General features: G+C 43.3%; 8 protein-coding genes, 3 long non-coding RNA genes and 1 pseudogene across 24 annotated transcripts; 5 read left to right on the top strand and 7 right to left on the bottom strand.

Annotated features, from left to right (window-relative positions):
* Window positions 1-16,921: 16,921 nt before the first annotated feature.
* Window positions 16,922-62,796, bottom strand: Cwh43 (cell wall biogenesis 43 C-terminal homolog). The gene is made up of 16 exons (XM_040747191.1): window positions 62,611-62,796; window positions 60,762-60,953; window positions 56,721-56,841; window positions 55,802-55,956; window positions 54,242-54,443; window positions 52,746-52,834; window positions 51,680-51,937; window positions 48,614-48,739; window positions 45,804-45,883; window positions 41,048-41,153; window positions 39,237-39,372; window positions 37,872-38,021; window positions 34,997-35,141; window positions 30,968-31,029; window positions 27,505-27,660; window positions 16,922-17,187 (listed from the first exon to the last, which is right to left on the bottom strand). The coding sequence occupies exons 1-16, from the start codon at window positions 62,651-62,653 to the stop codon at window positions 17,109-17,111; spliced, it is 2,100 nt and encodes a 699-aa protein (XP_040603125.1). The 5' UTR covers window positions 62,654-62,796; the 3' UTR covers window positions 16,922-17,108.
* Window positions 62,797-70,895: 8,099 nt separating this feature from the next.
* Window positions 70,896-71,770, top strand: LOC121140694 (annotated as a pseudogene).
* Window positions 71,771-79,025: 7,255 nt separating this feature from the next.
* LOC110342888 lies at window positions 79,026-125,048 on the bottom strand. Its single transcript, XR_005877779.1, has 5 exons — window positions 124,703-125,048; window positions 93,918-93,996; window positions 87,275-87,353; window positions 85,387-85,543; window positions 79,026-79,237 (listed from the first exon to the last, which is right to left on the bottom strand). It is a non-coding gene; the product is annotated as an uncharacterized LOC110342888 (long non-coding RNA).
* Ociad2 (OCIA domain containing 2) lies at window positions 109,172-142,171 on the top strand. Of its 4 annotated transcripts, none has more exons than XM_040747190.1 (7): window positions 109,172-109,348; window positions 127,656-127,781; window positions 131,556-131,652; window positions 134,510-134,563; window positions 136,947-136,994; window positions 138,314-138,431; window positions 140,850-142,171. In XM_040747190.1, exons 2-7 carry the CDS (start codon window positions 127,716-127,718, stop codon window positions 140,929-140,931), a joined length of 465 nt encoding a protein of 154 aa, XP_040603124.1. In that variant the 5' UTR covers window positions 109,172-109,348; window positions 127,656-127,715; the 3' UTR covers window positions 140,932-142,171. The 4 variants fall into 4 exon arrangements, with proteins under 4 accessions (XP_040603124.1, XP_005080869.1, XP_012976507.1 ...); XM_005080812.4 differs by lacking the exon at window positions 109,172-109,348 and adding an exon at window positions 124,312-124,579; XM_013121053.3 differs by lacking the exon at window positions 109,172-109,348 and adding an exon at window positions 124,630-124,709.
* A 9,230-nt stretch (window positions 142,172-151,401) lies between these two features.
* On the bottom strand, window positions 151,402-171,736 carry Ociad1 (OCIA domain containing 1). 5 transcript variants are annotated; one of them, XM_005080788.4, is made up of 9 exons: window positions 171,593-171,735; window positions 170,225-170,287; window positions 169,755-169,835; window positions 165,990-166,043; window positions 161,472-161,519; window positions 160,401-160,536; window positions 158,050-158,222; window positions 154,526-154,678; window positions 151,402-151,894 (listed from the first exon to the last, which is right to left on the bottom strand). In XM_005080788.4, the coding sequence occupies exons 2-9, from the start codon at window positions 170,280-170,282 to the stop codon at window positions 151,857-151,859; spliced, it is 741 nt and encodes a 246-aa protein (XP_005080845.1). In that variant the 5' UTR covers window positions 170,283-170,287; window positions 171,593-171,735; the 3' UTR covers window positions 151,402-151,856. The 5 variants fall into 5 exon arrangements, with proteins under 5 accessions (XP_005080845.1, XP_040603121.1, XP_012976493.1 ...); XM_040747187.1 differs by lacking the exon at window positions 171,593-171,735 and adding an exon at window positions 170,436-171,097; XM_013121039.3 differs by lacking the exon at window positions 154,526-154,678 and having other exon boundaries at window positions 158,005-158,222.
* LOC121140838 lies at window positions 171,684-172,062 on the top strand. Its single transcript, XR_005877778.1, has 2 exons — window positions 171,684-171,763; window positions 171,855-172,062. It is a non-coding gene; the product is annotated as an uncharacterized LOC121140838 (long non-coding RNA).
* A 36,264-nt stretch (window positions 172,063-208,326) lies between these two features.
* Window positions 208,327-444,281, top strand: Fryl (FRY like transcription coactivator). 6 transcript variants are annotated; one of them, XM_040747185.1, is made up of 65 exons: window positions 208,327-208,557; window positions 245,129-245,304; window positions 326,605-326,804; window positions 338,224-338,277; window positions 340,053-340,192; window positions 341,104-341,200; window positions 348,019-348,098; window positions 348,792-348,872; window positions 351,105-351,273; window positions 351,536-351,628; window positions 352,827-352,925; window positions 354,116-354,217; window positions 357,701-357,745; window positions 360,035-360,138; window positions 360,416-360,524; window positions 362,948-363,034; window positions 364,804-364,975; window positions 365,373-365,505; window positions 368,445-368,552; window positions 372,163-372,400; window positions 373,532-373,717; window positions 374,008-374,094; window positions 375,475-375,743; window positions 376,526-376,733; window positions 377,029-377,153; window positions 377,921-377,978; window positions 380,052-380,143; window positions 382,776-382,948; window positions 384,882-385,042; window positions 385,599-385,709; window positions 386,576-386,730; window positions 386,973-387,072; window positions 388,896-389,064; window positions 391,013-391,272; window positions 391,573-391,713; window positions 393,154-393,322; window positions 395,270-395,354; window positions 396,656-396,768; window positions 397,904-398,054; window positions 398,725-398,828; window positions 400,317-400,502; window positions 401,625-401,829; window positions 402,310-402,431; window positions 403,396-403,586; window positions 404,940-405,034; window positions 406,372-406,979; window positions 407,341-407,438; window positions 412,623-412,793; window positions 414,129-414,269; window positions 415,500-415,697; window positions 416,296-416,457; window positions 416,568-416,642; window positions 416,938-417,114; window positions 419,217-419,225; window positions 419,576-419,779; window positions 422,396-422,560; window positions 428,064-428,311; window positions 430,961-431,168; window positions 432,368-432,517; window positions 433,273-433,371; window positions 437,490-437,558; window positions 440,045-440,062; window positions 440,845-440,955; window positions 441,800-441,990; window positions 442,150-444,281. In XM_040747185.1, the coding sequence occupies exons 3-65, from the start codon at window positions 326,685-326,687 to the stop codon at window positions 442,406-442,408; spliced, it is 9,108 nt and encodes a 3,035-aa protein (XP_040603119.1). In that variant the 5' UTR covers window positions 208,327-208,557; window positions 245,129-245,304; window positions 326,605-326,684; the 3' UTR covers window positions 442,409-444,281. The 6 variants fall into 6 exon arrangements, with proteins under 6 accessions (XP_040603119.1, XP_040603116.1, XP_040603115.1 ...); XM_040747182.1 differs by lacking the exons at window positions 208,327-208,557; window positions 357,701-357,745; XM_040747181.1 differs by lacking the exons at window positions 208,327-208,557; window positions 419,217-419,225.
* A 2,790-nt stretch (window positions 444,282-447,071) lies between these two features.
* On the bottom strand, window positions 447,072-450,802 carry Zar1 (zygote arrest 1). Its single transcript, XM_040747180.1, has 4 exons — window positions 449,971-450,802; window positions 448,363-448,455; window positions 448,210-448,284; window positions 447,072-447,371 (listed from the first exon to the last, which is right to left on the bottom strand). The coding sequence occupies exons 1-4, from the start codon at window positions 450,769-450,771 to the stop codon at window positions 447,228-447,230; spliced, it is 1,113 nt and encodes a 370-aa protein (XP_040603114.1). The 5' UTR covers window positions 450,772-450,802; the 3' UTR covers window positions 447,072-447,227.
* Window positions 450,803-451,272: 470 nt separating this feature from the next.
* Window positions 451,273-457,418, bottom strand: Slc10a4 (solute carrier family 10 member 4). Its single transcript, XM_040747179.1, has 3 exons — window positions 456,563-457,418; window positions 455,737-455,947; window positions 451,273-452,359 (listed from the first exon to the last, which is right to left on the bottom strand). Exons 1-3 carry the CDS (start codon window positions 457,153-457,155, stop codon window positions 451,847-451,849), a joined length of 1,317 nt encoding a protein of 438 aa, XP_040603113.1. The 5' UTR covers window positions 457,156-457,418; the 3' UTR covers window positions 451,273-451,846.
* On the top strand, window positions 457,154-470,769 carry LOC121140981 (transcription elongation factor SPT4-A-like). The gene is made up of 2 exons (XM_040747874.1): window positions 457,154-457,243; window positions 470,394-470,769. Exons 1-2 carry the CDS (start codon window positions 457,154-457,156, stop codon window positions 470,748-470,750), a joined length of 447 nt encoding a protein of 148 aa, XP_040603808.1. The 3' UTR covers window positions 470,751-470,769.
* A 3,446-nt stretch (window positions 470,770-474,215) lies between these two features.
* Window positions 474,216-478,482, bottom strand: LOC121140836. Its single transcript, XR_005877777.1, has 4 exons — window positions 478,418-478,482; window positions 476,673-476,787; window positions 474,858-474,960; window positions 474,216-474,428 (listed from the first exon to the last, which is right to left on the bottom strand). It is a non-coding gene; the product is annotated as an uncharacterized LOC121140836 (long non-coding RNA).
* Window positions 478,483-495,127: 16,645 nt separating this feature from the next.
* Slain2 (SLAIN motif family member 2) lies at window positions 495,128-552,800 on the bottom strand. 2 transcript variants are annotated; one of them, XM_040747177.1, is made up of 9 exons: window positions 552,091-552,800; window positions 533,301-533,449; window positions 527,729-527,893; window positions 519,308-519,469; window positions 516,497-516,856; window positions 515,885-516,022; window positions 509,596-509,673; window positions 499,145-499,460; window positions 495,128-497,994 (listed from the first exon to the last, which is right to left on the bottom strand). In XM_040747177.1, the coding sequence occupies exons 1-9, from the start codon at window positions 552,477-552,479 to the stop codon at window positions 497,928-497,930; spliced, it is 1,824 nt and encodes a 607-aa protein (XP_040603111.1). In that variant the 5' UTR covers window positions 552,480-552,800; the 3' UTR covers window positions 495,128-497,927. The 2 variants fall into 2 exon arrangements, with proteins under 2 accessions (XP_040603111.1, XP_040603112.1); XM_040747178.1 differs by lacking the exon at window positions 509,596-509,673 and having other exon boundaries at window positions 552,091-552,798.
* Window positions 552,801-563,232: the final 10,432 nt, after the last annotated feature.

Raw genomic sequence — 563,232 nt, 5'->3', positions numbered from 1 at the left:
GGAGTGAGTATACGGCACATGTGCACCAGTGGTCATGGAGGCCAGAGGAGGGCATCGGATCTCCGAAGACTGGAGCTACAGGCAATCAATTGCTGTGGGCGCTGGGAAAAAAGGAGGATTTCCTGGAAGAGCCATCAGAGCTCTTACCCGGAGCCACCTCTCCAGCCTCTCTTTCCCCTGCTCTTGCTTCTTCCCCACTTTCATTATTTGCTTCTACCCATAGGCAGGAACTTCTGAATTACCCACTCTTTATCTTAGCTTTATTTCTCCTTCACTGGTTTTGCTTCACTTCCACTAACTTCTAGGCAAACTTCTTGGTTTGCTCATCCAGCACGTTTATGAACACTTCAGCTATGTAATCTTCAAAATAACACACCCATTGGAGGCATTCTCTTTGTTTAATGAATATGCAGTCTTCAGATTCCCTGATGACTTATTACACCCGTGATGCTTATAACACTCTCCACCCCGCTACTGATGCCTCCTCCCCAGTCCATGTGTTGACTCCCAACTCTAAATATGATGGCATCAAGAAATGGGTTCTCTGATGAGTGACTATGGTCAACCTTTTCCTCACGAGTGGAATTAATGTCATTGTAAAGGAGATCTCTATAGAGCACTCTGTTTCTTCCACCACATGAGGGAACAGTAAGAGGATAATACCTGTGAACCAGGCAGCCAGCCCTCACCAGATTCTAACTATCTGATGCCTGGATCTTGGGATTTCTGGTCTCTAGAACAGTGAGAAATCCATTTCAGTTGCTCATTAGCCACCAACCTATGGTATTTTGCTATGGTGGTCAATCAAACTAACACAAAAACTCATCCCAATGTAATGGTATTTGGTGATAGGGCCTTTGAATGGGAATTAAATATATATGAGTTGATGAGGTTGACCACTACAATAGGATTAATGTCCATGTAGGAAGAGAGACTACATGCCTCTCTCACACAAGGACATGATAAGGTAACCACTTGCAATCCAGAAAGAAGTTCCTTACCAGAAGCCAGAGATAGGCCAAGGTCTTGATCTTTAACTTCCCACAGTGAAGAACTGTAGAAATACTTATCTGTGGTTTAAGCCATCAGCCCATAGTTCTCTGCTATAACATGGGAGTTAAAGACAGGTTACTGTATTCCTCTGGAGTCTGCTTCATTGCATACTGCAGGCTAAGTTCACTAGGTTTGGACCTAGCCCTTCCTCCAACATCGCTTTGGTGTGACTCTCCAGACCATCAACTGTGTTCTTGGCATCAAAAGCAAGAGAACTAGAAAGCACATACATGGACAAATTCTCTTCTGCCTTCTTGACTATTCCAACCTTGTAATGGTATGTCACAAGACTTACCTCTGTATGATTTTTTTAAGATTTATTTTTATTTTATGTGTATTTTTGCCTACATGTATGTAAGTACACCATCTGTATACTTGCCTGGTGTCCCAAGAGGTCAGAAGAGGGCACTGCATCCCTTGGAACTAGAGTTTATGGATGGTTGTGAGCTGTGTGTTGATGCTAGGGACTGAACCCAGATCCTCTGCAAGAGCAACAAGTGTTCTTAACTGCTGACCATCTTTTGCAACCCAAAGACCTAAGAGATCACCTCTTCAAGGAGCCCAGTCTTCGAGAGTGGATGCTCACGATGCAAGTGCCATCTCCTGGCCCCTCCCACTCCTATGGGACCTCTTTCCTTGACCCCTTCTGTGGCTCCGATGTTGCCTTCTCCTTCTGGTGGTAACTCCATCTCCAAGCTTCCGGTAATGGAGAGGGCTACAACTGGGGGAACAAAGGATGTCACAGGATTATTGAAAACTAAAAATCTCTCTCTTGTGTGTGTGTGTGTGTGTGCTCGCGCGCGTACGTGCTCATGTATGCACACACATGTGTGCGTTATGTACATGTTCATGTATGAATGCATGTAGGTACATATGTATGTGTGTGTTCCTAGGAGCCAGAGATTGATTTTGGTCTCTTCTTCAAGTGATCCCCACCTTAGTTTTTGAGACAGAGTCTCTCACTGAACCAAGGCTGATTGGCCAGTGAACTCCAGAGATCTACATGTCTCCACCTACCTGGTACTGGGATCATAGGCATGCTTTATTGCATCTGTCTTTTACATGGTTCCTGGGAATCTGCACTCAGTCTTTATTATTATCATTATTATTATTATCATTATTATTATTTTGGTTTTTTGAGACAGGGTTTCTCTGTGTAACAACCCTAGCTGTCCTGAAACTAGCTCTGTAGACCAGGCTGGCCTCGAACTCACAGAGATCCACCTGCCTCTGCCTCCTGAATGCTGGGATTAAAGGCATGCACCACCACTGCCTAGCCTCAGTCTTCATTATAGCCCAACAAGCACTTTACCAAACAAACCATCTTCCCAGCCCCTGAAAATTGAGCAAACTTAAACCAGCATAACCCTTCCAAGCTTTCTGAAAGGACATTGTCTGGAAGTCACACATTGTCTTTCATATCTTGATAACAAGAACTCAGCTCATGGCCATGCCTAGCTGTAAGAGATTCAGGGAAATGTAGTCTTTTGTAGTCTTTTCTCTGTGTGTCTGTGTGTATTCGTCAGGGTTCTCTAGAGGCACTAAACTTACAGGATGAATCTCGCTGTATCTAAAAAAGGGGGATTTATTAGGATGGCTTACAGACTGTGGTCCAGCTAATCCAACAGTGGCTGTCTGAACTGAAGGTCCAAGAATCCAATAGTTGCTCAGTCCACAAGACTGGATGTCTCAGGGGTCTTCAGTATACGTCAGAATCCTGAAGAAGTAGCTCTAATGCCAGTGAAGGAATGGACTTGCTAGCAAGGCAAGGGCAAACAGGCAAAGAGCAAAGGCTTCCTTTTTCCATGTCCTTATATAAGGCTTCCAGCAGAAGGTGTGGCCCAGATTAAATCTCCAATTCAGAAGTGTCTTCCTGTCTCAGAGATCCAGTTTATACATGGATCTTCAAATTAAGTAAAAACCTCTCACAGTGTGCCCTTCATTTGGGGATTTTATTTAATTCCAGATGTAGTCAAGTTGACAACCAAGAATAGTCATCATACCATGTGCAGATAAAACTAGAAGGTTCCTACACAAGACAGAGAGGAACAAGTATCAGTCTGCACTCTAACCAGGGTCTTAGCTGAGCACTCTATTGTCTGGAAATTGATTGCTGATAAAGTGTGCAAGCATACTAACAAACTATTTTAGAAACATACATAAACTCAAGGCCACCCCTGTGTTTGCACGCATGCTCTCTCCCTTGCATTCTGGTTAATTTTCCAGTTAGAGGTGGTATTAAACAGTGGAGAAGTAAAATCTTATCTGTGATTCAGTATGCAGTGACTGCTGTTCATATCCTGGATTATTATTTTACAGTTTATCTAAGTCTTGTTGTTTTGTCAAACCTGAATGTGTTAGTGAGAAAGTGTCATGGTTTTATCTTAATGACAATCGTCATTTTTCCTGTTAAGAAGAGGGGAAAATTGTTAAAGATATCTTACACAGAATGAGCTCTGAAGGGGTTGTCAGTTCTAAAATGTCCACAGCTCAGGGCAGAGAAATTCTTTTTTGTGTGCGACCACTTACAATGTGTCCAACTCACTCGGGAAAAATGAGAACTGAGGCCCATTTTCTACTGAGAATCAAGATCTCTGGGGGAGGGGGTGAGACAAGAGTTCCCCAGGTGACTTATGTGCAGCAAAGGTTAAGAGCGCTTTCTTGGGCGTCTTTAGTGAAAAGCTTTGGTCAAACTTGTCACCATCATATTTGAGCTGTGCCAGCCGGGTCCAGTTGCAAGGTTGAAGCATTCCCAGCAGGAGTCAGAACTCCTTGTTCTTCAGGGTAACCATCCCTATGACTTTGCTGGCTGTTCCTTGCAAGGACATCATGTCAGACTGCTGTAGTTGGCAGCAGCTGGATTTACTGATATTTCTTGCAGCTTGCAATTTCAATGGGACATCACATGTGGCTTTCGAATATATGTTGAGCAACCTGTCTTTCATTGTCAAGGCTTCTGAACAGATAATAAATATATCAGGATACTTTTTGACTTCCATATAGCTAATAATTGGGGACTACTTATCTACCCCAGCAGGCTGAAGGATACAAACTGCTGCTCCTGTGAGGTCCCCAGCTACACGGGAAAAGAAGAGGTGGACATCTGCCTTGTACCCAGGCTCACTGCGTGCTTCAAGGGTACACCAGCTCGCTTAGTTCTCACAACGGCAGGGGCATGGTAACATTCGCTGTAGGGAGTGGAGGACGCCCTGAGTGAATGAAGCCCTGGGTGAATGTGTGCTGTTGCTGTGGACACAGCCATGTCAAGGACCCTAGCTCCAGACCCATGGAAAAAAGGAGCAAAGCCTTTGCCTTAAGATGAGACTCAGGGGGGATGGCGAAGCCTTCCTCGGGGGTCCAAATGCAGATGTTGTTATGTGTAGAAAATGTCCACCATAGATTCCTCCCCTCCTTATATTTATGACCTGAAGACAGCTCCCCCACAGAGACAACTACTGACATTAAACCTGTCCCCTTGATAAGACTGTATACTGTGAGCCTACCTCCATTGTTTATCTGTAATAACCCTGCCTCCTTGTTTGTCTGTGTGTAATAACCCCGCCTCCTTGTTTGTCTGTGTGTAATAAGCCTGCCTCCTTGTTTGTCTGTGTGTAATAACAGAGAAACGCTGACTCTTTGTCCAGCTGTATACAATGACTCCTCCTTTCTGCTCAACTGTAGATGATAAACAGCACTGAGCTTCCAGGGTGCTGCGGCGTCTCCATCAGAGTCCAGTTCACTGGACCCCCAACTCTTCTGCATGTATTTGTCTTCTCCTCATCCCCTGATTGCCCTACTCAGGTCAAGTCCCCGGAGCCCTTCAAGGATGTGGCATCCCACATTCTTCTTCTTCTCCCGAGAAGGAGTTAAATAATTCACCTAGGCTCACCCAGGAAGTAAAAGTCAGAATGGCACCCCCCCCCATCCCAGGGTGATCTAGATTAGGAAATAAGAGGATTTGACAAGCTCTAAAAGAGTCAGAAAGAACTGGGGGAATGATCATGGGCAATGGGAACAGCGGCTCACTGAAGACGGAAGCATAGGTAAGATCTTCGGTGTGTTTTACTCCGTTCTCTGCCATTTAACTTAACACCACCTCTCATGTGAGGGCGCCACTGTAGCCTCGTCTCCAGACACCATGGTTTGGGGGAGTCCCCTTTAGTAGGCTCTCCAGTGTACCTCATCTTTGTACACTTACTTATATGTATATTCTATACAATGGACTGTCAAGGATACCAGAATCACAAGAAGTTGGTCAAAGCACAGATCCCCCAGAATTTCCAACCTGGAGTAAGTAAGACTGAGGTGGGACCCAAGAATTGGCATTTTTAAGCGGTCTCCAGGGAAAAACTAGCTCTGCCTGTGATGACTCTGTTGTTTTTATGTCTGCTTAGGGGCCACACTTGAATCTACTGATATTTTAACTACCATTGGAATCCTAGAGTCAGCACCCAGACTGCTCAGACCGCTGCTTGGTGGGATTGAGATTTCAAGTCCCATGCCACCAATGGCCTCAGCCACTAAATGTAGGTTTTAACTAAGTCTCTATCGTTCTATTCACCAATGAAGACTCAGGAGTCAGATGCTGGGGTGAAAACCTGCTAGCTCAGAGAGGCCCAGAAGCAACCAGCTGACCTTCCGTTTCACCTATAGAGCCAGCAAGAGAAGCGTCGCCCCACTCATCCCAAACCAAAAGGACTGCAAAACTCTAAATCCCTCCCTACTCCTTTCTGTGTGTCTGTCTATCCATACTCCTGGCTCCTCTGTCCTCTCTAAGGCTAATTGTTCTCAGCTAGTTGCTGGCTTCGCCCCCTAATCCAAGGTTAATTTTATCAGCAGAGTCTCAGAGTTTCACAGTTGATCAAATATCCAGAAACAGATCTCCTTTGAGGCGCCACTATAAACATGACCTAAAGGTAAAAGTTTAAAATATGAGAATACAATGAGATATAATGAAGAGATGGTTCAATTGATTCAATATAGGCAAGCATGAGACCTTGAGTTTGAGCCCCAGCACCCATGTAAGAAATGTGGGAGGTGGAAGTAGGGTCTTTGAGATTTACTGGTCAGCCAAGTTTAGGTGAGTCAGCGAGTTCAAGGGTCGAGGAATGACTGTGCTTCAAAAACTAAGATGGAGAGCGATGGAGGAAAACACTCGACTTGACCCGACTCGCATATGCACATATACACATGAACATGTCTCTCTCTCTCTCTCTCTCTCTCTCTCTCTCTCTCTCTCTCTCTCTCTCTCTCTCTCTCTCTCTCTCTCTCTCTCTCTCTCTCTCTCTCATCAAACCATAATTCTAATGAATGGCTTTCCCGCAGTCCAGGGAATTGTCTCAGACAGATCAGAAGAGTGTTGGAGGACCCATGGCACTAACCTGAGGTACATAGCTTTCCTGAGCAGAGAGGCTGGCTAAAAGTAAACCCACAGGAATCGTCCGGGCCTCACACTGCCGATAAAGGAGAAGGAGAGGAGGCTGCAACCAGGCAGAGCTCCCGCTCCCACCGACTGCCCATGGCGCTCAGGCACCTGCTTTTTTTTCACCTGACTCGGCTCCTGTCATCTTTCCTTTGCCTTCGGTTCCCTCCTTTTATGGGAACAGCTTCCATCACTTGCAAGCAATGCAATCTGTAGCCCGCGCTGTTCCTTTCATGAAAATTCTAGCTGCTGCAAGTACACACGCTACTCGATCGCCACAAAGCAGAATGTTCTGAGTGAACGGTGCTTTGATTTGAACTTGAAATTGTTGTACCTTTGAAGTCCGGGCTCTGCGTGAGTGATGTGCTGTACAGCACAGCTATAGCCAGCAGCGCCCGGAGTAACATCCCCACCACCACCTCTTTGTATGATTCAGTTTTTCCAGATCCTCTTCAGCACTTTTGTCACTGGGCGAAAAATGAAGATGGTCTCCAGGCAGTCCATAAGGCAAATGCTAGAGCTCTGAAGGAGGGAAGTGTTTGCAAAGATTTAGAGAAGGAGCTTAAACCTCCAGGACGGTCTGAAAGAGATCCCACTCTAACAAGAACCTAGGGAAGGGTTGGTGTCTGATTCTGTTTCAGCCAAAGACAGGAAGTTTCTTCTGATAGCTCCAGATAAAGGAGAGGGGAGATGGCTTAGCAGTGAAGACAGACAGCCTCTGTCAGATTAACTACAGGACTTCTTACAGCTGAGCAGACCAGCAAATGCCACACACAAAAAGCCATGTGTCCAGTGTGGTAGCTCCTTGTGCTCCCTGCTCTGCAGGCAGGAGGATTTTTGGTGAATTGCATAAATGAGCTCCTAGCCAGACTGAGAAACTCTGCCTCCAGAGAAAGAAAACGGCCATTGGTACTAGGCAAGAGAGTTGCAGCGAATGTGTTCTTTCTTTCTGAGGACCAAATTCCAAAGGACTGATTAGTACTGTCAACACAGCGTGTCAGCCGACAGTGTTTGTCTCCTACAACCTCATCTAGATCAGCAGTACTGTTTAGTCACAGACCAGGTACTCAGAAGGCCAAGACACACAGTGGCAGACACTAAAGGCAGAACCCACCCCATTGTCCCAACCCCCGCCTCTTAGACGGCCCCTTGCTGCCCCTCTCTGTCCCACCTCAGAAAGCCCATGAGAACGGGAAGAGAGAAGCCCTGGGCAGGCACCAGGAGAAATATAGACAAGCCTTCTCAAAGGTCCTCAGCAACATCCCCAGTAACTTCCTCCAAAAGAGGACAGCAATAAGAAAGCCCTAGCGATGTGTCATGTTGTTCTAGCAAAGTGTCAAGCAATATATGCATACCTGCAGGGCAAAGAGCTGACTGTCATTGCACTCACTGGTCTACTTCGGTGTGTGCGAGTCACCCAGTCAATCAAGCCATAATTTTCTACTCTAGAGAATGCCAAGACTACCTCCTGAAATCTAGCCAGAGCCTGTTAAGGTTGCCACACATCTTAGGAAAGAGTTCAGGAGACCCAAACTCTTGAAAAGACTGTGTTCTATCAATGTATTCATAAGGTGAAGAAGGTTTGAAACTCAAAATGAATTTTCCCCATGGAATCGTGCCACATGATAAGATTCCAAGAAACCAAGTCAACAGGTTCCAAACTTACTGTGATTGTGTACTAGGTTACATTTAAGATGAGGAAAAAAACTCACGACCAATGTCATACAGTCACTTTTTTTAAAAAAATAATCATAAGATATACTCACTCAGATAAACTGGCTTAGTCAGATTTGGGGAACCCACAGGTTATTGGAGGCTGGAAAAACAGTTTTGATGTGCTCCTCCCTGTGTTGGTGCAGAGCTTAGCACAAGGAAACATTCAGCAAATGTATGTTTGCTATCAAGACCAGAAGTGTGGCTACGTGGTTGAAACATGTTCCAGGTCAGAGGGACTCACTTGACTGCCCTTTCTCTTGTCAGAGGCAACTGTGGGCAAAACTCAGCAACTTTCTCCAAAGATAGAATGATGTTGTGGGGTATTTGATCACACTGTGAAACTCCAAGACTGTGTTAGTAAAATTAACATTGGATCAGGAGTCAGAGCCAGAGATTAGTTAACAGGAATTAGCCATAGAGAGTACAGAAGACCCAGCAATATGGATAGAGACATAACGAGGGACTTAGAGATTCTTAGAATTTTTAGTTTGGATACATGTGGAGAGGCTCACTCTCTTACTGGATCTTTGGCCAAAAAAGGACAATCGGTTCCTTCTAGGCTTCTCTGAACTAGCAGGTTTTCACCCCAACATCTGACTCCTGAGTCTTTATTGGTAAATAGAACAACTTAGATAAAAAACATTTGGCAGCCGTGGCCAAGCCAGTACCATTGGTACAGAAATCCCACTAGGCTGCAGTCTGGGCAGGGACATGCGAACTTCAGGCCCCGGGGTGCTGACTGCCAGCCACAAGGGGCAGATGGTAGTTAAAATATGGGTAGCTTTGGGTGAGACCACTAAGTCAACAGAAAAACTGTTAGGGTCGTGAGGAGTCCCACAAAAAACCACCAGTTGCTGGGCGTTGATGGCGCACGCCTTTAATCCCAGCACTCGGGAGGCAGAGGCAGGCAGATCTCTGTGAGTTCGAGGCCAGCCTGGTCTACAGAGCCAATTCCAGGACAGCCTCCAAAATAATACAGAGGAAACCCTGTCTCGAAAAAACAAAAAGCAAAAAACCAAAACAAAACAAAACAAAACAAAAAACCACCAGTCATATACGCAATAGACAAGAACACTTTATTAATCAAACATGTTGGGGTGGCACATGACAAGTATGGTTCCTTTTCAAACAGGGCTAGGGAATTCCAGAGAGGAGAGACTAGTCTGGGGACTGATTGGTGGCTTTAAACAAACAATTTACGGGTTACTATAGGAATGATTGGTGGTTCAGTAGTTGGAACTTTTCAGCTGCAGGCTGGGAGAAGCTATCTTAAGTTCTCTCTCTCTCTCTCCCTCTCTCTCTCTCTCTCTCTCTCTCTCTCTCTCTCTCTCTCTCTCTCTCTCTCTCTCTCTCTCTCTCTCTCTCTCTCTCTCTTGGTTTTTCAAGACAGGGTTTCTCTGTATTTTTTTGGAGGCTGTCCTGAAACTAGTCCTTGTAGACCAGACTGGCTTCAAACTCACAGAGATCCGCCTGCCTCTGCCTCCCGAGTGCTGGGATAAAAGCTTGCACCACAAATGCCTGGTCCTATCTTTAGTTCTCTTAAGCTTACACAAGGCTATGGGGTGCCCTCTGATTGGTCGCCCTTGGGTTGTGGCTTTCCCAAGAATGACTTGCTTAGCTCCATCCAGCTCCAATAAACTGACTAAGGCCTGGTCCCTGGCAAGGGCCATTAGAAACCTGGTTGGCTCTGGTCTGGCCACCTTGCCCTCTCAAAAACAATAGAATGATAACCTCAGTGTCCTGTGGAGGTTACATGAATTTTGTATTTTATGGAGAGGCCTGCTATACATTAAGAAGTCCAAATGTGGCAGCAATCATGACGTCATGATATGTCATGATACCACTGCACCCAGACCTGTCCCATGTGTGGCTCCCAGTCATTCACCTTATCTCATGGAGCAGGTAGAGAGAGGAAGTTCAAGGAGAAACTATTGCAATTTCTATTCATTTTTTACACAAAAATATTAGAGAAAATTATATTATGTATATAATATATGTATATATGTAGTCATATATATACATATAGTCATAGCCTTATAATAGTACCGATGGTGAGAGTGTCTGCTCATTAAAAAAAAAAAACTAATACAGTTTCACACATCAACATGTTTTGAAGAGCCTTAATTTCTTCTTTTAGAGCAGTCACTAGAACTAAAAGTCAAGATAGTTAGACCCTGGCCCAGGAGGTCCCTCCATACCCTCCCTAGGCACAGCAAGCCACTGTCCTCAGTCACATAGGAAATCTTGTGTCTGTCCTTTTAGACTGTAACAGAAGCAAAGTCCTACTCTCTAAAGGAGGTGACAAAATGGGAGGAGAAAGAAAAGGATTGGGTGAGAGGAATGAACTCTGGTAACCAACCAGTCAGGTAAGCAAACTGCGCATGACCATGGAGCCAGCGAGCAGGCGGCTTCTCGGGGTCTCATTAGATAAGGAAGGTAAATTGTCCATAGAATGTCAACACTAGAACTCACAAGGCAAGAGAAAAATAAAGTCAAAGAGGCTGCAGGGAAATGAGTTCTCCTGAGTTTAAGATATGGGCTTGTGTTAGCCCCTGGGGCAAGAAGGAAGGCTCAAGAAACAGGCTGTAGACAAAGGGCAAGCTTCCATCCCTGCAGGATGCAGAGCTCAGGAGCCATGCAATCTACATGTAGGGCACATGCAGGAGCCAAACTCAACCCAAACGCTAACCTCTTCACACACCGGCGACTTTGGATAGCTGCTGAATTGGTACTTAGAAATATCAGCTTTCATGGTGCAAGTTTAGAGTATCTATTGGATCCTCAAGATTACCCTGAAACATTTCTTTCTGTTAGCTTTGTAGAAGACAACGTTAGGTGGAGGATGGAATGCTAGACCGGATGTCCAGCAGATGTTATACTAAGTCAAATTGCTGTTATCAGCCTTGCTTTTGCACAGGTTGCCTCAGGCCTCAAAATTCAGTTTTCTCGCCTGAAAAAAAGAAAGAAAGAAAAAGGAGCTGCATTCTCAGGCTTTCCTTTCCCATTCATCCCTGTGCAAGGGCTGATGTAGGTCTACAATCTAAGGATTTGCCTCTAGGTAGAAACTGAATGCAGAGGAAGTGTATTAAGCATGCCTGATTATTTGTAGCATCAGTCAATGCCTGACTAAGTGTCTCCCATTCTTTCTTAATTATTTCATTTTTTATTTGGGTAGTTATTTTACTGTCTAGCGCACACTAACCCCAAGTTCAAAAGTCTCTTGCTGAGGGCTCTGTGCTGTTAGGTTTCAGGTAAAGTCCCCCCCAGCTATCTCCCTCTTCTTCAATGTCTTTATTTCGACATTATTTGATTATTTGGCAGCTCATATACAAAAAGGGAACTCAAGGCATCCACTCTTCAAAAGCTCCTTAATACAGACTAATTTTATACGAGAGGATGAGCACATGAAATTGCATTGATATTTGACTGTAGGAAACTGGAGTCATGGTAATCACATTCTCTCCTAATCCATGAGAATTAAAATAGGTATCATGGCCTCCCCCTTATCCCATATTTGTAAGGGATATATCTCAAGACCTTCAACAGATGCTGAAATCCCAGATAGTAGCAAATTCTGTATGTCTGGCTCCATCTGTTATCTCTTATTTATCCATCTATTATTCACACACACACACACACACACACACACACATATATATAATGTCTTATTATATACCTATATGCCTATCCTAAAGATTAATTTCTAAGTCAGGCATAGTAATTTCATAAAAATAACCAAAACCAAAACAGTAATTATTGTTATAGTACAGCATAACAAATTAAATATATCCAGTCTCTTTGACAATATCTTACGGTACTTTCCCATTTTCCCTTATGGTATGCACTTCATGCTTCTTTTTAGCAAATTCAAATTGCCAGCAACCCTACTTGTGGTGACATATTATTTCTGATTTATTAAAGCTTGCCTAAGGATTCAGAAAGCAAAGTCAGCTTCAGACTATAGAGATCAGGCAGTGGTGATACACACCTTTAATCCCAGCAGTCAGAAGCTAGGAGATGGTGGCACACACCTTTAATCCTAGGACTTAGGAGTAAGAGGTAGATGGATCTCTGTGAGTCCAAGGCCACCCAGATCTAGACAAGAGTAAATCAGTCTAAAAGAGAATTATAGCTCACACCTTTAACCTCAGTACTCATGAGAGATATGTAAGACAAGTATAAGGTCTCAGAGGAAGGCATTCATTCTCCAGCCACATGGAGAACAGGAATGCCCCAGCCCTGTTACAGGTAAGAGCTCTCCGGTAACTTGGTTGCTTTGCACCCCTGATCTCCATGCTGAACCCCAATATCAGTGTCTGTGTCTTTTATTTCCATCTTACACCTACTCTTGTACCTTGTAACATTATGAAAACAGAAGAGAGATTACTTGGGCCAGTGAGATGTTTCAGTGGGTAGATGCACTTGTCACCAAGTCTGATGACCTGACCTTGATCCCCAGGATCTACTGGAGAACCGACTCCCACAAATTGTCCTTGACCACCACATGTGAACCACAGCATGTGTGTGTCCCCACATACACATAAATTAGTTTTTATTTGTATCATTGTATTTATTTATTTGTATATTTGTTGCTATATTTCATTAGACTTTTTCAGGTAGAGATTACTGAAGTACACCATATTTCTGTAACAGTGGATCTGACAGCCGAAATGACTACTGGCTAATGGGTGAGGAGCACACACAGTGTGGCCATTGTTAGGGATGTGTTTACAGGGTTTCACCACACTACTCAGAGTACTATCCAATTTTAAACCTGTGTTTATTCTGGGGTCTCCCACTGAATATTTTCAGACACAATTTAACTTAAGTAAAGTCACAGAAAGAAAGAAAAAAAAACCCTATGGAGAAGGGAGGCTATTGTACTGTCCCAAATGATTAAAATAAGGTAAATTCATTACCCCAATATATTGTGGATAAGTACTTTCCCTTTTTATTTGTGTCTTTCTTTGTCCCCAGATTCTATGTGACCATCTAAAAGGCATCCACCATTTAGAAATAACTGAAAACTGGGAGGCAAGCTAGCAGTGTTCATTGAATTGCCAGATTCATTGAAGACATTCCATTGAAGAGGAAGGAGGAAAGAGGCAAGAGCCTGAGAAAGATGGAGGCAGCAACTGCCAGGAGTTAATCCAGTACAAACTGGATTTACAGTCATATATTTTCTACCATAGGATTCTGTCTTCCACAGCCCACCCACCATTCCCAGCCCAGGTTGGGAGTCCCTGGCTTATAAGACTTATTTCCCAAAGGGCATACTTGTGGAAACTGAGTCAACCTGAAGTTATGTACACTTCCCAGGTTCAAGGACAAGCCAAGCTTGAACATTTAGGCAAGAAACTAAAAGTGTAAAGACTGACCTAACAGATGATGAAAAGAGAGAGAAAATTAAGCCTAGAACTCTAAAATTAATTCTAACTGAAATTCAAAAATCAGTTATGTGATTTAACACCATATCCCAAGGTCACAGAGATGACCCTGGTAAAATTGAATGTCACAAAGCAAGACCAATAATCATGGACCTTAGAAAGGGACAGTATGGCGGTATGGGTAGGCATGGGAAGTAGAGAGAGTTGGCGGAGGAGAATAGACATAAAGTATTATGTGCATGTAGGAATTGTCAAAGAACTAAGTAAGTAAAAATTGTAAGGCCAATAATACAGAAGGATGGAGCAGAGAAGTATGAGAAGAGCAGAAAATAGTCAACTAAAAAGCAATCTGGGTTCCTATAGCACAGCACCGGCTATTGGTTAAAACAAGCTATGATCATTTTCAAATGACTGCTATATAAAAATACTCCTGGCACATAAAAATGATTGACACCTAAGGCAACAGAAGTGCTTTCACTCTGGTTAGCTTGTCACACATTGTAGCCCTGTATCAAGTTATGAGAACACACTCTATGAAAATGTACCAGAGTTATATTTCAATAGCAAAATGGGGGAAAATAGAAGTTTAAAAGTAGCACATCAAAAAAATAAGTGGGAATAGAAAAAAAAAGCAACAAGTGTTATTTTCAATATAAGAAAAATCCGAAACCAACTGCACCGTCTTGTCATCCAGCTGCACTTTATGAGAAAAAATAAAATGGGTAAGTGCCAAAAATATTAGGAACTGTTTACAGAGATATTATTAGGAAGTTTCTGTTATGGAAAAACTACTGGAAAAATATTTATATAGTGTTTTCCTCTGCTAATAAGACGAGCAAGCAGGAATTATCTGCACACTGTCTTTTCTACAAGGGGAAGGAGTTAGGACCAAGAACAACTCAACCACAGAACATCGGCTCTGCTGCTGCCATTAGCAAGAAGCCCAAGTTTTCATAGAAATTATCTAACCTCTATATATTTCGTCCAAAATCATAAAATTGTAAGCAAACCAATGCAATGTGGAACCAAATATTTTTATTAACAGGAGAAAGCACTTACACACAAGCTGGGAGATCAGAAGCGTGGCAGGCTTCCAAGAGAGAAGTTTTCCTTTTACTTTCCTTAAATATCTCACCTGTGCCCATCCCCAGATGGGCGTGGACAATATTGTGGGCTCATCCCTACATAAAATAATTGCTGAGACCATATGACATTGTACTGAACTCACAGATCACAACAATCTACTAATGACCTCAATCACTGTCCCATCATCTCCAAAGCAGTCATCGCCAGTTCCCAGGATGGCAGCCACACAATTTAACGCAAGAGTGGAGTCTCCATCTCCACAGCAAGGCAATACTGGTGCTGCAAAGGGCCTAACAACCACACCTCTCTGCCACCACCAGGACCGTTATTTTATCCTGGAATCCCCAGCAGTGGGCGTCAGTGAATCCAGGATGGTTTGAGGCACTCCAATAATGGATGTGAGCTAAAGGGGATTATATAACACCAGTGTTACACACTTTGTGTAGCTATTGATGTGGACTTGAGGAGAGTACACTGCTATGTAAGGGCATCAGCGGAGCAGTTTCTATGAGTACTGGCAGAGGCAAGAAGGATATTGTCCTTGCAGATATTAAACAGTGCATTTGAGTTTTACCCTATGTCTCTCTACCTCTGGATCAATGAGATTTTGTTTTGGTTTTGGCTTTTTTTTCCTGACCCATCTTCTAGTTCACAAATTTCCTTCTACTATTTGTTTATTCTGATGGTAAATTATTTCAATGAATTTTTTATTTCAGTTGGCATTGTTTTTAGAACTCTGGAATTTTATTTTTTCTCTCTTTTCCAATCTGTTGGATCAGTCTTTACACTTTTAATTTCTTGCCAAAATGTTTATTCATGGCTGGTTCTTGAACCTGGGAATTGCCATTGCTTTATAGTCTGAACCTGATAAATCCCATATTAGAAGTGTCAGAAAGTCTTCTTGTCTGTTGTTTCTATTCATGATGGTTTATGCACACTCTTTGACTGTGTGCTGGACAGTGTATTTGAAAATACTGTAGAAATAATTTGATACACATTGTCATTTCCCCAGAGATTATTGATAGAAATAAAATTATTTTGTCTATGCCAGTAGGATGTGATGTGGGATAACCCTTTTGTATACTGTGACTATGTTTTATTCCCATTGGTTAATAAAAACTGATTAGTCCCATAGCAAGGCAGGATGGAGTCAGGCAGGAAAGCCAAACTAAAATTACAGGGAAAGGGAAGGGCAGAGTCAGGGAGAGAAGCCCATGAGCCATTGGAGCAGCAAGACGTACTAGAAAACAGGTAATGTCATGGAGTCACACGGTAAAAATACAGGCTAATAGAAATGGGTTAATTTAAAGGAAGGAGCTAAGCTGGGCGTGGTGGCGCATGCCTTTAATCCAAGCACTCAGGAGGCAGAGACAGGCAGATCTCTGCAAGTTTGAGACCAGCCTGGTCTACAAGAACTAGTTCCAGGACAGCCTCCAAAGCTACAGAGAAACTCTGTCTTGAAACTCCCCCCCCCGCAAATAAATAAATAAATAAATAAATAGATAGATAAATAAATAAATAAATAGATGTAGCTAGTTAGTAATAAGCCAGAGCTAACAGGTCAAACAGCTTGTAATTAATATTAAGCTTCTGCGTGATTTCTTGGGATTGGGTGGCTGGGAAATAAAAGCACCACCTCTATTTACAGAACGTGTGGTGTGTGTGTGTGTGTGTGTGTGTGTGTGTGTGTGTGTGTATGGGTGTGTGTGTGGTAGTAGTAGTAGTCAGCCAAGCGCGTGCGTGCGTGCGTGCGTGTGTGTGTGTGTGTGTGTGTGTGTGTGTGTGTGTGCGTGTGTACTGTGGACACTAGATGTTGACATCAGGTGTCTTCCTCTATCATTCTCCACTTTATTTTTGGAGACCAGGTCTCTCGCTGAGCCTGGCTCTCACTGACTGGCTAGATTGACTGGTTAGTGAGCCCCCGGAACCTGTCTCTCTCTGTCACTTCCCAGCACTGGGCTTATGGAGAAGTGATGCCACATCTAGTATTTTACAGAGGTGCTGGGGATCCAAACTCAGGTCTCCACGCATGCCCAGCAAGCACTTTACCCATTGAGCCACCCTCCCTCGGCCAAGTGGTGTTAAAATAATCACAAGTCTCTGCTTTCTTTTTTCCCTCACCCTGTCCCCTTTATCTCTGGCAGTGCTGGGAATTGAACCTAGGGCCCCATGCACACCAGGCAAGCACTCTACCACTGAGCTCCAGCTCCAACCCTCAGCTTAGTTTTCTTATATGATCACACACTTTTCTAAATAGTAAAAGTAACTCAGAGAGATCCCTTTATTTAGCATCAATAGCTTATGAATTGATGGAATTCCCACTACATCATGTCATCCTTTGTAACTCTTGGGGTTCATTACACATATCCTTCGGTCTTCATTAAACTCTTCCTTGAGCTGCATATATTTCTCCCAGTCAACGATAACATCTTGTCTAGAAGGGTTCAGATGAAGTACTTGGGTGTGTTCATGTGAAAATGATGGTTGTTTTCATAATTGTGCCCTTCTTTGTAGGAGCCAAATCTAAAAGAGAAAAAAACTGACATTGGAAAACTGTACAGAAAAGAGGGCTTTCTTATGGGAAGTGTCAACCGTAAGTTATAGTACTTTTATCTCCTTATCACAACATGAGATCAGTCTATAAAACAGCAAGTGATGAATCAAATGAAATCAAATAAAACAGGAATTACAAAGGATTTGTGGGAGAGGCAGGTTGACAATCTTAATTCCAAAGTATTTTCCCTGGTAGCAGATCATTTCAAAGGCACAAAGGTTCAGGATAATGCTGCTTGAAAAATATGTGAGTTTTCTCTCTAGTCTTGGGTTTGAACACTATCTGCCTTATAGGTACCTGAGGGTTTATCCATGTGCATTTGTGCCTATATATAATCTGTCTTGGCTTAGATCTTCTAAATTGCCCACAAGTGCTCCTGTGTTGCAAATTCCCTTTGCTTCCCTGAAGGATTAGTAACCACACAGTCTTGACCAATGTGATGTAATACTCAAGGCAGTGAGAGCAAAGACCACAGCAAGTGAATCATGGACTTTCTTTACTACATTGGCAGCCATGACAACTAGCTAGTCTCTGTACTGTAGATGTCAGGAGTCTGTTTACTTCCCTAATCTAAGGGGATAGGGAAGAAATAGTAACACTTTGCAGAACCTTTCATTTTTCTTTACCTAAAACTATATCCTCAGAAAGTAAGAAAGAATGTGACCAAGGACATAAGAAAGAGATTCTTAAAGTCTTTTTGCAATAATGAATCAATGTGCAACATCAACTAAACTGATGATTCAGTACATCCATACAATGACTAGTATGCAATCATGAAAATGTTCCAAGGAGATTATTGTGGAAGAAAGTCCATATACACTACTTGGATGCATAGGATCAGATCCACAAACAGGATACACACATGCATACATGTGTAGGGAAATGTGGATGTAAGTAGAGATATATCATTGTATATTTTTCCTACATGTATTAGGAGTTAATAATATGCATTATTGCATGGCATATAAATATATACAAGCATGAGGTCAGCAAGATGACAAATTGAGACTTTCCAGTGCTCATACCCTCACAGAAACATCACTTTAAACAACCATCCACATGCAAAAATGCCTTTGCAAAGGTTGAAGAACTCAGGTTAGTGATAAAAGCACTAAGGAGAAGTATACATCTAATAATTTATTAGCAGGTGTGTGATATACAAGATGTGTGAATTGCTAGATTAATAAACTGGCTACTTCTATAGCACGTGCACACTGCTGTACCCATGTCCATATCTTGTCAGGCCAGACATTATCATAGCTCACAGGGTCCTTGGACATATAAGCTTGTTCAATACTTTTGTCCTTCCATAATGTAAAAAGAATCTTCTGACACAATGAAAGTAGTCAGCGAAGGAGATGAAGCTCCCAGGTCACTGCCAGCTTGACTTCTTCACGTTCTATGACACAAGTATGTGGTGTCCTTAGCAATAAGGTCTTACCATCAAATAAAGAAGGGGAACCAAAAGCAACAGCAACAGCCTGTAATGCTTGGGAGTCTATGGGGCTCTCACGACTAACAGCTCAAAAAGATGTAACCCATGCCTGGCACTGAGCTTTTTATTTTATAGCCTATGGGTGTTTGGGAGAGGCATTGTACCACTGTGATATGGTACTTCTGTTTAAACTATGTATTAGGGAGCTCCTGCAGTAGCAGGTCTCCATATCAATCTTCTGAGGGTCTTTAGTGTTAGTTGATGTCTTCTGGGGGAAGGAGAGGAAGTTTTCTTCAGGATTACACTCCCTGAGAGGCTACCTATGCTCCAGTAGACGGCCCTCCAGCCCCACACATATAGGCTGCACCAAGTGGGCTCAGTGATTTTAAAGACAGAGAGAACACATGGTATTGGGAGGGAAAAGTGATGGGGAGAGAGAGGTATTGGAGGGGAGGAGAAAAGGGTAGATATGATCTTAGCAGAGCTATAAGATGTTTCGTGTAGGCCTTGTGTTACTAGAAAGAAAAGTCTTCAGTAGATACATCAAGTCAAACAGAATCAGAGGAAGGATACAATAAAAGAACCATAAAATAACCAAAAACAATTGTTCAATGGCAGCTGTAAGTTCTTATCTATCAATTACTTTAAATGTAAATGGATCAAAGTCTCCACCCATGAAGCAGATTACAATCAAATGAGGTTTTGTTTTGTTTTGTTCTTTTAGTTCCAACTATTAGCTGCTTGAACAACTCAATTTAGCTTTAATAGCAAGCACAGCCTGTAAGTGAAGGGCTGCAAAGATACTCCATTCAAATGACAACTAAGAGTGAACAGGGTGGCTAGGCCTATAGCAGATAAAATAGACTTTGAATCAAAAACTGTCACAAGAGACCAAGAAGGTCATTATATAATGACAAGGGAGTCAGTTCATCAATGGATTGTAACAATTGTAAGTATATGTATACTCAGGGTGCCTAAGTATTTAAAGGGATGCTATAAAAGAAGACATTAATAGGAGAAGGAATTCAATAGCCATTTTCAGCAACAGATGCAGGACAAAGCAGATTCAACACTGCACTATAGCAAAATGTACTCAACAGATACATACAGAATATTCCATTATGGTAGCACATTAAATATTCTTTTCAAGCTCACACATGGAACATTCTCCAGAACTGATCCTTTTGTTAGGACCATAAAATAAATTCAGTATCACTTGAATCATATCAACTATCCTTTCTAAACACAGTATCCAGAGGTAGAATTGTAGAACTCACAAATACGCAGAAATTAAAACTACAACTCACAAATGACCAATGACTCAAAGAAGTAATAAAAAAGTAAAAAATTAAAATATCAATGTGAGTTAAATATAAATACAACATACCAAAACATACAGATATAGTGAGAGTGGTTTTAAGAGAAAAGTCTATAGTGATAACTATATGAATTATGGGGAGATGATTTAAGGAGACAATTTTATGCCTTAAAGCTAGAAAAAGAACAAACCATGCCCCGAGTCAATGTAGGAAATAACAAAGATCAGAGCAAAATAATGAGAGGATAGAAAAACAAAAGATCAAAGAGACTGAGGGTCAGCCTCTAAAAGAGAATAAAACCTGATAAACCTTTTGATACACTTACTAACAATAAAGAGAAACCTCAAAGAAAATTATGATAAAAGATATCATAGAAATGAAAAAGACTGCCAACATCTACCACAAACAATAATTCATCAACAAACTAGATAACCTAGAAATTCACAGGAATATGCAACATACCAAGATGAAATTGTGAAGAAATGTAAAATATAAACAGCTTCATAATTAGTATAAAGACTGAGTCTGTTGCCCACATTCCACCCCCACAAAAATCAACTCAAGACCTGGAGCTTCTATGCAATATTTAAAGAAATGTCAATGCCAGCCCTCCTCAAACTCTTCCAAGAAATTGAAAAAAGACAGATCCCTTCAAATAAATGCACTCTGTTAGGTCAGAATTTTGTAGTCAGAAAATCTGACAGAAAAGCACAGGAGCTAAATAGACATTTCTCAAAAGCAAAACAAGCAAACAAAAACCATCCAAACATCCAAATAGTTTTAGGGGGTGATGGCTGCAGATCACTAACCAAGGAAGCAGGTAGAATCGCAAGGAAGGGGACGGTCCTGCAAGATGGCAGGCTAATCTGCCTCTCCATGACCTGGGTAAGGAGAAGGGTCAGGCATAAGAAAGAATGCCCTAAGGCTGGCGCTATAGCTCAATTGGGAGAGTGCCTGCCTTGCAAACCAGAAGCCTCGGGTTCAGTACTAGTACTGCAAACACTTAGCATGGGACTCTAGTTGTGGCAATGAAGAGGTGGATGTAGACCGATCAGGGGTTCAAGCTCATCCTTGGTGACACAGTGCAGCCTGGGATCTGGATCCTGAGAGAGGAGGGGAAGAGGGTAGAGGGATGAAGGGGGAAGGGGAAGGAGGAAGAGAGGGGGTACCAAAGAAAGAAAGAGATTTGGACATTCACGAAGGCAGTGGTAGAACAGCTGAGAAGTGCAGAGGAAAGAGTGGTGACAAAAGGGAGAGTTCATGCTGAACCTAGCTCCGAGTGGCTTTCCATTGGAGGACGGGAAACGGAAACCTCGTGCCAGCGGCAGCCAGGTGGCCCTGGTGGAAGGCGAATTAATTGGTAGTCTTGCCCTCAGTCATGACCTCAGTGCTCACAAAGCCTCAAGTCTAGTTGGTGAGATGTTGGCTCCTCTCACCATCTAGATGGGTCAGCAGCAGAGAGGAGTCCTACTGTGCCACTCTGTATGGTTGGGAGGGGTGGGGGCCGGTGTCCGGGGACCTATTGTTTAAAGCTAAGCCAACGTGAGCAGCTGAGAGCGAGGAGCAACCACAAGCCAGAAAGCTTGAACTGAACTACACAGAGCTTCAGTTTGAATGACAGCCTGGGGCTGGGCAGGGAGGGAGGAGGAGGGTTGTGGAAAGCAAGGAGGGAGGCAGAAGAAGGAAGGAGGCAGAAACTGGCAAGCCAGAAGGTACGGTTGCAGGACACGCTCGAGGAAAGGGAGCCCCAGGCCCAGAGGCTGGGATAGATGTCATCAACAGAGAATAACTCTGGACCTTGATGCTGCTGAGCCTGAGGTCAGCGTGTGGATTGCTGGGGCACCTGTCTGCTACTGACTTCTGTAGATTGCAGAACATTGGCACTCCAGTAGAATACTTGACATCCACAGCCTCATTGCCCAGGGGTGATCAGTTCTTGTGGGCTTTGGAAGTATGGAGATCTCAGTTCTGGGGATGCTTCGCCTACAAGATGTCCTCCAGTTAGAATACCCACCATGGGAGATAGGGGGGATGGAAGGGGAAGGGTGTGAGGGGGTAGTCTTGGGGAGGCTAGGGAGTGCCAGAGAACCTGCCCAGTCCACAGACAGCACAGCTAAGCGTGATCGGCAGCAGCCCCTCCCCTGGTACCCAAGAGAAGCTATTAAAGTGAAAGGACTCTGTCAGATATCAGACACTTATCCAAGATGGACTCAGCATCTGCATAAATACTGGGAAGATGACAGCCTCCGAGTTCAGCACAGAGCCCTGCCGTATATAGAACCCACAGTCTAAGTTGTTTTCCAGGTTCCACAAAGAAGCTGAGTCAGTTCTGCTTTTTTTCTCATATTTCCACTTTCTTTTTACTGCACCTTCATTTTCATTTAGTTACACTCGAAACAACAACAACAAAATGTTCGTGGGGCCTGAAGAGATATGTTAATAGTTAAGAGCTCTTGTTCTTGCAGAGGACATGGGCTCAATTCCCAGCACACATGATGGTTCACAACCATCCTTAACTTCAGTTACAGGGGACCCTGTACCCTCACATGACCTCCACAGGCAACAAGCACATGCATGGTTCACATGCATATATGCAGACAAAACACTTGCACATAAAATAAAACTAATAAACCCTTTTTAAAGAACAATCCTTAATGCTTTTGTATTTTAGTTCACTTCATATATTAATTGATTTTCATTGCACATTTTTCATTATCGGACAATCTTTAATCTTTCTCTTTTTGTTTATTCTTTATTATTCTCCCCCCCTTCCCCACCCCCACCACCATTTTTAAATTTTCCCTTTCTTTTTTTCCCCCAGAAACAGTTTAGTGTTTGGGCAGAAATAGACATGTAAACCAGTGGAATAGAACAGAGGACACAGAAAACAACACACAGCCACATAATTTTCAACAAGGTTTCAAAACAGCACACTGGGGAAAAGATGGGCTCTTCAACAAGTGGTCCAGGAAAAGTGAATTTCTATGCATGCAAAAATGAAACCAGAGCCTCACTTTGCCCCAGGCTTGCTTCAGGATCTACTGGAGACTTGAACACAAGTCTGAAACTTTCCGGCTAGAGAAAAACACGGGTAAAACACTTGAAGATACAGGCAGGGACAGGAACTTTCTAACAAGGACTCCAACAGACCAGAAAATAACAAAAATGGTGTCACATAAAACTTAATTCTGTCCAGCAAGCAGAACCATTGCCAGAGTACAGAGAATTTGGAAAAATATACACCTACCACATATCAGTCGGGTAATTAGTGCAAAAAATAAACATCAAAAAACATCCCATCAATAAATAGGCTAATCAAATGAATAGACAGTTCTCAAGAGAAAAAGTACAGGTCAATACGTATTTGCAAAAGTATTCAGTACCCTGAATCATATGGGAAGTGGAAATGAAAACTGGAGATTCCGTCTTATCCCAGTCAGAGTGGCTATTACCGGGAAATCAAAGACTGGTGAGAATGGGGGGAATGAAGTGTACTTCTGTTGTGTTGGAGGGAATGTAAACGTGTACAGCCCCTATGGAAAAGTCAGTGTGCAGACCTTTCAGAAAGCTGAAACTACCCTATGACCCATCCATCCCAATCCTGGGTGCACACTCAAAAGACTAGACATTCCACAGAGACACCCGAGCATCCATGTTTATTATCGATGTGTTCACATTTGCTAGAAAACGGAGCCTACCTCGATGTCCAATGAATGGCTAAAGGACAGAGGGGAAAATGTGGTATACATCACACACACACACACAAAATGGAATTTCATTCGGTCACAGAGAAAAACTGAAATTACCTGCAGAAAAGCATCTATAACTGGAAAATATTATGTTAAACAAAATAAATCAGACTTGGGAAAGCAGACACCACATGTTAAATGTGTGGAATATAGATTGAAATGTGTGAGTGTGTGTGTGTGTGTGTATGTGTGTGTGTATGTGTGTGTGTGTGTGTGTGTATGTGAAAAGGGAAGAAAGGGAGGAAAGAGAGGAGAGAGCAATGTTAAGGGAGGTGAGGAGATCAAGAAGAGACAGTAATAAATGCATGTGATAGGCTGTCACACTGTTGGAGGGAAGGAGAGTTGAAGGGTGGCCATGGGGAGAGGATGAATAGGAACTAAGTACAGTGGTATATATGTTTGAAAATGTCATAATGGAACGCATCACATTGAATGCTAACTTAAAAGTTGGATTTAAAGGGGTCCCGGGGAGATACCTCAGTCAGCAGAACTCTTGATGGGTAAGCTTGGTGACCTGAGTTTGATTCCCAGGTCCCACAACTAAAGAGTCAGGTGTGTTGGCACTCTCTTGCCATCCAGGTGCTGGAGAGACAGGGACAGGCAGATGGAAGGGCACACTCGCCAGCCAGGTTAGCCTAATCGGTGAACTACAGGCTAGAAAGGAACTATTTCAAAGAATAAGAACAGCTCCTGGGGAATGAGGAATGACACATTCAAGGCTGCCCCATGTCCACACACTGGAGTATTACTCAGCCTTTGAAAAGAAGGAACTGCTGTTATCTTTGGCATCATAGATGAACTTGGAGGCGTAATCACCAGTGAACTAACAAGATACTTGGGGGTTCAGCTGTCATCTCAGCCCTCAGGAAACAGAGGCAGGAGGATTGTCTGTTGAAAACTAGTTAGATTATACAGCAAGTTCAAGGTGAGCCTGAGCTACACAGTAAGACCTTGTTTCAAAGACAAATTAAAAAACATAACAAGGATTTGAAGTACCGCTTGTTGGCCAAGTGCCTGTCTGGATTGTGCCATCCCTGTTTAATCCTCAGGAAAAGGGGTTGGAGGACAGAGAGATCATGTTCTCACTTACATATAGACCTTTTTTGGTGTTTTGTTTTTTGTTTGTTTTTTTTTCTAGACAGGGTTTATCTGTATGGCCCTGACTGTCCTGGAACTTGCTCTGTAGACCAGGATGGCCTCAAACTTACAGAGATCCTCCTACCTCTGCTTCTGAGTGCTGGGATTAAAGGCCTGCATGACCACTGCCTGGCTTGATTTTTGTTGTTGTTTTGGTTTGTTTGGTTTTTGGGGGGTGGGGGTTGTTCCATGTAGAACTTTTTAAAAGTCATACTTGCAGAAGCAGCGAGCATAGCCGCCTGGGGCTGACTGGGAGAAGACACTGGTCAAAGGGTATGATTTCAATTCTATTACTCCATTGTGACTAAAGTTAAAAATGATATAGCAAATACTTAAGACAACTGAGAGAATATATCATAAATGTCCTGAGCAGGATTCTGTGATGAAGGTGAGTCTCCCCCAACACCTTCATTATTCTTGTAACAGAACAAGAAAATAGGCCTCGCTCAGCCAGGGCTTTCTTGGCTCAATCTGCAGTTGTGGTTCTCCAAAAATAGTTTACTGAGCTCTTGCCATACTCCTGGTATATGAAGAATAAAGAAACAAGAAAGCATTTTCTGCCTAAAATTTTTATTTTACATTTAAAAAGTCATCTCAATCAGAAAAAAAATGGACCACTGAGTTTTATGTCAACTTGATATGGACAAGAATTGTTGGAGAGATGGGAGCCTCATTTGAGAAAATGCCTCCATAAGATCTGGCTGCAAGCAAGCCTGTAGGGCATTTTCTTAATGATTCAAGTAGGAGTCCCAGTTCATTGTGGTGGGAGCCATCCCTGGGCTGGTGGTCCTGAGTTCTATAAGAAAGCAGGATGAAGCTGGGCGGTGGTGGCACACGCCTTTAATCCCAGCACTCGGGAGGCAGAGGCAGGAGGATCTCTGTGAGTTTGAGACCAGTCTGATCTACAAGGGCTAGTTCCAAGACAACATCCAAAGCCACTCATAGAAACCCTATCTTGAAAAACAAAAACAAAACAAAACAAAAAAAAGAGCAGCCTGAACAAGCCACTGAGACAAACCAGTAAGCATCACTCCTCCATGGCCTTCACATCAGTGTTTGCCTCCAGATTCCTGCACTGCTTGAGTTCCTGTCCTCTGATGATGGGCTGTGATAGGGAAGCATAAGACATATAAAGCCTTCCCTCCCCTACTTGCTTTGTTTGCGCCTTCCATCGCAGCACTAGAAACCTAACTAGGACACATGTTCAGTGAGAAGTATGTTTTTTTAAAAAAAAGATCTATTATTTGTTTATAGATCTAATTATTATTATAAAGATCCATTATTTATTTTGTATACAGTGTTCCACCTGAATGTATTCCTGCAGGCCAGGAGAGGGCACCAGATCTCATTATACAAGGCTGTGAGCCACGATATGGGAATTGAACTCAGGACGTCTGAAAGAGCAGCCAGTGATCTTAACCTCTGAGCCCTCTCTCCAGCCCTAGGCTAATGATATGCAGCCTGTTATTTTCTATAGCAAGAATAGAGAGGCTGACTTCACTATCATTTTCCTCTTGCGTGCACAGCAGGAAAGAAACACAGTAACAAACCCAGGCTGAGCTTTCCCTGTCCTTGCATTATCATTACACTCTGGTACAGTCCTCTCAGGAGGCACAAGCAAGTAAACAAATCAAGTGGTATAGCTTTGTTCCTGACAAAGTCTGAGAAATCGTTGCAGCTATGAGCTACTACAGTAGAAATGCCAAATGATACAATGTCTAGGGCATGCTCAGTGTCCCGGCTGGCATGCAAATGCTGTCTGACCATGTACTGTGGCAGAGCACACGCTTCAAATCATACGCTTGACTACAAACAGATCTCTTAGATAACCACTGTGAAAAACTAAACAAAAAGAAACTCAACGTCTCTTTCATGGCAGAATACCTGCAATGTAAGGGAATTACCCACGCTTCACAGTCTCAGTGTGAGCTGCCCATTAGAATAACCCGTGAAGAACTGTTTAAGTCACCAAACCAGGCATCATCCCAGGGAGTCCTAATGAGTTGATCTGGGCCAAGATTAAACAGTGTAGTTCTCAGATGTTCTCAGGATGAAGGGAAGGTGTAGAATTGCAGCCACCCTGTGGCGCTAATGGGCTTCCTACCTCCTCCACAGCTCTGTCACTGACTAGTCATTTAAGCCTAATGCAATGTACTCCTCAGCCTGAACTTCCTCCTCAATAAAACGTTGGTAACAACAGCTAACAAACACATAAAGAGTCTGGAACAGAGCTGGAATACAAATACTCACTGTCATGGTCATGTTAACTGTGATGATGATGGTGATGATAATGCTCATGTTGATGATGATGATGATGATGATGATGATGATGGTGATGTTAATGACGGTAGCAGTGGTGGTGATGGTGACAATGATGATGACGGTGGTGGTGGTAATAATGACAAGAATGGGGCATTTTCCCTGAGGCTAGGGCTACAGCACATTTCTTCATTCCAGAAAGCAAAGACTATAATTTAAACTCATGAGTTATCATCTTTACCATGACTTTCCTCACTTAAATTGAGCCTCTAGAATCTACCACAATTCTGAGCTCATATGAGTTGGTATCTGGACTCCATAGTGGCATGTGGCAGTCTGTATCTTCCATCTACAGCAAAAAAGGTGCTCCCTCAGGCACTCACTCACCTGGGGTTGAAATGAATGTCCTTGGGAAGCCCTCTGTGGTCTATGACCACTTTCTGGTTGTCTCTGTAATTGGCAGGGTCATCAGGAATCCTGAATTTGGCCATCTGAATCTCAGAGTCACTCAGTTCAGCATGAGAAATTCTTGCATAACCCAACCTGGAGCAGATATAGAAATGGTTTGTAAAATGTCTCATTATAAAAATACTCTGATGAAGATGGGAAGTGGTGTCACACGTCTTTAGTCCCAGCACTTGGGTAGCAGAGGCAGGTGGATCTCTGAGTTCAAGGCCAGCCTGCTCTACAGATCAAGTTCCAAGACAACCAGGGTTATACAGAGAAACACTGTCTCAAAAAAAAAGAAAAGAAAACAAAAACACACTAGTTCTTTGCAGGGCAATTGGTGGCGCACACCTTTAGTTCCAGCACTCATAAAGCAGAGACAGGAGGATTTCTGTGAGTTCTAGGTCAGCCTGGTCTACTGATCATGTTCCAGGACAGCTATATGGAGAAACCCTGTCTTGAAAAACAACAAACAAGCCAACAAGAAAAACTTCTGACAAGTAGAACAAAGTCCAGCCAAAATTAGTGAACTCTTAATGGTAGCACCTTCTGTATTAAGCTGGTTTCCCATTTCTAACTTGGCTTCATGTATCATGATTAGAATTAAATTGATTTATTACCTTAAATATAAACAGAAATATTGTTTTCATAACATGGTAAATGAATAATGAATATGTACACAGTTTTAATTAACTCCACTTAGCAGCCTTGCTTTAGTTTTTTATTCAAATGAATGTTCTATCTACACAAAGTGCTTCCCGTATAATTAAATTTTGAGTTAATAAGCTAATAACAGGATCTCTTCAGAGTGACACAAATGCATGCTTGCATTTTTTAATTTCAAAATCCAAACATCCCATGCAGATTTCTAGGCACATTTAGTAGTCTAAAATCAGGGATTTTATATGTCTGAAAACTTTTCCACATCCTGTTTGGCTTAGAGCTTTTGGCTCTCTGGAAAAGTCAAAACACTTTAGAGACTTTATCCAAACAGTTCATAGTGAAGTTCTCAGATGGGAAAACAGAGAAACCACAGCAGCGAAGAGTTCATCTTCCTTTAGTTAGACTTTGCCTCTTCCCAAAAGAATGCTTGCATCATTTTCACGCGACTGTGGATTTGCGAGGAAATAGAAGGAAGCCCTTGCTCACAGTAACCATTTGTTCTAATTCCAAAGGTATAGAGAGTACGGAGAGCTGGTTGGCAGAGATAGCCGCCTCACAGAGCATGCGTAGGAAGGACCTCTTTGAAAAATAACACTGCAGGATTGGAGAGATGGCTCAGAGATTAAGAGCACTGACTGCTCCTCCAGAGGTCCTGAGTTCAATCCCCAGCAGTCACAGAGTGGTTCACAACTATTCTGGTGGGCAGAACTATATACATATAATCTTGTTTTTAAAAAAAGAAAAACAACATTAGAACAAGACACTGAACGATAAGGGGCAAGCAAGACAGACAGTGGAGTGAGGGCCTTGTGGGGAAGGGATAAGGAAGGCAAAGTCTCAGAGGTGTGTGGTGTTTGGGGAATCAACTGCGCCAGGACTGAATAAAGAATGTGAAAGGCATGAGCTTGGGACAGAGGGGAAGTAGAGAAGAATTCTTCCTTGTATACACCTATGAGGACTCCAGTTCCTATCCAAGAAGAAGATGAGAGGACTGGGAACCCATCAGAAGGGTTGAGGCAGAGATCTGTGGTGGCTGCGGTGTAGAGTACGCATCACAGGAAGTTGAGGCGGGGAAACTATTAGAAAGGTAAGAAAGGGGGCTTCGGCCAGAGTGGGGAGTGGGATGAGGAGAACGCTTAAAGCTGAAACTGACAAAACCTGTGAAAGAAAAACAGAAACAAAGCACCCGGGTGGGTGGAGGCAGCCCGCCTTCCCAAGACAAAGAGAGGGCAGGAGCTATAGCCCTGTCGGACGGACAGAGGATCTGAGCTGTCACACAAGCTCAGAACTATAGCTTCTGGTAATCCTAAAGCATGCCTCTGATAAATCGGGGTATATATTTCTCAAATCTCTAGGATCAAAGTTTTAAACTGTTTCTTAGACATGACCTTCAAAGATGTTCCTGAAGTCCTTGAAGACAAGGAATGTGACTATATGAATAGCACCCTGAGGCATGGGGGCGCCCATTGTTGTGCAATTATTATTAATGCCTCCAAAGTGTGGGGCAGTGAACTGGGTGATTGAGAGACAACACTTTTGATTGAGTACCTAGGAAGGGTCGTGTGAGCTTTGAACAAGAAGACAGCCATGTACCACCCAAAGGGAGAGTCCTAACCAAACACCAACCCTGCTGCCTTGTACAGCTTCAAGATCTTTGAGAATATGAATGGCTTTTATTTAAACAACCCACTCATTCTACAGTATTTTGCTGGGGCAACCAGGGGAGATGAGTGCATAAGCTCTAACACACACACACACACACACACACACACACACACACACACACACACACACTGGAACTGTTATACATATTTCAGTCTACATCAAAGCTTGTTTTCTAGAATTCTGATATCCTATGACAAATGCTTAAATGAGGAATGAAATGGAAACAGTATTGTCAATCTTAGATATGAAGTGCTTATAAAGTGGCATGTTCTACCACAGCTCTTTGGAAACACTGAAGCAGTAGTCAGGCCAGTCCTCCAGCAGCTAGTTTTCTGAGCTATGGCTGGAGAGTCTTTGAACCAGCCCTGTAACTAGGATGACCGTTATAGCCCCTAAACAGCTTCCTGGACTTCCTTCAGGAAGTATGTGAGCCACCCAGTGAGTCGTCCAAGGGCCAATAAGGTCACCCTTATGCTTCTATTCAGAGTCCTTAATAAGGGTCTACAGAACCTGACAAGATCTGCTCCCCTCCTCTCTGTTATAAGATTCACCCACTTCCTCATCCACTTTCCAACCCCTACACAGGTCCCTAGCATCACCTCCCTGCAAACAAAACACCCTGTGCTAGGGCCTCTCACTCTCTGGTTCCTGTATCTGGAAGGCTCATCTCCCAATGGAACCGTTCTCACTGTGCATTAATCACATATTGTTGTGTTTAATAGTTTACAGTAGTACCCTCATGATATCACTAAATTTGCTTAGCTATTTATGCCTTCTTTTTTGTTTGTTTATTTGGTTTTTGAGGAAGGGTGTCTCTGTGTTGCAGCCCAGGCTGTCCTGGAACTCACTTTGTAGACCAGGCTGGCTTCGAACTAACAGAGATCCGCCTGCCTTGGCCTTCTGAGTGCTGGGATTAAAGGCGTGCGCCACCAACAGTTTGGTTCTGCCTTCTCAAACTACTAAATGTCAAAACTGTTCAATAATGAACGCTTGTGAAGAACAGCAAAGTGAACTGCTTCCATGACGCTTTGCATCCTCGAATTCATAGATTTAAATAAAAAATGCCCTTGCTCACCTGATCAGGCCCCGATACATGATGTATTCACACCACCTGTGTTGATCTGAGCTGTCAATATCCTGTTTGAAAGCAGAGAGGAGAATGCTTAAAATCACGAAAAGAATACTCTACTCTGAATTACCCAAAAAGATGAAAGGAAAAGGAAAGAGAAGGAGAGAAGGAAAAAAGGAAGACAAGGAAGGAAGGGAGGGAGGAAGGGAGGGAGGGAGGGAGGGACGGAGGGAGGGAGGGACGGAGGGAGGGACGGAGGGAGGAGAGCTTGAGTGCAGATCATAGTCTCACCCCCCTCCTACTGATTCTTCATGCATGAACTACTCATTCACACTGGAGAAGGTTTCTGAGAAGTTACTATGCCCCTCTACTTCTGCACCAGCTGCCAGAAACACAGTGACTACAGGGAATGATGGGTAGGTCAGTGGTGGCTCTGTTGTCTCACCTCCTGCGGCTCACCTCCTGCGGCTTTCCAAACCTGTCACCCCCCCTCCCCAACAGAACTGGGAGCCCCTGGGCCGGTCCCCAGTCCTCCTAACCAGGTTCCTCACACCAGCTACATCCCAGTGCCACCGCGGCTGGTTTGTGTCCCCTCCCTCAGCTCTCCGTGCGGAGTGAACTCCCCTCTAAGGACCTTCAGCTGTCTGGTGCTTAGCACAAAGCCTGGGACTGGCCAGTGCTTGGTGTGTGCTTAAGAAATCAAATCATAGAGAGAAACATATCCAGGACCAGTCTAGACTCTTTTGATGTTGAAGGTTTGAAACCAGGTTCATTTTTCATCAGAGAAGGAGATGGGAATTTTTTTCTATAATGTACTAGGAAAACAACATCAATATGGAGATTTGTGGCTGAAAGAAGAAATCCCCATTTCCTTCTTCTCAAATAGCCTATAAATAAAAAAAAATTCACTTGAATTTTTACCTCCTCTAAATTTAACTTAAAATACATTTCCTATTACTAAGAAATGTGCCATGATTTATGATTCTTATTTGCTATAGTATGGGCACCTGGATGTTAGTCTTAGTTATTGTTTATTATACACATCATTTATATGCAATAGAACATGTAAATAAATATTAGGAATTGGGTTTAAATTTTAAAAAAACTATGAAAAGCAAATAAATTTTAAAAAGTAGCATTATGTTTGCCTTGGGAGAGAGATAATAATTTAGTCATTTAGCTATAGATACCAGAACTAACCAACTATGAATCTGTTTAACTGTTATTTTACTTCATTAAGATTTTTATATGGTGCTGTAAAAATTTAAGACTAGAGAATTTAATTACTCATTTCTTAAAGAGAAAAATCTGTTCATCCAAGCATTTATAATTAAAATTCCTCTACACATCAATTAACTTCCTTGTAGAATGCAGTATCAGAGCCCACTGCCAATCAAAACAGCTTTTAACCTTATCCGGAAAACCAACAGAGATCAAATGCTTGCATGCATTCCTTACACAGAGAGCCCATAAGCCTGTAATTCCAACGCCTAGGTTTTCCTTTGCCGCCTCAGCTCTCCCAGGCTCTTTCCTAAGACGGGTGCTTTCTCTTCTCTCCCTCCCCACCCCATAACAGCTATCAGTTGAATGTGATTGGACGCATCCCCCAAAGCTTCATGGGATGGAAGCTTGGACTCTTCTGTGGCCATGTTGCAATGTGGAAACTTTATGGGTCGGGGCCTGGTAGAAAGTGGGTAAGTCATAGGTCGCCTCCTTCAGAGGGGTTAATACTGGTCTCACAAAGAGTAGAGTCAGCTGTCCCAAAATGAGCCTGCACTTGCCCCCTCCTCCTGGGGCCGTCTCCTTTACCTTTCATCCATTGTGTTGTGATACCGTGAGATGGCCTTTGCCACAGGCTGAACAGACAAGGCTGCCTAATCTTATAATGTCTGCCTTCAAACTGTGAGGTAAACAGACATTTTCTTCATAAACTACCCACACACAAACCAGAGCAATAAAGGCAGCTGTCTGTGGCTTCCTTCTGCACCTTCTTCAACTCCTTAAGGAAAGTCACCCATGCCCGTGGCTTGAAAGATTGCCTAGCTCTAATCCTGATTAAGATCCAAGATCTATATATCCTCTTGTCCTTCGGATATCTCCATTATGCCATGCACATGCCTCAAACTCAGCCCAAAACTGAGTTCATCCCCTGCAATGCTGTTTTTCTTCAGGTCTTTTCTGTAATAAATGTCACCACCACAGCCAAAATGAGGAATACGTTAACTCTACTGCCTACTCAATGAATGCAGAGACTAACTCATCTCCCTCATCTCCCAATGTCACCCCTTTTCTGAAGAGCCATCTGTGTGTGTGTGTGTGTGTGTGTATGTGTGTGTGTATGTGTGTGTGGTGTGTATGTGTGTGGTGTGTGTATGTGTGTGGTGTGGTGTGGTGTGTGTGTGTGTGCGCACAATCAAGATGGATTGCTCTACTTCCAGTCTTTCATACATTGAAGCATGACCATAATAATCAATTCCAGTCAAAGACATAAAAACACAAGAGTCACCTTCCCGGAGTTTGAATTTAGAGATAACCTACATACACTCTTGGCCTCTTCTTTAGCTCTTTCTCTATCTTTCCAAATAGAACATGGATGCTGTTTTATGTGACCAAACCATAGGAATAGAAACCATGATAGTGGAGGCCATGGTACGGGAAGTGGGGAGCACACAGCAACAGAGGCCATGGCAGCAGAGACCTGATGGAGTGAAACCACGTTAGAGAAATTACAATTCCAGACAGTGCAGAGTGAGTGTCCCACCAGTGCTGATACTTCACCAAGTCTTCTATAGCAATAAGCATGCTTCTCATTCCCACCACCATCATTTGAGTCACCTGCCAAAACCCTCATTACACTGTGTCTAACACCTGTCCAATGCCACATTCTAAAGACAGAGTAGTAAAGTTGGCCAACTCTCTACAGACATCTCCAGACATGAGGTTCAAAACAAAACAAAAAGGACAGAGATCTCCACTGAGCCTAATCAAACAGCAATTGTGTTCTTCCTATAAACTAATGTGTGTTGTGGTCTGGTGCATGGATCAGTCTCTTGGGTGTTTGGTTTGTATATTACTTCCTAAGAGCTTGGTTATGTCAGGGTACAGTGAAAAGTGTTTTAGACCTAGAAAGGTACAGTAAGGCCCGTGTGACCTGGAAGCCACTCTTTCTGATATTCCTTTTCGGCTTCTAGTCACAGCCTTGGAACTGACTCTCCCCGTGTGCTGGATTTTATTTTCTAAGTTCAGTTACAATAACACGACACTGGCCCTGTGGAATTCTTACTAGATGTCTTTGACACTCCTCAAGTCAAGGAGTGGGATTTATGTTCCTTCAGGTCAACGTGGTAAGAATTACGATGAAAGCAGAAGTGACACTGTGTCACTTGGACAGTTAAGTCTCAAAGGACAATACAGGCTCTCCCCTTGTTTACTCACTCTGGAACCTAGCCACCAAAAGGGAGGAAGCCCAGTTAGCCCATGAGTAGGAGCCATAGTTCCAAGCCGAAAGCATTGCTTGTAAATCCTACACACAGGAAATCCTGTAGTATCCAAGAAACAGCTCACTGCCCCTGTGTGAAGCACAATTGAGCCATCCTCGCTGAACCCTGGTCACGGCGATGATCAGTGAGCAAATTGCTGTGTTCTGTTGTGTTGTGTAAGCAGTGGACTGTGCAGTGCTTTTTTGTGTGCAATGAGCAGGGTATTGGGAAGATGATTCAGTTGGAAAGGGGCTTACCACACAATTCAGGGTTCAGATCTAGAACACATATAAAAATCTGGGCACAGCTGGTACATGCTTATAATTCTAGCCTTGGGAAAGCAGATACAAACAGATTCCAGGGTGTATCCCATGAGTTCCAGATTCAGTGAGAGATGCTGTCTCAAAACAATATGACCTCTAATGGCACACACACACACACACACACACACACACACACACACACACTCGTTTGTGTTTTTTGGGTTGGATTTTCTAAGCATATGGAAATAAAGAAGCTTTTAACTTAATAAAAATCATAATTAAAATTATGTTACCTTGACGTTGCCATGTTGTGTGAGTTGTAGGTAATCTCTGGAACCAGGCTCTGAAGTGATGTAGCCTAGAAATATCACTTGGTTTGAGCAATTTTTCAGTAGTTTTGAAACGGCAATAGCCTGTAACTTCCTGTCAAGGTCATCCCTTAAAAAATAAATGCAAAAATGGAGCCTCTTCATTATATGTGTAAAACAATTAAATTCCCCCCAAATATCCTCAAACAGGTTACAAATTTTCTGTTGGGGAAAAGTCTAAGTTTTTACAACGAACAGGACATAGACCAGCACTGCAAACTGGGCTTGACAAACTCTTGACTAATAAAAACCTTTCTTCAGAAACCACTAAGTCAAGCATTTTTAAAAATATCTGCTGGGAGCCTGGTGGTGGTGCCACATGCCTTTAGTTCCAACACTTGGGAAAACAGAAACAGGTGGAGCTCTGTGAGTTCAAGGCCAGCCTGGTCTACAGAGTGAGTTCGAGGATGGGCTCCAAAGCTACACAAAAATACCCTGTCTAGAAAAAAACGAACACAAAAAAATCTGTGCTGGGGCTGACGAGACAGCTTAGCACTCCGGAGTGCTAGCGGCTCTTGGAGAGGAATGGGATTTGGTTCCCAGCATCCCTGTCAGGCAGCTCACAACCTGAGTGCTTCAGATTCAGGGCACCTGTCACCCTCTTCTGGTTTTCTCGGGCACTTACACTGATGCCTACATCCCCACTCCCAGGCACAGACACACAGGTTAAAAATCGAACAAATATTTAAGTTTATATGCCAAAATACAGGATTTGTTCCATTTTTCTTTATTATGAATGAGTCACATCAGGGGTGATGATGCAATGTAACTCGTCAAGGTAGAGCCCTTGCCTGACGTGCATGAAGGCTCTGTGCTTACTCTCCAACGTTGCAAGTAAATGTAAATGCACAAGTTAAAGGAGGAAGTGTGACAGCGATGTGAACCCTGGTCATCAGGATGGCCACTAAAGGACTAACAGCCGCCTGGCATTGGCATCCTGGAGGATCTTTCTTTGATTTTTTTTTGGTTTGTTTCTGTTTTGTTATCTTTGACACAGGGTTTCTTTTTGTAGCCCCAGCTGTCCTAGAAGCCCCTTTATAGACCAGGCTGACCTTGAACTCTGAGAGAGTTGGAACCTTCATAGAACAGTTCAGGCTTGTGCAACCCACACTGTTACTTTTATAAGATTTATTTATTATGTATACAGTGTTCTGCATGCATGTATCCCTGCATGCCAGAAGAGGATGGCTGTGAGTCACCATGAGGTTGCTGGGAATTGAACTCAGGACCTCCGGAAGAGCAGCCAGTGCTCTTAACCTCTGAGCCATCTCTCCAGGCCCCACCCCCACGCTATTACTTTGGCTGAACGTTCTCTGAATACATCCTCTGCTCTCTTGTCCAAATACTGGCTGTGCATCTTGTTACTAATATACTAATTACCGTAGGCATGAAACAAATAAGCAGGCATGTACATTAGCTTTTGAGGGGGTCTACTGTCTCAGAGAAAAGAACACACTTGTTTGACCTATCAGGAAAATAGAGGCACCCCAGAAGTTTCAAACAACATGAATTTAGCGTAGGGAACTGGCTAATTATGTGATGAGAAGCCAGTCTGGGACCAGTGATGCAATCAGAGGTTGGCAGCAATGAGACACCAACACTACCTCTACAGCTAGAGGTGAGGCAGGAGGAGGTGACACTACCAGAAGCCAGCACTGGCTAGAGGAAGTTAGACTACAGCAGGGACTCCATGATGGAACAGAGGCCATCCAGCAAGCACCTGCAGCCACAGAAGAGATTGGTGGCTTGCAGAGACACCAGATAAAGCACAGAGAAGGGTGAGAAATGCCCTGGCTTATTCCTTTTCATGTCTTCCCAGCTTGTGCCTCTCATTGGCTAAGTCTGCCTAGAAAGTAGAAGGCAAAGGACTTTGGGAAATTTCATTCCTTGAAATGTATAGAAACAGATGGCAGCAAGGAATAGATCCATAAGTAAACAAGTAGTTTCTTTTTTCCTTCCTTCCTTTTTCTTTCTCCCCGCCTCCCCCAAGACAGGATTTCTCTGTGTAGCTCTGGCTGTCCTAGAACTTGCTCTGTAGACCAGGCTAGCCTCGAACTCAGAGATCCACCAGCTTCTGCCCCGCCCCCCTCCTCATCCCCCAACTCCCCGCTGCTGGCAGTGCCGGCAGTAAAGGAGTGGGCTGCCACCACTTATAGAAAGATAGCTGATGAGTGTTAGAGGGGCTACAGGGACAAAGCAAGATGTGCGGAGACCGCCAGGACTGAGAATGTGGGAGGACTCCTACTGAAGGACAGGACCTTGAGGAGTAAGTATGTGTGGCTAGCAAGTGCTGCCTGTCAGTTCTGAAAACGTGAGCAAAGACAGGAGTGTCACTTAGTGTCCTCAGATCCCAACACTACAACTGTTTGTGCCAATAACCCTCTAGGGATAGGGTGTGTGTGTGTGTGTGTGTGTGTGTGTGTGTGTGTGTGTGTGTGTTCTGCAGCTGGTTTAATGTGTGGTTCCAAGCACTTGTGACCTCTGACTTGGTTCTGACTTCTTCCTGTTGTGTGGCCCTGTTGTGTCACCTAGCCTCTGCCCACCTAAAGTCTTCACGTGCAGAATGAGGCCAGTATGGTGCTTTACCTACACAACTACAGGGCCAAACACAGTCACACAGTGGGGGGGGGGGCTGCTGTACAAGGACTGCATCTCAGCCAGCAACACAAAGAAGACAATCTAAGATTTTTTTTTAAGAATAGAAAGTCAGAAAGACTGTTTCATTAAAAAAAATCAAAGCAATGTTTTAATAAATGCTTCCTGTCACTTCTATAATAGTAAGTAAACCAAAGACACCCACTCATGATTTCCAAAGTGCGTCACCACGAAGTCCACCAGTTTGTTGGAGACATTAACAGTCAGAGTTATGGCTGGTGCAATCTCGCCCTCTGGCGACGGAAGAAGGTGATGCTCCGATCGCACAATTGGGTACCGGGACAGCGCCATAATCCTGTGTACGGAAAAGGAAGCAGAGCAGTGTGGGTCTCAGCCTATCACGGAGAGAGATGGAGGAAATGCTCTGAAGAGTCATGTCACAGGACAGGCATCCACTGAGGGGCACTCAGAGCAGGAATGTGGCAAAGACGCCTATGGTGGTTCATTGCCTCTTCCTGTTTAGCCTGCCTGGCTGCATCACTCATGACAGTACCAAACGTGTTTCAGTAAATGCCACGAAGACAAGGAAAAGGCCGCACTGAGAAGATGAAAAGTCCATTTTACTTGTGTTGTTACTCTGACAACCGCCCAACCACTCTCTCTCAGAGCTGGTTTTCTCCCTACGTAGCACAATCTCAGGTTGTCTTCTTTGTGAACGTGTTTATAGTTGTCCTTCAGTGTCTGCATAAGACAGGCTCCATGATGCCCACAAACATCAAATGATTGTCTTACGTAAAATCATGTCCCATTTGCATACTCTATATACGTATTCCTGAGTGAGTTAAATCACCTCTAGGTTATTACAGAAAGTAATTTAATGCTTACACATTATTTCATTCACAAGAATTTAATATAGTACTTAATGGGTGGTGAAGTCAAATCTTACTTTTTTAGGGAACTTGCTGCTTTTTGAAGATGTGTGTGCTTGCATGTGGGAATGTGTGCACATGTATGTTTGAGGTTGCACCTGTCTGTGCTCACAGAGGCAAAAAGAGGGGGTCATGTCCCTCAGGACTGGCATTCTGGTATTTGCAGAGATGCCCAGTTTGCTATGTGGGTGGGTGCTAGATCTGAACTGTGATCCCCATTATTGTGCAGCAAAAGCTCTTAACTGCTGAACTATCTCTCTAACCCCACTCTTTGGAACATTCTAGAATTCCTCAAATATTTTCAGTTTCTAGTTGTTTAAATCCAGGAGTGAAGAAGCTGATATGGAAAGCCAACTGTACTGGTCTTCTACACTATAAGTTACCCAAGACTATCAGACAGGCCTGGCACTGTGATGTCACTCCAGCCTTGATGAGCCCATCTTTGTGAAGAACCAGTAAGTAACATCCAGCCCTAGGAAGCCATTATGAACACTCATGACCATGCATTTGTGTTAGCGCCTCCCTGCCTCCCAAGTGCGTCACAGAGGTGTATTCACAGGACAGTCTTAACTTCCTGTCCCAAGCCACTGCTGTTTACTCTTTAGGACTCTGCTGAGAATTAATTCCCAAGGTCTACTCACCCCCACGTGTGATCCCTAGCGCTTGGCCCGAAGTCCGTATAGAAGCCCAACTTCTCCCCCAGCCACATGGTTAAGTCATTGTTCCCAATAAAGGGCTTAGAAGCATCGCTCTCCAAGATGGTAATAAAGTCTGCACCTGTTTGGGGGAAAGGGCAGAAAGCAGACAATGAGGAAATGGCAATATCAAAAGCAACTAGCCAAAAGCTGTATGGACTTTGCTATTGTTTTGTTTTGTTGAGGCCAGGGCTCATTTGGCAGTCGGGCTTGGCCTCGAACTCATGATTCTCATACAGTGTTGGAATTACAGATGCATACCACCACACTCAGCACAATGTTATTCTCTCTTTTTTTCTTTTTTTAAAGATTTATTTGTTTATTATGTATACAGTGCTCTGCCTGCATATTTGCAAAAGAACACACCAGAGCTCATTACAGATGGTTGTGAGCCACCATGTGGTTTCTGGGAATTGAACTCTGGACTTCTGAGTGTTCTTACCCTCTGAGCAATCTCTTTTGCCCCAAAAATGTTATTCTTGACCCTGGTCTTTACTCATAAACCCCCAAAAAGTAATTCCTTATGAGTCACAAGAGGACTGTAGCTCACATCTGTGCTGGATGTTTAGAATTTAATCAAAGCATTGGAACATCTTAAGGAAGGGGGAAGTATGACTTTTCTACATTTTAAAACTATTTTGACACTTTTCCCAGAAGTCCAAATAATCTTCACATCTTTCATAAATTGCCAAGTTATGTTCAGAAACTGCAGAACAGTGCACATGGGCCTGGGGTGTTTTTAAGACAAGGTCTTATGTAGCCCAGGCTGGTCTCTTAATGTAGCTGAGAATGACCTTGAACTTCTGTCCTCCTGTCTCTACCTCCAGAGTGCTGGGGTTGCAGGGATGTACCACCCTGCCTAGTTTATTCCATGTTGGGGATTGGACCCAGGGCTTTGCGTATGGTAGGCAAGCACTCTATCCACTGAGCTACATCCCAACCCCACAATGGCACTAGTCCAAGGCAAACAACTACACAATGTTGGTATAAAAATTAGTTTGTCAGAGTTTCTTAGACCCTGGCCTGATGTGCCAGAGCCCTCTAATCAAGAGCAAAGGCACTGTGTCCATGAAATCACTCTCACACTGCTCAGGAGCTGTGCTTCGTGTGAGATAACCAGCATCTTTTACCCCCTTTGTCTCACGCTGCACACTCCATGGCATTGGCCTGAGACCCAAATCCCCACACACTTTGGGGTGCTTCATAAAAAGAACACTCCTCAAGGGCACAGAGACAAATGAGATCGGCCCTGGGGCTTTTTGAAAATAATTTTCCTTTTCTTTTATTTTTTTATTTTATGCACATCAGCATGTTGCCTGCATGCATGGCTCCTGCAACTGGAGTTAGAAACAGGTATGAGCTGCCATGTGAATGCCTCTAACCACTGGGCCATTTCTCCAGCCCCTGAAAACAATTGTCATCACTTCACATTTAATAATACTCTTTCTGCCTCGTAATCAGACAGTTTCCTGGTCCTCAACAGTGGGTCCTCAGGTGGCGAGAGATCCCAGCAGGAACGTCTCTAACAGCACGAGTGTGAGATGAATCTCCTGCAGATACTCAGTAGGACAGGCCGTTCAGGGTCATTGAATTAATTGCTCCAGAAGACAGCTGTGGTGCAGAAGTGTTGACCTGAGCTGGCCACACAGCAAAGCCTCTTGAGCTCCTGCAGCAATCCTAAGACTTGGAAACTTAGTAAAAATAAAAGGAACAGCAGTGGTTTCTCAAAACCTGGAGCAAATTCCAGAAAGACTCACCCGTCTGCTTGAGCAGCTGAGCAGACCTCTCTAGATTTGGCCATCCCTCGTTGTCGTATCCGAACCTAAAAGGCCAGATGGCAGCGGAGACCACTTTCGCTGGTGCCTGAGGAATTATTGAAGTGATAACTTTGCGTAACTATGGACAATGGAGGTCTGGGGGTCCCAGGGTTCTCTACCTTTCCCTTATCAAAGTTCACCTTTCAGCAAAGGAAATCCCATAGACATTTTCCCACACTTAATTCATAAAAATGTTTACCCTATGGTTCTTTGAAAGCAAATCTGTGAACTTCTAGCTTAAACTTGGCAGTTCAGACAAATGTTTGAAAGGTGTTTCTAATAAGCATTGCTTATGATAGCAAAGAAGAAGGAGGAAAGGGAGAGAGAAGGAAGGAAGGAGGGAAGGAGAAGAGTAAATGTATTGTTACATAAAATAGAATACTACCTATTCCCAATAAATTAATCCCACCATAGGAAAAATCATAAACAGATGAAGTTATGTGCATATAATAGAATCCTATACAGCCTTAACAGATGAAATTGGGCTATACATTTCCGTGTGAATGAATCTCAAAAAGATGATTTTATGGTTAAAAATGTCAAAGTAAGTTGCAAGCAATTTATCTGGAATTAAAACCACAGGCAACAGCATTGTCTAGAGTTCCATCATATATAGCAACAATGTGAAGAAGTGCATGAAAATTGGCTTTTAAAAACACCTTGGGATGGAGAGATGGCTCCACAGTTCAAAATGCGTACCGTTCTTGCGGAGGACCTGAGTTCACCTAGCACCCATGACCTTTGGCTCACCACTGCCTGGGGATTCAACACCTCTGGCATGAAAAATCACGTGAGCTCACGTGCACATGTTCACATGTAGGCACGCACACATCACATAGTTAAAAATAAGATAAATCTTTAAACAGTCAAAAACACCTTACTCAATGTTATGGCCTAAATGTTAAGTGCCCCCACAAGGCTTATATGCTCAAACATGTGAACCCCAGACAGTGGTGCTGCTTTGGGAAGCTGTGGAACATTTTGGACATGTAGCCTCCCTGGCAGGTGAAGGACTGTAAGGGCAGGGCTTATGGGTTTATGTCCCCTGGTGTGCCCAGGTATAGCAGGTCATCTGGCAAGCTCCTGCCACCACATAAAGATCCCAGCCGCTATGCGTCATGTGCCCTGGAACTGTGAGCTGAAACAAATCCTTCTCCCAGGTTGTTCTATCAGGCATTGGCCTAGTAATGAGAAGTATAATTAACATCCTCAGGATAAGAGCCTGCAACCCCAGCACCTCAGAGGCAGACTTGAGTGTCTCTGTGAGTTCCAGGATAGACAAGTTACACAGAGAGACCCCATCTCAAATGTGTGTGTGTGCATGTGTACATGTTTGTATGCATGTGTGTGGTGATTTGTATATGTGCAAGTTTGTATGTGTGAGCATGTTTGTATGAATGTGTGTGCATGCATGTTGTAATCATTTGTATATGTGTGTGCATGTATATATGTAGGGGGAAACTTAGGACTCCACTATTAGCCATGTGGCACTCTAAAGATGCATATGGATGTGGTAACGAAAGGGCAGAACCTCGCGCCACTAACCACACCCACTTTAGGCACGACTAGAGACAGAGCGGTGGAACTACGCCACTAGCCAGGCCCACTTTTGGGCGTGGCTAGGGGCGTGCACAGAGGAAGGAATAAAAGACTGAACAGCAGAGCCCTCGCTCTCTTTCCGCTTCCAGTTCGGTGGCGGAAAACTACTCGACTCATTCGGGTTGCTCGTTTTTCTCTTGTGAGTAATTTCTACAATAAACAGGTACCTATACCCTCAATAAGTGTGCCGTTTATTATTGCAGCATCATATATGCATATATGCATGTGTCCAAGTGTGGTGTGTGTTTGTGTGTGTGTGTGTGTGTGTTCTAAAGTTCTTTCCACTTCTCTGCAACACTCCACTCAAAACATCTCTTTCTTGGAACATTGAAAAAGGCTTCTACAGTCTTTTATTTTTCTACAGAAGTCATGTTCACATCTATTATTTCTTGGTCCTTCACAGATGTCTCAGTGTAGTTGGTGAAACCATTTGTGATGAGGCTGTCCCCAGCCTCTCCAACTGCGTCATCCTCCACTCCACGACACCTTAGCCCTGAAGGTCTCTCTGATGCATCTCAAACACTCTAAGCTGGCTCTCCCTCCATCCTTTATGCACAGCTCCTTCAGCGGAATCACATCTAGCTGGCTTTTTATCAGCCTTAAAGTCTCATCTCAAATGTCAGAGAAGCTCCTCTAGCCACCCAGACTCCAGCTTTCCATTTCACACAATCTTGTTTCCTAGAAAGTCACCTGGCCTACAGCCAGAGTCTTTCTTCATTTGTTTCCATGAATACCATCTTTATTTAGAATGCAAAGTGTAGGAGAGCAGAGATCTTGTCCAGCTTCTCCCATGGACCTCTGGCACCAAGCATAGCAAGAGGCAATCAAGGAACACTAGCCAAATGAGTAAGTGAATGAATGAGCAAGCAATAAATCAAACTCAAACAATTCCCTTAAAAAGAATTTGTGGCTGACATCAAGCATCCTCTTCATGTGTAGAGTATATTATAACAATAATAACTAATATGGAAAAAGCATCCAAAGATACCTGTATTGGTGGTATATAACTATCTACTTAACAAGAAATCGTTACTAAGTGAGGTCTGGGTTTGGTCTCTAGCACTGCTTGGAGTTTGGGAAGAAAGAGGAGAGAGGGGAGGAGAAGGAGGGAGGAGAAGAGAGAGAGGGGAGGGGAGGGTAAGGGAGGAGAGGAGAAAATGGGGAGGGGAGAGGAGAAGGAGGAAAGAGGAGAGGAGAGGAAAGGGGAGGGGAGGAGAGGAGAAGAGAGGAGAGGAGAGGGGGAGGAGAAGAAGGGGAAGAGGAGGGGAGGAGAAAGGAAAAGGAGGGGAGAGAAGAGGAGAACCAGAGAAACATTGACCACAGTCTGCTTCCTCAGTACAGCATTTTATTTAATGTGAAAATGTACTTCCTGGTAGTAAAGATTACTAAAATTCAGCAAAACCTCGCAAATTCTATTTCCTCTCACACTGTAACTCTGGCTGCACTAGGAAATACAATTGTCTTTTTTACCAGAACAGATGGAAAACATAGCATTACACTCACTTCTGTCTCCTTCTAGAAGAGCAGAGAACATCTAAACATTTAAAATTACAAAAAGTAAAGGACAATAAAACATCCATAGAATGCCAATATACAAGAGAACCATAATTTACAAAATCAAGATTTTGCTGACTTCCTTGAATCAAAAACTCTCACATTCATATCTACAGCAACATCCATCAGTTATGAAATGCTCTCTTCTTTTATAATTTAATATTGAATCATGAATGGAAAAATAACTCCTCATATCAAAATCATGTGCAAGTTGCCATTATTACCTGAGTCTACACTGACTCAGAATCCAACTTCCCAAATCATTCCATTATATGATGAGTCTAAAAGGAAAAGGGATGGGATCCAGGGTCTTAAAGTCATCACACCCAGGCCTAGCATTTAGTCAAAATAGTAATAAACAGATAGCAAAAGAAACAAGCAGTGGAGTGAAGGTGCAGCCTGTACAATGGGAAAGAATCTTTGTCAGTTATACATCCTGACAGAAGATTAGTATCTATAATACATAAAGAACTCAAAACCATTTAAACAACCAAACCCAATCGCCTCAGCAATAAACAGGTTAATGAATCAAACAAATCATTCTCTTCAAAGGAATAAATGGCTAATAAACAGAAGAAAAAACATTGAACATCTTTAGCCATCAGGAAAATACAAAGTAAAGCTGCATTGTAGGGATGACTGTCCAGAAAAACCATGACAGCAAATGTGGAGAATGGCAAAGCCTTTAGGTATTTCTCATCAGAATATAAAGTAGCACACCCACTGTGAAAGTCAGTAGAGAGGTTCCTCCAAACACTAAGACCATGGGCCTCAGTGGGTAAGAACACAGCACCCATATGTAGGCTCACAACCATCTATAACTCCAGTTCCAGGGGATCCAAAGTCCTCTTTCAACCGCTGTGGGCACCAAGCACACACATGGTGCACATACATACATACAGGCTAATTATATACCAAAATAAAAGTAAATGCATCTACAACAACAGCTGAACCACAAGCACCATATAATCAGGCTATGCCACTCCTGGACATCTACCTAAAGGAATCTAAGTTAACACACCACAGAGATATTTTATGCAGTATTCACAATATCCGATACTTGAAATCAACCAAGATGCCATCAATAGATTAATGAGTAAAGAAAATACAATACAAATACACAGTGGAGTTTTACTGAGCCATAAACAAGAACGAAATGGTGTCATTTTCATGGAAATGGATGCAAGTAGAGATCACCATGTTAAGGCAGTCTCAGAAAAGTAAATGTCGCATGCTTTTCCTCACATTTATAATCTAGATATATCATATAACAGCAGGGTGGGTCTATGTGGGAGAAGAAGTTATCTAAAAGAAAAGACAGGAAGACAAAAATGAATAATGGGCGTAAATATGTACAATGTAAGTATGTATGTAAATTTCACTTTATATGCTAAGGAAAAAAATTTTCAAATAGAAAAAGGAAGCCAGGTTCCAAAACACCATCAAATGAAGGTTTCAAAACAGAATAGTGTTGTGTGATAGTGTGTGTGTGTGTGTATACACACATAAAGTAAAATTTTTTCCAAAAATGTTCATTACTTACCCCTTGGCCTAGTTTCCTCTCATAGGTTTTGTGCCGTAGTCCTAATCCTAACAACCCCATGCCAACAAGCAGACACAAAACTAAACAAAGAGAAGGAAGAATCATTAAAAAGAAATTAAAACCTTTAAATAACTTTTCCAAAATTGTATCTATTAACCAAGTAGTCTGTGTGGGACATGTATACATTACCCATCCTTTAAAACCAGGCTTTTGAAGAATACTCCCTAAGAACATTCCAAGAGCAATGAACATGAAGTAAGAATAAACTACAAAATATACAAGAAAAGATATTTTTGCAGGCACAGAACAGCAAGAAAAGCTGTTCTGAAGAACCAGGCACACAAAGACCTCAGATGTTGGAAATGTAAGACCCAGGATACAAAGTGAGTATGCCTAGTGTGCTTAAAAAGAAAATGGCATCAAAAGTATGCCTGGGGAATGCAAGGCTAAAAACAAAATAATCAGGGAAGTTTGTAAAGAAACAAGGTAGAGGTTTGGAAACAAAAACATAGGAGTAGACCAATGAATCAGCAGCTAAGAGCACTGGACCCAGGCTTGATTCGCAGCGCATGGCAGCTAACAGCTGTCTGTTACTCCAGCTCCAGGAGAGCTGACAGCCTCTTCTGGCCTCCGCGGGCGCCGGGCATGCATGCATATGGTACACAGACATACATGCTGGCAAGCATTCATACCCACCAAATAAAATACAGAAATAAAAATATCCAATTCAATGAGCAAAATTCAATAGGCAAGAGACAGTCTAGATTAGACAAAGCCTAAAGGAGAATTAATGCAAAAGGCAACACAGGTAGGGGGCCAGCAAGATGGCTCAACAGGTAAAGGCATATGCTACCAAGACCGAGGATCAAGAATCTTCAGAGTGGAAAAGCCAAAGACTCCCAAGCAGGTGAGGATGAACCTCACCTCCAGGAGCATCACAGTGAAGCTGTGACTGCCAAACACACCGAGAAGGATTTCAATTCCCAGGTTTTATATAATGGTGTGATTTGTGACATAGCATTCAGAAATAGTCTGAAGAAATATTTGAATATACATAGTTTCAATTGTTATCTCTCTCTTTTTCCAATAATATTTTTATTTCCTTCGTAAAGTTTCAAATTTTAAGGGTATAAACCAGTGTTGACATGTCTTTGTACCCTACGTAACAGCACATGGTATACATTCACTAAACATTTATATGTGACTCAGCTCATTTAAAATGAATCAGATATTAAATGACGAGCTTATTTCATGAGTGAGTCTATAGTTTATCAATATGCTAATGTTAACATGTTTAATCTTCCAAAGCAAGAAAATAAAAGATGGCATACATGGTCTCAACTGCCAGAAGAAAGCATCTTGAAAATCTACCTCATAAATTTTCTATGTTAAAAGTAAAATAAGGGGTCCAGCGTTGGTGGCGCACGCCTTTAATCCCAGCACTTGGGAGGCAGAGGCAGGCGGATCTCTGTGAGTTCGAGACCAGCCTGGTCTACAAGAGCTAGTTCCAGGACAGCCTCCAAAGCCACAGAGAAACCCTGTCTCGAAAAACCAAAAAAAAAAAAAAAGTGAAATAAGGGGCTGGAGAGATGGCTCAGCGGTTAAGAGCACTAGCTACTCTCCTAGAAGTTCAGGTTCTGAGTTCAGTTCCCAGCAACTACATAGTGGCTCACAACCATCTGTAATGAGATCTGGTGCCCTCTTCCGGCACACAGGCAGAATACTGTATATATAAAAAATAATAATAAATAAATCTTTTTTTAAAAAGTGAAGTAAAATTATATAGGATATGAAATGCCACAATGTCAGGAATTTGTTTAAATTGTTTCTGTAATTGTGATTTTTCTTTGGGCCACTAGCCAGCTCCCAAATAATGACATGGAGAGTTCTTATTAATTATGAATACATGGCCTTAGCTTAGGCTTGTCCTACTAACTTTTAATTTAATGTGTTTCTATTCCTCTACATTTTGCCTCAGGGCTTTTTACTTTTTATTACTGTATGTCCTACTTCCCAGCTTCCTCTACGTCTGGCTGGCTGCCCCTTGTCAGCTCCTCTTCTTTTGTTCCCAGCCTAAATTCCTCCCCCTACTACTCTCCCTGCCTGCAAGTTCCGCCCACCCGTCTATACCTCCTCCCTCAGTATTGACTGATCACCATCTTATTAGACCAATCAGGTGCCTTAGGCAGGCAAGGTAAAACAAAAACACATCTTTACATAGTTAAACAAATGCAACATGCCTTTGCATAGTTAAACAAATATTCCACAACATGTTTCAACAAACCAAAAGAGGCAGGAAGAAAACAAGGACAAATGGTAGCAAAATACAAAGGGTTGTCGCAGCCAAGTGAAAGGTACAACAGGCTTCATGGTACTCTTAAATTTCATGATGGAAAATGTATACAGCATGAGCCCAGTATGGTGGCATACACCTTTAATCCCAGTACTGCGGAGGCAGAGATAAAAGGATCTCTAGAGTTCAGGAAGATCTCTGTGAATTCATGGCCAGCATAGTCTACATAGTGAGCTTCAGGACAGCCAGAACTATATATATATATATATATATAAAGACCCTGTCTCAAGATGGGCAGTAATGGTGCACGCCTTTAAACCCAGCACTTGGGAGACAGAGGCAGGTGGATCTCTGTGAGTACAAAGCAAGTTACAGGACAGCCAGGGCTACACAAAGAAAACAAACAAATAAACAAAAGATCCTGTGTCACAAGAAGAAAAGAAAAATAGAGGATAAAAGGGTAAATAAATAAAATTTATACACCAAACTTTTTAAATGCAAGTAAAACTATACTTACTAAGTTTCATGTATTTTTCACTCCTTCTCAAAAGCGCTTTAGGACTATTCTTTGTTTGAAGAAGAAAGTCAAGGTTTTTCTTAGGTCCAAACAGCATACTCAATCCAATAATTACCATTACGATCCCTGTTCAAAGGGGGGGGGGGAGAAAGGAGGGATGAGACGTAACTCAGTGGCAAAGTGCTTACCTAGCATTCATGAGTCTCTAGGTTCAATACCCTGTATCATAAGTAATAGTTCTTTTTAAAAAACACTGGTGATGTTGAGGCTAGAAAGATGATTCAGTGGCTAAGAGCACTTACTACTTTTGCAGAAAATAATATGATACTCAGTCAGAAGCTGAGAACTACAACAACAACCTGCCTGCAAACTATGTCACTGATTCAATAGTGGCATGGATGTCGTGGAAGTAACCAACTACTTTGAAAAAACCTGATTTAGGCCCACTCAATGAAATGAAACCCATATGTGACACTTTCACTGAGACTAAGAACCTGAAACTAGACAGGTCATGGGTCCTAGGGGAAAACCTGCTACTATTATTCTGCTAAATGGTCATAGGAATAAAATGACTCCCAGTGGCGTACTGATACATCCATAGATCAGTAGCTCCTTCAACACTCATAGAAGATTCTTCCTGCAGAAGATGTTAATTAACATCCACAACTGGACCACTGAGAATGAGAGACTTCCCAGTGCTCAGCCCTAGAAGGGAAGTCTTTCCCACAACTCTCCCCTCAAGACTCAGAACTATGCAGAAGAGGGAGCAGAAATATTGTAAGAGAACCACTCCGAGGAAACATTATTTTTAGACTCAGAGGACTGAGGAACATATGAACTCACAGTGACTGTGACAGCATGCCCAAGACCTGGGGCAGATTCAAACCAGACAAAACTCCCAGCATAGAGGCAGGGCAGTGGACACAAAGTCCTGCCACTAACCAAGAAGCTACTTGCAATTACTATCTGTTGGGAGAGGGAAAATCAATTTTCCTCAATGGAGAGACATGGGTGTATCAAACACACTCCAGGGCAGGTCCCACGCTTAGTAGTGGTTGGCTAACACAAATCAGTCTCTATGCTTTTTTGTGCCCTTTTCTATTTTGTTTGTTTTATTAGAGAAAGAATGCGAGGCTGGGTAGATAGGGAGGTAGGGAAAGATCTTGGAGGAGTTGGGGAAGGGAAAAGAACATAATCAAAATGTATTGTATGAAATTCTCAGAGATGGAATAAAAACGTTTTGTAGGAAGCTACTCCACATTGCCAACTTCCCTTGCCTTGTTACTATGCCCCTCTTCCTAAAGAAGGTTCTCATTTGTATGAAACTGAAATAAAGCACAGTTCCTGTGAGTAAAGACAATGACCTTGCAAAGCCCATCATTCATAGTACTCCAAAGAAACAAAGTTAGGGACAGCACAGCTCTTACTTTCTCTCCCGTCCTCCACCTGGCAACACCGAGTAAACAGGGGTGAGAGAAAAGCAGGACACCGGAGAGAGCAGAGCCCCAGAGAGTAGACCCACCTGAAAGAAACCACAAGAATTAGGAAGTTGGCAAAGCCAGGCACCTGCAGAGAAAATGTGAGAAACTGGGCACAAAGTCCCACCCCCTGGCCGAGAAGCTGTTTGTAATTGATCTCTGCTGGGAGAGGGGAAAGTCTGTTTTCCTCAATAGAGTGGCACTGGTATACCAACCACATACCAGTGTAGACCCCGTGCCTAGAGTAGCTGGCCAACACAAATCAAGTTTGTGGGTTATTTGTTCCTCAGCTTGTTTGTTTGTGTTAATAAAGAGAAAGAACGTGAAATTGGGTGGGTAGGGAGGTGCGAAAGGATCTGGGAGGAGTTGGGGTCATGGCTCTATGTTCCTCTAAGGAGACAAAGCTCAAGCCCAGATGGGAAATTGGGAATTCTCCAAGGCTGTTTCTCAAGGATCCTGTTTCACTTCACAGTGAGTCTTCCAGAGCAGCTGTCCTGACAGAGGTGTAGCTCGTGGGCTAGGAAGGTGGGTGTGAGCTGGGAGAACCATGGTGGCAGGTTCATGGACACCACGCCTCTCCCATCCAGCCGGCGCTCACCCTCTGGAGAAGTGCTAAGGATTTGTTTTACCCATGTATGGTCCCTCCCCTCATTCCAGGGGGAGTTCCTGGTGAAGAGCCAGGAGCATAGTGCATGCACAATAACTTTATGAGCATAAACGAACAAGCATAAAACTGAAAACATGACCAAGTCAGAACAGCTGAATCCCTCCAGCGCCTCCCTGTTTTCTTAGGCTTTGCTGTGAAAGGACTCGACACACTTTACGTTAATTCTAGAATGGTAGTAGGTTCTAATGACTCACACCTATAATATCAGTGATTTAGAGGCTAAGGCAGAAGGATTCCCCTGAGCTTAAGGTAGCATGAAATAGAATGAATTCCAGGCCAGCCTAAGCTACAAAGTGAGAATGTCACAAAAAAAAAGAGAAAGAAAAAGAAAGATTGACAATGTTGGTTTTCTTTATACCGGGTATAGATCAGTAACTTCCTTTTTTCCTGGAAAAATAACTTTTAAAATATTAAAATAAACTTTGACCATTTAATTTGGGTGAGTTTATGACACTAAAATTTGCACATAGGCTTTCTTATGGTTTAGACATTTTTTTCTCAGCTAACTCATTTTATTTGCTTGTTAACTTGAGACATAGTCTTACTACATAACCCTAGCCAAGCTGGAACTCAGTATATAGACTAGGTTGACCTAGAACTCACAGAGATCCACCTGTCTCTGCTTCCAAAACACTGATATTGAAGGTGTGTATACCACCATGCTTGGCAAACTAATTTATTTTAAAGGTTAGTGGAGTAATAAATATTGTAGACATGCACTTCATTTGAGCAACAAATGATGTCATTTATTTTTTCATTACGATTTAGCCATCCTTCTGGGCTTTCTTAACCTAAAATCTAGCTTACTAAGAACATGGGCTATCCTATTTATTTCTAGAAGTCATATAAGATGCTAAATCCTGACTAGTCTTCAGGAACTTGGATCAGTTTCTTTAACTGGATCTGTTAACTTGTACTCACCCAAAAGCACATCAGATCTTTCTCTAGCATAGACACCTCCGGGAACAAACTTAAAAGCTGTGCACCAGGCACAGAAAAACATTTCTAAAAGATAAACAACCATGCCAGTGGTCATGGTCTCCCCAGGGTTTGTCCCTGAGTTCACAAGGTGTCCAAGTACTTGAGGCCACACGGATCCCGTGAAGACTGCCAGCACACATCCAGAAATGGCTGCAGCCCATGTGCCCAGGTAAAGGAGACCCAGGGCCGAAGCTGCCCCTGTTTGTGAGAAAAGAAAAAGAAAGAGACGTTGAGTCAGGCAAGAGAACAGCAAAGCTCCTGGCATAACCAGTTCACCGTGGGGGAGAGCTGGAAAGAATCAGGAGCCCACTGGTTGAATCTCAACTCCCAAGCAAACCGAAGTGCAACAGCTGAATGTAGCATGCTCACAGCCACAGCCACAGCCCAGCACTGGCACTCCCAGAAGTCGACAGTGCAGCAAATCTCAGGCCAATGCTTGTTCTTTGGGGAGGGGGGAAGGGTGGGCATTGAAGTCGCTAGCCTTACAATCTTCGTGGTAATAGGAAATGAATTTATTTGCAAAATTAGAAATGCGTTCATTAAATACAACCATGCAGTCACAGGACAGGAGAAAGCACAGGGTCCATGTGGTTTCTAGAACATTTCTCTAAGGCCCTTTCTAAGTGATTATTACCACTTTAAGTGCTATCCAGAAGTGTATGCACTGGCTTCTCCAAGCACACAGACCCAAGAGAGGGCAAAACTAAGATTCCAGAGACATATTGGCTGCTGGAGCAAGTCCACACTCTGTCCACTGGTTTTCCACAGTCTGCCAGGTCAGGGCTGTGCATTCTACATGGTCTGTGGTAGGCAGTTCCTTAACCAGTGTTGAGCCAACACTAAGTCATATAACTTTCCTTCCAATTCCTGTGATATCAGCCTTGATCCATCCATATTAACTTTCCATAGACAATATGTATTTTAGTTAGCATCCTTTGAGAGATCTATAGCAGACGCTTTACTGTCTGGGGCAATGGCAATGTATCTGCAGGTCAGTCCCACGTACCTGTCACCCACCAGGCTAACCCAGCATCATGAAGCCATGATGAACCTGACAGCATCAACCCACTTGCCAAGCTCAGCAGAACCACACCTCTGTAAATAAATAAAAATAGAAGGCAAAATCAATCAATCATTCCAACATCGATCAGAAATCCATCTGCTTCCTCTAGCCATATCCATTCATATCACGCTGTGGCTATGGCACAATCGAGATAATGAGAGCCACTGGGAACCGGCGCACAGGACACTCAAGGAAGCCAATGGTGCGGCTCAGTGAGAGGGACTAGCACACAGGAGACCCTGGAGTCACTCACTATCCAGAGCCAAAAGTAAAATGGAATGTTGAAGCAGAAAACCGTCTAACACCTGCAGTCTTTCACGGTCAGCGCAGACGCGACAACTGAATTCTCGACTCTTAAGTCACAGCTCATGGCAGCCACCTGCCATTTCATATGACTCTGCTGAAGACCAAAGGAAAAGTCACTGACGAGGTTTGTCGTGGAGGTCTCCTTTTTTCTTTCTGTATTCTAGCTCAATAATGCTTTTATCTAGTGTCTTTTTTGTTCAATAAGTGACAGTCTGACTAAATGACAGTTCGACAGCTTTGTTTATTCTTAACCATCAAAAGCTATGTCATTGTTTTGTTATTTTTATAAAGACTCAACAGGAGAGAATTTAAGTGGGTTGGAAAGATGTCTCCCCAGTTAAGAGCACTTGTCATTCCTGCAGAGGACCTGGGTTCGGTTCCCAGGACCCACATGACACCCTCTACTGGCCTCTACCAGCATCAGGCACACACGTGCTGCACAGATGGATGTGTAGGTAAAACACTCATACGTTTTCAAAAAATAATAATAATAACTGAATCAGACATTGGTGGCACATGCCTTTAATCCCAGCCCTGGGGAGGCAGAGACAGGCAGATCTCTGTGAGTTGGAGACCAAGCCTGGTCTACAGAGCAAGTTCCAGGAGAGGCTCCAAAACAATACAGAGAAACCCTGTCTCGAAAAACCAAAAATAAATAAAATAATAATAATAATAACTGAAGTAAATGCCAGTGGGGAAATCCATTAGCAATGGGAGCAACAATATCGCATTGCTTACCCAGCTGAAATCTAACTTCAAACCCAGCACTTGCTAAACACCAAGCACTGTTTTAGGACGGTCACCTGTGTTGTCGTTCACTTAATCCTCTTGAGTTTATGAGGGAAAGGGTACCATTCTGTCCATCTATAGAGGAGAGCATAGGAAGAGTCTTGGCTCTCCCAGTGACACCGTGATCCATCCCAACAAACACCCAAACCCAGCATCAGAGGGACTGAGAATGACCAGCAGATGTCATGCCTTCCCTTCCACAGGCAAGGGATTCCCCACGCTCCCCATGCAGGAATGTGGGACCCACTTCTATACAGCCCCTAGTTCCTCTAGTTCCCACAATCCTATAGTCCAGAGCAGACACCCCTCTGGCTCCTCCCCTCAGCTCACCCAGCTGAACTCACCCAAATGGGTTAGGATCCGGCCCTGAATGAGGATAGCCACTCACTGCCCATCTGGAAACAATAGAGACTTCTCCAAAGATCCAGTGCGTGAGGAACATGAGGCTCCCAAAGGCGGCACCTGGTAACAGCCAGCCAGATCGAGAGGCCACGCCCTTGGTGACCTCGCTGGACTTCTTCCCCTCAGAGACACTGAAGTCGCCATCTACAATTTAAAAAGAAAAGAAAAGAGGGAAAGAGGGGCAAAGGGCACGCGGCCTCTTTTCCTCTGAGACTCAGTAGTTGGTAAAACCGCAGAAGGGTTCTAACTTCATGTGAAGGTAACATAGTGAGAGAAATGTGGGCGTGGGGGGGGTTATCTCGAGAGAACAAGTGTTAGCAACTTGAATGCAACATTCCAGCACCAAAGACTGCTTTCTCTTGAGAGAACAGGGTCTCGTCGAACACTCTAAGTACCCGAATCATGACTGTGGGTCGATGAGCCTCGGCTGTGTGAGCCGCCATCTACAAGACTCGCTTCGTCTTTCCCGACTCTGAGGTCTGCAGTGTCACTAATTGGTCCACGCTCACCCAGCCAATAAAGAAACTGGCACTGACACTAAGTGTCGCGCTTGCCTACTCAGGAGTGCTGATTAGGAGTCACAACTTCACACACTGAATTGGGGCCATACGAGAAAATATTGGCAGGAGAGTCTTTGGATCCACGCAAAGAGACAACTAGAGAGATGCTTTGCAACTCCATGAAGGCTTCTACGGGACAGAAGGCAGCCCTGGGGTCTGCCTCTGTGACTAGTGGCCTGATTTTACTGAGAAGAGGAAAGTTATTATGACAAGAGCAAGGTCAGAGGAAGGAGTGGGCCGACAGCTAAGGGGAGGGAAAAGGGTGGGAGAGGATGGTGAGGACAGAGAGAGGTCAAGGATCAAGCTGAGAGTCCAGAGAAAGGGGATCATCTAAGCTCTATTTATTGAATAAACGGCAGTCAGCTGGGGTGTCTCCAGCCCCTAAGACCCAGCACATCTTCAAATGGAAAGGCAAGGAACACCTGCTGTGTTCAGATACTGGAAGGGTCCGAGGTTTGGAAATGATGACACAGAGCAGATGGACGCTGAGAAAGGCATCCCATCCCACCCCAAGCAGAGAAGCAGAGACAAAGACGGGCGTGAACTGAGTTGAGTACAAGATCTGCTTGAGTCCTCCATGGACACATGGGTGCATCCCGCCCACGGTTCCCTCCACGCTTTCTGTCAGCCATGTCTGCATTGCCAAGGAACCCAGGTCATCTGCCTACATAACAGCCCATTGCTGTGTCCATCACTGCTCAACAAGAGGAAAGCTGAAATGGAGCTACAGTGCAGAAAGCTATTTTTACAAGTTGTCTTGGGGCTAAGGGTTTACTCTACTCATTTGGTAGAGTGCTTGCCTAGCATGAAGGAGGCTCTGGATTTGATTCCCAGCACCTCCAGAAAGTTCATTTTTTCAGATGTGCTATTGCATAGGGGAGAGAAACGCAGATGCCCCCCCCCCCGAGAGAAGATCCCCAGACAAACATTCCGCACCCTCACCTGTGCCAATGCGGTCAAACACAGCTATGGCACTCAACGTCAGTATCACTCGGTTGGACATCTGGTAACTCCAAATCGGGTTTAATGATGTGTACCATATGCGGAGGACAACAAGAAGCATGTGACCCAAAATGAATCCCCAGATTTTGAGGTACCTGGAAGTGAGAGTCATTTATTGAAGACTTTAAGTGTGGATTCAATGTACTACATCCACTGTGGATTTCTTCCACATAGTGTGGATCTCTAACTGTGTTGCTGGTAGTCTTCAGTGAGCAATGTCCCTGATTTAGCCTTTGTAGCATCCGGTACCTACCATGCAACTTGCAGTCACTTTTCAAGCAAAACATTTTATTAATTATTTGGGAATTCCATACAATACACCCAGTAACACTTGCTTTCCATTCCTCCCAGGTCCACCCTCCCACCCGTGCGCCCCCTCCAAAAGAAAACCACCAAGACCAATTTCTGTTGCCCATGGGATCAGTGAGATGCCTTAGCAAGTTAAGGCACTTGCTGCCAAACCTGGCCACCTGAGTTTGATTCCCTGGGACCCACGTGGTGAAAGGAGAGAGCCAACTACAGAAAGCTGTCCTTTGGACTACAAACACAAACACACACACTAAAAACTTAGAAAATAAATAAATCTAATTTTTTCAAATGTTTAAACTTTATTGGGACTGAAGTACAGCAAAATAACAGGGGGACTATAAAATAAACACAATGGCTGGCTTCAGTTCCTAGTACCAAGAAAGCAAAATAAGATTGATGGCAAGTATTTCCACCTTGACTTTCTGAAGAGGAAAGGGGACTTGTACAAGGCCCCATGAAAGGGAAAACTGCTCTGAAACCAGTGACCAGACTTCCCTCTCGGAACTGGCCGTACCTGTTTGTCTATAGGCACGTGAGCCGTGAGTCATACCTTTGCCGTCCACTTCCTGACCACCAGGTCACAGTTTGCACTATCAGTGAAGAGGACACGCCAAGTGCAAGGATCACCAGTCGAAGCTTGGCGTTCGGAGCCTCAAAGGAGGCTATGCTGCCTACAAACAAAGAAGGGAGAAATGAACGAGCACGCATGCCCTCGCACCTGACAGCCTGCGTTTGATAAGCACGGCGTCTGGTCCCGTCTTTACCCTGAAGAAGATAGAATTAACAGACACCCATACACATACTTTATTTGTATTCGTTTAGGTAAGATTTTCACATAAGGTTCTTCATGTTAAGAGTATACAACTTAATAGGTTTTTGGTACATTCACAAAGTTGTCATCTATCCCTTCTAATTCCAGAACACTCTCTCCACCCCCAAAAGAATTCCCCTTCTCATCAGCATCACTGCTCTTCCAGGCCTACACTCCTCGCAATCATTAACCTGTCTCCATGGATTTTTTTTTTCCTATCTGGGGAATTTCACATAAGTAGAATCTTACAGTATATATCCTTTGTGGCTGGCTTCTTTCTCTCTGCATAATGCTTTCAAGGTATATCCATATTGTCGCCTAGATCAGTCCTTCACTCTTTTATGGCTAAATAATATTCCATTGCATAAATAAACTCTATTTTGTTTATCCATTGTCAGGTAATAGGCACTTGGTTGCGTCTATGTCTGAACTTTGGTGAATAACGCTGCTATGAACACAAGTTTCTGTATGAACATGTGCATGCATTTTTCTAGAGTATATGACAAGTTGTAGAGCTCTGCTTAATACCCAAGGCCCTGCCAAACAGTTTCCCAGAGCAGCTATGCCCCTTTACATTGCTTGCACTTCCATCAATAACAAGGGAAAACCCAGCTGCTCCACATTTTTTTGCCAGGACTTGGTATTGTCTTTTTTATTTTAGCTATCCAAATGAGCCAGACTAATCCAGGTCAATGAGTGTAAATTCATTTCATAGTTAATTGCATGATGATTGATTCAAGTACCTGAGGTGCCAGAGGTGACATTGCATGTAACAGACAGGGGGATTTCAAGTGAATTGCAGCCCACTGCCACCTCTATGGTGCGTCCAATGTCCATCGGTCACCAGGAGCAGCACTTGGCCAAGATGCCCTCTTCCTCCTCAACTCTGAGTGACTTCCCTTTCTACCCATTTCTATAGTTCTTCCGCTCAGGGAGCTGGGTTTCATGAAGGAAGATGGTTAGCAGAAGTAACACCAGGAGTGTCATTACTAGGTGTTGTGATTGCCAATATTGGTTGTCAACATCACAGCGTCTACAATAACCTAAGAAAAAAACTCCAAGGCATGTCTGTGAAGAGGGTTTTCTCTTTTGTTTTGGTTTGGATTGGTTTGGCTTGGCTTGGTTTTTCAAGACAGGGTTTCTCTGTGTAGCTTCGGAGCCTGTTCTGGAACTCATTTTGTAGACCAGGCTGGCCTTGAATTCTCAGAGATCCGCATGCCTCTGCCTCCCGAGTGCTGGGATTAAAGGTGTGCTCCACCACCACCCAGCCTGTGAGGGAGTTTCTACGGTGGATTAATTGTGTCGGAACTCACCTTCACATGGCCAGGTGTCTCACTTTCCTTGTCATGGTGGATTGTGTCTCCACACCGGGATCCAAACCAGCATTCTTTACCTTAGGCTGCCTTTTTAGGTATTTCAACACAGCAATAAAGACCCAGATACAAGGACTGTATCCAGACTTACTGTACCACAGTGTCACAGAGAAAATCCTGCCACAGAAGCCAACTTGGAATGTGATGAGAAACCAAGACTTGCAAGGCTAGGGTTGCATGACTCATCTACAGAAACCAAAAGCCAGCTGCAATGCCAATCAAGCAATTTGTGCAGACAGTACCAGGCAGGTAGCTTCATTTCCATCACCCACAGCTGGCCATTTCTGATGGACACCATCCTCGTAAAGTGTCCAGGAGTCGTTCCCCACTATTACTCTGAACCCTAGCTCTAAAAGTACACCTTCATGGGGATCACAGAACTCTCTGCACTGTGCTCCACCTCCTTCAGGGATAGGGAGAGCAAAGGGCGGGTCTGCTTTCCTAGGGACTCCAACCAAACACTGCTCCTGCAAATGTGACATATCAATTTCCAGACAGATCTGCCTGGGGTAGCTCACCAAAAAATGCTATAAGGAAAGCGCCAGGAGGGTAAGAGGTCCAGACTTTCAGCTACAACTCCAAGCAGATTTGAGCTCGTATTTTTCCTTTTTAAATCTATTAATAATACTCCCTCTCTGTAGCTGCATAATAGTCTAAGTTTCATAATCACTGCTTATTTAATCAATCTTTTAGAGATGACATTTGGGTCATTTCTGTACTACCATTGTAAATGTCCCTGCAATGATTCTCATGTTCAACATATCATGTATATGTGGAGGTATCTGTAGGACACAGTCCCGGAAGTGGGGTTGCTGAGGGAAAGGCTCTGTGCTGCTAAGTTGATCTCCCTAAAGTTTGTGCTGATTTACATACCTGCTAGCCATGCTTGGGCACCTGTCTTCTCACTCTTACAATGTAGCATAATATTTTTTTCCTCTGCCAATCCATTCGTGAAGCCATAAATATGTATGCCTCAATCACTGAACTGAACCCAAGGAACCCAGTGACAGAGAGAGAGGAGTGATGAGCAAATTGGCAAAGAATGGGCTGGCAAAACCAGCAGAGACAGCTGATCTGAACAGGGGAGAGCTCTTGGACCCCAGACCGACAGTGGGGAGGCCAGCATGGGACTGATCTGGACCCCCCAAATGTGAGTGTCAGCGAGAAGGCCTGGGCAACCTATGGGGCCCTGAGCTGTGGATCAGTGTCTATCCCTGGAATACAAACAGTCTTCGTGTGCCTATAGCACAAAGAGGGATGCTCTCTCAGCCTGGACTCTTAGGGGAGTGCCTGGACCCTACCCAGAGTAAAATGACAGACTCTAGATATCCCCTATGTGGAAGGATTTGGCAATAGGGTGGGAGGGTGGGGGGGAAGGGGAGTGCGGGAGGAGGGGAAGGAGAGGGAACTGGGATTGACATGTAAAACAAGCTATTTAAAATTAAAATAAAAAATGATAAAAAATATGTATGCCTCATTTATGCTGTGTGAGCTTTGTTATTTAAAAATTCTTGGGGCTGGAGAGATGGCTCAGAGGTTAAGAGCACTGCCTGCTCTTCCAGAGGTCCTGAGTTCAATTCCCAGTAACCACATGGTGGCTCACAACCATCTGCAATTCAGTCTGGTGGCCTCTTCTGATATGTAGGCAGAACATTGTATCCATAATAAATAAATAAATCTTATAAAAAGATGATATATATTTTTAAAAATTCTTATTACGTTTATTGTGTGTGAGAGTGTGTGAGCATATGTCTGCTCGTACGAGGGAATGCCATGTATAGAGGTGAAAGGACAACCTGTGGGCATTGTTTCTCTTTCCATTACATGGGATGCAGGGAAAGAACTCAGTTCACCAGGCTTGACAGCAAATGCCCTTACCTACTGAATCATTCTGAAAGCCCAATTTTATTGTATTTTAAAGAACTAATTGTATCTCCTTTCCAGGGACTGCATATATCTTCTGCTGGTTTTCTAGTTCATGTTTGGTCTTTCATTTTTGGTTTATTGAAACTGTTTGGAAATCAGCCCTTTGAGTAACGACATTTCATATAGTTTTCAACCACTGTTTGGTTGCCTACTGTGATGTTTCAGATGCATAACTCTCATTTCTTATGCGGTACCATTGGGACACTTTCTCATCACTTCTAAGTCTTGTCATAGTTGGCCTGTTTCCCAGTGTGCCTTTCTCTGCCTTATTCCAGTGAATGTTATATTTTTCCAGTCAGGCAGGGATGTTAAGGAGAAAAAAAGGATTTACTCTGTACAGTTTTCATTTCACGACATTTTTTTTCCTGAGGGGATAGTAAGAAACCGGTGATTTTTGAAAGTTAACCATTCCCCACACAGCGAACAGTCTACACCGTTTTGCTTTTGATTAACAGACGAATCTCAGATGCTGAGATCTTACCTACAGTGATGATCCTCAGCAGGGAGAGAGCCCACTTTTTATTCACCAGTTTCCAGAATGGAGGAATCATTAAGAGTACCGGGGAGAGCGAGGCCACGCCAAACAACTCCAGTCCCGTGAGCTCCAGCGTTTGCAGGGGAAAGTAGTAGATCATGGGTCCCAGCCCATGGTAGAGAGACCACGAGACATAGCCTATGAGAGATGTTTAAGAGAGAAGGTGACTTTGCCATTGGCCCTGTCAGCAGCCTGCCCCTCCACTCTGCTCTGGGTCTCAGCTGGCTGTTGGTGGCAGACTCCTTCCCCTACCCAGCAGGTGGGGTGGAGAGTGCCTGTTGTGAATCTGCCATCATCTCTTGTTTGCTCCCATAATCATGTAGACATGCCACCATGCCTATGCCTGCAGACAATCCCTTTGTTAAGATTGTCATAGTTGGATCATCTGATATGAAACTGGTTCCTGTCAGGACTCTGATGATAAAATTTTCTTAACCCAATTTAGCCCATACATATGCAATGAGAAATATAAAACTAAAGAAGCAATATTCCTTCCACCTACCCCAAACTACACCCCTATAGCCTCGTCTGCAGGCAACAGATTTTTCTTGTGAGCAGATCATTCTAGACCAGCCCTTACTGGGCAGGGCTGGGGAGGTAAAAGACTGAATCACAGGTACCTCTGTGGGCACAGGCTGTGTGATCTTAAGCAATAGCGATAATTAAGGCAGTGGCACTTGCCATATACCAAGCTGAGCTGCTTTTTGCGGGTTTTGTTTTCGTTTGTTGACTGGTTGGTTTTGAGACAGGGTTTCTCTGTATAACAGTCCTAGCTGTCCTGGAACTCGCTTTTTAGACCAGGCTGACCTCAAACCCACACAGCCTGCCTCTGCTGGAATGAAAGGCGTGTGCCACCACGTCTGGCTTGAGCTGTATCTTGTTCCTCATACAACCCGTATCCTATGGGCGGTTGTATACACCTTATACTCTCTCACACCAGAGCCGAAACAATCGGGTCAAAACACAGCAACATAAACTCCTGAGAACCAGAAAGTTCAGTGATTCTCTGGCTTTAGATCCCCAGCAGCTTGCCTCTGAGAACTGTTAGCCAGCACACATAACTTACAATCTGCAGGAATCACACCACCTAAGGTTCTCAGAATGAGATCAAGCCTCCCGGAGGAACTCAGCGTGAGTCATTTCACACCTCCCACTTTACAAGGCACAGAGGGAGGCAGAAAAACGAGAGTTTCAGTCTCCTGAGAACAAGCTGCTCCCAGAAACTCTAGCTCTCAGAAGAGCGCCCTCCACCGGCCAGAAGGATGCATGCTTCAAAAACGAACTGCAAGACCTAACCATGTTCCAAAAGTTTCCCTGAGAACCCATGAGTTAAGAATCCACAGAGCCAGAACACTAAATCTTCAGTACTTCGTGCAAAACTGCTACATGAGCCCAGGAGACTAGAAACACACGCTTTGTTTTTTCTTTTACAAACACACTGGTGTACTCGCAACTGCCAAGACCACTTGAGCAGGGAGCCAAGGCCAAAGACTGCATTTACCCCGGATGCTCACCTACAGCCCCTGGGGAACACAGGTGCCCTTTCCTTGGGAAAGCTAAGCCCAGTACTAAACTATATTGAGGTAAACGTAAAGATCACGGTCCGGGGCTGCACGGAGAACTCTCCATGCCACGCCAGGGCGGTGTGGGAGCTGCGGAACCCGGGCCTGGGTACCTCCATCTGAATCTGGTCTCCCTTCCTTTCCACCCAGGGCGTGATATGCATCTCCATTGTCGGCGCCGGGCCGGCCGGGAACAAGCCCAGTAAGCGTGCACCAGGACGGCCTCGACTTACCCAGAAGAGTCTCCAGGGCGATTGCTTTCCACAGGCCTGGCATAGCTGCCGCTACCTGGAAAACCCCACCGACCGTCCCTCCAGCGCTCCCTGCGGGGTCCGCCCGGTCTGCCTGCTCGGTGTCTCCGAGTGGCTCGCGGGTCTGAGGCGGCTGCAGGAGCCCAGGCAGGGTGCGGCACCTCCTCCCTGGCACACCTGTGCGCCGCCGCGCAGACGCCACCTGTGCTTTCAGCGCTGCTGGGGACACGCCACCCCAGTGCAACCTGTGCGCTCCAAACCCACCATCCATTCCGAACCAAATCTGCTGGTCCGCATCCCACCCCCATCCCACCAGAGAATGCCTGGGTGATGGAGCAGTTTCCGGGCCCGGAGGAAGGCAACAACCTAGATCGGTGACGCCATCGTTTCCTACAAGCCCGCCTGGTCTGGGGGCGCAGAGCAGTTGGTAGAGCAATTGCTTCGCATGCACCACACTTTGGACTCATCCTCTGTGCTCTACAGACAGGGAGTGGTGGTGTAGCCTTGAAACCCGAGCATTTAGGAGATGGAGTCCAAAGAATCACGAGTTCAAGGTCATCCTCCACTTTGTTGATACGCAGGTTAGATTCCCAGATGCTGCAGCTTGAGTCCGAGAAGAGAGTGGGAAACCCACCCCGAAGCTCGGAGCAGTGCGAACCTCCATCTTTTTCAGACCAAAGTGACTGCATTCCAGCCATCTGACCCCATTACCTGTTTTGTTTTTGTTGTTGTTTTGGTTTGGTTTGGTTTGATTTGTTTTTTTTTTTTCTTTGATAGTAAACACAACTCAGGAACTGACAGTTGTATCCCAGGGGAAAAAATGAGAAAAGTTCCAAATGGAGCAGGTAAACTATGATGAGGTGCCTAAAATTTAGAAGAGAAACGGCTTCAAATGGCCATTGTTACAAGTCCACAGCAGCTTTGAACTAAGGGTAACTTATCGCTTATGAACACACAGAGATCGCTGGATAAGTTAATGGAATAGATAGAACCTCTGGAAACCTCTCTCATTTGGCACCATGATTTTTCATAACCTTGACAAGGCAGTTACACAGGACAGAGATGTTTTCCAGCCAATGACCACAGGACAACTAACCACCCATGTAGGAAAGGACGAAGCTGAGCCTCTACTTTGTACCATACCAAGGCCAACTCATACAGGCTCAAAGACAAGAGGTGTTTGAAAAAGAGTGCCTCCCACAGGCACGGGTATTTGAATACTTGTTCACAAGTTGGTGGAGCGGTTGGGGGAAATGGTATAGTCTCACTGGGGGTGGGCTTTCAGGGCTCATAGTCTCTCCCGACTTCCAGATTGCTCTCTCTACTTCAAGTTTTCTGCTAAAGACACGATATCTGGATTTTCCATTCTGGCTTCCCTGCCATGCCTCCTCCTCCATGCTGGACTCTTGCTCTGGAACTCTAAACCCCAATAATGAACTCTTCCCGTAAGTTTCCATGGTCATGGTCCATTTCCATGGTCACAGCCACAAAAAACGTACCTAATACAAAGATCAAAAAGTGGATCAAGCCGTGAATCCTTTTAAAGAAAGTGAATTCTAATGGTTTTTCACTTTCAGGCAACAGAGGAATAATACTGATGATGTCCTTTGAGAGTAAAAGCTTTTATCCAGGTGCAGTAGTGTGCATCTGTGGTGGGGAGGCAGCTAGGGAGGCCAAAGGGACGATCATCAACCCAGGAGGTCCAGCTGGCCTTTGTAACAAGGCAAACCTTCATCTCAAAAATAAATAAAGATAAACCAACAAAAAATAGAAATATTTTTTGCTTCAAAGGACTGAAAAGGTGGCTCAATGGATCCAGAGTCTTATCATTGGGCTTGACCACCGGAGGCCATCTTTGTGACACACATCATAGAAGAAGAAGAAAACTCAATCTTAAAAGTTGTCCTCTGACCTCCACACACTGTGAGAGAGAGAGAGAGAGAGAGAGAGAGAGAGAGAGAGAGAGAGAGCGCTTTGAAGAAAGAGAAAAGAGAGCTGAGTGTGACTTAATGATAAAGCTTGTCCTTGGCATACCCCAGGTCCTGAGTTCAAACCCCTGCAAGTACACACACAGACACACCTGGGTTCGGGTGGATAACCAGACAGAGAGAAATGTTCCCAGGCCATGTGTGTTCCAGTTGCCTAGTTCCTTCTCCACCTGCAGAGGTGTTTCCCCTGTGTCCTCCTTCTGTCTCACGGAAAGCTATCTGCAGGTTGTTCTATTCCAGATAGTTTGCATAGATAGACTCATACAATGAGCATGCAGCCTTCCACCTCCACCAGAAGCCCTTGGGCAGTGGAGTGAAAATACAGCGCAGCTTTAGAAAAGCTATTGGTGGTATTGATTGCTGGAAAACAAATGGGGAGTGCTGGACGATCTCTTTTTGCCCTTCCATGTTGACGTCTTATGATCCTGCACAGAGATGGCATCTCTTAGAAAACAGGCGATGGACTAGGTGCTGAGTTTTCCTCGAGGGTGTAATTGTGTCAGTCTGTAAATGCGTTGCATCTCAAGGCAGCGATTCTGAATGATCCATTCCTCTGTTGCAGCATGGGAAACGGCCAGCACATGGCAAGCAAAGGCTGAGCTTTCTTCCCTGTAGTTCTGCAGACATCCACCCCCAGAACGCTCTCAGGGTTGGGTTCAAGGTCTTCTCCAGTAATGGCTGGATTCAGAGCTAGGCAGAGGGGGTGCTAGTCTTAAAAAGACATGAAACACTGGTACATGCTCCAACAAGGATGAATCTGGAAAGTATCACACTAAGTATAAGAAGCCAAACACGCCAGGTGGTGGTAGTGCACGCCTTAATCTCAGCACTCAGGAGGCAGAGGTCTCTGTGAGTTTGAGCCTGGTCTACAAAGGGAGTTCCAGGACAGCCAGGGCTACACAGAGAAACCCTGTATTAAAAAGAAAAACAAACAAAAAAAAAAGAAGTGGGGGGGGGCCGACAATCTCTGAACTTAGAGATGGTGGTACATACCTTTAATCTCAGCACTTGGGAATCAGAAGCAGGTGGATTCTGTGAGTTCAAGACCAGCCTGGTCTACAGAACAAGTTCCAGGACAGGCTCCAAAGGTACAGAGAAACCCCGTCTTGAAAGAAGAAGAAGAAGAAGAAGAAGAAGAAGAAGAAGAAGAAGAAGAAGAAGAAGAAGAAGAGGAGGAGGAGGAGGAGGAGGAGGAGGAGGAGGAGGAGGAGGAGGAGGAGGAGGAGGAGGAGGAGGAGGAGGAGGAGGAGGAGGAGGAGGAGGAGGAGGAGGAGGAGGAGGAGGAAGATATGATTGCACCTGGGCTCCCTTATATGAGCTATCCAGAGAAGGGAACCCCATAAAGGCAGAAAGCACTGTTGTGGTAAATGAGATCTATGAAAAGGGGAGATTGGGAAGTAACTGCTTATAGGCAAGTCTTTTCTTTTAGGGGGTAATGAAAATATTTTGGAGTTAGACATAACAAGTAGACAAGGCATTTGACTTTACTCTTTGAGAAGATAAATTTAAAAGTATGCTAATTTTGCCTCAATTGAAAAACGATCAGACACCTGTTGTCCTGCCTGTATTTTAAAAAGTATCAGCAGGCTATAGTGGCACGTGTAATCCTGGCACTTGGGAGGTAGAAGGGAGGAAGGAAAGGAGTTCAGGCCCATCCTCGGCTGCATAGTGAGTTCAAAGCTAAACTGAGAAACATGAGACCTTAGAACTCAAGAGTTAAAAACCAACAACAACAAACGTCTAAGTTGAAGAAAGGAAATGAAAGAAGTTTCTCCAAAAAAAGGATGCACAGGAACCCAATGCGCACGAATGTTAAAGACAATCACATGGGGAAACCCACTTCCCACTCACTGTGGAATTCTGATTCAAAGAGAAAAAAGTCAGCTGGCGCCATATGATGGCGAGGATGTGGAGGCCATGAAACCTTTATGTTTTGCTGGAGGGGGTGGCAAGTGGCGCAGCCGTTTAGGAAAACTTTCTGTTGGTTCTTCAATCAAATACAGAGGAACTATGTGACCCAACCACTTCACTCCAAGGTACAAGGATGGGAGAGCAGTGGCCGTGTGCCAAACCCATGCACAGATGTTCACAGAATCGTTGCTTTGACAGCCCCAAATGGAAGCAATCCAAAGGCACAACCGCTGACTACAGTAGTATATCATACAATAGAACACTATTGAGCAGTGCAAAAGTATTGTTATGTACAACAGAATGGTTGAATCTTGAAACAGTGTTAAGAGCAAGAAGCCAGTCATTAAAAAAAAAAAAGTACAATTCCATCTATGAGAATGAATAGGCAAATTAAGGATGACTAAGATTAGCTTAGAAGCCACTCGGGGCTGTAGAGATAGGTGGAGAAGAAAATGGATTAGTGAGTCCAGTTTCTCACACAGCAGATGAAAATGTTCTAAAATTAGCTTGTGACCGGTAACTTCACAACTGTCAGTGTGCTGACAGTACCTCCCTGCGCACGTCAAGCTAAGCATGTGACTCGCATGATGAGAATGACATCTCCCAAAGGGGCTTTGGGTGGGGCTGCAGGCATTGAATGTCGGGCAGGCTCAGCAAATGAAGAACTACAGCAATCAAAGGCACCGCACCCTGTACTGTGCGTCTTGGTCCCCCTCCTCCTCCTCCCTCCCCCTCCCCCCCCCTTCCTGTCTGTTTCTCACTGCTCTGACAAGTACCTGGCAAACGAAACTGGGCAAAGGAAGGAAGGGTTTCCTGGGGCTGATGATTTGAAGTTGAGGGTACAGTCCACGATGGCGGGAAGGCATGGGTACGGTACTGTGCAGGTCTGCTGCATCCACAGTGAGGAAGCAGAAAGAAGCCAAAGTCAGTGCTCGGTTCCCTTTCTCCTTGTTATTTATTCACTTCAAAACCCAAGCCCAAGGGATGGCACCGCCCACCGGGTAGTTCTCCTCTCTCGCCAGTTAAACCTTCCTCGGAAACACCCTCAGAGACACACCTAGAGGTGTGCTTCCTGGGTGGCTCTAATTATCCAGTTTGGTTGACAATAATGATCAGTTTTCATATAAAACACACACACACACATCTAACTGGGAGCTCTGTCTGTGTGCACTTTGCTAGAGCTTCATAAAGTTTGTTTCTTTCTTATTCTCTGTTGTTATTGTTGTTACTAGTCTTTTGTTTCATTTCATTCTCTTTAACACTTCCATTGCAGCTCACCGCAAGCATGACTGGAAAAGGCAGTCTGTCTGTGAGTCCAGAAAGGGAATGTGATGTCTTTATTGAGAGTTCTTTTGAGGCTTAAATAGATAAGAAGCCGAGGCCTGCAGTGCAGCAGCTGTGGTGGTCACAGAATCCAGCATGTGGGGGATGGGTCTTGTGTTAAGCCGCCATGATGTTTGGCCTAGTGCACGGGAGGTCTTGGGACGAGTCTGTCAAGCTTTTCAATAGCATCTTTATCCTGCCCATATTTTAATTGCCTTCTGTAATTGGCTTTCCTCCAACTGCAGATTCCACAACAGCACTAAGAAGACCTGGAGGTGGTTACCATCAGCCCCACCCATCTCTGAAGAAAGAACAGGCAGTTGTCTTTCTGATTTTCCAGTCTGAGCCTTCGTGACATATGGTAGAAAGTTCCTAGTGGCTTCTGGAGCTTTCTCATGTCCCTTTAATAGGTAGTTGAGTTACTGTATCCACAGCAGGTTAATTATGAAGCTGCTTGTAATTTCCTTGCTAGGTATCATACATTAAATAGAGGGCTCGTATGAACTTTTAATTGCCTGGCTCTCCACCTCAGGCTTACTGCTATTTAACTACAGGGATTATACAATGTTTACACCCAACACACAGGATATGAATTACTCTGTCACTGATAGCAACCATGTTCAGCCCAGCCTGCACAATGTGATGTCAGCTTGCTGTCGCTGCTGCTACCTTGAGTTTCAGATTTATAGTTGGCTTGGCAAAGACCCTGCTAACTCACTTTTTGGTGGAACCTCTTTTTCACCCTGGAGCTGTCATTTGCATTCTTGTTGCCTGGAAATGAACAAGGCCCCTCCCAGCTGTGTCAGCTGTTACCTAGTCCTCTAGTTTGTAGAGCATGACCACATGATGTTCAGTCAGAACACAAGGAGACTATTTTTCTTTTTATCAGAAAACAAGGATCCCTGAGTTAACCCTGCGGTGCTGCGATAAAGATCTGGTCTCCTGGTGAGAATCAGAAGTGCTCTTCCTTAAAGAGGTGGCTGAGAAGAGCCCCCCACACCACCACCACCATGGCAGTCCAGACTCATTCACTTTCTGAGAGCACCTGCGCTACTTCAGGGAAAGATCATTTCCCACTCTGCGATGACTTACATCTGAGCCCATGTCCACCTCAGGTCAGATGCAGCAAAAGTCATCCCCGTGAGGTGGGGCCAGGTGAGAAAGCAGCCTCCTCCCGCGTATCTCATGGAGGCACCTGATGGGGGAGTCCTGTGTCAATAAAGCACGGTTGGCCAATAGGGAACCAAGATAGGAGGGACTAGGAGTCCAGCAGGACTCTGGGAAGAAGAAACACAGAGAGTCAAGATGTAACGCCATGGAGTAGGAAGCCCGGAAACCTCTCCGGTAAGAGAAATAGTTAGATTAACAATTATGGGGTAATTACTTAAGTCAGAGCTAGCCAGTAAGAAACAAGCAAGGCCAACAGCTTCATAATTAACAAAGCCTCCTGTGTGTTTATTTGGGACTGATGCGGCTCTAGAACCAGGCTGGCGGGAAGGTTTCTCTCAAAGAAAAGGTTTCTCTTTACAGGCACCACATGGTTTTCACTCCCAGTCAGCAAACCCGGGGGCTGGGGGCGCAGTACACAGTACACAGCCAGCACACAGCACTGATCGGCACGAAACAAGCCCTGGGTTCTGTCTCCACCACTGCCGAGGCTAGAGGGCGGGAGAGGCAGAGGAGAGAAAGGAAAATGAAAAGAGAAGAGAACAAGCAAACACTGCTCTAGCCTTCCCGGGTGGGGCAGTCCTGTGGCTTCAGATGTGTCCTCTAAGAGGTAGCCCAGTGGGCGGCCTTGTAGTCATGGAGACACACCCTTATGGTCGGTACTGAGACCCCATCCGCCTTTTGCCTCCCTCCTTCCCTTTGGCCACCTTGCATTCCAGCTGTCACCCCACAGGCCTGAAAGCCAGGGAGTCACCAATCTGTGGGCTCCATCCTCCCAGCAGTGAGCTCCCACAGACCTTTTCTCCCTGTAAGCCATTCTCTCCAGGATTTTGATACAGTAGCAGAAGAAAGGTGTCTCCCCAAAGACACAGAGAAGGTTTTGGAAAAAGAAAGGGTTCCACTACAGCTACTTCTCACAAGCACCTGCTGTTCCCTTTGCTCCAGCTCCATGCTGTTGGCAGTTATTTAATCATTACCTTTGAGTACTTGCCTTTATTTGGCTTGAGAATTTTTTATTTGCTGTTTGCCCAATAATATTGAGAGTGTTTTCTTATGGAGACAGATGATCCTTTTCCATATGATTTTTTTATTTTCTTTTAAAATATTTTATTTATTTATTGTGTATACAGTCTTATGACTACATGCCAGCCGAAGGCACCAGATCTCATTCAAGGTAGTTGTGAGCCACCGTGTGTTTTCCGGGAATTGAACTCAGGATCTCTGGAAGGACAGTCAGTGCTCTTTACCTCTGAGCCATCTCTCCAGCCCCTCCATACGATTTTTTTTAAAAGAATTATTTATTTGTTATGTACATAGTGTTCTGCCTGCATATATGTCTGCATGCCAGAAGAGGGCACCAGATTTCATTACAAATGGTTGTGAGCCACCATGTGGTTGCTGGGAATTGAACTCAGGACCTTTGACCTTTGGAAGAGCAGGCAGTGCTCTTAACCACTGAGTCATCTCTCCAAAACAAGAAAAGCATAAACCAAGCCAGATCTTTTTTTTTTTCCGAGACAGGGTTTCTCTGTGTAACCATGGCTGTCCTGGAACTTGCTCTGTAGACCAGGCTGGCCTCGAACTCACAGAGATCCACCTGCTTCTGCCTCCTGAGTGCCGGGATTAAAGGCGTGCACCACCGCCCGGCATTCCATATGATTTTTAATGCGCGTAGTAATTCCATGGCATAGTAATTTAATTTACTCAATAATTTAAATTAACATATAATTTACTCAATTACTCCCTTCCCTCACTTTGAAGTCCACTTACACAGTTCTGTTTATGGTGATACAATAAACAAACTTCCTAATTAGAGGACACCAACACTCTCTGTCATCATGATGATCACTCAAATCAAAATTCCCACATCTCCCACCTTTACCAACAAATGAAATTCATCCTCCTCCACACACTGTGGAAGAAGAGGAGGAGGCTTGGGGGAGGACACAACTAACGAAGCTCAGAGGCACAGAGTGAATGAAATCAGTGAGCATGCCAAAGTTCTGACACTCAGAGGCGATTTGGGAAGAGCATGTTAACATCCTGTGAATTTTGTCAAGGAAAAGAAGGAAAGGAGCATTATTGATTCTTCTGATAAACCATTGCTGAAGCAGAAAGGCCAGATGTAGAAGCCACCGGACCTCCTGTTTTGACTGACACTCTCTTTTTTTTTTTTTTTTTTTTGTTTTTGTTTTTGTTTTACGAGACAGGGTTTCTCTGTATTGTTTTGGAGGCTATCGGTCCAGCCCGGCCTCGAACTCACAGAGATCCGCCTGCCTCAGCCTCCCAAGTGCTGGGATTAAAGGCGTGCGCCACCACCGCCCGGCTCGACACTCTCTTTAATGAGGAGATAAGAGAGCAAATCAAGAAAAACAGGCACCATTTCCTAAGACTTTGGCATAGCAACAAAAAGGCTCAGCGGAGCCTTCCTCCTGGTCTGGAGTGGGTGGCAGCAACGCATCAGGTTCGGCTGATCTCCAGGGTATCTTGAAGGAGCTGTATGATGCAGATCTTTTAGAAGAGGTCACCATCAGCTGCTCTGAGAGGCCTTTGAGAAATACGTCTCAAAAGAGCTTGCCAAAGCAGAGCCACTTATTAGATGGTCGAGGGAAGCAGAGGAAGAACCGTCTGGTGGTGAGGAAGAAGGTGAAGATGAAAATTTTGAGGTGGTATGCTCAAAGACTGCTACTGCACCAGAAGTTGGAAGTGTGAAGTCTGATAAGGATGAGGACATGGATAGTGATGCTGTTTAGAAAGATGGGTGCCGCCGGGCATTGGTGGCGCACGCCTTTAATCCCAGCACTCGGGAGGCAGAGGCAGGCAGATCTCTGTGAGTTCGAGGCCAGCCTGGTCTACAGACAGCCTCCAAAACAATACAGAGAAACCCCATCTCAAAAAACCAAAAGAGAAGAAGAAGAAGAAGAAGAAGGAGGAGGAGGAGGAGGAGGAGGAGGAGGAGGAGGAGGAGGAGGAGGAGGAGGAGGAGGAAGATGGGTGCAACTTAGCTGAACAGCATGATGCTGCAAAATTTCCTCCATCATCTGCCCGAAGTACAGCATACGTATGCAAGAACTGAAATGACTTAATATCATACTACACTTGATACCAAAAAGCTATTACTGTGAGTGGCCTATAATTAAACCCATGGGGAAACCTAGGGAGTCCATTCATATCAATGGCAATTGTAGTCTACTCATTTATTGCATGTTTCTTTTGGAAAAAAAACTAGTAGTAGGCACATTTGGATCACATCTATACAGTTATATAAAAGACTTGATTTTAGTAAAAAAAAATTCACATGTCTCTGACAAGAAGGTAGAGCTTCTCAGAAAAGATGGCTCCTGACTCAGTTTCAGTTGAAGATGTCATGGTGTCACCAGTTCTGATTAAGAGTAATCTGCTTCAGTCCATGAGTGTGGAGAGTGGGGTGTGCTTTCTGAAGTCCCTTCCGTGTAGATAGTGTCTGTCCTGGGATGGAAAGACGGTGGAAGCTTCCCAGGACAGACAAGGTTACCTAGCTACAAATACGATGCTGTCCTCCTCTGCCCATCCAATACAGATGTTACTAGAAAGGAGCTGCAGACGGGGGACTACCCTACTTAGATGTCCAGGTTGATATTGACTGGAGACCTGACCTGCTCTAGATTCACCACAGAGACAAACCTTGGGGCATGTCTGTGAGGAAGTTTTCTATGGGTTGATTGAGGCGGGAACACTAACCCTAACTGTGGGCAGCTCCAACCCATGGGAGGGGATCCCAGACTGAGTAAGAAGAGACTTAACAGCTTTCATCCTTCTCCTCCGTGACTGTAGATGCAATGCTACCTAGTGTTCCCATAACCATGCCCTCCCTCCCTCCATTCCTCCCTCCATCCCTCCTCCCTCCATTCCTCCCTTCTTCCTTCCCTTCCCTCCCTCCCTCCCTCCCTCCTTCCCTTCCCTCCCTCCCTCCCTCCCTCCCTTAGGTTGCTTTTGTTAGTATTTTGTCACAGCACTGAGAAGTAACTGGCATCTCCCTGGGGTCCTTTGTGACTACTTCTCACTGCGGGGAGGAACCAGAGTGCACCTGCTGCAGAGGTGACAGTGTATACAGGAGGTTACAAAGCTTTGCTTCTCTCCTCCTCACTCCTCTTCTGGATAAGAGATGCTCTAGAGAGTGGCTGAGCCCCAAGGGGAAGGGCGCACAGATCCTTGAGCCAGCACAAGGAAGAAAGCAAGCCTGCTACTGCAGGACTCTGTGTGGACAGCAGAAGCATGGGAAGCCTCGGGAAAGATGGTGTCCATTTCCCCCCCCCTCCCCAGCATGGCCTTCCTTGATACAAGCATAGCTGCTCTCCTCTGAGCTTAAGACATAAAGGCTAAATGAAGGTGTGAAGGAGATGGCAAATGGCTTACCATGCAAGCGCAAGAACCTGAGTTTGCATCCCTAGAGCCCACTTAAAAGCCGGGAGCAGCTGCACATGCTATAATTGCAATACCGAGGAGAGGGTACAGAGATGGGTGGATCCCGGGGGGTCTAATGGCTACCATTCTAGCCACATCAATGAACTCAAGGATTCAGTGAAAGACTGTCTCCCAAACTAATGTGGAGTAGCCAAGTAGTGGTGACACACGCCTTTAGTCCCAGGACTCAGAGGCAGAGGCAGGTGGATCTCTGTGAGTTTGAGGTCAGTCTGGTCTACAGAGGGAGTTCCAGGACAGTCAGGACTACAGAGAAACCCTGTCTCAAAAAACAAACAAAAAATAAAACAAAAACTAATGTGGAAAACAACTGAGGATCATACCCAACACTGACCTGTGACTCTGCATGCACACTCAGACACTGCACACACCACACAGACACACTACATACACATACACACACACACACACACACACACACACGCACACACACACACACACACACACACACAAAATGCCATTGAGTCTTTTATCTTGCATCCCTTTAGGAAAAAGAAGGTAAGTAAAGTTGGTGTGATGGCTCAATGGCTAGAGGCGCTGGCCAACAAGCCAGATGAGCTGAGTTCCATCCCTGGAACCCACAGGATGGAGGAGAGAACCAGCTCCTGCAAGTTGCCCTCTGGCCACCACACAGCATAAGTAAATAGATGTACATTTAAAAGTGTTTTTTAAAGAAAGAGAACCAGCCACAGTATGAACCAGAGACCCCCTGCCCCGGAAGATGAAGCTGCCCCAGGGCTTCCAGGCAGGATCCAGTCTCTCCACTCCCAGATCCTCTGCCAGATTTCCACCTGAGATTACAAGTACAGTCGCCACACACTGGAAACAGGGGAACATGATGCAGCTGTTAAGAGTGGAGCCTTAAAGGCAAAGCAAACTGAGTTTGGAACCCAGCTTTGACCAGCGATTGACTTTGGGGCCACATTTCCAGAAACATTAGCTGAGAACAAAGCTGTGTAATCAACTAGAGCAGAAATGTTCTCTGCATGGGACACCAGAGACAATGCTCACCCTGCTGCCACGCCTCAACTGGGAACATTCTTCTGCCAGCACCAAAGTCATTGCCCCACACCCTGCCCTTTGTAGAGTCTCCCTCTCCCTCCCCTTCCCTCTATTTATTGAAGCAGGGTCTCAGCAGGTACTAGCTGGCCTGGAACTCTTCATGTACCCCTGGCTAGTCTTAAACTTGCAATCCACTTGCCTCAGCTTCCCAAACACTGGGATTGTGGGTATATGCCACCACACCACATCTAGCTTCAGCTACCTCTTCTACCACCTCCTCCTCAGAGGGTGGGCCAATACTGGTCCCTAGGAAACAGGCCAAGACAGAGTCACAAGTGGTAGCGATCTTTAAGGAAAATAACCACGAAAGATGTGGGCAGAAGTAAGAACAGGAGGGCCTGGGTGGGGTCAGTCATAACACTGGACAGCTGAACATACTAATGAAGGGAAGGCGGGGCAGGAAGAGCCTGTGACCTTCATGATCTCTGAGTTCTCTGCAAAGCTGAGCAGGAGAGCGGCCTTGCTCTAGAAGGAGTCCTCTTTGCCTTTTCACTGAGTGGCACTTTCTAGGCAGACCATGGCGAATCTGAAGTGGGAGCGGAGGCTGTAGGTAAACGGAGCCCTTGAACACGTCTTGAAGACACATCAAAGGCACACTGTGATGTTGGCTTCACTAGATGGTGGATGCTAAGAGCCCCCTAGTGCATGGCTCTGTAAATACCTAGAGAGCCCCCTAGTGCGTGACTGAGTGAGATATACAGAGAGCAAGTCAATTACCTCATATTTAGCAAAGCTTCAGGACACAGAATATTTCAAAATGCCTTTCTCTTGAATCAGTATCAAAGTGTCTTCAGTTTCTGTGTTTCTCAGCGTTTCTCCTAGGGTTTAATTGCTGTGATGAGACACCAAGACCATGACAACTCTTTTTGTTTGTTTGTTTTGTTTTTTGAGACAGGGTTTCTCTGTGTAGCCCTGGCTGTCCTGGAACTCCCTCTGTAGACCAGACTGGCCTTGAACTCACAGAGATTCACCTGCCTCTGCCTCTCCAGTGCTGGGATTGAAGGCATGCATCACCGCTGCCTGGCAAGCATGGCAACTCTCATAAATGAAAACATTTAACTGGGGCTGGCTTATAGGTTCAGAGACTTAGTCCATTATCATGGTGGGAATCATGGTGTCTTGCAGGCAGCATGGTGCTGGAGAGGGAGCTGAGAGTTCTACATCTGGGGCTACAGGCAGCAGGAAAAGACAGTGACACCGGCCCTGGATTGAGCATTTGGAACCTCACCCCCAGTGACACTTCTTCCAATAAGGCCACACCTCCCAACAGTGCCACGCCCTATGGGCCTATGGGGGCCATTTCCATTCAAACCACCACACTCAGTTTTCAGTATAAATTATTTCTGGTACAAATCACAGACCCAACAGAAACCTTTAAAAATTCAGCCAAGCAACTCTCAAATACTCTTTGACACTAAGATGGGGGATTTAACAAAAGGACACGGTAGCAGATGCGACATTTATTGTCAACTCTCTATGGGGGAACACCCTACATCTCACACAACAGAGACCCCACAATGCAGAAACATAAGGGTGTTCCTAGAGCCATTAAGACAGAGGTGAAGGCTATGGAGCCCCACGCAGCTCCAGGGGGGTAGCAGTGGCCACTTGTGCTCCAGGTGATGTCAAAATGCAGTTTCTCCCAGTTGTTCTTCAGACCTGGTGTGATGCAATTCACAAGGAGGTGTTCCAGGGAGCTGTTCTCTCTGTTCCCAGCAGCAAAACACTGGGGTTAAAGACCTGCTGTTGGGACTCTGACATCTGGCTCATGAACTAAGAAAGAAACATCTCTAAGCTATTCCTCGTGTGAGCACTGGCCGGATCATTCTACAGGAACTGCACAAACAGCCAACACACACAGGGTCTATGAATTCACCGTAGGCTGCTGGACACAGAGAGGTAGTTTCATCTTCATCCCTAGTGTTCACAGGAGTGGCCATCCCTGAAAGTAGCCTCCACCACCGCCCTGCAAAATGGGAATAAGGCGTCCACGTGTTCTCAACCATTCAAGTTGGTTGCAGTGTTCAGAGAAGTTAATGGAACTCTATGAATCAGGTTGTCCATCGACATTTACTCTCTTTGTTTTTACCACAATTCTAAGGAGAAAAAAAGAGCATTTCAAATGCTGGCCTGTGATCTTTCTAGTGATGAGTTATATGCTTCATTTTAGTCATCAAGACCTTACAGAAAACAGTGCTGTATATACAGCCTATACTCATAATGAACTCACTATGCATGCTCACTGAAAACCAACTAAGATGATTAAAACTTTATTATGCTCATCTTCATTCATAGTATTCAAGACGCAGAGGCAGAAGGATCATGAGCTCAGAGCCAGCCTGGACTACAGAGTGACACTTTTCTCAAAACAAGTAAATAAAATTAAAAAGCAATTTTTTTACTGTCCCAGGACCCATGTCAAGAGGCTCACAACCACCTGTAACTCCAGGTTCCAGTGATCTGCCCTCTCCTGGACACTGAAGGGACCTGCACCCACACATGCACATAGCCATACAGAGACACATATACCCAAACATGATAAACTTTAAAATAAGTTTGTGGTTAAACCGAAGGAATGTTTAAATCTTTCAAAGAGGAAAATCACTATGGCAAACCTCAGTTTCAGGACCTGCCCGGGACCAGTCACTGCCTGTAGTGTCTGGTTTCAGTGTCACACAGTGAGGGTGAAGCCCCTTTCCTTAGCCCCGCCCCCTTTTCTCATCTGCACTCCTGCTCTCCAGAGACAAACACCTCATGGGCTGTTGCTTTGATGTTTGGTTCCAAATTAACCTTTTTCTTGTTTTTGAAATTTTTTGGAATTACTGATTGTTTTTTTATCATACAAGACTCTAAACCCTCACTCTTACACTAGTTGTTGCCCTTATACACAACTGTACACACCGTAATAATATACTTCCTCCCATTTGGTAATAATATACTTCCTACCATTCTGTATAGCTGTTCAGTTATTTCACAAAAAATGTTTTATGACATTTTGAAATTAGAATCGGCAATATGTTATTGCATGAAGCATACGTCCCTGTGAAGTGGAGATTATTTACAGTTCCCACATTTGGGTCTTGACCCACTTACTTGTACCAACAGTGTCTGATAAGGAGTGTGGTCATGCGTGTTCCTGGCTTGTTTTACCTTTATGAGTCTGCAAATGTCATCATCATCACACCATGTGACTTTAAGCACAATCCATTCAGACTGGTAAAGTGCTGGACTAGGAAAGCCCTTATCACAATTTTTCATTGCCAGGTTTGGCTAAGTGTGAAAGAATGAACTCCCAGAATTCCAGCTCCCAGGGTTCTGACACGCTCTTCTGGATTCTGAGAGTAGCTGCACTTTCACACACAAACAGCCACACACAGATACACAGACTCTTATTTCAAACAGAACCTAAAAGCTGTATCATGATTTTACTACAGGCTGGGTGCAAAATGCATGTGAAGTTTTAGGGTAAGGCATTCGAGCTCGTGGTACACTTCTCTGACACAAATCTTTCAGATGCTGGGCAAACCTTGCTTATTCTTTTCGCCTGCAATCGGCCCTCTGCAGTTAAGTGAGCATTTTAAGGGTTATGGGACACACAGCCTTTGAGTGCGAGCACACAGTGTGAGCCAAAGCAAAAGACATGAAACAGTAAATCAAAGAGCTATGCGTAAGTGAATCTTTTGAGAGTCTGAGATTGCCTCGGGATCTGTGAGATTCTAATGAAATGCCTACCACGAAAACGACAACGCAGAGGGAATCTGACTGATTGCTCACTGAGGAAACAAAATCCAAAACTATGGAGAGCACCTGCCACACCACACAGGAACGGGGGTGTTAAATGAGCAGGACCTTGTGAGCCATTGGTCCCTGTCCTAGAAAACCGCAGGTCCCAGCTGCTGTCTGTGTCCACAGAGCTCATGCATGGTGGCGTGCCAGGGGCAGAACGAGAAGGTGAGAGGTGAATAAAGCAGATTAGTAGCTCCTTCTCCAGCCATCAGTCCATCCTGGGGAGACTTGAACATGGTCATCTAACAGGCAAGAAGCACGCCCGGTCAATGGGGGCTGAGGGTTCTGTTGCATCAGTACCCTAGGTATGTTTCCACTGGCTGGTTACCAAAGCCAGCTCCAACAAGAGGCTCATGGGATGGGAGGAACTCTAACTACCCCAGTGGGTCCAGTGTTGGGGTGGAACAGCACAGCCCAGCAAACTCCTTTGTTCTGCTCCCCAGTGTCCTGGAGACACTGAAGGAACACAAAATGGTGTGTGGCAGGGAGAATCCTGGCACTTCCCTCCAGAGCCCTCTCAGATGTAAAGCAGGTTCCATGGATGCAGGAATGGATTTGCATAAGAGCTCAGGGCCTTCTGCTGGGGAAGGTGGGTGGGGAACCAGAGACTCAGAACTGGCTGGTGGCAATGTAGTATTTTCCAAGTGACAATGACATTGAGGAATACAAAGCAGATCATAAGAAAAGAAAGGCTTTTATTTAAAAATAAATGTGTGGCAAATTTTTAACCATAAAAATGCCCAACAACACACCGATGTTTGTGCCCATGAATACATGCACGCAGTATTAATTTAACAGTACTAAGTCACTGATAATGAGCATGGAGCAGGACTGTAAGGAAACTGTATCCATAGCAGAAGAGTGTACATAGGCAAAGTTGGGTGTGGCGGTAGACTCCTGTAATCCAGCATCTGTAAGACCAACACAGGAAGACTGAAAGTTCAGAGTCAACCTGGGCTACACCAAGCCAAACAAGAGAACTGCAGCAGCATACTGGTAGACCCAAGACTGGGACTCCAGAAATCTCTCATACTGGTAGACCCAAGACTGGGACTCCAGAAATCTCTCATACTGGTAGACCCAAGACTGGGACTCCAGAAATCTCTCATACTGGTAGACCCAAGACTGGGACTCCAGAAAGCTCTCATACTGGTAGACCCAAGACTGGGACTCCAGAAATCAGTCCCTTTAGCTAAGACTTAAACTTTCCAGACCTTCCAACCAAATAGTACACATATTAAGAGGATCACATCAGTTACAAATAACTAACTATAACAAGCTTGCATTTTAAAACTCTGATGTGCAATCGCTCCTGGCTTCAATTTAGACCAGTGATTCTCAACCTTCCCAACGCTTCAACTCTTCAATATAGTTACTCATGTTGTGGTGACCTCCCACTGTTATCATCCAGGCAAACCTGACCCCACCCCTTGGGGACCTAACAGAGTGTGCCACCCCTGTGTGCATGGCAGGCCGTAACCTGGCTCTTTATGTAGGTGCAAAGGTTCCTTTAAGAGACAAGCCCCACCTACTTTCCCTCTCTCTTTCTGCCTTTTCTCTGAAACAGATTTCTCTCTCTCCCTTTCTCCCTTTTTCTCCCGTTCTCTCTCCCCTCCTCCCCGTCCCTTTCCCATTCCCTTCCCTTCCCCCAATAAAGCTTCCCAAGTAACCTCTGTCTGCCTGGCGTGTTAGTCCTGCCATGGGATCAGCTAAGGTCCCCACTACCAAGCCACATACCGTAACACCACCCATAAAGTTATTTTCAATGCTACTTCATAACTGCAATTTTGCTACTGTTATAAATAAAAGTATCTATATTTTTTCAATGGTCTTAGGCAACTCTTGTGAAAGGGTCATTAGACCCCCAAATGGGTTTCGACCCACAGAGTGAGAACCATTGGTTTAGAACTAGTTACACATGCAACATGTATGAGGTCCACAGGCTTCGCCCATCAGATGTTCCAGGCTTCTTGATGTAACCAAGGTCAAATCAGTACAGGAGCAAAACTAAGCCAGTCTCTTATTTTCTAGTTGTTTCTAATGCATATTGTGGGGGAGAAGGGAAGTCGCAACACTGTGTTTTTCACACAGACAGAAGGAATAGGCTGCAGTTGTTCCCAAATCCTGACACCTCCTGGGGAACAGGAACTTCAATGAACTGTGGCAGTTCTCCTGTGGCTAAAGACTTTTCTGGGGGACCCAGCAATGTGTTCGCATGATCACGTATTTACATGGAGTTTTTGAAAATAAGATACTTTAACCACAACTGGTTCAGACATTCAACTTCCCTTCACATTCTCTCATGACAAGGTCACTGGAGTAATTGCAGATGGTTTTGGGATTCTGAGAAGAAAAAAATTGATTAGAGAATGCTTTAGCTGTGATTTGGAAATTTGCAGGGAGGGCCGTAAATCAGGTTAAGAGCTACAAATATTATTTCTCATCATTTTACTCAAGAGCTGAGAATTTTTTATGGCAGAAAAAAAGCCAGTGGGATATGAAGCAAAATGATTACTACGAAGACATAAGGCAAGAGTGATTAGTCAGGAGAAATTAGCCTGACATTAAGAAGCAAATTGCAAATGAAAAATTTCAGAACATCCCAAAGGCAATAATTAACCAAGAAGAAAATAAATTTCAAGTAGAGGGCAACCCATAGATTTTGGACTGTTGGATGATTCCATTAATGCGGAAGCATACATCATCAGAAGAACACTGCGGATATTTAAATTTCACACTAATTTCACATGGCTCCCTGAATAAAGACCCTTGCCTCTGAACCCATCAATCCAGAGTCCACAGGGTGGGAGGACTGACTCCCACCAGCCATCCTCTGCAGACACACCATGACGTGTCCACCTATACACATGTGCTACCTCCCAAAAACCTAAAAGGAGTAAATGTAAAAAAGCTAATAATAATACTACAAGATAGGCATTGGCATGGACTAGCTGATAGGTACAGCTGGTTTAGAGTTCAGGATTAGGCACTGCACAAGAACACCAGATGACATCCTGAAGCCGTGCATGGATGATAGCCATGTCCCCAGATTTGACCACAAATCTCCAAATATACATGCTACCAATGCACTATAATCTGGGGGCGATTCTTTTTGACTCTAAACAACAAACAAGTGTTGATGAACCAGGACAGAAGGAAATTTGAATTGACTGACTTCCTGTTCTTGCAATAAAAATTGCTGCCATATCATTTTTTTAAATGTTTAAATATGTGTATATGTGTGGACATGTACAAGTGTGAGTGCAGATGCCTGAAGAATCCAGTAGAGGGAGTCAGTGAGTTACAGGCAGTTAGGTGTCGGTTTAGGCTCAGTGCTCTTAACCACTGAGTCGTCTCTCCAGCCTGCATATTATCCTTTAAATGTAGAGACAAAGAATTTTTATATAGGGGAAAGACTGTTAGAAGAGGTGCGTGAGGCAGTTGGTGTTTTTAAAATGGTCTTTCTGTGTTGTGAGCTATTTGTGATAGTTTCAGTCTTCAGAAATGTATGACTTACCGTAATTTCCTTTTCTTACCCTAAAATATACTTTCTCCACACCTGGGTTTGTATTTGTTAAGTGTGTGTGTGTTTAATGTCAAAGAGCATTCTGAGAACTGAGTAAGCCATAAGTTACATAAAGGCTGAGCCTACCCCTGGAGTATCAGGCAATGGCCATGTAGCTCCTAAATAGGAAGAGACCACTGTGGTCACTAGCAAGGACCTAAGCTGTGCTGAATGCTGACCAGCAGGTGGCAGTGTGGCACAGCAATTCCAAAGCAAGCATTCCTAGTGGAAAACATCAAGATGAAAGACATCTATTTATTTATCTACCTATTTACTTTTGAGATAAGATTTTTTATATAAAGTCCTGGTTGTTCTGGAACTCACTACGTAGATCAGGCTGCTCTTGAACTCCTGCCTCTTCCTCCCAAGTGGTAGAATTAAAGGCACGTGCCACATTGCCTGGTGAAAGGTTATTTTTTAACAGTGTCTTGTAGTGGATGTTTCATCTTTGGCTTTGGATAGGTTCTAGGAAAGATATGAGCTGTGCCTATAGCTCCCCTGTAGACTTAGGATGCCGTGTTCATGAAACAGCTTTGCCAACCTTCACCCGTGTTGCAATCAGCAGCTCCTTATCAGAGGGCACACCTTGCTTTGCAGTTTTGTGGCATGAAGTGACTTTAAAATGAATCTTCTTCCCTACTACTCTTCAAAAGAGGTCATTGTCCTTGCATCTAAGGACAGCTTCTTCTAATCTGCAAAAGCAAATATGCATTTGCAGGGTCTGTCCCACACAAAACTAAAAGCATGCCCTGCTGATGAACAGCCAAAACCACAAGCGACATGCACAATAGCAGAGCAAAAACTCATTCCCAGGCAACACCCTGGTCCTTCTCAATGTGAATGCCCAAGGATACAGTTTAAAAAGAACACTGAATAGCTTATGTATAATAACATAATATATAATAGTCAATATAGTGTTGAATGCAGATAATCCTGGTAACGGGAAGCTGGAGACAGGAAGATCCTGAGGTTTGCCCAATCTAGCCGCATCAGTGAGCTCCTGATTGACTGAAAACCACTGTCTCCAAAAATAAGGTGGAAAGCAATTGAGGAACACACACACACACACACACACACACACACACACACACACACACCAGACCTGACCAATCAGTCATGGACTGAAACAAGCAAGAACAGACCTTTTATCTATGTAAGCTGGTTATTTTAGGTGTCTGTCACAGGGCTGGAAACCTGAATTCACAGTATCAGTGACATAGTCTAGCTCAGCAGCCTGTATGTCACCTAGATGCCTTCTGCTACAAGCCCATGTGGCCTGGCTCCCTTCCTGAGAGCATCACTCTCAAATAGTCAGTAGGCGGTCCCCCCACTCCAAGAAAAGCTTTGCCACAGTCTAGTCTTTAGACAATGGGGGGAAGGTAGGGCTGTTCCCACCTCCCCCACCCGCTGAGATGCCCCACCACCCCAGAGAAAAGAGAGAACCCTGCTTCCATGTAGAGATGATCAGGACAGCAGCCAGTGCCGAACCCCTGAGACTCTTCTTGCCCACTGGTTCCCTTGAGTTGGCCTCTGCTGGTCAAGCTCTCTGAGAACTAGGTGCCTTCATCCCCACCTCCTAATCACCCATGCCCAGGCCTCACTGCAGCTCAGCCCTGAGCTCCCAGGAAACCTGTCTCAGGGAGGCCCCCCAGAACTCCCCCCCCCGCCACCTCCTCTGCCTTCCCTGGACTGACAGCGATTCTTCCTCCCAACACAGCGTCTTCCGATTCCCCTTCTCCTGTCTCTCTCCTCCCTCGCCTCCTCTGTTCACTCCTCTTTCTAGCTTCAGCTGTCCCTCAGAGCCTGGAAATCCCTCCCTGTGTTGTCCCAGTCCCTGCTCGATGCTCAGCTCATCTTTCCCATACCTCATCACGCATCTGTCTCTCTTTGATGCCTTCATTCACTGAGTCTGCAATCTCTCGGCATCACCACCCACGTTCCCTTTTCGATTTGCCCATTTGGGTGATGGCAGTGCCATGCACCAAAGCTCCCTGGACACCGTACCGTCAGCAAGGGGTGGGGGCATTTCTTCTACTGTCCCCAGACCCGGTTAGCCTGTATTCACTGCCAGTCTCCCAACTCAACCTCACATTCCTCTGCATTAACTCTGAACCCCTTTCCTGTCTCCAGCCTTTCATCCCCACTACCCACTGGCCCCCAACTTCCCCCATCACACTTTCCTCCCTAAAACACAGTTATTGGCCCCCGACCCTAAGAACTAGCCCAGAAGGAGGAGAGAGGAAGAGGTGAAGGATGAGAGAGTTAAAATATCCTGGGATCTGGAGAAGAGGCAAGGTGGGCTAGAAATGGGTTCCCCAAAGAATCAATTTTTACCACATCTGTCAGAACCATGACACAACAGTCTTGTTTCTGTTCATTTGGTTGGTTTTGGTTTTTCGAGACAGGGTTTCTCTGTATTTCTTTGGAGCCTGTCCTGGAACTCGCTCTGCACACCAGGCTGGGATTAAAGGTGTGCCCCACCAACACCCAGCTCAGTCTTGGTTTTTAATGAAAAGAACGAACAGTTGTTTTCACACCACTCTCCTCCAAGTTCCATGGGGTGCAGCATGGGCACACCTGGAAAATCTCTCTAAGTGAACGAAACCAGTCACAGTCACCTTTTATCCTGAAATTCTATTTGCAGCCAATGAAATGCCAGAGAGAAAAAAGTGGAGTTGGATAGCCATGGGGGATGGGCAATAGCTGGTAGGAAGTTTCTTCCCTTTCGGGTCACTGTTAGGGTTACATTGCCATGTGAATACACACACACACACATGCACACGCACACACTCGTGTGTGCATGCAAACATGCACACATGCACACACATGAAGGAACATAGGGAGATCAAGGCTAGCCTGGGCTGCTTAGTGAATCTGAGGTCAGTCTGGGCTACAAAGAGAGACCTTGCCTCAAAAAAAAAAATAAAGGCAGAGTTGTACACTGAAGGTGAATTTTATACTGTGTAAATCCCATCTCAGTAGAGCTGCGTTTCTTTTGTGTTACTGTTCTTAGGATGGGTTATTTCTCAAGGAACTCGCAACTGATTAGATAATGAGCAATCTGCTTGTATATGAAATGCAAAAGACTACGCAAGTTCCCCATGAGAGGAAGATGATAAAGGACACCGAGAAAGTTTCCTCATTTGTGAGAAAATCACCCCTAAAGAAGTGTTGGTGAGAATCCAGAATGACATGGGGAAATGATCATGAAACCCCCATAAATGGTCCAAGAAGATAGGACAATGTTTGCCTAATCTGAGTCTACTGTCATCAAGCGTATCTTTGTGCAAGTTCAGAAAAGACTAGAGGCAAATGCTCAGAGTATTAATAGAGAGGTACGGAGGACTCCACACTGAGCGCTTGGATATGAACCCCTTGTACCTTGGAGCATTTGTATTTACATTTTGATCAGAAAGGACATGTCTATCATACAGAATAATTTGAGAAGAACAAGAGGCAGCTAAGAACGTGTGGTTCCATGGGTAGAGCGCTTACCTAGCTTGAACCACTCCGCGGGGTCCATCCCCAGACTGTAACCCAGAACTCAGGAAGTGGGTGCCAGAGAATCAGAAGTTCAAGGTCAGGCAGGGACTGTAGCTCAGTGAAGAGTGCTTCCCTAGCATACACGAAGCCCTAGGTTCAATCTTCCGTCCTGGAAAAAAAACAAGTCAAGGTCATCCACAACTATATAGAGAGTGAGAAGGCAGGCTGGATTACACTAGACCCCGTCCCAAAATTAAATAAAAATAAAAGGGACACATGGGTATGTAGTCAAAATGTTCTTGTTCCCATCAGTGTCCCTGCCCCAGAGGCATCAGGAATGTGCTTGGGAAGTCAGCAAAAGCACACCAGGGCAGAAGACCTCCAGCATCCATTGTCTAGGATGGTTTCCCGGGTGAACAACTGTCACAGGACAGGAGGATGGTGCTCGCAGCTACCTCTCCTCCCAAGCAGTTCACCCAGGAGGTTCAGTGCACAAGCCTTCCCAGAGAGGAGGTTCAGTGCACAAGCCTTCCCAGAGAGGAGGTTCAGTGCACAAGCCTTCCCAGAGGGGAGGTTCAGTGCACAAGCCTTCCCAGAGAGGAGGTTCAGTGCACAAGCCTTCCCAGAGGGGAGGTTCAGTGCACAAGCCTTCCCAGAGAGGAGGTTCACTGCACAAGCCTTCCCAGAGAGGAGGTTCAGTGCACAAGCCTTCCCAGAGAGGAGGTTCACTGCACAAGCCTTCCCAGAGCACGAGGTCCACCCTGGTATGCTAGGGCTGTTTTGATCCTGGAAGCTTTTTTTCCACTTTTATCTCTAATCCTAAAATCTCTTTAGCTGGAACTTTTCATGCATCACTGGAGATAAAAGGCTGAAAATGCCAGCGTTGGGTGAACTGGACATGGAAAATTTTGTCGCATTCAGAAACAAGACTGGTCGTGACCTGTCGCTGTCAGGCTGACTTTGGGATCCATGCTTCTCCACCTGCTAAGGTTTTCCCTCTAAGTCAACTAACTTTCTTCTTCTTACATATATTTTAAGAGGAATTTTTTTTATTGCCCAGTAGTTTTGTTTGCTTTTTGTGGTTGTTTTGTTTGTGATGCTGGAAAGCATACTTGGTGCCCAGGGGCTTGTGCATGCCGGGGAAGCACACTACCACTGGTCCACAGCCTCATCCCACGAGGTGTGAGTGTGTGTGTGAGTGTGAGTGTGTGAGTGTGTGAGTGTGAGTGTGTGTGTGTGTGAGTGTGTGTGTGTGAGTGTGTGAGTGTGTGTGTGTGAGTGTGTGAGTGTGTGTGTGAGTGTGTGTGTGAGTGTGTGTGTGAGTGTGTGAGTGTGTGTGTGAGTGTGTGTGTGTGAGTGTGTGAGTGTGTGAGTGTGTGAGTGTGTGAGTGTGTGTGTGAGTGTGTGAGTGTGTGTGTGTGAGTGTGTGAGTGTGTGTGTGTGAGTGTGAGTGTGTGAGTGTGTGAGTGTGTGAGTGTGTGTGTGTGAGTGTGTGAGTGTGTGAGTGTGAGTGTGTGAGTGTGTGAGTGTGAGTGTGAGTGTGTGAGTGTGTGTGAGTGTGTGAGTGTGTGAGTGTGTGTGTGAGTGTGTGAGTGTGTGTGTGAGTGTGTGAGTGTGTGTGTGAGTGTGTGAGTGTGTGAGTGTGTGAGTGTGAGTGTGTGAGTGTGTGAGTGTGTGAGTGTGTGAGTGTGAGTGTGTGAGTGTGTGAGTGTGTGAGTGTGTGTGTGAGTGTGTGTGTGTGTGTTAGATTTGAATTTAACACCTAACATTTAAAAATATGTCCATGTCCCTCAGGGCTATTGAAACACTCAGCAACACAGAGTAGGCACGGTAGCCTGAGTGACAAGTGTGTCCACACTCAGTCCCCAAGCACCAAGTGCACACTGCCCAACTCACTCACCCTGTATGTCCACTGGTGCACTCGCCATTTTCCAGGAGCCTCTGGAATCCACACAACTTCTGATGGCTAAATTAATCTCCTGAACATAGAAATCTGGTGTTACTCCCCTGGTAAATATTTTGTTCACTGCTCCCTACCCCAGATCTGTTCACAGAAAGGCCTCTAAACTCCTTTAATTTGGCAATCAAACTTTTGTGACGCAACTACAACCCCGTCTGGATCCACTGCTGTGTTTTTCACAGCATGGTCTTTTTTGCCTGGAACACATCTTAATCCCTGCCAGGCCTGCATCCCAGAGCTAGCTGGGCTCCTTCCCAGCTCTGTATGCACACTCTGGTCTTCCTCCCACCTACAGCACAGTTCCGACCCAGCCATCTCCATCTGCCAACACGCTACACCTGCTTCAGCGCTAATGCCCCACCTTCCACAAAGCCATCCCACATCCGTTTGGACCAGACAAAGTCTCTCCATCTTAGGCCCTCTTGTAGCCTTTGAACACCTAGCTGTATCAGAGGATAAAATATTATTTTCATTCCTGTCTTCACACCTTTACAAAATGAATGTGTTCCCAAAAGTGAGCTTGCCTGACCAGCCTCCCCAGCCCTCTCCGATGCCCAGTTCAATTCCTCACATCTTTTAATGATTCTTAGACTCAGTATATAAACTGTATCCTAACAACAGTCAACCATTCTCCAACAGCTCATGCTTTAAAAACACAAGTTAGCTCCAGGAAAACGCATGCGCTGGGCTGTCACTCCTCCAGGGGTCCATGTCTGAGGAAGTTTTCCAAGTTGTCCCACCTCCAAGTCCCTCTCCATTTTGTTATTCCACCCGATGATCACAGAAGGGAGCTGAGAGGAGTGTACCCAAAGACATGGGAAGGAAAGCAGGGAAAATTAAAAGATGCATAAATGGTATCTATACCAACAAGTTAAGATTTGTACACGCTGTAAAAGATTCCAAGAGGGTAAGTCCCGTGTGAGTTAACACAGTGCTCGTGAAAACAAGGGAAACATTTCCAGATTCCGCTAGGCAGATGTCACCATCGTTCTGACCTTCTGGCGTGGCAGAGAGGCCTCAAAGAGCTTTGTGTACTTACTTCTTGGGCTTTTAGCCCTGTTCAACTTCTACTCTTTGTATTTACTTCTCAACTTAAAGCGGTAAGGCTCTACCAGGTTCAGTGGCTAAGAGCATTTGCTGCTCTTCCAGAGGACCCACTGGTTTCCCGGCATTCACTTCGGATGGCTTCCAAACACCTGTAACTCTAGCTCCAGGGGATCTGATGCCCTCTTCTGGCCTCTGAGGGTACCTACAACAAATATATAATTCAGCACTAATTGGGTCTCAATAAAGTGACATCACATTTCCTCAGAGCTTCCTACGTGTGCACCATCCCAGAACTCATAGGCCGAACAATGTAAAGCAAAGGCACACTGCTCTCTCCCTCCTTCCCCCCTCCCTTCTCTCTCGCCCTCTCTCCCTCCTTCCATTCGTTTTCTGGAGAAAAATTTTCATTATGTACCTCCGGCTCGTTTGAATTCACTCTAAGTAGCCCAGGCTAGCCTCAAACTTACGATGCCCTGTCCCGCTCCCCCCAGTGCTGAGATTAGAGTTCTGCACCACCATGGACACCAACATCCTTATCCTTATTAAATGATGAACTCTTGAAAAGGGATTCCTGAGTGGCCAGCCACCGAGCCTCGTTTTCCGTTGGGACTCTGTGGCTCTGATTTCTCCTATCGGGACAGCTTCTTAAGAGTGTTCCTCCAGTGGGAATGTGGCTTGTGCACAGACAGGAACCCTTTCCTTGCTCCTGAACATGAGTGAAGAATAGGATTCCCTAAAATGATATAAAACACCAAAGGGCACACAGTGGGTGGAAGACGGAACAGGTAAGAGACTGTTCCGTTCAGCGTTCCTTTACCCTGGCCCTTCTAGGAAGTACTTGTCAACACCCAGGATGCCTCTGTCACACGGGGGAGGTGCTGTGGAGAGGCACTGAGTAGAGAACCCTGCTCCCTCTGCCGGGGCCCCTCCAGTTAGACTCAGCTAAGCCTTGCTACCGTTCTGTATGCCCCCTGCAGCAAGAACTGCCTAGTGCAAATCACCAAGAGGTGATGGGGTCGGAATCCCTGGCCAGCTTGTTCCGTTCCCCACTTCCGAGTCCTAGTTCTAGCTTATTCTGACTGCTGTCTGAGATCACTGTGCTCTGGTTCTGAAGGGTTGGGTGGGACCTCCTCTTCCTCGGCCCTTAGTCTGTGTCCACATGGATGATGTGTGAAGACATCCTTCCCTCAGTCCTTAGTTCTCTTCATATCCGTGATAGAGTCCAAGAGCAAGGAAGGCTGCCACGTGTTAGCCACCCACCCTTCCCACCCACATGATGCTGAGATAGAGGTATTTCGCCCGATTGAGGACACATGTCACCATCCCATGTGGGACCTACTCTTCACATGTTTCCACACAAAACACAGTGCTCACCTCAATGGGGAATAAGACATGGTTTATTCTGCAGCCAAATATGAATGACTGCAGCCCAGGGACACAAATTCAGGTTGCCCAAAATAACACATAATGAAACTTTTAGTGTTACAGAACAAAAGGACAACACCAATCAAGGTGCTTCTCAAACACATTGGGTGAGACATCAGGTAGGTGAATTACGGTACAACAAAATGAGATCTGCTGTGGTCGTTCGATGCTCTGATGACAAGTTTTCCTTTTCAGTTGGTGGCAGTTAGTGACCTATTAATAAATTTTGAGTTTTCACCTAATGATAACTGGGACTCTAAATTAAACTCAGAGGTGGGCAATGGATGGCTAGTATCAGATCTAAAATAATCAAGACAATTTGACTCGGGGTCTGCATTGTTTTGATTGTCTAAAGTCACAGAATTCTAATCAATTAGCCTTGCAGAATCTTTAACATAAATATGGTGCTTTTGTTTCTGGGAACTTTGGTTCACACAAGTATCTGTGGCTCTGTCTTTATTACCAGCAGCACAAATATCCCTCATACAAAACTGTCTCTATAACGTCCACAGAACACACATTGCACAAGAAAGTCATTCATGTGCAGGAGTACCTGCAGCAATAGTTCCAACGGCTGAGGAGCAGGGACCCAAGTACTGTCACCAACAGGGAGAATAAATAAATCTTTCTGCAAGTCCTGTGGATTGGCTCTCTGCAGGAGATACCACTTGGAGCAAAGGTAAAGAGGAGACACACACACACATACACACACACACACACACACACACACACACACACACACACGGCAAACTAGCCATTAGAGTAAGCTATAATTTCTGACTTCTAGAAATAAGTGCTCAATATTGAAAAAATAGGATCAACAATGCCAAAAAATGCTCCTCAAGTCATGGGTGCCTTAGGTTGTAGTGACAAGATTCAAATCCAAATCTGGTTTCCCCTCCTGGGAAACGCTGGGGTGCATTCCTAGAGTTCAGACATTATCGTCTCTTCTGTCCCATGTGGTTCGTACAAATTCTACATTCCTTCAAGGGCAAGGACAGGAAGGAAAGTCAGAGGAGAAAGCACTGACTCATGCCTCCCTCTGCTTCTGCAGCAAATGTATCCATTCATTTGCATGGGCACAAACTTTCTTTAGGCATCGGAGATTCTATCTGCAGGGAGCAGTGGGAGGCTCCTCCCACATGGACTCACATCTGCTATCCTGCTGCCAGCCAGGGGCTGTAATGCACGGTTGGGAGATCAGAAGATAAAGATGTAAATGTCCCTAAATTATGGCCAGACTCAGACAACAGAAGGCATTCAAACACCAGACAAGAGGAGGAAATGAATCTGCCACCAAATATGTTACATGCAACTCAGAAGAGATTCCCAAAAAGTCCTTTACAAACGTTACAAAAATAAGATGGGAAGGTGGCTTCCAGTAAAGTGCTTGCTGTACGAGCGTAAAGACCTGAGTTAGAGGCCCCAAACGCATGTAAAAAAGTAGGAGATAGGCTTGTAATTCCAGTGCTTAGGTGGCAGAACAGGAGACTCCCATGGGCTCATTGGCCAGTCAGAATTGGCAAGCTCTAGCAAGGTTCAGAGGAAGAGCGTGTTTCAAAAAGAAAGGCAGAAAGCTAAGGAGATGGATGGTTCAGAGGATAAAGGCCTTGCCCCCAAGCCTGATGATCTGAGTTCTATCCCCAGGACTCACATGGTGTGAGAGGATCAATTCTGACCTCCAAACTTGGGTTCTATGACATGTACACACACACACAGAGAGAGAGAGAGAGAGAGAGAGAGAGAGAGAGAGAGAGAGAGAGAGAGAGAGAGAGAGAGAGAGAGAGAGAGAGAGAGAGAGAGCAAGCTACAAGAATGGTCAACAAACTCATCCATAGTAGTCACATGAAATCCGCAAGTCTGGGCCCTATTGTAAATCCTGATGACACCGTGGTCATGAGGGCTTAACCCTGCCCTGTTAAGCTGCAAGGTATTATGGGATGGCTCCCTGTGGTGGATAAGCTCCTCCAACTCTGAAAGACTCAAAGTGAGTAGAGATGAAGAAGCAAGGCAAAGGTCAAGGGCTAATAGCTTCCCATCCAAGCCAGGAATCAGCTCTGTACCCACCGGGACTGTCTACTCAGGGCTTAATAGGCAGGGTAACCAAGATGGCAGATTAGAAAATCGGTTAGATGGGACTTGTCACTGGAGTTTGAAAGGTGCTATTGCCTGTGATTCTTTAGTTGCAAAGCATAAAAAACAATGAACAAACATTTAACCAGTGTTAAAATATTTTGGAGAACACAGAGGGAGCTGCATTTGTAAACAATGAACAAACAGTCAACCAGTGTTAAAATATTTTGGAGAACACAGAGGGAGCTGCATTTGTAAGCTTGACTCCTGTCCAAGCATTAGCCAAACCCAAGAAGGCTTCATTTGCGAGGTCATAAATTCGATTGTCAAACATTAGAAGCACTTAAGAAATTAAGTGTATTTTATGTCTAAGTGAAGTTGGGAATGTTTAAGGGACCTTAATTAAATTTGTGAGGGGGACCAATGTTCAAGGGAATTTAGTCTGCTAAAATAGGCTTACGTTGACATGTATCTAAAGACAATAAAAATGAAGACCCCTTATTCCATCAGCTTTATCAGAAAATCTAACAAGATTTCTAAATTTAGCATGACAATCTGAAAACTCAGTTTTTGTATTTGAAAATTAAATAGTCATAACTTTAAAGACAACAAAACCCTCTATAAATAGGTATTTACAAATAGGAAGGGTCCTTTTCAAACATTAAAAAGGTCCTGGCAGCAGATCACATGACCAGGAATGTTTCCAGAATGTGTGTGTGGCAGACGTCAATGTTGGATGTCTTCCTTGATCTCTCTTCAGTTTTGTTTAAGATTTTATTTTAATTTTACATATATGTATATGTGTACTTTGCTTGTGTCTTAACTATGTTTCTAATGCTGTAATAAGACACCATGACCAAGGCAAGTTATAAAAGAAAACCTTTAATTGGGGACTCATGGCTGCATAGAGTTAGTGTTGGTGACCATCATGGCAGGGAGCATAGCTGCAGGCAGGCAGGTGTGGCACTTGGAGCAAACAGCTGAGAGCATACATCATAAGAAAAAGCTAGCTGGAATGCCATGGGCTTTTACAACCGCAAACCCATCTCTTCCAACAAGGCCATATGTCCTAATCCTTCCCAAGCAGCTCCACCTACTGGAGACCAAATATTCAAATATTTGAGCCAGAGTCTGGGCGGAGTGGGGGGTGGTGTGCTTTCTCGTTGATGTGTACCACGTGCATGTCTGGTGCCTCTAGAGGCCAAGAAAGGGCATAAGATCCTCTGGAACTAGAGTTACAGATGATTGTGAGCCACCTGGTTCAGTGCTGAAAACTGAACCCTGGGTCCCCTGTGAGGTCACTAGTTGCTCTTATCAGCTCATCATCTCTCTAGTCCCAGCCTCTACATCCATTTACTGAAATGGGATTCAGATGATGGAAGTTTTGTAATATATGGTAGCTTGAATGAGAAAAAGCCCCACAGGCTCATATATTTGCATGCATAGTCCTCAGCTGATGAACTATTTGGAAGGATTAGTAGGAGCAGCCTTGTTGGAGGTGTGTCACTGAGAGTGGGAATTGAGGTTTCAAAAGCTTTTGACAGGCCCAACATCACCACCACCACTACCACCACCACCCCACTACCCCACCTCCCCACTCCCGCCCCCCATCCCAACCCTTCCCCGCCTCCCATCTCATCCCCCCCACACACACACACATACCTTGCCTGAGGATCAGGATATAAAGTTCTCAGCCACTGCTCTAGTACCAAGCCTGTCTACTTCCTGTCACGCTGATAATGGACTAAGCATTTGAAACTGTGAGCAAATCCCCAATTAAATGCTATATTTTATAAGAGTTGCTTTGGTCACATTGTCTCTTCACAGCAATAGGACAGTCACTAAAACATAATGTAAGCACAACTTTAGAGTGACTTTTTAATATATATATTCTGACTATGTAGCTCCAGCTAGCCTGGAACTCCTTTTGTAGATGAGGATGGCCTTGAACGCACAGATAACTTGCCTCTTGTCTCCCCAGTGCTGGGAATAAATTTCAAAGAAGAGGAGAAGGAGGAGGACGAAGACAAAAACTTACTGTGTCGTCAGAATGCTTCAGACTTCTAAAGGATCTCATGACTTCCAAGGAGTCATTTGTCAGTCTCAGCAAACTTCTCCTATGGAAGAAAATTCCAGAACTGATATATACACACACAATGATTGCCCCTAAAGTATGTGACTACGTTTGCCATCAGTTAAAAAGAGGAGGAAATGGCGGGCGGTGGTGGCGCATGCCTTTAATCCCAGCACTCGGGAGGCAGAGGCAGGTGGATCTCTGTGAGTTCGAGGCCATCCTGGTCTACAAAGCGAGTTCCAGGAGAGCGTCCAAAACAGTACAGAGAAACCCTGTCTCGAAAAACCAAAAAACCAAAAAAACAAAAAAACAAAAAAAAAAAAAAGAGAGGGGGAAAGGAAGAAGGGAGCGGGGAGAGAGATTGTTGAAAAGAACTGGGGTGAAGAGACTGAATGCTTATGATCTACATATGAGGGCAGCAACCTCAAGCTGGTCCATGCGTTACAGAACAAACATGAGCAAGCAGCCTCCTCCTCCCATACAGCAATAACCACCAAGCAATAAACAACAAAAATTCACACCTTTATGCCTCACTCACTTCTTGCTGCTGGGTAACAATATCAGCTCGAAAAACATTTTTAAAAAATGACTGGAACTAGTAGCCAGCAAAGAATTGCTTGAGAGAAATCGCTTTTTGCAAATGGACTTTGGCACCAAGAGGCTGGCACTGCCGCTTTCAGGGAACAACTATTTCCAGTATAATATACAGTGTTCTAGAATGCAAGAGGAACTACCTAATTTGCTTTATGGAGCTAACAAGACTGATTGCTCACCCTGACACAGCCAGAACAAAAGGAAAACTCTGGAAAGGGTGTTTTCTCTGGAGAGCCTTTCAGACACCACTTAGCCAGATTGAACACGCAGATACCCTCTGACTCAGCTGTTCAGTGCTGAGCATGAAGCCAGAGGACATTGCCACACATTCCCCAGGAGGGGAACGCCCACTGTGGCTGGGAGGGTGGCCACCTATCATTTGCCCAGGCACAGACTTTGCAGCAGGTAGAACTCACGGGTCAGACATATAACAGCACACATCATTTCAAATGTGTTCTTAATGACAAAACAAGAAATATGAAAGTATTGCTATACTCTTCTTGATTCACTGAGGTCTCAGGAGGTCTGTGTTTTGAAGGTGTGGCACCACAGGGAGATGGTGGAAATCTTTTAAGAGTGGAGACTTGTGGGAGGAGTTAAGACACTGGGGACTCACCCTTGAAGAGGATGGAGGGAACCCAATGCCTTCTTTCTCCTCTCTTGCATCTCAACTACAAAGCAAAGCACCCACTCCACTTGCTGTGATGGACCTCCTAGCTAGGAAATCTTGGGACTGAAGCTTCCAAAGCCTGGAGCCTAGATTAACTTTTTTTTTTTCCAAGATAGGGTTTCCCTGTATTGTTTTGCAGGTTGTCCTGGAACTAGCTCTTGTAGACCAGGCTGGTCTCAAACTCACAGAGATCCATCTGCCTCTGCTACCCGAGTGCTGGGATTAAAAGCATGTGTCACCACCACCACCCGGCCTAGATTAACTTTTTGTCTTTGTAAGCTGATTAGTTCAGGCATGTGTTACAGTAATGGATTCATACAAACATAAAACATAGTATCATTTAGATGAAAAATCAATACATCTGGTATTGGTGGCACACACCTTTAATCCCAGCACTTAGGAGGCAGAGGCAGGCAGATCTCTGTGAGGTCGAGGCCAGCCTGGTCTACAGAGCTAGTTCCAGCAGCCTCCAAACAGTACAGAGAAACCCTGTATCAAAAAACCAAAAAAAAAAAAAAAAAAAAAAAAAAAAAGAAAGAAAGAAAAATCAATATATCACTCAAACCAAATATAAATACCCATGTATATTTTAAAGGTCACTGTTCCATTGCTGTTAAAGAGCCACCACGACTCAGGCAACACTTAAAAAGAATATCATTCAATTAGGGGCTTTCTTATAGCTTCAGAGGCTCAGTCCATTACCATCACAGCAGGGAGCATGGTGGCCAGCAAGAAACTGGAGCAGCAGCTGAGAAGTTATCCTGATCTGAAGGCCACAGGGAGAACAGAGAACTGGACCCAGCAGAGTGACACACTTCCTCCAACAAACCCACGCCTGCTAATCCTTCTCAAATAGTGCCACTCCCCGATGACTTAACTTTCAAATATATGGGGGCAGGAGGGAGTATTCTTATTCAAACCTCCACAGAGCATTAGGAAGGGCTGTGTTCTCACTAACAGCTGCAGCATCAAGGCCCTTGCTTTCCTGTGTAGGTTCTTCCATCGTTGCAACTCACTTTTGCTAGGTGTGATGGTATGACAGGCCCCCAGACCTTAGCACAACCGACGCCATGATGGAAGCATCTTTCAGAACTTGGAACCAAAACACAAGCAGTAACACCTGCCAAAGTGAGAACAAAGACCTAATCCATCAAAGTCCATAGTTCTGGGGAAGTCCCTAAACGAACTGGCCCTGCTTTTTGGCTTCTATAGTTTGGCTTCTGAATTGCTACTCTTGCTAACTGAGGTGTGTCAACCCAGGATGTGCCTTTAGTTCTTAAAAGTCCACCCGAGAAAGGTTTGGAACTGCACTCAGGTCCTGAACACCCAATGTAGTCACCAGGCAGCTAATAAAGACTTTCTATGGGCTTCAACCCTTGTCTGGTGGACACCTCACAACAGTGGAACACACCAGCAATACCAGAACTTGGGAGGGGGAACCATGATGATCAGGAGTCCAAGGTCATCATCATTGGCTATGCCCAGTGTTCATACCAGTCTGAACTAGGTGAGACACCCCCCACACACGTGCCCCAAAACTTCAACAACAACAAATATTGAAACATTTGTAATTGTGTTGCTGTAAAGACAAATAATCTTATGGAGTAAATAGCTTTAATTTGAAAGCATACTTTTACTTAGGGCTTAAAAGACATTGGATTATTTTTGTAAGACCCTGTCTTGGTTATGCTTTTATTATTGTGAGAAAACACTATGACCGAGAGGATTTGGGGAAAGAAATTAAGCATTTGGCTTACATTGGGAGTCAGACCAACCCAAAACTTTCTCAGAGGCTCTGATGAAATGACAAAGGGAACAGTAGTTCTGTGTCCTTGTCCAGGAGAGGACTTGGCAAGTTCCAGTCTGGGCCTGGAACCAGGGACTTAAAGGAGTTAAAATGTTGGGACCTGGGAACCCCACTGTTTCTTCTGGAGGGCTGTGGTTATTCATCCTAAGGCAGCTGTATCAAAGGTGTGTTCTCTTTGCCAGCATGGCCTGACTTAGCTCTCTGCTGACCTTGGACATTTTTTCCCTGCAGACAGTGTATAAGATGCTGTACTTCTTGGTAAGCCTGCTTGGCCTATGTCATCAGCTTGTGCGAGACCTCGTGGTCCCAGCTACCTGTCTTCTTTAGCTTCTCACCCCCAGTCCTCTTCCTCAATGGGTCAAGATGACATATCTAAAGTCACAGTCAGTTGAGCGAAGCCAAGCCAGGAACTCAAGGCGGAAACCTGGAGGCAGGAACTGAAACAGAAACTGTAGAGGAGCCGGGCATTGGTGTCGTATGCCTTTAGTCCCAGCATTTGGGAGACAGAGGCAGGCGGATCTCTGTGAGTTTGAGACCAGCCTGGTCTACAAGAGCTAGTTCCAGGACAGGTTACAAAGCTACGTAGGGAGATCTTGTCTCAGAAAACAAACAAACAAACAAACACAAAACAACAACAAAAAACCCAAACAGAGAAAAAAATAATCCCCACAGAGGAACACTGCTTATTGACTTGCTCCCCGTGGTTTGTTCCCCTCATTTCTTGTAGAATCCAGGACCACCTGCCCAGGGATGACACTGTTCCCAGTGAACTGGGCTTTCTCCATCGGTCATTAATCAAGAAAATGTCCTAGTGCAGTGGTTCTCAGCCTTCCTAGTGCTGTGTCCTTTTAACACAGTTCCTCATGATGTGCTGACCCCCAACCATAACATTAGTTTCATTGCTATTCCATAGCTTTAATTTTGCTACTGTTATGAATCATAGTGTAAATACCTGTGTTTTCCTGTGGTTTCAGGAGACCCCTGTGGGAAGGTCACTCAACGTCCAAAGGGATCATGGCCCACAGGTAGAGAACCACTTCCACACAGGCTTGCCTACAGGCTGGTCAATCTAATGAAAACACTTTTTCAGTTGAAGTCCCTTCTTCCCAGATGTCCCTGGCTTATGTTGTTAACCGGAAGTCTAACCATGACAGACCCTAAAGCTCTCCCAAGTGTCAGTGCGTCATGCCCATCACAATGATCGCTAAATCAAATAAAGGTGACCTAATGGAGGGAGGTGTCATGTATGAACAAGGGATAATGTGTCATGTGCTAAGGCATTTTTTGGAACTCCTTCTCTACATATGAAGTCTAAAAGCTCTCCTCAAGGGAGCAATTCATAAGTGTGCTGGAGAACTCGGGTGCCCTGGATTGTTGTGGTGTTGGAGGAATTAAAGAAAGGTTCCCCAGCCAGATGCTGCCCTGGAAAAGTGCTGAATTCGACAAAGGAAGGCAGAGGTTCCTACCTAATAAGCTGTGATACAAACCGAGTCCTCCAAGTGAAGCGTCAGAAAGCCAGCTATGGGGTTTCCTGAAGCAGCTGACCAGTGGACTCTTGCTCTATGGTGTGACATCTGAGAACTGAGACCTACCCTAGGAAGTTCTCCCATAGTCAGCTTCTGGTCCAGGCATGGGTTGGTGGATTCATGCACAAGAGTCTTAGCCCAGATTCTCTCCAGACCTGCCCATCCTAGCGGATCAGAGCTACCAGTGACCCTGGTGGCAGGGACCCCAAAAGCAGGGCTTGATTCCCTCAGGCTCTAGGCCACCAAGACAACAGTGGGAGCATGCACTGACCACGTTGAAAATGAGGGCAAGCCTGTGGGAGTGGAGTGGCTGGTATTAATTCCTGAATCTTAGACATGAAGGGTGTGGCCCCTCCATTTGTATATATGTCTTGGGGGTGGGTCCTCAAATAGGGTTAGTTTGGCCTAATGGTTCTTCTAGGGAGAAAACAGTCAATTATTTCCATTGCGCCATTCCCCAACTGCCCTCCTGTAGTCAAAACTTAGGTCACCCAGTTTCCCAGTAGCCATTCATCCTTCCAAATGCCCAGGAAGGGCAGGCTTGGGTATTCATTCCCCCAAGGATTCAAGACCCTCACTTGTAAGCTTTGATTCCTCAGACGCCCAAGTTCCTTCTCTGTCCTTGCCATGGCCCCAGCTGTAGGGAACACACACGACCATAAGCAGAGTCAAGGAGCAAATCCGAGTTCACAACACTCAGAGTACTGGCTAAGCGATGCCGTTCTAGAGTTCCTAGACTGGAATCCAAGCCTTCATATTTTCATCTCTTATCCCAGCAAATCCATTCTCTGACTTGTTCTCCTCTGTTCTGTGTCCCAGGAATCTGGCCCTGAGGGCCACCCCAGGAGGCACCCATGTCCAAGCAAGCCTTCAGCTTTGGAAAGAGCGCACAGGCAGGGGAGAGCCAGATGATGCCCATGCGTCAGCCATGTCACCGAGGGACCCCGGGATGGACGAGCTTTCACAGTGGCAATGCTTTCAGGTCCATACTTACAGGCAAGTGTTACACCGAGGGGTGTTTCTGTGTTTCTAATGACATCAGAAAATGCTGGGTCTTCACCATTTCCCCTTCAGGGCCCTTGACGGAAAGAGGTGGGGCTATTCCAGCTTGAGATTCAAATACTCCCATCTGGACCAGGCTCCTAACGTTCTGTATAGGGGATTATTTGAGACTAAATTATCCATATGGTGATTGCACACTTATCCCACATAGAACCCAGGGCCAGGCCATTCTCTCCTGTGAAGCCTCCACTGGAGGGAGTCAACAGTCCAAGCTCTGACTCATTCAGGCAAGAGGTTATCTAGAGCAAGCAGAGACAGAGTGGGTGGGAGGGACACATCCTTTTCTTGGTAGATCTTGGGGACAGGTGGCACAAATCCAGTGTATTTGGAACCTTTCAGTAGGGAGTGGCCTGCAGCTTGGTGAAAGGAGACGGGGCTAGCAGGAGCTTGAACTCATTCTCAGACCTTCAAAAACCCATCCTTAAATTGTACACATGTTGGGAATTAAGTCCAGAGTTTAAGCTACAATCCAACCCCAACACCCAAATATAGTGGTAATAATGGGATCAACTAGCAACAGGGGACACAGCAGAGAAGGACCTCATGGGGTCAGTCACTGACAAAGTCACAGCCAGAGATCTAGGTCATAGGTCAATGAAGCATATCTAGGGGATCCTTTAGAAACCACTATGTAACATCCAGAACAGGACTAATTTCCAGTAACAATAATTTCAGCTAAAGATTGTATATGAATCCATTTCTGCTGCTATAACAAATAATCCAAATCTGGATAATGTATAAAGAAAATAGGTTTAGTTAGTTCACAGAAAATCCAAGGTAGGTCAACTCTATCTGTTCAGGCTCCGTGGCCTATGATGTCATGGCTTGAATGGATGTAAGAGGAAGAGACCTCATGGCAAAAATAAAATAAAATAATAAGATCTAGTAGTGCCCTCTTTCTCATTCTCTCAGGGACAAAGAGGGCCCCAGCATAACTACTTTAATTTGTTCTGAGGACAGAGACACCTGGTAACCAAACATCCTTGGAGGACAAGCCACATCCGACCATAACAAGCAGGGTATGTTGGCTTGGGTGATGGAAAAGAGGTATGGCCAATCTTGAGCTACTCAGTTAACTTCAAAATTTCCACTTCAAATAACACCACTGTCAGCCACATGGTTATCTTTCAACCAAGGCTCAGCTAGTGTAATTCTACCATATGGGGTGGGAGGCACTTAAAGACTCTGCCCCCAGTCAGGTGGTGGTGGTGCATGCCTTTAAATCCCAGCACTTGGACCTCTGTGAGTCTGAGTCCAGCCTGGTTTACAGAGTGAGTTTCAGAACTAGGACTACACAAAAAAAATCCTGTCTGGAAAAAAGACTCTGTCCCCATATCTGAAAAGTGGAATTAATCGATTTTCCCAGCAGACAGTTTGAAGCAGTGTTATAAATGGAATATGGAAAACAGCCCTTGCCACAAGGATCTCTCTAACCATCATGTGCTCCCAAGACACGACCATAGTCAACTGCATTCATTGTCTGTACTTGATCAATGTACTTTGCTTACAATACTCCTCTCATGGCGCATTCAGGCCAACTGTTAAGAACAAGTCACGAATCATCTATCTGTACAGAATGGGAGACAGGTAATTATATCTGGCAATAAAGGCAAGAAATAGCCAGTTATTAGACTCAGGAAGCTATTTCTGTAGCCTCAAACTACAAGACCTGTGTGACACATTCAGGCCACTCGTGACTAGGCAGCAGAGGGAGAAAAATTCGTTCCCAAAGTAGAAGTTCAGGAAGATTCACGCTCAGAGCCAGCACTGGTGGGGGTAGGGTGGGGGGTGTCAGCGCCCAGCAAACACCTGAGCAGTGCTCAGCAAGTTCCTTCACCACTCTGGGATTCTGAACAGATACTTCTTAAGTTTCCAGATCTGATTTTCCTTTATAACAGATGCAAAATTCGTTCACTACTTGGGAACAACAAAAACTCAAGCATGCAAAAAGTTCCTTGATGCTGTCCTACATAGGCTTTCCCTTAAACAAACCTTATGATACCCATCAGAATTTGTTAGGGATACAGATGTCCCCACCTCAGGACCACTGAGTCTGATGCTATCATTCTGATGGGGGCGCCAGGTAATTTGATAGTTCCCAAGAGATTTTGGTGTGCTCTGAAATGTGACCATCTAGAATGATGACCAGTTATTGGGAGGGACTGTACTGAGCAGCAGAGCTAAGGAGGTGACTCAGTGGTAAAAGTGTTTGCCACACAAGCCTGATGGCCTAAATTTGATCCCCATGACCCACATGGTGGAAGGAGAGACCAACACAAGTTGTTCTCTATCCTCCACAGACATGCCATGTTTCTCACATACCTACACACAAATATACACATGCGCATGTAATAAAAATAAAATAAAATGTAACAAAAATAACAATCTTTATAATTTATGCATAATCTCAAAAATTAATATTCTCCATTGAGTCTTACCCAACTAAAATAAATAATTATGTCCATTTTTGTAGATTATTTTCTATGGGTGGTCTTCATAAAAAATAGTCATTAGATTTAAACTGTCATCCTTTTAGTCCAGTTATCATGTAAATTATTATGCATTTGTTGGGGGAAGCTATTGAAATAGAGTGATGAATAAAAAGATAAATTCCATAAATGCAACTACTTACATAAGCAGAGAATACGATATTACATGCAAAATAACAAAAACAGAAAGTTCATCAATATGAATTAGTACCATCCATAAGTAAATAAAATGTGTCTAGACATAATTCCATTGTACACTCCCACTTTGCATACGTCAACCAACATGCCAAATGAAGATTTTACCCAGCTACAATAGAAAATTAGATGCTCTTCCATCTTATGGATAAACTCACCTCACTTAAATGGTGTTTGTAGTTTCCTACCTTTGGTGTGCCAAATGCAAGGGAAGACTTCCTCTCACATTTATTATTATTATTTCATTTTCTGTGTATGAGTGTTTTGCCTGCATGTGTGTGTGTGTGCATTGTTTGCACGCCTCGTGCCCACAGAGGCCAGAAGAAGGGCATTAGGTACTCCGGTACCAGAGTTCAGATGACTGTGAGCACTGTGTAGATGCTGTAGAATCCCAGCATCCCAGGTCCTCTGAAAAGACTAGCTGGTGTTCTTAACTACTAAGCCATCTCTCTAGTTCCGAAGGAAAGACTTCTTAAAACGTTTAAAATTCCAAGACCATTGTATTCTTGAGCTGTGGTTACCTGCATAAGGCATACACAAGATCAAGCCAGTCAACATTCCAGCAGGGATAGGGGAGAGTGATGAGATCCTACACTAGCTGAAGAATTATTGACAGTTGATGGCTGTTAAAGGAGAGAGAAGTTTTCTTTAAAGACATGGTCCCTGGTAGGTTGTTCATTCTCCAGTGGATGGCCTCACACCCATTCATGTATAGGGAGCACTGAGCTCTAGTGGATGGCCTCACACCCATTCATATATAGGGAGCACTGAGCTCTAGTGGATGGCCTCACACCCATTCATATATAGGGAGCACTGAGCTCTAGTGGATGGCCTCACACCCATTCATGTATAGGGAGCACTGAGCTCTAGTGGATGGCCTCACACCCATTCATGTATAGGGAGCACTGAGCTCTAGTGGATGGCCTCACACCCATTCATGTATAGGGAGCATTGACTGGACTCAGGGGGATTTTGTTTGTTTGTTTGGTTGGTTGGTTGGTTGGTTGGTTGGTTGGTTGATTTTGAAACAGGGTTTCTTTGTGGCTGTCCTGGAACTCATCCTAGCTGATAAATCTTCAGAAATCCTCTCCCTTTTCAACATCTACTCACTGTTCCCAGATTACCACAGAGGTGGTAATCCCAGACTCCACTACCACAGCTCAGAGATACCACTTTTAGTCGGATTCCTCAGTCCTCAGAGAGTGTGTGGTCAGGAGGGTCCAGATTCCGAGTCAACTCAAGCAGACACAAGAGGTTTCCCAAAGCAAGATCTATTGCAAGGCAGCAAAACAGAAGCTGATCCAGCAGGGCCCTCCCTCCTTTTCCTGGCAGCCCCAACAGCGGCAGAATTGGGGTTTATAAGTATAGAAATCACAAACATTTCTTGCCAACTTACAATTTTCACTAATCGGGAGTCAAAGATTAGGGGCTTTCCTTGTGTGTTCTGTCGTTGTCAACCGACATAAAATGAAAGCTTTTTAATCCAACCAATCAGATTCATTTGTCCTTTCTGTTGCTAGGAAAAGCCATAATGTTTTAGAGAACTAAGGGGCATAATAGACCATTTCCATTGTACAAGGAGGAGGTTGGTCAGCCATTGGAAAGTTCTCAGCTCCCCTGGGGTTTGGGAACCTGAACTTTGTTCCACCCTATAGGTAAAAGGGAGTATGAAGTCAAAATGGCAGTACTTAGGTCAAAGTGCTTTTCCTGTTCCCAACACCACAGGCTAGCATTTGATGAGATCCCTGGCAGTGTATGAACCACCAAAGGAGGGAAATATCACAGGGAAATGGAATTTGACCCTTAGAAGGGTGGGGTGAACAGACACGCCCAATCTTTATTTTTAATATACTTTCAGATCTAAAGTCATTTTATTCAGAGCCATAAAAATCCAATTATGAGTAGCTTAACTGGCTGACCAAATTAGCAACGTAATAGCTTACATTTCCAAGTTTGATTTATTTGCCTATTTCCAAGTATGTCAGCTGGGTGTTTTCAGTATGCAAAAGTGTTCCCAAATGTAGGGTTTCTAATGAAATCCAGCGTTTTTAGCGTTTGCTAAAAGGAGGCAAAAATCTGTAAGAAAGCGGGGGTGTTGAGAAGCATCTTGGCGTGTCTATTGTAAGATGATCAGCTGATTAATCTTAGCAAAATCTCTGACAGGTGGGGATTATTGACTTATTCTATGAGTGAAGGAGACAGGGCTTAGGGACATTCAGCAAGTCTCCGAGGCAAAGCAAGAGTGGAACGCTATCAGACTCCCAAGGCTGCGGTCTCCGTCGGAATGACAGGAGACCACCAGCTGAAAGGGGCTGCAGGAGAGCCTGTTTTTCCGATGCCCACATACATCATCTGGAGTGCCTTCGTGTCTTAACCAGCCAATGCATCCCAAGTTCTTGGTGTGCCATTCTACTTCTGGGATTCTCCAGGCAAAAAAGAAAGCCCCTGAGCGCAGGTCAGTTGCTCAACCCAGAGAGGGTCTCTTCATTAGCGGAACAGCGTGGAGTGGTGACTGCAACGTAGCTCTAACTAGGAAGGAAAGTCCCCACACAGCTCCTTCTGACAAACTAGTGCCAGGTGTGACACACAGGAAGTGTGATTCCAACTCCCTTCATACAGTTTGAAAATATAACTCATTGATTATAGAAGCAGGGTTGTGACAGGGGTGTGGTCAGCCATGGGACCTTTTCCCTGGATACAGCGAGTGAGCCCAGGGTGGAGCCAAACAGAGTTCTATTCTGGAGTCCAAAGCACAGTTAATGGAAGAGAGGAATTCTAAGCTGGGAGGATGTGTCTTGGGGGCTGCCTACTGCCATCTTCCTGAGATAAGTCTGTCTGCAAACTGAAGCAAGAAATGAGACTCAGGCTGGCGACCCAGCAGGCCATGAGGCACCAGCCACAAACTTAGGCTATTAGCGGTTCCACTCCTGCCCCTATGAAGCAGCCCCAGGAAGTCTCAAGTGCAGGGACCCAGCATATTTGCCTTTGGTTTTAGCCAACTAGGCTTTCTGTCTCTTGACATCCACACGCTTTCCATAAGCAGTCTTGATGACTGTTGTCAGGAACTGAGAATTCCTTAGGTTTCAACCAAGGTCTCCAGTAACTCCATACCTGATTTAGTTTACAACTTCCCGAAATGAGCTCCTTGAACTTGACCCACATTGCCACTCATTAGAACCATGTATTGATTCATACGGAAATAAAACACCCGGAAGAACAACGTTCTGATTAAGACATTTAGAGATAGTGATTAAATGTACACAGCGCTGCCCTGGATGTAGTCCAGTGGTGGAGTATTTGGTAGCATGTGCAAAGTCCTGAATTCCACCCCAGCCAGGCGTTGGCAGCGCATGCCTTTAATCCCAGAACTCGGGAGGCAGAGGCAGGGGGTTCTCTGTGAGTTCGAGGCCAGCCTGGTCTACAGAGTGAGTTCCAGGACAGCTTCCAAAACAATACAGAGAAACCCTGTCTCGAAAAAAAAAATTTAATTGGTTCATGTCAAGGCGGGAGTTTAAAACAGGGTTAGGTCATACAGGGCACCGACATGATGAATGACAAGGCCATTAACAAGGGATTGGGCTTAATACTACAGTTAATAAAAGTGAACCAGTTATTAAAACACAAATGGCTGGGTTTCCTGGGAATGACACGGCCCCTTGCTCTTAGATCTCTTAGCCTCTGGGACTGTGACTCTGATAAGCTTCTATTATTTACAATTTTCCCAGTGTATGGCATTCTGCTACAGTGACAGAGAATGTACTAAGTCACGACTACCCGTGGGTGACTGTAGGTCAGCTTTCAGATTAGCTGCGTGGACACCGTGTAGAGTCCTCACAGCTCTGCGCAGAAACACACAGTGTGTGGATGAACACTGTAGAACGGAGTGTAGGATGCACCATACAACGGGCGATTCTGTGCTGCCCCTAGGGTATTTGGCTGCCTCTTTCAGGGCTTCAGCTGTGTGTGGAGAAGTAACTGCTTTGGCCAGACTGGAACTGCTGGGGACAGTTGTGGGGAGGCAGGAAGGTACCCCTGACTCTGCTTCCTCACATCATTGCCTGTGGCAGGGACCAGCTTTCCCAAAGAAATGGAGAACTACTAACAGAGCATGGCTTCAAAGAGAACTCTGCTGTCACTCTGCATCCGTGAGTCAACCTTTGGGCAGGAACCTCACTGGGAAGTATTTTGGCCTCGCTACTTACCAACTGTAGGGCTTGTACATTTCTCTGTCTGCGTAAAACTCTGTGTGTGCAAATGCAGTCATTGCAGCATGAGCACAAACTGAGTGGGGCAGCCTTCACACTGGTCTGTGGGGGCCTGGGTAACTGAGGTCCTTACGGACGAGAGAACTGGGTGAAACGAAGAAACCGTGATCGACCAAGGAAGCTCTTCCTGTACACACGGGAAGAAGCTGCTGAGCAAGAGAGAAAGTTGGTAAAATGGGGAAGAGGGAGAAAGATGAGAAGGAACAGAGGGAGGAAAGAAAGAAAAGGAAGGAAGAAGCAAGGAGTGGAGGGAGGGAGGGAGACAGGGAAGGGGAGGAGGGAGGGGAGGAGGGAGGGAGGGAAACAGGGAAGGAGGGAGGGAGGGGAGGAGGAAAGGAGGGAGACAGGGAAGGAGGGAAGGAGGGAGGAGGGAGGAGGGAAGGAGGGGAGGAGGGAAGGAGGGAGGAGGGAGGGAGGGAGGAGGGAGGGAGGGGAGGAGGGAGGGAGGGGAGGAGGGAGGGAGGGGAGGAGGGAGGGGAGGAGGGAGGAGGGGAGGAGGGAGGGGGAAGCAGAGGGGAAGAGGGGGAGGAAGGCTGGCAGAACAGTATTCACAGTTTGCTGGGTTTTGTACATGGAGAAGATTATTATATAGATTTCATTTTGCTCAGATAGCCATAAACTATGAAAGCAAAGAAGAAACTATTATGGGGTGTACTGGTTTGAAAGAGAATGGCTTCCACAGGCTCATATATTTGAATGTTTGGCCCCTAGTTGATGAACTGTTTAGGAAGGATTAGGAGGCGTGGCCTTGTTGGAGGAGATGCGTTACTGGGGATGGGCTTTGGAGTTTCAAAGGCTGGCATCAAGCAGGGGTCCCTCTCTCTGTCTGCTGCCTGTGGATCAGGATGTAAGCTTTCAGCGACTGCTCCAGTCCTATGCCTGTCCGCCTGCTCCACACTTCCTGAGAAGGGCATGGACTCGCCCTCTGAAACTGTAAGCAAGCCCCCAGTCAAATACTTTCCTTTATAAGTTGCCTTGCTCTCGATGGCTTTTCACAGACACAGAACAGGCAGTAAGACCCAGGGGAAGGTGACAGCACATGAGGGTAAAGCTGGGAGCGTTCATCTCAATGCCTTTATGTTTGATTTCGAGTCAGATCAATCTAGTACCTACTCAAAATAAGCAGAAATTTTAGGTCTGGAAATAGTGGCTTATTGGGTGAAGACACTTGCCACCAAGCCTAACAACCTGAATGGTATTAGCACTCACGTGGCAGGACAGAACCAATTCCCAGCGGGTGCCCCTTGGCTTCTACATGCACACTGTAGCACGTTTGTGCAGACGTACAGGTGTGTGTGCACACCCAGACACACAATAAATAAATAAGGTAAAATGCAACCAAAAGAAGTTTAATTCTGCTTACATTGTAAAAGAAGAAGACGAGGTCAGATGCATGCCTTTAACTATTGTCAGCACTCAGGGAGTTATGGTAAGAGAATTATGAGTTCACAGACAACTTGGTAGCAAGACCTTACCCTCCACCACTATTGATAAAGAATGAAATAAAGGAAGGAAAGAAGGAAAATTTTGGAGAAGAATCAAATTGTTAACAGCAATAGCTGCTCTTCTGGTCGTTCCGATAAAGCATTTGGCTAAAGCAACTTAAGGGAGTAAAGGCTTTTTGGTCCCCAGTTGGAGAGAACAGTGGCAGGAGGGGTCTGCTGCAGCAGAGTCAGCTCACATCTGGATGGATCAGTAAATGGAAACCAGACAGGAAGCAGGGCCAGGCTGTAAACTTCAAGGTCGACTCTTCAAGGATCCACTTTCTCAGGCACACTCCATCTCCTAAAGATTCCACGGTATCCAAAACTGCATGCCCAGATGGGGACCGAGTGTTCAAACACACATATCACACTCAGAGCATAACAGTTTGTTCCTGGTCTCTACCATGACATCACACAACACCAGGAATCTGTCTGGTCCACAAGCCAACACACTGGGTGATTTTTCTGTACCACTTTTCAGAAGTACCAGTAAGTAACAAGATGGCTGGGATTCTCACCAGGCACGTAGCCAGATGCACTCTTACCGTATTCAGCTTCCAATCTTTTTGCAACTGCGACATATGTCTATGAGTCCCCCCAAAAGAAGCTACTCTGTCTCCTGTTCTCCTGTAGTGGACACTTGTGTTCTGTCTGGATCCCAGTGTGCCAACTCCAGCTGCCACCAGCAACTCAAAGCTGTCCTGTCTCTCAGGAACTATATTGGCAAATGCAAGCAACCTTCTCTGGTACTCCCTACAGACAGTCTGCTGGCGTAAGAATATTTTGTGAGCTGGGCAGAGGTGGCCCACACCTTTAAACCCAGCACTCAAGAGGCAGAAGCAGGCAGATCTCTGTGAGTTCCAGGCCAGTCTGCTCTAGAGAGCGAGTTCCAGGACAGGCTCCAAAGCTACAGAGAAACCCTGCTTGAAAAGAAAACAAAAGAGAGTGCTTTGTGATGTAATTCTCCAGAGGTCCCCAGGTATAGCCTGCTATGCCCTTATTTTGCCTCTTCTATCACTGTCTTCCGTTTTCTCTCCTCTCACTTGGGAGCACATGTTCAATGAGTCACACACATCTGAATTCCTGTCGTGGACTCTGCCACTCAGGAAGCCTAAGTCTATAACCCGGCTCTCCCAGCCAGCCCTGTGGATTCTCTTCTCTGCTGCTATTTCTAGGACCCAAGCAAGTACCAGCCACTGTTTTCTCGCTCCGGGACCTTCGTCAAGCAAGTTACTTTCAGTTTGCATCAAGTTGCTTCCAGGGCCAGGGAAGGACGGCAAATAAACCTTCACTGACCTCAACAGTAAGTAAAGGCACAGCCAAAGACTGCAAGGGGGAGGAAGGAAACAAGGCGTGCAAGAAGGCAGAAGTTATTTCCCAGTGATGTGGGAGGAAAGCTTCATCACCACCGCTGTGTCTTTTGTGTTTTGCTGCCCCCAGTGAAACGCCCCATCAGTTAAGTCTGTTGGGGCACAGAGGTCCTTGAGCTCACAGACAGCACTTTGGAAACCAGGAATGTCGAACACGCAGAGCTGTCTTTTCAGAGGAAAAGGTGCACAGCCTGTTTTCCACCCAGAAGACTGGGAATGGAGGTGGCCATCAGGACTGGAGGTGGCTAATAGTCTAGGTGACCTTTGCATTATCTGTGTAGCCAGCGGCTCCCCTAAGCTCCCACAACCTGGACCAGAGGCAGCTAATAGCCCAAGTGACCTATGTGGTATCTGTATCACTGCAACCTCACCAGGTCCTCCCCTAGGCCCTTAAGATAACACAGGTAGCCTGTCTCTAGATCCCATCTTCATGGGGCATGTCCCATCTTCATGGGACATGTACTTTTTTCAAAGTTTCGATGTAATTATGCCTCCTGTGCACAGGGGATTGTGTGACATCAGGAAACTTACCCCCAAATTGTACAGCACTTAAACATGCTTACAATAAACTGCCTGGTGTCAGGCTCTAGAAGTTTGAACCAACACCAGCTACTGAGTTGTGTTGAATCAGACTTTCCTTTTTGCCTCGTGTGGATCATTACTCTGCTGGCCCTGGTGGTCACAGAGACCCCCACATATATCCATGGGGACATGCTGGCTAAGGTGCTCCAGTTGAGAAGAATTAGCCTATTTTCTTGTAAATCTAGATCATTCTCCCCGCTTCTTTCATTTCACATTCTTTAAGACAAGCTCTCCCTTATGCAGCACAGGCTATCCTTGAACCCAGGCTCCTCCTGCCACTCAAGAGCTAGGATTGCACATGCAAAACATCCATCCCACCTGCTAGTTTTCTATATAAATAGGAGCCGTGGCATCCTAATGATGCTCATGTGATGTATACATAGCTCAAACATCTGGCACTTTTTCATAAATCCTGCATTGCCATGAATCATATTACAGTCTTTTCTGGGATAATGATTGAAGGCATGAGCGCAACCCAAAACCTCACATATCCTGAGTCATTGGGTTTGAAAATTAAAATAAAGAACCTACTCAGCATTAATGTGTAACATAGTCATGGAAATTATTTTTATTTTCAATGACCATGATTATTCTATTTATCTTAATTATGAAAAACTAGTACTATATCTTTTTTTGTTTGTTTTATGAGACAGGGTTTCTCTGTATTGTTTTGGAGGCTATCGGTCCAGCCCGGCCTCGAACTCACAGAGATCCGCCTGCCTCTGCCTCCCGAGTGCTGGGATCAAAGGCATGCACCACCACCGCCCGGCTAGTACTATATCTTAAGTCACAGAAGGTTTGGGTAAATACAAACACTGTCTATAGGGAAATGTCAATTGTCAAAATTCCTTACTGAGAACTACTTATTTGAGTGAAGAACAATCAACAATCCTGAAGCAGGAATTGTGGGTCGGTTCCCATTTTGTTTTGTTTTGCTTTGCTGAGACAGGATGTTCCTATGAGACTTGGGCTGTCCTTGAACTTGGGATCCTCCTGCCTCAACCTTGAGAGTGCTAGGATTAGGATCAGGCATTCACTTCCATGTCAGGCCTGATAAATTTCTATATAAATGCAAACTGCAGCATCCTGTTATTTATACATAGCTCAAACGTCATGAGCACAGATTTTTTTTAAATCCTGCACTATTACCTCATGTGCTTCTGTGTGCTCCCTTGGGTTCCCAAGTAGGTCAAGCCGTTGTAGAGATGCTGTGGACGAAAGAGGGCAGATTGGTGGCGATTGGTGGCTCAGGGACTGAAAGTCAAGCCTGTGAACTGCAGACACCAGCAGCGTGAAGGTCGTTTTATTATGAAGTGGTTCTGGGTGTTCTTTTCAGTGGGATGAATGGAGCTTGCTGTGGGTCCATATAGGAGCAAAAGAAATGCAATTCAGTAGGGTGGACAAGCCTAAATTGTGAAAATTCAGTTCTCTTGTTTATAAATTTTGCCTAGGTTGGATTAATCTTTGAAATGATAAGGGGGAAAATTCTCTGTCTCTCTCTGTCTGTCTCTGTCTGTCTCTCTCTCTCTGTCTCTATGTGTGTGGGGAGCTCTTTGTGTGTGTGTGTGTGTGTGTGCGCGCGCGTGTGCGTGCCCCTCCCTACCATGTGTTTTGCCTGTGTTTTGTTTGTTTTAAGTAAATAGTTTCTTCAAAGACAATGCCCTTTCCCCAGCTTCTGGGAAATCCCAGATTTAGAGTAAAAATTTCCGCTCCTCAGGGACTCACAATCTTTGTAGAAAAACAAACCTGATTGAGGGTGACCTTTGCAGCAGATGGGCTAGAACATGCCTAATCTTAGAAGTTTCTAGTTCTGACTGCTCGCCACCTCAGTGTGTGTCCATTTCACAATGTCCACAGCACGGTGTGGGTGCTTTGCTTGTTTCAATATGCTCTTGTCCTGAGCCCAACATCTTGTATGTCCCCAGGAAGTGCTGGTGGCCAAAGAATCAGTCACAGATCAAGTTCTCGTTCCACCTCATCCCATCATGGAACATGAAAACTAAAGCCATCTGGGGCATTAGGAAAACAAACAACAAAAAGTGAGGATGTGGACAAACCTTTATACTCTGCTGGTAAGAATGTAGACTAGTTCAGTCATGATGGAAATCAGTATTGAGGTCCCTCAAAAAGACTAAAAGCACATTTACTGTATGACCCGGATATGCAAACTTGGGTATTCACCTAGAGGACTTCAAGTCAACATGTCACAGAGACGCCTGCACAGTGCTTACTGCAGCACTATGCACAATAGATAACTCATAGAGCTAACCAACTGTCCACCAGCAAAGGAACCAACAAAGAAAACATATATACTGGGGGTGGCAGTACCAGCCTGTAATCCCAGTACTTGGGAAGGAGAGCAGGGGGATCATGAACTCAGGGTCATTCTTGGATAAAGTGAATTGAAGGCAAGCCTGGGCTACAGACCCTGTCAAAACACAACAAAGTGGAATTTTTGTCATCTATAAAGAACAACATTATGCTGGGCGGTGGTGACGCATGCCTTTAATCCCAGCACTCGGGAGGCAGAGGCAGGCGGATCTCTGTGATTTCGAGACCAAGCCTGGTCTGCCGAGCGAGTTCCAGGACAGGCTCCAAAACAATACAGACAAAGCCTGTCTCGAAGAGAAAAAAAAAGAACAACATTACATCATTTGTAGAAAAGCAGATGCAACTGGACATGATCATATTAAGTGAACAAGGTCAGTCTCAGAAAGGCGGACACATGGTTTCTTTCATTTGTGCTTCCTGTATTTTATGTATCAGAAAGACCCATCAAATCATATATGTACACAGCATGAAAATTCAAGAAAAGTTGTCTAGGGAGTTGTCTAAGGAGACTGACAAGAGGGAGGAGGAGACCAAAGGTAGAGTAAGGGAGTGAAGGGTGTCCTCAGGGCACACGTCATCCTTGTGTGAAAGTGTTCTCCAGCACAACACATCTGATGCAAAATAAAGAATGCCATTTGTCAGTCAGTGGTGGCCCATTCCTTTAATCCCAACACTCAGGAGGCAGTGGCAGGTGGATCTCTGTGAGTTCAAGGCCAGCCTGATTTACAGAGTGAGTTCCAGGACAGCCAGAGCTACACAGAGAAACCCTGTCTCAAAAAACCAAAAAGAAAGAAAAGTCATATGTAACCTGAACATGCAGCACAAATTCTATGTACTTTCTATTTTGTTGGTGACAAGAATAAACTGTAGTCCCAGATCACCATATGTCAGATTTAAGGCTTTGTGTATAAAATTTCTTACATTTCTTAACTTTTCTAAGGAGGTGAATTCCAGCTCAGTGTTCACGTATGAAGACTCTAAACTGAGTATTTTTGTCTTCAAGTACTTGGAGTTTTTAACGGGACACTGAGCCAAAAGCTACACCAATCAGAGAAAATGTTGTTTTACATCACTGCTATTCACCAAGCCCGAAAACCTGACAGGTCTCAACACTGAACCCCACAGCACAGGGTACTCCACTGGCTACTATCAACTTAAAAGAAAACCCAGAAAGTCACACAGATTGTATCTATTTATGTCAGCTGAGCACAGGCTAGAATCGTTCTTTTAGTAACAAGAACCTTAACAATGATTCCAGCCCACACAGTTATCACTGCCTGCCAGGACCTGTGTCAGTGGGCTTATATGTATACTCACATAACCTGACAATTGTCCCATTCGATAGGCTCACCAGCATTATGTCTATCTTACACAGCTGAAGAAACTGAGGGGCAGACAGAAACACCTCGTCTAAGAACCCCAGTAAAATGAATGGCAGAATCCAGATCCCAAGCATTTCCTATGTCCCACTACTGACTCTTTGCTTCTGACCTGTAACTGTGAGCTGCTTCACCTGGGTGCTGGGAACCAAACTTGGGTCTTCAGCAAGAACAGTATGTGCTCTTGACCTCTGAGCCAACTCAGAACCCCTAGAAAAGCAGTCTTGTGGGTTAACTGGGTTGACCAATACAAATCTAATGCGATCTCAAATTCAGTTCTTCCATTTTTCTCTTGAGATGGAGTCTCAGTATGCAGCCAAAGGCAGTCTTGAATTTATGACCGTTCTGCCATGGTTTTCCAGAGTGCTGAGATTACAGCATTCATCACCACTTTGGGCTTTCCAGATTCTAGTTTCTTACATTCTCTTTGGTTTTAATGCTGGTGTTCTTAGAAGGAAATTGCAAATGTCATTACCTTCATTCCTAAATACTTAAATATGCAATTTTTAAAAAGGTATAATCTGTATAATAAAATAAATACTACCATGCCATGATCATTAAAATGAATTTTATAGCATTTATGACTCAAGTCATATTCTACTTGGCATCATTGTCCCCAAAATATCCCAACTATTTAAGTCAGGGAAGTTAGGGTCAAATGGAGACAGTGGGTTGCATCAGGTGGCTGTCACTTCTTTTTTTTTAAGATTGGTTTTGTGTGTGTGTGTGTGTGTGTGTGTGTGTGTGTGTGTGTGTGTCTCCATGAAGGTACCCTGGGATGTCTGCTCAGCCCCTGGAGCTGGAGTTACAAGCAGCTGGGAGCTACCTAATTTGGATGCTATGATCAGAACTTCCTCTGGAAAAGCAGTAAGTTCTCACAACTGATAAGCCATCCCCCAGCTCCAGCCTTTAATTCTTTTCCTATGAAAAGGTCACTGTTTCTATGATGGTAGTTCGCTGAGGGACCAAGAGCTGTCCCATGGAAATTTTCACCTTCAGGATTTGCCACTTGGCTTGGCCATGTGGTGTCTGAACTTCATTATCCTCCTTTCAGGGAAGCTTTTTATACCTAGTAGAAAAAGAAAAGAAAACTGCATCTACAGGGCACAATTAATCTGTAAAGGAACTGATGAAATCGGCCCTGTTGAAACCAGAAACTCCTCTTCTACAAAGATACTCTCAAGAGAATGAACAGACAGGATACAAATAGGGAGAAAAATATTTGCAAGGCACATCTGATAAAGGAGCATGATTTTTTAAAAGTTTATCAAGAGCCAGACTTGAGGACACATACTTTAATCCCAGGACCCAGGAGGCAAAGGCAGGCAGATCTCTATGAACTGAGACCAGCCTGGGCTACATAGAGTTCCAGGCCAGACAAAGCAACATAATGAGACAGTGACTCAAACAAAACAAAAACAAAAACAAAAACTCAGTGGCACGTGCCTTTAATCCCAGCACTCCAGAGGCAGAGGCAAGTGGATCTCTGTGAGTTCAAGGTCAGTTTGGTCTATAGAGCAAGTTCCAGGACAGCTGTGGCTATACAGAGAAACCCTGTCTTGAAAAACCAAGTAAGTCCCTGGGTTCCATCTCTCATATCCTTTAAAAAGATTTTTAAAAAAAGGACCAACGTCTTGATTAGACGGCTCACTGAAGAACACAAACCAGATGGAAAATAATTGTGTGTGAAGCAATGCTCCGTGTCCTGTGTCTTCAGGGAGTCAAAAAACTAAAACAATGAGATGCTAGTGGACACATTAGGAAGCCAAAACTCAAAACACTGACATCAAATGCTGCCAAAGACTTGACTCAGAAGGAACTCTGTGCATCATGGTAGAAATGACAGTTCAGACACTCTGTCTTTCTCTCAAAACTCAACAGATCCAGAAGTCTTGATCCTTTGTGTTTATCCAAAGAAAGTGAAATTTATATCCATATCATAATTACAAAAATGTTTTTAGCGCCTTTACTTAGAGTTACCCCAAGCTAGAAGCAATTATGTTCTTCAACAAGAAGATGAGGGAGAAATAAACTGGGTATATCTAGATAAGGGATTACAACTGTGTGTGTGTGTGTGTGTGTGTGAGAGAGAGAGAGAGAGAGAGAGAGAGAGAGATCTGTGTTTGTGTGTGAACTATTGAGGAAAACATCTGACATTGATCTCTGCCTCTCTAGACATGTACATGCATGTATGGGCACACCCACCTGCATGAGTGTATACACATGAACATATAAACACATAAGGAAGGAAGGAAGGAAGGAAGGAAGGAAGGAAGGAAGGAAGGAAGGAAGGAAGGAAAGAAGGAAGGAAGGGACATCTATTGTGAACACCTGAGTTCAATCCCCAGAACCCATGTAAAATGGCCAGACTCAGTGGTGGGTGTCAATCAGTGATCCCCACTTTTCATTCAGATAAAAAAGCATTAAGAAATGTCTAGGATGAACTATTGTGGGTTCTGGGAAAGATCAATCAGTCCATCAAATCTGCAAACCAGGAAAGCAGCCCAGGAAAAAAATCTGTGGAGGTTAGAAACGAGAACAAACAGTAACTGATGACTAAGGGACATTCTTCAGTCATCTCTGGAGCTAACTCATTTGAGTAACCCCTGTATGAATAACAAGTATCTGAGACTAGGCCAAAAATGACAGCTGCACTGCATTCAATCCCAAGGGGACTAAGGGCCGCAGCAGGAGACAGCTTTGTGAAGTAGACTCCACCATGCAAAGCTAAATTTCTGTTTTTGTCTTCGAGTCTTTGTGACATAGGTAGAACTTTATGACAAGCGCTCTGATTGGAGAACCCAGTCTAGCTGCAGTTGAAGCATATCAAAGCAGGACTTAGTTGCCCCGGCAACCAGCAATACAGACTCATGAATCATCACTCCGACTTGTTCCTAACTCGAAGTCATGAAAAGACTTTTGAATCTTCAAAGACTTGAGTGTGCCATAGAAGCTCAGGATATGGTCCTTATTCAACATAGGCAAATACAAAATGTTCCCATGGCATTATTGAAGTAGACTCGGCAACCAGAATACCCTCCCAGCATCCTATGGATTAAATATTCTCAGTCCCTACCTTGCTAGGACTGTGGGCACGTTACAGCTGGGGGATTTCTGCTCATTAGGATATTAAGGAAGTCAGTCGTTTTATGTCTCTAAAGGAAATGACACGTTCAGTCTCAAAAATTTGGTAGAGGCTCATTGGGTCATGGTGGATCACCCCTTTAATTCCAGCACTCACTGGCAAATCTCTGAGTTTGAGGTCAGTGTGGTTTACAAAGTGAGTTCTAGGACAGTCAAATCTACACAAAGAAACCCTGTCTTGAAAAATAACAACAACCCCCTCCAAAAAATTTTTGGTGGAGGCAAAGAGGAGGAATGACAAACATTTCCATAATAACCCAAAAAGAAGGAATCAGGATGGGTCACAGAGGACTGGTTAGGGTGACAAGAGATTCTAGAAAGTCCCTTCTAAATTCAAGTCTTATGACCAGGTAGATGACCCAGCAGGCGAAAGTGCTTGCCAGTAAGCCTCATGACCTGAGCTCAAGACCCAGAACCCATGTAACGTGGCCAGATGTGGTGATGGGCTTCCTATGTCAGCACTCCGACAGGGATATGGGAGGTCAGTCTGCTAGAAGCTTGAGGGCCAACCAGCCTGGAAATGAGAGAGACCATGCCTCAAAAACAAGATGGAAGGAAGAAACCATCTCCTGGAAGTTGTCCTATGAGCTACACACACACCATGGCATACACACACACACACACACACACAGCACATACACACACCATAGAGCACGCACACACATATACACACCAGGGCACATACACACACCATAGCGCACACACAATAATAAATAAAAATTGTTTTTAATTTTTTAAAGTAAAAGCTAGTTTCTCCCCTACCCCAACCACCAATCTTTGATAACGACATGAGCTTATGCTTGGGGAGATCTCAGTCCAAGGTTTGCTTTTATACTCTGCTGTAAGAAATCATCATGAAATCAAATTCCTTCTTCCTACTTGAACCCAAGCCAGGTGGGAAGGCAGCTCTAAGATGAGGCTTGGGACAGACAGCAGGACATAAAGATGGCAGTGTGCAGGCAAGATGAGGCAGAAACCTGCCAGGCCGTGTTACCGCCTCTACTGGCCATGTACATCTGCCATCCCAGGAGTGCCTTGGAGTGCTTTGGCCTTTGCATATCACAGACCAAGGAAAACAGCTTTGGAATATTAAAGCCATTTGTTATTAGGCTTTTGGAAGTGAAGTGAAGGAAACGATGACTCGGCACAAGAGTAAGTGGACAGACACTCATCTTCCCATTGCAGACACGCCCCATTTGGGCCAAAGTTATGCTCTTTGGGAACCTGCTTTGTCTTTTGCTGGGAGTTAGCACATCGAATCCAGATGCTGCCCACACAGCCAGCGCCCCCGGTGGATGGCTCCAAAGTTGGGCTCAGTGCTGGCAGTAGGGCTGGGCTGGCAGCCAGGCCCCAAGTCCAGCTCCTTGGGACACCTCACAGAAATGGGCTGCTCTACATGTGAGAAACTTGGCTTTACTTGTCCCTCATGAGATCCTATGGTTTACACAACTTCTTGGAGAGCTGGGCAGATGGCAAATGGAGAGCTGGGCAGGGAAAACCATGGCAGGATGAAGGCTGCCTCTACCGCTTCACGGATGCCCAAGACACCTTGCACACACATACCCAAAAACTACCTAAACAGGAGCCAGCCAGAGCCCCTTTATAGAGAGGAAAGAGGTGGTTCAGAAAGTCCCAGCCCTATATATTCTCACTTGTATTTTAAACTTTTTTTTAACATTTATATATTGAGAGAGGGGACTGCATGCCATGTACACTCACAGATCAGGGGACAGCTTGCAATGTCAGTTCTTCCGGGATCCCACTATGTGGTTTCCAGGGATCAAACTCCGGTAGTTAGACCTAGGCAAGAACTCTTACCCATCTCCTGGTTCCCACCTGCATTTTGCTGTAATCTACTATTCAGCAAGCTGTAGGTCAGGGCACTGCTGGGTTCTTTCCACCCTTGCTGCTAAGTTCTCTGTACACACTTTTCACTGTGTGCCAGCCTGTCTTAGCCTCACGAGGCTGCTATATTGTGTGGACACAAAGTACATAGTACAGATTAAAAACCAAATCACTGCGGCCAAAGTCTTGCCACTCCTCAGGTATGACTCTGATCATAATGCTTGTCTTATAGGTGCCCCGTTTGCTTAATCATGAAGTTAGGGTACCTGTGCATATTTCTAGGTCTGTTTTTTAAGGCACTGTAACTACATTTTTGAGAGAGGAAGAGGCTGAAGGGGTAGCTCAGTTAGTAGAGGATTTGTCTAGCATTTACAAGGCTCCGGGTTCAATCTCCATGAAGAGGTTATGGTAATTTGTGCCTCTAACCTCAGCAGTTGGGGGAATGGAGGCAGGAGAATCAGGAGTTCAAAGTCATCTTTGGCTATACAGTAAGTGTGAAGCCAGCTTTGGGCTGGCTACATGAGATCCTGTCTCAAGAAAACAAAAGAAGATGCCAAGAGATGGTGGCATACATCTTTAATGCCAGCACTCAGGAGACAGAGGCAGGTGGATCTCTGTGAGTTTGAGGCCAGCCTGGTCTACAGAGCAAGTTCAAGGGCAGCTAGGGTTATACAGAGAAACCGGTCTCAAAAAAACAGAAGGAGGAAGAGGAAGTGGAGGAAGAGGAGGAGGAGGAGGAGGAAGAGGGAGGGAGGGAAGGAGGGAGAGAGGGGGAAGAAGAACAAAGCAAGGAAGGAAGAAAGAAAAGAAGAAAAATAAATTTCTGTTAGTAGCAGTGCATTATCTGTCTCTCATGTGCCTCATTAAGTTCAATGTCACCTGTGTCATTCATGAGTTCAAACATATGCCACTTTCTGGCTGGAACAGCCACAAGGAGCTTACCTCAAGAGGGAGTGAGTTTCATTGCTGATTCTGCCTGGGAGGACATCAGAGGATGAGCACGTGGTGGTGTTCAGAAGCAAGGGATTCCGGGCTTTTAGTTCTGACACTTCTTGGCTGTGTAACTGGGTTATTGTTCCCTCTCACAGGACTGCAGTGGGATTCAGTTAAACGATAACATGGCTTGGAAGATGACAAGGTTTGTGTGTCCCTTCCTCAGGGTTACAGTGCTGGGAGATAGGATCACTCTTGAATAGCATTAAGGCTGTTTCCACAGTTCCTGTGAGTGAGTTGTTATAAAATCCGAAGTCTAGCTCCCGAGCTCACCTCTGGTTTCATGTCTCACCATCATGATGCCCCACTCTCCACCACCCTTCAAGAGGACTAAAGTCATGGAGCTTCCCTAGCTCAGGTTTTCAGCCTCTAAAACCATGACCTAAGTCAATCTCTATCTCTGTCTCTGTCTGTCTCTGTCTCTCTGTCTCTCTGTCTCTCTGTCTCTCTGTCTCTCTCTGTCTCTCTGTCTCTCTGTCTCTCTCTCTCTCTGAGACAGGATCTCCCTATTATGCAGCTCTCTACCTATCCTGGAACTCACTCTATAGACCAGGCTGGCCTCCCAGAGTTCCACTCACCTCTGCCTGCTGGATTAAAGACATGCGCCACCACACCCGGCTCTTTTCTTTACAGCAACACAAAAGAGAAGAATCCAAGTACTTGGCACCAGGTGTTTGAAATGTGATGAGTGCTATGTTTACTAGAAATGACATACGTGGCACGTGTGGGGAGGAGGGGCTGGCAGGCATCCATTACAGAATGCTTAGGTTGGGGAGAAGGACTTAGGAGGAAAGGACTGACGATAGAAGGCTAGGCACCACTGAGGTAGTCTAGAGCAGGCTACTGGAAAAGCCGGTGGCAAGGACTGTGGGTCATGACACCAGTGTGTATCTTAAAGTACACTTGAAGTGGGTGGTTTTCCAAGAGGTGACCTCAGAGCTGAGTGTTAGGTGAAGGAGGAGAGAAAAGGTCAAGGTTGACCCAGGCTGAACAAAAAGGAGGAGTGAACACCAACCATTCAGTCATCCCCTCAGAGGGCCTGAGGGCTGAATCGTGCAAGCCTGGATAATGAATCTGGATGTGGCCTGCGAACAACAGGGGACTACAGAAACAGTTCACACTGGAGCCTGCCATGAATGACTTAGCACATTGTAACCTAGCCACTGAGAATCAGCTTTGTATTCATGATCCTCAGGCCCTGCATGATGCTAAAGTCAAGTCTAACAGACGCCACTCCTTGTGTTGGGCTTGTAGGGCCAAGTCTGTGTTGTTTTATTCTAATTCTTCATTAAAGGTGACTCCTTTGTGGAGCTGGCCCGTGTCTTGTGACTCTGAGCATGCTTGCACACGGATGCACCAGAGTAGTCAACCAAGTGTCGTGTCAGGGACTCAAGCCGCAAGCGTTGCGTAGGGCAATGTCTAGCTATTTAAAGCAATTTACTGGAACATTCTGGTGGGAAGTGGAGATGTAAAGGAGGCACACACACTCCCACACTCACAGCACCAAGATGGTGGAGGGTAAATGCCACTTAGGGTTTGTGTGAGATGGCGGGGGGGGGGGGACACTACATCACAAGAGGAATTAGAAAGTTCAACCCTGAAGACCACAGAACCACAGAGGCTTATTTCTGACTTCTGGTAACAGAATATAAAATTAGCAGGTCTATAGCCCCTTTAATTTGAGAGTAAAATTGGGTCAAGAGAAAATGAAACCCTGCAGGGAGAGAGAAGCCATTGAGTTGTGAGGGGGTGGGGCACAGTCTGCCACTGTCTACTGGGGAAGGAAAACAACAGTATCTTTTTTTAAAAAAAAGGATTTAGTTTATTTATGTGTATGTGTGTGTGAGTGTTCACGTCTGCCCATAGGGACCAGAGGGAGGAGTTATGTCCCTTGCCATGCTGTTTGGAGCCTAACTCTAGTCCTCTGGAAGAGCTGTACTCTTTTTTTCCCCCCCTCTGGTTTATTTTATTTTATTTTTTATTAAAAATTTTATTTTTAAATTTAAATTCAAATTAGAAACAAGGTTTCTTCACATGTCAATCTCACGTCCCTCTCCCTTTCCCTCCCTTCCTCCCACCCCCCTCCCACCACCCACCCAATACCCCCTCCTTTCCCCAGGGAGGGTGAGTTCTTCCATGGGGGTGTCCATAGTCTGTCATTTCATCCAGGGCAGGGCCAAGAACCTTCCCCAAGAGTCCAGGGTGAGAGTGCATCTCTCATTGTTGGATGGGAGCCCAAAGTCCATATGTATACCTGGGATAAATACTGATCTACTACCCAAGGCTCAATAGATTCCCTAGGCCTCCTCACTGACACCCACATTCAGGGAGTCCTGATCAGCCCCATGCTGGATTCCCAGGCATCAGCCTGGGATTCAAGAGTTAACCCTTGTCAGGTCAGCTGTTTCTAGGGGTTAAACCAGCCCAGTCTTAATCCCTTTGGTCATCAGTTCTCCCTCTCTGTTACTGGCTTTCTTGAGTTCAGCTCAGTGCTTAGCCGTGGGAGTCTGCCTCTGCCTCCATCAGCCACTGAATGAAGGTTCTGTTTTCCTGACTCTCTGGCCATGGGATTGTAGGCTGGCGCTCCCCAGATCTACGTCTAAAATCCATATATGAGAGAATACATGCCATGTTTCTCTTTTCGTGACTGGGTTACCTCACTCAGGATGGTTTCTTCTAGTGTCATTCATTTTCCTGCAAATCTCAGGATTCCATTGTTTTTTTTTCTGCTGAATAGTACTCTATTGTGTAAATGTACCACATTTTATCTATCCACTCTTCAGTTGAGGGGCATCTAGGTTGCTTCCAAGTTCTGGCTACTACAAATAATGCTGCTATGAACATAGTGGAACAGACATCTTTGTTGTATGAATGGGCATCTTTTGGATATATGCCTAAGAGTGGAGTTGCTGGGTCTTGTGGTAGGTTTATTCCCATTTTTCTGAGGAATCTCCACACTGATTTCCAAAGTGGCTGAACAAGTTGGCACTCCCACCAGCAATGGAGGAGTGTTCCCCTTTTACCACATCCTCTCCAGCATAGATTGTCGTTGGTGTTTTTGATTTTAGCCATTCTGACAGGAGTGTGATGGTATCTAAGAGTTGTCTTGATTTTCATTTCCCGGATGGCTAAGGATGTTGAGCACTTTCTCAAGTGCCTCTCAGCCATTTTAGACTCCTCTTTTGACAATTCTCTATTTAGTTCTGCAGCCCACTTTTTAACTGGATCCTTTGGTGTTTTGGACACTAGCTTCTTGAGTTCTTTGTAAATTTTGGAGATCAACCCTCTGTCAGATGTGGGGTTAGTGGATATTTTTTCCCATTCTGTGGGTTGCCTTTTTGTCTTGCTGACTGTGTCATTTGCCTTACAGAAGCTTCTCAGTTTCAGGAGGTCCCATCTATTAATTGTGGATCTCACTGTCTGTGCTACTGGTGTTATGTTCAGGAAGCTGTCTCCTGTACCAATTCGTTCAAGAGTACCTCCCACTTTCTCTTCTAAGAGGTTCAGTGTGGCTGGATTTATGTTGAGGTCTTTGATCCATTTGGACTTAAGTTTTGTAAGAGCAGTACTCTTAACCACTGAACCATCTCCAGTCCTGGAGGGTGGGGGAGGGGAGGTGGAGGTGTAGTCAATCTTCTATTGCCAATTTCAGAGAAACAATCCCTAAATGATTAACAGATGAGCAGATATCGGATCCAGAAGGCCAAGGTACACACACACTGCTGAGCTTCGTGACCTCCCAAAATGGTGATTTTTAAAGTCAACTAAAAGCAAGTGGAGACGACGCTCTCTTGCTTGTGGTACCTATTGTTTTTGTCTGTTTGTTTTGTTTTTTTTTCAGTAGATAGTAACTGCACCAAGTGCTGTGAGAGGAAACAGCTTTGTCCAGATCGACAGAAGAGTGTCTGCTTTAGCCAGGCAGTAGGCCAGGAAACGTGGGCAGAAAATGCCAGGTCAGCGGCTGGAGAGATGGCTCAGTGGTTAAGAGCAGTTGTTGCGCTTGCAGGCCAACCAGGTTTGGTTCTCAGCACCCACATAGCAGCTCACGAGCATCTGGAATCCAGTTCCAGGGCATCTGGTGCCCTCTTCTGACTCTGTGGGCAGCAGGCACACACAGGCCACCAGGTTTGACAGAGAGGTGGGTAAGGAGTGGCTGTTGCAGGGGCTTAGGTAGGTAAGGCAATCAGACCCTGGTCCTGCAACATTCCATCCTCTCCACAGAGCCACAACTCTAATAGATCAGTCTCTGCAGACACAGCTTCTTTCGTGGAATTCTTGTTCTCAATGCACACACCCACACATGCATACACACATGGACACACCACCACACACATACATACACACACTCATACACTCTCATACACCATCACATGTCCTAACACACATACATACACACTTAACACTCAGTCACACAGACACATACATACTCATACATGCTCACAAATACACTTACACACACACACACCACCACCACCACCACCACCTTCCCACAAGCGGTTGGGAGGGGGAAAGCTTGGCAAGGAAAAGCTAAGGAACCAAGGTGGCCTGCAAAGGATTCCCTCAGGTTAGGAACCCTACCGGCTGCCAATAGTATTGCTGAGATGTGTAGGTGTTCAGAGAACGACAGTCGAGTGTTTTTGTCCTGAGGACCGAGTCACGTGAAAGACAACGAGGTGGGCCTACCAGGTGTCAGGAAGAGACAGGGAAATGAGGGCTTCTAGAACGTGCTGGATTCTCGCTTCCTGTGTCGCCAACTGAGGAAGAGAAAGCAAGTGGGGGCGGGCTGCTCTTGAGCTAGTGGCACGCAGAGGTGCGGGGCGGAGCGACATCAGGAAGAAGGAGAAAGGAGGGAAGAAAAGGAAGAGAAGAAAAGGGATATCGCGAAGAGAGGTGAGGGGAGGGAGAGAGGGGACCTTGGGCTCCAGGTGGGGCGGTGGGCGTGGGCAGCGGGACGTGGGTACACCGCAGCCGCCGGTGTAAGGAGGGGGGCAGCGCGGCCTCGGAAGCACTCACCCTGCAGGTGAGCCCGCGGAGGTGGGGCGACGGCGGGAGGGAGAATGTGGCCTGGGGCAGTGTCTTTCTCTACTGGCTTTCGTTCCCGGGTCCCTGGGAGGTGGGCAGACGCTGAGCAGACCGTCACAGGCTCCGCCGCATCGCGGCGTCAGATCTCCAGTCCCTCGTCACCTCTGTGCTTCTCTCCCAGTGCATCCGATTCCTGCGACCCCGCACTGGGGTTCTGGCACCGAGTTTTGCAGGCGGCCTCCGGATAGACCTAGCCTTGGAACCCAGCTAGCTGATTCTGGGTCAACCTCCCCTCCCCCAACATAGGCTGAGTCAGGCTGCCATTGCACCCCTAGTCCAGACCTGAGTGCGTGCGCGCGCGCGCGCGTGTGTGTGTGTGTGTGTGTGTGTGTGTGTGTGTGTGTGTGTGTGTGTGGCTTCACCCAGAAGGCTTGCTCAGATGTCCGAATGAGGAAACCGGATTCAGGATGCCCCATTCCACCAACGCTGAAGGCTATGTTGCTTCCTTCCTGGTTGTTGGGGTGGCCCTAGGTCTGACCGTGCAAAAATAATCTAATTTGGTGGCAGGTGACAAAGACTTCCTAGGATCTTATTTCCTAGACAATCAGATTCCCAGGGTCACTCTGACACTGTTCTCCTACTGCTTATACACCCACCACTATGCCCCGGTACTGTGTCTTCATGTCTCCTCCTTGCCACAGCTGTGCCTGAATAACAGGTGTCAAAGCAAAGGCCCGGACACTTCATATTCCTTGTCCCAATGCCCAGGACCAGCAAAGAAAGTCAGAGTTAGAACTGGAGTGCTGGCGGGGCTTTGTTCCAGACACCTTTAGCACAGCACTCAGGTGGCAGAAGCAGACAGATCTCTGTGAGTTCGAGGCCAGCCTAGGGAGTTAGAGGACAACTAGGGTGACATAGTGAGACTCTGTCTCAAGGGGAGGGGGTGCACAGTCAGGTTATTATAGCCATCTTCATATCTAACACTGTAGGCATCATGTTCCTCCCCAGCACTAGGCACCCAAGGTGAAATGTACAGGGAGGAGCCCTGGGCTCATATTTCTTGCCAGTGAGTCACTAATGTAGGAAACACAATTCTATATGAGCTGTCCTTTTGTAAGAGAGTCAGTAGGGCCCAGGGCTAAGGGGAAAGGAGGCTCATGGCCCACCTGGAGCATATCCATCCTTGCCAGCACCAGGCTGTGTGACCACCGTTGATAGCTCCTTCAGTAATTCCCTGGTAGCTGCATCGTCCCTTCACTGGAAGTCAGACCCTTGAAGTATGATCCATTTCTTCTATTTCTTAGCTCATCAATATCCCTTTGGGTTCAATGTTCACATTCTTCAGTACTCTTTGTAGATGAATGTGTCCAGGTCCCTTTAACATCCATCTCTATGAGGGCAGTTTTATCCCTCCAATCTTCACCTAATCTGAAATTCCAGACCGAGATCCGTAAATATTTCAGTCTTCACTGGCTATTTCCAGGGTTTGCACACACACACACACACACACACACACACAATATTTCCAAACCCAAATTTCTTATCTTCACCTTTCCCAATAAGGTATCAATTTTGGTCTTCAGTTTCTTGTCTAAACAGTTGTTTGTTTGTTTGTTTGTTTGTTTTTTGAGACAGGATTTTTCTGTAGCTTTGGAGCCTGTCCTGGAACTTGCTCTGTAGACCAGGCTGGCTTCGAGCTCACAGAGATCCTCCTGCCTCTGTCTCCTGAGTGCTGGGATTAAAGGCGTGTGCCACCACTGCACGGCTCTCCAGACAGTTTTAACCACTGTCTAAACTTGCTGTCCTGTTCCTGGACATCCCCCCTCTCCTTGTGGTGTCCTTAGGGGTCTGCGCACCTGACAGGACAGCCCTTCATTCTTCTTCTTCCTTAGCACCCTGGCCTTGCCTCTTGGACCGTCTCCTAGTGAGTAATTACTGACTTATCAGATGTTCCCTTTAGTCCGTGCTCCTCATACAGTGAATTTATCTTGGCCTTTGTAGCCTGGTCCTTGGCATTTCATAGACACTCAGCAAACATTTGACTAGTTATTAACTTTTAATAATACTTGGAGATGTTTTAAAGGCATAATTTATGGACGATAAAACGTGCATGTAGTGTGACATTTCATTCCACTCTTAAATCAGACCTGTCACTATGTGTGAGTATATGGGTGTGTGTTTGGGGGGTATGAATGTATAGATGTGTATTAGGGAGTCATGAGATATTGAGATTGTAAGGACTGACGAGCTAGCTCAGCAATCAAGAGCACACACTGCTCCTAGAGGACCTAAGTTCAATTCCCAGCACCTATCTTAGGTGGCTTATAGCTACTTGAATATAACTCCAGCTCCAGGGAGATTTGACTGCTCTTGCCTCCATTAACACTGAAACTTCTCACATAATTACAAGTTAAGAATCTTGTTTTTCTTTTCCTTTCTTTCTTTTTCTTGGGGGGAGGGGGTTGAGACAGGGTTTCTTTGTAGCTTTGTAGACCAGGCTATCCTGGAACTTACAGAGATCCACCTGCCTCTACCTCCCGAATGCTGGGATTAAAGGCATGTGCCACCACCACACGGTTAATCTTGGTTTTCTTTAAAGAAGGAAATTGAGAGTGTAGGGCTCCTAAGATGGTTCAGTGGGTAAAGGCGTGCGCCACCAAGTCAAACAACTTAAGATTGATTCCTGGGATACTCATGACAGGAGAGAACTGACTCCTGCAAGTTGTTCTCCGAACTTCATGTGTACATGACACAACACGCCCCATTACACCCCAAAATAAATAAATGTAAAAACATTGAGTTTATAGATGGCTGAAGGTCAGAACTGATAACAAGATGAAAACAGGAAGTTTTCTGAGTTAGTGCCATTGATGTGAGGGGTGATTTGAAACCTGGTATGTAAGTACTCAGATCTGGTACAGTGAGACTCTTCTACTTTCCTTAGTCATCAGGCCAAGGAGTATTCAGAGCATTCAGCAGACATCCAAGGAAGGACAACGTCATCATGGCCTCCGTATCCACTCATGGAAACCAAGAGAAAAGCCCCCACTTGCCACCACTGAGCAAGCAGGTATGTGTAAGTTTGAGATTCTGAGGAAAACTATCACACAAGACCATCACTAGATCCTGTCAATCATCTGACTCTGTGTGTGTATGTGTGTGTGCGCGCGCGCGTGTGTGTGTGTGTGTGTGTGTGTGTGTGTGTGTGTGTGTGTGTGCAGGTGTATTCCTGTACAAGGAGACCAGGGATTGATGTTCACTATTTTCCTTAGTCACTCTACACACTTAAAATTTTTTATATTTATTTATACATCATATATGCCACACCCACATGCGTGCCATGGCAAGTGTGTGGGGATCAGTGGACAACTTGCAGGAGTCAAAAGTGAGTCATTTCTCTGCTTTCACCACGTGGGTCCAATGGATTGAACCTAGGTCATGAAGCTTGGTAGCCGGTGCCTTTCCTCACTGAGCCATCTCACCAGCCCTCGCTTCATCTTCTGAGACAGGGTCTTCAGTGAAGCTGGAGCTCACTGATCCAGTCAGGCTAGCTAGCCAGTAAGTCAGTTTCTTCAGTAATGAAGTTACAGACACAAGCGACCATCTTTTCAAGCCCTTCCGGAGATCCAAACTATTCCCCGTGTTTGTGTGACAGGTACTTCAGCAACTAAGACAGCTCCTGAGCTTTGGACACCTTTCCTCAGCCTGGCCTTTGTCAGACAGATGCGAGGAAGATGGAGTGAGGCGGAAATGTTCAGGCTCTCTTAAAAAGCCTGCTAAGATTTGGTTTGCAAACCAAACTCTTTCCTGTTCAGAATCCAGCTTCGCTCTTTCAACACAGCCGGTGACAGAGCAGGTGTACCACCAAGGCAGAGCAAAGCTCTGGCTTGTCCCTAACAGAATGACACAGCACCTCATCTTCTCGCTTTTGTTTCCCAGGGTGATCATTCTGAACATATGCTGCTTTCAGCATAACAGGATCCATAATGACTAATTAGCCGTCAGATTGAGAGCCCACATGCTAGCTTGTCAGGAATGGGTGTTGTGATTTGGGAAAATACGGATGAAAAGGAGAGCAAGTGTCTCCTGGTTACTGGAGTCCCTGTTCTGGAGTCAACTTTTCAAGCTAGACTTGGTTTTCGGGAAGAGAGAGCATTTAAGCAACAAAGTATAGGAGAAACAGACAAGTGACAACAGGTCACAAGGAGAGGCATTCGGACACCCTAGCTGCCCCTGTGAAATAGAGAACTGTAAAACATTCATGGCACTACTGTAAAAGATCCCCCAAGCCCCACTTATCTTGAGTGCTGGACTTACAGAAGTTATGGTGGTCAGATCTGAATACATGTGTGTATTACCCTGTACATGCTGGGGGGGGGTTCTTTATTTCTGCCATGGATACAGAGAGGACAAGAAACAAATACAGATATGGCTTGATTTACAATGGAATGTTGTCTCAAAAATCCACTGTAAGTCACAACTGTTGTTGGTTTCAAACGCCACTGGAAATCCTAGCGCTATGGTCCACTGCAGAGTGTTGTGGGTGTGAGCTTGTGATCTCACTGCTGACTTGAAGCTGTGCCTCTGTGCTGCCGTCTGGCATCATGAGAAAATACAGTGCTACATATCCTCAGCTTAGGACAAGTTCAGACTTCAAAATGTAGTTCCCAATGAATGTGTATCACTTTCAGAACATGTGTCTTCACTAGGGCTTCTGACCAAAAGCAAGTCAGGGAGGAGAGTTTAATCAGCTTATACTTCCACATCACAGTTCATCATCAAAGGAAGTTGGGTCAGAAACTCAAGCAGGGTTGGAAGCTGGGGGCAGGAGCTGATGCAGAGGCCATGGAGGGATGCTGTTTACTGGCTTGCTCAGCATGACTTGTTCAGCCCGTTTTCTTATAGAATCCAGGACCACCAGCCCAGGGGTGGCCTACTCACAATTAATGTGGCCTCTACATTAACCAATCCAGATCTTATGGAGGCGGTTTCTTAATTGAGGTACCTTCCTCTCAGATGGCTTTAGCTTGTGTCAAGTTGACATCAAACTATCGAGCTCAATATGCTAAAGTAAAATAACAGTCTGAACTGCTGGGTTGGGGAGATGACGAAATACCCAGGGAATTGGTAAAATGCCTGCAGCACAAGTTCAGATCCCTAACACCCACATAAAAATCCAGGTGCAGCACACCTGTAATCCTAGTTCTGGGGAGACTGAGGTACAGGAACCCTGAGGTTTGCTTGTCAATCAGACTGACTGAATCAGTGAGCTCCGAGTCAAATGAGAAATGCTGTCTTTAAGCTGACTGGACAAGGGGGAGCTCTTGAACCCAGACTGATGACTGAGAGGCCAACAGGGGACTGATCCAGACTCCATGAATGTAGTGTCAGTGAGGAGGCCACAGAAATCTCTGGAGCCTTGGGTGGTAGACTAGTGTTCACCATGGCATACAAATGAACTTTGGGAGCCCATTCCACATGGAGGGATGCTCTCTCTCAGTCTGGACACATGGGGAAGGGCCTAGGTCCTGCCCTGGATGAAATGACAGACTTTAGACATCCCCCCAAGGAGGGCCTCACCCTCCTTGGAGAATGATGTGGGGATTGGGCTGGGGTGGGGGTGGGGCTGGTGGAGAGAGAAGGGGGGAGCCAGGATTGACATTTGAAGCTTGCATGTTTCTAATTTAAATAAAAAACATACATAAAATTAAAAAAAGAGAAATGCTGTCTTTAAAACCAAAACAAGAGAACACACATGCATGTGTGCGCACACACACACACAGACATACACACACACACACACACACGAGAGAGAGAGAGAGAGAGAGAGAGAGAGAGAGAGAGAGAGAGAGAGAGAGAGAGAGAGAGAGAGAGAGAGAGAGGTAAAACATGGAAAGAGATAGACACTCACTGTCAAACTCTGGCCTCCACACATCTGCATGTATACTTACACACACACACACACACACAAACATGAACCTCTAAGTCGGAGGCCATCTGTATTTATCCTGGAAATGGGGAGTAGGGCTTGCTCTGAGAATCCATAGTACAGACAGTACCAACAGTTGCCTGTCCCACTGGAGTGCATTGCCATGGCTCCTGATCTCTGTGAACCACACTGACCTCTGTATTCCTCCACTGCGTTGCAAGGAGGTCCCGAGAAATGAAAGAGAGAGGTTACCAGCTTGCACTACCTCAGAAGTGTAAGTGCCACAGGGTCCCTCCACCCTGTCAGTGTGTCATTGTGTATGTTTGCCAAGTGTGAAAATGGTGCCTGGTCCATGAGAAGCACTCAAGAAATGGTGACTAGCATCCACATTGGTAGCCACAGGCAAACAGTCTTTTTTAAAAAGTGGCAAAATCAGAAAGTCTGTCTTCACTGCAGGTGCACCATTGAGCTGGAGCTTAAACAAGCAAAGGAACAAGCCACCATTGTGATTACCATGATCCCTGGACAGTGTGGAGCAGAGCGAGGACCTGGTGCTTGCAGCACTCGGCCTGGGAGAGCTGTTCTGCACACCCTGGTCACTGAACCACCCTGTCTCTCAAGCAGAAATTCTGCCTTGTCCAAGTCTATGCATCAGGGCCGGCTGGAAAGCAGTGGTTAGTGGTCACTGGTCTGTGCAGGCAACCAGCTAGCATCAGGAGAGATCCCATTACACCAGAGGAAACATGGTAGAGACGTTTGCGACCTCAGTTTTGTATTTGTCTGGATTTTGTTTATTGGTTTTACTTTGAGATAGGATTTCACTATTTAGCCAAGGCTGGCCTTGTACCCAGGATCCTCTGACCTCAGCCTCCTGGGTGCTTGAGCTCAGTTAACCCACAGTGTTTTTCCCTACAGAGCCTGCTGTTTTGCCCAAAGTCAAAACTACACATCCACAGAGGAGAGATTGCCAAGATTATCCGAGAGTGTCAAGAAGAAAGTTTCTGGAAGAGAGGTACTCACACCTTCTGGGCCTTAATGAATAGTTTAATACAACCATTTAACAAGTTGTTCGATTTAATAAATGCTAAATAAAAATTAACTATTGATTTAATAATTAATGTTGCAGCAATAGATTACTTCCATGTCCTATTAGAATAGAATCATGATGACCAATGAATTTTGAACAGGAATTTTGCATAAGTCCCTAAAGAACTTGGGTATTTATGGAGGTTTGAATTTTGAATCCATGCTATTCTCTTCAGGCAGAGATAATATGCAGTTACCACACACTTTACCTCACCCAGTAAGAACAGATGCATGCGTGACTCTCCCTTTCATGGAAGCAAGAACATAGGCCAAAAAATATTATATAACATGTCTTACTGCCACAAAGCAGGCCTTCATAAATTCCATCAGAGTCTCGGCTCAGAGGTGGTGTCAGGTTCCTCTGGGCTTCAGCCCACAGTCTCACACACAGGGAATCCCTCAGAAATGCTTGTTGATTTCTGAGGAAGCTGGCTTCATCCATCAACACTCCTCTCCACGTTACTGTTCTCTGCTGAGTTGCTTCCTCATCCCCGCATTGCCTTACATAAGACAAGGCTGGGAATTCAGGCTGTGTTCACATCCCTTTTGGTTTAATAAATTCATAATTTGACATTTGAGAGTGGCATAATGGAACCTATTCATCCAGCCCAATGCTGTGTACATTAATGACAGAGGCAGTATTCTTGATATCATAAACCATTCACAGTCTGCATCCACCACTTAGAACTTGACATTCACCATGCATCACTGTGATTATTGATTGTTCTGCTAGCATCTCATCTCTTTTCTGATAACCTCTGAGCCAGGAGTTTAACTGACCTGGTAGATTCAGGCCCATTAGCCTGCCATCTGGTTCTCAGCCATGATGGGAAAACCGGCTGCTATCGGGCTCTCCTTGGTTGCTAGGAAGGCTCTTTGCTTTTGGAAGAGGCCATTTGACACATTGTGGGAGAACTAGAAACACTTTATGCTAGGCGTGGTTGACTGCACTCAAAACCTGAGCTACACACTACACGCACTAAGCAGGAGTGGAGCCTGTCTATAGCCTTCAATGTGCCTCTTCAGGCAGATAGCCAATGTAGCGAAGGGTACGGGGCTACAACACTTCTCAGTGATCTGGGTGAAGGGTTGAGGATTTAAACGAAGACAAAAGACAGTGGCTCATTCTTGCAAGGAGAATGGCGTTTATTGTAACAAGAGCGGAGCATTAAATACCAGTAAGCAGGCATGGTGGAAAACTACCAAGGTCAGGAGCTCAGGTTCCCAGGGCCCTCCAGCAAAGGATGGGCAGACAACAGGAACTTGAATTTAGACAATAAGGATGGGTAGAAAACAGGAACTTGCATTCAAGCTTAACTGGAAGGAGGGTGCAAGAGGTATTTGCTAGAAGCTCTTAGTCACAAGCTGGTCAGCAGATCCCTATGGGGGAAGGGTGCAATAATCCAACAGTGGGTCAAAATGTTGTAAAGACAAAAATCAGAGACAACAGGAAACTGCCCTAGATCGAAACAGATTGGACGTTCAACACAGTGCATAACCCTTGATCTTCCACACTGGAAAAAAACCCGCAGCTATGAAGGATATTCTCGGACTAGGTGGAGAGATTAGAATTTAGATTGTGGATTAGTTAGTATCATTCCTCTTGAGTCTGAGTATTCACATGGATATTTCTTGACTACGCTGGTGGTATGGTGATTTTCAGGGGACACTGACTTGATTATAAAAGCTACTTGTTAAAATATTCAGAGTGATGGTGTTTGCAAATCTCAAATGACTCAGAAAATAAATAAATGACAGAAATAAGAAGCAAAATATAGAGATGTATTCAAAGATAAATCTGTAATTAATGCATCTAAAAGAAGACTCTATAGAAGTTCATGGTATTACTTTTCAAAATTTATGTATGATTGAAAATATCAAAATATATCTGGGTGGTGGCAATGCATGCCTAGAGTTTCAGCACTGAGGAGGTAGAGGCAGGCAGATCTCTGAGTCTGAGGCCAGCCTGGTGTACAAAAATGAGTTCTATGACATTGAGGACTACACAGATAAATGCTGTCTCGAAAAACCAAAGAATATATATCCATATATAGACACAGATATAGATATATGTGTGTATGTGTGTATCTAAAAGTAACACCCAAATTTACAGCTCAGTGAATATACATTAAGAGACCCGTGTCAGACGTAGCCATTGGAATCATGTGCATATTGAGTATTCAGTGGAGATGGTTGTCAGAGATTGAGTTGAATGTGGAGTGTCCATTTAGATTAATGCTATGCATCAGGCTGAGCTATTGGGATAACTCCCAAGAAAATTCTCCATGTAATTTTAAAGAAATGTTTGTTGAACAGTAACATACAAAGTGAATAAAGCTGAGTGTAGTGGTGCACACCTTTAATCCCAACACTAGGAAGGCAGAGGCAGGTAGATCTCTGTGAGTTCAAGGGAGGCCTGCTCTACATAGGAGTTCTAGGACAGCCAAGGCTACATGGCTGTCTTGGGGGCGGCAAATAAAACTCACTGCCAAATTAGGTAAGAAGAAAAATCTTAGAATAAATATCTCTGATTTCTAGGTGAGAGGCTGAGTTGTTTGTCTTCTCAAATTATATCTGGTGAAGACATGCACGCATGGTTTACGTGTGGAGTTAGAGGACAGCCTACAGGAGTTGATTGGCTCTTCCCACCATGTGGGTCCTAGGATCATGGTCTGGTCGCCATGCTTGGAGATGTGTTTGTACCATTGAGCAATCCTGTGTGCCCCAAGGGACCATGTGTTAAGATACTAATATTGAGGGGCATTTGTTTGTTTGTTTTACAGCTCTGCCTTTTTCTCTTATAAGCATGCTTGTCACCCAGGGACTTGTCCACCAAGGTAAGAGCAAATATTTACTAATGCGTTAGCCTCAGAGAGCCCAGTTTTTGGTGACCTTCCCTGCAATCCTTGGGCATTTATTTATTGGTTGAAAATTTTTGCTTCATGCAGGCTTTTGATTGTTTTTAGCTACTATGAGTCTTTTTCTGTCCTGCCTTCCAGCTCCCAAATAAGGACATGAAGACTTCTTGTCTTCATGAAATCATGGCCTATAGCTTAGGCTTGTCCCACCAGCTCTTATAACTTAAATTAACTCATTTATATTAATCTACATCCTGTCACATGACTTTTACCTCTATCCCATTCTGTGTCCGACTCTCTTCTTCCTAGAGTCCTGTCTGTGCCTGGAAGTCTCCATCTATACCTCCTGTCTAGCTATTGGATATTCAGGTCTTTATTAAACCAATCAGAAGACACCTTGGCAAAGACACATGAATGTAGTGGCTACTGCTCCTGTTTCCATGGCTTAAGGAAGGAGGGGCTTACTTGGCTCATTGTTTAAGAAAGGATATAGTAGTCCACGGTGGGGAAAAGGATGGTGGCAGCACAGTGAGGCCCTTGGTCGCACTGTGGTTATAATCAGGAAGCAGACACAGGGACTCCAACAGTGCCTATCTCTTAGAGAAGTCCCTGTATCTCTCAGGGGACCTGACCCTCTGTAAGCCCATCTAATCAAATGCTACTAATAGCCATGATTTTAAAAATGTCTGAAGAAAAAAAAAACTTTCGGTAAAGATAGATGTCATTGAAACAAGTTAAAAATAATCAATGTCTACAAACAAAATGTCCTGGGTTTTTTTTTTCTTTTCTTGAACATCAGTATGTCACATGTCTAGGAAAATTCCACTTTGGATGCTGTTATCCTTATCCATGAAGGTCTCATGAAATATGTTTTCAATTTTATAACTTGAAGACAGTCTTTTGCCAATTACTACCAAGATTTTTGTTAAATTATTTTTGATGCTAAAGGATGGCCAGAATCTATGGAATGAGGTCTTCTAAATATCCACCCACCCCAAGTCTACCCAACCTCTTGCATCTGTGCTGTTCAGGGTTGTATGTTCATTTCCTACAGCTGCTTAAAGAAATCACTGCGAGCACAATAGCTTAAGACAGCATATAATTATTATCCAGAGGCTAAGGTCAGAATGGGTCTCACTTGAGGCTGGAGCGATGGCTCAGTGGTTAAGAGCACTGGCTGCTCTTCCAGAGGACCTGAGTTCACTTCTCAGTTACCCGATACTGTCTCACAACTATCTATAATCGGATGGAATCTGATCCCCTATTCTAGTATGTGTAGATAGAGTATTCACATAAATAAATATTTTTTTGGAAAAAAAAAGGTTTGCTCTCACTAGGTTAAAATCAAGATAGGGGTACAGTTGCGTTTCTCCTGGAAGTTCATCTTTTTTTCCCCTCTCCAACTTCGAGAGGCTTCCTATACTTCTTGGCTGTTAGCCTCTCCCTACGTCTCCAAAGCCAGCTATGTTGAACCAAGCTTTTCCACTTCTGATCTCTTCAGTGCCAACCAGCAATCACTGTGATTATGCTTAAATCACCTGGCCCATTCAGGACCATCTCCCTACTTTAAAGTTATCTGAGTAGGCAACTTACTTCTATTTTATACCTTAATTCCCTTCTGTACTATAACATATCCAGAGTTACCAAAGATTATGGTGTGTACATATTTATAAGCTAATCTGCCTAGTGCCTAGCACAAGCTACAATGTTTTCATTTTAAAATCATGATGGCCTAGACATGGTGACACCTGCCTTCTATCCCAGCAGAGGCAGAGGTGTGGAGATTTTTGAGTTCAAGGCCAGCCTAGTCTACATAGCAAGTTTCAGGACAGCTGGGGCTACATAGAAGCACCTGTCTAATTTATTTATTAATAATTAATAAATAAGAATTAAATTGTGATGTATATATGCTGTGAGCCTCTGAGTTGAACTTTTTCTGTTGAGTTACTCTTGAAAGTAGAGCACAGTGACTAGTTAGTCTCTTTGAATCTATTTATATTGGCTTTTAATAGTGGCTTTTGTATTGTTTTCCACTTTTTTTTTTGAGACAGGGTTTCTCTGTTCTGGCTGGCCTAGAACTCACTGAGAACTGCCTGCCTCTGCCTCCCAAGTGCTGGGATTAAAGGTGTGTGCCACTACTGCCTGGCTGTTTTCCACGTATTAAAGCCAGTATGTACCGTTTTCCTGAGACGGCTTCTGGGGGTTAACTTCAACCACAGGTTGAATCATAACTCTCTTAAAACCATTTCTTCAGATTAATAACATGCACATTTTAGAAATGTTATATCTTAAGCTTGGATTTTTTCTTTGCAAATTAAAATAAATTATTAAACAAAAAATACATTTCTATATTACTCTTCAGGTTACTTAGCAGCTAATCCAAGATTTGGATCATTACCTAAAGTTGCACGTAAGTACTGAAAACAGATTTGGGCTGGGGAGGTAGCTAGGTGACTTGAAGCACCCAGGCCCGAGTTCATTCCCCAACATTAAAACAGGTGAAAGAGCAGATTGATTTTGACAGTTTGTAAGAACTGAGGCTATGAACATCAGCTTAAGCCTGTTCCCAGAACTGACTCTTACAGAGAGCAGTCTAGGTTTTTCACCACCGACCTGCAGTGGCCTGGGTCATCCCAACACTCTCTGATCTGCAGGGTAACAGCAGGGACTTGGGCCACTGTCATCTCTAAAGCATGAGCAAAGACTAGCAAGATATATACAGTTTTCTCTCGGTGTCCATGGGAGAGGCTCGAGGATCCACAGGTACCCGTATCTGCAGGGGCCTAAATCCCTCTTATAAGTGATGGGTGTTTACATCTGATGGTGCATACCCCTCTGTTTTTAAAGACAGTCTCCAGGTACCAATAACACCACGTGATACAGTGCAAATACTATATGCATGGTTGTGATACCATGCTTGGGGAATGATGCATAAAAGGCCTGTACATGTTTAAAACAGATGCAGACTTTTTTCTTGAATATTTTCTTCAGTCTGTTGTTGGTTAAACACACAGCTATGGAACCTGTGAGTGTGGAACCAATGGCAATAAGGTTGTCAACAGCAAAGCCTTTGAGTCGCAGGTTCATTAGGGGGGCTATGCTTTGTTCTTTTGGCTTGAGCAGTCTTTTAAAAATATTATCTAGATTGCATATTAAAAAGGGGGTAACTTTTTTTAAAACCAGAGACACTTTAATAGGAAATTTACTGCAAAGTCTGGGTTTCTTCTCCTTAGTGCATATAGATGGTTTGTATTAGAAGAATTAGTCAGTTAGTCAGTTTACAAATGAGTCTTATTTCCAGCCAGAGGAACAGATTGAAGATTTCTCTTACGAGATGTCCTCTTCTTTATGACTTATTTTAAAAAGGCAAAGAAAACAAACAAACAAACAAACAAAAAAACCAACCAGGCCAAAAGGCTTCGCCACCCAAGACATAGAAGCTACCTGATCCAGTCCCACCCTCCCTCCCCTGGCAGCTCAGGTGTTGGCTTGACAGTTGGGTCACACCCTGGATGTCTGCTCTGGGCCAGCTCCAGTGTGTGCTCTGCCCTGGTCCTCCTCATGTCAGCTCAAGCAGAGATCAGAAAGTCTCCCGTGTTCAGACCTGCTCTCAGGAGAACATTGTTTTAATGTAAAACGACTGATGTTATGGATGTGTAGGCAATGGTTAACGGACAGGATTCTGAGTTTTCCCATTAACTGTCTGTGTTTCCTAACTTGCTTTTACAGTGGCTGGTCTCTTGGGATTTGGTCTTGGGAAGGCTTCCTACATCAGAGTGTGCCAGAGTAAATTCCATTCCTTCGAGGATCAGCTCCGTGGTGCTGGTTTTGGTCCCGAGCACAACAGGTTTGTAGTCTGATGGTGGGATTGTAATGAAGATAGTAAGTAGAGTAACTGGATGTAATGATGATGCTGTTAATTCCAGCCCTTGGGAGGCAGAGGCAGGAGGATCTCTGTGAGTTCGAGGCCAGCCTGGTCTACATAGTGAGTTCCAGGACAGTCAGAGCTATGTAGTGAGACCCTATCTCAAAAAAAAAAGTAAAATGAAAGATTACTTTCTGTAACATGAAGCACATTAACAACTTTAAGAAAAAAAACTACAGTTTGGGCTTGTATCAATCTCTGTGCAATCCTTTTGTGAGCAGATGTGTCCTCTGTCATTGCACAGTTGCTCATCATTGAAACCTTCTTACTAGAGCTTCATAGAGCCTTTAATAACACACACACACACACACACACACACACACACACACACACACACACACACACAGAGTGTGTCCTGATAGCTATACTTATTCTCCATGGGACATAAGCAATAGGGCTAGAGTTTACAGTGGGACCTGTGTTCCTAGGGGACTTGGGGTGAAAGCCAGTTCTACTATGGTTTTATTAAACTTTAATCTTCAGCTTTCTCATCTGTCCAAAATGATGATCAGAATAACTTCCCCAGGGTGTTATGAGGAAGGAAAATGCTTACTCATGACACTCAAACAACTACTATTTCTACTGTCGTGTCACAGAGCTAGTTTGGGACACAGTCCTCTAAAAACCCCTCACTTGTCACAGTTGGTTTCTTGTCTTGTTTTCTTTTAGAGAGCATCTCATGTAGGCCAGGCTAACCTGAGACTTGCCTCACAGTCCAAGGACGACCTTGAACTTTGTATCCTCCTCCCTCTCCTGAGTGCTGGTGTTACGGGTGCACACCTTTTGTGTTTGCCTGCACAATACCAGCAGTTGTTGTAACAGCCTGTTGTATGTGGTGCTGAGGATTGAACACGGGGCCTTATGTGTGCTAGGAAGCCCTCTGCGGAGCCTCTCACAGTGTGCTCTACTTGAGGGGCAGCAGCATAAACAATATTGGGCTGGATGGCAAGGTTCCTGGTCTGGTAGACGTGGATGGACGTTAGTCATCATCTTTATAAGTGACATACCATGCAGAGACTCTCTGAGACTTTAGTGGCCGTAGGAAGATGAGACTCCAGTCTCTCACTTTTTTCCAAACCCTGACACTTCCCTTTACGGTTGCAAGGCCGGTAGAGAGGCATTAGCTATGTTTACCAACAACTCCAGGGTTGTTCCATCCTTGCAAAGCTGTGTTTTGGGGTCAGCTTACAGAGTAGTTGGCCCCAGATTCTGATGTGTACAGGGAAAATAGGGAAAGGCACTGTCAGCAAAGGAGGCATTTGTGTTGACTCTTTTCTCTCCCGCTTCCATTTTGGGATTTTTTTTCTTGCTATTATTCCAACATTGGGTTTGGGACAATGATGAGATGTGCATTTTCCAGTCTCTCGACATTACTCTATATTTCACGTACATAGAAGGAGGTGGTTGAGGTAGATGGGACCCCTTTCAGATTGGCATTCTGTGGCTGTTTTGCCTGCCTGTTTCTGAAATCAAAAGCCGCACTGTGGGCTGGTATTAATACGTGGTAACCAGTGGCTAGCTCTGTGAGAAAGACCACCACCCTCTCATCTCAGAGGCGAGACCATTCACAAGACCATTTGATTTTCTAGTGCAAGAAAAGGATGGCAGGTTCCTAACGAAGTTGCAGCCCAAGAGAAGGTGATGTGTATTTTTGTTATTTTTTAGATGAGACTCTCACTATACCGCCCAGGCTGGCCTCCACTCAGCTCAGCTGCCAAGCTCTGGGACTAACTGTGTGTACCACCACACCTGGAACATTTTTTGATTTTTTTTTTTTGTGGAAGAAATTACTCTGGTGATTCAAGGTCAAAGAATCATGATGTTTGTTTAGCTTATGTATGACTCTGTTCACAAATACAACCATCTGTTTCAACATAAACATCATTATTGAATGAAATTTGGCTAATTGGAACCCAAGAAACTACTATTGTTCCATTAAAAAAAAATAAGCTAGTGAACTACAGAATCAAACAAAAATGTGTCTACGCATTGCTTACTACAGTACCATCAGTGCTTGGGGAACCGAGGGATGACTCAGCCAATAAAGTTTCTCTTGGAGCCAGCATGAGGACCGGAGTTTGGTTCCTAGCATCCGCAAAAAAGCTGAGCGCCCAGCCTAGCCTAATCAATGAGTTTAGTGAGAGACCCTGTCCCAATGTTGACCTCTGGTCTCCATATGCACCCACGTAGCAAGAACACCCTCATGTGTGCATGCACATGCCCGTACACACACACACACACACACACACACACACACACACACACACACACACACACACACACACACAGAGCTCCCACTACCAAAGTATGAGTCGCCACCTGTTTTTGCTTCTCTTCCAGGCACTGCCTGCTTACCTGTGAGGAGTGCAAAACCAGACGCGGATTAAGCGAGGAGAAAGGGCCCCAGCCATCCACTTCCTAAACCGTGCCTGTGGTTTGCAGTGGTCTCTAAACCTCCAAATGTGCACACATTTAGACTTTCCAGTGTGCTTTTAGATAATCTACTTCTATTGAAACAGAATCCTTGTAAGTCTCTTGTTCCTTTGAAATGCTTGCGGTGGAATGCTCTCGGTTGACTTGAGCATGGCATAGTCTTCTGTTCTTTAAGAACATGCTGGGAGCCATCACACACTATGCAGGAAATGAAGCGACACCCCACATAGCTTAGCGCTTCCTGAGAGAATTTTGAGTAGCTTCTGGGTTAGTCCTCCCTGCAACTCTTTCACTCTGGTGCTCCGCCCCCCACCCCCACCCCCGCAGCCCAGAGATTTAAGTTCTCTGCTAGGGAACAGGAATGAATGATATGGAAGTTAGTTGAGAAACCATGACCCTAAGAAAAGTCATGTATGTGGAACTAGCAATCCAGGAACGACTGTGTTTTAGTACTAGATACCCATCCTAAAGTCTGGGGGCTGAGATCTATAACTCAGTGGAAAACATTTCCTGTGACAGGGTTATCACACAAACCAGCTGGTGTGACCAGCATGACTTGGTGGCTCATCACAATGGTGGAGCTGTAAAAGTGCCCATAATCTATCTGTAGGTGACCCGCTTGGCTCATGGGTTCATTCTCAACGGTCAGTACTCAACAGCGGATTCTTTTACCAATTATTTGTGGCCCCAGAGACAAAGGACAACTTCCTAACCTGTTCTCCCAGAGAATGGCACCAAGGACTGAATTAATTCTAAAAGTGAGAAATCCTTGGGGCTTTCCAGAGCTCAGGGGCAGCCGATGCCATGGCACTTGAGTTGTTCTTCTCCAGACAATGTTTCATGGAAAGTGCAGGTCTTCCTTTTTAGAACCTTTTTGCTTTATGGTTGGCTGAACCCTGTGTGAAAGCTACCCTTGCATCTTTGCAGCTTCTCAGGAAAATGCTTTGTCTGCAAATCACCATTTAAATAGAGGTTATGTTTATGTGGGGTGGTGAGTGGGGTGCTTTTACTCAATATATCTACAAGCCTGGACCATGGAGGCTAAAAGGGAAATTTCATCCGAGGTTAATATTTGATGTGAAAAATTTCATTTTAAGCATCAAAATCATGTGGAAATTTATTTTTGTTTGAGCAGTAAATGAATGAAATGGAGTGGTTTGACAGAGTTGATTTTTCTATGACATATCCTGTTTGACGGTCAATAAAATTCTATTTCTGAAAAATCAAAAGGCAGAGCCAGCATGCTTTTTCTTCTTCTGTTGTGTTGGGAGTTGAGTCCAGAACTTTGTAAATGCTAGACAAGTGTTGGAGGCACAGAGATCCTTGTGCTCACAGGTAAGCATGAGGGAACCCAGAATGTTAAACATGGGGTTGTTCCTTCAAAGGGAAGGATGCAGAAACTGTCATTCACCCAGAAGACTGGAAACAGACATGGTTAATAGCCTGGTGACTTCTGTACTGTGTGGCCAAGACCACACCAAATCCTCCCTTGGACTCCCCCTTATTGTGAGGCTTTGCTGTTAATCTATAAGCACATCTTTATGGAAGGTGCCACGTGTGCTTTACAAGAATTCTGTTGCAGTCGCCTCTGATCTTTCTTTAGCTTTGTTCCTCAGAGAGATCTATGTGTGCTTTATTGTGCACATAGGGTTGACTTAATGATCACCAGGAAAGTTTCTGCCAAGTTGTGCTATGCTTAAATATGCCTAAAATAAAGTACTGGGGCCAGACTCCCAAAGTTTGAACCAACACCGACTACGTAGTTGTGTTGAACTGAACTACCTACCTTCTTCTCTCCCTCAGATCGTTACCCTGATGTCTGTGGTGGTTCCAGAAAGGCCCCACACACACACACACACACACACACACACACACACACACACACACACACACTGCAGACAAGTGCTCTACCGATAAACTACACTTTAGCCCCTGGCTTCTTAAATACAGTTTACCTTTGACTCTGACAAGAAAAAGTTGGTGATTCAGCTAACTCAGCTCTTGGCCACAATTTGGAATTTGGCACAATCACTTCTGCCATGCCAGAAAGAGATCTCTCAGGAACCAGAACATTGTCACATTGCTAAGCACAGCCAATCAATGTTACAAATAAGTCTAGCTACTGAGGAAAGACATGAGAGTCACCACCACCACATAGAAACTTTTCTTTTTTAATTGTTGACATCTTTATAGTTCTCAGTCAAACTGGGTTTATTGCTTGGGCTCTCTGCTTTTCGCTAAGTGGATAATTTATTCCTTGAAGTGGTTTGCTATGGTGATCTGCCTTGGTGTGAGAACACGTCTACAGAGGGAAAACTGGAAGGTTGTCCAGTAGGTCTTGATCATTCCATTGTGGGTCCTCAATGCCCACCAGGAAGCAGGCATCTGGAGCCGAAGTCTGCTGTGGTGTGGTATGTCAGAAGCAGAGTCTGTTTTTCACATTTAACAATTCCCAGCACTCACCATCAAGTGGGCTGTAAACCTGGGAAAGAACTTTCATGATATGGGGGGCGGGAAATGACCAAAACAAAAAAAAAAAAAAAAAACAAACAAAAAAAAACAAAACTTAGCAAGGGACAGCAGGTTAAAACTGCAGATAAACTTGCCAGAAAGCAAAAATCAATGGGACAAAATGATAAAAGTTGTCTCTAGCCAGCGTCATCCAGAGACTTCCATATGGGGAAATGAGAACTTGAGATATAACCCATTACTGATGCCACTCAGTTCAGTGTCCTGATCAAGCTATTGTATGATGAAAATGTCTTAAGTCAAAACTACATTTAGTAGAACTAGCCTACATAACAGCTTACCTTGGCCGTGCCCACCCTAAATGTGCTAAGAATACTACCTACGGTTGGATAGAAATCGAATATAAAGCCTGTTTTATGAGTCTTTACTCTATAAATTTACCTCATAGGATTTGGTGAACTCTGTAATGGATTGAGAAACAAAACATTGTATGGGTGCTTTCCTAGCCTTCTCATAGAAAATAGGTTGAATCATCATAGTTAAAGATAATTAACTGTGGAATATTCCTTTGTAGTGTGATTGGTTTAATAAAGAGATGGATGGTCAATAGCTTGGCAGGAAAAGAGGTTAGGCAGGATTTCTGGGGAGAGAGAGAGATCTCAGGGAAGAAAAAAGGCATGGTCCCCAGCCAGATGCAGAAGAAGCAGGGCATGCAGGAGGAGAGGTAAAAGCCACAGGTCACATGACAGCTCGTAGATAGAAATGGGTTAATTTAAGTTATAAGAGCTGGTTAAAAACAAGTCTAAGCTAAGACTGAGTTCTCATAATTAATATTAATATTAAATCTCTGTGTCATGATGTGGGGGCTGGCAGTCCAAAAAAGCCTGCTACAATTGACAGAAATTAAAATGTGATGGTAATTTACTTTACCCCGGGATGTACCCAAAGAAGAGACAGATTTACTATCTAAATTGACAAGCCCATCTCACACATTTGGACTTTGTCTAGACAATATAAAGAAATGTTCTTAGCAGAGATTGTCACTGAGGGAAGATTCTTGTTCAACAACAAAACGTGAAACTGATTTAATGTGGGAGCACTCCAGGAATATCCTAGGAGTGCATTTATAATCTTTCGGGACCAAGCTTAGAGGCCCCCAGGATTTGCATACCATCATAGGCTTCCCTACAACAGCCTCTAACAAAACCAGGATTACTCTCCTTCATACCAGAAAGGCTGGGGAAGCACCGATCAGCGTGTGGTGTGTACCCAGGGAGACTTTGAGGTTCATGCTTGGAGACCCAATATCTTTGTGAGATTATCTAAAACAAAGACATAATCAACAGGGTCTCTCTCTCTCTCTCTTCTCTCTCTCTCTCTCTCTCTCTCTCTCTCTCTCTCGTGAAAATGTTGAAGGCACAAGTGCAGAGTTGGAAAGTGAACAAGTATGAAGTTTTTTTAAAGTAATAAGAATATTTCTTGGTTCATACATGAGATGGCTAGAAAAGATATTTAAAATTTTCATGCAGGGCATGGTGGTGTGTACCTTTAATCCCAGCATTCGGGAGGCAGATGCAGGTGGATCTCAGTGAGTCAGTGAGTCTGAGGTCAGCCTGATCTACAGAGTGAGCAGCAGGACAGCCTGAACTACATAATATAGGGAACTTTTCTGGGGAGGGAGGGAGGGAGGGAGGGAGGGAGGGAGGGAGGGAGGAGGGAGGGAGGGAGGGAGGGAGAGAGAGAGAGAGAGAGAGAGAGAGAGAAGAAGAAGAAGAAGAAGAAGAAGAAGAAGAAGAAGAAGAAGAAGAAGAAGAAGAAGAAGAAGAAGAAGAAGAAGAAGAAGAAGAAGAAGAAGATAAATATTGTGGCACTAGTCAAACATCCCTGTTAACTAAGGCAGACATTCGTCTCTCAAATTTGCCCTAATTTGTGTAATCCTGGAGTTTCATAGCTGGAGCTGAAGTGTATTCTGCATAAAAAGTTATTTCCTAATAAAAAATTAACAGGATAATTGCCTCGTGCTTGTTAACTTTGTCCAAATAATCATAACTTCCAACAGAATTTATTATATATGTAATACACACATTCATTACATATTTATGACATGACATACTGTTTATAATGCTTTTAACACATTTTTAACATTCTAATTTTAAATATATATATATATATATATTCTTTCCATGCTGTCACAATAGGTGCTATCCATTTTCTGTTACAGAAGTAATGAAATATGATCTAATGAAATGTAATGCAAATATGTCATGCCCTTGATACTCATTTGGTGCAAACTGTTAATCAGCAAAAACTCCTTCAAGTTTCAACCAGAAAATGTAACTTTGTATATTTAGAGTTGGCATTGATTTCAAAGACTGATGTAAAAGCTACAAAGTTCAGGATCAGCTATCACATAACTGAGGGCAGGTAGGCAGGATGCATGCTAAACATGGGCGTCTATTTTGCTTCTCTCCCTCCACGTAAACATTTCAATCTTTAATTTTTTTCTTTCCTCTCTTCCTTCTTTTTGAGGCAGGTTTAAGGCTGGACTCAAAAGTTGCTATATGTTGAGGGTGACCTTGAAATCCAATCCTCTTGCTTCCGTCAGCCGAGTGCTAGGATTACAGGTGTATGCTACCACACCCTGCTGATTTGTTTGGGGGAGACATTGACTGAACCAAGGACCTGTGTGTTCTAGGCAAGCACACCCTTGAGCTACATACCAGCCCAAATCTTCTATTTCACGTGTTTTTATGCAAACGTTTTTGAATGGTTTCAAGACCTTACTGGAGAATTAGCTAGGTAGTACACTGGATTGCACTGTGAATCAGTCATACACTCTAAGTGTGTGTAGTCTGTGCTGTGACCCACCTAAGGCATGGGAGTGCAACAGTGAAATCAACAACCCCCCTTCCTGGTGCTTACACTCTCACCGTCTGAGCTTGAGATCCACTGAGTGCTACCAGGCTCCATGTGCTACCTACAGGTCTCTATCCACCTCTGCATGCTGCCGGCAGGTCAGACCCCAGGACCGCCAGCCGTGTGAACTTAGGGAAGAACATCTGCGGGCCTTGCTTTGGTCCAGCCCTAGCCCAGCAGCTCCGTTCTGCAGAAGAGCCCTGTGTTGCCCCTCACCACATCCGGACCAGAAGCTCCTTCTGGACAGGATGTTTGCCTTTGGGATTTCTCTGAATCCCCGTGCAGGGGTCCTGCAGATCTAGGTACTTTGTAAATATGTGTCAGTCACTGTTGGTGATTCCCAGCAGCTGCACTCTTCTTTGACCTGACAGGCCTTACATCCTAGAAAACATGTTTCCGGAAATTCTGGTTAAGGGGCCTCAGTTTTTTCAATCACCGGAATGGGTTTCCAGGCCCGCCATACCCTGGCCTAGGGAAACCATTCTGTCTGGTGTACTCTGCAGTGTAGTGAGAGGTTCAGAAAGAAGATGGAGATGATGATGGTGATGATGATGATGGTGGTGGTGATTCTGCTTCACGCTTTGAAATCATTAGCAAAGACTCAATGCTTCAAATCTGGGTTCCCACTTAATAATGGCTTCTTGACTTTGGGCTATTATTTACCTATTCTGGACCCAAATTTCCTCATTCAAAATGGAAATTGTATTAAGCTTACGTTATGGCAAGTTATTCATGAAAATTAAATGAGCTGCTAATCACAAAATGTTTACAACAGTGGGGGCTGAGTAACCAATTGATGTAAGTCTGCTGTTACCGCTGTCACTGCTCTTAGTGTGGTCTAAGATACGCCATTGCGTCATGTTTTGGGGTAGGCTTTTACACATGGCCTACTTTTCAGGTCCTCTTCCAATTTTGTGTGCACAGTTGGCCACTCTGAACTATACACTTGAGCTCTTCAATTTCCCTGTGCTATTTTCTATTTGTTCTTTTCAACATTTCTGACTGGACAGGTGGGTTCGTTATCAAATCTTTTTTCTGGACGAATGTTTTGCCTGCATGTGTTTATGTGCACACATGTGTGCCTGGCGTCCTTGAAGGTCAGAAAAGGGTGTCAGATGCTCTGGAACTGGAGTTGTGAATGGTTGTGAGCCACCATGCGGGTGCTTGGGAGTTGAGCCCCCACCCTCTGGAAGAGCCATCTCTCTGGCGCCATTGTTTCCATTTTGGCATCTGAATATATGGTGTTCCTGGTAGGTGCTCCATTTTTATAGGCATAATGTTTTACAGGAACTAAGGTATTTCTCCAGCCCTTTGGAACAAACAAACTTTTGGATGTGGGCTTTATCTGGAGTCCTTTCTGAATATATTCTAACTAAAAACCTCAAATAGTGACTTGGTTTATTAAGAGATATTCTCTCACCTCTATGCATGGGTGGGAAAGGAGATGAATTTAGGGACAGATGGCAAAAACGAGTGGATCTGGGAGGTGAAATGGGTAAGGACTATCAAGCTTAGTATGGTCAGCAACGCTAGCATTTCTGAGGTAGGAAGGATCAGGAGTTCAAGGTCATCCTCCACTGACAGTGAGTTTCAAGCCAATCCTAGCTACGTGAGACCTGTGTCATAAAAACAAAACAAAGTGGTATAAAGCATATTTTTGAAAGGGCTGGAGGGATGGCTCAGGGGTTAAGAGCACTGGTTGTTTTTCCAGAGGACCTGAGTTCAGTTCCCAGTTCCCACAGTATGACTCACAAACAAAACACTCCAGTAGCAGGATCTGAATTTCTGGTCTCCAGACAGATATGCAGGCAAAACATTCATACATATAAAATTGAAAAATATCTTGAAAAACAAGTCTCTCACCGGGCAGTAGTGGTGCATGCCTTTAATTGCAGCATTCAAGCAACAGAGGCAGACAGCTCTCTGTGAGAGAAACCTTGTCTTACAAACAGAAACAACAAAACAAAGCAAAACCCCAGAATCAAAAAGCAAGTCTCCCTTTATGAGGTTCTGCAAGTCACGAACATTGCCACAGTCCTCATGGTCAAGCTCAGACTTCGTTCACTAACAAGAGTTTCTCAGTACCTATAATATATATAAAGCAACATATGAAAACTGGGGTCCACTGATTAACAGGTAGTCCTACCTTCGAGGAGGAAGCAGATTCTGCTTACCAAATGAAGGGTGTAATGTAATGTAACCCATGTGTTACAGCTGTCACTAGAGTTCAGGGCAGTGCTTGCTTCAGCCGCCCGTTAGATTCTCACCATCTTCTCCACTCGCTACATTGCTGCCCTTCGTCAGTCATTTAGCATTTTCCTTCCTACTGTGAACAGGACACACCTATCTCATTTGTCAAAATAAGAAGCCTTCTGTGTGTCCATCTGTCCCGATGGCCACAAGAACACGCATAGTACTAGAATTAGAGGTGGTACCCTGTGAACCGTTACATCAGCTTCCCAGTTGGAAAGGTGTCATTCCCGCTGCCCACCTCTTACTCTGTATCACTCCTAATAGCTCTGCTTTTCCATCAAATCCTACTGTAAAGCTGGTAGCTGTAAGAGGGTCCTGCATTTAGTTTAGGATCAAGCAGCACGTAGATGCTGGCAGGACAGAGGAAAGTGTAGTGTAATGGGATTTGCAACAGGGGTGGAGTGGTCCATGAAGGATTAAGAGTTCTTAGAAGCTGTATATGAGACAGCCAAGTTCAGCAGCATTTGTGTCTGATGATAGTCTTGCTAACAGTCCCAGGCAACATTACGCCAGGAGCCACCTGTTTTTGTTTGTTTGCTCTCTCAACTGTCAGAACGAGACATAAACAAATTACTCCATCTCAAAATGGAATGTGTTGGAAAAAAAAAAAAACTCTGCACAGTCCTTTCTACTCTTCTCAACATCCTTATGTTCAGAAATGGTGGTTGAACCCAAAGTGGGACATGATTTTTTTATCCAAAAAGGTTAAGAACATAGTTTAGTGATAAAACATTTGCCTAAAATGTGCAAAGCTCTGGGTTCAAGCCCCAGCACCAGAAGGATTAAAAACAAAACAACAAAAAAAAACCCAAGTGTTCAAGGTCTCAAAAGATGAGGATGCTTAAGACGTTTCAAACAGGGACAGAGGCTGAGATGGCTCAGAAGCCAAGAGCACATCTGCTCTTCCAGAGGACACGGATTTGGTTCCTAGTATCCAAATGGTGGTTCACAACCATCCATAACCCCAGTCTCATGAGATCCGATGCCTTCTTCTGACCTCCATGGGCACCAGGGATGCATGTGGTAGTACACAAACACGCCAGCAATACACTCACATGGATCTTCAATAAGAAGACATTTCAAACATGCAAATGGTTCTCTGTGGTTTGTTAGCCTTGCAGAACCAGCCCAAGGTATCATTGGATCTTGGAGTCCAACAGACATGAGAGGCTTGTGTAATAAAATGACTCATATGTTGATCCATGAGAAGTCCGGGTTTTAGAAAGAATTAAGTTGGTTGCAACAGGACAGCACAAGGCCTTTGGCTCCTCAACTCCCTGAGTGGAAGTAGACTTAGAAAACTCAATTGAAGCAAGCAGGAGACCTTCATGGAAAAGACAGATTCAGGGGCAGGGTCAAGAGACTGCAACAATAACCCCAGAGAGTATACGTAAGTATGAAACTGGCTGGACCTCAGGATAGCTATGAACAGGAGACTGTGTTTGGGTTCAGTTCAACAGCAGTAGCTAACCAGTGGTGTTATGCCTAATAGATTACCATTGGGGATGAACAGAGCAGGTCATGTTGAGTTCACAAGTCTAAACTGTGAGTTTTACCCACAGTAATCCACCAAGACCAGACTATATGAGCTCCTGCACTTGAGCTATTGCAATGGACACAAACTAGAGGTCCTTGCGCAGGTGTGGGTGGGCCTAAAATGCAGACACCATCTGTTCCATGACTGTTTTAAAATTGGAGCAAAAAAGTTAGGCGTGGTGGCTCCTGCTGGCAATTCCACTGCCCAAGAGACTGAGGCAGAATTGCAATTTCAAAGTTAGGCCAGACAGGGGAGGGGGAAAAAAAAGGCCAGAGTCTACATTCACATTCTAGTAAACAAGCTAGTGCTGAAATACTGCAGACTAGTGCTGCCAATGCTTTCTTTTCACACTGACACACAAGCCCCTAACCTTCAAGGTCACCCAGCCTGGCACACTGCAAGGAAGCCCAGTCTAATCTAATCCACACAAACACAGCAAGACTTGTCCTAGCAGACAAGTTCAGCTGCTAAGCACCCCACTGCAACAAGAAAACACCACTGTCAAGTGGCTCACCTGGATCCTGTCCCTTCATTCCTGACTCAAGGCAAAGTGAGATAGCACTTTTGGTTTGTTCTCTAAGAATTCTACTATGTAGCACAGGGTAGTCTAGAAGTCACTATTATGATAGTCCCTGCCTGGCCTCAAACTTGAACCCTCCTGCCTCAGCCTCCCAAATGCTAGGGCTAACAGTACCATTAAGCTCTGCCATAAACCACCAAATTTGGGGCTATTTTATATTTACAGTTAAAATACATTTCTGGTCTAAGACCACATTTTTCAATTTACCTGAACCAGAATTAAACTTTAGGTCAATAATGAAATTATAGCAAAATTTGGAAACATAGCTATGCTAGTTTAAAGTGTTAAAGGCTTGGTCCCCAGAGTGGCACCAGTGAGCTGTAGTAGGATCTTTGAGAGGTGAGGCCATGTGGGAAATACAGAGCACTGACGGCAGGTCCTGGAAGGGACTCTGGGACAACAGCTTCTGATCCCCTTGCTGGGAACTTGAGTGGCTTTGACTCACCATGTAATTCCTGAACATGTGTGGCTTCACCAGGCCTGAGTCAACCAAAGTACGCTTTTTCTCTTTATAGTCTCAGAGACTTTGTTCTAGTGACAGACGAAGAACACTGCTTTTTAAAGATATTTAGCTATTACTATATATTGCTGTCTACCCGTATCACACATTTCTATTTTCTTTTGTTTAAAATACTACTTACTCAGACCATACATGAAAACACATTAGCAAATTTCAAACCAAGCCATAAAAACGATAATGACACTGCTGCTTTTACATTTTATTCACCATAAACATTAAGATGCTACAGCAAATGCAGAAGGCCTTTAATGACTGATGGAAAGCTGGACCCCAGGCGTGTGCTTGCTCCCCCCACCCACCCCTTTCAACATGCACTATCATTTATTCTCATGTAGGTTTCTCTAGAGTCACAGTCGAGTTTCACGAGTCTCTTCTCCCTGTAACTGAAAACAGTTTCACCAAGTATACACAACCACCTCATAATACCATCATTCTGAGTGTCCTGCATCAGTACATTTGCACAACAGTAAACACTAAAATCTGTGTTTGTAAAGCATCATATGTTAAGCCACAAAAACCAGAGTTTTGTTTTAAATGTGTTTATGAAGACTGCTGCTGAGTCCAAGCACGCAGGTATGGGCAACCACCTGGATGAAGCCGGATACGGAAGGCCTTCAGTAGGTCCAATGACGGAGTTTTTCACTCATCCCAAGTATCTCCATATTTGTTTACTTTGACTAGGAAAAAAGCACAAATAACTGATGACTCCAACAGTAAAAGACACCACTTTAAGTCCGTTATGATGATGAAAAGCTGTTTGCACTGTGTGAGCAAGAGCACCTAAGAGTCAACTATAAAGGGGCTGACTACAAATGCCCTTTGTCAAGAACTTTACATAACCCTGCACAATCCCCATTTGAAAGGTGAGACAGCAGATTAGTAACTTGCCCAAGGTATAAGCCTTAACAAGAACTAAGATTTGGAGATCTGTTTAAGTCCAAAGCCTGGGTGCTTGCCTTTACAAGTTTGCCTAAATGAGCATGTGGGTGTATATGATAGTACATACCAAAACAAATTTACCAAAAAGAAAAAAAAAAAGAAAAAACAAAACACCAATAAACTTGAATTTTGCTTTTTCACAAAAATTAAACAACAGAAATGTAGTTAATTCAATCTCTCCTATCAGCTGTCAAGTGACCAGGAGAAACTATTTCCCATATTCTGGCATCTTAAATACTAAATGTTGAGACTTTGCCCCTCTGCCTTGCTTGGCAGTGCTGATGGAACCCAGGGCAGACATGCTGGGAAGGCACCTGGCTGCACCCAGCCCCTATTTCCTCCATTCTCTCACCTTCTGTCTCCATCTGTGAATTAACACCTTTGGTAAAGAAGTCACTCTAATGTAAAGAAGCAACGACTGCAGGGTGGGCACTTTGAGAATCTATGAGTCAAAACCGCCCTGTTAGCATCACACCACATCACACTAGGTTGCCCCATTTCCCTCACGTTTGCTTTGTTCCTTTATAACCACATGGCAGTATTCTAACCATCCGTGATGTGATAGCACTGCTCTGCTAATATATGCTTCCTGTCTTAACTTCCAGTGAGATAAACACCAACAAACATAATCCAGATAAACAAGCTCAAAAGACTTTCACGAGATTCTGAGGGGCTGCAGAGATGGCTCAGAGGTTAAGAGCACTGACTGTTCTTCCAAAGATCCTGAGTTCAATTCCCAGCAACCACATGGTGGCTCATAACTGTGTATGAGATCTGGTGGCCTCTTTTCAGACATACATGCAGGCAGAATACTATATGCATAATAAATAAATCTTAAAAAAAAAAAGATTCTGAATTTACGCTATACCAATGTCCAAAGAGATTCAAGAACGTTTTAGAAAAAAAAAAAAAATCACAATTTCGTAGCAGGTCTTTTCTTTAAATTGTGTTATGAAGCACAAGAAAAACCTCATTTTTCTTTTAACAAGTGACGAGCTGTGTTTTACTACTGAGTCATTAACAGCACTTCAAGACTGTGCAGCCAGAGCTCCCAGTCAATGCAGGCCCCAAGTGCACCCAGAACTCTTTCCCTAGCCTATCAGACTGAAATGAATAAATAAAAATAAAATGCAACAGCTCCTTTCTGACACAACTACAAATGCTGTGCTGTGAGACAGAATAAAGGAGCACAAAAAGGGGAAAACAGCTTCCAGCCCTCAAGAAGTTTACAGTCTGAGCCCCAGTCAATCAGCACAAAGGACAAGTCTACACAGTGAGGCCACCAATGTAGACAGTTTAGTGTTCTAGATCACAGATCTATGTCAAAGGTAAAGAATTTTACAACAAAAATGATGCCTTGTGGCTACAAAAGCAGTTGTAAATGAATCAACCATTAACAACTAGAAATCAAATTAGGTATAGAAATTCCAATACTAAGGTTTGCTATGCATTTGTGCATATGGCCCTCCAGGAGGCACTAAGATCTATTCCTACCATGATAGTTTATGTACCCATTATGTATTTATTACTTTGCTGTGCTACTAATAGAAACCAGGGCCACTTCTAACCACTTCCCTTAACTTTTATAAATGAGTGCACAGAAAACCTTCAAACAGGGTCCATCCCTTGGTATTCCTTTATAAGTCATAAAATTCTAAACAGAAATGATTACAAAGCCTAGTAAAAATGTCTTCTTCCTGTACATGAAGTATCTAAACTCTTACTTTTATAGCATACTGTTGGCCAAAAAAAATTAAATTATAAGTTAAACTTATTAGTTATAGAGATAAAGTCTAATTCCTCCTCTAGAAATGCCCTAAAGTGTCTTACTACTCAATTATGATTCCATGATTTTTGCCGAAGTGTCATTATTGGCCAGTTATCAGTCTCTGGTCACTAAACCTGATTATTCAGCAGACATACTGAATTGTTAGGAAAAGCTATCAATTCCCAAGGTGATTCTTTATAAGGGAAAACCCTGTACTAGAGAACTGGTTTCCCTCCAAATTACTTTAAAACAGGAGAAGTGGTAACTATGAAATAAGTTTTTAAAAATTGAATTTATTGTGTGTGTGTGTGTGTGTGTGTGTGTGCACGTGCGTGCTGCATAATGGCAGAGAACAACTTTCTTTTCTCTCCATCATATTGATTCCCAGGGAATGAACTCAGGTCATCCGGCTTGGTGACAAGTGCTTTTACCTGATGACCCATGTTGCCCACTCTGAAATAACTATTCTTTTAAAAAGAACTGATTTTGGTAAGTAGGTTGAATTGTTAAAGACATATTAGTATCATAACATTTAGAGCTCAAACCAGCTGAAACCAGCTTCTAATCTAAAGAGTCCCATGATTAGACTAAACTGTCATACCTTCTTTTTTGGGCACTCTTTCCTGCATAGGCCTGACTGAGGGGTCAGTCTTGTGTGTTAAAGTTACTTCATATGACTCTCTGTTCTTACTCCTTAATTCCTCATATGTAATACTTTTTCTTTTGGGACTTTCTTCAAAGTTGGGATCAGGTCCTAAAACAACAAACAGTTAATAAGTGGTGATAAAAGGTAGATAAGTCTAAAGTGTCTAAATTTTGTAAATGCTTTTTACCTAAAACTGAAACAGAAAAATGAAATATAAGATCAAACTATTATTACCACTCCAAAGGCACTAGGCTTCCTCCAAGATAACTGTGAAGTACAATCCTCCCTCCTTGTACTTCTGAAATTCACCATTAGTATCAAATTTTTAATAAACTCAGCCATGGCCAGAAAAAGAATAAAAATGATAAGATCTAACAGTGTGGCTTAAATTCACTAAATGCTGGAATCATTATACTGGGTACAGAATTAGAGTCTACTGGCCATGACTAAACAAAACTTCACAGTAAATCATATTAATACTTCTATGGCTACACACTACCTGAATTTATTTTTAACTATGTTTATGGTATCTAAACAAAAATATTTGAAATAACTATTCCATGGTATGAAACAGTCTTTAAACAAAATGGGCAACACAGTTTAAGTATATAAACAGCAAAAGAATCACAAGAACATTTCAAAAGAATAACTGATAACACTCAGAGAATATCTACTCAAGTTTTATATACCTCACAAAAAGTACTTTTCAGCAAAGAACATAAATTGAACATGTTATTCTAATCCTAAATTAAAATTTCAATGTTCATAAGTGGTATTTATTTAAAGCTTCAGTGAATAATCAGAATCCTGTGAGTAACAAGTTACTATGTTATTAAATAGAATTTTCAACTCTAATCTTTAATTATGGTAAATGCCTACCTTATCAATACAAAGAAACAAGATTCAATTTATAATTTATTCTAGTATGCCATGAATAGAAACTCATTTTTCCTGGATAAGAAGAAAAATAATCTTCCACTAACATAGAAAATAATCTTATGTCACTTGGATTACCTTAGTGGTAATATAAGCAACCAGTGAACTCATTTCCCTTCCCAACAGGTATGTCTAAGAAGGTTGTGGGAACTTTCAGGAACCCTGGGTCTGTCCTCACTCTATCAGCCATCAGTACAAGTCCTTGGGCAAATCACTAAGCTTCTCTGAATCTGGGTTTTTCCAATTGTGAAATAATTTGAATAGATGATCTATGGAATTCCTTCCAGGTTTTTCTTAGGCAAAACAGAAATACCATTATTCTGTTATCTATGATAAATGGCAGATATTTTCTCCGTGTAGAGTTGAATGAAAACATTATGGCACTATACGGAGAATATAATTTACTGCTTTGTGAAGCGTTATGAAGACCTGGAAGGAATAAGAAAGTGAGAAACAGCACTGCCCGAAACCAATCAACTGCCCGTGGTAATTTTCCTAATGGATAATGGCAGAGAGCCTTCTACTTTGAAAAGATCACTAAGTCCTTGGAATCACTAAGTCCTTGGAATTCTTGAAAAAGAAAGCTAAATCATGGGCAAACAAGACAAAAGGCAAAAAAAAAAGTGCCCTGAAAGGAAGGGCAGCAGCTGGCAAAGCAAGGCAGCCCGAGGGACTCACGTGGGGAACAATGGCGAGTGTGGAGTTTGACCTAGAGGGGAGGATGACACACACATACAAAAACCAGAAATGGTCAGATGGATAGCTGCAGAGGGCATTAAGATGTATTAAATATGGACCTTGTTCATTTGAGAGTAAAGACCAAAGTGAAATTAGAACACAAGATTTTGCTGATGAAAATGGCAGGAAGGATGGACAACACAGCAAAGGAAGAGCTGGTGCATGCTGGAATACAGGAAGAATGGATTGGAGCTTGACTAAAAACATCGAAACAGATGGAAAAGAACAGCTAGCTGCCTTCAGAGTTACCATGGTGTCTTTACTCTGCCCATCTCTTTTCTGTTCTAATTTAGTATCTTTGGTGCCAACCAGAGAGCATGGAGGCCTTAGGATTAAGGTACCTAACAACATTCTCCTGAACTCAAGCCTTTTATCTCCTACAACTGTCCCTTCCCCTGTGCAGAAACTTTCACTAAAAAGCTTAGTGACCAGTAACTCTTCAGCGACAGCATTCTACATTGCTACATCTACACCAGGTACCACAAGCATGCATAGCTATTGAGCAACTGAAATGCTACCAAGGCCACAGAAACTAACAGTACATTTTAACTTACAAAGTCACAATTGGCTTGTATATTTATATTTATAAGTATGTCCCTTTTAGCACCTTCTTATCATCATTTTTCTCTTTTTCATTGCACCCTCCTTCCTCTCTTTTTACTCTAGATTCAAAAAGACAAAAACAAAGCCAAACCCCTAACTGTTGCTAAATTAGCCTTCAAAACCATTTTCAAAGCATATTTTACAATGGTCCACAATTCTTTACCCAAGCCCTTTGAGTTAGGGATGTCACAAATTTGAGAAAAATATTATATATAATATCCCCAGCCAGGTCAAGAGAGGAATGCATAATCGAACATATCAATAACAAACATATCTATAACAAAATATATGGAAAAATCATTTTAAATAAAGTAAAATACAGGCTACATCATGATTTGCTGCCAAATCTGGTTTTCATGGCTCTTGGTATTTTGGGGTTTAGCCAAAAATTGCAAGCCAGTTTTCTGTTTCTAAGTCCCTACTTTTCACTATAAAGTAGAATGGAAGGAAGGAATCTAACATTTTTTTTGTTCAGTTTATTATCTGTTAGCATTAAGTCTGATTATTTCATCAAATTCCAACAGTTCTTTGAGAAGCATTACCATCTCCATTCAAGATGAAGAATTACAAATTAGTTACTCCATAATGACTAATTACAAGATTGCAGCAAATCTTAAACATAACTTAAATCCTGGCCTTAATCCAAAACTTTTACTTCACTTATTCTGCACTCTGAACTTAGTATTTACACAAACTTCACATGCATTTTCAAGTATATTTCCTCGAGTGACAACAATGTTGTAAAGCAGGCATATAACTTTTTCTTACAATTACAGGCAGGATACTGAAAGCCAATAAGACCAACCTAACAAATGCAACCAACCTACACCTTCCTGGAGCCTCTGTTGCCCCCAGACAGTTATCACTTCTTTGTTGTTCCTCTACATTTGTGAACATTTCAACCACTGGGACAATCTGTAACTTATCCATCTACCCCTGTATCCTCCAAAACACCGAGTTTCTCAAGGATAAGAATCAGGCCTTACTTGTCTTTATTTTTCCCATACCTAGCAAGAGTATGCTGGGTGAATGAAGAAACTAATGAAAAGAACAAGCATGCTGAGTCAGGCTGATGGACGAAGCTAGGCTGACAGCTGACGGTAGCACACAGAGGTGATATCCAGCAGAAAAGAGCATCAAATAAAGTGTATACATACGTTGGACCATAAAATGCTGAAATTCATTTCAAGAGAAGTTTCTACCTTGGGCAATATGGTCAGTAATACCAGTGGGAGTGGATTCATTCATAGAAGCACTAAATGGAATTGGCTCATAACGAGGAAGTGTCTCCTTGTCTATGTTGTCTGCTGCTGGAGATGTCACAAAAGACTGACCACTCACATTTGAGTCATATTTTGACTTTTGAGCATAGTGCCTGTAAAAGAACATCATAATATGTAAGAACAAGAAATCATTACCTTTAGATTAAGACATAAAAATAAGCTATGGATTTCTAAAATAATCATAATTTTAAATTATTTATAAACAGGTGAATGGTTTGTTTCTTCCATAAAAGTAGTCAAGCTATGTAATGACCCACTGTGGTACCTAAAAAATGATCACTAACTAAACATGATGGTGAACATGGTAATCTCAGCTCTGGGGAGGCTCGGGTGGGGGTAACTTGAGTTGGAGGTCATAGTGTAACTGCCTCAAAAGTAAACAGTCACTCAATAAAGAAAGTAGGAAATTATATATTCAATTTGCTAAATAATAATTTCAATATGTGTATTAGAGATCTTACAAAGAAAAAGTCCTTCAGATCAGGTTTCAATAAATGTGTCTATGCTACCCATTTAGTGGGGAGTTATTTCAAAGCTATAGCCCATATAATCCATTACTTGCTGACAGAGATACAGGCATTACTACTTCTCATAAATTTACATTGTTTCTACTATGAAATAATTCACCAGTCTGCTCAATGATCTTACTAATGTATTTACTTACCCACATAGACTATTTATATTTTCACAATATAAAACCCAAACCACAATCTGAAGAAACTCAGCAATGGGTTAAATATTGCTTTACTAGATTTAGAAGTATACAATTTTTTTGTTGTTATTGTTGTTGTTTTGAGACAGGTAGCCCAGGCTGTACTGGATATCACTTTCTAGATGAGGCTAGCCTTGAACTCACACAGTTCTGCTTGCTTCTGCCTCCCAAGTGCTGGGATTGATGGCATGTACTACTTTAACTAACTTATTTCAAAGTGTTTTGTTTTGGGGACAGGATGTAAAGATGTAGGCCAGGCTTACCTGACACTTAATTCTCCTGCTTCAACTTTCCAAGTGGTAGGCTATATACATCATCCCACCATGTTACCATTTTACAAAACTTTTGTTGTAGTTGTTTTGTTTTAAAGATCTAATTTTAAACTTTAAATAACAAAACCACATTGCAGAAGTTTGGGTAAAACCTGACAATCATAACCCATATTACTAATCTCTTACACTATTTTTATTGGTATAAACTTTTCTTTAGACATAATTTTTATATATACATTATTTTATACTTTATCTTTTCTGTTTATAAAAAATATTTACCCAGATGCTTCACAGACTTCATAGTCACAAAGTAACTTTCAATAACCACTCTTACGCATAACATGATTTCATTCATTCCCTTCCACTGGATATGAAGCCAACTCTAAATTTTCCTCCACTTAAAGCTGTAAACTTTGTGTTTTTCCTTTTTATCTGATTTACAGCTTTGTAAATAACTAAATTTAAAAAAATACTTCAAAACACCTACATCAATTTATACCAAAAATTTATTTATGCAACAGTTTCATTTTTGAAATATATACTTTAAGAAAGAGTTATCTCTGGCCAAGCCATGGTGGTGCACGCCTTTAATCCCAGCACCCGGGAAGCAGAGGCAGGTGGATCTCTGTGAGTATGAGGCCAGCCAGGTCTACAGAGCAAGCTTCAGGACAGGCTTCAAGCTACAGAGAAACCGTCTCAAAAAAAAAAAGGCATTATCTCTGGTTGTTAGTATGAGACAATCAAAGCAAATATAAATGCACTGCCTTCAAACTTCAAGAAAAATGAACTTTCTGCTAAGCTTATTTTCCTAATGAGCAACAAAAAAGTAGCTATCCATTGAGAGAGATTAACAAAATCTGGTAACTTGACACGAGTCCAAAATGTAATAAGCCAAAAGAGCTTGCCAAATTCAATCAAAACTAAAATTCTTTAATTCTTGGACAGGTCATAAAGCAGCCAAATCTTGTTCTACTTTTTAAGGCAAAACATTTCTGGACTAGAGCAAATGACCATTCCACAGGCAGAGTTTTCAGGTCTTGCATTTTTTTGTTTGTTTTGTTTTTGGTTTTGTTTTTGTTTTTTCGAGACAGGGTTTCTCTATATTGTTTTGGAGGCTGTCCTGGAACTCACTCTGTAAACCAGGCTGGCCTCGAACTCACAGAGATCCACCTGCCTCTGCCTCCCGAGTGCTGGGATTAAAGGCGTGCGCCACCAACGCCCGGCCAGGTCTTGCATTTTGTTTCTTAAAAACCAAAATTGCTAAGTGGAACCAAGAATTGACCTACCCAGGTGGGGAAGAGCGCCTTGCTTGGCCTGACCGCAGAGCTTCTCCAAGAGGGGAGTTTTCAAGATTCTTGAACTTTTCTTGGCAAGTTTTCACATAAGAAAGTTTTCCAGCAAAGTATCCCATGATACACGCAACTTGTTTTTAAAAACGAACAAAAAATTGTGTCACTGAATGGGCTTTTAGGCAAATTTTTTTTCCAAAACAGCATTTTAAAAAAGTATGTTTCTAAAGTATCTCTAAGATTTTATAAAGACCAAGAATACCTAAAATGGTGATAAAAGATACTTCACATCAAATTCATGGAGAAAGTCTATAATTCCTTTTCCCCAAAATAAGTCACTTCAAAGTAAATAAGTGAATAAGTGACAATACAAACAATCTCAATATGCCACTTTATAGACAAGAGCAAGACAGAGAGATGGACAAGCAACCAAATAGGTTATAGTCACAAGGATTTGGGGCATTTTTTTATTATAAAAAGGAATTTGTTACAAGTCCAAACAATTTCACAAGATTGTCTTAAAAACAAAACTCAGTATGACAAAGCTCATTAAAATAATGAATTTCAAAGTCTGACCTAAGTATGATGTTGCTATATCATGGATACTTCCAATATAAGATAAGTTTCCCCAAAAAGATTCATAAAGGGCATATGTATTTTCAAAAGAACAATTTAACTTCTTTTTTGTTAGCCATAAAATGGAATATAAGTTAATGGGAAAAAAAGCCAATTCTAGGCACAATTATTTGGATTAGTAGGATATCTAAGCAACTTTCTTTTACTATAAACAGAGCAAGAATTTATTTTCAAGTACTGTGTAGAAAGTATTAGCAAATAAAAAGTTATTTTATTTACAAAATGGAGGAGAGTCTTTTAACTAACACAGGACTTTTTATGCTGACATTAAAATTGTCAAGCAGTGCACTTATTGAAAAGTTTATTTGTAGCAGCATATAAACTTGATTTGTGGCAGCATATAAACATGTAATATTAGTAACTCAAAACATCTGATTTAAATTTACTCATTTGTAAAAAGGGTAAGAAAAACACTGCACTATTCATACTTACATATAAGTTTAGGAATGGAGCCATATTTTGGATGACTTGACAGGATTCCTAAAGAAGAGTTAAGTATTTTTGAGTGAATTGTTAAAGAAGGAAAAACAAGCTTTGACTATCTTAAAACAGCAAGTGCCAACAATAACTAACTCTTTTGTGAATTCAGTGTCAACAGAATTTAGAAAATTTTCTAAATGTCAAAACACTATAGACTATTGCAATACATAAGTACAGCATGACCACTTGACACATTTGAGACTATGTAAATATTTCTATCTACCCAAAATCAATAATAACAAAGACTTAAAAGATTTGACTAATTACAGGACTGAAAATTATCCAAGAACCAGGAAGAACTCTAATCAAATATATAAAACCAGCTCTACACTAAAAACAAGAAAACTGATCAAGGAATTAATATAGAATATGAAGAAATACTTCATACTAAAGAGGTGAAATGTTAAATACTGTGAAGGCAATCCTCCATAAATCCATCTACAAACTCAAGGTTCCACTTAAAATCAAAACATGTTTTGCTTATTCTAAAAACTGTATGTAGACACAAAGAGCCAAGGCAACATATAAACTATCATCGGGTACCAAGTCCTAATAGTCATTTATAAATGGAAGAGTAAGACAAACAGAGCAAGAATTCAGAAATGGACTCATACATAAAATGTTTTTTCAGAAAAAAAAAAAGCAATGGTTGACTGGGCAGTGGTGGCGCACGCCTTTAATCCCAGCACTCGGGAGGCAGAGGTAGGTGGATCTCTGTGAGTTCGAGACCAAGCCTGGTCTACAGAGCAAGTGCCAGGACAGGCTCCAAAACAATACAGAGAAACCCTGTCTCGAAAAACCAAAAAAAAAAAAAAAAAAAAAAGGGAATATATACACATTTATAATTAAAAAAAGAACTGGTTAATAGAGCCAAGTGTGTAACACCAGTGCTTGGGAGGTAGAGACAGGTACATCTCTGAGTTCAAGGCTGGCCTGGACTACACAGAGTTCCAAGGCACCCAGGGATATGTACTGAATGCCCCCCACCCCCAAAAGAAAAATTAGTGCTGATGAGTGATGTTGGTCAAGGACAAAAACTGTCCATCAAGTACCGCAGAGGTTATGGCGATAACTTTTGACCTTTCCAACAAGGATAAATGGATAAAAATGAATGACATAGACTGCAATGGATTAAACACATGAAATGAGATGTGAAAGAGCTGAGAACAGTAAGAGAAACATGGAAGGATGCTTTTCCTTTTCTGTTCTCTATCCTTTCTTATTAGATCAAGAACAAACAGGGAAGAGCTAGTACAGCACGTCAAGGGCATCATTCTATGGACAGGAGGCTACTGTCAGGATAAAATGCCATGTCTTTGGAGATCCTGTCTAACTCCCTACCCAAAAAGCCTGTCCTGATTTCAATTTCTACCTTATCCTCAACTGCCTAGGATTTCATGCCACCACTGGGGAAAAAAAAAAACTAAAACTTTTAGTTCTTCACACCATAATCCAAAAAAGTAGTAATTATTACTTCTGGTTCTAACTTACCTATTTAATGGGGTTCCTGCTCTTTCCTCTATACCTAATATCCTTCTGGGTGAGGGGGTGGAAGGAGGAGCACTGGGTGTTAAACCCAGAGGCTCACACATACCCCTTCCCATCGGTCATGTTCCTCCTTCCTGACTGCTTCCACCCTGAATCATTTCTTTTAGAGATTGACCTCTATCTTCTTTGAACACCTGTAACTGAGTATTAATATTCCACAACTGCCTCTTTGCTTCAGTCTGTGCCCACATGCATGTTTCTTAGGATGACCACTAGAGCATTTCACTTTCTTTTGTACAAGTCCATGTGTCTAATTCTTAGTTAAATAACATACTGGAGTGCAACATATTACATGATGAACTGACACTGATTTCTCCACTGACTGACTCCTTTGTCAGTTTTTTCTTTAAACTAATGTGACTAAATTGTTTTTTTCCCAATACAGAACCTATCTTAAGAAGGAAACAACTTAGTGTACATACATGTGTACACTTCTTGGTTGCTTCCATGTTTAAGATTTTGGTCATACAACACACTGTAATGAAATTATTTACAAATGCTTCCAATATTTTATTATCGTCCGTCCCAGATCCTTCCATTCCATCTAAATGCATTTTGTTTATACTGGGCATGGGGACAACCCTGAGATCAGCCCTCACCTTCCACCCTGTTTGAGACAGGGTATCTCTGTTTATCCCTGTGTATGACAGGCTGGCTGGCCTGTGCGCTTCTAGAACCCTTCTGTCTCTGCTCCAGTCTCACTGCAGAACCCATGAGATGACAGCCATGTACTATGGCTTGCAGCTTTGCATGGGTCCTGGGGTTAATCTCAGGTTCTCAGTTACATAATAAGAACTTTATTCACCAAGCCCCAGATCTCTGCCCCAAATCCATTTTATAAATAAGAACAGAGATTGAATACTAGAGCAAGAGCTCTATTACTGAGCTACACCTCCAACCCTATAACTATTTTTCTTCTTCTATGACCATATGAAGAGTCACAACAAAACCTCTGATCTAGTTCAGAGTGAATGTGATAAAGCTAAAATGGGGCTGAGCAGGTAATTCAGTTGACAGAATGCACGAATGTCTACCAGGGACAAAGCACTAGGTTTGACTCCTAGAATCACAGAAACAGGTAGAGGGTACATGTCTGTAATCCCACACCTGGGAGATGAAGACAGGAGGATTAATAGTTCAAAGTAATTCTCAGCTATATACTGAGTGTAAGTTAGACCATGTCTTCTTATAGTAAATTTAACAGATTTTCTTAAATTGTATGGACTCATACTAACATTACCACCACTTTCTGGAATGCTTCCCTGCCAAATATGCAGGTAGAGGCTACAACAGGCCAGTGATTCATAAAGTATGTTTAACTAAAACTCTGCTGGTTACACCACTGATACATTAATATTTAACCTAAAGTCAATACCAGAGTATTTAGCCTCTTCAAGGACTTCTAAAAAAAATGATCATGGGTTGGAGACATAGCTCAGTTGGTAAAGTGTTCATTTGTAATCCTAGAACTGGGGCTTGCTGGCCCTCCTGCCTAATTCTAGTGGAGTGGTTGAGGAATGGCAGACAAGATTGCACCTGCATGCACACACAGACACATAAAACTACATTACTAGTCAGACCCCTGAATTTCTAAGTTATTTTAAAGACTGGATACTTTGCTTGTGTGCCATACAAGGTACCTGCAGAGGTCAGAAGAAAGCGTTAGGTCCTCTAGAATATGAGTTACAAATAGTAACCATCACAAGGGTGCTTGGATCCGAACCTGAGTGTTCTGCAAACACACGTACTCTTAACTGCTGAGTCATCTTCTCCAGGCCCTCTAAACTTTTTTTAAATGCTATTCTCATCCTTACCTATTCCCCAAGGCGAGAAGACAAAGCTAGTACAGGGAACTATAGGTATTTAAGCCAGTGCATATGAATCACCTTAAATTTGAAAAACAGACTATGATAATGAATCAATATAATCAAGTAAGTCCAAAAAGACGGAATTCTTCTAAAACTGTATAAATTTATCAGTGATCATATTTCCTTATTTAAAAATCAGGATAATAAGATATGGGTCTAGAATCTGCATTTCTAACAATCTCTAAGTAAGAATGCTACATAGCTCAACTAGTCCAGGTTTGCTACTCTTGCAAACTAGCCACGAGGTTGGTTAGTTGGTTGGTTTTTAATGTATGCCTGTGTGAGTGTAAGACATATGTGTTCTGAGCCGGGCGGTGGTGGCACACGCCTTTAATTCCAGCACTCGGGAGGCAGAGGCAGGTGAATCTCTGTGAGTTCGAGGCTAGGCGGGACCGACAGCCTCCAAAATAATACAGAGAAACCCTGTCTCGTAAAACCAAAAAAAAAAAAAAAAACAGACATATGTGTTCTGAAGCTGGAGTTACAAAGTTGTACAAAGCTGAAGTGGATATAGAAACCAAACCCAGGTCCTCTAGAAGAGTAGTAAGTATTCTTAATCACTGAACCATCCCTCCAGACATATCAACAAATGTTAAAGCACTTTCCTGCTTTTGTAGATTGTTATTAATATCAAATTCTCTGGTTGGTTGGTTGGTTGGTTGGTTGGTTGGGGTTTTTGTTTGTTTTTGAAGGACGGTCTCAAAGTAGCCCAGGCTGCTCTTGAACTTCTGAAACTCCTGCTTTCACTTCCCAAGTGCTGGGATTACATGTATGTGCCACCACACCCAGTTTTTTTGTTTGTTTTTTTAATGCAGTGCCAGAGTTCAAACCTGGAGGCTTCCTAGATATAAGTAGTCACTGTAACAAATAAAATACATACCAAGTCCCAATGCCATCAAAATGTCAAATCAATATAATCAAGTAAGTAAGTCCAGAGGAAATTCTTCTAAAACTGTATAAATTTATCAGTGATCATATTTCCTTATTTAGAAATCAGGATAAGATAAAACAAGCTATCCAAAGTGCTAAATAAATGTGCAATTTAAACACTTACCTTTACTAATTAATCCTTGAGTAATCAACATACTTGTGGCAGCCAAAGGCACAGCTATAAGGAGAAAAAGAGCTTGTCAATGTCAACAGAAGGAAAATGCTGTTTTGAGAATAGTAGAAGATAAATCAGCATCAGTAACAGCAGAACCATCAAGATGCAGATTCAACAACCAAAGTCTCTAAGGCTCCACTGTGCACACACAGTGAAAACAAAGGAGTATTTTTCAGAAAACACTCTAACTCAAGAAACCATCTAGATTTAGGTTCCAATAGCAAGTCATTAAAATAATCAACTAAAACAATAAAGTAAAATGATGAGAAATTGTTTCTGAAGTAAAAGGGAAAAAAGGAAAGCTACAAAAGCACACAAGTCACTCAGCACTAAGTGATATAACCAAATTCCACAGTCTACGAGCCTCGTGGATTTCTATCAGGAAGGCCGTATTACTACTGTTTACAAAGTAGAGATGTTAAGAGCCTTACTCACTTGAAACCATATAAAGGGAGACCATCAACATTGGGTCTCACAACCTAATAACACCTGCCTAATATCAGATCCTAAAATTTTAGGCTCTATATTATATGTTACACTGTGTGAACCAAGACACAAATATATTTGGCCATGAGATTAACATAGTAGCTGGAAGAATGAAATCGTGCATTTTAAATATTCCTTAAAACCATATGAAAAAATATAAAAGATGCATATTAACCTATAATTCCAAAATTATTTAAAATGTAAAAAACAGCCATGAATCATTGCTCTCTACATCAGTCCTAAGATTTTCTGCAATGATGAGACTTGATCCTTGACTCACTAGCTTGGCAAGAAACTAGATCTGGTAACTTGGCCAGTACACAAGACTGGTCAAGTTCCCTAGACTGATAACAAATTTACCTAAATAAGTGTCTTACCTGTTTGTACAAAATAATGAATCTACTTTCTATCTGGGAGTCTGGGATTTCAGTACCAGTCAGCCTAAAGGTGCCTTTGTGATCAGTCAATAAAAACCTGGTTCTGGGTTTCTATTTATTTATTTTTTTTTGTTTTCCGAGACAGGGTTTCTCTATGGCTTTGGAGGCTGTCCTGGAACTAGCTCTTGTCGACCAGGCTGGTCTCAAACTCACAGAGATCTGTCTGCCTCTGCCTCCCGAGTGCTGGGATTAAAGGCCTGTGATGGTTCTGGGTTTCTAATGAGCATACATGAGAGACAGACTCTCAGATGTAAGCATCCATCTTCCTCTTAGCTCCACCAATGCTCCTTTCCCTAATTTTGCTTTGTATATTTCAACTGTAAATTATAACATGCATCTAGTGAATGGCACACTTTTTTTAAAAAAAGATTTATTTATTATGTATACAGTATTCTGTCTACATATATACCTACAGGCCAGACGAGGGCAACAGATCTCATTACAGATGGTTGTGAGCCACCATGTGGTTGCTGGGAATTGAACTCAGAATCTCTGGAAGAACAGCCAGTGTTAGCAACCTCTGACCCATCTCTCCAGCCCCGAATGGCACATTTTATAAAGAGCCAGAGAGTAAATAGTATTTATGTCAACTATTCAACTGCTGTTTAAGGCAAAACTATCCTAAGACAAAATATGAAAAAAATGAACTTAGCTTTGTCTAGTAAAATGTTACTTATGGACACAAAATATTAATTCAAGTATAATCAAATCAGCCTTTTTCTCCCATCATTTAAAAAATTAAATACAAAAGAATACAATTTAGGCATGATATTACAGCTATTTCAAGTGACAAACACAAAAGCATAAATCTATTAGCCAGAAATAAATCTGGACACAATATTATCCATTAGCTTAACATATTACTTTTTAAAACCTTCATACCACGTCTAGTCTTTTTCATGTAGAATCTTGCTATATAGCACAGGGAGACCTTCAACTATGTAGCTCAGGACCAGCCTCAACTTCAAGAATCTCCTGAGCACTGGGATTATCGAGGTTTTTCTTTTCCTTTAGTCTATGTCTTTAAAACTTGAAAACAATTTGTCGTGCCATAAACTCAAAATGGCCATACTCAATTTATTTTCCCGTACAAATAGCGTATCTTTAATGAGTACTGTTATAAACTATGTAGCTCTTGATATTATCATCTGACCTTTATTTTTCCTTTATTCTCTTATCTACCTTTTCAAAAACTGCCATTTCACAGTAACATCATGGCATTCCTGTGGAGGTCAGAGGGCAACTTTTAGGAGTAGGTTCTCTCCTTCCTTCATGCGGGTTCTATACACCGTACTCAAGGCTATACACTGCACTGGCAGGCTTTCCCACTGAGCTATCTCCCAGGCCCTCGTCCTTCTTTGTTTCTTCTCCCTTTTAAAATTCTATCCTGCACGTCTGGAGAGATGGCTTAGAGGTTAAGAGAACTGACTGCTCTTCCAGAAAACCCAAGTACAGTTTCTAGCGTTCATATGGCAGCTCAAAGCAGTCTGTAACTCCAGTTGCAAACGAACTGACATCCTCTTCTGGCCTCTTTCCTCAGGTACATAGTCTACAGACATACATGCAGGCAGAATGCAATATACATAAAATAAAGATTAAAACAGAAATCTTGACATTCCATCCAGCCTCTCTGTTGGAATTACCTACAGCAACCATAAAAAGGCTACGATTTCAAAGCACAGGCCTTTATATAAACAGAGCACTGTATTTATTTGTTTGTAATTTTCAATGTTCTCTGTACTTAAAAGTATAAATTCTTAGAAGGCATGGTGGTCCACACCTGGACTACTAGCAAAAATGTTCAAGACTAGCCTGGTCTAGTTGCCTTGGGGAATTGGTTGTTTGCTTGGGTTTTTTTGTTTGTTTTGGTCTGGTTTTCGGTTTTCTGTACCCACCATCCTGGTACTAGGGACCAAACCCAGGGCCTCATGAGCTATATCACTGGATAGTCTCCAATACCAGACCTGGTCTACATAGCAAGTCCCAGGCTAGTCAGGGCTACAATAGACAAACAACAACAACAACAAAATCCCAATGTTAAGATCTGTAGTCAGAAATCCAGAGCTGATAGTACAGTAATTTCTCACTATAATAAAAGGTAACAAACCAGCTGTCATTGTCATGACAGTCATGAAGTGTAACACAGGGTACACATTTAACACCTCTAAACCTTAATTCCTTCCATTCTATTGCTTTGTTTTTTTCAAGACAGGGTTTCTCTGTGTAGCCCTGGCTGTCCTGGAACTCCCTCTGTATACCAGGCACAGAGATGTGTCTGCTTCTGCCTTCCAAGTGCTGGGATTAAAGGCATATGCACCACCACCTGGCACAATTCTATTTCTTTAATCTCTATTAGTAATAAGCACACTATGCCAAAAGTGCCCCCAATATGTTCTATATGTAATTATAATTTCAAACACAAATTTAAGTCAAGTTTGTAGGTAAAAGTAGGGTTGAATTACACCGACAGAAAACTGGGGAGCCTGGGCTGGAGAGATGGTTCAGTGAATAGAGGGCCTGCAATGCAAAGATGAGGATCTAAGTTCTGATCCAGTATTCATGGAGCAGCCAGGCATGGACATCCCAGTACCGGGAGGCCGAGACAGGAAGATCACAGGGGCTCACTGGCTGGCCAACTTAGCCAAAATGGTGGAACTCCAGGTTCAGCAAGATGAGATGGAGAGGGACAGAGGAGGACACCGACCTCTGCCCACCCCCACATGCACATCCACACAGATGCCACAAATACACGCAAGTACATTTTTCTAAATTCATAACCAGGATGACTCACATCGGAACCAGAAGCTTTCTTCATTGCACTCTGCAAAGACTCTCCGCTCTTCCTCTGTCGGAATGTAATCAGCCCCTATGTCTTTTAGAGAAAAACTGGAAGTCATTTTCTTAAAAGCCCTAAAAGTTAGCTTTGTCTACTAGTAATAAGAACATTTAAAAAACAAAACAATGAAGCAACTGGCTTGTCAACTTAAAAAAAAAAAACTTTGCCCTCCAACAGAATTTATTCTTACTACCTGTTAGGAAAGGCTGGACACAGCACTAAATGAAAATATGGAAAACCAGCCCACACCCCTGTTCTAACAATGAGGAATTTCAAGACTTCAATAAGACATCAAAGCAAGAATGAAGTCCTGTGACTATACAGATATCACACCCATAAAGCCAGCCCAACTGCTACTGTTACTCAAGCAATTAAAATTTCCTTACACAGAAAGTGCTACTATAAATATTTAATATGATAGTTACGGGGAATTGGTCTTGGAACTTCTGTATTCGGTTCTCGAAAATCAGCCCTCCCATTCATAGTTCCTGCATCAAAAACATTTATATGCAAATATTATAAGGTATCGGGGTAGGGTAAATATCTATAACCAGTCTACCTGTAGATCAACAATATTTACTTAACATTAAACATCTTAAAAATTATTTTATGTGCACTGGTGTTTTGTTTGCATGCCTGGTGCCTGAGGAGGCCAGAAGAAGATGCTGGGTCCCCAGGAACTGCAGTTGGAGACGGCTGTGATACTGCGACACACGTGGATACTGAGAATGCAACCAGGTCCTCTGGAAGAGCCAATGATCTTAACTGCTGAGCCACGCCTTCAGACCCTGACGGTTACATTTCAACTACTTGACATAAGAAAATAACTTCATGAAAAAGAAACCTACCATTTGAACTAGTTATTCACATTCGGTCCTTTAAATGAAAAACGGTATATAAAAACTGACAAATTTTCCCTTCTGAAGCTAGGTTATTTCACATAATTCTGTACCATGGTTCAAAAAACAAAACGATATTTAAAAAAAAACCCTACAACTATATCCAAATGGTTGAGGGAAAATTCCAAGTCCTTTCTAGGCTTCCGATAAACAAAAAACCCTGCACCGTCTCCCATAACTCAGCAATCAAAATAATAATAACAACGACGTCACATTCTCTCTACGGGTAGCTGCTCTCCTAAGAGCAAACTACGAATCTCGTAAACGTCCCTACACCGGCCCAAATAATCTTCAAATAAATGACATTTTAAGATCCAAGCGCATCCCCAGGAATCATATATTGATATTTCTTCCGTCTCCTTTTAAACTCAGACCCTAGAATTTCAGATAACGTTCAAACAACCGCATAAAAACCGCTGTAGGTATGATAACGCGCGATGCCGACAGCAAAGAACCTTCCCATAATTCCTTTAGGGGCGAAGCCATCCCCGAGGGCCTACTGCGTAGCCATCCCTTAGAGGAAAAGGCTTCACAAAAGGTAAAGATAACTCCTGGGCAGGTGGACCATCCTGAGGCTTCTCACACTGCAGAACCGCACTAGGGGAAAAGCCGGAGCCTTCTCGCCCTCCCCCGAGAGGCTGGAGGGCCGTGAGGCCACGCGACAGCTGCAGGCTCGCCACGACTCCAGCACTCCCGTGCCGCACTGTCCCCACCCCGGTCACCGCGGACCCCCCACCGCCCGCCCCCAAGCAGGCCTTCGCCGCCCGGGTCACCCGCACGGGGCGACCCCGGCCGACACCTCCAGACGGGAAAATGGCGGAAGGCGCCAGGCGACGGCGGGCGAGGGTGGGAGACCGGCAGACGAGCCGGGGACTGCGGTGCCACCACACCCACCTCCTCACGACCGAGGCGGCGAGCACGACCACCCGGGGCAGAGGCCAGCAGGGGAGGGACCCCAGAGACAGGCGCCGCGGACGACGGAGGAGTCACCCCGACACCAGCCCCTGCGCACCGTGACCCGGAAGCATCGCCTTCAACAGGAAATGACGTTGGGCCGCTCTCGGGGTAACTGCCGCCGAACCTCTCAATAGTCGGGTTTCGGCCCCGCCCCGTGAGGTTGGTCCCGCCTCCTTTCACCACTCCCCCCTCCCCCCAGGCTCGAGAGCTGCACTGCGGCTGCGCGGGTCCCGGGGCTCGCACGGCCGCTCCGCCCTGCCCCGAGGTTCGATGGTCTTGGGAAGTACCCCAGTGATTATGCTGTGACCTGCCGGTAGGGACGTTCTGGAACCTCCCCTCCCCGCCCCCGTTTATCCCTTTGACGTTCCTCAAACTTAAAGCTTTACATAAATCTTTTTATGCTGCAAGCCTCTCGTCTAGGTAGTGAACCCACGCCTTAACTGTCAGAACCTCCAGTATAGTGGCTGACCCAGTCGGGGTACATTCCCACTCGGAGACTCGGCATTTGGTCATCTGAATAACAGAAATGATGCGCATTTCATAGTTTGGATGAAAGCAAGTCTGAAAAGGAGTTGAGACACTAAGACTATTAACAGGAGAGTGTATTTTAATGCTGGGAGACTTTTGTCCACCAGACGTCAGGCTGCCACCCCCAACCACCAACTATTCATTTTCTTTCATTGGTCCTAGGAATGTTTACTGAGTTCCTATTCTGAACCAAGCACAGAAAGTTTATCGTTGGTGCCTCGATGAACAGCCCATGCCCCACCCAGTTATGAATGCCTATAAATGTCAGATTTCCATTTCATTTCACAAACTTGTTCTGTAAGCATATTTAACAAAGAAAGGCATGGAAGCACCGAGCCACAGAGTCAGGGATAGGCGTTTATGCCTCTTGAACCTCACACCAATGAAGAACAGCCCATTTCCTTTGCGTTCAACTGTTCGCTGTGCTATCCCCACCAATATGGTACACGGAGACACGCCCTTGCAGATTGCACTGACAATTCAAAACCCTGCCTTTATGCCACCTCCTTTGTGAACCCTGAAACACACCAGAGAATCGCTGTTCCTTAGTGTTCCCATTGTGCAAACTTCTAGCACCACGGGGTAGTACTGGCAATATGGTATTTTGTTGTTGCTGCTTATTTCTTTCACTGAGATCATTTAGAAACAACTTTACAAATACTTATATTCCCACATATTTAAGATAATCTATATAAATACTCATTTTTCTTGGGGTAAGTTAATTCTGAGTCTAGGACCTCTGCAGTTTCTCTTGTACAACATTGCATTTCATTTTTTTTCTCAAGACGTATTGATGTTGTCATAGCAAAGATGCTTTCCTTACTGCCCAATTAAAGTGACACTCTAGTCACTTTATGCATTATCTTTTTTTCTTTTCATAGAATTTTCTGTGGCCTAAAATTGTTTGTGTGTTGTGTCTCTGTCTTTCCCCTTCCCTCCTCACTGAAATAAAAGGTCCATGAAAGAAAGGAACCCTAATTCTGTAGCATCAAAGTTATCATATAGTATAACGTCAACAATAGTAATCTCTTTGATGGATTTATTGGGTACATTTTTATAATATAAAAACAAATATAAGAAAATTAGAAGACATAAGTCTAATATTTTCATGCCTTCAGCATGCAATAAATCTTGAATGTTCTTTGTCCTGGAGAGGAAGACAAGAAAGAAAGGAATTAGAAGTCATTCTGAGTGAAATTTATGCTGATGCAAAATTGATTTTTTATTTGCCTATTAATAAGACTAGTAGGCTCCAGAATCCAGGTTAATCCTAGCCTTTATTCTCAGGCACATCGAATGTATGATAACTATACACTGTTTGGAATGTTTTCTGTTGCCCACCAATTTTCCAACAGTTAGGCAATCAATATTGAGATTTTTTGGTGGGTTAAAATTTTATAGGGCTTTTTCTTTGGAAATAAGATTCCCAAACATTCAAATTCTATTTCCATTTCCTTTATTTTTTAAAATAAAATTTTATATCTGGGTAAACTGACATTTTGCAGTTGTGTTGACATTTAAAGGTTATTGGGCCTTTTGATAATTTGGGCAATGATACACTAGATTAATTCAAACATTAAGTGCGTAAGATCCAAAGTCGTCCTGGTAGTTGATACACTTTTGACGGAGAAAGGTTATAGGATTTGTTAGCCATCTGAGACCCTTGGTATACTCACCTTGAACTTGGAGAGCACCAGAAATCATGCTTCTTAGACTAAGTTAAAGCAATACTGATGTGAAACTCTGCTGAGGCATGAAAACCTTGGGTCCCAGCCTTAAAGTCAGAACAGCTGTAGTCTACCCATTGGAAACCCTCACAAGACTGGTCCCACTAAAACACCCTCCTGGAAGTGGAGCTCCCTTCCTTGAAGATACATAATTGGTTATATATGCTTGGGGCAAAAAAAAAAAAACCAACAAAAATTTAATTCAATGGTATAACTGCCGGCAAACTGCTCATGCTTCTGAAAGTAACTTTAATTAAGCTCATTAGTTCACCAAGCTAGACCTGAGTGGAATCATTTCTTCTGTCTGCCATGGCTCTCTGCAATGAGAAACACCCCTGGAAGAATCAATTAACAAACACTTCCAGATAGCACCACTGAGTGAGCATCCAATGAGATGTCATCCCATTTTCACCTGCTAGACATTACTTCTTGTTTTCAGACTACACTTTGTTTGTTTGCTTGTTTTTAAGTATTTATTTTTATTTATGTGCTTTGCTGCATGAGTTTATGTGTACCACATGGGTGCCGGAACTGGAGTTACAAACAGTTGTAAGCTGCCTGATGTGGGTGCTGGGAATTGAGCCCAGGTAGTCTGGGAGAACAGTAAATGCTTTTAATCTATGAGCCATCTCACCAGCCCTGTTAGCCTGTGACACATTATTTCGAAACATTTATAAAGGAACAATTCAGAGGATTCCTTAATTCATATAAATGAAACCAAACTAATAAATTGCTTCTTGACTTCACTGACATAAAAGTTTCCTTTTTTAGCTGAACTCTATTTTAATTTCTATTATGATTTTTTTGTGTGTGGTGTGTGCTCAGAGGTTAACTTTTGGGCATCAACTCTCTCCTTCCACCTTGGGGTCAGGGGATCAAACTCAGGTTGTCAAACTCGTGTTAGCAAGCACTTTGACTTGCTGAATCATCTCACCAGCACTGGATGGACTTTTGGAATTTAAAATGTCAATTATTGTTGGTGCATTTGTGTATGTCTACATGTATATGTGGAGGGACACACTTGTGTGTGCATACATGTTCAGAGGATAGAGGTTGGCTGTGTATTTTTCTCTATACACTTCACCTTATATAATAACAATTATTTGATATTTTTGCATTTGTATTCTATGAGGCCAGGTATTGTGCCTTATCGGTTCATAGACTACCCAGTGTCCAATTACAAGACAGAAGTCTAATATTTCCATACCTTTGACGTATAACTTCATGTGCTCTTTTCCCTGGAAAAAAAGAAGAAAAAAGAATTAGAAGTCCTTCTGAGTGAGCTTTATGCTAATGCAAAATATGGTTTTTATTTGCCTATTAGTGAGGCTAGGAGATTTTCATTGTCCGAATAGAAAAAAAAAAGCAATGTCATGGAAGCCAGAGGAAAAGACTATTCCAAAAAGGAGGACATAGTCAAACATATCAAATGTTTGGGACTGTTAATTACCTAAATTATTGGATGGGGCAAAAAAAAAAAAGAAAGAAAAGAAAAGAAAAACGCCCAGATTACAATGGACAGGGAAAAGAATGGCTGGGATTAATGTGGGGAAAAGTGTGGGTTACTCTTTCCAGAAGTTTAGCTGTTTGGAGAAAGCACACATAAATGGTAGCTGAGAAAAAATATAAGAAATAGGTGAAGGTTGGGTTTTGTTTTATAATTCTGTGCAATTTGGTTGTATTACCAAATGCAAACAACCAACAAAGAGAAGGAATGGAAATATGGGGAAAGGAGGAATAGAAGGTGGGTGGGTGCTGTCTTGAGTATTTTCCAGCTACACTACAAGCGTCTGTGCACTCCCTCATAGTTGGACCCTGGTGTCTGCATTTTCAAACAACTTTTTGAGGGGAGTTCTAAGGGAGCTAGAATCCCTTCTAAGACTAATGGCATGTTCCTGCATGCTATACTTTCCAGATGATGTTGGGGGATATTCACTTTTATTTCCATCCTAAATCATAGACCGTTCAGTCAAAGACTACGTTGCTGCCCACTACGAAAAGGAGCCTATGAGGCAGCTAGAAAAGTAGGCCATAGTCTAAATGTCCTGGCTACATGACCCCGACCCCATGAGCAGCTTTTCTTGTGGAAGCAGGAGGGGGCTTCGTGGAAGGTGCTGCTGCAGCTGCAAGGAGTATCCCAGAGAACCCAAACCTCAGGCTTTACATTGGTCCCGCATCAGGCTCAACGTAACTAGGGTGGGGGTGGGGCGCTCTAACAAGGCCATGTACAAATCCGCTCTTATTTTGCCATTCTTTTTTTTTCCATTTTTAAAATTTAAATTAGAAACAAGCTTCTTTTACACATCAATCCCAGTTCCCTCTCCTCCCCTGCCCCCTCCCCACTGGCCTCCTATCCCATCCCCTTTCTGCTCCCCAGGTAGGGTGAAGTCTTCCATGGGGGATCTTCAAAGTCTGTCATATCTATTTTGCCATTCTTGATATATAAAGTTCATCCATTCATAATTCCTTTGGATTTTCATGATACTTATGCTTGCTAATAAGAAAAAAGACTTATCGAGTCTGCAAATGTTGGCAAATTGCCATTTTAAATATTAGCTGGTTATTGTCTTCAACATTCCTGTTGAAAAGAACCATTGAGAAATCAGACACCACTCTGAATACTATTAATCAGGAAATTTGAGAAGCAGCTTCTTGGGATATAGACTCACCTCGACCCACATGTGGATGCGTCTGGGAGGGAATGTGCACACTTGTGAACCCTAGTGCACATGCGCATAACTATCACACACATGCAGATGTTTTAAAAAGAACCCATTTCAAAAGGACAGGGTAAGTCTTTTAAAGGTATTTCAGTTTTCATCAGTATTGCCTGTGGATATTTCTTTGTTTTTATTTTACCTTCAGCGTGTGGGGTGTTGTGGTCAAACATCAATCTGTCCACTTGGTTGCAATTGAGAAGCCCCAGCTCTCTGTGAAGTATTAGTGAAAGAGAATCCCTTCCACATCTAAGTGAGTCTGTATTTCAGAGAATTGTTTTCACTATAATGCACAGTTGAAAAGAAAGACTTCCCGAATAGCCATCTCTCACTCTTCTTGTGTGACAGTGGTTTGCAGGCAAACGCAGGGAGAGGGAGGAAAGAAAAAACAATCCTCCCGAGGAGGTGGCCCTGGCTGCAGTGCTCCTTATGCTGTCAATCAACCAGAGAACCATCTGTCCCACTTTCGATTTCTGGAGCCATCAAGCACATCTGCTGTGTCTTTTCTAACGTCACTTATAGAACCTACTGAAAGCTGTTAGATGAATGAGGAGAACCAGAGTGCAGCTGCACAAAGCTGATTGTGAATTCTGCATCTGGGTCCGTCTCAGTTCAGGGGGAAAAATGAGACTAGAACCACCAAGTGAATGATTGTGTAAGAGACTGGATCTTCATGTTTCTAAAAGATTATGGAGATGTATGCACAAAATGTAACAATGGTTAAAATCCAAGCCCTTTAATATTTAACTGTAAATATTTAAGTCATCATTCATGAGTTCCTCATTTTTATTTCATTATTGCTGTTTTGATATTTGAGACAGTCTCATAAAGCCTAGGCTGGCATAGAACTCACTATGTAGCCAAGGCTATCCTTTCACTCCTAATCCTCCTACTTCCACCTCTCAAATGCTGAGATCATAGGCATGTGTAGGCATGTATAGGTATGTGTAGGCATGTACCATTACACCTGCCTTAAAATTTTGAATTTCATTTTTGTTTGCCTGAAATGGAGATTCATCCCAGGTATTATGCATTCTAGGAAGTGCTGTTTGAGCTAGTTTGAGCTAGTTTGAGCTAGTTTGAGCTAGTTTCTCCTAGGAAAAAAACCTCAGAGAATTGGAGCAGAGCCCGGTGCTTACTAAGCATGTGTGAAGGTCTGTCTCCAGCAGTCTGTGGTGGCATAGGCTTACAATCCCAGTACGCAGGAAGTAGATGCAGGGCAAAAGAAGGTCAAGGTCTCCCTTGCCAAAACAGCAAGATGGAGCCCAGCTGCAGATACATGACCCAGAAGAAAAGTGGGCTGAAGAGATGTCTCAGTGTTTAAGAGCACTTGCTCCCTTTACAGAGGACCTAGGTTTAATTCCCAGTACCCACAATTGCCTGTAACCACAACTGGCTCACAGTTGTCTAACTCTAGTTCTAGGCACACATGTTGTATACATAAATGCAGGAAAACACTTATACACATAAGGTAAAAAATAAAACTTTGACAAAATAAGAGAAAAGAAAGAAGGGAAGGGATAAAATCCACATAAAAAGTATTTGTAAAACGTTAATTCAAGAGCCGAGTTCTGTCTGGAAGCCAAGCTTAATGTCTGCTGCAAAGATGTGACATGCAGAGCCTGGGACCAGAGATCTAAAATATTAATACCCTCAGGCGAGTTTCTCTATATAAACCTCAAGCTGACCAAAGGCCAAATATAGCATTTACTTATCTGTCTCAGAGGGCAATGAGGTTTCTCACATTGCTATCATCTGATTGAGTAGAATTTAAAGGCTAGTGACCCAGAACACTGACTCAAGGACACTAGTTCTGGTTGCATGCTCAGACACACGGAAAATTCCATTGTTCTCAGAATTAACTACTGTAGCTTTTTCGTGTACCTTCATGATAACACTTACCAAACCACAAATATTTATTTACTTGTCTTTTGCAAGCAAAGGGACTTTCCCCCATTGTGTTTATAGCAATGTGCGTTTGACACAATGTTCAGTTAAATGGAAAGTCATAGCATGTAATTAAACAACCTCTATTAGACATAGTCAGAAGCCATTGGCTCCCATCACAGCATCTACCTATTTTTTTTATTTGTTTGTTTTTTTCAAGACAGGATTTCTCTGTATTGTTTTGGGGGCTGTCCTGGAACTCACTCTGTAGACCAGGCTAGCCTCGAACTCACAGAGATCTGCCTGCCTCTGCCTCCTGAGTGCTGGGAATAAAGGCGTGCGCCACCAACGCCCAGCTCAGCATCTACCTATTTACCTGGGCTGCTTATTATCTTTTTCCTGTGTAGCTCTCCTACACACAGGGATGGATCCCAACTTCTCCAACTTACTCAAGTTCTACCTATTCTATCCCTGATTTTTTTTTACCTCTTTTCATTGTTGGAAAATTCCATCAGCTTATACATGAGTCATATTTATACACTTCAAAAAAGGTTCATCTTATTTTATGTGTTTTATCTGCACATATGTATGTGCATCACATGCATGTCTGGTGCCTCTGGAGGTTCGATGAGGGTATTAGATCCTCTAGAACTGGAGCCACAGAAGGTGGTGAGCCACTATGGGCATTGGGAACTCAACCTGGGTCTTCTGCAAGAGCAACAGGTGCTGTTAACCATTGTGCCATCTCCCCAGTCCTCTTGCTAGAAACAGTCCCCAAACTCTTTGGACTCCTATAGTTCTATTTATTATCGTTTTAATGTTAAAATGTATTCAAAGAATTCTTTGTACTTTCCATGCTCAAGCATTTTCCAGTCCTTTTGATCCTACATGAAACCAGCTTTTTCCCTTGAAAAGGTCTCCGATAAGTCCCTTGCTCAGTTCTCCGTTTGTGTATTATTTAACTTGGCATAAAGCATTGGAGATAATTGCTCATTCCTTCTTAAAACATTGTCCTCATATGGTTCCAAAATATCCTACTTTCACTTTCTTTTTCCTTCTCCTTTCTCTTCACTGACATGTGAAAAAAATTTAAATTACCCTTGTAAAAATTTTTGTGTAATGATGGATAGGTTTGTGTGTGTGTGTGTGTGTGTGTGTGTGTGTGTGTGTATGTGTGTGTGTGTGTGTGTACAGCACACATGTGAAGATGGGGAGACAATTTTCTCTCCACTCACCATATGAGTCCTGGGGATCCACCCAGAGTCATCAGACTTGGTGGCAGGCTCCTTTACTGACTGGGCCAGCTTACTGGCTCAATAATTTTTTCCAAAAGACTCAAAACTACATAGACTTTGTCAAATGGGAAATTTCTCAATGGACAGGAAAGTTTCCAGTAAGCTTTCTACATTTTTTTTCTAATGAATCCACCGTAAACTGAAGAGGTATCTGGACAAGAATTCATTAGTTGTCTATTGTGTAAGAAATTACCCCAGCCTGTAACAGCTTAAAACAATATACTCTTGTGTGGTGGTGAGAACGAGAATGGCCCCCTTTAGGTGCATGTATTTGAATGCTTGGTCCTCAGATAGTGGCGCAGTTTGGGAAGGAATAGGAGGTCTGTGGAGGAAGTGTGTCACTGGCAGGATGGTGGGGCACTCAGGTTTCAAAAGCCCACATCATTCCCAGTTAGCTCTCTCTCTCTCTCTCTCTCTCTCTCTCTCTCTCTCTCTCTCTCTCTCTCTCTCTCTCTCTCTCTCTCTCTCTGCCTTGGGCTTGTGGATAAAATTTAAGCTCTCAGCTACCTCTCCAGCACCTTGCCTGCTCCCATGCTCCCTGCCATGATGGTCATGGACTCCTCATTCTCTAGAATCATGAGCCTCATATTAAATGCTTTCTTTTATAAGTTGCCTTGGCCATGGTGTTTTGTCACAGCAGTAGAAAAGTAACTAAGAACTTCGTATTTTCTCCCAGATTTGGACAGCCGTGGCTGTGGGAGTGAGCCAGATGTATGGTCTTGGCTGGGGGTCTCCTAAGAGGCTGTGTAGAGCTGTGGGCTGGGGTTGCAATCATCCAAAAGCATCTTTTGAGCTGTGTGTTCCTCTCCCAGAGGCTCCTGCCAGGGCTGGGTTCCTTCCTTCAAAGGTGTATGATAGTCCTCCTGTTCAAGCATAGACAGTGAGTGAACAGATAGACTGAGGAGGAACCGTCAACGTGCCTTACACTCTGCTAGTAGAGGTCACCTCATATTATCAGAAGCTAGTCACTAATCCAGGCACACTCAAAAGGGAGGGGAGGGGAGTAAAGCTCAATTTCTCCTTTTTCTTTTTACAAAATATTTTTATTAATTATTTGAGAATTTCGTACAATGTATTTTGATCACGCGCACCTCAACTCCTTCCAGAGGCACCTTCCTACTCCTCCCAACTGTGTCTTTTTTGTTCCTCTTTTTAAAAATTAGTGCTTATAAACATACAAATAAAACATGCCGACTTTATTTGGTGTTTAGGGCTGACCACTGGCATTTGGATAATCAATTCCAGGGCTCATCACTAATTACCTGTGGCTCTTCATCCAGGGGTGGGGCCCTGTGAGATTTGCCCCATCCATATTGGCATGTTGAGTGGTATTGTTATTCAGGTCATGTTTAGGCAACCATACTGTTGAGATTTGATGGGTACAGGTTCGCTGTCCAATATAGATACAATCTCACTGCAGGTTTCCTCTGACTCTTACAATCTTTTGGCCTCCTTTTTCAAGATGTTCCCCAAACCTTAAGCATTATCAACTGGAACTAGTTGTTCTCTGCTTTTTGACCAGTCGTGTGGTTCTATAATGGTCTCTCTCTCTCTGCTGCAAAAAGAAGCGTCTTAGTCAGTTGGTGGTGGCACATGCCTTTAATCCCAGCACTTTGTGGGGCTTGGGGGCAGAGGCAGGCGGATCTCTGTGAGTCTGAGGCCAGCCTGGTCTACAGAGCAAATTCCAGGACAGGCTCCAAAACTACACAGAGAAACCCTGTTTTGAAAAAAACAAACAAACAAACAAACAAACAAAAGAAAGAAAGAAACTTTTTGGATGAGGGGTCCAAGTTGAATTTAACTGTGGGTATCACAGTATACACAGGCTGAGTGTATCAAATGTAGTTAGGGATTTTTCTGGTATAGAAAAGTAGCAATAGTAGTTCTGATCCAGGCTCCATTGAGTAGCAAGCATGAATTGCCTACTGCTGAGAAGGGAAGACTATCAAAGGCTTTGGAGCTAAGTTTTCACATGCCCCATTGTAGGCCTGGGGCTGTCTTAAGCTGTTCTCTGCCTGTCCATCTCTTGTCCAAATTTCTTTCTTTCTTTTTCTTTTCTTTTTTTCCAAATGAGGACACCAGGCCTATTGAGTTAGAACATACCCTAATTACTTAATTTTAGTTTGATTATCTCTGTAAAGACATCATGTCCAAATAAGGTCATATTCTGAGGCCTTTGGAGGGTACAGTTCAACCCATAAGAGATAGCATATTTACTTTCATGAGTGCCACTGCCAAATGAATGTGAAAGCATGCAAAACTGGGAATAACAAAGCATACTGTGAGAGGTCACTTCGAAAACAGGAACCAGTTGAACACTAAAGATGTTAAAATTTAATAGTTCATGGATAAAATAAACATAAGATGAACTAGTCACAAAACTAAAAGGGAAAGCTATCACGTACCTGAGAGGATGTACAGCACCATAGCAAACGTTTATGTTGTTCCAGCCCCATCTCCTTTGCTTTAGGTAGCAGTGCCTTGACTTTTCCTTGTCCACTTGTATTTGTGGGGAGGAGGAATCTAATTCTACTCTCAAGCATCTCTATCTGCTGAGTGATCTTGTCAACCAACCCTTCCTTCCTTCCTTCCTTCCTTCCTTCCTTCTTTCCTTCCTTCCTTCCTTCCTTCCTGTGAAAACTAAAAACAAGAAACAATCCTGGAAGAAGACAATTTGTGCTCAATATCTGTATTTCTTCATCTGTGAACTCATAATGGGTGGAATTAATTTTAAAGAAAATAGGCCTGTAGTACAAATCTAATTGGTCTTAATAATAAAAACCCAGAATCAGCTATCAGGGGTGAAAGCTGAAAGATCAGAGAAGCAGAGCAGCCAGATACTAGTCTTACCTCTACCTCAGACCAGAAGAGCAATCCTGTCTCTACGAGTCCTCAGACTGACTGCTACGAGTCCTCTCTCCTCCCACCTTATATTCCTCTCTCTCCAGCCATATATCTTCCTGTCTCCACCTCCCTACTATTGGGATTAAAGGTGTGAACTACTACTATCTGGATCTGTTTCTCTTTTAGACTGGGCCAATCTTGTGTAGCTCAGGGTAGCCTTGAACTCACAGAGATCCATCTGCCTCTTGTCTCCCAAGTGCTGGGATTGAAGGTGTGTGCCACCACTGCCTGGCCTCTTTGGCTAACTAGTGCAGCTAGCTCTGCACTCTGATCAGGCAAGCATTATTTGTTAGATCACAAACAAAATATCACCACATAGGCCCTAAACATGTACAGAATTTTTGTTACCATCCTCCCCTACATAATACAGTATAACATCTGTTTGTATAAATTTTGCATCTTATCAGTCATTACAAATAATCTAGGGAATTTAAGTATACAGGAAGATGTTCGCTGGTTCTGGGAAAATACTATGCTATTATATAAATAAGGGTCTCTGAGCTCCCATGGTTTATGGTATCCAGGAAGATATCCTGAAACCAAGGTCCTACAGATACCAAGGGATGACTGTGATGATGAATTGAGCAATAATGATCAAGATTTCTGAGGGTCTTAGCCATTTCACATTGAGAAGAGCACTTTGTACCTAAGCTACCAGATTTGGCACCAGATAGAATGCATGGGAACCAGAGAGAGGCCTCAGTGGGTAAAATGCTTGTCATATAAGCCCGATGACCTGAGTTCAATCCCCAGAGCCCACATAAAAGGTGTGATCTGTGATCCCAGCACTGCTGCAGTGACACAGAAGGTGGAGACAGAAAGATAACCTGAAGCTTGTGGGCCAGCTGGCCAGTACTATGCAACTTAGCAACAGAAACAGGAGAGACCCTGCCTCAAAGCAAGGTGAAGAGCTGTTCCCTGACTTCTGTGAGCATACCATGGCTCATGAACCTCCAACCACCCCACATAGTACATGATTTTAGTACATGGTACATTAGTTCCTTTCTGTTGCTGTGATGAGACACTGCCTGTGATGGCTAATCTTGGTTGTCAACTTGAACACATCTGGAATCAAAGAAGACCCAAGCAGCTGGGCTTACCTGTGAGGGAATTTTCTGGGCCAGACCTAATGGACAGGAAAGAGGGAAATTTGCTAGCTTATGTTCCCTCCTGAGGGTAAGTTCATCTTTCCTGCTGTTGAAACATCCCTTAACTGGCATTAGAACCTTTTCTGGGATCTTAACATAGACCGAAAACTAGCCATCAAGTTTCATGTACTAGAATCTACTCAATTCTTGGCCTTTCTGTTAGTTGACAGCCATTGTTGAATTAGCCAGACCATACCCTGTAAACCACTCTAATAAATTCCCTTTTGATATATATGCAGATACTATCAGTTCTTTTCCTCTAGAGAACCCTGACTAATACAATGACCAAAGGCAACTTATGGAAGAAAGAGTTTTTGGTTTATGGTTCCAGAGGAACAGTCCATAAGAGGCAGGACGCACAGTAACCAGTAGCCATAGCAGTAAGCTGAGGAATTACACCTGTAACTTCAGACATGAAACAGAAAGGGCAAACTGGAAATGGGGTGAGGCTATGAACTCTCAAAGCCTGCTCCCAGTGACACACTTCCTCCAGCAAGGCTGCACCACCTTCTCAAACAACATCACCAAATGGGGACCAAGTGTTCCAGTAATTAAGCCTGTGAGAAACATCCCTCATTTCTCAACCAAAACTATTACATACAGAACAGGGGAAATGCTGAGCAAGCACTCTGACGAAGGGACCATGTAAAACAAGAAGCATCAGTGAACTGTATCCAGACAGCACTTCTTACTTTATGGATGCTGCTGGGCTGTCAGGGCTCAAGGATATGGCTGACACCTCTTTCCAAACAAGATCATGCTTAAGAAGAGTAAAGAACAGTAAACAACATCAACAAACCCTATGGAATTGGCTAACAACCAAGTTTGGGAGAGCCATGAAAGGAGAGGGGGTACTTTGCGGGAAGGGACGTGAGCAGAAAGAAGGGGCAGGCGGGCAACGGGGAAGGAAAACAAACAGCAGCAGAGTACCGTGGCTTACTTAAATGAACACGCCACAATGAGAGCCATTGCATTTTTATCTTAATTTTAAAAGAGGAGATAAAAGAGAGCAACAGGATGTGGTGGTATACACTAGTAACCAAGCCCTTCCCAGCACAGCACGAGTTCAAGGCCAGCATTGGGCTATAAGATGGGCTCAAAGCCCAGGCTACAAAAATGGGACTCTGCTCAAAAAAATGCAAACCAAAATGAACAATCTGAACCAAACTGAAACGAAAAGAGATGTCGTCTCACTGCTGCTCCGAATGCTCAGAACCTTTTCCTAGTAGTTGCCCATGATAATAATATTAGATTCCCCCCCCCCTGACTCATTCTGAAGTCTTTTCATTCCTTAGGGAAATTCCACAGTATTATTTTTGCCCTTTAAAAGTATTTCAGTTTTGATGTTCAGTTTTTATTAGACAGAAAATTTAAATGTGGTGAATACTTATGTAGTTCTTTAAAAATAACCACAGTTCAGGAGAATTATAAATAAGACAGCTCCAGATTTGCATGTGAATTTTTTTATTATTTGTTTTGGGTGGGTGGAAAGGAATGAGGGGGAAAGGTATCAAAAAAAATGAAGAATTCTTATTGACCAAGACTGAATAAAATGTTTATGCAGTAGCACAAGGACATGAAGAAGTTGAGAGGGAATCTATCTGTGTAGAAGGGGGAAAGGCCTGTGGGTGTGGACAACAGACAGCTGTAAGTAAATCTGGGCAGGAATTGTGTGTTTGTCCTTAAAGACAAGGCAAGAAAGCTGCCTCCAGCGTAAAGAGCAGCAGAGGCCATTAACGGGAATTTTAGGAAGGGAGTGACATTGTTAGAATGGCAGCAGAGGAAGTTGATTTTGGCAGCAGCTTTGGGAAGGACTTGAGGAGGAAAAAATGTAGAAAGGAAGCTTGTCTCAAGAGGAGACAAGTCTATACAGCACCCTTAGGCGGAGTCACGGCAACAGCAGAGATTGAGCGTGAAGAGTTGTGGGTTCCTCTCCATCAAATCCTGTTTTTCAACCATCTTCCCACTGGGCTTTGAATTCAGCTTTCAGTGAATGTCATGCTACCGAGAGCCTGTTTTGAGATTGACTGCTTTTGCCGCATGCCGTGGACATTGTGTTGGACAAGCCTGGAGGAGCTGATCAGTTTTCAAGTGTAAGGATTTGGGCATTCCAAACTCCAGTTAAATGGTCACACCTTGCGCTTGAAAGGGTAAAATAAAACAGTCATTGTTCTTGATGCCATTCTGTGTTCTGAATGTGTGTTAGAAGGTTGGGGTGGTATGAGGCTCTCACTCAAGCTCTCTGAATCGCATTAAGCTTGTTGAGACTCGACTTTCAATTCTTTGAACCATACTCCTCCTAATGTTTATCCAGCATGCTTCATTGTTGAATAAACACCTAGTAGCCTGTAAGTTTTCTCTCCTTTGTGTTTTGTTTTGTTTTTGAAACTGTTGCTAATTCGCGTCTACCGGCTGCTTTGTATTTTTAAACTGTATCTGGACAAAATGTGAATGTTGATATGTATTTGACAGGAATGCTGGGAATTAGGATGGCAACTGTCAAGAAGAAAATAATACAGACACACAGTTATTTTTATACATGCTTTTTTGATCATGGAATTTAAGAAACTTAACAAACAAATATCAATTGTGGGACTTTTTTCTTTTTAATAGTGATTTTGGTCCTTTGGGGACAGGGCTATTATCACATCAGTTTTAACTGGTGTCATGTACAAAAAAAGTCATTTCTAGATTTGTTCTTTTTCATCCCAACCAAGGGTTCCTAGAGGAAGAAGCTAGTCACTGGCTGACATACCTGGTAGCCACAGATCATGCCTCCAAACACTGAAGAAAAGACTTTCTCAGGAAATGTGGCCTTGATGGCTAAATGCAATTGTCTAGAGGCTGAGAAAGACCGAAACAGGGCCATGAGAACTCCGTTGGCCTGGGTAAAATCAGTCCTCTCTCTACTGTCATACCATCCACAGCAGAGCGAGAGGGAGCGTCTGGTGGCCAGCCAGGCTTCCAGCAGCCAAGGAGACTATGCCATCTGCCCCTCTCTATGAGGTGTTAGGAAATCAACCTTAAAGCAGAGGCCAATAATGAAGACTGAGACCCCCTTCTCTTAAGTGACACAATGAATTCCATCACGTCAAAGCTTTATATACCCCAGAGCAAACAGAAGTCCAAGCTATGGAAGAATCTCATCCACGCTGTGCTTTGGAATCTATGCTTATACTCTTTCCTAGGTTCTTTCAAGCTGTAACCATGTTGTTTCAAACATGCTACTTACAGAGGACCTAGAGGTGATGTCCTGCTTCTTGCTCCATTTATAAATATTCAGTGTTCTTCCTTCATAGCAAGCACCTGTCTCAAGAAACAAAAAACTAACAACAGTAAAAATGACAAAGGAAAAGAAAACAAAATAACAAACAAACCCCTCAACTTCTTTGAGACACATCTTGCATTAGAGACTACTCTTTAAGTCTTTATTATTGTTTGTCATGTATCCCAGGCTGGCTTCAAACTTACTGCTTGGATGTAGTGAGGCTAGATTTGAACTCCTGATCCTTCTGCCTCCACTTCCCTGTAATTTCAGGCATAGCACCACCACACCCACCTGTCTACTACTCTTCTTAATGGACTATTAGTCTCCTGCTAACTGGTCTTATTTGGTCATAGTCTTAGCATCACGCCTTCCCTCTGTCTGGGCTTCTGTGCCCCCCCCCACACACACTCCTACACTTGCTGGTGATGTGCTTAGTTTCCTATGAGATTGAAACGTTTCATCCATTCTATCAGTCAGGGGAAAGCTCCTTGAACAAAGGTAAACAACTCAAATAGCTTCAGTAAGTCCCTGAAACAGACCAAATTCACTAGGCTCCTCCCTGCAACAATAAACAATAGAAATTTTCTCTTAGATGGAAGAAAGCTGGGATGCAAAGATGACTCAGTTGGCAGCAGAGCTGCGAAGACTTTCAAAGGAAAGAAGCTGCAAAGAAAACTCAGACTAGACCAGCTGTCTGGAAGAAGGAAAAACCAGCCAAGCCACCTGGAAGACGATTAGACTAGCTGAGGCACCTGGGAAGGACACTCACCAACCTACTGAGCTACCTTCAGGCTGTGCTGTGGGCTCCAGGTTCCCAGCTTTGTGAGCTGTGACCCACGCTGGGGTGGGCTTTGGTGATTCAGCTGTCTTTGAGTCATTTCTGATCCTGTAAGCAATCCCTCACCCCTATTCTTGTAAGTAACCCAATAAAAATCGATGGTTCACCACGTTGGACTTAGCGGGGACTTCAGTGGTATCCAAACTTTAATCTGTCATGGGTTCCCGTTCTGGAGTGAGTACATGTGTGTGTTGCATCTCCCCAGGAAAAGTTTTTCACGCAACACTTGGTGACTTCAGCATCCACAAAAATTATCCTCTAGGCACTGTGGCCTCTCAATCCCTCAATCTTATACCCACCCACTTGCTTTCACCCATTCAATTTCAGCCAAACAGCTTCATAGTCGTGTACCCTAGTGAACTTACTACTATATAACCATATTGCCTCCAAAAAAAACTTGATTTCTAGAATTCCACATCCCCTTGATAGACCATCCCGTCTCTCTTGAGGTCACCCCCCCCCCAAATCCTTTGAAGCAGCTAATTCAGTGACCGGCTGCTTCTTCCCTGGCCACCTGTGCAGGATGGTGCCCTCTTTCTCCTTTGCAGCTCGTTGATACCAGTCATTCCTTCTCACACCTCCTTAACCACCTCACCCTCTCACTTTCCATCTCACTCATTAAGAAATCTGGCCCTGGGTGAAACGGAATTCCTACCGGTTTCCCAGCAGCACTGAGCAGTTGAACATGGCCAGAAGGATTAGGGGGAAAATGCTTTAACCACAAATTTCCAATCAGTCCTTCCTGTTTACTAACAGCCCTATTCCTTTTCACTGTCTGAGATTCCACAGATTCTCAATTTTCTTCAAACTCAGCTGTCCCTACCTCAGGTCTCGATTTTAGATAATGGCCTTCCTTCTTATTTAAGGAAATAAGAGCGCTTGGAAGAAAACAGCATGATGTTTTCCTCACGGAATCTGCCAGTCTGCTGGTATCTGGCACTGAGTACATTTCCTTTTGTCTTTGCATGCACCATCAATGCTACCCTCTGAAGCCAACATCTGTATGTGTGCGCCATGTCCGTCCTTTTGGCTCATCACCTGTTACAACCCCAAAATATCCTTGTTTCTGTGATCTTTCCTGGCTATAAATTATCTGTGCGGTCCTTCATTAAATGCATCATTTTGCTACTCCCTTTTCTTGAAGCAGTGTATTAAAGTGTTACTGCTTCAGGCCATTTTACTTCATCTACAGCCTCCCGGCATCTCTTTTCACTCAGTCCATTAACATTGCAGCAGCTGGATTCAGGAAGGACTGTTTCTCCAAGATCACTCCTGTAAATCTCCAACAGGAGCCTCTCTTAGCTGAATGAGGGTGGCCAAGTATCCGCTCTCATCCTGCTTGACCTCTCAACAGAATCCCACTGGATCAGTGTTTCTCCTGAAACACCGCTTGACTTCGAGGTCATTGCTCTTCCTTGCTCCTTGTACTTCATGGCCAGTCTTTCCAAGACCCTTGAACGCTGGAGCATAGTAGGTCTCAGCCTTTGACTTGCGCTGTCCTATTCTCCCTCCCTCTTTCCTCTCTCCCTCCCTCCTTCCCTCTCCCTTCTTGGCTCCCACACTTCCTCTTCTTCTCTTCTTTGTTTGGACAGGGTCTCAGGTACCCTAGCTGGCCCCGACATAGAGTTAAGGATGACTTTGAGTTCTCATTCTCCTGCCTCTACCTCCCGAGAGCTGGGATTACAGGCTGTGCTGCCATACCTATTTTATATTTATATTTTTGTGCTTAGGATAAAACCCAGGACTTCGTTCATGCAAGACAGGCATCCTACTAACCAAGCTCTATCCCTAGCCTGAGCCTTTTCTTTATCTGAGGCACTTATGTTTGTTTCCATGGTGCCCTCATCTTATTGCCACAACTTTCAATGCCATCGAAGCCTCCCAGGTTATATTTCTGGCATGAGCCATTCCTCTGAGCTCTGAACTCATGATCCAGCTCCCACTTGATGATCTGTAAGGCTCTGTCTGTTTGGCACCTCCAACCTTGACTACTGATTTTCTGCCCCCAATTGCTCCTTCCCATGTATTCTCAGGGTTTGGACTCACATTCTACTCTATCAGCCTGGGAATCATACTGTACTCTGCTCTTTCCCTCAGATCCAACCCAGTCACACGTCTTGTTAGGTTTGTAATAATAATGTATCCAGAAACCATTAAAATGTCACCTCCTCCACTGTGACAGACCAACACCAGGAGAGCAGTGTTTTCTCCCGTCTTTTGTGTTATTTTTCTCACAGGTCTGTCTGATTCATATAGTCCAAGCTTCACTTGGAATCCAGGAAGACCTTTTAAAAATTGCTACATCATATCTTCTCACTCTCCAGAGGAAATCTCTGCAATAGTTCCTTACTGTATTAAAAATGCAAGGCAAGGGCTGGAGAGATGGCTCAGAGGTTAAGAGCACTGGCTGGTCTTCCAGAGGACCCAAGTTCAATTCCCAGCACCCACATGATTGCTCACACCTGTCTGCAACTGCAGCTTCAGGGGACCCGACACCTTCACACCAATGCACATAAAATAAATAAGTTAAGTAAATTTTTAAAAATGCAAGGCAAGGTTTTACCCTTGTTTTCAAGGCTCCAGTGAGCTGGCCCTCCTTTCTGACTTCATCACCACACTTCTTTTGCTCCTTAGTCTGACTTAAAAGCTTGAGTTTCCTGCTCGTTGGTGATGATGCCAAACTTGTCCCAGTCACAGCGGGAAAATGGGACTTGTAAAGAATCCGAGTGTGTGCCTGGTGGTGGTGGCACACACCTTTAATCTCAGCACTCATGAGGCAGAGGCTGGTGAATCTCTGTGAATTCGAGACCAGCCTGGTCCAGAGATAGTTCCAGGACAGCCAGGAATGTTTCACAGATAAACCTTGTCTCAAAAAACCAAATAAATAAATACATAAAATAAAAAGGATCTGAGTATGCTTATCCTAGAGGATAAACAAAGACATAGGGACCTGGCTCCAATGAATCTAGCAGTCAACCAAACTAAGTTTATCATGGTTGCTTATGGACTGTTTGTGAAAAGAATGTGAATCCCAAGGACATGGCAGGAGTCTCACCATTGCGTGTATAGTTCTCTGGTTGTTGCTGACTCTAGATATTTTTCTTCTGGTCTGCTTTGGTTTGGGTTAATTATGCCACAATGTTGTGTGTAGGTTGTATGAGGAAGGCATTGCTCCCATGATTAATATATTAAAAAGCCCTATCACCAGGTTGGCCTTGAACTCAGAAATCGGCCCGATTTTGTCTCCCAAGTTCTGGGATTAAAGGTGTGTGCCCCCACCACCCAGCTTTGGGTATTTTTTAATCAATCCAGGATTCTACTTCTTTTGTACTCCCTCTTTGTCTCTTTTGTGGGAAAAAGAAATCCACACATCCTTCTCCCACTCTCTCTCCTTTCTTATCCTCACTCTCCTCCAAAGCCTACATGCCTCTGTGTTCCAATCTACTTTAGACTCCAAACAACTGGGGGTGGAGCTATGGCCACATTAGCAGAAACTAGTACATTTGTTGGCAAGCAGTGGATACTGAAGAATAAACGTGGAATGAGAGTTTAAGTGGAAAGTAAAATTCCCAAAATTGCAACCAGCATCTTAAGACTTAATAAGGAAAAAACCCATCTTTGTAGAAATAGACCGATGTAGTAAGAGAGGGCTGTTATTTCTAGAAAGTCCAGTAACTCTTCTTAGAAGCTCCCCAGAAGTGAGCAATATTTTAAAGGTGGAATTTATCACCATCCTGTCCTTCACTGTGGGTCTTGGCTTTAACTTTCCAGGTCTGAAATATATTTGTCATCATGCTAATAACAGAAGATCCAGTTCTTAGGGCTGTCCTGATGAACTAGAATTTCTAATAGTGGCGTATAAACCAGAATGCCAAGTTATTGGTTTATAATGAGAACCAAATCCTCCCAGGAATCAGCATGTGTGAAGTCTATATAATTAGTCCCTGCCTGTAGGTAGGCTTTAAAAGAAACTTTATCAAATAATAAGGGTGTTTGCTAAGTAGGGTTTGGAGACACACCACAGCCTGGTGATTAAGACACAGACAGACCTAACTTCAAATCCCATGACTGCCACTGACTTCCTGTAAAATGGAAATAATAATAGTCCCTACTTGTAGCAGGTGGCTTGGGGGACGTCTTTGAGGCCACACAAGTTTGGTTCTAAGAATAACTACCTTCCCTGCCTCTCTCTCTCTGATGAATGTGAATCTAGTGTTCCTGTTTTTATATTGGGATCTCGCACTACCATTCACAAGTAGAGCGGAGGCTAGACTCCCAATTTAGGTAGGAACAATAAGATTCTTTCATAGGAACTGGTGATTTGTTTATTTGGTTTTAATTAATTAGTTAATTAAACTTATTTTTCAGTGCTGGGGATTGAATTTCGGGCCTCAAGCATCATAGCAAGTGCTCTACTACTGATCTATACTGCAAACCAAGAGCTTGAAATTTAGACAAGTTCAACCTCATCTGTTTGCCTGAATAAACTGATGTGAGCTTGGGGCCAGAGGCTGTCTCTGTAGAGAAATAATACCCATCCATGAACTTCCATTTATTTGAGGCTGGGTTGGCAGAGTAAAAGAGAGATCAATGAAACAATCATCCAGATTAGCAGAGACTGAGACCATGGTAACTGGAAAGACAGCCTGGTTAGCACCTGTCACAAATCCTGTTCCAAGATCTTCAGAGGCTCATCAATTTCAGTCTTCATTGAGATATCTCTGTGTTCTCTAATGAAGTTCCCCTTCTTGCTTAAGCTAACTACACTCAGTTTCTGGAATTTGTAAAACAAAACAAAAACCTTGGACAACAGCCCTATATGGTATTTTCAAGTGAATAGACACCTTAGAACACAGGTGATACTTGTAGAACACAGGTGACACCTATAGAACACAGGTGACACCTATAGAACACGGGTGACACCTATAGAACACGGGTGACACCTATAGAACACAGGTGACACATATAGAACATAGGTGATACCTATAGAACACAGGTGACATGTATAGAACACAGGTGACACCTGCAGAACACAGGTGACACCTATAGAACACAGGTGATACCTATAGAACACAGGTGACACCTGCAGAACACAGGCAGCATATAGAACACAGGTAGCATATAGAACACAGGTGATAGTCTTCCTGCTACTGGGATGGTGGATTGACATATTCAATCAAGATATCTTAAGGACCCCTAAGAGTTTGGATGAAGGTGATCAGAAGTATTCGGTGGCTTTAAGAAGTATCTCTGCCTAACTGGGCAAACATTTCCTTTTTGATAGACATTATTGGCTTCTGATATACAGCAGCATGCTTTTCAGACACAGGGTGGAGAGCAGTTCTGTCTCTGGTGACTGGATTTCTCTGTGCTGGCTTTACAATGAATCTAAGATGATTTTTCAACCCCTCTCACTCCAGTATAATCCTTATGCGATAAAATTGGTTATGTTACAATTACCCCGTACACTCAGGGTCATGTGTAAGTGGAGGAGTTCTGTGTCCTACTGTTACTGTCCTTGACATCATTTTCAGGCTTCATAGGGCTGTTCACAGGGTTGTAACCAGACTTCTCTATCTCCCCAGGTACTCCCCATGCCACCATTGCTAAATATTACTCTCTTGCTTTCTTGAATTCTCCATTAACCTTCTTGAACCCACTCTGCTGAGACTTCCTGAGGCAGCCAAGGGCATTGTAGAACACTAGGGAATAGCGTCTGGACCAATTTGATTAAAATACCATAAAATAGTGGAGGATTGTGCTAGAGAGATAGGCTGGGGTCTGCAGTGTAATTGCAATCTATCAACAACAATACAAGGACCATAACTACCCAGACTCTCTGGGGTTGGAAGAAGCAGGAAGGAAAGAAAGGTTAGCTTGAAGCCCCCTGGAATAACTCAGCAGTGACTTCTGTCTCTATTATGCTGGCCACAAAGAGTCACTGCTTTCCTATTAGCACTGCCACAGAGGTGGCATTTACTTGGTATTGTGACCATTTTCACTGCTTTTACTGGAAGTTCTTTAGTTACAAGTTCTCCAATGTGAAGGACACTTCTGATGTCAATACCATTTTGGAGGCTAGAACAAATTGTTTTCTTACTTGCATGAAAATTACCAGGCTGCCATCGTACAGGCTAAAAATGTTCACATAGCAGAACTTCTAAAAATAGATCCAAAATACCAAATTCTGTTGAGTGGGACTTCACAACAGCCACCAGATATCTACATATGGTTGTAAAGTTTGTCTTTGGAAAATGTGACTTATTAAAGTACTGGGAGGCCCAAAGGGAAAGATTTTCAAAGGAGGTTCAAAAAAAAAAAACCAAACAAACAATGACACAACTTACAAGTAAGCATTTAATTACCTCACCAATGGACTGAATGATAATAATTTCCTAAAGGCAATGTGTCTCTTTGAAGGACAATTTAGAACACTGTTCAGTTATTGGGAACATTTTTCCTCATCCAGTGTCAAGGGGTAGTTTATTGAAAGGAGATTTTTGTAATCTTTTCAATTGTTTAATAAAACATTTGCTATGTTGAGACTCTAATACATAGAGCAGATAAACAATTTTTAATGTGGTAAACATCTGGAAAAACAATAAATCGATTCCACGTGGTTTTGTTACTTGAACTCCAATTTCTGTCTTGTTAACACATCACTGCAGTGGCTACTATGTTACTAATATGTTTACATCTACATAATTAATATATGGAGTGTGTATACAGCATTCATGTGGAGGTCAGAGGACAATGCATAGAAGTTAGTTCTCTCATTCTACCTTGTGGGTCTCAGGTGTTGACCTTAGGCTGTCAGGCTTGGTGGCAGGCATGTTGCCTGTGAACCATCTCATTGGCCCTAAATATGAAGGGTTTTTATTTGAATATTTCAAAATAAAGAAGCACTAGTCAAGAAATGAACCTGTTACTAAGAATTCTGACATAATTATGGAAAAATGTTTTTTAAAGAGTATCTGAATCAAATAACTGGTCCGATTCTCTTTTCCACTTTGCTATGACTGACTTGGCACAGGAGTTGTATTGTGGTTATTCTGGTGGGCTGACAGCCTGCCTTGACTTTCGTTCTGCAGAGTGATTTAGCTATGGCATGTTCTCCTAAACCATCATCCTTACCCTGAAAAGAGCAATCAGCTTCAGTTTTGAGCTAGATGTAAAGGCACAAAATTAAACAAGAACTCCCTGGAAAGGTGAGTAATCCTGAGTGTACTTTAGTTACTTGAAGTAGATATGTAGGATACATGAAAGGTAATGAATGGGCTAGGGCCCTGCAGAGTCCAGCTCTCCGTGCCTTCCTACCTCTTCACTCTCACCTCAGGAGATTTATTTACTTATTAGTTAGTGTGTGCGTAAACATATGTGACCATGGGCGTGGGCATGGTCATGGGCATGCAGTGGAGGTCAAAGACAACTTTCAAGAGTTGGTTGTCACTTTCTGCCTGGCTGAAGTAGGGTCTCTCTTATGTCTGTGTCTCTTGCTCCTGAGCATTGAGCTGATGCTCCTGTCTGCACCTCCCATCTTAAGGTAGGAATATTAAGATTACAGATGGCTGCCATTGCATCTGGGTTCTGGGATCAAACTCAGGTCATTAGGCTTTGGTTGGCAAGTGCTTTTATTCAATGAGCCATATTCTTGGCCCTATTTATTATTTTCTGGTGCTGGGGATCAAATTCAAGACTTCTCTCATGCTAGGCAAGCACTTCCAGCCCTTATTGTTATTACTGTTTTAAAGAACAGCGATGCCTCTATCTATAAGCAGTTAGTGCTAGTCACCAAAACCTTGTTCCTTACTGTATAAATGTAATCAACTTTAATTTCAAGCTAGACTTAAGGCAGAAAAATAAACCAATAGATTTATCTGTAATTGATAATATAATCCAAAGAGATACCTATTAGTATTATTCGTGAACTGTTAATATCCCTTTTTATAGGGAAAGTCCCTTAAGAATAAACTGATGGATGCCTGGCATGGTGACACACTCCTTTAATCCTAGCACTCAAGAGACTTGAATAAAAGGAGTGTGATCGCTCAGTTTGAGACCACCCTTCTCTAAGAGAAAATTCTGAAACACTTGGGACTACAGAGAGAAACTTTGTCTTGGGGGGAAAGGAATATGTTGATGGAAGTTGTAGAGATGGCTCATCAGTTAATATCTCTGGTTGCTTTCTAAGAGGAACCTTAGGTTTCCATCACCCACATTTGGTGGTTCACAACCACCTATAACTTCAGCTCCAGTGCATCTGAGACCTCTGACCTCTTGAGGTACCTACATTCATGTGCACAGACTCACACATAGATACACACATACACATAATTAAAAATAATAAAAATAGGGCTGCAGAGTGGCTCAGTGATTAAGAACACTTGTTGCTCTTGCAGAGGACCCCAGTTTGACTCCCAGCACTCAGATGGCATCTCACAACTGTCTATAGCTCTAGTGGAGGGGTTTCAAAGACCTCTTCTAGCCTTTGAGGGTACCAGCATGCATATGGTACAGGGACATGCATGCAAAACATACACATAAAATAATAAAATGACTAAATCTAAAAATGATTATAAATTTTAAAAGAGGAGTATGCTGATACATGTCATCATGAGCATATCACAATAAAACTCTATTATTATGTATAATAAGAAAAAAAGAGGCAGGAATATGATGATGTCACTAGTAAAACTGGGTATGGTGGATACAACCAAAAAGATACCCTGGCTGTCTCAGAAGTCACTGTGTAGATCAGGCTGGTCTTGAACATACATAAATCCATTGTCTCTGCCTGTGAGTGCTGGCATTCACAACTCCACCTGGCTGTTACCTTGTTTTTTCCTTCTGACATCCTGTCCCTCCTCCCCCAGTGCTACTATTGCCAAACTTAACAGTTTTTTTCATAACTGCGGCATCTACATTCTTTGGGAGAATCTCAGGTTGTTTTTGTTTGGAAGAATGCTTCAGTAAGCAGTTGAGGCCATGAGGTCTTAGATATCAACTGATGTGAAGCTTCTGAGAGGGACACAAAACTGCTAATGTTGGCAATTTGCTCCAGAGGAGAGAAATTCTTGGCCACTGAGAGAATGTTGAGAAGACAGAGGAGAGAAAAGGACGTGTCAACAGAGTGAGCCAAGCCCAGGGGACATGGCAGAGTGCCACAAGAAACCACTGTTCATGAAAGGGCTCTACAGATGCGAGCATACAAAGTATGGTCATCCCTTAGCCTCAGGGTTAGTTCTAGGCTCCTTCCCCAGGTACCATAATCTTGGAGTGCTCAAGTCCCTTATATAAAAACAACAAAGTGGACTCGGGGTGTGGTTCAGTTGTATTGAACGTGCTAAGCATGCAAGGGGCCCCCAGCACCAAATAAGTGAATAAAATGGAAAAGTATATAGTAGATGCATATAACCTAACATATATTTCCAGATTATTATTTTATATCGGCATAATATAAATGTTATACAAATAGTTATTTGTGTAGTTTAAGAGATATTAGGAAAAATGCTGGGAGGGGGGAGTAAATGTCATAAGCCTAGCTGGCCTCCTACTTGGAAAGTCAACACGATCCTCTCCAGTGCTGGGATGGCAGGCACTTAAGCTCACACACAGTCTTAGCGCCTTCTCCATGCTAGGGGAGCCCTTTCCTGAATGACTGAGTCGGTTGAATCAGTGGGTGTCTAACTTAAAGATAGAGGGGTCAATTGTATGTCAGACACTTTGAGCTGTCTGGAAGATGGAACCCGATGAGACAAACTCTGTTCAACTCCTAGCTCTCCCATGAAACCCACCCCACTCACTCTATGCCTGGAAGCGTGTTAGTTTTCTGTGAGGTGGGAGAGTCGGAGAAGAGAGTCTTGAGGGAGGGAGAGAGGGAGTCTGGAGGCAAAGGTGGAAAATACATCCTCCATTTTGTGCTGGTGGTTTCTAGATTCTTCCAGCGGTCTTTTTAGACTTGTTTACTCTAGTCACCCTGCGTTTCTGATTCTCAAGAGGCCAGGTGTCTCCAGCTGGCACCCAGTGATTTATGTGAAGGGATGTTTGCTTCTTTGAGGTTGCCAGATAAAACACAGGATGCCCAGTGAAGTCTGAATCTTAGATAAACAGAGGGAGCTTTAGAGGGTAAATACATACTAAATATTGCATTGGGTATATTTGTGTTGTAATGAGTTGTCTCCAAAGAGCTTCTACAGATGCCTAAGGTAACTGCCTGGCTGCATTTGGACCTCATTCCCAGAAAACAATTTAATTTCCCACCAGGGTCTAGCCAAATTGTATGACCTATAGAATGCTTCTCTGTTACTTTCTTCTCCCTCTTCTCCCTCACTCTTATCTTGCAGTTATCCCCTCCCTCCCTCGGTAAGTTGACCATATGATTTTAATTCTTTCAAAAGTAGCTGACAGTCCTATGGCCCTCTGAGGAGTCATGTGAAATGTCAGTGAGTTGGTGTATGTAAGTCATTGAGAATAGCACTGGGAGGAACCAGAAGATGGCAGAGAAGCACCTGCCATCAAGCCGATGGCCTGAGTTTGGTCCTGAGAATCTACATGGTTGAACAAGAGAACTGCAAGTTGTCATATGCACTGTGGCACACAGGTTCATGTATGTACAAAATAAATAAATAATAAAAGAACAGTATCTGGTATAGGTAAAATAGTAACATCTAGGTCTGCTAATCACAGTGCAGAGTCTAGGGTCTAGATGTCTTTGGGATGATTTGACCTCTGTAGCTACTACCTCTGTTGCTCACTAACTCATGATCTTGTGTGTGTGTGTGGGGGTGCATTCTCCGAAAATTTTGTACAGTGTGTTTTGATCCTGTCCATCCCCCACAGATCTCCCAGATCCAGCCTGTTTGGTGACCTTTAACACTGCAAATCTGACCCTTGACTTAAAGCTTTCAATGGCATTCTGCTGCTCTGAATAAGATCTTCTGGGCACCGAATGTGTTTCTTTTACCTGTTGCCACAACTCCTCTGCTTGCCCTTCCTCCCTTCATGTTCTATTTTCCGGGCACACAGGCCTTCTGGAGTCACCAAGATCCATGGGTGCTGGACTTCCCACCTAAGAGATTTTCTTCCTGCTCCCTCCTCTTCACCATGTCAGTGCGGCCTCAGTCTTCAGCCTGTGTCAGATACCTTCCCCAGACAGACTGTTCCGGACTTCCTGGTCTAGAGTACATCCAGAGTTTAGACCTCTATTTCCCTCCAGAGCCATTTATTATGTGTATAATTCTATTTGTCTGACCATTGCACTGTAAGCCCCTTGAGGACAGGACTCGTGTTTCTCTTATTAGGCATGATAGTCCCGCAACTATAGTTGTCCCTAACCATACTTGTCTTGGTCACTGTTGTATTGCGGTGAAGAGACACCATGACCATGACAACTCTTATAAAAGAAAACATTTAATTGAGTCTGGCTTACAGTGTTACAGGGTTAGTTCATTGTCATCATGGCGGGGAGCGTGACAGCACGAAGGAAGATGTGGTGCTGGAGAAGTAGCTAAGAGTTCTATATCTGGATCCACAGGCAGTAAGAAGAGAAAGACACTGGGCCTGGCTTCTGCTTTGAAGCCTCAAAACCCACTCACAGTGACCCACTTCCTCCAACAAGACCCCACCAATTCCTAATCCACACCTTCTCAAGTAGTGCTACTCCCTGATGACCATGCATCCAAGTGTAAGAGCCTATGAGGCCTATTCTTATTCAGACCACCACAACTAAGCAAAACAAAAGTCTAAAAAGAAATGTGTTTTTATTTCAGTGTATGTACATGTGCATATGTATGTGTGTTTGTGGGGTATGTACACGTGCGTGCAGCCTATGTTGGATCGTTTGGATCTTTGGAGCTAGAATGACACACAATTGTGAGGCATCCAGTGTGGGTGCTGGGAAATAAACCTGGGTCCTTTGGAAGTGCTTGCAACTGCTGAGGCTTCACTTTAGTCCCCAGACCGGATAATTTTGTTAGTTTTGTCTGCTTGGAGGCAGGCTTCCTGCAGCACAGGCTGACCTTGAGCTTGTTATGTGGCCAATAATGACTTTGACCCCTCGACTTTCTGCCTCTACCTCCAAAGTATTAGAAAATACTGGGGTTTTTTTTGTTTTGCTTTTTTAATGAACTAGTTAGGTGAAGGACAGCAGTACTATGGTTCATGGGCCCAATCCAGTCCATCACCTGAGTTTGTAAGGCTGATATGCTAAGAATAGGAATGGTTTTTAACATTTTGTAATTCCTGGGGGAAATCAAAAGAATAATATTCTATGGAATAAAAATTTTCATATGAGGGCTGGAGAGATGGCTCAGAGGTTAAGAGCACTGGCTGGTCTTCCAGAGGTCCTGAGTTCAATTCCCAGCAACCACATGGTGGCTCACAACCATCTACAATTCAATCTGGTGTATATGTAATAAATTAATAAATCTTTAAAAAATTTTCATATGAAAATTTTTTTACGAGACAGGGTTTCTCTGTATTGTTTTGGAGGCTGTCGGCCCAGCCCGGCCTTGAACTCACAGAGATCCTCCTGCCTCTGCCTCCCGAGTGCTGGGATTAAAGGCATGCGCCACCACCGCCCGGCTTTGAAAATTTAATTTTAGTATCGATACATTTTTTATTACAACAAAACCCTGCATCCCAGTTTACTGTATTGGTTTTGGCCTCATTTGTGCCCCAGCAGCGGAGTGTAGCTGCAACAGAGGCTGTACGGCCCACAAAGCTCAACGTGTTTACACTCTGATCTTACAGGGGAGACTGCCAATCCCTGTGCAGGACAAAAGTATTTGGGATCTCTGGGCAGCCTGTGTTCAAAAGTCTCTTGCAGGTGGCTTCACTCGGTTGTCAACTGCTTCTGTTGCTGAAACATGTGCTCTGTTGTCTTTGCTTAGTTGGTAGGATTAATAAAAGAGCTTTTCCTTTGTCCTTTGTTTTTCTTCTTCCCTATCAGCAGACAGCTCCCACCACCACCACATACACACACAAAGGAGGTCAGTGTTATGGTCATGTAACTACCCCCTCCCAGCATATTTCCTACTTCTTTGAACAATCCATGAAATCTATTAAAAATAAAAAAGCTGGTATGCGGTAGCAATAACGTTAAGTAAATGCCTATATTTTCCTAGCGAGTCTCCTTTGATTAATACATTGGAATCATATTGAATGTTGCTTCTGAATATTGCTTCCTGCCCTCTTTAAAGTATTCTATCTCAGGTGCAAAATCATGCCTAGCAGGATACTTGAAAAAACACCTTAAAGTCTTGCAAGATTTTAAGTTGGTTTCAAAGTGAGTACTAGTAACCAATGTAGTGACAAATGAAACATGTGTGGGACATATAACTTCAGGACTTGAAGGGGGAAGGACAGCAAGTTGATCAACCCGTCAGAAGACCTTGTTCCCACCAAAGGTGTGGTGGGTGGTCCCAGAATGTGAGCCGGTGGTACAGCATTTGCCTTGAGTACATGAGTTAGGATGCTCGGTCCTTAGTTCTGCCTGCCAAAAAGCAAAACAAATAAACAGCAACAAAACTAGTCACAGGAAAACAAACCATTTAGCCTTTCAAGTAATTTAATTAAAATAATCCAAAACTCACCTCCTGCATATGCTTTGGGATGCTGGACTGAAGGGTGCTTTCATGTCAAGGTAGACAGAAGGGACAGAACTGGGCAGGTGTCCTCTCTATGATGTTGCTTGCTTCTCCAAGTTAAATGATTCTGTCAGTATTCAGTCTCTGATATTTAGCTGGGAAGCTAATAAGGAACCTGTGGTTTATTTCTTCTTTCTATTAGCATTTTCACACAATGACTTTCTTTAGAACATCTCTCAGTGATGAAAAAAAGAGAAAGAAAAAAATCACAAAATATTAACAACTAGCAATAAAATACTTTGGCTAAACAGTTATTATTGGTAAAGGCATCTCACATTATAGATGTGGGTCTTTTTTTGGGGGGGGATGCTGATGTTTTGAGATAGGGTTTCTCTCTGTAGCCCTGGCTATCCTGGAACTCACTCTATAGTCCAGGCTGGCCTCGAACTCAGAGATCTGTCTGCTTCTCCCTCAATTGCTGAGATTAAAGGCATACACCACCATGCTGGGGCAATAGATGTGTTTTTTTTCTTTTCTGGCTGATTTTGTTTCAGGTAGGGTCTCTTGTAGCCCAGGCTGGTTCCAGAACTTACCAGGTAGTCAAGATAGCCTTGAACACCTCATCATCCTGCCTCCAGTGTACTGGGAGTCCATGTGTATGACTTTGGAAAGGGCATGAAAATGCATAATTTACATCTTAAGAAAATATATGGGGAGCCGGGAGGTATTGGCACATACCTGTAATCACAGCACTTGGGAGGCAGAGATAGGTGGATCTCTGTGAGTTCGAGGCCAGCCTGGTCTACAGAGTGAGTTCTAGGACAGGCTCCAAAGCTGTCCTGTCTCGGAAAAACAAAACAAAACAAAACAAAAAAAAAAACCAAAAAAACAAAAAAAAAAGAAAAGAAAAACCAAACAAAAGAAAAAGAAAATGTGGTGGTGGGCAGTTAGGAGAGATGGTACATCAGTTAAGAACATTGACTATTCTTCTAGAGGTTCAATTTCCAGCACTCACCTGGAAGTTCACAACTGTCTATAATTCCAGTTCCAGGGAATCTGATACCTTCACACCAATGCACATAAAATAAATTTAAATACATTGTAAGACAAAGAACATAAAATATAGGAGCTGAAGCAGGACAAAATACATGTTATTTTAGTAATTGGAGATGGTCTCATCTATATTAATCATGTACTCCATGGAATAAGAAACCAATCATTTAATCCAGGTTAGAATATAGTGTTTCCAGACTTTTCCGGAATGTTAGAAGTTTTGCTTGCATGGTGGTTAAGTCATTATAAGCTACCCTATCATGAAGAACTTATATCTAATTTCTTTGTGCTATTGCAAGATGGTTTGTATTTGTATCACCCAAACATTCCTCCACATGCTTCCGTGTGGTTTGTTTTATCATACATACACTGTCATACATACCCTGTCACATAGGATAAACAGGCATTGGCCAGTTAACCTAAGTTATTAAAAGTTTAAAATTTCAAGAGAAATACACATGCCATATGGGTAAGTCATTATTTATTTAAACTCTGTCTCTCTGTCTCTGTCTCTGTCTCTGTGTGTGTGTGTGTGTGTGTGTGTGTGTGTGTGTATACACACATGTGAAGATCAGAGGATGGCAGCTTTGGGGAGTTCTCTCCTTATACCTTGCTCAGGCAAAGGGCAAAGTCTTTCTTGCCTTGCTGAATCCTTTAGATTCCTGCAAGCTTCCAGGATATCTGCCTGTTTCCACCTGAGCAATACTGGGATTGGCCACTACATCATGGTTTTTGTTTTGTCTTGTTTTGTTTTTATGTGGCTTCTAGGGATTGAAGGTTGTCAGGTTTTTATGGCAGTGATTTCTACCCACTGAGCCATCTTGCTGCCTCTATAACATTGTTTAAAAGAGAACTAAAATATTTGTTTTCCTCTTTGACAAACAACAAAGAAATCCCCTAAGGACTGAGAAGTGTTTTATAAGAGCAGCAAGGCTTCCCCAGAGAAGAGACAGAACTCTATGAAGCAAGGATAGATGAAAAAGGAATTCAAGAGTTACCTGCAAAAACCTCAGAAGCAGGGTTAGAGAGATGGCTCAGCAGCTAGGAGCACTGGCTGCTTCTGGGTTCAGTTTGCAGCACCCACATGACAGTTTATAACCATCTGTAACTCCAGTTCCATTGATCCAAGCGGTGTCTTCTCTCTCTCTCTCTCCCTCACACACATACACACACACACCCCAAAACAAAAAATGTTTCAGAAGAAACTGAAAGTTCTTCACAATATTAAAGTATTCAATTCAAAACTTGTTGATTCTGAAGTAACAACTTTCTTAATTTTTGCTCTTAGGATGACTTTAATCCCAGCACTCAGGAGGCAGAGGCAGGCAGATCTCTAGTCTACAGAGTGAGTTTCAGGACAGACAGGGTGACACAGAGAAATCATAATTCAGAAATAAGAAAAAAAAGGTTCTTATGTGAAATAATGAGAAGAATGGAACAGACATTTTATATGTATTTATTGGTTATACTTTCAGTTTGCAAAACCAAGAGTTGGTGTTGGTGTGTTTTATGTCAGTTCCCTAATGTTTTTGTGTATTTTACAAGTATATCCAATAAAAGTATGTGGGAACTAGTGACCTAGAGTAGTTGATAAGGGAGACCTACAAACTGAGTGTGGTGGTATGTTTCTGCAGTATGAACTACCTAGCAAGGTGAGGCAGGAAGATCGCGTAAACTCAAGAGTTTGAGGATAGCCGTGCTAACAACACATTGCGACCCAATCTCTCTACAAAAGATAGATGTACAACAAACTATTATGAAATTGTAATGCTCTTTAAATGGTATTCAGGCTGAGAAGGTGTTTGACTTGTGGGCTGACTTTTCTTGTTCATCATTTCACTTTTCTGCACATTCACTGGAAGCCTTCAGTTAGGCCAGACATCGTGTTAAATGGTGTGGAAGTGAAGGCATGAGTGTGGCCTTGCTCTTCCAGAGAAAACAACGATAGTGCAAGAGACAGAAAGGAAAGGTCTAGCCTCTGTCTTCAGTGGGATGCCTGTCATCAGGATAGCACATTCTCGGCAAGACAGTGGCACAAAGAATAAATCAAGGAGGGGATGCAACCAGGGAGGGCCTCACGAGGAAAGAGAACACCACTACTGGGCCATCTGCGTGATGGATGGCTGGGAGAGTCCTCCAGGAAGGAATGGAGGGAAGGGGAGGCTCACAGAGGGCACCATATGGCTAAAGGCATTGAGGCTTGACTGTCAAGTGAGGAGTGATCAGGGAAGAAAAGAGAGGTGGACTGGAGTCAGGTTATGAGGGGACTTCTTTGTTTGTCAAGGTGCTTAGATAATATTCAGTGTGTGCCCGAAGAAATCCCTACAGTAAGCCGGGCGGTGGTGGCGCACGCCTTTAATCCCAGCACTCGGAAGGCAGAGGCAGGCGGATCTCTGAGTTCGAGACCAAGCCTGGTCTACCAAGCGAGTTCCAGGACAGGCTCCTAAACAATACAGAGAAACCCTGTCTCGAAAAACAAAAAACAAAACAAAACAAAAAAAAAGAAATCCCTACAGTATATAAGTAGGGTGGAGCTGGGGATTCTTCTACAAAGTTCAGTCCCGCCTTATTCTGTATGTAAAATAGACTGAACTGTATTTTAAACTGATGAGTGTTGTGTTTCAACAATGCTCTCAGTGAATGTTAGCTGTTTTACAGGGAAACACATTTAAATATGGAAGGTGGAGGACTTAAACCTTTTCTGAGAAATCTAGGGAATATTCCTAGAAGTTTTGCTCTTGTGTTGTTTTCAAAACATGTATTTTAATTTTAGATTTAAATATTTTTAAACTTATTTTTCAGCTAAGTTGTGTTTATAATATATTAGGACCCACCTAAGGGGATTGGCACATTTATGTCTCCTCACATATATAGCCGTTCTTTGTGTTGAGAACATAAAAAATTCTATTAGATATTCTGAAGTATTCAATTGATTTTTGTTTTGTTTTTGTCCTGACAACTGTAGCCACCCAGTTGTGTTACTGAACATTAAAAACTACTCTTCCTAGGCAGGTATGGGGGCACATGCCTATAATCCCAGCACTTGACCAGACTCCATGCCATGTGTGTGCACTGAACTGTGAATAAGCCTGGTGGACAAATGCGGAATGCTTATAGAATAAAAGAACTATGTGAAAGGTGGTAAACTTAGTACAGTTAGTTAAATAAAAGGAAGAGATCCAAGTGGTTATAGACTGTCCTCTGAGGTCATGAGCCCCATATACTGGTACAAACAGCAACACTAAGCTGGACCTCCTAAAGCAGGTACTCTAGACACAACTGAAAATGTCATCTAAATTGGAACAAAAGATGCAGGTGTGTATACACTTGACATAGAATTGTCTTATAGTTCAGTGGACTACTAGAAACTATCTTATAGTTTGTGGACTACTAGAAACTATCTTAGTATAGTTCAGTGGACTATTATAAGCCATCTTATAATAGTCCAGTGGAACACTAGAAACCATCTTAGTACATTCGGTGGACTATTAGATACCATCTTAGTATAGTTCAGTGAACTACTAGAAACCATCTTATTATAGTCAGTGGACTACTAGAAACCAGAATCAGTCTCAAAGCCTGGGGTTGATCAAGAGCTGGGAGCATAACTAAGGAGCAGAATGTATGCTTAACATGTGCAAGGCCCTGTATTCTATCCCAGCACTGAAAAACAAAACAAAAACCCAACACAAAACCCGAAGTTTATGAGTAATAAGTGAGGATCCTGAAAAGGAATATATATTTGCCTACACATACAGGGATGAGCACACATACATGTAGTTGACTACACACATGTACGTGTACACATGTGTACAGTGTTCTGTAACTTCAGGTTCCTTAGCTTCATTCAGATTTAGTTAGCATTGGATGGAAAATATTGGGGGGTGGGTGGGGGATTTAAATTGTTGCTGGCATGTATTATGTAATAAATCCACCATAGTTGTGTCTGTACTGAGCATGCACAGATTTTGTTTTGTCATCATTCATTAAGTGATTCAGTAGAATAATGATTATCATAGCATTGATATTGTATTAGGTATGAGAATCCCTCCAGAGATTATTTACAATATGTGAGAGGATGTCACATGCTATAACAGTTTGTGTTTTTATACAAGATTTGGGGTGTCCTTGCAGGCCCCCAAAACAGTTTCCTTGCAGATATGAAAAGGAGGAATGACTGTATTTAGAGCAATGGGGTGAACAGAGGGGTTAGTTAAAGGTATTTATTAGGCATTTGCATTTGTGAAGGCCTGATAAACCAGCGAATTTCCTGTCTCTTGTGACAAGAGTGAGGGCTGAAACTTTAGCTCACTGGTAGAGGACTTACCTTGCATGCATGAATCCCTGAATTCAATCTCCACGACTGTAAAAATGTACAAACTCAAAACCACCAGAAAACCCCAATCGTGTACCCTCTCTTATTGCTTCTTGCTATTAATGGCTCTCCCTTCTGAGCTCAGAAAAAAGCCTTTTCTGTCAACTGCCCTGATTTCCCTCTTTTTGAGCTGGAGTGACTGGCTTCTAGGGTGCCACTGAGCACAGCCACTTTCTTGGCACTACAGGATTACATTGGGGGGATCGCTGAAACCTTGCGGATGCCCTGATGCCCAGAGTATCTCAAAGACGGAGACAACGCCAAATCGTTTCTTTCCATTCCGGGCGGGGCCCGAAGCCATAACCCCACTCAGTTTTTCTGAAAAAAAAAAAAAATCCTTTGCTTCTTGAATCTGGGCTGGGGACCGAGGCTGTCGCAGGATCCCTCTCCTTTAATGAGCAGGGTCTGCCACAAGGCCATCTTTCCTTGACAGACTTCTCCCTCTTCCTTTGGGTAGGGGTGATTTTCCCTGAAAGGTGCCTCTGTTCTTCAAGGAGTAGCCTACTGGTATCTGCATTTGTAGAAAGAGGGACTTTGAGATATCACCAGAGAGGACAAGTCTTTGCAAAAATTAACGTAACTCCCGCGCAAACGCCGGTACGACACACAGGACGTGACCTAAACGGAACTTCTTTGGGGAAGGACTTGACGCTTTTCTGAATGCTGGACTGCAAGACAAATAAGGAAACCTCAAGGTTTTCAGACACCTTTATAAACTCTTCCGGCTTAAAGCCAGAGATTGAAGGGTGTGAGCAGAGTGGACAGGAAGTGCAAACTTGATTAATTCTCAGGAGCCAGTACTAGGATTTCAGACGTTCTCACTCTGTTCAGGAGACAGCAGGATTGGGCTCTCAGGATCCCACAGCTAATGCGATGTACTCCTTTTTTGCATCCTTCCTGTCCCCCTTTCCCGCTTTCCTCAGTATAGGCTGTTTGGACTCGACCCCTACCAACATTTAAAGGGAGAGGCGCTTAAGAGGAAGCCAAAGTAGGGAAGACTTTAGGGCTGTCTTTCTCTCAGCCGTCCAGGGAGAGTGATAATAGGTAAGGGGCGTGCAGACTTGCCCTTTCTTGCCCAATCAGGGACACAGGAAGATGTCTTTCTACCAATAAAAATAAAGTTCGCTTTCCGGAGGCGGGAGGGTGAGCCTTGACTGCCAGTTCTCCAGAGCAACGTTGGAGGCGAGGACAGAGAGTGATTAGAGGTAGGGCCAACCCGGGGAGGGGGGCGGGGCGAAGGTGGGGAAACTCTGAGCGGCGGGGGGGGCCGGCCAGTGGAGGGCGAGGACCACTGTTCCTGGTGTAGTGTCCCTCGCCAATCAGGAAGGCGAGGGGGTGGGCGGGGCAGGGAAGGGGTGGGCAGAGCTCGCAGCACCGCCGGGCGCCCGTCGGGCTCTGGGAGAGACAGAAATCCGGTTAAAATCAGAGTCGGAGGGAGGTTTAACCACGGATCGGTCCCGATCGGATTATTCCTTAAAGGGGACGCGCCATTGTCAAAGAGAACGAAGCCTGGGGCCCGAGGGCGGGGACCGGCGGCGCTGGAGGAGCGAGGCAGCTGCACGGGACTGGAGACCTGGTAGGTGCTGCCTGGGGAAAGGCGCTTCATTTCACTTTCTCTTCCAGCGCGGGGGCAGGCGCCGGGATGCCGGCCGACCATCGGCCGTGGGATCCTGGGGCCCTGGCCCTGCCTCTGGCCCGGCTGCCCTTCTTGCTGCGAGCCGCAAGGGAGGCGGACTGAGGTGGGCGGCTGCGGCGCCGGCTGGGGAGGCTCCTAACGGACGCGGGCGCGGCGCAGAGCCGGGGTCAACCGAAAGCCCGTCGGAGCTGCGGCGGACCCGTGGGGAGCACCGCGCGCCCCGCTCTGCTGCGCGCCTCCTTCCCGGCCCGTGCCCGGCTCTGCCCGCGTGCCCGGCTGCCCTGGACGCGCGCCGCCGTCTCCACGCGCGCTCCTTTCTTCCCGCGCGCCCGGTTGCCCTAAGCGCGCGTCCTGCGCTTCTCCGGGCTCCTGCCCGGTTCGCACGCCGTGGGTTCACCGAGGCCGGGAACCGCCCGGCGGGGAATCGGGAGGCGGGGAGGTGGCGGCAGACGCTGCTGCAGTGTCGCGCACCCTATCGGGCTGAGCGCGCCGGCAGGCGGCCTCGGGAGGAAAGGCGGCGGGCCCGCGCTGCACGCCGGGGTTGCCGGCCCGGCCGGGCATTGTCCGCGGCCCTTGGCCGCGTCCCTCCGCCCACTGCCCGCGGTGCTGGGAGGGGTGCGGACTTGGGCGCAGAGCCCGCTTCGCCCGAAGCGACGGCGCATCCCCGGACCCGCGCCTTCCGGAGCCACGGTCGGCCCGGCAGACTCCACAACCACCGCCCGCGGCCGGGCCTGCGCATCCCGGGCCCCCGTTCGCAAGCAGGCACCGGCGCAGGCTGCTCGCGGGGCCGAGCTCTGCTGTGCAACTTTTCTTTGCTTTTGATGGGAGTTGTTGCTTCCGGGCGGCAGGTTCTCCGGGCCAAGCCTGATTTCTTGCGTCTGGAGAGTCTGATTCCTAGGGCAACCTGGGGCCTGAATGCTGTCGGTCTTTCCTACCGTTCCAGCTTTGTTCCTCGCTGTCTACAATTGCTTTTCTTGTGGACTTTCGAGGATATGGAGCAACTAAATCCCAGGCTGTGGTTTTAAGAGTGGGGGAGCTGGCCGAGGGGCAAGCGCTCTAGACAGAGCTAAATTTGCCTTAACCTTTGAACTAGGGACTCTACGCCAGAAGCTCTTTTGGGAGGGGAGAGGGAAAATACAGCAAGACAGGTTGCCAGAGTGTGCAGGATTGGGGAAAAAAATGAACAACTTCTGATGGAAATAAAAAGTTGGTTCTGTAAACTGCTGTTCCGCCTAGCAGGTGCCTTCCATAAAGTTGATCTCTCCTACTGAATGCAGGCATTGTAACGACGAGCAGGCAGGCAGGCACTCTTTCTATTGGTAAATCAAGTAAGAGGTCTTTGCACTGTGAACATTATCCCGGTGTTGAACTTGTCAATACTTGCAGCAAAAATCATAGCTAGAAACAACACATCCCTTGTTAGAGTCCTTATTTAGAAAAGAATGTTTTCATAAGCCTTCATTTTGACAGTTTCTTGAGCAATGCTTTGTAGAGTACTTGGAGGCAGCAAGTTGCAACCTTATAAAGGAAGTAGCATCCGGCGTGTTATTCTTTGGTCTTATTTTTGTTACTTATTATTAGAAGTGGCGTCCCGTCCTGGTTTCCTTAAACCGTGTTACAGTATTTTGCATGGCAGTTTGCAAGAGTGAATTTGGTTGAGACACCTGGCCTATTTTTTATTCTTCTTCAAGGAAATGCAGATTTTAAGATTTGTTTACCATTAAGCTACTGTCTAACAACTTTTTAATGAATGTTGAAAGTTCCCGATGTCAACACTAACAACACCAGAAAGTATATTTGGGAAACTCCAACTTCACACACTGATGCTTGAGGGAGATTTTTTTGCTCTATTACAGAGGTTAGGAAATGAAGTCACAAATAACTGACCCTTCATTTTGATAATATCCATCATCGGTCCACCTTATTATAAATCTGTGCTAATTATATCAGGTATCTGGGCATAATATTTCTTGCTCATCAAAAGAAGGTGTTTAAAACAAATTTAAAATTTCTCATTTATATTTATTTGGTGGCATATTTAGAAAATAGACCTTTTTTTTAAGACAAAAAATGTTGAGGAAGAATTATCTTAGAAATGCCTATGCTTTATTCTGGACAGTATGTATGTTTTCTGGGTTCTGCATACATATTTCTAAGATAATTTTGAGTCTTAGACTGTGCTTAAGCAATTCTTTGGAGAGCTGGGATTGTCCACTACCTTCACTGTTTCTGTGCAGATCCGGTGTGTAACTGCATACCCAGGAGATGTGCTGTTTTAGGTCTTTTGGACAGAAAAAAAAGATACTGTCTTACAAAGGCTATGGAAGATACTTTTGCCTCTGACACAAGCAAAGCAAATGTGGGCTCCCACTGAGCATCTTCAGACCTGCTGAGGTAGTTAATGTCAGTAATAATTCCTGCACGAGGGATTGAACCCAGGCCTTTAATGTTAGGCAAACACTGGAGAGCCAAAGCGATACCTTTCCCTATCCCATGGTGGGGGTGGGGTGGGGGGAGATTGTTTTTGAACAAGATTATACTAGTGAACAAAAAGTGGTTTGTTGTTGGACAAAACTATCTTAGTCTATTCCCTGTTGGTGCCTAAAATTGTGATTTAATTTTACAATACCTGTTGGACAGGTACCTTCTTCAGTGTCAGTCACGTATGGCTTGATCTGCCATCAGAGTCTGCCGAGTACCTACATGTTTAAGGATGGGGAGATAAAGTAGAAATAGCTGACAGCCTTGTTCAGACATGTAGTGGAGAGTATCAGAAGTACTCTCCACGGGAGACAGACAGGGGTGTGTCAGAGCAGTACCACGTCCAGAGTAACAGAAATCATGGGTAAAGAAACAAGCCCAGGTGATTCTGGAGAGTTCCTGTGGCATTAGCATGCTTCAATGTGTGTATTAAAGTATTTTATGTAGAACATTTTTGGGTGCGGACTGGGTATGTATGTGTGTTTTAGCTATGAATATCTGAAGTATTTTGGGGGCATCAGAGCTTGAGCTGTGAATTTAGCTGCCACCCCACAGGGTGGGTAGGTGCTGTCCACCCCAGGCCCATCATATCTTCAAGTCTACCCCGTCCCCTTCATCAGAAGTGATTTCCCTTTCTTTCTGGGCCTGTGAAGTGTTCTCACAGAGCAAGCCTTATTCTCGTCTGTTAGTTCAGTATGGGTGCCTGTATATTTCCATCATTAGATTGTGGAGGTCGGCAGCAGTTGGAAACCCAACACGCTTACAGCTGCCCAAAGTACCCAGGCAGTTTTATTAGCCCACTGATATTCTTTTTTGTTTCTGTTTTTCGAGACAGGATTTCTCTGTGGCTTTGGAGGCTGTCCTGGAACTCACTTTGTAGACCAGGCTGGCCTCGAACTCACAGAGATCCGCCTGCCTCTGCCTCCCGAGTGCTGGGATTAAAGGTGTGCGCCACCGACGCCCGGTTTAGCCCACTGATATTCTATAAACCAGGAACTATAAAGAATGCTTGCTTATATTTGGAGGGAAGTATTGATGTGAGTTTAAAGGAAACAGTTTTCCTTATCACTAAAGTTCCACATGCTCATTGATAAGAAAAATGTTTAGAGAATGTCCGGGAACATTGCTCACTCACTACACTGCAACCCTTGTTATTGGGCTGTTGTCTGTTTTTCTGATTTTTGTTGTAACCTCAAGGCTGTCTTAAATGATTTTCCTTGAAAATTATAGCAAGTTGGGAGTGAAGGAGAATAATAATATTTATGTAATCCTTATGAATTCTCTAGGCTCTATAATTCGGCTTTTTTATTTTGCTTTGGATAGAAGGTTGCCATTGGTATGTCTGTATTCAGGATATGGACACGGAATTAAAATAACAGCCTGACCAACTGCAGTGTGCTGGAATATTTTTCCTGCCTTTATCCTGTAATTTTTTTTCAATATAAAAGAACTTGTTTATTTATTTATTTATTGGAGTACATGCTAAGCATAATTTCTTGATGCGTGTACTCTCTAGAGAGAACTTGAGAAAATTGCTTTGTGGCTCACAATTCACTCTTGAAGTATCCCAGAGAGAAAATGCAGATTTGTTCCTAATCACATGTGGAAGGGATTTTGCTCTTAACTTCAGGCTGCTTGTTACAGACAGGGAGCCATGGTGTAGGCTGATGAAGTAGGTGAGTCTATTGTTCTACGAGCTTCTTTAAGTGACTCCAGAGAAGTTTTCACTAAGATTCCAAAATAGAAAACCCAGCTGCTAGCAGAGAGGGAGCCTCATCATGGAAAGTCTCCATTCATTAGTAAATTTGAGGAATTATGCCTGCTGTGGAGGCCTGGGGCTGCCATTGAGGATTAGGTTAAGTCTGCTAGTCACCTATTTGGTTATGACTCTGAATGGCCACTGTCAGGGTGTCCTGGCAGCCCCATCTGGCCTTCCTGGCAGGTGGGCTCAGCTCTGTGGTGCTTGTTGAATTAAACTGAGAGCCTTGGACTTGTTTGGTGAGATTTCAAACAATGCTGTTTCCTGTGGGTAGGATTTTTCTTAAATTCTCCATAGACGTGTCTTTCCATTCATTCAGAGAATACCATTCATTGTGTGACTGTATCTAAACAAGCCCTAAACAATATGGGGTAGCAGCACAGTTCTTTTTAAGTTGAGACACTAACATGAATCAGTGCTTTTGTCACTATTTTTGAACTTTTTTTCCTGTGAAGATAATTTTGAAAAATACTTGTGCTAGAAATTCATTATGAAGTAGTGGTGGGACACAGCCAGCACTCCGGAGGCAGAGGCAGGCAGATCTCTGAGTCTGAGGCCAGCCTGGTCTGCAAAGTGAGTTCCAGGACACACAGAGTTGTAACACTGAGAAACACTGTCTCAAAAACAAAACAGTTCATTGTGAAGTGTTTGACTTTACACAGGGGCTTTCCTTACCAGCTCCCCTTAACCTTTGTGGCCATATGGAAAAGATTCGAATTGTTCAGAAACAAGGGAACCATGAAAGTCTGAAATCTGGGGTCAACCTGTCCTGGGGACCGTCTGACTGAGGGTAGGTCCTCTAGAACTTGACTATAAGGTAGCAATTTTGATTAGTCAAAATGTGTGAGGTGCTTAAGAGCATTTGCTGCTCTTGAAGAGGAACCAGGTTTGGTTCCCAGCACCCTCATGGTGGCTCACGCCATCTGTAACTCCAGTTCCAGGGGATCTGACGCCCTCTTCTGGCCTCAGTAGGCACTGCATGCAAGTGGTGCCGACATTCATGCAAGCAAAACACTCAAACACAGAAAATAAAGCTAAATCTAGAAAAGAAAAAACTGTGTGGAGTTACAGAAAATTTCAAAACATTTTCTGCAGTTAGTGTTTATTTACTATGTGCATATATGGGAGTCAGAGGACATGTAGGAGCATGTTCTATTCCTCTGCCACATGGGTCTGCAGTATTGTCAGGCGTGGTGGCAAACACCTTTGCTTACTGACTATGTCTCTGACTCAGGAGTTACAAAATTTAAGCAACAGCTTTATTGAAATTTAATTCCCATGCCACATTCACCCATTTAAAATTTGTGTATCCCCCAGATTTGTACAACATTACCACAGTAAGTTGACAACTTTCTGGAGTCCCATCATGATTCTGGCCCCCCAGTCCTAGGCGACCCTGATCTCTATATTGTGCCTTTATATGTTTGGCTGTTCTGTACATTTTTTCTTCATGAAAAGTAACATTTTAATAACTCTGTATTCTGCTCTTTTCCCATGTGTTTAAACTGTAGAAGTAGATCATGTGACTACTTATGGTGGAGTGTGTGTGTATGTGTGTGTGTGTGTGTGTGTGTGTGTGTGTGTGTGTGTGTGTCCAGGTAAAGATGTGTTCTAAAATTGAAACTAAATGCTTCTCTTGCCTGAGCACAGAGAATAATGGGGAAAGACGTTTTGCTTAGGAAAATCATTGGACTCACGTTGGCAATCCTTCTTTCTACCAAGCAAACGGTATAAGCCTCACATTCTCCAGGCTGGCCTTACAGGGCAGTCAGTTCTTCCGGGAGGTCTAATCCTGCTGCATGTGTGGCATATGTGGTTCAGAACTCAGTTTCAAAGCTAGACCTTGATGAATTTGCCTTGCCGTCCATGTTGGGATGATCTGGGCAGCCCTTAGTACCATTTGGGTGACGGATCACTATGGTCCACAGATGATGACACTTTTTTCTTTTTGAAAAAAATATGTATTTTTTTTCTCTCGAGACAGGGTTTCTCAGTGTAACAGCCCTTACTGTCCTGGAACTTGTTCTGTAGATCAGGCTGGCCTGGAACTCACAGAGATCTACCTGCCTCTTCCTCCTGAGTACTGGGATTAAAGGCGTGCCCCACCAGCTGAAAATAATTTTTAAAAATATAATATATTCTGATCCCAGTTTCCTGTCCTTTATGTCCTCCTAGATCCTTCCCACCCATTGAACTCTGTGGTCTTTGTCTCTTCGTGTTAGAAAATATCTAGGCAACAACAAGAACAAAAAGTCGTGGGAAACACACCAACCATAAAGACACAAAATTGGAAACCATAATGTACACCCAAAAGACCAGGAAGGTTAAAAATGCCTAAACAGAACAATATGAGACAAAGGTTCTTCAGAAACACCGATGGTTCCACTTTGTGTTGGCCACCTGGGCATGGGGCCTGCCCGTCACTGGGTTCACAGATGTTACTAGTCGCCTCTTCTGACATAGCCTCTGTTGTGTGTGTACTGGCTGTGAAGGCAGAAGATGCACGTGTTATTTTTTGAGAGTACCCGTCTTTCCCCACTGACTGCAGTTTCTTAGCTTTCTCTTCATCTTTTGCCCAGCGGGGAGCGGCGCTGGGGATCAAACCCAGGGTAGGCAAGCATCTTCCGCCTGAGCTGCTCCCCAGTCCATTGCTCTGTCTTTGGAGGTTACTTAGAGTAATGACCCTTTTTGAAGGAACCCAGCACCTTCCAGATATGGACAGAGGATTCTCACCAGCTGCCTCCATTTAGATGCCAGCCATTGCCACACAGATGTCTACCTCAGGACACCCTAACTGAAGAGGTGTACAGTGGTGTTGGTTTGTTTGTTTGAGAGCTGTCTAAAAGTTGATGAAAGGGTGAGTAACAGTATGTAGTTCACTTCAACAGAGCCTCATGTTGTGTTTTTGTTTTACACTTAGTGGTGTGTGTGTGTGTGTGTGTGTGTGTGTGTGTGTGTGTGTGTGTTGTCACGTATGTGGAAGTCAGAGGACAACCTGTGGGAGTTGGTTCTGTCCTTCTACCATGTAGGTCCTGGGGATTGAAGCCAGGTTGTCAGGCCTGGTGGCAAGCGCCTTCACCTGCTGAGCTGTCTTTGCTGTCTTCAGTACCATATCTTAGATTGTAAAACACAAATTTGTCCTTTTTGTTGCTTAAATGGCTTTTACTGTAACATTTCAACTTCTCAGAAGTTGTTCTATTGTTTTGTTCTTTTGTTATGTTATCTTATTTCTTGGTGATCTGCATGCATGAATTTAGTTCAGTATGACAGGATGCTAGGAACATGGGTATAGTTTGTAATGTTCCATCTTATTTTATTTTTAAAGATCTTATTTACTTTTATTCTAGTGTATGGGCACTTTGCCTGCCTGCATGTCTGTGCATTTGGTGCATACAGTGTCTGCTGAAGCCAGGAGGAGGGTGTCAGATTCTCTGGAACTGGAGGCGCAGACTACCTGTAGCTGCTGTCTGGGCTCTGTGAATTGAATCTGGATCCTCTGCAAGAGCAAGTGCGCAAACCCCAATAAAAAATGGAGGGGATTGTGAGCCAAGAAATTCCCATGACACTCTGTCATCGTTGAAGGCTGAAAAGTGGGTTCTCAGAGCTTCTAGGAACACATCTCCCTGGGCATCCTGAGTTTAATCAATGGGACTCTGACCACAGAGTCGTGAGATTTGTTTCTGTTGTTTAAAGATACCAACTAGTTCCAAGGTGATTTCTTAGCGTAGCCATTGAAAACTGATTTGGCTCTGTGTGCACACTTGGGACTCAGCCTGAAATTATTTTCTTCCTACAAACTGCTCCAAACAATTAAATTTTCCTTTGCAGAGGGGTTGGGGTGCCCTCTGTCTTTGCTCTCTTGGGCGCTAGCATCCCATTCCCTGCAGCTCTGTACCCCGTCTATTTCGTGCTGTATTGGTTCTCACAGAGCTGTCTTATTTGGAGAAACCTTTGCCTGTCCTGCTTTCAATGACCACACCTGCATCCCCCTGATGTAGTGGACAGCCTGGTGTGTCTGCAGTGACCACACCTGCATCCCTCTGATTAGTGGACAGCCTGGTGTATCTGCAGTGACCACACCTGCATCCCTGTGATTAGTGGACAGCCTGGTGAGTCTGCAGTGACCACACCTGCATCCCTGTGATGTAGTGGACAGCCTGGTGTGTCTGCAGTGACCACACCTGCATCCCTCTGATTAGTGGGCAGCCTGGTGTGTCTGCAGTGACCACACCTGCATCCCCCTGATGCAGTGGACAGCCTGGTGTGTCTGCAGTGACCACACCTGCATCCCTGTGATATAGTGGACAGCCTGGTGAGTCTGCAGTGACCACATCTGCATCCCTGTGATGTAGTGGACAGCCTGGCATGTCTGCAGTGATCACACCTGCATCCCCCTGATGCAGTGGGCAGCCTGGTGTGTCTGCAGTGACCACACCTGCATCCCTCTGATTAGTGGACAGCCTGGTGAGTCTGCAGTGACCACACCTGCATCCCCCTGATGTAGTGGACAGCCTGGTGTGTCTGCAGTGACCACACCTGCATCCCCCTGATGTAGTGGACAGCCTGGTGTGTCTGCAGTGACCACACCTGCATCCCTCTGATTAGTGGGCAGCCTGGTGTGTCTGCAGTGACCACACCTGCATCCCCCTGATGCAGTGGACAGCCTGGTGTGTCTGCAGTGACCACACCTGCATCCCCCTGATGCAGTGGACAGCCTGGTGTGTCTGCAGTGACCACACCTGCATCCCTCTGATTAGTGGACAGCCTGGTGAGTCTGCAGTGACCACACCTGCATCCCCCTGATGTAGTGGACAGCCTGGTGTGTCTGCAGTGACCACACCTGCATCCCTGTGATGTAGTGGACAGCCTGGTGTGTTTGCAGTGACCACACCTGCATCCCTCTGATTAGTGGACAGCCTGGTGTGTCTGCAGTGACCACACCTGCATCCCTCTGATTAGTGGACAGCCTGGTGTGTCTGCAGGCATTGACAGCTGCATTGCTTCCTAACTCAAGTGCTTCTGGTCCAGGTTGATTTTGTGTGGTACTCAGGGCTGAAGGAAGCATCAGTACTTGCGATGAAGTTAGAAGAAATGGGGAGATTTGTTCCCCGAAGGATCCTGCTGTAAACAATAAGTAATTAAGGCAATGAAGGGTAGGAAATGCCACATGACTGACCGAGCTAGCTGTGGAGACAGTAGCAGGTTTCATGCAAAGGCCATCTCAGACTAGAACAATGCCTGAATGTCTTGTGAAAGGGATGGCTGGGTGAGGCTCTTACAATAAAGGAACTGGGTAAACAGCTTCAGAGACATGATACACATTATGAGAAACACAGATGGTTGCCACTTTTGTTGCCTTACATTTTGTAAACACATGGGAGAAAGTTTTGTGAGCTGTCATGTGTGGATGCTGGAACTCGAACAAGAGCAGCCAGTGCTCTTAACTGTGGATTCAGTCTCCCAGACTCATGCTGTGATCTGTGTGTGGAGGCCAGGGCAACTTGTGATTCTGGGGATTGATGTGAACTAACTCAGCCCATTAGTCTTGGTGGCAAGGGCCTGTCACCTCTGAGACATGCCAGTACTCCACTTACTGAACTTCATAAGACTGAGGAAAGATTTGTGAATTAAACAAAATTACAACCTTACAACCTGAGGCTGTAGTCAGCTAAGGACATCAAGATCTGACAACCTCAAGTAGGCTAGAGATGACTAGGGGTTACCTGGAGAAGTACATACTGCTTTTTAATTACATTTGTTACCAGAAACTCTCAGTGTGGTTTGAAACTCAGTATAATCTAATCTGATTCATTAGGTGCTAAGAACATTGATCACACACTGTGTGTGTGTGTGTGTGTGTGTGTGTGTGTGTGTCACCTGCCTTGGTGTGCTTATCTGTGTGTACAGTGTAGAGGTCAGAGGTCAGTTTTGGGTATCTTCCTCTGTTGCTCCCCCACTTAATTTTTCAGACAGGCTCTTTCACTGAACTCAGAGCTCCTCATTTCCGTCACATGGGCTGGCCAGCAAGCCTCTGCCCTTGGCATGTCACTGACCCACCACTGCTAGAATTACAAGGGAGCTGGAAATCTGAATTCATAACCTCGCGCTCATACCACTGAGCCGTTACCCTTGCTTCACATTAAAAATACATATCTTAAAAAGTATTTTTTGACGTGGACTCCTGTGGCTTGGCTGGTCTTGACCTCACTATGTAGTCAAGGATGACCTCCTGCCTCTGTTGCCCACATGCCGGGGGTGCAGGTATTCAGTGTTGTACCGAGTTTGAGACCATTAAACAAAATTATTTCCTTATCGTTCACACTTGTGTATGGTGTGTATGTGCGCGAGCATGGGGGGGCGGGAGTGTGTGTGTGAGGGAACCATGGTGTCCTTGTGGAGCTCTGTTCTCCTCTTCCACCTGTGTGATCCTGGCTCAGGTGGACAGGCCTCCACTCAGGTGACTGCACACTGAGCCGGCTCACCAGCCCTTAACTACACTTTTAAGTGAAAGTAGTCCATGAGCTGTGTAAGTCAGGTATGTCACATTAACTTGCTTCTTTCTGGAGAGAGTACTTAAGTGGAGACAGGAGAATGCAGAAGATACAGCGTAGCTGGACTTCAGCCAGAGACTCAGTGCTGATTCTATGCTGTTGGTCTCTGCTGGTGGTGCAATTATTGGCTAGGCCACTGATCATACAATTAGGGAGAAAATGTGATTAGTTGAGTCGTACCTCTAAAAGTTCATGAGTAATAAGCAGGTGACAAGTGGATAGAAATTTCTAGTGTCATGCTGAAATTATGTGTATTTTGTGTGTGTGTGTGTCTCTTACACTCAAATGACTACTGTGCCTATCGGATGTTTGAGTGAAATGAATTTTGTGGGGTTAACTTACTGAAAATAGCAGCTGTGGCTGAAATGTTAAAGGCTGCATTGCTGTTTTGATGGGACATATACATGGGTTCAACGACCAGCTGCACAATTACAGGGATGGGGGAAGACGTGGCTGAGTATCAACAGTGCTGGCATTTTAATTACTGTAAAAAGCTCGATGTGGACATAGAAGGCAAGCCACTACCAGAGGGTTCACAGAATGGTAATCCAGACTAAGGGCGAGGAGGAGCCGGGCTAGTGATACATTGTTCTTATCTTGTACACAGTGCTGTACATGATGGGTATACTGCATAGAGGCAACATATCCAAATGGGCCAGGAAACGGATGAGGAGACAGAAGTTAAACCCCCATCCATTGCTGTGGAAATGTGGGATGGTACAGTTAGCCACTGTAAGGAACCCGATCAGAGTTTCCTCAAATGGCTCACCATGAACTTCTCATATGCTTCAGATACCCCATTCCTAGGTATATACTTCAAGGAAGTGATAGCAGTTATTCAACCAATACTGTGGATAGTGTGGTGGTGGAATTAGTGTTGCAGGAGAGGACACCCAACATGTAGTCAGCAAGGTCATAACTTTGGCTGTTAGCAAAAGATAAGTGGAGATAGAGTGACTCTCAGGCACTACAGGTGTGTATTGGGCACAGCTTTAATGGGAAACATTATGGGATGGCCTCTAACAACTGGGTATTTGTTGAGCAGCAAGTATGTCGGTTTTTAGAAGAGGTGTGTGCACTCTCTTTGGAGATAGCTTGGCTGTCCATTTAGAGATATGCTCTTTAAAAAATATTTATTTTTATGTGCATTGGTGTTTTACCTGCATGTATGTCTGTGTGAGGGTGCCAGATCTTGGAGTTACAGGCAGTTGTGAGCTCCATGTTGTTGCTGGGAATTGAACCCGGGTCCTCTGGAAGAATAGCCAGTGCTCTTAACTGCTGAGCCATCTCTCCAGCCCTAGAGATGTAGATTTTACCTCAGTGCAATTAGTGTATCACTAAATAGAGATCAGTTCAGTGGCATTAACATTTATGGACCAAGTTTTTTGTCGTTTATTTTTTATTTATTTATTTATTTTATTTTTTGGTTTTTCGAGACAGGGTTTCTCTGTGGCTTTGGAGGCTGTCCTGGAACTCGCTTGGTAGTCCAGGCTGGTCTCGAACTCACAGAGATCTGCCTGCCTCTGCATCCCGAGTGCTGGGATTAAAGGCGTGCGCCACCAACGCCCGGCCTGTCGTTTATTTTTAAACATATATATATAATATATATATATAATCTTTCCCACAAATGGTGCTGAGACACCTGGATTTCCCCATCATAAGAATGGACTTGAATCCCTGCTTCATACTAAGTAAAAGTGAATCAGTGACCTCAGTGTGAGATATTGATATTCTTAGGAAGAAAACCAGTCAAACTGTAAGTTGTGATGACCTTGTGCAGACAAAGCTATTTTGACTAAGACCCATACCACAAGCAGCAAAACACTAAGTCGGTAAATTGGTTTCCATCAAAGTGAAGGATGGGTGTGTAGCAAAGGGTACCATCAAAATGAAAAGATGACTCACTGTATAGGAAACGGTGTTTGTGAGCCGTCGCTCATGAGAGACTCGGGTGGAGAAAAAGGCCTGCACAGGTTCAAGCCAGGCAGGGTCTTAGCGGGTGTGGACACAGACTTGCACCTCTAACTGAGAAGCTATGCACAATTGGTATCTGCTTGCAAAGGAAAAATTAGTCTCCCCCAGGTAGTCCTACTGGTATAGTCCCAGAGGGAAGGCCCCATGCTCAGAAGCAGATAGCCACAACAAAATGAACTCAATGTTACTTTCATAGACTTTTGGACACACATTGCTCTGTTTGGGCTTTGCTTTTGGTCTTTTGTTTGTACATTTTGGTTTCTGATTTTTTTGTCTTTGTGGTTATATGTGTTTTAATTTTAATTTGTATTTTTTAAAGTCAGAGAAGGAAAGGGGTTGGAGTTCGGTGGGTAAGGAGGAGCTGGGGGAGGGAAAAGGCATGATCAGAATATATTGTATGAATTTTTTGTTTTCAATAAAGAAGACAGAAAGAAAAGAGACCACTTAGGAAATGAAAGGTAAATAACTCCACTTAAAATGATTAATAATAAATCCCACAGCAGAAGAATTCTTAGTAAAAACCATGAAATGATGAGTTGGCTGGTTTATTAGACATTTCTGGTCTCATGGTGGGATTGAGAATTGAAATTCTTCTCCCTCCTCAACTTCCCTCAGCAAGGCTGCCGTCATTCTGCAATTTTGTACTTTTAATGAAGTCTTTGGGGCTTTACTTCCCTGTCAAGCTTGGCTTTCTCTCTCTCTCTCTCTCTCTCTCTCTCTCTCTCTCTCTCTCTCTCTCTCTCTCTCTCTCTCTTGTTCTTTTTTTTTAAATAACCATATAAGTACTTATTTCAGACTAGTGAGTTTCAGTTACATTTCCTTTGTACTCCTTCAATGTTAGGACCCCTTGCCAGTAACCACAGATGTGTCTAGCCTCAGAGTCCAGTAGCCTCTCTCTGTCTTTTTCCAGTTTTCGTGTGTGTGTGTGTGTGTGTGTGTGTGTGTGTGTGCACGTGCACATGTGTGTGTTTGCATGTATGTATGTGTGGGCACACGTCTGTGAGTGCAGGTGCACATACATATGAACACCTGAGGCTGATGGAGCAAATAATCCTTGATTACTCTTCCAGCTTATTCATTGAGACAGGGTCTTCAATCAAACCCAGAGCTGGCCGATATGGCTAAATAGCTTGCTCTGCAAATCCCTTGCCTCCTCTTTCTGAGCTGGAGTTACTGCCGTCATTCGTTTATTTTGGTTCTGGGGATTGGAACCCCATTCCTCACTATTGCCCCTTACCCCTGAACTGTCACCCTGGCCAATAAAAGGGATTCTGTTCTCTGTAGCCATCAGGTAACTCAGAGTCATGTCAAAGTGTATTTTTTTCACCGTGTTCCATTTTTCCCTACCTGTTGATTTTGGCTGGGGGCTGCTTTCATTGGATTGTTGACTTGTAGATCACTTATGATTTCCTGGTTTCTGTCTTACTGCCAGTGGCTCCAGCATCCTTCCCTTGGTTATGTGTGGGAAGGCAGGTCATGTGGAGAGGGTGGGTGATGTGGTTTTGGATCTTTTCTCGCTCTTACCTCCTTCTGTCCCCCTGTCTCTGTTTACCCGGTGCTTGGCTTTTTATGTGGGTGCTGGGGATCTGAACTCTGGTCCTCATGCTTGTACAGCAAGTACTTTACCCACTGAGTCATCTCCCCGGCCCATCTTCTTCCTTTAAAACACATTTTCCCATAGATATGGTAGTATATCCTGTAGTTCCAGGACTCCAGAGGCAGGACAGTTGCTGTACATGTAGCCCAGGCTACATGGCCAGAGCCCATTTCAAAAGATAAGAAAAAGAAAGAGAGAGAGAGAGGGAGGGACGGAGGGAGGGAGAGAGGGAGGGAGGAAGGAACGAATCACCTCCCCCCAACAACAATAACAGCAAAATCATGTTTTTGAAACAGTTTAAGTTTAAAGATGGGTTGTGAGGTGGGCAATGTAAATTGCTGACTGGATATTACTTAGATCCATTCTTATTGTTACTTCGATCCATTCATCAAGAATATTTTGTTATGTGAACTTTTTGCTTTCTTTACCTTTGTCTGAGCATCTAGACACATCTAGAGTTTTTTTTTTTTTTTTTTTTTTTTCTGAGACAGGGTTTCTCTGTATTGTTTTGGAGGCTGTCCTGAAGCTCGCTCTGTAGACCAGACTGGCCTTGAACTCACAGAGATCCGCCTTCCTCTCCCAAGTGCTGGGATTAAAGGTGTGTGCCACCAACGCCTGGCTTACATCTAGAGTTTTAATTTTGGTGAAACTTTTCCTGAGATGTTTGTTGTGTAGATTGATGGGTTTCATTATGACTTCCCCCCCACCTCTTTATTCTCTATGTTCCCCCTTCTCCTCTCAATCCTGGGGTCACCAAAACAATACCCATTCTCTTCCCAAATGTCCCTCTTCTTTATGCCTTCTTTTTCTGTTCTTAAACCTAGATTCTCATGTGAGAGAAAACATGCCACACTTTCTGAGTTTATTTTGTTTTGCTTTGCTTAACATGTTAATCTCTACCTCTATTCCCTTTCCCGCGAGTGAATGATTTCATCGTTCTTTATGGCAAATCTTTTGGGGGAAGCTTGCAGACAGCATGAGCTGCTCTTAAATATTTCACCATACATGGCTCCAAAAAAGGACCCCCTCAAGTGATCCGAAGCAATGATCCATCCGGCTATTGATATCCTGGGCTTTCTTCTCTGTGCACCGGATGTCTTCTTACACTGAACAGGATGACCCAGGTGAAGCTGCCAGACTGGGGTCACACTCAGTCCGCTGGCACCAGGGGGCACCTGGAATCGAGATGGTCCTTTGGAGATGTGTTAACCGAGATGGGTCGCTCGGCCTGAGCAGGAGCTGGCAGTCTGGAGGACAGTGCTACTCTCTTGAAGACCAAGCCCAACTTGAATGCAGTCTGTAGCTAGAGGTCCCCAGTTAATCTCACCACCCTCATGGAGCAGGGAGTATTTCAGACATGAGTGGTGTATACATGGGGTCCATATTTAAATGCACTCATAGCTGGAGAAGGTCCTTTAAGACCACCTTCTATCCCATCAAATCTTTCTCTTAGTTGTTTAGTCAGTTCTTCCAAGGTTCTCCTGGTGACCTCCTGTGTGTTTTCATTGGGTTGGGTAAGTTGGGTCCTGGGCAACTTGATCAGTCCGTTACTGTCAAATGGGAGCAGGAGTACCAGGGTGGCTTTAACTCTCAAGTATTTTATCCCAGGGGTCTGAAGGACATAATCACACACCTATCCACTGATACCTGAACCACAAAAATGAAAAAGTAAACAGTTCCTGAATAAGAGAAAGAGTGCAAAGACTGTGTGTGGCTAGCCAGCCAGCAGCATTCTTCTGGAGTTTTCTCTGCACGTCTGTTTTATTCCTTAATTGAGAAGAAAAGCTGCGTTTTTGTCATGAAGCCAGCCTCCTAATTATTCTGTCTTTGGAATAGAATCCGCTCCGTTCTTCTGTGGAGTTCACCAAATTTCTGATTTAATGGGATGAATTGTCTCCCCTGCTTCCCAGCTGCCATCCTGGGACTTATTTCTCATTTTGTTCTTGGATCATGGCCACCGTTTCTTGTTCATCTCACATCAGGCTTTATTCATTTTCACCCTAGTTTGGCTGAAGGACACCTTCCAGTAAATGTACTTATTCTGCCTTCTTCCTTGATTGATGGTTTAGGTAGAGAAGTCCATGCCCAAATTATTTCATTTTGGAAGATTCTGAGACTCTGTGCTTTGCAATTTTCTGATTTGTAATTAATTTTTGAAAAGGTTTATTTTTATCTTACGTGTATGGGTGCTTTGCCTGCATGTGTGTCTGGGTACCATAGGTGTGCAGTGCCGGTGTAGGCGGGAAGAGGGGGTAGGACCCTCCAGGATTGGAGTTATAGACTGTTGTAAACCACCGCGTAGGTGCTGGGATGTGGGTCCCGTGGAAGAACGAGCCAGTGGGCCGTCATTTCAGTACTTTGAAATTATATTTTTGATAGATTATTTAGGGGTGCCCTTTTCTTGGTTACTGTGGACATTTCACAGAACCTCACCTTCTTGGTTGTCTGACTGCCTTTTGCATTTTTGCACTGTCCTCTTTCCTTACAACTGGTCTGGTAATCTGTGGTTTTTCTGGCCTGTGGTTGGTCTACACCCTTGACCTGGGTGACAGATGGTGCATCACAAGTCCATTCCTCTGCTCCTGCGTGGGGAAGTGTTCGGGTGTGTACAGCTCCTGTGTCTCCTGGGTCTCTCCTCAGCCTAGAGGCACAATGTTGAGTGTTGCTTAGTCATTTCTATGATTTTTTTTTTAACCTGGCCAGTGATTGGTCTTTGGGTGACATACACCGAAGCATGTTGGGAGCTGGGTTTTCTTGAATGCATGAAGGTATACTGACTTGTCTGTGAATGTTGTCTAGTGAGCCTGCTATGCTTGGAGCTGTTGTGGCTGCTTTGTGTCCTAATGGAGAAAGTAAAAGTGACGGGGGGAGAGGGGGAAGAAAAATGCTGTTCAGTACTGTCAGACGTGGGCATCAAACTAGCTCTGTGTATGTTACTTTTCTGGGACTGTGATAACATACTGTGACTTAAGGCAGGGAAGGTTTAATTTGGTTTACCATTCCAGAAGGAGACTCCCTAGTTCCAGGGAAGGCTTGGCATGGCAACATGAAGCTGGCTGATCACATTTCATCCATATCAGAAAGAAGTCAGGACAGGAAGTGCAGTGAGCCTGTAAATCCCCAAAGCCCGCCCCCAGTGGTGTACTTCCTGCAGTAAGACTCCACCTCCTGAAGGGTCCATACCTTCCCTGAATTTCACAGGATGCTATTGAGACATTTCTCTCAGCTTTTTGTTTCATCTTAATTCAGTTGCTCAGGTCAAAAATCTTAACAGTTATCTCTAACTTTCCTCTCACATTTTACATTCTATTCATTAGAAGGGCTTGTAGACTCATCCTTTATTCTTTTGAATTACACGTGGTTTCTTCTCTTGCTCTCTCTGCTGCTATCATCCTTGTGCAAGGCTCTCTCTCTGGGCCACTTCAATAGCACCTTGGGAGGGCCCAACACATGCTATTGGCAGGCTTATCTGAGTGCATTCCATTTCTGGCGTTCTCTCTCCTCACTGGTCCTCATAACAGGCTGCACAGAGACAGATGCACTAAATAGCACACAGAGCCCAGCCAGGTGCGCGCTTGACTTCTCCCTGAGGTGAAGCTGGAGGGGCCAGAGTGAAGGTCACCCAGGTCAGTTAAGGCACATGGGACATGGGAACTCTGTCTGTCTGCCTGCCTGCCTGCCTGTCTACCTACCTACCTACCTACCTACCTACCTGAGAAAGGATCAGAAAGGCTGTCCTAGAACTTGCCTTGTACACCAAGCTGGCCTCAGACTCAGAGGTTTGCCCACCTAAGTTCATCACATGCCCATCTGAAGCCATCATCCTAAATGACGAGTTCATGATCATAACTTCAGGATTCCAACTGAAGAGGCCTGTCCACTTAACCAGTGGGCCATTTGAGCAGTTGCTGCCCAGGAACTTTTGCTTCTAGGGAATACCCTGTATAGCCTGGTTGACTGAACTGGAGAGGAGTTTCTCATGCTGTACTAATCCTTCAGTCACAAAGAACCTCTTGACTTCAAGTCTGCCTGTCTTGGTGTTTCTGTCTCTCTCCTCAGCTTTCCAGCAGTAGCTGAACCCTACAAATGGCCGGCAGGTCCTGGCACTGGCTTGTCTTATCTCTGCATGCTAGAACCTTCTGACTCTTGCTTGCCTTAAGCATCCCCTTCCTTGTAAAGCTGACTGCAGCTCCTGCTTGCTATGTTTCTTTCCTTTCTCTTCTTTTTCTTTTTTCTTTTTTTACCTCAGTCTCTTACGTTCCAGGTACTTACCTATGATTATTGTCCCCTGCTCTTCAAGTGTTAACTACAGGAAGTATAGGATGCTTCATTTATTATGCTCTTTTCTATATCTCCACTGCTGGGGCAATGCCTGACACCTAGCTGATGTTACATATGTGTCATGTATGTGTGTGGTTTGAATAAGACAGGCATATGTTTCTTCCATATGTGCAGCATAAGACATCCATGGGCCACACCTGGTGGGCTGACTCTGGGGGGCTCAATGTGTGCCTTTCTTGGGAAGTTTTAGTGTTCAGTGAGGAGGAAGGAAAGAGGCCTAGGCTAGGAACACACACACACTTTCTGTCACTATTAGTTTTTGCCAACTTGACACAAACCTAGACATACCGCAGAAGAAGGAATCTTAACTGAGGAATTGCCTCCATCAAATTGTCCTGTGCCTCCAGTGGGCACATCTCTGGGACATTTTCTTGATTGCTGATTGGTGTGCGGACGGTGTGTCATTCCTGAGCAGGTGTGCCTGGTCTAGACAAGACAGGTAAGCTGGTCTGTAGGACTCATGCCTTTTCTGTGAGCCAGGGAGCAAGCTGGTCAACAGCGTTTCCTCCATGGTTTCTGCTTCAGTCCCTGCCTCCTGGTTCCTGCACTGACCTTCCTAAATGACGAAGATAATCCCCTTCACACACCCCAGTTGCTTTTGGTCAGTGTTTTGTCACAGTTACAAAAACCAAACTAGAACACATGCTTTTCTAGAATGGCCAATCTCATTTCTCATATCCTCTTGGCTAGACATGGTCATACTGCTACAGCCTGCTAGAGATAAAGCTGGGAAATGTAACATTTGGGTAGATAGCCATGTCTGTAGCAAAACCTCAAGTGTCCTATTGCTAAAGAAGGGAGAATGAGTGTCGGTATAACTTGGTGGTTAATAATTTAAACAAGTGAATACTCTTTCCTTCCTCTGTGTTGTGTCTTTCAAAATGTTTATATCTTCACAAAACTTCTTTAGAAGGTCCTTTATTAGAGAGGGAGAGAGAGACAGAGACAGAGACAGAGAGAGAGGAGGAGAGGGAGAGAGAAGAAGAGAGAGAGGGAGAGAGAGAGGGAGGGAAGGGGAGGAAGAGGGAGAGAAGGAGAGGGAGAGAGAGGGAGAGAGAGGGAGAGAGAGAGAGAGGGAGAGGGAGAGGGAGAGAGGGAGAGAGAAAGAGAGAGGGGGGAGAGAGAGAGGGAATACTAATGTGGGTGCACAGATGCCACAGGTCGTGGAGCGCATATGGAGGTCTGAGAACAACCTCGGGTGTTGGTCCTTGCCTCCTATCTTGTGTTTTTGAGACAGGGTCTCTGCTGTTCCAGTGCATGCAGTAGGCTCACTAGCTCATGGCCTTGGGGAGAAAGGATTCTCCCATCTCTGTCTGCCTCCTGTTTCCCCATAGGAGCTCTGGGGGTTGCAGATACTTATGCTATGTCTCCAGCTTGTAGATAAGTTCCGGTTTCTCAAACATTTGGAGCAAGCACTTTTACCCATTGAGTCATGGCTCCACCTTTCAGCATCTCCTCTTGATAAAGTCACTAATGAGAAGACTAGTGTTAGATTGTATCATTGCCTTCGAAATACAATAGAGTACTTTTTTTTTTTTTTTTACAAAATTTGAAACAGTGTCTCCCTCTTCCTGGAATAGCAGTCCAAGATGTAGCCTTGACTTGTTCAGATGGGTGGAAACAGCTGGGATTTGAGGCAGCTGAGGGGAGCCTTGCTTCTTGGCAAGAGTCTCAGCATGGATGAGGATGCTTGGAGGATGACTCTTTATTGATTCACGTCTTATCGACCCATCATTGAGATGATCTTAGATAGCAGTCACATCTAGACATCAGGAAGAAGGATATGAGCTGTTTTTAATTTAATCTGAAGACTAGATGAGGAAATTTGAATAAAGTGAAAAAAAAAAACCCAACGCTTTAAAATGATCTCCAGCACTGTCTGGTTTGGGTGAGTTTTGAAGCTCTCTACATTTGACTTACAAATCAAGGATGCTATTATCTCACTTTCTTCCTTGAATTTTTTGTTTTGGAGGGTATATTTGTGTGCGGAAACTCAGTGTCCTTTTTCCTTCACTTTCTCTTGCACTCCCCCCCCCCCCCACTTACTGACATCCTTTCTGTCTCTCTTTCCCTGATCTCCCCTCAACAGCTTTCTCCCCATTGTCGGATCAGAGAAGGATTTTACTTGGTTCAGGAGTTGACCTTTCTGTGGTGTCAGTGCTGCTGTGTGAAAAACCACCCAAAAGCGATGCTTTGCAACAGCAGTCATTTATTTCGCGCACAGATACACAGGGTTTTCCTCAGCTCAGCCAGGCCTTCCTCTTTTAGATTCCCTTTGAGGCTGCCTGCAAGACGGAAGGCTGGGGGTTTCATGTGGCACTGTCCTGGGAGATTGACACAGCTGGGACTCCTGAGTGGTCCCTTTATGTGGTCTCTTCACAGGGTGGCCTCTGAAGAGCAGGACTTCCCATGGAGAGGTGCTTGGCTTCCAGAGTGGTGCCTCAGGAGACTGTCAGCCGCAAAGTGTGGCTTTTTCCTCTATGTCTCAGAGCGGATCTCACGTATACCTCATTGTGGAGCCATCACAGAGACTGCCTTGGTGAAGGGGAGGGGACATGGGTCCCCCTCCTTCTCGGGCGCATCAGAGAATCTGCAGACCTATTTTAAAGCCACTGTCTGGCCTTTCTTCTGTTCTTTGTTCAAATTAGACCAGTCAATGCTGGAACCATCCAGTTCCTTTTGCTGCGCCACCTGACTTTGGGGACCCGTGGTGGGGGAAACAGCAGTGTGTGCGCACACCTTTGCTTTATTTAAAACATTTCCTCCATGATTTAAAGTCCATTTAAGGCAGATAAGGCACACTTCTGAAATCCCAGCACTCAGGAAGCTGAAACAAAAGACTGTGAGTTTGAGACCAGCCTAGGTTATGTATCAAGATACTGTTCAATTAAAAAAAAAGAAAAGAAAAAGTCAGGGATGATGACACAGTCATGAGGCTAAGATAGGAAGGTATTACATTTGAGGTCAGCCTGAAGCACACATTGAGATCCTGTCTCAAGAAAATGATCAAACAAAATGAACATATTACATTAAAACATAGTGATTGGGCTGCTGAGATGACTCAGTAAGTAGACGTGATATCCTGAGTTTAATCCCCAGGACCCACATGATGGAAAACAAGAGCCAGCTTATACAAGTTGTCTTCTGAACTTCACATGTGTGCTGTGGCACACGTATGCCCCATACATGTATGTGCATACCTAAAAAATGAAGTAAAAATAAGTTAAATAGAAATGTAATTATATATGTATTTATTGAGTTATCATGTGATATTTCACTTTGTATTTAGTATATAGTGGTCAGCTCAAGCTAGCTGGTATGTCCATCCTTTCAAACATAAAATTTCTTTGTGTTGAGATCATTCAAAGTCTCATTAACTTCTTCACAATTTCTGATAAATTTAATTCTCTTCAGTACTTCCAGTTTCTAGTTGACATTGTCCCTGGCTCAGACCTGGTAGGGATCCCAGTTGTCTCTTTTTAAGCCACTGTCGTTTTTAGTCTCCCTGACACCCAGAACTCTCTGCACCCGCCTGTTCCCTACTAATTGGTCACCTCTCAGTCTGTCTCCCTGCCTTGTCATCCCAGCATCACTGCAGGCACCTAGAACGCTGTCTGTCTTGTAATCTTTCCCTCATCTGCTACCTGCCCTTTAAGTGCGGCTTTCTGAAGCTTGATTACGGCCGGAACCGCTGTCCTAATTTAAAGCTCTCTGATGCTGTTGGTCCAGATTCCTGAACACACACTTTCCAATTTCATTATGATTTGGTTCTAGCAAAATCAGATTGTAATGCTCACCATTCCTCACTTAGGCACTTTTTTGGTGTCACCACACTGGATTTCACTCTGTGCTTCCAACTTCCTGTTTCTTCTATTACCTATTGCCTCAACTTTGTATTGCATATCTGTGTGTGCTGCGTGTGTATAGGTGTTTGTGTGCACTGTTTGTAATGTGTTCTTGTTTAAAAGTAGTTCTTGGAAGACAGCTAGGCTCACCCCTATGCCACCAAACGTAAAACGATTTCTTTATATTGTGTGTCACGTAATTTCTTACTATATAGGTGGGAGCTATTGAGGATTTCATAACATTATTACATATTAATACCTTAATCTTTTGCAGATAACAGCATTGTGATAAATATACTGAGAAGCTTTCATTATTTGAAATGATCCCTGTAATTAGACTAAGTGTGGAACTGGACATTTGAAATGGTTAGAATTATTGCAAGTCAAAGATTTTATGGCTCATAGTTTGTTTCACCTTTAGGTGTGTGTGTGTGTGTGATTTTTTTTTAATTTATACATGCTTTTTGGGTGCACACTGGGTAGCCCAGATTGGTTTCTTACCATGGTTTTCCTGTCTCTCCATGCTTGTTGGGCTCCAGTGATGCAGCTCCATGCTGGCCTTGTCCCCTGTAGCTCACCTCTGAGATGCCATAGCTTTTATTTAACTGCTTACTCTGCAGCCTTTGATTTTTTTTTTTTAACCAGGCACATGTAACTAATTTGTTGGCTTTCTTTGTTATTCTATTCTCTAAGATTCTTTGAGGCTCTCTATATAACTTAATGACTTTGAACATGTAAACACTAATTAACTTATGAAGGGGCTGACATTTTGCCACTGTTATTTATGATGCTTGTTAGTTTCACAGGCCTGTCCTCCTTCCTCCCTCCCTCCCTTCTTCCCTTCTTGTATACAACAACTTTATTGAGGTGTAATTCATGTGCCATAAAGTCTACTCTTTATAAGTATGCCATCCAGGGCTGGAGGGAGGGCTCGGCCGTTAAGAGCACTTGTGGTTCTTGCAGAGGACCTCATACTGCATCTCATCCACTGGTAACTCCAGTTCTAGTGGATCTAGAGCCTTCTTCTCACCTCCCTGGGCACTGCATCTATGTGGTGCCCATGCAGAGAAAACACCGTACACCCCAAAGTAAGCCCTTTTTTTAAAAAGCATGTCCTCTAATGGGTTTTTGCACATTTAAGGTTGTGTAACTGTAAAGAGAAGCTTTTTCCTTGAGAGGAGCGTTCCCACCAGCCTGGTTCTAGAGCCGCATCAGTCCCAAATAAACACACAGGGGGCTTTATTAATTATGAAGCTGTTGGCCTTGCTTGTTTCTTACTGGCTAGCTCTGACTTAAGTAATTACCCCATAATTGTTAACCTAAGTATTTCTCTTACCGGAGAATAGTTCCGGGCTTCCTACCCCATGGCAGTTACATCTTGCCCTCTTGTGTTTCTCCTACCCAGAGTCCTTCTGGACTCCTAGTCCCTCCTATCTAGATTCCCTATTGGCCAGACAGTGCTTTATTGACAAGTGCACAGGACTTCCCCAACATGTAACATTACCTCAAATTTGAAAACATTTAGAACATTTTTGTCACCTCCAAAGACATCTCTTACCCATTAGCAGTCACCTTTTTCTACTACTTTCTGTTGTGTCCCCCCCCCCCATAGGTGGAGTCATAGGCTCTCTTCATATTCTTAGTATGCTTGCTGACTAGTCAATTGCAAAACTCCTTCTTAGATGCTAATTTGGATTGTACTAGTGAGTGTGCTAGAACAACTGAACTATGAACTCAGTGTGTGAACGTGTGTGTAGACAGAGGAAGGCAGACAGCGTGAGAGTGTTTGGGAGTTCATATATTTTGAAGAATTGGCTCCATGGTTGTAGAGACATGGCAGGTCTGAAGTCTGCTGACCAAATTTACCAATCTAATGGAAAGATCAGTGTTTTTCCATTCAGGTATTCTCTTGATAGGACGTAGTTCACTCACAGTTTGGAGGCTGTTGGGTTTTGTCTGTTTTGAGATGAGGGTTGCCATATTTTTTCTAGGCTGTCCTTAAACTCGTGGCACTCTTGACTCAGCCTTCTGAGTAATTGAAATTAGTCACATGCACTACTAGCCAGGCCTGGCTTGGAGCACAGTTCATTTTCCTTAGTCCACTAATTTAAATACTAATCTCAAATTAAACATGTGTATGCATATATGTATATGTATGTAATGTATGCATGTATTTATGTATGTATGCATGCATGTATGCATGTAAACGCACAGGTGTATGTGAATAGTACGTGGAAGCCAGAAGCCAATACTGGTTGTCTTTCCCAGTTGCTCTCAACCTTCTTTTTCTTTTCTTTTTTTTTTTTTTTTTTTTTTTTTTTTTTTGGTTTTTACGAGACAGGGTTTCTCTGTATTGTTTTGGAGGTTGTCGGTCCAGCCTGGCCTCGAACTCACAGAGATCCGCCTGCCTCTGCCTCCCAAGTGCTGGGATTAAAGGCGTGCGCCACCACCGCCGGGCTCAACCTTATTTTTCAAGACAGGTTCTCTCACAGAACCCAGGGCTCAGCAATTTAGCGAGGCAGGCTGGCCAGTGAGTTCTAGGACCTGTCTGTCTCCACCTCCCCAGAACTGGGATTAGAGTTGTGTACACAGTGCCCAGCTTCCTGTGTAGGTGCTGGGGCTCTAAAACTCGAGCCTCGCGATTGCATGGAAAGTGCTTTACCAATTGAGCCTCCCCAGGTCTTGATCTGCAGAGCAGTCTCTCTTGCTCTCCTGAGCCATTCCCAGCCCTCATTTGTGTCCGGATGTTTTGCTTGTATGTATGTATGGCTGAGCACCGTGCTATGTCTGGGGCCTGGGAGGCCAGAAGAGGGTATTGGGTCCCCTGGGACTGGAGTTGGGAGCCACTGTGTGTCTTCTGGGGTAGGTCTTCTGGAAGATTAGTCTGTGCTCTTAATCATTGAGTTGTTTCTCCGGCCCCCTTTTTTGTGTTTTTAATCACCATTCTGATCACCCCCCAAAGGAACAGCTGTCTTAGAAAGCAGATGTTTTTGCCTTCACACCTTCAAGGGCCACTTGTATGGAGTTAAATGTTTCCTGGTCTTTTTGTTGTACCAGCTCTCCACACATGGTGAGTGATTGCTCCCTACACACATTAGCTGTGCCTGGTGACCTGCCCCAAGCTGTGTCATTGCTTGGCTGTGATGGAGTTTGGATTACCTCTTTCCTTTCTCTCAGGGGTATGTGCATTAGTTGAAGATTGCTGCAGTCTATATTTAGTTTAACAACTTGAGGGAGGGAGGGAGGGGTTGAGCATGGACTGTTTTCTTTAGGGGCTCATCTTAGACGTACACACTGCCAGGAGCCAATCAGACCATAGCAGATAATAACTGCTTAGTCTGGGTGGGGACCTCTCCCCTCCCCTCCCCTCCCCTCCCCTCCCCTCCCCTCCCCTCCCCTCCCCTACCCCTCCCCTCCCCTCCCCCTCCCCTCCCCTCCCCTTCCTTATTCTTATTCTTATTCTTATTTATTCTTATCTTAAAGTACCTTTTAAAGAATTCATGATTTGGGGCTAGTGAGGTGTCTCAGTATCTAAGGGCACTGGCTGCCAAGCCTGAGGACTTGAGTTGGATCTGCGGAACCCACAAAATGAAAGGAGAGAAACAAATCCCCAAATTTGCTCTCTGACCACCATACCTATGCCATGTCATGTATGTGCCTCCAGCCCCCAATAAATAAATAAATGTAAAAAACAAAACAACAATAACAAAAAACCCCAATAAGCTCAACTTTAGGTTCGGAGTGTTGTCCCTTTATAATTGGTAAGCTGTTTGGATATTCTCTTTTGTGACAGTCACTGGGGCTGGCATTGGGACAGGAAACAAGGCTGTCTTAGGCTGTCCTCCAAATGTATCTCTCCCTTTAAGCTTGTTTGCATGTAGCTTGATTGAGTCACCTCATAGGAAGAGAGGAGCCAGTTTAAAATACAGCTCTTTCTGGAGATACTGGGTTGCATCTCAACATGGAAGAAAAGCTACACCAAGGCATTGGGGATTTCAAACAAGCTCAGCTCCATTGTAGTTACCCTGGGCTGCTTAGCGTGCTTCAAAAGCAGCCAAATGGAAATGTAGGGCATTGCTGATATTCAGTATTCATTTGATCAAGGAAAATATTAGCAAGACAGTGAATGTTTTTAAGTTTAGTGTCATCACGGACAGGATTTACCCAAACAACAAGTGACTATTGAGTCCTTGGAGTAAGGAGATGTGTCCGTGATGTTACACGACTGTCCTAGGAGTGTCTGCTTCATCAGGTGGGCAAGTGTAGACGCTGGATGTAGAAGGAAACGCCAGGTTATTGAGAGCATGGTGGGCAGCAGTTAGTTTGGGTGGGGGTGTTCGTGTGACCTCCTTGGGGAGGTGCCACTTGCCTCCTGGATGGAGGGAGGGGGTCATGTGTGCACACGTGGGCTCTCTGGGATTTGTTCTAACTGCAACGCTAGACTCCAGAGGCCGAGGCTGCGGATGAAACAGGCAAAACAAAACTAGGATAATGGGTGTCATTTTGTAGTCCACGTGAGGAAAGCATCTTAATAATGGCGCGCGAGAGAGATGCTGCCTGTGAGTGCATTGAAGATTGAGGTTGAGAACAGCGACTCCTGTGGGGTCCAGTTGGGATGGGTGCAGGAGAGTGAGGAGGAGGAGGGAATGAAGTACTTACTAAACAGGAACCACTGTTTGGAGGGCTTTTATCATAAAGAGACCTTGGAGAACTTTTATCATAAAAGGAGACAAAAATGTTGAAGTAGCTGAGGGACAATCCCCCTCCCCCTCCTTCCTTCTTGGCAGAGGGCATGCTAATGAGTGTGATCCCTCCTACGGAAGGAAGAAAGAAAGGAGAGTTTTGTCACCTTGGACCTGCAGTTCTCAGTCTTTAAACAGTAGCTGGGAGGTGCTTGTGCTGGCTTGGGAGTTTTGACGCCCCGCCTTCAGGCAGCCTTGCAGTTTTCTTCTCTATCCCCTTTTGGCTTGCTTAGTCTCATTGTGTATCATGATAGATTTTTATCTTTCACATTTCTGGTAAATGGTGATTATTAGGAAGTCGAACCAATTGTGTGTGGAAAATGCCAAAGACATTTAACAGGGAATGTGTTTCCCAAGGCCTATTGTTTACCCCAGAAAGGAAACCGCGGCTTCTTGCATGGATGAGGATAAAGTTATTTTGTGAACACAGTATTTTTTTTCTTTTAACTGACTAACATTTTTCATACTGTGATCAAAAGAAAGTACTTTCTGAAAACAACAGTTTACTAGGACATGTAGACTTTGATTGTAAGTATGGATTTCTTGGGAGTCATTAAAAGAACCCAGTTTCTTTCCACACAATTTGGTGTTCTGGAGGTGATTCGAATCATTAGCTTGGGAAGGAGGATATCTTAAAGTTTGAAGTTTGTGTTTAGTTTTTAACACCTTGAACCTGCAGTAAAGAGCTTTAACTGTAAGGGAGGAAATGGGCAATGTAGGGTGCTTAAATCTAAATGAAAAGGAGAAGTGTGTATTTTTGTATATGTAGCTGTTATTTACACAGTTACTTCTACATTGCAGTGACACAGTCTGTGACAGAAACATTTACTTTCGACTCACAGTTTCAGATGATTGCAGTCCATCATGATGGGGAAGGCAGGGAGCTCAATTGATGGTGCTCAGTCTATGGAAGGGGCTAGCTGATGAGATCACAGTGGACCAGGAATCAGAGAGCTTGCCAGGAGCTAGAGACCAGGACCCAGGTTATGACCCCCTGAGGCCAACTTCTAGTGACTTATCTCTCCAAGTGAGGCTTCATTTCCTAATGACCTCACAAACTCCCAAAATAACAGCACCCACTGGAGAACAAGAGTCCAAGACTTAACTCCTGGGCTGGGAGCTATTTCAGATTCAAACTGTAACAATGCAAGACATGCTTTTGAGGTGCATATATACAGTGTTATCTGCCATCTTGAGTTAAAAAAAGAGAGAGTCTTCAGGTAGTTTATTTAAAAACAATTCAGGTAGGGCAGTGGCTCACCCCTTTAATCCTACCACTTGCGAGGCAGGGGCAGGAGGATCTTTGTGAGTTCCAGGACAGCCAGGGTTATACAGAGAAACCCTGTCTCAAAACAAAACAAAACACCCAGAAGCAAACAAATTAGTAGAAAACCAAGGATGAGATAGGTCTGTATCTGCCTTTCAGAAACACTGGCTTTCTGGATTAGAGTTTTATCTTCCATCTATGTGTTTACCGACCCTGATTCTGTATCCAGGAACAAACCCTAAATGTGTCTGGCAGTAATGATGCCTTCTGCTTTCTGAAAAAGAAAAAAACATTCATGGTGAGAGTGTCAGAAGAGCCAGAGACCGTGTTTGGGTTGTGAACTATGTAGATACAATTTTGTTACACAGTTGTGACCCTCTGAATGGTATAGTGAAGCACATAGTCACAGAGCACCTGTGTGTAATTGGCACTGGTGACACATTCCCCCGCTGATGTCACTCAGTCAGTGCTTCCTTGTCTTCCTCTAGTCTCCACTCTGCCCACTCTGGGTGGTTAAAGTAGCAATGCCTTTCAATACAGGCAGTTAAGGACTTGAATGCATGCATGTAAACAAGCTTGTGTCAGCTAGCGACAGAAGTTCTACGATGAAAGCAAAGTGGAAATAAGATGTGAACGCAGTGGCCGGGTTCACATCATTGAGAGTTCTTTAGGACCCCCTTTTCCTTTGTTGATTGTCACACTAACTACCTCCTTAGAGTTGTGTGGGCTTAATTAAGAGGTGTTGGAAACATACCTACCAGAGTACTTGGCTCGGTGCCCACAGTCAAGTGGGAGATGCGCCCCCCTCTTTTTTGTCTGAGCCATCCAGCTCTGCAGGGCAGTGCCAGCAATATACGTCAGTTCCAGCGTACCCCAGCCGTGTCCTTGAGTGGTCTCGGAGAGCTTGTTGAAAAACAAAATAATGCGTATAAACCTTGAAGACATTGTGCTTGATGAAACAAGCCAGGCCCCCAGAGGGCAGGTAGCTGTGATTCCAGTTGTGTGAGAGTCATCAGTTCATTGGGATAGCAAGCGTGTGGGTGGCTGTAAGAGGCCAGGGCAGGGTAATGAGGCGTCGCTGTGTCATGGGTGCTGAGTTTTGCAAGATGAAGCGTGTTCTGGAGTCAGATGATGGTGGTGGCTGGACAGCAGTGTGAATACCCTCAGTAAACACACACACACACACACACACACACACACACACACACACACACACACGAAATGACTTTATTTCCTGTCCCCTTTCTTGTTTTTATTATTCGTGACTTTATTAGTGAATCAAGATCCACCACGTAGTGGGTCTCTTCTGATATTGTGTGTCTGTGAGATTCTCATGAAGTGAAAGCTCCATTGGAAAGTCTGTTTCCTTCCCGGAGGTGTCAAGCCGCAGACTGCTCTTTGGAGAGCAAAGAGTGCAGTGTGGCTGGAAAAGGCATTTTCTATTGTTCTGTCGATTGAGAAAATATTTCTTGGGTTCTCATTGTGTTCATGGAACAACAACACAGAACTGTTGAGTGACACCTGCCAGCTATTGTTCTGAGTTCGCACTAAACAATACTCAGGATACTTTCACAGTCCTTTTGAATCTTGATGAAATAGCCCTTGAAGGCATTGTTCTCATTTTGCAGTGGAGAAGGCTAAGGCTCTTGAGTGGGTAAGTGGCTTTCTACTTTAAAAACATTTTTAGAAGTGTTTCAGTTCACAGACACAAAGACAGGACATTCCAGATAGCAGAAGGGAGCCGGCAGATGTGGGTGCAGGACTGTGGGGCATATATTTGTATGAAGCCCAGTCTAGAGAGCATTAGGGAGACAGGTTGGTGGTTTTGTGGCTTTTATTACAATCTTGACTCCCAAGGCAGTGTGTTCCCCTGCTGTCTGGCAGGCATCGGTGGCAGAACTTCACCTTAGAAAGCAATGCCTGAGATGCAGTAGGGTCCCTAAAGAAGGGAGGGTAGAGAGAGACCCAGTAGGATTCCCACATAGTCCTTCTGTCGTGGGCAAGTAGAAGAGTATCTTCTATCTTAGTACGACAGGCATTGGGAGCTCATGACAGAGTTGATTAAGTAGAGTCACCAGAAAGGCAGCCTGTCTGTTGAGAAGGCTCAGCAGGTAAAGGTACTTGTCGTCATCCAGCCTGATGACCTGGTTTACAACCTTGGAACCTATATGATGGAGGGAGAGAGCATCTTCCTCAACAAGAACAACAAAACCCCAGCAATAATAGTGTGAGAACAATCTTTTTAAAAAGGGGTGTGTGTGTGAAGATGAGTGGTCCTAGGAGGAGAAGGAGGTCTGTGGAGTTTGTACATGCGTGTAAATGAGTGAGGAAGAGTTTCCAGTTCTGCAGGCTTCTTTTTCTTTTTGATGTAACAGTCACCTGAATACATAGGTGACATGCAGTTTAGCTTTGAAAAAGGAGGATTAACCCTTTTAAAGCAAGATTGATTTATTTTTGGTCTATGCGTATGTGTGTTTTGCCTTCATATGTGTCTGTGCACCATGTGTGTGAATTATCAGTGAGGCCAGAAGAGGCTGTGGTATTCCCTAGGACTGAGTTACAGACAGCTGTTAGCTGTCATGTGGCTGCTGGAAATTGGTCCTACTCTTCTGCAGGAGTAGGCAATGTTCTCAATTGCTGAGCCAACGTGTCTAGTTCCTGTGTTAGTCCCCTAGAAAAATAACCTATACATCTAGGCATGGTGATGATCCCAGCACTTTGAAGATGAAAACAGGAGGGTTTAGGGGTCCAAGGTCAATCTTTGCTACATACATAATGAAGTTTAGGCCCACCCGGGGCACATGGCTTTCTATCTTTAAAGCAACATGAAACAGATAACATTCCCCCACCCTCCAGTAACTTCAGAGGCTTTCTTATACAATATTTGTGGTCTAATATACTGGCAGTTGATTATTTAACAGAAAACTTACTTAAGGGGCTGGGGAGAAGGCTCAGGGGTTAAAATACTTGCCAAACAACCTGAGGGTCACAGTGTGGATGGATCTCAGCACTCATTTTGAAGAAGGGAAGGTGTGGGCCACCAGTAATTCCAGGACGTAGGAGGCAAAGGCGGAAACTCAGAGAGCTGCTGAGCTAGTGCAGGCAGAACTGACCACAGAAACCTGTGACAGGGGATAAATTGCAGAGAAATCAAGGAAGACACTGAAATCAAGTCAATTTCAGGGCTTTTACATGCACATGCTACATGTGAACACGCACACATGCACAGATACCACACACACACACACACACACACACACACACACACACACACACACACAGAACTTGTTTGAAATAAGGTGTAAAGTACATACTTTAAACTTTTTGTTTGTTTGTTTTTTGTTTTTCAAGATAGGGTTTCTCTGTATTGTTTTGGAGGCTGGCCTGGAACTCACTCTGTAGACCAGGCTGGCCTTGAACTCACAGAGATCCGCCTGCCTCTGCCTCCTGAGTGCTAGGGTTAAAGGCGTGTGCCACCAATGCCCGGCCATACTTTAAACATTTTATGAGTAAATATACAAATATTTTAAAGTCGCTAATCTTTTGAAATAAAGTCACAGCATTTTCTGTACAATGTCTTTTTTGTTTGTTTGTTTGTTTGTTTGTTTGTTTGTTTTTTTGAGACAGGGTTTCTCTGTGTAGCTTTAGGAGCCTGTCCTGGAATTAGCTCTGTAGACCAGGCTAGCCTGGAACTCACAGAGATCCACCTGCCTTTGCCTCCTGAGTGCTGGGATTAAAGGGGTGCACCACCACCACCCAGGCCTGTGTAATGTCTTTTAGAGTGGTTTTCCTTAGGTCAGTCATCAAAGTTCGCTTTTAAAGACAAAGCATTTTCTTTTCACACTCGTGCTTGGTCCTTGATGTATTACTTGACTAAATTATGTAATATAATAAACACAGTTGACCCAAAATTTCTTCCTGGCTGGCATGTAGTTCTGTTGAGAAAAAAATGAGATTGCACCTTCTGATTCCGATAGCCTCTATGGAAGCTGAAACTCAGAAGGCATGGCCTCCCCATGCTTTTATGGTTGACAGTAGTGTGGTGTTATGTTTAGACCCAAGGCTTGCCTATTCTGCAAAGAAAGAAGGTAACAAATGATGTGGCAGATATTGGGTTATTGATAAATGAGTTTGAGTATAGGTATTTTTTTTTTAAAGAAAGAAACAGTTGTATTGTGATGGAATCCATATGCCACTATGAATTACCAACTCAAAGTATACAACTTATGGCTACTGTGAATTCACAGACTTGAACAGCCATCTCCACAGTTGATTGCTGTATTTTCATCATTCCTCTTTTCCGTTCCTAGGCACCGGCTCATCTGCTCTCTCTGTGTGTAGATCGTCTGTTTCTGGACATCATCTTGTTTCACTTAGTGTATTTTACAGATCACCCATTGGGCAATGCATGTCAGTACATTATTTCTTTCTGTGGTAGTGTAATACTCCAGCAGGCACACGCACCCTAGTTTCACTTAACCGTTCATTGGTAGGTAACATCTGGATTATTTCTACCATTTGGCAATTGTATAAAACGGTCCGACGAGCATGCATTTTTTTATGGGGTATATATTTTCATTTTGTGTTTGTATACCCGTGAGTGGAATTCCTGGGCAGTGTTTATCCTTTGAGGATCACATAGGTTTTTCTGGAGTTGCTTCTTGACTTTCTGTTCCCACTAGTGGTATGTGAGGATTTTAGCCATGTTCTTGTTGCTCAGTGCCATCAGCCTTAGTCAGTTTGGAATGTGGCAGTGAAATACCGTACACTGCTGAGTCAATTTAATTTCTCACAGTCCTGGGGGTGGAATCTGTGGTCAAGGCAGAGCTGGTGTCTGGTGAGAGCCCACTTCCTGGTTTGGTAGATACAGGTGGCAAGCTTTCCTGTGCCTTTAGGAACAGTAGCATTACCATTCCAGGGACCCCACCTTCATGCCCTGACTTCCCTTTAAAATCCCCCTCCCCTACTGATGTTAGTTCGTCAGGATGCAAATTTGGGAACGGGGCACATACTTTCATCCTAATACCTTCCTCTGGAGATTTTACTGTTAAAAGTGGCTTTTCTGATGTTCATCGTGACAACTGCAGAAAAGTGTATGCGAGACATCACATTTAAAACCACTACCTAGAAATAACAGTATTTCCCATCCATATTTTAAATTTAGTTTGTCAGTGTGTATCCATGATTGTCCCTCAGAAGAACACTTGCTACTGGTAGCAATTCAACATATACTAAGTCTCTACACCAGCACTATGAACATTAGTGAATAAGCTATTTTTTAAGTTTTGGGATTTTTGTTTGTTTGTTTTGTTTTTGCTTAGTAACATTTCTGTGCATTATTTTTGAAATTATTTTGAATGCCTCTTTCATTCTCCTTTTTTAAAATCTTTTTTTTTTTTGAAGTTTTATACTATGTCAGAGCAGTTCAGGGACAGAGTAAAAACAGAGAAGCTTCTATTTGCAGCAGCTGGTGATTAACACAGAGACCCACAATTTGCTAAGGCACCAAAAAACACCAGAATGCAGAATGCTCAGCCCTAAGGGAAGAGATATACTGAACCCTCCTCCCAGGGCTGGGGGATCATTGTGAAAGAGCCTTGGAGAGTGTAAGAGCCCGAGGCAGAGGATGACTACGAGGAAGCAATGTCTTGGGACAGAGCAGGGCAGCTGCACATAGGAACTCATAGTAGCTGTGACAGCATATACAAGATCTGTGCAAGCCCAAGGCAGACCAAATCCCAGCATGGAGAGGGGACTTGGGACTGAAATTCTGCCCTATCTGGCAACAGTTAGGTTCTGGGAGAGGGGGAGACAGTTTTCTCTGACAGTGGAGCCCCTGGTAGGGTGCCACATTTACAGTAGAAGGCACACATTGAAGGATATTTGGGCATCACTAATTGTTCTTGATTAGTTTTAAAAAACAAAACAAAAAAGGACACAGAGGTGGGTGGATGGGGATGTGGGGGCGTTAACCTGGGAAGAGTTAGGAGGGAGATGAATATGAACCAAAGGACATTTTACAAAATTCTCAAAGAACTAATAAAAATACCCCTCCCCCCCCAAATTGTGGTGAATCCTTCATGTTCAACTGCAAGCTCTAGGTTAAGCATAATGCATGGCATATCTTCCACTTTGGATGTTTATACTTCTTGCCTTTGGTAGAATTTTGTAGGCATTTGAGTTCTTGAGTCAGGTCAGCGCTGTGAACATTCTAGAGTGCTCTTTCACATGCTGACATGCTGGTTGTTAGTAGTCTCGTGGTGTGTCTTGGTAGCCTCCTGGGCTTTCCCTGTCAGCGAGGACAGTGGAGCTTCCAGGTCCCCAGAGTAGAGTTTGCAGTCTCACTCACTGAAGCATGGAGTGCTAGTATCCAGTTGGCACTTGGGGTGTGTTGGATCCTGGGTCCTCTTGAGATACAAGGATCTTAGTCATTGATTCCTCAGAAAAGTGACCTTGAGTACTTTATGAAACTGGGGGAATCAACTTATTTGGGGAACTTGTCTTGAGTTTAATTTTGTTTGAAACTCACGTGTTTCAGAAGTCACAAGATAAAATGGAGGAACCCTTACCTTTCCCATCCCTATTTCCTCACTGTCCTCACCAGGTAATTATTTGACCCACTTCTCATGTAACTTTTAAGTGCCAACTCCATTTGAGACAAGGTCACTTGCAGCCTAAGTTGGGTTTTAATGCATTGTATAGAACTCCTGATCCTCCGGCCTCCACCCCAAATGTGCTAGAATTATAGGCATGTGCTACCACACCCAGTTTAACATGCTATTTTCTTAAATCCAGAATATAACATAGTGTTCTGTAGCTTGCTAATTTAATGTGGCCGGGTGGTCTTCTCATGACTGTTCACAGGGCATCTCTATTTTGCAGCTGTGTGGGATGCGTAGGCAATTAAAAAAATCGTTTTGGGTTGTTTTCTGTTTTACAATTGACCCTACACTAATCTTGCTATCCAACTGTCACGCTGTGTGTGCAGTTGTATGTGGAGGATGGTATTTCTGAGGTCACTGGTTAATTGCAGACCTCACTGTGAGTGTACTGACACCACTCCCAGCATTGCAGAGCACCTGTGCCCTGAGGGCCCCAGTGTAGGAAGAAAGACCACTGTCCCAAGTTCCCAGATGCTGTTTCCTCAAGAAATAAGTAACTATTGACTGGCATTTCCTTTAAAATTGTAACATACTTGAGAAAGATGGTCTGGCATTTCCTTTAAAATTGTAACATACTTGAGAAAGATGGTAGCAGCAGAAAAGAAACATTTTAGGTTAGAGCCCTTGAAGGTTAATTGACATTGTCCTGTATCTCCCTACAGATAGTTGAAATGTTTTTTGTTTTTTCGATAGGCCCTTCCTTACTGTGCAGCTCTGGCTGGCCTGCAGCTGACTATGGGGACTAGACTGACTTGGAACTCACAGTGAGCCGCTTGCCTCTCTGGGATTAAAGGTGCATAATACCACTGCTGCCCAGCCTTGAGATGCTTTTTTCCTTTTACTTTTTATGATGTTGGGGATAGAACCTTAGAGAATGTCTGTCTGCTGGGCAAGTGCTCTCTACCACAGAGCGACATTCCTGCCTCGGAGGGTTTTTTATTTTGTTTTAACAGCCCTGGCTGTCCTGGAATCTACTCTGTAGACCAAGCTGGACTCAGACTCACAGATCCTCCTGCCTCTGCCACCCCATCCCCCAATCCCCAATGTTGGCATTAAAGGTGTGAGCTGCTACTACCCAGGCTAGTGCACCACCCCCAGCTAGTGTGCCATCACCGCCCCGCTTATTTATGTACGTATTTATTTGTTTTAAAAGCAAGGTTTTGACCAAGTTGTCAATTGCAATACTTACTTTATTAGTAGCACGCCACATGGCAGCTGCTAACTAAAGTACTGCATACTTTGTTTTAGCCCTGGATGTTAGGACTGACCCACTCCGCATTTCTGTCTTCCAGCCTCCGACATTCCACACTCTGCTTCACTCATGGAGAATTGCTGCTGCCTTTTCCCAGCGTGTCCACTTCAGTGCCTGTAAAGTACACGCTCCAGGTCGACAAAGCTTCTAGATGGATCCTTTCCAAATTTGGTGTCTTTTCTACAAACTCTGTGCCTCAACGTCCATCTCTCAGTGGTAAGGACTGAAGTTGGGTTATTTTGCGTGTGTGTACATGGGTGGGCACACACAAGTGTGTGGAGCTAGTGGGAGTTGAGTCTATCCCTCTGTCACGTGGGTCCTATGGGTGAAGCTCGGGCTGTCAGGCTGGTGCCCACCCCTCTAAAGGATGATGGAATCGTGAGATGATTGCTCTTTGGATTGCCTTTCAAGTCTCTTCCTAGGCTCTCTCTTTTTACATATAAGTCAGAGCTATTTTTGGTAATTTCTGAACCACATCTAAAATAGCCTTTCTGTGTTGCCTTACTGCTAAAATGTAATGCTTAGTATGAGTGAATAATACATATAAAATAGTTGCACTGGTCACTTTCCATTGCTATGACAAAAGGCTTGAGCAAGTCGACCTAAAGAGAGGAGAGATTTCTTCAGGCTCCTGGTTCCAGAGGTAGCAGTCTGTGAAGATGGCTCCATGGCTTGTATGCCTGTGACAGAACATGATGGCAGAAAAGCATGGCAAACAGAAGTGACTGGGAAGTAGAGAGGAGGGAACATGTAATGGCCGCTTCTTTCTGCTGTTGTCCCTCTGGGGTCCCCGACTTACTGGAAGTTACTGTTCTCATTCTGGGCAGGTCTTAACCCTTTAAGTGCTATCCAGGTCAATTGACTCTGGACACCCCAGACCTTATAAATGCTTTGTTAATCTCTGCGGAGGCATGGATAATGATTTACGGGACCAGGCTCAAATATAGGTTAACTGTAATTTATTTTGGGGAGAAGTCACTTACAGAAGAAGCAGATGGCTGTCACAGGTTCCCGCTCTAAGGATCTGCTGCTCCCTGTGACCTAACTGGAGGCAAGAGAGCACCACCTGACCACACCCCAGACCTAAACTCACTTCCCATCACTTCCTCACCTGTGACCACACCCATTTGGTGCTACAGGTGTGGGTGGGGTGGATATCTCACTACAATTCCCCTTTTAGTCCTAAGAAAAAGATTTAGGCTTGCTACAAAACTAGATACAAAGATAGCAAATATCAAGTATGCTCTAGGAGAAGGAAAAGTAAGAACAAACACATTTAAGACCTATCGCCAGTGAAGCTGCTAGAATGAAAAGCAAGAACTACATATCCAGTCCTAGGGTAAAGGCACAACGGAGGTTACTATAGAGCTGTCCTAAGCTGGAAAGTTTAAGTCTTGTACCTAATACTTCTATCTAGGAAGAGAGAATAGTAATTGTGACAGTCTGATCTTTAACCTCATCAGAGACCTGAGAAGGAGGATAACAATACTAGGGTAGGCAGGAAGTGCAGGTGAGTAACTTCCAAAAGGTTCAGCGAAGACAGAAACAGCAGGTTACCTGGACAGTCACCCAGAGTCTCACAGCAGTGTAGGGGCAACCAGCTTTGGCTAAGGCCTGGAGTTTCTGACTGACCAACACAGAAGCAAGGAGGTAGAAAGACTGACTTACCCAGACTTGGCAAGGTTTAGCAGTCTTCTAAGTTTATCTCCTGTAAGCATAGTATGACAGCATGTCCAAAGTCAGCGGTCGAGGTAGGAGCAGTTCTTTGCCCATGAGGCTGTTAGCCGAGGAGAGAACGGACTCCAGAAGGAGTGATATCGGTGCCCAATATGTTCTCAGGAATAGCTTGGTACTGTCAAGAGCAATTGTGTCTCATGTCAACAGAGTACTAATATTAAAACATTTAAATGTCATAGTCTGCAGATCTATGAAGTGTTTGAAGATCCAATATCTATGTCTGACTAATCTCACAGATAAGAAACATGGGTGGTAATAGTCTGTAGTTGTACAATGGCTGAAGCTTCCCAAAAATAATTTAACCAGGACAATAACTTTAAAAATGTAAATATATATGTATGTATATTTCTCAATAACAGAGATAGAACTGAAATGTCTTGACTAGAGGTAGAACTGTAAAGTGCAATATCCTGAGTTGTATCAATATACAAAATGTATCAAAATAGTTTTATATTTGTTTGTAAAACATTGTAAACAGAAAGAAGACCCTAAACAGTCAACATACAATACTCTAACAATTTAAGTTATCTATAGCTAACAGAAAATATGTTAATCTATCTATATCCCATCCTAACCATACCTTTCCCATCCATACCCTTAAACATATCTGAAAGAGATACCCGAGTCTGAGAATCACCTTCCATACCCAACCTTAAACGACTTTTTTTTTCACCCTATGCAGGTAAATACCATCCCTTAAAGCTAATAGTAGGGAAAAAGGGCATTGGTTTTTTTTAGGATTATTTCCTGCTGAAATGGGACTACGATAACTCCATGGGATCCTGTAAGGAAAAAAAAATAAAGTAACAAAAGTTTCGAGAGGACTAGCTGTAACATTTATAGCTAGTCTCTGCATGGCGGGAGATGCTTGACTGAAGTTCTTATCTGAAGCTCTGGCCAGGGTGTAATAGGAAGGTGCATCATTGTTTCAGTTAGCTAGTCTGGAGTTGTCTCGAGCCTTATTTATGGTCCCAAACTGGTTTTAGGGTGGTGTTTATTAGTTCAGAGGCATCAAGTGGAATCGATGAAGTGGGGCCCCATCTTCTTTCTGGAGAGCTCAAAGACTGCTGTTAGGAAATTTCTTGTTTGCTGTGAAGGACTTGAACATTAATACCAGCACAGAAAGTTTAACTTCCATACATACAGGGAAAAGTAACAATAAGGATGAAATTAAGAATGAAAATCTCCTAGGGGAGACTCGGTGTGATCACTCCAACAGTCTAGAGTAACAGCAGTCCGCCTGACACATGAACCTGGGGTGTGTATTTGATAGGCTGTGGGTTCTCCATGATTTCTTCCATTCTGGTGATTGGAAATCATGCAGAAACACTCATGGACATCATTAGAGAGGTGTGTGACATCAGCTCCTTTTAGTGCATGGCCCTGTGTGTGCCTTTTCATGTGTCAGGTTTCCTCAGAACACATCTTTGGGCAGAAAGGGCCGAGGAGGAAGATTAAGTAGAACACATTGCTGAAATGGGAGAACTTAAAATGGAGCTGGTTTGAAATAGGTGCCCTTTGAGGCAGTTAACACATTTACCAAAGGCTTACTACTTATGAATGAAAATGCATAGTGACTTAGCATAGTAGAGAAGTCATCACAGAGCAAGTCTGGCTGTAGACGGGGCCTCAGCGGTAGAGTGAGGAAAGGGTTCCTGTGGTTGAACTCTAGTTCTTACCTTCAACTACATAGGGTTATTAAAGGTCACAAACTAATTAGTCTTGGACATCAGTTTTGTCGTACGTGCAGTGAGTCAATGAAAAGATTTGTGGGTTTCTTATTGTAAAAAGATTTTGTGTAATACCTTGTTACTTCAGTGAACAAATTCAAAGAATTTTTTAATTATTTTTTTTAATTGAAGACATGCTTTCTTCCCTCTGCCATCTGGTTTTGGTCTAGTAGTGAGTTATGGGACAGGAATAAGATGCCTACTATTAGAGTATTTTTCACTTGGCACCTCTCTTTGCAAGTTGGTGCCTTTTATCCTTTTCTTCCTGCGGTCTTCTCCTCCACTGACCTCCAGGTCTCTCCTTATTTGTCCAGATGTTGTCTTTCTCCTCCTTTCTACTGTTCTCAATTGCATTTGTGGTGCTTGCATTTCCTGACCTGCCTGGTCTCCATTATTTTCTCCTTAGTTGTTTTTCAGGATCAGAAGATCTTAATCAGTGAGTCCAGTCTTAGAACCCTTAAAAAATACAGGTGTGTTTTGAAGAAGGCTAGAAGCAGCTGGAAGCAATGAATCAGCTAGCATTAGTGCCCTAGGATTGAGCCCCAAGTTCTGTACCTTCCTTACTCCCCTCACTTTGTCTTCTACCTCATCTTTGCTTGGGACTTGGGACTGTTCCCTTCCTATGGTATTGAAATCAGTGTCTTCATTTTGGTTCCAGAGTTGTCTTAGTTTTAGGGTTTCTGTTGCTGTGAAGAGCCACCATGAACATGGTTGCTCTTATAAGAGGAAACATGTAATTGGGGCTGGCTTTCAGTTTTGGAGGTTGAGTCCATTGTCATCATGGTGGGAAAGCATGGGGGCGTTCAGGCAGACACGGTGCTGGGGAAGAAACTGAGATCTCTACATCTGGATCCACAGGCAGCAGAAAGAGACAGCCCAAGTAGTCCTAGCTGGAGCATCTGAGACCTCAAAGTCCACCTTCACGGTGACACACTGCCTCCAACAATGCCACTTGCACTCCAACAAGGCTACACTTCTCAGTAGTGTCATTTCTTATGAGACACGCATTCAAATATGAATCTATTAGGGCCATTCCTATTCAAACCACACCAAGTATTCACACCTTCTCCAGTCTCCCATAAAGCATTGCACTCCAAAGACAATCAGGTCAGGGGTTGAGAGAAATCCCCCCCACCCATGGCTGATTTGTATTTGAAGACTTCTGCCTTTTCTCTGCTTGTGACTTATGTAGCTGCTAAAGTAAAGGGAGAACAACCAGTCAATGTAAACAAATGGCCACAGCTTGTGTTCCAATAAAACTTTATTTACAAAATTGGTTGTTGACCCCTTATTTTGGGGGCTCTTGAACTATTAGAAGGAGCATGAAGGAGTGACATTTCCTCCCCAATCCTGGTGTCAATGGTCTCTCCAAGGAATCCTATTTTTTTTCTTTTTTCCTAAAGTGGAATTTTAAGATTACAATCCAGGCTCTAGGGGTTCTCATACAAATTGGTTCTCTCAGTTTAGTTTCTGCATTTTGATTTATTTATTTATTCATTTTATACTAATTTCTTCCAGTTGCAAATATGGTTCTTTATGGCACCAGAAATAATGTGACTAGAACTTTAAATAATTACTCATATACATGATTCTCAGCAATGATAGAGTCTCTCCTGGCTTTTTTGTTTTTTGTTTTTTTTTAATGAATTTATCTGTGACTCTGGACATGGTGACTCATGTCATTACATTTGGGAAGCTGAGGCAGGAGGATTGCTGTGGGTTTGAGACCAGCCAGGCCTATGTAGCAGGACTCTATCTCAACAACGCAAACTAGCTAGATATGATGGTGTACAATTGTCACGACCACCTCGACCAGCAAGGAAGACGCGACTCAGGAATCCTTCTCACAAGCGGTTTATTCAGGACCTTTATGAACAACGTGGAGGCAGCCACGGGAGAAACCCCTCCTGCTCCCTAAATAGCCGAGGCCAGCCAACCCTGAGCAGCCACGTGTGCGCAAGCCATAGGCTCACCAGAATGCATAAGCAATCTGATGATGATGGCGTGACCCCGGTGGGATGGGAGCAGGCCAAATAAGGAGTTGTTTATTACCGAGCGCACTCACCATCGGGATGGTGGAATGCGGAAGCCGGCGCCATCTTTAAGGTGCTTAAGGCGCTGTGTGGCACAGCTCTCCACAGTACACCTTTAGTGTCAGTACTTAGGAAGTAGAGGCAGTTGGATCTTTGTGAGTTGGAAGCCAGGCTGATCTATAGTATGTTCCAGGATAGTCAGCCAGAGCTACATAGTGAGACCCTCTCTCAAAACACACAAAACAGAACAACAACAACAAAAGCAACCTAAGCTAATCAACTAACCAAATAAAACCCCATTGAAACAAACAATACAGGTGTGTATGAAGTCCTGCCATTGTGTGAAGTGTCTGAGATTCCCTGCTTTTGTTCAAAATAACAGTCCTTTTATCCATATTGACTGTTTTATTGTGTGAAATGCCACCATTTGTTTATTCATTCTCCAACTGATGGAAATCAGTTGCCCTGAATTTTTTTGCACGTCTTTCATAGACGTTATATGTTTTATGTATTTTCTCTTCCATGTACCCCAGAATGGAATTGGTACATTGTTTCTGGACATGTAGGGTACATGTCTCTAAGAATGCTTAGCAAAAGTACTGTGTGCATTAGTTATCTATTGCTGTGTGACTGAGTCTCCCAAATCTCCCAGGTGACTACAGTGAACATCATCATCTCATGGTTGGTGGCACTCTGTTTCTTTGAGGTGTAGCTGAGCTTCTCATAAACTGCCATGGTGATATTTTCTGGGGTCACAGTCACTTCAACTGGTGTGTGTGTGGGGTCACACACAAAGCCTTCTGCGGTATATCCCAGCTGACTCTTGGTAGGATTTAAATCCTTTCTGGCCGTTGGTTAGAATTTCACTTCTTTTTCTTTAGTGCTGGGAATGAAACCTGGGACCTCATGTGCCAGGCATGGGCTTCTCACGGCACAGCGGTTATCCACCTTGACTGTATTTAAGTGTGCAATCCGATGGCACAAAGCGCATTCTTGCTGTTTCTCACTCATCGCCCTCTTATATCTGTAGAACCTTTTCATGATCCACAGTTGAGTTGATTGGGACTGAGTGGATTCACAGTATCCATTCAGTGGAACTCTCCACTCGCCTATACCCTGCCCTACATAACACCTGGTGCTGCTTTCTGTTAGGGTCGGAATACCTCAAATGTGGACATATCAGCATTTCTCCTCCTATGGGTCACTTATTTCACTCAGCATAATGTAATCAAGGTCATTTATGTTTGGCATGCATCAAAACAGCATATTTTTGTTTTGTTTGTTTGTTTGAGACAGTTCTCTGCATAGAGCTCTGACTGTCATGGAACCAGCACTTGGAGCAGGCCACCATTTTTTAAAAGGCCAAATGGATACATTATACTCAGATCCCTCCTTAAAAAAAACAAAGCAGCCCAGGAACAGAGTTGTTGCCTTTTTGTTGCCGTTATGTTGCTTTGCTGCAACACTGGCATTCTTCTGCATTCTGTTTTCACAGGAAAGTCTCCAAACCCTCTCCATGCTAAAGAGGAGGGATTGTGTATGCGTGTGAATACCGGGAGGTGGGGGCCCTTGGCATGCCTTTCAGACATACCATAATAATCCTCCTCTGTGTGGTTAAGCCGACAACTGGCTATCCTCACTTTGAAACATAGTAACTTCGAAGATGGAATGTTATTTTACAGTCATCTATAATAGTTTCCAAAGACAACACCCACAAAACAAGGTATATGGAAAGGAGTTATTTCCTATTTTTTTCCTCTAGTAGGAAACCATTGGAAAGTTTCCGTTGATTTGTTTAAGTATAAACAGGTGGGGCTGGAGCGTTGCTGAGCAGTTAAGAGTATTTGCTGCTCTTTCAGGGGATTGCAGTTCAGCTCCTAGTCCCTATGACAGCCCACAGCCTGTAACTCCAGCTCCAGGGAATCCAAGGCCCATGTCACAAAATGAATAAAATAAAATAAATATAAACAGACTATGCTCATATCTCTCAATTTAATATAAATTGCAGTGTACTATATGCCTTCCTTCCTTTGATACGTTCTGAAAATCATGCCTTACCCGTTATTATTTATCTTCTGGACAGCCAGAGAGCACCTCATTGAGTGTATCAGAGTCTGGGTTGTTCCTAATCTTTTGCTAATCTAAAATACACTGTGGTGAATATACACGTGCTGCTTTTAATTTTACTGTTTCACACTCCAGGCGGGTTCTTAGAGGTGAATTTGTACCATCAGAGCCAAGTGAATGTGCATTAGTTTTATTAGATGTTTCCAGATACAGCCTGAGAGACTCCGTGTTCTCATCAGTGGGTGCCTGTTTGTGTATACCCAACTCTGTCATGAAATATGTTTTCAAACCTTTGGGGGTTTTACTAAGTTAATTTGCACCCTCAACTTGAATGAGATTGGTTATTTGCATAGTGAAGTTGCATTTGCATTTCTGCATCTTAGCTGTCCATTCCCTTAGCCCTTCTTTCTTTGGGTTTCTAGTGGTGGTTATTTTTCTTCTTTTTTCTTTATAAGCTCCTTTATTATTAGGAATACCAACCCCTTGTTTCCTTCATGACAGCAGAGATATTCTCTAATCAGTTTCCTGCCTGCTTCATTTTTTTTCTTATTCCTTCCCCATTGGTGGCCACTTAGTTTTCTCATCAGTTTTTCTTTGATAGTTGCCCCTTATACAGCCCAGACTCCAACTATTTCTTCAAACATTCCCCAGATAGAATTTGACTTTATCCAAGGAACCAGTATTCCAGCATTCCCTTTATCAGTTAGTTAATGGCATGGCTGTCTTCCTAGTTGAGCAAGCGAAGGCCCTTTGTGACTTTATTTGAAACGAATTCAGTAAGTAATACCTGCCAGTTTGAAGTCCTGCAGCTTGGCAGTAGGTAACAAGCTATAATCCCTGCCCTTGGGCAGTGGTCTCCTTGGGGAGTCCATGTTAAACACGGGTCTAAATGTGTGCTTAATGTGTCAAGAGATAATTCAAAGGTCAGAGCATTATTAAACTGGAGAGGTTATGGGTTGCAATTTGATGAACATTGAAGCTGAGAGTTGAGAGACCGTTAGGCTTAACCTGATGAAAAAAGTCATGGTGGCAGTTTGCAGACAGAGGAAACCAGGAAAGGCTGCTGAGTCAGAAGTGAATCTTCTAGCAGATGTACAACACCTGACTAGCTTGAAGGAGTCATCTCATTTGCTCTGTTTAAAGAAAAAAAGATCCTCCCCCAAGAAACTGAGGCCCAAGGCAGGGGCAGGGAGAGTACAGTTTGAAGACAGCCTATGCTGCCTACTGAGACCCTGTGATAGATAGTTCATCTTCATTATCACTTGACTGGATTTATTTTTTATTTTATTTTATTTTATTTATTTTTCAGTTTAAATTTAGATAAGAAACAAGGTTGCTTCACAAGTCAGTTCCAGGTCCCTCTCCCTTTCCCTCCCCTTCTCCTGTGCCCTCCCCCCAACCCCCCCATTATCCCCTCATTTCCCCAGGGAGGGTGAGGCCCTCCTGTGGGGGTGTCCATAGTCTGTCATTTCATATAGGGCAGGGCCTAGACCCTTCCCCAAGAGTTTAGGGTGAGAGTGCACCTCACATTGTTCTATGGGAGTCCAAAGTCTGTGTGTATACTTGGGATGGGTACTGATCTGCTGCCCAAGGCTCAATAGATTCCCTAGGCCTCCTCACTGACACCCAGATTCAGGGGGTCTTGATCAGTCCCATGCTGGATTCCCAGGCTGATGCCTGGGATTCAAGAGTTAACCTTTGTCAGGTCAGCTGTTTCTGGGGGTTAAACCAGCCCAGTCTTAATCCCTTTGGTCATCAGTCCTCCCTCTCTGTTACTGGCTTTCTTGAGTTCAGCTCAGTACTTAACCGAGGGAGTCTGCCTCTTCTTCCATCAGCCACTGAATGAAGGTTCTGTTTCTCAGACTCTCAGTCCATGGGATTGTAGGCTGACACTCCCCAGATCTATGTTTAAAATCCATATATGAGAGAGTACATGCCATGTTTCTCTTTTTGTGACTGGGTTACCTCACTCAGGATGGTTTCACATTTTGAATGTCTGAGTATGTTTCCAGATAGGATTAATGAAGGAGGGGAGACCTACCAGGACCACTATCTCATGTGCTGAAGACCAAGACTGAATGAAGAAAAAGTAGAAAAGGAGAAAGTGAGTTGAGTACCAGCATCTCTCCCCCATTTCCTGAGTGCCAGCACCCACCTCTTTTCCTGAGTGCCAGAATCTCTCTCTCCCTGTTTCCTAACCATCAGCATCTCTCCCAATTTCCTGAGTACCAACATCCCTCCTTCCCATTTCCTGAGTACCAACCCCTCCTTCCCATTTCCTGAGTACCAACATCCCTCCTTCCCATTTCCTGAGTACCAACATCCCTCTCTTCCCATTTCCTGAGTGCCAGCATCCTTCCCCCATTTCCTGAGTACCAACATTCCTCCTTCCCATTTCTTGAGTACCAGCATCCCTCTCTTCCCATTTCCTGAGTACCAGCACCCCCTCTTCTCATATCCTGAGTACCATTGTCCCCTTTCCCCATTTCCTGAATGTCAGCATCCTCTCTCCCCGTTCCCCAAGTACCAGCATCTCACCTCCTTGTTTCCAAAGCTATAGAAATGTAAGGAAGCCATCCATGCCTGTCAGCTTCCCCTGAGAATGGATTGTATGCCTGACTTCTTTCACATTGTTTGTTACAGCACTGAGGAGAAAGTAACCAAGACAGTGTGTATTATACCAGGGAAAAATACCCTGACAAGCATCTTACGGAGGGAGGGCTCATGTTTTGGGTCACAGTTGAAGGTACAGTCCATTGACGTACTGGGGAAGTCGAGGCAGCAGAAGTTTAAAGCAGCTGGTCACATTGTGCCCAAGGTGCTCTCTCTCTCTCTCTCTCTCTCTCTCTCTCTCTCTCTCTCTCTCTCTCTCTCTCTCTCTCTCTCTCTCTCTCTCTCTCTCTCTCTCTCTCTCTCTCCCTCCCTCCCTCCCTCTGTCTCTGTCTCTGTCTCTCTCTCTCTCTCTCTCTCTCTCTGTCTCTCTCTCTCTCTCTCTCTCTCTCTGTCTCTCTCTCTCTCTCTCTCTCTCTCTCTCTCTCTCTCTCTCTCTCACACACACACACACACACACAGAGTTTAAGATCCTATACCAGGGAATGGTGCCACCCACAAGAGCAGGGCTTTCTACTCTTTAATGGCCCATATCAAGATGATTTCCCCCAGGCTTCTCACCTGCCAGTGATTCTGGATCTCATCAAGTCAACTAGTGAGATTACAGCAACATTAATCTTTTGTCTTAAAAAACCAGTGAAAAATATAGAGGAGAAAAATCACAAGACCCCCGCAGCTGCTCGGGTCATCATGGGAAGATGTGTGTGGAGATGTGGGCCAGTAGCTGTTGACAGCGTTTGTGGAATGATGGCACCCGTTTGTTCAGTTGTGGAGTCTTCTTAGTTCTGCTTCAGGACCACACTCTGCAATCTGTATGTCTGTGGTGTTTAGAAATAACTCTATAGACTAGTCAGATTTAAAAAGAAAAGTTCCAACTTGTTTTAGTCCTTTACCATCATCCAGTTGGCTTCAAGATGTAACTTAGAAATGATCGCCCATTTCATGGCGTGCTTGCCTGGCATGCCCCTGTCCTGGGTTTGATCCCCAGTAACAGGGTGTAGTAGTGTGTATCTGTTACTAATTTCAGCACTTGGTGATCGAATGTTCAGGGTTAGGATGCCCTGCATGAGACCCTTTTTAAAAAACAATGAAAACCTGATCTGTTCATCTAATGCTTCTGTTTTCAATGGCTCCTGGTAGCCCCTTCACCGGGGAAGAGTGATGTTTTGCCCCCTCACTGAGGAGGAGTGAAGTCTGCCCTTCACTGAGGAGGAGTGAAGTCTGCCCCTTCACTGAGGAGGAGTGAAGTCTGTCCCTTCACTGGGGGGAGTGATCTCTGCCCCTTCACTGGGGAGGAGTGATGTCTGGCCCCTCACTGAGGAGGAGTGATGTTTTGGGAGGAGTGATGTCTGCCCCTCACTGAGAAGGAGTGATGTCTGCCCTTCACTGAGGAGGAGTGATGTCTGCCCCTTCACTGAGGAGGAGTGAAGTCTGCCCCCTCACTGAGGAGGAGTGATGTCTACCCCCTCACTGAGGAGGAGTGATGTCTGCCCCTTCACTGAGGAGGAGTGAAGTCTGCCCCTTCACTGAGGAGGAGTGATGTCTACCCACTCACTGGGGAGGAGTGATCTCTGCCCCTTCACTGGGGAGGAGTGATCTCTGCCCTTTCACTGAGGAGGAGTGATGTTTTGCCCCTTCACTGGGGAGGAGTGAAGTCTGTCCCTTCACTGGGGAAAAGTGATGTCATGCCTGGAGATGAGGCATCATGTATTTTAGGTTCCCAAGGCTCCCTTATGGGCAACCAAGCACCACCCCCGTTTTCCCTCCCTCCTTAGCTCCTGCACAGCCTGACTTTCCATCTTGACAAGTCTGCCTGCAGGCCTCCACCCCTTTTTCCTTGTTTCCTAAAGGCTCACACCTAACTGTTCCCCTAATCCACTAAGGCCCCGTCAGTGAGATTGATTTATTTTTGACCTGCATATCCTGTTTTCCTTTGTTGCTCATGTCAACACTAAGGCTCACAGTAGTAGTCTTTGTTATATTAGGAACACTCATGGGTTTACTTGCAGTGAAAACAGCTGTGAAGTCTTCATTTCAGAGCTCGTGGTGACACTTTGAACAGAGTTTTGGTGAGTTGCATGAGATTTGGAGGATGAGTCGGGATCTCTCTAAGAAGAGGCAAGTCTAGAACCTTCTTCAGGAAGTGACCTCGTTCCACAGAAAAGCCTTACTTCTTTTGAAGCCATCTTTACACTTTAGCACAGGTCAAGTAACACTTGGCTCTCCACACCGATTTGGCAGACGTGTGTTGCTGTGGCAATGTCAGCATTCTGAAGACTTGAGGGACAACATAGTTAGAGCATTAAGTATTCAGTTTTCACAGTGGCAGAGAATGACCAAAGAAGTTGTGAATATGAAGGTATTTAAATGTGTGTGGGGGGGCATCAAGTAGAGGATTGTCCATCCTTCTGGCTGATTTCTAGATTCAGAGTGATCGTTTGCATATTGACAGGGTTAAGTTGCTTAATGCTCACATTGGATTTTGTTTGTACATCAGGGCTAGTCAACATGTTTCATTTGTGAAGAGATGGTACGGTTGCTCATTAGTGATAGCTTGCAAATGACTTAAAAAAGTCCTTCTAGGTTTCCGCTCTTCACATCTTTTCCCTCTCCTTGTCTTCCTCTCCCCCTCTCCCCCTCTCCCTTTACATGATGTTGTTGCTTTGATTGTATTGTTGTGTCTAAGTGTTCTGTAACTTTGCCACTTATGCATAGCTTTGTCAGGTGAGACCGTTGCTCTGAAATTATAATGGAAGTGGGTTTTTTGTTGTTGTTGTTGTTGAGGAGAGATGTTTGCTGATTTATTTTCTAGAAGAATTTTTAGATATTAATGTTTTCATTTCATTGGCCCTGCTATTGAATTGGAGAATTGCTTTTTGTCTGTTAGTATTTCTGGATGCATTGAAAGGGCTGAGTGGCTGTAAACATTTTGGTTCTTTACCTTATGGGACTTATTTTGGGGATCAGAAATGTAGGAGAGTATAGACGTATTTTTTTTTATTATTTTCAAGATAGGGCGTGTGTGTGTGTGTGTGTGTGTGTGTGTGTGTGTGTGTGTGTGTGTGTGTGTATCGCTGGCTGTCCTGGAACTTACTCTGCAGACCAGGCTGGCCTCAGACTCCCAGAGATCCATCTGCCTCTGCCTCTGGAGTGCTGGGATTAAAGGTGCATGCCACCATACCTGTCGAGCATAAACCTTTTGAACCCATTTAAAAAGCAAATTATCTAATTTTAAAAAATAGTTCAACAATGTTAACGATAGTGCCTTGCTTATATTAAGGTCAGATATTACAATGGAAGTTTTAAATGAACTTGCTTAAAATGAAATTAAGATTTTGAGGCTTAGTTTCTGGGAATAGGATTTTAGAGTTTTCAAAAATAATTTCAAAACCTTAGGTATTCATAGGTAAGAAAAAAAATTACTATGTGCTACTGATGGCCCAGTAATAGTATCTTTAGTTGAGAGTGATAAAAGAAGTTTTTATCTGTAAAATGGAGAGTCTACAAAACCAACCAGTTTTGAGGGATTTACGAACGGCTTAAAAGGTGAAGTTGCCGTAGAGAGAGATAGACTCCACATAGGACTGACAGCCCCGCTGAAGAAGCCTGCTAGGGTGGAGACATGACTGCCTCACTTGGCCCTCTCCAAGTCTCCCTTCCTCCCCCATTTTTAGATCCACATGAGAATTGGTTTTTAGTATAATCACAGTGGGAATTCTGAAGCCTGGTATATTAAAAGATAGCCTTTGTCTTCTGTTTTCCCAACAACGAACTACATTCGCACCATTTTGAGACTCCCACGAGTAGGTTGAGAAGGGTGGTCTGAGGGCACACCTCTGCCTACAGATCTGTCCTATCCTGTATTTGCTTGTTGTCTGTGTAGGGTGTGGCTTGATGGGCAGGTGGGCTGTTTCCATACTCAGTTCCTGGTGCTCAGTCTCTAGAAGGCTCTTTATCCCTTGCATTACTCTAATACAGTGCTTCTCTGTTGTGAGTCATGATGCCTTTGGGGGGCGGGCAGTGAACAGCCCTTTCACAGGGGTCATGTAAGATCACTGGAAAACATATGTTTACATTATGATTCACAACAGTAGCAGAATTAGTTATGAAGTAGACAAAAATAATTTTATGGTTGGGAGCCACCACAACAGGAGGAACTGTATTAAAGGGTTACAGGATTAGGAAGGTTCAGAACCTCTGCTCTAATAACATCGTCCAGCCAATGTTTAATTTTGTCTTAATGTGATTTCAGGGTTATGTTAAAATCTTAGTGAGAAAAGCAACATAAGCTAGAGAGTGAAGCTGGTCCAGAGACCACACTTACTCACATGACTCTGAATTCTATGAGACCACGCCAAGGACCAAATACTCTCTCAGAACAGAGCTGGAGTAAAGCCGAGGGGTCACTCGGGTACTCAGGAGAAAACGATGACCCAGTGGAGAGATTTTCATATAAACCACACGCTGACAGTTGGTTCTTTGTATCCTTGTCAGGTCCACCCTTGAAGCTGGGCTTAGTTGTGGACAGTCACAGTGTTTAAAAGTGTTAGTATCCTTCTGGATGTTTGTGCTTTAGGCTGGAGATTACCTTTAAGAATCATGACTAAAATGAGGCTGACACTTGCCTTCACAAAGTTGTTCGCTGGGCTTGCATAATTGGACCAAACCAGAAAGGATTAGATTTAGTCTGTGAAACATAAAATAATATCTGATTTGTTGGTCATAATATGGTTTCTTTTAGATGAATTGATTCATTTCATGAAATATTTAGTAGAAGTTATGTGTTCATTGGAATCACAGTTGCCTTTGTATGCTTAATTGCATACAATTCATACAGCAGCTCATTCTGTTAAGAGGACCAGATGTTTGATATTTCAGAGTTCATTGACCAGGGTTCTCAGTTCCCGTCTGTAAAGTTGAGCATCTACATGAGTTGCGGTTAGTTGGATTAAAATGAAGGCGCAGGTCGGGCACCAACTGTATCTAGTCCCCCCTAGTGTGCTGTCAGTGATGGGTGCTGGTTTTGTTGTTACTGCTGGGTTCTTAATTAGTTACAGTTTCGAGGGTGTTATTTCTTAGGGTGCAGCGAAGCAACTCTGAATTCTCCCCTCCTATATTTTTAATTTTCATAGACCAAAGTTAACCACCATGAAGAGTCAAAGCCTGTTTGTGGGTGGAGTCAGAGAGGCCTTGCTAGCTTCTGTATGGGGGTTGTCTCGGCTACTCTGTAAGGAATAAGCTCTGTGGCTTGTTTGTTCCGTATGGTCATCTGTAGTGACCAAGCCAATTTGGAATGTTTTGTTACCAACTTTGAAATGTGTTATTTTCTGTATAGAGGATTTTGATCTGAATAAATGATTATCTTTTAGACATTTCAGGGACGGACCATCAACTGGGACCATTAATACCCAGCACAGTACTTTCTTTCATAAATGCGGGGAGGCAGTAGTAGCAGATAGCCACTCCAGAGGGCAGAGCCAAGAGGTGTTATGTGCTATGTAACTCGGGGCACAGGATAGCATCTGGCCATTGGGCCAGGCACCCTGAGAGTTGTGCCCGGGAGACTTCTAGTGAGGAGGTGCGGTTTATTGAGCCCAACTATGTAACTGAAAAGGCTTTTGAGGAATCAGCCCCTTGCAGTGGGAGATGGATCTGGGAGGAGCTGGGGGGGATTGGGAGGTGAATGTGATTAAAATGCATTGTGTGACTGTGTGAAATTTTCAAGGAATTAATACAAGTATGTTAAGAGGAAGAAACAGAATTAATCTCTTTCTTAGCTCTCCACACAGAAGCAGGAAGCGGTTGGAGATATAAGTTGTTTCCCCAATTAGTCTTTGAGCAGGGAAGGCTGTCCCCTCCTCCATTCCAGCTGAAGCCTGTCTCTTTTGTACATGGCTGTATAGCTCAGATGTACGCATGACTTCAGAGCACCTGAAACATACTCATGCTTTTTTCCTGTTTTGTCTGTAGACCCCTTTAAGATGGCTCGTGTGGCTAAATGCTGTTTGTTGTAAATTCTGGGAACTCTCTTGGATGGCTAGTGATTATGACACACACAGCTTCTGGCTGGTGGAAATGCCGTGGCAATAGCCAGATCAGAGATACCCTTAAAAAAAAAAAAAGACAGGTACTTGGGCAGCCCGGTTGATCTTGATGAGACTGCAGATGACCTTGAATTCCTGAGTCTCTTGTCTCTACCTCTCAAGTGCTGGGCTATATATACATGGTAGCAACATGCCTAGTTTATTTGGCAAGCACTCTGCCAACTGAACTCTGTTCCCAGCCCCAAAGATACCTTTTCCCTGCTGGATGTTGGTGGTACACACCTTTAATCCCAGCACTCAGGAGGCAGAGGCAGGCGGATCTCTGTGAGTTTGAGGCCAGTCTGGTCTTCAGAGCCAGTTCTAGGACAGGCTCCAAAACAATACAGAGAAACCCTGTCTTGAAAAAAACAAACAAACAAAAATACCTTTTCCCTTTAATGGCCCTTGATATCCTCCCCACTCCAGCCATATTATTCTTATTTTTCTTTCTTTTTTGCAAACACAAAGTTTATACTTCTTTTCTTTTGTCTGTATTTTTGAGTCAGGATCTCTCTCCCCCTCCTTTCCTCCCCATAGCCCTGGCTGCCCTGGAACTTACCAGGTAGACCAGGCTGGCCTCAAACTCACAGAGATCCACCTGCTTCTGCCTCCTGCTGGGGTGAAAGCAGCAATGATAAGTTTCTCCTTCTTTTATTTATTTTTAAAATAGTTTATTTTTATTGTATGTGCACTGATGTTTTGTCTGCATGTATGTCTGTGTCCTTATTGTTCTTATCAAACACTTGATTGCGGATCAAAATAAAAAGTCTTTAAGTAGATTCTGTCTCTGTGTGAATTAGACCGTAATGAAGTATTGAAAGTTAATGTATACAGGAACAACTCTGATGCCACTGAGAAGTTTTGTTTGTTTTTGAACAAGCCATTGGTTTTGTTGTTGTTGTTTTTCAAGACGGTTTCTCTGTGGCTTTGGAGACTGTCCTGGAACTAGCTCTTGTGGACCAGGCTGGTCTCGAACTCACAGAGATCCACTGGCCTCTGCCTCCGAGTGCTGGGATTAAAGGTGTGCCCCACCTATGCCCAGCTCAAGTCATTGTTTTTAAGACAAGAAGCAGAGGAGACTGAACAGCTAAGAGCTGCCTGACTGGGGATTGTCTGAGGTTACGTCTGGACTGTGACATTTGCCGCTGTTTCCCTTTTGTATTGGGCTTACTTATTTTTTTTTAAACCTTTAACAGTGAATTTTCATTAAACAAACAGGGAAAAAATAGTACCACCAAAACTAAAAGCTAGTAATTTGAGTGAGCTTTAGAATAATGATAATGTTAGATGAATTGTTCCTATGTCATTTATGGACACATTTGCTTTGTTTTTTTTTTTTTAATGTGAATCTCATCCACGTTGATCTATAATATATATGTATGTATATTATATATGAACTCATATAAGATGCATTTTTTAAAACATTTTAGAGCTTGTTTATGAGTTTTCAAATAATGCACGATATGATTGATCTATACCGGTAGTGTGTGGGCACTTATATTTATCTCAGCATCGAGATCTTGACAGTTACTCATGGTTTGCATATTGTCGGTTGAATTCAACACATGTTTCTTTCGTGCTTGACTATTTATAGGAGAGCAGCTTTGCTAGTGTGTGCAGGAAGCGAATTGGTGTGTGCTCCCTTTAGTGGAGCTCAGCCCGAAGCCCCACCTCAGAACCACAGGGTTTTACAGCGGGGAGAAGTATTAGAGGAAACTCTATACACTAGCTCCTTGAGTCTCACCCACCGTAACCAGTCCGTGGCTCAGTAATGGGAGGAGACTCAGCCCCTGCGCCTTGCCAGTTGGAGGAAATTATCTTCATGGAGAATGATGGAAATATCATTTTTCCCCTAAATAATTCAGAGGTGATCACAGTATACTGCAGGGTGTCCATATACCTCTGCGTATACACATGTATACTAGGTTGTTAAAGAAACATACTGTGAATAAACTTGATATATTTTTAAAGTTGGGGTGAAGAGCTTGAGAAACTTCCCTGGTTCCTGTCTTCCCACCCCCTTGTCGGGTGTAGTTCTTGTCCCTTGTTCTTAGAAAGGCTACTTAGTGCCTCACCTGACTCCAAGGTCAAATGCTTTCTAAAAACAAGTCAGGTGATGTTTCCTCAATAGTATATCCTGGTAAAGGATGTGCAGGGACTCCACACTCTCCTCCCCCTTTTAAATGTTGGCCTAGCTCATATGCCTCTGGCTACAAATGCATCTCTCTATTGTTGCAAGCTGTGAATATACAAGTGTTGTTTATGATGTGCCTCGCTTGATACCAAGATGTGATTTAGGCACCAAGAGAATTTGGATTATTTAATATTGCTACATAGTAAAATGACTTATCAAATGTTCTCGTGGGCACATACAGAGGCGCAATTGTGCTCCTGCAATGCATGATATAAATACTGAGGTTGTCTTGGAGAGCCAGATTGGCATGCCGAAGGCAAAGGCCTTGGAGAGTGTTCTTTGTGGGAGTTCTGTCAGAGACTAGTCCCATTGGGATTCTGAGTGCTGTAGTTGTTTACTTCAGTTTTGACTTTGCCTTAAATAGTTTTGGTCCTGTTCTTTTTATAACCATTGAGTTATCTGCCTTCGAAGATCTTTGTAGAAGTGTTTTTATAGACATTATTTTAATCAACATGCCTACTGTAAAAGATTAAAAAACAAAACAATGTAGTTTAGACAATTGGATGAGGAGAGGAGACTGGAGAATGGGTGTTTGTGTGCTCACCCTTAGCTCAAGTTCTCATCCAGTTCTTGTGGCCCCTGCACCGTTCTTTTCCATAGCCACTGATTATTTAGATGTCTGTCCTGTGTCATAACACTCCATCCATAAATACTCCAGTGTGACAGAGAAACCCTGTCTTGAAAACAAAACAAAACAAAAGTTTCAGCATGGAGTCCTAACAGACAAGGACTCCCAGTTCTAGTAGATTCTTAATTATTTTGGAGAATTTATAGAAACATCATTTATAAAAACATAGGAACACTAAACGGAAGTGAGAGGGGGCTGCTGTAGTGAGCTAACGGAAAAGAGAGATATTAAGCTTTATTACATTGCCTCGTGTTACATGCAGACTTGTGTTGGAGGTTAGAGGACAACCTGTGGGAGTCAGGTCTCTCCTTCCACCACATGGGTTCAGGCAATCGAACCCAAGTCGCCAGGCTTAGCAGCAAGAGCCATTACCACAGAGCAGTCTTGCCCAGCAAGAATGGGATCTTTGAAATGGAATGAACAGGGCCACGGCATTCTTGACGAGCACTTGTACCAGAAAGTAAGACACGTGCCCAAGACATCGGTTAAGGCCTTTTTGGCACACAGTGGAAAGGGGGCAAAATCAGCACTTTGGAGCAGCCTGCGTGTGCCTGCGTCACAGACAGGTTAGTCTGGGAGGAGAGCCAAGTGCATTTCATACCGTTTGAGATAGCACTTCTGTTTCAAGACTTATTTTTGAGGAGGAAAATTAAAACTATGCACACAAACTGCCAGTCAAGACCCAGCAATATTCCATGCCAGCCACAAAGATGGGAGCTTAAAGCTCGATGGTAGAGAGAGGAGCAAGTGAAGATGACTATTGTTCAGTCACCACTAGAAATGGAAAAACTAAACAGAGTTAACCCAGATATTACAATGAGACTATAAAACTATTAAGTATTACTATTAAACTGTAGTGTTTAACTTAAAAAAATATATCTTGGGGCTGGAGGAATGGCTCAGCAGCAGTTCAGAGCACACAATTTTAGAGGGCTTGAGTTTGATTCCCAGCAACCTCATTTCTGCTCACGACCTTCTGGAACTCCAGTTCAAGGGTTGTGACTCCCTCTTCTGACCTCTGTGGGCACCAGCTAAGTGTGCTGTGCACATCCACACATGCAGGCAAAACCACTCGTACACACGAAATAAAAGCCTCTAAAAGTATTTCCTTATTTATTTTTACATGCCTAAGTGTTTTGTCTTCATCGATGCATGCATACCATGGACACGCCATGCCCACAGAGGCCAGACGAGGGCGTGAGATCCCTTGAGCTGGAGTTACATTGGTTGTGAGCTGCCACGTGAGTGCTGGAAACCGGACTCCAGTCTTCTTTGAACCACTGAGCCGTCTCTGTAGCCTCTTGACAGGCTTTCATTTATTACTTTACTGGGGATTTGTTGCAAATGTTGCTGTTGATAGCATCTGTGATATGTTAAACAAACAGAGACTGCTCGTCGTATATCACACACGATTTAAATACTTTCACTTTTAATTCTGGCATTAGCCCTGAGAGATTTTATCATCCTTATTTATGGACAAGTAAATGAATGTAGTTGATCATAAAGATGGAGTCACTCCTTCAAGAGCCGTTCATTGCTTTTAATTGTAATTTTATCTTTAGTACCTGGGAAGTTATATAAATATTTGTTTTTTTTTTCTCCTTGTGCTTAAAAACACACAGTGAGTTGCAGTGTAGTCAAGAGTGTATTTGCTTTTTTTTAAAAGCTGGATATAGCTCATCTTGTGCATATATCAACTTTTCCCTTCCATCTGGTCCTCTGTTTTGTTCTTTGAGTGCTGTAACAGTTCATTACCCCAGGATTAACAGTAAATTCAATACCCTAAACATTTCTTTTTTACACTTTATTCCCTCTATCCCTCTGTCCTCCCTGCCCCTTCCAGGTAGTTCTCTTTGTCCCCTGGACAGTTCTGTTTATACATTCACGCCACCTGTGCATATATAGTTTTATGTGTCTACGTAAAACCTGGGACCCACAGATGAGAGGAAACATGCAGTAGTGTCTGTCCAAGAATGGCTTCATCTACTTGATGTGATTACCTCTAGTTTTATCCATTTTCCTGTAAACAATCTGTCATTCTTTTTTATTATTTGAGAATTTCTTACATGCATATAATGTTTTTTTATATAATGTGTTTTGATCAAACCTTTTCCCCTCCCCTAGCCTCCAGTTTCTCCTCTACTTCCACTCCTCATTTCTCCTTCCCAACTTCATGTGCTCTGCTCCTAACCCACTTAGTACACTTAGTGTCCATGGACGCAGGGCTATGTACTGGAGCAAGAGGGGCCTCTCAGGGTTCAATCCCTGAAGAAAACTGATCTCCTCCCTCAGCAACAATCAGTTGCTAATATCTCCTCATCCATGGGGGGAGAACTTCATGCCCTTCCCCTGTCCATGCTGGCATTTGGACTGGCTTGGTCATGTGCATGCAGTCTGTCTTAGTTAGGGTTTCTATTGCTGTGAAGAGACACCATGATCTCTGCAAGTTTTAAAGGAAAACATTTAATTGAGGTGGCATCTTAGAGTTTCAGAGGTTTAGTCCATTATCATCATGGCAGGGAGCATGGCTGCATGCAGGCAGGCATGGTGCTGGAGAATGAGCTGCTACATGTTATGCAGGCAACAGGAAGTAGACTGAGTGTCACACTCCGGGAAGCTTGAGCAAAAGGGACCTTGAGCAAAGCTCATTCCCATAGCGACATGCTTCCTCCAACAAGGCCACACCTATTTCAACAAGGCCACACCTTTTAATAGTGCCACTCCGCACAGTCACAGCTGCTGTGAATTCATGTGCACAAACTCTGCTTTCCTGCAGATAGCTACTCTCTCGGGGTCTTTCTACCCCTGTCTCCTGCAATGATCCCGAGCCTTGGGAGGAGGGGCTTCTGATGTAGATGTAACTGTTGAGAGCTGAGAACTCCATAGTTTCTTATTCCTTGCCCTTGGCTCAGCTGTGAGTCTCTGGATTAATCATCCTCTCTGTATGCATGAAAAGTACCATCCATTGTATATGCACCACCTGTTCTGGCTCCATTCTCCTATGATGGACGCCTATGTTGATTCCATAGTTTAGCTGTTGTGAGCATTGCCAGGCATACCTTGGTGCTGTGCCTATGAGGTAGGTGACTCAGGTAAAGTTAATAAAACTGGGTCACATAGTTGGTTGCTTTTAACTTTGGGGACGCTTGCTGCCAGTTTCCATAGTGGCTGGACTACTTCACATTCTTACCAGCAGTGCATCAAGGTGCTCATTTTTCAATACAGGGTCTCATTATGTAGCCTTTGTTGGCCTTGATGCATAGACCAGCCTGGCCCTGCCTCCTGAGTGCATGGATTAAATGTGGGTGCCCCTGAGGCCAGCAAGCGTTCCCTTTTGTGGCCACCCCTTAAAATACATTTGTGCGTGTATTTCTGATTATCTTTCTAGAGTTTTCTCTGAGAAATGTCATCACTGGATGAAGGATACACCTTTTAAAGCCTTTTGATACAAGTGGTGAGACTGAAGGTGATAAATATCACTCTTCTTTGAATTTAGAGAAGTTGAGTTAGCGCAATAAATTTGGGTGAAGTAGGTCATCTAAATCTTCAGTGGGCATTTGTGCTTTTCTGGCTTCTTTTATAGATGTCAGACTTGCTCGGCTTGTTGGAAGCAATAAACAGAAAGAAGGGAGATTTATGAAGCTGTGGCCTTTGCCTGCTTCATGACCTTGAGCTGCTTGGTGCTCTCCCTTTCCTTAATTTAAAAGTTGGATTAGCTCTCTTATTGCTGAGATCACTCAGTCAGCAAAGTGCTTACCTTGCAAGTATGGGGCCCTCAGTTCGAACCCCAGAACATTCACAGAAAAGCTGGGTGTGGTGGCTTGTGTTCCCAGTGCTGGAGCGGAGGCAGGTAGATCCCTGGGGCTACATGGATGAGATCTAGGCCAGTGAGGAACTATGTCAAAAGAGGTGGATAACGTTTCTGAGTGTGTCACCTGAGGTTGTCCTTTGGGCTACACACACACACACACACACACACACACACACACACACACACACACACACACACAGAGGCATGTATATACATGTGCTCACACCTGAACTCACATAGACATGAAAAATTCACATTGCAAATTATAATATAAAAGTATATTAATTATGCTTCTGAAAGTTTTCATCTTACTGAACCACAGGGTCATAGTTAGGTAAATCAAGTTCCATCATTTAATTTTTAAAACTATGGATACAATAAATATATACATTAATCAGGAGCCTTAATAACCCCCCAAATGTTTCAACCATTACATTTTTAAATAAAAAGGACATATCCACCCCTCCCCCAGTGGATCATGTGTTTCCTTTTTGTGACAAGCAAGAACCAAAACAATTTGGCTAATTGATAGTTTTGGGCTGGCTACATTGTTTGGCACAAAAAGGCACTTGCTGCCAAGCCTCAGGACCTCAGTGGGCTGTATCAGCCAACATGGAGGAAGGAGAGAATCAATTCCTGCAAGTTGTCCTTTGACCTCCACGTGTGTGCCATAACATGCATGCAAACATGCATGTACACACAAAACAAATAATATTTAAAAAGCTTTTTTATAAAAGGATGGTTTTTGTTGAAATGGTAGGGCTTCCTCGTGTTTCTCGATTTTATCTCCTAGCATATCCTTGGGTAACTTCTGTGAAGACTTTAACTGTAGGTTTGGGATATAACTGAGGCTACTTGGAGAATAATTAATGAAACCAGAAAGTTAAGCTACCTGGGAAACTGAAGAGGTTAGGGTCAGGTTATTCTGGGGAGGGCAAGATTACTGCACTATAATCTGACAATCTATGAATTCCTGAGCAGTGTGGATAAATAGAAGAAATAGTCTATTGAAATTTGAAGGCTGCTTCTCTGTAGAATGAACAGTGTAATTTGGGAACCCACTGTTCATGGTGGTTATCAAAAGTAAGCATACAGAGGAAGTTTTAGTATTGCCGGGGATGTGTGCACTTTTGTGTGTGTGTGTGTGTGTGTGTGTGTGTGTGTGTGTGTGTGTGCGTGCTTCCAGGTATGGGCATGCACAGAGGCCATCAAGTTCCTCCCTCTGTGACTCTCCACCTTATTTCCTGAAACAAGATCTTTCACTGAACCTGAATCTCACCATTTCAGCTGGGCTGGGTGATAGGTGAGCTCCCAGGGCCCCTCTGTCTCCACTCTCCAAATGCAGGGGTTATGGACATGGTTGGCCATGCCAGCCTGCTCTGTGGTACTGGAAATATGAACTCATAACCTCTTGCTTGTACAGAAAGTGCTCTTACCCACAAAGCCATGTCCCTTTTCCTAAAAGATGGAATTTTACTTTATAGTTGATGGTTGTATCAATGTTTTCAACTCCATAAAGTTAGGGATCATGTGTTTTAATTATTTTCACATATATATGTATATATTCATGTGTGTTATCTATGGGGCTATATACACATAAGTGCAGTGCCTGAGGAGGTCAGAGGTGTAGTTACAAGTGGTTGTGAGCCTTAGGATGTGGGTGCTGGAACCCAAACTTGACTCCCTGTGTTTGTCTCATATGTAATGAAGAACAGTGCTAAGTTTAGAAGATATAAACGCTCATTAGAATATAAGTGATACACTCTAGTGCAGCGGTTCTCAACCTGTGGGTCTTAACTCCTGGGTGTCAAAAGACCCTCTCACAGGGGCCGCATATTAGACATCCTGCATATCAGATATTTATATTGCGATTCATTACAGCAAAATTACAGTTATGAAGTACCAATGAAAATAAGTTTATGGTTGGGGTCACCACAACATGAGGGATTGTATTAAAGGATCGCAGCATTGGGGGAGTGATTTTATTTATTCACCCCATTCTCCACAGATGGTTCTAGTCTGTAAACATTTATCAACTGTATGGTTCCTGTCAGTTTATGTGGAGTACAGTTATTGCCATAGATTTTCAGAAGTTGGGGGGAGAAGAACAGTTATGAGTTGGAGACATGTTCTGTGTTGATGTCTACCAGGATTCCTCTGCATTTACCCCCAAGGTTTTCTCTTGGTTCTTAAGACTAGATGGGAACACAGAATATCTTTATTGACATGTTTTTGATCTCATGCCATTTTTTCCTATGCTAACATAGAAATATGGTAGGAGAATTGTACCAAAAATAGGTATTCATTCATTAGTACGCAAATGTGTACACTGCTGTGTTTTCATTTGGTTAAATAATGAAATATTTCTAGAAGACTCTCTAACATTGTGAATGAAAATCTGCTGGTTGCTTTTCTTAGATCAAGTACTATGACACTGATGTTCTGGCTAAAAAATGCAAAATCAACAGAATGTTGACAAATTTACCTGCTGAGGATGTTGCTTTGTCAGCAGATTTAGAGTGGTGTCCCCTCCCCTCGCCCCATGGTGCTGCCTGGTTATGCTAGCATAGATCATTATACAACATCCTTAGCAGGTTGTGTGCTATAATCTGAGATTATTTTCAGCAATTTGTTTCCATATTCTTTCAAATTAGAACTTTGGGGCCAGCAAGATAGCTCAGTGGGTACAGGTACTTACTGACAGACTCACAACCTGCGTTGGATCTCTAGAACACACATGGTAGGGGAGAGCCAACTTTGCAAGTTGTCCACACACACACACACACACACACACACACACACACACACACACACACACACACACACAACCCACCCACCCACCCACCACTAAACATAACAAAAGTTGAAACCTGATGGAAGGTGATAGTATGATTCAAAAGTTTAAATGTAAACCTGCTGTTAATAAGTTATAAAAACTGAGGCTGGAGAGATGGCTCACAGGTTAAGAGCACTACCTATTTTTTCCAGAGGACCCAGGTTCAATTCCCAGCACCCACACGGCAGCTTACAACTGTCTGTAACTCCAGTTCCGGGGTACCCGACATCCTCACACAAACATACATGCAGGTAAAACGCTGATGCTTATAAAAATAAAAACATGATTTTTAAAAAGTTATAAAAACCATAGCATTTCTACATAATTAGACCAAAAGTGACTAGAAGTTTGAATTGTGATACAGTCAGTAGTAGTTTTATGAATCATTTCTTTGGCAGTTAAATGTGTGGCAAAGCTGTCATGAAGTTCTCACCTTAGTAATTTCTTACAGTCTGACTCACAGGATGTGCTCATTGTCCACTTAATTCTTTGTGATTGGGTGCACACACTCACAAAATCCTTGGATTAAACATACTGCTGCCGTTTGTGTTTTCCATATTGGTTTGGATGTCACAGGTAGGAGCCATGATGGTTGCAAGGGGATGTGAGCATTATTGCCTGCTTACTCTCAAAGGCTGTGGGAGTGGGAATGTAACCCCCAAAAAAGACATTTTTTATTTTTAAATGTGTGTCTGTCGTGTGGGTGCAGTGCCTGTGGAGGCCAGAAGAGGGCAACAGAGCCCCTGGAGCTGGAGCTACAGCTGCCAGGGTGGGGACTTGAACTCAGGTCCTTGGAAGAGTAGTAAGTGCTTTTTCCCTTCCAGGCATCTCTCCTGGCCCTCATTTTGTTTTATTTTGCATCATTTTATGAGACCTTGCAGGGACCCAGGATAATTTTAATGGTAGGCCAGATCTGATGTCTTGCGATGCATTTCTGTCTTTGGTTGAAGCATGATGTAGTTCTAGGTTACCATATGTTTGGTTTTCAGGAACACTATAAAATACATTTGAAGTTTTAATTTAGAGTTTCAAGTTGGAGTCATCCAAGTAATTTACCCTAATCTTTTTTTTTAACCTGGTGGGGCCCTATCTCAACCCCCCCCCCAAATTCCTTTCCATAACATTGTGTAGGAATGCTAGTATTTTCTGTAATATTTCTTTAAGGTTTTATTCATGTTATTTTATTTATGAGTGTTTTGCTCACGTGTGTGTCTCCTCATCGCATGTGTGCCTGGTACCTCTGGAGGTCGGAAGAGGGCATTGGATTTCCAAGAACTGGAGTTATGGGTGGTTGTGAGTCTCCTTGTGGGTGCTGGGAACTGAACCCTGGTCTTCCGTAAGAGCAACACTTGCTCTTAATGGCCGAGCCATCTCTCCAGCCGGCATTCTTAACAACCCTTACCTAAAAACTCAGTCAGCAGGGACTCTGAATCCTTCATGGGGCAGACTTTTCATTAGCAGTACACAATCAGGTTGTCCCTTAATGTTGAGCCCCAAACTGCCATGTGTTGAGGACAGTCCCCAGTCCTCCCTCCACATTGTGACGAATCCCAAGAGCGCAAACCCTGGGAGGATGTTCATGAGCAGCCCTCAGCTTCATTCTCTGTTCATTTCTGGCTGTAATTACTTTGGCTTATAATTTCCTACACGAATGCGAATCGCAGAGACATACCTCAGATGTCTTACTAAAATGAAGATAATTAAATCTCTGGCATTTGTGCTCTCATTGCTTTGGAAAAGGAGATTTTAGAGTGTTGTCTGGAGGGCCACTCCAGTTCCTGGATTCAAGTGTGGCACACCTAGGCCCGGAGGACCTCGTTTGGGCCACTGTTGTCTTTATTTACTGCATGTCTAACAGTCATCCCTCCCACCACAGGTGAAAGTCATGCCTGTCAAGCCTCTGTCCCTTGACTGTCAAATACCAACTGGCCTCCTTTACCTGACCTCTTAAAATTAAAAAACCAGGGCCCTGATCTCATGTACAGCTTGAGCATGGGCAGTTAATGTAACCTTTCTGAACTTCACTGTCTCAAAAGCAACATTATAAAAGTAATAGTAAAAATCACTCTTCTTAGAGAAAAAAATGTTCTCCATGTCAGTGATCCCACATGAAATGGTATGTAGAGAGACAAGAGAAATAGCTGATTGGCATGTAGAAAAGCTGGCACCCCCCGTAAATAATAAGAATAACCTTGGATACAGACATCTCCTCAAACTGCAGTCCTGCTAAAATTATGAACACCAAGGAGAACCAGAGAAATCTTAATGAAATACTTTCCTGGGTAGTCATACATTTGTTCAAAAGTGAGAAATAGGGGGTAGAAAGGTTGTGTCTGCTGAAGGTGCTGGAAGCTTCAGGGGACGAAGCTGGGCATGAGAGCTGGCGACAGGGTAAGTGCTGGAAAAGCTTGCCGCACAGGAACAGCAGAGCGTCCGGGAGTGAGGCAGGATGGGAGCCCATCCCTCACGGGGCAGCATCCCACCTTTGTTCTCTGAGTTGGGTTTATTTCTCCTTCTTACACAATCTTTATTATTTGTGAGTGAGTCTGTGATGTGCGTGTGCGCCACCCCACATGTGCGGAGGCCATAGGACAACTTTGTGGAGTTGGTTCTCTCCATGAGCCCTAGAGGTCTGGCTCAGGCCACTGGGCTCTCAGGACAAGCATCTTCCCACTCAGCCATCTTGCTGGACCTGCAGCTGTGTTGGTCCTCCAACTTTTTACCCCAGTACTCAGTTTTGTGAGTTGTCCTGAAAGAGAAGGCAAAGCCTAGTTTAAATCTTATAAAGTATTATGCAGTGTGTGACTGTACCAATAAGACAGAGTTTGTAATATGGGTAGAAAAGATGCTATGATCCAACGACAAGGGAAATATCAAGAATATGGCAGAAGTATGGGTATCTTTTTTTTCTTCCTCCCTCCCTCCCTCCCTCCCTCCCCTCCCTCCCTCCCTCCCTCCCTCCCTCCCCTCCCTCCCCTCCCTCCCTCCCCTCCCTCCCTTCCTTCCTGGTTTCTGTTCAACCATTAGAACAGGTGGTTAAAAAGACAGTTGGGCTGGGTGGTAGTGGTGCATGCCGTTAATCCTAGCACTTGGGAGGCAGAGGCAGGTGGATCTCTGTGTGTTTGAGACCAGCCTGAGCTGTTACACAGATAAACCCTGTCTCAAACCCTGCCCCCCACAAAAAAGTGCTTGGAAACTGGAGCAATGTTTGATAGTTGATATTAGAGAGACATTAGCCTGCTCCTCTAATGGGCTGCCTTATGTTAGAAAGTCCCTTGTTTTAGAGCAGGGTATACTGAATTACCTCCATGTGAAATGCTCAGATGTGTGCCTCTTTGTTCCAGAATAATCTGGAGGGTGGGTGGGATATGAAGCTATGAATGAGATGATGTTCTTCCAGCTAATTGCTGCATTTGGGAATCCCAGGCAGGTCTTTGTGATACCATTCTCGATAATTTTACACTGGTTGGACAGTTTCCATAGTCTAAGGAAAAATGAGTAATGTGTCACTTTGGAGGAGATAGTAGCAGTGAGTGAGTGGTTGTGACATGTGAGGGTGGACACGAATTACCCCTAAAATATTCTTATCCCTGACAGGCAAATGTGTTTTGTTTTTCTTCAGAGACGAAGCCATTTATTTGAATCTGGGCAATTAACCTCTAAATGCCGAATTCTCCAGACTGCTTGGGAGACACACAGAATTAGATAGATGCTCCATGTCACCACCGAGAACTTAGACTGGAGTGGCACCACGGTAAGATCACAGAAAACACTACGAGAGTGACTAAGGTCTCAAAAGAGTTTCAAATGCAGTGTTTTAGCCCCCAGCGTTGATTACAGTTTCTGTGTTACTCCAGTTTCCATCATATTGATGACACAGTTGGCATGATTAACTTAATTGGGAAGAGGTTGACTTTGGCGCATGGTTTTGAAGTTCTGGTCTGTGAATTTCGCTGTCTCATTGCTTTAGACCCGTGTCCAGGAAGCACAGTGGCCGGTGGGGTGGGTAGGTGCAGGATTCCACGGTTCCCTTCAACAACAACTCATTTTGTCTGCATGCGTTGTCTGTACTGTGTGTGTGCCCGGTGCTCATAGAAGCCAGAAGAGGGCATCAGATCTCCTAGAACTGGAATTAAAGGAGGCTATAAACTGCCAAGAGGTTGTTTGGGAGTCAGACCCAGGCCCTCTGCAGGAGCAGTCAGAGTTGTTGACCCCTGAGCTACCTCTCCAGCCCCCACTGGGAAACATTCATTTGAGGTTATGAGAATTACTCAGAATGCTTAGAAATATCAAGTTAAATGTTTTTTCTTTGTGATCTTTCTTATCAGACTGAGACAGTAGTGGATACAGTTTTGCCACTGGAATGTTCTGCTGTCCCCTGTGCTCTGTGTCTCCCTCAGGGCAGGTTTTCAGGGATCTGGTATAGGATCAGCCCAGGAGCAGATTGGGCCGAGGAAGTAGAACGACAATGCGGGCTCAGTTGTGCCGCCCTGCCGGGAGAACTGTAGCAGTGAGAACTGGATTTCTCTTCCTAAATAGGAAACTAGCTGGGAACAGAGGCAGACCTCAGAGTCCGGGTACTTTGCACAAACCGTCGTAGGAACTGCTCAGCAAACACTCGAGGGACCAAGGAAACCCAGCCGCCTCTTCCGTGGCAACCCCTGTGCGTGTCCTGCAGGGGCACTCTGTGCGTGTCCGGCCGTGGCACCCCGTGCGTGTCCTTCCGCACCGCAGCCCCTTCCTTTCTGAGGTGTGAAAGTGACTGTGGGGTCATTAGCGACCCAGCAGGTGGTTCTGTGTGGCATGAGCAAACACTAGCGCTACTTCCTGTCTGGCATCAGCGCAGTTCCACACCACGGTGTTGCAGGGCTCCTTAGATAAGAGCCTGTAAAGGGGCCCAAGGCAAACAGCAGACTTACCGTGTAAAGACCGAGGTCATTTTCACAAAGCAAACACCAGACAAGAGCACCTACAGGCCCTGAGAACGTCTAGGGTAGGAAGCCTAACGGCTTATAGGTAGGACATTCCCCCCCCCTGGTTTGTGGCAATTGGGCAAATAGACATTAATTTTGTTCCCTGTAGGCTCAGAGGCACCTTGGAGAGAGAATGTGTTCCTTAGAAAAGTTTTATAAAATCAGGTTTGTTTTTTGTTTATGTTTTCCCAAGTGGATACGATACTGCTTTAGGGAAAGAACTTTAAGTCTTCCTTCCCTGTTTTTCACCTGGACAGAAACTTCCCCCCTTCCCTGTTTTTCACCTGGACATAAATTTCCCCCCATCCCCCCCCACGTGGTGACAGGGTCTCATGGATCCCAGGTTGGCCTTGAGTTCTCAGTGTAGCTGGGGATGACCTTGAACTTCTGACCCTTTTGTTTCCACCTCCTGAGTGCTGGGATTATCGGCATACTCCACCACATGTGGCTTATGTCATCCTGGGGATTGAACTCAGGGCCTTATGCATATGAGGCAAGCTAGCACTGTGTCACCTGAGCTACATTCCCAAGCCCCTAGATGGAGTTTACATTACTCTTTGAGACTTAATACTAGATTAAAGCTTCACCGTGAGGGAGCTTTAAGCAGTGTCTTTCAGTGGATGAAATAAAGTCCTTGATCCTTGAAGAACAGGAAACTGGCTCTAATCAGACGTAGACTTCTACAGCCGTTTCCCACTATGTGTAGGGACAACTCAACTCCATCTTCAGAAATGCTGCATTCATATTTATTTTCACGCCTGTCCTGGAAGAAAGTGATTGTACATGCGTGTGTTTTACCAGTCGGATTTGATTTTTGAAGTTATTAAATAAAATGCGTCCTGTGAAGTTACAAACACAGTTACCCAGGCTCTCCCACCACCTGTATTCTATTCTGTTCATGGCTCTTCTCCTCCCAGGGTCCCCACTGTAAGGCAGGCAGAGGCAGGAGGGAAGCAGGTGGTTCTGGTTGGGTTTTCCAGCCGGTCTCTTGTGTGTGCCTAGGTAACATTGAGGGAACGGGAGTAGCTCCGTGTGCTCCTGTTATCATATGGAATAGAAATAAACGCTATGATACTGATGACTACGTTTATGGAATTTTATATTATCTCCTCAAATTCTTTCACGTGGTGTTTTAGAGGGGATCCATTTTGATGGTCTAGTCTAGGGTTTCTACTCTTGTGAAGTATGATCGATTGGAAAGGGGATGTGTGTGCATGTGGCTGTGTGTGTTTAAAAGTCTAAAGTTCTCACTGGCGCAAACGCAGCCTTATGTTCTGTATAAGTTGTGCCATCTGGTAGTGAATTTTCAAAATGATAAGAATTATCTTTGGAGTCCAAGTTACTGTCTCGCACTCAAGAGCTTAAGTTTATTTGAAAGAAAGGGTATACCTCAGACCAAAGTCAATTATTTTTATATTATCACAGTGAAGGCTGTCAGAGTCTAAATGTTAAACCTGATGGACACTAAGCATTTTATGGCATGAGAATCGCAGCTAACACCCACTCTACACGGGCATGCATCTGTGGCCGGCAGCTTCACTCACTGCAACTGCTTGCCCTGTTATCGGCACAAACAGTGATGTCCTCAAAAATCAGCTTCCAAGCAGCTGGTGCCGGGTGGCCTGCTGGGCTTTAGCACCGCCTAGGCTCACATGACGCCTCTTTGCTCTTTGCCTCAGATAGTATAGCCCTTAACTATAGTCATCAAGGAAGTTGGTCCCTGTACCTTTTCTTTGTGCTTCTGGGTCTAGTAATATAGAAGTACCTTAAGATGGATTTTTTAAAGAGAGTGGTGCCTCCAGCCCTTTCGGCAGACCTGGTTTTGGATGCCAGAGATAAGATCCAAGGAAATTCTCCCAGATTACTGAAGGTGCGAAGACTGTGTTCCACCGCCTCAGAGAGGACAGTGGATGACCCAGGCGGGAGTAAGTTGTGTGGAAATCACGATGACAGATGTCAACATCAACAAATAGGTAAAGTAAAAAGGCATTCCTTTCAGTTCTTTCAAGACTTCCTCCAGGAAAGTAAATTGTTTTTCTCAAGTAAGATTTAAGTATTAAGAATGTGTAATAACTATATTTAACACAAGTCTTTGAACATTAAAAGTTTTGTTTTGATTTAGAGAGGACAAACAAATGTTGTAAACTAGTATCAAATTATCAGGCCTGATAATTTTGATGGTCTTTGGGAAATATTCTGAGGGAGTATTATTAAAAGCTGTTGTTTTTAGAACCCTGTGAGGAGAAACCCGAGTCTGGTCTGCCCACTAGAAAAGTGGCTTATTTTTTTGTTTTTTGTTTTTAAATCATCTCTTTTCTTGTTTTATTCTGAAGATAGCAACTATCTGGGTAGCCTGTACCTCAGTGGTAGAGCACTTAGCTTGTGAAAGGCCCCGTGTGGGATGTCTGCCCTATGTAAGCAAAGGAGCCTCACAGTGCGAAAGGATTACTGTTACAAAAACCAGTGTTGTACAGGGCAGCTGGCAAAAGGAAGAATGCCCTGTTTGAGATTTCTGATTGAGACACTTCCCAGTCTAGTTGGGAATGTTTACGAAGCTGCTCTCTGAGAGCTCCGGGTGCCCGCTCTGCTGCGAGCGCAGCACAGGTGTCTCCCTGTCTCATTTAAACACACCGGAGCGTCTGGATACAGGGACGGGCTCGGTTCATCTTTTAAACATGAACACGAATAAAATTTACTCAGCTCCCACTTCGAGTCACTAAAATATCATATAATTATTCATTTTTATGTCAGTTCATGTCTTCCGGTGATTGCTTCTTAGTGTAAATTTCCATGCGCCTTTCAAATGTGTGTAGACATGGCGATGTTACCGCTTAAGAGAGTTTTTCAGCTTAAATCTCAGGCAGGATTTGGCAGCCTCTGTTGCTTTGTATTCTCCCCAGCATTGTTTCATGTCAGTTTAAAATAAGTACAGTTGTATTGATGAGAGACCATAATTTCTACTTTAAATATACCAATTATGTAAGAGAATGGGGACTTTTTTTAAAAGAAAGTATGTGTTAGGGTGCACAGGGCAATAATCCTAGGCACTGCAGAGGTGGAAGCCAGAGGATGGAGACTTTTTGCTCATCCTAGACCTCCACCGGTGTGTGGTCCACCGGGCACACAGACAAAAGAGAAACAGATCTTCCTTTTTGGTGACTGGCTGTTGGGCAGTAGTTCTCCAACACTGCAGCCATTGAAAATCTGTGTTACTAGCCATGACTTGCTGGTATGAGACGTTAGCTGTCTTGATGTTTCTCACACTCGTAGAGGGTGGGGAGGGAATGAAGGCACTTCGTGCCACCTTTAAACTTGAACCAAAACCCTCCGCTCAGCCAGCACCCTCTCATGTTCAGTAGCGGGTTTGCGCTCTTGTGTGCAGTTGTGGAAGGCGCTCGAAATTCACTTTTTCTTCTTTCACTTTTGGTCTTAAAAAACTTAAGTCTTTCCTGGTTGTGTGCCACACCTGACTTGATAGGGGCTGATATTGAACTGTAACATGCCACACCTGTTTTTATGGTCCCTTTTCTTTCTGAACTTGATCTGTGGTTGTTTCTTCAAATGGCCACACTCTTTCTAGTGCAGCCTACTTGTTACAAAGTATGCTTACCAGGGTTTTTGCAATTGCTGTTAAAGAAGAACTATGCCAGTAAGACTGTCTTTTTAAAATTTTTATTATGCTGTATGTGGGCACATGTGGGGAGGTCAGAGGACACTTTGGAGCATGTTTTCTCTCTTCACCTTTATGTGAGCTCCAGGGATGGAACTCAGTTGTTAGGTTGGTGTAGTTAGGTGCCTTTACCTGCTGAGTCATTTTTCTAGCCATAGATATGTTTGTTTTCGTGTATGTGTGCGTGTGTGCGTGCATGCGTGCGTGCGTGCATGCGTGCGTGCGTGCGTGCACCACAGCCTGCATGTGGAGATCCAAAGTTGAATTTGGAGATTTGGTTCTCATCTTCCACCATGGGACCTGGGATTCTAACACATACCATCAGGTTAGCTTGAGACTTGCTTTTACCCAGGGAACCATCTCACAGCGTGCACAACCCCATCCTACCTTTTAAATGATGATGCCACTGGAGAGCAGGCTCAGCAGTTAAGCACCCTTGCTCCTCCTCCAGAGGACTCAGCTCAGTTCTCCACACCCACGTGGCTGCTCACAACTGCCAGTCACTCCAGTTCCAGGGATCTGACATCCCTCTAGCCTCTGGGCACTGTAGTTGTTTGTTTGTTTTACTATTTGTTCTTTGGGGGCCCACCACTCAGCTCCCAAATAAATACATGGAGACTTTTATTTGTGAATGCCTGGCTTTAGCTTGGCTTGTTTCTAGCTAGCTTTTCTTAAATTATCCTATCTACCTTTTGCCTCTGGGATTTTACGTCTGTCTGGTCTATATACCTTTCTTTACTCCTTACTCTGTGACTTGCTATGTGGCTGGGTGGCTGGACCCTGTGAGGCCTTGCTGTTTCTCTCTTCTGCCTTTTGGTCATTCAGCTCTTTATTAGAACAATCAGGTGTTTTAGACAGACACAGTAACACAGCTTTACAGCGTTAAACAAATGTAACACATCCTTAACTAATATTCCACAGCAGGCCCCAGGTCCCATGGTGTGCATTCAAATATTTAGGGCCCCCACATACACATGTTAAATAAATAACACTTTAAAAACATGTTCATCCCTCCCCTTTTCTCCCTTCCCTCCCTCCCCCTCCTCTCTCCCTCCCTTCCATTGTGTTAGTCAGATTTTCCATTGTGACAGACTACCTGAGAGAAGTGGCTTAAGGAGAAAAAGATTTCTTCTGACTCCTGGTTGCAGTACCCCATGGCAGAGGTGAGCAGCTCCCATCATGGAGTCCAGGAAGCAGAGAGAGGGATCCCAGGCTGTGGGGTGGTTTTATCCACAGGCAGGAAAGCCTGCTGCTCTCAGTTAACTCACTCTGGAAAGGCCAGGGCCACACTTCACTAACCCTGCTTTCTTTCTGTCCAGTCAAGCTGTCAGTATGACTAACCACCACAAGGATGCAATTCACTGATTGAGAGTTTGCATGGTGTGTATCTTCTTACCAAGCACGGTTAAGACAGAACACACTGAAGGTGTGTGTAAGAATCTGATATCTGCCTCCTCCCTTTTTTTGTTCTTTGAGACAGTGTCTTACCATGGTGCATTGACTGTCGTGGAATTCACTGTGTAGACCAGGCTGAGCCATGTTTCCAGCCCTAGATTTCTTTCTTTCTTTCTTTCTTTCTTTCTTTCTTTCTTTCTTTCTTTCTTTCTTTCTTTCTTTCTTGTTCTCTAAACAAAGTTTAAAAACAAAAGCAAGTAATAATCAAAGATTTCTGTTAGTAGACTAACAGGATAAAATGAAACAAAACCAAACACAGCAAACAAAGACCTGGAAAATACATGTGCTCTGTAACACAGCAGGGTCTCCCCCACCCCACCCCGTTATTATTGTTATTTTCGTTTGTTTCTTCAGACGGTGTCTCATGGATCTTAGGCTGGCCCCAGACCTACTTACAATGTAGCTAAGGATTACCTTAATTCTTAATCCTGGTATCTCCACCTCCCAAGCTCTAGAATTACACGGTGCTTCTATACCAGGAGCGGGAGTGTAGTTTTAAAGTGCATATTCGTGACTGTCCTTACACTCACATTTGAACATGTTGACAGCGCCTAAAGAAAACTACTTAGAAACTGGCCCAGAGCCCCTTTCCTGGCACACACATCAGATCAGTGCGTCTTCCAGCCCTTACCTGAGAAACTTGTATGTGCAGTAGATGGTGATCAATACAGACCCACAAACGGCCAAAGTACAGATCCAAAGAGACCATAGCATGCTCAGCACTAAAGGAAATATATATTACCTCCCTGCACCTGCCCCAGGCCAAGGGGCCACTGCGGAAGACGGGTCAAGAGTAAGAGCCAGAGGCACGAAAGACTACAGGGAAACAGCTGGACTCAGCCGGGCAGCTGCATCTGAGCTTAAAACCATTGCGGCGGTGTGCGCAAACCAGTGCAGGCTGAAACCAGACCGAATCCCAGAGAGGAGAGGTGTACATGGATTTTTCTCTGGGTCACTAGCCCACAAATGATGACACAGAGACTTTTTATTGGTTATGAAAGCTCGGCTGATAGCTTATTCTTGTTTCTAACTAGCTCTTACGACCTAACCCATTTTTCTTTATTACTCTCCGTTCTAACACTTGCCTTTTCACCTCTGTCCCATTTTGTCTGTCCTTTCTTCTTCCCAGAGTCCTCTCTGCTCTGAAAATCCTGCCTAGGTATTGGCTGTTCGGCTTTTTTATGAAACCAGTCAGAGTGATGCATAGTCACAGTGTGCAAAAAAAATTATTCCACAACAGAGAGGAGAGTTAGGCACCCTCCCTTTGTCGTACTTCTGCCATCTTGTCAAAGAGTGAGTCTAGAGTCAAGGCTCCTTTGACCCCACAGTCTGTCCGTGTGTCAGTTAGTCTGTCATGCTTCAAGTTTCCGAAACTTAACGGTACCATGCTCCTGCAAGTCCTCGATTGCATTTGATGTAATAATAGAAACAGAAATTAAAGCCACTGATGCAAGAACCCGTGTGAACAGGTGACGTGTTCCCCCAAACCCCAAATGCAGTAGTGTAGCCAGAAGCTATGAAAATATCAACAGGAACTGCTTATCTAGGTGGTGTTGGAGTTTTGTAATTTATTTATTTGTTGTTTTTGTTTTTCGGGACAAGGTTTCTCTGGCTTTGGAGGCTGTCCTGGAACTAGCTCTCATAGACCAGGCTGGCCTCAAACTCAGAGATTTATCTGCCTCTGCTTCCCGAGTGCTGGGATTAAAGGCGTGCGCCACCACCATCTGGCTTTATTTATTGTTTTAAGGGAAGGCATTAAACTGTACTGTCTGTCTGGCATGTACTATGTGGTTCTGCTTTACCTTGGCCTTCTTCCAGCAATCCTCCTGCCTCAGCCTCATTAGTGCTGGGATTAAAGGTGTGAGCCACCATACTCCACTAATTTTATTCATTTAATGAACGTATGGAGAAATTATATATATATATATATATAAATAAAATGGGGGATAGATGGATGTATTTATTCTCCTACAGAAAAACTGGTATGTAATACCATTCTCACTCCCCTCCCTCCCTCCCTCCCTCCCTCCCTCCCTCCCTCCCTCCCTCCCTCCCTCCCTCCCTCCCTCCTCCCCCTCCTCTCTCTGCTTTTCAAGACAGGGGTTCTCTGTAGTGCCCCGTGTCCTGGAACTCACGCTGTAGATCAGGTTGGCCTCAAACTTTCAGAGATCCACCTGTCTGTGTCTCCCAAGTGCTAGGGTTAGAGGCATGTACTGCCACCACCTGGCACCATTTTCTTTTTAAAAGTTTTTATTATAGGTGTCAGAGACAGGTAGATATGTATGAGTTTGAGTCCAGCCTGGTCTACATAGTGAATTCCAGCACAGCCAGGGCTGTATAGAGAGACCCTGTCTCAAAAAAACAAAACAGAAAGAATTTTCATTACATTTATTTATTGTGTGTAGTGCGTGCATGTGACGCAGTGCACAGGTGGGGGGCAGAAGACTCCGGTGCGGACATCAGTTCCCTCCTCCATCTTCTGCTTCAGCAATGGCAATTGGGGTTGTCAGGCTTGGTGGCCAGCACCTTTACCCACGAAGCCATTCCGCCAGCCCATCGGAAGGCTTATGTCCCTAAGGAGTGTTAGACAAGGTTGTGATGTCGATGCATACTGTGTCTCTTGTGAGAGGCTCCACAGAGAGAGCATTCTGGCTTAGAAAATACAACCTGTAGGTAGAGCGGTAGTGGCGCACGCCTCTAATCCCAGCACTCGGGAGGCAGAGGCAGGCAGATCTCTGTGAGTTCGAGGCCAGCCTGGTCTACAGAGTGAGTTTCAGTTAGGGCTGTTACACAGAAAAATAGTGTCTCAAAAAACCAAAAGGAAAGAAAAGAAAACATACTACGTGTAATTGTATAGTTGATTGTCCACGCTTGTGACTGGACAGAAATATGCTTGAAGTTGATATTTTAGGAGGTCGTTATTTGAAGAGTATCTTTGCTTTTTTTTTTCCCGTTTTGAACTTTCTGTAAATGTTACAGACATTCTTGAATAGCCCAGTGCACTTACCTGTGTCTTCTGCGGTCAGCAGTGTTCCAGAGCACAGCCTCTGTTGAGTTCCCCCTGCTACCAAGCTCCTCCCAGTAGGCGGAGCTGCAGGGCTGACCGAGTTGGCTGTTATTTTAACCAAACCTGTCTATGCCAATTCCAACTTGTTGTGATTACATAATTAATTACGTATTACATAATGTGGTAAAGAATGAGACGGGAATGAGCGATGTTTCGGTGTAAACAGGGTTGGATGCTCTGGACAGGCATCATGAAATGGATATCTAGAGGGAAGAAAATCGTGCACCAAACAGGCCAGAGAGCTGTGCAAGACTGGAGATTTGCCCTTGAATACTTTCTGAAACTGGACAGTGTAGTCAGTGCCCACGGCTTTGGTTTTAGGCAAGAAAGACAATGATGTAATCAACACATTCAGCCTAAATGACAGGCCCCTGGTACTTGTCAGGAAGCTGGGGATTAAACAGGAATTTAACATTTGAAGTTAAAATAAAACCCCAGTGGGTCTTTTTCTCTCCATCCCCTGATCCCTACTTGAATGGAGCTCTTAAGTTAAATGGTTAGCGTAGCTGTGCCGTATTGTGATGCCACTAAAGAAGTCAATCCTTTGTTTGCCACATCTAGTTCCTATACAAAGTCAAAGGTGTCAGAGCGAGCAAACAAATGTAGTCTTGTTTTATTTGTGAGATGCTTCAGCACCCTCTGGCATTCGGGTCCCATCCTGATGATGGGATTAAAGACCGATACCGGGGCTGGGGTGTACAGCTCAGTAGTCAATCCCAGACACCTCAGAAGGCAACAACAGAAAATGTTCCTCACCGACAATTACTACAACCAGAGCGTTATCTCTAGGCATAAAAGTTGCTGGGAAGAAAACTCGGTTTGCCGATTGAGAATGTACCTTACTGTTTCCTGAGTTTTGATGAACACCATATAGAAACAGTCTGATTCTAAAATTTAGGCTGTGTGTTTCTACAGACATCTTTTGTGAGAGCTGGGGAGTCTTTGTGTCATCAGGATTGGGTTATGTTTCTACTGCTGGGATTAACATTAGTTTATTTATTATTAATGTTACTGGAGTTAAGAGTGTCAATTTGAAGGACAGAAAACGCACAGTGTTTCACTGTCGCATCAATTTTGGCAGTACTGGGGACTGAATTTATGGTTAGGTGAACTTTACCACTGAGCTGTATTTTTAGCCCTCTTTTTATTTTTAAGGCAAGACTCCCTACGTTGTCTAGATCGGCCTTCAACTCAGTCTGTAGCTCAGGCTGGCCTCGAACATAGGATCCCCTGCCTCAGCCTGCAGCAGCATTACCACAAGCATTTGCTAGCAGGCTGGTCAACACTGACTCTTATAATCAGCCAAGAACAGAGGCAGTGACAGGGTGAACATGTAGTGTTCCAGGCTCTGCTTGGCTTACCAGCAGCTGGGATGGTCTTCTATTAGTTTGATGTCCTACTTCCCCCCCTGAGACTAGGATGTGCTCTGAACCGAGTGTGGAGGGAGGTATACAACTGAGACCCCAACACTCAGAAGGCAGAGACAGGCGAATTGTGAGTTTGAGGGCAGCCTGAACCACAAAGTGAGACCTTGACTTATGAAAGGAGAGGTGGGAGGGAGGGATGGGTAGAGGGCAAATTGCTTTTTTAGGTGTGTTCTGGGCTTTAGAATCTAATAGTTGTTTAATATATACTCATTAAATGTGTGAATGTTACTGACCTGAGTTTTCATGATTAGGAAAAGTTAGCAAACATGATGCATTGTCCAATAAATGGTGGTAAAATTGCTTGAAAAACTTGAGGAGTTTTGATTTGAAGGTGGATGAATCACTTTAATTAAAAACATATTCTTAGAGCATTGCATCATAATACATCTCCCAGGACTGTGGATTCCAGAGTGGTTTAGTACATGACATATGGCTGCATTGAGGCTCTCTGGAGCTTGGGTTACAGGGCATTTCTGCGTCCTCATTTGTCTACACCGTGTTCTCTAAGTAGCCACTGTCAAACAATTGTGTGATTCCGAAGTTAGTATGACCACATCCCATCTATAATTTATTGTAGTCGGACTTTCTTTTCCACTGTCTGCCTAAAATAATGACACAGAGACATATTATTAATTATGAAAGCCCAGCCTTAGATTAGGCTTGTCCCCCACTAGCTCTTATAACTTAATTAACCTGCTTCTATTAATCTGCCTTCTGCCATATGACTTTCACCTTGTGAAAGCATGTCCAACTTGCTCCAAGTCTGCTGGTGAATTCCATGTGCCTGGATTCCTCTTCCTCCTCTTCCTCCTCTTCCTCCCTCCACCCAAATCCCACCTATCATCTCCTGCCTAGCTATTGGCCCTTCAGCTCTTTATTAAACCAATCAGAAGGTGCCTTAGGCAGACACACATCTTTACAATTTGAGACTGTCTCTCCAGGCTGTGCATGGTTAGATATGTAAAAAAATAGAAGTACTTAGCTCAAGTAAAATTTGGACCAGAATCTTTATTTCTTTTATATCCTTTTAGAAAGGATTTGTAGGAAGCCCACTTGAAGATGCATTTGTTTCCCCTGTTAAGGGACCCTCTCCACAGCTTCCTCTCTCTGCCACTTGCTGTGACTGACCCAAGTCACGAGTCTAGATTGAGTCAGTGTGTACTGACTGCTATGGCAATACTGGTGGTTCAAATATTGTCACATGCCATGTAAGGACATTGTGTGGTCAGTGATGGACCACACGTGTGGTGCAGATCCTGTAAAGTTGATCACTGAATGATGTCATTGCTGTCCTGGTTTATGTAAATACTTTCAGTGATTACAGGAGGGCGGAATTACCAGCCACTGTGTTTCTCTGGTGACTATATCCCCATTGTTAAGTAATGTTCACACTGTGTTCCTCATATCCAGGTGCTTAACCATTGTTTCAGGTTGCCTTACCCATCTGCTCCCAATGTTTTAGTCTTAATCCACCCAGGGCCCTCTGGGATCAGTCCGGATTTCATTAGCCAGAGGGTGTTGCCTACCTTCCTGGTGGGCAACAAAGGAAAGAGGTGTATAATCTAAGGTCAGTGTAAATGGAATAAGAGAAATATATAATCGCTCATTAAGCATTTCTGAACAATGTGATGTATATGACATAGATGATAAAGTCATAAAAATGTGAATAAGGAAATCATCTAGGAGCTCGTGAGATACAGTGGTGTACCTATACTCCTGCTTTTCAGAAGGCTGAGTCAGCAGATTTGCTTCGGGATAGATAGACATTTCAGGTCAGTCCTGGGAACACAGTCAAACCAGGTCACAAACACGAACAAACACATGCCACCGGAGCAGAACAAAAAGCAAAACACACTAAAGAAAATAATAACGATGTGGTTAAAGACTAGGTTCTGGTGAGTAAAGCCAAATTTGATTTAAAAATTTAACTAAAGGAATATATATGCTAGGAAAATTAAGAAGTTCAGTGTGCTATAAAGAGCATTCAGGATGCGGGCATATCCCTGGGGCCGACTCCTCCCAGGTACAATGAGTGGCCTTAGGTTTGAAGGACTCCTGATGGTTACAGCTCCAATTCTGGTGACTTCCTCAAACCAGTATTCTGTCGAATGGGTGGGGCATAGAACTCTGTAGTGTGGTGCCTGCAGGTTGTACCCTAACATCACTTCCTTGTCTGCTAGCGTCTGTTTGTTCATTTAATATGAAAACGTTAGCTCTTGAAAGATTGAGTTGGCCTGCCTTGTGTGGGAAGCCCCAGAGCTCAGTCCTGTAACACACAGTTGAGAAGCATCTGGCGAGAACGGGTTGGGGAACTGGAAGCTGCTGTCTCTGGCTCCTGTCTTGTATGTGCCAAAGCAAGCTTTTACTTGCTAACCAGAGCAGGTGCCTGGTGCCATATTTAGCCCACTGATTTTTCCTTCTTAGCCATACAGCACATTGCTCAGTGGGCAGTGATTCCTGAGCAAAACCAGCCTTCAATTAGTTCCAAAGTTACAAAAAAAGAGAAAGGAAGGAAGGAAGGAAGAAAGGAAGAAAGAAAGGAAACGGGGGCAGGGGGGGCACCTCACACCAAGCAAGTGCAGATCTACAATAGCAAACTTTCTATAAAAGCCTAGAGGGTAAAACTATCTTAGGGTTTGTAGGCTGCACATATTACCCAGCCTAGGCTTTGTAGAGCCAGGACAGCCACGGATGATTCATGAGTGACTGTACGAGACACATCCCAGGGTGACTTTGTTTACAGAAACACAGCATGTTTGCCCTGGGAACCAACGTTTAACAGTTAAACTATAATAGAGAAAAGAATATTGCTAAGGTCAGGGAACAGACTTACCTCCCCACGGATGGATTCTTTGAAGACATCTACCATTGTATTTCCTTGTATTTTATGGAACCCTTGGAAGAGTGTCTTATCTGTAGCAGGTGTTCAATAAATATCAGTTCCATACCAGTTACCTCACAGTCATCGACGGGAAATAGGATAAGTGATCATAAAGTCTCTCAAAAAAAAAAAAAAACCAACAAACCAGACCCCCTGTGACCCAGTGGCGGTTTTCGGAAGACCAGATGGTTTATTCTTTAACGATAACATCTGTTGCTCACCATATTCCCATTCTGCCCTCAGTGCCCTGTGTAGAGTTCTGCTTTTGTTAACCCTGCTGGTCGATGTCCATTCCACAATAGAACCCTTTGTCTTCCAGGTGTTTCCCCCGCATCCCTTCCCGTTCTGCCAGTAATGCGGATAGAACCCACACTATCACCTTTCAGTCATAAAGTTTATTGAACCTGGTTCTTCGTTAAAAATATCCATGCTGGGTATGGAGGTGTGCACTGGGGAGGCAGAGACACAGTAAGCTCAAGACCAGCCTGGGCTACATGAGACCCTCTGTCAGAGAGGGAGGGAGGGGGAGGGGGAGAGGGATCGGGAGAGAGGGGAAGGGCAGGAAAGATTCACTATAAAGGGACATTAGTCTCAAATGAGTGTACATAGGTGGCACTCAAAGTTAGAACCCTTCTGCCTGCCTTTAGAAGTTTATTGTTCTGAATTCTGCTGCTATTAAAGCAAACACGCCACCACTGATGGATTTACATTGTTAAATAATAGCCCCAGATACCTTTCAGGTGTAATGATACCTATTTGCCTGCCCTAATTTATTCTTGTTCTTTCCCGTAGACCTTTGGTGGGTTTTCTGTTTTCTGTCTTTCATGTGCTATTTGAGCCCAGGTTGCTCAGACAAGTCTCTTAGGTTGTGTAGGGAGGAAGTACTAACCGCAGCATCTTTCCAGTTCCCTTGCTGCGGAAACCTGTTGAAAATCCTGAGACGTTCTTTGTAGGGAATATGGAAATTCTCATTATCCTTGGTCCGCTGAAATTTCCCATTCTATTTTAGAGTCTATAATAAAGTTAATGTTGCAGTGGAGAGTAGCTCGGCAGCTTAGATCAGGTAACCCACAACTACCCATTACTGCAGCTCAAGGGGATCTTATGCCCTCTTCTGGTCTCTGTTGACGCCCACATACATGACTGTATTCACACAGACACATACATGTAAGTAAAAGTAAAATCTTAAGCAAGTGTGTGTGTGTGTGTGTGTGTGTGTGTAGCACAGGTGCACATCTGTGCACGTGGATATGGAGACCAGAGGTTGATGCTGGGTGTCTTTCTCATTGTTCTCCACTTCATCTCTTTGGGCGGAGCATCTCACAGAAACTAGAGCGCACTGATTGGCCAACAAGCCCTAGTGACCGTCCTGTCTGCCATCCGGGCACTGTGATTACAGGCACCCATCTTATTCACCGGTGGTGGGGATTGAACTCAGGCCCTCATGCTTACTCAAGCACTTCAGGGAGTGGGCAGTCTCCCTAGTAAGTCTCACACTTGAGTGTGCCTAATTAAGACTTACATAGGAACCATGTGCATACGTATAATTGGTCCCAGTACTCTGAAGGTAGAGGTGGAAGGATCACAAATTTAAAGCCAACCCAGACAATAGACAATAAAACAAAAGCCAACACAAATCACTTGGGGGGGGGCTGTGAAAATGGAGGGCTTTAAGGAATATTAAAATTTTGAAGTTAGACTTCTAAATACAGTGCTATTGGTTTGCAGTAACCGATAATGACCCCCCCCATTCAATAGTATGAACTAGTTTCTATATTTTCTTCCTGATCCTGAATAATCTACTTCTCCAGTGTGTGATTGTTTTGTTTGTTTGTTTGTAATCAGTTTTCCTTTTCCAATGGAATGCTTAACTGAAGAATTAGGAATATGCAGCAATGTGGGGGGGGGGCTCAAAGACATGACATAAGAGGCTCATCAGCACAAGTACAGTAAAGTTCATGTGATTACATGTATGAAGGACATTGTACAAGGTTGGGGACACCTAGATGGAAGACACGCATGATGCCCTTGGGATCCTCCATCTGAAGAGGTAGACTAAGGCATCTAGCTCCAAGGTGGGCCTAGCGTGAGCAGAGACAGGCCCAGTGCTCTGTCCACGCTGTCACTGTTGTATCAAGCTTCAGAGTCGGTGGAAATGAAACCTTTGAAGTCCACACAGCTGTGTGATTTCTTGTGGTTCAGTGTAACTTTAGTCTTGACATCTGGTGGCTCCTCCTTTCTTGGTGTAGACTCTTCCTCCTGTTGGATTATAGCCTTCCTAATTGTCCTCTCTTACACAAGACTGATGGCAGAGGTGGCTTTAGTGCTGAGAGCTGTAGTTGATTGAAGACTCAGCATACCCTGATGGTTTAGGACTAGGAGAGAAAGACAAGCTAGGCAATGGATAGCAGGAGCCATCACTTGCCGTATGTGGAGGGCTTCCTGTATGGGGTGGCCCCAGGTCACCCTGTGCATGTCTGTCTGCCACAGAGGCGAGCCCCACCAACCTCATGCTCCAAACAGCCCTGCTTTGAGCCACAAAGCCTGTTCAGCTAATTCACAGTTCATAGATGTTCACTTGTCCTTTCCCAGAAGGACTGACTGGTTTCAGGTCAGCATCTCTGCTCCCAGCAACCGTGCGGCACACAAGTGCACGTATGTTAGTGTTAGGGGCAATCCATGTATACATTATGTTATGTAAACATACTTAGGGCAACAGTTTCCAAAAATATAAATCTTATTTAAAACATTGTGTTTTTAAAAAAAATGTCATTCCAGGCAGTTAAGAGTCTGCAGAAGGTTCTTTCTTAAGACTTTGAGAAGGCATTTGAAAGATGCACAGAAAGAGCAGATTTTGTTTCCATTCAGAAATAATATCTTAACATTGTGCCCAAGGATGGCAAATTGGTATGGTTTACGAGGGCAAAGAAGAAAGTATGATTACAGGGTCTGGACTGTTCCTTTCAGAGCAGAAGGAACATTTGTTGTTTTAAATGTGCGAAAGATTAAAAAAGAACTGAAAGGAAAAGCTAGGAAAAAGTTCAGCTATTTTTAAACACCCATGCGAGGAACGCACCAGTGATTGTACCTCACGGCACCCGTGAGAAGTGTGGTTGCCGTTGCATACGCACCACTCCTGGAAGTGACAGTGATGGTTCCTTCTCTATGCAGGAGAACCAAAGTTTGCATCCCCAGCATCCACGCATGCCAAATGTGTTGTCATGGAGAGGAGAGCAGGGGGATGGATCCCCAGGGCTTGCTGGCCAGCCAGTCTAGCCAGTCTGTAATTCCAGGCTCAGGGACAGCCCTGTCCCCCAAAATAAATTGGAGAGCCACAGAGAAGACACTGATGTTGACCACTGACCTTTAGTCCCCCCTCCTCCCCCACGTGTTGCTCACACACACATTTTAAAAAGGTTCTTTGTGGGTTTTAGGCTGCTTATTTGTAAATAATGTTAATACGCTTGTGTATAACCTGCGGCACTCTGTAAAAGTTATCTTTATTAGAAATTATATAGTTGTGGTCAGAAACTGAACCTAGCTCTGTAATTATGTTACTTTCTACTGCTGTAAGAAAACACCATGATCAAGGCACCTTGTAGAAATAGTTTATTTGGGTTTACAGACCCAGAGGGTTAGGTCTGTCACGACAGAGTAGCAAGTGACTGACGTGGCAACCGGAGCTGGAAGCTACGAGCTGAGGGCTCACCTCTCGGAACTGCACTCAGGAAGCAGAGAGCAAGCTCACCATTAGTGACAAACTTCCTCTGACAAGGACACGCTTCCTGAGGCTACCCAAACAGTGCCACCAACAGGGGGAACAAGTGTTCAAATGTCCAAAACTGTGGGGGCCGTCTCCTTCAAACCACTACAGTAGTATAAGCAGTTAATTTTGGACATGATCTTACATTTGTATTGAAAATTCTGGGCAGAAGTGGAGTTCGCTTTGGCTTGGGAGTTATTCTTGTCTTTCCTGGTGCTGCGTTTGAACACCGCTTCTTTGATTTCGCTTCACTCCGATTGAATGCATTAGCTTGTGGTTGTCACAAGCACTTGTGAGTCACTAGTTTGCCTTCCCCACTCATGAAGGACAAGGACGCCTTGAGAGCTGTGAGGGGCTGTGCCTGTCTCTTCTCTTTGTCCCTCTGTCTTCTTGCCTCCAGTCCTGGCATCTCTCAGCTCTCACGCAGCCAAACTGGTGTCAGTGACCCATGATTGGCCACCCAATTTCCATTACTGTCAGTTCCTCTCACCCCTCTCAAGCCTGGGGATCATTTTTGAACTTCTCAGTTTTACCGTTTGTCATCAAACTCATCAAGGGCTATCAAGAAGGGGAAAATGGAATCTGTGTCTTTATGGCCATTTTTATTGCCATTTCCCACTTCACTCTTACCAGTATCCTTTCTTTAAAAAAGTCATCGTCCCTCACCTCAGCAATTTCAATTAACTTCTTTTCCAATCTGTCTCCAGCTAACACCGAAGTAGACTTCATGGCCTTTCTCCATTTTCTTAGTTACTTCAGTATTTTTCAGATTCCATGCATATTTCAGATTTTCCTTGAGAATCTCCTCAGGCTTGTAGAAAAGTCAAGGGATAAGCAGTCAGAGATGTTCTAACCTTGGCAGTCACATTGCCTGTGATTGTTTTATTTTGTTTTTGTTTTTTGGTGATAAACACAAAGGTTCCTTCTTGAGGTCAGGATGTTTCACTGACAGGTTTTAGATTTGACAGTGTCCCAGGGAGGCTGTCTCTCTTCTCCCTGCCTTAGTGGGACCTCTGGTCTTTTTCCATCAGTACCCCTTTATTGCCTTACACTTAATCATAATCTGTAATGTCATAAGGCATGTTTGCGTGTAAGAACCCCCACATTGTGTTCACAAATGAAGTCTTTGTCCAGGATCTGTTTTACACTAAGGTTTATCCTTCACAGTGTTTAGGCCATTTATATTTAATGGAATTGTTGACACAGGGTTAATTCTATCATGTAAGTGATCTGCAACTGATACTCACTGGCAGAGGTAAAATCAGTTTCTCTGATGAAGTCTCACTGTGTATAATTAACCACACTTCAGGGCAGGTCCCATGCCCAGAAGTTAGCCAGCACAAAACCCAGTGGTGTTTCTGTAGACCTTTTGTCTCATTTTGCTTCGGGCACTTTTTGCCTTATTAGTTTTGTGTGTGTTTGTTTTGATCTCTACTTTTCATGGGGATTTTTTGTTGTTGTTGTTGTTATCTGATTTTTAGAGAGAAAAAGAGCATAAAGTTGGGTGGATAGGGAAGTGGGGGCGATCTGGGAGAAATTGGGGGGAGGGGGAAGCATGATCAAAATATATTACATTAAAATTTTTTTCAATAAAAAATAAAATAAAAATAAATCTGTTTAGTTTGTCATGTTACCACCCCATCATTGCTATCTCTTGGATTTCATGTCTTCTAATAATCAAACAAATTCTACTACTAACTTGTGCGCCCCCCATGAGAAGTCACACTGGAGTTTACAAAACATATCTCAGTGTATCAGACTTGACTTTGCAATGAGAGAATGGTGTTTTATACATAATGAAAGAACTGAAATCTTACATTTATGTTTCTTCTCTGCTCCCTTTGTGCTATTGTGCTGATGGAGTAAAAAAATTTTCAGATGTATTTAAAAATTAAAAAAAATATGTATAGGTAAGTGTGTCCATATGTAGTTATGGTTATATGCACATGAGTGAAGGTGCCCAAGCAGGCCAGAGATGTCAGAGCCTCTAGAGCTTGAATTACAGATGGTTGTGAGTCACCTGCCGTGGATGCTGATACCCAAACGTAAGTCTTCTAGTGTAGCAGCAAGTGTCCTTACCCACTGAGCCATTTCTCCAGCCCAGTGATGCATTGTGAGGCATTTTTGCTATAGTGAATGGTTTTGGTTTAATTACCTGATGGTGTGTGCTGGGTGCTTAACCCAGCACTTGGTGTGTGCCTGGCAAGCATCCTTCACTGAGCTTCATGTTCAGCCTGTCAGCTAACTTTGGAAAAACCATTTAAAATGAGAAACATTTCTCTTCGTGTACCTGCTCACTGCCTCTGGTGCCCTCACTTGACTGAATGGATGCTAGTTTTCAGCTTCCTGGTCATTTATTACCTGAAGAACCCTTTAGTATTTCCCCCTCTCTCTTTGTAGTACAGATTTTGTCAGTGATAAATTGTTTCACATTTGAGCTGTTCTGGAAAAGTTTTTACTTTGCTTTTTCGTTTTTTCTACCCCCAAAGATATTTTCTCTGAACATAGAGTTCTTGAGCAGAAGTTTCTTTTGTTTGTTTGTTTTTCTTTACTGGGTTTTTCAATAACACCATTCCATCTTGGGCCTTACAGTCTTAGATGAGACATCCATGTTCATTTAATCCCCCCCCCACCACGTATGCTGTTAATCATTTTCTATTACTTAAAAATAATTGTTTACCATTGGGTCCAGCAGCTTCTTTTGTGTTTGCTTGAAACGTTCATCTGTTTGTTGTTTTACCAACTTTAGAAGACATTTTGGTCTTTGTGTATTCTGTCACTATTTTCTGCTCAGTCCTGCAGAGATGGTGGATCTGTGAAGTTAGAGCCATTGGTGGCTCCCATCAGCTTCTTTAGGCTTTGTTGATCCTGTTGCTACCATTAGACCATGTTTTGTTGTCTGTGCTTCTGTTTGGAGAGATTATGCACACATTTGTCCAAGTCTACTAATCCCTTTTCTTTTTTTTTCAACTGTAGGGTCTGTAATCTTCTATTGGTCCAGGTCAGGGGATTTACTGTTTTAGACTCACTTGCTCTCATTCTCCTTTATCCATGGTTTCACTTTGTGCAGTTCCTGTGGTCTGAAGACATTTAACTGGAAAATTATAAAAATAAACAGCGTGTAAGTTTGCACATCCTTCTCAGTAGCATTGTATGAGCCCTGGATGTGCCGTGCTTCTTCCCGTTTAGCACACGAGTCGTGACTTTGTCAGGATGTCCATCCTGTGTATCTGTGCATGTTGATAGCCAGAAGCCAGCTTGTGATCAGATGGACCACGGTGCTACCACAGTTGGATGTTTGGTAGTGTGCATGTGAGTGCCTCATGCTGTGTTACCTACCGTTCCTCTGTCTCATCATGTGGGCATCGCTGCACATCACCTCAAGGAGGGTGTCTAGAAGACGTCTGGAAAATGAGCAAGGGAAAAAGACCACATTCGTATAACTTTTGTCACATATATGGTTATTGGTTCTGTTTTGTTAGTCTTGTGCTTTGTTTAAATGGACCCCAAACTGATAACTGGGAAACCAGTGTAGGACTGATCCAGAACCCCTGAATGTGGGCATCGGTTAGGAGACCTCGGCAATCTATGGGGTCTCTGGTAGTGGATCAGTATTTATTCCTAGTGTACAAATGGACTTTGGGAGCCCACTCCACGTAGAGGGATGCTTTCTCAGCCTAGACACAGGGGGGAGGGTCTAGGCTCTGCTCCAAATGATATGACAGACTTTGAGGATCCCCCATGGAAGGCCTCATCCTCCCTGGGGAGCAGAAAGAGTATATGGGATAGGTGGTTGGTGGGAGGCAAGGGAGGAGGGGATTTTAATTTAAATAAAAAATGGAGAAAGAAAAAAAACTAGAGGTTATAATAGGTATTTGTGGATAGGGAGGAATATGGTATCTGCAGTAATCTTTGCTACCTGCAGTTTGAGGTCTCTACTCTGGGTCATTGTTTTTTTTTTTTTTTCATCAAAATTTCAGTCTTTTGATTTTACCAATAAAGAGCCAGATGCTGGGATGAAAAACCTGGCAGCTCTGAGAGCCAAAGAGAGCCTGGCTTACTTTCTTCCACTGACATCCCAGAAAGAGCTTTCTCATATGCCATCTCAAATAAAAACTCCTCCAAGCGGATGTCCCTCCCTTCTACTTCCTGTGCATCTGTCTTTCCATCCTCCTGATTTCCGCATACTGTCTTTGGTCATTTCCTATCAACTGATTGCTTGCTCTGCCTCTTGACCTATGGTTGGTTTTATTTAATCCTGTTTATGATGTGTAAGCAGAAAGCTCTTAGATTAAAGGTGTGTGGTAAGGCTGAGCCATGCCACAGCTAGAAGCAGGGTTTTCCAGTAAATAATGCAATCTCAGAGTTAGAATACTCTTTCCTGTTAATATGGAAAGGACTACTGGGTAGAATTCTTTTGTCTCTCAAAGTTCTATTTGAATCTTTTTTAATAACTTCCTTTTTTTCCCTCTTAATTCTTTTCATGTTCTTCCTCATATCATTGAATCTGGCCTTCTAAAGAAACAGTAGAATCCATTGTCTGTTACTTCCAGATCTAGTTTACTAATTTTATTGCTTGTTTTCCTGTTTCTTGACACATCTAATAGTCTTTAATTAGACGTTGCACATGTGGATGCAACATTGTTGCACACTGTATTTTGTTACAAATGAAAGAGTCCTTTTCTTTCTGGAGGGTATTTACTGGTAGATTGCTTGATCCCTCCATGTGTGTTTCAGAAGATTGTTTTGAAGCTATGAAACTACTTTCAGGAAGGTTTAGAGTGATCTTTAGCCAGTGACTGGACATAGCCTTTCTGCAGTAGTTAATTGGCCTGACTAATCAGTGGAGACATCTGTGTTTGTAGGTTTTCATGGGATGCAGTCTCTGCACCAAGCCCCTGAAACTGCTTCCAAACAGATGACACGATTCTTGTGCCCTTCTCATTTGTTTTGAGTCCCTCGATGGCTTTAGCCACCTCTGTTTATAGGCCAATATCTGATTACCTCAATCACAGATCTTGTATAGTGTTAAAGTCATGTATAATAGAAGAGAAGTCAGTCCCTGTTACCCCATGAGGCCTGAATTAGAGTCTGGAATGAGTTCATATAACCTCTATGTAGTTTATGTAAAGATTGTGCCGGTATATACACTTTAATTTGGAATACTTCCAGATTTATAGTAAGTAAGTATGTATACCCTGTACTGTTTCCACTGTTATCACTTTACATCATTATGACCAGTTATTCACAGCTAATGAACCAATATTGCTCTTAGCTGTTACTTACCCCCTCGTTCTGCTCAAGATCTAATCAAGAACAGCACTGTACATTTACTTGCTGTGTCTCCTTAGGCTCTTTAGAGTCCAAGAGTGTTTGTTTGTTTCTTCTTCTGTTGCTGCGGATGAGCCCCAGACACTTCCAAACTACACCCCCAACTTGTTCTTGTTCTTGCCTTTTCCCTTCCTTCCTTCCTTCCTTCCTTCCTTCCTTCCTTCCTTCCTTCCTTTCTCTTTCTTTCTTTTCTTTTCTTTTCTTTTCTTTTTTGAGACAGTGTTTCTCTGTGTATCCCTGGCTGTCCTGGAACTAGCTCTGTAGACCAGGCTGACCTCAAACAGAGATCCACCTACCTCTGCCTCGAGTGCTGAGATTAAAGGCATGTACCATCATGCCCAGCCCTAGATTCATCTATGGGTCTGAGTGTTTGCTTGCATCATGTATTTTCTTGGTTTTAATGGTGTTGATAATATTAGTTGGATGTTGTGTAGGTCACCCTTTACTTTGGATTTATAACTCCCCCTTTTTTTCCTTCATGATTAAGCTGGGCTTTTGGTTGTGGGAAGGAAGGATGTGGGTGACATATTGGTAGACTATTATTTTAAGGTGTGTGACTTTTGTTTATGCTGCATTTGTTTAGCTCGGTGAAGCTGTTTTTCTTTGCCTGCCTAAAATACCTGATGGTCTAATAAAGAGCTGAACGGTCAATAGTTGAGGCAGGGGCAAGGATAGGTGGGCCTGGCAGTCATAGAGAATAGATAAAAGGAGAACCAAGGAAAGGGAGCAGCAAGGAGAGAACAAGTAGAGGAGGACATCAGGGGCCAGCCACTCAGTCACCCAGCCACCCAGCCACTCAGTCACCCAGTCACCCAGCCACTCAGCCACCCAGCTACCCAGTCACCCAGTCACCCAGCCACCCAGCCACTCAGCCACCCAGCCACCCAGTCACCCAGCCACTCAGTCACCCAGCCACCCAGCCACCCAGCCACCCAGTCACCCAGCCACTCAGTCACCCAGCCACTCAGTCACCCAGACACTCAGCCACCCAGTCACCCAGCCACTCAGTCACCCAGCCACCCAGCCACTCAGTCACCCAGCCACCCAGCCACCCAGTCACCCAGTCACTCAGTCACTCAGTCACCCAGACACTCAGCCACCCAGCCACTCAGTCACTCAGTCACCCAGCCACCCAGCCACTCAGTCACTCAGCCACTCAGCCACCCAGCCACTCAGCCACCCAGCCACCCAGTCACCCAGTCACTCAGTCACCCAGCCACTCAGTCACCCAGCCACCCAGCCACTCAGTCACCCAGCCACTCAGTCACCCAGCCACTCAGTCACCCAGCCACCCAGCCACCCAGACACCCAGCCACTCAGTCACCCAGCCACTCAGTCACCCAGCCACTCAGCCACCCAGTCACCCAGCCACTCAGTCACCCAGACACTCAGTCACCCAGACACTCAGCCACCCAGTCACCCAGCCACCCAGTCACCCAGACACTCAGTCACCCAGACACCCAGCCACCCAGCCACTCAGCCACCCAGCCACCCAGCCACTCAGCCACTCAGTCACCCAGCCACTCAGCCACCCAGCCACTCAGTCACCCAGCCACCCAGCCACTCAGTCACCCAGCCACCCAGCCACCCAGCCACTCAGTCACTCAGTCACCCAGCCACCCAGCCACTCAGTCACTCAGCCACCCAGCCACTCAGTCACCCAGCCACCCAGTAAGAAGGAAAGAAAGATATACAGAAGTAGGAAAATAACAGCCCAGATGGAAAAGGTAGATGGGTTAATATAAGATATGGAAAGCAAGCTAGAAACAAGCCAAGCTAAGGCCAAGCATTCATAAGTAATAATAAGCCTCCGTGTGTGATTTACTTGGGAGCTGGGTGCTCCCCCAACCTCAAAAGAGAAAAAACTTCTTACAACAGTGAAGTGCCTTTCTTATCATGTTCTATGAAGATCGCTAGGACCAATAGCATTAGTTGTCACTGATAAAATCCTTGGTCATAGGCTGGGTTTAGGGGCACACACCTTTAGTCCCTGCACTCGGAAGGCAGAGGCAAGTGGACCTCTGCGTTCAAGGCCAGCCTGGTCTACAGAATGAGTTCCAGGGTGGCCAGGGCTACATAGTGAGACCCTATTTCAATAAACCAAATAAACAAACAAAAAGCCCCCTGAAACATTGAGGGAATGTTTTTCAGATTTCTCCGTAGTGCAGCCATCTTTTTCCTGCTCATTTTCTGTCTCGTAGTAAGTGAGCTGAAGCATTAGGTGAATTGATGCTGCCCCAGGCTCATTAGACATTTACTGCCCAGGGTTTATCTAGGCCGGGTTATGTAGACATGCTAGGCTTGGCATATACTCAAACCTTAGAGTCCTAGAGCAAACGTAGGTGCTTTACAGGAACCATATTATGTGTATGATTTAGGTAAGTGAGCCATTCATAGTAGCTCAGGGCACTCTGAAAACCTAAGCTCTCAGATGTCATTCAGAGCCAGGCTTGCCAGGCATCCACTCAGAGGGAGCAGACAAGCCTCCTCCTTTCTGCACAGTGGAAGATTTTCCTCAGCTTCCTATTTACTTAGCCAGTAGTTATAGCAGTCTCTTAGTCATTTTGTGTTGCTATAATTAAACAGAAATGGAGGTTTATTTGTTCTGACTCTGAAGGCTTGGAAGTTCAAGACCAGAGGCCGCATGTCTTGCTGGTAGAGATGCTCTGCGGAGTCCCGGGGGGTCCAGGCATCAAGAGTTCAGAATCTTAGTTCGAGCCCCACCTCTTGCGACCCTGCAGCTGTGTAGAGTTAGGAACCCACCCACACAGCCTACTTTAAAACTTACCTCCCAAAGATTCTGCCTTCCAATACCATAATCCATTAAATTTTACCCCTTAATAACGTTGCAACAGGGATTGAATTTTAACATGAGTTTGGGTGAGGCCATTCAGCCAGTAGCAATTAATACTGATTTATACACAATTATTTCATGTTTTGGGTTATAGTCCAAAGCCCTGGGGCTTTGGCTCTGGACTGCTCCTTAAGTTGGCCTCCTCCTCCTCTGGCTCACCTCCATTTTGTTGTTTTTCTTTTTTAAGTTCTTCATTTCTTTCCTGACACTGCAGGATACTCCAACTTTTTCTTGTGTATTTTTCTGCCCAGCTCTAAAACTTAACCATTTATACTAGGAGCTCTTGCTTCCGGTTAGTAATGAAGGATGCTTGGAAACATCCAAACATTCATTGTAGAGAAGTTGGGAAATACAAAAAGGACTATATAGAGGTCAGGAGAGAGCACACCAAGAATTATGGACCCATACCATTAACATTGTGTTTTTAAATGAAGTCTCAAAGCAAAACAGAAAGCAGGTTTTGCAGTATTTTTCCCTCTTATTGCATTTTGTGTTTGGTAATTATGTAACAGATCTGAGAGCATCTTTGTTCTCAAGCCTTTCAACCTCTTTGCTAAGCTCCAGCAAGGAGGGTAATCTTCTGAAGAGGCTGGAATCTGTGGGAGCTGTCTCTAGGCTTGGAAGGATAGTTGACATTTTTGGGAGAAAAGCTCACGTGATTTTCACTCTTTTCCGTGTGTGCTAATTTTGGGCACCAGTGTTGAGTTTTTGAGATGTTGATGAAGCTCTTACTATGGGGACTGATCATGGATTTGTGCCCCTTTCCTAAAATGCGTTAGTGATTGAGGATTCTCTCAGAACCTGACGTTCCAGTGGAGAGTGTGATATTTTAAGTTAACTCAGACTCCACTAAGAGTCAGGGAACATTTTGTTCAGCTCCCTCCCTTCTAGACAGCAGTGTTCTGTATGCTTTCTGGAGGGTTTTGCTGTTGTTTTGTTGTATGGCATCTGACTTCTACTGAAAACTATAAAGCAAAGTCTTTTGAAAGGGCATCGGTTTAGTGGGAATCAATTAAAAGGAAGGGGAAATTTAGCTTCCAACACCCTGAGGGCAAGACAACTCCCGTGGTCATCATCTGTGTTTGCTACAGTATCTGGCTTGTGGTGGGAGAATGTCAACAGAGATGGTTTTAAGAATGTGAACCTCTGCTTTAACATGTGCTGTTTTAAAGAGTTCTTTGAGAATTTCACCCTCCTCTCCCATGCCTCCCACATTTTCTTCCCCACCACCTTCCAACTTTGTGTTCCTTTTCTGTTTGTTTTATTGACCTCCCCCCCCCCACTGAATTCAGCTTGTGTAATCATACCCTCATTGGCCACCTACTCAAGTATGGTCAGTCTACCAGGAGCCACACCCTTAAAGAAAACTGAACTCTTTCTTTCCCGGAAGTCATCAACTGTCGATAGCCGCCCCCCCCAAGTCAGAGTGGGGGCTTGTGAACTCCTCCCTAATCAATGCTGAATGTTGATTGGCTAGTTCTTGAGTACTTCTTTTGTAGGGAACCAGAGCTGCTGTAAATTCGTGAGTGCAGTGTTTCTATCATGTCCAGAAGATGCTGTTTTGTTCTGATCCTCTATGACATCCAGCACTTGCAATTCTTCCACCCCATCCTCTACAATGGTCCCTCTGAGCCTTGGGGGAGGGGTATGATATAGGCGTCCATGCTGTGCCTGGGAACTCCGTTGACACTTGTCTGAGAGCTATACTAATTATATGTATATGGAGATATTGATTATGTCTGTTTAGCAGAAAAATAGTAGGTTTTTCCCTGGGGCCTATTAGCTCAACTACGGGTTCTTGGCCAGATTTGCAGTACCAGGCTCATGTTTCCTTTTGTAGATCAGGCCTTTAAATCCAATCAGAAAATAGTTGGTTACCCCTATAACATTTGTGCCACTATTGAACCCATGGCATATCTTGTCATACCAGTCATTATTATAGCGCTCAGGATTCAAGCTGCGTAAGACTGGATGACCTTTTTCTTCCAGCTGCCCATCCCAGTTCTGTGTAATCTAGCCAGCAAGTGGGAAGCTCACAGATCGATACCAACTTGATTTCTTCATGTCCTCTGACCAAAGTCAGCAGTAGGCTCTTAAGACAAGTGGGAACAGCCTGAATTGGAACTGTGAATCTCTTGCATTCTAAAACACCAGTTCCAAAGCCTGAAATTGTGGTCTAAAGTGTGGGGAGGAGTCTAAGTAAATGACCTCAATTAAACTCTTCAGCTTTGTCAAGGCTGCACCTTCTAGAAACAATTTCTGGAGCTTTCTTCATAGCAATGATATGAAAATATTCATGTGTATATATAAGCAAGAGGATTCTGAACTTATAAAGTATAAAACTGGCATCTCTGCAAATCTGAAAACCTTACAATAGACTTTAGGCTATGTCTTGGTTGATGTAATTAATTAGCAGTTTAACAAGAGAGTACTCACTTGAAGAACCATGGCAGTATCATTATTTGTGTAATTTAAAAAGAGGATTACCCATTGAGGGATTGAGAAAGAGATTGGAACACAGTGGGACTCCTCCATGCCCTTCTAAATGGATTGCTGGGTGTGTATGTGGTTTTTTTTCCCAGCTAATAGTTTGGTGGATTGGATAATAAAAGCATCAGAAAATGTAGAGAGCAAATGCTCCATTAAGTAAGTATTGCTATGGTGTTTGTGATCAGGACTTGAAAGAATAACACTGTTTACTGTGTTCTTTATTCTTTAGAATAAGGCTCAGCTAGAACCAGGCTCTTCCTGTATGTTAGATTAGTTTGTATATACTTGGAAAATGTCATTTCACCTGCACTGTATTTACAGTGAGCTTCTGATAAAAATGGAATGTGTGCGTGCACGCATGTGCACACACTCATACACGCACACTCCCCCCCCCACACCTATGCACATATATTGATTAGGTAAAATAGAAACTTCAGATTCTGTTTTGTTCTTTTATAGCTCTACAGACAGACTATACAAAGGAAAAAAAAACATTTTTAAAAGCATGAAGAAATTACTTATTATTTACCCAGTTCTTCCTGAAGTCACCAAACTGACTTTCTGTATGACACTGGTATAGTATAGTTCTGAAGGTTTGCTAAGAATGAATCTCACTCACTTTTATGGGATGTTATAGACAAACAGTATCAAGTGACTTTTAAATCTTGGGTAAGCCCAGCCCAAAAGGGGTAGCAAGAACTTGGCAGAGTATCTAGATGTTATGCACTAGTTTGTCAGCTGATGTGTTTCAATTCTGAGCCTTGGTGTTTAATGGTCTCATTTGTTTGGGTTTAGGTCACCGTCCCCCACAGAATCTCTTAGCAGTCTGATGAAGAGAGGATTGTATAGCAGAGTTACTTTGGAGAATACTGTAATTAAAAACAAAACATAAACTGATTTTGGTAAAATATTTAGACTTTTGCAGCGTGTTTGTTGTTTATATGCAAGAATGGGATGTGGTAGGAAGTTGGGCTTTGGGACTATGGGATGTCGTTTGTTCATTTAACATCTGGATGCCTTGGTTCTTCTTTGAATGAGAAGAAACCCTGCTCTTAGCTGACCTTTAAATGTTTTTATAAAGATGGAAGCAAATGACAGTGATGTAGAGTTGGGGTTTGCGGTTGATCAGCCTTGGCATCTCAGCACGGAATTAGGGTTCCATGTTGGCATACCACATGTAGTTGGGGTTCCATGTTGGTCAACCCTGTGTCCAGGTGTGGGGTTGGGTTCTATGTTGGTCAACCCTGTGTCCTGGTGTGGGGTTGGGTTCCATGTTGGTCACACTTAGTTTGGATTTTCTTCTTAGGTCTGCTTAGGAATCAGAATGGTCCACACTTGTATCAGATTTCTTAAACTATTCTAAAAACAAAAAGAAACAAAGCAAAAAAAAAAAAAAAAAAAAAAAAAGAAAAAAAGCTCACACAGCTTCAGACATCTGCCCCCTATACTATTACCACTGAACATGTCTTGATGAATGCGGTTATCCTCTTGTACGTAGGGGATGGTGTCATGCATGGAAAGATGTTATTTTAACTTCTAATATGGTGCCTAGCAATTTGACTGTGAGTGAATGTATTCAGTTATGGCTTTGATGATTGCACTTATTCTCTGTGGTACATAAAGAATGCAATAATGCAGATGGTCCACTGAACACATGCCTGCTGACCTCCAAAGGGACAGTAAACCAATTGTGGTGAAATCATTTTTTTCTTTTGATATTGGCACAGACTGTTACTTGTTTTGGTTGCACCATGTCTCTGATATTTTAGAGGGTAGTTATGTTTTTGACATAGAATGAAGTGGTCCAGCTGCACTTATCTGACCAACAGATACTTTGGCTGTTCACTGACATTTTGACTGTCAGGCTTTCATTCTGTTTTCATTTTTATTTTGCTAAGAATAGAAGCCGCCGTTTTTAAACAGCCCGCTTACCTGGCAGTTAGCTCTTTAGAATAAGTTGCATGTACCAGAAAACAACTTTGTCCTGAGCTGAGCAATTTCAGAGGCCGGTGAGGCTCAGCCAGTGTCCCTGACATCATCCTCCATTCCATTAGGCAGCATTATCTCCAGCAGGGTAAGTGGGCCCGTGGACTGTAACTCATCATAAGCTTGCTGAACAAACCACTGCCCCGTGTGGATCAAGGTGGAGGGAACGTGCTGCTCAAGTCACCTAGGGAACTGCTACTGATCCCCCGCTCCCCCTTTGAGGAGGACACCAGCTACTAAAGGAAAACATTTACCGATCTTATGCTAGATTCCAATTCTTTTTTTTTTTTTTTTTTTTACAAACTGTGTTTCCAAGGCCCTTTGCCTGTGAGGAAAGTTGGCATCGAAGGACAGAGAGCAGCAGCAGCCTGTGTCTGTTCCCTAGCAGCCCCAATGAGCCGAAAGCGCCTCAGACTGGCAGTGCGGATGCAAACAGGCCAGGTCTTGTTGGCCAAATGCAGGTCTGCATAAAGAAAGGTGAGGGTGTCCTTCAGGGTACTTGTAATAAACTTGTAAGCTTTAATTCTGCTGGGTCCCTCATCCGCATTGAGCAGCGCTTCCACTATAGTTGTGCGTCACCGCGAGACTGCATGGTAATGAAGCCAAAGCACTGTGGGCCAGAACTCTGCCGCCTGCGAGAGGCAAGGGGACAGCGGCTGGGAGCCAGAGCCACAGAATTGTTGCTGCTGCTGCTGCGCCGCCGCCGCCGCCGCCGCTGCTCCTGCAGCTAGCCAAGACACAATGTTGAGTCTACAGGATTCTGTGTTTTTTGAAATTAGCATAAAGTCCTTGTTGAAGTCCTGGAACTGCAGCTGTGAGTATAGATGCCTGCCTGGGGGGGAATGCTGAGTCGTGCATATTCTCGCCATTCCTTGCATGCCTTCTCTCCAGACCCATCCAGATGGAATCAGAGCCTTGAAAGTGCCCAGGAGAGCGTGCTCTCCAGAGGCCATCCGTCAGATGAGAATCTTGAGGTGCACATGTGAGGTAGTTACATTTTCTTTGACTGACATTTGCCAGCCTCGGGATTGTTGTTAAGTGTGTGATTCTGGCAAAGTTTCTCGAAATCCATCAAAAATGGGGGCAGATGACAAGTCATCTGGGATTCCTGCAGGGTCGTGGGTTCCTCCACCGGTTCCACAGTGCTGTTAGTACAGGGTGTGTGTAGCAGTGTCAGCTGTCTTCAGGCAGCAAGCAGTTTCACAGGGCGGCAGTAACTTTCCCCTGTTGTAACTGAAGTTGCAACGGCTGATAGTTATCTGCACTTGATTTTATGAGAAAGAACATTCAGGGGAATATATTTCCAATTCACTCAAGTCAGGAAGCAAGTGCCACTGAGCTATGGTCCTCTCCCTGAGTTCTTCCCTCAAGTGAGGATTTGGCAGAAATACTGGTTTCATTTAGTGTATTTTCAGTCATTACTTTTGCTCTGAAAAATCTCAAAGCACTTAAGATAAGATTTATCACCTCCGACTCCTTATTTTTGCTGCCAAAACAATCCACCATCAACTTAAGAGATCAAATTAATGACTTAAGCGAACTCCAGTCTTGTTATCAGCATTGTTTTATGCAAAGAAAATTGAAGCATAGAAAAATCGTGACTTCTCCCAAGGTCATGTGGGCAGCAAAGAGCTGGGGGTATAGGATCCCGTTGATCTGGCTTCCAACTGCGCTGCTGGTGCCCAAGCGGCCTAATGAATCAAACATGAGAGATTAAATTTAAAGTCTTTCTTGCTCAGCCCTTTATGAAAACACTTATTTAATGGAGTTTGCTCCATAAGCAAATGATATGCAAGTCCTAATGTCGACATGAAGGAAAACTCACTGAAGACAGTCTGAAGGGATCTGTGTGTCCTGGCTCTCCTGCCTCCGTGGCTGAGGCTCATTGATTTCTGATCTTTAAGTAGTTTTTTCACGTGTAGATACTGCCTTGCCAGATGGCAGGAAACTGTTAGTTTTAGGAAAGTTTTTAAGTGAGTAAACATAGTTAAAATGTTGGGACACTCGTGATGGTTAATTAAGTTAAATCTTCTTAGTAGTTAAAAAGAAAGTTAGCGCTGTAGAATATACTTTTGCGGAGCTAAATTAGAGCAGGGTTAGTATCTTTCTGTCTTTCCCTCCTCCTCTCATCACTTATTCATCTATAGTAAGATGAGAATGAAGGCACCATTAACACACTCTTATGGAAGAACTATCTATCATGTCACAGCAGCTTGTCATAGAAAAACCCCATGTACTTATCTGTGATCATTTCAGTATTCCTACACATCATTGCCTGGACCCTGCAGCCAGCCACAGGCAAGTCTGGTTTGGTCATGTTCCCTGAATCTGAGAGTGAACCCAAAGCAGATGCTTGCAAAGTCTCGGGTTTTAGCTGTGCCGGCAGAAGAGAGATTCAGTGTATGGGTAACCCATTGCCCTTGGGCGTTCATCGTGCATATCGAAGATGTTTTTAGAGTTACAAAGCAATATGTTAAGGTTGAAAAGAAATTGCTAGTGTCAGTGTTTAATAAGGCCCCAATCATGTCCGCCTTAGGTCTGGGAAATGGGTGGGTGTTTTTAATTTCACCAGCATCAGCATATGTCAGCAGCGGGGGTGAGAGGGGTGGGGAGGTGGGGGGTGAAGACCTGGGAGAGGATGGTAGCTGGCTCTCTTTCTAGGGTTGTTTACATTACGCCAACACTTTTCAATCAGCCAGCATCAGTGGAGTGCATGCCATGGGATACAGAAGGAAGTGGGTGGGTCTTTGCTGTCTGTGAGCTTACTCAGGGAGCGAGAGCATAGCATGACAGTTGCAGTGAGGGTTAGTTGAGGGGTGACAGGCATACCCCCGTGACTACCGGCTGATGGTGGCCGATGAAATGACCCCAGAGAACAGAGGTGGGAGAAGTGGCACTTACACAGGGACGGGGGAGACACGGAGGGAGGGGGCTTTTCAGTGCTCATATTGGAGTGCTGGAATATTCCGCAGGCTCGTAGACAGTGTTGGCATCCAGGATTTGTCCGTGAGCCAGAGACCAAGGGCCAAGGTTTGGTTAGTAAGCCCCTTTACTCCTTTAGTCCTGGCCCAGGACTCATCACTCCACCTTGTGAGTTTTCATACTGTCTCCTGGCTGTGGTGGCATGGGGACAGCCTTAATTCAGCACACCTACACCCTGGAGGGTGGGACTAGCTCTATCATACCCTTTTTATGTCCTGTTTGTAGCTTCTGTTTGCTGCTAAAGGTTCTTTTTCAACTACCTCCCTTAGTGTCCTTCCCTCCCACACCCCAGTCCTTCCGTTCCCTGTAGAATGAGGCTTCCCCTCACTTAGCCCCTGTTCATTTCACCCGCCTCTTCTCTTGCCATTCCTACCCCACTCTGGGAGCCTGGCACGCCTTTGTGGTTGGTTTCTTCACTGCCCACCCGCCCTGTCTGCTCCACATGCACCCCGTCCTGTCTACTTTGCATGGAACACTGAGCCCCCCCTTATCACCCACCCTTACAGTCGGTCAGTCATCTGTGCTTCCCCTTGAGCCTCGTTGGTCATTGTCACCCCTTCCTGCCCATCTCTGCTGTTTGATTGTGCCCTCCCTGGGATACAGATGGCTTGTCTTTGAGTACTTATTGCTTAGTTGAGCTCTGGGAAATGTCTAGGCACCTAACAGAGCAAGCAAAGATATAGTCATTTTCGTTGGAATGAATTAACAAATGGCACAGAAGATAGGGAGGTAAATAAATGGTCTGTCTCCTGTTATCTGATTATTAAATTATGTGTTCTGAACACAAGTCCATATGAGCAGAGCTAATGGATCCCGTAAACCATATGTACATACATACATGCATGAATGCGTGCACACACATATGTGTGTGTAAAATAATAATTGAAAAGGTCATGAACTTGGATAGGGAACATGGAGGAGCTGGGGGGTCGAGGTGAGGGAGATACAGTGCTCATTGTTCTCAAAAAATAAAACTATATAAAAAAGAATATACAGAAAAAAACTTAGAAGTTTAAAAAATACTGTATGCTAACACTGCCCCTCGGGAACAAGTCCTAAAGCAAAGTGGAACCCATATCATGGGGATTTAAAAAATAAGAATGGTCGGGCAGTGGTGGCAGCACTCGGGAGGCAGAGGCAGGCGGATCTCTGTGAGTTCGAGGCCGGGCTGGACCGACAGCCTCCAAAACAATACAGAGAAACCCTGTCTCGTAAAAACCAAAAATAAAAAATAAAAAAGAATAAAAATAAGAATATATTACTTTCCATTTAGTGAATTTTTTGGGAAGAGTAGAGAACGACTTGATTTGATAGCTTTTTAAGAAATGAAAAAAAATCCCATCAAGTTTATATTTCTAATGTTGCTCTCATCCTCCTCAAGAATAAAGGAAAAAGAAAGAAACATCTCAAGTTTTCCTGAATCACTGAACCTTAACCACAGTGCCTATCATTGATAGTAATAATCCTTATTTACATGATGCGCTTGCACGGTTCCTGTGAGGCCAGATGCTACATTGGGCTCTAATCTCAGAGGCGCTCGTGTGGGACTGCTTAGCTGGCGGAATGTCCATGCAGTTCTGAAGAGAGCTGAGCCTTTGTCTTTCAGTGACAATGAGGCGACATTCGTGTGGCCTAAATTCAGGGTTTTGTCTCTGTGCCAACACTTTCAGGCATTACTCCTTTAAAAAATAAAACAGAATCAGGGACATTCTGTGAAACCAGCTGCACAGTGAGGATGTCATCCTTTAAAAGATTGGAGTTCCCCCCAAAGTGATTAGGCCAAGCTAGCTTCCTCCTATTCCATTATTGTCTGTGTTCTGGTGAAGGTAGCAAATTCTCGGACAGTACCTCGTGTGAACATATTTTTAGAATTACCCCGCTTACATAATTTTACATGGCAGCTAGTATTTCAAAGGATCCTGTTTTTATCACAGACAGTAGAAGAGATAAATTGACCCAGTTTAACCATCTTGTAAATTAGAATATGAATTAGATGTGGTGTGTTGGGACTAAATTTGCTTGGATTGCTTGGATTGACACAATGGAGCAAGTCTTAGATAGCTTTTAATACTCAAAATTGTCGTTCCTGGATTAGATAGAGTGTTTCACTTTCTATCTAAATTGGTTAAAATACTAATGGCTTTTGAGGGAAAACTTTGCATTTGTTTCAATGGAACACTGAACCTTCCCTTATCACCCACCCTTACAGTCAGTCAGTCAACACTACACCTGCTCAGTGCTTCCCTTTGAGCCTCGTTGGTCATTGTCACCCCTTCCTGCCCTGCTCTGCTACTTGTATCATGGGTGGCATGCACAAGTGCGTGCATGCACACATATATTCATAAGCCCCCATTCAATCATGATAGCCTGATGGAGAACTGATATCAGTCACATAGTACTGAGGAAATGTTAAGCTACACAAAGTAAGGATGTCCTATGATATTTTTTTTTTTTTTTGGTTTTTTTTCGAGACAGGGTTTCTCTGTGGCTTTGGAGGCTGTCCTGGAACTCGCTCTGTAGACCAGGCTGGCCTCGAACTCACAAAGATCCTCCTGCCTCTGCCTCCCGAGTGCTGGGATTAAAGGCGTGCGCCACCAACGCCCGGCTGTCCTATGATATTTTATTGAGGGAGAAGTCACTGACATGAGAAGCCAAGAAAGCAAAGAACCAAAGGTCTGCACGCTGCTCTCTGGGATGCAACCAGAACCCAAAGAGAGCATGTCTCCTTCCCCCCAGCTCTTTTTATTCTAGGTACCTGTGACCATGCCCAAACGGGCGTGGTCAGCGCTATGGGTATGTAAGACCTCTCCCTACAACATAGTATAAATCTCTTCCTTTTATGGTGTCCGGTCTGCTGTTGCTTAGTGTTTTCCTAAGGTGGTATAGCCGTCACCCCTATCTCATGGCAGAATATTTTCATCTCACACCCCGAAAGAAACTATGTGTTCATCAATCTACTTTCTGTACTGTTGCTGCTCGGGACACTTTGTATAATAACCTCATACAGTGTTACAGCATATATTGTTACTTCATTACTTTTTATGGCTGAATAAATTCCAATGTGTGAATAGTGAATATACCACATTTTGAATACCCATCCATCAGCTGACAGATTTCTGATTTTCTTTTTCTTTCTTTAAGGTTTAGAGAACCTAAAGAACATTAAGATGCCTTGCCTGCTCTCCACTCCCACACACCCGCATACTTCCTTTAATCATTCATATTTTTATTAGGGACGTCTCTGATCCAGCGCTGCTTGAGTAGATGTTGAAGGAAGAAATAGCCAGCGGTTCAGGAAAAGCATAGATGAACAGAAGAGATCAGTGCAGGAGGCTGGATTGTGGCGGACTTTGCTGGAGCATATGGTAGTGGGGAAGAGTAATAGGCCAGGGCTGGAAAAGTAGGTAGGGCTAGACCACATGGGGTCTTGGAAACCTTCTCCGGGATTTTGGTCTCAAACAAAACCGGGAAGCATTGATGAAAAGGGTTGACGTCAGTTTAAGCAGATTCCCATTTGTATGGGACGGGGAGGAAGAGAGAAGGAGAGATGCGCGGTATGCAGGAAATGGTAAAATGCTTTTGTAGTAGGCCACATGTGACAGGAAGGCTAAACAAACAAACGGATTGTTTTTATTTGACAAACAAATGTGTAGTTATTTTAATGGAAGATGTCCTTTTAAGTACATTATAAGAATGTTAGTCATAAATGCAAGAACTATTTGAAGAGATAGGAGCATTGTCTTGGCTCAGACATGGAAGGTGCTGGGCCTTTTTAATGAGGTTTCTCTGAAGCTATTCCTGTAGGGTAACTTGCATTTTCATAGCAGTCCATTTCAGTGATTTAGCTGTTGAGACTGGATGTTGGATGTAGTGAAAAATAATCAACCCCTCCCTGCTTACTGCCCAGATAGTCTGTCATCCCTTCAGAGAAATCTGCATTTTAGGAAATGGATCCTAGACAAGGAAGCCAACTCAGTGTTCTGCTGGGTGAGAGCTCTTTGTGAATTGTTCCTGATAGCGCTGACTTTAGAATCAAGCCTACTTTATTCTTTTAAAAAAATTATTATAAATCCTTATGTTTTTTTTTAACAAGATAGCTGGTTACTTAATTCATTGTGTTTGCATTTTTAAATTATTATTATTATTATTAATTTTTTTTGTTTTTTCGAGACAGGGTTTCTCTGTATTGTCTTGGAGGCTGTCCTGGAACTTGCTTTGTAGACCAGGCTGACCTCGAACTCACAGAGATCCGCCTGCCTCTGCCTCCCGAGTGCTGGGATTAAAGGCGTGTGCCACCAACGCCCGGCCGAGTGTTTGCATTTTTTTTAACCTGCTAAATTTTAGAGTAAGAACAGAGTGTAAGAATGAAATACAAAATCAAGAAACTCTAACAGGAATTTGTGGGTGACTAAGACTCTGCAGAAAGTTCAGTGTGGTACCCCTGGGAAATTTTGAGTGTCTGCTTCATAAAACATAGTATGTTGTAACGTCCCCCATCTATGCCCTCTGTGGTCTATCAGATGCTGGGTCCTTGTGCTAAAGTATGGATACTAGGAGAGTCCTGTTTACCGTCTAGGTGGCTCACCATCAGCCCAAGGGTTCTACAGACTCTGGTTGGAATGCGCCTTATAGTCTAGGCCAGTGGTTCTCAACCTTCCTAATGCTGCAGCCCACCCACACCCCCACCCCAGCTATAAAATTATTTTATTGCTACTCCATAAATGTAATTTTGCTACTGTTATAGATCATAAGGTAAAGCCATCTGTGTTTCCTTAGGTCTTAGGTGAGCCCTGTGAAAGGATTGGGGGTCATGACCCACAGGTTGAGAACTGCTTGCTGCTCTAGGCTGTGAGCAGCTGGGCTTGTGCGGGAGCCTCCACTCCTAGATCCTTGATTTGTTAGAATCTTTGCTGGCTCACATCGTGCGCATAAGGTGCCTGCTTTGCTCTTGATGGAATGGGGCGCTCCTACAAAAGCTAAGCCAGACAAGCTGGAGGAACCTTAGCCCTGCTGAATCCTCCCATGGGTCCTCGTCCTGACTGAGCCACCTCCCTGGCTGAATGTTAGTTGCTTCCTGTCCTTGTGCATTCTGCATCTGTTTGGTGAACACAAACAGCTGTCTTGTGCCCCACCCCCACCCCCCACCCCCCACCCCCAACCCCTGCTTTGCTACCATACTTTGTAGGCACCATATTCTAAGACTTACTATTGGACTTCTCATGAACCCCCCATCCTCCCACCCCACCCCCGCTTGCTACCCTTTGTAAATACCATATTCTACATCTTATTATTGGACTTCTCATGACCTCCAGAATGACTGCCTGCTATTCATCCCTTCTGCACCTGTGTTGTGGCACAAGCATTGACAGCTCTTCTGGATGCCTTTGGTGCTGACAGCTTAGTATTTCAAAATGTGATGCCCAAGAGGCATCTAGTTTACATAAGCATGGCCAAAGTCCAGGCTGTTCACACCACTGGCGTATGGTACATCGCACTACTGGTTAAATTCTTGAACTTCTCTTCTAGAAATAACATTTGCATTTTCATCACTGTGGTAAGATGTAAGTTTCTAGATATGGTTGGCTAGCCTTTTACAGGCTTTCTTCTCATTAGCTGATGTGTGATGTCCCAGGACATTGATTGCTTCACAGAAGTTCTGAATATTTTAAATGTACTAGTTGTTTTACATTTAGCATGTTATTTCATAATTTTTAAAATTTAGCCATTAGAAAAAAAGTTTTTATCCCTTACCTCCAGAAAGAGAACTTAAGAAACATCCATTTGAATGAATAGGGATGTCTCTAGAAGCCAAATCCTTTTCTTAAATTTATTTATTTTTATTTCATGTGTGTTGGTGTTTTACTTGCATGCATGTCTGTGTGAGGGCGTCAGATCCCCTTGGAACTGGAGTTACAGACAGTTGTAAGCTGCCATGTGGATGCTGGGAATTGAACTCAGGACCTCTGGAAGAGCAGCCAGAGCTCTTAACTCCTTAGCCGTCTCTACAGAGTCTAGAAGTCAAATTCTAAACCACCAGATCTTTCCTTATGAAGATAAGGTATTTTACATATCATCAGAATTCACAGTAGGAACACATTTAAATTACTTTATAAGCTATATTTTCAACTGCATGATGAGCACATGAAAGTTAGTAAAGGTCTTCTTAAAGAATGAAAAGATGAATAATAATTTTTAACAGATACTTGACTAACAATGTAATAGCAAATGTAGACCCACACTACACACAGTGAATGATTGCCTTTTTATTTAAGATGTTTCTCATAAAACTTTGGAACAGGATGTGAATGAGTCATTTTTAATATAAGGAGGCAGAGAGAGAATGATTCCAATATAGTGGTCTTGGGTATGCTCAAAGATAAGGTACTGCTGTGGTCTGTACACAGAGCCTCTTGTGGTTGGCATGGAAAGTAGTCTGCCTCTTCATCTCCTGGGAGGAAGAATTTGGGAAAGTATGAAGGATTTTATTACCAACTTCTAAACTTAAAAGTTAGCCAGGGGCTGGCAGATGGCTTATTGAGAATGGGTTCTGATCCCCAGAAACCCCAGGGAAGCCAGGGAGGTCTGACAGCGATCCCAGCACATACTCCCCCCCACCCCCCCCACCAGGTTAAAAAAAGTGGAGTAATAGGTGACTGTAAGTAGACATAGGAGTTGATAAGTAGACTAGCTATAGGATGTACATAAGGCCTAGAGAAGAATTAATAATTATTTTAGAGTATATAATTGAAATCATAGGTAATGTTCAAAGCATGGACACTGATTAAAATGGATAAAACCATAAAAAAGTCAACTCATCAAGATTTCCAATATGAACTAAGACAATAATATTTGTCTTGTGTCTTATTTTTCCTTTGTTCTTTATATCCATGCTCTGTGATATACAGTTTTCATTTTCTGTGCTCCCTGACATAGTTATTTAAATATCCCTGAACTGCCTGGTGGGAATCATTTGTGGTATCACATGATAGGTTTCTGTACTTACGGAGCTTTAGAAACTTAATGATTGAAATTAATTTCAAATGTGATCATTGTACAGAACCATTGTTGGTCTTTAGGTTACTGTAGGGCAGTGGTCCTCCCATTCCCTTTTGGCAGCTTCCAGAAACTTAGGATGCCAGGACCCCAACTCCCATAAGTCTGTTTCTGATTTCAGACATTGCCAGGAGCTTGAGCATCAAGTCAGGAGGCTTAGTTTTACAGAATGCCAAGTATGGCTCTGACACATCTCTCAGAGGGCAGAATAATAATACATAGTGCTACACATAGACTCTTTTCAGGGCTTTCCTAATTCGCTCTGAGGGGTGCGCCAAGTGGATGGTAATGCTGTAGCTGGCCAGCGGCTCTCGAGTAGGCTCATGTGGAGTGAATTCTCATTTGCATGGTGAAATGTGCAGTCTGCTGCAGGACCCGCATGCTCATGGTTCCTGCAGAGTGCTTGCTTCCTCAGCCAGCAGTGTGTGAAGTATTCTAGTTCCTTGCATCTCTCCCACAGTAATTACAATTATTCGGTTACTTTTGACCAATCTGGTAGATATGGTCCCATAAATAGTTAAATCCCATTACTAGGGTAGTTTGCATTTTCTGGGTGGTCCTAGGTTTGATAATCCCCCCCCCACATTTGTTAGGTTCTTAGGATTGCTTTTGACTTTTATCCATCTGCTGCTAGCTTCTCTCTTCAGTGATGTCTTTTTCTCATTAGTTTCACCATTAAACGCTTTACATTTTCTGTCATGTATAAGTACTTTTCCAAATTCTCCCTGTCTTGTTTGTGGTATTATTTTCCTTAAGTATTTTAAATGGTTTGGGTGGTTAGATAAAAATTTTAAATAGTTTTTATTACATCTTTTATTCCTTAGTGTGTGTTGGGATCTGGCTAGATGGAAAGTGCCTTTACCTGCTGAAGCATTTTGCTGGTCCAGATGCAGTTTTTTTGTTTGTTTGTTTGTTTTTCGAGACAGGGTTTCTCTGTAGCTTTGGAGTCTGGCATGGAACTCGGTCTGTAGACTAGGCTGACCTCTAAGTCACAGAGATCCACCTGCCTCTGCCTCCCGAGTGCTGGGATTAAAGGCATGCGCCACCAATGCCCAGCTACAGTTTTTAAACAATAAATAATTCTGATTTTTTCTATAATAGTCCTGTCTTGCCTGGATCACACGTGGAAACTCTAATTTCCCAAAATCTTTGAAAAATGAATTTTAAACTTCATAGTCATCTGTACTTCAGTTTTTGAATATAGGATATGTAGTATTTTGATAGTCTATTTTGACTATTGCTTTATTTTTATTATAACTAATGTCCCCAGATTTGGAAAATATTCTGTTTTTCTTTCTTCTTCGTCTTCATCCTCTTCTTCGTCTTTCTGTTTAGCCCTAAATATCCTGAAACTCACTGTGTAGACCAGGCTGGCCTCAAACTCAGAGCCTTTGTTTCCCAAATAGTGTCACCATACCTGACTGTTCTTTGTACTTTTAAAAATATAACTTCCATGGCATGTCTTGGAAGTGTATTCCTCTAGTTATTCACTAATAGAGTTTCCTCCAGTATCACCTAGACAGGAAATCATGTAGAAAAGTTAATTGAAATTATGCTAATATGTTGATTCTGTGTGAGTTGGTACTTCCATTAAGCCGTCTTATCTCCAATACGTTTTCCTTGTGTTCTGTTCTTTTATGTCCTTTAAGAAATCCTTGTAGTGTCTATGTGTAAGTGTTGCAAGTCTTATGAGTTGCAAGCTTATGAAAGAAGCATGTGATATTTTTTACTTGCTGAGATTCCGTTCATGTATATACAATGTATTTTGATCATATTGGTCCTCTCAATTACACCTGAGCTTCCCCTCCAACATGTCCGCCTCCCAACTTCATGTCTTCTTCATTTTTGAAAAAGATAACCTGTGAGTCCAGTCAGTGCTGCCAGTATGTGCAGAGGTGTGACCTCACCCACTGGGGTACACACAACCTGCCAGTAGCTATGTCTCCAAGGAAGACTGACACCGCCATCCCTGCCCCCCTCCCCAGGTAGCCATAGCTGCTGTGAATTCACTGAGTGCAGTGGTCCCCTCAGGACCGGAAGACAGCACTACATGCACTCCTCCCCATCCTCCTGCTCTTACATCCTTTCTGCCTCTTTTGGGATGCTCCCTGAGCCTTGGTAGAGTGAGTGCCACTTGTGTTTATGGCTGAGACTCTTGGTCACTTATTCTCAGCACTTTGACTGGTTATGTCTGACATCACGACACTCAGCTTCCTAAGGAAGTCTCTCTGACAAAGGCCAGAGCAGCACGTGCCCGGGACAAACTCCAGACATGGCTGTGCAGAGCTAAAAGATAAAATTCTCCATGCTCTTCTAACTCTTTTTCCTCTTATTTTCTACTTGTGAATATTTTTTAATCCATCCTTATTTCTTAATAATTATATTATGGAAGTCTCATGTATTTCTTAGTATTTATAAGAATGATTCAATTTTCTTTTTGCTTTTGATTTTTCAAGATAGGGTTTCTCTGTGTGACCTTGACTGTCCTGTAACTTGCTCTGTAGACCAAGCTGGCCTCGAACTCATAGAGATCCATCTGCCTCTGCTTCCCTAGTACTGGGATTAAAGGAGTGTGAGACCACTGTCTAGCTAATTTTCTTATATTGTTGCATTTACTTATTTTTACCTATAGCCTCCAGAATGGTGATGAATAATAAAGCAAAAATCAGCCTCTTTATTTTGTTCCTACTTTTAATAGAGATGGGCTTTGTGCCTCAAAACCTATGCTAGTCAGCTTTTCATCATAACAAAAGCCTGAGACAATTGCTTGCAAAGAGAAAGGGTTTGTTATGGTTCCTGGACCACAGTTGGATGATGAGTCTACTGTTTCTAGCCTCTGTTAGAGCCACATGGTGAAGCAGAAACCAAGAAAGGAAAAGGAAGTGGCCAGCCAGAGACCCACAGCTCCCTGGGGGACAGGTATGCTGCTAGTTAAGCCAATGTGTCCTCCCTCCTCAGTCACGTCACCATTAGAAGCAGTCCCCTGCTGCATTTAACATCTAAACCCTAGCGTTCTGATGCCAACCCCGTGTAAAATGTGTTCAGTCTGTCCCCACAAGTCCCTAGAGTGTGTTACTGTTCAGCATTGCCCCAAAGTCCAAGTTCATGGTCTCCTCTGCAACTGAAGGCAAAATCAACCATGAGCCTCTGCAAAAAATCAAAAAGAAGTACATACTTGTAAGTTATATGTCTGGGCAGGTACAGACTGAGCTATTTCAGAAGCCAGACATAGGAAAGTAGCTTAAGAGGTACACACCCCAGTAGAGACTGAAACACTGAGTAAACGTTAAATCCTAAAGCTTCTTAGGGCGTACTTGGGGCCGGCTGTGAGGAGTGGGATCCAAGGGTTTGGGCTGTTCTGCTCCTCTGGCCCCATGGCTTGTCTCTGGGCAGGTTTTTCAGGCTATCTAAAGCTTCCTATGGTAGGTTTTGCACCATGCCAACACCTGTGGGTTCTCGGGGTATCAAGACTTGACAGTTCACCTTGCTGTGGGTTAGCCCAAGGGACTTACTGCTTACTGTCCTTTGGAGCCTCGGTGGAGGCTCCCCTAACAGCCAGCATCAAGTAGATGGGGCCAAGTTCTGCTCTCAGTACCAGCTGAACCTGGGCCTGCCTGAGCCACAGTGATAGCAGCCTTGGAACATTTTACTGGACCTTTAGGAAGGGTACCCCTGTAGCTCTGTTCAAAGAAGCACTATCCAGGAAAGCCTTTGAAATAGATTTGTGTGGCTGCATTTCTAAGATGGATTGCCCTCACTGATTTGGTAGCTACTCCTGAGGAAGCTTTTCCAGGGTCCCAGTACAAACCCAGTGGCTTCTGAGTGCCTTTCCTGGGGCTAGCAATGACATCCTGCTTAACTGGACCTTGGCACACACCGCTGTTCTGGCCAAGCTGTAACCGTCCCAACGCATTCCAGGTCGCCCTTTATGTTATTTGAGATCAGGCCAGACTGTGTAGTGCAGGCTGGGGGCTTGCAATCATCCAGCCTCCACCTCGTTCATCTTTTTTAATGCTCTATGTAGCGCTGTTCTTATGCACATGGGCGTGGTGGCAGCCACTGGCGATGGCATCCTACCAAGAGCCACACCCCTGAAGAAAACCGACTCTCCCTGGCCCAGCAGCCATCATGTGTCAGTAGCTCTCAGCTAGCTGTGGGGCCTCCCGAGCTCCACCCCCGACACCCAGCATACTCTGTAAATGCTGCCTCACCTCTGGGTGTTTAGGATTTTTTGAGCCGAGCATCTGAAGGCTCCATAAGGAGTCCAAACCATCATAACTGGAGTTCTCTAGCAGAGTCAGTAATGAACTTCGGAATATAGCAGACTTCTGTGGAAGACTTCAGGTAAAACAACACTGAACACACTTCAGAGATGTCACAGGACTCCTATGTTTAGAAACAGTTTTTAGTGGGATTTAGTTTAGATGAGGATAAATAAACATTTTTGAAACAGCTGTTCAGGGAACAAGCAAACGTTTTAAATGCTATCCATTACAATTGAATGGGAAGAAAACCATTGAACTAACTAGCCAGGGAACATTATTTCCTTCACACAGAATAGAAGCCGAGTATTTAGGGATTAGAATTAGTAAGATGTAGGTATGTGTTCTTAATGGAGAGTATGTCAGCATCTGAACACTGACTTTAGTTTTCGTTGTTTTTTTTTGTTTTTCCTTTTTAAAGCAGCCTCTCATCATGTAGCCCTGGCTAACCTGGAACTCACTGTGTAGATCGGACTGGCCTCACGTTTGCAGAGACCCGTCTGCTTACCTCAGTCTCTGAATGTTGTGCACCACCATGCTGACCACATGGTCTTTTTATATGATGAAGATGCCAGTTGGTTGTCTTGTCCCCCTAAGTTAATGTGTAGAGGTATGTATAGTGAGTGGCAGTGAACTTTGTGTGCAGGAAGACGTGTGATACAAGGAGCTAACTCTCTACCCCAAAGTCATAGTAACTAATAGCGTGCAGCTGACACTGAAACAGTGTCAATAAGCAAACAAGAAGCCCAAACACATACAAAAGTGTGGGTTTAGTTTATGGTGTTAAGCCAGGACAGAATTTCAGTAAGTGCACCCAGAAGAGCTGGTTAAATCTTGGGAGAGAAAGTCTGCATTAGTAGCCAGGGAAACTGGAATAAATAAATGAACAAGGAAAAGAGCTGCAACAAAGTACAGGTAGCTGTTTCTCTCTCTCTCTCTCTCTCTCTCTCTCTCTCTCTCTCTCTCTCTCTCTCTCTCTCTCTCTCTCTCTCTCTCACACACACACACACACACACACACACACACACACACACACACGGACTCTAGAGGATAAAGGATGCGTGGCAATTCTGCGGTTCTGGGGGAAATGAAATTACTAATGGCAAGTTCTTATAAACTGGAGCAGGATCTCATGCACCAGAGTTTGTTTTCCCATGTGACAAGTGATATTAATTTGGAACTTGTTAGCTGAGTGGTGGTGTCACACACCTTTAATGGGAGGCAGAGGCAGATGAATCTCTGAGTTTGAGGCCAACTTGGTCTACAGAGTGAGTTCCAGAAAAGCCAGGGCTACACAGAGAAACCCTGTCTCAAAAATCCAAAAAGATAAAAAGGAAGGAGGGAGGGAGAGAGAGAGAGAGAGAGAGAGAGAGACAGACAGACAGACAGACAGACAGACAGATTTGGAACCAATTTATTCCTCAAGTCAGGAGGGGTACATTGAGTGTAGTTCTGCCAGGGATTTGATCAGCTGGTGGTTGAGCTGTTGGGCTTGCCCATCGCATGATATACTTTGAAGATTCCTCCATCTTGGAAGGCAAGATGGTTCAGTGGGTAAAGAGACATGCTGCGAAGCCTACCAGGTCAACCTGAGTTCAGTGCCTGGAACCCACATGGTCAAAGGAGAGGACTGACTTATATGAGTACCATGGCCTATAACCCCCCCCAACATACACACACAATAAGTAAATAATGTAATGTCTTAAAAAGTTTTGGTGGCTTGATGGCTAGTTTCATCAAAGTGCCAAGTAGTAGCCCCTTGTGTAGATGCCTCTACCCACCCACTGAAGAGCATCTTGGTGGTGTCTGTTCTGGTAACCTCAAGCAAAGCAGTTACAAATTACTGTGAACTGTGCACAGGTTGTGGTATGGACATACGGTTTAGTTCCTGCATGTGAAAACCATGATCAGAGGCGATAGTTATCACAGGAAGAGCGTGTATGGTTTTGAAAGAAAGTACCAAGCTTCTTCCCGAGTGGTTTGTCCCGTCTTGCATTCCCACCAGCAACGAGTGACAGTTCTGTTCCTGCTTGTCTCACTTCCTCCTTCACAAGATGTGCTCCACTTGGAAGCACTGCCACTCCAGGAGACGCTCAGTGACATTTTGTTGTTGGCAGTTTCTTGAGCATGTATTGGGATGGGCATCTTTCCACTTGACATCTGGGTGTTCTCTATGAAGTGCCTGTGTACGCTGGGCTCTTCTTCTTACTGTTGTTGTTTATATATTTTGCAAACAAAACCCCTTATTAGATGTTTTTTTTCTTCCTTGAAGCTAGTCTTTTCATCTTCATCATTGACTTGTTGTGTGTGTTGCTAATGTTGTTAAACAAGTTTTTCCCTTTCTGTCCTCAGATCTTGGTTTTAGTGTTTTTCTAACAGGTGCCACTGAAATCAAGATCACCTAGATTTCTCTCCTGTGTTCCCAGAGATAATAGAGTTTTTGCATTTTATGTTTAGGTCTGTGCGTTCCATTTTTCAGTGAGTTTCTGTGGCAGGTAAAGTTCTGTTTAAACTCTTTTGCTTTTTTCCCCTTAAGCACGTGGGTGTCTAGTTTGTTGAAAAGTCCTTATTTTTGCGTTTGCTTTGCTCCCTTGTCAAAGATCAGTTGACTGTACTTGTGTAGGTCTATTTCTGGGGCTGTCTGTTCTGTCCCACTGATCTGTTTGTCTATTCCTTTGCCAATAACACAACGCCTTGATTACTGTAGCTTTGTAAGTCCTAAAGTCAGGTAGTGTCAGCCTCCGGGCTTTATTCTCCTTCCGTATTGTGCTGCTTGTTTCTGAGCTATTTCTCTTCCTGTGCAAACTTTAGAATCAGTTCCTTGGTGTCCATGAAATAACTTTCTGGCCTGGGTTTGCTTTTTAAGCTAATTTTGCTTTTGAGTTATAAAGTCTTTGTTGTTGCTGTTTTCAATTCTTGTTCTAAGGCCACTTACTTTATGCCCTTTTGTCAGGGAATATTATTTTAAGGTGTGTGACTTTTGTTTCTGCTGCAGTTGTTTAACTCTGTGAAGCGGTGTTGCTGTGCCTGTCTAAAACACCTGGTGGTCCTAATGAAGAGCTGAACGGCCAATAGCGAGGCAGGAGCAAGGACAGGCAGGGTTGGCAGGCAGGGAGAATAAATAGAAGGAGAAAGGCAGAAAGGAGAGAAGAGAACGAGGAGAGGGGGATGTCAGGGGCCAGCCACCCAGCCACACAGTAATCCATGGAGAAGATTTACAGAAGTAAGAAAACAGGAAAAGCCCAGAGGCAAAAGATAGATGGGATAATTAAATTAAGAAAAGCTGGATAGAAACAAGCCAAGCTAAGGCCAGACATTCATTAACTAAGAATAGGCCTCAGTGTGTGATTCATTTTGGAGCTGGGTAGCGGGTCCCCCAAAGGAGAAAAAAAATTTTAATACACCCTTTCTTGCTTAGGTGTTATCAAAACTTATTGTTAGGTGGTATAAACAATAATGATTATAGTAGTAAGCAACTCTATGGTGCCATTACATTTCCATATTACATAAACCTCTATATAAATATGTGTACAGTTTGTGTCTGAGGTGCATAAGCCTGCACTTACAGAGTAGTGTGTGCCTGTGTGTGTGTGTCTGTGTGTGTGTGCGCGTGCATGCATGAATGCATAAATATGTGTTTAAAGGCCAGAGGTCAATGTTAAAAATCTTCCTAAATTGCATCCCACCCTAATTTTGAGAAAGTCTCACACTGGACCTGGGCAAGGCTAGTCGGCCAGTGAGCTGCAGGGACCTACTTGTTTCCACCCCAGCACGGCATCACAGATGCATACTACCATACCTGGCTTTTACATGGTTCCTAGGGATTGAAGCCTAGTCCTCATGCTTGAGCAACAAGCGCTTTGCCTATTGAGCCATGCAAACAACCCCGAAGTCCATTGTCATAATGACCACAGAGACACACTGGTTCAAGGGTTATGTCTCTGCCTACTTGTCCTTTTCCTTTGACTGAATTTGAATTTATCAGGGGACAGGTGTTATATTAATGTGACAGCTGTTTTATTGGAGTGAACTAAAGAATAGAAATGCTAAAATATAAAATATTTAAGCCTTGCTCTATCCTAACATAGCTCTTCATGGTCAGTAGGTTTATGTTCTCAGAGTGTTTAATGTGACATTGGATTTTCTGTTTGTAATTCAGTGCCTGGGCCATGTTCTTGAGACTTACGCTCTGCCATTTATGCCTTTATTCTTTCATGGGCTTGTAGAGAAATACTACTATTTGGGCTGGAGAGATGACTCCGTGGTTAACATTTTATACTGTTCCAGGGGATGAGTTCAGTTCCCAGCACCCACATTGACTGGCTCACAAGCACCTGTAACTCCAGGTCCAGGCGAGGTAGCACCCTCTTGTGGTCTCCGTGAACACTGCACTCATGTGCAGGAACACAGACATACATATAATTAGAATTTTAAATAGTAGAACATGAAATCCTCCTACTTAACTTTATAAAATATTTAACTCAAACAGTAAATTGTCTTGAGTATCTTGGTTAGGCTTTCTGTTAATGTGATATATAAAGCACCATGACCAAAAGGGACTTTGAGGGTAGGTAAATGGTTTATTTCACTTACCCTTCCAGTAAACAGTCCCTCACTGGGGGAAGTCCAGGTAGGAAGCCAAGCACAGCAGGAGTCTGGAGGCAGGAGCTGATGCAGAGTCCCTGGAGGAGCACTGCCTGCTGCCTTGTTCCTCCCCATGGCTTGCTCTGCTTGGCCCTCCCAGCCCTTTGATAGAAGACAAATGTCCAGTTCTTACTTATCATTAGAAAAATCAGTAAAGCCAGGTATTACTTTGTGCTTCTTGGGCTCTTAGTTATATATTCTTTACACTTGTTCATAATCTTGTTTTCTATTTGAAGGAATTGGTAGTTTTTGTAAGTAATTTCATTTGTGCTCTGCGAATGGCTATGGAAGCAGTTAATTCTCCATATAATATGCTACAAGAATTTTCCTGCCTTCCAATCTGGTTTTGTGTATATACTCTTGTTGTTGTTGTAAATCCAAGGTTGTATTTTGTTCACTTTTTCATTTGTTAATTTGGAACACATCATTTCAGGTGCTTCCAGTTAACTGGACTATGAACATTGGGTTCTTTTCTAACCCTCTGTTACTGGGATGCTTAATGGCCTGAAATTTCAGTTGGAAGATAACCCCTCTTGTTCTGTAGTAGTAAACCCAGCAAACATTTACTAAAGGTACAGTAAAAGATACATTGAAATACTGTTTTAACTTACTTAATCACAAACACTTTGTATTGGTAAGATTTTGAGTTTTCAAGTTAGAAATAAAGTTTTCACTGGAGCTTTGTCTCCTTGACAACTGTCTTCACCTCCCAGTCATGATGCCTTAGAGCAGAGGTTCTCAACCTTCCTAGTACTGTGACCCTTTAATGCAGCTCCTTGTGTTGTGGTGACCCCCAGCTATTGCTACTTCATAATGTAATTTTGTTACCGTTATGAATCACAGTGTAAATACCTGATATGCAGGATAGCCGAGAACCTGCAGCAGAGCATTTACTTATGGTTACTTTCAAAGTGAGTAAATAAAGGCAAGCCATTTGAGATAACATGTCTTTGGCTCTTAAGGGGCCAAAACTAATTTTTAAAAATTAGTGATTTTTTTCCCACAGTGTCACTTGTTAATAGATCCCCTCTTTAATAATACACAATGTTGGATCGTGACACATCGTAGACAAGCAGGTCATTGTTTGAAATAATGTGTGCTGTGTTCCACGGACTGTGAATTTTTGTCTTGGATTATTTTATGATACAGTTGTAATTCTAGAATACAAAATGTATTTTAACTTGGCGCTAATAGAGGTGCTCGTTTCTAGATTCGATATTAGCAGTTTGTAGTCATCTTTAGATTATTGTTGCAATTTTTTGCAAATAAATTTTTGCATACTGCGTTTCATAGACTTTTTAATTTTTTAAATGCCCCACCATCACCACCACCATGTGGTCCAGACTGACTTAGCAACAGTTTTTCCACCCCTGCTGATCTCAAACTCATGACCCTAACTACCTCAGCCTTCTGTTTGAGTAACTGTATTCTACCTCCCTACTTTAGGGATGGCGTTAATTAGATGACAGTTCTTATATGGAGAGGGCAGGAGCTGAAGATCAGGTTGAAGCAGAAGCACAGACTTCTGTGTGCGTGCACTAGACCACGGGAAGTCATGCGTGCTGAAGTTAGAGTCTGCCTGGGAGGATGGACGTGGCGGGATGAAGTATAGGCAGGAGTGAGGGAGGCTTGCACTCTTCCGTCCAGCCTGCTAGGACTCACTATTTGGCAGATACCACATCATCTAAGTAGATGGTTTCAGTGTCCTCTGAGTGAGTCAAGTGAAGATACTGTGAGTTACTGTTGATTCCTGTGCCTCACCTCCATACCACAAAAATCGGAGGAGGCTCACGGCCGTCTCTTTCCCCATCCTCTGTGCCGAGCTCCGGTCCTCTCACTTGCATCTCTGTACTGGCGTCTGTGGTGCTGTGTTTGGGTTCCTCACACTCATTCTCCAGAGAAGCCAGAGAGATTTACCAGGACAAGTCAGATCCCATCCCTCCCTGCCTGACTTAATACTTTCCACTGAACGCCCTTCGTGTCCTAAAGGGCCCTCTGTGTTCCGAGTACTGGCCTCCTCTCTCTCTCTCTCACATACATGCTCACACGCTCACGCATGCATGCGCGCACACGCACGGCCTGCCCTTGGTCTTTTTGTCCATGCGTGCTCGGTCTTGTGTGCTCCGTCCCCACTGCTTTGCTCTCGTTCGCGCGTACACACACACACACACACACACACACACACACACACACACACGCACGCACGCACGCACGCACGCACGCACACACACACACACACGCTCACGCACGGCCTGCCCTTGGTCTTTTTGTCCATGCGTGCTCGGTCTTGTATGCTCCGTCCCCACTGCTTTGCTGTGCCCCCTTTTCATCATTTAGGCCTGCAGCCAGGCGTGGCTCCTTCAGTGACGTCTTGCTGTGCATGCTTCCCAAGGTAGCTTCTTTTGGCTCCTTCTCCCACTCCTGTTTCATGTATTCATTTCTCTTTTATTTTCTTCCTCATGCTAGCCCAGTGGTTCTCAACATTGCTAATGCTTCAGCCCTTTAATGCAGTTCCTTGTGTTGTGGTGAACCCCAGCCGTACATTCATTACTGTAATATTTTCGGAGGCAGAGGCTTGCCAGAGGGGTCGCGACCCACAGGTTGAGAACCACTGCCCTGGTCCATCCGACCAGAATCCAGCTATCTAGTAAATCTTTGTCGGGCGCCTGCAGTGTGCCAGGCACTATTCTAGGTACAAGGGAACCGCCCAAAGGGATCAAATGAGAACCATTTTGGAAGTAACGTAAAGTGGGAAGCTAGCCAGTGCCTAGTAAACATAATGCATGGTTAGGCAGGCGTTAGAATGGCAAGCACCAGAAAAGAACCCCGGAGGGAGTAACTGAGACTGGGAGATCGGGGTTGGCAAGATGCTTATTCCGTGAGGGGGGTGGAGGGGGTTCCGTGAAGCTGAGCATTAACACAGGGCTCTTTCGTTTCTCTGACTCTTAGCTTCCGCGCCAGTCAGCAAAGTGAATAAGTTCTGTGCTGCCTCCAACTTCCATTCCACTTCGGGAAGAAAGAGTATCATCATGTCAAACATTACGATTGACCCCGATGTCAAGCCCGGTGAATATGTCATCAAGAGCCTCTTTGCAGAATTTGCTGTTCAAGCTGAAAAGAAAATTGAAGTTGTAATGGCTGAACCCTTGGTGAGTAGAGCCATCTATAAATCTCATTTTTTCTTCCCCCCCTTAACTTTTGCATTAGCTGGTATACTACGAACTTTCCAAAGGGAGTTATATAATTGAACACATATTGTGGGCTAGGATTACTGTAAAATGCTGGTCCAGGCAGCAGCGGTGGCTTCAGAATCCACTTTGACACATTCTTAGAGATCACTAAGGAAGAGAAAGGACTGCACAGGTGGAAATTGTGTGACGCCAACCCCCCCACCCCCCAAACCCACCAGGATATAAAAGAAAAGCTGGACTGTTGTACAGGTTGTCGTAAAGACTATAGCAAGCTTAAACTAGTGAAGATCTTATTTTTTTAATTGTTACTTTTGAGTCAAGTTCTTAGGTGGTTCAGGTTGGCCTTGAACTTGCTATGTAGCTAGAGATGACCCTGAACTCCTGATCCAATTACCCTTCCCAAGTGCCAGGTTGGAGACATGTGCCACAATAGTGGACCTACATATTTTTACACTAATAACACATGAGAGACACTTGGAGATTGATGAGGAGGACTGTCAAAGATAAATGTTTAGGTTTGATTGTGCAGTTACAGTTCAGGATCGTGATAAACAGCATGGTGGCTACATATACAAGGAGAGAATTGTATATAGTTCTGCCCGGACTGAGCCAGGCCCTTAAAAGCAGAAGAGAAAGCCGTAGAAGATGACTTGGTAGCATTTGACATGTATTAAATGGGAGCAGTCCTGGAGTTGCAGTTAAGAGTGGCAGCTGTTTGGGATCTTATAGAAGACGGCAGTGCACTTACTTGGGTAAAGTACACAGGAGTCTGGTGAAGCAGTTAGGTGAATAAGATCATTTTTTGTTCACGTGTATTAAACTAGACTTACTGGTGATCCGCCCATGCTTGATTGGTGGGTTGGGAATTCTTTTGGAGATCTCCCGAGAGATGGTGATTTATTGTAAAAGTGGGCATCTTCTTCCTTGAAGCTGGAAGAACACTGATAGCCAAAGAAGTTAAGAGCTAAATAGAAATATTACCAAATTCACAGACAGTCTGAATCAAATGAAACAAGGCTAGTGGATGTGTGTAAGACAGCGTGGTCAGCCTGGTCTTGAAGGGGAACAGGCTTAGCTTCAGGTAGCACTGGAAATGCGGATGGCGCTCATATGTTGCCCTTTGGGTTTGAAGGGAGTGAATCTGTAACATGCTGCAGGATACTGTGGGGGCCAGGGACCAATGGTGATGGGGATGGAGCCTGTAACTGCTGCAACTCATTTACTCCTACCCAACATGATCAGGGGTAGGTAGTCCCTGCCAGTTGGAACTTGAGGGAATTGTTGCTCATCTGAGACCAAAAGCCTGTAAGTGGTGGAGTGAGGTGTAATATTGGCTTCAGGTCAGAGCACAAGAGAGGAAAGTTGAAGGCAGCCTCAGCACACATGCTCTGAACTTCCTTACATGTAAAACTGATGGCTGAGGTGAGTGCCTTCCTAATCATTAAGTAGAGGAAGCTGCTCGGCAAAAGTATCAGCGAGGCGATGTGTTCCAGGGTTCCAAAATCAGCCTGATGTGTATTCCAAAGCTGTGCACGTCACTCCATTCAACTTTAGCCATTCCTGAATTGCATTGTACATATCAAATTAATGCTTTTCTTACAGAAGCACACACACATATTTTATAGCATTGCATCATATAAAATGTTTTTTTTTTTCCCCCGAGTTGGAGCCTCACCATGTAGCCCTGGCTGTCCTAGAACTCATTGTATATACCAGGCTATCCTCAAATCGTGAGATCCACCTGCTTTTGCCCCCAAGTTAAAGGTGTGCGCCACGAGGTCTGCCTTAGAGTTTTGTTTTAAGACATAAGGATTATAAAACCTTAACAACATAAACATGCTTCATCTACAAGGTGTGAATTTCTCTTTTCAGTGCTCTTTTAGTCATGTGATGGGTAGCTACAGGAGCCGTCTTCAGTAGCTCACAATAGCTCACTGTGTAGCTCTGTAGTCCAGGCTGGCCTCGAACTCACAGAGATCCGCCTGCCTCTGCCTCCCAAGTGCTGGGATTAAAGGCATGCACCACTACTGCCCAGCTAAAAATTCCATACTCTTGAAAGAACTTCGAAATTCCTAAGGTTTCAAGAGTGAAAGGATGTATGAGAAGATCACCTAATGTGACCAAGTCTCTAAATTATCCCCTTTGCTCCCTTTTATTGGTAAAACCACTGTCATTCCAGAGGTCAGATTCAGTGTGGAAGAGTATGTAGCCTCTCAAAGTGGCTCATCCCGCCATCATTTTCCTGAGCTCACCTGGCTCTTCCTAGTCAACCGCACAAATATCAACACATCCTGCTCTGGGGCTGTTGCTAAGGATTAACAGGTTCAGGTTCTTGTTGAGTCATCGTGAGGTTTCACAGACCTGTGGTTGACGTGAGTCTCCCAACTCTCCCTTGGATGCTTTCTCCATAGCCTTTTGTTTTTCTTTCCATTTAAAGTGCTTCCAACTCATTTTAAAAATTGTCTGCTAGTCTTTCTGATCTCCCTTTTGCTCCCTCCAATACAGAGAGGCTCTACACTAAGTGTCCACATGTATTTATGCACATATGCACACATGTAGATGAATATGCATGGGTGTATACACAAATAAGACTTAGGTTGTATCACGGTTGGTTATTTGTCTTCTTTGATGTGGGTTACGTGTTGCCAGGAACCAGGTGTCTGCTCTGCAGGATGGCCTGTGGTTTAGGTTCACAAAGGTTTGCATGTTAACATGAATTTAACCCTAGTAGGTACTGTAATGCCACTGCTCAAGGTAGAGCTTCTTTTCCTTCCTTCAGAATAGCCCAATGCTGTTTTTCTCATTCACTTAATGGGTTATTTCAGAAGTGTCTGCTGTGTAGTCCTAAAATGAGATCACAAAACTAGGCTTCACAGAGTACATTCCTTCATGAGAGGCTGGAATGATGGCTCAACAGTTAAGGGTACCGGCTGCTCTTGCAGAGGGCCTGGGTTTGGTTCTCTGTATCTGGATGATGGCTCAAAACCATCTGTAGCTCCAGTTCCAGAGAATCTGACACCGTCTTCTGGCCTCTGTCAGCACTAGGTACACACGTGGGGTGCACAAGACATACACGCAGGCAAAACACTCTTACGGCCGGGCGTTGGAGGCACACGCCTTTAATCCCAGCACTCGGGAGGCAGAGGCAGGCGGATATCTGTGAGTTCGAGGTCAGCCTGGTCTATAGAGCGAGTTCCAGGACAGCCTCCAAAGCCACAGAGAAACCCTGTCTCGAAAAACCAAAAAAAAAAAAAAAAAAAACAAAACTTACACATAAGAGAGATAGATGGCTCAGTGGTTAAGAACATTGACTGTTATTCCAGAGGACCAGGGTTCAGTTCCCAGCACCCACATGGCAGCTCACAACTGTCTATAACTCTGTTTCCAGGGATCTGACACCTTCGTATAGACATACATGCAGGCAACACTGATCAATGCTCATAAAATAAAAATAAATACATTATCTAAAAATAATAAAATCTTTTTTAGAATGCCATTGCAACATGGATTTTGCTGTCCCCTCATCGCACTTTGAGAGAAGAGGCATTCATTCCTGCCTATTATCCCCAACACCGAGGATTTGGTGTCTGTGTCTTGTTCTCTCTTCTCTCTGTCTCCCTGACATACCAAGATTGCCTCCTAACCTTCATCATAGCTTATAGATTTTTACCCGTGACACTCCCACTACTGAAGCAATTCCTCCTTATCTAGGTCAGGCAGCTTGGCTTTTATTTCTTTCCAGGTCTAGATAGATTGCAAATCCATAGCATCAAGATAATGAAGACACCTAGACTAATCCCGTGACGGTGTGTAGACAATGGCTTCGGGCGTTTTGCTTGCAACTTCATCTATCTCGTTTATTCTCTCCCCTTTGAGGTAATAAGCAACCGCCCACATGGCTCCCTGGGTTCTTAAAGAAAAGCCTCCCAGGCCTCAGTTCAAGCAAAGCATTACCCAGGGCTTTTCAAGTGGGCATTGCTGACCTAACTCTCGGTCAGTCAGAATAGCAGCCTGCCGAGAGGCCGCCAGAACCTAACCTGCAGTGAAACGATAGAATCCGTCTTTTCATTCCCGTGTTAGGAACGAAGACAAAAGAAGGCTATGGAGGCCATCGAGGAGATGAGCTGGATTTTCCCTCCCTCAAATTTCATTTTCACGTTAGGAAGATTCTGGAAGGCCAGGCATTGATTGAAATCGTAGCCTGCGTGCTCGGCAATCCAATAATTTTTGCTAAGATGGATGGATCTTGGATAATGAACTAGGCCTTCCCAGGCTTAACTATTAGCTGTGTCCATTGTGGGCAGCTAGAAAGAAGATGGAAGAAAAACCCATCACCGGCTGATTCAGACCTTGGGTGTCTTGTTTTAGCTCTCCAATTTAAATATGTGTGCATTTTATGATCAGTTTACTTCACTGCATCTTTGTGTTGTTGTTTTTTTACCTGGCATGTTTTTCTGAGTAATTTATTAAAGAAGACTTTGTTCAATGCTTATGTATATGAGTAGTTTGCCTGCATGTGTGTGTGTGTACTGTCGACCTGGAGTCTGTGGCGGCCCGAGGTGGGCGTCAGGTCCTTGAACGGGAGTTATGCATGGTTGTAAGCCACTGTGTAAGCACTGGGAACTGCACCTGGGTCCTCTGCAATAGCAATCAGTGCTCTTTCAGCTCTGGTGTGTTTATTTTAGCATGTTCTTTTTAAGAATGAGGCTTGAGGCTGGGTGGCGGTGACACAGGCCTTTAATCCCAGCACCCTAGAGGCAGAGGCAGATGGATCTCTGAGAGTTTGAGGCCAGTCTGGTCTACAGAGCGAGTTCCAGGACAGTCAGGTCTGTTACACAGAGAAACCCTGTTTGGAAAAACAAAACAAGCAAGCAAACAAAAAGAATGAGGCTTGAAACCACTTACTGAAAGGGCAGTATGCACAGACCGTGATCTTCTCATGTAATCTCTGGGATGGACAATGTCAGCTCTTTCCCTGTTCAGCGTCTCATGAGAAGACATGCAGAATTCTGAATGGGACAGTTTTGGTTTTGGATAGTGTCTGAGTTAATGTCTTTACTATGAAGAGACACATGAAGACCATGGCAAATCTTATAAAGGAAAGTTTTAATTGGGACCTGGCTCACAGTTTCAGAGACCTGGTCCATTATCATCATGGAGATCATGCTGAGGAGCATGGTGGCAGGCATAGTGCTGAAGAAACAGTGCTACACACCAATCGCAGAGAGAGACAGAGACAGAGAGAGAGAGAGAGACAGACACACACACAGAGAGAGAGAGAGACAGAGAGAGAGAGAGAGAGAGAGAGACAGACACACACAGAGAGAGAGAGAGAGAGAGAGAGAGAGAGAGAGAGAGAGAGAGAGAGAGAGAGAGACAGACACACACAGAGAGAGAGAGAGAGAGAGAGAGAGAGAGAGAGAGAGAGAGAGAGAGAGAGAGAGAGAGAGAGAGAGAGAGAGGGAGAGGGAGAGGGAGAGACTCTGATTTGGCCTGGCATAGGCTTTTGAACCCTCAAGCCCACTCCCAGTGACACGTTTCCTGAAACAAGGCCACATCTACTCCAAAAGGCCACACCTCCTAATCTGTCTCAAAAGGTGTAGCTCGTAATGACTAAGCCTTCAGATATATGAGCCTGCAGGGGCCATTCTTATTCAAACCTCCACAGCTAGCATGGTGGGGGTTTTGTTGTACTTAACTCCACTGTCTTTGGGGTGAGACCTCATCTGCAGTTATATCCCCACAGCTGGTACCTCTCCATTTTGTCCTTCACTAAGCAAGGCAGGTGCCCTGTGTCCACTGTGAAAACATCTCTACCTCCTAAGTAGGTGGGTGAAGGGAATGGACGGAGAATCCAAACCTCTTTCAGACACTCCTTCAAAACACTTGTTGAATCAGCCCTCGGCCCAGCCCCCACTGAGACAAGATCTCATCTATCCCAGGCCGACTTTGAACTCCAAATGCAGACGCCAATGATCCTCCTTCCTCTTCTAAAGGGCCTACTTGAAGTATGCATCACCGTGTTTATGTGGATTTGGAAGTTGAATCCCCGGTTCTGTGCATGGTAGGCCAGCACCGAACTGCATCTCTGGCCCTCTTGGTTTTAGCTGCAATCTAGCAGTTATTCCCGAGTTCTCCAAGTCCTGAGCCCTTTGAAGCCCCAGAACTTCACTGAGTTACCTTTTCTTCACTTTCTGCCTGGCAAGCATCCCTGTGGTTGTGCTCAATTGACATTTTTCTCCTCAGTCATGTCTGTCTGAAATCTCAGTCCCATTTCCCCCTCCCATCTCTGCCTGTCTCACACAGATTCCTGCTGCTCCCTCAGTTTGGGGTCAACCACATGAGGGTGGGGATCCTTTTCCATTTTCTTTCTTCATGGTTGTGTCTCAAGAGCTAGGCACTCAGCATGTCACTGGACGGGGTGAATGGTGACCCAGTGCAGGAACAGACATCTGGCTTCCCTCTCGCCTACCTAGGTGGGCATCCTCCTTGGTCAGTGGGATATTACCCTCTCCTGGCATTTTTTTTTTAACCTTCTCTTTATTTCCCTGTGTAGCTTTGGTTTGAATCTCTATGAAGCTTAGTTGTGCTATTACCTTAGTAGTCCTGAAGCAAGCTAGAATGTGAAGTATTATGAGCCTTAGAATCACTGTTAATTCTTATGTTTATGAAATATGAGGGCTGGGAGAAGGCTCAGTGGTGAGGAGCACTTTAGTTCCCAGCACTCACATGGTGGCTCACAATCATTTGCAGGTCCAGTTCCAAAGGATCTGATGCCCTCCTCTGATTGATGTGGGCACCAGGCATGCACGGTGCACAGAGATATACACGAGGTCAGACCATTCATACACAGAAGATAAGAACAAATAATCTTTAAAAAAAAGTCATAGAGAGTAGAAATACTTCCAAAAAGAGAAAGTACAAATTTCTTTCGAGAGAGTATCTCGTGGAGTGTAGACTGGCCTTGAATTCACTATGTAGCTGAGAGTGACCTTGAACTCCTGATGCTCCTGTTTCTCTGGTAGAGATTACAGGCATGCACACCACACTTGGTGCCAGCCTGTCATTTTGCATGTCTGTTAATCATCCTTCTCTTTGGTGCTTGCCACCTGAAACACACACACTCTCTCTCTCTCTCTCTCTCTCTCTCTCTCTCTCTCTCTCTCTCTCTCTCTCTCTCTCTCTCTCTCCCTCCCTCCCTCCCTCCCTCCCTCCCTCCCTCCCTCCCTCTCTCAAATAACCACAAAGCAATGCATTTTCATGTCACTTCTACTGTGCCTACTACATGAATGAAACCTTAGCACGGGGCTTCATAAGTTCATAGAAAGAAATGTATTTGGAGTTCAGTGCTCTCAGGGCCCTATCTGACATATGTAAAACAATACTTTATAATCGTGGTATATAGACTTGTGATTTTATTTTGACAAGAATTAGTCACAAACAAGGGAAGGAAACTCGGAGACTATTGGAGAATTTTCCTAAGTGTATGTATTTCTCAATTCAGTCTACCTTCAGCCGATTGGATGGTGGGGAAAGGTGGACCCCCCCTCTTCAGCCCACTGATTGAATTGTCAATCTCTTTTGGAAACACCCTCACCAGCATACCCAGAAATGATGTTTTGTCAGCTGCCTTAGCATTCTTTCGTCAGGTCAAGTTAGCACTCATGTTAATATTCCCAACTAGACACTAGTAGTCTTCAGAAAGCACGAAGCTTTTGTTCTTTGTACTTCCCTCAGTGTGTGCGCGTGTGTGCATGAGTGCATGTGTGTGTCTGTTTGTCTGGTAGGGAAGGAACCAGAACCTCATGAATTCTGGCAAGCACTCTACGTTTCAACTACATTCCCAACCTGCCTATGCTCTTTGAAGGCAGGGACTCATTGCTTGGCTTAATTTATATCCACAGTACATCCCAGTGCCTGGCTCTTAAAAGTCTAGGATCAAATACAAACAGTGCACACAGTGGGAATGAAGCAGGACAGAATAGAAAAGGAAAAAAAATCTTTTATTTTGTTCTTTGTATGTTGAAGCATACAGTCCACAAAATATAGCTATCATATAGATTTTTCCCTCAGAGAACAAACACAATATTTTTGTGAAAGAACAAATTAACCTATTTCTATGATATACTTCCTGCCTTATATTTTAGGTGGTAAACTTTTATAATGAAATGTAAACAGTCACAGACTTTTGTTTTCATATTGTTATGTTTTATTAGCATACATTAACTATACATAATAATGAGCCTCATTATGACATTTTCATACATGTACATAATATATTTGGTCATTCTTTTGACCCACTCTCCATAATTGTATTCCTCTCCTAAACTAATCTCCCTTTTAGCTTCATAGTTTTATTTTTAACAACCTAGAGTTGTTTACAGGAGTGTAGACACCTTACCAGATGCTATACCCAGAAGAAAATGATTCCCTCCCCATCAACCATGAGCTCCTTGGGAATATTTGCAGACATGAACCTTTTGTTTTCTGTTGGTGGTGCTGGGCATCACACCCAGGACTGTGTTTCTGGGGAGCACACACTTCACACCACAGAGCTATCTGTTGTAATTTAAGAAAAGTGACGCTGGAGAGAAAGACGCCGTGTGACAGGGTTCAAGCAGAGGGAATATTAAAAGAGGAAAGAGAATGGGGGAGACCAGAGACAGGAACAGCAGGAGAGAGGGTAGAGGAAAGAGGGGGAGACAGAAGAAAGAGGGGGGGAGAGAGAAAGAGGGAGGGAGGGAGGGATAGGATGGGATGTGGTGGGCATGACCCTTTTAAAAGTGAATGTGCACAGGTGGTGCTCTTAGTGGCTGCAGCTGAGGGCATATCCTGTCAGAATCCCAAGGACAGGCCAATACAAATGCCTACATACTAAGAATATCCCTAGCCCCAGTGTAAAACCTTTTGATGTATGATATCATACTCTCATATACTGAAAACATAAGTCTAAATATAGAAAACAAACATTACTGGAATCCAGAAAGTTTTAGATGGGAAATCCTTATCTAAATAATTTAGTTCAAATACACTCAACTCTAAGACATTCCTTTCTTTTACTTAGCAATCCCATGTATCTTTATCTATTAAATTCTTTTAATTAGTTGGAGGGTTTTGCTATTGTTCTTAAACAGTAGAATAAGATGTGGTGTTTACTCGTCTTAATGTATCCTTTTGTAACTTCTTGCTTCTCTCTGTTGTGGCACATACAAATTCTGAAACTATCTCTTTCATTCTAAGTAAGAGACTGGAACTTTTGCTGGACCTCACAGCCAGAGTTAATAACACACTTTGAAGTCACTTAAGACTGTTCTCCTACTGTGTACTTGGCCTGTTTAACCTGCCTTTAAGAGAACAATGTAAGAACCAACCTCCCTTGCCTTGGATTTCCCATGTCATCAACTTTTACACTCTAAGCAAATGCATAGGTATATTTTAATTTATGTACCCTATTGTGCCCCTGAACCAAATTAATATATGAGTGTTCTGATAATCATTTGCTGGAAACAGCTAATAGGCAAAAACAAAACAAAAAAATCAGTCTTATAAATATCTACCATAAATATTGAACATAAAAATATGTCTATTGCTTGATGAACAAAGATGTTTGTAATACTGTTTGTTATTTCAGTCAGTTGGGGTTCAGTGGAGTCAGTAACTTAATCCCTTGTAAACTCTGTTAAAGACTTCTGTAAAGTGACTCTTATCCCTTCCCCATGTGATGCTTTCTCTGCTCTTCAGTAAATGCAGAGTGAGGGCCTTTGTTTGGGACACTCACGCACAGATAACAACAAAACACAGACACACAGGGACAGAGTCACAAGACAGCCTTCAGGCAGGCACAGATTCAGACTCATACAACAGACATAGAGGGATGCTTGAAGATAGAGGGAGAGGAAAGTGGAGAATTCAAATCTGGGTTTGAGGGCGATCAAAGCACACCAAGGGAAGTGCTTTGGTTTCTTCAGTGTGACATCGATACCATTGGTGACTGAGTTTATTATTAATATGTTCTAACCAACTTTAGTTGTCAGGATACGGACTTAATAAGTCCTACACATCATTAAGACTTACTTGATTGTTTTCATGCCATTGACGTGTATGTATAGGTGTGTGCACATGGGTGCTCACAGGCCAGAGACATCACCCAGAGGGAGAGTTATAGGAGGCTGAATTGCCTGTAATGCCCAGTCTGGGAGATCGCACACCTCTGGTCTCTGTGGACACTGGCACTCATGTGCAAATACACATAATTAAAAATAAGTGGCTTATCGATTAAGATCTCTGACTGCTCTTCTAGAGGACCTGGGTTCAATTCCCAGCACCCACATGGCAGTTCATACCTGTCTGTAACTCCAGTCCCAGGGCTTCTGATACCCTCACACAGACACACATGCAGGCAGAACATAAAATGAACATAAAAATAAATAAATTATAAAAAAAATAAATCTGCCTTTTAAAAAGAGTTCATGAACAAAATGCCTAACTCTCCACCAGTCCTAAGGAAAACTGACTTAGCAGCACATGTACACCTAAGTAATGTTTTGGGGAGGAAGGAGGAAATAAACTCATTTTCTAGAGCAGTGGTTTCCACGTAGCCTACCCACTGCTATTTCTTCCCTAAACAATTTCACTGCATAGAGAGAACTGGACATTTTACCACCCCACCATAGTCTATCTTATTTCTGAAAACAGCACTTAATATTATGTTTATTTGTTTGATTTTTCTAATGAGAAAAGCGAACCACAGAGCTCTCAAGCCCTCCAGACAGCTTCCAGATCAAGCTACTGACCTCACATATGTGAGGATACAATTCATAAACACTTGTGTTCCCTACCCCTGTCCTTTGAGACAGGTCCTCACTTTGTACTCCTTATCCCACAATGGCCTGGAGCTTACTGGATAGTCAGGTTGGCCCCAAGCTCCCTCTGCTTCCATTTTCCTAGTGGTGGATTACAGGCATGAGCCCCACCCCACCTGGAAATGATCTTTTTTTTTCCTCCCCGGCTTTACTGGTACCTATGGCCTCACACATAGTATCACTGTATCCCCAACCTAGTCAGCACTGGTTGAAAAAAGCCAAGCTAATAAGAGCAGAGCGATGGTATTTGAACTGGAATTTAAGCAGGTCTTTTGTTGAACTTTCATTTCTTGGTCAAAGAATTGTCATAAATAGAGAAAGGCTGTGGAGTCCCATGCACGGGAGTAGTTTGAATCATCTGCTGTGGTGAGCGTAAGATAGGAGCTTACCTTTCTTTAAAGCAACCTACTGAAAAATGGAACAAAAGCCAAACGAACTGTAGGTTTAAACTGTTGATCACATGACAGCCTTCTAATATTTTGTATTTGAACGTTTTGATTTTTTTTCAATTATAGGAGAAACTGTTATCCAGGTCTCTTCAGAGGGGTGAAGACCTTCAGTTTGACCAGGTACTGTAACTTGGGAGAACATTCTTTCTTTGGAGAACTGTGTCTGTCCTTATAATCTACTTTGCATGTGTCCACCATTGACAAAGCCCTTCGTCCTGCTGAGCGATCCTATATCCCACAATTGAGCCATGCACTGGCTTGACTTTTGTTTACTTAGCATGTCAAGGGTTTTTGCTTTCCATTGTTGACGTCTGTCTTTAACGCGCCTTTGAAAGGCTTCCTGGGAAGCTAACTAAATCCTTCCATCTTGTCTTATGTCCCAGTTTTTTCTATTATTTATTTCTGGGTTGGTCTCAACTCTGTAGACCAGGCTGACCTTGAACTCTCAGAGATCCACCCATCTCTGCTTTCCAAATGCTGGCATTAAAAGATGTGTTCTACCACACCTGGCCCTGGGATCTAGAATTTTTACATATGTTTCCTTACTTCTAACATTAATAATTTAACATTACCTTTCAAGCCTTAACATATTTTCACCTGTTGTGCTTCCTGGAAACCTGTAGGTAGAATTTCAGTATCTAAAGTCTGTTCTTTTATAAATTCTGTCCCTTTGCCGAGAGTATGTATTGGCTCACACGCCCTTGTATCATAATCATTTTATTACATGTTGGTTATTTAAGATAGCATCTGGTGTCACTAATGTTCATCAGCCTCTTCATTCCAAACACTGTTTCTGTTGGTGCCTTGGTGTTACAGTGGTGAGCATGGCTGCCTTCCAAAACAATGTGTCTAGGAAAAGGAAGTGAATGCTCAGATTAGATGAACTGATAGGATAAAGCAGCCTGCTTAGGGCGGCTGGCCGAGACTCACCAAACTCCTGTGCTGCTGGATCCGACTACAGTTTTTCTAAGTCTTCATCACCAAGAGAGGGTCCACAGAGCACCAGTGTTTACAGCGCGTTCCCTAAGAGCCAGCTTCCCATATGCACTCAGTGAGCAGACACTGGTCCACAAAGAAACTACACACAGGAAGGTAACTCCTAGTTACTCAGTCCTTTCCAAGGCTTCCTCCACTACAGAAGTAATGAGAACATTAGCATCTGGCTTCATCAGTGAGTGTATAGTCAGGATTTGAACTCTAACTCAATGCCATTTTCAGGAAATTTTCTGGGTCTTTTTGTTTGTTTAAAATAAGTGGTCATCAGAATCCAGAAATGAGTGCTAACTGGTGTGCTAATGGGGAAAATGCTGTATGTGATATGAATTGTTTTATTATATATGTGTTTAGCAGAATAGGTGATGGTTTATTCCTCTTAGATACTTCTGTGTCATAGTAGTACACGGTATGATAGAGCCTTTTCTGCCATCTTCACACAATGTAGTCTTTGTCTCCAAATCCTACCAGTCAGAAACGATAACAGTTTGGAGTTAACGATAACAGTTTGGATAACGATTTGAAGAAGGCGTGGGCAGAATGCTCATGAAAGGAAGCAGTGGCTCACCTGCGTACCTCTCTGCTCTCCAGGGATAGCCACGCATGTAGCCAGGGGTGGAGCAGACAGACTTGATTGGACATACATTAAGTGTCACATGTGTGCCAGAAGATGGAAAGCTGCTGATCTAAACCGAATGGATTGGCATAAAGTTTGATTGTGGCTAAAACTTAAGCTGATTTTATTGCATTTCATGGGTAAAGGCGTGGCCCATCTTTTAGCATACAGCCCCTCTTATTTCACTTAAGTTACCGTGCATTTCCAGGTGGGGGCCGGTGGAGTTGGGCGGTTGCTGCTCGATGCTGTTTTCTGTTGCTATATTTGGCCCTGTCTTGCTTTTCAGTTGATAAGCTCCATGAGCTCCGTAGCCGAGCACTGTCTCCCTTCCTTACTCCGAACCTTGTTTGACTGGTACAGACGCCAGAACGGAACCGAAGATGAATCTTACGAGTACAGGCCTAGGTCTAGCACGAAATCTAAGGGGTAAGTGGCGTAATTAACTCCATTTTACCTGGACCTGAGACACTTGCAGCAGAGGGAGTGACAGACAGTGTTATCCAGTGAGATTGTGTCACTTGACTACTGAGCATGGATTACTTTAGTTAGAAACAGTGTAGGTGTGTGGTTCCAAGAATGAAGGCCAGCCATGCTTAAACTTCTGTCATCTGTTGTATGAAATGTAGGCTTGGGGCATCCATCACCAGGATAGTCAGACAGAAAGAGCTCTCAGGAGAGCCATCCCAGAATTCAGTGTGGAGCTTGCAAAGACAGCCAGAGATAAGGAGAAGGCCCAGTTTGTATGTTTGTAAAGGGTAGCATCGCAACACAGTAAGAACGAAAGAATTAGAACCTGAAGAACTTGTCTTCTGCTGCTAAATTTCCCAAGGGGTCTTGGGCTCTGTAGAATGTCTGTATTCAGGCAATTGCTAGCAACTTAGTACTATACTTTGGTATGTGCCCCATGTAAAGTTTCACCTTAGATGTGTGAGAGAGTTGCCCCACATTGTGTTTTCTTCTAGAAACGTTAGCAAGTTTGCTTAATTCATAACAAAAAAAGGTGGGGGGGACACCAATGAAATGTGAAGCCCTACTAGGTTTTCTAGATGAAAACGGAAGTACTTGTCTCTTGCCAGTTCCTCTATTGAGCTGATTTCTGAAGTACATGTGTAAATAGCCAGTGTCTACAGATGACAGAGCATGCCATGCATGCAGTGGGGTTTGGAAGCAAAGTCTCCATCGCAGTTGGTGTTGAGTACCCCGCTCCTCACATATACTCAGTCATGCTCACTGGAGCTAAGGAGGACTGCAGTAAATGGCAAGAAACAGCCACCGCACAGTAGCCTTGTTACAACCTGGAGTCTCCATGCAGTTCTCGTGTTGGGTTCTTGTTTCAGAGATGAGCAGCATCGTGAGCGAGATTATCTCCTGGAGCGCCGGGACCTGGCGGTAGACTTCATTTTTTGTTTAGTTTTGGTTGAAGTTCTAAAGCAGGTAAGGGCCTTCATATGTCAAAAGCCTGCATCCTCACTGCCTCCCGCACCTTCCGGTCTCACGTCCTTCATTTAGGATGTTATCTCTGATTCCCTCCCAGGCAGCAGCCAGGTCATTTAACTTAATTCCGCAGCTCTCCATTGCCTGGGGCTTGCTCGCTCTGCACCTGTCTGTCCATATTCTTTGTACCTTCACATGCCGTCCAAGAAGCAGGGTCATATTCTCAAGAATGAACAGGATGGGATTTGTGTTAAACAGCGACTTTTAGCTGTAAATACCATCTGTCCCTCATTCTGCCACTTAATCCTTTCCTACTCCCACTTAATTTCCATGAGGTGGAAGTAAAGATATAAATAATGCCAGATATGTCATCTGTTGAAAATTAATAAAGGTGTGCACACCAATATTCTTGTATGTATTTGAAGGTTGTCTTTTATTTTTTATGTTTGTAGTCGTGAAAACACTATATGCTATTAGAGGATAATCCATGTATTCTTAGCTGTGGACTGTGGTTAGAGAAGAAAATTAGAAAATTTAAAAAAAGAGCACATTCTGCTTATGATGTGTTTGGATAGGAGTTTCATTTTTTTTTGTTTGTTTTGTTACTTCAGATAAGATGTAAAAGAATAGCAAATGCCAAGTCTGAAGGTAATTTGCAATCTACTTTGATTTAGTTAACATGATATATACTTGGATTATAGGATTATTTATGCTTTGTGTTTGTTTTTAACATTGTATGTGAAGAGGCAGTTATTTGCGAGCCTGAAATCTGAAAATAAAAAGTATAACAAATACATAAAAGAGATGAATGAGTTCATCATCAGTCAAAGTCGCCTTAGCCATTTTGTCAAATTATACATTCTATAAGGTGTTCATTTGTTTCGATGTTGTTGTTGTTTTAGTAGACCTGGGAATCACATTTCCTCTGTGTGACTGTGTTAACAGGCCAGATTTGACTTTTCTGATCTCTGGGTGTGGCCAGGATGCCAGGATGCTAAAGCCAAAGTAACTGCTCAGGAGAGCTGTGGGGAGAAAGGGCCACTTGTGGACTGGACTGTACCCCTGTGGCTGACAGGCCCTGGTAAACTTGACTGTACCCCTGTAGCTGGTGGGCCCTGGTGAACTGGACTGTACTCCTGTGGCTGATGGGCCGTGGGTGAACTGTACCCCTGTGGCTGACAGGCCCTGGTGAACTGTACCCCTGTAGCTGACAGGCCCTGGTGAACTTGACTGCACCCCTGTGACTGGCAGGCCCTGGTGAACCTCTGTGGCTATGGCCCGCATCACGTCTGTGCTGACTTCTGTGGTCCTGCAGTGTGTGTGCACTGTTCCCACTCCCTGTAGTGCACCTTTGGCACAACCCCGAGCTTAGATGGGTGGTAGGGTGGTGACCTGCACTCTTCTCTTAGTAAGTTACTGGGTTTCCCTCGTCCAGGCCGAGGAATTGCAGCTTCTCCACCAGACACTGTTCTCTGTGGTCCACCCCACTGTAGGTTTTCTCCTTTGCATCCCATGCCACACTCTGGTTGGTACTTGTCTTGTTGTTTGGGTTTGTTTTTCCAACCAAAAGTCACCTGTACTTGTACTGGCCTCAGAGTTCCAACCCACAAGTAGCCTGTGGTGTACATTGAGGGGTTGAAGGGTGCCCTCTCCTGCCCTCATCTTGCCCTCTCCCTCCCTTTTCTCAGAGTTGCAAGCCTCCTGTCTCAGCTTCTACAATCCACACAGCTCTTCTAACACAGGACAACCCCAAGAAGCACAGGCCTTTTAGAAATTTTTCTAGCCGGCTCTTTTTCAAGATCACTGCACAAGGCCTTGCTGACTCATAGCTAGCGGGGACTCGGTATGAGACAACAGTGTGGCGCCTCTGATAATGAGTCTGTTTCTGATGCCACATTGTTTCTCTCAGCAGCGCCCGTCCCTCACCCTTTACTATCACCTCGTGCCAGCGTTCAGATGTCCCCAGCCACAAAAAAGCGAGTGGCTGAGGACGTAGGAGCACTACTTCTCAAACCCTTTGTAGGGACTCTTCTCCACAAAAACGGCAGATTTGTTTTTGTGTTTTAAATGAGTTCCTTTAAACATGTAAAAAATGAAATAAGAAACAATAGATGTTTCTAATTTCCTGTGTCAAAATGACATAGACTTTCGTAGATCCCAGAGTAACTGACTTACTATATCTTGACCTTACTCGAGCTTTTGCTTCTATCCTGCATAATAGATCCATGTTAGACTTGGATTCTGTTATGTCATCACCGGTAGATGTACACAGTATGGGTACACAGGGCTCAGTGTTGAAGAGTAATCTACTCACATGACCCAGTCTTTGACCTTGTAGTATAAGTTATCTGTCCCTGGATAACAGTTATATGTTCACTACTGCCCATGTTTTGAACTCTACCCCATACACGAAGGATTCTGTAATCTTTGTGCCAACTGATCATTGTCACTGTTGGGAGGTGGCCAAGGCGCATACTAATATCCCAGCTGTCTGCCTTGTTTGCCAGGGACTCAGGCTAAGTTGTTTTCCACTAGCCTTTTGTCCTCTGTGTAAAAGGATGGGCATAGGATACTTTTGTTGCATCATGGGAACTGAATTGGTAGTACTTGGTGGATAAGAGATTCCCAGGCAGTGCTCTCTGTTGTCTTCATGTTACAGAAAAGCCCTTAGTTGTAATGATGTGGTGACAACTGTTTCGTAGTTCATTTGTTTTTAAATTTGTAAGCTCGCCTTTAATAATGGAAAGTTATTATTTTTAGAAAAAAAAGAGCGGTATGAAATGGCCAGTGTCTTTTCAAATTAATGTTTTAATCATAACAAGTTGGTATAAAAAGGTAAGTTAATTTAAAAATGAGATTAAGTAACAGTGGTTCACCATGGGAACAAAGATAACTCAAGATTAGAAAAAATATATTAAACGAAAAAGTATGACGAGAGGCTGGGTAGATGGCTCAGTGGGTAAAGTACCTGCTGTGTAACCATGAGGACCTGAGTTCAGATCCCTGGCATTCATCTGAAAAATGAGTATGGGACAAGCACCTATAACCCCTCGCTGGGGGTGTGAGACAGGAGAATCCTTGGAGCTCATTGGCCTTGCCAGTGTAGTAGGATTGATACATCCAAGTCAGAGGTGAACCCGTCCCAACAAGTGTGTTGGAGAAGTGGTTGAGGAGGTTATCTCAGCCTCAGGCCCCCACGCTCACACACGGGCAGATGTGCTCACCTATACACATACACCAAACACATACACCACACAATAACACTAATTAATTATAATGTAGAGAAGCCCCAACTTTCACACCCAAGCTCCATGAACACATACATTCAGAAGAGCAGTGAGTGTCTAAGGCCATCTGTGTAGGCTTTAGTATTGTAACCAGGAGCTTTAGGATGCCCAACAATCGAGTTTCACCAACATGCAAGCGTTGAGGGGCTTTGAAATTCTTTGGGTTTTATACTGAGTTTTCATTGTTCATCTAGACTTTGAGGCAATGAGCAAGGTGGGAAACCCTGCCGGGGAGAGGTTTCCATCTGTTGGCAGATGCTGAGCCTTTAGGACGTACAGCAGTATGTGATACGCCGGTGTACAGCCCCGGGGAAGGCATGTGGTTTGTCATGCTGGGGAAGGGAGGATGGGTCTGCTCCCCTTCTGCTGTGTTCCGCACTGTATGTCACTGTGAGGAAAGGAACATGGCCACCTTCTTCAGAAGTGAGCCCCAGTACTCACCAGCATTCCTGTCTCAGTGTGATCTTGTGATAAGATGCAATAAGAAGATAAATTTTTGTGAGGTGGGCATTGTGTGGTGCACACTGCCTCCACCTTTCTGGAATGTCCGAGTAAAACAAAAATTGCCACAGCAACCTTTAGATATGAAAAACTTGAGAATATTGCTCACAAAGGTAGAGTTCTTTCTGTCTGAGCTGATAAGAGTCTGCTCCGGGTTAAGTTTTTTTGTTTTTTGTTTTTTGTTTTTTTTTGGACCATTTAGCTAAAGTCGTTTTCACTCTTGAAATAAGGAGTTAGAGATGGTTCAGTTCTGGAAGTAAAATCTCCTGCTGTAAATTTCAGTGCAATCTCTATCTGTTCTCCCTGCATCCATCTTTCTTTTCTGGCTATAAGTCTAAATAGATCAGGTATTGTATCCTCATTTGTTTCATTGTTTAAATACATTTTTTTTGTAGTTTAGAAACTATGGCTATAGCATATTCTAGAGAAAAGCCAACCCCAGAAATTCATCTCCCTCATGTACAAAATAGAGGGCAAATACCTACTTTGTAAGCCTGTTGTTGTAAGTTGAATAAATGATGTCTACAAAATTGAGACGCCACTGCAGTGGGCATGTTGGAAATGTCACTCATGGTGGTCTTTGGGTAGGGTAATAGTGCATTCTGAGCAGCCAGGTGCTGTCCTGGCTCAGGTGGGTGGAACTCAGGAATCTCTAGAGCAAATACACAGCGTCTAGAAGAAGTCATAGGTTTAAGGCACCTTGCATTTCACACCAGACATCACTGTGAGGAAATCAGTGTGGGGTAACCAGAGCACAGTTTACCACATGATGTGTACCCCATTCTCTGCAAATCAAGTCACTCAGAAGGTAGACTCACATAATTTTGAGGTCACAGACATCTGGGCCTGGCCTGCATGATGAACATTGGGAGTGGTGAATTGCATCCTTGGAGTTGAACTGCTCATTCAAGCACATCTTGTTTTGTGTACTGGAGGTTTGACATCCCCTTGTGGCAGATGTTTGCACGCATTCGATAATGGCATTAGTGGCCTGACTGACCTACACTTACAGGACAGAGCAGTGATTCCAACAATCTCCTTGGTCCCTTGGGTGCTCTGCTATATGATGCTGACCCAATACAGGAAAATTGGTGTGGGGGAATAATAGAGCCATGCTATCTGCCTCCATGAGATTTGGCCTCTTATACCCCTTCTCTTGACTTGACTTCCAGTGTCTCCAGCCTATACTCATGCCTTCATCTGCATTGCTTTTCTAGATGGCAACTTTAGAGAAAGGTGGACAGGATGACTGTCCCTTTGTAATGTCCCAGAGTGCATTCTCTCGGGGCTGGAGATTGTGGGCGTAAACTACACGGGCACTATAGAGGAATTGGAAGCTCAAGTTTACCTAGCAAGTGAAGAGAGAAACCCAGGTTTCAATAGTGTCGCTTAGTGCTATCCTGCCAGCGTTATGGCGTCTTCATCCGAGCAGCAGTGCAAGAGAGACTTTAACTTGGGTCTGTAGACTATTGGCATTCCCTCATAGAAGGAGGTGTTAGGGAGTGTCATTGGACCCTCACCTGAAATGCCAACCACTCCCTCTGGCACCTCCCAGCCAGCTGTATATATTTCTGCCACGGCAGCCTGTGGCCTTGTGGTTCTGAGAAGTCCCAGAATATATAGAAAATGGTAAGGGGGGGTTATCTATGCAGTTATGTGGACGTCCTCATGCAGGTTCTCCTTAGTAATGGAATTCTGGTATATAGGTACTGTCAAAGATTTTAGAAAATCTAAAGCTTCTGTGGTTTTGTTTCTCCTCACATTGGACCTCAGGTCAATTGGCGAAGTCATGATTCTGCGTAAGATACACAGTTAACGTTGATGTCTTTGTGGCTGGCTGTGTTTGTTAGTTTTAAATGTTTATTTACATGTGAGCCTACTGCTGAGATTACCAACTATATTTTGAACCTAATTACATGGATTTCAAGTTCATTCCTTTGCTGGCCTCTTCTTCCTGTTCTGTTAAATTTTTGAAATAGCTTCTTAATTTTAAAAATGTTTTATATGCATTTAATAGTGTTTTTTATTTTGAACTTGGTTTTAAAATAATGATACTGTTTATTATCATCTAGTACTTCTTCATCCATAATTGGTTAGGAAGATCAGCCAGTGAAATGTAACTATTACTGTTTTCTTATGCATGTAATTGGCACTATGGAAAAATGGGAAAGTGGTCTGAAGAGATGGAGAGGATCAGGTTCAATCCCCAGCAGTCATGTTGGGCAGGTCACAATTGCCTATAACCCCAGCTCCGGTGGACCCAACACTGCTGACTTCCAAGGGCACCTGCACTCACACGCACATGCACGTAACTGAAAAGAAATGTAGATGAATCTTTTTTCCCAGACAGAGAAAGGGTTTTGTTCTGTTGTAGTTTTAATAACTAGGGACTTACAAATTAAATTGACAAGGGACTGACTGACAGGTCAAAGGATTTGCTATATCTGCAAAAGGAGGGCTTTACAAGAAAGAAATGAATGTGGAGAGACAGGTCAGACCCAAAAGTTGTTATACCATTTTCAGAGAGTATTAACTTGTAGCTTAAAAGAACAGGATTTTGGAGTTCTAGAGCCAGTGCATTATGGGAAGGTGAATACAAAGGAGAACACCTGTCAGCGAACAGCAACTTAGTCAAACCTCTCTATGCTGCCCCATCTCTGTACTGATTGATATCCTGTCTCTAGTAATAATGGTTAGAGTCTTCCTCCGGCTTCAGAGGCTTTCACACCTGGATCAGGGTGAAACCCTCCAGAAAGTGAAACTCACACTGGCTGCAGACAGCATCGGAAGTGAGAGCTTTCATCGGTGGTCTGTCAGCCGCACCTCATGCTGCCGCTTGTGGGTAACATGCTGTGATCCCCTCCCTTGATTACACCCTGTGTGCAGAATGCCACATACCCTGCCCGTGTGGAGAGGAAGGCTGACTTACTTACATAATCTTTCCAACTTGCTGTTCTCAGACTTAATGTTTCTCTGTCAGGTGTAAAATAGTAGCACCTTCCTGACATGATGTTTTTCTTTAAATTCCAGATTCCTGTTCACCCTGTGCCCGACCCCTTAGTTCACGAGGTTCTAAACCTAGCTTTTAAGCACTTTAAGCACAAGGAAGGGTAAGTATTAACTAACTTCAGGTTGTTGCTTTTTTCACAGTCCAGATTCAGCCTATTTAAGTAGAGTTTGAAATCACTTCTCATCACTCCTACTTTTGGCTGTCTTAAGGTCACTGTGCAGACTAGACTGGCCTTGAACTCAGTCCTTTTGCCTTGGCCTCCCTGATGCTTGAATGACAAGCATGCATTACCGTGCCTGGATCTCAAGTTTGAATCCCATAATGAGTTCAAAGAAGTTATCTCCCAATTGTTTTTATTCTTTCCCAAGTAAGGGAAAAAGTTTGTAAAAATCATTCATAGCCCCATGGATTGGATTTGTAAGAATCAGGTTAAATTTCATGTATGCAGAAGAAAATTCATATCATTTTTTTATCCTTTAAGTAAGTACTCGGTGAAGATGTTACAGCACTCTGATGAGGAATTTAATGACTGATTTTTCTTCTTCTTTCTGGTTTTGTTTTGTTTTGTTTTTTCCTTTGCTTTGATGACAGGTTTTCAGTCTGTAGCCCAGGCTGTTCTGGAACTCACTATTTTGCTCATGTTAGCCTCACACTGCTTGTCATCCTCCTGCCTCTGCTTCCCAGGTCCTGGGAATCCAAGTGTGCGCCACCACACCTGGCTTGCTGATAAGAAATAGTAAGAGTATTAAGAGTAAACATTTACTAAGATACCATGTTTGTTCTGTTGTTTTAGATATTCAGGAACCAACACTGGGAACGTCCATGTCATTGCAGATTTGTACGCAGAGGTGATTGGCGTTCTTGCCCAGTCAAAGTAAGCTTCAGAAACCATTGTCTGTTCTGTGCTTTGGAAGTAAAGCAAAATTTGTTCCAGCCTTGCTCACTGTGCTCCTTAGAGACCCCTAAACAACGCCCATTCCTCAACTACATAGAGACCCCTGAGCAACACCCATTCCTCAGTTACGAAGAGACCCTGAGCAATGCTCATTCCTCAGCTACATAGAGACCCCTGAGCAATGCCCATTCCTCAGCTTCATAGCTTGCATCCATTTAGTTCTGTTTTTTGTATTATTCATTTGAGTCAAGTCAGAAGTCCAGAAGAGTCAGGACATTGCTTCCACCCCAGTTTTTAAGAATCCTATGAGAAATGTTTTTAAAGACTGCTCATTTAGAGCTGTGGGTGGAGCTAATTAATTTTATTGTTTCCAGTGTATCTTTAGGATCTGTGCTTGCTCCCAAAACTGGAAGCTTTTGGGTTTGCTTTTGTTGCTCTTGGGAAAGGTGTTAGGATGTGAGGCTAGTGTTAGGACTAGTATCAGTTTGCCTTTATCTGGGTGGGTTTTGTAGAGTCTTTGGCCCTGAAATCACCACATAGCAAACACTGTAAATTCTTAAGAAGGCAAGCTTAATTGTCATCAGTGTCCCCCAATTTGCATTTAATGTTCAGCACTGTACAGTATTTAGTACATCTTAGTGTGTTTTTATACTGGAGACCCTTTGTGTAGCTCATGCCATAAGACTCGGAACACAGTTTGAGTATTTGGGTTGATCCAGCCTCCCAAAATAGCACCTTAGTGTCTCCTTCCCACTTAGCCAACACCAGCTCCTTAACTCAGTTGAAAGGATGCAAAATCCTAGGTATAAGCCGTAGTATTCTTTTTCTTTACCTCATAATACATGGGCTTTTTGAAAATGTGCCTCAGTCTTAGAAACATCAATCAGAAATTCTAAATAATACAACAGCAAGCTAGATGAGAGAGAGTGCTAAGTTATGTGGCCAGGCCGGGCAGTGGTGGCGCACGCCTTTAATCCCAGCCATCGGGAGGCAGAGACGGGCGGATCACTGTCAGTTCGAGGCCGGGCTGGACCGACAGCCTCCAAAACAATACAGAGAAACCCTGTCTCATAAAAACCAAAAAAAAAAAAAAAAAAGTTATGTGGCCAGGTTAACTCTCTGTGGTAGGGATAGGGACTCTGAATGGCTGGGAAATTTGTGGTAATAACCTCACTCATTTAGTTGTGAGAGAAAGAAACACATCACTGTAGAGCAGTGTTGCAAGGCTTCTACTCGTGTGAGTGTGTGTGTGTGGGGGGGAGTGAGTGTGTGTGTGTGTGAGTGAGTGAGTGTGTGGGAGGGGCATGGGGAAATGTGAAGAAAGTCATAGCACAAGAGACTCAGTGTTCATGGGGCTTGGGGTCAGGGCACATTTCCACTAAGGAGCTGGAGGGAGGTTGACAAAGGTTTGGGTCTTGTCTTGTCTAGAACATTTCTTTTATTGTAATGGTTTCAATTCAGTCTTTCTTATTCCTATGTGGGGTTTTAAGGGTGTGGGGATTGGGTTTTCTTTGGGGGGGGGGGCATTGTATTTTTTTTTTTTTGAGACAGATCTCACTGCCATAAGCTAGGCCCAGAATGGCCTCAAGACTCCCAGCAGTCCTCCTGTCCCAGCCTCTGACTCCATCCATGTGCCAGAGTGCTTGGCTTTAGATATCCTCTTAAAATGTAAGCAGAGAAATGCTAGTCACAATGATTGTTGATTTGAATTCAGGATCGTGCTCACATTTCTCAGGCCATTTGATCCTTTAGGAAGATCAGCACCCTTCTGTAATTTTTCAGGTCTAATCAATACTCCACAATTGATTGGTTGTCTCTTTGAATTAATTTGTAGTTCCCGATCTGTTCCCCATGTATCTATCATAAGAAACTTAGAAAAGGGCTTTAAGATTTGGAGACAACCTCATTTGTGTGGTGATGGTTTTTAAGGATGTTATTTGGTGTTATTTTATTGTTAACAATAAATAGTAATGGTGATGTATTAATGACACAAGAGAATATCCTCTATGGTTTCTCCTTTAGGAGCTCCTGACTTTAAAATAAACCCAGAATACATTAGCCTGAATTTTACTGCCTGTGTTTTTCTGGTCATTTGATGAAGGCAGAGAAAGGTGTCCTTCAGGATATATATCCTCTGATTTCACCTTAAAGGTCCTATGGGAAGTTAGTGGTTTTGGTCCTGGTCAAACGAAGTCTCTGTGTGTATGACAGGTTTCAGGCTGTCAGGAAGAAGTTCGTGACCGAGTTAAAAGAGCTGCGACAAAAGGAGCAGAGCCCGCATGTGGTTCAAAGCGTCATCAGCCTGATAATGGGGATGAAGTTTTTCCGAGTGAAGATGTACCCTCTGGAAGACTTCGAAGCATCATTTCAGTTCATGCAGGTGACGGTCATCCTCAGGGCTGGCAGCTACAGTTCGCCCAACACTGGCTGTTCTTGTTCCTTTGAATGCCATCGTTACTGATTTTTTTTCCCTCTTTAATTCCATGTGAGATAACTGTCCTTGGAGTGGAGTGACTCTGTTTTAACTTCAAGCCGTCATGTCCTTAGCTTTGTGATAAAATAAGCAAATGTTCGTGAAAATGTGGTGTTACGGATTCTTTAACCTCTTGTCAATCTAAACATCCTTTTTTTTTTCCTTCAAGGAATGTGCTCAGTATTTCTTAGAAGTAAAAGATAAGGATATAAAGCATGCACTTGCTGGTTTGTTTGTGGAGATTCTTATCCCCGTAGCTGCTGTAAGTATATACACATCTTCATACCATATGTCACATAAAAAACATACTTCCCTGTAAATAGAGGAGTTCTTAATTGGTCTAAATAATAAAAACCCAGAGTGAGATATAGAGGAAAATGCCGAGAGATCAGAGAAAAGAAGGATCAAACCACAGCCACCTTTACCTCCTTAGCGTCTCATCCAACAAGAGATCAAGTTCCTGGTTCTTCCCACTTATCTCCTCTCTCCACCCAGCCATCTCACCTCCTGCCTGTCTGTACAAACCTCCAGACCTCTATGATTAGCTAGTGGCAAGCTCCATTCTCTGATCTTTGGACAAGCTTTCTTTGTACAATCAAGGTATCCCCACACTTCCTCTCTTCCCTAAAAACTCTTGCGAGGCCATGAGCCCACGCCAGCCTCGCCCGTCCCTTGTTCTCCCTGTCTTTATTCCTCTGTTATTTACTGTTTTCTATGTATTGGGAACTCTGCTGTGCATTAGAAAATCAAGACACCAGCAAGCTCGGAAAGATTCTGTATGATTCTCGGCTTATTTCTGGCATGCAAACAGAGAATAAACTTGGATGTAGCATATGTAGGATGTCATGTATGGCAGGCCCCGTGAAGAACTTGTGTGGGTGCACAGAAGGCAAGATGGGCTCAGGGTAGGGAGCTGAGCTCTTAAATAGAGTGTGATTATGTAAGTACCATCTTGAGAGAGTTGGTGACAACTGAGTATACACTAAAAGCTAAAGGAAGATGCACCTCAGACACCCCTTATGGGTGTCCTGAGACTGTTTAGGGACAGCTGGGGAGATGCTGTGGCTTGTCCCATCTCCCAGGGGCAAAGCCATAGGAGCCAAAGCTGGAAGGGTTAAGTAGGAGGCTTGTTCAATAAATGAGCTGGGTTCATCTTAGAGCTCATTCCCTGATAGAGTTCATCTGAAAGGCCTCTGAGTCCTCCTGGGAACACAGATGGCTTGTCATCCCTGCCCCTGCTGTGATCTCACCTCCTGTCTGCTTTCTTTCGCTCTCCGCATGTTCTACAGGCCGGTGACCAGGTTCACTCTATTAGCAGGACATTTGGTACATAAGACTTCTGTGTAAATCTCAGTGAATCAGTAACTCACGTCAGACAATACAGACAGTTCTCATGATGCTGCAGTTGTAGTTTATTGTTAGTAACCGTCTCTCTCTGCTTGTCTTAACTCTTTCCCTAGGCTGTTAAAAATGAAGTCAATGTCCCCTGTTTGAAAAATTTTGTGGAGATGCTGTATCAGACTACGTTCGAACTGAGTTCCAGGAAGAAGCATTCACTGGTACCCAGAAGTGTTTCAAATCTCTGTGTGCTTCGTAGTTATTGATTTATGGCTCCTGCAGATACTGAAGTGTAAATACTCAGAGTGTAGGAGAGGGCAGACTTCGCACATGCATTTACTCCTGTTCCATTTTACATTTTCTACTTTTTATTATTAAAGCGGAAAAAAAAGTTGCCAGGCATATAGCAGTGCACGCCTTTAATACCAGCACTTGGGAGGCCAAGACAGGAGGATCTCTGTGAGTTTGAGGTCAGCCTGGTCGAGATTGAGGTCCAGGATAGCTAGGGCTAAATAGAGAAACCCTGTGAGAAAGAAGGGAAGGGAAGAGAGTGAGAGTTTATTGAGTAACTCTGCAAGATACCTGCAGGCTGAGCTCCACCTGGGGTGCTGTCTGCCAGCTGCCCTGTTCTTGTTTTACTGCCTCTGTGTTTAATGGGTTCTCCAGACTTCCTGCTCAGTGTTCACCTATCTTGACAGGTGTTTAGATTTTATATCGCAGTATATGTGTAATATGGTTTTATATTAAACCATAAATTCTTTTATACCGTAAACTTGTATTCGAAGGCATTGTGTTCTAAGAACCATTCCTGTGTGAGTTCATCACTTCCAGGCTGAAGCTGATGACATTCTCCCCAGGAAGCCAGCCACTTCACGTTACTCTTCTGCAGTTAGGGAAAAGTGTGGAGAACTGGTCAAATATTGACCGACCACACTAGAGCAGAAATAACCATGGCCCTTACTTGTGACAGGCATGGCCCTAAGTGCTTTGCATTCTTTGGCATACTTTAAGCCTCCCGTCCCAGTAGGACATTGATGATTATTCCCTCTCACTTTACGTGTTTGAAAAGTAAGCCACTGTAGTCATGTGCTCGGCCAGAATCAGCTGAAACTCAAATGCCAGTTTGTCCCTTGGTCTGTTCAGAACACAGTCAGTGGGGAAGAGATGGGACAGTTGGGGAGGAGGAAGTACTTGTCCTGACTTGGGAGACTCTGCTTTCGGGACTTGATCTCATGGAGTGGGGCATTTCTCATTCCCTGGCTGTCTATGAAATGGTGTCGCATATTGAAAATGGGAAAGCTGCATAAGCGGTCTTTAATTTTTTTTCTTTGAGAGCATAAATGAAGCCATCATTCATGAATCCCGAAGCTTCCTGTGAAGGTGTTAATTCTCTTTTCCCTGTCTCTCACAGGCTTTGTACCCACTAATCACCTGTCTTCTGTGTGTCAGTCAGAAACAGTTTTTTTTAAATAACTGGCATATTTTCCTACAAAACTGTTTGTCACATTTAAAGGTAAGACACGGTCGCACCTCTGCCCTGTGGACACTGCCTGTGGTGTGTTCAGCTCTGCGTACCCACTGAACAGTAAATAGCAGTACTTCCATTATGCTTGGTTTTACATTTGAATAATATATTTGTGATACTCTTCTGTGGTCTGTATTTCTGTAGGGAATCAAGTGTAGAAATTAATAAATCCTTTGCTTGATTCATTTGTATCAATGCAGAAACGGGTATTTTCAAGGATCACCACCTCATCTTAGGTGCAGTGATATTTACTTGCAGATATAATTATCAAGACTTATGAGTGAACCATTACTTAATCTCACAAAACCCTCCACATACTTATTTTGTCTTTTAAGAAAGTTCAGTAGCGTTGGCTCAAACCCGAGTAACATGCAGAAGCTTTGATAGTAAACTCTCTGAAAGCCCTCGACAGTCAGTGTACGCAGACAGATCCTAACACAGGGGACCAGATCCATCCCCAGCCTGCAAGCTCCTGAAACCGTTGTAACTTGAATGGAGGGGTACTTGTTACTAACTCTGTCTGGTACATCCATACTTACTCTTTCTTAGTGCCGACAACTCAGCTGTGAGAGCCTGTGGAGAGACTCTCTTCCTCCTAGGATGCTCTGCTAGGCTGATCCTCGCTTCCTCTTCAGCTAGGAACACAGTTAATGTCTAACACTGAGGGGGCTACTACTGTGCCTCATCTGAGTGTCAGATGCATGCAGGTTAGACGAGGCTCTTCTCATAGTTGCGTGCACATCAGACACATGTAACTGACATGATATGCCCCTTCCGGCTCTTGGCCTAAGTTACATTGGATCCTGAAAGCCCAATGTTTTGACAACAGTAAAACCAAGACACAGATAGGTTAAATGAAGGTCACAGGCCCAGTGAACAACGGGACTCCTTCACCCTTCAAGAACAATGCCCTGGAGAAATCTTCAGTTATCTTTTTCATTACTTTGTAAGTTATCTTTAAAACTGTTTTGGCTTCATCGTCAGGTATACCAAAGATCTTCAAAAACATGTGCGACTTTTTTTCCTGTTACACATACATTCATTTATAGTCTTAGACAAGATCTTTGGTCATGAAACTCTCCAAGACTAGATCAAGTTGATCAAACCCTTATATCTCATAACCAGGAAATAAACACTGTCAGTTATTTACGTGGTAATTGTTCCTGTCCTGTTGTGATCATTCACACGACACAGGCACTGAAGGGGAATGTGCCATTTTCTGAGTGGGTTTTATTTCTTCTGAAAAGTTTTTAAGACATGCATTTAATGTTTCTGGGAGAGCGCTCTGTTCCATGACAGTTCATACCTTTCTGTTGCTTTGTTGAAGTTCCTTTATATCTTCGTTTTCACCTAACATACTTACAATATTTTCACAGCACCTTAACCCTGCCCCCATTTTATTTTTTGTCTTGAGGCTTTCATTTAAAATGCTGTGTTTTGTTGGTTTTCTGTTTTTGAACCCTTACCTCCTGTTTAATAGTTCTGGCATATATATTGTCCATTTACATGAATGGCTATATCAATCTGCCAGGCTAATGGAGATAAGAGCCACTTAGCATAGCATGACTATTTGGATTACAGTTGTCTTGGCCATTAACCCTTAACTTACATTAAGGCTCTATTCAGCAGAAATTGTGTGACTTGGCTCCAGCTCATGAAGCTCCCAATAATGTGGCTTCTGTGCTTAGATGTACAAGGAGTTTTAAGCATTCTAAGAAATGTTATGCTAGTTGTGTACTGTAATAAGTTATATTTATTTCTCCTATTTATTGGAAAATTAAATCAAATGCCTTTTCTAATCAGTTACCTGATTCAAGTAATCTTGATTTGAAAAAAAAAATCCACCTGCAATTTCTTCATTTAATTGCCACCACTCCTTAGGATTTATTTTTCTAGTATTTACTGCATGATAGGTGGGTTGTATCTTGTCATTTCTACTGTAGCAAAGGCAGAAAGAGGCTAAATAGCCTGGGTGTGAGTAGCCAGTAGTGCTAGCGATGGCTTTGCATCTGCAGTCATCCAGTTTTATAATGCCCACTCCTTCCAGTCTGCCACACTGTCCTGGAATGTGCTGAGAGGAACGCCGAGTGTTTTCAGGAAGCATTTTTGCTGTAATTCTGGGATATTAAGAGACATCATGATCCAGGGTCATGAGTAGAGTGAATTTACCAGGCACTTAGAATTTTATACAGCTTTTTGCTTTTTTGAGACAGGGTTTCTCTCTGAAACAGCTTTGGATGTCCTGGAACTCCCTCTGTAGACCAGGCTGGCTTTGAACTTACTAAGATCCGCCTGCCTCTGCTTCCTGAGTGCTGAGTGCTGAGATTAAAAGCATACACCACCACCACCTGGCTCAATATACAGTTTTAAGAAGAAGAAATCACCACACCAGTCTGAGAAGATGGCTTGGGCTAAAGTGTTGCAGTGTGAGGACACAAATTAGCGTTCTGAGAACCTATGTAGATATTGAGTGGGCAATGCAACTTCCCTATAATCTAACACTTGATCACCAGGACAAACGAGCCACCTAGACTAGACCAAAAACAGCAGCTTCAGTTCAGCTGAGAGACCCTGCCTGTCGGTTGGCTAATGTGGGAAGTGATGGAGGAAGACTCTAGAAATTGGCCTCAAACTTCATGCGCACACACACACACACACACACACACACACACACACACACACGAGGCCAACAGTCATATCCTGCACAGAGGCACACGCAAAGAATCTTTTTAAAAAGTGTGCATGTGGCCAGGCGTTGGTGGCACATGCCTTTACTCCCAGTACTCGGGAGGCGGAGGCAGAGGCAGGCGGATCTCTGTGAGTTCGAGGCCAGCCTGATCTACAGAGCGAGTTCCAGGACAGGCTCCAAAGCAATACAGAGAAACCCTGTCTTGAAAAACCAAAACATAAAAAAATAAAGAAGTTAGCATGCCCAATGCTTAATTTGGTGGTCACAAATGGACTCCATTGCTATATGTGAAAGATGGCACTCCATTTTCATTGAACAGTTAATTTTTAAATTTTTTTCTCTTAACAAGAATGTGATACATTTCCATCTTTAATCTGTTTAGGTTCAATTGGAATATAAATACCAATTTTAAAGTTTCTGAAGAATTGCTAAGAGACAGAGGAATAGAGTAGGGATCAAATAAAAATAGTAGTGATTTACCCCCCAAATAATCTATATGTAGTTTCTTTCATTTGAACTTAACCAGTAGGCCTCTGAGAGAAAAATTAGGTAGTGAAACATCTTCATTTTCTCCTAGCTTGAGTGTGCTAGGCACGCTCCAGGATACCCAGACTTTGGGATTTTTTTTTTCCTTAGCATTCTGGCCACTGGCTTGGAAATGTCAGATTTCTTCTAAATAGAGACCTTGGTGAGGAGCTGTCGTTGTTTTGTGCTTGTTTTCATCTAACATGCATGTGCTGCATCTCATGTTTATGTTTGCTGTCTCACGTTGCTTTATTTAGATGCCATCTAACAACAGTATCAGAAAACAAATAGAAACACTGCAGGTGAGTTGTGTTGACGTCACCAAGTAAAGTATCGCTTTATTTTCTTTAAGAGCGGCATTTATTCTTTTCCTTTGCCCATTGTTGCATTGCATGTCTGAAGTATTTACCCCAACCTGCTTTTGCTGTGTGTGGAAGCAACGCTCACAGAGGGCGCCCTCTTCAGAAGGTCTGCCGTTATTGCAGCCCCAAGGAGATGGATTGTAGCGATGGGGGTGATGGTGGAGACCGACCGATTATGGGGGTTTCCAGGTTTTACCCAACTGTTCTAAATGAAGATGTTAAAAAATGCATTCCAATGAAATTAAGGAGATATAATAGCTTTGATTTTTTCCTTTTGGTTTTGATGAATGGGTTTTTAAATTATTGTGATATTGGTTTAGGTTTTCTAACAAAGACATTTTTTAAGTTCACAATAGAAAAAAATGAATACACATGTTAAAGTGGTTGCTGTAGAGTTCATAATTGACTGATGTGCCAAAACTTTGTAGAATATTAAAGTCCTTAGACTTTTATGTAACAATGTGATTGATCTGATTAGTAAACATTTTACCTACACAATTAACATCTTTGTTTAAGGCCTGGATCAGTTTAGTATGTTATTAATATTCCAAAAAAATTAATGACCTTCCTATCGTCCTCCCGCTCTCTCTTTCTTCTCTCTCCTCCCACCACCATTATTTGTTATTGTGATTTATAAAGTGCTCCACTGTCTGTAGATTTCCACAAACATACCATCTTAGGTAGCCACCATCATAGAGTCCTTCAGAAGGCTTTTAGGGTTCTTTGTCTTCTATGCTGTCTGTCTTCCCCTATTTTCTTAATTTCTTGCTGGCATCATATTATGATATCTGATATATCAGATTTAAAGGGTAGATAGGAAAGTTTTTGCTTTATTGAAGACATTATTACAAAAATTTGTTCATTAGGGTTAGTAATATTCATGAATTACTTGCAACTTTGGTTACTAAGTAGCAAACAGCAAGCTTCCTAGGGGGAGCATTTGAAGTTTGGGATTGCTGTGGAACCTGCCATGGACCAAGGGATTGGTGTTGAGAATATTTGGATTTTCCAGTCTTAATTCTGTCATTTTTCTGTAGATACATGCAAAACCTCTATGATCTCTAGTGGATAAGTCTATTATAAAACACCCTCCATCTCTTTTGTATTGTTTTTAATTATTTGTAGTAGATGTCTGTTATTCTAAACCTTAAAACAATAGAACTACCGAAGTAAGTGAAGTAGCTTTAAGAATTCTTGCTGGACATGGTATCACACACCTTTAATCCTGGTGCTTGGGAGGCAGAGGCGAGTACATCTCTCTGTGTTTGAGGCCAGCCTGGTCTACATTGCTAGCTCGAGGCCAGCCAGGCAAGGCTATGTAGTGAGACTCTGTCTTAAAGAATTCTTTGTTAGTTACTATATGTAATTGCTTAACAATATAGAAATCTTCTGGGATAAATATTTTAAAATACAGATTTTTAGCCGTCAATCAGTAGATATATAAGTGTTTCTTGCTACATTTTCAAGATTCATACTATCTCATTTTATGACTGTGGTCATTATAGCAGCTAAAGTGAGGAGGAAATTCACTGATAAAACTGGTTGAAATAAGAGTTTTCTCATTGTAAATCATAAGATAATTTAAATAATCTGATTCTACATAGAAATTAGGAATAGCTCACCTAATGCTGAGTAAATACTCTGTGTGTGGCAGGCACTGTTCCCAGCACTTTGTAGACTGTGATCTTCTTGAGTTGTGAGGTAGACACCATCCTCCCTCCAGTTAAAGATTAGGACATCACAACTTAGACAAAGTGACAAAAGGACATCAGGCTCCCAGATCTCTGGTTTAGCATCTCTCACAAAAATGTGCTCACTAATTTTTACTGTTATCTCACAAATGCAAGTGACCATTACTATTTGGTATTTCCAACTTGATCTACCTATGTGCTGCAAATGAATTAAAGACGAGTGGTCCCTTGGTTGTGTCAGTATTGTGGTATGAACCATTTATCAAGTAGTTTCATGATATGTGTATCATTTTGAAATGTTGATAGGATTCTAATGTTGCATCTTATTTTGGAACGTAAAGAAGAGTTCAGGTGCTTTACTGATGTTCACTTTTGAGCCATCTATACTTAGCACAACTAAATATAGACTGACACATTTAAACTTCTTAGAGTGGAGGGTGTGGGGGGCTTTCAGTTGATGTCAGAGTACGTGGTTGATCTTAAGTGTTTGCCAGTGTTCTTAATAAGCTTATTCTTGTTTTCTTTTGTTTTTAAACAGAATAAAGACCCTAAAATGTCTCGAGTTGCCCTGGAGTCTTTGTATAGACTGTTGTGGGTTTATGTAATTAGAATAAAGTGTGAGAGCAATACTGTAACTCAAAGGTGAGTGCCATGTCTTAAAGTGAATTTAAAGTAAAGCCTTGGAGGTAGGGTATTGCTAAGAGATAGACATGCACTTAGCATATGCAGGGCTCCGAGCACTGTCCACTGCTCTCAGAGAAATAAGTAAGAACTTGTTACCATCATCCCAGTGGAATTTGCCTAAGCACTGTGGAGAGGAATCTGAATTCCCTTGGCATAAGGAGCAGGAGGAGTTCTTCACGAGCGTGGCAGTGTTATTACGAACTTGTGGTCATTAAGCCGTCTTTTCCACCCACAGTCGCCTGATGAGCATAGTGTCAGCCCTTTTCCCGAAAGGCTCTCGCAGTGTGGTCCCCCGTGACACCCCTCTCAACATATTTGTGAAGATCATCCAGTTCATTGCTCAGGTGGGTGCTTCACCCCATTGGCCCTCTTGCACAGGCTGGCAAGGGCAAGCATTTTAATAAGTGGAGGCTTTTGTTTTCCTACACATTTTGAGGCATGTTTTCAAAAATATTAATGCTGCTCAATAGTGAAAAGCAAGTGTGTTTAGAAAGTTTTGATGGTAATGATAATTTTGTGTATGATGAAGAATGGAAGGAGCCACATAGGTGGATACAAATTTAATTGAGGGAGGGTTGAGAAAGTATATGATAGTTCTAATAAATGTGCCCCAGTAATCTTGGCTTGTATGTGTACTGTATGTACTTGCGTGCGCTCCCATGTGTGCATGAAAACCAGAGATCCACGACAAGTACTCTGTGCTCTTCTCCACTTTTGTCTTTGAAACTTTAGGGTGTGTGTGTGTGTGTGTGTGTGTGTGTGTGGTGATGACATTGTCATGGGAACAAGCACATGTCCTAGTTAGGGTTTCTATTGCTGTGATAAAAACACTGACCAAAATCGCGTGGAGAAAAAAGGGTTTGTTTCAACTCAGGCCCTAGTCCACTATGAATGGAAATCAGGGCAGGAACTCAAGGTAGCAACCTGGAGACAGGAACTGATGCAGAAGACAAGGATTGCTTACAGGCTTGTTCAGCAGGCTTTCTTACAGCATCTCAGGGATTCCTGCCCAAAAGTGGTACCGCCCACAGAGGGTTGTGTGCCCCAATATCAATCATCAATCAAGAAAATGCACCACAGCAGGCTTGCCCACAGACTAATCCGATGGGGACCTTTTCTCAATGTCCTCTTCTACAATGACAACTGGCGTGTGTCAGGTTGACATAAAATTGACCATTACAGCACATTCATTTACTAAAGCCATCTCACTGACTTATACCACTTATTTTATGAGACAGAGTCTCTCATTGAACCTGAAACTGATTGGCTACGCTGGCTGGCCAGTGAGCCCATGGGGCCTTCCTGTGTGTCTTACAGGGCTAAGATTGTCAGAATATGCTAACTGCACAGCAGTTTTTTATGTGGGTGCTGAGGATCTGAACTCCTTTCCTCATGCTTGTGTCGTAAGCCCGCCGCACTGTCTCCACAGCTCACATGAGCACACATGCTAGAACCTACTGTAGCTCAAGCAAAGGGAACTTTTAAGGACCAGGGAGAGCTCACCAAATAGGACAGAAAAATCAGTTCTCATCCAAGCAAGGGAGAGTACCGGGCTGTCAGGGAGTTGCCACTTTGATCGGAATCGAAGAGCTCTGAGGTAGGAGCCCTCCTCTGTGAGGATGCTTGAGGACCATGCTGTTTCTGCTGTGGCTCCACAGCTCAGGTGAAGGCCTTTCTTCCTGTGTCAGCAGTGGAAACCTCCTCCTTGAAGTGTAACTTTAGCTTCCTAGCCTCTGCAGAATAGAAAGTTTGCTAGAAGTTTATTAAAAGTTCCCAGTCATGTCTCTGTCTGGAACAGTCCTGCGAAATAAGTTGGTGTTCCCTCACAACTCAGGGAAATGCTGGTTCCAGGAAATTTCATTGTGTTTCTTGTGAATGAAGCTAGATAGTGTAGTTGATCCATCATCAAATATTTTTTTAAGATTTACTTATAGCTGTGAGTGCTCTATTTGCATGTACAGAAAGAGCCATTGATCCCATTACAGATGGTTGTGAGTCACCATGTGGTTACTGGGAATTGAACTCAGGACCTCTGGAAGAACAGCCACTGCTCTTAATTACTGAGCCATCTATCTCTCCAGCCCCATCAAATTATTTTATTACAGTCAGAAAAGAAAAAAGAGGAACATTTAACTAAAGTGAATGCATGTCTATGTTTGGAACCTCGAGGAAATGATAATTTATTGAGAATAACAAGGAAATAGTTTAACAAATCAAGTTTCAGTTTTGGTCTTGTGTTCAGAAAGCAATGCTGTTAAGTTGCACTGCTCACCGTTTCTTATTTCTAGAATTGTACCTGTGCCCTCAGCTGAGTCACCTTCCTGCAAGAGTCTGTTAGCCCTGTACTGTGGGCGCTGATGCATCTTTGCCAGCTTCTTTTTCCATTGAGATACTTTCTGGGGTCCTGTTCTTCTGACCCTCACCGCTGTCTAGATACTTGTCTTGTGTTCATTTGGATTCATAGACTTTCTAAGGGCAAAATCTATGTTTCCAGTATATATTGCTTCCATATAAAAACATATTGCTTCCAATATCTATAATATATATTTCCAATATTTATGTTTCCAATATCTATAATGTATATTGTTTCATATATGTATATAATTATATATATTTGTTTTGTGTTCATTTGGATTTATAGACTTTCTAAGGATAAAAATCTATGTTGTTTCATATATATACATATATATAATATATTTCTGAGATAACTTCCATTACATTCTAGCAAGAGACAATGATTTATTAATTACCTAATTTCTTTCCATAGGAACGTTTGGATTTTGCAATGAAAGAAATCATATTTGATCTTCTCAGTGTTGGCAAATCTACTAAAACTTTCACCATCAATCCAGAGGTAAAAATAAGAATTGCACTGCAGCAAATATGAGGATTTCATACTGGGAGTAGAAGTGTTGGTCCTCCTGGCTTTATGTGATCCTTAACAATCATCAATCTGTTTTGGGGAACATCAATGGAGTCTTTTCAAGCTTTGAAAACCCACTAAATGAAAACTAGATAAAAGAATCCATTGATCCACGTGCTCAAATGCTTTTGATCAGTGATGCACTGAGTAAATTCCTGGAGTAACTCCACTATGTGACAGAACGTTCTACTTCCTTTTGGGTTTCTGTGAGTCTGTCACTGTGACTCCAACCCTCTGATGCATGAATCAATGGACCACATCAGCACCCTGTCATACCTAAAAATGAGCAGCACTTTAAAGCTTTCTCTTACTTACGTTGTAAACATGAATGAACATTTTTCTTGTATCCAGTGTATTGCACTGCCACCCACTGGGATGCCTGTCCCTGCCTTATTAATCCTTGGTGCAGGTCACAGAGAGTGACTGGGCTGAGACAGCAGGATGCAGATGGAGAAAGGCAAAACACTTACTGAACAAAGAAACACAGAGATGCATTTAGATTGGGAGAAAGATCAGGCGTGTCTAACTTGGCATTTGGGGACATCTAAGATGTCAGGCAGATCTTCAGGAAGGCGTTCAGAGGGGGTGACTAGGCACAAGTTTTGGCCAGTGATCAATGTGTTGTAGTCTGTGTACTCTCTATGGGAGAGAATACAAATGAGAAGAGGCAGCTCAAGTAGGAGCCTAGAGCATGGGAAGACGTGAACACAGAAGTGGCAGTATTTGGGAAAAAAGGGTGCTTGATGCTGCCCGTGCTGTGGAAAGCAAAAGAAGATGCAGTATGGTCCCTGATGAGGGAGAGATGCTGCAGAGAAATGTTATGAGGGATGTGTGTTCTATTAAGATACCTGAGACACATGCTCTGCTTCAGGCTTAAGGGACATTGGAAGAGAAATACTGAGGACAGAAGAAAGAGAAATGCTCAATGCTCTAATGTTCTAGGAAGCACAAGAGCCCATCGTCTTATTCACTGTTTAATTTCTGTGAAGAGACACCCTGGCCAAGGAAGCCATTATAAGGAAAGCATTTAACTGGGGGCTTGCTTGCTGTTTCAGAGGTTTAGTCCATTATCATCATGGCAGGGAACATGGAGCAGTAACTGAGAGCTAGAGCTACATCCTGATTCCTAGATGAGTGAGAGATTCCAGGCTCACAGTATGTTACCTCTGGTAACATACTTCTCCAACAAGGACAAGGCTCCTAATCCTTTCAAATAGTGCCATTCCCTGGTGACTAGGCATTCAAATATACAACCTATACAACCCTATGGGGGCCATTTTTATTCAAACCTTTACATTCGTGGAAATTCCACCAAGTCCATCACTCCCCTGCACTGGGAGAAGACCAAGGGGACAAAGAACTTGTGTATCTGTCAGTAGATTGGTGGGATTTGTGAAAAGAGGTCATTGATATGATTTCCTCCTGTGAAGAAGAAAAGTGGTCTTAGAGAGGGGATGGAGGTCAAAAGAGTCACGAACGTTGAGAAAGCGCAGAGAGATTTCAAAGGACAAGGAGAGTTGACCCCAAAAGGGTATGGGTCCTGGATGGGAATTTAAAACCACGGCAGACTCTGCTGCCTGGGCTGGTTCCCAGTGTTGGGCAGAAAGATTAGATTCCCTCTGTCCTTCTTTCTCTCAGCCCCCTTGGCATATAACGTGCATGGCCCTGATTTCTTCCTCTTGGGTCTGTTTTCTCTGAAGAGGATGAACATTGGCCTCAGAGTCTTCCTTGTCATCGCGGACAGCCTGCAGCAGAAAGATGGTGACCCCCCCATGCCCACAACAGGAGTCATTCTTCCCTCAGGAAACACACTTCGCGTAAAGAAGATTTTTCTCAATAAAACCTTGACGGATGAAGAAGCAAAAGTCATAGGTTAGTGTTAATTAGAATGAATGCATTGTTGTTGTAGCGTTCTTTTGTTCTTGTCCACAGTCAAATCTAAAGTGCGTCTGTTGCCGAGTGTGGATGCCCCAGTAGTACAGTGATCTAGTGATTACGTTTTGATAATGTTTTTCGTATTCCTATCAAGGGTTCTCTTGTTAAACGTGTTTTCCTATGGGAAGCTGTTGCGTATGTTCCATCCTTCAAATCTGAGTTTGAGTTCTACGTAATTTGTATTCAGTATCCTGAGGAACATGTCACAGTTGGAACATCTTCTAATGTGATAACAGCAAGCTCTCTTCATTGAGAGGTTATCGATAGGTTATTACAGAAAGCAGTCTTGTATGCTGTCTCAGGCATTATTGTGACTGTGTTCTTTCCCTCTTAGGAATGTCAGTTTACTATCCTCAAGTAAGAAAAGCATTAGATAGCATTCTCCGACATTTGGACAAAGAGGTTGGGAGACCAATGTGTATGACCAGTGTGCAGATGTCCAACAAGGAGCCTGAAGACATGATTACGTATGTACTAAATGTATACTCTATTGCTATTTCAGTTTTCACAGAAGAGTACATATCGGTGGCTGGTCCTTGCTTACCTGTTTCTGTACATTTTCTCCTGGACTTCCCGTTTGCTGTAGTTTTTAATACAGAGAATGCTTCCACAAGCTCCATTTTGTTGTTTTATGTGATGCTGAACTAGTGGAGATAATGAAAGTTCAATAATGAACCCTACTTTCATTTATCACATGAATAATTCCCACTTACCACAGACATGTATAGTACAACTGACTGAATGAAGTCTAACAAATGGTCCTACATACATACTCCTGCTGTAAACAAAGAAAGAAAAAGAAATGGCCAGGAGTCCTGCAAATCTGGGCTCTTTATTTCTGTTCTAGGAACCAGAGAACACAGAGAGAGTGAAGTGTGGGCAGCTCTTTAGAAACAGCCCCATCTTATATCCCAACCCCATGTTGGTTATTTTTCATTCATCATATTTTCTCTTGAACTGTTAGAAACTTCCTTTCCATGGGCTGGTGTGTTTTATGGTAGCTAATGCCTCTTATTTGTTGACAGGTGTCAATATTATCTGTATGGTAGATTTTAGATGTCGATGTAGATTTAGATATCTGCACTGTAGGTCTTGGAATATCCCATTGGATAGTTTGCTCTCTGGGCCTATTTAACATATGGCTATTGTATGCTGCTGTAATGTAGTGTCCTGAGAGTTTTCAAATGCGAAGGTTGTGTGTGTTTGACTTCCTCTAAGGCGTCTTCCTCCTTTTCACCACAACCACTCTTAACATCAACATCAACAAGTTTACATCCCGTTCCTCTGACTGTCTTGTGAGAACCTCAAGTGACTATAGTATCTGTCCTCTGGTCACCTTGCTCTCCTGTGACTCCTTTTACATTTAAGTTTGGATTTCCCTTCCCTTGGTCTTTCACTGTACTCTAACAGTAGACTCCAGATGATGAAGAGAGACCTCACATGGAAACAGTTCATTATTTCGAGGTCTCAGAGACTACACAGAATTCCTAGAGGTCACGCAGAGGTTAGGGAGTGTGCTAAGAAAAGGCCCCAAGCTGGTGTTTGTTGGACCCAGAGTGCTGCCTAAGCAGAGTTCCCACATGGTGCCTTAATTGGCATGTTTCAAAGAAGCAGTCACAAGTTCCAGGTCACACTGTGGCCAAGAGACAGTCACTGGGACATATCTGCATGCTACATTTGGGCATGGGGATCCAAAGGCCAGTCAAGCTGTTTCTAGCTGGTCCCATACAGCGGTGATAACCCTTGGATTAATCCCTCAGTAACTGGTGGTGAGAGGGGAGTGTATAAAACCAGACGTCATCAGGGGTCTCTGAAACATAACCTCATATTTAGAGAAGATTCTGGAACAATATGAAATTATAAGAATATGCTAAGGCTTTTTGTTTTCTTTTCCCCACTTTCATCTTTGTTGGCCCCAGCCTCTCTTACTTGTCCATTTTAGCAAACAGACCTCACAGTAGTCACATACTTGGCCGTGGGGATGAACTAGACAGCAGGTGCACACTGTGCAGTCAGCTACGGTTTTGAAAGGTGTGGTGTGCCTGGCCACCCATTCAGGTGTGCATCTGTTGTTTCTCCAGGGCCTTGCAGACCAGGCAGCCAGCAGCAGCATTTGTGCTGGTACAGTGGCTGCACCTTAAACCACATCTCAGAGACTTGTGGTCACTCTAATCCATGCATTTTAAAGCCACACAAAGCGACAACTGTGTAAATATCTCTAAAGCAGAGACTGACCCAAACTCTTAGAACATCTTGGTTCTTTTGTGCATGGGGGTTATTACTGGGCAACTAGAGACCACTGAAGATAAAATAAAAGTAAGCAGCTTTCCTTTAATCACAGATCAAATGAAAACCATTTTGGCATTTAAAGTAAAATTAGTGAATAACTTTAAGAAACCATGCTAGAGGAGGGGAGAATGTAGCTCAGTGGGAGAGCCCCTGCCTGGCATGAATAAGGCAGTGGATTTGATCCTTAACATCCTACCCCCATTGACACATATATAGCAAATTAAACTATATTAAACATCTGCTGTACGGGAGGGCCTGCCATTTTAAAACATCAATACTGGATTTAAATTGCATAAAACTTAAACATATATACATGTGTGTATCACAAGAGGACAAGAAGAAAAGATATGAATACTAACATGAGAACCTCTGATTATAAAACTAATAAGTTTAGATATTTAACAATATCAACATGCTAGTATTAGTTACTTGTCTTGTATCTGTGGCAAAATACTTGACCAGAGCCACTCGGGGAAAGGAAGGTTTTTGTGAGCTCACAGCTGTAGAGTGTGCCCATTGTAGTGGGGAGGTCGTGACAGCAGGAGACTGAGACAGCCAGTCACATTGTGTTCACAATATGGAAGTGGCGAGCACTAGGTGTTTATGCTCATCTTGCTTTCTCTTGTCTATGTAGTCAGGACCCAGACCATGGAATAGTGCCTCCTGCATTCACAATATGTCTTTCTGCTTCAATTAAGCTAGTGTAGGTAACCCCCAAGGCACGCCCTGAAGCTTCGTCCCACGTAATACTGGGTCCTGTGAAGTTAATAATCCGTGTTAATCATCACACAACTAGTTACAGTAGTAACTAGTATTTATTATGCTGAGTTCTTAACAGATAGCATACAATTTTGAGTATTTGAAATTAAGTTGCTGTGAATGCTTTCTAATTAATGAAGTTAGTTATTAGCTGTCATTTCCCTGAGTAGTCTCCATCCTTTCTCTTATGTATTAGTGATAACAGGCTGCTGGGTCTGTATGAATTTGCATGTACCCCCTCCTTTCTCTTGTACCCATTATCCTTGGCTCATACCTTCAGTAACATTTTTGCAAAATGGAGTTTTCTAGCCCTTGTGATATATTTCTTATTCTGTTTTGTCTGTGATCCATTTTTCAGGGGGGAAAGAAAACCCAAAATTGATTTGTTTAGAACATGTATTGCGGCGATTCCAAGGCTGATTCCTGATGGCATGAGCAGAACCGACCTCATTGAGTTGTTAGCGAGGTGAGTGACATTACTGTTAGCAAGATGACGTCTCTGTCTTACTGTGTTCACAGTGAGGCAGCAGCAAATTAAATTTTGAGCCATCCGATTTACTCTCTTCTCATTTTATTATCCCCACTCAAATTTTTACCTTCTAACATTCTTCCACATCTCCCACTCAGTGCTCTTTTCCCATTCCCTGTCAAGTCATAGTTTGTTGATTTAAATGGCAAATATCTCTTACATCCGGGCCTCATTGGTGTTTCCTTCGCGGTCATTCCATCAGCATCTGAGGTGGTGACCAAAACCCACCTAACATTTTCTGCTATAGGAGAACCTGCTAAGTTCAAGTCTTCATGTTCACCATTAGGCACAAGGTAGTTCTCCAGAGTGAATAAATAAATAACATAGCAGGCACACATTGATGCTTCCTAGCCTGACTCTAAGATGACATGGTAGCCTGTCGAGGCTCTGCTGTACAGATGCCGTTGGGGATCGTGCAGTTAGGGGTCAGCACGCCTTCTCCATGGAAGACCAGACAGTAAATATTTCAAAGCTTTGCAGATGATGCCATAGTTCACTGGGGTTTGAATGACCCTTTCACAGGGATGGCCTACAGTCATCGGAGAACACAGGTATTTACATTATGATTCATGGCAATAGCAAAATTGCAGTTATGAAGTAGCAACAAAAGCAAGTTTTATGGTTGGGGTCACCATGGCATGAGGAACTGTGTTAAAGGGTCACAGCATTAGGAAGGTTGAGAGCCACTTTCATGGCCTGGCTCATGTCTGCATTCTCACTGAGGCATTACAGAAGCAGCCAGATCATATTTCAGGAGTGAACGTGACTGGGCATCTGCCTGGAGTTAACCCAGAACCACAGTTAGCTAGCCACACCCTAGTGGGAAACCAAGCAGAGCGACTGTTCCCGAGCGGGAATGCTCAGCTGTGTTGAAAGTGTTTACTGGTTGCTGGGCACTCACGATACTGTGTAAATAGTGACTAGATTTCAACAGCGACCTGTTCCAGCCCTGGGTGAAAACACCTGGCATTTCACAGGCAGGCTCGTGCCTCCCTCGGGCGTTGGGACTACAGATGGAGCGGTGTTTGTCTCCTGGGAGGAATATAAGGAAACAGGGGCTTCTTTGAAACTGCACCTTTCCATACCTCTGTCTCTGCCTGTTCAGCCTCTGCGTTGTTGTTCTGTGGCACTGAATGGAACCTAAAGTCTTGCACATGTAAGGCGAGTTCTCCATAGCTGCCGAGCTGCCTCCCAACCGCTTTGTTTAATTATACATCGTACACATCTATATGCTTTATTTTGAAGCAGGGTCTCACCACGCTGTCTAGGTTGACCTTGATTTCCATCTGATGCCAGGCAGGCCTGACCTTGGGAATCTTCCTACCTCAGTCTCTTGAGTACTTGGAATTTGATGTTTATGCCAGCAGGCTCAGCTGTCTCTTAATTTTTTTAATTAAAAAATTTTAAATGTATCATCATTATATGTGCATGTGTGTGATGGGGGTGCACATGCCAGGACACAGGTGTAGAGTTCAGAAGACAACTTTGTAATTGAGATTGGTCCTTTACTTCCACATTGTGTGAGCACTGGGGATTGAACTCCAGTCCTCTCAGGCCATCTCCCAGCCCTTCCCTCGCCATTGTTGCCACAGGTTAGGTTGCAGAGCTATATGCTGTACATTGCCAGTGACCTTCCAGCACCGAAGACTCGGAGGCAGGAGAATTAAGAATTGGAGGCCAGCCTGTGCTCTATAGTGAGACCCTGTTCCCAAAACAAAATAAACAAAATACAACTAAGTGTGGCATAAGGAAGGGTCCCCATTTGGAACCTGAAGTGTTAGCTGCAGCATTGTCCCTTGGACAATCAGAGAGTAGTTATCACTGAGTCTGTTCTCACTGGTCCCCGCCTCAGCTTCACTCGGCCTGCAGAAGGTGATCCCACAGGATGACTCTGCTGTATTGCCCCCGTCACCTCCCCCAGAATGAAGCTGCACCTGAGAGGGTCAGGGCTCGGGAACCTAAAAACAAAAGCAGCCAGCTTCTGAGAAGGGAATAGCAGTTGAATTGCTGCTTACTTTACTTCCTTCCCCTGTCGCTGTCATTTTTAATTAGTTTGCCTCCGTGGCCAAAAAGAGTCTAGAATCTGTTGGTTTGGAATTATAATGTCTAACTCTTACTCAAAAATAAGGGAAGCCAGCAAAGAAACAACATTTATAGATTTATAGATCTCTCTGACGTCTCTAGGGAAAGATAATCCCTGACTTTAATTAGCCAGGTCCCATTGTTATCTCCTCCACCCAAGGAGTCATTAACCCTGAGTCACACTGATTGGTGTGAGATACTTAGACAGTCATGGATTTAAGGGCTGTGGAAATCACTACCGTGGAAAGCACCCTGTCACTTGTTTTCCACGGTGTTTTCCTTGGTGTCAGCACCTGAGACAGCACACTGGGCTGGAGAGGTGTGGTCCCACCATGTTGACTTACGGTACGCTGTAGCTGTCGAAGCTGCTGCGTGTCTCGCTACCAAAACCTATGTGGCTGTAACGGATGTCTCTTTAGCTTCTCCAGCAGTTGAAGGATGGCTTAGCAAAAACCAGATCTGAGTTCAGCAAACCGTTGCTACACCCCTCTTACCCACATAACGCCCCCCTCTCTCCCGGTGGATCACTCTGTCTTCCCATGCATACGTGCACAGTGTGCTCTTTAACTGCCTGTTCTTTGGGTCATTTCTAACTTGAATGCCTTTGCTTGTGTTGTTGGCCACTGAAATCACCTTCGACTCTAGACCAGGTGCTTGTATGCATGTGGTGGCTTGTATTGCAGCTTCAGAACTGCATCCCTTTTTAATTTTCTCATTCTTTTGTTAAAAATCTTATAACTAAAATTATGATTGTTGTATTGAAGTCTTTAACAAGTAATTTAGCTTTTTAAAATGTAATTAATACATTTTGATTTATTGAGTCCTAAACTCTTTTGGGCCTGATGGGCTGTAGGCCTTTTCTTATATTACATCTAAATTTGCTTCTATTCTCAGCTAAAGATTTATTTCTGTTGATTTATCTAGATCATTACCTTTCTAATGGGCTATTTATATTCATTCATCTACAAACTTAAATGCCTGTAAGTGATGGTTGAGACTAGTCATGTCCTTTCTAGTAATGCCAAAAGACTGAGTAAGTGTTAAGTTATTGCTAAGATCCTGTGTGGTTGGACAATTTTTTATTGATTATAGGAGAACACTATAAAGTATGTTAAGGATTGACAAAAGTTTGAAATGGATTTCTGATGTCATTTGTATTTCTACACAGCCGCCTGTCATTTAAATTCAAGACATACTATCCTGAACTTTAGCAAACACATCAGTGATTGTGACTAGATTAACACGAAATTTAAGCTATAGCTTAGCACGGAAGAGCAACTATAACATGGCAAAGTGAACGCGAGCTCCTTTCCCCCCAATATCCTCACAGAGCATTTGAAGGGACAATTCAAACATATTAGTTTTATGGTTTGGAGCAGGGATTTATGTTCAGATGTCTTTGCTGTGTTAGTGACAGCATCACGTTTTGTTTCGAGGCTCGCTAATGGGATTCTGTTTTCGGTAGGCTCACGGTCCACATGGACGAAGAACTTCGGGCGCTGGCTTTCAACACTCTACAGGCACTAATGCTTGATTTTCCAGATTGGCGGGAGGACGTTCTTTCAGGATTTGTATATTTTATTGTCCGTGAAGTGACTGATGTCCACCCCACCCTTCTTGATAATGCTGTAAAGATGTTGGTACAACTGATAAATCAATGGAAACAGGCAGCTCAGATGTATAACAAGACCCAGGACTCCCAGGTACCACACCCCCACATCGTCACTTTGTGTGTGATCAGTAGTAAGTGACCCACTGTGACACTTCATGACATAGATTGGCTCTGTCAGGCTTTATGGTTGTTACTAGTTGCAATGACCTTCTGCTGATGGTGATCCCTTGTTCTGGACTGTCTCCTCATTCATGTGTTGGAGACCAAGTACTTGTGTCTAACCTTTAGCCTTCTTTGTTTGACAATAGGTAATGTTTTATAGTGCATAGGGATTGTAGGGCAATTCTTACATGAAGGTGTTTCCAACATTTCAAAGATTTTATATGAAACCTTTGGTAGTGTGTCACTTAAGGTTGACTGTTTTAACAAAGGCACTAGTTTCTTGCTAGTTTCTTGAGTGCAGAGGTCTGTGTTCCTTTGCTCTACTAAGTGCATACATGGTTACCTTCTAACACAACAAATAGTGTAGAACTCTGGAAGATCAGAGCTGGACCGTCTAGGCCGCCCTGGGGTCTTTGTGAGCATACAGATTCAACACTGAACACACCTGCTCCCAACAAGCTCCCTCGTGACAGTGTGTGCCCAGTCTGCACTTACACATGAAAGATGAAGTCCAGTCTCTCATTTCCCATTTGTAAATATTATACTGAGAGGGATTAAGTGACGGTTGCAAGGTCGCAGGGGGAGTCGGAGTGACAAGTTAGGTACATCCTATTTGGACTGCCATCGGGGCACTTTATTCTCTGCATTCTATTACTCTATTCTCTCTGATATGGACCAATTGAATGCTGAACCCCATTCCTCCTACAAGGGCTTTGCCACTGAGATAGACACCAAGAATTGTTTTTACTTCTTATTCTCAGACCAGGTCTTAATACTAAGTTGCCCAAGCTGGACTTGAACTTACTCTGTTTCCTAAACTGTCCTGAAACTTGTGACCTTCCTGCTTCAGCCTCCTGAGCTGCTAAGATGACAGGCTTATGCCACTTACCCCAGTCCACTCTGGTGCATTTCAATAAAGTAAATCATGTTTAAATCCCTTGAGTCAAGGCAGCCCTGCTATCATAATGATTGTAATTGCTTTATTGGTTACTGTCTCTTTTCCAAATTCATATATCTTTTTAAATTTTACCTGTTTTTTAACTTGTATTTTTTTTTCAAGCATGGTATCGCTAATGGAGGTCCTCATCCCCCTCCTCCGGAAAGGAACCCGTACTCCACTGTGTTCCACGTGGTCGAAGGCTTTGCGCTTGTCATCCTCTGTAGTAGTCGGCCTGCCACCAGAAGACTAGCTGTCAGTGTCCTCAGAGAAATCCGGGCTTTATTTGTACTTTTGGAGGTACCTAAGGTAAGACTAAGGTGTTCCATGTAGTCGTCTCATGAACACGTTTAAGACTACCCTTCTGCCCATCCGTGCTCCATGCAGGTGGAGTACATGCTACATGTACTCCCTGTAACTTACTTTACGGCTGCATGCTGGAGTGGGCCTGATGCAAACCCACCCTATCCCTCACCCCACCCGACCCTGCTCCCTAATTCTTCACAAGAGCCTGAGCTCCAACTCTACTCAGCTTCCCTTCCTGTCGCCGGCTCTTAAGTATGCCTCACTTATTTAGATGCATGGTCTCTCTCTTACAGGGTGATGATGAGTTAGCCATAGACGTAATGGACAGGCTGAGCCCATCCATTCTCGAGAGCTTCATACATCTGACGGGGGCTGATCAGGTAACTGCAGGAGTGTCTTCTCCATCTTATTTTGGGATTCAAGGCAGGTTAATACATATCCCTGTGTGTGTACATGTATGCACATCCATATGTGTATGTGTAAATGTGTCTCCTCAACAGGTGCAGTGAGTTAGAAAGTATTTCTCAAGCATGTAAGGGGGTTTAAAGTGGCTTGTACCTATGCAGTGACTAGTTCTTGTCACCATAAATATAAGGTGGTCTTGGTAAAATTCTAGCCTTCCAATCTAAGATGTTCCCCTTAAATGTGATGTCACTGGACCATGATTGACTCCTTAGTGGTTACAGTCATAGGAAGAAACACTCTTAATCAAAGGGGGAAAAACACTCTTGGCTTTTTCAGTGAATATTTTTATTTGCTTTATGAAACTAAGTAAATAGTATGTTGCAATTTAGAGAAACATTTTATCAGCAAACACGTTACCAAAAAAAAAAATGAAGGTAAAAATGTCTTAAAAATGTCTTTACTTTTTTCTCCTCTCCCTCCCCCTCTTGCCCCGTTTCCTTCTCCTACAGTTTCTGTTCTTGGGATAGAACCCAGGACCATATCCAGCCTAACTCTGGCAAACTTCCTTTAGTTTTATGGAGTGGGGGTAGGGTGGGGGGGTAAGTCAAGTCAGTACTCCAAGGTTGATGTAGGAACAACTGTGAAATTTACTACTCGAATTTTAATCCTCCTATTTTGGGTTACGTGGGGGAAAGATATATTTGCCTTCTGCTCAACACCTGGTTCTTGTATAACACATCTGTTATACACAATCACAGGCAGGTAATAATAACACTTTATAAGCCTAAGACATGATTTAAAATGTATATAATTAAAAGAATTGTTTTATATTATTAGCCATGTGTTATTGTAACAAATAGTGTAATAAGTGACTCAATGCCTTAAACAGTTCTTAATGAATAAATAAAAATTAAATTTTAAAATATTAATTTTTTTAAGAATCTGATTGTTGAGGAACAAACATCTGAGGTTGTGTACCTTAGAGCATGACACAGCTCACATTCCAAGCTGTTCCGTGTCATCAGGATGAGTGTTAGTGATTTTTGTTTTATTTCTTAGAGTGTTCCGTGGACCCATGAAAGTTGAGTACCCACGTTGGAATTACTTAAGCTCTGGATCTCAATCTTCTTGGCCCATGCAGCCTTTTTTTGAGAATAATGAAAGTCTCCACATGCCTCTCTTGAGGATGAACTCGTGGGAATGTCAGAAATTCACCATCCCACAATACTACCTCCAGCCACACTCTATCTTATATTCCAGAAAACACTGATAGTCCACTTTAGGCATGAGTCACCTCACGTATAAAAACCTGGACAGTGACTCCAATATGTGGTGTGCATTTGCTCTCTTTCTAGACTACCTTGCTGTACTGCCCGAGCTCCGTAGATCTGCAGACGTTAGCAGAGTGGAACTCTTCCCCCATCAGCCACCAGTTCGATGTGATCAGTCCCTCACACATCTGGATATTTGCACACGTGACCCAAGGCCAAGACCCCTGGATTATAAGTCTCTCCAGTTTTCTAAAGCAAGAAAATCTCCCTAAGCACTGCTCCACAGCTGTGAGTTACGCGTGGATGTTCGCGTACACGAGGCTGCAGCTCTTGTCCCCCCAGGTCGATGTAAAGTAAGTCCTTGGCGAGCAGCATATTTTAAAACGCATAGTCCGCTTTCAAGATGCACGATTGGTTTTTGTTTCGTTTTGTTTTTCGAGACAGGGTTGCTCTGTGTAACTTGGAGGCTGTCCTGGAACTCCCTCTGTAGACCAGCCTGGCCTCGAACTCACAGAGAACCGCTTGCCTCTGCCTCCCGAGTGCTGGGATTAAAGGCATGCGCCACCTCCGCCCACCCTAGATGCACACTTTTGAAGAGTGACATATACTGGCAATTGTTTAAGTCGTGTGCTACACTACATTGCTGTCTTCTGGAGGGGAAGAGAGATACAAAGGATGTAGACTTCCAGACATCTATTTTTGTCTATTCTGTCTTCAAGGATAGAGCTGATGCTCTCTTCATTTCTCTCCTTGGTCCCTCCAGAAAGACCAAGTGCTTCCAGTAAAAACTTTATGATAACCATCTCCTTTAAATTGGTAGACAACTTGACATTAGTTCCATAAAAACTTCCTAAATGCAGCCTGCTGGTGATAGTTGCTGAGGAGAGATAGTCACTGGTTTTTTGAGGGTGTGGCCGCTAGCACTTGGCCCGTGCCCCAGCGGAGGGCCATGAAACTGCACATGTGAGCAGCACAAGTTGGATTGGGGGGGGGGGGTTGTTAATAACAGGGGACATAAGGAAGACACAGTTGGAAGGACAACAGTGTGAAAGGAGGTAAATACATATTTTCAAACATAAGATATTAAACAAAACACATGCAATTTCTGCCTCCTTTCTGTTTATTCATTTTTCAGTAGCCCCATCAATGCAAAGAAAGTAAATGCCACCTCGAGCAGTGACTCCTACATTGGCCTGTGGAGAAACTACCTAATTCTCTGCTGCAGCACCGCAGCCTCCCCCTCCCCCAGCCCCTCCCCCTCGGCATCCACAGGCCCCATGAGATGCTCTCCTCCTGAGACGCTGGCGTCCACCCCTGACAGCGGCTACAGCATGGATGCCAAGGTGGGTCTTCCTCACCCTCTGGAGTGCCCAGTGACTCCAGGAAAGGGATGGCTCAAGTTTCTTATGGAAAGCAAAATAGAGAGGTTGAAGAATATACCGCTCGTTTTCACTGGGGGAAAACCTCGGACAAGTCACTTAGCATTTCTAGGTTATGTGCGCTGAGCGTGAGTTTTGAAGCAGCATTTGTTTGCCCCCAAAGCTTCATTCACTCAATTGTGTTTGACCAAAGGTTGTTCAATGTCAGATACGTGGTTGGCTATCTAATTGTGGCAATTGTGATTTGCTCTTCCCTCAGATTATTGGCAGCCCATCCCCTTCAGCCCTGTTCAAGCACATAGTTCCAATGATGCGCTCTGAGAGCATGGAGGTCACAGAGTCCCTGGTTCTAGGTCTTGGCAGGACCAACCCAGGAGCCTTCAGGTGACTGTCTTCTTACATTATCCTAGGATAGCAAGTGTACTCATAGGAGAGGTGGGGTGGCATAGAATGGAGGAGGTCTCTTGCACATAGTTGCCCGGCAGCCCTGACTTCGGCACTTAGTGTATTTCAGCTATTGCTTATCTGTACTGGGAAAATTCAACTTCATTTTCTCCACAAAGTTGGTGCCCTGATGTCAGCATTTTTATATAAATGATTGAATCATAGGCAGATTTTATTTCCATGGGCTTTTAATTTTTTTCTCAGTCCTATGCAATGAGCACATTTTCAATTATAAATCAAAATGTAAACTAGGTTCTATATAATCTTCTGTTACTACAAGCACTGGTTCAGTAAACAACCATGTGTGTTAATCAGTTGCCTTTGTTTCTGACTATTTCTCTCGGAAAATCAGGCTAGCCTGCTGTCTGGCAGGATGTCATTAACCCGTTAGTAGTGTGCTAGTGTAGATGGAAGAACGTTTTGCACATAACCACGTTTCAACTCCATAAAAATATACACAGTTCACAAAACAATGAAATAAAAATATTGTAAACAGAGGCTTGTGCCATGTTTTGCAGTTTCTAAATAAGTGTTCGATTAAACGTCTGTTTTGTAATCAAAATGAAGCATTCAGAACTGTTTACAACAGTAGTCTTAGGGTTAATACTTGTCAGTTTCTGCTGTTTCAGTGTGTATTTCCAAATGCCAGTATGTATTTGTAAATTCTGACTTTTTGGTGCAAAGAATACATACCGTTTTTCTTTTAGGGAACTAATAGAGGAGTTACATCCCATAATTAAAGAAGCACTTGAAAGAAGGCCAGAGGTAAGCTGCTGTGTGGATTCCCACCTTTAAGTATTTATGTGGTAAACATTGTCCTGATGTATCCTAAATAGTATACTAAAGGGTAGAAATTAAGACATAAAAGTTGATGTGTTTTGTTGTTATTTTGCTTGGTTTTTTGGGTTTTTTTTTTTTTGCTTTTTTTTTTGTTTTTTGTTTGTTTGTTTGCTTTCTTGCTTTTGCTTTCTAGTAACCCAGCATTGTCTGAAACTTACTGTGTAAACTAGGCTAGCCTCAAGCTCAAGAATCCATGTTCCTGTGCCTACTGAGTTCTGGGATTAAAAGCTCAGGCCACCATGCCCAGCTGCCTGGTGTATTTTAAACTTGGCTTTTCACGTGCAGATTCTCTCTTCTGCCCAGTACGACACATACAGAAACCCAGGGTGTAAACAGCTGGAAAGTCACTGTAGCAAGGGAGAGAGAGGGACATGGGATCTGCACAGCGTGGGCAGGCTTTCTGAAAATGGCCACACAGTAAATGCCTTCTGCCTTTCCAGCCTCACCGTCTCTGCCTTTGAAACATGAACACATCCATAGGCAACTGTTGCAGTCAGCCTTGGCTGCTCCGCAGCCAGCTTCCCTTACCAGCAACCAGTGGCCCCCACATGACGGCCCTGCTTGTCAAATCTCACATCTACAGAACTGAGACATTCAGAAACAGTAGGAGTTTGGGAAGAAAGGAGTACGTAAACTAATTACATCAGTTTGCTGTGACACGTGGATATGAACTTACATAGAAATGCATAGGGATAAATGCCTCTGGACTCTACCTGCCTGCATCGTTAGGAAGTACTGATGCCTGACTAAATGTGGGGACAATTTTCCCAATGGACAAAGGCACTGTACACAGAAAAACAGTTGACAGTACTATAAAAGAACCGAAAGTTGCTTGTTTTTGCTGTGTGACTTTATATGACAAGGGAAAGTAGTTGACTGGTTAGGCTAGCTAGCGCAACATGAGGTATCTCATGAAAGTGGCCTGGTCTAGCATCAGTTTCTGTGAAGCAACTTACAGGGCTGCAAATCCCTGTGACCATCCCTGCTGTGAATGCTGGGGTAGAGAGGTCCCCTGAGAAACTTAGCAGGAGAGGGAGTTAGTGACGGCTGTTCTCCTGTAATGGGAACTTTGAAGGCCTGTCATTTGCTGTAGGGTAGCAGTAGCGTTCCCCTCTGTTTACAGGGACTGATGTTAGGTGAAGAGCACCTTGAATGCCAGTTCTGATTTGAGAGTCTGCAGCCCACTGTCTTGCTGTGGAGATAAACAAGAAACATACAGTTACAACTCCGCAGATGCCCTTGAGGACGGTTAGGACTGTCCTTGAAGATGGTTACTTCACAATGAATTGCTGTAAACTCTAGAAAGACCCCAAGGAAGCAGTAAACTTAATGAAGTCAGCAAATGAGCTTGCTTCTGGAGAGCAGGAAAGAGGACTGGGATGGGGAAGTGAAAGATTAAAACATCTGATTGCTCTGCATTAGAAAAATTACTTGGTAAACGAGGCAGGGTGGATAGAAAGTGATATCCTGTTTAGCTTGCTCTCGGGATCAGCACCCTGTTGTTTTAGCCCTTGTTCATTCACCCTTTGCTTTTATGTGTATCTCTGCAAAAATTAGTAAGAGGGAAGCAGGCGTGAGCAAAACCTTAGGTTTTTAATGTTAGGATTGTTTGACTGGTTTTCTGAGTCTTAGGGATTCTTCATGACTCTGAAAAGTTATCATTGATTGGTTCTTCTGAAATCAGCGGGTCGACAAATCACCAAAGAGTGACTATAGGATTTTATTTCTGCTGTGTGTAGGAGGGATCAGCTGATAAAATTCCCTATGGTTTTGTTTGGCTCTTTAATGTCACACCATCCATAGACCTGTCCCTTTGAGACCACAGCCAGCAGCATCCTCAGCATCCACACTTCATGAGCTGTATAACCGTGATGAGCCTGCATCCCCCCCTACCCCCATCCACGTTGTTGACTATCCAGATCTCATCAGCAGTTTCCCATGAATTTCCCCAGGGTTTTCTTAATTTACATCTCTGTAATCTCTGTGTGTTTTGAACAGAATATGAAACGGCGCAGGCGTCGAGACATTTTACGAGTACAACTGGTACGGATATTTGAACTGCTGGCTGATGCTGGTGTCATTAGTCACAGGTTGGTATTGAATACTGAGTTTCAGAATTTTGGGACCATTAGGGAATGTCTTTTCTCCTTAAAACACATGAAAACAGAAAGGTACCATTGCCACAAAAATACCTGTCTAATACGTATGTCAACATTTGTGAATACTATTTACCAGTGAAAGAGGCATTCAGTACATGGACCGACAGCCAGAAATTATGTACCATCAGAAGAGGCAGGATTGCCATGAGTTTGAGGCTAGCCTAAGCTACAGAGTTACCAAAATTAATAATGATGACGGTGGTGGTGGTGGTGGTGAAAAGTAAAGGAAAGAAAGAAAATCTATAATCAGCCCTAGTAGACTGGTCAAAAACCAGCTCTAAAGTGCCCATGACTTTGATATTTGGTGAGAGACTTGATTTCTAGGAAAAGGCAATAGTGGTGGCCTTTTCTTGACAGGTTTATAAGGTATTACCTCATTTTGAAGATAAATATCTTCTGGATTTGAAAAAAACTCACACGTTCAAAGGTTAACTATTAGCAAGGTATGCAAATTTCTCCTGATGATCTGTTGTTGATCCTGCTGGGGAAATTATGAACTTTACAGATGTAACTCACAGCTGTTTTTTCACCATCCACAAACCATAAATCCTGGAATTATTCTTGACAGTGGGACCAAGACCCTTGAGGAAAATGCCATTAGCCGAGAGTTGAAAGTCAACAGTTTCCTTAGGAGGGTAATGGTGTCAGCTGACCTTTGGTAGCAGGAAGTAATGGACCTGACCTTGTGCACAGAAGGTAGCTGGAAAGGAGTTTAGACGGGAGGAATGCGTCGGTAATTTAACAAGCGTAGTAGCAGTGTGTGCTAGCACTTGTCCTGGCTGTTTCTTAGTGTGCCCAACACCATTCAGATCTAGCTTCAGGAGCTTGTGACAGACTCTCGAAACAGAGCTTCAGTGGAAAGGAATTTTAAAGCTGTAGATTGGCTTTTTTGTGTGTGTTGAGGGGAAAGCAAAACAGAACATGGTTAAAGGTAATCAAGGGGAAAATTATGAACCATAAAGTAGAGATTTGTGGACTTGATGATAAAACAAGAAGAGTATTTAAGCTATGAGCCTTTCTGTATGGTCCCTTTTAAAGTGGTGGGAGAGAATGGATGTTCTTTGAATGGCTCTGTTTTAGATGACTAGCAAATATTGGAGTATTCAAAATGAGCCTTCAGGATTGGCATGTTGAAAATAAGCTATGCTCACTACTGAGCGGTAATTGTTTTAGAAAAGAGCTATTGTGGCTCATTTTTGTCTAAGAGAAAATTAATAGAAGGCTGTCACTGCTTTGTGTGTCCCCATCCCACATGGTTAAGGATGGGGACACTTTGAGCCCCAGGGAGACCAGGACCCAGTGTGCCTCATGTGTGCAGTAGCTGCCTAGTGGATATTTAAGTGGACTAATGTTCTTTCCTGGTGTAGGATGCAGCCCACTAATTGGTCATGATTTGAGGGTAAAGAATACTCTCTCACAAAAGTCAGAATTTGGCCCATCAGTTCATTCAGTACATGTTTATCATTACAGATGGATATCTTTAATATAGCCTTTGAAACATCTTACTCTCTGTGTGATCAGGAGTCTTTTAAAGATAGAATTAGTTTAAAAAATTACCTTAAAAATACTATGTAGAAGTACTTTCCCAATAAAATGAGAACCAACCTTGCCAAATAGGAAAGTGATTACCTTTGATTTATATAGCAAGCACTTATTGTTTGCAAGGTCATTATGGTCATTGTAGGCATAGTGACTCATGTAGATTCTTAGTGAACCTCTGTCATGGTACTGGATATATAACTAAGAGCTGATGGGACAAGACAGGAGTCTAAACTCTGACTCTAAACAGCCCATAGCTCTGGGTGTACTTCTCTTGCCTCAGTAAGAATCCAAAAGCAGGCTTAAGACAGCTCCAGGAGTCTACAGCAGTCTGAGGTCCAGCACTGGGTCTTTGAATTCCCTTTAAATATTTCCTTTTTAAAATAATTTATTTAAATCTATTTTATGTACATTGGTATGAAGGTGTCAGATTCCCTGGAACTGGAGTTATAAACAGTTGTTAACTGCCATGTGGGTGCAGGGAATTGAACCCAAGTCCTCTGGAAGAACAGCCAGTGCTCTTAACCACTGAGCCATCTCTCCAGCCCCTTAAATATATTCTTAATGACACATGTCATCTCAGAAGGCCAGGGATAAGTACTTGGGGGATAAGCAACCATATTAAGGGTATGGTATGAAGAGCAAAGGAGACAGGAGGCTTATTGGAATTTCCTTTCTACACTGACACATCCCCACCCCTGCTGCCCCCCACAGGCCTCCCATCTCATTACCACAAAGCTATATATGTAAATGGAAAAGCAGCAATATTTAGTTTTTGTAAAAGTTAGGTATGCGATTGAATGGTATAGATTGCAGTAGCAGTTCCTCAATTAAGCACCTCCTACTTTTTATATTTAAGTAAGCCAAAATCATTTTTATTTCATTTTTATGTCTTCAAGTGTCATTCTGCCACAACCACACCAGGTTTACCAGGTGTTCTTCTGAATGTGGTAAATGGGATTTGTTCTTCAGTTGGAAATGAGAGTCATGTTACTCAATGTTTTCTTCTCTTCGGTATTTTCAGTGCAAGCGGTGGCCTTGATAACGAAACACATTTCCTCAACAACACTTTATTGGAGTATGTAGATTTAACTCGACAACTTCTGGAAGCAGAAAATGAAAAGGACTCAGACACATTGAAGGATATCCGATGCCATTTCAGTGCCTTAGTGGCGAATATCATCCAGAATGTTCCAGGTAGGCTCTTCATCTTCTCAAAGCACCTGGAATGCTAGGGGCCAGTCTGTGCTTTCCTTAACTTTGAGGTTTTCTATTTTAAAGAAGTAACTTGTGGGCAGGACACGATGACTCAGTGGGGAATGGTACTTCCTGCCCAGACTGATCATGTGTCGGTCATCTCTGGAACCCATAAACGGGGAGAGAACTGATTGCTGCTAGCTGACATGTGACTGCCACACCAGCTCTGAGGCATGTTCACACATGTCAACCCATGAGCGTGCAAACACATACACACACACACACACACACACACACCAAAAATAAATAAACAAATCAATTAATTAAAATACTTTTTAAAGCCTCTAACGAGAGCATCCTGGGAAACTATGTCAGCACCAATGTCTATGGCAAGAGTTTGTTTTGTTTTGTTTGTTTTAACCTCAAAATTAGTGTCAGTAACTAGAAATCAAGAAGAAACCAACCCCCATTAGGGATTTTCAGCAATCATCAAGGCACTGATACAAAGTTCAGAAGCCATCAATTAGAATGAGCTCTTTGGATGAGCTTGTGGTAGATACAGTGAGCTAGGAGTGGAATGCTCAAAGTGATAATTGAGAATAAAATGAACAAGTCACAGCCACAGGTTAAAGGAAGAGTACAGGTGAGGAATATAGATTAAAACAAGCGGGTGGTGCTACCGATGAGTTCATATAGCAGATGCCTGCCTAATTTTGAGCAGGCACTGAGAAATGTCCTAGGAAGATTGATCTATACAACTGCTTTAAAAAGTCATAAATGCTTTACAAATAGGAGATTTAAGATTACTATAAGCCCTTTGTATGCAGCATACATTTATTTTTACCCTCTCCAAATGTGATTATTTTGTTATTTTAAGTAACATATACTAACCTTTGGCTCTCAGTCACATGGGACATGACTTTTAAGTATATAATTAGACTTGTTAATTGTAAGCACCAGAGCCTTATTTTGTCCTTGAAAGGAAAATATTGTTTGAGGGCCAAGAGCCTTTTTCTCCTCTGTGTTTTCCGTGTAGAAGAGTGGCTGCTGTAAGATAGATTTAGTTCTGTTACTCTGCACCTTCCCCGCAGCGTCCGTCTTGGTCTATTGAGACACTATTGAATTTCTTAGCCCATAGTGATGCAGAGAATGTTAGGGTTGGTGTACTGGCTAGTTTTATGTCATCTTGACAAAAAGCCAGAGCCATCTGAAATGGGGGGACCTCAGCCGAGAAAATGCCTCCATAAGGTCTGGCTGTAGAACATTTTTGTAATTAGCCCATTGTGCATGGTGCTGTCCTTGAGTTGGTGGTCCTGAGTTCTATAAGAAAGCAGGCTCAGCAAGCTGTGCTGAGCTGTTCTATGAAAGTGTGAGTAAAAATTAACCCTTTCCTCCCCTGGTCGCTTTTGATATTGGTGTTTCATCACAGCAACAGTAACCCTGACTAAGACAGTGGGATCAGACTCGAAATGGGGAATGTTCCTCTGAACTAGAAGATTCCAAACGGAACATTTTTACAGAGCCCTGCAGGCTTCTGCACATCACAGGTCACATGGCAGTCTGCACATGTTGGAGTAGATCTGCCCTTCTTTACTCTTATGTCAAGTGTGTGGTTCCTTTTTCAAAGGCAGCTGTTTTACTGGGGGGAAAATACAAAGTCTGAGATAGCACTTTTCTAGTCAAAGGCCCTCATTCAGCAGTGAATCAAGCCCCATGTGGCAATGTCTTTCTGGAGTTCGTCAGGCAGCCAGGAAGAGGCTGGTCCTGACTCTAGCTCCCTCTTAGACTCCTTGCAGCATCCTTCCTGCCTGGAGGTTTTGGATAGATTCAAATACAACTTCCTGTCTCTGTCCTATAGCCTGTGGTTGTTAATAAGTGACAAGTTGGCATGCACATCAAAAGTAAATATGTCTACCTGTTTTTTTATTCACAGTGCACCAGAGAAGAAGTGTTTTCCCTCAGCAAAGCCTTCGTCACAGTCTGTTTATGCTGTTCAGTCACTGGGCAGGCCCCTTTAGCATCATGTTTACGCCCTTGGACAGATACAGCGATAGGAATATGCAGATCAATAGACATCAGTACTGTGCATTAAAGGTATTTCCTCAGACCCCTGATTTCCTTTTCACTATGTTAAAAGTCAGTTTGTTTTCTGTCTCTCCTTATGTGATATCATGAACAGAAAAGGGTTTCTCCGGAGCAGCAAGAGTGTTAGGGTGTGGATTTGTCTGCCACATAGGTAGCTTTGTCTAGGTACTTAATATACAGCACAGGAAGAGTTCAAAAGCCTGTAAGATTCCATCATTGTTATCTTAAAGCATTGAGGATTCCCTCTAAGGAATACCTGTTGTTGTTCGTGCTTGAGAGCATAGTTAATTTGGTATGATGATAGACGAACTTACAATAAATGCTTCACTCTTAAAAGTTGCTGTTGAGAGAGAAAGAAGTACAGCTTCCCGGCAGAAAGTTTGCCTAGCATGTATAAGCCCTAGGGTTTATCCCCAGAAGCAAAACAAAAAAATTACTATTATATATTTTCTTGTGAAAAATGGCTATACACACATGAGTAAAAAATACTTTGCCTCTTCTCATTAAGCAACAACATTTGGCTTCTAGAATGTTTTAAATGTCATTCTGATATTATCGTTTGAAGGCTATGTCTGCTGTACTGTGTTGTGGCCCTGTTGCAGACAATGTGGGACTGTCATCAGATGGTTATTTATACAAATGGCTGGATAACATTTTGGACTCTCTGGATAAAAAGGTAAATCTAACAGTTCCTCTGAAGTTCCACAATAAATTACCATTGCAGTATTTGCAGCTAATCTGTGAGCCACTGAAATAAGTCTTCCTTAAGAACAGGTAGAATTATATTCATTAAAAACATTAGGGCTGTGGAAATGACTCTGTGGTTGAAGCATTTGCCAGGCAAGTGTACCCGAGTTCAGATCCCTAGCACCTGCATAAATGTCAGGTTGGTGTGGCAGCCTACTTGTAATTCCAATGCTCAGAAAACAGTATGGATTGCCAGAGCAAAGTGGGCTAACATTATTGGTGAGCTCTGGGCACAGTCGAGAGCCTGAGTCAATGAATAAGCATGTGGAAAAAAAAATAGACAGGATATATCATCTAAGAAAGTTGGAATTCTTAATACTCACATGAATAATTTTAATTTCCTTTTCATAGTGTAGGATTAATAAGATGTAGTATGTTTATCTTAATAGGATTCAGTCTAAGTAACTACAGTATTAAAATAGGGTACATTGCCACCATGGAGAAGCTTGACCTTTGCTGTGTTGGTATCACTCTTTTTGACCACTTCTGAGTTTTTGCTAATAATAATGAAACTTGATAAGAATCATTGAGGAGGACACCATTCATTTTTTCTGAAAGCATATAACCACATTTCACATTGGGGCTCTGTTGGAAGAGAGAATCAAACTAAAAAAGCCTTGCAGGAAAAAACAAACAAGAGGCAGATACACATGAGATTTCCCCAACCCCATCCCCCAGTGAGTAACTCGGAGTTAGCTGAACCAAAGGAGGTTAGCAATACATATATGCTGTATCCTTCAGCATACGCCCTGTCTCCTGACTTCCCTCTCCCTGGGATTCCTGTCCTGTCCCCAGGTTCACCAGTTGGGCTGTGAAGCAGTTACATTGCTGCTAGAGCTGAACCCGGATCAGAGCAACCTGATGTACTGGGCTGTGGACCGATGCTACACTGGTTCCCGGAGGGTAGCGGCCGGCTGCTTCAAAGCCATCGCCAACGTGTTCCAGAACAGGTATACCTTCCACACACCGCTGCTCAGGGTGCAGTAACAATTGTTTGTGTGTCTGTTTTCAAGAAGCTCTCTCAGAAGTAGCCAGTGAAAGATGACAGCCCCCCACCCAATCTGTTGTCTTGAAAAAAGGAAGTCACCTGCAGCCTTAGAAGACACTCACAGCTTTGTCCTTTGTTGTATCTGTTCTCTGGTGTGAACATTTCCGAACGTCACTTTTCCTGACGTGTGATTTTTACCCTCAGGGATTATCAGTGTGACACGGTGATGCTCCTAAATCTGATACTGTTTAAAGCAGCCGACTCTTCTAGAAGTATCTATGAAGTTGCTATGCAACTCTTACAGGTTCGTGCGCAAACTGTGGTTAAAGTCTAACTTCACTCAGGATTTGGCAAAGTTGGTATTTTATTTTTACCATTAATGCATAGTAATATTGGTGGTAAAATATGGTACCAAGTTCTGATTATCAGTAGAAATACAAGCCAAAGACAATATTGCTATTTAAATCATTAAATAATGTGAAGTAATCAGAACTTACCTATAGAGGATTATATTCATGTATCCGAATGTATTTTGATACTTAGGGCTCACTAATTAGGACTGGAATATGGGAGTGGCCACTTCTATTTAACAGATGAGAATGGGTGGTTTGTGTTATTTTGTTTTGTTTTGAGAACAATGTAAAGGGGTATTGATCCTTTATGGTATCCTTACTTTTCTTAGATTATCATTTTTGTCCAGTTTTTGGCTAATTGATAATAAGGCAAAATGCATTGGTAGATCTTTAGCAAATGAGACAATCCCAAAATTTAGCAATAAAAACTAGTGAGGGTAGAGGAAATTTTTTTCTGAAGGGTTAGCAATATCAATGTGCTTTACCCAACCATAGGAGAGGGGATATTTATATTCATTCTACTGAAAATTTCATTATAAATAAAATCATATAAACCAGTGGCCAAAAATACAGAGCTGCACATACAAACTCACGGTGGCTATGACAGCACATACAAAACCTGTGCAGTCTCGAGGCAGACCAAATCCAAGCATGGGGGATAGGTTGGGCATGAAACCCCACCTCTAGCCACAGAGATATTGACAGCCATTAGCCGATGGGAGTGGGGAACCAGTTTTCTCTAAAAGTATAGTCCCTGGTAAGTCAGCCACGCCCCAGTGGAAGGCCACACATCCAGTAATATTTGGGAAGCACTAATTGGTCTTCATGGCTTAAGGGGGGGAGGGTCACAAAATTGAGTGGATAAAGAAGGTGGGGTGGGTGGGACTGGAAGGAGTTGGGGAAGGGGAGTATGATCAAATTACAAAATCATGAAAGAGCTAATATTTTTAATTAACTTTGACAAAGAACGGCAATCTGCAAAATAAACAACTACTTCATCGAGAACCAAGGGGAAAGTAATGTGGTGGGCAATTAATAAAAGCACTGCTGTTTTTTCTGGATTTAAAAAAAGAAAGAAAGAAAAGAAAAGTGGGGTTGGAGTAGATGCCGGCATTTCTAAAGGTTCTGAAGTTGTACCCATACTGGACCAACTAAGGAATTCCATCCCAACTTCACATTTTTGGGGTTTTTTTTTTTGTGGGGGTTTCATGACAGGGTTTCTCTGTGGCTTTGGAGGCTGTCCTGCAACTAGCTCTTGTAGACCAGGCTGGTATCGAACTTACAGAGATCTGCCTGCCTCTGCCTCCCGGGTGCTGGGATTAAAGGCGTGTGCCACCACCACCCTGGCTAATTTCATGTTTCTTAATGAAGAAGAAGGTCAGCAAGCACTCTAGTGCTTCACATAGCATAAGCCAAGAACAGTTTATAGTCCATCCAGTGATTAACCAAGAGCTGCTTCCAGGGGCTTTCCCAGTGTGCATATATTGTACACAGTTGTATTTTTAGCTGGAAAAGTGACTAGTCTTTTTCCAGTCATTGCACAGTAACTGACTAAGCCTATTTCAGACCGGACTGTGTGCCCGTGTCATTGGTGTTAGATATATGCATGCAAATCATTCTGAATGGGGGTCATCTTCTGCAGACATTTCAAGAACTGCACATTTACACACGACTATAGATTTTAAACTGGAATACTGTGTAGGAGAACTTTTTGGTTTATATTTCTAGCTGAACTTTGGAGGCCCCATAAAGTATTAACTTTACTTTCCTGTAGATCCTGGAACCGAAGATGTTTCGCTATGCTCACAAACTGGAGGTTCAGAGAACGGATGGAGTCCTCAGCCAGCTGTCCCCGCTGCCGCATCTGTATTCCGTTTCCTATTACCAGTTGTCTGAGGAACTAGCCAGGGCATATCCAGAGCTCACTCTCGCCATGTTCTCAGGTTGCCCAAGGAAATGCTTCCTGTTTCTTTTTTGCAATCAGTTCTAACTGTGCATGGGTGCGTGGGTGTGTGCATGCATGCATGGGTGCGTGCGTGTACACAGACGCTGATAGCAGGTCTTCCTCAATCGCTGTTCACTGTATTTGTTTAGTTAGGGCCTCACTGATTTCCCTCAACCGGCTGGCTCCTCTTTCTGTCTCCTAAGCTTCAGGACTAAAGATGGTTTATTGTACCCACCTCTTTACCTGTGTTCCGGATCCACACTTGCATACTGATGTTTGCATGGCAAGCATTTTACTGGCTCAGCTTCTTTCTAATTCTAAAAGACTATCTTTAGAAAATGAGGTTGAATCAAAACATGTCTGAAAGAGAAGTTTTTCCTTTAGTAAGAACTTAAACTCATCTATCTTGCTATTTAAATAATCTGATGGCAGGTTCTTGCTTTTAGAAAAAAGAAACAGAGGGCTGCATGTACAATTTAGGTTATCTGTTTTGTTTTGTGTACAAAGTGAACCTTAAAGGTTGTTGGCTCCCTGGCTTCCCCATCACAGCCAGCTCGTCACCTTTCGTAGTGCTTTCCTTGAGTACCTACATCACCTGTACCATCCTCGGTCACATCTGCTGTCCCCCATTTCCTGTTCTCAGCCCTCTCCTCGGGAGGCCTTTAACTCTGCTCGTGTCAGGTGTCTGTCTGAAAGTCATCAGATACCTTCTGGCTGTTGACTCTATTCTCTGCCATGAGGTCGCCAGACCCTTGGCTCTTCACAGCTGTGGATGTTAGCTGTCTTCTGTGGCTTTCAATTCTGTTCTGTCTGGATTTCCAGGCACTTATTATTTCCTGGCTCTTCTCCTAGCTCCATGGATTCTTTCTTTTCTGTCACCTTTAGTGGAGTCTTGCCTTCTCTTCACACTGATGTCCCCACACTTCAACGGAATGACCCCATCTCCCTGAAGGAGGCCAAGCCTTGGCATGGCGCCAGTTCCTGGACACTAAGTGAGGATCTCTTCATTCAGTTTCTTTTGAGTGTCAGAGCTGGTTCTTCATGCCAAAACAATACAGTTTGTATGCAAACAACACAAATACTCATGCAGTGTCTTGAGACTTTATTCTTACTGTCGTCTTGCAAACTTCAAAGGTGCAGTTCAGAAGTATCAAAAGTAAAATAGATCTCTAGAACTCTTTGATCTTGCAGAATTGAAGCTTGTCCTTAAACAGCATCTCTCCTCTCCCCCCCCCCCCGCCCCATTTTCCTGCCCTTCATCCCCTCATAACATTTACACCGCCTTGTGTTTTTATGAATTTGACTACTCTGGATAGATAAATGGGATTATATGGTGGTTTATGCATGTGGCTAGGTTATTTCACTTAGCAGTATCTTCTGGGTTTTCCTTCATTTTTTAAGGCTTTGTAGAATCCCAATGTCTCCATCACGGTTTGTTGACCCATTCTTTCATCTGCCAGTCATTTCATGTGCTTCTGTTTTTGTTATGAATATGGATGTGCAAATATCACTTTGGGTCTCTGGTGTGACTTGTTTAAGATATAGACTCGGTAGTTGGATTGCTTGGATGGTAGAGTAGTTCTCTTTAATTTTTTGAGGAACCACCATCAAGTATTTACCATCTTATAATCTTACCAAACATAATGGGAAAATTTAAGCGGCACTCTGTTTAAAAAATAAGTATGAATGGCCATGGTGGCACACATTTGCAGTCCCAGTGCTCCAGAGGTATAGTTCGAGGCCAGCCTGGGCTACATAAAGAAAACCTATCAGAAAATAAAAGAGCTAGATGCTTTGTGTTAGCTGGTTTTTGGCTTTATTATGTCAGTGAAGAGACATCCATTATATGAAAGATGGCATTTGTCACTGGCATGGGTCTGTCTCCCTGTTGGCTAAGAAGCCCATGGGATAATGTTGGGTCTCCCCTTTGATGTGCCCTGAACCAGAGATCAGCCAGCGGATCCAGACGGCTCACCCAGCAGGGAGGCAAGCAATGCTTCATTATCTCCTGCCCTGGATGAACAACATCGAGCTGGTTGATTTCAAACCTCTGCCCTCGGGAAGGCGACAGGATGAAGATGAGGATGACTCACTGAAAGACAGAGAACTCATGGTGACGAGCCGGCGCTGGTTACGGGGAGAAGGCTGGGGATCCCCACAGGCCACTGCCATGGTGTTGAACAACCTCATGTACATGACAGCAAAGGTATGGAGGTTTGTGCTTGCCCTGGATGCACAGTTTGGGGATCAGGAGGAAGAAACGTGGTTAGAAATTGATGCTAAGATGGTCCCAGGACAGACAGACAAAACCTATAGTATAAACTCCATTTATCCTTTAATTCTAACAGAGATGAATGGTAATGCTGGTGTTTAAATTCCCTAAAAGAAATAATCTTTCCTTTAGTGTTTGGAAAGGATGAGACTTTCCTGACTCTTCGTGGAGTAACGAATTTGGTTTTCACTAAACAGGCCTTTCTGAAGTGTCTCTTTTGTGTACCATTTTTAGTATGGTGACGAGCTGGCCTGGTCGGAGGTGGAGAACGTGTGGACCACACTTGCAGATGGTTGGCCAAAGAACCTGAAAATTATTTTGCACTTTTTGATCAGCATTTGCGGGGTGAACAGTGAGCCAAGCCTTTTGCCTTACGTATGTATTATTCAAGTCCGTTTATCTTTTTCCAAAACTACACATTTACCTGATGTCTGCCGCAGTATGGGCTGATTGCCCCACTGGGGCAATGGAGAACGGTGTGAGGAAGTCAGGAACGGTGTACAGACTTAGTCATTGACTCATTCAGTCACTGCCCTATGTGCTCATCCAGGCCAGGTACGCTCACAACTCCTGGCATTCCAACTCAAGGATAAGACCGGTGTTAGTCTTTGAAAGCACAGCTAGAATCATCAGCCACTTAGTAAGTGCAGCTGTGATAAAGGCTGCAAAGGGAAGCTACAGGATACTGAGAATCCTCAGATAAAGGCTAATACTGGACAGGAGGGCGGGAGTGATGTGGAGCCCGCCAATTGAGGGGTCCCTAGGCTGCAGCTGACATTTTGATGAGTGCGCTCAGGGCCTATGTCTTCTGGAAGGAAGGGAAAGATTGGGGATAGATGACAAAGCCAGACATAGGATGTTCTTTCCTGCTACGGGGCAAAGGAACACTTAAATCCATCCAAGGTAAGAGCACCCACATGGTGGCTCGCAACTGTCTGTTACTCCGTTTTCAGGAACTGTAATGCTCTCCTCTGGCCTCCACAGCACCAGCCACACACATTACACACGGCCATGCCTGCAGGCAACACACCCATACATGTTACATGTAAAGTAAAATTCGTATTTAAAAAATTCCATCCTCGTTAGCAAAACAGTAGGAACAATGAGGGCTAGGGTGGATGTCCAGGTGTGCACACAGGTCTGTGGGCATGTGCAGCTCCTCTAAGTGTGCCCACACAGGGCAGTTCTTGAGGAGGTTGCCATCCGCGTTCCTACAGACCCTTCCATATACAGGCTGTGGGGCAGAGTGGATGACGTAAGTGGTGGAGTGACGCTCACTCCCACCCAGGAGGCAGAGTCACGTCTGCCTCCACTTCCTGGCTGTTAAAGATGACTCCACTGTTAGGCTCAGCGGTCAGTAGGAGGGAAACCGAGTGAAAGTTAGGTGCTTGGCCCGAAGGCTGGATGAGGAGCAGACACAGGGCACTCCTACCCCGCTGGCAGCCCAAGGCTTTGTCCGCTAACAAAGAAGTCTTTCCAGAAAAGCGCCCCACCCCTTCCCTGTCCTCTGTGTCCTTTTTTATCTCCCACAAAGAGTTCAGCCAGGCTGCAGTCCCAGTGGGGACTGGGCAGGTGGCTCAGCAATGAGAGCGCTTGTTCCTCTTGCGGAGGACAAGGTTCAGCTCCTAGTGCCAGCATGGTAGTACACGACCAACTCCAAGGGACCTGATGGCCTCTTCTGGCCTCCTCATGGTGCAGTGCACACACATTAAAAACAAACGAACGAACGAATGGATGGATGTAAAACGCCTGCCATCTAGACAAAGCCATGAGATGAAACTTTCTTTTTTCTCCTCAACGCCTCCTCCTGGGCAGGTGAAGAAAGTCATCGTTTATCTGGGCAGAGACAAAACGATGCAGCTGCTGGAAGAGCTGGTGGGCGAGCTTCAGCTCACAGATCCCGTCAGCTCCGGCGTCACGCACATGGATAACCCGCCCTACTACCGCATCACCTCCAGCTGCAAAATCCCTTCGGTCACCTCAGGTGAGTGGCACCCACTGCCTCCACGGGAAGTGATGCCCCGCCTGCGCATCCTTCAAGGGAGTCCGTGCCTTTAGGCTTCATTACCGAGAAAACAGAATCAAACAGGAGGCATGGACAGTAATTGGTTTGAGATTTGGGAAATCTTACATGAGTGAAGAAATTGAACAGTGGAAAGATCCTTACTTTTGCAGAGGGAAATGGTGTTTTTGTACTTTTTCAGGAATGGGAGATAAGTTCCTATACAGTAAAAAATTTTTTAGTTCTTTATTTTGAATATATGTTTAATGAGTCACAGTGTTTAATTCAGAAAGATGCTTACTTGCCGAAATTATTTGTGTGATTCCATGCTGTAATTATTTGGATGTGTATTGTACGTTGTAGCCAGTCGAGTGAGTAAAAGTACTGTTTGCTGACACAGTCAGATATATTTGTGAAGCACAGAGTGATTCTGTGATTTGTGAATAATGCAAGCTAACAGAGCCTCAGGTACTCGGCGCGTAGCTGATGCATTTATCCAATTATTCTTTATCAAGAAAAAATCGGAGTCAGATATCAAGGTAAGGACCTGAAAGATGAGAGAAGCAGGGAGCAGCCTCCAGGGACTTCCTGTCTCTTCTGTTCCACCATCCAAAAGGGCCGAGACCCTGTCAGCCCCGCCTTACTACTTCCTGTCTCCTATCTGTCCATAGTCCTCCAAACCTCTGTGGTTAATGATTTTGGTCAGCTTATGGCTAGCTCTCCTCTCTGACTCCAGGTAAGCTTTATTGTCAGAATATGATCAAAGTGTCACCCAACAAATAGCATCAACTTGAGCTGAAGCAGTTGGCTCTACATGAATAGTTAGTGAAGACTGTAAAACTGTCACCCTGTGTATATCACATGCTGGCACCATGTCGATAGCACCACACCCTTGGACAGATTTTAACTTCTGTCTTTCTACTTTTATTTTTCTCTGTGTACTTTTTTATTTTCTTCTTTTGGTCCCACTTTCTATTGAAACTATCCCTTCACTTCTAGCTTTTTCAAGTATACAAACAAGCGCTTAATCCCAGAATGCTTTGTTAATGGCCTGCGAGCCATGTTTCGCGGCTGAACTTTGTTTTCCCGTATCTGATGAGTTAGGAAGTCCCCATTTTCTTGCTCTGACTTGTAGCAAGGCTTTCTTTGAGAGCCTTGACTCCAGGTCTGCCTTTAGCCGTGTGCCTCGCCCGGCCTTTGTGAGCTTAGAGGAGCATTGCCTTCGCTGTTGTCAGGTGACCTCTTGCTGGAGTCTCTCTCAGCGTGTGGTGCCAGAAAGAGATCCGATCACCTCCCTAGAGAAAGGATGTGGACATGTGTGGGTTGCCAGTGGCTGCAAGGGCTACAGGGTTGGGGGGTGCAGTTCCAGAATCTAGTATGAGCTTCCCCACCTACCCACCCCTACCCAGCACCGCCATCCCGAAAGTGTTTCTTTCTCAGCTGTGATTGGTGTGCCCAATCAAGTCTCTTGATTTACTCTGTTGTGGGTAAAGTTAGCCACCAGCTACAGCTTTCGTGGAGGTACATTTTGGAGAACGACTACCTCTAGAAAGAGATTTTCCAGATAGTTCTGGTTTTGCACTGTTTCGACAACAATGTAGAAGCCTCTTCATTTCTCCCACTACCTGTCTTCATAACAATTATTTCTTACCCACTTATTTTTTGTGTTACATTTATTGTGTTAGTAGGGGCACGTGCGTGCCTCGGTGTTCTTTTGGAGGCCAGAGGACAACTTTCGGGAATTACTTTTTCTCCTTCCTGTGGGGTCAGGCTCGGTAGCAAGTGCTTTAACCCACCGAGCCATCCCTCCCACACCCTCTGACAGTCAAGAGTATGGCGTTCGTCACCTGGCTTTCGTGTCAGTGGCAAATTGATCAAATATTTATTGTTCTCTTAGGCTGACAGGTACTCTTTTATCCTTGATGACAGGAACTACTTCCAGTAGCAATACAATGGTAGCTCCCACAGATGGCAATGCTGACAGTAAGGCCCTAAAGGAGAACTTTGAAGAGAGGTAAGTACTTCCGTCTCAGAGAATGTGCTAATTTCCACTGGGGGGTGCATAATTCTTCATGATAATATCCCAGTGACACGTACGTTTTCATACTTGAACATTTTCACATTGGCTCCTCAATGCCCTAGGCTTTTTTGGTATGCTCTGATAAGGGTGAACTGTGATAACTTACTATATCTAGACTTGCCCAAGTGAGTATTTACTCTGCCTGTTTCTGTACATGGCTCTCACCAGGATCCCTGCACGATGGGCTGCTTAGAGAGGAATAATTAAGAGCTTCAGCTTTGGAATTATAAGGCAGAAATTGATGTGTGACCAGTGGTGATATTTTGTCTAAGGTGCTTACTTTACACACAGAAAGTAAGACATAAAGGGAATCAAGAGATGACTTGATGCATAAAGCACTTGCCACAGAAGCATGAGGATTACGGTAGAGATTTTCAGCAGGCCCATAAAAGCCAAGCAGGTATGGCAGCCTACCAGTAAGCCCTAGCACTCAGCAAGGAGAGGTAGAAAAGGAACCCTAAGACTACTCAGACTAGTCATGTGGGCAAGGCCTTAGGCAGTAAGGAAAATGGAGAGCCATTGAGAAAGACAGCCAAAGTCGACCCCCACACATGGACACATGCGTGCACACACAAACAAACACAGAGACAGACAGAGAGAGAGAGAGAGAGAGAAGAGAACTGTACCAGGCTTTTTCTTTTGGGCCACCAACCAGCTCCCAAACCATGACATGATTAGTTTTGAATGCTCGGCCTACCTTAGGCACGTTTCTAGCTAGTTCTTTTAGCTTAAATTAGCCTGTTTATCTACCCTTTGCCTTCCTTGGGCTTACTACCTTTCTCATTTGTGTATATCTTACTTTCACTGCTTCTCTGTGTCTGCTGGCTGGCAGTGTCTCCCCCGCCCTCTCCTCCCCCTCCTTCTCTTGTTCCTTCCTTCTCAAGCCTAGGTTTCTCCTCCTATTTATTCTGTCTGCCTGGTAACCCCACCCATTCTTTCTCTGCCTAGCTATTGGTTGTTCCGCTCTTTAGTAAGCTAGCCAGGTGCCTTAGGCAGGCAAGTGAAACAGATGCAATACATCTTTATACATAATTGAACACACATCCTTATATCATTAAACAAATGCAGCATAAACAAAAGTAACACGCCTTTTCACAGTTAAAGTAATACTCTGCATCATAAACAAATGTAACACATCTTTGCCTGATTAAAATACTATTCCGCAGCAGTGAATGAGAAAATGGAAATGCCACCTCACTGTGGCCTCTGCATGACTTCCTTGGTCTTTCCCACAGCTATGTGCACCTGGACATCTACAGTGGACTGAACAGTCATTTAAACCGGCAACATCACAGGCTGGAGTCTCGATACAGTAGCAGCTCTGGAGGGTCTTATGAAGAGGAAAAAAGTAACCAACTCTCAATGCTCCTAGATTACTATTTTGGTGACATGTATTGTTAATTATGCTAATGTTAATGAGTTTGCTTTTCCATGGAATTGTTTTAAAATGCTGTACTTAATTGCCACTAGTTCTGATGTGATCTGAGGGTTCCTTATTTTAAGAAATTAATTTAAGGCATAGTAAGTTGGGAGTTGGTTTTTTTGTTTGTTTGTTTTTTGTTTTGTTTGTTTTTGTTTTGTTTTTTTTAGGTGTTACAGAATTGTTAGAACTCATTCTCAGAGTGTCAAAGAGCCAGGTGATGGTAGTGCATGCCTTTAATCCCAGCACATGGGAATCAGAGGCAGGCAGATCTCTGAGTTTGAGACCAGCTTGGTCTATAGAGCAAGTTCCAGGACAGCCAGGACTACACGGAGAAACCATGTCTCAAGAAAAAAAGAAGGAAGGAGAAGTGTTAGAGAACATTGGATGGGTCTGGCTGTCCTTCTCTAAACAGATTTGTTTCTTATGGATAACATTTTGCTGAGAGGCTGTCTCTTTTCCTTCCAAAGTGATCAATCCTAGACAAGTAGTGACGCTACATGAAGGAAGGGTAGAATGGAAACACGTGTAACTAGATTTGAACCCTGGAGGATCTGGTCCAACCTCCTCACTTTGTGCATCATGGAACTGAGGTCCAGAGAGGTTAAGTGACTTATCCATGTCACACAGAATTCATTTTTCCGGGTGTTGTTTGTTCTGCAGCCTGCAGCCCTGTGTGGTAGAGCAGATTTCTTTCGGAGGTGGGTTTGTGTCGGCCCAGTCTCAGGAAACTTAGAACCAGATAACTTTCCAGAAGATCCTTGTTTCAAGGCAGCTTTATTTACGATACAGTCTCCTGGTTTGACCTTCAATTGGGGAGAACTAGGGACATGTCAGTATAGTTTTGCCTTACTATAAAGGATGGAGCCTCAATCAATAAATCAGTCTCAGCCCCCCCCAATTTTATATTGGTACCTAGGCCTCCATAGGAAATGTGTGTCAAGATAGTGGGAAATGACCTTAGATCCCTTTCCGATGCTGTGAATAGTGGGTGTCTTACTAGAGCTTGCTTATGTGGCAGACATCAGATGGTGCAGAAAATGAGATCATTTTATCTTGATAGGTGACTCAATGCCACTTTATTCTAATTGGCGCCTGAAAGTGATGGAGCATAACCAAGGAGAGCCACTGCCCTTCCCACCAGCTGGAGGCTGCTGGTCGCCACTGGTGGATTACGTGCCTGAAACGTCATCACCTGGATTACCTCTTCACAGGTGGACTAGAGCGTCATTCCTATCTCATATCAGCCGCATTGCAGCTGAGCCCTTCCAGCTTCCTAGATGCTATGACAGCACAGCCTAGGAGTGTGGTCCACCTTGTTGAGATGCTGCATCAAAACTAGCCCGGTCTGTTGAGATACTAAGAGATCCAAAACTGTATTCTGAGCGCACAAAGTTAACATTGCCGAACGGTTCTCTTGCTCCTCTTCTGGGTGTCTGGCATAGTTACTTGACCTTTCTACGACCCAGTTACCACATCTGAGAGGGAAAAAAAAGTGACTTCTTTGTGGTCAGCCATACTTTTGGAATTCAGTTAACCTGAATTCTACTGACTAAAAATCACAGCAAAGCAATGACTACATTCTTTCAGAACTCATCAATGCACCAAACACGTACTGAACACTTACTGGGGCAGTGGTATATATATGGTAGGTCTGACAAGATAAGGAAATGCCGCCCTTGACCGAAAGGAGCTGCAAGCCCTGTGTTCTGTGCTAAAGTGATCACTGCGATGGTTTCTTTTACTGCATTTGCTTTTCTTCTTCTTACCCTCTAGAAAAGTGCTTTTCCATAGAATACTCAAGGCTTGGAGGAATGTGTGCAGGAGTGTTCTCTGGGTCGCTTCTGCTCGGGGAAGCTGCTAACGGTGTTGTTGCTGTCACAGGTGTAACATAGCGGTGATCCTGCTGACAGATCTGATCATTGACCACAGTGTGAAGGTGGAGTGGGGAAGCTACCTCCATCTTCTTCTTCATGCAATTTTTATAGGTAACCAGGTCTCCCTCCACTTTGTGTGTCTTGGCTTTGTTCTTCAGAGAACCGTTTCAATCAGTAGTTCTCAACCTGTGGGTCACGACCCCCTTGGAGGGGTCAAACAACACTTTCACAGGGGCTGCATATAAGATATCCTGCATATCAGATATTTACGTTATGATTCATAACACTAGCAAAATTGCAGTTATGAAATTTCATTAATGAAGCAACTTTTGGGTTGGGGCATCCAGCATTAGGGAGGTTGGGGACCACTGCATTTGATGCTTCTGTTTCTTGTGTTTGAATGTCCCTTCCATGAGACTTCGAATTTTCTCTCTTCAGTGGGGAGCTACTCTTAGCCAGACCACAGGCATGTCCATTGCCTTTTACTTGGGAACAAACCCAAGGCCCCATGCATGCTGAGCAAGCATGTTACCTCCCTCTCAGCTTCTCCAGCCCATATCATCCCTACTCTTAGACCTATTCCATGGCTCCTTGTACCCACTACACAAACACACATACATTCTATCCCCACGCCCCCCCCATGGGTTATTGTTACAACAGTAATAAAATTAGTTTACATAGAGATTGGAGCCTTTCAGAATGAATGGAGAATGTGAATACATCCTAACTGTTGAAAGTATCTGACCATTGCACAGTCTGATGACAGCTGAGTCTACATGTGCCCTTGGTAACAGGTGTGGACTCTTCCAAGAATAATTCCTCTGTGTTTTGAACACTAGCTTTCTGAAATGCATCAAGGTAGCCGTCTTCTGATGATGCTTTCCTATGATGAACATGTACATAAAGGGTTTGCCCCTACCTAATTCCCATGTCACATAGACATTTAATTTGTCTTACCTGCTGGACAAAATAGAATGCCTGCTTTGTTAAAAGAATTCATAGATATCTGGTGTTACATAGCAGAGTCATAATTTCTAAGAGATCATGAAGTGTTTGGCATAAAATCAATTGAAAAGTTACCTTGGGAGCCAGCCAGAGGTGGGCAGATCTCTGTGAATTGCAAGCCAGCCAGAACTACATAGTGAGTCCCTGTGTCAAAACAAACAAAAGCATTGCCCTGATTCTCCCTAGGCATTTATACAGTGGGGCATAAAGCTATTATAAATATAAATATCCCATGACATCTCTTGCATACAGAGAACACTTGGATTCCTGGGCTGTGGATACCTGGACTGACCCCACCACAGTCTACACACCCTCTGGGTGTGCCCTGGGTCTGAACTCAAAATATACAGATGTTTTTCCTTGTCACCCATTAATCCCTGATGAGTGCTGTGACCACTCCTGAGATAGTAATTCCATGCTATTTTTAGTACCCAGATTTGATTTGGAGTCTCCAGTGTGCGGTTACATGCTCACAACACACCATTGCACATTAGGAACTTGAGTGCCCTGCCAGTGGGACCATTTCCTCGTAAGGGTTTGGTGGCAAGCGCACCATCGTCCTAGCTGACAATGCTTTTCTCCTGTCCTTTCCAGGGTTTGACCACTGCCACCCTGAGGTGTACGAGCACTGCAAACGCCTGCTTCTGCACTTACTAATAGTGATGGGACCCAACAGTAACATCCGAACTGTTGCTTCTGTCCTTCTCAGGAACAAGGAGTTCAATGAGCCCAGGGTGTTGACAGTCAGACCAACCGCACACTCAGAGTACACTTTCACAGGTACCAAGTTCAAAGCCACTGGCGCTAAAGTAGAAACACACTCCGTTCAGTTGGAATCCTACAGTAGTGAAAATCGGCCGAGGAAAAGTTGGAACATGTAAACATTTAAAATGCAGTTGCAGTATTTTAAGTAACATCTATGCCATTCATAATCAACCAGAGACCGCATTAAAACAACTGGTGGGGTTCCTGCTAAGGCTCTCTAGCAAGCAGATTTTAGGTTGGGGTATATAAGTTGAAGAAGAAATGAAGAGTGCATAATTTATTGAGGACCAGTTTTGTTTTGTTTTGTTTTTTAAATGATGTTGTGAGATTCCATCCCAAAATTTCTAAAAGTTGACTGACATTTAATAATCTTTTAAGCGCCTTGATTATCTTTGCTGTATTTAAGGTGGCCCATATTTTTAATTAAGGAGGCCAAAATTAATGGGACTTTTATGGTGAAGCTTAAAAAGTAAAAAAAAAAAAAAAAAAAAAAAGACAGTGGTGGTGCATGCCTTTAATCCCAGCAGTCAGGAGGCAGAAGCAGGCAGATCTCTGAGTTCGAGGCCAGCCTGGTCTGCAGAGTGAGTTCCAGGACAGCCAGAACTACACAAAGAAACCATGTTTTGGGGGGAAAAAAGGTAAAAATAGAATAAAACTTCCCGGTTTTGCATAAAACCACTTTCATAAGTATCCTTTTGCCGTGTTGCAAGGATTTGACTTGTAAAAGTGTTTATTTAATGACTGACTTAGTATATATACTAGATAGAAATTAAAATAAGTTCTTAAAGTAAAATGAAGCCAAGATTATAGAGCTCTTTCGACATGAAGTTAAAGACTAACTCACACTATAGCAATGTAACTTAATAAGGTAAAGAGCACCCCAATCGCTAGGAATTTGCGTTCTGCAGCAGGTGGCAGCAGAGGACCACTTGGTAAATGCAGCTGAGCCTCAGAGACAGGCGTTTGCTGCAGTTGTGCTTGTGAGGATCGGCAGGAGAGGAGCCTCGTCCACTAGACTGCCCTGTGCCCTCGTGTGTCTATCCCATGGCGCCTATGAGTAGCAATGATTAGTGTCGTTGTGTACGACTCCGTAGGTCCCGTTGTGCGTGTATATTCATGGTGGGCTTTCTCTTTCAGCAGGCATTAATGATTTTATACCTGATTACCAGCCCTCCCCTATGACTGACTCAGGGCTTAGCTCAAGTTCTACCTCCTCTAGTATCAGCTTAGGAAACAACAGTGCTGCCATTTCTCACCTCCACGCCACCCTCCTCGGCGAGGTGGACCTCTCAGTGGAGCAGGATGGAAAAGTCAAAACCCTCATGGAGTTCATTACCTCAAGGTAACCCTGCACCGCTTGCCTTCTCACCGCCATTTGTTTTGACCTAGTCTCATGTTGGCCACATGGTGTAAGCCAGATTTGGATTGTTTTGAAATCCCGTACTTTGAAACACACACCATTTGTATTATATAGTGTTTTGAAAACTACAACCAGACCATTCTTTCCAATGCCTGCTGGCATATTGAGATATGTGAATCATATATGGCTTACTAAGTGCCCCAATATACTATAATCCGGAGGCGTAACACTAATCAAACGGCTTTAGTATGGACTGCTGTATGTATACTAGATAAGTAGATGGGAGAAAAGACGTAATGTCCCATAGTGAGAGCCAAAGCTACACAGAAAAAAAACCCTGTCTCAAAAAACAAAGGGGGGGAAGGGGAGAGAGAGAGAGAGAAAGGGAAAGTGTGGACAGATAAGAGCAAGCGGTTGATGTCAGTTCCAGACAAAAGAATGTCACCGTCCTCTTGTTTACAGAAAACGAGGGCCCCTTTGGAACCATGAGGACGTTTCTGCCAAAAACCCAAGCATCAAGAGTGCCGAACAGCTCACCACCTTTCTGAAGCATGTGGTCTCTGTTTTCAAGCAGTCAAGTGCAGGTATTGGCATTAATGAATAGACTAGGTAACATTTGATCTTGATGCAATGTCAGTGTGGCTGAATTTTCAATGATGCCCAGCCAAAAGATTGTTAATCAGTATTCCCTGATGTACGTGTTTTTAGAAAGATTTTCTTGTTTACTATGTGTATGATGACAGGTGTGTTGGTAAAGAAACAATTACTAATTCAAAATAAGATGTCTATCTATGAAATCTGAAGTTCAGTTTTGTGGATGATAGTCATAAAATTGTATAATACAAGTAAGAGTTTAAAAAGATAACATGAGCTGGGCAGTGGTGGTGCACACCTTTAATCCCAGCATTTGGGAGGCAGAGGTAGGCAGATCTCTGAGTTCGAGGTGAGCCTGGCCTACAGAGTGAGTTCCAGGAGTATAACATAGAGAAACCCTGTATTGAAGAAAACTGATCGATAAATAAATAACATGAAAGGGAAATATACAGAGATTGTAAATTTTAAAGTCCCTTTTACATAAGTAAAGGTTTCTGCAATGTAAAATTTAACACATCTGACAATCTTTGTAAAAGAATTCCATGCTTAACATGGTGCTTACCTGCTGGGGGTGGTTCTGCCTCTCGGAACCTTTGGCAGTGTCTAGAGTCATTTTGTCCTCATTGTAGGGTCGGCATGGTAACTAGGATGTCACTAAACACCTCTCACTGCCTAGGACATCCCTCTAGAGAGTGAACTATCTCAAGCTACCTACAGTTAGTTAGCATTGCTGAGGGTGGAAATCCTGGTGCCCAGGATCCCTTCCCTGGAGATCAGAGCAAAGGTTGATCTCAAGTGCAATGCAGTACAGTGACTGTACAAAATTCAAGTGTGGCTGCCTGGCCAGGTTAGTGTGCCCTCAGGAGTGTGCAGGTCACTGATCAGAAAGTGATTATCCGTGGTTATAACTCCCTGCGTTACACACAAGCACCCCCGGTCTCTGTGTCTTCTCAGAAGGAGCACACTTGGAGCGTCACCTCAGTGAGGTTGCTCTGCAGACAGCCCTTTCCTGTTCTTCTCGACACTACGCTGGGAGATCCTTCCAGATTTTCAGGGCACTGAAGCAGCCCCTGTCTGCGAATACGCTTTCTGACGTCCTCTCCAGGCTTGTGGAAACTGTGGGGGACCCGGGGGAGGATGCGCAGGTAAGGTACTCGCTGCCTGCTTTTGGCCATTATCAGCTGCTCTTAGAGGTGAAGGACTCAGCAACAGCAAGAGCCACATGGCAGCTATCTAATGGCTAACGCAGGTTAGCAGTAGGCGGTGTCCTAAGAAGCAGAGTGAAGTTTCCTGCTGAGTGTTTAAGAACCTATTTAGATCAGATAATTTATGCCTATTAGAGAAAGCTTTTTTTAACACACACATTTCCGCACTGCCTAGATCCTACTCCACAGTCACCAAAAGGTAATAGAGTTAGGATAATAAAGTTCAGTGGGAAGGGAAACAGAATTTCTGTCATAAAGATAAATAAAATATCACACTGGAGAACTCAAATTTGTGCAGTTCAGTGGATTTTTGTTTTTAGATATTAGCTCTTCAGTGACAAATAGGACAAGATCTTAGCATTCCGGAAATGGTAGAAACAAGGGGTCGTAATCTACCAACAATATCCCACACAGTCTTTACTCAATGATAAATGCCATAAAATAATAAGGTAGTGATTTCAAGAGCGCGCACACACACACCACTTGTGTGCAGTTATCTAAGTGGTGATCCCTAAGATGAGATTGAAATGTACCAGGTCCTATGATGTCTGTGTTGAGAACATTTTGGGTAAAAAACAGGAGTCAGAAGTACAAAGGGCACTATGCCTTCTTTAAGGAACTTCCTGTAAACAAAGGGAGCTAGCAGATGTTGAGAGGATGCCAGGGTCGTGACGTAGCCAGCCCAGGATGCAGAACACTTTGTAGACTCTGCTAAGAGGATTACCTTCAGTCTGAACTGATGGGAAGCCTCTCAAAGGTTTTGAGAAAAGGAGAAGTGGATGTGATGTGGTTTGCTTTTTTGGTGGGGAGGGCCTCTCAGTGCTGTCTAGGTGGCATCCTTGCAGGGGATGAGGGGACAAGTAGAACCAGAGAGGTCCCCATTAGCTGTTGAGAGGATTCCGGCTAAAGCGTTAGGCTCCATCCAAGGAGGCTGTGGAGGTAAGGACAAAGGCAGTCAGATCTATTTTAAAGTGATATTTTCAAGACCTGTTGACAGACTCAGTGTTATGTATGGAAAAAAGAGTGTGCTCTAGACTTCCGGCCTGAGCAATCTCTGGCAATTACAGCGCTGTTATAATCACTGTGTACGTTTGGTTTGATGAGCTCTCACCAACTAGCAAAGCCGTGTTGCTCAGGAGGTTAATTATTTTGCAGCATGAATGTGAGGTTGGTTCTGTTTTTAAATCTCCCCAGGGAGTCCGTTGCCATTTTGGTTTTTTTGGTTATTGTGGTCGTTTTGTTAGGTTTTTTAAACTGAACATAATTAATTAAAAGTCTGCCCTTTGTCCCCAGGGATTTGTGATTGAACTGCTTCTTACCTTGGAGTCTGCCATCGATACCTTGGCTGAAACCATGAAGCATTACGACCTACTTTCTGCCCTTTCTCAGTAAGAATTTGCAGCCTGGCAGCCCTGAAAGCAGGGCTCCAGTGTCTAATCTCCTGTGACTACAGTGACAGTGGATGAACCCAATGTCAGCAGTATGAACAACAGCCAAAGAGTTCAGATAGTGGGCTGTGGGTGTAGGTCAGCTAGGAGCACTGGTGAGGGCCTGGCTTTGATCCCTACAACCGAAAGAACATGGTGCGGTAGCCTCTGCCAGTAACTACACACAGCACTTGGAAGCTGGAGAGTAATGGGTCAGAAATTGAAGGTCATCCTTGGCTACATAGTGGGTCAAGGCCAGCCTGGGATACACAAGGCCCAGTCTAAAAGAAAAAGAAAATAAACGGGAGGGGGAAATCGGATGTGGGCTAAACAGACGGCTCAGCATTAACTCTTCAGTTTCCACCAACCACATCTACCCCAAAACTCCAGCTCCGAAGATGTGGCACCCTATTCTGGTATTTGAAGGCATCTACACATACATGCACACATACTTTTTTAACTATATATATATGTATGTATGTATGTATGTATATGTATCTGTTAAGCATGGAAAGTTAGGAACTCGGGGCTGATCTTGTCAGTGCTCTTTTTCAGTGTTCTGGTTGGGGACCTTTTTACTGTCTCTTTAGTCTCTACCAAGCTCTATTGCTGTCACACCAGCAGTCACTCCCTGGGTGCGCCCTCAGACACCCACCTTTACCTGATTGCCACTTTCCCCAGAGCAGCCTCACCCCCCACTTGTCTGCCTTGCAACCCTCAAACAGCTAATCCTTGAGGCTCCCTGTAGTCACCTTCCCCCAGGCATGCTTAACTCGCCTCCCTAATTGTTGTATCCCTTGGATTCCTGTGTCTCCTTTATATCTAATAATAGCAAGTAAAAGGGTATAGATGTACCTTTACATACTTCCCTCCCTCTGTGGATTTTATTTATTGTCCCTGTCTTCTTGTATACTTTTAGTAATGTAAAATAGTAACTAATTTTAGTCAGTTGGATGTGTAGAAGTAAAAGCATCCATATGTTTGGGTCTTGCGGAAAGAATGTGCCATTGGAAGCAGGAGGGACTGTTGCATAGGACAGTCATGACACAAACGGGGTCTGCCTTGGACGTAACACACATCTAAATCCAGAGCTGGAAGGCAGTGTCGACTCCAGCAGTAAAAAACTTGTAACTTCAAAGGACAGAACCACAGCAGACAAGATGCTGTCATCCCTATGTTGAGGCAAAACTGAAATTCCATGAAACAAAGTCAGATAAAAAAAAAGTTACTTTTTCAGTTTGTAAGAGTAAATTTAATGTAGCAAAAATGACAGTCTTCCCTCCCCCCTCTCTCTTTAGAACCTCATACCATGACCCTGTAATGGGGAACAAGTATGCAGCTAACAGAAAAAGCACTGGGCAGCTCAATCTAAGCACGGGTCCCATTAACAGCAGCAGTTATTTGGGATACAACAGTAACACGAGAAGTAACTCTTTGAGGCTAAGTTTAGCTGGTGACGGCAGAGGGGATCGGAGGCGGAGTAACACACTGGATATCATGGACGGACGGATAAACCATAGCGGTAGCTTGGCAAGGACTCGAAGCCTCTCCTCGCTGAGAGAGAAAGGAATGTACGACGCGCAGCCCACTACTGAGCCCACCAACCTGATGGCCACCATCTTCTGGATAGCGACGTCTCTCTTAGAGTCTGATTATGAATATGAATACCTCCTGGCTCTCAGGCTTCTCAACAAGCTGCTCGTCCACTTGCCTCTGGATAAGTCGGAGAGTCGAGAGAAGATTGAAAGCGTTCAGAGCAAGTTGAAATGGAGTAACTTTCCAGGCCTTCAGCAGCTCTTCCTCAAGGGCTTTACCTCAGTGTCTACCCAAGAGATGACAGTGCACCTCCTCAGCCAACTCATTTCCGTCTCCAAACACACATTGGTGGATCCGTCCCAGCTGTCAGGTGATGTGAATGTAATCTGTACCAATGTCTGAATAGTTACCTTTTAAGGGTGGGGGGGCAGGGTGATAACCTGGGGGTTGAACCTAGTTTCTCCCGGATGCTAAGGGAGCAGACAGCCGCTGAAGTCTATCCTGTAGTTGCATTTTAATGTAGTTGGAATGTAGACCAGTCATTTGTTTATAAATTGCTGAAAAAAGTTATAATTTTTCTTGTTCGATGAATTATTTGGTTAAAAATTTATATGATCAGATAACCCATTAAAATGAAAGTAGTTCCTGTAGACCAGTTAGACATGCGTTTAGCTTTCCAAATATTGTGCAATAAAGTTGGTTCTTGTTTGCTTTCTCCCCCCGCCCGATAGGCTTTCCTCTTAACATCCTTTGCTTACTGCCTCACTTAATCCAGCACTTTGACAGCCCAACTCAGTTCTGCAAAGAAACTGCTAGTCGAATAGCCAAGGTAAGGAACAATGATGCTGGAAGATCCGGCTCAGGATCTGTCTTGCAGATCCTCTCCCTGTGGTTTTCTGAGTTGTGCCTCTAACGCTTATTCTGTTTATCTTGCAAATAAGTTGCACAGAAGCCAGAGAATAAAAACATTGAATTCGAGCAGCCCTCCTCCGAGTCTGAGTCTTTTTCTGCTCCTTTTCCTACTCCTCTACCACTCTGTCGGGGTTTCTCTCTCATTCGTTGATTTACTGGAAACCTGGACCAGGCACTGCGGTGAGTGCTAGAGATGGATGGGATAGATAGAACTCCTGTCCTTACGGGCCTTGGAGCGACATAGCTGAAGTCACTCTCGAGTCTGCTGAGACTCCAGGCAGTGGGGACAGAGCCTCTGGGGACTCAGATGGCAAATGTCACTCTAGAGAAGGTCCTGCCTAGGCTGGTGCTGAAAATCAAACAGTAACCATCAAAATGAGATCCCTGGGTGAGAGGGCCAGGAATTGGCATTTTGTTGGCAGAAGACATTGTGTGTGCAGAGAGATGGTCCCACTGGTAAAAGCCCCTGCTGCTCTTACAGAGGACCTGAGCTCCATTCCCAGCACCCACGCACATACAGCACGCACATGCAAGGAAAAATGGCCTGCGCAGAGGCCCCCAATGGAGGAGACATAGAATCTCTTGAGTTTCTTAAAATTGTTTCTACTTTTTTCTTTTTAATCCTTTCTTTTCTGTCTTTTCTCTCTGCGCACAGTTTACCTTCCCACCACACAGTTCTGGAAGCAGTAGTATAGCTCTTATATCATCTGTCAGTGTGGTAAAAATGTTTATCTCTTAGTTTCATGAAATACGGTGTTGCCCTTTTATAGTTTTGATAATTTCCTGTCTGAATAGCTTTTTGAAGATAAGATTTCTATTTATGTATGTACAACTATGTGTATTCTCTTGGAGGGGGAAACTTTCAAGCTTAAAACATATAAAAGTTAGACACATTTAGAAGTAACACTCCGGAAGCTGGGCATTTGTGGCGCATGCCTTTAGTCCTAGCACTCAGGAGGCAGAGGCAGGAGGATCTCTGTGAGTTCGAGGCCAGCCTGGTCTACAGAGCGAGTTCCAGGATAGGCTCCAAAACAATACAGAGAAACCCTGTCTCAAAAAAAATAATAATAATAAGTAATACACACTCTGAAGTGAATGAAGAACTGAGAGGAGTAAGTGAAGAACAAAACAGCTACAAGAACCTAACTAGGGGCTGGACACATGGCTCAGCAGTTAAGAGCACTGGCTGATCTTCCAGAGGTCCTGAGTTCAATTCCCAGCAACCACATGATGGCTCACAACCATGTATAATGAGATCTGGTGCCCTCTTCTGATATGCAGGCGTACATGCAGGCATGTATACATTCTAAATAAATCTTAAAAAAAAAAAAAAAGAATCTAACTAGAGCCCTGGGAGGAAAAGGCAGAAAGTTCTAACAGAGAGTAATGAGTAATTACCTTTTTGCAAAGAGCTTTTCATAGAACAAGCACTTTTTTTTAACGCCCCTCCATTCAGTTAACAAAGGGAAGAGGGAAGCAGGCTCCCATCGCCAGGCACAAGGCTGATGAGTGCAGACCCGTAGTGAGTGCTAAGCAGCGACGAGCACATTAGCAGTCAGGAACATCAGAGCTTTTGCCTTACTTTGCCAGGTGACACAAAGGACAAGAAAAGACTTAGAGCTGAGCGTGGTGGCACGGCTGTGGAGAAAGGACCATCACAAGTGCAAGGGCACCCTGGTCTTCCTAGGGAAGTGTTGGGTAGCTAATGGACACAATAAGTCCTGCCTTCAAGCAAACAAAAAAAGGACAAAGATATGGCATTGAGCTTCTGAGTTTATTATAATTTCTTAAGTGTGAAGAGGTTCTTAAATAGCCAATTGTAGATAACTTAGCTTTCCGTAATTAATGAAAACATATCTTAGTTTCTTAAAAATGGTAAGCCAGGCATGGTAGCTCCTGTGTTATAATCCCAGTGCTCTGGAGGCTGAGGAATTTTGTCGTGAGTTTGAGACCAGCTGGGTTACATGGTAAGTTCTAAGCCAGCCTGGGCTACAGAGTGGGCACCTGTCTCAAAATTAAAAAAACAAACAAAAAACAAAAAAACACTGAGCCTGTGAGCTGGCTCAGTAGATTGAGGCACTTGCCCCTAGTATGCACAACCTAAGTTTGTAGGTAGAACCATGTCCAGCAAGTCATCCTCTTCTTCCACACGCATGTGCACACGTACAATAAATAAATAAATGTAATGAAGTTGAATGAAAAACATACCTGGTCGTAAAAACAAGATGGTTGAAAAATTCTTATTCTTGATTTGAGGAAGTTTAATGGAAAACTGATGGCTTGAAATAAAATACCTTTATAAAATATTTCTCTAAAATAAGCCAACTTTACACATAGTGTTTTCACCAATAAGGTTTAGGATAGTATAAGATTTGTTAAAATAGATTTTATTTTAATATTGTAATGATGCATCATCAGAAACACATAAACAAGCTCTCCTCCCTGCATCCTCCAATTGAGGGGTTAGAATGAAAACATGACGGGAAACACGCGCGCGCTTAACTGGAACCTTTAAGGAAATAAAAGGTAGGAACAGGGAAATAGAAGCAAGAGCTGTAGCCAGAGTGTATGCAATGCTGGGTCCAGCCTGACCTAAGGATGCCGCCATAGGCCCCAAGGATAAAGCTGTGGATACCCGGACCTCTAGGTCACAGGAAGTCCCCACATAATTTTTTTGCTTCTAAGACTCCAAATCAGGCCTTCTGTGAGTGCTAAATTGTTTTCGAGTGTGCTTTCTCCTGTGGCGCAGCACAGGATGGCTCCCCCCACGTATGCTTTTAGCAACCTGCAGGATGTGCGTTAAATTGATTTTCTTAATTGTTCCTCTCGCTTGTAACTGTTGAGATTAATTCTCTGCCATTATGTACTTCCTCATTATGCAAATATCACTAAATCTGTGTTTGTGCTCATGGGGCCAGGCAACACTCCATCATGGCAGAAACCATACGGAAAAAGTTAATTATGGAACATTTCTTTTTGGACCCTCAGATTGTATCCTAATCTGGTGTTTCAAAATGTCAAAATTAAATCTTAGGTCACTTTCTTCTTTATGGTATTGTGCAGGAATTCTCTCCCTTTTCAAAGATAAGTGTTAGAAAAAATACAGTTGAGGAAAAAACACATATCCTTTTGTAACAGCCAGAGGTGATGGCGCTCGCCCACCCTTGATCCCAGCAATCAGAAAGCTGAGGAAGAATCATAAATTCAAGTCTGGCCTGATCTACATAGCAAGACTCAAAAGCAACCCAAAAAGAGTGTATTGTTACTTGAGAAAAAAAGTTTTAGTAAAGATTTAAATAGTTATTGTGGAGTTATAAGATTATATGATTTTTTTAAAATCATTCATGTTAAAATAGAAATAAGAAACATCAACCAAGTCCCCTTCATCTTCTCCAAAGTTTTATGGATGATAGATGAGATCAGCTGCTTTCAATGAATTTATAAAATGATTTCCATGCTGCTACATCGTGTTTTCTGCAGTCCTGTATGCCTTTGTGTCTCCAGCCCAGGAAGGGACAATGACTGAAAGATGGACTTGAGGCCCTCCAAGTCTGTCAGACATGCTCGGAATTATCGAAATTATTTTAGAGAAATAGTTACGTATATGCGTGTATTTCAGGGACAGTTTTCTCTTTACTAAATGCTTGAGGCCATTGTGAAAATGTATACGAAGGTTAGTAAAGTGGGAGAACAAGCGAGATAAATGAAAAGAAGAGAGCTGAAAATAGACATTATAGCCAGGCGGTGGTGGCGCATGCCTTTTATCCCAGTACTTGGGAGGCAGAGGCAGGCGGATCTCTGTGAGTTCGAGGCCGGGCTGGACCGACAGCCTCCAAAACAATACAGAGAAACCCTGTCTCATAAAACCAAAAAAAAAAAAAAAAAAAGTAAAGTAGACATTTTATGACTAGGCCAGTCTTTTTTCATACATACGTACATACGTACATACATACAAGATTTGTAAAATAGCCAGGGCCCCTTTTCCAGTTCTAGATTGTCCTAATATTTCCCAGAGGATATCTTCATCAATGACCCAGGGAATAAAGGAACTAAGAGTGTGAATTCAACTGATAAGGTCCCCCAAAGATTTGCAAATTCCCGTTTCATAGCTCTATGTCAAACAGTTTCCAGAAGATAGACATGTTATAGGTTGGCTTCACAAGTGGCTAAGGAACTCAGCACTTACATAATTTCTGGAAAAGCAGTTTGATGTCTGTTGTGCAGATGGCTGCCAGTGGAGATGACATAGAGCCAGTGAAGTTCTGTGACTGGCTCAAAGGTTGGGGCTGTCTGCAGTAGCTCCTCTGTGAGATACTCTGAATACATCTATGAGATACAGCGCCCTGAACTGGCCAGGAATCTTAAGTAGAGCCTGCCTGCTAAGGCTCTTGCGCACTAGACTACTTTGGGATTTGACAAAACAGTTATAAAGTCATGGGTAGGACTTACAAAACTGTGAGTGGCCATTTACCAGAGACAGTATTATAGACTGAAGACACCATCCCGTGTAACCCAGACAAGTGATGGTTGGACATGTCACACTCCTCTTTCTAGTCCTCTACTGCAGTGGTTCTCAACCTTCCTAATGCTGCGACCCTTTAATGCAGTTCCTGTGACCCCCCAAGCCATAAAATTATGTTCATTGCTACTTCAGAACTGAAATTTTGCTACTGTTATGAATCATAATTTAAATATTTTTAGAGATATAAGTTTGCCAAAAGCCAGGTGGTGGTGGCACACACCTTTAGTCCCCACATTTGGGAAGCAGAGGCAGGCAGATCTCTGTGGGTTCAGGGCCAGCGTTTTCTACAGAGTGAGTTCCAGAACAGGGTCCAAAGCTACAGAGAAACCCTCTTGAAAAGGAAAAAAAAAGAAGAAGTTGGTCAAAGAGGTTGAGACCAGGTTGAGAACCATTGTTATATTGCAATTCTCTTAACAGTACCTTACTTTTTTTGCCTTTTTCTTTTAACTTTCCTAGCTTTTTGAAATGAAATGCATTGAAACTTAAATATGCATCTCAAATTATTTCTTGAAATAAATGCGTGTAGCCTAAAGCAGGTTAAAGTTTTAGGCAAATGAAATAAGCATGCATGTTCTGCAGGTCTGTGCAGAAGAGAAGTGCCCGACACTGGTGAACCTGGCCCACATGATGAGTTTGTACAGCACGCACACCTATTCCAGAGACTGTTCCAACTGGATCAACGTGGTGTGTCGGTACCTGCATGACTCCTTCTCAGATGCCACCTTCAGTCTGGTGACTTACCTGGCAGAGGTGAATTCAGGTGGCTTTGAACTGCTCAGTGGTGAAGTTGTCAAGTGGCTGTTTAGAGAAGCAGCCCTGTGGTGCTAGCTAACCTTCCAGTTGACTGTGGGTGGAGAGAATATCGGAGAAGAGAGATTATCAGAGTAGAAGAAAGAGTCAGAGGATAGAGAGCATCAGAATAGAGATGGCATCAGAGCATAGAGAGTATAGAGAACAGAGAGCGTATAGAGACACAGATGATTTAAGTCCAAAAGGATTTTTTCATTGGCTGGTTTTCTCCCATTTCCACTATTTAGTTTCTTTATTGTTGCCTTAGTTGACATGAAAGCAAATGTCTTAATTAGGATTTCTGTTGCTGTGATAAAACACCAAAGGCGACAGGAAAGGGTTTCTTTTGTCTGCAGTTGCACATCACTGAGGGCAGGAGCCAGTATACAGAGCATGGGGGGTGCTGCGTGCCGGCTTGCTGGGCCTGCTTGCTCATGTACCCCAGAACCATCTCCCCAAGGGTGCTGCCACCCGCTATGGCCTGGGCCCTCTCAACAAAAAGCCCCACAGGCTCACCTACAGAGCAACCTGGTGAGGGCATTTTCTCTATGATGTTCTCTTCCCAAATTACTCTAGACTGTGTGTCAAATCAACATAAAAACTAACAGTAATTAATGTAAACCTCTCCTTTACAGAAAATGGAGAGCGTATTTTGGGTGGTGATGATCCTAGAGAATAAGTATAAATTTCATTTCTTCAAAATTAGTTCTTGGTTGGAAGCTGGGCTCATACCTGTAATCGCAGCAATAAAGAAACAGGGATCAGAGGTTTGGGAGCCAGCCTGGGCTACACAGTGAATTCCAGGAAGGAAGGAGGGAGAGAGGAATCAAAAACTCAAGAAAGAATAAAATCTTTTTCCTTTTACTGAAATACATTTTTCTTTTTTTGGTGGTCAGAGCCATGTGAACTGGTCATTGAGGTGCAGGTGGCAGTCACTCTTTTCAGTTTTATAGGATAAAAGTCTCATGTGAGATCAATTAGCCGCTGTGTAGCTAGCTGTATGAGTGGTTTGTGAATGGAAGAAGTTCCCACTCTTCGGTGATAGTAGTGTAGTCTTTTTCTCTCTAGCCTAATACAAGTAGTACTTATTTATTATTTAAGGCTATTAATGAAAAAAGAAATAGTTATCCTTTCTGACAGAAGGAAAAATAATATATATTGCCTTTTATTATACATTTTCTGATCTCTAGCAATTTGAACAAACAGATTAAACCTGTTATGTTTTTCAACTTTGTAAGTGTGATGCCAGGTTTTTGTTCAGCCTTTTTAAAGCCTGCATTTCAATCTGATTTCCAGCTGTTAGAAAAAGGATTGTCCAGTATGCAGCAATCGTTGCTACAGATCATCTATAGTCTCTTGAGTCACATTGACCTGTCTGCTGCCCCAGCCAAGCAGTTTAACCTGGAGATCATAAAGATTATTGGCAAATATGTACAGGTGAGTGACCACAAAATTCACATGCAGCCTTGTTCAACTTGAAATAATTCATAAGTATAAAATGCCAATGCACCCTAGAAACTAAAGAGTAGGGGTGTTTCCAGGAATGTTTACTGCATCGAAAACACTCTTGGTGTAAGTGACATGAAGTGTGTTGCTGTCCTCAGCTTTAGCAGCCAGAAAGAGCGAGTGTGGATGCAAAGGCAGCAGTTACCATCTCTGAAAATTGGGGCTGTGACAAAGAACTTATTCACTCTTTGTGTGACTCTGCGATAGCCAGGTATTATGTATTGGATAAAAATTTTCAGAAACAGAAGGCTACTTTAAAAGTCTGTACTTGAGCTGAGCGTTGGTGGCGCACGCCTTTAATCCCAGCACTTGAGAGGCAGAGGCACCCAGATCTCTGAATTCGAGGCCAGCCTGGTCTACAGAGTGAGTGTCAGGATAGGCTCCAAAGCAATACAGAGAGACTCTGTCTCAAAAAACAAACAAACAAGCAAAAAGTCTGTACTTGAGAGTTGGTTTTTCTATGACAGGAAGTACCAGATATTTAGAAAGTGGAAATTCAAACAAGTCCAGGGACTGAGAACCTGCTCAGCAGTTAAGAGCACTTGTTGCTTTTGCTTAGGACCCAAGTTTGATTCCCAGCACCCACACAGCAGCTCACAACCATCTGTAACTCCAGTTCCAGGGGATCCAACACCCTCTTTTGGCCTCTGTTGACAATTCACAAATGTGTGGTATTCAGGTACATACAGGCAAAACACCCATACACATTAAATAAGTAATAAAATTTTTTAGAGAAGTCAAAATGTGTTTTAGTATTTTAACATATGTCTAAAGTGTGTATATTTTTAAAATTTTTTATCATCTATTTAAGATTTAGCTTTGAAGCCAGAAGCTTCACCTGTAAAAGTTCAAATGTGACTCCTTCTTTAAGAGCAGCCAGGTTCCTACTTAAAACTCTCTAAATTAATGATTTACAAAGTACTCCCTGGGAGAAAACAAGTTCCTCCATTAGGGAGGAGCTATCTGTGTAATCATCTAACACTAACACTAATCAGATTTTCCTGTTTTGTAATTCAGACTTCTGTTAAAAGATCTCAAAGGAAAACGAATCATTTTATAGACATCTTATAGCAATACTATGTCCACAGTCTACGGCATAGGCCGGGTCCTCTGTTCTGCGTGCACACTCGTAACTCTCATGTTGATTCCTTCCAAATCCAGAGTCCTTACTGGAAGGAAGCCCTCAACATCCTAAAGCTGGTGGTGTCCCGCTCTGCAAGTCTTGTTGTACCCAATGACATCCCCAAGGCCTATGGGGTAGATGTAGGTTCTCCTGAAATATCCTTCGCTAAAATTTTCAATAACGTCTCAAAGGAGTTACCTGGCAAGACCTTAGACTTTCACTTTGACATCTCTGAGGTAAGATTTCCCATAATCGAGATGGTGCCGTTAAGAGTTCTCATCTGCTCTTTTATTCACTTTAAGTTAGCAGCACTTGTACATGGTTAGTACTAGGCACTATAATAGTGTTGTGAAACTGGTTGTAAAAATGGGGAGAAGGCTGACTCTGGGGAAGCACAGGCAGATGAACATCGTGATGCTACCTGGAAGTAAGGTAGAAGTGTTCTGGGAATATACAGGGCGCTCCTAAAGGTGTGCTTCAGAAAAGAGGTAACATCGAAGTGTTGAGCAGATACGACAGTTTGGGAGTGCCTTGGTTGGGGTTCCTGTTGCTGTCATAAAATGCCGTGACCAACATCAACTTGCGAGGAGAGGGTTTATTTCATCTTAAAATTTGTAGTCCATCATCCAGAGAAGGCAAGTTTAGGACCAGGAACCAGGAGCTGATGCAGAAGCCATGGAGGAATGCTGCTTACTGGCTTGCTCCCCATGCCGTGCTCAGCCTGCTTTCTTGCTTATTTGTAGAAAATGTCATGCTAGACCTACTACTGTTAACCCTTTCTGGTTTCTTTGTTGTGTAAGCACTGAGTCAACTTTGACATTTGTTTCTGTGTAGACGCCCATCATTGGAAACAAGTATGGAGGCCAGCACAGCGCTGCGGGAAGGAATGGGAAAGCAAAGGTGATCGCTGTCACCAGGAGCACCTCCTCCACGTCCTCTGGCTCCACTTCCAACGCCCTGGTTCCCGTCAGTTGGAAAAGGCCACAGTTATCGCAGGTGCATAGAAAGCATCAGCATGGGAGGGAAGAATCAATTTTGCGAACATGTAAACACCTGAGAACTGTCTCAGTTTACCCATACTAACCCTGCAATTTCCTTCCTGTCAGCGGAGAACAAGAGAGAAGCTGATGAGCGTGCTTTCCCTCTGTGGCCCCGAGTCTGGCCTCCCGAAGAACCCATCTGTGAGTAGTCAGGAGCATGCAGATAAAGGGTGTCAAAGTCATTGTGTCTTGGCACTTGCCTTTTCTGAGCCAGTCCTGGTATTAACCAACAGTGAAAAGGAGATGGTCTTGTCTGCTGCAAACTCCAGCAGACATGCTGATGCAGGGTTGGACTAGTTAGGCATGAAAACTAGATTGCAATTCTGCATTGATTAAAGAGTGAGGCTGACAGGGTTCTTGAGGGGCTGGTAACACAGGCACAGCATGACCAAAATGATGGACAACCTGTTTTCTTTTTTCTCTTTCGGGACATCAGGTTGTATTTTCTTCTAATGAGGATTTGGAAGGTGGGGATCAGCAGATGAGCTTGATTTCCACCACGGAGGACATAATCCAGGAAGAGGAAGTTGCCGTTGAAGACAACAGCAGTGAGCAACAGTTCGGCGTCTTCAAGGACTTCGACTTCTTGGACGTTGAGCTGGAAGACGCAGAGGTAAGAATGTGGGCTCTCTTGACGTTTACAGATGCTCATGCATGAGCCAGACTCTCCCCTTATGGAGAGGAGTAAAATCAAGAAAAGTAAACTAAACAGGAGCTATGAGTGACACAATCAGCCAGTGGCAGGGGCCTGGCATGAAAGAAGAGTCCATTCCGTCTTTACAAAGTAAAAAAGGGAATTAAATGTTTAGCCTGAGCTAACAAGTTAATAGTAAATGCATACATTAGAATCGATCAGATACAATCTTCTTGTTTTTGTTTTGAGACAAGGTCCCCTCACCTTGTAATATTAGCTGGCCTGAAACTCACACCAGTTCTCTGCCTTAGCCTCCCAAATATGAAGTGACAGGGGTGAGCCACCATCCCGCACTCAGACAGTGGTATTTGTCACTGAAGTGACCACGTGGCAACTTTGGCTTTCTAGAACTCTGCCTCTGGCAGGTGCCTGAGGTCTCTCACTGGCATCCCCAACCACTTTTTCTTCAACTGCCCCCAGGACCTGTTTCTTCTGACACCCAAAGGGCTTTCTTTCTCTTATAAACTGGTTCTGTGTACATTTCTAAGTGGAAATGCAAATGCAGACTTGTCAGCCCAGGCAGCTGAGCTAGTCCCAAGGCGGAGTGACTCTGTAAGGCCTCTGTCCATCTTCCTATGCCTCTCTGGGCCCTCTCCTTTCCAGGAGGCTTCCCTTTACACAGGCCAGTTGGGTCTCAGGCAGCAACAAGATGGCTGTCACTGTTCAGTGACCTCATGTGTCCAAACGGCAGTATAGGAGGCAAGCAAAGATGAGCCCTGGGGATGCTTTCAGGAAAGGGGAGAGGCTGCTTTTCCATGTGCTCTTAGCAGGTTGAAGCATCTGAAGCTTTCTTAAGTAACCACCATGGTAAATCCAAGGGAGATGCCTTGTTGTTTTACACTACTGGGATTCCGTTCCTGTAGCAAATGTAACTCGCAAAAGATCCCCTGGCTTTGAAAGCCTGCAGTATGAATACATTCATTCATTCATTCATTCACTAAATACATTGTGAGGCTGGGTGCCATGAATGTGCTGTGCAACATGGTCGTATTTACAGTGTAAGTCCAAGAAAAGTGCTTTCCAAACCCTAACCTTGCAGAACCCAAAAGCATCTAAAAGACCTTGAGAAACAGCCAGGATGGGTCAGAGGGCTCAGTGGGCAGAGCACCTAAAGTGCATTCAGCTTGCATAGTTTCGGTTTACTCTGTTGGTTTTGTACAATGGACTTGCATCTAAAAATTAGATTTGGAAGAATTCATCTGTTTAGGGGAGGAAACTTTTAGAAAAACCTCTATTTCAGACCATCCCTCCCATGTAAAGAGATACAAATTAATCTTTTTTTGGTTTTTTTATCCTCTCTACCCCCACCCCTGCCAGTTTAGTGCAATTTGCCACACCAGGGCTTAGACTGTTAAGAATTATGTCCTTTAAAAATGGAGGCTCTGCCTCAACGAGATGATGTGACAGACTTGGTAGGGGAGATCTTACCCTCTCTGAGGAGCAGATGGGGGGGGGGAGTGGGTGCAGCAGGATCTGGGATTGGAATATACAAAGTAAATTAACAAAAAATATTTTTAAAATGGAGGCTCAGAGCAAACATAGCATAAATCCTAACTGGAGGGAAGCTGAAATGTGTCATCTCTCTGACCTTTTTTTGAAGTTGGCAGCAGTTGTATTTTGATAACTATGACCTTGATTTTAAATTATATTGAAAAATGACCACTGCACTTAACGGCAGCCGTCCCTCGGGTGAAGATGACTGTAACCCTGTATTGTCGTCAGTTGAATGTGGGTACTTGAAGTCAGTTATTGCATCGTACCAAGTATGAGCTGTGTAAACCTTGAACATTTTTGTAAGCCTCGTGTTACCCAAGTGTATCACAGAAGCGTTGTTCTACGTGTCTGTCTCCAGCTCTTCCCCAGTTCCAATCACATGTCGACCTCCCGCAAAAAAAAGCTAAATCCAGAGCTTGTATCCGTCTTTGGGTTTGAGAAGTCAGTTTTCCCCAAAAGCATAGCATATATTTGAATGTGTGTCTTCGTTCTTTCTAACTCTGTGTGTTTTCCTTTTTGCTAACCAGGAGCTGCAGGTAAGTTGCAGCCTGGTGTTGTGTGGATTGTGCCTTTGTTGTCACCTGTGGTGTATCTGTTCTCCGTGTGGTCTCATTCGTGTCTGTGTATTGGAGTAGAGATGACCTAGAGTGTAGAGCTAGTTGGTTCCCCGAAAGTACAAGATTGATTCCAAGAAAATGATTTGGTAAACTGACCAAATAATTTTAATCTCTAAAAATATAACTATTTGATGACGGATTAAACGTTGAACAGACGGGCTGATTGAAACGCTGCTTTGGATGATGAATTCAGTAATTTTCCACCTCAGTGTGTTTCCGGGTGTTGTAACTTCTGTGGAGGCCTCAGAAATCATGTCTTGCTTTTCCAGGGGGAGAGCATGGACAATTTCAACTGGGGGGTCCGCCGGCGCTCTCTGGACAGTATTGACAAAGGGGACACGCCATCCCTCCAGGAGTACCCCTGTTCTAGCAGTACCCCCAGCCTGACCCTGACGAACCAGGAGGATACAGATGAGTCCTCGGAGGAAGAAGCCGCCCTCACAGCAAGCCAGATCCTGTCACGCACACAGATGGTATGACTCTCACCTTTCCATGAAGTAGAGGGGGCTCAGCTAACTCTTAGCTTTGCATTTAAAAAAAAAAAAAGTTGTTTACATGTCATTTCATTGTGTACAAGAGGCACACACCACAATAAATGTTCTGCTCCTCCTGACAAAATCAAACATACAAAGTTGTCCTGTGTGCCCTGTAGGGACTAGATAACACAGCTAATCCTCTGCTAGTTAGAGTGAGGTGTTTCCAGCCCTTTGAGGGACTCCTCTTGAATGACACACATTTTTTAGTATAGTTTAGGGCACTACCAACTCTTAGTGCATAGCTGCTTTTCTTTCCCCGTATGTAAAAGTCATATTTGAATATAATGGGCAAAGACTGAGCACAACTTTGGTCCTTTTCAAGATTAACTCAGGAGACTGGAAAAATGGCTCAGCATTTAAGAGTCTAAGGGGACCTGGGTCGGTTCCCAGCATCCACGTCTAGCAGCAGCTCCAGAGGGACCTCACACCCTCTTCTAGACTCTGTGGGCACCTTCGCTAATTTTTTTTGAAGATTTATTTATTATATATGCAGTGTTCTGCCTGCTTGTAAGCCTGCATGCCAGAAGAGGGCACCAGCTCTCATTATAGATGGTTGTGAGCCACCATGAGGTTGCTGTCAATGGAACTCAAGACCTATAGAAGAACAGCCAGTGCACTTAACCTCTGAGCCATCCATCAATCTCCCCAACCCCCAGCACTAACATTGTGACACTCTGGCTCCCATCCCAAGGGCAATGTGGCCAGTTAATAAGTACACATGAATAAGGCTACAGGGCTCATCTTCTTCATTCAGAAAAGTATGGGTTGTGAATCTGTAGGCATAGTAAGGTTGGAACTTGGAGACAGCAGCATGGAGAATAGTGCATCATAGCACGGAGCATCCAGAAGCATCCATAGTGTTGAGTATTATCCAACTCTTACATGAAGGCTTTTGTCATGCTAAACTCAGCCTGTCTCCCTTTTAGCACAGTCTAGTTGTTCTACACTGTGTGGGTGAAACCCTTGCAATAGTATTGCACTGAGCGGGCTTTAAGCAAAATACCAAGTTGTCTGTCTGTGGCCAGCGTCGCATCTTCTCTGCTATCTTGACATCTCATAGTTACACACATAAGTTTTTCCAGTGCCCACACACACAAACACACACACACACACACACACACACACACACACACACTTTGTATGTTAAGTGGTGGCTGAGTACTCACCACGAACCAGGCTCTCCAAGGTATTTCACATGTTCTAGTCTCCATAGTTCTCTCTTGACCGCACGAGGCAAGCAGGGTTAATTGCAGTTCTGCAGAGTAAGTGACATGTCCCAGAACACACAGCTTGTGAGTGGATCGGAAACAGGCAGACTGTCTGGTGCCCTTGCATGTCACTGTGTCACCAAAGGTTTGTCTCCAAAGTTACTAGCCACAGAGACTAGCTGAATGAGGCACAGTCAATCCCTGTGGAGGCCAACCATAAACTCAAAGACTGGCTTTGCCTTTCTGATCATGGTTCAGATTATACAAACTGTGATCATAAACTCAGGGTCTGGCTTCACCCACTTGGTAACTTTGTCAAGTTGTGTAACCATTCATTAAAAATCGACCCTAAACAGTAGTGTCTCATGGGAGCTAAGCCACTCAGCACACAGTGAGTGCCAAATAATGGCTAGCTCTCTGGAAAGCCATGGGGCAGAGTCGACTACTTACTAACAAGTCCAGCCCCAGCCTCAGTGGTACTGAGGTAATGAAAATCATTTGAAATTGCTTTGTCTGCATGGAAAAAAGTTAGTATTTGGCTCTGTGTATTGTAAATCAAAAGTTTGGTATTTCCTATGTTGGATACTGACCCAGAGAAAATAGTAACTGTGCTTAAACCTCCCTAATCCTGCTCTGATATTATAAACAACTTTACAGTTTTGTTTTTCCCTCCCTTTTGGTCTTATTGAAACAGCTGTTGGTTTTTGCTTACATTACTGAGTTGTGCACTCCATCGTGCATGAGAGTTCCCGATGTCACAAATCCTCAGATGTGACTGAGACAGAGCTCAGTAGTAGAGCCTTTGCCTGGCATGCACAGGGTCTTTAGTTTGATACCAGCACCACAGAAATAAATAAATCCTCAGGCCAAACAAAACATGATTTACGGAGCGGGGGTTGGAGCTCAGTTGGTTGAGTACTTGCTTAGCTCACACAAAACACTGGACTTGATCTCAGTCTCCCCATAAGCAGGGCATAGTGAGTGGTCCATACCTGAGCAGTGGAGACAGAAGAATAAAGTCCAAGGGTCTTTGGTTGCAGAGAGTTTGAGGCCTGCCCCCGCCCCCCAGGGAAAAAGGGTGATAGATGAAAGATACAAGTTTTCGCTCAAGGCTAGTATTCTAGACAGTCCTCAGCTCTTCCCCTTTATTTAATTAGCAGCAGTTAACCTTTGTGGTTGCATGCTCCATCATGCTGAGGGATTACAGGCTCCCAGACCATTCTGATACATACTGGATGGGGCCGGGGGAGAGGCTAACTTTCAGAAATCCCATAAAATATCTGGTGATGCATGCTGTTTCTTGTGGCTGTCACTGCTAACGAGCGAATCTCCCCTCCTCTCCCAGCTTAACAGTGACTGTGTGGCGGATGACATGATGCCCGGGCACCAGGACCTGCTTCACTCTCAGGACTCCGCCAGCAGCAACACCACAGAAGATGCCCTGCGGATCAGAGACGAGCCCCCCAGTTTGGAGGCCTGTCTAGATAATGCTAGCAGCCAGCTGCCTGAGGTGGGGAGACGTGGGGCTGGTGCATGGCCAATCTAGGCTCCCTTCGGCGCTCTACCATGTCCCTTGCTTTTCTTCCCAAAGAGTTTTCAGCTGACATACGCTAATTATTTGATTTGTTTTCAGTATTTCTAACCTGTTGGGTTGTTTATCAACAAAACTGTCAGACCTGGTTGATTGGTTGTCTCTTAGTTTTGTTTTATTTGTTTCTTCCTTTTAAAAAAAAAAAGTGTTGACATGTTGGAAACAGCCTACAGGTTAAAAATAATGTCAAGTGTGTCAATGAACATTTTGCGTTGCAGAGTGTGACTTGGTTCCTGTGCAAGCGCTTCTCTGGGGACAGCAGGCATTGCCCGGGGCGCTGTGTTTCTGTGAAGGACTGCTTCTGTTGTCCCTCCCCTTCCCTTTGCTTTGTATGGGTTTTCTGTGATTGGTGCTATGACTGGGTTAGGACCTCAGGCTAGCTGTGTTAGCAGCTGCTTCAATGAACCTTATCAAAAGACTTTGGAACCACTAGTATTATGGTTTTTGGAAAGGCCTGTAAGAAGCCCGATTCCAAGCTAATGACTGACCAAAATAAGTAAGTATTAATTGTCTTGTTGTTGTTGCCTTTTTTAAAAAAAGATGATTATGGATGTTTTTTAAAAATGTAATTATTACTGTAGCTTTGTGAAACATGCTCTCTGATTGGTAAATATTAGAAACTGGTACATTTTTGTCTATGTTAGTGAAATTAATGTAGTTACTATACCTCAACTGACAGGGTTATTAGATTGTATTACTTCTGTAAGGCAAAAGCTCATAGTCTGAGTAGGAGGAGAATTGGACATGTCTGGACTGTTTTTAACAGTGAGCAGATATATTTTGCAATGGAGGCATTTTGGCTTCCTGATCACGGGTCTTCGAAATACTGATCGAATGAAGATGTAAATGGCTCAGGCAGGTTATTTGTTGTGATTTCACTAGGTGCCAGAGTTTCAGCAAGAGGCTAAGAAGGGAGATGATGGTTTTTACTGTGTACATTAAGGAAGATTGAAAAGACATTTGCAACGTGTGTGTGTGTGTGTGTGTGTGTGTGTGTGTGCATGCATTTCAACAGGAACTCAATGTGTTGAAGGTCTTGTGGAAATTCAGAGAGTAATAAACTGCTTTTTAACTGTGACAGGGATAAAAGGACAGGTTTCAGGGTACTTTGACCTCTCAGATAGAGAGGTGACATGTAAACTAACATGGTGTGTTCAGCTGACTGCAGAGAGTTCAGTACCCTGGAGAATAAAGTGGGTGGGAGAAGAGGGAAATGAGGAGAAATGAAGAGGGTCAGACAGGCGTGGCTGTAGGGAGCACCATTCCCAAGACTTAGATGAGCACCATCAGAGAGCAGGAGATGGTGGGGATGGGTGTTCCTTTCAGGATGTGCTCCACTGATGAGCACTGGTAATCAGTTTAAGAGGAGGGAAGGCCTCTTGGATCTGTTTGGTGCTTTCAGGCCTGACAGATGGGCTTGTTGTGGCAGAAGCATATACCAAGCCAGTCTGTTCATCATGGCCTTGAAAGCCCACCACCACCCAAAAGCTCCACGTTGGGGAGCAAGCCCTTCCTCCAACTCCATGGCCCCTTAGGGGTATATTCCAGTCCCAAAGCATACCTACCTATGTCAGGATGAGCAGTGTGCTGGAGCCCTCGATGAAGACGCGGCATAGGCAAGCTTGCATTCATTCATTTCTTCCTTTTTTCAGGCAGGGTCCTACTCAACAGCCAAGGTAGTTCCTGAATTCCTGGCACTCCTCATACTTTGGCCCCCAAGGGCTGTAACTACAGGTGTGAGCCACCTCACCCAGCTGTTGAGCCGGCCCCATGCTAGACACTCTTTGAGGATCTGGGTTTCCAAAACAGGCAGCTCGTGGCACAGAGCTTAATCCTAACAGGAGTGATAGATTACAAGCAGGCAAAAAACAAATTTTAAAAACGTGAGAAAATGGCCATTGTATTAAATCTTCTCTAGAAATTTAACAGTAATGTGGATTTGAATGATGAGAAAGTTAGCCTGGGTCGGTCGTTGGTGGCGCACGCCTTTAATCCCAGCACTCGGGAGGCAGAGGCAGGTGGATCTCTGTGAGTTCGAGGCCAGCCTGGTCTACAAAGCGAGTTCCAGGACAGCCTCCAAGAGAAACCCTGTCTCAAAAAAAAAAGAAAAAAAAAAGAAAGTTAGCCTGTGAGATGAGGCTTTAGAGTAATGCCATATACATATATGTAATCTCACATACATATATGGGATCGGTTTCTTGGCTGTTTTGTTTTGGGTTGGGTTTTTATTTAGACTTTGTAGACAAAGTCTCACTGCATAAGCTAGGCTGACTGTCTCAACCTCCCGAGTGCTCCAGAGCCTAACCTCACCCAACCACACACAATGGACTAATGGACTTCCTTCCAAAGCACTGAAAAGCCCCTAGGGGCATCTTTTCTACCAGAGAAAAAGCACTTCAACTTACCCTTTTTCTTTCCTTTTTAATAAGGGGTTCATTCTTACCGTACACTTTGTGCCACTGAAGGATGAGGATGAAAGGGTTATTTTAAGGCAGTATCATTTTATTTATAAACAAGCTTTTGTTAAAACTGTCAGCAAAAGACTAGCTCCTCCAGAGGAATGACAACACTGCCTCTGTTAGCTGGGCTGCCACAGCCTGTTCTTCCTGTGTCTCCAACACAGTGTCCAATGTTCCAAAATTGCCCTCTAATAAAGAAACATAGGAAAGCACCGAAATAGTCAAAATCATAATAATTTTACAGTAATTTCTGCAATTATTTAGTTAAATTTTAGAGTAGAAGTGGTTTATGAATTAAAGGAACAAATGTACTCATAAATGCTTGTCTGAAGACTTCCCTTAGGGCATGCTAATATTGGGAAGGAAAAGGGGGTGTCTTAATTACCTTTCTACTGCTGTGCAGAGACACCATGACCAAGGCACCTTATACAAGGAAGCCATTTAATTGGGACTTAAAGTTTCAGAGAGTTAGTCCATTATCATCATATTGAGGAGCATGGCCGCAGGCAGGCTTGGCACTTGGGCAGTAGCTGAAAGCTCATGTCTTACCTGAAAGTTCCAGGAAAGTGTGGGGGGGGTAAGTGAGTAGCAATATTTGCCTGCTAACCTGTAACAGTGTCCACGCCTTTTGGGCGTGGTTACAGGTGCGGATGCAGAGGGGGGAAGGGAGGAGTGAGTTGGAACTTGAATGACCTGAGCTTTTGAAACCTCAAAACCTACCCCCCTCATAACCTCCTCCAACAAGGCCACACCTCCTAATGCTTCCTGAACGTTCCACCAAGTATTCAAATACAAGACGCTATGGGGGCCATTCTCATTCAAATCACCACAGGGGCCTATCCTGGCTGAAACTTTGTAGCTTCTCTTTGACCAAAAACAGCTCCCTGGGGGCTGGAGAGATGGCTCTGCTGCTCTTTCAGAGGGCCAGAGTTCAGTTCCCAACAACCTAGTTAACAGTCCACAACCCCCAGTAACTTCAGTTCCGGGAGATCCAATGTCTCTCACCTGCTGTCACGTGCACATACTCACATGCACACAAACACACCTACACAATTAAAAATAATAAAAGTAATCTTCTAAAAAATATAACTTCCTCTCTGATCTCTTCAAGGCATAAAGTCTTCACTTGATTTCATCAAAGAAGCCTTCAGTCATGAACCACAGAAAACTTTTACATGTAGAAAATGAACCTTTAGGTGTAACAAAGTGTGTGTGTGTGTGTGTGTGTGTGTGTGTGTGTGTGTGTGTGTCATTGTGTGACTGGAAGTCAAGGAAATTTGATTTTTATAATCTGCATTTAAACAATGGAATCCATTCTACTAACCAGTGTGCTGCTTAATGAGATCTAGGGAGCTGTTATTGATTTTCACTTCATATTGAATAATACTTTCCAATAAAATATCACTTAGAGATTATAATAGCAAGCGATAGCCAAATACAGGTGCACACTAATGAAAAGTGGGGCTTTGTGCGGCCATGTTTGGGTGTGGAACACAGTATACTCAAACTGATATGGAAGAAAAAATGATGCCAATAAAATTGTAGGTGTAAGGACATGCCTCGCGGTGTTAGATAAATTATCTTTCCAGGTTACTAGGTCTGTTTCTTCCCTAGCTAAGTCTGCAGTTGTACTGAGTATGACCCATCGAGGTAACAGGTCATACATACTCTGTGAGGCCAAGGTTCACCGCGTACCACATCCAGATCCATGGCTCCTTAATGTACTTCCTGTGTCTCTGCCACATCCCTCAGCCTTTGAGAGCTTCCAGCGTCTTTTCCTCAAATGCCATCCCTAGCCACCTTTCTCTAAGCCCCATCTTCAGCTGTTTCTTCAAAGATTGGTCTCAGTTGCCTCAGACTGCCATGCTCTGTCCCTTCTCTGGTTGGGGACCAGCAGACATTTGTATGTGGCTGATGCTCTCTGCCATCTCTGTCCCACATGCCAGCGTATGCTGTCCCCGTTTGCATATTAGCCTAACAGATGGTTGTGAGCCATCATGTGGTTGCTGGGAATTGAACTCAGGACTTTTGGATGGGCAGCCAGTGCTCTTAACCATTGAGCAATCTCTCCAGCCCCGTGTTTTTCTTTTGTAATAGTGGTAGTTCACTTATGTAGCCAATATCTGTTGGGTTTCTCCCCCTTGGCAGTCACAGCAGCATCATGTCAGCATGTTAACAGTGGATAGGAAGAGTGGGTCCCCTTAGCTACTGTTACACTCTACAGCATGTATTTTCATTATCATTCACTGACTGGGGGTTAGGGACATGCAGCCATTCTTGTTTAATAAATGTGCTTGTAATTCATTTCAATTCAAAAGCTAACAACCTAAAGTTTCCTAATCTCTGGTGAACTCTCTTAACCATGAGGCTTTATTGGGTCTCAAAGCTGCAGTGAACTATTGTCTTATTACCTGAAGCCAGCTCTCCATATCACAGACACAGTGGTTTGGGTTGAGTGTCTTTATGGATTCAATGTCAATGGATTCATTCTTGAACCATCTCCCTACTGCTAGTCAGAATTTACTGTGTTCTGATAAAATGAATGCCAAGTCTTCTTGTATAGACATATAATGTATATGAAAGAAGGTATCTTAGCGAAGAACAGATGCTAGTCAACACCCAAGTCCTGTACACAAAGGAAAACAAAGAAAAAGTGTTTGGTGTTTTTATAGAACATTGGCTGTATGGTGTAATTTTTTTTTTTAATTCTAGGACTGGGAATTTTAGTCAGTGGTAAATTGCTTGCCTCATGTGTGAGGCCCTGGGTTCATTCTTCTATACTAGCAAAAAAACAAAAAAAGAGTAGGATCATTTAAGAAGACAGTTGTGTATATTCACGATTCAAAAACTGTACAGACTAGACAATTTGGACGGAGATTTGGATCTTGGCAGTGGTCCTTTACTGCATTGATAAATTCCTTTTGGTGTTGTTGAAGTCTGCTAAAGCTTCAATTATTTCACAGGATACAAGTTCAGTATTAAAGGAGGAACATGTTACAGCCTTTGACGATGAAGGGTCATACATTATTCAAGACCAACAGGACCAGCTAGTGTGCCGAGGAATTCTTGATTTAGAAGAAACTGACATGCCGGAGCCTCTGGCCCCTGAAAGCTACCCCGAGTCCATCTGCGAAGAGGATGTCACCTTGGCTTTGAAAGAGCTGGATGAACGGTGTGAGGAGGAAGAGGCTGATTTCTCTGGGTTGTCTAGGTGAGCATGGTCACACAAAGACTCTACTTCGTCCCCACCCCTTCCCAAATGTGCCCCCCCCATTCCTGACTATGACTTTTGATTAATTGGTATTTAGTCTATAATCATACTCTCTTCATTTTTAAAGACATACTTTGATTTGTTTTTCTTTCCTTCCTCCATTCCTTCCTTCCTCCTTCCCTCCCTCCCTCCTTTCTGTTATTATCCACGTAAAATAAAAACATCCCATTAGAGGCGCACCACATGCTCATTTTGGGCAGAATACCAAACAACCAAGTATTAAAACCAATAGTAGAATGAATTTCTGGATTACCAAAAGTTCTTCTGTCAGGGGTCAGATGTTGATTTAGATTACTACAGGCATGGTACTGAAGGATGTTCACCCCTGTTCCCTTCAGTTGAATGTTCTGTACATTCAATGCGTATCGTTAGAATGTGAAGAATTCCCAAGCAAGACTTTACTTCACCTGTGGATTGAGTAGAGTAATTATTACATAGGCTTTAGAAAAAATTCCAGTGGCTCTTAGTAAGTTTGTACACCAGACAGTTCTGTGATATGAATTATATTGTCTAATGTCTATCATTTAAATTTTATGACTATTTGTGGGTAGTTCACCGTAAGGTTCTTGGTAAAAGTATCTAACTTCATGTATTCTATCAGTATATTTATTTCTCCATTGCACAAAGTCGGCACTCTCCGTAATTACTAATATTTGAAACCAATATTTAATAATCAGGTATTTCAGTTTTACAAGAAGACAAAAGCTTCATGCTTAATGTGGCAGAAGAGTCATAACATAAAATGTATTAGATTTTTAACTCTCAGTACATATGGAATGTTTGCCTGTATTTGAAAGTATATATGAAAATGTTCCCCCTCTTCAGCACGCCTTTGTGAGTGCACTGATCTGACTGTAAGGTCTTTGCAGTCCCACACAAGTTTAGGCTTAACAGAAGTGCTACAGGGGGAAATAGTCACGTATTTCCAAGGCTACAGCAAAGTAGTTTACTTTGGCCCGTTTCTACAACTGAATAGAACATTGCATGTCTTCCAAGCACACAGGACTAGTGTACAGCACATTTTATTAAGATCAGTCACTTCCAGCTGGGCGTTGGTGGTGCATGCCTTTAATCCCAGCACTCGGGAGGCAGAGGCAAGCAGATCTCTGTGAGTTCGAGGTCAGCCTAGTCTACAGCCTCCAAAGTAATGCAGAGAAACCCTGTCTCAGAAAAAAAAAAAGTCACTTCTGTGATTAAAAAAACATAGCTTTGTTAAGGTAAACTAGGTTTTTACTTCAGATGGGTGTTTGATATGCTCAAAGCCTTACTCGGGTCTTTTTCTTAGTTAGAAATGTTCTCATTTAGAGTTTCGTATGTCTGTGTGGTCATTATTTGTACATCACCCTCTTTCTCCTCCAAATGTCTGCCTCCTTTCCCAGCATCTTCTCTATTCATGACCCGTTCTTCATTATTGTTAGACACACACACACAACCCCCAACACGCACACAGACACACACACAATCCCCAACACGCACACAGACACACACACATACACATGCCCTAACCCCCTAACACACACACACACACCCAACCTTCAACACGCACACAGACACACACACAACCCCCAACACTCACACAGACACACACACACACACATGCCCTAACCCCCTAACACACACACACCCAACCCCCAACACGCACACAGACACACACACAGACACACAGACACACACACATACACATGCCCTAATCCCCTAACACACACACACACCCAACCTTCAACACGCACACAGACACACACACACAACCCCCAACATGCACACAGACACACACACAACCCCTAACACACACACACCCAACCCCCAACATGCGCGCACACACACACACACACACACATGCCCTAACCCCCTAACACACACACACACACACACCCAACCTTCAACACGCACACAGACACACACACACACACCTAACAGTCCATTTAGTGCTGTTCTTATGTACACACGTTTAGGGCTGAGCATTTGGGCTGTCTCTGGAGAGATGGCTCCTCTGTGTGTCATCAGCTATTGGTTGCCTGTAGGTCATCATTGAGGGGCGGGGTCTTGTGAAAATTTTCCCTATCGTGCCAGCACGGCGACTGCTGGTGGTATTATGTGAGGTGTGGGCAGCGTCCTGTTTAGGTCTCATAGGAACAGTTTCCCTGTCAAGTCTAGAAGATACTGTCTAGCAATAGGCATCCTGGTCTCTGGATCTTTCCACCCTCTCTTCCTTGATGCTCCTGGTGTTTTAGATGTAAGGTTGCCATCTTATAATATGAACTATTCAGTGTCAAGACCGCAGGTTACCTTTTATGGAGTGTGAGTCACTGGCCTCTGCTTCCCAGGCACTGGGATTAAAAGTCCTGCACTAATCCACGTTTTTTGTAGGTATACCTGGTGTTAATCTAGCCGTAACATATTGTACATTTGAGCTAAGATAATTGCTTGAGATTCAAGAATGTAGGAAAAATACATGTTCATTTGTGCTGTCCTAGGGAGTTCAGGCTGCATTCTCTAAATCTGTGTGTATAGTTTCTAGTGACTGGTGTAAGGTACCGTGGGTGTTCTCTTAAGGTAGTGTGATGACTACTGTGGGTTTTGTGTCCACAGTCAAGAGGAAGATGAACAAGATGGTTTTCCAGAAGTGCAGACATCACCTCTCCCGACGCCCTTTCTGTCTGCAATCATAGCAGCGTTTCAGCCGATGGCTTATGAGGATGAGGAAGAAGCCTGGCGTTGCCATGTGAATCAGATGCTGTCAGACACAGATGGATCTTGTGCAGTGTTTACTTTCCACGTGTTTTCAAGGCTCTTTCAGGTCAGTGGAGGTTAAGGTGTCTGTCCGAACGCGCATTCCAATAATCTGGGAAAGTTAGGCTTCGCTACTCGGTGGTATTCCCTACTGATTTTCTTTAACAGACACATGTTTCTACGAAGGGAATGTTTGCATGATTTGCAGTGTTGTATGTAATGTAGTACGCCTGGTGTGTTAGCCAGCCACTGGTGCAGATATGAGAGCCTGCAGTGAAATTGCCACAAGACTCCAGCACAAGTTCGGACTTTCTGTAGTATGCTGGATACCATCATGGGTACCAGAGAAATAAAGGCACGCCATTTGTCCCTGCCCTCCCAGCTTGTTACAGGGAGGTTCGAAATGTATACGATGAGGTGCCAAATGACACTTTAATCACCATGGAAACCAACCAGCTGGAGTTGCTCTCCACCTTAAGTAATAGTAATAATAAACACTGTCACTTATTGAGTGCCTACCCTGTGCTGAGCACTGTCCTAGTTGCTTTTCAGTAAATACTCCCATACAGCACCATGGCACTCAGATACCATTTTGAGCATTGTGTGGGGAAAGAGAGAGCCTGAGGGACAGAGATCCCAGTCCTGTTAACTATCCACCATCTTTCTTCACCTACACTACCCACATGCCTTGGGAAACCCAGCCGAGCACTTCCCGCTGGTGTTTCCCCGTGCGCTCCGGCCTCCAGTTTCCTGCCTGGGTCTTTAGTGCCTAGGAGTGGGAACTTTGGCTTAACCTTCTGTGCCTCCTGCTCTGCCCTTTCTGTCTGTATTCCTTCCTTTTCAGGGGTGGTGGCAGTTTCCCCAGTGCCTCCCGCGCCCCGAGTCCTAATGTCATCTAGCAGCACTATACACATGTGTGTAGATACAGGTTAGCTATTTCCGACACTAAGATGGTTGACCTCTCCCCAGGCAACCCTGTATTCATGCCAATGCTCATAGCTCTCCAGAGGCCAGGACTCCTGCACTCAAGCAGTTTTCCCCACCTAACCGCCCCAAGTAGCTAGGAACCCAGATGTATGCCATTGCACCCAACCACATTAGCCGGTTGTTGACATTATCTCCTAAAGAAAAAGAGACCCAATAGTTCTGCTCATTCTGTATGTCATTACAGTAATTTCAGTTGTGAGTTACGCTTCTTTACATAGAAGTGGGGAAAGGCCTTCATTTTTACAAAATACTAAACTTTTCTCATGCTTTTCTTTGTAGACAATTCAAAGGCGGTTTGGAGAAATAACTAACGAAGCGGTGGGCTTTCTTGGTGAGAGTTTGCAGCGCATTGGTACCAAGTTCAAAAGCTCATTGGAAGTGATGATGACATGTTCTGAATGTCCCACCGTCTTCGTAGACGCCGAAACGGTAAGCCAGGCATGATGTTGCACATCTAGAAATCCCAGCACTTGGAGGCTGAGGCAGAAGGATGGAGAGTTTGAGGGCACCCTGGAGCATATAAGGAGTTCCTAACCATCCACTTCTCTATAAGGAAAGCCTATCTCAAAACACAGCAAATGAAATGACTACATTGGAATGATGTCATTCACTTATTGGCCTTTTGTAAAAAGCAGTTCTCGATTTTGAAATGTGAAGGTTCATATCTTAGCCCTGATCTACACATGTAGCAGAATGTCATTCCATCCAGGCATGGTGGAACATACCATTCCCCTCAACTTTCAGGAGAGGCAGGCAGATTTCTGAGTTCATGGCCTTATAGTGAACATAGCAAGCTCTAGACCAGCAAGAACTACATAGGAAAACTCTGTCTTTAAAAAAAAAAAATCCATTCCAGTGTGTGAAATGCTGTCTGAGACTTCGCTGATCTTGTCCTCTCCCTATGCGTGCAGAATCCAGCATGAGTAAGCTATAGAGATATGTGTGTGTTCTTTCCTGTTCTTGGGGGGGGGGATGGTAAACAGTAGACTTCTCATCACAAAGTATCCAAAGCCCTTGAGTTTTCCCTAATGTCCTGCATATTTAGCCAGCTGCATGCTTAGACAAAGCTTCAAGGATGTCACCTTTGAGGAGTACACTGGTCTGACAGCAAAGGGTGTCCAGTAACCAGCAGGCAGGTATTCTGTGACCTTTCAAGATGGTGATCAGTTTGTCTGCTTTCACAGCTGATGGCATGTGGTTTGCTGGAAACACTGAAGTTCAGTGTCTTGGAGCTGCAGGAACATCTGGATACCTACAACACCAAGAAAGAAGCAGCAGAGCAGGTCAGTCTCCCCCACGCGCAAACACCCTTTGCTTTGTGACACTACAGACATGCGGCTCTCTCACTGGCCTTATGACGGGTCCTGGGACAGCTCTTCTGTGTCCAGAGAACTCTGTCTTTGGCCTTTCGAAAGGAACCTAAGAGCACGGGGGGAGAGACTGCAGCTGTGGTCAGCATGGCAAGAGGAGTAAGGGGTGGTGTTTGGAGTGACAGCATTCGCTGTGGTGTTGAGTGGGGGGACAGCAAGCTTGGAGTAGATTACAGATGTCACCTGCTAGGAAGTGGTTCCGCAATGCTAGCCAGCCATTTAAACACTGGCCGGTTCCCTAAGTCAGTCCAGCATGTTTGCAATTGACAAATGCAGAAAAACAAGGAGGAGAAAAATGTTCTCCCAGACTAAATAATTAGTAGTGCTTTCCCTACTAATTATTGAATATGCCACATTTAAAGACCTATGAAAAAGTTGAGTGTGAAACCTACTTCTTAAATATTCTAGGTAAGGATATGTAACACAAGTTGTACATGTGAGTACAAAGTTGAGTGTCCCTAATCCAAAAACCTGAAACCCAAAATGCTTTAAAGTCTGAAGCTTTTAAGTACCATCACGATGTCAGAAGCGGGAAATTCCACACCTAACCTCATGTGACAGGTCAAAACATAATGTTCGAAATGATTATTGGAAGTTTAATTAAGGCTGTGGCAGTAATTTCAGTCCAACTAGACTGTGCCCCAAGTGGCTAGTACCTTGTTTTCTGATGGTGCAGTCTAGTGTTTGAGACTTTGGTTTCGTTCCTTAAAAAAACAAACTTCAAGTATATGCAAATATTCCAAAACCCTAGATCTAAGCTTTTTGGATAAGGTGCATGGAAGCTATAGTTATTCAGAATGGTAAAGTATCTGTCACCTAAGTTATGAGTAAAATACAAAAAGCGCCAAGTGACACAAAGCTTCTCAGTCAGGTAGTCTATCAAAGCAGCTGTAAGCCAAGTACTGTGTAAGATTTCCAAAGAGAAGAAGAATTGACTGGATTGGGAAATGATCTTGAACCCTGACTGAATTTGAGGTCAGACGATTACTTCAGGGAAAGAAAATACTTGAACCAAGGCTTTCTCTCCTTATCACGGGGGAGTGCATTCTCACGTTTGGTCTGAAATAATAATGAGAGATGGAAGAACAGAGCTTTCGGCTCAGGGAATTATCAGGTAGAATCAGGTCACCCTACAATACTGCTGCTGTCTGTGTGCCGATGTCCATGTAGCTGCTGAGGAGCTGTCCAGGGACGGAAACGCTAGGTCGTAGGATGTGCATGAGTGAATCTACCAAGCAGTTTTACTAAAAATGTGTTATCGTGTGGACATGAATTTTCCATTGCCTCATTCCTTGGTCATCATCTGATACTGGTTTTGTAGTTTGTGTCATTCTGGTGGGTATAGTAGATTCTTATTTAGCTTACATTCCCTTCATCACTAATATTTGAGCATAGATATCTTCATAAGAGTAGCTTGTGGACATCTGTAAATGAGCTATTTTTCTGAGGTATTTATAAGAGGTGTTTATTTTAAATATAAGTTCTATTTATTGTTTGTGGGCAAGGAAGGGGCATGCTATGGCATGCACGTAGTAGTCATAGGACACCTTGTGACAGTCTGTTCTTTCCTTCCACCACACGGCTCTTGGAGATCCAATTCTGGCATGGTGGCAAATGCCTATACCCACTGAGCCATCTCACTGACCCTCCATACATGCTTTGTATTGGATGTATGTATTGAAGTTACTTTTCCCACTGGTACTATCATTTTCACTACTGACACATCTTTTGATGACCTGAAAACTTCCTCTTTAATTAAATGAGTTATCAGTCTATCCCACTATGGTTGTGACTTGTGGGTCTTTAGAAGTCACTGCCTGTCCTAGATACTGTGGTTGTTACTGTAATGGCCCCATAAGTCAGGCCTCTGATTTCCAGCACAGCTTAGCACCACCCACACTGCAGTCTGGAATGGCCTTGTAACTGACTCCAACCAGAATTCATAAGACACTGGTACTCCCAGGACAAGCCTGGAGAGACCTTCTACAGTATCTGCTCTGCCGCCAAACTCATCAGCTATGAGAAGCTTTGGGAAATTCCAGGAGACTTGGATTCTGACCCCTACTACAGAAGAAAAGAGAGGCATCCCAGCTAAGAGCTTGCAAGTCACATGTAGGAGTAAGGCCTTCTTGAAACTTTAAGACCCTGGTCAAACCATCAGATAACCAGAGACTTATGGCTGGTACTCATCAAACCAGAAACCACACATACATTTATCTGATATCGGTTATATACGTGGCAAGTAGTTTTTCTCTTCACTGTTATTTGAAGCCATTACATGTTAGGGTGGTTGATTTTACAGCAACAGCTAACTACTTTTCATGAGGCAGCATCAAATTCTTACAGATAGATCTAACTAATAATATGCTAGTGCTTCACACAGACATTACCATTGGGAGTGAAAGGCTATTCATAGGACCAAGTCATGTTTCATTTGTGTGTGTGTGTGAGGACCCAATTTTGTAAAGATATCATCTGTAGAATTAATGTATTTGAAAATCAAACAGCATAGTAATTATTGTCCTTGGACGATTGCTTGCTTATCCATAAGCTGCTCTGTCACACTTAAAAACAGAACCTCCCTCTGCAACTAAACTTTCACCTTCATTTGAACTAAAACATGATGAAGCTGTCGGGTAGGAAGTAGGGATTCTCTGCAGACCCCTCTGCCGCATCTGTACATGCTATTAGAAGGATAGTATGCAGCCATGGGACTGTATTAACAGGGTATAAAATCGGAAATTACATTAAATAATGTTCCCTAAAATGTTAGACAGGGTATGGAACATTTAAATATTTTGTAATAGCAGTAACTAATCAACTGAAATAACTTCCATTTTACCAGTTTACTTGGACAAGTAGTTACCATTCAGTGTATATGCATTTTAAGGTGTTGTATGAACAGAGATGAATGCCTAAATTCCATGATAGATGTCAGCTGGATTTTGCGACTCTAAAGAGGTCTGCTGATGGCTTCTGACAATGACTGCCACCAGACATCTCTTACCAGAAAGGTTTAGCATGTTTTCATTCCAAGATGCTGTCAAGAAAATAACCGAAGAGTCAGTGCAGTCTGGGCGATTGCGATAAAGGGGACAGAAGGTTAAAGAGATTGTTTTTGAAGCATTTGCCATTTCTAATTTTAATTCTTTGCCTGCAGAACACTAAGCTACAGCTGAGAATTTTAAACACCTAACACTAAGGTGTTTTCCGAGGAGCTACTTAATGAGCTGGTAGTTTTTCTCAAAGAAGCAGTCTGAGTGGTTGATTTGATTACTTAATTTCAAACACATACACACACACACACCCCAAAAACAAAACCACAAATCCAGTCAACCAGAACAACTGACAGCATCAACTGTCAAAGCCCAGGAGCTTCATCTGAAGGCCCTTAGCTCTCCCTTTGAAACTGGTTCCATTTTTCTACACATCCACAATGCTACTCTATTTTACATTAGTATCAACTGCAAGGAAAACCCACATTTGGCTTCTATATCCAAAATGCCTCAGAGATAGCATGCTTGTCATTTATTGCCACCCAGAAAGAAAGAAAATAAATAGAAACAGGATTTAGATGGATCTTGGTTTCTGTTTCATTAATTAAAATTGGCATGCGTCTTCAGAGAGTTACATTTTCAGATGAGCAGATAGCCCTAGCTCATTTTTTTTCTGTAAGTTGCCTTTATTAAATTGATCTTTCATTTTCCACATTTCACATTTAGACACAAAGGTCAGGTAGAAGATTTCCAATAAAATCTACAAAGTGAAGGATCGTACAATATGGGACACCGCTGGTCCCAGGGACACGGATTACATCTTTGTTAATAAACTCGGTGTCTGCATCTTGTTGTATTGATCCCTTGTTTGTTCCATATGAATGATTGGCCTTAGGTGGAGATAAATTGTGTCTACAGCCAGTGCTAGCCTTTCAGTGAGATTCAGGCTTTATATAGACAGACTTGCTGTAACAACACTGTTTGTTCATTATGTGACAACTACTGAAATGTGTCTGCCCTTGCTTATTTCTACAGTGGTTAGAGAATTGTAAGAGGACGTTCGGTACCAAGGAAGACATATATAGGATAAGCAACAATGCACAAGTAAGTGTTCTTTCTGCTGAGTGTGGCTTTGGACATTATAGAACAGCGTCTGCATGCGATTGTCCTTGCCCGCTGTGCCTAGAAAGACTGTAAGCCTTTTTCATTTTGGTTTATCAGAACCATCTTTCTGAAAGTTGGGTTCAGTGAAATATTGGCTTAGTAATGAAAGCTTCACTTTAATAACCGTGAACAACCAGCTTGTGACTGAAGCTAATAACACCGAGTAGATAAGCTTGATGGGTATCTAGACAGCCCAAATCCGCATTTAGTCGCATCTGCCTCTTAGGGGGAAATAATGGTTGTGCATTAGTATTCTGTGGATCTATTGTCTGGTGAGAAAAGCCAACCCCAGAGCAATATGCTTTGTATCCATATTACTCTAAATGTGAAGTTGTGGGTCTGTTGTATTTTCCTGTAGTTGTTTTAAGCAATAACAACACGTTTTCTTAGAGAAAGGCACATCCATAATGCACCCCCTGGGGATAGTATGTTAAGACCTGTGCATTATTCCAGTGGGAGACACTTCATACTAGAAGAAATCCTTCAGCAACTCAGCTATTTCCACACCTGGACGTTATAAGAATGAAATCTTGAGAACATCATAATTTAACTATTAAACTTTTCAGGCACTATGCCAATACATATTTCATAATCTCTCCTTGCAACGCAGTCCAACTGTCCCTTCATTATTCCTATTTTGAAGATGAGGAGAGTGAGGTTCAGAGGGGCCAATTTATCTAATAAGAAACCAAGATTCAAACCTAGACAGGTAATTCTAAGCTCGAAATAAGACAAGATGAAAGTTAACTCTAAAATTGAATCCAGTGGAAGTTTTTAACGATACCTACAGCATCTTATGAGCTAGGTGGAGATGCTGAGTGGTTCTTAGAGTCCTTCGACCTCTACAGCAACCCCATAATCTCTAAGACTCGGTTAACAGCCTGGGATGTTCTTCTGAGTGAAGAACGGAGACTACAGTTAAGACTGATCTCCCCTTCCCTCGTCACACGTGCCCATGTGCCAGTCTATACAAGCTCTCAGTAAATATTTCATTTATTGAATTCATGAATGAAGACGCAACTCTATCATGTAAATATAGTGTACCTAAAATGTGTGTTTGTGTCACCTTCAAAAACCGCCATCAGAGCATCGAGACCAGTTTGTTGCCTGTAACTGTCGTGATCATGAACTTTATCAGCGCATGCCCAAATCGACACTCTTGGCATGTATGCGCAGAATCAGTTCCACTTAGCATGCTAACAGGAATAAGAAAGGGATTTAAGACTTGAATTCCCACCTGAGCTAAACTAGATGAAATACAGCCTTAGAAGTAAAACCTCGTGCTAACTGACATTTGGACTGTGCTCTGCTAATGTTACTGAGCCACTGTTTGCATAATTTATGGTCAGCTGTGTGGCGCTAAAGTTCACCTTTGCTTAGCAAATCCTTTCTGAACTGATGGGAATACATGTGGTTTTTAAAAAAGAAAAGAAAAGTGCCCTTCAGAGGAAACTTCAGAAAGGCAGGTTCTAGAAGCTCCGTTTACACACAAGCAGTCTGTTTTAATTCGAAGTCACTCTTCTCCATCCTGAGGCTTTTCACCGTGTGAATCAATCTCCACTTGGTTCCTACCTAGTTAGGTCAGACTTTCTCACATAAATGGCATTGAAGTGTGCTGTAAGACGCTCTGGCTCTCGGTGTTCTGCCCTGTGACCCACAGCATGAGGGAGACAGCCTGAGATCTAAGTAGAGACTAACAGGTAGGAAGGAGCATCTAGAAATGAGCCACACCAGAGAGTCTGCTGGCTGGATAGGATAAGTATTTCCCTGTAGAAGATCAGGAGCCAATTCAACCAATCCTTTGGTTAAGAAAGCAAAAATAATAATGGTAAATTCATTTAATAAGGTTCCCACGGCACTCATGGAAATGTGTCTACAGTTGGGTTTGTTGGGAAAGGGACAAAAAACCTAGATCAAAGACCATTTACAACAGCTAGGGCTCCCCAGGTCACTCTGTTCTCTTTGTGTGTGTGTGTGTGACTTTTATACAAAACTAAACTATAGCACAAATTATTCTTATTTGCCAAAGGGAAAACACAGCCCACCTTTACTCATTACAGTGTCTAGAAAATAGCAGTTTGCAGAGCCGGAGAGATGGCTCAGTGAAGAGCACTAGCTGCTCTTCCAGAGGTCCTGAGTTCAATTCCCAGCAACCACATGGTGGCTCACAACCATCTGTAGTGAGATCTGGTGCCCTCTTACAGCCTGCAGTCATACATGTAGGCAGAACCCTGCATACATAATAAATCTAAAAAAGAAAAAGAAAATAGCAGTTTGGAAATGACTTCATAAAATGTTCTTTTGGGTATAAATATGTGTTCTTCAGTTTGCGCGGGGCATCTATAACCTTAGTTACAATGATTTCTTATACTAATTCTTGATCTTTTTTCTCTTTGTATTTTTTGTGACCCGATCACCTTGCTTAGCAAATGGGAATTCTAGCAGTAAGTTGCCTGTCTTGATTTCTAGATTCCTTATCCCTGCGAGACAAACTGGTTTTCATCTGCCATGTGTCCTCTTGTGACCCAGCAATGTTTTGTCATTGACCACTTTGAAAAGTAGTATGTGCTTCAGTTTGGCATCGCCCCTGTCCATGACATGTCGGTCCTAAGATGAAGCAGTGAGACTTTATAATGAATCTGTACATGCAACTAGCAGTTGCAAGGGTTTTTTTCCTACACTTATAACTGACATCTCTCCTTCAACACTTTAAATTTTAAACTGCACATGTCAGCTTCATAGTCTCACTTGAATGAGATCACCTGGTGGTTTTCTTAAAGAGGAGTCCATTTCTTTAAAAGCCCCTTTATTTTGGTAAGAGGACACCCAGTTTCGCTTCGCGCCAGTTGAGGATGCATCAAGAACCTCAGTGAGATCAAAGCCCATGCCCCTGCAAATTCTTCCCATCATCACCTTAAAGAGTTTCCCCCACCCACCCCCAAAGCATCCTACATATTGCCTTCTGACACTGTCTGGTGTGAAAATGTGCTTCCTACTAAAAAGGGGTTGCGTAACCAGCAGCAAGCCTTGTTATCTGAATGCCAAGCCCCCGAGCACCTTTCCCCTCCTTACCAGCAGCTTCACACCTTATTAACTTGCTTACTGCAGAAGCACAAATGCCAAGATGACCTTAACATGTTTGTGACGTTCCACTGGAAGTCTGCTCTCTAGTCGGGTCTGAAAAGCGATGCCTCGGTTAACCTCGGTTCACACTGCTTATTTCCAGGAGTTGGAGCTGTGTAGGAGGCTGTACAAACTGCACTTCCAGCTGCTGCTCCTGTTCCAGGCCTACTGTAAACTCATCAACCAAGTAAATACGATCAGAAACGAAGCCGAGGTAAATCCCAGTGGGCAGCGGCCTGCTTCTCGGAGTTGTAAATACACGTGTGCAAGCATACATGTACATGTATAACAGGTGCTTATGTGTATACATTTCTTGTTGGCGTGCCTAAGGAAAAAAAGCCACTTTAGTCAGTCAGTTCTTTTTCACATTGTAGTAAATGAGAGCTGATACCCAACGGGCTAAGCCCGAGGTTTGGTAGCAGAAACAGATCTGTAATCAAATATAAAGCACTCATGGGGTTGCACTGTGACGGCCCTTACACCTCATCTGTTTCTGTGACTTTGTGAATACACACAACATTAATGCAGTCACGATTACTGGCTGTAATCTTTTTTTCCCTTCCTTACATTACTGCCACTAAAATTTTCACTGGGAAAATGGTTGAATTTTTTAAATTGTATGTATAATTTTTTATATTTTTATATTATATATACATACATCTCTATGTGTGTGTACACACACACATATTTATATAAAGTATCTTGGGTAAATAGCCTTCTAAAATACACTTTCCTTCACAGTCCAAAAGCAATTACAATCTTCCAAAATATAGTATAAACATTTATTGCAACCTGATATATTTAGATTATCTAAACCTGGTGTAGGGACACATGTACTGTAACACCCAGTACTCAGGAAGTTGAAGCAGGATGCTCTCAAATTCAGAGTAGATTACGTGAGAAGACACTTGGCCTGTTTTGGGGTTTTGTTTTGTTTAATTTGGTGGCTAATTTATGCTATATTATATTCTGAAAGCAGATGTTCCTACCATCAGCTGTATCCCTGACTGTATATCAGTGAGCGTAGGAATAGATCCGTAAAGACATATTTGTTTTAGGTCATCAACATGTCAGAGGAACTTGCCCAGCTGGAAGGTACCCTTAAGGAAGCCGAGGCTGCTTCGGAAAATGAAGAGATCGATATTTCCAAAGCCGCACAGACCACAATAGAAACCGCCATTCATTCTCTGATTGAAACTTTGAAAAACAAGGAATTTGTGTCAGCTGTAGCACAAGTCAAAGCTTTTAGGTGAGTACGGGGACTGCCCAGCATTGTAATGCATTCACTCAAGCAATGAACAGATTCCAGTTACTCCCCAGGCAGTTTTGTCCACAGGTTCTACCCTAACATGTAGCTTTCAGAGACATGACATACACATCTCAGAACTTTACCGTTATGTATTTCCAGAACCCTCTGGCCCAACGACATCTTCGGCAGCTGCGAAGATGACCCCGTGCAGACACTGTTACACATCTACTTCCACCACCAGACACTAGGCCAGACGGGCAGCTTTGCGGTCATCGGCTCAAACCTGGACATGTCAGAAGCTAACTACAAACTGATGGAACTTAACCTGGAGATCAGAGAGTCTCTCCGAATGGTGCAATCATACCCGCTTTTAACACAGGCCAAACCAGTTGGAAATATGGCGAGCACTGGATTCTGACTACTTCCCATACTCAAGAGAGGGAGTATGCTGAAAATGATCAAGATTATTAACCAAGCACCTTTTATGAACCCTTGTGATTCACTGATAACTTTTGGGCAGCACCTTCGATTGTAGTCTACTAATTCCAAACTGTCAAAAACAAAAAAACCTGAAGAAAAATAACAAACTGCTTAACTGCTGCCTGTACCTCCACAGTAACTGTATGAAGAAAGGAATTTTTTTTTTAATTTACCTATGTGAAAAAGCAAAAAGGGCTAAAAGTGATGCATACAAATCATTACTCTGGAGCAAAGAATTCCGAGATGTTTGCAATAATGGTCTCCGAGACATTGCAGGGCAGGTGAGATGAGGCTGGCATGGGGCCAATTCACTGTGGCTGAAGACCTGCCACCTGCAGAGCCCCTTGATTTCTAGCTGTCATCAGCATAACCTACAGTTGACGCTTACTCATCATCAACGTGACCATCCAGTCTGACAGATAGCAAAGACTTATTTGCAAAAACCATAGGGTCTGGGGTTTGTTTTTGTTTTCTCCCGACATACGGGATAAGGGTTTGGGGGCGTTTGTTTGTGGGGTTTTTTGTTTTGTTTTTTGGGTTTGTTTTTTTTTTTTGGTCTGTATAAGGAATTATGTGTGTGTGAGTGGGGGGGTGAGTGTGTGGCAGTCCTATTTTCGAAGTGTGGATGTCTGGTGAGAGCTTCTCAGAGCAATGCCTAAAAGAGCACTGCAAGATTATTTTTGAAGAAATTTTATTTTATTAGATCTAACTCTTCATAGTGTGTAAATGTCAGAACACTTTAATAATATTTTAAAGCTGGGCTTTCCCAGTGTCTCGAAAAAAGAAATAATATATCTGTTAATATTATTGGACTCTGCTGCTCAGCTCTCTGATCAGTGCTTATGTTGATATTGTTAACTAACCAAAGTAGATGCCTGCAGAGACTTTAAAATGTAAAATAAAGATGTACGCTGCCCGCCAGCGCTCCTCAATAGACAAGTTAACTTATTTTACTCCTTAATTATTATAGACGCTGCATAGACTAAAACGTGTATTTTCTTGTACATTCATGCCACGCACTGTTATACCAGAGTACATGTACAACGCTAAAGGAAAAGTTGTCACTGAAGGTGGACTGTGTATTCTGCAGGCTCTGAAGGCTGCAGACTTCAAAAGAAGAGATGCAAATGACTTGTGTGTTTATGCAGGATTCGACTTGTTTCAGGCTATAGGAACCTTGGAGCAATGGGGGAAAGACAGAAAGCCTGAAGACTGACTCCCAAAACACGCAATATACTTCTCCACTGTCTAAGTTTGTAGCATAACACAAACTGGATCCTCTGTCCTTTTTTTAAAAAAATAGCATTTTGTAAAGGAAATGAATGTAGTCCCACAACTCCTCCGATTTAAAAGGAACACCTTGTATATTTTATATGCATCTCTTATCCACTGTGACTTTTATTTTCAAAACTGGACTCTGACTCCAGAGTTTGGAATGTAGAAATGAATTGCTTAGCTTTGCCTTTTCCTGGGGGCGTGGACCCTGACAGAAATGTAATTATGCTCAAGTGCATTAATCGAAGGCACTGTGCACGCCGTTGGACTGTTGGCCATAGTTATGTTTCCTGTAAAATTCCATAACTGGTCACAGCACATTCATAATCACTGTATTTTTTGACCCAGATAAAAACAACAATTATTTTAATGGTGTTCTGGTACTGTAAATGGTGTCCTTTAAATTATTAATAACTCTTGGGTTGGGGGCCAGGCACAGGGATGGTGTCCAGAGACACACCACACTTTCACATCCCCTCTCCCATTTTCTCATCCTCCTTACATCCTTTTTGTTAAAAATAAAATTGAAAAAAGCACTGTGGCTGTTGCTTTGTGTGGTATTTTTAAGAAAAAGAAATAATGACTGTAGATGACATGTTACCTGCAGAGTTCTCACATATAATTTCACTTGAAAAAAGAAGAAAAGTTAAATTGACGACCCAACTTTGAGCAACTAATATGTAACTAATCTGGTAATGTGATAAAAGATGAACCCACCTACAAAAACATATCCCTGAGGACTATCTTCCCCACATACCTTCCCCATCTTCTGACTCCAGAGTTTGCATTTGCTGACAGAATATTAATGCTTAATTTTAATCAGATGTTTTTATTACACTGAGAACCTAGTGTTTGCTACATACAACCCTCTTCACCAATTCGCCATTTTAAATAGGAAACAGATTTGGCGGTCTCCTCTTGCTGCTCTTAAGGAAGCCAGAGTACATTAGCAGGGTTTGGAGTGGTCTCCATTTTTAGTGACTCAGAAGGTCGAACTCTTCACCACCACCACCTACAGCTGGCTTGAAGCACTGCTAAGGGACTGTTTAGGAAAGATCACCACCAGAACACAGGGACAACTACTCTGTCACTGCAGCATCACCTACACCAGGAAAAAGAGCTGATGATAGTTACCGTCCTTCTCCCCACCCACCCCCAGTCTTTGTAATGGTCTACAGTTAACTTTGAAAAGAATTACACAAAAAATAACCCTGTCAACACCATCAGAGGCCGTATTTGGAGTGTCTCCTGCTACCTTTTCACTGTCTCAAATGAGATGCTCTCTAAGCTTTGGTCCCGTGTGCATAAACAGTGCTAGAATGTTGCCATCGAAGACCGAAACTTTCTGTGTCACTTTGTTCAGTATCCAAGTGCCCACATTCTGATTAGCCGCCCCCAGGACATTAATGACAGCATTAACCTTAACAAATGACTTCACTCCCCACCTTAAGTCAGTGGATTTCTCTTAGGACCCGTTGCCGGGAGATATCTGTAGTTCACTTATCCACGTGGCAAGCATTTACTAAGTACATATGTATATCATGTCCCACCTAAAGGATGGGAGTCGACTGCATTGCCTTTACCCGGGCCTCGTCCCAGCCAAGTCAGGTCACCCATGAGCACACATGGAATCACCACTTTTAACCACATTCATTCACCACCACTTTAGTCCCCAAAACTCCTTACCTCTCTGCAAGTACTAAGGGTGTGTTACCATAAGAGGCATCTGTCCTCATGGCCCACTATCCACAACACACCTTTAAAATGTTTTGGTGGGGGCTTGAAAGGTGACTCAGCACTGGCTGTCCTTGCAGAGGACCCAGCTTCAGTTCCCAGCACCTATGTGGTGGCTCTCAGCTACAACTCCCTTTCCAGGGAGACCCAATGCCCTCTTGCCGCCTCAGGTGTGGAAAGCATGGGACTGACCCAGGCACCCTGAATGTGGGTGTCAGTGAGGAGGCCTAGGCAATCTATGGGGCCTTGGGTAGTAATCAGTATTTATCCCTGGCATACAAATGGACTTTGGGTGCCCATCCAACAATGAGGGATGCTCTCAGCCTGGACTCTTGTGGAAGGGCCTAGGCCCTGCCCTGAATGAAATGACAGACTCTGGAGATCTACCATGGAGGGTCTCACCCTCCCTGGGGATTAGAGTGGAGATTGGGTGGGAGACTGGGGGGCCTGGTGGGGAGTTATGGGGAAGGGAGGGAGAGGGAGCTGGGATTGACATGTGAAATAAACTTGTTTCTAACTTAAATTTAAAAAAGGAAAAAAAAAAGTGAGGAGACATGCATGAATAAAAGGCAAAGCATGGGCAACACATACAAGCATAAAAAAAAAAAATAAAGACCTCTTAGTGCCTTCTCTTAGATAACTACATAATGACCAATCCCAGGCAGGGCCTGGAAAGTTCCCCAATGCGATCTTGCACTCAGTATTTGTCCTCTGGTTTTCTCTGCCACAGCATCTTTGCACATGTTGTCCCCGGCATGAAGCATGTCTATCAAACTCAACGGACTCAAAGTTCACCTGGGGGGGGGGGGGGTCTAAGTCAGAGAATCTGTATGCAGGCATTTAGCTAAGATGAGTTCTGCACGGGGTCAGCCCTCTGTCTCAGCTATATGAAGCTGGCAACCCCCGTGAGAATCACTATGAGGATTAGAGATTATTTGCTGTTCCCTAGGATACTTGTTAGCCATGCCCCCATGAGATTCAGGCTGATAGCACACACCGTCAGCTTGATTCATTTGGGCCCAGGTGGACCTGTCCCCTGAACACAAGGACACTGGAGAGTCCTCAAGCTGGCTTTGGACTTTCAGCACATTTCTTGAAATACTTGCTAGTCCACAAGATGTCAGGCTGGCATCCATGTTGGGGGAGGGGGCACCACTGTATCATGTTTAGAAGACTGGGAGCAGTTTCCACCTGATTCCAACTGTGATTTGTGTGTTAGCCCCACACCCGACACCTGCTTCGTTAGAAGCACCTGAGGCTGCATGCCCATCACCGTCACCTGCCAGTGGACTGCCAAGGTTCCCCAGGAGACCTTTAAATTTGGAGGCTTAATTTAAATAAGACACTACACTACACCCCACGCAACTTTACCGTGTGTCAATCTCGTCTAATACCATCTTTCTTAGGAGCTTCAGACCTTCAGACTGAAGCTGTAGATGTCTATCAAACCTTAAGAGTGCTTCTGACCTCCCTAACTCAGCCTGGCCCACTCTGCCATCATCAGATGTTAAACAAGGTGTAGATGGCAGGCCCTGCCTTTCAGCACAAACTCTCCCGTCAAACGGAGACAAAAACTGGATAAAGCCTCAAGCTGTTTTTGCAATACCTTTTTATTTTACAGGCTTTATCAAAGTACACTGCCTTTCGTGAAATATTGAGAAGGGAGCAGTGGAGAGAAGATGGAGCGTGGGAAGAAGCTCGCTCTCCCACTCCATTAGCCCAACCTAGCAGAAAACATTTGGCTTTCACTAAATGATGTATTTGAAGCTGAAGGTGCTATCGCAGGACAGCCGTTTGTCCTTGCATCTGCCACACAAGTCTTGACGATGGGGGCGTTTAGGGTCCACATGGCGAAGTCTGACTGGGCAGGTGCATCGAGTTCTCTTACAACTCTGGAGGATCAGAATGAAAGTACAAAGGTTGGACCTTTCCTCCCCTTGCTTCTTGGAGCTTCAAAGCAGGTAAGAGGGCAGAACACGTGGATTGTATGCAGGGGTTTAAGGCACCTTATTGCAGAAAGGTGCCTACTATCCCCTTTTCCAAACAGAGTCTCAATGGTTTTCTACCCTTAGTTTCTTGGTGCCCACTCTAAGGTAATTAGTTCTCCAATTACCAACTTAAGACAAGTACACTGACTGGGCTCTCAGACAGACACGTGTTAGCTCTAAATAGCAGGTAAATGATGTCACTTTTTAAAAATTATCTAAGTCCCTTTGGCACAGTGCTAATCAATACTAATCAAGCAAATGTTTAGCCTCCACAGTTTTAGGTGAAATACATAAAGCAATTTAGAGTGGCCTTACAGGAAACTCCCCTTGTGAACTCTCAAGGAAGCCAGACTGAAGCTCAGTCCATGTGTTTCCCGCTCTAACTTGGATATGTGCTTTCTATGTAGCATTTGGGTAATGTAGCACCGCAAGCTAGCAGAAAGGTACTCTGTTCTGCAGTGTGTTTTCCTGCATGCCAAATGGAGTGGCAGGTAAGCAAGCCTTCTACACTGCAAATAAAGGTAGCAGGTTCAAAAAAGAGGTTGGCATAATCGAGTTTTACGAGTGCAGAAGGGAAGAAACACCCCATTTCACAGAGGAGGGGACTTTCTATCTACCACCTCTAGCAAAAAAGAGAAAGCAAACAGTACCTACAGCTACTGGGAACCTCTCCTCCCTTTCAGGAAATATATCCTAAGAAGTACACAAAAACACCCCTCCCAAATGCAAATGTCTGATTTACTTGGCAGGTGATATCCTCCACTCGGTATGGGTTGTAAGATTTCTGACACGCTCGGCAGAACTGTTTGAAGTACACCTGTGACAAGAAAGAGCATCCACATGGAGTAGACACTCAGCATCCCAGCAGGCACGGGCCAACCGCACCGCCTCTTACCTTGCTGGTCCCCTGCACACACCACACATAGGCACTCTCCCACCGGATATTGCAGTCCTTGCAGTGGTAGTAGCCATACTTCTGCTCTAAGAACTGAACAGCAGGACAGCAGACTTTAACCATGTGATGCCTGAGTTACACTCATTTCAGAACCTGGGACAGATTCTACCCCATACTTAAAATGACTAAATTTCATTCTAGATCTAGGGAAGTAAGGTTAGGTTTGGATCAACCGCTAGATCAATCAGGTAAGCTAATAGCTCAATCGAACAGATATGTAGACCATATATAGACCAGACTTATTTGGCTGGCTGACACATTAAGTCTTTGCTCTCAGACAAGGGAAAGGCCAAGTATCTGGTGCTGTATAGAGCTCAGGATTCTTTCCTAGGCCAGTTATGTGTGGTGACTCAATCATCTTAGAACACACACACACACACACACACACACACACACACACACGAGAGAAAAGGTATTCTTTAGGCTAAAAGAGAAAGACACTTCTAAACTCCCTTGGGTGTTCAACCAACATTTAATTCTCCACAATGCTAAGTTTCCCAAAAAGTCCTGCTGTGAGCTCAGGTCATTTAGTAGGAATTAAGCAGTATTAGCACCTGATTCTTAAACTTCCCATCTTCCTACTTAGTCACAAATTGGGAGCAAGTGTTTACAATGAGGGCTCCCTTTAGGACTATTAGGAGCTTGGAAGAGCACTTAATACATTTTAGAAGTGAGCAAACACCATGGAGACCAAAAAAGTTTAAGATTTTGCCTAAGATCACACCCCCTGTGAATGGTTCCCTCCACCCCAAACACAAAACACAGTCTTGAGAGGACTGTGAGAAATAAGGAATTCCTGGGGGGTTCATGTCTCTCCATTTCCAGTCTTCCTTGTGACCCCCCATCCACCCCATCCCACTCCACGCCCTTTTCTGTGTAGCCTAGGCATTGCCCAAAGGCTTAGCAGCTCTGGGTGGATGGGGAGCTTTTTAAAGCAGGGCAAGTTTGGAAGGGAGAGGCTTCAGGTGACAGCTTCAGAAATGGAGGATAGGATCTAATAGCAGGACCGGGCTAGTCAATTGAGACTGATTTTCCCACATCTAGTGGGGAAATGAGAAACGAGACCTTGGGAACTGATTATCCCGTGATAACGTTCACCAGCCGTTCTTAGCTTCCTTCAGCCATCTGAGGGTCTGCACTAGACCTTGCATCCACCACGGGGGCCTTGTTTGCATGTGATCCAAATAAAGTAATTACACTGCCTTTCCCAAGAACAGACTGCCAGCGAGTCGGGCCACATGTGTGTTCGTTTTATTGTCTCCCCCTCTGCAGTAACAGTGACTGCAAAATCCTGTGTCCCGCGGACTAGAGGACTCCAGTTCAGTTCCTAGAACCCATATGGTGGCTTCCAACCACCTGTAAGACTCCAGTCCCAGGGCAACCCTCCTGCTCCAACCCCTCCACCACCACCAAGCACATTACTGAAAAAAAAAAAGTATACACTGACATTGAAGAATGCTATGCCTTGCACGCATCTCCCAGGGCCCCCAGCTTAACCCCGAAGGAGACCCCCAACTCTGGAGGCGTCTGGAACCCACCAAACCTCACCTGGAAGCGCAAACGCTCCTTGTCGCGCTCGGTGTTCTGCGGGGAAGCCGAGTCTCTCGAGGCGGCCGGGTCACCAGGGTCCTCCTGAGCCGTCTCTGCGGCAGGACGCAGCTCCTGACTCCCGGGCTCAGGCTGCGAGGTCGCCCCACTGTCCGGGTCCTCCTGCAGTGGCTGCTCCTGCCCGGCCTGCCCTTTGTCCTGGACATCGCCCTCCTTGGGGACTGCTTTCCTCACCTCCACTTCTCCCTTTCCCGGCTCCGGCTCTCCGGTCCCCGCGGGTGCCGGCCTCCGCTCTCCCTCGGTGGGCTTCTGCCCGCCCGCCGCGACCTCCTGCGAGGAGGCGAGGCCACAGAAGGCCACCGGCGAGTACACGGCGACAGAGCGCCAGGAGCGCGGGGGTCTCCGGGCGCCGGCGGAGCTGCAGGGCTGGCGGGAACCGGACCCGACCTCGGGGCTGGGGCGGCGCTGTCCAAACTGCAGCGTGCGGCGCCCGAGCGAGCACTGCACCCAGGCGTCGCGGCGCGGGTTCACCTGCACCCCCACATCGCGGCTGCTGACCGCCCGGGAACCCACCCGCGACAACAGGACCATGAGTTGCGCCCGCCGGTAGTTGTCGAAGTACTCGGTGGCGCTGAGTTGCCCGCAGCCGGGGAAGGAGGGGGGCGTGGACCGGTAGCCCCCGGCACTGAACCGCCAGCCTTCCCGGGCCTTGTCGGCTGGAGGGTAGGGATGCGGGTAGGAGTGGGGTATGCTCGCCGGGAACATGTGTGGGTCCCGCGCTTCGCCAGCCCAGGCAGCCATCGCAGCGGTACAGTTGCCCGCCACGCCCCGCTACACAGGCGGCAGCGCACGGGCGGGAGAAGTTCTGCCACCCCTATCCGCTCGCCCGGAACCCTCCCTGCACTGGTGGGCAGCGACCCCCTCGAGGTTGCGCAAAGACCGCTTTCCTTACTAGACACAGTAGCGATTTGTAGGGGAGCTCGCCGAGGTGAGAGTCATCACCCGGGTTAGCAGAGCCAGGTGGGCACTATGCCCTCATCGCTCCAGATGTCTGCCATGAGGAAGGCGAGGCAGGCCAGGTGTCTGATCAGGGAAAGAAATTACCAAGGTTAGGGGTCTGCTTTGAGCTTCTTTATTGTCTCAGAGCGGTGAGTCCACCCATAGACCATTCAGGAAGGGAAGCACCTTAGGGAGCCTGTGGCTACTGCCCTAACCCAGGGATGAACAGGGGTACTCCTTTTTCTCTCCTCTGGGGTGAAGTCTACAAATTTCCCTAAATAAACCATTCCTTCAAACGATAAATGGATTTGAGATGTGTTTATGCAAATGCAGGAAATGGATGAAAAACAAATGCCTTCATCTCCAGAAAACGTTGGAGGTCATTATTAACAACACATAGATACTAGATCAATCACATGGATGTGATTTTCTCTGGTTTGATGGTGGCTTGACAATTTTTACAGTTTCAGTGACCTGTTTTGAGACAAAACATCAGGAGGTGTTTGTAAGTTGAGCAAACACATGTTTTTGTTTTACTATTTTACTCAGATATGCACCAGACATCTATATTTCCAACCCCATTTTTCTAATACAGTGCCTATCTGTAGCGACGGCGGTGGAAATGGCCAAAGCCCAACAGTGCACTTAACCATCAGAGGTGCACTTTGGCTGACCCAGGTGCAAGCAAAGTTGGAACACTGGTGAGTTGTAAAAACACATGGTTAATACTGAGATACAATATTACAGCGGGAAGATCACATCTGATACTCGAAATGTGAAGCCATCTTTATCCTGGAAGTGAATCATATGTGCTACCACAGGTCATAAATGGCAAATGATAAATCAGTCGAATGGAGGCTCCTGCGTATCTCCACGTTCAGAGGGAGGTCTGGGTAGTTTCCATCATTACTAAGTCATCTGCTCCCAATGTGCCATAGGAGGTGTCTGCCATTTCCTCCTCTTTCAGTTTCTTATAAGAAATATCCGTGTCTTCGTCTTCATCTAGGGAGTCTCGCTTGTGCAGTATCTCAGTTCCGTACATTTTGTATATCAAAACCAAAACCCCTGCTTCTGCAGACTGGAAAAGGGCATAAAGCAGCGGAAACATGTACATACTTCCTATGAAGCGTGGTGGGAAGGCTAGTTTGAGGATGGCAGTACAGAGTTGCACATTCTGACTTCCTGTTTCCAGACATACAGTCCTCTTGCAGTTGGGTGGAAGATGGAACAGAGTAGCTAAACCATAGCCCGAGGCATAGCCTGCCAGAGGCATAAAAATGGCGACCACATAAACAGCTGCCGGGATGCTAGCCAGCAGTTCAGGTCCCAACATGGTGCCAGTCATTATGAAAAGAATCACCAGAGTCACTAACAGAGACCACAGGGAAACCTGACAAGAGAAATAGGCAGGCAACCGATCAGTGAAGACATTATCGAGGAGGAATTCAGACAAGGGAAATAGTACCTCCCACGCAAAATGGAGGTCACTGACAGAGTGTGACCAAAGGCTGGAACTCCATATTAGACATAATTGCTTGGGGGGGGCAGTGACAATTAACCTTTTCTAAGCTCTGGCAGTTGCCTTGACTGGCACAACATAAGAACAGTCTACTCCTTAAAGTCTTCCAAGGATAAAGCAACGATCAGGGGACGGTTAGTGTTTCTAGGCAGACTGTTTTTCAGCCTCTTAGTCTGGATCATACAATGTTCAGTACTCTGCACACAGGTTTAATTTACCCGAACGACTCTTCAAAATGGAGCAGCTAGAATTGAGCCCAAGAACTCATCTATGAACTGAGGCCTAAACTAGACAACTTAATCTTTGCCTCTTCTGAACCCTGGACTTTCCACAAGAAATCAGTTCTCATTTTACTGGAGATAAAAGGTTGTTAAGTTTACAATGAAAACTAACTTAGTTTAGTATAGTTTTAACTTTCAAAGTACAGTTCCAAAGATGGCTAACAATATGGAAAAATGATCAAAACTGTAAGTGCAAGATATGGTGAATTCTTTGCAATTCTGCAACTCTACAATTTGTCCATGAAAAAAAATCTCCTGAGTAAGTTTCTAATGATTCCTAGGAAGTATTACAATAGGGAGATTTTTAGGTATACTGCTACTGATTTGGTAAAATGTGCCTTCTGAGTTTTCTGACTGGTACATTTCACTTATTCAATAAAAGAGAATGCACAGAGATGAGGAAGAAATCTAAAAATGCCTAGTCCCCTCCAGACAGGTGGTTAGGTTATTCTTCTCCCATGGGGTGTGAGGGCACCAGTGATCCAAGTAAGCTGAAGAGTAAGTTATGCCTCTCTGAGAGGTAATCCTGCTGGAGTCTCTGGGGTTGACAAGATTTGATGCTCTTTTGAAAATTTTTAAAATTGAGCGGTCAGTGCTGGTGCACCCCTTTAATCTCAGCACGTGGGAGGCAGAAGCAGGTGGATCTCTAAGTTCAAGGCCAGCCTGGTCTACAGAATGAGTTCAAGGACAGTCAGAGATACACAGAGAAACCCTCTTTCAGGAGAAAAAAATTTTAATTGATCTAGGCTGATCAAAAATTCTACTCTAGAAGATATTGAAATATTTTCCTAAGGTATATAAAAATACATGCAGAGAACTATTACAAATCAATACCTTTATCAAGTATATTTTCAAAGTGTATCATAGTGAAAGCACTGACAGGAATTCCAGTTCTGCACTCTGAGGATTCTACCTATGAAGTTCCTGTGAGCAATTTAACACTCAAGTGTTTGCAAAAGCTCAGTGGTTATATTAGCCTCGTCCGTCTAGTGAGGCCAACTCACCATAATTATTGTATTTAACACATTTCTTCTATTTTTAATTATATATATAATCATTTTGCCTGTGTGTACGTTTGTACACCACTTGTGTGCTACAGACAGTGGTGAGCTGCCATGTGAGTGCTGGGAATTGAACCCAGGTCCTCTGGAAGAGCAATCAGTGCTCTCAACCTCTGAGCCATCTCTCCAGCCCTATTTCTTCTATTTTTAGAGCCTAAGTTCCTCATTGATTATCTTGCTCCTGGAATTCCTTAATTTTTATGATAAGTGCCATGGAGTTAATAATAAAACAGTAGCTGAATGGTTTAGCTAACTAAATGCATCTCAAGAACATCTATGGGGATACTATATACATATAAGTAAGCATTTGTTATACGCTATATTGGTTATTGTATAGGATTTCTTTCACTGCATCTGTGCAGAATTGAACCCTTTGTCTCTCTTACTAGGGAAATTTGACTCCTCTGTATAAGTAGAAAATAAGTTAATAAAAGTAAAACAGAAAGTTACTGTATTCTGAAATCTCCATAATTGTAACACTGAAATGGATCTTTTTTTTTTCTTGTCTAAAGAAACTGGTCTCTGCCCTTTAGTTAGCTGTGTATCTTAATTAGCTTACTTCCTAAAATCAGCATTCTGTTCCCGTTTTCACCTTTCAAAAGAAGTAAAATTAATACTCTCTAGTCAACTAGTAGAAAGTGTATCTTGATGAAATATGTTTAAAAAATAAAGCAATGTTGCCAAGCAGTGGTGGCTCATGCCTTTGATTCCAGGACTTGGGAGGCAGAGGCAGGTGGATCTCTGTGAGTTCAAGACCAGCCTGGTTTACAGAGTGAGTTCTAGGACAGCCAGGGCTGTTTCACAAAAAAAGAAAGAAAGAAAGAAAGAAGATAAAATAAAGCAATGCTAGAAATATTCCCTAATAGTAGCAATCTCTCATCATTTCATTAACTTGAAAAACCATGTAAAATAATGCAACAGGAAAGAGAAATGACAATATAATTTACACTGTTTTATTTTGTGCCTTAAGACCAACATTTTGTGTATTGTATTACGGTGACACAATACCCTGCTAATTTTAACTTTCTTAATTAAGAAGATATTTAAGGGTGCCTATTTCAGGTTTTGTTTCCTCAGAATTAGAGTCCCACTTGAAAATATATCCATGCAATCTAAAATGTTTTGAATAATTTTAATCTGCTCTGAATTTTAGTTTTATTCAGTTAGTGGGAAATGCTTGTCATTTTTTTTCTTGTTGTTTTGTTTATTTTCATACGGGTTCTCATTCTGTAGCTCTGGCTGTCCTGGAACTCACTATGTAGTCCAGGCTGGCCTTGAACGCTCAGAGGTCTGCTCGTTTCTGCCTCCCAAGTGCTTGGCTTAAAGGCTCGTGCCTCTATGCCCTGCAATGCTTGCTATTTGATTTCACTGTGTCCCCATGTATGTGCCCCCACTATGAATGCTAAAAGATATCTTAGACACAATTGTTAATTTTCAAATGTGGTAGTGCAGTGGTTCTCAACCTTCCTATTGCTGTGACTCTCATATTTTGGTGAACATCAGCCATAAAATTATTTCATTGTTACTTCGTAACTGTTATAAATCATAATAAATATTTTTAGAGATTTGGCTGAGGGGGTTGTGAACCATAGGCTGAGAATCAATGTGGTAGGGGTTGGGTCAGGCTCTTGTAACCTGGAGTGATTTCAAACCCCAGACCCTCCTGTGTCAGCATCTGAATGCTAGGATTACAACCTGCACCTTTATTCCCAACCAGAGCTGTGACTTAATTTATCACAGTAAGGACATTAAGCTTGTCATTAATTAGGCTTGTAGTATAAACTTGTGAAGTGTGTCCCTGAAAGTCTTTTCTTCCTTTCCCTGCTTTCCGAACCTCCTAGCATGTCAACTACTCTTCAGAGACCAGACTCCAGGGAGCTACACTGGAAGGGAAGAGTGACCGTACCTTCACGATGTAGTCAGCCACGCGATTGTATTTGTAGCGAATGAAGACGCCCAGTCCAATAGGAATGAGAGTGCTGCAGAGAGTCAGGGTGACTGCCCCTAGCGGGAGCAACTGCACCAGAGGGGTATTGATCCAAGCCCGGCTGTAGATCCAGAGGCAGAGAGGCATCAACACCAGGGCCAGAAGCGTGGAGGAAATGGTCATGATGATGCTGCATAAAGGTGTGAACGGAAGTCAGAAAGGCTCTGAGCCAAAGAGCCAGCCACTTCTTTCCTTGCTGTTACCACAGAGGGAAAGGGAGGAGGGGGCACCGCAAGCCGTGATAGAAATGCCTATCCCATGCCAGACAATGACCTAGGATCCCGGACCCTGGGCCTCATAAAGCTGGAAACTGACTCCTTTTCTTTTAATCCTACCAAATACCCTGCAACGCTGAAACTGGTGGGTGTTACTTGCTGGGTTAAACTCAATTATGTGGCACTCTCTACGAGATTACTTTCTTTATGGGACTCTAGCCCTGACTGGCCTTTTGCATTTTGTTCTAGTCCTAGCGTCAGACTTCTCTCTTCTCTTTGCCTTCCAGTTACTAGAGACATATGAACTAATGCCCTGGCCCTCCGGAAAGGGCCTGTGTGTGAAATCCTAGGGCCGGGTTTAAATCCTCCCCCTATTGACACTCAACCTCTAAGTGTCTGCCAAGATTTCAAAGCCAAGCCTCCATGTCTTTCTCCTCGTTATCCTTCCCTCCTCAGGATTTCATCCCAAACAGCTCCACATACTCCTCCTGATGTGAACTCTGCGGGTTGGGGTGAGAAAGGGGCCATACCTGAGGTTCATGTCACCGTCCACCAGCAGAGACATAAGGTTGGAGAGATTTCCCCCGGGACAGCAACCACATAGGAGTACAGCCACAGCGGCCACCTCATCCAGCTTGAAGGCGAGGGCCAGCAAGAAGGCCAGCAGCGGCAGGAAGCCGAACTGGCAGAGCGCGGCCAGCAGCGCGCCCACGGGCCGCCGGACGTGTGCCCCGAAGTGGTTCACGTCCACGGTGCATCCCAGACCCAGCATGGTGATGCACAAGGCGGCTCCCACGAACACGTTCAGACCGTGGTTGAGCGGTGTGTCCCAGAACGGGGGCTCGTGGGGGACCCAGGGCCGGGGGAAGGTGGAGGAGCCCTGGCCTGCCATTCCTCCCTCGAGGCTGCTGCTGCTTGTGGGCTCCGGGACCCGGGTGGGCCCGGGGCTGAAGCCCATGCTCGGACTGGGAGCGAGGCTGAACCCGGAGCCTGGGCTGGAGGCAACATCGAGAGGAGAGAGGGTGCCGGGGCTCGGGCTGCTGGCGTTGGGCGACAGGGTGAAGTTGTCCGGCAGCAGCGAGGACGCGTCCAAGAGCAGGGTGGCGTTATCCAGGCCGTCCATGGCGCTGTCGCCGAGGCGCGGTCTGCGGGGACTGTCCCCGGCTGCGCCTCCTCCCTCGTGCCTGCGGTCCCTGCCACCTGTCTGTCTGGTCAGGCGTCCCCGCGGCGTCGGTGCAGCAAGCTGGTCCTCGCTCCCGTGTGCATGCCGCTCAGCAGGCTGGCACTGAGCGCCGCGCAGTCCGCGCCCTGTCGCCGCCCGCGCCTCAGGCCCCGCCCGGTCCCCTCCTTTTAATCACAGCTAAGTGGTTCTGTATCAGCGCAGCCAGGGGTGGAACAAAGACCCGACAAAGCCCAAGAGGGCGGAGGAGACCGGGCCTGGCTGCCCATCAAATTCTCTGGTGGCCCTGCCTCTTTTTCTTTTTAATTTAATTTTTTTCTGACTCAAATGTTAAATTTGAACACGAAGTCCCAAGTGATGTTTGGATAAAATGCACACGCTTGTCAAATCATGTTGAACGTATCTCCTTCAACATTTAACGTTTCTTTATGATAAAATCATTCCGAATGCTTTCCTCTAGATTCTCCAAATACACAATTATCTTTAGCCACCCTGCCCAGCAGCCGCACACCAGAACTTGGCCTCTTTGGTAATGAAATCTAGAGAGCCAGACTCATCGAATGGAAAAAATGCTTAAACTAAGTACACATAAGTCGTACATAAACAGTTTGAATAGTCCGCAGCTCTAGGCATAGAGGGGCTAGTCTGGAAGCAGCAACATTTGCAAACGAAAATGTTAAGCTTTTTATGTTCAGTCTCGGAGTAAAAAGCAATAATAATAATAATCTTTTTTTTTCTTTTTTTAAGCCTGGTGCTGTTTTAGAACCAGGACAAACCTGTGGGCTGAACACTCTGTCTACAAACCCCACTGAGAGGTGTTTATTTTTAACAGACAGACTGCAATTGTACATAGCTATTGTGTATGGCATTTTACTCACATACATGATGCTAACGTTCAGCTCATAGCCATTGGGGGTACACATTTGCAATGTCTCTTGTTAGGACCACTGAATCCTCTCCAATCCCCATTTTGAAATACTCAATTACTTGTTGCCAACCAGTTATCCTGTGTCATGGCCTAAATCTTACAATCTTACAATCAGAGGCAGAAGGACATCTCGGCTTCCCTTCTGCCTCTGATTGACTCAATGGGCTAAGAAAAGTCGCCATGAAAAAGAAATATGGGTGCTAAGAACACTATTGGCAGCTTCGGTTGCAAATACCTGTTCTAACTGTTGACTAAGTAGTATAGCCTTTGGTTCTGGTTTGTTTTGTTATATGAATTTTTATTTATTTGCAAGGGGTTTTTCATGTATATGCATATATATATGCATATGCATCAATGCTTATAACATTTTAAAAATTTTTAAAGAAGTCAACAGCAGGTAGGGAGAAGACGTTTCTGCAGTCACAGATTTATCAAGTGTTGTGAGTAAAGTCTCAGCACCAGGATTAAAGGACTGAAGAGAAAAAGTGCAGAGATTCTTGCCTTCAGACAGACTAATCCCCAAACAAATCAAGCCAGGCTTCCTAGGAATGGAGATGGAGTCCATCACTCTGTGTGTGTCAAAGGGAAGACACTTTTCTACACAGAGTGTATCCCTTCAGGGGGGAGACTACCCAAGGAGTGTCCATAACAGTGAATTCTCCCCCCACCAAAGAAGTGACTCCTGTCCGCTTCCCAGAGAGACAAGGTGGTCTCCATTGCCCAGTGATGTCCTGAGCTCCAGTGTCTGCATCCCTTCCTCCCCAAGTCTCACGGAAATTGTAGAGAATATGAAAAATGAAGACTAAGACCATAGCATAAAGAGCTTCAGGAAACATTCAGGAACACATGTCCTCATGCTTTTCTAAGATACTTAACTCCAGAAAGATGGTCTACTGTCCACAGCATTGTAGGGCGTGGCTGTGATGAGAAATACTCAAGCTATCACCACCTATGAGGGTCAAAGACAGACGTGTGATGATGCGTACTGCCCAAAGTGGAGTACATCCAGATGGTGTCATTTTATCACGAGACGGGGTGGTATTACTGAACCCTGCTATGTTGTGGTTTTGAATGTCCCCCGAAAGCCCACATACTCAGGCTCAGTTCCAGTCTGGCACTGTATGGGGGATGCGGGATCATGAAGGGGTGGGGCCTATAGGAAGCTCTTTAAGTGACTGAGAGAGTGCTTGCTAAAGGAACTGTGAGACCCCAGCCCCGGCTCACTCTTTTTTGATTCCTACCACAAGATGAACAGTTTGACTCCATTGTCTGTTCCCACCATGATGTGCACCTCACCAGAGACCCCAGAGCAATATACAGCTAAGTAAGCATGGCCCAAAACATCCAAGATGATAAGCCAAAATGAACCCTTTCCCTTTGTAAGTTAGTTCAGGTATTTTGTTCTAGTGACAGAAAGGTCGGCAACACAGGCTTATGTCCTTAAGCCATGGGATGAGATGAGCCAGTTACATGTGGGAGAGGATACAGCTGGGGCTCAGTTGATCAGGCACCAAGCCTGTTTGCTTTAGGATGCCTCCCCCTCATGTTAAAGATATTAAAACCCACAAATCAAATAAGCGGTAATTACGGGCAGACCAACCAGTTCCTCTTGGGGCTTGGGGAGAAATCTGGGAGGCAATTTATACAATGGGTGAGGAGTGAAAACAGAAAGGGCTCTGCTCGGAGGAAAAGCCCCAGGATCCTGCTCGGCCTACAGCGGTGGGGGCTTTGCGGCCCCTGCAGACCTGCTGTCACCTCTCCTGCAGTGGCTGTTCTCAGTGCGAAGGACCACAGTGCCCTTGCCTACTGGATTCTTTCTGACCACCTCACTGTTGGGGGGACACTTCCAGAACTGGGGGACAGAGCTCAGCCCTTAGGTAGGGTATCAGTAATGAGATGGCTTGGGACATTTCACATCCACCTCTACTGTTGTTCCCTTTCCCTGCCACCGGGGCCAGCCTGGTCCACTCCAGGAGAAAGAACACTCAAAATGGAGAAACAGACACAGAACTCAGAGAGCATACTATTTGGGGGCAAGATATTTAGACTATTATCATAGCTTGTTCCAAAACGAAGTCCAGGAAGATTGAGGGTTAGTACTAATGACAAAAACAAAATATAGGGAAAATATTAGCAAGAATTTATCTCACCTTAAACAGAGAGCATCTTTTAAATCAAGAAGTAGAGGGAATGGTACTGATGGGACAATTTGAAGCTATAACGATCTAAAAATTTTAATTTTAGTACAATGAAATCATAGTTTTTAGAAAATCAAAAGCAAGTTATGAAACAAGAGAAACACGTTCAGTGTGTATAAAGTCAAGAGCTAATATCAGTAATTTACAAGGCAGTTTTACATATTCCTAAGAACAGACAGTGACGGGAAGTAGTCAGTAATAGAGTGCTTACTTGGCACACTTAAGGCCCTGGGTTCAATGCCCAGCACTGAAAAAAAATGCAATAGGACAAAATGCAAACGAAAGGAATGCACACAAGACGGCAAGACAGAAGGAAAACAGTTGCACTTAGAGAAAACACTCGTGCACTTATAGCCGAATAAATCAAACTGTAGCAAGTCAAGGAAGTTTTCCTTAGCATTGGAAAAGACTCAAATGAATAAGATTAAGGGAGGGAGTGGGGGTTTGCTGCAACCAGCTCCACATTTATCTTGTCAGTTCTTCTTTGCTAGAAGAAAACTTGGTAGTAGATGACACCTGCCCTACAAATGTGTATCCACTTGGACCCAGTGATTCTGTCTCCAGTAGTTTATCCCAAGGAAACAATTAGGGAATTGAAAACAAAACTGAACACTACACGGGCATCTAATGTGTGTGGTGCACTCTCCAGAGCCTCTCATTTCATCTTTACATCCGACTTCACAAGGAGTTTGCAGAGCCACACACTGAACACACACAACTGGATGTCAACGCTTCCTTCTAAGTACGTTGGCTTGTAGTCATATGAACTAGGAAGCAGTAACCCAGGAAGTTGTTATGCAGACAACTAAGTATCATGCTTTGCAACTTTTCTTCCTTTTCTGTGGTGCCTGAGATCAAGCCTAGTGCCTTGCACATGCTAAGTGAAGGTTCTATCTATCATGAAGCAAACACCCTACCTCAGCAACCAGAATTCTTGTTTATTTTAATTTGCATTGTTTATTTTTCTTTATGTGTATGTTCATGCACCTGGGTTAATTTATGTGCTCTCTCCATTCATGGGGATGCCCTTGAAGGCCGGAGAATGCCGGGTCCCCTAGAGCTGCAGTTATAGACAAGGGTGAGCCACCTGATGTGGGTGCTGGGAGCTGAACCCAGGTCCTCTGAAAGAGCAGCAAGTGTTTTTATTTTTGGTTGTGAGCCTAGCCTTTAAAGGCTGAGCTATCCCTACAGCCTGCAGCAAGTGTTTTTAATCACTGAGTCATCTCTAGTCCATGGACGAACCTGGGGTCCTACCAAAATGCTGTCTGCCTTTCTGGGTTTATGTGTGTGTGTGTGTGTGTGTGTGTGTGTGTGTGTGTGTGTGTGTGTTATTGACTTTTCTAATTCCTAAGAGGGTCCAAGACACATTTAGGAGAATAGTTAGTGAGAGAAGAAGAAACCACACAAATATGTGTGTGTGTTTACATGCTAGTAAATACCTTAAACATATGTGCATTTGGGAGGTTTGTATAAGTATTTCAATTTCTGGACAGTCTTTAGAGATTGGGACTATTTCAGGTAAAGTGCCAGGATTCTGACACAAATTGGTTTAAACTGAGAAGAGATTCCTGACTCAGAAATGATTAGCCTCAGTGTGGGGCTCCATCCCAGAGCTGGGATCCCTGACTCTTTCCATCCCCCAGCCCCAGGCATCTTCATTTTCACTTCTGCTTTCTCTGTAGGAAGCCCCAGGAGGATCAGCTCCCTTCAGCTGGCTTAGACATAGCTACAGAAAGAGTCACTGCTTCTTCTCAGTGCCCCCCCAAGCCCCCAAAGGTCCTCGGAGTCCATCCTTGAGTCAATCAATCATGTGGCTAGTGGACAGATGTTCTTACTCAAGCTTGGGAGTAGTCTCAGCATCCCTCAAATTGAGAGACTCAGAGGAGGCCAGGAGGGGCCTCCTCACAGGGCTATGGGGGAATGTGGAATGCTGTTAACAGAGTGAGGAAAAGGGGATGTTGGGAGATAGAAACACAGAAGTTGTTATCTACTGAATGGCCACCAACAGGCATCTGAGTGTCTCCCATTGCATTTCCAGCATCCGAAGTTGCTGCTTTGAGAACCTTTGCCAGTTCATTTAAAAAAAAATATTTATTTATTTATTTATTCATACAAGTGCTCTATCTGCATGTACACCTTAGTGCCTGAAGATGGCATCAGATCCCACTACAGATGGTTGTGATCCACCATGTGGGTGCTGGGAATTGAACTCAGGTCCTCTGGAAGAGCAGCCAGAGCTCTTAACCTCTGAGCCATCTCTCCACTACCTCCAGTTCATTTTTAAAGCTTCAGATTCTGCGTTTATGAGTGAAGTCAACCCTTGTCTGTTCAATTATAGAAAACACTTTATCATAGGAACAATCAAAAGAGAGCCTGCTGAGCAAGAATGAAAATAGGAGTTTGGCCGGGCTTTGGTGGCCCATGCCTTTAATCCCAGCACTCCAGAGGCAGAGGCAAGCAGATCTCTGTGAGTTCGAGGCCAGCCTGGTCTACAGAGCAAGTGCCAGAATAGGCTCCAAAGCTACACAGAGAAACTGTGTCTCTGTGTCTCTAAAAACCAGCCAACCAACCAACCAAACAAACAAACAAAAAGTTGGGAAGTGCATGGACCCCAATGCTGGGTGGGAGACAGTCAGGAGCAGAGACAGCAGGTTCTGTGTAGCGCATTGGGTAGTTAGCCTAGCTGAATGGATGAGCTCCAGGTTCAATGGGAGACTGATTCCAACTTCCAGCTTCCACAAAAATCCACGTGACTATGTATGTCTCTCATCACAAACACACAGAATACTTTCTGGTAAATTATCTCTTTTGCCAGTTTTCAGAAATCATTTGTCTTTTTAAAATATGCATAGAGATAGGGACATGAGAACATAAATAAATAGAAGCAGCCAAAATACCCAACAGCATGAAACTGATTGGCTAAATTATTCTTCATTCACATAATGGAATACTATGAAACTAAAGGTCACAAAATTCATTCTGATGTGAAAAGGCAAGTTATGGACAATCTGGCCCGATGTCTTTAAAAGTTCTCATATAAAGGCTATGCAATATATTATCAGAGGGTATTAGATAATGGGTGGTTTTTATAATTCTATGTTTTCTTCTCCTCTCTCTAACACCACTGCCACTCTCTCAAAGAAGCTGTTGAAATAAACAAGGATAGTGAGTGCTCTCTGTGTTTTGAGTGGTAACAGATACATTTTAAAAAATTCACTGAAGGGGAATGAATCAGACTGGACACATGTTTTGGTGGCTGTCTTTTATCAATCTGCTCTTATTTCTCTCTCTCTCTCTCTCTCTCTCTCTCTCTCTCTCTCTCTCTCTCTCTGTGTGTGTGTGTGTGTGTATGGTGTGGTGTGTGCAGGTGAGTATTAACCATATTGTTTATCAAATTTAGGACCTCTTATAGATGGTTCACAAGCATTCTTCCACTGACCTCCAACCACTAGAAGGCATTCTTTTCTAAATTGTTAAGCTACATGCTTATTTATTTTGGGTGTGTTCACAGGCACGTAGAATGTATGGGGGTAAAAGAGCTAGGGAGAAGAGACACTTACTCTTGGGGCCTGGAGAGCAACGTGGGGACCTTTGATTCTCGGCTTTCTTGGCTTCTCACGTAAGTGATTTCTCCCTCAGTAAAATATCATAGGACCCTATTTTGTGTAGCTTAATATTTCCACATTAGGGGAAGAGGAACACACACCATGGCCCACATATGGCTGTCAGAGGACAACTTATGAGAGTTGCTTATCTCTCTCCACATGTGGGGTCTGGGGATCAAACTCAGGTCATCAGGCTTGGTGGCAAGTGACTTCACCTACTGAGCCACCTAGCTGACACAGTGACTTTCTTTTAATAGAGACCTAGGAGACAGAGGAAGTGACAAGAGCATTGCACTTAGCTGATTTGTAGTTAAATGCAACACAGCATGCTGATTATACTTGATTTTTTATTAAGTCTGTTTTACAGAATAAATGTCGATTTCTAATAATACTAATTCCTCCTTAATAACCAGCTAACAGTAGCTCTAAGCAAGGACTGTTTTCTATGTGCAAAGAAGTGTATGACCACTTGAAACATTAGACCACTATATTATCTCTAGGCAGCTGGTATGAAAGTGTGAAGACTTTAAGACAGAGAGGGCCTGGAATGGCAGCTCATGGTGAACTGTACTCATTAAAATATAGTGGAAAATGGTGGGGTGACCCAGTAGACAAGACAGGTAGGGGCCGCATGAAAGGACCACAGCAGTCATTTCTCAGTTGTTGGGGCAGGGGTTATCCAGTTAAATCTGAACTTCAAATGAGCAGCAAATGTTCTATTTAATGTGAGCATATTCTCTGGACACAGATGACATTAGAAAACTGAAGGAGGGTGGCAGCCTCCAGGCAGTTAGAAAATAAACCTTACATTTCAGGAGACACTCCAGATGATCAAAGAGGTACACACCTTGAGTTAGGACGCTTCTGATATCAGGAGAAGGCAGTGAGGGCTGAGGTCTCATGTGAGGGGAACGCTGGCCTGGTCTACAGTACATGGTTGCACATTTTGTAGCCAAATTACAGTCTGATGGATTTGAGGAAGTCAATGAGCCACCCAGATACTGCAACAGACAGCAGTTCGGGAATGAAGTGAACTGGAATTTTCATGATAATAGAAGTGGCCACAGTTCCAATGAAGGGACACAAGACCCAAGGATATCAGAACAGAGGATGTTTGTGGATTTTTCACTTCCAATGTGCAACACTGCAGATGTGGTAGTCAGTCAAATGTTCTGACGTCAATTGTTTTGCTTTGAGCAGATCTCCTCCATTCTCCTGGGAAATGCATCTTTTGTTCAGAGAGGGACTTCTTCCTCTCTGTGAGTTCAAGGCTAACCTGGTCTACAAAGTGAGTGGCCAGGGCTACACAGGGAACCCTGTCTCAAAAATCACAACAAAACAAACAAAACAGCCACTTTCTTCCTAAAGTACCCTCCTACAGAGTTGTCAGTCATTATTGAGGAGTTGGTCTCCAATGCTCTCCTGAGCCCAACTGCACAAAACATAGCTTAGAGTTTTATGTCAGCTTGCGTGGAGAAAACCCTTTGCAGATAAAATCACTCTGGAGAATTCTTTAGACATGCATACCAATGCAACCCCCTCCCCAATTCCACAATGAAATTCTTTCCCAGGTAACAGGTAAATGGGCCAGCTTGCACTCAGGGGCCAGCTACACAGAAAGACAATCCCTGGGAACTGAGAAAGTTCACACCACACCAAGTGCCTGGGCTGGTCTTTTCCAACAACATTCCTCACCATTCAAGTTTTGTCATATTAAATCTTCACCATTTAGCCAAACTAGATCAAGTTGGTACCAGATGACACCATAAATAGGGAGACCATTTTTACTGTGTTAAAAAAGAAAAGGAAAAAAATAGGAATTCTGCATCCAGGAATATCACAAGTGATATTTGGAAGCCAATAGGTATTATTTTAGTGGTTTCAAGATAACCTATATTTGTGGACCACAGTCTCAAACTCCCATGGCAAGGGGGTAATGGGCTATACTGAGATGCTGCACATTTAGTATTGCTACCAGCCTTACCAACCATCAAGATGAACAGTCTTCCATCCACAAAGATGCTATCGCCATTACACATACAGAGAGCTAACAAAAAGCTCTTGTGTCTTGCTAATAGTTCTATCTCTGACTGAGATCATCTTGGTGTCTGGAGGTCCTTGCTTTCAGCTTTGCTTTCTTTCTTGACTTCCCCAGCCAATCTCATTTGTTTCATCCTTACACAACAGCTTCAGAAAACTCCTATCTCTTGAATCATGAGATTCAATTGGACAAGCCCTAGCCCATCAATAGAGATGTGATTGAACCCAGGCCTCCTTGCATGCTATCCCCAAGTGTGTGTGACAGAGGCCTGTGTCTCTCACAAATGTGCCCAGTGAGGTAAGAGTAAGCATTTACTCTAGGTAAGATTCCATTGTTCTTTCTTCTGCTAATCTTCTGTTGCCTGGTTAGCCCATTCTTCTTTTCACCTATAGTTTTTGTTTTGTGTTGTTTTTCAAGACAGGGTTTCTCTGTGTAGCTTTGGAGCCTATCTTGGCACTCGCTCTGTAGACTATGCTGGTCTTGAACTCAGAGATCCTCCTGCCTCTGCCTCCCAAGTGCTGGGATTAAAGGTGTGTGCCACCAACACCCAACCAACCTATAATTTATCCCAAAATTTCAACTTGATCTTGATGCATGTTTTGGAGGAATTTTCTAGAAATATCACATACTACCTTCAAATAGCACAAAGTCTTCTTGGCTGGACATAATGGTCCTTGCCTTTAATCCCAGCACTAGGGAAGCAGAGGACAGCGGATTTCAATTAATTCAAGGCTAACCTGGTCTACATATCTAGTTCCAGGTTAGCAAGAGCTACAGAGTGAGACCATCTCAGAGGGGTGGAGGGTAGAGGGAGAGATTTGACATCTGATAAACTGACCAGCAGGATGATAAAGTATTTGGCCTAAACATTTATAGAAAATGTCCACTGATATTTTCAAGGCTTACTAGTAGAAATATTTCCTCTGTCTAAAATTGGACTTTACTAAAGCTTTTGGATTGGGCTGTTTTATATTCTGTTGCTATATGCAGAGGAAGAAAGGAATTAACTTTTCTGTCAAGGCAGGATCTCTCTACATAGCCCTGACTTGTTGTGTAGATAAGGCAGGCCCCAAACTCATAGAGACTTACTTACTCCTACCTCCAGAGTACTGGGATTAAAGGTGGGTGCCATCAAGATGTATTACTATTATCACTTTATTTATGTGCACGTGTGCATGGCTCAGCAGTTAAGAGCACTTCCTGCTCATCCAGAGGACCCCAGTTCGATTCCCACCACCCACATGGCAGCTAGTAACTAACTCCAAGATCTGATACCCTGTGAAAGTTTGAATGGAATTGGGCCCCATAATCTCATAAGGGGTGGCACTATTAGGAGGTGTGTTGAAGTGGGTGTGCCCTTGTTGGGGGAAGTGTGTCACTGTGGGGGAGGGCTCTGAGGTTTCCTATGCCCAGAATACTGCCCAGTGTCTCAGTCGACTTCCAGTTGCCTGCAATGTGTATGACTCTCAGCTGCCAGCACCACATCTGCCCTCCATGATGTCATGTTTCCTGTCATGACGATAACAGACTGAACCTCTGGACACCCCAATGAATGTTTTCTTTATAAGAGTTGCCGTGGACATGGTGTCTCTTCACAGCAATAGAAACCATAACTAACACAACCCTCCCACAGATATAAGTGCAAGCAAAACACCAATGCATATAAAATAAGCACGTCTTTAATCCCAGCACTTGAGAGTCAGGGGTAAGTGAATCCGTATGAGTTCGAGGCCAGCCTGGCTTACAGAGTAAGTTCCAGGACTGTTACATAGAGAAACCCTGTCTCAGAAAAACAAAGAGCCGTATGTGCTGTCAGTCACTGAGCCATCTCAAGCTCATTCTCTGTATCGTTACAGACACATGACCAGAAGGCTCCTGTTCCCACTGCCATGACTAACTTCCCCTAAAACTCTGCCCAAATAAACCCTTCCCTCCCTCCTCCGTTAAGCTGCTTTGGCCAGACATTTGTTACATCACAGCAGTCAGAAATGCAACCAATACAGTATCAATCCCCAGGCAAAGTTAGAACCAACGACATCACTCCCTTAGCTAAAATTTCAGCACATGGGAGGCTGAAGCAGGACGATCTCAAGTTCTAGGTTAGCCTAACTAGACCCTGACTCAACAAAACAACAACAAAAAAAACCCTACAAAACAAAACATCAAAATATTACCCCTTTAAGTAAAAGATTGGAATAGAAAAAAAAAAAAGAAAACCTATAAGCACAGAGAAATGACAATTATTTTTTTCCTTTATGTTTGGAATCAGAGCTATGATTTTAATGTGTTCCTTAAGATTTCATGTGTTGCAAATATAATCTCATTATCTATAAGTTAATGTATGAAAGAGAATAATGTATCTTTGGGAGAGAGTTAGAGTCAGATGAGGCCAGGAGGTCCTGCCTTGGTGCCATGTTCTTGGACTTCCCAGCTTCCGGGACCAGGAGACAGATGAATTCCCATTCTTCATCAGGTACTCAGTCCTAACGGCTTCATTATACCAACAGAAAATCGATCAAGACACACAAGTTCCTAAGTCACAAAAACAAAATATCTTCTCTGGGAAGTTTTCATTATAGCCCAATGGAGTGCTGGGGTTAGTTTACTGCAGGCTGCAAGAAGTAAAAATAGAAATTTCTCCTGCCTTCTCTTTCAGTACTGTCATGCTAGAGCCTTGACATCAACAAGGATGTACATATCTCTGTCACAGAAAGTGGTGTTTGCAGCCTATCAGGGCTCTGCTTCAAGAGTTAAAGGCCATTGCGTTGGCCTATCTGTCGGGAAAAGGGACCAGTCAAAGAAACACACCCTGAGCAGAGCCAAAGACACACACTTTGGCCCTGCAACCAGAACTAAAGAAATGTACCCTGACCCTGAAACCAGTGCCAAAAGAACACACTTTGTCCCTGGAATCTGAGTCAGTGAAAGAAATACACCCTGGCCCTAAAACTAGAGCCAAAAGGCTAAAATAAAAGGACCAGAGAAAGAAACACACTTTGGCCCTGAAACCGGAGCCAAATCTGACTCTAATCCTACGTAAAAAAAGTAACCAATCCCGGAGCAGAGCTCTAGCCAATCTGAGCTCAGCACTAAAATCTGACCAATCCCCACCCTGAAAGCCCTATATAAATCCTGTGTCTGTTCAGCTTGTGTCTGCTCACCCTACCTGGCTGTCCTCTGCCAGAGTGACAGAGGACTCCTGGATTCTTCCCTCTCAATAAACCCCATCAATGAGCTTTGGACGAAGATCTTCTTTTATGGTGGCGGTAGAGCAGAGGCGATCCTGGGCAGAGCAGAGCAAGCAGACAGAGCAGAGCAAGCAGGGCTGTAACATTTTTACCAGGGAAACCTACCCTTGGCAGAGCGGAGTTATTACACTACGCTCTTGGGAGCAGAGCAGAACTGTAGCAACTTTGCCCGAGAAACCTCCTGCTGAGCAAAACTGCTACACTGGGCAAACATCCCCAGCTGGAAGACCCTGTCCTGTTGAAGCGGATACACTGGGGAAGCCTTTCCCTGAGGCAAGGCTGTATAAGCTGCTAAATTTACTACAATCTATGGTAGTCCTTGGCTCCCTAGTTTCAGGATACCTTTCCATCTGAGCTGTGTAACACACAGTATTCTGTGACTCCCGAGTGCCAGAATACCTGACCCATCCCCATCCGACCAAAATGCCAACACTATCTTGACATGGTTTGGAAATTAGAATTTATACTAGCTTTTAATCCCAGCACTCCAGGGGCAGAGGCAGGAGGATGTCTACATATCAAGTTCCAGAGCTACATAAAGAGATCCTATCTCAAACAAAACAAAATAAAGCAAGAAAGCAAGCAAACAAACAAACAGCACATATACTGTATTTCTATCACTATCATCTCCTGGGAGCACCAGAACTAAGAAAAACAGCCCATGCCCTAAACCCAGACCTTATCGTTCCCCTAAGCAGTTATAACATGAGAAGATAACTCATTACCAGCAAGGACTAGCAGACATAGGCAGACCTGACTTGGGGTCCCAAGGGCCTCACTACACAGATGATTTGGCTAGAGACAGAAAATAAACAAAGTTAATACATAGTTACAGATGCAAAGAAAAAAACAAGACATAAAAAAGCATAGTCCCAGAATTTGGGAGGCAGAGTAGCAAATGCATCTGTGAATTTGAGGCTAACTTAGTCTCCACAGTGAGTTCTAGGACATCCAGGGCTACATAGAAAGCCTCTGTCTTTAAAACGAAACAAACAAACAAACAAACAAAAACAAAAAAAGAAAGAAGAAAAAAGTAAAAGAATGTATATGGTTTTAAAATCAAACTAAAGATGTTAAGTTTTCAAGGGACCAAACTGATTTGGAAAATGATGGTTTATTAAAATGTGCATGATCTTTCCCTGGATTTTATCGTGTCGCTAGGGATGGCCCCTGGAGACGGTGCCGAAGGACCTGTGGCATCTGCGGGCTTGTTTGCTGTATTCATTAGTCAAGACTATAGACCAGTTTGAATATGACAGGTGCGACAATTGTGAAGCATACCTACAAATGAAGGGTAACAGAGAGATGGTGTATGACCGCACCAGCTTTTCGTTTGACGGGATCATTGCGATGATGAGTCCAGAAGACAGCTGGGTCTCCAAGTGGCAGCGAGTCAGTAACGGTAAGCCAGGCGTATATGCTGTGTCAGTCACTGGTCGCCTGCCTCATGGAATTGTTCGGGAGCTGAAAAGTGGAGGAGTGGCCTACAAATCCAGAGACACAGCAATAAAGACCTAGCTAGGTGCAGCTCACAGTGTCTTGCTTTCTCCTGCAGGCCTGTGTTTATTTTCTTGTGGAGCTAAAGAGGCAGACCTCCAAGCACTCCCCGCCCTCCTCTCAGGATCAGCAGACTCCCGTGAAAGCAGCACATCGGCCCTTGAGTCATTCTGCTTTCTCTGGTGACTGGTGAAGTGTGAGTGTCTGGGCTGGTGGACTCAAGAGACTGTATGAAGGAGAGCGTGAGATGCTGGTTTTCATGCCTCTGCCCAATGCTGTGCACTCCTTATTCTCAGTTCACCCCTTAACTTTACTCACTCTCTCCGTCATCCCCTTAACTCTCATTGTGACACTAGGGACATCACTGTTGGCTTTCCGGACCTACAGAGCCCACCTTTCTCCAACGGGCTGTATCAGGAGGAGGCACCATGCTCAAGCTTACAGCTGCCTCACAGAGAGTACTTCCTGCAGCAGCCCAGGTGGGAGATAGATGGATTCATGAATGGGCATGTTAGATCCAACCAGCTCAAGGGACGGAAGAGTGTGGCATTAGTGTTATACTGTCATGTGCGGACCACAGTCACGTCTGTGAATGCGGCTTCTGTTTGTGGTCTGATTCTGAGAGCCAAGCTATTCCCGGGAATGTGACGGCTGTTTTTCCAACAGCAGGGTGTTGCCAATCACTGTCAAATAAAGCAGTCTCAAGAGCGCTGTTCCAAATGACCCGATGTGCAACTGTCTGGGCTGTGGGCTGGAATATTAAATGACATTGTGTTTCCGAGGCTTGCCGGGCTGCTTGACTCACAGCTGCGGCAAAAACGTTTTAACGAAATTAAAATCTCCGTGGGGGAGGGGAAAGCAGGGACTAAAGGTTGGACTGAGGGCTGAGATGAGAACACTGGCGAGGCAGGGGACATTGGTGCAGCCGATTCCTATATTTAATTACCGTGGGGAAGGCTAAGACAGAGAGTCTACTGTATAATTTAAAACAGTCTAAATCATCTAAAATTTGCTACCCACTGAGTTGGGGGGAGGAGAATTTTCTGGAAAATACATACATTAAATCCAAAGGGGCCATGGGCCAAAGAAATAAAAAGCTATCTCTTCAGAGAGCAAATTGAAATAGATCAATTACCTCTTGTCATTTCCTATTTCCAAAGCGAATGAATTACTTTTTTAAAAAAGCCTGGCCCTGTGCACTGCTGGGTTTGGCTGAAGAAGAGGATTCCTGATGTATATTTCATTCAAATGAAATGATATGGATGCTGATGAAATAATGTTTCTTTAGGGAGCTGGTACACAGAGTTCTTGTCACTGTAGAGAAACCAAAACTAGAAAAGTCTGTGTGGGACACAAGCGATTTTATCTTTACCCCAAAGAGCATCTTTTGGGATCATTTTGACCAAAGGAAAGATGGCTATAAAAACACTAAAACATAAGGTGACATTCTTTGACTTGCTCCATTAAGAAAGGATGACATGAAAGGTCCTGTTGTTCTCAGCATAGCAGCCCGAGGGTACAAAGATGAATAAGACAAGATCTCTGCCTTCAAACAGTGCACAAAGCACAAGGATATCGCAACACTCAAAATGAGGGCATTAAAAAATTTCAGGAAGCCCAAAGCAAGCTGGGAGGAATTAGCACCACGTAGTGTGATCAGGAACCCATCGCTCCAAAAGTTTCGCTGCACTCCCTCACCATTCACCTCCCAGCTGCTACCATCCACTCATCGTCCTGTTCAAAAAGTATATCTGCTGGGGAGGAGAGGCCAGGGAAGAGAGAAAAGTGAGATTCCAGCCAAAGAAACAGCACCATCTATGAAGACACAGAAGAGATGGGACACTGGTATCCTGGAGGAGGGACAGATGGAGTGACCATCAGGGCACAAGTGGCCTAAACAGGTAGGTGAGCTTATACTCACCGTGTGATGGTTTTAAGACACCTCATCCTGGTAGTAACACAGCAGCCAGCCTAGATCTGTGACTCTGGATTCCTGCCCATCAAGTCATGTATGTCCATCAAGTCATATATGTTGATGTCTTTCCATGGGTAACAAATACGAGGACTGCCATCCTCAAGAAAGTATGCCGAAAAGCAGAAAGCATGATTCAGATCCACTCCAAGCTACTGCAAACCATATTCCTCGTGAACCTTGTTACTTTAGCTATTAAGTCACCTGTGACACACACCGCTACTTACAGATGGAGCAAGAGCAATCATGTGTCCCCCACAGATGCCTGGAGATACAGGGCAGCAACACTGAAGACTGGGAGAGCTTAAGACAGCTCCCCACACACACTCACACACATACGCACTCACACACATACACCCACACACATACGCACTCACACACATACACCCACACACATACACACTCACACACATACACCCACACATATAAGCACTCATACGCATACTCACACACATACTCACTCACACACATACTCACTCACACACATACACACTCACACACTCACACACATACACATTCACACAATACTCACACACATACACACACTCTCACACACATACACACTCACACACACTCACATACATACACACTCACACACATACTCACACATACACACACACTCTCACAACACACTCTCACACACATACACTCTCACACATACACACACATACACACGCACACACATACACACTCACGAATACTCACACACATACATGCTCACACAATACTCGCTCACACACACACTCTCACAACACACTCTCACACACATACACACTCACACACACACTCTCACACACTCTCACACATACACACACATACACACTCACATACATACACATTCACACACATATACACTCGCACACATACTCACACTCACACACATACGTACACTTATACACACTCACACAAACTCATATACACATACTCACAGACATACATTCATGTGCACACATTGTCTTTCTCTCTCTCACATGTGCACACATGCATGCACACACATATACACACTCTCACACATACTGACACATCACACGCATACATACACTCACATACACACTCACACAAACTTGTATATACATACTCAGAGAAACACATTCATATGCACACATTCTCTGTCTCCCTCAAATGCGCGTGTGTGCACGCGCACACACACACACACACACACACAAATTTCAACCAGAGTAGCTGTGCTGCTATCTGATTATTTCTGTCCTTTCACTGCGATTTCTTGTAGCAATGCACCCCACTGCTTAAAAATTGCTTGCAGTGGATTCAAAGATGGAAGAGATGGGAAAGCAGATAAATCAGGAGGTAATTGTAACAGCCTGGGTGAGAAATAATAAAATTAGCTCAGCCATATCTAGTTGAATGAATGAATTAAGGTTCATAAACCAGTGTGGATAGCATTACAGTTGGAAATAGGTATCAGGCAGTCATGCTGCTGACTTGCTTTGGAATGAATTGAAATAACAATAAACACATAGGCGGGAGTGGTGACTCACACCTTTAATCCCAGAACTTCAGAGTTAGAAGGAGGAGCATCTCTGAGCTCAAGGCCAGCCTGGTCTATACAGTGTGTTCCAGGGTTATAACTGGCTTACAAAGGAAAGCGGCTAATTTGGGCTCTGATGTTATAGGGTGCCGTCCTTGGTCCATTGATGCGATTGCTTTGGGTTTGTGGTACACATCAGAGTAGCACATGATGGTGAACCAAGAGACTCACCTCGTGCCTGAGAAATGACAGAAAAAGTGGGGAGGGCCCAGTTTCCATGGTTCCAGTGACCTGAAGTCCTACGAGACTCCACCTCTGGGAAATTCCTACCACTTCCCAATAGGACCATGCTGGAGCCCAAGGCCAGATAGACTTCTGCAGGGGCATTTAAGACCCAAAACTATAGCAACAACTGGGAGCAAGCATTTGCGGAAGTTGATCTATGGCATTAGCATACTACATATTAATCGCTTTGCTTATGAATGAATTAATTCAGCGAGTATTAAGTACTCTCACTTGAGGAGTACACTAGAAGCGGCTGCGAGATCATCCCCAAGGGTCAGCGAGAGGTGGCTTCTAACCAGTGTGGGGGACTGATACAACCTTCTGAGTTGGAGTCCAGCCTCGGGCTGAGGAGGCTTCCTTTCATCAGCAGACGCAAGCCTACCTCCTCCAGGAGATGCCTGGACAGCTGGTGCAGAAGAGGTGACCTTCGAATTGCACCTCTAAAGATGAATCGGATTTAGCAAGATGAATTGGTCCTGGCAGTCCTGCAGATAAGATATTCTGAAAACTCCTCTAGTGACAGAACGACAGAATTAAATATAATAAATATTCTTTGAGAATAAGACTGTGAGATGGGCAGGTACTAGGGGCTCAGAGCCCAAAGCCAGGTTGGGAGGTATATGCAGAGACAGGGGCAGAGTGAGAAGCCCAGGGGCAGGGTGAGAACCCCACTTAAGCCAGAAAGAGGCACTGGGCTGGGTCTCGGGCTTCGTGCATACTAAGCAAGCATTCTGCTACCTAGCTATATTCCCAGTCCTTTTGGAAAAACATATTTTGAGACAAGGTCTCACTATGTTAACCAGGCTGATCCTGAACTTGCTCTTTAGCCCAGACAGAACATAAAGCTGTGATCCTCCTGCCTCAGTGTGCTGAGTAGCTGAGATTACAGGCCAGCACCATCATGTCTTGGTTTAAAGACAGAAATCTTGGTGGGGGGGGCAGTTTGAGACAGGGTTTCTCTGTGTAGCTTTGTAGACCAGGCTGGTCTCGAACACACAGAGCCTGCCTCTGCCTCCGAAGTGCTGGGATTAAAGGAGTGTGCCACCACCGCTTTGCTTAAAGACAGAAATCTTAAAGAAGCATTTTCACTAAGGTGAGCGAAAAGAATTGTGTAAAACTGGAAGATTTTCGTACCTTTCAGTATGCAGATTACATTTTAATAATTGTTTTTTTCTTAGAGCAAGAAATGAGAGCCATACTTCCTGCTGAAGACAGGAAAATTTCTAGGTAAAATATTTTGAAAAGAAAACTATCGGACTGGAGGGATGATAGCCATTAAGAAGTCCTTAATTACATTGTGTAAATATATCATATTTTCTTTATCCATTCTTCAGTTGAGGGACATCTAGGTTGCTTCCAGGTTCTGGCTATTACAAATAATGCTGCTATGAACATAGTTGAAAGATGTCCTTGTTGTATGAAGGTGCATCTTTTGGGTATATGCCTAAGAGTGGAATTGCTGGATTTTGAGGTAGACTGATTCCCATTTTCTTGAGGAATCTCCATACTGATTTCTAAAGTGGCTGTATAAGTTTGCACTCCCACCAGCAGTGGAGGAGTGTTCCCCTTTCTCCACATCTTCTCCAGCATAAACTGTCACTGGGATTATTGATTTCACCCATTCTGACAGAAGCAAGATGGTATCTCAGAGTTGTTTTGATTTACATTTCCCTGATGGCTAAGGATGTTGAGCATTTTCTTAAGTGTCTTTCAGCCATTTGAGATTCCTCTGCTGAGAATTCTCTATTTAGATCTGTACCCCATTTTTTAATTGGATTGTTTGGTGTTTTGGTGGATAGCTTCTTGAGTTTCTTGGTGTATTTTGGAGATCAGCCTTTGTCAGATGTGGGCTGAGGACAGCGTGGTGCTGCCTTGGGGAGTCAGGGATGAAAACAGAAGAGGAAAGGCAAAGGCGCTGTTCTGGGGAGCTCATGTCTGTGGACCAACCCTGATATTAAGCTGTATTCACAATATATGTTTGCTAGCTAGTTCTATGTCAACTCAACACAAGCTAGAGTCATTTAGGTAGTGAGAACCAACCCTAGTTGAGAAAATGCCCCCCACCAGATTGGGCTGTGGACAGTCTCTGGGGCATTTTCTTGACTGATGACTGACATGGGAGGTCCCAGCTCACCCTGGGTAGTGTCACCTCTGGGAAGGTGGGCCTGGATGGTATATAAAAGCAGGCTGAGCAAACCTTGAAGAGCAAGCCAGTAAGCAGTGTTCCTCCATGGCCTCTGCCTCTGTTTCTGCCTCCAAGTTCTGCTGAGCTCTAGTTCCTGCCCTGTCCTCTTTCAGTGATGGAGTGTTACCTGGAAATAGAAGCAAAAACAAACCATTACCTCCTGTGTTGCTGTTGGTCAGGGTATTTTATCCCAGCAATAGAAACTCCAAGACAATACATAACTGAAAGGGCTCAGACTAGCAAACCTCCCTTATATTTTTTAACCTCTGTTTTTATTATATGTGCATGGGTGTTCTACATGCAAACATGTCTGTGAGCCATGTGCATGCAGTGCCCACAGTGGCTAAAAGAAGGCATTGGATGCCCCCAGGAGGACTGTAGTTACAGAGAGCTATGAACTACCATGTTATTGCTGGGAATTGAACCGACGTCCTCTGGAAGACCCTAACCACTGAGCAATCTCTCAAGTCCCTTCAAACCTCCCTTCTTAACCTTTAGACACCAGAAGAAATAAATGCAAAGCTTTCACAGAAGGTATAGATCCACGGTTGGCCTGGGAAAACCGCCACCTCATTTTCCTAGGGTAAATGTCCAGCTAGAGTTAGGAAATAGAGCAGTCTCTCATAAGGACACAGCTAATGGCATTTATGCTCTAAGTGTCCCCAGTTGACCTATCATAGGGCTAAGCCCAGCTGTGAGGATAGAGCCAGGATGGCAGCAATGCCTCAGACATCATGGAAGTCTCTATAAGAGCAAGATAACTCAAGGAATAAACGCATTGACAGCTGTCCTCAGGGACTCCCGGCTACAATTCTCCTCCCCATCATCCCGTCATTTTCTAAAGTTGCTTGACAATGATGCGACAAGCCCTTGACCACTTTACGGAAGTCCCCGTCTTCCCCTTCATGTTCTGTTGTTTGGATCAACTAAGGAAAGAGTTCCTCCCAATCAGAGGCCTGGAAGTGGGTCACATGACCTTAAAAGCAGGCAATGCATAGCATCTTATTCCCCTCGCTCCTGTGTGTCTATGACATTTGTACACTCCATCCTTTGGTCCAGGCAGACTGCCCTGCAATGGTCAACCCTTCCTCAAAACACCATCAATTTTGTAAACTGAAACTCACTGAAAACCTACTTTTATCCTATGTGTAAGTAACAAACACTCATGTTGGGACACATACTATTTAAAATGCTGGATATCTTGCAATTATGAGGTTATAAAGAGTCGATGTACATGCCGTTGACCTGGTCCCTATGACATCTAGCCAGAGCTAGGCCTGCATCCCTGATGCTTTTGTCATCCTGCTCTCTCACACCATCTAATGGCTTCCGGTGGTTTTGGGGTGTAGTTAGGGACTGTATCTGTATGACAGTGAGTACACGGGCAGCCACTTCTCTCTTTAGTTTCAGCTGAAAGCGTGTATAGAAAGGCTGTGCTCGGAGGTTGGGAATAGTAAATGCCATCAAGGTCTATCAACACGAAACTTCACCAAAGAAATGCCCTGCCAACTCTTTCTACCATGACCTAAGCAAACCATGGTAAGAGGGGAGGGGTCTATTTGTTAAGAGAAGCTTTTTCTTGCTAGCCGCTTTGGTTTATCCCCCGCCAGCCACCTGGGCTCTGCCTCATTGTAGCCCCCAAATAAACACACAAGACGCTGTATTAATTATGAAGCTGTTGGCCTTGTTTGTTTCTTACTGGCTAGCTCTGCCTTAAGTAATTACCCCATAATTGTTAATCTAAGTATGTTTCTTACCGGACAATAGTTCCCGGCGTCCTACTCCCATGGCGTCACATGTTGACTCTCTTGTGTTTCCCCTTCCCAGAATCCTCCTCGACTCCTAGTCCCTCCTATCTAGGTTTTCTATTGGCCAGACAGTACTTTATTGACAAATGCACAGGCAAATAACAGGACTTCCCCAACATCTATTCAAGCCTGTTTCTGGATGTTTACACTGTTCAAAATAAACATAGCTCAAGGAGGGACTGGGGGGAGAGGAGAGGGGGAAACCTGCAGCCAGGATGTAAAACAAATAATAATTTATTTAAAAAAAATAAACATAGCTCTGTGAGGAAGAGGAGATATCCAGTAACAAATCTGGGATCCTCACCATTCTTGGGAATCATCAGCTGAGATGTCCCCTGCTTGTCTGAGTGGTCAGTTAGAACCTGATAATTCAAGCAGTGCCCGGAAGTCAGGTTCATCACTTTAATTGGCCCTGTCATTTATGTTGACTCGTGGATTCTATCCTTACGGCTCTACTTAGCCATGACAAAGCCAGTTAGGGCCTCTGATGGTATAAGTGCCATTATATGGGTGGTCTTTCAGAGCACCTGCCATTAGGAGGGATTTGTCAAGAAATGTGACTGTCATCCTAAGTGAATTACTACGACACTGACAATGAAATTTGTTAACCTTTGTTATGATTCAGCTTGGAAGTTTGCCAAGAAGATGGAGTTTTGACACATCTGTCTATCTCTACATTTTCAAGTGTTCATATGACAATTTATCTAAATTGAATCATGATTTGCTAATTGGTACCAAGCTCTTTGGAAATAATTGCATTGTTCTGAAGTCTTTTGAATTGGAGACTAAGTAAAACGTCCCATTGATGCTTTCCTTAAAGTCCTAAGCAAGTGACAAAATCAGGAGACATTTGCCTTTAGTAAATGCCTAGCAGGCCTGGTGGTTTCTTTTTAAATCAAGATATTTTTAGGGGGCTGGAGAGATGGCTCAGAGGTTAAGAGCATTGACTGCTCTTCCAGAAGTCCCGAGTTCAATTCCCAGCAACCACATGGTGGCTCACAACCATCTATAATGAGATCTGGTACTCTCTTCTGGTGTGCAGACATACACGGAGGCAGGATGTTGTATTTATAATAAATAAATAAATCTTGAAAAAAATGTATTTTTAAAAGGTAGGATCAGAAGTCAGTAGGTATATAGCCGGGCAGTGGTGGCACACGCCTTTAATCCCAGCACTTGGGAGGCAGAGGCAGGAAGATCTCTGAGTTCGAGACCAGCCTAGTCTACAAGAGCTAGTTCCAGGAAAACCTCCAAAGCCACAGAGAAATCCTGTCTCAAAAAAAAAAAAAAGAAAGAAAGAAAGAAAGAAAGAAAGAAAGAAAGAAAGAAAGAAAGAAAAAGAAGTCGTTCGGCCCATTAAGTTGCTATAATATTTTTGGGCAGAGTTTGAGTTGAAGGGAGGCCTACAGAGTCAAAAACAACCCAAGGCAACTGTTAATCAACTAGGCTCACAGCTGTAAGGATACAGCCCAGTCTCAATGCTACAACAGCAGAAGCACATTTTTACCCCAGAAAGCCCATTGAGTGTGTTACTGAGCAGTTAACTCAATTATTCGTTTTTTAATTTTTTAACTCAATTATTCTTAAGGAACAGATCCATGAATCTAGCTCGCCATCCTCTAGCCCAACTCCCTTCTTCAGTCATGAGGCTCCAGAGATGCGGGGGGGCGGCATCAGACAGGGAAAACCACTTGAACACAGTCCTCACCTTTAAGTGACAGGTGATTTCTTACCAGAGATGCTATTGGTTAAACTGTGAGACTCTCAGTGTGGCCACTGGAGTCAACTGGTCCTGGCTTCTCATGGGTGTTTCTGAGGTTCTTAACTTCTGTTTGTTTTTGTAGCATTGGTGTATGTGTGTATGCTGGGTATTGAAGCCAGGCCTTTATATATTCACCCTGGAGTATTTAGCCGTGAAAGTTGCAAGCAACATAAACAACAAAGATATTATCTTCCTTGTAATCCGGGGAATGGCTGTGTCACTTGTTACTGTGTTATCTCTTCAGCTCCGTCCATAATTGAAGATGTCTAAGTCAGGATTTCTATTACTGTGAAGAGACACCACAACTATGGCAACTCTTATAAAGGAAAACACTTAATTAGGGTGGATTACAGTTCAGAGGTTCAGTCCATTATCATTGTGGTAGGGCATGGCAGCATGCAGGCAGACATGGTGCTGGAGAAGGAGTTACCAATTCTACATCTTGATCCACAGGCAACAGGAAATGAACTGAGACACTGGGCATAGCTTGAGCATGCCCGCCCCCACTGGGATACAGTTCCTCCAACAAAGTCATACCTCCTAATAATGCCACTCCCTGTGAGCTTATGAGGGCCAGCTGCATTCACACTACCACACAAGGTAAGAAAGATTATTTCATTTGTTATAGGTCGGGGCTCCTGGCATGCCAGCCTGCTTGCTCTTCGTAGGTAGTCTGTGGGCTGCTTCTCTCTCCTTTGCCTCATAAGACTGGAAAGCTCAGGAGGAGGGTTCAGTGCCAGCCAGCCTTCTTTGGCACAAGCTAGACTTGCCACTCCAACCCTTTTGAATGGTTCAGGGTCCCCACCATCACCCCAAAACTAGCATACCAGGCCTCACTGTCTTTTTAGTTCTTACTGCTTTTCATCTGATTTGGGGTGTAGTTTTCACTCAAAAAAGAAAATGTTGATCTTTAAAAACCATCTGGCTCCCCATTAATGAAAATTGATCTGTTTATATGAAATGTTACGGCACACAAACCGTATTCCCACTCGCAATGCTCCAGTCTGCTAGCCCAGGAGTTGAGAATCTCAGCTCCACATGCTAGATCTGGATTTCATCATCATCTCAGCCAGCAGTCAAGACATTGTCTCAGACTGGCTCCCAGGTACTCAAGCCTCGGCCATCGCTGTACACAAATCCAATTGTGAGCTCCGCTGGGTGCCTGTTCTGGCTGGAAGACGCCACCGGACCAGAGCTGCTCTCCCTGAGAGCTTTATTCACAGGGGTGTGGCTTTTGAAGAGACAGATGAGAGGGAGTGGGAAAAGGCAGTTACCAACCTGGATGGAGAGTCTGCTCACAACAAGCAATGGTACCCATGACAGACAGGCACGAGGGGCCCTGAAAGGCAGCAGCTGCGCCGAGTTTATGAGCATCAGGTGGAATTAGGAGGTCTGGTTTCCTGACAGCAGCTTGGGGCTTCTTAGGAGAAACAGTTGGTGGAGAAGCAGATGGGGCTCCTTAGAGCAGAGCACAGGTCTGCGAGCATCTTGGCAGGTGGGGATGGGTGGGGGTGGGGCATGCCTTGGGGATTTCTGAACCTGAGGACCGGGTTGGGGCTGAATAGCTTTGAAGAGAATCAGGAGCTGCTGGACCAGAAATGCTCACTGAGTTACTCTCCTGGCAACTTTTCTCACTGGCTAATCACTTTTCATCCCTGCTCCTTTCTGTTCCCTACTCTTGCATGTCTCCTCTCTTGCTGGTTTAGACTGTGTATCTAGAAGTCACCATTTGTAATAGTGGCTGTCAATAACTAGTATGTTCTGACGCCATCTCTTCTTAGAATACTAATGCACATAAAATAAAAAAATTTTAAAAATGTGGCAAAAGAAAGACACCATACAATAGAGCTTGGGTGCAGGGGAGAAGGGAGGGGGAGACTGGCCTCTGGGGACAGGAGCAACAGAAAAGAAAAGAGAGAGGAGAGAGAGGGGGAAGACAGACAGACAGAGAAGCAGAGAGAGAGAGAGAGACAGAGAGAGAGAGAGCCCTCAGCAGACAGAGGGGAAAAGGGTGAGGGGTGGAGAAGGAAGGAAGAGGGAGGGAGACAGAGAGAGAGAAAGGAAGAAAGGAGCGAAGGAAGGAGAGGGAGAGATGGGAGGTGGGCAGGGCTCTTTCTAAAGGAACACAGCAAATGCGCACAGGTGGTACTCTTAGTGGCTGCAGCTAGGGTGTATCCTGTCAGAACCCCAAGGGCAGACCAGTATAGATGCTTGAGTGCTATCATTAAGAGCAGGGACTCAGAGTGAGAGAGGTGTGCCACGTTTAGGTGCCCTTTAAATTTAGTTTTGTGTCATTCAGTTGGACCACCAGGCTAAGACAGGCCTCAAGATGGCCCACACACGTGAGTTAACCAGACTGAAAGGGACTTCCTGGACGACTGTTTGTGGAAGTACACACCCCTGACATCCTTTCCCTGCTTCATCTGTGGATCTGGGATCCAAACATCAAAGTTTGGTTTTTCTGTAGGGCTGGGGCCATTGCTCAGCAATAGACACTTGCCTAGCGTGCACAAGCCCATAGTTTGATGCGCAGGACCCCATATACACATGTGTGTGTGTAATGTTTAAATATGTGTCCACTAGTCACTCACGGTCTCATGGATAGCTTAGCAGAAACTAGTCACCCTTCCCTGAGTGTGCATTCTTCGTAAAGTGTGGTTCATGGCTTCAGAAGAAATTAAATACAAGTTAGGTTCTGCTCTCATTTCTAAAATGATAAATGTCTGCCACATGTGGGCCAGCAGAAGCCAGAACGGTCCTGATCCCCTGGGCTGGAGTGACAGATGGTTAAAAGCTGCCATATAGGTGCTGGGGATCAAACCTGGGTCCCAAGGAACAGTATCCAGTGCCCTCGACTGCTGAGTCAGCTCTTCAGCCCCAACACTGGTCATTTTCATTAGCTAAACTTCATTTATACTCCCTCGGTTTTTATAATACCGAAGTTGCTTTTTTCTGTTCCAAGGCTATGAAGAAGGTACCACACCTGATCACCGTGTACCATCACTTTGTTAATTAATGATGAAAATATCACACTGATTCGTTTGTACAGAAAACCAAACCAACCTAAATTTAGAGCAAGCCAGAGAGACAGGAAACTTAACATTCCAAGAGCAAACACGATTGCCCCCTAGTGTCCAATGTAGGTAACACCATCCTGAACAGCTCACTGGAGAATGAAGAGGACAATTGGATATTTTGTTTAAAAATGTCAAAATGGGGCGGGCATGGTGACCATACCTTTAGTCCCAGCATTTGGGAGGTAGAGGCAGGAATATCTCAGTTTGAGGCTGGCTTGGTCTACACAGATTGCTCGAAGATCAAAAGTAAAAAGAGATCCTGTCTCACAAACAAAATTAAAACAGGCAAAATGGACTTATCACATATTCCTTCCCCTTACTCCTTATAAAGACAATATTTATATAATGAGCACACTGAGGGCTACACAAATAAGAGCAAGCTCTCCTGTCTCCAGCATTTTCTAATGGAAGCATGGGCACTAGACGAACCCTTCAGTCTCTGGAACACAGCCGGCTGTAGGCTAAATGCTCTTATTGCAATTAGCATTTGACTAGAGCCAAGTGGTAAAAGCTAGCAGGTGAGTTCTTCTTTCCCTTAAAGAATTAAAAGGCAGGGAAACAGCGCAGTGCTGAGTGAACGTGTTCACTGGCAAGTGCACAGGCTTCTGGATAGAGAGGGGCCCAGAGCGGGGGAGTCCGAGACTCTAAGGGGTTTGGGCTTTATTTGGTTTTACGGGGTCCTATCCAGTGACTCCCCTCCTTCCACACCTCTATTGGTGTAAAGTTGTCCGTGGGCCCCTTCTAGAGCGGGAGTGGGGTCTCCGTCTCTGTAACTGTTGGTAGGCTGGTAAAGAGTCGGTGCCTCAACCTCCTCTGCTCCTTGTGGAAAACAGGAAGAGACCCCCCCACACACACACACACATGCAAGGGGAAATGGGCTCCATTTCAGAGAAATAGAAATTTACTGCTGGAGGCAAAAAAAAAAAATCTAACAAATGAAAGAGTTACTCCCTATCACTGGGTGCAGAAACCCAGGCAAAATCTAAATTGGGACTATGCCCCACCTTGTCTCGTGTGAGGTGCACAGCCTCCCACGACTTCTGAAAATGGAACCACAAAGGTGCACGCGACACAGGTGGCAGAGTCCTTGTGACTGTTTTGGCACACACTGAAGGACATTGTAAACCTCAGTCTCCTTTGCTGTGTAACCGAATGGTCACAGGCCACCGGTGTTGGGGCCACCGGTGTTGGGGCCACCGGTGTTGGGGCCACCGGTGTTGGGGCCACCGGTGTTGGGGGGTGGATGTCTTTAGAAGGCCACAGCTCTTGCCTCTTATGTGTTTTTATCCTGATACAAGAATCTATTATACGTTTTCTTAGTCACTTTAATATCCATCAAATTCTGCTTTTACACTTTCTTTTTTGTGCAATTTGGAACATTTTCTGGTTTTGCTATTGACTTTGTCTTTGATCCTAGGCTATTTATAACTAGTGTTTTAAAATTTCCAGATATTGTTTTTTTAGGTACCTTTCCATAGTTGATTTCTGCTTTCATTTCTTATGATCAGAGAACACGCATTATGAGTTCAATGCTTTTAAGTGCACTAGCTTTCTGCCCCATTATTCTTCCTTTGTATATACTACTTTGAAGATCCTACTTAATGTTATAGTAACTGCCTTCAAGGCCATTAACTGTAGCAAATGAATCATTTGTGTTGAGGTGAGTTTGTTTTTTTGAGTATCATATTTTCTCAGGTCTTTGTATGTCAAGTAATTTTAGCTACAATGCTGGGCATTTCCAGTATTAGACTCTACACTGAGGTAGTCCAGTCTGTTTTGTTTAAACCCAGACAGGTTCAGACAGGAAGTTCTTTGCCGCCTGCAGCGTCTCTGCCCAGCAGTGCTATCTGCAACGGCTCTGTCTCTCTGTCTCTTTGACTATTCAGTACCCTACATCTCAGCCACTGGCTCAAACCGCACCTTGGTTTTCAAAGTCTGCGGGGCTGCCTTTGTCTGTGTAGTTTAGGGGGAGTCGTGAAGCTTATGTTAATTAGAAACAGGAGAAAGAGCTGGGTGTGGTGGTACACTTCTTTAATCCCAGCACCTGGCTGCAGAGGCAAGTGGATCTGAGTTTGAGTCCAGTCTGTCTACATTAGAGAGTTCTAGGCCAGCCAGGGCTACACAATGAAACGCTGTCTCACAACATAAATAAACAAAAATAAAACCATCAAAACAGAAAAGTGGTTCCTTCTGTCTTTCTTCTCCGGGTTGCCTTCTTGCCCTACAAAGGTGGTCCCCCTTTTCTCTGGATGTTTCCCTTCCTATCACTACTGCGCAACCCCAGCCATTCTCAGGAGAGAAAAAGGAAAACTGGCTCCTTTCCCCTTCCCTGTCCAGGAACTCGGGGTCCCATTCACTGAAGCTGGTGGCACTACTGGCCAAGCAGGCTTTTGTGGGAGTTCTCCTCACACCCCATGTACATACCAGCTTCCATGGGGCAGGGATGTGGCTGCAGCAGGTGCGGTGTCCTCCGTGGGCTCAGGGACTGGAATGGAGACGGAAATGGGAAACTCGCTTTTCTATGGGCTGACCACCCTTCCACAATCTGCGTTTATTTCCCCGTGTTCTCAGCTCCCTTTTGTCCGACAAATTTCATTCAGTAGGGTGTTGCTGGTCTTCATTCTGTCTCTGGTAGAAATCCAAAGTGCCATTATTTTCAAGAGCCCTTGACTGGAAACAACCGCCTTTATTGGAGAAGGCAAACTGTGATTTATTTACACAATGGCATGTACACAGCTGTGAGAATGAACAGACATTGGCAACAGGGGTGAACCTTATTTTTGTTAAGTGGCTGCATCTGAGACAAAACCATTTTTAGCCTTCAGTCAAGGAGAAACTACAAACTGTATGGTTTCGGTTAAGTTCAAAACTCTGTTAGTGTTAGAAGTGGGGACAGTTGCAACTTGGAGGGAGGGAGTGAGCATTGTGTCAGGACTTTGTGGGTGGCTGGGCCTCTCATTTGCAAGGTGTTGAGCTTAATGAGAATTCCAATGGAACCCTGGCTTCCCTCACTTTTCTGAAAACATTTTAAGTATCAACTTAAGAACTGTTGGAAAAAAATGAGCTCAAACTGGCCCATGTCCTGGAGAAGTTTATAAGGATGCCAAGGAGAGTGGTGCTGGCCTCAGGAACAATGAACCTAGATCGCCAACACGGCCAGCACCTTGGCATCCACTGTAAGAGCTTCCGGAAGAATAACAGACACTGATAAGAAGCCGGTTTCTATTTTACGTGCTCTGGCTATTGTGCTGCAGACCTATTTGATTTGCTCACGAACTGGTTCAAATATACAGACAGCGCCCCCTTCATAGGAAAAGATCTTTCCCCCACTCCACCTTTGTGGTTCTCATGGGAGTTATGCTTCCCCCCCCCCAATATATGTTTTTATTTAAATTAGAAACATGAATGCTTCACATGTCAATCCCAGCTCCCTCTCCCACCCCTCCTCCCTTGTCCCTCCACCAGCTCCCCGGCCCCCCACCCAATCCACACATTATTCCCCAGGGAGGGTGAGGCCCTCCTTGTGGGGGGGATCTCTAAAGTCTGTCATTTCATCCAGGGCAGGACCTAGGCCCTTCCCCATGTGTCCAGGCTGAGAGAGCATCCCTCCATGTAGAATGGGCTCCCAAAGATCATTCATACACCATGGTAAACACTGATCTACTACCCAAGGTCCCAGTGATTTCTGAGGCCTCCTCACTGACACTACATTCATAGAGTCCCCAGTTGGCCTCTCAACCATCAGTCTGGGGTTCAAGAGCTCCGCCTTGTCAGGTCTCGTGTCTCTGTGGGTTTCACCCACGTGGTCTTGACCCCTTTGCTCATCACTCCTCCATCTCTGTCACTGGGTTCCAGGAGTTCAGTGTAGTGTTTAGCTGTGGGTATCTGTCTCTGCTTCCATCAGTCAGTCACTGGATGAAGGTTCTAGGCTGTCATATAAGGTAGTTATCAACCTTACCATCAGGGAGGGGTTATTAATGTAGTCTCTTCACTGTTGCTTAGTTTGCCAGTTGGTGTTATCCTTGTAAATCTATGGAAATCTCAATAGTGTCAGCTCTCTCCTCAAACCTAGAATGACTCCATCTATTATGCTATATCTCATCCTGCTCTTCTGTATTTGTACCTCGACTCAACCTTCCTGATCCCGTGCCTTCTTCTCCCCTTCTCTTATCCCCCTCTCTTTTTCCTGGTTCCCTGTGCCCTCCCCTGACATTCCCAATCTGCTCAGGAGATCTTGACTCATTCCACTTCTCTGTGGTATCATGCATATCTCTTAGAAACCTCCCTGTTTCCCAGACTCACTGGCCCTGGGATTATAGGCTGACACTCCCCTGATCCATATCTAAAAATCCATATATGAGTGAGTACATACCATGTTTCTCTTTTTGTGACTGGGTTACCTCACTCAGATGGTTTCTTCTAGTGCCATCCATTTGCCTGCAAATTTCAAGATTCCATTGTTTTTTTTCACTGAGTAGTACTCCATTGTGTAAATGTACCACATTTTCTCTATGCACTCTTCAGTTGTGGGGCATCTAGGTTGCTTCCAGGATCTAGCTATTACAAATAATTCTGCTATGAACATAGTGGAACAGACATCCTTGTTGTGTGAATGGGCATCTTCCGGGTATATGCCTAAGAGTAGAATTGCTGGGTCTTGTGGTAGACTGAATCCCATTTTCCCGAGGAATCTCCATACTGATTTCCAAAGTGGCTGTACAAGTTTGCACTCCCACCAGCAGTGGAGGAGTGCTTTCCTTTCTCTACATCCTCTCCAGCATAAACTGTCATTGGTGATTTTGATTTTAGCCATTCTGACAGGAGTAAGATGATATCTCAGAGTTGTTTTGATTTGCATTTCCCTAATGGCTAAGGATGTTGAGCACTTTCTTAAGTGTCTCTCAGCCATTTTAGACTCCTCTATTGAGAATTCTCTATTTCGTTCAGTCCCCCACTTTTTAATTGGATCCTTTGGTGTTTTGGAGATTTGCTTCTTGAGTTCTTTGTAAATTTTGAAGATCAGCCCTCTGTCTGTGGGGTTAGTGAATATCTTTTCCCAATCTGTGGGGGTGCCTTTTTATCTTGCTGACTGTGTCCTTTGCCTTACAGAAGCTTCTTAGTTTCAGGAGGTCCCATTTATTAATTGTCGATCTCAGAGTCTGTGCTACTGGAGTATGCTCAGGAAGCGGTCTCCTGTACCAATCCGTTCAAGGTTACCTCCCACTTTCTCTTCTAACAGGTTAAGTGTGGCTGGGTTTATGTTGAGGTCTTTGATCCATTTGGACTTAAGTTTTGTGCATGGCAATAGACATGACTCTATCTGCAGTCTCTACATGACAATATCCAGTTATCTCAGCATCATTTGTTGAAGATGCTATCTTTTTTCCATTGTATAATTGTAGCTTCTTCATGAAAATCAGGTGTTCATAGGTTTGTGGATTAATCTCAGGATGATCAATGTGATTCCATTGTTCTACTTGTCTATTTTTGTGCCAATAGCAAGCTGTTTTCAGGACTATAGCTCTATAATAGAGCTTGAAGTCAGGGATGGTGATGCCGCCAGATGTTGCTTTGTTGAGCAGGGTTGTCTTGGCTATCCTGGATTTTTTGTTTTTCCACATAAAGTTGAGAATTGTTCTTTCAAGGTCTGTGAAGAATTGTGGTGGGATTTTGATGGGGATTGCATTGAGTCTGTAGATTACTTTTGGCAGGATTGCCATTTTTACTACATTGGTCCTACCTATCCAATAGCATGGGAGATCTTTCCATTTTCTGGTGTCTTCTTTAATTTCTTTCTTTAAAGACTCAAAGTTCTTGTATACAGGTCTTTCACTTGTTTGGTTAGCCTTACCCCCATGTATTTTATGTTGTTTGTGGCAATTGTAAAGGGTGCTGTTTCTCTGATTTATTTTTCAGCCCTTTTATCGTCTGTATATAGTAGGGCTATTGATTTTCTTGAGTTGATCTTGTATCCTGCCATTTTGCTGAAGGTGTTTATCAGCTGAAAAGAGTTCCTTGGTAGAGTTTTTTTGGGTCACTTATGTAAACTATCATATCTGCAAATAGTGAAAGTTTTTACCTCTTCCTTTCCAATTTGTATCCCCTTGATCTCCTTTTGTTGTCTTATTGCTCTAGCTAGAACTTGGAGTACAATATTGAAGAGGTATGGGGAGAGGGGACAGCCTTGCCTTGTTCCGGATTTTAGAGGAATTACCTTGAGTTTCTCTCCATTCAATTTGATGTTGGCTGTTGGTTTGCTGTATATAGCTTTTATTATGCTTAGGTATGTTCCTGTTATCCCAGATCTCTCCAAGACCTTTATCATGAATAGGTGTTGGATTTTGTCAAAGGCTTTTTCAGTATCTAGTGAGATGATCATGTGATTTTTGTTTCTCAGCTTGTTTATATGGTGGATTACATTGATGGATTTTCATATGTTGAACCATCCCTGCATTCCTGGAATGAAGTCTATTTGATCATGGTTGATGAGTTTTCTGATGTGTTCTTGGATCTGATTTGCCAGTATTTTATTGAGTGTTAGGGATATTGGTCTGAAGCTCTCTTTCTTAGTTGTGTCTTTGTGTGGCTTGGGTATCAATGTTACTGAAGCCTTGTAGAAAGAGTTTGGCAAAGACCCTTCTGCCTCTATTGCATGGAATACTTTGAGGAGAATTGGTACAACCTGTTCTTTGAATTTCTGGTAAAATTCTGCCCTGAAGCCATCTGTCCCTGGGTTTTTTTTTTGGGGTTGGGAGACTTTTGATGACTGCTTCTGTTTCTTTAGGTGTTATAGGACTATTTAAAATGCTTATCTGTTCTTGATTTAATTTTGATGATATCTATCCAGAAAATTGTCCATTTTCAAAATTTTCAAATTTTGTGGAGTACAGCTTTTCATAATGTGACCCAATGATTCTCTGGATTTCCTCACTGTCCGTTGTTTTGTCTCCCGTTTCATTTCTGATTTTGTTAATTTGCATGTTCATACGCTGCAGTTTGGTAAGTTTGGATAAAAGTTTGTCTAGCTTGTTGATTTTCTCAAAAGAACCAACTCTTTGTTACATTGATTCTTTGTATCATTTTCCTAGTTTCTACTTTATTGATTTCAGCCCCCAATTTAATTATTTCCTGGAGTCTGCTCCTCTAGGGTGAGTTTGCTTCCTTTTGTTCTAGAGCTTTCAGTTGTGCTGTTAATTCTCTAGTGTGACTATTCTCTAGTATCTTCATGTGGGCACTTAGTGCTATGAACTTTCCTCTTAGCACTGCTTTCAAAGTGTCCCATAAGTTTGGGTATATTGTTTCTTCATTCTCATTGAATTCTAGGAAGTCTTTAATTTCTTTTTTTATTTCTTCTTTGACCCAGGAATGGTGCAATTGTGCATTTTTCAATTTCCAGGAGTTTGCAGGATGTCTGCGATTTGTGTTGTTGTTGAATTCTAACTTTAAAGCATGGTGGTCTGATAAGGTGCATGGAGTTATTCCAATTTTTTTTTGTACCTGTTGAGGTTTGCTATCTTGCCAAGTATATGGTCGATTTTTGAGAAGTATGTGAGGTTTTATATGTACTTTGAGTTTTAGTAATGCTTCTTTTATGAATGTGGATGGCTTTGTATTTGGGCACAGATGTTCAGAATTAAGACTTCATCTTGGTGGATTTCTCCTGTGATGAATATGGAGTGATCTCCTTCATCTCTTTTGATTGATTTCAGTTAAACCTAATTTGTTAGATATTAGGATTGCTACCCCCACTTGTTTCTTGGGTCATTTAATTGGAAAATCTTTTCCCAACCCTTAACTCTGAAATAACATGTCTTTGAAGCTGAGGGGTGTTTCTTGTGTGCAGCAGAAGGATGGATTCTGTCTTCGAATCCATTCTGTTAGCCTGTGTCTTTTTATGGGTGAGTTAAGACCATTAATATTGAGGGAAATGAATAACCATTGATAGCTCATTCTCATTTGTTTTGGAATGGTTGGTGGTGGTGGAATTGTATGTGGATTTCCACTTTTTCTTTTGCCTGTTGGTAAAGTGGGATTATCTATTGCCTATGCTTTTCTGGTTGTAATTAACTTCCTTGGGTTGGAGTTTTCCTTCCAGAATTTTCTGTAGGGCTGGGTTAGTGGGTATGTATTATTTAAATCTGGTTTGTCATGAAATATCTTGTTTTCTCCATTTATATTGATTGAAAGCTTTACTGGGTATAGTAGTCTTGGCTGGCATCTGTGGTCTCTTAATGTTGGTAGACTATTTATCCAGGACCTTCTGGCTTTCAGAGTTTCCATGGAGAAGTCAGGTGTAATTCTGATTGGTTTGCCTTTATATGTAACTTAGCCTTTCCCTAGCTGCTCTTAATATTCTTTATTCTGTATGTTTGGGGTCTTGATTATTATGTGTCAAGGGGATTTTTTTTTTTTTGGTTCACTCTATTTGGTGTTCTGTAAGCTTCTTGTACCTTCATTGGCTTGTCTTTCTTTAGGTTCATAGGTTTTCTTCTATGATTTTGTTGAATATGCTTTCTGCCCCTTTGAAGTGAGTTTCTTCACCTTCTTCTATACCTATTATTCTTAAGTCTGGTCTTTTCACGGTGTCCCATATTTCCTGGATATTTTGTGTTAAGGATTTGTTAAATCCTTACAAGTTTTCTTTGGTCAATGAATCTAATTCTCCTAGTGTATCTTCAACACCTGAGATTCTCTCTTCCATCTCTTGTAATCTGTTGGTTATGCTTACATCTGTAGTACCTGACCATTTTCTCAGCTTTTCTATTTCCAGCATCCTTCAGACTGGTTTTTTTTGTTTGTTTGTTTCTATTTCAGATTTCAGCCCCTGCACTGTTTGAATTGTTTCTTGCAAGTTTTGCTTTGTCTTTTCTTCCATTTCTTGCATTTTTTGGATTGGTTTTTCTTCCGTCTCTTTAAGGGATTTTCTCATATCCTCTTTGAGGGCCTCTATCATTTTCATGAAGCTGTTTTTAATGTCATTCTCTTCTGCTTCATTTGTGTTGGGGTGTTCTAGTCTTGCTGGTGTAGGGTCTCTGTACTCTGGCAGTGTCATATTGGTTTTTCTGTTGCTCCTTGTGTTTTTATATTGTCTCCTTCCCATCTGTTCTTGCAGTGGTTCCAAAAGGTACCTCTTCCTCTCCTGGTGGGTATGGGACCAGGGTTCCCTTCTGGTGGGTGTAGGCAAGTCCAATGCTCTGGTAACTCTCCACTTCCTGATCTCATGGGTGGAGAAATGTACTAGGATGCTGGGGTGCTTTGGATCCCACTGGGATGGATGGGAGACCCAGTGGTAGACCCCAGACACAGGAGTGTGGCCTGGAAACAGGCCGTGATAGTCTTAGTCCCGTGGGTGGAGCAGGAGACTAGGGTGTGTTGGCTCCCACCTCTGGGATGGAAGACACAGTGGTAGTCCCCAAGCACAGGCAGTAGGCCTAGCCTGGTGGACGGAGCAGGAGACTAGGGTGCTGGGGTGCCTTTGCTCCTGCCACTGGGATGGAAGCCACAGTGGCAGATCCTAATCACAGGCAGGCAGCCTGGAAATGGACCCTGGTTTACCTACTCCCGTAAGTCGAGTTATGCTGTTTTAACTCCAGCTTTCTGGCCACACTCAATTCACTAGTGAGTACCTTAGAATTTGGGAGATGCTGACTTTGGTACTCTTGGATGTGGGACAGAATTCTGTGTTCCAGCAGTCCTCCAGGTTATTCTGAAGTTGAACTCAACACAGACCATCTTAATTCTTTGATGTTGTCTGTTGTTTCTTTAAAAAGTGTTTCTGGCTTATGGGCTGGGGAAGATGGCTCAGTTGGTGACATGCTGGCTGCATAAACAGCAGTGAGGACCTGAGTTCAATCCCATGGAGAAAGCTGCAATGAGAGAGTTTGGAATCCCAGCACTGGAGTGGCAAACAGGAAGATCCCTGGGGGCCTGCTGGCCAAAGACCCCCCCCCCCCCCCGCACACACACACATACTTTGTCATAGAACTACCACTATTTTCAATTCCGGATGGGCTAGAGAGATGGCTCAGAGGTTAAAGAGAACTGGCTGCTCTTCCAAAGGTCATGAGTTCAATTCTAGGGCTGGGGGTAGTTCAATACGTAATAAAGGACTAGGAAATAGACATTGTACATTCTTTCTGGAAGCAGCAGTCTGTGTAAATCACAATAGTCACCAGTGACTCTGGAGTGAAGAAAGTTGACTGTCAAGCATGACTGATTCCAATTCCACTGACAGAAAACAAATGTCCTCAAATTTCCAAGGTTGAACTGAATAGCAGTGTAACTGTCCTGATTCACTGTAGTCTTCTAATTTCTGTAGCATTTATAAGAGGAGCTAATTAATGCTTCAGCAATAAAAACAATGCATATGATGATTGTCCCAGGGAGAGTCTAAGATGCACATCAAACTCTAAGGTGAGTATCGCGGCCTAGCCTCTGTACAAGTGCAATTCATTCAGAATTTTAAATGAGAGAAATGTTCTCATCTTAAAATAAAGACTTGCTACCCTTCAACTTCATAGTTGATAACCATATTTGGTAAATGCTTCAATATTGATTTTTGAATTGTAGAATTGTAGGCAGTCATTTGTCTTTATACCTTTTATTTATCAAAGCAACAGATATATATTACTTAAAAATATTAAAAATAAACTTTATTTTTTATTATGATCTATTTGTTAGTAATTGACAATTATGTAAATTGACTTAGGGTATGTTTTGATGCATGTATATTATTCATAATAAAATATTTAGCATATTTATAATTTTCTTGTGGTGAAAATATTCAAAATAGCCCTTCTAGTTATTTTGAGATGTACAATATTACTATGAAATTCACTCTAGTGTGCAGAACAGAATTTAGGCTCCTTTAGCCATAATTTGGTTAACTGTTGACCAATCTTTCCTAAAGTGACCTAAAGTAGATGAGAATTGGTTTGAATTGAAATTCAGTTTTAAGTAACTTGTAAATATGGCCATGAATAAAATCCGTCTTAGCACACCTAGATTTCTACTTAGCACTAGTCAAAAAACTTTAAGAGTACTCCCTCCCACTATGTTGTCTTCTCTAACATTTATTCTGCCCCTTCAAAGTAGCCTTTTGTTTCCTCTTTTTGAGACAGCATCACCGTATGTAGTCCAGACTCGCCCTGAACTCCGTTCTCCTGCTTCAGTACCAAGATGGCAGACCTGTGCTATTTGCCTGTCTTCAAATAAACACTAATACAGTAGATATTTCCTAAGAGTCTCCACGCAGTTTTCTTGTTGGAGACGTATGACTTAGATAAACTTCTCATTCATAACTGACAAAAGTATACTGACAATTATTCAAGACTTCAGCTGCCTAGGGAGAAGAATTCCAATGTGGAGTGTCATTGTTTGTGTCTTCAGTAAGATAGATTGTAATGTAGGTGCAGGCATCAAGCAGAACTCACAGAAGAGTGTAAGTCTCAGTTGTCCCACCCATAAAAGAACCACACACTCACCTAAAGTAAGTATGTGGCCTAAAGTGCACAGAGTTTCCTGTTTACTTTACAGATGATTTTTCTAGCTACATATCAACTCAGAGCAGACGGAAAAGCTCCAAGAACAAACCCAATGTAAACTGCGATGGCTCCAAATGGTACAAATGTGAGACAAGGACCACAGTGACCCAACCCCAGACTTCTAGTTATGATTTTGGGCAATAAGATTGGAATCTGTGTGTTTAAAAAAAAAGCTGAGGAATTTATTAAGACCAACTGTAGGCAATCGGTTGGGGATGGAAGGAAGAGAAGGAATCTTGCCATATCCAGAAATTAATAAAACACTTGAAAATGAATATAGATTTAATAGTAAACATTATGGTCAGGCTGTTTATTAAGGAGGCAACCACATATTACAAGTTCGGCTATAGAAATGTTTGCAAATCAAACTTCATGTGATCTAAAAGGACCATGCATCATACTGTCAAAACTGAACACCTGTACAGTGAGTTAAGTCAATTTAAACAGACACAGTCTAGACCATCCTAGAGTTACACAAATACCTGGGGCCACGTATGTATTTTCTTTTCTTTCAAAAAAACTTTTTTTATATAAAAGTGATGTTCTGAGATAATTTAAAAAAGTATCTGACAATTATGAATGGTCCCCAGTTTTACAAAATGTGATTTCCAGGGTATGAAAACGGAGAAAAGTCAACTCTTCAGAGTGTTTTATAATATACAAACAAGTTTTGTAGAAAAATGATCCAGCAAATGCTTAAGAATATTTATATTTTTCCAATTCTTTACACTTTTATTAACACACTTACAAAAAATAACATCCAAACACTGAGAAAATTAAATAACTTTGGAAGCAGAGGCCATAGTTTTCTGCTGACATATAAGTGACAATTCTGGGCTATTGGCACAAAATGATCAACATTCATAACCTCTTACTACTATATATCAAACATAAATTAAAATCATAGGCACTAGTTTATCAAATCCACATTTCTTCTGTACCACTAACCACAGTAAATCCTTAGATTTTCCCAAACAGAAAAACTGGCAATACTACACAAAGGCTTTCTAGTAAAAAGGCAATTTTTCTCTTTAGGAAACTAAAAGCCAATAGTCTGTGGTAGTACAGCAGCAGGTAAAATAATATCACCAAACTCAGATCCAAAATACATTTTTAAACAAGCGATGAAATAGTTTAATTAAAAAAAAATAGATATTTTTTCTGATGCAGCCATTTAAAAACAATGTTAAATAACCTGAATATTCCTTTTGAAACTGATTATCTAACTTAAAAAATGTAATAGATGGTTCATTAAAGTTCCTTTAAATTATTAGATTGCAGCATTTATTATTTTTTGAAATGTTACACTGAAACAGAGACCTGTTTGCTGTGTGCACATGTGATTCCACGGAGACAGTGGCTACTTTGTGACTTAGATTTACATGAGACACTCCCCACCAAAGCACATGTTCAGTTTTCCTCTGAAAAGCAACAGTTTCAGTTCATTATTATGATAACCCTCCTTTCCCTCTCACCACTTCAAAGGCAAGGATACAGTTCTTCTGTTCTATACTGCAGGTCCCGGCAATGACAGCTACTTGTTAGCTAGCTGAAGGTGTCCCTGCTGGTCCAGCATCAGTCTCGTGGCAGACTGGGTCTTTGTTATCATCAACCCCATGCTTTCCTGTGCAGGAAGCTTTCCTTCCATTTCTACTTCCAACTTACAGAACATCCTCTACTAACAGGACATGTGTTCAAGTTCCTCCACCTTTATGTGACCCAATTGCCAATATTTTAGATCTGTGCAGATTAAGTATTTAAAAAACAGACCTCATTCTCATTATCAAGAATAAGAAGTCAGCTTGAGTTAGTTTGGTAATAATCCAATAAAACTGAAACAGTTAATTTCAAGGGGATATAAACACTCATATGCCATTAGAGAACAAGTTATTTAGCAAATTAGAGTTGGATGGCTTTTACCAAACAATGCAAACATTGATGTAAGGCAGAATCTAACTCAAAAGGGACAGTATTTTAAAAAGATACTTCATACAGTTATTCAGCTTAAAGTGGATCGACTACTACATAATAGACCGTTATGTCACTTAAGAGCAACAGTACAACTGTCACCACCAGAGATTTTTGTAGTTAAATGCATAGATTTCCCCTCCTCTTGCACTATAGTTTTACTCCAGGTTGTAAGCTCTGAGGTTGTTTTATCAAGAATAAAGACACAAACAACTTGCTCTTTCACACCACAGAACCTTGGCCATGGGAACGAGGTCTCTGAGCTCTGCGACAGAGAGCAGCATGTGAGTAAGCTGGCGTCAATATCAAAGGCCATCATTCCTGAGCCAGGGGCTGCAAGGTTAGAAAGATTGTGTGACTGATAGTGAGCCCTTTTGGCAATCAAAACAAGCACACAGAAGTCTGAGATGTTGATGCAACGCGGTGTGTGTGTGTGTGTGTAGTGACACCATCTGGCGGTGGCTATGTGTCAACTACGTCTCAAACATGAGACTTAAAAGAATGATTAATTTTTCCAGTGAGCCTGCAAAAGTAAGTTTTGAAACTCTCTTAAACATAGGTAGCCTGTTTTAAGCTTTTAGCGCAAGTCCTTCCTTTTTCCATCCCAATCTTTATAATTTACTCTATTCTGAAGGACTAATAAAACAATTTAATTAGTCAGGATATTAGTTCTTGTTAACACAATATTTATTGATACTATTTGTACAGTAAAGTAGGTTGAATGTGAGGTTTTGGACAGCCTGAATTCATCATCTTCCTGTGTACAAAGGTACTCTCTTTACAAATGGGCATTTCTCTTTGGCATCCATTAGGTATTTGCCCAGATATCGGCTTCTGTCAAATAATAAAAAATGAACCGTGTTTCTAGTGAACAAAACTAAAAGTGACTCCATGGAGAGTGATTGCATGATTACCAAACACATCCGATGTTACATGGTATAAAGTGCTGCTTCATCATCTCTGCCAGGTTGTGCTACTTTAGACAGAGAGGGTTGGGCTCTTACGAACCCCAAGCGTCTCATCTGCAGAGTCTGTATATAAAAGCTGGTTTCAGCCTGGTGAAGGGGTGTCCGTGAAGCTGTGGACCTCAGTGTTCTTGTCTCTGCTGGTCAGTAACAGCCATCTTTCCAACTGTCATCTTTCATGCTACCATAGGTCTTAGGAGCTGGCAAGGATCTGAAATAAAGGAATTTTATGATTTTCAAAAAATCTCTATAAAATACTACATACACTGTTACATGTCTTCATTATTTTCAGGTCCCATGAGAGCTATTTCAGGGAACTCTGAAGACCAGAGCTCTAAGCAATGATTAGAACAATCAGCATGCCACAGCTTTCAAAGTTTACTATATCCAAGATATCCTCTAACTGGTTCTGTTAATGTGACTATGGAATTAAAAGGAGAGGAAAGAAAGTCTCACTCTTTCCTAACACAGACAACAAACCTATTGTTCTGTGAGGGGAAACAATGACTGTGACAATGCAGACTTAGTGTCACCATCACCAGAGTGGCAGGCAGTGTGGGGTACTGGGTAATAAAGGGTTTTGAAGTCAGACAACCTTATAACTGATGGTTTTACTGTTAGATGTCCTCACGAAAATTACTAAATTTCACTAAACTTCAACATATTTGTCTAAAAAACAGAGGTACTCATTACTGTGATAGTTAGACAAGGTGAGGAGTTATTTAGGGCAGTGATTCTACTACTAAGTCTGAAACTGTGAAACGTTTACTTTAAGACAAAGTACAGGAATATAGTTTAAGTACAAGATTTTTTTTTCAGGAAAAGAAACTAATTATAGCTGACATCTAAACTTACTGATGGTGCTAATCCCCTTCTTGAAGGGTAGAGAAACACATGCTGCAGTTATAGCCTCCCTGGGATCAGAATAATTTCAAGATTAAACAATAAAATAGGTGCTCAGTCAGAGTCTGTGGGGTGTCTACACTTAGAGAAACTACACAGATAATTCTGAATTGTATCAGTTTGAAAAGTGGCTGCTCAGAGAGTCCAGCTAGAACTTTCTCAATCCCCTTGTGCTTTCCTTATCTTTACTGTTGTTATTTTCAAAATGAACAACCAACTCAATTGTCTTTAACAGCTTTGTCCTAGGAGTTTCCCCAGATGTTTAATGATGTTAAGCATTTTGAATAAAATTAATCTGAACCAAGGTGGTATAATGTCCAAATGAAGACTTCTTCAAAACAGGGAGGTAATGCTTTCCTTAAGTTGTGCTAAGATAGTGGAGGCCACTGTGGCTCCCCACACTCACTGCTGAACGCACAGCCATGACTGACGGCGGTCTGCTCATGTGTGCCACTTACCTGCGAACAGGCTGTGCAAGCTTGCTGCGAGGCACTGGTATGCCCCCCGCAGAAGGGGTGCTTGGCCGGGGCAGGCCACTCCTCATTGCAGTTGTCCCTGCAGGTCTGGTTAGAGTGGCGCTATTGATATTGCTGGAAGGGTTTGCTGGGGCTGTGTTCTGCACCACAGGAGGTCCAGGTGAGGAGGTGGTCTGTGTGAACTGTGTAGTTTCTTGGCCACCAGAACCAGAACCATGGTTACTAAATGCTTTCACTGGTTGCCGAAGAGCCAATGGAGACGGTGCTGCAGGGGAGCGGAACTTGCCTGGAGAAGGTACTGCACGCAGAACAACAAAGGAAGACAGAGTTTTCAGAGGGACCACGCACCAGTGAAGCCACTGCTGTGTTACCTGTGACAATTGAGCACTAGAACATTTAATTATGAGCCTCACATAAAGGACTTATCTGGGCTAATTGGACAAAGGTTACCTCAGAGGGTTACAACTGTCCTTGAAAAAAGTACATTAACTTGGTTAACAAGGGTAACTTGGATCCTACAACGGGGGGGGTCACCATAGGGAACAGCAAGATGGCTCAGTGGTTAAAGGTGCTTGCCACAAATACCTAGAAACACAAGCTCAATCAGAGGAACCCATATAAAGGTAGGAGGTGACAAGGTTGTCGTCTGACTTCCACATATGCTGTAGCACACAATATATCGCCACTGTACGCCTGCATGGCACATGCGTGCACAAGCAACAAAATAATAATTAGAAAAATATAGACACCAAAGGATTCTGTCTCACTGTAGCAATTAACTAGGGCCACATGAGAACATTCTAGAGGTAAAAGGGTTGGCTATGCATGTAAACATATATCAGATGACTGTAGCCTCAAAGACACATACCCAGTAAAATTAGAAATGAGAAATTAACAGTTACTATTATTGTAAAAGTCAGCTCCAGAGCCACTGAGATGGTTTATTGGACAACAGTGCTTGCCACACACTAGTGACAGTCTGAACTGGGTCCCTGGAACCCACAGCAGAAGGAGAGAAATACCCCTGACACTCTACGTGCAATTCTGGAGAGCATGAGTCTATGAAGTCATAGAACACCAAGCCACTAAGAAAAATGCTTTTGTATAAAAACAAATGCCAGATACATGAAAAGAAATGTACAGTGTACAGTTTTCTAAGTAAAGATTAAAAAAACATTTTACTATTGCAATATATCCCTTTGAAACTAAGTTTAGATCTCTTGGGGTACACACACACACTTCTGTTTCTTCATGTTTGAACGCATCTCCTCTGGAAGGGTCTTAGTTTCCTGAGAAGGCCATGGAGAGCATCACACATTAAAAATACAACCTTAGTGTGTTTTATTAAACACAGAGCCTTAGGGGTAAGGCAGGGCGCAGAGGGGTGTGTGGACCAGAGGCAGAAAGATAACACTTTTCTTAAACACCCCCTTCATTTCAGGGGGCACAAAATGGAGACGAAGCTTGGGTCACAGAAGCCAGTTAACCCACACCATTTTGTTTTCTCCATTTTTTGTTTGTTTTTGTTTTTCAAGCAGGGTTTCTCTGTAGCTTTGGAGCCTGTCTTGGAACTCCCTCTGTAGACCAGGCTGGCCTCAAACTCACAGAGATCCACCTGCCTCTAAAATGCTGGGATTAAAGGCTCGCACTCCCCCGTTCCCCGCCCCCCAAGTGTTTTCTCCACTTCTGTTAATCCATCTGTAGGACAGAAGTGACAGTAAGGTACTGTACTAACGGGAGGCCTTAAAGGAAGGATATGTGGTTAATTTTGACCTGATTGGATAGAGAAATGCTTAGGGTTAGTGAATCAGACTTGTGGGCTGTGTCTGTGAAGATGTCTCCAGAGAGGATCAAACAATGTGGGGCGACGGCCCTGAATTTGGGTGGCACAAACTCATGGTGGGGAAAGGGACACAACACGCAGGTGGGGACTACTGGATGGAACAGAATGAAAAGGAGGAAGCTAGCTAACGCAAGCACCCCCTCTCCGCTTCTGGCCCCACAATGTGAGCTTCGCTGCTCTGCTCCTCCCTCCCTGCCAAGACAGACCCAGAACCAGAGAAGCCAGTCTGAAATGGAGCTTAAGAAGGGCTGAGAGGAAACCAGCCTGCCTCTGGACTCCTACAAGACTGGACGGGTTCATGAACCATTTAACCATTAAGTACAGTGATTTATGCAAGGATTAGAATGTTGGGTCAACAGTCTGGTATGAAATGAGCCAGTTCAGGAAGCCCTACAGTTTTTTGTTGTTGCTCTGAACACACTCTGGACTATAGATTAGAGCGAGTATCTCAGGCAGATCAAACTTATGAGCAGAGAAGACAAAAACAGAACTGTTAGATGCAGTGTTTTAGAGGAGAGAGCTACTTAGAAGACCTTCAGAACTCAGTTAGGGGTCTGCTTGAATCTTTGGCTAAGCAATGGGCTAATAAGCATATACAGAGTGAAGTTCCATGCCTGCAGACACAGGCACTCTAAACAGAAAGCTGGCAACGCTCACACAAAATCGTTGTGCCTTTGAGTGTCAACCAGCTACAGTAGCGTCCCTGTCAAATCAAGGAGATGTCAAAGCAGCCATGGGATACTCTAAAGGGTTCAAGCCTTAAGTAGGGAGCAGAGAAATGTTGCCCACATGGGACTGGACACCTGGTCCTAGAATAAAGATTGCCTAAATCTGCTCTAACAAAGCCTTAAAACAAACTTCTGAACAAGTGTCTGAAAGCACTGTCTACAGGGGTAAACACACTGCTTTGTAAATAAGGGACTAGAATACACCCATTTATTTACACATAATCTGTGACAGCCTTCAAGTTGTAGCATGAGGTTGAAAAGTTGGAATTAAGACCATATGGCCACAAACCTAAAATAGTTACTATGGTCTTTGAGGAAATGCTCCCTACTATAAAAGCTTAAACTGATTTGAAAGAAATATAATTATGTAACACAATAAAGTCCAACAATATTTTAAAGAAAATAACAATAACTGCAGAGTAAAAGGGCTAGCCAAAGAAGCCCACCCTAGCCCTGAAACCAGAGCCAGTGAAAAAACACTTTATTATCCCAGAACCTAAGAAACACACCTTCACTCTGAAACAAGAGCCAAAGAAACACACTTTGGCCCTTGAACTAGAGCCAGTGAAAGACATACACCCTGGCCCCAAAACTAGAGCCCTAAAGGTAAAAGGGCCAGTGAAAGAAACACAGTTTGGCCTTGAAACCAGAGCCAATTCTGCCCCTGATCAACTGAACATGAAATCAATCAATCCCTGAGCAGGAAACCAACTAATCCCTAAGCATGAGATGTAGCACCCTGGCCCTAAACCCAGAGCCAGTAAAGAAACATACCCTGGTCATGGAACCCACTACCAGTGAAAAGGTGTACTTTAGCCCTGAACCCAGAACCTAAGAAACACACCCTGACTCTTAAACCAGAGCCGAAGACACACGCTTTGGACCTAGAACCAGAGCCAGTGGAAAAAATATGCCTTAGCCCTGAGATCAGAGCCAACTCTGCAGCTGATCAACCAATCAACCCCAGAGCAGAAAATAATCTCCCTGGGAAACTCTGCCCCTAAGAAGCCCTATCTAAGCCCCTCTGCCTGTTCGTTGCGAGCTGTCTTTCACTACCCTGGCAGAGGTAGCCACTCTCCTGAACTCCTCCTTCCAAAATAAATCTCTTTCTCAAAAGAGTAGATAGATAGTAGAAAAAGGTAGATAGAACCTTTGCTGAGACTTCCCTTAGGGGGGGCTGAGCAGAAAAAACTACAAGAATTATCGGCTGGGCGGTGGTGGCACACGCTTTTAATCCCAGCATTTGGGAGGTAGAGGCAGGCTGATCTCTGTAAGTTCGAGACCAGCCTGGTCTACAAGAGCTAGTTCCAGCATAGCCTTAAAGCCACAGAGAAACCCAGTCTCGAAAAACCAAAAACCAAAAAACAAACAAACAAACAAAAAAAAAACCCCACAAACAACTACATCTGCTAGGAAACTCCCTGGGGAATGAAGCAGAAAAAGTAACTTTTTGCCACAGTCGGAGGGCATTGCTACATTTCTGCAGGGGTTTCCCCTTTAGCAGAGTGAAGCAGAAGTAACATCTTGAGCAGAAGCAGAAGAAGAAATGGATAGCTCTGCTAGGACCTTCCTTTAAAGGAACAGAGCAGAGCTCAGCTGTAATGGGTCTCTCCCCACTTCACCACAGTTCTAGATATTGCCTGACATCCGGACGAGCCAGGATACCTTTCCCTTCAGAGCTGTTTCTTTGCAGCTCCATGTATCACCTGACTTCCAAGGAGTCAGGGTGCCTTCCCCCCAGAGCTGTAACACTCATGATAGCTATCCCAGAACAATGTAAACTTCCCCACTGTCTACTGCTCAGTAAGAAATCACAAACTGTGAAGGGGAGCAAGAGAATGACAATGAAGGTCGAGAAGCACTTAGTCAAGAGGAGCAGACAATAAGAGACCACTGAACTAGCAAGGAAGGACTTTCTAAGGACTCTTACATAGGCTCGAAGATACACATAGTTTAAATGTAATGAGGAGAGAATTTTGTTTTCAGGAAAACCATATGGTACTTTTTAAAGATGAAGACTTACACCCAACATGCTCAATTCTGTTAAGGGACTGACTAATAGCAGCCTAAGCACTGGAGAAGCCTGCCCATTAAGAATGACTCAATCCAAACATGGAGAGTGGTAGGAAAGCACAGAAGAGGGAAAGGTCTCACTGAACTTTTAATCTATGCACTATAGAGAGAGACTATATGAACAAGGCCTTAAAAATTCCCATATTTGATAAAAAACCATAACTCATTCACAGGGCTGGTGAGATAGTGGCCTGACAATCTGTTTGATCCCTGGAACCCAGGATTGAATGGGAGAACTGACTCCCCAAAGTTTCCTCTACCTCCACACTCATGCTGCAGCACAAGTATGCACACACACACATAAATAATAAAATAACAAAAAGCCATACTCAAGTAGGAAAAAACCCAAACAAACAAACAAAAAGCCCTCCCCCATCAGGAGGGTAAAACAGGAAAAAAGCAGGACCTCTATAATTGGAACATCCATCAAGCTTCTGATACAAGAACTTTCTTTTCTTATACAAATGTATCCTGATTATAGATTCTCCTCCCTCTACCCAGTTTCTCCCATCTCCCCTCCCATACAGATCCACTCTCTTTCGGTCTCTTAGTAGAAAAGAACAGGTGTCTATGCTTGCTTTGGCAGCACATATAGTAAAATTGGAATATACAGAGATTACTAGTATGGCCCCTTGTGGTGATATATTATTTATGACTTATTAAAGCTTACCTGAAGATTCAGAAAGCAAAGTCAGCCCAAGCCATACAAACCATCCCTTAATCCTGAGTACTTTAATCCCAGCAGCCAGAAACTAGGAGCTGGACACCTTTAATCCTAGGACTCAGGATTAAGGGATGGTCCAAGGCCACCCAGATCTACACAAGAGTTAATCAGTCGAAAAGAGAATTATAGCTCACACCTTGAATCCCAGGACTCATGAGAAGCATGTAAGACAGGAGCAAGGGCTCAGAGTCAGGCATTCACTCTCTAGTCACACTGAGAATAGGAATGCCCAGCCCTTTTAGAGGAAACAGCTCTCTAGTCACATTGAGAATAGGAATGCCCAGCCCTTTTAGAGGAAACAGCTCTCTGGTGGTTTGGCTGCTTTGCTTCCCTGATCTTCCAGTTGAACCCCAATATCTGTCACTGGGTCATTTTTTTATTACAGCCCCTGAGCAAGAAAGACATGCAAATTCATGAAGCAGTCCCTATTTTTTCTTTGCAGCAATAATAAAATGAAACCCTTAAAAAAAAAAAAAGACTAGGCTTCTAAGGGATAATAAAAAAATACAATAAAATCAAATATTTTATAAAACAAAACCATTACATTGGAGTTAGACAAGACAAACAGAAGAAAAAGAACCTTAGAGAAGGCACAAGAACAGAGACCCACTTGTTCAAACACAGGCATCACATAAAAGCACTAAACTGAAAGTCATAATATACATATGTGGAGGACCTGGTACAGACTGTGTAGACCTTGTACACACTGCCTCAGTCTTTGAGTTTATATGAGCTTTGATAATGTTAATACAGAAAAGAGGGGGCACTAAGGAGATGGCTCAATGGTTAAGAGCACTTGCTGTTCTTGCAGAGGATCTGAGTTCAGTTCCCTAGCCCAACATGGCAGTTTACGATTGTCCTTAACTCCAGTTTCAACAGATCCAGGATCGTCTTCTAGTTTTCACAGATACCGAGCATGCATGCAGTATACATACATACATACATACATACATACATACATACATACACACATACATACACACACAGACAAAACTCCATATAAATAAAAACTTAAAAAAGAGGGGGGCTGGATGGCTCAGAGGGTTAACAGTACCAGCTGCTCTTCTAGAGGGCATGGGTTCCATTCTCAGTACCCAGGTGGTGGCTCACAACCATCCAGTCCCAAAGGATCCAGCATCCTCTTCGACTGGATTGGACTCTAAGAGAATCAGTCATGCACATGGTGCACAGACATACATGCAGGCAAATACTCACACATAAAAATTAAATATTTGAGGGAGATGTAAGAGTAATTAAAATATCAGACTTTTCAACAGAAACAATGTAAAACAACTGGATTAGCATCATTAAAAAGCCTGCCTGAGAGGCTAGAGAGAAATGGCTTAGCAGTTAAATGTTTACTGCTCTTGCAATAGATCCAGGTTTGTTTCCCAGCAACCATATTAGGCAGCTCACAACTGCCTGTGGCTCCAATTCCAGGGGAGATGATACCCTCTAAGCTCTGAAGACACCTGTGTGCATGTGGTACACATAGACTCACACAGGTGTGCCTACACATATATAACACGTACATAAGCTAAAATCTCACATGAAAATACATTTTAAACTCTATATAAAGATGTTTAAGAACAGCACAAATAAAACTCCCCAAACCAAAGTAACAGCAATAATAAAAGGTGGAGAGAATTTGTTACTAGTTTTTCCACCCTTGAGGTATAAAGGAAATGATACCAAGTGCCAACTTCAATATGAGTACGGTGATGAGAAAAGGACAACAGTAGTTTTATTACTGGATGCTAGGCACTTAGATAAAAAAGTGGCTACTCTTCGTGTAGTGGGCTTTGGCCTCAGATCCTAGAGGTATTCTCAAATTCAGGATCGTCAGTAATTGAACCTGTATTGTATTTTACAGCGCTGGGAACTGAACACACTATCTTGAGCATACCAGACATGTGCTTTACCACTGAGCTACATCCCCAGCTCTTGGTTCTTGAGAGGGGATCTCATTATATATTCAGGATGGCCTTGAACCCACATCCTTCTGTTTCCACCTTCCAAGTGTTGGGTTACAGGTATGCAACACCACATGCAGCTAATACAAAGAAGGGGTGTAATGATAACCCCCACACTACAACACAACACATGAAACCCTGAATTACTAAGTCAGTAAAAATAGGTAGTTTGCAGTTTGAGAGCTTGGATTCACAAAAATAATGCAACCTTTTAGAAATCTGGTCAAAAGGTATGGTCTTTTAATACAAAACCCACAAGATTAAATCTGTAAGTACAAATGTGAAATCACACAAAGCTACTTGACTCAACAGTAGAAAGGATACATCAGACAAGTAAGACTTAAATGAGCAGCAACAGCTCTTCTTTTATTGCAGTCTAGTGGTTGCCTGATCTTTTGGATAACACACCGTATTGTCACATACCTCTTCCCAGATCCTCTATTGAAATTAACTTGCTTTTATTTATTTTCTCCAGAGCTGACAACCAAATCCAGAGCCCCACTGACACACGTGAGGAAGCTCTCTACCACTGAGCACACCTTTATCCAGTCCATCTGTGTTCACCTGCCTAAAAATCTGGACGTCTCAGAAAAGAAGCCCACTTTTCTCAAACAATTCCATAGGGTATTTCTTTTTTCTTTTTAAAAATATGGTATAGTTAGGCATTGTGGCACATGCCTTTAACCCCTAGCACTCGGGAGGCAGAGGCACATAGATTTCTGAGTTTTAGGACAGCCTAGTCTGCATAGTGAGTCCTACAGTCAGAACTACAACCAGAGGGGGAAAAAAAACTGTCTCAAAAAATGTATTATGTTTATGAATCAAAAGTAATGTTTCCATTCATGTGTAATATGCACTGTGTAATGATGAAATCAAGGGAGTTGGCGTACCCATCACCTCAGACATTTATTGCTTATAATAAGAGGATTCACTCCCCCCACCCTCTTGAAGTATATAGTATGTTTCATTCCTCTATAAAGAGTACACCTTGTTTCCTGTTCACTTGTAACTTTGTACCCACTGGCAATCCCCACCCTTTTCTTTCCTTCCACTCTTCATCTCTGATAACCACTATTTTACTTTCTACTATTTGAGAATGCACATTAGTGAGACGATTAAAATATTCTCTATCTGTCTGGTTCATTAGAGCTAACATAACAGCCTTAAGGTCCATCCAAAGTTGTCACAAATCATGGGATTTCATCCTTTTAAAGGGCTGCATGGTATTTTACTGTGGCCACATATCCAATCATCCACTAGGACTCTAAGGCTGATTTCAAATCTTAGCTTTTATGAATAGTACTTCAATAAGCAAGGAGATTCTTGGCTAAACTATTTAGCTGCCTTTTTCATATTTACCTCTATTATTTTTTAGTAATATTTGTGTATTATTGGTTTGAGTCAATAGCTTTCATTCTTATAAGAGATTTTGTTTTTGTTTTTTTGAATTGTGTTTATCCGCGTGGAGGTATGCAAGCGTATGTGCATCTGGAGACCAGAAGAGGGGACTGGGTCTCTAGAACTGGAGCTATAGGTGGCTATGAGCCACCTGAATGGGTGTTGGGTGCTGGAAACTGGGAATTGAGCTCAGGTCTTCTGGAAGACCAACCAGCAAGTGCTCTTCACTTCTGAGCTTTGTTCCCAGACATCAGTTTTAGATTTCATCTACTGGAGCAAATGTGATCTACCTTTCTGGCTGTTCCCTACACTCTAACCTCCTAGGAGTCCCCCTGCTTCTGCCTATAAATTGCTTAAATCCGAGTTGCATTTATGTTATCATGATGTTAATATTATTTATTGTACCCCAAAGAATATATTATAATTAAGCTTTACTTCATTTTTGGCGAACTTTTAGATAATAGGATCCCTTTTCATAAAGCCCCAAGTCATCTCCTTCTCATTCTAAAGAACAAGGTCTATGCAGCATGTTACTCCTGATTATGGTACCAAGTAAGGTGTATGTGAGTATCTAGCACTTACTAGATTAGCATGACCCTATGTTACTATTTGACTATTCTCTTTCCTACAGAGTCTAATCTTGAAAATCAATTATTTACAATCACACACTATATTACTGCTAACACATTTAAACCTGTTTAAAATAGTATATAGTGTTTTGCAATCATACTAACCATATATTTATTAAAAAAATAAAACCAAACATCAAGATTCCCCTTTCCTCAGGTTTTTCTTACTCTCATCAGGGGATCTGTTTTTCCTCACTGCTTCTGTTTGTTCTGTCCCATTCTGAGACTCCTGCTCATACTCAGGACTACAAGTCTATTCTGTCACTTTTCTCTCAATTCTTTTGTCCTCTGTGTACCAATACACTCAATTTTTGGAAATAATATTGTCAAGACTCTAAGATTTTTGTGCCCTACTTTCATATTTCTTTAGCACTTGGTTCTTTCTTTCTCTCTCTCCTCTCCTCTCCTCCCTCTCCCCCCCTCCCCCTCTCTCTCTTTCTTGGGAGCCTGTCCTGAACTCCTGAACTTATTCTGTAGTCCATGCTGGCCTTGAACTCAGAGATCCACCTGTCTCTGCCTCCAGAGTGCTGGGATTAAAGGCGTGTGCCACCACTGCCTAGTGCTCTCAGTTTTTTATAAAAGTTGCCACGGTATAGTAAGTTTTCCAAATGTATTCACTGACCGTAAAGACTTTGTCTTAACTTCAATCAGCTTCTAATGCAAAAGTCTTCACACTCTATCCCACAGATAAGTAAATCCAAAGGCCAATATTTGAGGAAAAGCACTAATGGATAGAATGTGTGACATTAATACTACCTATCTGTCCAATTTTCATTAATTTGAAACAATAACCTTTGATTTTAAATTAGTAGGAAAAATGATCAATTATCATTTAATCTTTTCAGAACAATTTAATACATACCTCTGCAGTTTTCTTCTGCAATTATGCACACAAAAGGGAATTAATCTGCATTATTTTATTAAGCAAAACAAAACAAAAAACAACAAAACAACCAACCAATTTGAAATGTGCCCTGTAGGCACGACTAACTCAGGAATCCAGAAGGTGAGAGACTTATCTACATCACTTGCTGAAATTTAAACTCAAGCAGAGGCTGTAGTTACCTCTTTTTGTAGATGAAGTTGGAAGCAACTGTTTGGCTTTGAGGGAAGTACGAGGCAAATTTTTCAGCCTTTGAGAAGCTGTTGAAAAACAAGGAAGTGTAATATTTGCCGGAAGTACAAGGTAAAGGCTACAGCTTCTGTAAACTTGAACACTAGGTAGAAATTTAAAGTTATAAAGGAATGGAAACCGTCGAGGTAGAGGTTAGAGTGCTACAAGTGCAGAACTTTTTAAGTGATGCTTCGTGCATTGAGCTGGAAAAGAAAAGGGGCAGAAATCTTAAGTGCCATTGCATATTTTTACACTAGTTTTTTTTTTTGTAGACTAAAAAAAAAACTCTAATATGTCAATTGGCTGGAATATCAAGGAGGAAAGAAGCCACCAGCAAACATGCTACAGATGCAAAGATTACAAACACAAGGATAAAAGTGGTGAACACAGCACACAGAATAGAAAATAAACATAGTACTTTCTTGATGCAAAAAAAAAAAAAAGCACATTTTGGCAAAGCAATTATTGGTAGATGAACTGCTCCAAAATCAAACAGTAATTTTCATTCTCAAAAAAGGAGAAGAAAACTCAGAACTAAGCAAGTCCTCACACAACCTGGCAGCTTTAGCATATTCAATGTTACCTTGCTGTAAAATCCAACTAATGCGTACCTCAGGCTGAGTAGTAGCATGTCTAGTCTGTGGAACAGTGTGTGCGTGTGCACATGTGCGTACGTATTGAGGGGGTCTAGATGAGTTAGGCTATCTTTGTTGGGTGATCAAGGAGCACTGTTGAAGTCACTCTCAAACTTCCAGTCTACTAACTATAAGGGAACTTCCAAAACTGGCGTGTAAGAAAGCCCAGAGCTGTGCAGAGTGAAGAAGGGCCAACTACTGCAGCACAGAGTTATTACTCTGCTCCAGTCCCATTCCAATCACTAGGTTAAGTAGCTCTAAAAGTTGCCATCTTACTGGTTTTGAAGGACTTGTAGAAAGACCGACTTCCTATACTCTTAGGAATTATATTAAAAAAAAAAAAGAAACAAATAAGAACAAAACTCCTAGGTTCTGTCCCTACAAGTCTATGTAGGGATAAAACATCATCCTAAAAAAGATCATCAGGAGGTAAAGGGATACTGGATATGTCAGGAGTGAGAAAGGGGGAATTCTGTCATCTCTAGCAAAGTCAAAGCACTATTTTCCTGAAATAACCAACTTTTAGAAAAGGAAATCTAGTTGACTTCTAATTTTACAGCACTCCAAACCTTACTGTAGTGACACAGTGTTTGATGCTAATGTAACTCACACATGGTCTGGCAAATAAGCATTTGGAGAACTTCTCCAAGTCTGGAGAAGTTTTATAGTTACTTTATACCTATAACCACAAAATTATAGAATATTAATAATATTATCAAATATTATTCAACTATATATTTGTCCATATGTTCTCTGTCATCCATATTTCTGTTCATCCGTCCGTCTGTCCACCCATCCATCTTCATTTTCATTTATTCAAACAGGTATCTCAGGTATAATGTTTGGATAAAACAGCCTCAGTAGCCAGCTTGGAACTTTTCCTACTCTTACGTAATTATTTAAGAAAGAAACAATTTTGTGGAATATTTAGGAAAGGGGAGGATGAACATAGAGTAGAAAATATATAGCCTTCCAGTAGATGGCTGCGAGGTAGGAAGTGAGCAGGAAAGAAGGGGACGAGGAGACTGGAGCTGCCGTTATACACAGGCAATCCATAAAGACTTCCCAAAGAGGACATCTGCTCAAAGACCAAATGGAGGAGAGGGAGCCACGTGGGATCTGGGGAAGGCACTCAGAGGAAGGAAGAAACAACAGCAGAGAATGCTGAGACTGGGGATGACAAGTGTTTAAAGAACAGAAGGAAGCTCAGTTGTAAATGACCACTAAAGAAAAGCAAAGGATTATTACTGGCAAAACTATAAGCCATTATTCTTAAATCTCATTACTCTTAATTGTGTATGTACATGATCACATATGGCATGCAGGAGTCATTTCTCTCCTTCCACCATGTGGGTCCCAATGTTGTTGAACTCGGGTCATCCGGCCTCCTTACTGAGTATCCTGATGTCTCTCCTCTGCTACCAGAGCAGCTCTGGCTTACCATCTTTGACTACAGGAAGGTCTAGACCATCTTACACATAATCCTCCACACTCAGGACTATCAAAGACACTCAATCATTTCTACTGTACAAAATGTATGTGAGATTTAATTTTATGCCATTTATTCTGTTAAATAAATTATACTTTTAGTCAAAGTTTTACAAAGCTGTGGCTAAAATAAGTGGTTCTTAAACTTACACATGCCTAAAAGTCAAGTGAGAGAGTTACAACAAGAGCTGGGCCTCCACTAAGATGCATCACTCAAAATGCCCAGTGATAAAGGCCACACATCACCACATTTATAAAATCTTTTTTATAAATTATTATATATTATTTATTAAACTGATAGTCCTCAAATATTTCCTAGTCTTATATTAGCCGATTATAAAAAATAATGCAAAACTGGAGAATAACCATTAGTGCTTTGGTAGTAGGTAAAACTTGAAGAAATTCCTTCCTTGTAGACCCCTTAAGACCAGCTAGCTACACACACATTATCAACCACCCAGATAGTTCTGTGGGTAAGTGGAGCAGAGCACAGTACTGGCCCTACATACCTCCTCTGGGGCACACTCTGTATCTGTATAAAACTGTTCCTGTATTGGGAAAATTATCTACCGTTCAGTCTCAAATCATGCCCCAATTGAGCCATCCAAAAGTATTTTCCTAGAGGCCTTTGCATGCAATTTAGGCTGGGAGTAGAATCCAGACTGTAGTGGGAGGTGCTGGGGGAAGGAGCAGTTTTGTCTTAGTTGTGTCACACTCTAGATATGTGATCCTGCATAATTAACTTGACTACACAGAACCCTACTCTACAAAAATAAATGTGTATTTATGAAGCTCAAATGCTATAATACATATAAAATACCTTAGACATTATAAAATAATAATCATACTTGAATATAAAAATTTGTCTTGATGTTCTCATCTATTCCTTTTCCTCACTTATAAGCCAGTAATTCCTCTATTTTTCTAAACTTAAGGCCATACAATGGGAATGTTAGGAAGCAAGTTATTGTCCTTTTGAAAAATTCTGATAACACCTATCCCTTCAGTTGAAGAAACTGAGAAAATGCTCTGGTTTTCTTAAACTTTTTAAGTTACTCACATTTTACAACTGTAAAAGTTGATAATATATTAGCACCATCATAATACCCATATTTGAACGCCAGCACCCACAATAAAGCAGCCACAGCAAACAAGCATATGAGAAGAGTGACTGGCATAGTGACAAGGCAAAAGAAGTGGCCCAGTGGGTAGAAACCAGCAGCCTTGCAAAGTTAGCTTCATGCACACCAGCAAGTGAGACCCGAAGCTTTACCATCCATAGCTGAAGGAAGAATTACTTAAAACAAAATGAAACATGTGAGACTAATAACTTAAGTTTATAGTGAAATGTACCAATTCCTTATATAAATTACATAAAAACTATTATAGTACTTTTACATATACTTTTAAATCTACTTTGATAGTATATATTAAAGTAAAAATTATAATTTTTCATATTATATAACTATATAAAGCACAATTTCATGTTTTATTAAAAATATATGAAAACCAAAAAATACGTAACTTTTAAAAATTTGTGATATATTAACTTTAAACAAAAATCTATATTCTATAGAGCATACTTAAAATTGAGTTTTAAGCTTGTTAATATTCTGGGATTTCTATTTTCCAAATACATTTGTGTAGGGCTTTCATGGACATTTTTAATTATAAGTAGGCATTACTGTAGCTGTAAATGCAAGACAGAACAAGTATATACAGTCTTTTGTTGTTGTTGTTTTTCAAGACAGGGTTTCTCTGTGTAGTCCTGGTTGATCTGGAACTCACTTTGTAGACCAGGCTGGTTTCAAACTCAGAGATCCACCTGCCTCTGCCTCCCGAGTGCTGAGATTTAAGGCATGCACCACCACTACCCAGCCAGTAAATACAGTTTTTAAAAGGATGATGATCCAACTCTTCCACCTATATAATTTCTATCAAATGGTGAACTGCAACTTTGTAAAACTGCACATATATTTTCCATATAATAAACTAATATCCAGAAAACAATTATGTTTCCATAAGCCTTTTTCCTAATTATCAACTACTAGGAAGAAATGAAAAACAATTCTAGGATAATAATGTGACTATAAAATGGCAATTTTATTGCTAGAGAAGGCAGGTAATGATAAAGAACTTTAACATACATTTTACTACTGATATCTGTTAAAAGATATAGTATTTTAGTCCAAGGTTCCCAATCTATCTGTTCATTGTCATAAAGTTTTAGGATGCTAAAATAGTTCAAGTAATGAGAGGAGGGTAGAGGTATTATCACACAAGAGGCTGTTTGTAGAATTTTTAAAAATCCAGATCTTAGTAATTAAACTAAATACGACAGCATGCTTGAAGGTAAAGTACAAATGTTTCAACTCTGTGTAGAGATGCTGTAAAAGCATGGCTGTAATGTCTATGAGGGTTATGAATTACTTAAAACTCTATTTCATGCCACATTAACCTGAAATTTTTGGTATAAGGCAAGTATCTGAGGGGTAAGCACCCAGAAACAAGAAGTTTTCATATCTCAAATTAACTTGTGGGTTTAAAGACATAAAACCTATAATTCTCTATTTCAAAAATAACAAAGGTCAAATTCTACTTTTAAATTCATCTTTAAAGTTTTGTCAATTTATGTTTCCTACACCAATTATTATTGCCACAATGAGTATTGTAACACTTAAAAAAAAAAGTGCCAGCTCTTCAGCAAGTGGAATATAAACACTTATTTGTACAAAAAAATTTAACATGTGCCCAGTAGAATAAGGTATATAAATCTTAAGCAACAATTTTCCAGAGTGCTTTAAATTGTAGTCTCAAACTCAGAAAAAAAGAAATATTTCTGTATGATATTTCTGTGCCTTAGTAATAAACCATGGATATGACAAGTCTCTACAGGGGACTACACATTCTTGAGCTGGATCAACACAATTTGAACACTAACCTGCCAACTACTTTTATTATGATATGATATGGCCTAAAATATTTAGTAATAAACTTTAATTTTGTTTGACTTCTGTGGCATTGGGAATAAAATCCAGGGTATCATACACACTCATCAATTATTATCAATAAGCTATTCCTCTAGCTCTAGAAAGGTTAAAAAGGAAGATTTTTTAAAGAAAATCTATTTTATAAGACATAAACTTGGATAGCGATTGCCTACTTCTATAAAAATAAAAGCAAAGCCAATCCCTTTGAAAAACAGACTTAAAAATTTTGTATTCATGGGGCTGGAGAGATGGCTCAGAGGTTAAGAGCACTGACTGCTCTTCCAGAGGTCTTGAGTTCAATTCCCAGCAACCACATGGTGACTCACAACCATCTACAATTCAATCTGGTGCCCTCTTCTGGCAGAACACTGTATGTGTAATAAATAAATAAATAAATAAATCTTTTAAAAAATTGTATTCAATACCTATTTGTAATAAATGCTTAACTTTTTGTTTTGTGACAAGAATTATGTTAAATACAAGCATTTCTATGGTAGCACAATACATACATTCCTTAAGAGCCTTATATTATACAGTATTATATATTAATGACGACCTTAACTGGAAGTGGTGGTACACACCTTTAATCCCATCATGTAGGGGGCAGAGACAGGAGGATCTGTGAATTCAAAGCCAGCCTGATCTACATTGTGAGTTCCAGAACAGCCAAGGCTATTCAGAGAGACCCTGTCTCAAAACTAAAAGACAGAAAACAAAACAAAGATGATCTTTGGAGAGTGTTGTGTAATTATAAAAACTGGTTAGAATTAAATATTTTATGAAGAGGCAATTTTTAAATTTTATTCCAATATTATCTTTTAGTTTCACTCTACTTTTTATTTAAAAATCTGTATTTAGTTACTGGCAGGTAGGGAGTGCCGCATCTACTGTGGCACAGGTGAGGAGGTTCCACATCAGCTTTCCTTTTCTACCATGTGAGTTCCAGGTATCTAACTCAGCTTGCTGGCTTGCCAACAAGTGCCTTTACCGGCTGAGCCACCTTGCTGGCCATTCAGAATCATATTGTAGCAATGGTTTAATATAGTTATTCAGCACAAAATCAGTTTGTATACAATTTTCATTTTCTGTTCCTGAAAGGCATTTCAAAGTGTAAGTAATGGACTTACTGGCTGAAGCCTGAGGTTGCATTCGAGGTATTCCTCCATTTGGCACTTGAAAATTGGAGTCACTTCTACTGCTTTTCACTGAGTCAACTTGCGTGTTGGATGTTCGGGATAGGTTGGGAAGACTGCGTCTAAGTTTTTCTACAAAAATGAGATTTTAAATAAATAGTAATAATAAAAAATAAAACTATTTTCTCAGATATTAAGTATACTTTAAAATGATATATTTAAACATTTTTCTGTATATTGTAGAAGTAACAGGAAATGTAAAAAAAGAAAAAGAAAACAACAAAACCCAGAGGCTGTAAATGGATGAAATAACAACACCCTTAAAGAAACTATAAGTTACAGAATCAAATCTACAGAAATAAAGGCCACTCCATGAGTAAAATAAAACAAATTCCCATAAAAATCCCCATGTTCACTTAGCCCTGTAGTTTGGCTTGGGAATCACATTAGTAACTTAGTTTAATAAGGTTAAATTTACTTTTTCCTCATGTCTGCATGAATAAAATGGTAAACATGACTTCTTGAAATTAAAAAATATTTGGGGAATAATACATTCCTTTTACACTAAAATATTGACATCTTATTCCTCAAACTCTGCTGTTTTACCTTCATTTTTCACATTGCTCGTCTGTAAATCTGTGGGATGGCCTTGGAGGGAAAGGCGAGGTTGCTGCAAACGGCTAATCATAGGCTGTGGGGACACTCTACTGTATTCTATTCCCCGGGCAGGAGATCGCGAACGAGGTGAATTTCGAGGTGACTGCTTAGGAGATGGTCGGGGTGAATTGCGTGGTGATGGAGAAAACCTGTTAACAGCAGGGTACACTGCATGGTGCATACTATCATCTTCATCATCCAAGCTCTGTGCATCCAGTTCTTGATCACTAAAAGTGCCCCGCCTCGTAGAATTGCAAGATGAACCAGAACTTCGCCGAGAGGTGGTGGCTGCATATTCTTGCCGGAGACCTAACAACAATGATAGCATTATTTATTTCTTTGATTGTATTTTCAAACATTTAAATATTTTTAAAAATTCAAGTAAATGATTACTACTGAGAAATTCAACTTAGGGTATAAAGTACAAAGAAATATTCCATTTCTACTTCTAGACATCCTTGTAAGTAAAGATGTATAAACCACATCTCAAAGTTATTTTTAAACTGAATAAAAATGTAGTATTTGTTTAATCTCAAAACTTCTTGAATCTGGAGTCTAAGTAATAAGGTAAAGTCATAAATTAAAACCAACTAACAAAAACCCAGCTTTACTCTAAACACAGAAACCCACACTTGGATGGAAGAAACACTGAGGGAAGAACTATTATGTAGGCAGTAAACAGAGTATATTAGCTAGCAAACAAACCTTTGCAGTTATAAAGGGAGAGGAAGAAATCTAAGCACAGCATCAGCAAGCCCTGCTAGCTACACTGGCACCCACTAGAAGGGATCTTACAGTCAGAATCAGACCGTATGTCATTTCTTTATGCACAGAAACTGCTACCTAAGGGGTGAGATCTCGGGCATCTTTTAAGGCCACAAATCCCTGGAGAAGTAGTTCAGTGAAGAGCACACATGGGGTGAATCTCCACAAACTACAAAATAAAGAACAAGTAACCCTCCAAATCCCTAGAACTTCTAGGTTCATGTAGCCCTGGAGGTCTGGGAAGTGCAGTAGTAACTGGGTTACTTATGGTCTAGCTACAGCAGACAGCAGTAAGAAAGCAAGCAAAGCAATAGAGAGCATTGCTTTAGAAATGGAAGTCAGAGCCCAATGCATCCTCTCCAGTAACAAAGGAGAGCTTTAAGCATATCACAATCACCATAGAATTTTGCACTTCTCACTGTAAAAACTAAGACACTTGACCAGGTATATAATTAACCAAATATGTTATTCTAATTTTTAACTGCTACATACAAATCTTAAAAAGAGCCATGGTGTAAAAATGAAAAAGGAGGGAAGGAAGATGTTTTCAAGTAGGTAACATGTATGTTTGGTAACAACTTTTTTTTTTTTCCACACAGGGTTTCTTTGTGACTTTGGAGGCTGTCCTGGAACTAGCTCTTGTAGACCAGGCTGGTCTTGAACTCACAAGATCCACCTGCCTCTGCCTCCCAAGTGCTGAGATTAAAAGCAAGTGCATTTACTAGGACAATAAATATTTGTGTGTGTGAATGTCTTACAATAAAGTTAAAATTTCTATTTGTTACCAAAACACAGCATCAAAGCTTCAGTAAATAAATAGCTTGCTGAGCTCTCCACAGAAATCAGCATCCAAAATAAAAACCGAGTTTATTCTATGGTATGGAATTAGGCAGCATTCTCTTTCCAGCCTCTTAATGACTCCACCGCTGACTCAGTGAGGAGAGACATAAAATGAAAGAAAACTTTGTCGTGTCATTAGCGTTTGGGCTCATGAGTTAAGGTAGCATGAAGCACTTCCTTTTTTTCTAGGGGAGGTCATACTAAAGTGGAAATGATTCAGGAGAGTAAGAAACATTCTGCAGTTTCCCCAATGCTACAGTTAATAAAGCTTACATCATATTTGACAAGACACATCATGCATGCAGATGCAACCAAAAGCTCTTAAAGTTGTAGCAACTCCAGATGCTCAGCCACTGTCCAGACTCTTGACATCTAATTCACTGAAAAGGTTACAGGGATCACATTATAGTTTATCGCGCTCAATTACCTTCTTTCATTCAAAGAGAGCCAGGGTATACATCCTCAAAAAGTATGAAAACTTATTGTTTATGTATACTTTGGGGGTGCCAGAGACAACAAAGACATTAGATATCATAGCAGTTTGGGGTTCTTACAGTACTCAGACAGGTATAGAGTATAAATATGGTATTACAGTTCCATGGGGGAGTAAATTTAAAGGTAAAAAGGCTCCCTTAGGGGCCATTAAATACACACTAAAAGATATACAATAACAGTAATAATTACAATGCCAAGAGTCAGTACAGCCAGGCGGTACCTTTAATCCCAGCACTCAGGAGGCAGAAGCAGGCGAATCTCTGAATTTGAGACCAGCCTAGTCTACAAGAGCTAGTTCCAGCACAGCCTCCAAAGCCACAAAGAAACAATGTATTGAAAAACAAAAAGAAAACAAAAGACAAAAACAACAGCAACAACAAAAACAAACAAACAAACAAAAAGAGTCAATATAAACTGTACAGGTTAAAAATACCATTCATAGGAGCAGAGCCAAATAAGCCTTTCTGTGTCCTTCCTATTGCAAAGTTGTCTTATATAAAATAAAATTTAAAAGCAAATACATACGTGGCATTAGTCTCTGAAACATCTACCTCAACATTTATACTTTCACCATCTTACACTTTTTCTTACTTTAAAATATATGCAATGCAATAAATTTAATATATACAACAAACTTGTATAGTAACAATTAAAACTTACTTTCTTCCTGCATCCGGGCTAGAATCTGCACATCAGTTACATCGTTTAGTTTATAGTTGGATCCGATTGAATCTTCATCTAACTCTGAAGCACTTAACTCACTATCTATAGAGGATTGAGGGCTGAGTGGAGGATTTCTATCTGATGAACTTTTGAAGTTACCTTTAGAAAAGGAAAACACATCAAACCTTGGTAAGAGAAAAACTGAGTTAAACAACTGTTGCAAGTAGCCAAATTAATTACATCCTTTGATTCAGTTTTTATTCTATCATTTACATATACAAAATTCTAAAATGAAATTAGAAACTGACCTCATTAGGGAGAATGGTTACTTAGACTCCTTTACATACTTTGTCACAAATACAAAACATCTTTTAAGTATAACTCACCGCATTTCTCACAAAACAACTATGCTTTTAACCAGTGCCTGCAAAGCACTGGTTAAAGGCACTGATGTAACTATAGGTTACATCAGTGGTTCTCATCCTTCCTAATGCTGAGAGCCTTTAATACATACAGTTCCTCATGTTGTGGTGACCCCAACCAAAAATCAGTTTCATTGCTACTTCATAACTGTAATTTTGCTACTGTTATAAATTGTAATGTAAATATCCATGTTTTCTAATGGTCTTAGGAGACCCCCATGAAAGAGTCGAAACCTGTAAGTTGAGAAACGCTGCTCAAAGTGGTCACAATCCACAGGTTGGGAACCACTGGGCTAGAGGCTTTCATCTTTTACAAGAAACTCAGGGAAACCATTCTGTAAGAAAATGATGCAGTGCTTTCTCTTCTCAAATTCAGTTACTATCACAATAATCTTTTCCTTCGAGAAGAAATTAATTTTCCTAAACAACAAAACTAATTTGAGAAAAGTAGATTTCTTAGACATTTAAGAACCAACCTAAAAAAGAACACTAGATTAATTTGTGCTACATGGTATCATGCTTACCGAATTAGAAATGGGAATCCAGGATGTTCTGGTGTTTGGTCGTGAAGTACAAGAGATGGTAGCAAGAAAATGAGCAGATTTTTAAAAAGTACTCTATCATCTAGACCAAGAGGAGGACAGAGAGCTGCGTAGGACAGGGAATGCATGCTGGCAGGAACCTAGCATGCTTTTCAGGAGCACTTTTCATGGTGACCTGTCTCTCTGAAGAAACAATAAAAGCTCAACACTCTCACTAATGAGTCTAATACAGACTGATTTCCATTTAGCTACCATAGTTTGTAGCTTTTAAATTTTTCTTGTTAGTTATTTATTTGTATTCTATGTGCATTGGTGTTTTGCCTTCGTGTATGTCTAGGGGAGGGTGTAGGGTCCCCTGGAACTGGAGTTACAAACAGCTGTGAGCCGTCATATGGGTGTCGAGGATTGAATAAGGGTCCTCTGGAAGAGCAGTCTTAACTGCTTAGCATTTCTCCAGCCCTGCAGCTTTTTTTTTTCTTTTTTAAAGACAGGGTTCTACTTTGTAATATAAACAGTCTTTGAACTCACTATGCAGCCTAGGCTAGCCTCAAACTTCCAATCCTCCTGCCTCAGCCTCCCAAGAGCTAGGACTACAGGCATGTACTGTATCATGTACATCTAGTTTTCCAAAAATTTTCACCATTATAGTCAACTCCCCACAAGCATAGTTTCAGACCCGCCTGAGAGCCCTCTTTGTCTAGGAACCATCTTTTTGAGTAAGTAGCCGCATCCCTTCCCTACTCTCCCCGCCCCCACCATCTTTACCCTTCTGTCTGTAGGGATCTCCACACCATGGGCCTACTTCCAGATCAGTGACCTACTTTCTGGAGAGCCACCTTTGACCTCCTTTCCTCTCCCATCCTTCCCTCTGCCTGCTGCCATTTCCACACGCAAAAAGCCCTGGTTCCAGACCCATGGTTTGGAGACCATCTTTGCAAGGTCAATTAAACAGCTCATCCATCACCGTTACCTAACCTAACACATCTCCTGCATTGGCCAGATTATCACATCAGACACAAAAACAAAAAAAGAAGTCATGCTCTACGCAAATTGCAAATACAAGACAGCGTGTCTTCCTTCAAACTCACTAAAACTATGTAAGTGTTCTCTAATGAGAGCTTCCTAGGTGAATCCCAAGACACAGAATTTAAAAGGATAATCATAAACTTTATCAAAGGATTAGAAGAATTTAAAAAAAGACACAAACACTTGATTGATCTCCAAGAGGAAAACAATAACAGAAGAAAATACACAGCTGTATGAAATGACAAAGATAATTCAGGATTTGAAAACTGAACTTTAACAAAGACAGAAACATTCAAGAGAACACAAGCTAAAATGAAAATGAAATTGAAAATCTCAATATTCCAATTAGAAAACTCTGGGGAAAGCCTTACAAATAGAAATGGATCAGGCAAAAGACAGAATATCAATCAGGACCTAAAGAAGAGGATCTGGAAAAAATAAGTACAGAATATGAATTTTTTTTACAAGCATAGAGAAGGAACATGCAGGAAATGTGGGGCATCATCAAAAGACCAAACCTTTCAATTATAGGCACAGGTGAGGGAGGAGAATCTCAGGATCAGTGACATAAACCAGATTTAACAAGATCATAGAGGAGAACTTTCTAAAATTAAGAAAAGATGTATTCATATAGATATAGGGAGCATAGACAATTCTAACTAGACAAAACCTAAAGAAAAAATTTCCATGGCATAAAGAACTCCTTACTGGATGATGAATAGATCAATGGGAAAAAAATATCCCTGGAATTAAATGAAAATGGAAACATAATACAACAAAAGTTCTGTGACACATTAAAAGTAATCCTAAGAAATGTCTACATTAAAGAGAATAAATAAATGTCTTAATGATGTAGCCTAAAAAAAAAAAAAAAAAAAAACAACCCACGGGAAACCAAATCAAACCCAGCAGATGGCATGAAATAATAAAAACCAAAGAAATAGAAACAAAGAAAATAATACAAAGGATCAATGAATCTAAGAGCTGATTCTTTTAGAAGACATATTATGGCCCCTTGGTCTAACTAATCAGAGAGAGAGAATACAGAGGGAGGGATGGAGGGAGAGGGAAGAGGGAGGAGTCAGATTAACAGAATCAAAAAGGGACAGGGAAACATGACACCAAAGAAATACACATTATTAACACTGGAGACCTGAGGACTGAGCACAGCGGATCCAGATCCCACACCTATGGGATTCAGCCTGCCCAGGGACTGCCAGCTTCCAAGTCCCAGTTTCCACTCACAGGACAGGCGAGGCGAGGGTCCAGCCTACCCAGAATTTGCTAAGGTCCCGATTCTAGGACAGCCTCCATCCACGCAAGAGGAAAGCCACTAGGGTATTGGACCTGCTCCCACCTACTGGAAAGGGGTCACATACCTACCAGGGGAGGAAGAGAATCCTTCTGCACCCACAGGAAGAAATGATGGGAAGGAGACAATACAAAAACACAGCAATTCCACTCTTAGGCATATACCCAAAAGATACACATTCTGTTCCACTATGTTCATAGCAGCATTATTTGTAATAGCCAGAACCTGGAAGCAACCTAGATGCCCCTCAACTGAAGAGTGGATAGAGAAATGTGGTACATTTACACAATGGAGTACTACTCAGCGGAAAAAAAACAATGGAATCTTGAAATTTGCAGGTATATGGAAAGCACTAGAAGAAACCATACTGAGTGAGGTAAACCAGTCACAAAAAGAGAAACATGGTATGTACTCATTCATTTATGGATTTTAGACATGAATCAGGGGAGTGTCAGCATACAATCCCATTGCCAGAGAGTCTAGGAAACAGAACCTTCATCCAGCGAATGATGAAAGCATAGGCAGATACCCACAGACAAACACTGAACTGAACTCCTGGAACCCAGTGTCAGAAAGAGAGAACTGATGGGCAAAGGAGTTAAGAATGGGTTGGTTTAACCCACAGAGACAGTTGACCTGAACAAAGAGGAACTCTTGGACTCCAGATTGATGGCTGTGTGGAAAGCATGGGACTGACCCAGGCCCCCTGAATGTGGGTGTCAGTGAGGAGGCTTAGGTAATCTATGGGGCCTTGGGTAGTATTTATCCCTGGCGTACAAATAGATTTTGAGTGCCCATGCCACAATATGGGAGGCTCTCTCAGCTGGGACTCTTGGAGGAGGGCCTAGGCCCTGCCCTGAATGAAATGACAGTTATTGGAGATCCACCATGGAGAGCCTTACCCTCCATGGAGATCAGACTGGAGATTGGGTGGGGGACTGGGGGACCTGGTGGGGAGAGAGGGGGGCGGAAGGGAAGGGAGAGGAAGTTGGGATTGACATGTGAAACAAGATTGTTTCTAACCTAAATTAAAAAAAAAAAGAAGCCGAAATGCAACAGGTGTTAGGTAATCTTATTTACCAACATCATGTTTGGTGTTGGTGGGCTTCCTTGAAAAAAAAAAAAAAAGAAATACAGATTATTATAAGGGGATACTTTAAAAGCATGTACTTCATTAATTAAGTTGGAAAAATCTGAAAGCAATGGATAAATTCTTGATTCACCAAAACTACCAAAGTTAAACCAAGAAGATATCACCAACTTAAACAAACCCCTAACAAAGGAGGAGACTGAAATGGTAATAAAGTACTTTCCAACTAAAAACAGTCCGGTCTAGGTGAAGTCACATCAGAATTCTACCAAACGTATAAAGAACAACAATGAATACTTCTTAAATTATTAGAATATATGTGTAAGTAGAAGGATCACTCCAAATTTGTTCCATGAAGCTGGTATTACTCTTAACACTCAAACCAAGAAAGACACAACAAAAGCAAAAAGTACAGACCAATCAATATCCCTGACGAACATAGATGCAAAACTCAATAAAACACTACCAGCAAACCAAATATAGACACATATCATGGAAGTCATCACCATGATCATGTTGGCTTCATCCAGAAATTCAAGGATGGCTCAACATATGTGTAACTAATATAAATGGAGTTAAAGGCAAAAGTCACATGATGATCCCAGTAGATGCAGAAAAGGCCTTAGACAAAAATCAACATGCTTTCATGAAGAAAGTCCTAAAGAACGTAGGCCTGGAAGGGACATACCTCGTGACTAAGGGATATATATGACAAACATGAAGCCAACATTATCATAAATGGAGACAAACCTGAAGTAATCCCATCAAAATCAGGAATGAGTCAGGGCTGTTCGTTTATCCTCACTCCTTTTTAATATAGTGGTGGAAGGACTAGCCAGAGCAGTAAGGCAAGAGAAGAAAATTAGAGTGATACAAATAAGAAGTTAAATATATCTTTATTTGCAGATAATACGATATTGTATATAAGAGATCAAAAAATTTTGAGCAGAAAACTTCTACAATTAACAATTTCAGCAAACTGACCAGTTACACAATAAATTTATAAAGAGGAGTAGCCTTTCTATATAGCGACAAACAACATATTAAGAAAGAGGTCATGGAAACACTCCCATTTACATTAAAACAATATCTTGGAATAAACCTATCCAAGGAAGTGACAAACTTCCACAACAAAAACTTCAAATTTGTGAATGAAATTGAGAAAGACACTAGAAAATGGAAAGACACTGTGTTCATGAATCAGTAAAATTAATATGGTGAAAACAGCTCTCCTACTAGAAGGAATTTACACATTCAGTAATACAATACCAATCAAAATACCCACAACATCCTTCACAGAAAGAAGAAACCATCCTAAAATTCATATAGAATCAGAAAGACCCTGGATAGCCAAAGCCAATCCTGAATGAAAGAGTAATACTGAATGGGTTGCTATCCCAAACTTCAAGATACAGTAGAGCTATAATAAAAATAATAAAAACAATATGCTACAAACCAGATGTGCAGACCAACAGAATAAAATAGAAGATTCAAACATGACTACTCATAACAACAGCCAGCTGATATTTGACAAAGAGGAAAACACACACGCTGAAGAAGAGACAGCATCTTTTAACAAGTGATGATGGGAAAACAAGATGTCTGGACACAGAAGAATGAAAGTAGACCTGTATCTATCATCCCATACAAAAACTAGTTAGAAGTAGATCAAAGACCTCAATTGGAAACCCGCAATACTAAAACTGATAGAAGAAAACATAGGCGATATGCTACAAGATACAAGTGTAGGAAAGAACTTTTTGTACAGGACCCTTCTGTCCAGCAATGAAGGCCAACAACTGACAAGTGGGACCTTATAAAACTAAAAGTAGGCTGGGCATTGTGACACATGCCTTTAATCCCAGGACGTGGGAGGCAGAAGCAAGTGGATCTCTGAGTTCGAGGCCAGCCTGTTTTAAATAATGAGGTCCAGGACAGCCAGGGCTGCATAGAGAGCCTGTTTCAAAAAACAAAACAAACAAGCAAACAAACCTCAACAAAAGAAATTAGCACAGCTAAGAAAAACAAATCAATACGAACCCCACAGAATGGGAAAGAATCTTTGCCAATCATTCAAGACAGAAGATTAAATATTCAGGATACACAAAGAACTCAAAAATCAGAATGAAGGAAATAAATGACCCAATTAAAACATGGGCTAGGCATCTGAACAGAGTATTCACAATAGAAGAAATAAAAATACTAAACAATATCTCAAAAAGTATTCATTATCCTTAGCAATTAGGGAAAGACAAATTTAAAGCAAGTTTGAGATTTCATCTTACCCCATTCAGAATGACTAAAATCAACAAAACATAACAAATCCAGGCAAAATCGTGGAGAAAGAGGAATCCTCAGTCACTGTTGGTGGGAATGTAAATTTACAGGTGCAGCCATTTTGAAAATCAATATGGAGAATCCTCAAAAAACTAAAAATAAATCTACTATATGATTTAGCCTTATCATTCCTTGGCCTATGCCCAAAGCAGTTAACACTTTACTCTGCAGAAACTTTCTCAACCATGTTCATTGCTGCCCTACACACAAGAGCCAGGAAATGAAACAACTTAAATGTCCTTCAGCTGATAATGAACATGTGGTGCATATATACAGTTGATTACAGCTATAAAAAATGAAATTTGCAGGTAAATACATGGTCCTAGAAAAGATTACATATTGAGTGAGGTAACTCAGACTCTGAGTGACAAATGGTACATGTTTTCCCATGTGCCATAGCTGGCTCCAAATCTTCAGATGTGATTATATAAACATGGAGTCACTGAGAAAAATCAGTAAAGTATAAAGGAACCATGGGTTGGGGGAGTTCTAGAGATGGGAATAACAAATGATACAAAGAGGGAAACAGAAAAATGGGGAGGAGGAGCTCTAACTAGGAATGGGGCGGGACATCAATACAGAAGAAAGGGAGGACAGACAACACCAAGGTTGTTTGATAAGCCTCAAGGAATCCTATTATCTTATACTTACCTAAAATTATATATATTACTTACATATATATATGTACATGCATATATAGATAGGATAGCTTAAAGGAAGTTATGCCACTTGGGCTAACAGTGCTCCCCATAGGAACCAAAGACTATCAAAATCCCAGTACCAGGTACAAGAAACTTCCTTTCGAATGGTTGGTTAGGGTAATTCAAGTGACTCCCAAAGCAACTGTTGTTGCCCTTGGTTGTCTCTTAGAGGTTAGAGGTCAGATCTTATTGGTGAATATACCACCTAAGAGCAGCAGAGTCTATAAATGAGCACAAAGGGTTGACAGACAGGTGAGTTTCTGGAGCTCAGAAACCTATTACAAAACTGGTCAGACTTTATTTCAAAAGTAAGGTGGAAAATGAAAGAGACACCTGATGTCAACCTGTGGACTCCCCATGCAGTGCACACACATGCATACACCCACAAATATACCGCACAGTTTTGAGGGAAGTTACACTTAGTGTTATAAAAGAGGGCAATAAGAGTGACGTGATGAGTGACAGAGAAGAGTAAGCTACGCAAGAAAAGTGTCCGCAGCAGAACAAGAACAGAACAGATGCACAAGCCACAGCAGTCTGTCCTCCTCATGTCTATTACAGCACCTATTGCTCTTGGCACAAATGGGCCATGCGCACATTCGTTATATTAAATCATATGCTATGATTTAACTGTACTACCATGCTTACCAAAACTCTTAACAGGTCTATAGATTTTACAACCCTAACAGACTGTAAATGAGTTTTTATTGGTTAACGGAATCAAGTTTCTGGTTCTGCTTAATTTAACCAGATTTTAAATACTAATTTAAAAACCAGATTTAGATACAGCACAAAGAAAATGATATGGAGAGAATGCACAGCCACCGACTTACCTTGGTGCCCTTTGTGCTCAGTAGAGGAACTATTATAAAACAGCACATCCAAGAGAGTCTCTTACTGTTTCATGGGTTCCTAAATCAAATGAACCTAAACCTGGGATGAATTGCTCCTTTCTAAGGTAGGAGCATTAGGTAAAGCCACTCCTCACCTGAATTTCCAGGAAGTATAAGTTGCTTGACTATAGGAGGTCGCACTGGTGTTGAGGATGGAGAGTTGAAGCCGCTGCTGTAAGGGCTACTGGCATTTGGGCTATAAGGACTTGTATAACTCACAGAGTTGAAAGGATTGTTGTATAAATTTTGTCTCTTGAGAGCTGCATTAATGAAAAGAGAGAAAATCAAATTTAGTAACCAGGAAAAGGTTAGCATTTCAAAAAGTTTCTGAGTAAAGATTCATGAAGTCAGGACCTGATGTACCCGTTAAGTCGCTTTTCATATCACTATGTTCATGTCTGTAGACTACTGCTGCTGTTAGCTCTGGGAGAGGACCTCTCACAGTAGCCAGCAGTAACTGGACTTGTAGCGGGTCCAAACGCTGACTGATGAGTGCTAAGCCACAAATGGGACATCTGTATCACCGATCCCCAAAGCTTAGGAGGCATGGAAGAAGGGGTGGAAAAGAGCGTAAGAGCTGGAAGCAGAGGGATGTGAGCGTGCTGACTCCCAGGCTAACATGGCTGCTGCACTCTTGACTGCTACATGAGCTTTGTATGAGATTTAGCTGTAACATCCTGTCATGAACAGAAGAGAGTCTTGGGGGACACAGCCCTCTTTGGGGATTCTGTGCAGTTAATAGTTGGTGGGGGATGCTAAGACAGTTTTCTTCAGTGGTAGCTACTAGTAAGGTGCATATAATCCAGTCAACAAATATAATGAATCTCACTGCACGCATGCGCGCGCGCGCGCACACACACACACACACACACACACACACACACACACACACACACACACACACCGTGTCTAGCCTGAGCAAGGCATCTCTCCATAAGGGATTTTTTTTTTTATGAGCAAAGAGCACCGTGTCCCAATCATATCAGAGGAAAAGTAGCAGAAAATCTGAGGAATGAACTAGACTAGGCAATAAACAGTGACTAGAAAATCATGATGAACAAAAGAAAAAGGGACAGACATTAAAATTGAAAAGATTAATAAAGGAAAACAAATTAGATGGCTTAAGCTCTGGTTTGCCTACTGACAGAACAGTGGTTTGGGAAGGAGTCTTCTGTGTACTTTTTCTGCCTAATTAGATCACGTGACTGTGTACTTACTGTGTGCGATGGCACATTCTGTGCATACTTGTTATGTGCTACTTACTATGCAGCATGATGACAGAATGTCAACCTGGGCAGAAGTGAACTGCTAGTTCACATCTCCTCTACTTTATTACGCCTTACTTGCTTACTAATCACCAGCATGCAGTACTCCTGTGAAGCCTCAAACATTTACAACGCTGATGAACATCAATATGCCAGACTCGTATTTGTTTTCCATCCTGGGTTTCCCTCTGAGCTTTAATCTGAACACCTCCCCATGGTGTTCAATATGTCTTTCAGTCAGCATACCAAATCCAACGCATGGTCTTTCTTCTCCTTCTTTTAGACTGGTGCGGTGGTCTGAATGAGAATGGTCTCTATATACTCTGTTTGAATACCTGGTCCCCAGTTAGTGGAACTGTTTAGGAAAGATTAGGAGGTGTGGCCTTGCTGGAGGTGTGTCACTGGGGGTGGGCTTTGAGGTTTCAAAAGTCCACACCATTTCAGTTATCTTTCTTTCTGCCTCCAACTTTCAGGTAAGACGTAAGCTCTTAGTTTCTGCTCCTGGGCCACTGTGCCTGCTGTCATGTTCCCACCATGATGGTCACAGGCTAACAAACCCTCCTGAACTGTAAGAAGCCTCCTATGAAATCTTTTGTAAGTTGCCTTGGTCACGGTGCCTCTTCACAGCAATAGGAAAGTAACTGAGACAGCTGGTCACATCTGTTCTGCCAAACAAATGTGAAGCCTAGAAATCACTACTGATGCTTTCTTCTGTCTTATTTCTTCACATCTCATTTATACCTTTCATTATTCATAACTTTCCCGTGATGGTAAATAAATTCTGACTTTATACAAAGTTCTTACCTTATAAGTCCTTCCCAGCTGATGCAATAGAATTTCTCTTCTTCCAGGTCAGTCTCAGAATATAACATTACCTTCCCTTTCTGTCTTGAGGCTTGCTATAAAGATTTTTTTGTAAGCCTACCTTATCTTAAAGATTAAGGCCCCTATTTCAGAGGGGTTCTTTGCTGGCTTCCCTTTCTGTACAATCATATTTTGACACAGCTATCCATTCTTCAATTGGGCTTTTGCAATGAAGTCTCCATTAAAAACTCAGAGAGAAAAAAAGAAAAGAAAAGCTGGCAAAAAAATAAGCCAAGCTAAAGCCAGACATTTATAAGGAAAAAAAAAGACAAAACAATAAAACTCAAAAGAAAAACTGGGGGGATGATGGCTTGGAAGGTAAAGGGTTTGTTGTACAAACATGAAGACCAGAGTTTGGGTTCCTAAACACACATGTAAATGTCAGTTATGTTCCCAGGACGAAGCTGTGACGGATGTAGAAGTTTCATTTCACTGTAGCCCAGGCTTATTTAGAACTTGATGTACAATTCAGGATGGCTTTGAACTCAGTCTTCCTACTTCAGCACATATAAGAATTGCAGACACATAAGACTAACCTCCCAGCTCTCTCAGTCTTGTTATAATACCCTTGTTATAATAAAACAATCCTTCATTCAAAATTGCTATTTTTGAGATACAGCAGCTTTGCTTTCATCCCACAAGTCTAGGTTGGTGGTTAGTAACTGGCAAATGTCCCCACTCTGTTTTAAATCATGATCTGGAGAATCATAGCTTGCAAGCCAAATCTAAGTCACTCCCTGTTTGAAAATCAAATTATATTCAAACACAATTCTGCCCATCCATTCATATATTGTTCACAACTGCCTGGTGCTGTTTCTGTGTGTGTGCATGTGTAGAGGGCTAACAAAGATAAGGGATGTCCTACCCCTTTCTGTCTTACTCCTTTGAGACTTGTCTCTCACTGAACCTGATACTAGTCAACAAACCCCAGAAATCCTCCTGTTTCTATCTCACAGCTCTGAGTTCAGATACATGAATGGTATGCTGAACTTTTTGCAGGAGTACTGGGAATCTGAACTCAAATCCTCATGATTGCTGCAGAACATGTTCTTACCCACTGACTCATTTCCTCATCCTCCTAGAATACTCTTAATGAATGTATAATAATATCATCTGACTAAAATTTAGTTGTTTCAGATTGTCTACAGATTTATAGCAATCTATTTCACTTAATTACAGACCAAATATTATTCAGCAGCTCTGTAATTACTTCCTTAAGTTATTTGCACATAATAACCATTTCTTATCGCATGCCAGGTTAACAGTTCACCTAGTCTTCCCTCTGCTTTCTTGAACACTTTTAGCTTAAAGTCCAACCAAAGAACACACATGTCTATCATAACTAAAAACAAGTGACCTGCAGGCTGCAGGAATGGCTCTGTGGTTAAGAAGAACATTCGCTGCTCTTGCAAAGAACCCTGGCTCAGTTCCTAGCACCCACATGGGGGCTCATAACCATTTGTAATTTGAGTTCCAGAGGATCTGATGCCTTTTTCCAGTCTCTGTGGGCACTTACACATGCACACATATTATTCATATACTCATACACAAAGATTATGTAATTTTTAAGTGTCTATAAGCACAAGGACCTGAGTTCAGATCCCCCCAGCACTCACACAAAAACCTGAGCACAGCAGTACACATCTGCAAAGCCAGTGCTGGAGCAGGTGGAGAAAGGCAGATCCTTGGAGCGCTGTGGCCAGCCAATAGAGCTGCATCAGTGAGCTCTATGTTTCATTGAGAAACTGTGTCTCAAAAATCTAAGGTGGACAGCAACTTAGGAAGACACATGCACTGGCTGGCTTTTAGGTCAACTTGATACAGGCTCAAGTCGTTTGGAATCGGGAACCTCCGTTGACAAAGTGTCCCTACCAGATTGGCTTGTGATACATTTTCTTGAGTGCTGATTGATGTGGAAGGAACCAGCTCACTATGGATGATGCTACCCTTGGGCTGGTTCTCCTAGGTGCTGTAAGAAAGAAGGCTGAACAAGCCAGCAAGCCAGCTTCTCCACGGCCTACATACACATCAGCTCCTGCCTCCAGGTTCTTGCCTTGACTTCCCTTGGTAATGGGGAACTGCAAGCTGAAAGAAACCCTTTCCTCCCCAAGCTGCTTTTGGCATGGTTTTATCACAACAACAGATACCCTGACTAAGCCAACCCAACGTCAATCTTTAGCTTTCACATGCACATACATACACTCACACATACACACATATATACATGGGCCTGTACCAACACACATATGTATACACACCTTCATGAATACCATATACAAATACAAATACATACAAAAAGAAAAAGAAAGCTTATTCAGAATAACTCATCATGCTTTATAATTCCTATTTCATAAATATGAGTTTTAAAAAAGACCAAGACAGGGCTGGAGAGATGGCACTGGCTGCTCTTCCAGACAGAGGTCCTGAGTTCAATTTGCAGCAACCACATGATGGTTCCCAACCATCTATAATGGGATCTGATGCCCTGTTCTTTCTGATGACCTCTTTGTCATGCAAGCATACATGCAAATAGAGCACTCATATACATAAATAAATCTTTTTTTAAAACCCACTAAAAAAGGGGGGGTGGGGAGCCAGGCAGTGGTGGCTCACACCTGTAATCCCAGCACTGGGGAGACAGAGGCAGGCAGATCTCTGTGAGTTCCAGACTAGCCTGGTCTACAAGAGCTAGTTCCAGGACAGCCTGCAAAGCCACAGAGAAACCCTGTCTGGAAAATAAAACAAAACAAAACAAATAAAATAAAATAAAATAAAATAAAATAAAATAAAATAAAACAAACTCAGAATATGAGTTCCAGGACAGCCAGGGCTGTTACACAAAGAAACCCTGTCTCAGAAAACCGAGGGGGGGGATGGGGGGGAAAGAGAGAAATACAAAGACAATTTTCCTATGTTTTTACCCACACTAGAATATTTTATTAAATAACACAAACAACCATGAAACATTTTATAAGCTGTAAATGAATGCTGTTAAAAGAGTATAAAGGCAATTTAAAATATCAAGTACAAAAAGAAAGAAACACCTGAGAAGGAAGGGAGAGGAGTAACAGGCACTGCGGCACTGTCTATGAGCCAAGAACCATGCTAGGCTCTTTCACACACATTGTCATTTCCTCAATCGGATGAGGGATCTGAGCTCCCAGGAGCTAAATAACCAAGTTCTTGAGTGAGGAGCTGGTACTTCTTGAGTCTCCACCTGTATTTTTCAGTACAATCCATTTACCAAAGTGTGGTACGTAGGATTTTAGATGACACAAGACAAACATTTTTCATTTTAGAAACCATTTTAGCTCATTATTAGAAAAAATAAAATTCATAATCTCATGGACATAATCTGTTGAGGTGAGACTAAGACTTTTAAAAACTGCTATTACATGTATCCAGCCTTCATGATGGTATACAGTGAGATTCAGAAAAGCTATCAAGCCAAGGATTGCCTGCTCAACCATGCACATTCAGTGTATATTCATTCAGGCCAAGAAAAAGAATAAATTCACAAGTAAAATTATAGACATACCTGACATAGTTTGATCAAGTTTGTGGATAAGAGACTTTTTAGCACATTCCACATCTGGACTTGGGTAATCCAAAACTTGCCTGCACCAAACTAACGGACTAACAGATTTCTGCATTGGCGTGAGTTTTTTCTTTGGTGATGAGTATAGCCTAGAAAACAAACACAAAAGGGCAACATTTGTTACTGAGCATAAGACTATGAAGCAGAGTCTTTCTGTACTGGTTCAAAGAGAGGGTGGTAAGTGATGGGTATGTTTAAAGTCACAGCTACTCACTGTGCAAGAAAATGACACTGCAAGCAGTATTACCCCAAACCTCAACCACAAAATGAACCCAAAAGAGGTATTCTCAAGATGAATTCTACCTTTCTCCTGTGATTAGAGCTATGAAGAAACACTTGGCTTGGCAACAATTGATTATAACCATGCCATTAAATCAAGCGGGGAAGCAGGAGGGGCTCCAGCCCCCACTTCCCTTTTTACCAAACACATATCTACCCGGCCACATGTAGTACCTACTGGGTAGTCTTCTCAAACACTGCTGTTTCCGAGAAGACCAGCATTTCAAATCTTTAATGATTTACCATAAACCATGTGTGAGACTACTTTGATTTTAGGAAAGAAGAAAGGGACAATGTTTGAAAGCTCCTGCAGAGGCACACAGAAGGAAAATGATGAGGCGGTGGCATATTTATCTCTACACGGGAGTTCTTCCTCAGAACATTGTAGACTGCACTGATTGTAACAATCATTTCATGTGTAGTTCCTTGTGAAAAATGTGGATATTTGACTGTTAATGAGGATCGTTTGTGCACTGAGAGGAATTTATAAAGGTAACACATTTTGCTTTGGCTCTCTCACATTTTACTCTCATTAAATTAAACCAATAGTATGACGTGATGTTCAGGTAAAGTATTTAAATAAACATTTTTCTACAATACCATATTAGACAAACTACTTTCAAGAACACCACAAACTTTTCCATTTCTTCTCTCTTTTCCTCTCTCTGTAGTTTAAGTCTAGTACTACCATTTAGCTTTCACAAAGATGATCAAAAGTGTGTATGGTAAATGACTCCTGCAGTTCAAACTTAACAATTCAAAAAGCAGTGCATTCATTTTCTTTCCAACATAAGCACCGCAAGTGTTTGTAACAAATCTCCATCTTGGCTTCCCGCTTTTAAAAATCATGGTAACTACCATGTACTGACTCTGTCAGTTCAACCTCTGCAGGTGAATAATTAACATCAACACAACCATTTTTACATTTTACCACTTTGTTTTTTAGGCAGTGTCTCATTCTGTAGTCCTTGCTGGTCTGGAACTCACTATGTAGACAATACTCTCAAATTTCTTAAGTCATAATATATGACTTAATCAAAGAAGAGAAAAGGTAGAATGAGCAGCGGGGGGAAAGATCAGGACTCAAGAGGCTAAGGATTTCTGGTAAGTCTAGTCAGTTTGATGATGAAATTAAACCTAAGATAAATTAAGATGTGCCACCAGTTTTTGCCTAAAAACTGACATTACCTCAAGTGTTAGCTAGTTGTTTACATCAGCTTGAAACACACTAGTGCTAATTGGTAAGGCAGAACCTCACTTGGGAAAATACCCCTACTAGGTTGGTTTGAAGGCAAGCCTGTGGGGCATTTTCTTAGTGATTGATGTGGTAGAGCACAGTCCATTGTGGATGGTGCCAGAACTGAGCCCATAGTCCCAAATAGTATTAAAAACAAGCAAACAACTAGCTGAGCAACAGTAAGCAACACTCCTCCATGACCTCTGTATCAGTTTCTGCACCTCCAGTCCCTACCCTGACTTCCTTGGATGGTGAGCTACATACTGCAGCATGAAGTAAGCCCTTTCCTCCCCAAGTTGATTTTGGTCATGGTGTTATTACAATAATAAAAACCCTAACCAAGACACCTCATTATCCTATTAAAGTTAAGTCACTCTCAAAAACAAGGCTCTGAAGAGTAGAGCAATCTCAGACCCTTTCTCTCCTCCCTAAGGCTCAAGGAGTCCATGGGGAGTTGCTCTTCCACACTGTTTATAAGGAGGTAGTTTGAGACAATGTTCTATTTTGCCGAAGTAAGACCTGGCTAAAAGCTAAACACAGAGTCAATCTGTGTCTACATGGTACACACTTACAAAGGATATAACACTCAAATGTCCAGAGTATGAACGGACTGAGAACAGTCAAGAAGAGTCAGAACAAAACAACTGAATTAAACTAAAAACAGTAAAACGTTCTAGGATAGATTTATAATTATACTCAACTTGTAGCACTGCTCCCCAAGGAAGTTCTCCAGAAAACTGTTAAAAAGTAGAGCCAAGCATTTGAAAACAACAAACAAAATACCAGTGTATTATAAGTATACAGATATGTATGATATATGATGGAATTCCTTCCCAAGCAACAGACTTTCAAAGCACCAAGAAACCACCAAAACTGAATTGTCAATATATATTGCCTGTACCCAAAAGGTGTATCTACAGCATAGGAAAGGAAAAAAAAAATCAAACTTAGTATTTAGTGTGGGAATAAGCTGGAAAATTTTAAGTACCGTTTGAAAACTGTCTTTAAAAAAAGTGCTGGTGGGGAAATAGTTTGCCTTACAAGTCTGTGGTCCCAAGTTTGATCCCCAAAACCCAAGTAAAACAATCCAGACAAGTAACACGTGTGTCAGCAGCGAGAAGGAAAAGACAGATGACTCCTGGGGCTCACCTAGCCTATTCCAGGAAAGGTCCAGGATACTGAGCAGAAAACAAAACAAAAACAAAAGATGGATGTGGCATTACTGTTATCTTCTCTTGTAGGTGACAGTGGTGGAATAGAAGACCTGAGGTTTGCTCTCATCCTGGCCACAATCAGGCAGAGAAGAAAGCACTTGTTGATGAATTCTCCCAAATACCTTCTTCATCTTTTTGTTTGTTGAGGCAGGGTCTCACTGTGGAGCTTTGGCTGGCCTCATAGAGATCTTCCTGGCTCTGCCTCCAAAGTGCTGGGATTAAAGGTCTGAACCACCATTCCTGGCTTCCAAATACTTTCCTGCTTGCTGAAAAGTCTGATTGTCATCTGAAGGTTCTCTAGACATTCTCTGCTTTTTAGTACCTTTGGTACCAATAATTAAGGATGGATCAACAATCTTAGTTCACTTTCTTTGTAGTATTGTCAATTTAAGTATTTCACAGCACAGAATTTGAATGTGACTTAGCCAGTTGCAGTGTGTGATGACCAAAGACCCTCTTCCCAAGATAGGGACAACTTTACATCTTGGGCAGTGGTTTATAAACTGTGGGTCACAACCCTTTCACAGAGATTGCCTAAGACCATCAGAAAACACAGATATTTACACTATGATTCATAACAGAAGCAAAATTATAGTTATGAAGTAGCAAAAAAAATAATTTTATGGTTGGGGTCATTTCAATACAAAGAACTGTATTAAGGGTCCCACATTAGGAGGTTGAAAACCACTGGTCTACAAGGGAAGCCTTATGTTGTTCTTCCCAATCACTGGTCTAGCATCCTTCCTTTGAAGGAAAACACCACTCCAACCATCTTGTCAACATTCTAGACTGCTGATGCTTGTTTCTCTTCCATCTTCTGCAGTTTCAGTGTTACAAAAGGTTTTATCTGGCTTTTCAGTTTCTGTTTTCTTGTGTTAAGTGGACACCCCATTAGTTACAGGCAACATGTTGATGGCCGCATAACGAAACCCAACTTTTAAAAACACAAATCTGACTGAACAATTCACTCCTCTGCTAAGCTTCTGTGTCAGTTTCCCTTGTTTTCAGGGTAGCTTCTTCCAAAACTGGTGCCTTTGAGAAGTGGCTAATGATCCTACTCCACTCCAATCTCCATCCTACTGAACTTCCTCTACTCATTTTATTCTGTTTGAATGTTCTGAGTTAATAGTTTTAACACACAAACACACACACAAAAACAATTTAGAAATGCATTGGTGGTGGGAACAAAACTGATATAATATGGAAAAAACTCAAATCACGGTTGCTAAGTAAAAGCCAGCCAGCCACAAGACACCACATTCTTTATGACTTGCTTACATAGAAAGTCTGGAATCGTCAAATCTATGGAAAACAAAGTACACTAGTGGTTATCTAGGAATGAGAGGGTGGGTAGAGAACAGGAGTAGAAAATAACTACTTCTTATGAGTACCAAGTGTCATTTGGAAGTGTGGGAAATAGCCTAGAACTATGGTATAGTAATTGCTGTATAATTCTGTAAGTACAATGAAAAACAAGGAACAATAAAAAGCACAATACACTTAATCAGGTAAGTTTTATATTATGTAAATTACATCTTATTAATCAAATTTATTATAAATAAATTTGCTCATAAACAATTATTACAATGAAATTAAACATCTTTAAACATAATTTATTCATATGGTTAAATGTGGAGAACTTTTAGAAATGTAACTAAGGATATGAATGATATGAGTGACATCTGGGTTATGCCATACACTAATATGTCCCTGAGACAACCAAGAATGTAACTTTATTGGGCTTTTGTTCACATATAGAAATGCACATACACAAACATGTGCACACTCATATAAAGACCAGAGTTTACCTCCAGGTATCATTCACCAAGTGCCATCTACCTTGTTTTTTTTTTTTTTAAGGAGTCTCTTTCTTGGGTTGGAACTCACCGTGTAGGCCAGAATGGCTTGTCATAAAGCCCAAGGATCCCCATCTCTGTCTACCCAGTCCTGATATTACAAGCACATATTGCCACACCAGGAGAGTCAAACTCAAGTCCCGTTTGTGTGGCAAACACTCTACTGACTGAGCAGTGTCCCCAGCACTGAATATAATTTTTTTTAAGTGCAAGCACCTTTAGAGTAGTCTACAGATATAAGAATAACAAGCTTTCCCTTGCTGAAATTAACCCCCATGTTACTTATATTTTGGATTATCTGACTCTCCTACCCATACTCATATAACTGGAATAGTATTAGATTATGGAAAGAAGAAAGAAGAGCATAATTGATTGAGTGAATTTAAAATATAGTAATCATTTCTTACATTGTAAACAAAATAAACTATCAAATCTAAGAATGACAAAAATTTAACCACATTTAACGTAAAAACAAAAACTAGAAGATATTTATTGAAATACATTTCTTGAGATTGCTGTGGAAATTTTTCTTCTTTGCTGGGCAGTGGTGGCACACACCTTAATTCCAGAACTTGGAGGCAGAGGCAGGTGGATCTCTGAGTTTAATACCAGTCTGGTCTACATAGCAAGTTCCAAGACACCCAGGACTACACAGAGAAACCCTGTCTCAAAACTGGCTTGTTCATAGTGTTTTATCACAACAATAAAAAAGTAACTAACACATCTACTTCAGTAGTTGCAATGAAATGAAGTGACTATCAGTACTGTTCTGTTTCACGCCACAAGAAGTAAGTAAAGTGTTTTTAGCCAATAAAGGTATCTGCAAGTCCTGTTTTCATTTCCATTCACCTGCCACACTAATCTTTCCAAAAAGACCATTTGTTAAGAACACTCCCACATTCAAAAATCCTCATCCCAGATTCACAGGCTATCCCCACTATGTTCTCCAGCTCAGTGATTTATATTTATTTTTAAAGCTATTTATCTTTGCTTGATGCACATTAACTGTATTTTCAACTGTGTTTCTCTTTTGTTCTCTAACAACTTTCATTCTAGTTAAGTGTGTTTACATTCCTCTATCTTACTCAAGTACTAATTCTTTTCTCTGTACTTTTTGATTCTGACTGAAAGGCATACCTTTCCATCTGTACCCAAGTCCAAAGTCCTAGTCTCATATTTAAGTGCATATAAACTTCTCTCATATGGATAATTATTGTTTTCAGAGAGAAATAGTCTCTATTCTGTCTCCAGCTGTGGTTAATTTTAATTTTCAACTTGACATAATCTAGATTATCCTGGGACAAGGTTAATCAACGGTGGATTATTGGCTGTGGGTATGTCTGTTGTACTGCCTTGACTATGATATGGAAACACCCAGCTCACTGTGGGTGGCATCAATCCCTAGATCTGTGAGCTGACTGTGAAGAAAGGAGAAAGCGAGCTAAGTAAGGAAAGCATGCATGTATCCACTTCTTTCTGCTCTTCACTGCCGACATGCTGTGACCAGCTGTTTCAAATCCCATAACCCAAAATTGAGAGCTCAAACAAGTCCTTTCTTCCCTAAACTGTTTCTGTCAGGACACTTTGTCACTGCAACTAGAAAAGTAGTAAAACCCCAGTCAAACTCTAAAACTCTTGAAGGCTTTGTGTCATGCTCCACTCAATCACACAAACAAACATTTGTGTATCGGCTCTTACTGGCCAGGCTTGGGATACGACAGGAATTCAAAGAGAAGCTTTGAGAAATCTAGATTATTGCACTTTACACAGAGATCATTAATCTCTCACAGGCTACACTGCCATCAAGATACCTGCTTATTACATTCCAAACCTCCAGCTAGATGCAGGTTTCTAAGACTCAGGTTTTTTTTGGTTTAGTTTGGTTTTTAAATCAAATTCCTGGATTTAAGTGGGAATCACTTCATTATTATTACTATTATTATTGTTGTTATTATTATTTATTGAGACAAGGTTTCTCTGTACAGTCTTGACTGTCCTGGAACCCACTCTGTAAACCAGGCTGGTGTCAAACTCAAGGGATCTGCCAACTGCCATTGCCTTCCAAGTGCTGGGATTAAAGACATGGCCACCACACCCAACTTATTTTATTTTCTTAACTAGAAATATTTTATGTGTGAGCATTTTGCCTATGTGTGTGTCTGTGCACCATGTGTGTGCTTGATGCCATGGAGGTCAGAAGTGGACACTGGATCCCTTAGAACTGAAATTATAGATAGTCGTGTGGCACCATGTGGAATAAGTCTAGTCCTCTGTGAGAAAAAGTGCTCTGAGCCACTGAACTATGTCTCCAGTTCCTGGGTTTTGTTTTTAATCATCTTCAAATAAGCTTTGGATAAGGATATCCAATGGCAAACAAATTTCATAATGACAAATCAACACAAGATCTGTTATCTTACTATTAGAAAGAAAATGATACAACATATTTGAAGGATATGCACATTCATGGTCTAAGATTATTAAAAGTAGCCATTTCTAAATCTACCTCTGAGGTATTAACAATGACATACCATCTTTAAAAAAAAGAAAGCGACAATCTGCCATATAATTTCATGACAATTAAAAAACATAGTAGTGGTTGGTACCAAATTCACAGCAAGGACCTCTTCCTTAACTTGACAGAGTCTACTAAATCCCATTACTTCTTCTTACTCATTCTTTCCAGCGAAGAGACTCTCAACAGCCACCATAACTGGCTGTTTTGTAAGCTCTCCCAGAGAGATGAGCAGAAGCTCTTGAGTAGTAGCAGAAGGCAGTGTGGGAGAGCTTTCCTTCTAGTAAACTAGACTTAGGAGATAGCTTGACTTGTCCTTTTGCAAATCTAAAGTGAACACTCCTGCTTCATCTTTTCTTTCCAGATAGTTCCAATCAGATATCACAATATTGTGCTATAAGCATCTATTGTTCCTCATTTTTCACGGAGATTAACATTTGAATACCTCTTCCAATGGCTTTTATTTATTTATTGAGATAGAGACTCACTACAAACCATGGCTGGTCTAGAGCTTGCTATGTAAAGGGATCCACTCACAGAGATCCACCTGGGTCTGCATCTTGAGGCATGAGCCACCTCACCCAGTATATAGTCTTTTTAAAAGCACATCTTTAAATTTTTCTTTATGTGTATATAGGTTTGTCTGTGAAGAAGAATGCCACATGTGTACAGGTGCTCTCTATTGCTGGAAGCTGGATTACAGGCGGCTGTGAGCCAAACCCAAGGCCTCTGCAAGAGCAGCATGCCCTCTTACACTGAGTCACCTTTCTAGGCCGGCTGTGTTCTTCTAGTACACTTCAAAAGAGGTCAAATTTTATTTCAGAATTAATGATTTTACCAAATCAAAACATATATTTCTTTTTTTTACATTTTTAAATCTTCATAAATAACATAGATTGTTCCTAAAGGTATTAGTTTCCTCCATAATTTTGATCTCCAAACAAAAAATCTTAGCGCATATGATGTGGCATGAATGGAACTGAAAGCATTCAAACTTTTCAGGCTTTCCCATGTTCAATTTTCTGTTAACAATAACATAACAGAAATAAAAGTGCAGTGTGTTTCAACTAATTCAACTAACTACTACTACAAAAAGTATAACTCCATCTATTTACTAGTTAATTCTGCTACTTAATGACCAAACTGTCTCCTTTTGAAAATCACATGGGAAAAAAAATCACATTATTTGCAGACACAGTTACTACACAGAGATTTACATGCAGAGCAACTGCAACAGCAGTGAGCCAGAAGGCTCGTAAGTTCATCCAGCACGGGAGAGTACGCTTAACAGTGTCCTTATTTACACACCATGGGTAACTCCTCATTTGTAACTAGCATAATTTCATGCAAGAAATTTGGTCGTTATTCTACAGTTTCACCTTATTTTAGTCTAACACAGCTATTACTCAGACTAATGCAAATTAGTTTAATGTAACTGAATTTCTACTACATGCAAGATGCTGTGGTCTTATCTAGAAATATAAAAGTGAATATGATACTGCTCATGACCCAGACTAGGGACACAAAAGCAAAACACTATTGTGTCCATAGTCTCTAAAATATACAGTGATGAGTTAAGATGTGAGGAGAATTCCCATCCATATTAACTTCTCTCAAACGCCTTACAGAAGAGAATTCTTCTGGCTCTGCTTCAGAGGGTCTCAGTAAGTATAAAAAGCATGGCAATAGCAGACAGTCCATGGAAGCAGCACGCATGAGCAGAGATGAAGGGTTACAACCTTCTAGATGCACCCTGAGAAATCTTCCTCTACCAGTTAGGTCTAAAGCCTCCAAACTGCCAAAATAGCCCACCAGCTATGAGACCTCGGAGGACACTACATATTCAAACTGCAATAGTAAGCTACCTAGAAGAATCAAGTTAGAGACACAGAAAGTAGGATGGTGGTTTTGGGTGAGTGGGGGGTATGAGAAGAGATAATTACAGTTAACTGACTCAATGTTTCATGGAAGGGACAGTTTCGAAGATAAGTAGTGGTAACTGAGTATAGTGGCTCATGCCTGTAATCATAACATTGATGAGGCTGTCTTGGCCTTACCAGGAATAAGAGGAAACTCACAGATTTACAATCTCAAAAATGTAGAGGACGAAATAATCAGACCTACAACCACATCTCATTCTACTTCTCATTTCGCTTTTCTATAGTTCTGTGATATACAGTTTGGGCATCTCTACAAAGAGCATGATGACTCATACTGTTTTTTTAGAAACTCTATTTTCAATCTACAGACTGCATAATGGATTTAAGGGGCTCATATCAGTAATAAAGGAGAAGGCGAAAGCTAAAACACAGCCTTTAGGGTACTAACAGCTAGCTAACCCTGACCAAGCAGTGCAGGCCCTATGGGTACACAGGCTATACTGACCTCTCACCTATTCCAGAGCAGCGCAGTAAGCAGAGACACAACATAAATTCATTTAGACACACACCTCTTCAAATACATTCTCTCCCTTTGCCCACAAATAAATTCTTTTTTCTATTAGCACAATTCACAGGACGGATGAAAACAACATTAACTGAATGCAACCCTCCCCACGATAATGAATATTTTTTACAATATAGTCTCTAGTTCAATTCTTTTACCAAAAGCATTAAATTATAAATGTAAAGTAAGAATGGTATTGTGGCTGTTGATTTCAGGCCAACATGCCAAAGGCAGGTATGAATAAAGCTGCCCATGTAAGGAAGTTTCAACCTTTCTACAGACAAAGGACTCAGCTGTGACAGTACAGAAACATGGGTGGGCCACTAAGTGCTCTGACACCTGCTGAAAGTTTTACCTGCATGACAAACAGAAAACCTAAGAGATCTTGTATTTACCTCAACAGTTTACATCAGAAACAATGGCTAGGGGGTAAATAGGAAATTGATCACCACTGAGGACATATAAATGATCAAAACACAGACAATATAGCCAGTGTGGACAACAGAAAGGCAACTCCTTAACAAGTTAAATTAGGGACTTGGGAGGTATCTCCAAAGTTAATTTGTTTGCCATATACACAATAGAAGTTTTCCATTCCCAGAATCCATGGAAATGCCAGATGGGCATGGCAGCTCACTATAAAATTCTAGTCTCTGAGGGAGACACCCCGCTCCTAGCCCTATTCACCCCACTCCCGGTAAGCTGATTGGCAACACTAATCTCCCTCACCCCTATACACCTCACACCCCTGCAATCTGATTGGCAGGACTACCCATTTGATCAGTCAACTCTGGGTTTGATTAGGAGACCCTAACTCAATCAATAAAGTACAAGAGCTATCAAGGTAGATTTCTGACTCAAACATGAGCCTACACACCGCACATGCACACACCCACACACGTTATTTCATACATACATGCCCACACACTTGAATATGTGTATGCATACACAAGCACTGCACATACCAGAAAGGAAGGAGAAAAATTAAAATACAGAATTACCATCTGATTTACTACTGAGTACAAAGAAGTACCTTCTGTTAGAGCATTATTCACCACTGTCAAGATGTGAAAGCAATGTTTCCCACCAAGGAATGAAGAAAATGTGACTTATACAACGATGAAATATCACCTACCCTTAACAAAGAAGGAAATCCTGTCAAATGCTACAAATCCTGAGTAACTTATGCTAAGTATGATAATCAAATGACAAATAAAATCCACTATTTTGGTGCCTACAACAGCGCAGGCACTGAAAGCAGACTGGTGACTGCCAGGGGAAACAGTTGTTTAACAGTTAAGAAATTTCCTTTTAGGAATATAGAAATGGCCTACAGCTGAAGACTGCTGACAACTGTATAATATGAATATACTTAATGTTACTGAACTGTATATCTGTTTAACAGCTAAAAGTGGTGGCTCATGTCTGTAATCAACATTTGGGAGGCTGAGGGAGGAAGATTGTTGCAAATTCCAGAACAGTCTAGGCAACATAATGTGTTATAAGCAAGCAGAGGGGAACCATGTATAAAGAATTAAAAGAAAATGGACAGGGGAGATGGCACAAATGGAAAAAAAGTAATATGCTTGCAATAAGCTCAGGGTTCTCAGTTTGATCTCAAGAATCCTTTTTTTGAGGGGGAATGACTGTGTGCTTTTAATCTCAGTGCTGGGGAGGCAGAAACTGGCCAGGAAGCCTAGCTTACTTGTTGAGTTCCAGGCCAGTGAGAAAAAAGGTTGGCTACGCCTGAGGTATCTGACATCTTCGCAAATATGAACATGCACAAACAGCAGCAAAGAGTGGTGAGCTAGGTAACATTTATGTTATTCGACTTTAAATGAACCTGGAAGAATACAAAGGCCTAAAATTGCATGCTGGCAAGAACGTGAGGGAAGGTGAACCCTCATTTACTGTTGGTGGGATTACAAACTGGTGCAGCCACTTTGGAATTTCAACCAACGTGGAGACTTCTCAAAAAGCTCAATAATATATTATCTATCCCATGACCCAGCTATAGCACTCCTTGACATATGCACAAGAACTCATGATAGTCTAGGAGACTCCCAAAACAACACAGGCTATTGCTGTTGCCCTTGGTTGTCTCCCAGAAGTTGATGGTAAGTCACTATTACTGAAGACAACATGTGCTTTGGACACAGGACTCTGAGGAACTAAGCTGGATCAGATCCAAAAGCTCCTCCCTGAGGACTAACCTTTAGAGTGCTAGAGCTCTTAGGGAGGAAAGCAATCAATAGTCCTATCCAGCTGTGCTACCTAGGAACCACAATAATGATCACCAGCACTCCAAGGCATCCCTGAAGGTACAACAGTGCCGCTTCCATCTTAGCCATAACCAATACCTGTCTAGCTGGTCTTAAGGGCCACTCAACAGGAGAGAAATCATGGCCAGTACTGAACACCTAGCCAACTACCAATGACTACCAAGGTCTTGGATCTTAGAGGAAAATGTACTACTGCCACTTTCCTAAACCAGCATAATTCCTGACTAGATTCTAAGTGCTTAGCCTTATATCAACAGATAAGTGGAGTTCTCACCCCTTGTTAAGCACTTTTTTTTTTTTAGCAGATCGAGGCCATTATAAGAAGCCACAGCAAGTCAAAATGCTCAGTTCCGGCTGATATATCTACAATACAACACCTACATCTATGGCTCAAGAAACATGGGGGTCTGGGGTTGAGAGAACCAAAGGACCAGAAGTCTTCTTTGAGACTGTGCTTCTAGTTACTACAGGAAAGCTACACCCATGAAATCTCAACATATGACTGCCTAAATAAAACCTAAACAGTGACAACACCAGGTGACATACCAACATGAACTGGAGAAATGTTATGGGGCTGTACCCTTAGACAAAGTGTCTCAGGCAATTAATAACTGCTGAGAGAGAGAAAATTGGTTTTCTCCAGAGATTCAATACCAAATGGTCAGCCCTAAAAACATATATACAAGCAACACGAAATGAACTCAGCAGATTCTGCCTACACATGTATTCACATATGTGTAATGTATTAAAGAAGATTATAAACAAGCGGAAGCAGGGTTGGGGAGCATGTGAGAGGCATTGGAGGAAGGGGAGGGAAATGATGTAATTATATTTTAATTAAAAACAAGAGAAATTGCACCTGTAGTGGTTTACACTTTTTAATCCTAGCACTCTAGAGACACAGGCAGGGCAATCTTTGTGAGTTCAAGGCCAGCATAATGTATATAAGAGAGTGCTAGGCCAGCCAGGATTACACATAGTAGGCTCACCTTAAAAAAAAATTAAAGAGGGGGGGTAGGGGGGTGCATGCCTTTAATCCCAGCACTTGGGAGGCAGAGGCAGGCTGATCTCTGTGAGTTTGAGACCAGCCTAGTCTACAGAGTGAGTTCCAGGACAGCCTCCAAAGCCACAGAGATACCATCTCCAAAATCAAAAACAAAATAATAATAATAATAACAATTAAAAAATTAAAGAAACTTAAAAAATAAAATCAGTCAGGTGTGGTGGAGCATGTCTTTAATCCCAGTACTCAGGAGACAGAAGCAGATGGATCTCTGTGAGTTTGAGGCCAGTCTGGTCTATAAAGCAAGTTCTAGGACAGCCAGAGCTGTTATACAGGGAAACCCTGTCTCGATAAGAGACATCAGTGTCAAAAATCTATGAAAATTTCTTACCACTTTACAGTATAAAGACAAACAACCCAAGAAGAAGAAGAAGAAGAAGAAGAAGAAGAAGAAGAAGAAGAAGAAGAAGAAGAAGAAGAAGAAAACAAAACAAAACAACAACCAAATTAGAAAACAGGCACGTGGAGTCAGGGATATAGCTCAGTGGTAGAATGCTGGTCACCATACTCAAAGCATGGCATCCAATCCCTAGTACTGAAAAAAAAATCTATAACGGGTTTGAATAGACATTTTCCCCAAAAGAATTATGACAAATGGCTGAGAAATACAGGGAAAAGATTCTCAACATCATTAAGTCTTAGAGAAATGCAAATCAGAACCAAAATGATATTAAGAGAACAATTATAATTAAAAAGATAGACCTAACAAGTGCTGACAAAGATGCAGAAAAATCAGAACCCTCATGCGTTGCTTGTGATGAGAAGTGGTACAGCTACTGTAAAAACAGTCTGGCAGTTTCTCAAAAATTTAAGCATGGTGATGCCATTTGGAGTAATTTCATTCTTAGGCACATACCCAAGGGGAAAAAATAAAACATATGTTCAAGCAAAAACGTGTAAATAAATGTCAAAGCAGCATTATTTATAATAGCCAAATGGTGGAAACAAGCCAAATGCCCACCTACCGATGAATGGATAAACAAAATCTGGTAAATCCACACAAAGGAATATTGTTCAGGCATACAAAAGAAGGAAAAGAACAAGGCAATATTCTAACATGGATGAACCTTGAAAAAATTATGCTACATGAAAGACAGACACAATGGCCATTTGCTATATGATTTCATTTACATGAAGTGCTAGGCAATTTGCTAGGCAAAGTAGATAGATGGAGCATGGAAGAGAGGAAAATAGGGAATGCCTGCTAATAAGTTAGAGTATCCACCATTGATGAGGAGTATGTGTAGTTTGATAGAGGTGATGACTGCACAACTAACTTTGCCTATATTAAAGCATGCTTCAGAGGGCCAGAGAGATAGCTCAGTGGATAAAGATGCCATGGAGCCTTACTACCCAAGATCAATCCTGGGACCCACATGGTGGAAAGAGCATCAGCTCCCGGAAGTTGTACTCTGCCCTCCGTGTGTCCACTTGTGGAATAAGCAGTCCTCATAGTCAGTAAATAAATTAAAAAATACACTGTATGTTATAAAAATTAATTTAAATGGTGCATCACATGCTATAAAATTATAGTTCAACAATGAGAAACTTAAAGAGGAAAAAAATTACAGTCCCAATCACAAACAGAATAAGCCCTCACTGAATATCCAAGATAAAATAATTCAATCAGTTTGTCTGGATGGAAGAATGGTCTTCAAAGAGAATCAATGCCCAAACAAACAAAGTGAGTTATTAAGCTATATGTATTTAAAATAGGCTTAGGCCTACCCCTCCAAACCATGGAAAAATAACAAAAAATTATCATAAAATCACTGTGGATCAGAAATGTGGAGGAAAAGGTTATGACCAAAGATGGGAATTTCTAAAGAGAATAATAAGCAGTTTCTAACAATTCCGGAGCAAACTGGTTCCTTACAAAACTCAAAGTAAGCAATACTTGCAAATTAAAAAAAGAAGTGATGCCATAAAGGTGACTAGATTCATCAGAACCACATCAAGTCAAATTCACTCCAATTTCTACTTTAAGAGAGTGACTTCTAAGAACCATGCAGGCTCATTACAGCTCATTTACAGTGTGGCATTTGCCAAAATCTTTCAGAATATTCACACAAACCAAAGGTCATAGGGGGTCTGACAATAGAAGAACTAACAGCCAGTGAGTAACCATAATGGTGTTAATGGAATGGCCTTACGGAAGAAAATCAGGTTGAGCTGCATACTTGACAGTAATTTACTGTCATTTAAGATTTTTGTCAACAATCTGAACAAAGATCTACAACATATGTCTACTAAATACAAACATACAAAATGCCTAAGTCAGGACTGAACATGAAATTTAAATCCCTTGTATTTAAACTCAAAAAAGTATCACTAAAAAAAAAGTTAGTCGGGCAATGGTGATGCACATCTTTAATCCCAGCACTTCGAAGGCAAAGACAAGCAGATCTCTGTGAGTTTGAGGCCAGCCTGGTCTACAGAGTGAGTTCCAGGACAGGTTCCAAAGTGACAAAGAAACCCTGTCTTGAAAACCAAACAAACAAAAAAGTAGCTTTTAGTTCAAGAGAAGTATATACGTATACCTTGACTACCTTAAAAATAGGAATACAATTCTGGATATGATGTCTAACAATGAACAACTAGAGTAAGAAAAAAATGAAATCATCCAGGTGTGCTGGCTTGTGCCTTTGATCCCAACACTTGGTAAACAGAGGCAGGCAGATTTCTGAGTTTGAGGCCAGCCTAGCCTAAAGTTCTAGGATATGGTAAGACCCTGTCTCAATAATAACATTCACCGACTACTACTACTACTACTACTACTACTACTACTACTACTACTACTACTACTATTGAAGGACCAGAGAATTATATTATCTAGAAATCATTCAATAAACTGAAATTTATTCTGAAGATAAAATATCTAGCATATGGTAGGAAAAGGGGGCACAAGAGCCGTCTTCAAATACATAAAGGGGAAGTTCCTTTAGGAAAGCTGATGTATTTAGAAGAAAATGCAAAACACAATGGCAGTATCACAAGCTATAATATATGAAGAACTGGATTCTAATCTTAGTGTCATCATTTACTGTGTGTGTTATTTGATGCCAAGACAGATTCAGTTTCCTTACACTGAAACTGATACCTACCTTATAAATATATAAACATTAAATCTAATTAAATGCAAAAATGTTTCTAAGTTCCTTCCCCCAGCATCACCTAATGTACTACTCTTGCCAAGACTTTTCTGAGTAATGAGAGCAAAGTTTTTCAGACTGAAAGTTGCAACCCATTAGTGGATCCAGAAGTCAGCCTAGTAGTAACTAGCATTCTTTCCCCTAAAGAAATACAAAAGAATAGAAATTACTAAAGTATGCCACTCATAGTAAAAGTAGCCACTGCTATTCATATAGGGGTGTGTACTGCGTTGTGTACTTTGTATCATGAAGTTGTTCACCACTACTGCCTAAGCCTTCTGAAATGGAAGCTAGCTCCTTGGGAACTCAATTAAGTTTAGGAAACAACCATAGTCCCTAGAGATTTATTATGGCCAGTATACATCTGCATCTCAAAGAAGCCCAGCATGAAAGGAACCTATTATTTCTTTATAAGCCCAATTTCCCTTATATTAATTTTACTCCAGAATCTGCTTATTTTCCATATAATGCCTATTCCTACCTTCTGCATTTTGTGGCATATATGCTAGGGGCAAAATTTTCTCTAGATGAAAATGATGTGCAATAGAAACAAGCTTTGGAAGGTAGTTTCTGACTTGCCAGGAAAGCAAGCTTTACTATGACTTCCTGCTGCTGACAGCCACGCCCAAGGCATTTTCATTTAACTATGATTTCTTTATCTAACTCTCCCCTGACCTATCAGGCTAAGATCAAACCCAGGGTCAGATTTTAATTTCAGATTAATTTAACTTCAGATTGAATTTCACACAAGTATTTTCAGGAAAAAGCATAAGATATCTATAGCACCAATACACAAAACCAGATAAAAAACATTAAGCAGGAATCAGGTGGTCAAAACAAACTCTGGCATGCTTATCTATGAATATTTATTTGCTTTACCTTGACAAATACACGATCAGCACCAAAACAGCTAAAGACTTGCTGGTGTTTGGAGGAGTCACTGTGCTCCTCCAATACATCTACAATGGGCTGACAAATGCAGCCAATCCTCAGTATCATGAATGAGCACTGCTCTCATCATCACTTGGAAAAGATGGGATGATACTTGCATGACTCTGGGTTCTTTGAAAGTGCATACAAACACAGGAGTCCTTCAGAGGGCAGTGAGTCTCACTAACATGAAGCTGTAACTACTGTACTTAGTTCCAATAATACTTGGCATTGCTTGGCAATAACATAAGACAGAATACCTCTGTTGTTCCTATCGTTCTAAAGTACGAGTTCTAAGTAATTGTAGTTTTCAGGACATAAAATGCAGTTCCCACCCTCAGATTTCTACCTTGTCTGAGAGTTTGCCCCATTATCTGGACCAATGTTTGCTACCCAGCCTCTGCTCACTGTCAGTATTCCTGTTCTCTAGTTCTCCTCAGACCTCAATGCACACATACATCCTACCCTGTTTAACTGCTGAGACTTAGCTCTCAACCTGACCACCACCGTCTCACACACAAGCATCAGCACTTAAGAATCTTTAGACTCTCCCACAGCAGGGATCACATGGAAACTCACTGAACAGTGGTGATTTAAATAACCAGGCTTAAGGGTGATAGTACCCAGTCCTGGAGAACGGGACTGTATGCCAAGCCCAGTGCTAAAAGTACTCATGGATTATCTAATCTTTGGAACTCCACAGATGTTAAGAATGGTAACTTTCCTGAGGACAAGAGAGAAGCTCAAAGTAACTTCTTCAAGGTCACAAACCTTTAAGAGGCAAACCTAGGGCCTGCATCCAGGGCAAACTTACAATACTTCAAAGTTCTAGGCCTGGACACCAGTCCTTGAGGGAGTACAACTGCATAGAAGTTTTAATGTCAACAGCGAAAACGCTCTAGCTAAAAGTTAAGACTTCAAAAAGTATGAATTATGAAGATAATTTCCCGCAGATGTTTGTAAGTCTAATAAAAGCCTCTCATGCCCTTCCTATTTAATGAAAGTGTGACTTTAAGGTGTGGGGTCACAAACTCATTAAGAGGTGCCTTATGACAATTACAGCTTTGGTCTGGATTTTAAAACAGGACTCTTTCTTTGCCCCTAGGATGGCATGGAAATTGACAGTCAGCTTTGATAACTACCGCTTCACGGCTCCGAAATTATGTCAGACCCAATTCTTGTTTTCAAAATATGAAGTGCAGGGTTCCTGCTCCACCACCGACTCCACACAAAGCGGCCCCATCCCTCCTCTGCCCTCTTCACACAAAGCAAGCTTTACCCCCACTACCCAAAGGGGAGTGTCGCTCACCCAGCCTCTCCACAAACATACCCATTTCACTCCAGTCCAAAACACTGCTACTCTGTACGTCCCGGCACCCGGTGCTACCTCATGAAGCAGACCCCCCTGGCCCCCCCATAACCGAAATGCCCAAACCACTACCCGAAAGCCAGTCTTTCCACACAAAGCAGGATCCCTTTCTACGAAGCAGCTTGCTACCTGAGTGCTCTGAGCGTGCGGGCCCAGAGTAGCTGTGTCAAGCCACAGATCCCATCTGTGTCTACTCGGGTCCAGCACCCCAAGATTCCACACACAACCCAGAGAAGAAGTAGCTACAGACCCGTTCCCAGGCACGCCTCGAACCAACTCCAGCCGACCTGCCCGCAGCAGAAGCAGGCAAAGCCAGTGTCCCCACCACCTCCGAGCCTACCCTGCTCTCCCGGGGACGCCCCGCAAACCCGGCCCGGTACCCCGTACTCACCAGCTCTCCTCCTCTTCCTCCCAGCCTGACAGTCGCTCCAGCTCGTCGGGCCGCAGCGGCTCCACCTCGTCCAGCAAGCCGCCCTCGCCCGCCGCCAGCAAGGAGGTGGCGTCCCGCAGGTCCTCGCTGCTGGTCCGCCGCGGGCCTGAGCCCGCCACGCCGCCCACCTTGGCTCCCAGGCCCAGCGGGAAGCTCCGAGGGGACGCCGCGCCCGAGCAAGGGGTGGACACGCCGGCCCGAGCCGGGCTGCCGGGCCCGAGGAGGCCTGCGCCCTGCACGGCTCCAGAGCGGCTCCTCAGCTGCTCGTTCTGCTTCTCCAGCTTCTTCACCAGCTCCTGCAGCTTCCGCACCTCCTGGTCCGCGTTCACATTGGAGTTAACGTCCTCCATGCCGGCCGCGCCGCCCGCTCCGACTCCCAAGCCGCCAGGGAAGCGCGGGATGGGGGGGGAGGGTGAGACAGGCGTTACCGCCGCCGCTCACGCTAGCCGAGGCGCCGGCATAGAGCAGGGCCAGGCCCCACCGCCAGGGTCCCCCTGGCTCGGGTTGCGAAGCGCCGCTGGCCCCAGCCGAGCCGCCTCATCTGCGCCGGCTCCGCGACTGGGGGAGGCGGCGCCAATATCCGGCCTCGGCCGCCATCTTCCCTCCGTCCCTCCGCCCCCTGCCGGCCAGCCCGGTCGGTGACCTCAGAGCGTCGGGGGAGGACGTGGCCGCCCGCGGGCCGAAAGCACTAGGCGCTGGGCTCGCGGTGGGGCGGGGCTGGGGGCGGGGCCTCCAAGAGTCACGGGGCCTGGAGAGGCGGGGTTCCCGTGGGGGCGGGGTCTCAGCCGGAAGGGGTGTGGTGGGCGCCGGCGAAGGTGGGCGGGGCCGGGCTTGTGGAGTGCTGCCCTGGCCGTCGGCCCGATGCAAGCGACGCTGGTGACGGGCGGGACTGAGCCATTGACCTCGGCTCGGGCTCAGCCCCTCCCGAGGCGTCGGTGGTGAGGGGCCGGTGCTGAGACTCGCGGATCGGCGGCTCCGCCTGGCCGTGTGGACTGTTCGCCTGGTTTGTTTGGCATTACTGAGTTGGTTTTTACTTGAAATCCGAGACTGTCGGAGCTGGCAGCAGCCCCGGAGACCATCTGTGGCCGGTTCCTTCCCCTGAAAATGAGAACTCGAATCCCAAATGGTTGCGAGAGCGCGAAGGTCAAAATAATAACCGTAATTTGTTGAGGGCTCACTACCGGCCAGACACTGCGCGAAGCACTTTTAAAGGCATTATCTCATCCGTTAAAACACGTGGAGGAGGTTGTTGTTTTGTTTTGTTTTAAGGTTTACAGCGCAGAGACTGAAGGGGGCGATAGAAAACACTTCTGTATTCATCTTTCAACGTTAATTAGTGCGCATTGTATTCCTTGGATCCTCCCTCTGCCCCCAAAGACTTTAAAATAATAGTGTGTCTTGACTTTGTTTTGTTTTGTTTCAAGGCAAGGTTTGCCTGTGTATCCCTGGCTGGCCTGGAACTCAGAGATCGCATGCCTCTGCCTCCGAGTGCTGGGAATTAAAGGCGGATGCCCCCTTGCCTTTTTTTTTTAATTGTGCCTGAAAAGTCCTTAAGCAACCGGTTGACAGATAATAGAGAATGTGGAGGGGTGGTAAATGTAAAATTCTGCCTTCGGTGACATCTGTAATTGGTACTGCGGCAGCAACTGCAAGCTTCCATCAGGTTGGCTCACTGTTCGCAGTGTCAATTGATTTGCCTGTACAACAGTGACCAGTTAAACGCACCTAATTTCTCAACGACTTGGCTGGTGTTTGCAGTCGACTGACTCTATTGCTTCCTCCACCTTATGCTAACACCGACGCAGTCTTAACACCTGGGTGTGGACTCACATGAATACTAAACACTTCTGCCTTTCTGCACTGTATTTTCCTTGCCTAGAATATCCTACCTACCACACTTGATTCCTTTTTGTAAAAACCTATGCCTACCCCCAACCACAGAAGTAGTTACTGTTTGCTCTGACTTCACTTCAATAGTTGGCTACAGATATTTGTATTTTTAAGTGCATTTTTCTAGCAATTCTTTGTTTTAATCTGTATAGCTAATTAAAGGAATCATTCCATTTCCCCTGCCATGTGCAGTACAGTGTCTGAAAAAGTGGACATTCAATGCCTGTTTGCTGTAATTAAATGGGATGTTAAGTTTTGACAGGTCAAGTTCCAGATAGATAGCAAAATAAGTAATTTGAGTATGGTAAAGTTTGCTGTCTAGTACAAGCATGTTCCTAGCTATGCAGACGTAGTTAAAAGGATGCTTTTGTTTGCTAACAATTTTGTGAGACAAAATGTTTTATCTGTATGACGAACATTAAATGCTATGGTTGTCCCTGACATAGCTGAACTCATTGCTGGACGGAGAGTCCACCACTGAAACTACATCACATATCACAATAATTCATTTATATTAACAATTTGTGACATGGAGTCCAAGTAGCCAGTGCCTAAAGAATACTTTAAATGTTTCTGGAAAAGTTCAGTTAACATTATGAAGTTAGCATCAGTGTTCCTGAGAGGAGGAGGGCCTGATGTAATGCATGATCTGTGGACCAGGTCTGCTGGCCGGTTCTCCTCGTACCATGAATGTGATCTTTACTTCTTGTCAGAATGTGTGAACTGAGTGATTGTGAATATCAAATCTATTACCAAGAAGTAAAGGATTCTGGTAAATCATCATGATTATAAATTATAAGTGTGAATATGCTTGTGCACAGAAATTCATAGAAGAAATACTTAGATTTTAAATCCAGTTGCCTTACTACGCCTTGGTTTTTAATTTAATAACTATTAAATGTGTAGTATGTGGCAGGTTGCTCAGGCACTTGATGGTTAATAGGCTTCTTTTGTTTGAGGCAGCGTCTCATGTAGATCCAGGTAGCCTAGAACTCACTAAGAGTCTGGGATGAGCTTGAACTCCCGATCCTTCTGACTCTACCTGTAATAAACTTGGCATGCCAAAAAACTGAATTAGCTGGGCATAGTGGTACATGCCTTTAATACTAGCATTCTGGAGGCAGAGACAGGAGGATCTCTGTGAGTTTGAGGTCAACCTGGTCTACACAGTGAGTTCCGAGACAGCCATAAGTACCAAGAGAGACCTTGTCTCAAAACAACAAAGCTGAAGTTACGGTTCTTACACACAAATATTTAACACTACACACAGTCAAATCTGTTTGCCCTGTACTACACTATCACAATAAAAGATAGCTCTCTCTTTTTTTTAGGTTTAGGCAAAAAACTGTGTGATAATTCCTACTAGTCATGATCTTTCACCCACCAAATCCATTTCTTAAGCAGGTCAAGCTGCCTAGCATTCAACCTGCCAGCTGTTGGAATGTCAGGACTCTAGTTAGGTTGCCCTTGTTCTTTCTGGTACCGCCCTGCTCTCTTGATGGCCACATCCCCTTTGCTATTGATAGCCTGATGAATACACAGTAGCTGGCAGATCCTTCCTGTAAGTTAAGCCACTACCAGAAGCCTCCTCAGAAGATGCTTCCCAACATACTCTACTCTCAAGTCCCTTTGACCTACTTGGTTTTGGATACTAGATGACTTCTGAAAGTAGCTCCTGGACCACCACTCTTCAGTCCCTCCTTCTTCTCTTCCCTCACTAACCTTCTAGATCATCTTTAAAGAAGATGTCAGGACTTTGTACCCGCTGCAGATTTGTCTAGCTAGGATTTTGAGTCATCCAGAAGGTCACATGAATGACTTTATGATTTAGTCTGCCCAAATGCCACCTAGGTTCTCTGTCTTCGTTATTGCTACCTCACAAAATAGCATCCCTGTAATTACTGATCTTGGGCTTCCCCCCACCCACCCATATCATTGGATACATTTTTGTTGTTGCTTATGCCGTATCTCTCCCCAGTTGAATTGCAGAAATTCCCCACTGCATCCCCAGTCCATAAAAACAGTGTCTGCTATGTACTAAGTGCCCAGTAAATATTTGTCAAATGAATATATGTGGGTCAGGTGAAGCCTCCTAAAATAGGATGTCAGATAGATGTGTTGGTTATGTCTTGAATCAGCAAACTAGAAATTCCTAATTGTTTTAAACAGTTGGTTTTTAATCTACATCTTCTTCTTCCAAAAGAGCAGCGTGCCATCCCACATAAAGCACTTTTAAAACTAGGTCATACCCCATGTCCGGAGAGCCAGCAGCGCCACAGAATTGGTAAACATAGCCTTGGGTTCTGCCTGAGTGTGGAGATAAGACTACTTTTTTTCCATCTGAAACGTTGTACAACCTTCCTCTTTTCAGGTTACTTACAAGTCTCCAGTGACTCAGAAGTTAGTGTAAGTCTAAGGTCACTTTTTAAAAAAAGACAGGATCTCAGGTTTCCCCAGACTAGTCTCAGATTTACTATGCAGCTGTGGATAGCCTTGAATTCCTAATCCTCCCCTCTTTACCTCCTGAGTGCTAAGATTACAGGTGTTCAATACCATGTCCAGTTTTCTTCGGTGTTGGGGATGGAGCCCAGGGCTTCACACTAAGTGTAGGTAAGCACTCTACCAACTTAGCTACATCCCCAGCCAAAAACAAACAAAAATTGATCTTAGGAGATAGAAGGAGTAGAGCTCTTAGGTGTCTGACATAGGCAACACAGCAATCCCAACTAGCTTTGCAGGCATCTCCTCCCATGAGAAGCTCACTTTGTTGCTGAATGAAGGAGCTGCTGTTTTCTAAGCAGGCGTGGTCTTTTCTAGGGCTTGCTCATACTTGCTTGTTTGCCCCACTGAAAGCCCTGACGAAGTGGAAATCATTACAAACCACTCTAAGTATGTCGAGTGAAAACCATGACTCAATAGCTTAAAGGCACTTAGCAGCCCTAAATCAAGGGTTGTGGTAGGGGGCACATACCCAAAAGTTGTCCAGAGACTGCTATGCCCTTGCAGAAATATCTGTGCTTGTTTAAAAAAAAAAAAACTGCTCAGAGAGGTAGAGGCAAGTAGATGTCTGAGTTCAAGGCCAGCCAGGACTACATATAAGATCCTGTCTCAAATAAATACAAAAAGCAAGTACGTAAATTAATAATTATTTTTGGAAACCCTTCCAATTCTTTGGCCTAGCCTGCACTATCCAGGGCTTCCATTTTATCTGCATTGCACATACTTGGTCAGTCATTTCCTGCTGCCTCTACCCCTCGCCAGTGTCTTTCCTATCTGTGGTCTATCAGGGGCCTCTTTGGGAAAATAGCTTAAAAAAGAATCCCAGGAACTCTTATTTATTTATCTTGGCGTTTTGAAACAGGGTCTCACTGTGTGGCCACTCTGTACACCAAATTGACCTTGCACTCACAGAGATCCTCCTGCCTCTGCCTCCAGGATGCTGGGATTAAAGGCGTGCGCCACCACCAAGCCCAGACCCCAAGAACATGTAGAGACCTCACTGTCCAGATCTGGCTGACCTGGAACTCACTATGTAGATCAGACTGGCTTTGAGCTCAAAGCAATGTGCTTTCTTTTGCCTCCTGAGTACTGGGACTAAAGTTCTGAACTGGCATATTTGCCCAGAACTCTAGGAACTGGGAGTTGAAATCTTGGGCCCAAAATGAAGGGATCCAAAAATGTGAATCTAGAGTTTTTCCAGTGAGCATCAATCAGGTCTTACAGTTGTGGGGTACCTCAAAAGTAACCATAGTGATCCCTGATTACTTGGGAGGAGACACACACTGCATTAGATTGATGGAGGAGTAGGAAGTGTATGATCAAAGCAAAGATGAGCATGTTCTTGACCAATTAGAAGCTGCTGTCTTCATTGAGAATAAAAGCAACATTACTGCCTGCCATCCCCTTTTAGCAACAAGTGGAAAAATAAATTGTCACATAACAGTATTTCCTCCTTTGTTTAGGTAGTAGTATTTCAGCAAGACATTGAGTTTGAAAAGTGCAGTCTGAACTAAATATCCTAGATATTCTGAAGAACTAAGAAGATAGGAGAAACTTGTCTGGAGTTATGTGACTCTACAAGGGTAAGGTGAATCCCAGCAACCTGATTTAGGATTTAAAACATAAAACTGGACTTTGTTTTAGGGATGTGATGAATCCCTTGTAAATGAAGAAGCACACAGAGATTTCCCAGGAAGCCATAGCAGGGAAACCAAGCTGGGTATGAACCAGTGGTCTAACTTCCAAGTCCGCGCTCAGAATCCCCGGTTGCCAGTGTCTATGATGAGTTTACCATTCTTTTACTTAGAAGAATACTCATATCTCCATTACCGTCTGATGTGGGCTTTGTGACAATGTTGAGACTAAAACATTAATGACTTTGTAATATCCAAAAACACAGGCTTCTTGTTCCAGAAGCAAGCTTGTCAAGTGTGATTTATCAGCACCTCTAAGATCTAGCACATTGTAACAATCAGGGCCTTTGAGAGGAAGGCAATCCCTCTGTGTCTTGCTCAAAAGACTTTGTAGAAGCCATTGACTGGGGCTGCATTCAAGGCACTTGCAATATAGGGGAAGGCTGGACAAGCCACCTGTCGGTGGCTTGCTGAAATGAAGCATTGACATCAGTTTCTCACTAGAAAGGCTGGTGAATAGGCCCCACCTGTATGGAGTTTATAGGACAGATATTACCCAGGACTGCAGCATCATTTCAGTCAACAAAGTAAGAAGATGGCGATGAAAGAGTGTGACCGGAGAATGGAAATTTGAATAGATCCTGAACTGACACAGACTATAAACAGATACCAAAAGCCAAAGCATAGCACCAGGGAAGGATGTGGTAAGGAGTGCTACAGTTTTATACCAGATAATGGTAATTCTTGGTGAATGCCAAACCCAAGAGGTTATAGTCAGCTGTCCTTTGTTTGTTTGTTTGGTTGGTTGGTTGGTTTTTGGTTTTTGAGACAAAAGTATCTCTATGTAGCCCTGGATGTCCTGAAACTTGCAGGTTGGCCTTGAACTCACAGAGATCTATCTCTGCCTCCTGAGTGTTAGGATTTAAATTGTGTGCTACCACTGCCCGGCTGTCAGCTGTCTTTTGTAGAAAGAATTGTGGAAAATACATTTTCATTTAAGGGTCCAGGATACTGTTCTCTTTTTTTTTTTTTTTTTGTTTTTCGAGACAGGGTTTCTCTGTATTGTTTTGGAGGCTGTCGTTCCAGCCTGGCCTCGAACTCACAGAGATCCGCCTGCCTCTGCCTCCCGAGTGCTGGGATTAAAGGCTTGCGCCACCACTGCCCGGCCAGGATGCTGTTCTCTAGCAAGGTGGTTTCTAGTGCTGGGCCAAATTAATAACCAGATCTGCTGGATGAAGATCCAATCTACAAAACTGCCTGAGTCCAAACAGATTTCCATCTTCCCATAGCTCCCGGAAAACAGGTAACCCTTACATCCTTGCTCTACTCTGGAGAAATGAGGGTTTGAGGCAGGGCAGGGAAGACATGAATAGTAGGCACAGGTGGTCCCCCTCTCATCAGCTCATTGTGCTTCAGGTGGGCTACTTAAAGTAGTAGCCCACAGTCCAAACAGGTGTTCTGGTTGTTGGTCTAGTGGCCTGCCAGAATTATGGAAGAATTTGGTTCATTTAGTGTCACACGGTACTTCTGAATCTTTAAGGCTTTTTCCACTGCCTGTTTTTTCCAGCCAGGGTCAAGAAGCCAGGTATCTAGTAAACCTTGAGTCAGACATATCTCTTGCCAGTTGTGCTGTAAGAATCCCTTAAGTCTGGGTATTGGACCCAGATCTTGGTGTCCAATAGATGGCTCTTGAGCCAGCCAACAAAATATTGCTGTGCACTGGCAGCAGGGTTTATCATGGTGCAGCTGTGAGCAACCTAGTGGGAAGGGGGCTGCATCCTACAGGATAAGCAGATGTGTGTCTTGCTTTCAAAAGATGCAGTTACTATCTGGAGAGGCACTGAATTCCCCATCCTCCCCAACAAGCAGACTAAAGATGCCTTTCTATTTCTTCTGCTCTGATGCACCCAGAATAACATCATAGTGTTGCGCAAGGTCCTTCCAAAAGTGGCGTGGCTTGTCAGAATCTAGGCAAAGCATGACCACATAACAAACATCTCTTCCTCCCAGCCAGAAGGTTACAGAGGCCGCTAGCCCATGTTCCTTCTGAGCAGAACAATGTGGTTGCCAGACCTTCCACATGGCTATGGCAATGGCTTGACTATGAACATTATATTTCGGAAAGAACATGAAACATCCCTTGGAGGACCCCATTTGGGATTGGTGCAATGAGGAAACCTTGGCAGGCCCTTTTCACAAGGGTCCAATACAATGTGCTGGAGGCTTCTTTTTGTGGGTTTAAGGTAGTTTAAAGGCTCAAGGTTCAGCAAGTCCTGTCATTAACTGAGAAACAAAAAACCTCATGTTTTTCCTTGTATTTTCTATAATTTTAGTATTTTGTATCCAGCTCTATCACATCTCTTTCTGTATGTAAGTTACACGAAGCATCATATGGATATTTTTAGGGACACTGCATGTTCTAGATTAACCTGTTATATGTATTCATTCTGCAACTGGTCACGAGTTCAAGATATATACACTCTTGGGGATCAGGAATATGTTTCTTCATCTGCATTGACCTGTTGTCCTTGTAGGATATATGTGCAGATTGTTTTATATATAAACCAACAGGTGAAAAGTGACATGTAGGCAATATGAAGAAGGAAAAAGAAAATTTTAGAGGGGGCAGGGGAATGGAAACCAATTTCTTTCACCTGAAAACGTTTTCCTCATTGTGATTTAAAATTGGCCTATAGGGAGGGCTAAGGTGTATAACCTTCCTTTATTATAATGAGCAGAAAATCTCCTTAATCGTATCAATTTACAAAAATAAGATGGTAGCACACATCTTTAATCCCAGCACTTGGGAGGCAGAGACAGGCAGATCTCTGTGATTTTGAAGCCAACTTGATCTACAGAGCAAGTTCAAGGCCAGTAAGAGCTACATAGTCAGCCCATATCAAGAAAACAAGACTACAAGGTGAAACCCTGTCTGAAAAAAAGGAAGAAGGATGAATGCATTGTTATTCATAATGCTTAAGTCCAAGACTTCATTCAAAAAGTAGATCGTCAAAAGTAATCTGTAAAGAGAAGCCTTTCCTTGCCAGCCGCTTTGGTTTATCCCCTGCCAGCCGCCTGGGCTCTGCCGCTTTGTAGTCCCCAAATAAACACACAAGACGCTGTATTAATTATGAAGCTGTTGGCCTTGCTTGTTTCTTCCTGGCTAGCTATCTGTGTTAAGGCCTGGTTCTTTTGTTTTTACTGTCCTCTACAGATGAATGATTTTTAAAATAAAATACACTAAAATGAAGTCTCAGAAAAAATGAAATTTAAAAACCTAGATATGAAATGACATATATGTCACATATTGCTGGAAGACTTCGCTTGAGGAAGGAAAGGTCATTTGGATCCCAGTTTGAAAGAACTATCCATCACAGGGGGGAAGTCATAGCCACAGGAGCTAGAGGCAGCCAGTCACATTAAAACGTCAGCAAGGAAGGGGCAGTGACCCTGGTGCTCAGGAAGGAAGGGGCAGTGATCCTGGTGCTCAGCTCATGGCCTCCTTTTTATTTCGTCCAGGACCTAACACAAAAAAATGGTGCACCTATAGTTGGGGAGGGTCTCCCTACCTCAGTTCATCCTGTCTGGAAACTTCCGCACAGACACTCCCAGAGGCTTGTCTCCATGGTAATTCTAAATCCTATAAATCAACCATTACAGATGGAGACGCGCCCTGTCAGATCCCTGTACTAAATACTTAGCTCGATCTCTGCACTGATTACTACGCTGTAAAATGCACTGTACTAAATCTTACCACCATGATAATCGATGACTAGCACTTTATGTTCTTAACAAGCATAGTAAGGAACAAGGCCCATGAAGTGAGCAAACAGGAAAGGGGGAATGTAAAGGCACAGAGATGCCACTATGGTGAACAGCAAATCAGGGAACAGGACTTCAGACTGAGCAGAGAAGCGGTCAGTACCAGCCGTCTAACCAGGGCCTGCCTCAGGCTATGAAGCTATTCTGTGACTGACCCACACTCCCAACTTCCACTGGAACACTGAAGACGGGAACGCAGGTTATGTGGGACGGACACTGGGGAAGGGACCATCAGCAGAACAGCAGACCCCAAAGTCCTTAGCCAATAATGTGTGCCCCTAAAGGAAAAGCGAGTTTCACAAGCCTAACCTGGAGTCAGAAGATGATGCCGCAAGATGACAACACCAGATTCCAAGGCTGCTTTTAACAGATCCTAATTTACACCTTGACAGGATTCCTGCTTGCTTCTTATATGTTTGCCATGAAGTCATTTTGCTTCCCCACGAATGTCTTACATGTAGTCCAAATGGGCACTGGTGGAAGGAACCTGTTGTCTCCTTTGGAAGTCAGTTCAAACTTGTTCTATTTAGATTCTCAATCATAGATGAGCTCTCCTGCCAAGTTTGACTAGAATAACTCCTATTTTCTTGTAGGTTAGAATCAGATAAGAGAGGGGGGAAGGGGGAAAACTACAGGAGTTATCTTTATAAATTTCAAGGACAGAAAGACAAAGCATCTATCCCCGTTGATCGGGGAGGAGCCACCTAAATACTCAGCCTTCACCGAGGTCTGCAGTCCTGGTTCTGTGATTGATAGAGACCCTTCTTCCTAAAGCAGCAGGTGTCTGAGTGCATAACTCATCCTCAGTTCTCTATACAGTGAATTGGCTGATCCAGGGTCATTTGTTTTGGCTTCACCACCGAAGACAACACATAACAAGGATACCTGAAGTAATTGACTTGTTTACAAATTCTCCTGACACAACAATGAGTCAGAAATCATATAGTTTATTCTGGTGACCTTGACCTCTGTTTTGTAAGATGGTGTGACCCCAGTTTCCAGAGAATTCTGGCTCACCAGAAATTCAAATTCTCATACAATTATAATAAATACACCCGAAATGGTTTGTCAGGGAGGTATTGGTGCTCACTCTTTAGTGTTCCACGTTTTGTTTTTATCACCAGACTCAAAATACCACAGAGTCCTCTGTTCAGGAAAAACATGGGGTCCACCCTTTGGGAAACATACTCTTTGAAAAACAAACTGAAAATAAAAAACAAGAAACTATTTTTAGCAATTATTTCAAAGTCGTCCTTGC

The sequence above is a fragment of the Mesocricetus auratus genome, unplaced genomic scaffold (assembly GCF_017639785.1).
Source record: "Mesocricetus auratus isolate SY011 unplaced genomic scaffold, BCM_Maur_2.0 Super-Scaffold_100006, whole genome shotgun sequence".
NCBI classification, from domain to species: domain Eukaryota; kingdom Metazoa; phylum Chordata; class Mammalia; order Rodentia; family Cricetidae; genus Mesocricetus; species Mesocricetus auratus.
This window is presented reverse-complemented; position numbering and strand designations above follow the sequence as displayed.

Bases quoted from the DNA above. Each gene is read 5' to 3' on its own strand.
- Slc10a4 (XM_040747179.1), bottom strand. From the start codon at position 457,155: ATGGACGGCCTGGATAACGCCACCCTGCTCTTGGACGCGTCCTCGCTG. The intron at 455,948-456,562 runs GTATGGCCCCTT...ACCTTTATGCAG, and splicing joins GACGGTGACATGAACCTCAG to CATCATCATGACCATTTCCT. The intron at 452,360-455,736 runs GTACGGTCACTC...TTCTCTTGTCAG, and splicing joins TGGCTGACTACATCGTGAAG to GTTTCCCTGTGGTCTCTGTT.
- LOC121140981 (XM_040747874.1), top strand. From the start codon at position 457,154: ATGGCGCTGTCGCCGAGGCGCGGTCTGCGGGGACTGTCCCCGGCTGCG. The intron at 457,244-470,393 runs GTCAGGCGTCCC...TCGTGTCGCTAG, and splicing joins CCCTGCCACCTGTCTGTCTG to GGATGGCCCCTGGAGACGGT.
- Cwh43 (XM_040747191.1), bottom strand. From the start codon at position 62,653: ATGCCAGGCCTGTGGAAAGCAATCGCCCTGGAGACTCTTCTGG. The intron at 56,842-60,761 runs GTAAGATCTCAG...CTTTGTTTGTAG, and splicing joins GCTGAGGATCATCACTGTAG to GCAGCATAGCCTCCTTTGAG. The intron at 17,188-27,504 runs GTGAGTGAGTGC...TTTCTCTTTTAG, and splicing joins GACATTCATTTCAACCCCAG to ATTTGGCTCCTACAAAGAAG.
- Fryl (XM_040747185.1), top strand. From the start codon at position 326,685: ATGTCAAACATTACGATTGACCCCGATGTCAAGCCCGGTGAATATGTC. The intron at 385,043-385,598 runs GTATTTCCTCAG...TATCGTTTGAAG, and splicing joins ATCAGTACTGTGCATTAAAG to GCTATGTCTGCTGTACTGTG. The intron at 400,503-401,624 runs GTACCAAGTTCA...TTTCTCTTTCAG, and splicing joins CTCAGAGTACACTTTCACAG to CAGGCATTAATGATTTTATA.
- Slain2 (XM_040747177.1), bottom strand. From the start codon at position 552,479: ATGGAGGACGTTAACTCCAATGTGAACGCGGACCAGGAGGTGCGGAAG. The intron at 533,450-552,090 runs GTGAGTACGGGG...TTTGTTTTCTAG, and splicing joins GAGGAAGAGGAGGAGAGCTG to GCTATACTCATCACCAAAGA. The intron at 497,995-499,144 runs GTAAGTGGCACA...CCTTTATTTCAG, and splicing joins CTTGCACAGCCTGTTCGCAG to ATCCTTGCCAGCTCCTAAGA.
- Zar1 (XM_040747180.1), bottom strand. From the start codon at position 450,771: ATGGCTGCCTGGGCTGGCGAAGCGCGGGACCCACACATGTTCCCGGCG. The intron at 448,285-448,362 runs GTAAGAGGCGGT...TTCTTGTCACAG, and splicing joins GTGTGCAGGGGACCAGCAAG to GTGTACTTCAAACAGTTCTG. The intron at 447,372-448,209 runs GTAAATCAGACA...CTGATCCTCCAG, and splicing joins TGGAGGATATCACCTGCCAA to AGTTGTAAGAGAACTCGATG.
- Ociad1 (XM_005080788.4), bottom strand. From the start codon at position 170,282: ATGAATGGGAGGGCTGATTTTCGAGAACCGAATACAGAAGTTCCAAGA. The intron at 166,044-169,754 runs GTGAGTCATCCT...TTCTCCTTATAG, and splicing joins AGAAAGCTTCTGGTTCCGAT to CTGTGCCTTTGGCTGCCACA. The intron at 160,537-161,471 runs GTAAGTATGAAT...TTTAAAAACAAG, and splicing joins CTCCATTCCTAAACTTATAT to TTGCGTGTATCATGGGATAC.
- Ociad2 (XM_040747190.1), top strand. From the start codon at position 127,716: ATGGCCTCCGTATCCACTCATGGAAACCAAGAGAAAAGCCCCCACTTG. The intron at 136,995-138,313 runs GTAAGTACTGAA...TTGCTTTTACAG, and splicing joins ATCATTACCTAAAGTTGCAC to TGGCTGGTCTCTTGGGATTT. The intron at 138,432-140,849 runs GTTTGTAGTCTG...CTTCTCTTCCAG, and splicing joins TTTGGTCCCGAGCACAACAG to GCACTGCCTGCTTACCTGTG.